Source organism: Cervus elaphus, chromosome 12 (assembly GCF_910594005.1).
Source record: "Cervus elaphus chromosome 12, mCerEla1.1, whole genome shotgun sequence".
NCBI lineage: Eukaryota > Metazoa > Chordata > Mammalia > Artiodactyla > Cervidae > Cervus > Cervus elaphus.
In genome coordinates, this window is record NC_057826.1 from 39469700 (window position 1) to 40013011 (window position 543312).

The 543312-nt window shown below is 39.8% G+C and overlaps 2 protein-coding genes, 1 long non-coding RNA gene and 1 other non-coding gene across 6 annotated transcripts; 2 read left to right on the forward strand and 2 right to left on the reverse strand.

Annotated features, from left to right (window-relative positions):
• Window positions 1-25001: 25001 nt before the first annotated feature.
• On the reverse strand, window positions 25002-25133 carry LOC122706026. Its single transcript, XR_006344283.1, has one exon. It is a non-coding gene; the product is annotated as a small nucleolar RNA SNORA72 (small nucleolar RNA).
• A 3575-nt stretch (window positions 25134-28708) lies between these two features.
• Window positions 28709-39957, forward strand: DUT (deoxyuridine triphosphatase). 3 transcript variants are annotated; one of them, XM_043920713.1, is made up of 7 exons: window positions 28709-28820; window positions 29790-29928; window positions 31980-32071; window positions 33672-33716; window positions 38583-38657; window positions 38833-38903; window positions 39833-39957. In XM_043920713.1, exons 1-7 carry the CDS (start codon window positions 28742-28744, stop codon window positions 39887-39889), a joined length of 558 nt encoding a protein of 185 aa, XP_043776648.1. In that variant the 5' UTR covers window positions 28709-28741; the 3' UTR covers window positions 39890-39957. The 3 variants fall into 3 exon arrangements, with proteins under 3 accessions (XP_043776648.1, XP_043776646.1, XP_043776647.1); XM_043920711.1 differs by lacking the exon at window positions 28709-28820 and adding an exon at window positions 28980-29260; XM_043920712.1 differs by lacking the exon at window positions 28709-28820 and adding an exon at window positions 28980-29245.
• Window positions 39958-176465: 136508 nt separating this feature from the next.
• FBN1 (fibrillin 1) lies at window positions 176466-438435 on the reverse strand. The gene is made up of 66 exons (XM_043921055.1): window positions 438272-438435; window positions 437297-437641; window positions 405490-405572; window positions 402630-402728; window positions 390867-390962; window positions 387431-387526; window positions 320231-320428; window positions 316802-316927; window positions 307836-307961; window positions 301885-302043; window positions 297090-297269; window positions 296343-296483; window positions 294204-294323; window positions 290798-290923; window positions 288841-288963; window positions 285599-285721; window positions 284391-284543; window positions 282294-282347; window positions 280602-280727; window positions 277781-277906; window positions 277095-277214; window positions 276707-276844; window positions 275808-275858; window positions 273800-273925; window positions 271817-272044; window positions 267515-267640; window positions 267266-267394; window positions 266355-266480; window positions 266126-266251; window positions 263673-263795; window positions 262373-262498; window positions 260090-260215; window positions 251504-251626; window positions 251228-251350; window positions 249643-249768; window positions 247709-247831; window positions 245872-245994; window positions 245408-245572; window positions 243150-243218; window positions 242928-243053; window positions 241584-241706; window positions 240702-240860; window positions 237345-237416; window positions 233738-233863; window positions 230285-230407; window positions 225649-225774; window positions 223560-223676; window positions 222598-222726; window positions 221911-222030; window positions 219393-219518; window positions 213954-214103; window positions 213562-213627; window positions 213179-213295; window positions 211173-211292; window positions 209502-209624; window positions 208085-208216; window positions 206095-206220; window positions 205315-205521; window positions 203945-204070; window positions 203576-203698; window positions 191656-191772; window positions 191271-191399; window positions 190208-190327; window positions 181683-181914; window positions 178948-179122; window positions 176466-177767 (listed from the first exon to the last, which is right to left on the reverse strand). The coding sequence occupies exons 2-66, from the start codon at window positions 437458-437460 to the stop codon at window positions 177378-177380; spliced, it is 8616 nt and encodes a 2871-aa protein (XP_043776990.1). The 5' UTR covers window positions 437461-437641; window positions 438272-438435; the 3' UTR covers window positions 176466-177377.
• On the forward strand, window positions 179129-184361 carry LOC122705600. Its single transcript, XR_006344151.1, has 3 exons — window positions 179129-179536; window positions 181273-181454; window positions 184255-184361. It is a non-coding gene; the product is annotated as an uncharacterized LOC122705600 (long non-coding RNA).
• Window positions 438436-543312: the final 104877 nt, after the last annotated feature.

Consider the following 543312-nt stretch of genomic DNA (forward strand, 5'->3'; position numbering starts at 1 on the left):
TGGAGCCCATTATACAGAGTGAAGTAAGCCAGAAAGATAAAGAACATTACAGCATACTAACACATATATATGGAATCTAGAAAGATGGTAATGATAACCCTATATGCAAAACAGAAAAAGAGACACAGAAATACAGAACAGACTTTTGAACTCTGTGGGAGAATGTGAGGGTGGGATGTTTCAAAAGAACAGCATGTATACTATCTATGGTGAAACAGATCACCAGCCCAGGTGGGATGCATGAGATAAGTGCTCGGGCCTGGTGTACTGGGAAGACCCAGAGGAATCGGGTGGAGAGGGAGGTGGGAGGGGGGATCGGGATGGGGAGTACGTGTAAATCTATGGCTGATTCATATCAATGTATGACAAAACCCACTGAAATGTTGTCAAGTAATTAGCCTCCAACTAATAAAAAAATTAAAAAAAAAAAAAAAAAAAGGAGTGCTGTTGGAAGGAAGGAGGAGAAAGCAGGAAGGATTAGGGAAAGGTGAGCTGAAATGCAGTCCCAAGGACAGCCTCAGTGACCCCACAGGGAGCTCTGGAGACAGGTGCATTCAGAGTAGTCCCAAGGACGTCTGAGAGGGCCAGACCTTTATACTCCCACATACATCAGTCACATACATCAGTCACTGAAGGTGGGTGGCCCTAGGAAGGGGTATGAACCTAGAAGTGGCAAGTCTCTGCAGCTGAGCCATCCCAAAGGGCTGGACAGTTGAAGTCTGTCTGCTGACAGCACTCCCAGATGCTGAGACAATAAGGCCTTTATTAAACAGGGTCTGAGTGGGGCATCACCATGCCGACTGCAGGGGTCAAATAAAGTAGTGATTAAAAAAAACCACTCAGATTGGCCTAAGTTCAAATCTCAGTCTCACCATTTACTACTTGTATTACCTTAAACTAGTTATTTAATTTTTTGAAGGTTATTGATAAGATAGTGACTGAAGGGATAACAAAGGAGAAATTAATGAAGGAGGAGAACATGGACTGAGAGAAAACGGGATGGGTGATCCTGAGGTCAAGAGCAGGGAAACAGGTTAGGGTAGCAGAAAATTGAAAAGATGGGAGTATGGTCAGCTGCCAGCGGGTTTCTGTAGCCCTCAGTGTCCTGTCCTTGTCCTTTGATTTATCCAACTCTATTTGCCCAACCTCCTATAATCTCTTTGTTCACAATCGGGTTTCTGAGCAAGAAGAAGGTACACATTCATGTTCATTGATGTCCAACTTCCTCTGTCCCCTCATTTTATACATGTGTCTCATCAGCTTCCCTACACTTTCCTCACAATGACTTTTCAAAATCTTCACCACTTTGTCAGTTGATGACCTTGCCACCATCCTACAACATAGCCAGGTACCCATAGATATAAAACTTAAGAATATAAGGAGGAACATACCGGGAACATTGTCTTACAATGCCCTTAATACTCAATTTTAGAACTTTCAGTGGAAGGCTTTAAAAAAGATTATAGATTCCTGAGGGCAATCATAGGCCTACTAAATTAGAATCTCTGGGAGAGGGACCAAGGAATCTGTATATTTTGATGATCCACAAGATTTTGGAACTTCTGCTTTAAGCAGACTTCCCTATTACTGTGATGTGACTCCCACTACGGACTGATGCCTCCCAAATTTATATTTCTTTCTTTTTTAAAAAAGATTTTTGATATGGACCACTTTTAAAGTCTTTATTGAATTTGTTACAATATTGCTTCTGTTTTATGTTTTGTTTTTTTAGCTATGAGGTGGGGATCTTAGCTCCCTGACCAGGGATAGAATCCACACCTCCTGCATTGGAAGGCAAACTCTTAAGCACTGGGCCACCAGCGAAGACCTCTAAATGTATATCTCTAACTCAGAGCTTCCCTAAGTCTCAGATCCAAATATTCAATCACTAATTTGCATGGTTATTTCTCTTTGTATTTGGGTGGGGCAAAAAGTTTGTTCGGGTTTTTCTATAACATGGAAAAACTCAAATGATCTTTTTGGCCAACCCAGTATATCCTGCACTGTAAATGCAGAATGACCAGACTTCTGTTAAACCCAACAAAACAAAACACAACTAGAGCAAAGGCGTCTATTTCTCTTTCTCCATCGGCTATCAGATCCTCTCTGAAATGACCAAAGAAACACACAAATAGGAAAGTTCTGCATCATAGCAGGAACCCAAGAAAGGAAGCCATGTACATTGTACATTTTTAGAAACACAATCAAGCTTGAGTTTGACATGAGATCGATGGAAGCTAGAAAAGGTCAGCTTGCAACCAATGCTCCTGAGAAAAACTCAGTGTCACAGGAAATAATTGCAAGAGACCCTGGGAGGATTCCACTAACCCCTCCCTGCATGTGAAGAGGTAAGAAGCTGAAGATAGGAGAGACAGAGTGGAGCACTGGGATGAATACCAAGAAGGGCTGTTGGGAGAAGCCACAAGGTGTATCTGGTGAGCACTCACAGCAGATATGGGTGTTGCAGGAGAGAATCTCATAGGTGTCCTTGAAAACCACCAGAAAGATATGTGCCAGCCATAGAGGCTGAGCCAGAGACAAAATCAGCCCTCAGTGCACAACTTCTCGTAACACAGAGAAGAAAACTCAGATGGGTAATCCTGTCCTTGGGTCTCGCTGTTGTTAGGATGCTGGGCTCCTAAACTGGCACTGCAAGATGATAGCAATGAGATCTTTAGCTAAAGTTAAATAGGAGGATTGTAATGATAATCAGGTGGTGAGGTGGAGATCACTGTGTCCATCACAGAAGATCGGCACATCTGCTTATCGTCACACTGAGCATCTACAGGCTCCTTGCTGGCTCCCACAATTCACCTGGAGCCAGTCCACCTAGATATTTCCATTTTTTTCCGCAGAGATGCTGGGGACACACTGACATAAGGATGAAATCTGTCTGGATTCCCAAGTGGAGAACAGAATGTTTATAAAAACAAACTACATATTAGATAACTCAGTAAATTCTAAAATGTATAAATAGGAAATATTGTACTTTTATCACAATAAATAAATAAAACTAATCATACCTACAAATATATAAACAACATCAAAAACCCTACTGCAAAAATAAAATTCTAATTATTTCAGGTCAAAAAAGAAAGAAATAGGGCTTCCCTCATGGCTCAACGGTAAAGAATCCACTTGCCAGTGCAGGAGACACAGGTTCAATCCCTGATCCGGGAAGATCCCGCATGCTGTGGAGCAGCTAAGCCTGGGCACCACAGCTACTGGGCCTGTGCCCTAGAGCCCGGGAGCCACAGCTATGGAAGCCTGCAGGCCCAGAGCCTGTGCTTCACAAGAGAAGCCACAACAGTCAGAAGCCCAAGCACCACAACTCGAAATTAGCCCCCAGTTGCTGCAGCTGGAGAAAGCCCAAGCAGCAATGAAAACCCAGCAGAGCCAAAAATAAATAAATCGGCAAAATTTTAAAAAAGAAAGGAATAACACATTTGACTATTTAGCAAAAATGACATTGAGAATTCCACATAACAAAATGTATTTTATGCTGATAAAGCAGGCTTGGAGGTAGATTTACATCCATAAACGGATTTATCAATAAATAAGGAAAATGAAAATTAATGATCCACTCAAGAATTTAGAAACTGTACGAAGTAATTAAAGGAAAGCATGAAGAAGACATTAAGGAAGAAAAGCAGGGAAGTAACATTAAAAGCTGAGGTTCTGGAGTCAGAAAGAGAGGAGCTGAGTCTGTTTTCCCTCTTACTAGTGGAAGGCTTATCACCTGGCCTCCTGAAGAACCATTTTCTCCTATGTAACATGAGCATTATTAAAAGATCTGCCTTTGAGAGTTGTTACAAGAAAACGAGACCTTGTGTACTAAAAGCTGAGTACTTTGTGATAAATACTTAACTGTTCGACATTATTTTTTTAGAACAGACAAAAACAGCACTTGATAAGCTCAAGTGCTGTTTGTTGCTATTGCTAAAAGAAAAAAAGAAGGAAAGTCAAAGGATAAAATTTAAATACACAAATTTACAAATGACCGAGGAACTATGGGTACAACTTGGGAGAATGTCCTTTAAATCTCTATCCTGGTAAATTATTAAATTCCAACAAAATATATCAATTATTAGTAAAATACAAATTCCCAAAAGTAATGTATCATGTTTTAATATCTATTTGTAACTGCATAGAATACCTCTAGAAAAATGCATAAGAAACCAGTTAAGGGTTGAATCTGGAGAGGAAAACAAGATTAATGAAGGACAGCTGTGAAAAAGATTTGCTTTTTTTACTATATACCAATAATAATTATGCAAAAACAATATTTTAAAAATAAAATATGTGAATAAACAAGTTACTAGCTTGTTAGTCTGTGTTTGGTTATTAATTCATGTTTGAAGTGACATATATTGTGAAGGTCATATGAAATAAACTTTTAAAAGTTTTATAAAGTACTAAAAAATATGAGATATTATACTATTATATTTTGTTGCACTTATTTATAACATAAGTAGCTAAAATATCACTGTAGAAGAAGTTGATTCCACCACACAGCCACTGATAAGTTTAATTTTGTTCCATTTGGGTTTTTGTTTTTTTTTTTAAGAATTTGTTTTGCTAACTTATGACTCTCTCCTGGGTAGGAAAAGTAGTAGAGAAGAGAAATGTTGAATTGAATTTACCACTACTGCCTTGCATATTTTATTTGCTGAGGCTCAGGAATGGACAAATATAATTTTAATAGGTTCTGGAGTTTTATTTCCTGAGCAGAATAAAACTCAGAATTGATATTATGCATAGTAGGATGGGGTAATTATAATAATGTGATTAAGTTTGTATGAACCCATGCATTGCAAGTGCAGTATGCTTTTACCCTTTCAAATACAAAATCCAAATAGGCTGCTGTATTAGTTTTCTGTTGCTGCATAATAAATTATCACAAATATATCAGCATAAAACAATACCCATTTATTATCTCACAGTTTCTATGGTTGAGAGTACAGGCACAGCTTAACTGGGTTTTCTGCTCAGGGTTTCACAACTCTGCGGTCAAGGTGTTGGCCAGGGCTGTGTTTTCTTTTTAATTAATTTTTGGTTGTGATGGGTCTTCGTTGCTGCATGCAGGCTTTCTCTAGTTGTGCTGAGTGGGGGCAACTCTTCACTGCGGTGTGCAGGCTTCTTGCCATGGCTTCCCTTGTTGCAAAGCACAGGTTCTAGGCACTTCAGCATCAGTAGTTGTGGCATGCGGGCTCAGTAGTTTTGACTTGTGGGCTCTAAAGCAAGGGCTTGGTAGTTGTTGTGCACAGACTTTGTTGCTCCATGACATGTGGGATCTCCCTAGACCAAGGATTGAACCCATGTCTCCTGCATTGGCAGGTGGATTCTTATCCACTGTACCACCAGGCAAGTTCAGGGCTTTGTTCTTATCTGAGGCTCAGGGTCCTCTTCCAAGCTTATGCATTTGCTGGTCAAATTCATTTTCTTGCTGCCATAGAACTCATGGTAGTTTGCTTCTTGAAGGCCAACAGGAGAGGAAACCTCTTACCTCTTGGTCATCTTTCAAAGGGCTTGCCTGCTTAAGTCAGCCCCACCTGGGTCAATCTTCCTTCTAAATTGAAGTTAACTGATCATAAGGCTCTAATTACATAATCAAAGTCCCTTCACTTTGCCAAACACGTAGGTAACCTAGTCATTGGAGTGGCCATCCCATCATACTCATAAGTCGAGCTCAGATTCAAGGCGAGGAGATTTCACAGGATATGAGCATGGAAGGGGCCACCTTACAATTCCAATGACCACAAATGCTATCTCACATGTCTGAAGAATATATATCAGCTACTAAGACCCAAGCTTGGAATCAGATAAGTTAAAAATGGCCTGTGAAGTATCCAAATAAACAAGCAGTAACTAGCAAAAAAAGACAGCAGGGATGGTGCAGCAAAACATCAAAAATGTTTTCTAAAAGAACATACAAGCCTCAAAAACACAGCAGTTTGAGGCTGTAAGTGTAGGAGGCACAGAATCCAGGTACTTCACTAGAGCCTGAGGACATCATCACTTGGTGGGAAGACAGCCTAATGCTTGACAAGTTCAGTTTTGTTTTATGCACTCTGGTTAAGAAAGCAGGAATGTTTACAGTTCAGCCTCAGAAAATTTTCCCTTCATGTAATTGACATTGAATGATGGCTAAGCTTCAGTTACCTGGAAAATTAATTTACATGGAATGACTGCAGTGAAGCAGGGTGTATGGAGCTCTTGGGTGAAACTTAAAGAGTGTATTTTCAATTTGGGTGGTTCAAGATGAGGAGTGCAGAAGAACTCAGAAGCTGAGGCCAGGGTCCAGGTTATGAGTGCCATCACTTCAGAGAAAGGGACAAGCAGTGAAGCCTGGAGCAAGGAGCTGAGGCTATCTATCTCAGCCTGGAAGATCTCTCTGCATAGGGTTGTTCAGGGTCAAAGCTAGGCAGTTAGAGAAAGGCACGGTAACTGCCGAGCTGTGGACTCGGCTGCAGAACCCTGGGGGCCAAAGCCAGGGTTCTGCTCTTATGCAGCCATCTCCCCAAAGCTGGTGGCTTTCCTCAGTTTCCAAGTTCAGTTCAGCTGCTCTTTCAGAGGCCCAAGAGATGAGAAAAAGGAGAGATTTCACCTGCAGGCTTTCCTGTTGTTATTTCCAAAGCAGTTACACACTTAAATTTTCTAATTTTCCTGTTGTACTTCTCCCAACAAAGAAGTGGTAGAAACTTCTCAGGGAAGGTGAGAAGCTCAGAGAAGTAAGCAATAACATGTCTTGAAAGATATTAAACTAATGCAACCAGCATGTTGGAGAGATATGATTACCAGTTCTATAATTTCCTAATGTTCACAGGAACATTTTCAAAATGAGTTCTATTTTTTAAAATATTACTCGTGCACCTTGGAGGTGATGTGTCCCAAACTGATCTTCCTTCCCAAAGATGCTCTTTTAGCACTTTCCCAAATATCAGTAAATGGAAACCCCATCCTTGTCATAAATCTTGTAGTCATCCTTGACTTCTCTCTCTTACTTCACATCTGACCCACCAGCAAATTTTACAGACTTCAGAGTACATCCAGAATCAAACCATTTCTCATCATTCCCACTGCCACCTCCTGTTCTGCACTACTTCCATCATCTCTTACCTGGATCACGGAGTAACCTCCTGCATGGTCTTCCTGCCTCAGGCCTTGATCCTCTTCTGTCTCGTATCAGAATAGCAGCCCAGGCAATCCTGTTCAATGAAATAGGGGATATCACTCCTCTTACCAAAATATTCCAATGGTTTCCCATTTCACTCACTGGAAAAGCCACTGTCCTTACAAAAGCTTCTAAGGCCCTACAACTGCAGCCCTCAGTCCCTGCCTCCATAACCTCATCTTCTATAATGTCTCTCCTCCCATCACTCTGTTTAGACCACACCAGCCTTCTTACAGGTGAGTTTGCACCTCAGGACCTGAGTGCTTGCTGTGATCTCTGCCTAGAATGCCTTTCTCCCAAATGCCACTTCCTTCAAGGTTGGTTAAATGGCCTCCACCCCCAATCCCACACCTGTGTGCATGCTCAGTCGTGTCTGACTCTTTGCAACCCCATGTGCTATGACCTACCAGACTCCTCTGCCCATGGGATTATCCCAGGAAGAGTACTGGAATGGGTTGCCATTTCCTCTTCCGGAGGATCTTCCCAACCCAGAGATTGAACCCATGTCTTCGGTGTCTCCGGCATTGGCAGGCGGGTTCTTTACCACTGAGCCACTGGGGAATCCTATACCTGGCAGATAGCATATTCTCACTGAGGCCTTCCTTGGGCACTTTCTCTAAACTGCAAGCCTACATTCCACATCTCACTCTTGTGCTTTGCTATTCTCTTTAACATTCAGCACAATTTATTTTAATTGCTTCTTCTATTTACTGTCAGACTAGTTTTTGTCTGGTCTGTTCTCTGCTCTGTCCTCAAAGTCTAGACCAGTGCCTAGCAAATTGAATATATTCAGAAAGATTTGTTGGAAGGGTGAATGGATGCAAGCACTGAGGGGAATAGGAAGTATTCCCCAGCCACCTCTTTGGAGGTCTGATTTTCAACTCACTGTGGAGCTAAACCCACCAAGCTCAGCCCATCCCATGCCAGCCATGTACCGCATTCCACACCCTCCACTGTGTCTCTCTGAATATGTGGGTCCTGCTGCCTAGAATGTCTCTCCTTGTTTATCTCACTGTTATTTTTATCCTCATTTATTTCACTACCAATGAGTTTGCTGACCATCTGGTATTGTTTCTTTGGTCAATTCAACCAAAATGTGCCAGGCTCTAAAGATATGCAGACACACTGTTCTAAGCTCTTAAAATAACCATCTTCTCTGGTCTCAAAAAGTTTATGGTATAGAAGAGACAAGCAAACAAGCATACAAAATAATTATGGATTATGAGAAATACTGTGAAGGAAATAAAGAGAAAAGCATGACAGAGACTAACAGAAAGGGCAGTACTTATACAGGGTATTTAGGGAGGGAGGGCATCTATGAAAATAGATTTAAGGATGAGAAGATGATGACAGTGCTGAACTTTTGTGACCCCCTCGGATCCTAGAAAACAATGATGATTAAGAAATCTCAATATTTTCTTCTCCAAATTCCCCATCCTTTTGTGTTTTAGAAAATGACTAACTGTAATGAGCCATTACTCCCCACAAAGCTTAGATAAGGCTTGCTGTCCACTCTTTCTCATGACTCTCATAAGATTTGTAAATGGCTCCCATTTTTGCTGACAAGGCCTAACCCAGACCATTCCCCTTTTGTTGACACAGTCAGAGATCTCTAACTTTCTTGTCTCATGAATAATTAGCCAAGATTAGAATTATTTGTTCCCCTGAAACCAGCTAAACATTTTCTGTTTCACTGAAGCTTCCTTTGATTGAAAAAAAACAATCCCAACTATAAATGACTCCACTTGTAATTTGTCTGCTCCTCCCTATAAAATCTGGAGAAGGCAATGGCACCCCACTCCAGTACTCTTGCCTGGAAAATGCCATGGACAGAGGAGCCTGGTAGGCTGCAGTCCATGGGATCGCTAAGTGTCGGACATGACTGAGCAACTTTACTTTCACGTTTCACTTTCGTGCATTGGAGAAGGAAATGGCAACCCACTCCAGTGTTCTCGCCTGGAGAATCCCAGGGACGGGGGAGCCTGGTCGGCTGCCTTCTATGGGGTCGCACAGAGTCAGACACGACTGAAGTGACTTAGCAGCAGCAGCAGCCCTATAAAATCTAGTGCAATCCCCCTGCTGAGACATGCTGCAGTAGGCTAAATAAGGGCCCTACAAGGTATTCATGTCCTAATCCCTGAAATCTATGTATATCTTACCTTTGACAGAAAAAGGGCTTTTGCAAAAGTTGTTAATGAGCTTGAGTGAGACAGTGATCCGGATTATCTGGTTGGACCCTAAGTAGAATCACAAGTATCCTTGTAGGAGGGTTGCAGAAGGAGACAACTGTAGATAAAAGAGAAGGCAGCCATATGATAGAAGCAGAGTCAGAGAAAAAATACTACATCACTGGTTTTGAAGACAGAGGAAGGGACCATGAGACAAGGAACTCAGTTCTAGATGTGGATAAAAGGAAGGGATCAGTTTCACATGGACTTTCCATAGGCGTCACAGTCCTGCCAACATCTTGATTTTAACCATGTTAAGATTCAATTCAGATTTCTGGCCTGCAGAACTATAATAGAATAGCTTCCTATTCTTTAAAGCCACCAGTTTTGCAATGGTCTGTTATAGCAATGACAGCAAACTTTTTTTTTTTTTCATTTATTTTTATTAGTTGGAAGCTAATCACTTTACAATACCGCAGTGGGTCTTGTCATACATTGACATGAATCAGCCATGGATTTACATGTATTCCCTATCCCGATCCCCCTCCCACCTCCCTCTCTACCCAATCCCTCTAGGTCTTCCCAGTGCACCAGGCCAGAGCACTTGTCTCATGCATCCATCCTGGGCTGGTGATCTGTTTCACTATAGATAATATACATGTTTCGATGCTGTTCTCTCAAAACATCCCACCCTCGCCTTCTCCCACAGAGTCCAAAAGTCTGTTCTTACATCTGTGTCTCTTTTTCTGTTTTGCATATAGGGTTATCATTACCGTCTTTCTAAATTCCATATATATGTGTTAGTATGCTGTAATGTTCTTTATATTTCTGGCTTACTTCACTCTGTATAATGGGCTCCAGTTTCATCCATCTCATTAGGACTGGTTCAAATGAATTCTTTTTAATGGCTGAGTAGTATTCCATGGTGTATATGTACCACAGCTTCCTTATCCATTCGTCTGCTGATGGGCATCTAGGTTGCTTCCATGTCCTGGCTATTATAAACAGTGCTCCGATGAACATTGGGGTGCACGTATCTCTTTCAGATCTGGTTTCCTCGGTGTGTATGCCCAGAAGTGGGATTGCTGGGTCATATGGCAGTTCTATTTCCAGTTTTTTAAGAAATCTCCACACTGTTCTCCATAGCGGCTGTACTAGTTTGCATTCCCACCAACAGTGTAAGAGGGTTCCCTTTTCTCCACACCCTCTCCAGCATTTATTGCCTGTAGACTTTTGGATAGCAGCCATCCTGACTGGCGTGTAATGGTACCTCATTGTGGTTTTGATTTGCATTTCTCTGATGATGAGTGATGTTGAGCATCTTTTCATGTGTTTGTTAGCCATCTGTATGTCTTCTTTGGAGAAATGTCTGTTTAGTTCTTTGGCCCATTTTTTGATTGGGTCACTTATTTTTCTGGAGTTGAGCTGCAGGAGTTGCTTGTATATTTTTTAGATTAATCCTTTGTCTGTTTCTTCATTTGCTATTATTTTCTCCCAATCTGAGGGCTGTCTTTTCACCTTGCTTATAGTTTCCTTTGTTGTGCAAAAGCTTTTAAGTTTCATTAGGTCGTATTTGTTTATTTTTGGTTTTTTTGCAATATTCTGGGAGGTGGGTCATAGAGGATCTTGCTGTGATTTATGTCGGAGAGTGTTTTGCCTATGTTCTCCTCTAGGAGTTTTATAGTTTCTGGTCTTACATTTAGATCTTTAATCCATTTTGAGTTTATTTTTGTGTATGGTGTTAGAAAGTGTTCTAGTTTCATTCTTTTACAAGTGGTTGACCAGTTTTCCCAGCACCCCTTGTTAAAAAGGTTGTCTTTTTTCCATTGTATATCCTTGCCTCCTTTGTCGAAGATAAGGTGTCCATAGGTTCATGGATTTATCTCTGGGCTTTGTATTCTGTTCCATTGATCTATATGTCTGTCTTTGTGCCAGTACCATACTGTCTTGATGACTATGACTTTGTAGTAGAGTCTGAAGTCAGGCAGGTTGATTCCTCCAGTTCCATTCTTCTTTCTCAAGATTACTTTGGCTATTCGAGGTTTTTTGTATTTCCATACAAATTGAGAAATTATTTGTTCTAGTTCTGTGAAAAATACCGTTGGTAGCTTAATAGGGATTGCATTGAATCTATAGATTGCTTTGGGTAGAATAGCCATTTTGACAATATTGATTCTTCCAATCCATGAACACGGTATGTTTCTCCATCTGTTTGTGTCCTCTTTGATTTCTTTCATCAGTGTTTTATAGTTTTCTATGTATAGGTCTTTTGTTTCTTTAGGTAGATATACTCCTAAGTATTTTATTCTTTTTGTTGCAATGGTGAATGGTATTGTTTCCTTAATTTCTCTTTGTTTTCTCATTGTTAGTGTATAGGATTGCAAGGGATTTCTGTGTGTTAATTTTATATCCTGCAACTTTACTATATTCATTGATTAGCTCTAGTAATTTTCTGGTAGAGTCTTTAGGGTTTTCTATGTAGAGGATCATGTCATCTGCAAACAGAGAGAGTTTCACTTCTTTTCCTATCTGGATTCCTTTTACTTCTTTTTCTGCTCTGATTGCTGTGGCCAAAACTTCCAAAACTATGTTGAATAGTAGTGGTGAGAGTGGGCACCCTTGTCTTGTTCCTGATTTCAGGGGAAATGCTTGCAATTTTTCACCATTGAGGGTAATGCTTGCTGAGGGTTTGTCATATATAGCTTTTATTATGTTGAGGTATGTTCCTTCTATTCCTGCTTTCTGGAGAGTTTTAATCATAAATGGGTGTTGAATCTTGTCAAAGGCTTTCTCTGCATCTATTGAGATAATCATATGGTTTTTGTCTTTCAATTTGTTAATGTGGTGTATTACATTGATTGATTTGCGGATATTAAAGAATCCTTGCATTCCTGGGATAAAGCCCACTTGGTCATGGTGTATGATTTTTTTAATATGTTGTTGGATTCTGTTTGCTAGAATTTTGTTAAGGATTTTTGCATCTATGTTCATCAGTGATATTGGTCTGTAGTTTTCTTTTTTTGTGACATCTTTGTCTGGTTTTGGAATTAGGGTGATGGTGGCCTCATAGAATGAGTTTGGAAGTTTACCTTCTTCTGCAATTTTCTGGAAGAGTTTGAGTAAGATAGGTGTTAGCTCTTCTCTAAATTTTTGGTAGAATTCAGCTGTGAAGCCATCTGGTCCTGGGCTTTTGTTTGCTGGAAGATTTCTGATTACAGTTTCGATTTCCTTGCTTGTGATGGGTCTGTTAAGATCTTCTATTTCTTCCTGGTTCAGTTTTGGAAAGTTATACTTTTCTAAGAATTTGTCCATTTCTTCCAAGTTGTCCATTTTATTGGCATAGAGCTGCTGGTAGTAGTCTCTTATGATCCTTTGTATTTCAGTGTTGTCTGTTGTGATCTCTCCATTTTCATTTCTAATTTTGTTAATTTGGTTCTTCTCCCTTTGTTTCTTAATGAGTCTTGCTAATGGTTTGTCAATTTTGTTTATTTTTTCAAAAAACCAGCTTTTAGCTTTGTTGATTTTTGCTATGGTCTCTTTAGTTTCTTTTGCATTTATTTCTGCCCTGATTTTTAAGATTTCTTTCTTTCTGCTAACCCTGGGGTTCTTCATTTCTTCCTTCTCTAATTGCTTTAGGTGTAGAGTTAGGTTATTTATTTGACTTTTTTCTTGTTTCTTGAGGTAGGCTTGTAATTCTATGAACCTTCCCCTTAGCACTGCTTTTACAGTGTCCCATAGGTTTTGGGTTGTTGTGTTTTCATTTTCATTCATTTCTATGCATATTTTGATTTCTTTTTTTATTTCTTCTATGATTTGTTGGTTATTCAGAAGCGTGTTATTTAGCCTCCATATGTTTGAATTTTTAACAATTTTTTTTCCTGTAATTGAGATCTAATCTTACTGCACTGTGGTCAGAAAAGATGACTGGAATGATTTCTATTTTTTTGAATTTACCAAGACTAGATTTATGGCCCAGGATGTGATCTATTCTGGAGAAGGTTCCTTGTGCACTTGAGAAAAAGGTGAAGTTGATTGTTTTGGGGTGAAATGTCCTATAGATATCAATTAGGTCTAGCTGGTCCATTATGTCATTTAAAGTTTGTGTTTCCTTGTTAATTTTCTGTTTAGTTGATCTATACATAGTTGTGAGTGGGGTATTAATGTCTCCCACTATTATTGTGTTACTATTAATTTCCTCTTTCATACTCGTTAGCATTTGCCTTACATATTGTGGTGCTCCTATGTTGGGTGCATATATATTTATAATTGTTATATCTTCTTGGATTGATCCTTTGATCATTATGTAGTGTCCTTCTTTGTCTCTTTTCACAGCCTTTATTTGAAAGTCTATTTCATCTGATATGAGTATTGTGACTCCTGCTTTCTTTTGGTCTCCATTTGCATGAAATATTTTTTTCCAGCCCTTCACTTTTAGTCTGTATGTGTCTCTTGTTTTGAGATGGGTCTCTTGTAGACAGCATATATAGGGGTCTTGTTTTTGTATCCATTCAGCCAGTCTTTGTCTTTTGGTTGGGGCATTCAACCCATTTACATTTAAGGTAATTATTGATAGGTATGGTCCCGTTGCCATTTACTTTGCTGTTTTAGGTTCACGGTTATACTTCATTTCTGTGTTTCCTGTCTAGAGAAGATCCTTTAGCATTTGTTGAAGAGCTGGTTTGGTGGTGCTGAATTCTGTCAGCTTTTGCTTGTCTGTAAAGCTTTTGAATTCTCCTTCATATCTGAATGAGATCCTTGCTGGGTACAGTAATCTAGGTTGTAGGTTATTCTCTTTCATTACTTTAAGTATGTCCTGCCATTCCCTTCTGGCCTGGAGGGTTTCTATTGATAGATCAGCTGTTATCCTTATGGGAATCCCTTTGTGTGTTATTTGTTGTTTCTCCTTTGCTGCTTTTAATATTTGTTCTTTGTGTTTGATCTTTGTTAATTTGATTAATATGTGTCTTGGGGTGTTTCGCTTTGGGTTTATCCTATTTGGGACTCTCTGGGTTTCTTGGACTTGGGTGGCTATTTAGTCCCCATTTTAGGGAAGTTTTCAGCTATTATCTCCTCGAGTATTTTCTCATGGCCTTTCTTTTTGTCTTCTTCTTCTGGGACTCCTATGATTCGAATGTTGGGGTGTTTCACATTGTCCCAGAAGCCCCTGAGGTTGTCCTTTTTTCTTTTTTCCTCTCTGCTTCATTTATTTCCACCATTTTATCTTCTACCTCACTTATCCTATCTTCTGTCTCCATTATTCTACTCCTGGTTCCCTCCAGAGTGTTTTTGATCTCATTTATTGCATTATTCATTTTTAATTGACTCTTTTATTTCTTCTAGGTCCTTATTAAACATTTCTTGCATCTTCTCAATCTTTGTCTCCAAGCTATTTATCTGTAACTCCATTTTGTTTTCAAGATTTTGGATCATTTTTGTTATCATTATTCTAAATTCTTTTTCAGGTAGATTCCCTATCTCCTCTTTTGTTTGACTTGGTGGGCATTTTTCATGTTCCTTTACCTGTTGGGTATTTCTCTGCCTTTTCATCTTGTTTAGATTGCTGTGTCTGGAGTGGGCTTTCTGTATTCTGGAAGTCTGTGGTTCCTTTTTATTGTGGAGGTTTCACCCAGTGGGTAGGGTTGGACAATTGCTTGTCAAGGTTTCCTGGTTAGGGAAGCTTGCGTCAGTGTTCTGGTGCATGGAACTGGATTTCTTCTCTCTGGAGTGCAATGGAGTGCCCAGTAATGAGTTTTGAGATGGGTCTATGTGTTATGTGTGATTTGGGGCAGCCTGTGAGTTGACGATCAGGGCTATGTTCCTGTGTTGCTGGAGAATTTGCGTGGTATGTCTTGCTCTGAAATTTACTGGCTTTTGGGTGGTGGTTGGTTTCAGTGTAGGTATGGAGGCTTTTGGATGGTCTCTTATTACTTAATGTTCCTTGTAGTCAAGAGTTTTCTGGTGTTCTCAGGTTTGGGGCTTAAGTCTCCTGCCTCTGGATTTCAGTTTTATTCTTCCAGTAGTCTCAAGACTTCTCCAACTATACAGCACTGATAATAAAACTTCTAGGTTAATGGTGAAAAGATTCTCCGCTGTGAGGGACACTCAGAGAAGTTCACAGAGTTACATGAAAAAGAGGAGAGGGAGGAGGGAGATAGAGATGAGCAGGAGGAGAAAAGGGGGGACTCAAGAGGAGAGAGACAGATCTACGCAGTTGTCTGTTCCCAAAGTGTTCTCCGTAGCCCAGACACCCATAAAGATTCACACAATTGGATTGGGAAGAGAAGGGGAAAGGAGGAAATAGAGGTGATCTGAGGGAGAAAATGGAGAGTCAAAAGTGGGAGAGAGTAATCATCACACTCCTGAGTAAAAATGGGAACTGAATATTGGATTCTTAAATGTCCAAAATTTATATCACATACTGAAAAACAAAGATTAAAAATCTAGAGTAGAGGTTATTCTCTTAAAAATACAATATTAAAGAGAAAAACAAAAACACAAAAAATTTTAGAAATATATATGAAATTCAGTTTAAAAATAGGGCTTTTCTCTTTTTTTTTTTTTTTTGCAAGGTTATACTGAAATGAAAATGAAAATTAAGTAGTAGTAGAGGAGTAATAGAGGACTTTAAAAGAAAATAAGAGAAAAAGAAAGAAAAAAGAAAAAAAAACAAGAAAAAAAATTTTTTCCTAATTAAAAAAATCATAAAAATATATGAAAATGAAAGTTAAGGAGTAATGTGGGAGTAATAGGGAATTTTTAAAGAAAATAAAAGAGAAAAAAATAAAAAAGAAAAGAAAAGAAAAAATTTTTAATTAAAAAAAAAAAAAGGTAAAAATATATCTAGGAATTTCTCTGGAGCTGTTGCAGTCAGTGTGGGTTCAGTTCAGTTTCAGATAGCTCCTCATTCCAGCTTACACTTCTCTATATCTATAGGCCCCTTCCGGTATAGTCGGTGTTATCTACAAGGATTTTAATCTGTTGCACCGGTCCCTTCTGAAGTGGTTCCCTTTGTTTATTTGGCTTCTGTTTGCCGGTCTCTTCAGTGCCTAATTTCCGCCCTGACACAGGCGGGTGGAGGTGGTCTCTTGTTCAGGTTTGCTAGTTCCGTCGCACTGCGGGGAGCGGGGGGTGCTGATTTCCCAGTCTACGCTGCTCAGGCTCCCGGCTGCTCTATATAGAGCGTGCCCTGTGTTGCATGCGGTTCCAGTTTCCGGGTTCTCCACAAAAGCGCTGACTCGGTTGGGCTTACATTTTGTGCCTTCCCCAGCCCGAGCAGCTCAGGCAGCCAGGAGCTTGATGGGCACACTCTCCCCGGGTGTGGCGCGCCTTCTCCCCCCCGCGGTCCCAGCCTCAGTTTCCACCCGCGCCATTCGGGTGCGTGTGCCCTGTGTCTAGCCGCGACCCTCCTGGCGGATGTCGACCATCCGGAATCTCAGGAAGTCTTTGGTTAGAAACTGGAGGCCTGTTTGCAGTGCAGTAGGGGATGCTGCCTCTGGGGCCGAGCGTGCCCCTTTTCCCTTCCCCCCACCTCCTGCCTCTGGTGGGTCTGGGCCGGTCCGCAGCCGGCTAGCTCCTCTGGACCTGCTCAGACCCTTTGTTCTGCGAACGGCCGGCAGTGTGTTCGGGCTGCTTAATTTTCTCTCTCTCTTTTGCTATCCCACAGTTTAAGCTGGTTTCTCACAAAAGCTCCCTCCGATTGCCCTCAGGGCACTCAGGCCCGGTCCTTACCCTAAGCAATGCCGCCCGCTCCTCTCTGTTCCGCCCCCACTTGCTGGTGGCGGATGTGGGCGTCTGGGGTACTCTTCTCCTGGGAGTTGCTTTTAGGTACGTAATCTGTGGGTTTTATTTATTTTCCTCCCAGTTAGGTTGCCCTCTGAGATTCGAAAACTTCCCCCAGACTAGCCAGTGCAAGGGTTTCCTGGTGTTTGGAAACTTCCTCTATTAAGACTCCCTTCCCGGGACAGGTCTGCGTCCCTAGCTCTTTTGTCTCTCTTTTTATCTTTTATATTTTGTCCTACCGCCTTTCGAAGACAGTGGGCTGCTTTTCTGGGCGCCTGATGTCCTCAGCTAGCGATCAGAAGTTGTTTTGTGAAGTTTGCTCTGCGTTGAATTGTTCTTTCGATAAATTTGTAGGGGAGAAAGTGGTCTCCCCGTCCTATTCCTCTGCCATCTTGGCTCCTCCCCGACAGCAAACTTAATGCATACTCCAATCTTCAGATCTGAGGGTTTCCCCTATTGCAATAGCCTGAATAAAATCCATCTCCTCACTGATTCATTATTTTGTCTTTGACAGCGCTAACCATAAGAAGAGCAGGAAGCAGAACACTCCTGGCAGAGTGACCAACATGGACAAAGGTCCTTAGACAAAAGAGAAGCTGCTGTGTTCTAGAGCCTATGAGATGAAAGTGACTCAAGTTGAAGCAGCATGTTAAGAGTCTGATTAGGGCTTCCCTGGTCCCTCAGTGGTAAAGAATCTGCCTGCCCATGCAGGAGACACACATTTGATTCCTGATTCAGGAAGATCCCACATGCCATGGAGCAACAAAGTTCACGCACCACAACTACTGAGCCTGTACTCCAGAGCCCAGCCGCCACAACTGCTGAAGACCATGTGCCCTAGAGCCCATGCACTGCAAGACAGAAATCACCACAATGAGAAACCTGGGTACCACAACTAGAGATTAGCCCCAGATCCCTGCAACTAGAGAACAGTCTGCACAGCAGTGAAGACCCAGCACAGCCAAAAGTAAATAAATAAATAATTTTTTTTAAAAGAGTCTGAATATAAAGGGCTCTGGGTCATGGTAGGGAATTTGGATTTCATTATATTTGTGATAAGAAGCTTTTAGATTTTGAGCATTAAAAAGTAGACGCAGAAAGATCACTTAATATTTCTAGTAAAAGATGTTGGCGGCCCCCAGGATGTGAGAAGAATTTAGATACAGCATTAGGTGAATCAGATCCTGTCTCTGGAAGGGTTGAAATATGAAAAAGAGTTCAGTCAAGCTGGAAAAATTTGAGGAGTGTTTACCAAAGGGGTATTTATAAAGGTTTTGCAAGATACAGGAAACCAAAACCACACAGAGGAGTACAGTACCTTGAAGCTTATAACAGTGGTAGGCCTGAAGGGAAAGGGAGAGAAAGCATTTTCCAGAGCCTGGAGAAAGGGCAGCCGTGACAAGAGCAGCCATCTTTAGCAAAGTGACACAGTCACCCAGAGGGAACTGACCCTTACCCTCCCCTCTACCTCTGACCTCTTGCTGGGGTTCTCTATTGCCAAACCCAAATGCAAGCCCACTGGAGAGCAAGAGAGCTCATTGATGAAGTCCCTACAGGTCAGCCTCCCCAGGCAGAAAGCAGGACAGAGAGGGATAAGACTGGATACAGAAGGAATAAAGAAAGATACGTAGTAGAGACCTGAAAATTAGCCCAATTCATTGAAAGAAAGGGCTTCCCTGGTGGTTCACTGGTAAAGAACCCACCTGCTAATGCAGGAGACGTGGGCTTGATCCCTAGGTCAGGAAGATCCCCTGGAGGAGGAAATGGCAACCCACTCCAGTATTTTTGCCTGGAAAATTCCATGGACAGACGAGCCTGGCAGGCTACAGTCTATGGAGTCTCAAAAAGACTGGGATCTGACTTAGTGATTAAACATTAAAAGAAAATGTGGGGACCTGAATTTTCTACATTATTTCCTTAATACTCAGTTTCACCTACCCAATGCCAATAGGCACAAAAACAGTGAACTTCCACCCTTCTGTCTTTTTTTTGAACGTGTACAACCGCTCTTTTGTCCTAAAGGCAATCAGGAAAGACAGCAATTAGAACACTTGTGAGTACTAACAATGTTCAGTGAAAAATCTCTTTTGACAAAAGTGTAGAATTTGAGGAAATATTGCCACATCAAAACTAAGTAATATTCACTTCATATTGAAGAGAACTGAGTTTCTGCAGCCAGGTTAGAACAGGTTGTTTCAGAGGGGAATATTAAATCACAATCAGCCAAACCACAGCAAGCCTAGTTCATACATCTCTCTGCATGGATGCCCATATTTTACCATTGTTTTGGTTTCTTTTTTTATTATTACTCTGGAAGATAATTCAATTTGCATTGCACATTTCCTCACAGAAATTTTGAATCTTATGAATATAAAAATCAAGGACTTGGCCCAGTTTTATTTTAATCAGTTTTTCTGTTTCCTAATTCAGGATTAACTTCCCAGGATATATGCAGAGATTTAGTAGCAAGAGCGACCGTGTGCACATTAAAATATGGAGAGTTTCAGCAGCAATTTGAGTTATGGTAATTACTGGGTTTGTTTACACAGACACAGATGAAAAGCATAACCTTTTTGTTCCTGTCTTTTTTTTTTTTAATTTGGAAAAATTGTGTGCTACCAACAGAAAAATCATACAGCAGTTGTTTAATGTCATGGAGGAAATCAGGTGCAACCAACGAGACTGAGAAATAAAGAGATCAGAACTGACTGAGGTAGTGTCTTAACTAGGCATCCTTTTTCCTGGAGCCACCCTCAGTGTTATAGAAAGACTGTGGTGCTCACATTCTACTCAGAATGATGGCCACAGCATTCACCTCCACCCAAATCAAATATCCTGTGGGTTCTCCACTCACATACCAATTCCAGTGTGGCCCCAGCATCGATTTCTACATCTGCGGTCATTCTCCATAACCTTGCGCCCTTCCATTTGCTCCATCCAGGGAGTAAGCCTGACCAAGACCGGGCCCATGTGAGGGAAGAGAAGAAAGGGGAGGCAGATGGTTTCTGGCAGCCGGGTGCCGAAGGGAGAGGCACCAGTGTTCTCAGAGAAGGTGAGAAATTAATCCCATTCCTGGGAACATTTGGGGGTGGGGGGGGAAGGTCTGCTTTTGTAAGGCTTATTGATTTCAGATCTGGAAGCTTCCACAAGACACCCATGCTTTCACACAACCAGGTGGTTCCCCTGAAAGGCAGCAGGCAGACAGACTTTCATATGTCTTAGACTGGTTGAAAAGGGGTGAAGTTACCCAAACGACTAATACTTGATCTTCTTCTACCTCTTCCACTCTATTTCCATACCAAATTGACTCTGCTGCTACTGTGCTCATTCATATCCAACTGTTTGTGACCCCATGGACTATAGTTTGCCAGGCTCCTCTGTCCATGGAGTTTTCCAGGCAAGAATACTGGAGTGGGTTGCCATTTTCTGCTCCAAGAGATCTTCCTGACCCAGGGATCCAACCCACATTTCTTGTATCTCTTGCATTGGCAAGTGGATTCTTTTACCACTGCGCCACCTGGGAAGCCTACCAAATAGACTCTTTGGGCCATCAACCCAGCCAAATGGGAAGTCCTATTGATTGTCTAAAATATCCATTCTAGGTGTTTATGATAAACATAGGAATGGCCCCCAGTGACATCTATGCTTTGACCTCTGGAAAATGCATGTATTACCTTATATGGTAAAAGGGACTTGGCAGATGTCATTAAGATTACTAACTTTGAGATAGAGGAATTATCCTGGATTATCTGGGTGGGTCCAGTCTAACCACATGAGTCCTTAAAACTGGAGAAACTTTCCCAACTATGATCAGAGAACTAGAGATATAGCAGCATAAGGAGTAACCTGCTGTTGCTGTCTTTAAAGATGGTGGATGGTCACAAGGCAGGGAATGTGCTCAGCTTCTGGAAGCTGGAAAAGGCAAGGAAAAGGGCTCCCTCTTAGAGCTTCTAAAAAGGATTGCAATCTTGCCAACACCTTGATTTTAGCCTTGTAAGACCCATGCAAGACTTCTGAACTAAAGAACTGAAGACAACACATTTGTATTGTTTAAGCCACTGAGGTAATTTGCTGTGGTTATTTGTTACAGCAGCAATGTAAAAACTTACACAGTATTCATCACCTCAAGCTTGGATTAATACAGTAGAAATTTTTCAATTTCTCCAGCCTCTCAAATATCTAGGTCATCATAGTAATTTCTTACTCACCAAACTCTTGTCAACTATCACTCTATTCATTTGACTTCCCTGTTCAAGGGTCTACAAATGGCAGTGTTTTCAAACTCAGCTCAGTTCAGTGGCTCAGTCGTGTCCGACTCTTTGCGACCCCGTGGACTGCAGCACGCCAGGCCTCCCTGTCCATCACCAACTCCCAGAGTTTACTCAAACTCATGTCCATTGAGTTGGTGATACCATCCAACCACCTCATCCTCTATCATCCCCTTCTCCGCCTACCTTCAATCTTTCCCAGCATCAGGGTCTTTTCAAATGAGACAGCTCTTTGCATCAGGTGGCCAAATATTGGAGTTTCAGCTTCAACATCAGTCTTTCCAATGAACACCCAGGACTGATCTCCTTTAGGATGGACTGGTTGGATCTCCTTGCAGTCCAAGGGACTCTCAAGAGTCTTAACACCACAATTCAAAAGCATTAATTCTTCAGCGCTCAGCTTTCTTTATAGTCCAACTCTCACATCCATACATGACTACTCGAAAGATCGTAGCCTTGACTAGATGGACCTTTGCTGGCAAAGTAATGTCTCTGCTTTTTAATATGCTGTCTAGGTTGGTCATAAATTTTCTTCCAAGGAGTAAACTTAGTTTTCACTTAAGCTCCTATAAATATCAGAAGATCTGAAGTGCCTCTTCTGGACCTGCCAGAGTTCAAAGTGGAAGGTTAGTGAACACTGCTGAAAATGACCCAAAAAGATTCCTTGGAGAGACTGGTCATCAGAATTTTCCCAGGGCTTCATCACCAAACATGTTGAACAATAGCAATATACTGGTTGGTTTATAAAGTCTTACAATGTTGGTCAGTTACACTGCCCTGCTGATAAAACCAGTCAGGTTGCTGGGATGAAACCAGTTCTGCTGCTCCAGCCAGAATGGACAATACAACTAATTTCTGAACCAGGGGCTAGTGAACAGGGATGGTTACATGACAATATATTATATAGCTAATTTCCCAGTGCAGTCAGGTGCTTTTCAAAGATGAAATAGGGAGACATGATTTGAAAGACATCACGTGAGCCAAGAGAGACAGTGCAAGTCTAGAGCTGACTTAGTTCTCAGACAACTGTCCAGTTTAGTCCATATAATCCACCCTCCTCTAACCCTTTCCTCTTTGCCTAATCTTGCAATCAAAATTGTCAAATATATCAAGTTTCTTGTTGGTTAAACTTTCATTTTACATTCTACAATAAGTTTCAGCCTTTTAGTCCTATCTAACTGTTGGTGGGGCACCTTTTGTGACCAGCTTTAATGGCCTCTATATGGCTTAACCAAGAAACAAGCAGATATTCTGAATGATGCCTGGTCTGCAAAGTTTCTTAGTAAAATTATACTACAAATTTATCATTAAGAACAAAGACCTAGGACCTGTCTCTATATGTAAGGTAATGGAATCTCTATTAAAATGATCCAGAGTACAGTGGTTTTGGTAAAATTTGTAATATTGGTTAAATGTGAAGAAATTCTTTCCAGCAAGTCTTGACTACAACAGATTTTCTAGAAATAAATTCCCTAAAGCAGTGGTCCCTAACCAAGTGTGGGCAACAAGAATCACCCTGGAGATTCTTAGTCAGTGTGCAGTGGGATTTGGACATGTGCATTTGAACAAGCTTTTTAACCAATTCTCATGTGTACCCTGATCTTAAGCCATCTGTTTTATTTGCTTCCTGAAAAGTTGATGATGCTTTAAAATGAAATAACAATAGTCCTTCTCTGAGCTGTAATCACAGAAATTTCACCTTCTGGTACTCCTATACACAATGGCTTAATTCAGTCAGCTTTCCATGATTATGTTAATTAATAGACTGTGTACTCAGTGTATAGTGAGACCTCAGTGCATAGTTCTGAGTTTGTATGTTACCTATTCTGATTCCCTTGAACTTTTGTGGCAGTAATTTGTGAGTCAGTCCAAAGTAGTTCTGTAGCAATAAATGCTTTTGTTGACTATTGGCTAGTTCCTTACTGTTTCTTACCAGTCACTCACTTTACTGTCAGTCTTCTGAGCTACTTACATACTTAAGATCCATGTGCTGATTTTATGAAATTGAAAGGCTACATATATTTTTCTGATCTCTGCGTTCTTCCCAAGAGCCTTGGAGGAACAGTCTTGTGGGTTTCACAAGCTATATGGTAGTTTAGTGTTTTCAAATAGATACTCCCAGGGGAACAAAAGATATTCTAGGAGTCCTGTTGATGGCATTAGGGACCAAACAATTTTAAAAGAATGAATTTCTAGATAGTTATACATATGTTGTTGTTTAGTTGCTAAGTCATGTCCAACGTTTTTGCAACCCCATGGACTGTAGCCTGCTAGGCTCCTCTGTCCATGGAATTTTTCAGGCAAAAATACTGGAGTAGATTGCCATTTCCTACTCCAGTGGGTCTTCCTGAACTAGGGATCAAACTGGTGTCTACTGCATTGCAGGTAGATTCTTTACCACTGAGCCACATATACTTTTTACTGAAACTGATCTGCCTGTATACTGGTTCTTTTGCATCTTCTTTATTCCAATTCCCCTTTTACAAAAGATAAGCTACAACTCACCGTCTTCAGGCTAACTGGTTCTTGTCCTAAATGAAAAAAACTCTGGGCCTGAAATAAAGGAGAAGTTGTACATATTGGTGCCATAACCCGAAGTATGGCTTCTGTTATATTCTAGCCAGGGTGAAGCGTGGCATGATAAATGAGCTATTTTGGTTCACAATCAGATGTTCCAAATTCAGCTACAGAATTGTGCAGTTATGGGGCATTATGATACTTTCACATTAATATTCTCACCTCTTCCATTCCTGAATAATTGTCAAAGAATGCACTACCCCTGAAGAAGAGTTCAAGAGTTTTGTTTAAATTAACACAAACTAAGAAAGTTCACCTACTGAAGAACCTCTCCATGGAAAGTTTGAGCAAAAGGATGGTAACCTGAGACTAAGATTTGGGACAATGTTTGAGATGCAGAAAGAAAAGCAAAGAAAGTGATGAAAGTATGGACAAACATTTTTTTAAATGACTGTAAAAAGCAGTAATAATAATGCTTATTAGGTTTCAAGAAAAGATGCATTTAAAATACTAGACAATAATAGTATGTATGCCAAAAAAAAATTAATGGAGTTAAAGCATTCTAAGGTCCCTATGTTATCCAGGAGAAAGATAATAATTTTGTTTTAGATCTTCAAAAATGATGTATTAAGCATGCATGTTTTATCTAAAACAACAGAATCAGAGAGTAAAACTGAAATAATAAAATAATTAATTTAAACAAAATGAATAATAATTCAAAAGAAGGCAAGAAGGGGTAAAAAGAAAACAGCCTATTTTAAAGGAACACAAATTAAGATAGATTTAAACACATTATGGAACTTACATGCTAGTAGAAGAAACACACATGTGACATAAGTATGTACATAATCTCATATAGTATTGTGCTATGAAGAAAAATCAAATAGGGTAAAGCATTAGGTAGTGCTTAGATGACTATTTTTATTTATTTTTTAAAATTTTACAGTTCATTTAATGGCAACTGGTAGTCATCAAACTAGCAATGGTTATCTTCAAACATTGTCACACTAGCTGTGCTACCATTTTTCCAGATTGATCAGATACCTAGAGTCACAGACATTTCACACACAAGATGCATCGTATAAATCAGACTTGGTTTATCACCAGCATTTATAAAACCAGACTTAGGAAAAGAAGTAGATCTGGGGACACATGAATGGTCTTAGTATAGTGAATGTTTAGCCTGCCCCAATTATTATGAAAGCAGAACAGCGAGAATATTCACAAACTATTTTTAGATAAGGAAAGATCTGAAAGAGGGAGGAAGAAAGACTCTAAGACTTTTTATCTTGAGCAAAAGGTTGAAAAGATAAGAGGATACAAAAAGGAGATTGAGAAGACAGTAGGCGAGGTGGCAGGAAAACCAGAGTGTGGCTTGGTGAAGAAATGTTTCAATAAGGTGGGCACACTCAATTGTGACACTAAGAAAGTGAAGTCGCTCAGTCGTGTCCGACTCTTTGCGACCCCATGGACTGTAGACTACCAGGCTCCTCGCTCCATGGGATTCTCCAGGCAAGAGTACTGGAGTATCTTTCCCAGACCTGGAGAACACAGCCAGGCTCAGTATTAAGAAGAGTTGTCATCGTCTCATTAGGCATACATAAACCGAGAGAGTGGCTAAGTGTAAGGTCTCTGAAGTCAGACTACCTGAAGTTGAATCCTAGCTCTGTCTCTCTGGTTGTGACCTATGTGGTCTTAGGCAAATTATTTGACTTCTCTGTGCTTTGATTTCCCCGTCCGTAAAATGAGGATAGTAACAGCACTTGTTTTCTCTGGTTGTTGTGATTAAATGAGTTAAATATTTATAAAAACACTTAGAATATACCTGAAATATAAAGTAATCACCATGTATGTCCTTGTTAAAAAGTGAAAAATCCCTAAGATAGCAAAGATAGAAAGGACAACTTTGCTTATAGAGACTTGCATCCTCAATAGGTTCACATTGGCATAAGACTTAGGGAAATTATCACCATGATGGATAAGGTAAGTATATTCCGATAAACATATGGCATGAAATAAACTATGGCTAGAATATATCTAGTTCTTTACTGTAGTATCCTGAATTTAAGGTGTATATAATTTTATATAAAATTATATTTCAGTTGTCATAAGGAATATTCTTCAAATGCTTGGTGGTTCAGATCCCTAACCTGTTACTCTTTTTCAGTTGGATTATGCCCTTTTCTCTTTTCAATCTAAAATAAACTCAGATGGAAAGTGACATTAATAAAACTTTCAGTCTCCACATTAACAGAATAGATGAATACTTCCTTGGTGGTAGGTATTATAAGGAGCCAAACAAATCATTTTTGTGTGAAATACCGAAGTAGGTGCTTTGAAGGATTCATAAAAGTTTATGACTCTAACTAATGTGAAAGATAAAATGCATGTACTTGAGATAATTGCACAACGGGAGTATATGGCTAATGAATGATATGGTAAGTGTTATAAAAGATAAGGCAGAATTTATTACTGGCTCTAAGGAAGTTTCATAAATGAAGCGAGATTTTTGTGTAGGCCTGGGTAAAGGGAAACATTACAGTTACTATATTTTAGTATATGCAAGGACTCAAACTACCTTTAATGCAAACTTTCTTAGAAAATTACTAGAGAAAGTATTTCAGCAAAATGAGGAAGTAAACTAAGAAAATACTAGATCCATAAGACCAGGACTTCAATATAAGACAGGCACAAAGTGAAGTCCCAGGATGTCAGCTATTCAGCAGGACTAGATCATTTGCACAGATCAGAACAAGAAAATAGAGTCAGGGAAGGAAAATTGGAACTGATTGGAGATTTACATCTCAGTGTTTCATTTGAAATGATAGATGTTTGAGGTATAGAATCCTCTGGAACATTTGGAATAAACAAGCAGTGGGTGAAGCAAAAACACCATCACCAATAAAAAGATAGAAAAACTAGGCAATTATTAACTTGAGGGTAACAGGTGTAAAAAAGGGAAATAATCATATATTGTCCCAACAGTCAATATTTACATAGTCATGATAATGTAAATACTAACTGCTGACTTATATGGAAGATCGGTACAAAACCATGAACAGAAAGCAGTGGAGAGGAGGTTAAAGGACTTAATTCTCAACTACTCTAATCCACAAAGTAATTTCTATGCCATTTAAATAGCAACATATAATTTAGGGACAGGTAGGGAGGTAAATCAGAGAAGGCAATGGCACCCCACTCCAGTACTCTTGCCTGGAAAATCCCATGGACAGAGCAGCCTGGTAGGCTGCAGTCCATGGGGTCGCTAAGAGTGGGACAGGACTGAGCGACTTCACTTTCACTTTTCACTTTCCTGCATTGGAGAAGGAAATGGCAACCCACTCCAGTGTTCTTGCCTGGAGAATCCCAGGGACGGGGGAGCCTGGTGGGCTGACATCTATGGGGTCGCACAGAGTTGGACATGACTGAAGCAACTTAGCAGCAGCAGGGAGATAAAATTCCAATAGAAAGAGTCAAAAAAGTAGTTGAAAGTACTGCCCCTGAGGAGTGAGAGCTGGGAGAGGGTATTCATGGAGGGACTGGGAAGGGATTAATGTTGTTCATTGTAGGTTTGCAAAAGCATTATATGGAGGAAAAAAACCTTTTGATTAAAAATTAAAAGAACGGAAAAAATAATCATAAGACTTTGATAAGTGATCATATGAAGGGTCTGGATGGAACCAGAGATCTCCTTATCATTCATTCATATAATGAATGAGATCTCTTATCACTCATTCATTCATTCTTATATCAAATAGTTCTCAAGCAACAGGCTGAGCCAGGCACTAAACCAGGCCCCAGGAATACAATGGTGAATGAAGACACACTTGGTCCCTGCCCTCATGCAGCTTCTGTCCACTACAGCAAATAGACAATGAATGAGAAAATACATACATAGAAGAGCCACAGCCTGTAGCAAGAAGTTGTGTGATAGAAAAAAAAAAGTGTGCTAGAATGGTGGTGAGGGGGAAAAAAAGGTTAACTACTTTAGTTGTTTATCAGGGTGGGTCTTTCTCAGAGTGAGACTTGAAACGACGTGTACAGACTTGCAGGCAGGAAAGGCTGGTGGGTCTAGAAACTGTGGCCCTGAGCAAGAGAGGTTGAATCATATGATGGCTCCAGAGGCTGTTGAAGAAGTCCTAGATCACGTTGCTATAGATATAAATTTGGTAAGTCCTCAGAGTAAAGATATTTGAAGCCATGGGAGAAGACTATAAAGAGCATAACTCATAATCTCTTCCAGAGGAATGCCAACATTTAAGAGGAAGAGCCAGTAAGAGACTGAAAAGGTAGGGGTTGTAAAGAAAGGCAAAGCAATGAAGTCTGAAACCTTCCCCAACAATACCCTAACATTTTGGTCATTTTCCTAACTGCCCTACAGGTTTGTATTTCTTTTGACAAAATGCATTACAATTTGAGACTTTACCGTCAGTTCCAGACATAAGTGAAGATTCCTGAACCCTAGGAAAATCAACTTACAATTACCTGAAAAGTTATTTACTCATCCTCACTGTAAATTACACCAGCGTGGCCCAGGACCTTTGTTCGAATCAGAGTCACAGCCACAGTGGTTCTCTGTGCTCCTGTGGGGTCATCCAAGAATGCTAAGATTTCAACTGAGATGTCCCCGTGGTATCCTCAAGACTCTGGTATCCCCAGCCCCTCAGAATAAACGACAATCCCATCTTGCACTCTGTGTTGGAAGGAAATTGAACTCGCTGCCTTGCCCATCGCCTAGGGCACAGCACTGACCGCTGAGGCATTGTGATGCAGTTCCGTTCCTTTTGCAGGGGGTGGGGGGAGTGGGGTGCCCTGAGGTTGGAACCTGGCGAGTCATGGCCGCCAGCGGCGCCGCCCCAGGTAAACGGGCAGAGCGCAGGGCCCGGACCTCGGAAAACCGGCGCCAGATGAAAGGTGCGAGTAGACAGAGGGAGAGGGCGAGGCAAAGGCGGCCGCGAGATTCGAGACGCTGAGCGCGCAGCTTCCCAGGAGGGCCTGCCGCCAGCCCGAGGGCAGTCGCGGCGCCGCCTCCGTGCGCCCCTCGTCAGACGGCGGCAGTTACTGCTTCCGAGGTCACTGGGCTGGCGCGCGCCTGCACGAGCTACGCCAAGCTGCGCCCAGACTCGGGCAGATGACTTCGCTCTGCCCTCGCCCCGTGCTCGGCTACCGCTTCTTTCCGTCTTTGCTCAGCTCGGTGTTTAACGGCGCGCGCCGCGCACGGCCCGGGGCGGAGGCCGCGGGGCTGTCCGGGTCAGGCCCGCCCCTGGACCCCACCCTGCGGGGATCCGTGCTGCTCCCGGCGCTCCGGCTGCTCTCCAGCGGCCGCAATCTGAGCCGAAGTGGCCGCGGCTCCAGTAATGTCGGGGCCCAGGCTGGAAGCACACGCTTTCCAAGGCGGGGGGAGGCAGGGAGCTCGGCCGGCTGCCCGCGCGCCCGGCACCGAGCGGGAGAGCTAGCCGGAGGATCGGCTGGACCAGAGGAAGTTGTCAGGCTTCGGGCGGTGGGGCTAGGGGGAAGGCGCGCGGCCTCAGTGGCGCGGGAGCCAGTCCATTCGAATCCCCTCATAGGGGAGGGGAGTGGTTTTCTATTTGGGGATGAGGGAAAGGTCATAAAAACTGCCACTGGTTTTGGACCTAGGCACTGAGTATACAAAGCTTTAAGAGGCTCCGTACTTTCCGTTCCCAAATCTGTCTTCTGAGAAAGATTTCCAGCCCCAAATTTGAGTCCTACCTCCCTTCTCAGCACTGACTGTGGGTTGTTCCAGGGGGCGGGGGCGGGGCGAGGTTGGCGGGAAGTTTAGAAGGCATCCCCTTTCTCTCTCTTGTTCCCCCTGCTCCCTCCCTCCTGTGCCCACGTGGTACTCTGCCATGCCGTGCTCTCAAGAGGCACAAGTCGTCTCCCCCAGCAAGCGGGCCCGGGCCACGGAGGTGGGCGATATGCGTCTCCGCTTTGCCCGGCTCTCGGAGCACGCCACAGCCCCCACCAAGGGGTCCGCGCGCGCCGCGGGCTACGACCTGTACAGGTGAGTGGGCACCGCGTCCGCCCGCGCCCCTGAGGCCGGCCCGGGCCTGGAGGCTCGCCTTCTATCCCACCGTCCGGACCTCTCGCAGAGAAATCCCAATTTCCGAGTGACAGAACTCTCAAGTTAGCTTACATGCCGGCTTGTACAATTTGAAAGAGTCATTGAAAAGTGTACAAACAAACGCATTTTGCATTACATAGGGTTTTTTACTTTTGGGGAAGTGGGGGCCCACAGCGTGGCACTTGAGATCCTGTTTCACCAGCCTGGGATGGGATCTGCACCCCCTTGCAGTGGAAACCTGGAGTCTTAACCACTGGACCACCAGGGAAGTCCTGCCTTTTTTTAATGTTGAAAATTTTACTTTCCCCTTTAGCATAAATTCAGTACGGATATGGGCAGATGTGTGGAATGGTAAATATCGATAAATGTCCGCCCAGGTGTTATTTTATTTTGCAACTTTTTTTGCGTCCTTTCCAAGTGGAAGGTAGAGATGAAGAAGGCCCACTTTGGCCTTCAAGTAGCGGCCTGAGAGTGGTACTGTGGTCAGTATAAAGAAAAGCCTTGCGGGGAGCCGAGGTTCTTAGGTAATAAAATACCCAGGAAAAATTAGTGAAAGTTGCTTCTGCTTTAAGGGTTAGTAAGTTAAGTTCCCCCCAAGGACTTGCCAGAATTCTGAATATGAAAAGCAGGAATGTTTGTTAATACTGCCACCTTCTCTTTTGTACAGCATTTTTTACCTATGCTAAAAGCTGTTCCACGTGCTATTTTATTTAATACGGCAATCCTGAAGTAGATGAGTGTTACTTTTTACAGATGTGGGAGTTTGTGAAGAGATGAATTGATTGCCCAAGGGCTTGAATATAATAGGATTTTTGACCCTGAATTCAATGTTTTGTTGTTGTTTTTTAACCCCTTGACTCCTGTCCCCACTTCTTCAAACCATTAAGGTAGGTGAAAAGTGATATTGGAGGGGAGATGGTGTTTATTACATGATTAACTCCCAAGCCTTAGGATTTATTTTAAAGCATCCCAGGTAATTCTAATGTGAGAACCACTGGTATAAGTTGTAAGTACAAGGAAAGAGGAGAGAGGAGTATGTGATGATAGTGGGAGAAAAGAAGGAAAAAGTGAGGTAAGACTGATGCAGCTGAATGGGGGTACAATTCAGTCCCTTATTTCATGAATAAAAATAGTGATGTAGATTGATTACACCACAGCTGGGCACTGTTGTGAGTCTGAGACCTTAATTTAGGGTACTTTATAAGCATCCTCCTATTAAACACAGAAGACTTTCTATGTTGACATGAATATAACTCATCTCTTCAATAAATTTGTGTTTCAACTGTTTCAATAGAGGAAGTTCCAATGAAAGAAGTAAAGACATAGCAGCATTTTACCAGTCTTAATTAAGGGCTCCAAAGTAACTTCCAGTTCTGCTTATTGTAAAATCTCTTAAATTTTTAGCAAAGAGGAGGCTACAGTAATGGCAAAGTAGCAGCATTTGCTGGGTGGACCTTAGAGGATCAGTTCCTCAGTAGTGTCCATCTCTAGGGCCTGTTCACAGTGGTCACCTCTCCCTCAGCCAGTGAAGTTCACAGCCACCGCTTGGTAAGCCTGGTAAACTAGCAAGTCCAGAACAGATGCAACACAGCTGAACATACCCCTCCCGCCATATATGTTGCTCCCCACCCATTTTTCTCCTTTCCTTCTGTACATTTTCCCTAATGCTTAGAGGATTGTTGTGAGAATAAAATGAGTTGTACAAAGCAGTTAGAACTGTACGGGACAGAGTAATGGCTTAATAAATATTAGCTATTACTTGCTATTATCTGCCTTTCTTTCTTCGTTCTTTATCTTCCTCTTTTTGTACCATGTTAGTGAATCATATGCCTTCTAAAGTCTGCATTTCAGCCCCCTCCTGCTAAAAAATTATCTGTTTGCCAACACAATTTGGTTCAAAGGAAAATTCATTTACAGGTTGTCATCTTTTACCAAAGAATGCTTAGAGAATTACTATATCTAAATACCAGTATCTTTCACTATTTTCCTAGCGCCTATGATTACACATTACCACCGATGGAGAAAGTGCTTGTGAAAACTGACATTCAGATAGCCCTTCCTTCTGGGTGCTATGGAAGAGTGGGTAAGTGACTTGAGACATAGATAACTATTTGTCATGCTCTTTCCTTGTGATGGGTTCTTTCTTCTTAGTTTCATTTGGGGTATATAAATGAGGGAAGGGATATTGCTTGGCCTGTGTCCTAAAATAAAGACATGCCCCCTGCGATGGCAGTTGCAGTCACTTGAAAACTTTCCTTTATTTGTGTAGCTACTTTTGCCTCTCTTTGCTTCCCGCCACCCCCGCCCCCCCCCCAACCCCCTATTCCTTACTTAAGGTTTTAGGACACTCACATTAGCCTAGGAGGTTGTTTTCACAACTGTTCACTGAGAAAAACTGAAAATATAGGTGATGTTTAACTGGTGGTTTTTCCAGTCTTACCACCAATTATCCCTTAAAGGATCAGATGGCATATGAAGTCAGATTTCTTTGTGAAGATGTTTATTTGTTTTATAAGAATAAAGATGCAGGGTTAAGATAATGGCACATGGCATTTTATATCACCGATAGAGGTAAAGTTTCTAACCCCTGAGGGTATCAGGCCCTTGGCCTTTCCCCCTTGGGTTTCCTCCCGTGAGGTCTGCTGGGTAAGGGACGCTCTTCAGTGCACTAGAGGAAAAGGCCTCATCGTGGGAGGAGAGAGGATAAAATGCAGGGCAAGCCAACAGGTTTGATTTTTCTGCAGCGAGTCAGTTGTCACTGTAGAAAGAGTTTAAAACTTCAAGAGTCTGATTACTTGCTGGCTGACTTCAGAGTAAACATGAAGGAGCAAATGGAACTGTGATCCCAGGGGGATCTTGTTAGCCAGAGTCTGAGAACTGCTGATACTTCAGCCTTTAAAAGAAAACTGAAATGAGCTCTCTTCATCTTCTTGGCTGCATTGACGGCATTTTTAGTGTGTTGGGGGGTGGGTGGGTGGATTAGGAGATGGGGTGAAATAACAGTGAAGGCAGGAAGGGGTTACATTTACCCACAAAGTGCCTGATTTAAGTTATTCTGGAATAAAATACTAGAAGTTAGGATAATTAATGGTAGGCCTGTTGCTCAAGTCAGCAAGAGTAAGGTATAAACCTAGCTTCTTACTCTGGTTCATTTGTTTCATTCAGATTTGTCTTCTGGCATCTGAATTGTGAGTAGGCGTCCCAAGTTCAAGGTTAACCTCTGCTACTCTATGATTGGGTTTATGTCCCTCCCCTTCTTATCCATACTGCAATATGCTGGGATCTCCTATCTTAAAATAAAAGCCCCTTCCTCTGCCCCATGTCCCTGCCAGCTACCATCCTCCTTTTGTGACCAGATGTCTGGACAGCATTGTCCACGGTTTTCACCACTTGTTCACTTTCCAGTTCTTTCCTGCAGACCACAGCTTCAACACTTATCCTCAGTTGCCTGAGGATATGCTTAAACCACATGCTGGAGTGGTTTTGAATTAAACCTTGTCAACATTTTTCTAAACTTTTCTACTTTGATCATACAGTGTGATAAATACATTTTTAATTCAGAACTGTCTTCTAAGGTTAAGATACAGATGTTATAGGGGTGAGAGTGACATGCTTAGATTGTGTCAGTTTTATTCAGTATTGCCCTTCTTAAGATAGTCAATTTCTTTTTGTTTGTTTTATAGCTCCTCGTTCTGGCTTGGCAGCAAAACACTTCATAGATGTGGGAGGTAATATATTTACATTTTTATTCTGTAAATATTTACAAGTGTTTACTTTGTTTTTGCAGTAATCACATGACAGATTTTATTTTTATCATCAAGAAAAGAAAATGGTTTTTGTTGTATCTTGCCTTTTAGAAATCTCTGTCCCTAAGTAAAAGATGATTATGATACAGTTTTGAATGCTATTTGAGTATGTCTACTTTTTTAATGATCATTTTGTGAAATGTTGTTATTTCACTCACAAGCTAGACACTATCTGACAGATAGGATTTTGCCTTCGTTTAGCGATAATCTGCATTTAGTCCAAAAATGACTGTTCACAGAAGGAAGTTTGTTATTACAAGGAAAGGAAATGCTTTTATATCATCATTTAAGCAACTGTAGTTAGTGCTTCTTTAACAAGGCCTCTTAGCCCTCAGATGAGTGGGTATGTTAAATTCTCCACCTCCTGCTGTTTTTATGAAGCTGCTTTTTAATAAACTAGGAAAATGACTCAGAAATAGGCCCAAGTTGCCTCTTTAAAAACTGAAATCCATCCATATGATTCCAATCCCCTTGTTCTTTCCATTGCAGTTCAATGCTGTGGATCACCCTGCCCTGTCCTCCTACCAAGCTAGCTCTTCCCTGAGTTAACTTACTGTTCCCTCTCTGGATGAGGCCTGTCCCTGGGCCATCTTCCCATAGTGTCACTAGGTGGTGCTGTGGGGTAAAACAGGAGGCGCTGAATATAACTCAACAGAGATGGGCAGCCCTCTGGGGTTGAGAATTCCCTGGACTAATTTATGCTTGACTTTCAAGAATATTTTTACAAGGTCTAGTATGGTCACTTAAGACGATAACTTAAGGATATAAAAGATGGTAGTTTTAAATAAAGTTCAAAGGGTTATGAAAAGAACATGGGTTTTGGAATAACAACTGGATTTGGGCTCTAACTTTGTCACTAACTAGCTAGTTATTGCTTAACTTTTCTGAGCCTCAGTTTCCTTATCTGTAAAATGAAAATTAGCGTGCTTGCCCTGAAAGATGGGAGGATTGAATTATAATGTATCTAAGGCACTAACACTGCTTGGTACATATTTTCTGTCTTCTGGGCTTCTCAGATTTTTTTTTTTAACATGGAAACTTTTTCTGACTTTGTTACCAACTTTTGCTCTATTTAAAACAATCCTCTGAAAAAAATTCATGTGAAAGCAATGGAAAGTTAGTTTGCCTGGTGGTTCCTGTGGTGTTATTCACACAGTCACATTGTGGTGTGTTCTTGGATGCAGAGTATCTTAAAAATGTCTCCTAGGCACACGTTTATCATAGTTGGCCACAGTTTCTATTTCAGAAGAGGGATATTGTTAGAAATCCCAGGCTGTAAATAAGGGTCAAAGGGAAAAGTTGAGTATGCAGGATTCCGTTCAGAATTCACATCTGGTAGGTGTGGATAGTTTTCAGTAAAGAAGGTTTCCAACGAATGACATGCCAAAGTCTTGACACAGTAAAACTTTTGCCTGAAGTCAGTTAATCACTCTGCCAGTTCCAATGCATGATTTTTCCAGTGATAACTTCAAAATACTTTCTGCTTTCTCATGAAGAGAAATACCCCTGATGTTTATGTCCCTTATGTAGGAAAGGAATGTGTTATATTTTCTTTGATGGTCAGTTTGCCTTTGAATAACAAGTAATAAATGAACCTGGAACTATTAGATTTTTTTAATACTATTGGCATTCATGCTTTAAAAAAAGGAGTAATTAAGGACCTTTTTTTCCTGTCATACATTCTAATTGACTTGAAAGGACTTAATTTCTTTCAGTCTTGGTAGATCACCTGGCTTTGAGGAATTCAAGACATCCAACCATATGTGTGATAGGACTCCTTTACAAATATATAGCAAGGCCTTTACAAAAAAGAGTGTTTTTTGGTATTGTAGTAGATACCATAAAGTAAACAAATACTTGCAAGTCATATGAAGAAGAGTTAAATATCCAAACAGATAAGGGGGAAAAAACTGATTATAAAATACAGAAGAGGACATGCAAATGTGGAACAAACATTGAGGTAAAAAAGCCCAGCCTCACTAGTCATCAGGGAAATGTAAATAAATCCATTAAATACCATCTTTTACTCATCATATTGGCCAGAATTAAAAAGATTGCTTCAATTTGGTATTGTAAGAGAGCTTAGAAATGGGCATTCTTAAATATCATGGATAGAAATTTGAATTGCTATACTTTCCTTGCAAAGTTATCTAGCAATATCCATTAAAATTTTAAATATACACACCTTTCAGCCCAGGAAAGTGCTTTTTTTTTTTTTGGAAACTGTTTGATGAGAATACAATACAGTAATACACAAGGACATATGTAAAGGACTGTTTTGATTATTATAGGAAAAATGTAAAAATGATCTGAATGTCTGATGATATGTAAGAGAATTGTTACATGGGAATCATGGTACTGTATTTCCATATCTTGGATCTAAAAGAATGACTAAGATTCAGATATGTTACTCTCAAAAGATAGCTATACTATTTTAGGTGGGAAAAATGTGTAAAATATGTGGCTGCCTGAGGGGGACAGTTGGGAAGCATTATTAGCTTTTACTTTATATGTATTTGTACTGTTTGGGTACTCTAAAAATTTCTAATAAAGAAGTGAGCTCAGAAGTCAGCACACATGGTCTTTATCTAAGGCACCCTAGGTGAATGAGTGCTAGCCTGTACTTGAGCACTCCCACTTGGAGATGCCAAAGCCTCCTGTGGTCATTTGTTCCGGCATGGGAGGCAGGGAATGACCTGCTGCTGAGGGGTTCCTTCCTTAACTGATCTGAGCCATTCCTGCAGCTGAAACTTTCTGCATCTAGATAATATAGAAAACAGCTGGTCCTATCTTTATATCCATTCTTTCAGTAAATATCAAGGACTAAGTTAATGATCAACTGGCAGTGGGGGAAAAGAAGCCAGTCTTCAGTATTCTTTGAGTTGGTCAAAGTTTTATTGATGTAGAACAGAAAAGAATAGACTTTTTCCTTCAGTCTAGACATGATATGAACCACTTTCAGCCACTTTTATACTCACTGCTCTCGCTGTTTAAAAAAGTGTTTTATCTTTAATTCTAACTCTGAAGTCTTATGTCAGGAACCTTGTAAAAAGTATTTTAAGTTCAGTTTCACTTAGCCCTACTAACTCATTCATAAAGCACAGGGATTCATCTAAACTTCTACAGTAATCCACCGGAAAAATCTAAAATGTTAGTTTTTCTGAGTATATTTCCCTGTGGTGGAACATTTTTTATTTTTTTTAAATTTTGCCCTTTTTTCCCTTATATGAGAAAATTGAAAGTGAATGCTTATTCTTGTTCTAAAAAAGCAAAAAGAAAAAAAAAAAAAACTTTTCTTTTTAACCCCCAATTGACCTTCAAATAACTATGAGTCTGGCCAACCAGCATTAGTACCTATTGAACTAAATTCCTGATTCTTTTTTTTTTCTTCTTTGATAAGAGGTTTTTTTTTCCCCCTAAAGAAGTGGGGTATTAATAAGATGTAAGATACGACATGGAGCTGCATTTAATTAGATTCACATGAATCCTCTATCTAGCATGTTACAAACTGAAGGGAAAGAATTAACATGTATAAAAGGAAATAGGCATTGAGGGGAAAGACAGGGATAGGAAAATGACTGCTAATAGCTAGGGGGTTTCTTTTCAGGGTAATGAAAATGTTCAAAAATTGATTGTGGTCATGTTTTCACAACGCTGAATACCCTAAAAAAATGTTGAATTGTGAATTATGTCTTAATTTTTAAAAAGGAAATGAGAAGACCTGGTGCACCTATATTATCTGTGCTTTTGTTTATGGGAAGGTTTTGGATTCTTGGCCCAAAGATAAATGCTAGCAAGTAGGGTAGATGCACTTCTCTGGACTGTGGCAGGGCCCTGGCTCAAGTTCCTCCCCTGCAAAAATTTGCTGCCTTTGTGTTTATAATTTCAAACAGTTTCTAATTACACACAGTTGTGTATAAAAGTGTGCTCATTATTAAGCTTATATGCTAATGTCTTTTGAGAGATCATGCTCTTAAGAGAGGATGGTAGCTTAAATGGAAAGGAGAAGAAGAATGTGAACAGTTCAGCTCCATTTTCATTATAAAAATGGAATGTTCTGATATTTGCTAGACTGCTGCTTAACAGTGTCAGCATTGACTTATTCCACCACAGATCTTCTGACTTTTTGACATTTTTATTTATGACTCAATCATATTTTAGTCTGGATATTAGTGGGAAGCTGCTACCAGAAAAAGCCTTTAAAACCCAAATCGTAATTTTCTCCTAGTCCTTTTGGCAGGTATGCAGCAGATAAGACAGTAGGATTGGGAGAGAGCAGTTAAGGATGAGTTGGCTGAGACGCTAAGCACCTACTCCCAATTTAGAGTAGGTAATTGTCACCATTTGTAAGGATGACAGGTTGGAAAATTAGGACCACTTTCAAAATCCTTATTTGAATTTTGGGCTTCCCTGGTGGCTCAGATAGTAAGGAATCTACCTGCAATGCAGGAGACCTGGGTTCACCATCCCGGGGTTGGGAAGATCTGGAGGAGGACGCGTCAACCCACTATAGTATTCTTGCCTGGAGAATCCCCATGGATAGAGGAGCCTGGCAGGCTATAGTCCATGAAGTCGCAGAGTAAGACACGACTGAGTGACTAAGTACATTTGCATTTTAGTAATATCATTTCTTGGCTTTGAGGCTTTACATAGTAGCAGAGCAAGATTCACATGTTCACTGTAAGGATAAAACTTTCAGAGCTACATAGGAATGATTTCGAGGTAATCATATACCTTTAGTCCTTGGTACCATACACTAAGCTAAGATCATTTTTTTTTTTCCTCCAGCTGGTGTCATAGATGAAGATTATAGAGGAAATGTTGGTGTTGTCCTGTTTAATTTTGGCAAAGAGAAGTTTGAAGGTATGTTAAATATATCTAATCACATCAATATAATGAGTTTTTCGAGTTATGTATTAAACATGTCTAAATAGCACATACTAACTCCTCTGATTCTCATTGTACTGTGTAAGGCAGGATACAGAGAATGCATCAATACAGTATCAGTAATAAATTGTTTTGTTTTTTTCCTTTGAAGTCAAAAAGGGTGATCGAATTGCACAGCTCATTTGTGAACGGATATTTTACCCAGAAATAGAGGAAGTTCAAGTAAGTATCATAAAAGCTGAGTAGGGAATACATGATATAACATCTTCAGTGAAGGAAAAATAAAAAATTTGAGGATCTACTATGCTATTGGTAACCAAATACAGACCTTTCTCAACTTAACAGTGGGATTACATTCTGATACAGCCATCGTAAATTGAAAATATCTTAAGTCAAAAATACACTTCACACACCTTACCTACTGAACATCGTAGCTTAGCTTGCTGCTGCTGCTAAGTCACTTCAGTCGCCTTAAACATGCTCAGAACCCTTATTAACCTAGTTGGACAGAGTCATCTAACGCAAAGCCTGTTTTATAATAAAGTGTTGAGTATCTCATGTAATTTATTGAATACTGTACTGGAAGTGAAAAATAAAATGGTTGTATGGGCACAGAAACTGTATCAGCATTTCACCCTGTGATGGCATGGCTGACTGGCGGCTGCAGCTCACTGCCATTGCCCAGCATCTCGAGAGGATCACGTCGCATATCACTAGCCCCGGGGAAAGCTCAAAATTCATTATTTGAAGCACGGTTTTTACCAAATGCATACTCTTTCACACCATCATCAAGTTGAAAAATCATAAGTCAAACCATTCTAAGTTGGGGACCATCTGTAGTAGAATATTTGCCTAGTCCTATTTTAAGCAAAATTAAAATCTTGGTTGTAGAACTTCTTAAAATGTTTTCCATGGCTAGTATATAGCATTACTTTGAATAATAAACCATTTAAATAGACTGAAATTCTACTATTCCCTTAGCTTTTTTGGTATTCAGTATTTTATGGAACATTTTTAAAATTTTAATTTTCTGTAATCTCCTTTTTGAAGGAATGATAGCAAGAATAAAACTCTTACAAATTGGGAGCTGGAGAGACCTGAAAGAGGATCTAAAATTAACTATAGAGCTCACTATCTTTATGTCTTTTCAGGTTTTAGATGACACTGAAAGGGGTTCAGGAGGCTTTGGTTCCACTGGAAGTAATTAAAACTTCTGCCAAGAACAGGAAATGAGAATGTACTTTTTTCTTGAAAATAAAGACTTTGCTTAAAGTGTTTTGGTGTTTTGCATTTCTGTAAACTTAACACTTCAGCTTCTAAAAGTATTTGGTTTTCTTATGCTTAAGGAAAGGGTACCTCTGTTGGGATCCTATAGAAACTTACTTCCTTTGTTTTTCTGCCTTTAGTGGTTATATAAATCTGTTTGTGAACTCATGCAGTTTCTTTTTTAAATTAAATGCACATCATTTATCCCCAAATCTGTATTATTTATTTCACTATATACTACCCCTTCAGTAACTTATTTTTAAAATGCTTTGAATATCATAAGCAATGCATTTCATTCAATAAATTTGAATTCTCACAGATATAAATTACTGCATAAGCTGAATTAAACAACAATAAAAAGAAGGTATTACTAATTCTTCCCTTCTCTTCAGTGATGTAAAAAATGTTTTTCTAAACTTAAGATTCTTTGTGACATTGGGAAGAAGAGAATCCTCGGTTTATTTTTTTATTATAAATTTTTTTCTTTTTTTTAAATCTTCCTTTGTGGTAGACCCTAGGTTAACTGGGTACAGGTGTATTTGTGAAAGGAAATGTGAGTTGGGAATGTCCATTTGGTTTATTGCTCTGAATTTCATTCTGTTGGGGTTTCCCTAGTGGCTCAGATGGTAAAGAATCTGCCTGCAATGCTGGAGACCTGGGTTGGAAAGATCCCCTGGGGTAGGGCATGGCAAGCTCCTCCAGTATTGCCTGGAGAATCCCATGGACAGAGGAGCATGGCGGGCTACGTCCATGGGGTCACAGAGTTGGACGCAACTGAGCACACAAGTAAATTGTACTAATGTGAATTTGCCTCACTGAAGTAGCAGTAATAGACTGTCCAAGAAAATACACAATTTAGTACAGATAAATAGATGTAAGGAGGTATGCCTAGACCACTGGGTTTATCCAAACCAAGTGTAAGTAAGTATGTCTCAGCCATATGAGTTGGCTTAACATCTATTGCAGCTTTTGGTGTGCTTTCCTTTTCTGCATTTCCCAAACCCCTCTGCACCAGGACTTTGGGTGTCAGCTAGGCTTTGTCAATCAGTTGCCCTAGTGGGAGGCTCAGGAGGCGTCATTTTGTAGGTGGGGGTCATACAGACGGAATGCTCTGGAGCTGGCAACTCTTGGCTGCCCAGTTTTGGAAGCATGGGTTAGAGTTTGTTTCTTGTGTCCTTCCAGTGGTTCCCGAGGCCATGTTACACCCTGCAATGTGTCAATAGTATTTTCCATTACTTTGGAAATGTAACTATGGGTTATAGTTCATCAGTGAGTCATGAGATTAACTCAGTGGGTCATAACTAGTGTTAAAAAATACTGAACAGAAATACAGCAGAGGACAACAGGTCAGATGGGTAAATTCTGTGAAGATTATTTGGATTACATATGTGTGCACATGTTTACTGGGTCATGATATAAATTATTTCTGAAGTCAGTAAAATTTAAAATTCTGCTAAACTAGCTAGAGTCTGGTTCCCTGAGCTCTGACCAATACGTAGTAACAGTTGAATGTGTGACTGCTAAGAGATTCTGTCTTAGCTTAACGTTAAGTCCACTGTTACACACTTAAAATTGCTCTTTTCTTTCTCATAACATGCCTGTGGAGAATAGAAAAAAACCCAAACACTTTTATAGGTGACAAAAACAGGCTCAGAGACATTTCAGCTAACAGTGATTACTATTAAAACGGGTCCTATGGCTTCAAAGCCCATGTTCTCTGCAGTATCTTCGGTCTTCCAAGTGGTAGAGAGGATATACAACAGGAGACGTGGTTAATGAAAAGCTTCCTCTAGTTGTTTTGTACTTGGAATATGTTTCCTTCTGGGTACCATACTTAAAGGAAGATGCTCACATTTGAAGCTACCCTAGAGACCTGGAATGATATCCCTGGGTGATATGTTTTCACCTGGGAAAGTGTATTTGTTGGGATGGGAGGAATGAGGGGCAGTTGGCTAGAGAAAGTCGCTGGAATATAATAGATGTTTTTAGAATCTAAAGACTCAGATTAGGCTTGTCATTTGTGACCTGAGGGACTGAAGTTAGTATCAGTGGGTTTCATCTATAGAAGACAGTGGCTGTGAGATAATAGAATATATATATTAGCCTCTGTCCCCCTAGTGATAAGAACATCTTTTGTTCTGTTATTGGTCTTTGACCTCTGTTCTTGACAGAGCTCCTGAAACCCTTACATATAATTTTGCAGATGACAGAAGTGTCTTGTTCTAACAGGGTCACTCAGTCCCTGTGTGGCTCCTGAATGAGGTCTGGTCACCAGAAAGGCCAGGCCATGATTAGAGTCTAGGAACTCTCAATGCCTTCCTCCCATTCTCTTGTGAGGGGAGAAGGGCCAAAATTGGAATTAATGATGGATCATTCCCATGTGATGAAGCCTTCATAAAATCCCCAAAAGAACAGGGCTCAGAGAGCTCACAGGTGGTGCTACGATAGTATCTGAGCCTATCTCCAAGTACACACAGTGTCAGATTTGAGAAAGTGTAGGACACCCCAGCTGGTGTCACAGAGAATTGCCTGGTGTGGGAAAAAACCTGCACACATCAGGTGCCCAGAAGTGAAGTGTTTTCTGTGAGTAGTATAGGAGACTCATAGGGAAGAAAGTCATGATAGGAGAGAACGAGGCTTTTCTCTACACAGGAAGGGAGAAGTCTGTTTCTCCTTAACAGTGGCATAGGGCAGACTTGTGGAACTTCCCCAAAAGAGTGAGGGGAAAAAAAAAAAATGCAAATACTGCATGGGAAAAGCAAAAAAATCAAAAGCCATATGAAAGAGTACAATACAGTCTTGGGTTGAGATTTTTGGAGACAATTTCTATGTTATATATGTAAAGTTCAAATAGTTTATGATAATTTCACTTTGTTTTATTATGAAATACAATGTTTAGGCAAGTGTATGAAACAAAAGTGGATGGTATAGTGAGTAACTAAATAGTGGTCTGGACTGGTTTGCTAGAAGTGAGAGCCTGTGTTAATAAGGCTTGGTTCCTAAGCTCATTTTATCTTTGCCTTCTTTCAGTCTGCTAGATTCAGTTGGTGAAAGTGAAAGTTGCTCAGTCGTGTCCAACTCTCTGCAACCCCACGGACAGTTCTCCAGGCCAGAATACTGGGGTGGGTAGCCATTTTCTTCTCCAGGGGATCTTCCCAACCCAGGGATTAGAACCCAGGTTTCCTGCATTGCAGGCAGATTCTTTACCAGCTGAGCCACAAGGGAAGCAGATTCAGTTGGTAGCAAAGGAAAACCAGGGTATGTCATTTTATTCAGACAAGTCTTCCTTTCCACCAGAAAGGGCACCAGTTTTTTACTGATGCCAAAGAGAAGCATCATTTTCACATGCAGGGCTGCACTTTGGTTATCAACTGTAAATTGAATAGCAATTACCATTCTATCAATTTATTTCCAGGCAGAAACCAGGCAGTTTTCCTCTCCCTTGACAGTTCTGCCTCACTCACTAATGATGTCCACTATCCACTCCTGTCCTTGGTGCCGTTTGTGTCAGGAGAGAAATAGTCAGAGAGACTCCTACAAACTAATCTGATGCTCCATCACTTAACTTCCTTGATGGCTATCTGTAGAAGAAGTCTTTTCAACAGCTGGCCTAGGTAAATGGTAGGTAGAGGTGGGGGAAGACCCAAGATTTGGATCTCAGAGCACCTTCCCCACACAGTATTTCTTTCCACGTGACCATCTCCACCCCACCTGGCTGGAAATATGTAGGTACCTGGAGTTTTCTGTTTGGGGTTAATGGATCTTGGACAGATTGACATGATTACATGAGCGCCGAGTCCAAGTTGTCACATAAAGTGTTCTCAGCGGAGCTTCTGCCTACCCCAACCCCCTGGCTTTGACCATCCCCAAATCACACTTAATCCTATTTTTCATTTGCTCCTGTCCCCACTGCATCTTCAACTCCAGCATTGGTCCCTGTTAGAAGAGTACCAAACCCCCCACCCAACTTTGTTTTCTACTGCTAACCTCTATTGCATACTCTAAAGGTAATGGGGTTATTTAGAGTGCCAGTCACAAGAATGCCAATTACAGAAGACAGAAATCATCCAGGCCAAAATTCAATGATACTTTTAGTAGTGATATTTATAGACTTCAGAGAGCACCCCTGGATACAGAGAAAGCTTTACATGCAAAATCCACTCTAAGAGGCATGTAATCATTCAAGATAATAGTGTGACCCATATATAGTTAGGCACTTGAAGTCATTTTGTTTTCTGCTCATTAGTGTAAAATATACCATTTTATGTAACTGACCTGATAGTTTTAGTTGAGAAATACTCTTTAGTATTATATTATCATCCTAAGACGAGAGGTGAGTAGGGAGGAACAACTTAAAAGTGAAAATAAAATGCCTTTTACCGATAAGACACATCTCCACTGGAGATGGACTATGTGCAGAGTGTTTGACATTGCTCTTTTTCTTATTGAAAAGAGAATGAGAAAGGGAAAAATACAAGCGAAACTGTTTTCATGAAGGGAATCTTCTCCAGAAATACATGAAAGAAATAAGGACATTAAAAATAGTCTCCCTTTATTTAGCAACTTATCATGGTTAAGTTGGGAGACTTTTTAAAGATCTGTGAAGTCTCCTAAAGAAAACATCTAATAACTATTTACAAAAGTAAGGTTATAGGGAGAATTTTAGGTTAACAAAGTACTAAATTATGTCTGGGTTTGACCTAATTTTTAAAAATGGGTTTCATTGTTCCGTTGCTCAGTCGCGTCCGACTCTGCGATCCCATGGACTGCAGCATACCAGGCTTCCCTGTCCTTCACTGTCTTCTGGAATTTGCTCAAACTCATCCAGTGGGTTTTACAGATCAGTAAAGAAATCTCTGGGAGAACATATTCCAAAATGATGATTATGTCTGGCTGTTGGAATTGCTGGTGTTTTCCCTCTTTGCATTATATATATTTTAATATTTTTAACATGAAAACTATATCATTTGATACTTAACAGTTTATAATAAAATAGCTTTGATTGATTTTTATTAATTTAAATATTTTACTGAATATTTTAATATTCAGTGGGAAAATTATGACTAAATTATAAGCTTTGAAGAAAAAACATACAAGTTGGTGTAATGGTAAAACACTGGCTTTGGGAGTTTTAGACCTAAGTTTAAGTTCCACTGTTTTACTAACTAAAAGATCTTGAGTAAGTAAAATAGCTTCATGGGTTCTCAATCTTCTTAGCATAAAATAGGAAAGAGTGCTTCAGATCATTTCCAGGGTCCCTTTCTTGCTTTCTCATTCCATGTAGTGAATCTTGAGCCTGCATGATATGGCTGTGGCAAACTTCTGCCACCTGGTGGCAATTATCTAAAATTCAGTTCAGTTCAGTCGCTCAGTCGCGTCCAACTCTTTGCAACCCCATGAATCACAGCACGCCAGGCCTCCCTGTCCATCACAAACTCCTGCAGTTCACTCAAACTCATGCCCATTGAGTCAGTGATGCCATCCAGCCATCTCATCCTCTGTCGTCCCCTTCTCCTCCTGCCTTCAATCCCTCCCAGCATCAGGGTCTTTTCCAACGAGTCAACTCTTCCCATGAAGTGGCCAAAGTATTGGAGTTTCAGCTTCAGCATCAGTCCTTCCAATGGACACCCAGGACTCATCTCCTTTGGATGGACTGGCTGGATCTCCTTGCAGTCCAAGGGACTCTCAAGAGTCTTCTCCAACACCACAGTTCAAAAGCATCAATTTTTCGGCGCTCAGCTTTCTTCACAGTCCAACTCTCACATCTATACATGACCACTGGAAAACCCATAGCCTTGACCAGATGGACCTTTGTTGGCAAAGTAACATCTCTGCTTTTTAATATGCCATCTAGGTTGGTCATAACTTTCCTTCCAAGGAGTAAGCACCTTTTAATTTCATGGCTGCAGTCACCATCTGCAGTGATTTTGGAGCCCAAGAAAATAAAGTCTGACACTGTTTCCACTGTCTCCCCATCTATTTCCCATGAGGTGATGGGACCAGATGCCATGATCTTAGTTTTCTGAATGTTAAGCTTTAAGCCAGCTTTTTCACTCTCCTTTTTCACTTTCATCAAGAAGCTGTTTAGTTCTTCTTCACTTTCTGCAATAAGTGGTGTCATCTGCATACCTGAGGGTATTGATATTTCTCCCGGCAATCTTGATTCCAGCTTGTGCTTCTTCCAACCCAGCGTTTCTCATGATGTACTCTGCATATAAATTAAATAAGCAGGGTGACGATATACAGCCTTGACGTACTCCTTTTCCTATTTGGAACCAGTCTGTTGTTCCATGTCCAGTTCTAATTGTTGCTTCCTGACGTGCATACAGGTTTCTCAAGAGGCAGGTCAGGTGGTCTGGTATTCCCATCTCTTGAAGAATTTTCCACAGTTTATTGTGATCCACACAGTCAAAGGCTTTGGCGTAGTCAATAAAGCAGAAATAGATGTTTTTCTGGAACTCTCTTGCTTTTTCGATGATTCAGCAGATGTTGGCAATTTGATCTCTGGTTCCTCTGCCTTTTCTAAAACCAGCTTGAACATCTGGAAGTTCTCGGTTCACGTATTGCTGAAACCTGGCTTGGAGAATTTTGAGCATTACTTTACTAACGTGTGAGATGAGTGCAATTGTGCGGTAGTGTGAGCATTCTTTGGAATTGCCTTTCTAATGGATTGCAATGAAAACTGACCTTTTCCAGTCCTGTGGCCACTGCTGAGTTTTCCAAATTTGCTGGCATATTGAGTGCAGCACTTTCACAGCATCATCTTTCAGGATTTGAAATAGCTCAACTGGAATTCCATCACATCCACTAGCTTTGTTCGTAGTGATGCTTTCTAAGGCCCACTTGACTTCACTTTTCAGGATGTCTGGCTCTAGGTGAGTGATCACACCATTGTGATTATCTGGGTTGTGAAGATCTTTTTTGTACAGTTATTCTGTGTATTCTTGCCACCTCTTCTTAAATTAGGAGGCTATATTTAAGGTATAAAATCACCATTCATTTATTCACACTTGTAATTGCCTAGCATCTATGTGCTGGACAAGTGCCAGCATCATCATTTCTTCGATTTAGCGTTTTTCTAGATGACGTAGGTGAAACAACTAGATGTGAGCTGTCACAGACTAGCTACATGACCTTGAGGATATCATTTAACCACCCTTGAGTCTCTATCATCCTATCTGAAAAATATAGTAATATCCGCCTTACAGTATAAGAAATCTAGAGTTGATGGATGTGAAGTATCTCACACAGTCCACAGCAAAGAATATTTTGTCAATAAATGATCACAATTATCTTCAAGAAGGTTACTGTCTAGCAGGGGAAGTAAGATAAACACAGAAATCTCCATAGCAGGCGATATGCCTTGAAAATACAAAGGAGACCTAAGGCATATTCATAAAATGCCAAAACTGAAATTCAAATAGACTGGAATGTAAAGGACATGTAGCAAATCGCTGGTAAGTATTCTAGAGTTGTAGGTTGCACATTCACTCTGGAAGGTTCTAAACACCAGGGAAGCAATAGCCAGCCATGGAAATGTTTGGGACAAAGAGTAACATCACTAGAGCTGAGCTTCAAGAGCTGATATTAATCTAATATCTGTGACACTGAGGTTAACAAGCCACTGCTGAAATAGCCAGTGAATGAACACAGAAGTTGGCGAAGGAAAGATGGATGGAAATGACACTTTGAAACCGCAAAAACAAAACTGAGGCTGAATCTTTAAAGCTGACCTAAGAGTGGTTAAATAACAAATGAACTGCCTGAGCCTAAAGGAGGCTGAAATGTGTTAGGGGTTATGAAACTAACCATCTACAGTAGTTACAGGGCTAAGCTCCAACTTCCTGATTAAAGGTCTCATACCACTTCTCCGGGACTTCCCTTGTGGCTCAGCTGGTTAAAGAATCTGCCTGCAATGTGGGAGACCTGGGTTCCATCTCTTGGTTGGGAAAATCCCCTGGAGATGGGAAAGGCTACCCACTCCAGTATTCTGGCCTGGAGAATTCCGTGGACTGTATAGTCCATGGGATTGCAGAGAATCAGACATAACTAAGTGACTTTCACTCACTCACTCACCCCTTCTCCACTCAGGAATGATGTTAACTCAACTTTCTACTCAGGTATGAAAACGGAACCAAATACAAGCTTAGCTTTCTCACCACACATTGTACAAGTAGATAAAAAAGAAATGCTTTGTGACTATTTTCTAGTGTGCAAAGGGCTACAGGGGAAATGTTATGACAAAATACTCTTCGTCAAGTCCAGTCCACTCTGACTATTAGAAAGGGCATTATACTTGAAGAAAAAAAATCCTACGTGTGTCTCCATTTAAAAACCTCTGTGGGATTTATAATGACTTTAATTTTAGTGAACATGAAATATTTTTTTCCTGACATCTTAGAGAAGCAGGCAATTTCAGAGATGATATTTTGACAAATAGTAGCATAGATCAGGACAAATAACAGGAAGCTCTCATAAAAGAAACTTGACTAGAGCAAAGGCAAATAATGATGTAATCCCCTGCAGATATATGTTTGGAATATAAGCATTATATTGTTGAGTATGATAGGGAAAATAATATTAGAAAGAGGCTAATGCTGTGTGGGAGTCCTGTCAGGTGGGGATTGTAGGATGATTCCATACTTTGTGCAATAATACCGTTCAGGAAAAAGAAGATGCCCATTGACTGAGACTGTGTTTGATTATCATAGAAGAAATGAAACAGGTTTTCATAGTCAGAAAAATCAATGTACCGCCAAAGAAGAGAAGCTGTTTGATGACAAGGCAATACAAAACTTCAAAGGGTAACTTACGAATGTTCCCTAATTCATTTCAGCCTAAACTTATCCCCGTGGTGTCTCACGCTGTCCGCCAACTCTTTCACTGGAATATGTTACCCAGTCGCCTTGGAATCATTACTGGGTCTCCTTGGAATGGAAACTGTGTCAGACTGCAGGGGTGAGTAGGAGGGAAAATGGTGCTGGCAGAAGCAGAGGAAGTGTTTTTTCAATTTAGAGCCAGAAGTGAGTGCTGACATTGTCTCGCATGTGTTTGGGGACAATGGCACATGCCAATGGTTACACGTCCACTTTTCCATGTCCCTTGCTCAGGGGCCTTTGGCAAGAGGCTGCAGAAGCCACAGCTACTTTCCCCCGCTCCATTCCCCAAATCTCTGACTCCTCTCCTCCCTTTGGGGATGTTAAAAGAGGACAAGAGGCACAGTTTCCACCTTTGTATTATTAGCATAATCATCCAGAGTGAATTCTCTCATTCTTCCTGCACATGTATTCTGATGTGAATAGTCTTTTTTCCTTACATGACTTCACTTCCTCTCTTTGTAAAGCACACCTTTTAGGGGATTTGGACATTAATTGCAGCTGACTTCAGAGCTGCGCTAAGCAAAGCTTTCATTTTCTAGGCCAAAGTAGACATATAAAAGGAGCCATTGCCAGTTGATGCTAAGATAGGAGAGAGACTGGGTTAATCACCATCAGGAGCTGGGGGTGTCCCTCTCTCTCCCCCTCACCAAGTTCATAGTTGGGAGGAGGGTTCAGACTCTGGGTCTTGCATGCCCCTCCGATGATTCTAGCATGATGGTTGTCTAACTCTCGGATATTGCAATATAGTTGAGTAGCAACCAAAAGGTTGCTTTTAAAGATAGTTTTATTTATGTATGATACAATGCCTACATTGAACATCTTTTGTCAAAAGGCAAAAATAATTACTCTTTTGCCATATTTTACCTGTTATTTCTCCCCAAGAGTTGTTTCTAAGTATAGAAACTTTTAACTGCTTTGTCCTAATGTACTTATCTGTAATTTTTTTTAATATCAACTTTTGTATACTTAAAAAAAATATAGATAAGTTTAGGCTCACCCCACAGCCTGTGAGATCTTAGTTTCCTGACCAGGGATCAAACTCATGCTCTCAGCATTGAAAGCTCAGAGTCCTAACCACTGGACCACCAGGGAATTCCCTGTATTAACTTTTATTAGGATCTATTTCAGGACTTCAATTAGAATACAAATTGTAAGTGGAAGAGAACTAACTTTTATAAAAATGCTATATACTCCAGGTGTTATGCTAGTTTTACCTGATGATATTTTGTAAAGCTGGAGCAGAATTCCTTTTAGGAATTTCTTGAATCTTTAGGGAAGCCACACACCATTCTGCTGGGCTCCCCCCAGTATTAGAGTGGAGTCCCAGAGCTCAAGGCTTGCTTGGGCAACCTGAGAAGGAGGAAGAGGCAGTGAGATTCAGAAGTTGTAGGAAGGGATCCCAAAATGTGATAGGAGGCTAATCAGAGAAGGGAGTGGAAGCCAGAGAAATTTCCTGCATCAGAGATGACAAAGGAGCTTATTCTTTCAAATATTTTTATGCAAATTTCAATCATGAACAAAAGTAGAACATAGAGTATGATGAACCCCACATATTCATCACTCAACTTCAACAATTATCAGCTCTTAGCTGATTTTGTTTTTTCTAGATTCCTGCCTATTCCTTCATCCCCAACCCCAATGAATTATTTTGAAACAAAGTCCAGACATAATTATCACTGCATAGATTACATTTTAATTTGTTTGATGATTCATCTGTGCTGTAGCTTCCCTCCTATTGCCCAAACATCAATAAAGTGTCTAAAATGTACAGCTTAAGTGTCACACTGGAGGGAGGCAAAGAGCAAAACAAATTTGCATTTGGGCCAAAGTGGATAAAGAATACGACAGTAGTATTAAACTTGATGCAGAGCTGAGATTAAGCAGAGCTCCCAAGAATTCTTGAAATTATTGGGGGGTGATGAGGGAAAGAAAGTGATTCTAGATTTTCTACAGGAGGTCAGAGTTCACGCAGGGCTCTGAGTGTGTGTGTGTGTGTATGTTTTATTATCAAAATGGGTGATTCTAAAAGACTGTAAGACTTGGGGACAGCCAGACAGCTGGCATTTGGGTTATAGTTGAATATTCCAAGTTTCCTTTCCTTGAAAGGAAAGAAAATACTAAATTTAAATGCCATCTTTCAGTTTCTCAGTCAATAATTTCCCTTTCTGTCTCTTGTACAAATTCAGTCTCTAGACAGCAATGCAAGGGATTTATTCTCCATGAAGCCTTTCAGACACATGAAATATTTGGAGAAGAATTGTTCGGCAACCCCAATCCCAATTCAGTTTTCAACTGCTTTGTAGGTAGCTCTGATTAAGTCACTGTTTTCAATAACTTGTGGTGAACCAGTGAAAATTACCAATGGTAATAAAAAAGTGGACCTATATTCTTACATAATTCTCCCACAGCATTCTCAAGGAAAGTAGGGATGATATTTGGACTACATATAGATTTGCTAGATTAATAGTGCTCTTTAAGTGTATAGGGGACTGGAATGCAAAAGTAGGAAGTCAAGAAACACCTGGAGTAACAGGCAAATTTAGCCTTGGAGTACAGAATGAAGCAGGGAAAAGGCTAATAGAGTTTTTCCAAGAGAACGCACTGGTCATAGTGGACACCCTCTTCCAACAACACAAGAGAAGACTCTACACATGGACATCACCAGTGGTCAACACTGAAATAAGATTGATTATATTCTTTGCAGCCAAAGATGGAGAAGCTCTATACAGTCAGCAAAAACAAGACCAGGAGCTGACTGTGGCTCAGATCATGAACTCCTTATTGCCAAATTCAGACTTAAACTGAAGAAAGTAGGGAAAACCACTAGACCATTCAGGTATGACCTAAATCAAATCCCTTACGATTATACAGTAGAAGTGAGAGATAGATTTAAGGGACTAGATCTGAGACAGAGTGCCTGATGAACTATGGATGGAGGTTCATGACATTGTACAGGAGACAGGGATCAAGACCATCCCCTAGATAAAGAAATGCAAAAAAGCAAAATGGCTCTCTGAGGAGGCCTTACAAATAGCTGTGAAAAGAAGAGAAGCAAAAAGCAAAGACAAAAAGGAAAGATATACCCATTTGAATGCAGAGTTCCAAAGAATAACAAGGAGAGATAAGAAAGCCTTCCTCAGGGATCAGTGCAAAGAAATAGAGCATAACAATAGAAGGAGAAAAACTAGAGATTTCTTCAAGAAAATCAGAGATACCAAGGGGATATGTCATGCAAAGATTGGCTCAATAAAGGACAGAAATGGTATGGACCTAACAGAAGAAGAAGATATTAAGAACAGGTGGCAAGAATACATAGAAGAAATATAAAAAAAAAGATCTTCACGACCCAGATAACCATGATGGTGTGATCACTCACCTAGAGCCAGATATCCTGGAATGTGAAGTCAGGTGGGCCTTAGGAAGCATCTCTATGAACAAAGCTAGTGGAGGTGATGGAATTCCAGTTGAGCTATTTCAAATTCTAAAAGATGAGGCTGTGAAAGTGCTGCACTCAATATGCCAGCAAATTTGGAAAACTCAGCAGTGGCCACAGGACTGGAAAGGGTCAGTTTTCATTCCAATCCCTAAGAAAGGCAATGCCAAAGAATGCTCAAACTACCACACAATTGCACTCATCTCATACGCTAGCAAAGTAATGCTCAAAATTCTCCAAGCCAAGCTTCAACAGTCCGTGAACCATGAACTTCTAGATGTTCAAGCTGGTTTTAGAAAAGGCAGAGGAACCAGAGATCAAATTGCCAACACCTGTTGGATCATCGAAAAAGCAAGAGAATTCCAGAAAAACATCTGTTTCTGCTTTATTGACTACGCCAAAGCCTTTGATTGTGTGGATCACAATAAATGGTGGAAAATTCTGAAAGGAATGGGAATACCAGACCACCTGACCTGCCTCTTGAGAAATCTGTATGCAGGTCAGGAAGCAACAGTTAGAACTGGGCATGGAACAACAGACTGGTTCCAAATAGGAAAAGGAGTACCTTAAGGCTGTATATTGTCACCCTGCTTATTTAACTTATATGCAGAGCACATCATGAGAAATGCTGGGCTGGAAGAAGCACAAGCTGGAATCAAGATTGCTGGGAGAAATATCAATAACCTCAGATATGCAGATGACACCACCCTTATGGCAGAAAGTGAAGAAGAACTAAAGAGCCTCTTGATGAAAGTGAAAGAGGAAAGTGAAAAAATTGGCTTAAAACTCAACATTCAGAAAACTAAGATCATGGCATCTGGTCCCATCACTTCATGGCAAATAGATGGGGAAACAGTGGAAACAGTGGCAGACTTTATTTTTTGGGCTCCAAAATCACTGCAGATGGTGACTGCAGCCATGAAATTAAAAGATGCTTGCTCCTTGGAAGGAAAGTTATGACCAACTTAGCATATTAAAAAGCAGAGTCATTACTTTGCTAACAAAGGTCCATCTAGTCAAGTCTATGGTTTTCCAGTAGTCATGTATGGATGTGAGAGTTGGAATATAAAGAAATCTGAGTGCCGAAGAACTGATGCTTTTGAACTGTGGTGTTGGAGAAGACTCTTGAGAGTCCTTTGGACTGCAAGGAGATCTAATCAGTCCATCCTAAAGATTAGCTCTAAGTGTTCATTGGAAGGACTGATGTTGAAGCTGAAACTCCAATACTTTGACCACGTGATACAAAGAACTGACTCATTTGAAAAGACCCTGATGCTGTCAGGGATTGGGGGCAGGAGGAGAAGGGGATGACAGAGGATGAGATGGTTGGATGACATCACTGACTCAATGGACATGAGTTTGAGTAGATTCCGGGAGTTGCTGATGGACTGGGAGGCCTGGCATGCCGCGGTTCATGGGGTCGCAAAGAGTCGGACATGACTGAACAACTGAACTGAACTGAACTGAAGATTATAGATAATAAAAAGAGGAATTTGAGATTGGAGGTGACATCTTAAGAACCATTACACGGTTGATAATTGCTCAAATATGTCTACTGATGCATATACTGTGACCCATCTTGCATACTTACAGCATGAGTTATGGGGGCTTCCTAGATGGCTCAGTGGTTAAAGAATCCACCTGCCAATATGGGAGATGCAGGAGATGCCAATTTAATCTCTGGGTTGGGAAGATCCCCTGGAGGAGGGCATGGCAACCCACTCCAATATTCTTGCATGGAGACCCCCATGGACAGAGGAACCTGGTTGGCTACAGTCCACAGGGTCGCAAAGAGTCGGACATGACCAAGCACCCACACACACAGAGCATGAGTTACAAATGAGTTATCTCCAGAGTGCTCTATCCTGAGACCTGCTATTCATATACTGGTAGAAAGAGAAATTTTTCTTTGAGAGAAGAAACTGACAATTTTTCTATCTAACGTCTTTCTGTCTTAGGAGAAGAGGCTCTATCTGAAGAAACACAAATTATTAGTAATATTAAGATAAAGTATTGTTGAGAATATTACTATCCAGATGCCTTAGAAAATGATATTCAAACATCCACTAGATGTCACTTGATGTTTGCTTTTTGTAAAGGTAGCATATTTCTTTTTTGGTTTATCTGCAATTATGAATCAATGACTCCCAGTGGGTCCAAGCTGGCAGAAAACAAGATGCAGCAATGTTTGAGTGAACGCAGGCAAAAATCATTAAATGAGAACAATGATTTTAATTTTCAATAAGATTTGGGTGGTTGTGGGGTTTGCATAATCCCTGCTGGCATTTGCAAGGGTGAGGAGAAGCCAGAAGCTTTGCCCTCCTGCTGGGTTTAAACAAAAAATGGAAAACTGTAATGAACAACTAGATTTTTCCTATCTTCCATTTTCGTTTTTCTTACTCTTCCCTCCCCATTTTTAGGAGAATGAAATTTTAAAACAATGGCCCTTTAATGAAGGTATTTTGCAGCATTTGAAGATCAGTTTTTCTTTGTTCAAATATCTACTCACAAATTAAAACTCCTTTAATCTACATTATCTCATTGAAGGGCATGTGACCAAAGTAAATGGAGAAGATGTCTAGAAATTTTGTGAGGGTTCTCTGGGGTTATCCACTTCCTGTATTTGCTAAAAATCTAATAATCAGTTCCAGTAGAGACCATGTATCCTGGGGTTTTGTTTTGTGTAACAGCTATTTGTTTATTTTTTTAAACTGTCATTGTATTTTGGCTTCACGATGGTTAAATAAGACTTGGTATTAAGTAAACTTCTCTGACCCTGCCTATTTCCTGTCTTGTCAAACCTCCCCTTGTAAGAATAACAGTGTTCTTTTATTTGGTAGTGTGCAGCATGATATTTTTGGCATGCTCCACATTTTTGACTTGCAAAAATTTGTGACCTTAAGTGTGAGAGAAGTGAATGCTTGCTTTAGTACCTCATGGGGTCCTAATCTTACAAACAGTCCTGCTGCATACATGTGAGAGTTGCAAAAGGATTATCAGCATATTTATTCCCCAAATATAAGAAATAATAATGAAGAATAGATTTTTTTTTTGCTAAATTACTAAAACTGTCAAACAAGTGAATACTTGGTGAACATTTTCCTACTATTAAACTTACATAATTCCTCCAATTAACCTAGCTATACAAAGACATTGTGCTTTTATTTACTGTATGCAATTACTGTGTTTAATTCATACTTTTAAAAACATATTTTCAAACCAACATACAGGAGATGTCAGAGGAGGTAGCAATATTCCCAGTAAAGGAAGAGCGTGAATATCCTAGCTGCCTAACCTTTGCATATCCAGATCTAAATGTCTGTCAAATGGATTCTATCACATAAGAACCACCAAAATCAAAAGTCTCAACCACCCCACCCTTTTTTTAATGGGTGGCTATTTGATAGCATTTTCTCTTGTTTTTCTTTTGATAATGCATATATTACGAGAATCAAAACCATGGTGAACATATCTACTTTTAAAGATTAACAACTGCTAAATATTTGTCTTGAAATATTGAGAAGTAATTGGAACATGAAGATGGTAGATTGAGTTGATTTGAAAATGTCATAGAATAAATTTTTATAATCATATGGCAGTAATTCTGGTTATTTTCTGAAAGTCTCAGCTAAAAAAATTTTCCTAAATATCTGAAGTTGATGGAATTTGATAAAAAAAATACTGTCATTGAGCAATTTTGGTTTTCATCTTTAGAAATATTGTTCTAATAAAGAGCCTGAGATAGGCAGTAACAAAGGAAAAATTGAGGACTGAAAAGACACATGTATCAAACTGATCTGGAATTTTTTTTTCTCTAAAAGTCTGAAACACAGAGCTATAAACTCAGTTTAAGATTGTCTTAAACTTGTCCTCAAACTTCCCTCTGTTGCTCATTGTTATTAATCGTTTCTTTTTTTTCCAGAGCTGAATCTAAAGAGATTTATATAGTATTATCAAAATGTATTGCATTTATACCACACACATATGCTTTCCTATACTGTAATCCAAACACTATTTTATTGTCTTCCTTTAATAGAAATAAAAAAGTACAGTACTAGAAGTTGATTTATCATCTTTTCTACTTTTTAATATAAAGTTTTAATATGACATAGTAAAATGAAAAGTGTTTAAAACAATTAAAAGACAGCCTGTTTTAAAGAAACATTCTTCAAGTGAAAAAGATGAAAATCCAGAATAAAACCTGAAAGTTTTGGGCAGTCTTAGCTGTACTGTAAAGTAGGTAGTGTAGGTATGGGCTTTGAATTCAGACTGCCTGGGTTCAAACCTTCGCTCCATCACTTACTAGTTGTGGATTTGGGCAAGTTAATCTGTACTAAAGTATCCTCTTCCGGTAAAATGGGGGAAGTCATATTTTCTATGTCACTTTTTTTGGGGAGAGTAAATAATTTACAGAACATATTTGCAAAATACATAGATGAAGCCTAGTCCCTGGTAAGTGTTCAATAGGATTTACTTTACAGTACAGTTACTACTTTACAGTACAGCTAAGACTGCCCAAAACTTTCAGGTTTTATTCTGGATTTTCATCTTTTTCACTTGAAGAATGTTTCTTTAAAACAGGCTGTCTTTTAATTGTTTTAAACACTTTTCATTTTACTATGTCATATTAAAACTTTATATTAAAAAGTAGAAAAGATGATAAATCAACTTCTAGTACTGTACTTTTTTATTTCTATTAAAGGAAGACAATAAAATAGTGTTTGGATTACAGTATAGGAAAGCATATGTGTGTGGTATAAATGCAATACATTTTGATAATCATAAGAATTATTATGAAGCCAGACAATTATGTCTTTACAAACTGTGGCCATTTTTATATCATTGGTCATATTTGTCTGATGAGAACTTTGCAAAAAATTGAGTGTTCAGGGTCAAATTTGTTATGTCATTAAAGTACCTGAAAATACATCTTGAATTTGTTTTCTGATTAGTTCTGTCACCTTAAATACAAGCACAAAAATCAATGAACTTGCTTTCTGTAAATTCTTCGTATCTCTAATAGATTAAAAATATATATTTAAAAATTGTTTTAGAACATATTTTAATTTAAAGGCTATTTTGCAAATCAATTGTTAAATATTTGCTCATTTAAGAGAAAATGCAATGAGATATTCAGTTCAGTTCAGTCGCTCAGTCGTGTCTGACTATTTGTGACCCCATGGACTGCAGCACACCAGGCCTTCCGGTCCATCAGCAACTCCCGGAGTTTACTAAAACTCATGTCCATTGAGTCAGTGATGCTATCCAATCATCTCATCCTTTGTTGTTCCCTTCTCCTCCCACCTTCAATCTTTCCCAGCATCAGGGTCTTTTCAAATGAGTCAGTTCTGTGGATCAGGTGGCCAAAGTATTGGAGTTTCAGCTTCAACATCAGTCCTTCCAATGAATATTCAGGACTGATTTCCTTTAGGATGGGCTGATTAGATCTCCTTGCAGTCCAAGGGACTTTCAAGAGTCTTCTCCAACACCACAGTTCAAAAGCATCAGTTCTTCGGCACTCAACTTTCTTTATAGTCCTAATGAGCTATTAGGGAAAATTAAATACTTATTTCTCATTTATTGTCTTTTTAAAAATCAGTCTAAAATATCCCCAATATTTTGTAAACATTAACTACATTTAATGTAAACATTAACTACAGTTAATATTACCTAATAGTTAAATACAATCTATACTCACAGACCAGTCTTGTTGTTCACTACCATGTTGAGATTGTTTAGCAATCTTAATTCTAATAGGTTAAAAGATCACATGATTAATATAAATAATCTTAATAATAGTGGAGAAAATTAAGTACTATGGTTCTGCTGTGGGAGCAGTCCAACCTAAACAACGAGTTCTGATCAAATATTCAGTTATAGAATTTACAACAAACATACTGACCAAAGTAATACAAACAGTAAAAATGATGAAATTCAGATATCTTAAAATGGTCACTCAATCTCTTGAAGACATATGCACACCAGAATTGTGTCTTCTCATGTTTGTTAAAATTATGGAATCTTTCTGTGTTTTTCTTCCATTGTGTGACATTTTCCATCACCCCATGGATTTGAGATTGCCAAGACAGCATTATATGTGTGATTTTATTCCCTCCTGGGACTAGGTTGCTTCACAAGTGGTAAAAGGAGTCAATGGTAGTGTAATTTTCCACTCGGCTATATAATTTCCTATTTTAAGTGCCTTATACTTACATCTAAGTCTAACACTTATCAGACTTTCTCTGGCTCGAGCCATGACTCCAGCCTATTATACAGCTGCCATCCTTGGACCCACCATCTGCCTGGGAATTCCCTTCATCTCTTGTTCGCTGTGGGTTTTCCTATTACCTGGATCCCATGCTTTCCAGCTTTTGGCTATGTACTCATTTGGGTGAGTCACAGTTTCCAGTAGTTTCTTTAAAAAAAATTTTTTTTTTAGTTGAAGTACATCCAACATATAGTAAAGTGTATTAAACTTAAATGTCCAGCCCTATGTATTTTCAGATATGTATACATTCATATAACCACCATCCAGGTCAAGATATTGAATATCTCCATTGCTTTCAGGGTTCTCTCATGCCTCTTCCTGATCTCTCCACCATCACTCCATCCCCATCGACGTAATCTCTATTCTGACTTCTATCACCATCAATTAGTTTTACCTGTTTCTGAACTTCATGTGAAAGGATCAAGTATATACTCTTTTATATCTGGCTTTCTTTTACTCTTCATTATACTTGGGAGAGTTACCCATGTGGTTGCATGTATCAGTAGTTTATTTTGGTTTTTTGTTGTGGAATGTAGTATGTATGCACTCATTTCTTTTTCTTTTTTTTTCATTATATTATCTAGGAGTGGAATTGCTGGGTCATAGGGCAGCCATTACCTTCTTGAGAAATGGTGCATTTAGAAATAGAGAAAGATCTTAAATTATGAACTGAGGCTGCTTTTTCAACCTTTTACAATTGTTTACATCCTCCTCAAACTGCCTCATGCTTATTCCTCACACACACTTATAACAAATAATATCTGTTTTAATCCTCATGACTAATACATAAGGTGGATACTGTTGTCCCTTTTTTAATATAAATAATTCAACCTATGAATCTCAGGAAAATCCAATCATATATCTTTTTACCTTTTGGACAAACCCTTTTGATGGTACCGAAACTACTTTTAAGTTACAGCTTGATATGCTATGGTTTTCCCCCATGCTGGAGTCAATTTAGGGACCTGCTTAGGTCTTGCCTATTATCCTGAGATCACTTGATTTAGTCAGAAATCTACAACCTTTCCTTTACCATATTATTATGTGCGCTATTCTAGTCTTTATTCTTTCAGGAGAGACATGCTTTTCCCCACATACGACATATAGAAAAGTCTCCATTTGTCCTTCCAAATATCCTATTCTTACTGACTTTCTCAACATTTCAACAGGAATTAAAGAAATAAGTATTTTGAGGTAAAATATATGGACTATGTGACAATGTTAAGATAGTCCATTTGCAACTGCCAACACATTCTGAGCTTCAGTCAGTTCAGTCGCTCAATCGTGTCCAACTCTTTGAGACCCCGTGGACTGCAGCATGCCAGGCTTCCCTGTCCATCACCAGCTCCTGGAATTTACTCAAACTCATGTGCATCAAGTCAGTGATGCCATCCAGCCATCTCAACCTCTTTCGTCCCCTTCTCCTCCTGCCGTCAATCTTTCCCAGCATCAGGGTCTTTTCAAATGAGTCAGCTCTATGCATCAGGTGGCCAAAGTATTGGAGTCTCAGCTTCAACATCAGTCCTTCCAATGAATATTCAGGACTGAGTTCCTTTAGGATTGACTGGTTGGATCTGCTTGCAGTCCAAGGGACTCTCAAGAGTTTTCTCCAATACCACAGTTCAAAAGCATCCATTCTTCGGCACCCAGCTTTCTGTATAGTCCAACTCTCACATCCATACATGACTACTGGAAAAACTATAGCTTTGACAAGACAGAACTTTGTTGGTAAAGTAATGTCTCTGCTTTATAATATGCTGTCTAGGTTGGTCATAGTTTTTCTTCCAAGGAGCAAGCATCTTTTAATTTCATGGCTGCAGTCACCATCTGCAGTGATTTTGGAGCTGAAAAAATAAAGTCTATCACTGTATCCTGTGTTTCCCCATCTATTTGCCTTGAAGTGATGAACCAGATGCCATGATCTTAGTTTTCTGAATGGAGTTTTAAGCCAACTTTTCACTCTCCTCTTTCACTGTCTTCAAGAGTCTCTTTAGTTCTTCACTTTCTGCCATAAGAGTAGTGTCATCTGCATATTTGAGGTAATTGATATTTCTCCTGGCAATCTTGATTCCAGCATCTGCTTCATCCAGCCTGGCATTTCTCATGGTGTACTCTGCATACATGTTAAATATGCAGGGTGACAGTATGCAGGCTTGACATACTCCCTTCCCAATTTGGAACCAGTCTGTTGTTCCATGTCCAGTTCTACTGTTGCTTCTTGACCTGCATACAGATTTCTCAGGAGGCAGGTCAGGTGGTCTGGTATTCCCATGTCTTGAATTTTCCACCGTTTGTTATGATCCACCCAGTCGCTCAGATGGTAAAGCGTCTGTCTGCAATGCAAGAGACCCAGGTTCGATCCCTGGGTTGCAAAGATCCCCTGGAGGAGGAAATGGCAACCCACTCCAGTAATATTGCCTGGAAAATCCCACGGATAGAGGAGCATGGCAGGTACAAAGAGTGTCGCAAAGAGTCGGACACGACTGAGCAACTTCACTTTCACTTTCTTTCACTTTCACCCAGTCAAAGACTTTGGCGTAGTCAATAAAGCAGAAATAGATGTTTTTTCTGGAACTTTCTTGCTTTTTCGATGATCCAGCAGATGTTGGCAATTTGATCTCTGGTTCTTCTGCCTTTTCTAATCCAGCTTGAACTTCTGGAAGTTCACAGTTCACGTACTGTTGAAGCCTGGCTTGGAGAATTTTGAGCATTACTTTGCTAGCGTATGAGATGAGTGCAATTGTGTGGTAGTCTGAGAATTCTTTGGCATTGCCTTTCTTTGGGATTGGAATGAAAACTGACCTTTTCCAGTCCCGTGGCCGTTGCTGATTTTTCCAAATTTGCTGGCATATTGAGTGCAGCACTTTCACAGCATCATCTTTCAGGATTTGAAATAGCTCAACTGGAATTCCATCACCTCTACTAGCTTTGTTCATAGTGATTTTTTCTAAGGCCCACTTGACCTCGCATTCCAGGATGTCTGGCTCTAGATGAGTGATCACAGCATCATGGTTATCTGGGTCACGAAGATCTTTTTTTATATTTTTTCTATGTATTCTTGCCACGTCTTAATATCTTCTGCTTCTGTTAGGTCCATATCATTTCTGTCCTCTATTGAACCCATCTTTGCATGAAATGTTCCCTTGGTATCTCTAATTTTCTTGAAGAGATCTCTAGTCTTTCCCATTCTATTACTTTCCTCTGTTTGTTTGCACTGATCCCTGAGGAAGGCTTTCTTATCTCTCCTTGTTATTCTTTGGAACTCTGCATTCAAACAGGTATATCTTTTCTTTTCTCCTCTGCCTTTCTCTTCTCTTCTTTTCATAGCTATTTGTAAGGCCTCCTCAGAGAAACATTTTGCTTTTTTGCATTTCTTTTTCTTGGGAATGGTCTTGATCACTGCCTCCTGTACAATGTCATTCTGAGCTTCCTTCTTTTTTAAAAATTAATTATTGGTTTATTTTGGCTGTACTAGGTCTTCCTCGCTGCACATGGGTTTTCTCCAGTTGCGACTAGCGGGGGCTACGCTTCGTTGCAGTGCATGGGCTTCTCATTGTGGTGGCTTCTCTTGTTGAGAGCAGGGGCCCTAGAGCATGTAGATTCCAGTAATTGTGTTGCACAGGCTTAGTTGCTCCATGGTACAAGGAATCTTCCCAGACTAGGGATCAAACCCATGTCCTCTGCATTGGCAAGAGGATTCTTATCTACTGAGCCACCAGGGAAGTCCTGAACTTCCTTCTTTTAAAGTGCCTGTGGGGATATATTTTTTAAATTGTTGTCGTGTTTATTTTTATTTTTTATCATTTGGCCATGCCACATGGCATGTGGGATCACAGTTCCCCAACCAGGGATCCAACCTGCATCATCTGCATTGGCAGTATGGAGTATTAACAACTGGACCACCAGGGAGGTCTCCCTTTGGGGACATTTATGGTTATTTCTCCATCTGTCTCAACTCCTCCTCTCCCAATAGCTTTTTCCTTTCCATTTAAGCATTAGTGTGGTTCGAGGGAGGCTGAACTCACTTAAAATACTCCTTTGCTTTTCATCTCCTGACCAACAACTAGTTCAACAGTTGGCATGTGACATAAGCCTGTCCATTGCAAGCAAACTTGAGAATTTTTCTGGGAATTATCTGTCAAAGATGCCCACACTTCCCAATGTACTTGAACAAGGAAACATTAGCCCCAGAAGAGAGCAACAGCAATCTTAAAGCAAGAGAGGTGCCAGCGTTAGGACAGAGCTGACACCGTGGTGTGTGAAGCAGAAAGCAACTGCAGGAAGCTGGATATTTCGTGACATCCTTTATGCAGCTTTATGTCTGGGCATTTTCAGATAAGTAAGTTCCCCCCTTTTAAAAATTGTTTAAGCCACTTTGAGTTTTTTTTTCCTTACTTGTTACTCTTAGCATCTTAGCCAACACTGTACAATTATTTTTGCCCACATTGGTGAATCTAAAGTTCTACATAAGTTACAAGACTAGGTCCTTCTAGGTACAAATTACCTTGTTTCAATGGGACCACACTCCTTTAACACAGAACCTAACTTTTTAAGAGCACATTTAAATTGCACAACCAGGTTTAAAACAGTGACCACAAATGGTTACATCTAAAAATTTTAGTACAATATTATCATGCTGCTAGCTATGATAGAATTGATAACTGATAGAACTTTTTCTCCCTCATGATCCTGTTTTCTTTGAAGTAAACATCTGAGGTTGACAGGGTTTGATGTCCCAGCTTTTTGGATCCCTGAAAGGATTACAGCATGATTTTACAATGTCTCCTCCACCAATGAAAATTACTTGGTACTGTAAATGTGTCTTCAAAAAAAATTAATTGGACCAAAATATACTTTGAAATGAGTTACTTTCTTTTATTTTAGATTTCTTAGAGTTTTGTGAGATGTCTTTTAATTGCTTCAGCATGGTGCTGACATACTTTATGTATGTAGCTTTAAAAGTCATTGATATAACAAGGTGTGCAATGAAAAATAGCAGTCCTCTGTCTACCCTTCTCCATCTTGAGTTGAAACATTTTCAACTGTTATTTTCTTTGCTTTCATGTTGCTCAATAATATGCATTGGCAGCTATTTCCTTATTTTTTTAATTTAGGCACTCTCTTCTGGTTTTCCTCTGCAGCTGATGAAAATTCAGCTTTTATACCATACCCCTGCCCTGCACACTTCTCCCACCCTGCTATCCTTCTTTCCACCCTCCCAATGTAATTGTACAACAATCTTTTGGTTAAATTTATAGCTCAGCCATAGTTAATGTGGTGACATGTTTATATAACTTTTTTATATTAATAATAGCCTTTTTGTGTGTTGTTGCTTAGTTTTCATGTGTTTATCATTAATTCCTCCCCAAATTCTTTGAAAGAATAGTAGCATTCCCTTGAATAGAGTTGAACTCTAAGATAATCTAGTTTCCTTTTCTTTCTCCTTTTTTCTAGATGTTTCTCTTTGATCCCGCTGCCTCTGGCTCCAGCCATGACTCTCCAGCCTGCTGTATAGCTGCCATCCTTGGCCCCACCATCAGCTTAAGAATTCCCTTCATCTCTGTCCTCTGGGGGATTTCCTACTGCCTGCATCCCATACTTTCCTACTTTGGGCTTATGTCCTCATTTGGGTGAGTCACAGTCTCCAGTAGTTTCTTTTAAAACATTCTTTTTAGTCGAAGTACAACAAACATACAGTAAAGTATTGCTGTTATTCCTGTTCAGTTGCTCAGTCATGTCTGACTCTTTGCAACCCCATGGACTGCAGCACTCCAGGCTTCCTTGTCCTGCAGTTTGGTCAAACCCATCATCCCCCGGAGTTTGGTCAAACTCATGTCTGTTGAGTCAATGATGCCATCCAACCATCTCATCCTCTATCACCCCCTTCTCCTTCTGCCCTCAGCCTTTCCCAGCATCAGGATCTTTTCCAATGAGTCAACTCTTTGCATCAGGTGGCCAAAGTATTGGATCTTCAGCATCAGTTCTTCCAATAAGTATTTAGGGTTGATTTTCTTTAGGATTGACTGGTTTGATCTCCTTGCTGTCCAAGGGACTCTCAAGAGTCTTTTCCAGTACCACAGTTTGAAAGCATCAATTCTTTGGTGCTGGGTCTTCTTTATGGCCCAACTCACACATCCCTACTAAACATAAATGTTCTACCCAATAATTTTTTGTGTGTGTAATATACATATATATATATATATACACACAGACACATACACATATGTGTATATTCGTGTAACCACCACCCAGATCAAGATATTGAATATCTCTAGTGCTTTCAGGGCTCCCTCAGGCCTCTTCCCAATGCCTCCACCATCACTCCATCCTCAACAAGGTTACTGCTATTCTGACTTCTATCACTGTCAGTTAGTTTTACCTGCTCTTGAACTTCATGTAAAAGAATCATCAAGTATATATTCTTTTATATCTGCCTTTCTTTGAGTGTTCATTATACTTCAAGGGTCATCTATGTTGTTGCCTGTACCCAGTGGTTTATTCTTTTGTTTTTTTTGCTGTGGTATATTGTATGTGTGCACTCATTTCTTTTTGGAATATTGCCTAGGAGTGGAATTGCTGGGTTACAGCATAGCCATTAGCTTCTTGAGAAATGGTGCATTTAGAAATATTTTCTGTTGGTTGTGTATTAGGTTAGGCTAGACCATGCCATAGTAACAAATAAGACTCAAATCTTAATGGTTTAATGTATTATGTCTTTTCTGGCTCACAAATGTCTGCTGAAGGTCTAGTAACTCTCCAGGGCAGCTGTTTTCACGTGGTGATTCAATGACCCAAAACACTTCAAACATGTGGCTCCACCACCTCAACATGAGGCTCTTCAGAAAACATGGAGCCCATACTCTCTCTTCAGTACTTTGTCCAGGAAGAGGCACATGTCACTTCTGCTCACTGCCACTTGATCAGGGCACATGACCCAGCCTAACTTGGAGAGATCTGGGAAGTACAGTCTTCTGTGTACCAGGAAAGAAAGGAGAAACAAATATTGGTGACTGTAAATGTACATCACACTTCACATATCTGACAATACCTGTAGTTTAATGTTATACTGGAGTGAAAGTTTGGCCAAGTGCTTAATTCTAGGTAGAAAGTAATTATTTTCCTTGTAATCTTAAGTCATTTTTCCATTATCTTTTAGCTTCTGGTATTGCTTTTATGAAATCCAATGCCTTTGTGATTATGTGGGAACTGTTTTTCTCTTTGGAAGTCTTTAGGGTTTTCTCTTTATCCCTAGTATTCAGACATTTCACAATGATATGCCTTGGTGTGGGTATTTCACTTTCTTATATTTCATCATTATGTTTTTCTATTACTTTCTAGAATATTTTTTCAACTTTACCTTCCAACTCTTTTATTGATTTTAAAAAATAGTTCTACTTTTACATTTTCAAGAGGTTTTTCCTATTCACTTATTGTTTCCTTTTTATTGCATCCTGTTGTTTCATAGACCCAATAAACTATTAATTAATCAAAGTTTTTTCTCTTGCATTGTCTCTCCTTCATGGTTTATTTTTCCCATTTATTTATACTTTCCTTTGATTTTTAAATCTATATTTCATATTAGAGAATTTCCTTGTATATCTTGAGGTCTTTGGCTGCCTGCCTACATTTTGGGGTCAAGGAATAAAAAGCTAATTGAAGCCCTTTGTACTCAGGTATGACTTACTGACTGGTGAGCTTCCCTATAGAGTCATGAGGTGAAATCCAGGCATTTTGTTAGGTAACTCTCCTGTCAGTACTGGTAGTGTTTTGGAGGGGAAGACTCGTCACTTTCTCCAAAGAAACGTGACTCCCCAGTCATCTCAACAGGGAGTATAAGCTTGGATGTCAACATTCATGGAGCTAAGGGAAAGTTTCCAAGTCTCTTCCTTCAAAATGCAGACTTCCACTTCAACCTATTTCTGTCTAGTTCCCTGGTATCACTGAGACCAGAACCCTGCTGGTTCAGCATCTTCAGAGAGCAAATGCCTTGCTTTCTACCATGGCAGGGGAGAGATACTCACTAGACTTTGGGGCATAGAGAAGGGTCTATAATTTATGCAGATTCTCAATTCATAAATTGTTTGGTTTTGCTCCACCCATATCCTTCATCTTCACAAGCAACAGGGACCATCAATTCCTGACCTTTCCAAAATTCCTTAGAGCAGCTCATCTTGCTTCTTCTTGGCTTCCTGTTCTTAGTTTTTATTAGGCTTTTAGCTTTTATTAGCTTTCTCTCCTCTGCTCAGTCAGCTACTCCTCTTCTTTTGGCTTACCATCATCCAAAATGTTGTTGACAGTTCTTGTCTGTCTCCTCTACAGCTCTTTGGAATTTATACCTTTATTAATGTCTGCTTTATTAATTTATACCTTTATTAATTACTGTCAGCTTGAGAGTTTATATAAATGCTTATTTTTAATTTTTCATGTTTAATTTGAATTATGGTTATTTTCTGAAGCCAAAATATAATCATAGCACTCCCCTTTCTAAAATCTGTTTATAGAATTGCAATAGCCACAGCATTAATTCTAATGTTATCACACTAAATTTTTCATGATTTGACTCTTGGTAACTTTTCTAATCTTAACCCACCAGTCTAGCATAAAAAGTTATTTGCTATTTTTCAAACAGGCTTGCTCTTTCTTGTTTTCAAAGTCATGAATAGACTGCTTCTGTTAGTTGAGGACTGTTTTTCTTCTTCCCATGAAACATCTACTTATTACTTGCCTCTCCTATGAAGAATGACTCCTCCAGACCAAAGTATAATGTATATTAGTTCTCTTCCTAAGTGCTCACATAACACTTAATATACTTGTATAAAATCATTTCTATTTTCCCAATCCTACAATGGAGAATTTAGATATAATATTTTCCAGCCCCACAATAGAGGGCTGCTATATATATCAGGCCTCAAGGACTAAGATTTTGTCTTCTTTGAATTTGTTAGCTCTTGGCAAAGTTACTTTCATCTCTCTCTCTACATATATATGTATATATACATATATATGTATATATATATATATGTATATGTATACGTGCTCAGTCCTATCCAACTCTTTGCAACCCCATGGACTGTAGCCTGCCAGGCTCCTCTGTCCATGGGATTTCCCAGGCAAGAATACTGCAGTGTATTGCCATTTCTTCCTCCAGGGGATCATCCCGACCCAGGGATTGAACCCACATCTCCTGCATATCCTGCATTACAGGTGGATTCTTTACAGCTGAGCCAGCAGGGAAGCTCAAATATTATACATCTCTCTCTATATCTCTCTCTCTATATATATCAATATATATGTGACCAATGAATAAATAAAGAAGATATAATGCAAGACCCTTTGGGTGCTGTTAAACAAGTGCACCAAAGTGCAAACCCTACACACGTGAGTCAGGATTTCTAGTTTCTGCTTTTTGACTGATTTAGCTTGCAGTATATAATCTAGCATAATCCACTCCTGTCTTTCTGCTCTTAAATATGCTTCCTTATAGAACAGGAAGATCTCACAGAATGTCATATTTTGGAGAGGCTTTGAGTTCAAAGCCTCTTGAGACAGTTATAATAAAGTCAGGGCACCTCTGTTTCACATGTTGTAGCTGAGTTGTTTTTTTAATTGTTCTAGATAAGGTTTTTCCTTCTAATGCCTGAAGTAAGGATGCCCTCATTGGTGAATGCCCTACATCTAGATAAGATAAATTGTCCTTCCTCGAGGCTGTGCTGTTCCCATTGGCAGTTTCCTCCTTCCACAAATATCACCAAGGCTTTTCACAAGATGCACCCTTTTTGCCTAATCTTGTTTGCTCAATGCTGACCTCAGATGAGGCTACATGCAAGTCCCACCCTACAGCTGTCTCTCCCAGTAATCATGGCTCAGGCCAGGATTTGTTTTGTAAAAGATCCAGCTGTATGGAAATTCCCAACAATTGCAAACATTTGCTAGAACAGACACCTCAATGCTTTGCTGCTGAGACTTTCAGGTGGGAAAACCTGCTGAAGTTTAGTCCCTCTCTCAGCACTTCATCTCAGCACAAGCCTTTTCTGACAGCCGCCTGATTAGAGACTCTGAGACAAACATGTTTTTCCTTCAGAATGTTCCTTTAGAGCATCAGCTCTGGAGCCAGCCAGACATGGAATTTTTCTCTTTTCTGCTTTCTAACTTTGGCAGGTTAACTTAACTATTTTGAATTGTTTGTGCTTTGTAAAATAGGGCTGGTTGTGAAAATCCAACAAGATAATGTACTAAGCCGCTAGCACATAGCAGGTATCCCGTTTTGGCATTTGTCCTTTCAGAAAGAATGTCAGAGGTCTCTCTAGTTTTTTTTTTTTTTTTTTTTTTCCTTTTACTGTTTGCTCTTTTTAAAAGTTTCAGTCTTTTCCTGTTCTACTCAGAGTGTTGTCTTCTTTCTTACTATTTACCATGGAGGACATTTTTTAGCTTCAATGTAACTTTAAAAGTTTAAATTGAGGAAAATTTAGTTAAATTTTGGCTACGTCTCATATCTAGCTTTGATTATTTCCTTTTTTTTTCCCCCTTATACTTCCTTTCTTCTTTGTTGGCACTTTTGTATTTCTCTTGGTTTAATGGCTTTAAGGGAAATCCCAGATAGAGTTTGAGGGATTTTTTTCAGGCATTCGTTGTTATGATTGGAAGGGATAAAGAGTCAGACAAGCCCACTTGTGAAAGTGGTGGTGGTTTGGAAGGGGGAGTAGTTGGGAGTGATGGTCGGGAATGTGAAGGTTAGGAAACTTAGAAGAGTCACAGGGATGTGGAAACAAGTGAAGCACCACAAGAACTCATGGGACCTGGAATGTCGCAGGGAAACAAAATTGCTCTTTTTAGGTGCATTCTCTCCTCCTCTCTCCTTTCCCCTTCCCTTTTCTGCCTGTGTTCTGTTCTTTTCTCATTTAGCCTGTCCCATGATGACTATTGTAGCCCCCAGGTCTATATGACCTTCTTACAGCTAAGTCAATATCTCAGTTTCCCAAATCCAAACATTTCAAGAAAGGAATCCAACTGGGTCAGTTCCCCTTTTCTCACCAGACTGTAGGTCACTGGCCTTCCAATGGTTGAGCTGTCATCTCTCAGAGTGCACTCTGGTCAAACTGGACGTTGTCAGAGAGTATAGCAGCACTTGAAACTTCCGTGACTTTCTGGGCCTGCCCCCTCCCGCTGAAACAAGTCTCTTAGGACACAGTGGGGCCGGGGTTTACAACTCCAAGCATAGCAGTACACTGAATTTGATAAAAAAATATAAACATTCAGATGCTGATTTTAAATGAGAAAAATTTTTAAATCCAATTAACATATCATGAAAAGACAACATGCTATGATATAAAGTGTTTGGGGGTATTTCGGATACCTGAGTGATCCTCCTCTTTCCTTTGGAAATTTTCCTTTATGTGAAGCTGTTGGCAAACCATTCTGAAGTGCCATCATCCCAAACTTTAAAATCTTACCTCTGGAAGCTCCTAAGACATGGCGTCACTTATCACACATCGAATGGTTGTTTCCCTAGCTCATTTAAGAGGCAGTGCCAAGGGGCGTGTGCAACAACTGAGTTAGCTTATCTATCTATAGCTTGATGGGAAACAAGCCCTCAGGAATGTCACCGACAATTGTCCCCCTCATAGGTGCTCTCATGGTTGATGAGAGAGCTCCTGAGGGAAGCAGAACAAAAAGAACCCTGCCTGCTATGTGAGGGACCTGACACTTACTCCAGGTCCAAGCCAAACTGTTGACACAAATGTTAAACATGTCATCCAAAATTCTCTTTCCTCAGATTGCCCCTCTCCTGTTTCAAATCATGCCTAAAGTTCTTCATGTATCAGAGGGGTATGGTAAAATCTCATAAGCTTTTGTGAGTTCTTCTCGTCATCTCTCCATCCTCTCAGCAACCCTCTCTCTCCATCTGTCCACCCTCCCTTCCTCCTCTTCCCAGAGCTCCCACTTCCACTGGTCATGGTCAATCCATGTTCTCTAGCTCCTCAACATGGCTCCAGAAGGAACCTTGAAGGATATCTGACTAGTGAAGCCAAATGCCCACAAATCATCTGAATCCTGGGAGCACAGCTTGCATGGTTCAAGTTGACTGTGTTGCTGCCACTGGGATGTGACATCCAACTTCCTGTTTTTCTTCTCTTCCTAAGTATGTAACTCAAGTTCCTCAGGTTGAACAATGAAGATGCTCCTCTCTGCTTCTTTTCCTTTCTTTCCTATTTTCTTGAAGTCAGCTTTTCTAAGGGGTGGGTGCCTAGGCACAGGGAGTTTGGTTTTTATCACAATGAATGAAAACTGGGACTTAAATCTTCCTTACTGTTCCCCACCCATTTTCATTTATTAAATCTGAAATGTTACACAGACTTACTCAAAAGGACAGTATTTAAATAAGCTTCGTAATAAATGTCAGACGGAGAAGGCAGTTATTTTTTTTAGCAACTTTTTTTAAGAGGTGGATTGAAAAATATCTTAAAGATGGTGTTAGTGTTTTAGTCTGTTTTCTACATAAAGAGTGTTTCATGCAAGACACGCCCAAACAGCACAAGACCCGAGCTTGGGAACCTCAATCTGTTCCAGAAACCAGAGTTCCCACATAACTACATAATGGGCTGCTATCAGGTTGCCAGTTTGCCACAATTGCCTAATGTAACAGTGCTTTGGGGGCACTGTCTTGGGGATGTGTAATTACCAGGGGGGTATCTTGGGCTGAGTGGTTGCAGTGCACAGGAATTAATATGCACAACTCATGGGCAGGTCAGTGCTCCACCTTGATATTCAACCCCAGGCTAAGGATATCCAGGATTAAACTTTCCAAGGTCTTTTCTTTCTCTCCATAGTAATACTGTATATCAGCTGTTGTTTCTATGATACAAGGGGTCAGGGAAAGGATAGCATCTCATTGCACTGCTAGTCTTGTTTTCATGCCTCTGAAATGTCTTTATTTCAGAGTCCCCAAAATGATTTCTGACAAGATCCCTGATTTTTCCTTAGCGGTTAAAAAAAAAGTGCTTGTTGACTTTCTATAACACGTTCAGGATCCTGATGGCTTGTGATTAAATTTAGTCATTTCTATATCAAGTTTCATTCAACCTGTATTCATTCTGGCTCCTAATTCTTTGCATGAATGCTAAATCACTTTAGTTATGTCTGACTCTTTGTGACGCTGTGGACTGTAGCCTGCCAGGCTCCTCTTTCCATGGGATTCTCCCGGCAAGAATATTGAAGTGGGTTGCTATGCCCTCCTCCCTGGATCTTCCCGACCCAGGGATTGAACCCGCATCTCTTATATGTCCTGCATTGGCAGGCAGATTCTTGACCACTAGCACCACCTGGGAAACCCCAGACCCAAATCCTAACCCAAAATGAGCCAGACCTGCTAGTAGAATTTATGGAGTTCAGCAAGTCCAGTTAGATGACAGGGCTGAATAATGATTTCACACATTTATGAAAGTATCAGGTAAAAATAGAAGACAAGATCCAATTCTATTTAATGTGGTTGGTGGTGTTTCTGGTCGAACTTAATGTATGGAGGTTGTTAGGAATGAAGCTCAACCTGGATCATTAGAAGTTACTAGAACTCTGGAGAATTATGGTGTAGGTTTGGGAAAAACCTGGAATGTGATCCCCTACATCCATCTTTCAGTTCCTATTCATACCACACACATTCTCTGATGAGGTCCTGCTCAACTCAGAGTTTTCATCATCACAGCCTTGGTGGGCCACCTCCTCTGACCCTGGACAACCACGTTCCTGTGACTTCTAAATCCTGTGTCTTAATCCTGATCTTTACTCCAGATCCTAGGTCCTCCTGTGTCAGTATAGGTCATGATTTTACCTCTTTTAATGGCAAATTCCTTGGCTGAAAATTATACAGATGTCCTGGAGAAACTAAATGGGCAAGAGGTTAAATATTCATGATTATTTTCAAAGAAGCTTTCCTAAGTAGAAGTATAATTTCTCTCCTTAAACTGAACCTTATACAGATGCCCAGTATCTGAAGCAGAGGAAAGTGGCACTGCAGAGGGGTTCCACCATGCTATTATGCTAACCCTGAGGAAACTTTACCAATTCCAAAGCTTCTCAGGACATGGATTGGAAACCACTCACTTACAGGCTTCTGCAAGGGAAGGGGAAGCCAAGACGTCTGTGGCTCATTTCAACAGCTGTTTCACTTAGTAATTATAGCTTTATTCCCATGACCTGCCTCTGAACCCAAGCTTCCTGGATCCTCTTCAGAGCAAGGGATGGGGTGACCTATAGTGAAGCTAGCTGCCCATCCCCTCACTTAATTTATTCTTCGTTTTTCACCAACTTCCTGCTCATGTAAATTCTGTGGGCTTCTAGTCAAAGGATCTAGATTCCAATTCAGTTCTGCTTCTCTCCAGCTGTGTATGAGGACTCCCTGAGACTTGATTTCTTTCTGGGTTGATAGAGATACTTATACATATTTTAACTGTTGTAAAGATGAAAATAAAAATAAGGTAATTTTATAAAAGAATTGAGTAAACAATACACTATATACTTTCAAAGTTATCATTAATATATACACTGGAGTGCTGGAAACAAGAAGAAATTATCATTCTTAAAACCTTGATGGCCTTGAAGGCACATTAAAACATAAAAAAAAAATCAGGAGGAAAATGACCTGCCTTTTTTCAGCATCCTTGCAGTGCTATGGATACCGAGTTGACCTATAACCTATGGTCATGAATCTCAGTATGTTCCAGAAGGAACTTTAAGGAAGTAGACATCTCCATCAGTAATATGCCACAGAGCCAGAGGCTGGTCGCCAAACTCGGGTCTTGGGCAGCACTGGGAAAATAGTGAATTTCTGAACAACCAATACAGTGTGTTTAACTGAGCACCTATATGAGGCCACAGAAAGACCAAGGTAAGTTTCAGCATCTCTGTGGGTCTGCAGTGTGAAAGTTGTCGTGGAGCCCATGACTGCTTCAGTGAATTAAAGCAGAAGCTCTTAGGATCCTGGAAAGAAGGGTGATGAGAACAGGCAGTGACAAAAAGGGACACCTGTTAGGACAATGATCTAAGACAGAGCACTGCTGAAATCAGTCATACAGTATTAGATCATTCGAAGAAAAAAAGAAAGAAAGAATTCAGAGATTATTGGGTGCCTAAGTAGAAAACCCATAGCACTCATCCTGTCTCTTACCTTTTTCAAGATCATGGCACACACCACTAGTCAAGATTCTCTAAATTATTCCTATCTATAAAATGGACAGTAATGGACTTCAATGAGATAATTCGTGTAAATCAATCACTTAGAACAGTGACTTTCACAGAATACTCAGAAAACTGCTATTATTACTGCTGAGCCTTATTAGCCCTTTCACACTTAGCCATGATACAGTCTCAGAATCCCTTTCACCACAGCATCATAGGAAAATACTTCCAAGATGCTAGAGGAAACTTATGAGTCGTTTTCTGATTTAGTTCTACCCTGACTCCTATCCTTACCCCGCCATCAGTCAGTGTTTAATGACACTAAACTGAGAGCGAGGGAGACACTGCCTGTCTGCTGAACTGTGGCGCCTAGGAAGGCTTGTCGCAGCTGGAAACAGCGATCACAACATCTACTTTCCTGAGCGTTACTGTACAGCATCTCACCTCCCTCACAGTCCTTTAAAGGCAGAGATACCTTCTTCTAAGATTCTGGTAAATTCCTACAGCATGCTAACATCACTGACCACTTAGTCAAATTACTATGAGATGAGGTGAAGGGAGACTCCAGTCCCACCATGAGCAATGTTAAGGGAAGGAAACCATGGGGCGTTAAAAGGGAACGGCCTAAGGGACCATGAGTTGTCAACCACAAGATGAACTCCACAGGGCTCAAAAGTGACTGTTACAATAGCTGGCTCTCCCCTTAATGTTTTTTGATAACTTCTCAATGTGCTAAGCTTCTTAATGATTACAAATAATTGTATACCCCAGGGGTTGGGCAGCCCGTCTCCTACACGAAAGCCATGAGTCACTGTTCTGAGTCCACCCTGTGTGGCTCTCTGGACCTGAGCCATCCTTCCTCCTTTCCTCAACCTCTCTCCTCCCAGCCTCTCCCCAGATGGACTGTTAAGTCCCTTGGCTTGGTCCACTTCCACCCAGCCTGTCTGCACTCCTGTGATTGTTTCTGCTTCCCTGGGCTGCCATTATCTCTTTGGGCATCCCCTTCCCTCCCCACCCATCACTTCCCTTCAGGGCCTCCCCACTCACTCCCACCTTCCTTTTCCATAGTAATCCTTTTCTTCCCATTCTCCTTATTCTTCCTTTCCTGAGTTCCACCCCTCCATGTTCTTCATAGTTCTCATTTCATTTATTTCTCTAACCACTTTCTCTTTTTTAAATATCATAATGCTGAGATTTAAACAAAAACAAAGTTGTCTTTTTTTTTTCCCCTATATTGTCCCTCAGAACAAATTTTCTCAAGGGGTTGGCATGTCTTGTCATATTCCACATTCTAACACTCAATCTCTCCTGTCCATTGTCAGACTTTCTTCAATGTCATGTAATATATGGATCTAGAAAGTGCTTCACTGGCCAATCTCTGTCATCCTTATGAGATCTACAGGTCTGGAGCTGCAATTTTATTCATCCTTTGAATTCGTGTTTCTCCACATTATTTCTAACAGTGTATTTACTCCTTTATGCATAGAAAACCTGGTTTGGAGTAGGGAGAGAGTGGTTTCCCTGACAAAAATCTTGGGCAAATTGCTGTTTATTACATAGAGGAAGTAAAGGGACGGACTGAAAAGGAAAAGAAAAAGAAATAGCATTCTCTCTCTCTTTTTCTCTCTCCTTCCCACCCTCCCTTTTCTGCCAGTCTGCAGAATGAGGAGTTGGAAGCTGAAATGTGAAGGTTGGGCCAACTTAATCTGGTTTCCAAAGACTGAATTGGATTGGGTTTCTTAGTGGCATACAACTTGTTACTGGGGGAGGGCCCTTTAAACACTTAAAGAGGCAGTTTCTTTTCCCTGCCTTACCAGCTTGACTCTACAGATTTATAGCTGTCCCCAAGAAGCCGGTACAGAGTCAAGCTAACAGTTGTGGTTTGTATTTCCAGGGTCTGAGTGCCACCCCCGCCCCCACTTCCCGTGCAGGAAGCAAGACCTCAGCCTTCCCTAGGTTTTTCCAGGCATCTCCAGGGGGCCCTCACCTGTGCTCACACCTAGTTCTGATGGTTGGCTGTCCATTCCAGCCTCCTCACCCACTGAGAGTGGTACCTTGCCACGGCCCTGGCCCCTGTGCGAAGCCCTCTGGAGGGTGTCTGTTCCCTTCCCTCTGCGATATTTCCTGGTGCTCCCAAAGCAGGAAGCCTGAGGGCACTCATGTGACAATAAGGTCCTCAGGATCCTGCTGCACTGGAGCCTTTTCTGTTCCCTGGAGGTACGTGGAAGGTCTGGTTATGTCTGTCATCTAGGCCCAGAAGCCTCTCTGGGCAGCACAGAGAGGAAACTGAAGCCCCTCAAGATCTCAATTCCCTTGCCAGCCCCTAGGCACCCTCACTCCAAGGGTGGGGGTGCTCTTTTGAGCACTCCCTTCCTCTCTCACCCATACCCTCCTTCTGAAAATCAGCGCCTTTATGGTCCTGATGGTGGTCACGGTTTCATGGGTGTATATTTATCCCCAAACACATCCGGTTATCTACATTAAATATGGATAGCTTTTTACATGTCAATCATATGTCAATAAAGTGATTTTTAAAATATGAGCCCAATCAACTCACAGATAGGCCAAACCCTCTGCTTTTCTTTCTGAATACTGATGTGATTCTTTCTGAAGAGTGATGTAAATGTGTTATTGAAGTCACAGGGTAGCCAGGGGAAGAACCAAGAGTAGTAATATAGCTATTAAAGATTTAAGAAAATATTCCTTCTGAGTTACCTCCCTTCCTCCTCCCCTCATTTCTTCCCCTTCTGCTCCCACACTCCCAGTGCTACGGCTCCTCTGACCCTCACTCGGCTGCCTTTCTCTTGCTCTCCCTCGCCTCTCCCATGTCAGTGAGAATCCTCAATTCCCAAATGCTTACAGGTCCTGCCTATCAAAATTACCTATGCATTCCAAGTCAAGGAGCAGATTCCGTCAAGAAGGACGGTCTTCATCACTAGGCAGGTGGAAACTAGCTTGTTACATGGGGCAGTTACCTATGATCTCTGAGCCATCTGTTTCCAGGTATGGTCGGGGCAGAGTCAGAAGCACAAGGAGATTTTTACCAATTTGCGTTTTTTTTCTTTCCTTTTTTTTTTTTTTTTTTTGGCTGTGCTGCATGGCATATCAGATCCCAGTACCCTGACTAGGGATTCAAACCCAGGCCCCCTGCAGTGGAAGTGCAGTATTCTAACTACCGCTCACCAGGAAATTCCCTGCATGTTGTCATTTTTGATGAAACTTTGGCAAAATATGTTTATGGAAGTGTACTCAGCCTATGAAAATTGTTTTGAGGCTGAGTATGAGGCTAAGAGGGCTTCCCAGGTGGTGCCTGTGGTAAACGATCTGCCTGACAATGGCGGAAATGCAGGTTCGATCCCTGGGTCGTGAAGATCCCTTGGAGAAGGAAATGGCAACCCACTCCAGTATTCTTGTGTGGAGAATTCCAAGGACAGAGGAGCTGGGCAGGCTACAGTCCATGGGGTTGCAAAGACTCTGACACAACTTAGCAACTAAACAACAACAACATGAGGCTGAGGATTCTGAATCTTGAATTTAGACAAACTATTCAGTAAGTGTGAGGTCAAAATAAAGGTTAATTCCAGAGATGCACAGAAAGTGAAATCAACTAGACTTGTTATCAGGGTAGCAGATGGGAAGACAGGGAAATGGGGGTTTTATCATAAATCTTTCCTGAGGAGTACTTTTTTATATGACAAGTTGTAATAACCATAAGCATTATATACTTACTTTTTTTTGTACAGGTTGCCCTTACACATGTATCCCTAAACAATACATGGTTTAAATTTGCCAGCTTCTGAATTTTAAGTGGAATATTCTTGTCTGGCTCTCTCTCTTCTCTCAGGATTTTATGTCTGATATTCATCTGGGTGCTTGTGTTGAACTCTTATGATGATATGATCATATGTTGAATGAGTATACCAATATTAATTGACCGTTTTTATTCACTTATGTTAGTTTTAGGAAAAATAACATAAGTATTTCCTCATGTTATTAAAAATACAAATGAACATTAAAAAATAAAGTAAAAAAAAAAGTAAAAAAAAAAAAAAAAAATAAAAAAAATAAAAAAAAAAAAAAAAAAATAAAGTAAAAATATTTCCAGACAAGCAAGAGCATCCTCGCTTGAAGTTACTCAAGGATGCATGTTAGAAAAAAATGAGAAAGAAAACTAAGAAAGCTAAAACATGGGGTTCAGAAAATTGGTGCTCCAACTGAGTGCAGGAAAAGGGAGAACTCGGACATCAGTCACGAATCCACAGAGTGCAGTTCTCGCTTGGAGAGGCCACCTTGCATGCATGACCGTGGGATGAAAAAACTTGAGCAAGGTGTAAAGGCTCATTATTCTTTTTCTTTTATCAATTAAAGAAAACAGGCAAATGCCATTAGAAATTCCAGGGAAGACAAAAACCTAGACAAGGAAGTCTTGTCCAGACACGACAAAAATAATAAAGAGGTATGATTTTAAGCAACAGATAATGTGTAAGAAAGAATCCTTTTGGACTAGATACCAAAACTATTTTCCTCTACCCAGCCCAGGAGATCTGTTGGAAATAAAACACAATCTTAGTATGCTACTTGGTTCGGCAGTGAGCAGTATTTACTCATTCACAAAATAAATGCTGTGTATTCACTTTTATGTTTCTCTTTTCCACTTTTATCTTTTAAAATTAATCAATGGACAGAGCACACATGCCTGGCACTGGGACATAAAGAAACATTAACAGTTTTGGTAACACAAATATTATGTCTATAGTTGTAGTTTATTCTATGAAAAAAAAGGGGGACTGAAACGTTGACTAAGGCTGATGGAGGATGAAATAGTGATATAAATGTGTTATTTAAAGGCACAAGGGTAGCCAATGGAAAAACTGAAAGTAGTAATGTAATTATTAAAGATCAGGAGGATAAGGGGGAGAAAAAGGTAAAGGATAATATAACACAGCTAAATCACCACTTAAAGGGTAAGTTGGTATCATTTGGAGTTGACAGATCAAGAAATAGATTTCTATGATTATTACCCAGGATTATGGATGTCAGAGTGCTTGGGCAGGGTAGGGAGGGTAAGATGGGAAGGTGCAGGGCAAAGCTACTGCTTTAAAGCTCTTCTCTCTTTTTTTAAAAAATCAAATTTATTCTTATTTAATTAAGTATAAAATTAAAAGTAAGTCAGGCCCCACTTTATGTATTTGTGCCTATTTAAGACAGAAAATACTGAGCAACCAACAAGGATTAATTTTTTTGCTTATGTTGACCACACACTATATGTTCATTTTCCTATTCCTTCCCCCTGTTTCCCTCAAGATAAAATGACTGAGGTGGTGATTTCTGGCACTAGAATGTCATTTCTTAGAAAACAAACATGACCATTTCCAAGCTGGGATTTTATGACCAACTAGAAGAGCAATTTATTTACCAGGTCTAACACAGCTGGAATTGGACGAGAAGGCCAGGAAGCATCGTCCCAAATGCCCACATGCCTTTGTTTTCTTTTCATGGGTGATGACCCTGAGAATATTCTGTTTTTACAGATGGTCTCCTTGCTGAAATGTGGGAGGAAAACTGTAAACAGCAGTTTGCATCCTCTTTACCCATGTTTTTCTGTGCCATAGCTCCCTGGCAGCTCTGTCTGTCTGGAGGGGAATACAGGAAGCTGCACTGATGGGTTCCCTCTTCCTCCTTCCAGGGACCATCTTGGAAAGGCATGAGTTAAGATGTTCACTTTGACCAGAAATCATTAAGGCCATTAAGAATCATATTGCTGGTGTACAACGTCTTTCTCCATGGAGCACCGAAAGTTGAAGATCCCAGTGTGGCAACAGCCCAATGGCAGCATCAGTGGAATGAAGAAAGGACAGCATTGTGCCTTCTCTGTGAACGGACTGAGTCCACCGGTGAGTTGCACCGTGGTAACTACCTACCACCCAGTGTCCTGGATTCTTTGAATGTCAGGGTTCAGGTATAAAAGAGCACATGAGACAAAGTGGAGTTACACAGTGAATCCAGAATGGATGAAATATGGTCTTGAATTAGAAAAGTAAAGGTAAAAACCTATCTAAAATGATTCTTATAGCATCTCATACGAAGTAGGTTCTTATAACAACAAGAGAGTATTATCATTTCTACTATTAGTACCGCTACTACTGCTACTTTCCTCCTCCTATTGTGATTCTATAAAACATTATAATGATGTTTTAATAAAATACCGATACATGTTAATGACAGTATCAATCAGGATGCTTTTGACAGCAAGTAACAAAACACTTACCCAACTCAAAATGGCTTAACTAATAATGATGTATTATCTCACATAAGAGGTCCACTGGGTAAGGCAGTTCTTGAACTGGTTAATTCAGCACCTCGGCTATGTAATAAAGAACCTAGTTCTTTCCACCTTTTCTGACCTGCTTGGCTAACAGTATTAAGTTTTTAAACTCATGATAATCCTCTAATGATGAGAGGTGCCTGAGGCAGCTCTAAGCACCATACTCTCACACATTCATATTTAAGGCTGGAAGAGAGAAACCTATTTCCCTGTGTCCCTTTTTAAGAAAAAAAAAATTAAATTCTCAAAAACTTCTCTGCAGACTTCACCTTCATCTGAGTGGTCAAAATTTTATTACATGACCATTCCAACCAATAACTTGCAGAAGAAAATATAATTCCTATAACTGTGCTGCAGGAAAGGGGCCTTCTAGATCCTTCTAGATCCTGTGTGCTCCTGATATTTGAACAAAGTCAAAGTTTGGTTAATGTGGAGGAAAGAATTGGGGGGATGGTCTTTGTGTGCACAACCAGCAGTGTCAACCATAGTGATATTGCGGGAGCTGTTTCTCATTGTAGGCAATCTGATTTCAGTCTACATTTTTCACAACTCAATGCTTTAGACATCTTGAGAATAGTAAGAGTCTTATTTATCATTAGATTCCCCCCAAAATACTCAGAATGATTTTGTAGTTAAATAAGGTGAATCAATATATATATATTTTTTCCATAGTTATATCTTGTGTTCATTACTGAGCTCTTATCAAGTTAACAAAACAAGATTCCAGGAGACTTCCTTGGTGATACAGTGGAAAGAATCTGCCTACCAATGCAGGGAACATGGGTTCTATCCCTGGTCCGGGAAGATTCTACACGCTGTGGAGCAATTAAGTCCATGCACCACAACTAATGAGCCTGCACACTGCAGCTACTGAAGCCTGTGTGCCTAGATAGAGCCTGTGCTCTGCAACAAGAGAAGCCTCCACGATGAGAAGCCTGTGCACCACAACGAAGAGCAGCCCCCACTTGCTGCAGCTGGAGGAAGTCCATGTGCAGCAATGAAGACTCAGTCCAACCAAACATAATTTATAAAAAAAAAAAGACTCCAGTGATTACTGGTCCCATATGGACTTTTGATTTTTTTAAATCTCTACGCTGAGTTAAGAAAGCCTGAAACAGTCTTATTAGGGCTGAACATTGTTGAGAATAGAGTGTAGACAGCTAAAATTAAGTCATCATAAATATCCTTTTTCCAGTCCTCAAATATTTTTTATCAGAGTTTCAAATACAAGGGAGGTGGTAGGAAGAGTGAACACTTTTGATGGAATCGAAATACAAAAATAAATTTTTTAACAGTAGTCTATTGGACCAAAGTGATTAAAACTAATTTTCATGAAAAAAACACATACAAGTCCCAGAATCAGATTGCTAATATATTAATATATTTATATTAAAATATACATTAAATATATAACTTAGAAAAAGGTGGTATAGGGAGATGTGCAGGGTGGGAAATCTAAATCTACTTGTGAAAAAAAAATTGTACATTGAGTCAGGTAAAGTTTAGTTTATACTGCAATAACAAATAACCCCCAAATCTTGCACATAATGCAACAAGAGCTTACTTTTCACTCAAGCAAAGTGTACTGCATGTCCAGGCAGTGTGTCAGTGCACCTGTCCTCCATGTGTTGGCTCAACATTCCGGCTTGATTCAATCCATGACACTTCCTAATCAACACTGACATTACACGCATTGACAATTGCTGTGATGGGAAAAAGTGGGCTGCAAAGTTGAGAGTGAGTATTTAAATACCTCAGCACTGAATTGATAGATGAGACCTTTGCTCATTTCTCATTGGCCAAAGCTGGTCACATGACCACAGGGGGCGGGGACATGTGTTCCTCCTATGTACCTGGAGGGGAGGACAGAATTGGTGGTTAACAATCAGAAGTACTATTCATTTGCCAATCACATACAGTGGAACTGAGAAATAGACTTAAGGGACTAGATCTGATAGAGTGCCTGATGAACTATGGATGGAGGTTCATGACATTGTACAGGAGACATGGATCAAGACCATAACTAAGATAAAGAAATCCAAAAAAGCAAAATGGCTGTCTGAGGAGGCCTTACAAATAGCTGTGAAAAGAAGAGAAGCAAAAAGCAAAGACAAAAAGGAAAGATATACCCATTTGAAAGCAGAGTCCTAAAGAATAGCAAGGAGAGATAAGAAAGCCTTCCTCAGGGATCAGTGCAAAGAAATAGAGGAAAACAATAAGATGGGGAAGACTAGAGATCTCATCAAGAAAATTAGAGATACCAAGGGAACATTTCATGCAAAGATTGGCTCAATAAAGGACAGAAACAGTATGGACCTAACAGAAGCAGAAGGTATTAAGAAGAGGTGGCAATGAACACACAAGAACTGTACAAAAAAGATCTTCATGACCCAGATAATGACAATAGTGTGACCACTCACCTAGAGTCAAATATCCTGGAATATGAAGTCAAGTGGGCCTTAGGAAGCATCACTCTGAACAAAACTAGTGGAGGTGATGGAATTCCAATTGAACTGTTTCAAATCCTAAAAGATGATGCTGTGAAAATGCTACACTCAACATACCAGCAAATTTGGAAAACTCATCAGTGGCCACAGGATTGGAAAGGGTAAGTTTTCATTCCAGTCCCAAAGAAAAGCAACGCCAAAGAATGCTCAAACTACTGCACAATTGCCCTCATCTCACACACTAGTAAAGTAATGCTCAAAATTCTCCAAGCCAGGCTTTAACAGTACATGAACTGCGAACTTCCAGATATCAGGCTGGTTTTAGAAAAAGCAGAGGAACCAGAGATCAAATTGCCAACATCTGTTGGATCATCGAAAAAGCAAGAGAGTTCCAGAAAAACATCTATTTCTGCTTTATTGACTATGCCAAAGCCTTTGACTGTGTGGATCACAATAAACTGTGGAAAATTCTGAAAGAAATGGGAATACCAGACTACCTGACCTGCCTCTTGAGAAGTCTGTATGCAGGTAAGGAAGCAACACTTAGAACTGGACATGGAGCAACAAACTGGTTCCAAATAGGAAAAGGAGTACATCAAGGCTGTATATTGTCACCCTACTTATTTAACTTACATGCAGAGTACATGGCTGGATGAAGCATAGCTGGAATCAAGATTGCTGGGAGAAATATCAATAACTTCAGATATGCAGATGACACCACCCTAATGGCAGAAAGTGAAGAAGAACTAAAAAGCCTCTTGATGAAAGTAAAAGAGGAAAGTGAAAAAGTTGGCTTAAAACTCAACATTCAGAAAACTAAGATCATGGCATCTGGTCCCATCACTCATGGCAAACAGATGGGGCAACAGTGGAAACAGTGGCAGACATCATTTTTTTTTGGCTCATTTTTTGGGCTCACTGCAGTTGGTGACTGCAGCCATGAAATTAAAAGGTGCTTACTCCTTGGAAGGAAAGTTATGATCAACCTAGGCAGCATATTAAAAAGCAGAGACATTAAAAAAAAAAAAAAAAAAAAGCAGAGACATTACTTTGCCAACAAAGGTCCGTCTTGTTGAGGCTATGGTTTTTCCAATAGTCATGTACGGACGTGAGAGTTGGGCTATAAAGAAAGCTGAGCGCCAAAGAATTGATGGTTTTGAACTGTGGTGTTGGAGAAGTTTCTTGAGAGTCCCTTGGACTGCAAGGAGACCCAACCAGTCAATCCTAAAGGAAATCAGTCCTGAATATTCATTGGAAGGACTGATGTTGAAGCTGAAACTCCAATACTTTGGCCACCTGATGTGAAGGTGTGACTCATTTGAAAAGACCCTGATGCTGGGAAAGATTGAAGGCAGGAGGAGAAGGGGTCAGATGGCATCACCGACTCAATGGACATGAGTTTGAGTAGATTCCGGGAGTTGGTGATGGACAGGGGGACCTGGCATACTGCTGTCCATGGGATCACAAAGAGCCAGACATGACTGAGCGATTGAACTGAAGTGAAAATTCATGTTGAGTTCAAAATGCCATAAGGCTGTTAGAAACATTTAAATATGAGGCTACATAAATAGAAGTAAATGATAAAGCTAATAATGGTGTTACTTCCCTTTCCTGGACAGACTATTCTTTGAGTACTGTGCTCATTTGAGGAACTGTACTTTAGAAGGTCCTCTGGAGGTATTTCGAAGAGCTAAATGCAGGATGATCAAGAACTCTTTCTGGTTAGACTGGAGAAGTCCTCTGAGGAAAAAAAATATCCATTCATACCCAAATGTGTGACTATTTGACTTCCTTTAAGGGGCTGTGAGTGGTAATTTACAGGGATAAAGATTTCTATTAAATTTAAGTCGTCTGCAGTCAAAACTGTATGGATCGTCTCAAGGTGAGTAGGTCCTTCTCAAGGCTAGGGTCTGAGCATGGCACAAAGTTTGTGGGAAAAGGAGGATTCAAGTGTCATATGATTCACTGAACTAGATGACCCTTAAAGATGCTTCAAGCCTCAATTTGATAATTGGATGGTTCCTCAATTGCCCACAACTCCCATCTGGGTGATTGCTCCAGACCTCCAAAACCACTAGCACTTGCTTGAACTCTCTCCCAGGGTCCTGGAGCAATACATTACTGGCATCTGGCTACACAAATAAGAAACGGATGACATACCCCAAAGGTGAAGAGGATGGGGTGTGGTTCTGAACCCTGGGATGCTGTACTTCGCCCACAATTGTATTTACAAGGCAGCTCCAAGTCATTCCAGAGCTAGTTGTGGAAACATACGAAAAGCCACACACCCTATTGTCTTCCTGTAGTAAAGTTGGGCTGAACTAATGCAAGCCAAATTTGATTTAAACCAAGAAATTCTTGTTAGGCAGAACGTTTTTATGTCGTTTTATCCTTGAGTGAATTTTTACAGCTGAGTTGGAAAGTCTATCAAATAGGAATTAGAACTTCTCTGCCAACTCCTGATGTCTATCTCAGCCACTGCATGGCTGCCCTCTTCACCACCAGGGGTTAACTAGGTTCTTCACTCAGTAACCATTTTCTGACATCCTCCCGATGACACACTCTCACACACGCTTTTTTTTTTTTTTTTCTTTTTTCTATTCATGAGTTGCACTTTCTTTGTTACTATGGCTGCAAATTGTTTATACTGGATTCATAGTCAGGTTTTTATTCCTTTTTGTCATTTTTTCCCATGAACTAATAAACCACAGTGGAGTTAACAGAGCGAGTTGATGTGAACTTTACACAAAGCATTTTTATATTCTATGGCCATTCTCTCCTTATGCTTAATCACTTAGAATTGTTAACATAAGAAAATGAAAATGTTCAGCCTCCTTCCTTCCCCCCCAGCCTTTTCCCTCTCATTTCCCAAGCTTCAGAGGGGAAGGACTATCAGCCATTTCCCATCAGTACTGTTTGCAGAGTAACACATGTCCTCAATTACTGGGACCAGAAACTGCAGGCACCTTATGGGTTGGTGATGGATGGCTGGCTGGCCCTGCTCTCTGTTGAATATGAACCATGGTTGCCACAGTGAGAATGGTTTCGTAGAGTAACATTTTCTTTCCTGTGATCCAGGCAGCTTTTTGTCCTGGGCAATGGACCCTGTTCTCAGTGGGCGTGAGCCCAGTCTCAGCTTGTGTGTGAACCAGTTCACAGGAGAATCTGAGTTCAGAGCTCATCTCATAGGGAAAAGATCTCAGACTAAAACAAAAGGAGAAAGGCATGCAGAGTAACCTTTTATGTGGCAAACGAGCAGGTTGCAGAGTAGAAGCATCTGGGTTTGAAACTTACATCTACCACTTACCAACTGCCATGATTTTTTGCCAAAGCATGTGATTTTTCTGTCTCCCTTTTTTATCAACTTGGAAGATTAAAAATAATACTCCCTATTTGTCATGGTGATCATTACACAATGTATTCGATTGTCAGAAAACTATGTTGTTCACTCAAAGTCACACTAGTGCTCACATAATACTGTCTGTCACATATTCTTCAATAAAATAATAATTAACAATAGTCCCTAAGGTCTCATGGAGTTGTCATGAGGGTTATCCTCGGAAAGGCACTGCATGTCATTGAGAACATAATCAATAAAAGTTAGCAATTGTACTAGTCAAGAACCTTTTGGTAGCAAAGGACCAAAAAAACAGCCCAGAACTTAAGTATAGAAAGGCATTTATTGATTCATACAAAGCATGGATGTTCTAGGGGCTCAAGCAGTATCAGTAAAACTCAGTCCCCCCTACCTCTGTTGATTCTGTTACTGTGGTAGCCAGTGACTCAGGAGGTCCTCAGTGAGCCCTGCCTTCTGGTGCTACCCTTGAGTGTCCCCTCCTCCATTGTGCCAGAGTTGGTCTGTGTGACCAAAAGATCAATAGTTGGTCTGTGTGACCAATATGGCAGAAGAGATAATAGGTTGCTTCCAAATTTATAAAAAGACACTGTGGCTTCCCTCTTAGTGTGTTTGTCTGTCTGTCTGTCTCTCTTCCCCTTTCTCCAATTATTCACTGTGGGGGAAGCCAGCTGCCATGTTGTGGACAGCTCTATGGAGAGCCCACTTGTAATGAACTGAAGTCCCCTGACAACAGCCACATGAGGGTACCCCTTGGAAGTGGATCCTCTAGCCTCAGTCAAGCCTCTGGTGACAATTTGACTGCAATCACATGAGACATCCTGAGGCAGAGTTATCCAGCTAAGCGACTCCTGGATACCTGACCATCAAAAATTATGTGGGATAATATACATTGTGTTAAGCTACTAAGTTTTGAGCTAATTTTTATGCAGCAAAAAATACCTAATGCAACTGATGTGAGATACCAAATACACTGATACCTTCACTTGTAGGTAGTTCTCTCTGATGCAGCTCTTAGCAATCTTATGCCATCCTCCCAGCCAGTAATTCTAGTAGAGATCATTCTTTCCCCCCAAATTACAACAAACTCACTGGGGTGAGTCTTCTTGGATGGACTTAGCTAAGTATCCTTCCCTTCACTAACATTTTTCACAAAAGGAAAAAAAAGTTATTACCAGAATAAGGAGGATTTGCGGTGAGGGAGGACAGCAAAAACAACAAATGTTTGTGTTTGCTGTTATCACCAATCACAATACAACTATTTATCTTCTGTTTGCAAATATGTTTGATAGTAATAATACTAGCTAACCTTTATTGAGTGTTTGCTATATGTCAGGAACTTTGCGCTCAATTGCTTTAGTTGTGTCCGACTCTTTGCAACCCTATAGACTGTAGCCCACCAGGCTCCTCTATGGGATTTTTCCAGGCAAGAATACTGGAGTGGGTTGCTGTGCCCTCCTCCAGAGGATCTTCCTGACCCAGGGATCGAACCCGAGTCTCTTACATCTCCTGCATTGGCAAACGGGTTCTTTACCACTAGTGCCACTTGGGAAGCCCCAATTTTATGTTTCACTTAATTTTTGCTACATGCCTATGAAATGGGTACTATTATCTTTATTTTATGAATAAGAGAGGCACAAACAGTTTAAGTAATTATTCCAAAGTCAAACAGCTAGTTGGTAATCAGGCTTGGTTTTGAACCAAGACGGTTTAGTTTTAGGATTCATACTCATAAACCACTCTGCTAAAACACCAATACCATGCACAAAGTGTTAAGTTTTGATTTCAGGTATTCGTCCTCTGAGGTCTTGGGTTTTATTGTATAGAATGTGTTTCCACTGACACAGAGATGAAGATGACTCAGTCTTAACCATGAAGTAATAGACACATTTCAATACCTGATCATATGGTGGTGGAGAGGGATGTATAAACACTTTTAGGCTATGTGCATTCATTGTTCTGCCTCAAGTACCTCCTACTGATAATACACCATTGACAGAGTAAGTTTTTTTTTTAAGGCTCTTTGAGTGAATATTTAGGAATAGAGGTGACTGTGAAAAATGTCACTAGCATGACTCATTTAACTCATTTAGGTGCATATCTGGCCTGTATTAGGAACATTTTTATTTGTTCTAATTAACTGTTGGACAACCTGCCCATATCAGCAGGAAATTTGGTGTTTCCTCTTCAATCTTTTGCCCACAACTTGAATTGTACAGAAATTTTTGAGGGTCTTATTTAGTCTAAATGGTTGGTCTAGATTTTAAGCTCTGGGATGTTTGTGTTGCTAATGCCCTGATGTGGATGGTAGAATCCATTATGTTATTGTCCATTGGTGTGAGACCTGTTCATTCTTGTGAGTCCTGCACTGGCTCTGAACACACCTCAACATCGGGCTCCAAGATTTAGACTATGTTTGGTTATTTGCCAAGGACCAGCTATTGCTTCTCAAACACAGCAGTCTCACCAGTGCAGCCAGTCTGAGATGAGCAAGTAAGATTGTGGCATCTACTGTGCTCCTGGAACTCTCTCTTCCCACAAAACAGTAGCCCTGTCCACTGATCCAGGCTTTTCCTTTCTGCATAGGGAGGTCCTCTTTGGGGCTCTTCATGTCCCAGTAAACCTTTGTCTGGGCCATCTTGTTCGTTGGAAGGGCTTTTTAATTCTACTGAACTCCACAAGCATTCCAGTGCTACTGAGACTGGAGTGTGTAACACACCTTTCTCCCTGGAGATTATCCAAGTCTACTTAACTGAGACTACTCAAGTGTTACAGGCAAACATCAAAGATAATCTGTCCCAGGGTGGTTTTCTGCATCAACCTCGGCACAAAAGCTGCATGCTAACAAATGCATTAAAATGTATCCAACTTACATCAGATTTTAAATACACAAAAATATTTTCAAGTTATGTTTCACTAGACATCCTGCTAGAGAAATATGACAACATTTCAGGGTATCATATCCTTGGGCAGACTCTTCGGTGGAGACAGCTTTTCAGCCCCAACAAGATCTACTTGGTTAGAGAGGCGGTTTCCCAGAGAGAGGGCATTGCTATTCCCAGAAAAAGAGAGGACAGATGAAAGGTGACCAATACATTTAAAAGTGTGTCTGTGGCTGGTTAACTCTGGGCTCAAGAGAGGAGAAAACAATCATCTATTCAACTACAGCTGGTCCTTTTCTCACTGTAGAAAACTAGGTATCATACCCCGTTTATGTCATTTTTACAGGAAAAGTTAATATTGAGCTCTCAATGATTCAGAGTTAGGAGGAACATAAGGACCTACTACACAGATTGGTGTCATTGCCTAAGGACCTAGAAACTCTCAAGTATTTAGTCTCATAGGTAAATTTCATTTGGAATAGAAGGCATCAATTTCACCATTTAAGAAGAGATGGCGTTTTTTCCAATACATAGTAGGTGGTATCATCTCAGAAGTAAGAGGGTGCCAAATAGAGCATCAGGAAATGGCAATATTAATTTGGATGACCAGAGCTGAAAGGAGAGAACTCATGATCCCTTTTCTCCTCTTTGCCTTCTCCACCTCCCTTTGAGTAAACATGTCACTAAGTATTAGGAATATTTGGCAAAAGCATTTCCCTTTAGAGCAAGGGGGAAATTAATATTTTTTCTGGGGGTGGGATTGGGGAGGTATAAGCATGAAGCCTGGTGTTGATGACTTCTCTGCAAATATGATAATTTCTAATTAAAAGTTGGCAGCCACACCAAATAGCTTGCACCCTGTGGGAAAGCAGGGACTGAAAGGTTGGGTGGGATGAAGAGGCCTGATGTAATCGCATTCCACTAACTGAAAACTCTTTCCTGTGGGTAAATATTGTCCTGGCGATATCATGCTCTGTTCCTAATAAATTTCAGCAGGCAAAGACACAGACATATCACCTAAAAAGGTCTTAAGAAAAAAACAAAATAAAAAGGTCTTCAAATGACAATAGTTCCTGGAAATCAGGAAATAGAGTTGATTTCCCACTAAAGTAGGTCTGTCTGTTCAGTAGAGTTGCCAGGTTGCTGTCATGGAGAGGTTATTTGCTGACTCATCTTGATATTGGGGAATTTTCAAGTTTCCATTGTACAGAGTTCTGTCTCTTTCCAGAGGTAATCTCTTTAAAATAATAATTTTATGTAACATATGTGAACTGTGTTTTACTATTTTATATTCTAATAAGAAATGTCAGTTGTCCCTAATTCCAACAAAGGGGGAAAACACAGTCTTTGGAAATCTTCTCAATTCATAGTATAAAAAGTAAAATACGAGCCAAGGACAGTTAGTGGCCTAGTTTTTTGAGACAAAAGATTTAAAAAATTCATCTTTTAAGTGTTGCCAAATTTTAGTAATACCTTTTTTTTGTACCTAAGACATTAAGATTCTACTTTTTGTTATTCCTTTGAAGCTTATTTACTTGTGAAGTTAGGTTTAAAACATTACTTTTTTTTCAGTAATGGCTTTCAGTAACTCATCAGTTACTTTTAAACAAAGTCTTTCTGGTCAGATACCAAGCTCCACTCTTCATACCTCGAGTCCTGGCTCTGACTAGGTGACTGATCCCAGGATTTGGGAAAGGACCTTAGAGACTTCTATTTCCAATCACAAACAGTGAAAGGATTCTGTCCACACCTTTGCTCCTCCCAGTTGGTCATGTGGCCTCTGCTGGACACCCAGTGGTGTCTGTATTTTGTGAGGCTATTATCTGTAGGAAACGGATTCATTTTCAAAGATGGGCAGCACAGATAGTCTGGATACAAAGTAATTTGGTCATTCGTGTATTCACTCATTCTTTTGACCGATGTTTACTGAACGTCTCTGAGTCAGGCAGGTTCTGAGTTGGCTCTAAGGACAGAGGTCAAGAGAGGAGATGTGGTCTCTGCCCTCATGGAGTTCCCAGTTGGGGAGAGAGACATTAAAGACTAAGTAAACAGGTAACTAATTACACTATTTATAATGGTGGAAAATGGCATGAAGGACAAGTGGAAAATGTGGTAAGGGCTAACCATAGGGAGACAGACCCAGACTGGGGGTCAGTTGAAGTTTCAATTAAGACACTTTTCTTTTTTCTCCCATCACATAAATGAAGCCTAGGTATAAAAGTCTGGGTTAGAATTTCTTAAAATAACTACTCATTAAAAGAGGTAAGATGTGTCATAAATGAGAGTACTAATACAATGTAGATACTCTCCATAAATAATGGTTAGGTATTTATAATATATACTATTTGGCAATATCATATAGCCTTAAAAGTAACTTGGAAAAGTTTTTATGCATTTCATAAAAACTTTATGCTCTATTGTTATTAAGTACAAAAAGTTGTAAGTGCAGAAACATTAAATGTTATATGTATATTTGTGTATGCATATGCCTAGAAAATATGTGAAAATTGTACCAAAATGTTTTTCTTTTTATTGTTAACTGAATTATAAATATGCATATAAAATATATTTTAGTGAATATATATCAAGTAAACATCTGTGTGACCACAGCCAGATCAAAGCTTGGAACTCTGACAGCACCCAAAGGACCTCCTCTCCCTCATTCAGCATTCACCATAAATAATCCTCTTTCTTAGAGGATTTATTTCTAGAAATAAACACTACCCTGACTTTTATGATCATCACATATATCCTGTTTGTATTTCTAAGTCATATAAATTACTTTTGTCAGTTTTGAACTTTATATACATGGAATTATACTTTTCTTGTTTCTTTGGCTCCACATCATGGGTGTGGAGTTCAACACTTCATTCTTGCAGTGTTCCTTTGTGTGAATAAACACAGCACAGTTCACTTGTCCCTTCTAGCATGGATGGGCATTCGCGTCATCTCCAGTTTGGGTCTACTACACATAGTGGTACAACCACCATTCTTGTACATGCACATTGCACACAGTATATCGACCTTTTTTTTACAGTTTAAAGCCTCTAAATGTGCTTGCTGGTCCTGGGAGGTATTGGTTATTTTGTTTCAACCCTCCCATCCTGATCCACTCATCCCTGCTCTTTGCCTTTTTATGTACCTTATCACCAGACTGCCTGGCCTCCAGCTTTTAGTTACCTTTGGCCAAAGGGAGGCAACAGCATGAGCTTGAAGGGTGGGAGGTACAACTCTTGGAGTCTGAATGCCCCTGGCTTCCTCTCTGCCTCCCCACAGTTCTGGGAGCAGCTGCACTGCATTTCTTCTTCAGTTCTAGCTCTCACAAGGCTCTGGAAACTCTTCCTTCCTCCTGACTTGAGGCCCAGCAGTGGTAAAGACCTCCCGTTAAGTCTCCAGTGGACTGCCATCCTTGTGGCTCCTTTAACCCTGCTCACACCTTCGTAAACCATCCTTTATTAAACTCTCTTCACTCAAACCGTTCTGAAGATGCCATGTCCTTCCTCCTATTTAAGGCACACGATTCAATGGCTTATAATATATTCACTTCACTATGTATCCATTCAGTTCAGTTCAGTTCAGTCACTCAGTCATGTCCCGACTCTTTGCGACCCCATGAACCACAGCATGCCAGGCCTCCCAGTCCATCAACAACTCCCGAAGTCCACCCAAACCCATGTCCATTGAGTTGGTGATGCCATTCAACCATCTCATCCTCTGTCATCCCCTTTTCCTCCTGCCCTCAATCCTTCCCAGCATCAGGGTCTTTTCCAATGAGTCAGCTCTTCGCATCAGGTGGCCAAAGTATTGGAGTTTCAGCTTTAACATCAGTCCTTCCAATGAACACCCAGGACTGATCTCCTTTAGGATGTACTGGTTGGATCTCCTTGCAGTCCAAGGGACTCTCAAGAGTCTTCTCCAACACCACAGTTCAAAAGCATCAGTTCTTTGGCATTCAGCTTTCTTCACAGTCCAACTCTCACATCCATACATGACCACTGGAAAAACCATAGCCTTGACTAGACGGACCTTTGTTGGCAAAGTAATGTCTCTGCTTTTTAATATGCTGTCCAGGTTGGTCATAACTTTCCTTCTAAGGAGTAAGCGTCTTTTAATTTCATGGCTACAATCACCATCTGCAGTAATTTTGGAGCCCAGAAAAATAAAGTCAGCCACTCTCCCACTGTTTCCCCATCTATTTGCCATGAAGTGATGGGACCAGATGCCATGATCTTAGTTTTCTGAATGTTGAGCTTTAAACCAACTTTTTCACTCTCCTCTTTCACTTTCATCAAGAGGCTCTTTAGTTCTTCTTCACTTTCTGCCATAAGGGTGGTGTCATCTGCATATCTGAGGTCATTGATATTGCCACAATCAATTTTAGAACAATTTCCTAAAAGAAATGATGTAGCACTTAGCTGTCACTTCCAATTCCCCCATACTCCTCCCGCCTAAGTCAACTACTGTTAATATATAATCTACTTTCTATCTCTATAGACTTTTCTATTCTAGATATTTCATAAAAATTTCATGTATATGTGTATATATATGTATATAAATTTCTTACATGTATTTATTTTCTCTTTCTATATGTAGCTTAGATTTAGATCTTTAGGCCACCCAGAAATTTTTTGATAATGGTGATGATGGTGAAAGAGATTTTTCAAAAGAAAAGATTACATTTCTCTTGCCAAATGGACATCAAATTATCCTATCATCACTTATGGAAACATACCATTTTCTCTGTTAATCTACATTGTGTCCTTTTACTGTAAGATTAATTCCCATGGAGATGAGTCTCAGAGAAATGACAACTGTCTTCTTTATACCATTTTTCAAATGTCCCACAGTGAGGCTATATCATTTATACAACTGGAAAAAAAGTTTTAGAGAGTAAAATTAAATTTTTTCAATTAAAAAAATTAGAAGTTGAAGGTCAATAGCAAAGGATGCATAGAAATTTTCAGACCCCAGAGGAAGTCTTCTCTTTTGCTGCTTTTCCTAATTCCCAACGTTCTCATTTTCTGTAGCAAATAGCCAAGAAGCTTCTTGTATCTGCAGCACAGAACAGTGAGAGAGCCGCCTGCACAGCCTCCAGGAAACCTGAGTTCTCAGCTTAGTTCTCATGCCCAGTTTCTCCAGGTTCAGGCTGACGGTACCTCCCCTGTTCACTAGAGCATGGGTCCCCAACCCCCCAACCCCCAGGTGATTACAGGTCCATGGCCCATTAGGAACCCAGCCCCTCACAGCAGGCGGCCGGCAAGCCACTCCCCATCCCTCTCATTACCACCTGAACCATCCCCCAGCCGTTGTGGAAAAACTGTCCTCCACAAAACCAGTCTCTGGCTCCAAAAAGGCTGGGGACCACTACACTAGAGCTTTTCTTTTCTGAACTTTGCTCTGATCCAGGTCCAGAGTCTATGACTCTAAGAGAAAATCGACCTCTTCATGAAATAGATTATCCTCTTTCAGCTGTTGTTGATATTTAATCGCTAAGTCGTTTTCGACTCTTTCACCACCCCACGGACTGTAACCCTCCAGGGTTCTCTGTTCATGGGGGTTTCCCAGCAAGAATACTGAAGTGGGTAGTCATTCCCTTCTCCAGGGGATCTTCCTGACCCGGGGTTGAACCCACGTCTCCTGCATTGGCAGGCGGATTCTTGACCACTGAGCTACCAGGGAAGCCCTCTCTCTCAGAACCCATATCCTATTGACCATTTAATAATCTCTCAGGCTCTCTCATCTCTTCCCCACTTCCTCCACCTTCTGCTTCTGACACAGACAGTCTAGGCATTAATGTAACTCTTCTTCACTCTCTCTAGTGATGCTTGGGCTCCAAATAGGGGATCTAGACAGGCCATAGTGGCAAATGAAGATCTGGCATCAAACTGTGTGTGCTAAGTCACTTCAGTCATATCTGACTCTTTGCTATCCCTGGGACTGTAACCCTTCAGGCTCCTCTGTCCATGGGATTCTCCAGGCAAGAATACTGGAGTGGGTTGCCATTTCTTCCTCCAGCCAATCTTCCTAATCTAGGGATCAAAGGGCAGGCCGGTTCTCTACCACTAGTGCCACCTGGAAAGCCCAGGTGTCAAGCTGCCTGGGCTTAAATTCCACTCCAGTTATTCATTTATCTGTCTACCCTTGGAGAAGTTACTTTATCACTCAGTCTCTTAATTGACTGTTTCCTAGCCTCTAAAATGGTGATGGCTGTTAGAATAAAATGAATTGTTCCTTAGAAATTTCTTAATATTGCCTGGTGCATGGTCCATTCTCAATAAATGTAAGTTGCACTTATAGTTATTATCTGATGCTTATACTGAGAAAACCATTCACCCACTGTCATGAAAGAGATATCATATTTGGCACATGTAAGTAATAAAATGTTCACTCCTTGAAAAAGTCCAAAACAAGCCAGAAACACTGGCATCTATAACAATTGCTTTATATCACCATGATGAATCCACTCCTTCATTTCCCTTCAAAGTCTACTTTGGAAGTGGGGGAGGGGGCAGAGGCATATGGAAGTTGGAGGGAGGTCAGTGTGTTTGACATCTGGTTCAGTACGGTGCACATCAGACACAACACTCTGGGAAGTAGAAGCTTAAGTGGCAAAGGAGACAGTGATAAGTCAGTCCTCAGGAATTCATAGGAAGAGTGGGAGAGTGCTGAATTTCCACATTCAAAGGAATCCAATTCATAGGATTCATTCCAGTTCACCGGCATTTGAGGGAGAGGGTTGAATTTCCACATTCTAGGTAGGGGTGGGGATAAAATGCAAGTCTCTTATGCCCAGATCTAAGGGACAGAAACACTTGGAGTTACTCACGAGGTAGAGCCCAGAATGCCTCGCTGCGCCACTTACCCCCAGGTGTTGGCTGCTGAGCAAGGTGATGATGAATGTTCAACCCCTCTTCTCTCTGCTGCGCTCCTTCTTGGCAACATTCATCATGAATAGGCCTTCTGGGCAGCTTTGGACCCTGCATTTGCTCTCACGTGGTGGTTTGCCACTTACTTCCTTTTAACATTCCTTGGAATGTTTCCTTTACCTTGGAATACAGGTCTCTCCCAGAGCCACCTGTTCTTTCTCTTCTCAGTATCCATAGCCTTGCTCTCTGATTTCTCCATCAGCGATTTGGCTCTTGTCTGGGATTCAAATACAACTTCTGTTCAAATATTTTCCATGTGAACTTTTTGTTTGGAGCACATTGTGTTTCTTTGGTGTGGGTAGAATAGGGTGATAGGGGCTGATACTTGAAAAGTCAAGTTTATATATCCAAATAAAGAGACCAAATAAAGCCTTTCTTCCCATGGGTTTCTGTCCAAAAAGCCTCAGGCTCAATGCAGAGACACTCATGACCAAGGAGGCTAGTGCTGAGTTGAGGCCAAAAACCAGCCTAGGAATGGACTGAGGCTCATAGTTGGCACACATGCCTTTAGATTCTCTCATATTTACCCTCCTGGGTCTTCTTAACCTAGGTCATTGGCCTAAGAAAAGTGCCAGGCCAGGCCACAATTCAACATCAACATGTGTACTTAACCACACCACACCCCACATGCAGCATGACAAGCCCTGGCTACTCGCAAACCACTGGAGTGTCCATCTCCTCCAGTGGAGTCCAGATAAGGGCTTTCAGCTTGGCTGCCTCTGCATGACTTTTGCCAGGTCCAGCATTCCAAAGAGAGACACATTTACCTACTTAAGGAGCCTCTTCTCTTGACTCTGACCTGGATGAATGTCCCAACCAAGGACACGTTAGCAAGATGGAAGAGTGCTGTGCTGTGAATCAAGTGTGAGTTAAATCCCAGTTTTATAATAGCTGTGTAGCCTTGAACTAATTCCTTCATATCACTCTACCTACTTCCTCATTTGTGAAATGGAGCTAATAAAGCAAACGGGGTGTGAGAATCCACAGAAAGATAACCCACAAATAATAAGGTGGGCGATTCCCTGACAAATATGTTAGTCCTACTGAGACAGGAAATAGGGTTGATGTTACATAGGGAGAGGTGGTCCCTTCTTCGATATTTAAGGGATGAGAGATCCACAGCCTAATAGGAAGTATGATTGGAAGCTGAGTTGGGAAAAATAACTTTGTGAACTCAGAGTGTGGTATGTAAAAAATTGGAGCTGTGCTCTGGCACTTGATGTTTAGTGTCTAAAGGTTCCTGAGTTGAAACAATGATGTAGACAAAGGGCAGTGGAACATAGCAGGTACATGTTCTAACATGCACTGTGCTTTTGGACTTGTTACTATTGCTCAAAATGTCTTTTTGAAGGGGTCTGGCCACTGAAATTGGAGAAGGCAATGGCAACCCACTCCAGTACTCTTGCCTGGAAAATCCCATGGACGGAGGAGCCTGGTAGGCTGCAGTCCATGGGGTCGCACAGAGTCGGACACGACTGAAGCGATTTAGCAGCAGCAGCAGCAGGCCACTGAAATGAGCAGTGGCCACCTCAGATGCCAGGTCATTGATTTGAGGGGATTTTGTGGCATCTCACTAGTGACTGCTAGCAGTGGCAACCACAGCCAAAAAGAATGAGGTTACTTGGCAGACTTGGGTTCGGGATTGATGCCTTAAGGCAACACTAATCCGGACTGACCCGTTGGACAGAAGTGTCTTCCCAGGGCCTTGGAGCTCTTGCACAGATATAACACAGATGCAGAGCCATTCAATGTTCGCGTTTGAGAGAATGTGGTCTCATTTCATGTCCCAAGCTGGCAAACCGGTCCCATGGGTAAAGTGGTTAGCATGCTGCCTGGCACATTTTAAGGGCCCCATAAATGATGCTCATTATGATTAAACACACGTGCCACAGCAGCCAGAGGGCAAGGCAGTGCTCCTTGGCAGCTGGAGCTCTCTAAGGGGAGGGCGGCAGCTTAGGAGCTGAGAGAAGAGAGTGGAATCATTTAGTGGATGACACATACCCAGTCACTACAAGGAATCTCCCATCCCGGCACAGAAGTCTGACCCAATTTGCCTGGCCTCCGGAGACTCTCTGGTTCCAGCCACAGATCTGAGCCGGGAGCATCCATCCTGTTAGCTGGCTGTGGTTGGGAGACAGAGGGGGTGAACCAGAACTCACCCGGATTTGGGAGCCTTGAGCAATAGCTCATCTCCTCCAGCACTCTCTGGGGGTTGAAAGGCTGTGGGAAAGGGAGGAGAGAGGGTGTGGGGCACCTCACGCGGTCAGGAAGGCCTCCCCTCCCTTGGAACACAGGGAAGCCAGATCATGGGTTCATAGGATTGTTTATCATCCTCAGTCTTGGAGAGACCATGCCCACATGACAGGACTTTATAAGTTGGAAAGTACTTTCCAAATGTACAAAACCTTCACCTGGGATCCAGCTGTAGGGCTTTCCAACCCTTGGAGCATAGGATCCTGTGTCAGTGTTCTCAAAAGGGGATTCACATCACTTAAGTCTCATTGGGGTGGAGGTACCACATTAGCCACTGCAGTTTGCAAGCCCTGGGACCCATGTTCTTGCCAGGACCCTTTTTGTATCTCTTAAGAAACAAGATGACTAGATAGTGACTTGGGTTGGGCCATCCCAGGCATGGATTCTCATAGCACCTATGAGCTGGAAGCATAGAGCTCTGAGGAGGGAGAGAGGGAGGTAGGTGGACATGGGAGGTCATCAAGGACAGCATTCAGGAAGAGCCATATCATGTCCTTTTATAGATGTACCAGCTGGAGCATAGGAAGACTCACCTACTCACCCAGATCCACCTCTTGCTGCACTAGGTCGTGGACCTCTTTTGGCCCTGGTGGCCTTATATAAGCTTTAAGCAGTTTTACTTCTTATATGTAACCGTTTTTTCCAGCCACCAAAGCAAAGCCATTTAAATTGCTAACCTCAAATACACATGATGAACTTGGATATTTGTTTTCAGGTCTCCCACTGACCACAGGGTCCTCATTCCACAGCTACTAGGGCACCTGAGATGTCACTCATTCCCAAAACTTTTGAGACCCTGTTCCCACTCGCTTCACTTTTCTTTTTTTTTCACTTCACTTTTCTTATGTGAAGCTTTTATGTAAGCCCTTTTACTTCTAGTCATCCATAACCTCTTCTATAATCCTGCATGCATGCTACGTCGCTTCACTCGTGTCCGACTCTTTGCAACCCTACGGGCTGTAGCCTGCCAGGCTCCTCTGTCCGTGGGATTCTCCAGGCAAGACTACTGGAGTGGCATTATTAGAGAAATGCAAATCAAAACCACAATGAGGTACCATTACACGCCAGTCAGGATGGCTGCTATCCAAAAGTCTACAAGCAATAAATGCTGGAGAGGGTGTGGAGAAAAGGGAACCCTCTTACACTGTTGGTGGGAATGCAAACTAGTACAGCCGCTATGGAGAACAGTGTGGAGGTTTCTTAAAAAACTGGAAATAGACCTGCCATATGACCTAGCAATCCCACTTCTGGGCATACACACTGAGGAAACCAGATCTGAAAGAGACACGTGCACCCCAATGTTCATCACAGCACTGTTTATAATAGCCAGGACATGGAAGCAACCTAGATGCCCATCAGCAGATGAATGGATAAGGAAGCTCTGGTACATATACACCATGGAATATTACTCAGCCGTTAAAAAGAATTCATTTGAACCAGTCCTAATGAGATGGATGAAACTGGAGCCCATTATACAGAGTGAAGTAAGCCAGAAAGATAAAGAACATTACAGCATACTAACACATATATATGGAATCTAGAAAGATGGTAATGATAACCCTATATGCAAAACAGAAAAAGAGACACAGAAATACAGAACAGACTTTTGAACTCTGTGGGAGAATGTGAGGGTGGGATATTTCAAAAGAACAGCATGTATACTATCTATGGTGAAACAGATCACCAGCCCAGGTGGGATGCATGAGACAAGTGCTCGGGCCTGGTGCACTGGGAAGACCCAGAGGAATCGGGTGGAGAGGGAGGTGGGAGGGGGGATCGGGATGGGGAATACGTGTAAATCTATGGCTGATTCATATCAATGTATGACAAAACCCACTGAAATGTTGTGAAGTAATTAGCCTCCAACTAATAAAAAAATAAAAAAAAAAAAAGAAAAGATAAAAAAAAAGAAATACTACATTTTTTAAATTGGCTCTGGTCAATTTTATAATGATGTCTTGAAGAATATATTAAAAAAAAAAAAAAAAAGACTACTGGAGTGGGTTGACATGCCCTCTTCCAGGGGATGTTCCCGACCCAGGGATCAAACCTGCATCTCTTATGTCTCCTGCACTGGCAGGTGAGTTCTTTACCACTCGTGCCTCCTGGGAAGCCCCTTCTATTATCCTGTCTCCTCTGTATTCACATGTAGGGGACCAGGTAAAGATGAAAAATCAGAGACCAGGATGGACTCTTCCTAGGTCATTCAACAGAACAGCTGAGAGAGACTTCCCTAGCAGTGCAGTGGATAAGACTCATGCTCCCATCACAGGAGTACCAGCTTCGATCCCTGGGTTGCAGATCTAAGATCTCACATGCTCTAACTAAGCCTGAGGGCTGCAATTACTGAGCCCACATGCTCTAGAGCCCCTGCGCCACAACTAGAGAAGTCAGCACACAGTCAGCACACAACACTGAAGACCTAGTGCAGCCAAAAGAAATAAAAATTTTTTTGAAAAAAAATTTAAAAATTCCACCTCAACTTAATTGTCAATACTACCCCAAATTCCCATTCAAAACAAACAAACAAAAACCAGAACAGCAGAGCAAGGGGAAGGAGCTGTCACCTCACCACTGCTCTTAAATCCATCCCCTCCCTTCCATTCCCCCAACCATTACCTTGCCAAGGCCTCCTGCCTGGACCCCCATAGAATTTCACTCTTTCAACAAATGATTGAGACAAAGGCCCTTGACTCATGCAAGTGACCAATGAGGTGGGGGGCACGGGGAGGGGGGCTGCAGTGGCATCTCATCATTTACAAATGATTGCAAATGAGCAAAGAAAAAAGGAAAGTCAGAGGCTTCCTGATTTGTTCCACTGCTTCAGTCTTTCAGCTTCTCAGAGAGTCCTATACACTCCTGCTGGAGTGTCATATTCCTAATACTCCCCCAAACAGTACACTGTATTCCAGATTACTCTAGATGGGCATCCTAGCCCCTCCATGACCACAACCTCAAGGCCCTACTTCCTTACACACTGCCCCTGCCATCGGGCACTACTGCCCACTGCCCTTGCCCACTTCAGTGCCCGTATGCAGGGTGTTCTTTCTATGCAAAAGCCCAGCTTGGCTGCCACATCCCCAAGAAGCTTTCACCAACACCTCTGACGAAAAAGATTTTTCTCCACCTCTGCTATATACTCCCTAATCAAATTTTAGGACTAATCTTATGGAAAAGATACATGTTACAAGATTCCAAGACTTTACAATTTCTTTTAGGTAATGAAAAGCCCAATGGTGGACAATGAAAATGGATTATCCACTTGTGGGCACATTTTTGAAAGCCAACTCTTGTCCAAGGAACATCCACAATTTACCTTTTCTGAACCACAGACAAGTGCTAGGCACTGAAGAGCAAAATACAACATGTAAACAATAACAACAGTAAAACCATGGTCCCTGGCCTGAGTTTACATTTTGAGCAGTCCCTGGGAAGGCCGCAGTCTGCATCAGTTGAAAAGCACTTACTAAGCCCTGTTTTTTCAGAGAGTTTCCCTCCCCTGGTGGCTGAGCTTTTGATTACATATCACTGATGTGATGCACACATCATAAATACATTTCATAACATGACTGTGAGCATCATTATCTTTCCTACTTTACATGTTGACTCTGGTTCTTCTCAGCCCACAATGTCTTCCTCATACCCTCTTTTCAGCACCCTACTTAGGTTCCTTTCTTTCTGCTCCAACCCTATGATCTCCCACTGCTTTGAACTTCCTTTAGGGACTTGTAAATTTAGCACCACACACATTAGTTCTTCCTCACATGGTTCAGAAGCATGACGCTCAGTGGCTTTGGAGTTTGTAGTAGGGAGAGCTAGCTGACCAGCAAAGCTACGTGCTCTTCTTCCATTCGGTCGAGTTGTTGTGGGACGCAACTGCTCAGTCACTCCATTTCCCGACCCTTTTGCCTCTTCTTGGGGCTATGAAACTAACTGTGGTCAATGAACTAAAAGGGGTTTGTATTGGTTTGGGCTGGGGGTTGTTACAGTATCTTCCATGCCATCATCACTCGCTCTTCTTCTCCATTGACAAGTTTGGACGCCAGAAGTTGGAAACAGCAGGGCTTTGGGATGGAAAGGACTAGATTCCTGAGTCATCACCTGAAGAATAACCTTCCAGGAAAGCACAACTGACCAGGAATATCTTCAGACTTTGGACAAAAAATAAGCTTTTATTAAGTTAAGCCACTGAGACGAAAACAAAGTTAGATAAATCTAAAACTGAAAAAAAAAAAAAAAATCTAAAACTGAATCCTATCTCTGCCACTTGATAGCTGTGTGATGCTGGGAAGATTATTTACCCTTCCAGACCTCAGATTCTCCATCAAAAAGAGGGGATCAATGGGACCTAACTTTGCAGAATGGTTATGAGGCATAAATAAGGTATTTAGGAAGTACTTGAGACATGGAAGAAACCAAATATTTTCTGTATCTTTGTGTGTGTGCACTGGGCTCTCATGCAATTGGTTCATGTGTGTTAAATCTTGCTCGTAGATTGTAAACCCCTGAAGAAGTAGTTCAATGATGTAGATTACTTCTGTGTTTGCCATTAAGATCTAGCACAGTGCAAAACCCATAGAAGATCTCAATAAATAGTTGTTATTGTTGTTAGTCACAAAGTTGTGTCCAACTCTTTTGGGACCCCATGGACTGTAGCCCAGGAGGCTCCTCTATCCATGAGATTTCCCACCCATGGGGTGGGTTGCCATTTCTTTCTCCAATAAATATTTACTAAGAGGCAAAACCCAACTTGGTTTAAAGCTTAGGCAAAACTATCTTCCTGTGCTACCCTTTTGGTCATCTCCCCTCCTTGGCCACCCACAACCCACTCCATCACATAGCTCCCTTTATTCTATTCCACCTACGACCCTCGCCCACTACCAGTTCCTTTGGCTTCCCACCAAGCCACAACCTTTAATGTGTATTTTCCTGTAAACTTGTTTGCTCAGTTTGTGAGTTAATGGGTGTATCTATTTGGATAAAGTGTTTTTGTGGTTTGTTTACAATGCAGCAGAAGCAAGACAGGGAAGGGAGGGGCCAATTACTGAGCTTTTTGGAAACAGTGAGGAAATCATGTTGGAGGTGACCTTGTTTCATATTTTTGTAAATGAGCTGTAGACACGAGTTTTATGATGAAATCTCTTATAATGAAGTTGGAAGATGTTGCTAAACACTTCTGCCCAGTATAAAATATCAAGTTGATGAAGAACAACCATCTCATCAGATTGGTATGTTGAGACTTTGGGAATTGTGTCAACGTGTTTTTAAAAAAGAGGACACATATTTAAAGAGTAAGAGCAATGAAAAAGTGGTGGGTTATCTGAAGTCATTTTAAGCCACCAGAGTTTAGGTTGTCTTTAAAAAATTCAGTCTCTGCCCCCTCCCTATTGAAGAGGCAGTTGAAGCTTCTTTTAAGTCTTACTTACCATGTTTGACACGCTTTTTACATGTCAACATATTTCCTAACCTCTTCTAAGAAAGCGTTGTAAGAAAAGCAGGGTAACACCAGAGTATCCTGATAATAGTAGATAGAAGACAAATGCCCAATCAGTGGAGGCAAACTTTTTTCATGAGGCTTATTTATGAAAAATTTGTAAATGTTTGGACTTTACTTTAAAAAGAGAGCACATACACACACAGCTGCACATACACCATCAGGAAATGTAATATCTACAACTATAGGAAAGCATTTTAAAAATTATTTCCCTGAAATAGGAATTTCATCTGATGAAAGGTAAAAAGAAACTATATATATATAATATAAAATTATATATTATATAAATATTATATATTATTAATTATAAATACATATATATTATTGAATATATGTAATAATACTATATATACAATTTCATATATTATAGAAAATTTGGGCTTTTGATCATATTTTATGTGAGATGAGCACTGGTGGTGCTGAGTGGAGGCAGGCTGGGTGGTATGACTGAGGGATTTGAAAGTAAAGTGCATGGGAATCAGTCTCAGACAAGGAACAATAAACAAAGAGGGAGTTCACAGGGACGTCACTCCCTTAAGTGTGGACTGCAGGCTGCATTGAGCACAGGACCAGGGCAAGGGAAGCGAGGCACTCTACTTGAGTGCACCCAAAACACTCAGTAACCAAAATAAGTAATATTTTAAAAGTTCAAATTCAAACTGTCACCAGCAAAGCCCATTAACAATTCCTGGAAAATAAAAATAGAATCTGGGTAATAAAATGGTGTGCTATGCTCAGTAACTCAGTCCTGTCTGACTTTTTGCAACCCGTTGGACTGTAGTCTGCCAGGCTCCTCTGTTCATGGGATTTCCCAAACAAGAATACTGGAGTGGGTTGCCATTTCCTATGCCAGGGAATCTTCCTGACCCAGGGATAGGTCTCTTGCATTGGCTGGTGGATTCTTCCCCACTGAGCCACCTTGGAAGCCCAGGTAATAAAACGATGGTGTTATAATTTAGAGATTCATTGATGGATCAGCTCTCTCCATCTGCCAGCCGGTATTGGGCCAGGGTGTATTAAATAGGAAGATTAGATGTTTTCGTATTGGGGCTGATACCCAAAAAACTTCCAGTTCTGCAGGATGCAACCTAATGGGCTACCCCTAAACAAGAGCATTGCAGAAAGTGAGAATACCTCACAGTTCCCAAAGGGGGATGAAAAGATCTTGGCCACTACTCTCCAAGGCACATGGTCCGAACAGATGAATTATGGGGCCTAAAGGCAGATGGGGAAAAGACCTGCTCTTCCACCCGTGGTTATGACAGTGACCCAAACCAGCAAGAGATAGCTATAGAAGATGGACCTTCACCGCTAATTGCCCCTCAAGAAGGAAGAGTAAGACAAAGGGCCAAGGAAGGATTAAAACTCATTAATAGGTCCTGGGAAATAGAATCTGATAATAAAATAAAATCTAATCTTTTTTTCCTTTGTGCTTAGTTTCACTTGCTCTAAGGGTACTGCGTGCAGTGGCCTTCTACCCAGCAATTCAGATGAGAGTTTCTAGTGTGAAGGGGCTGCACCTGATACTTGAGCTTGGCGGAGATCTTGCAGAAGCTCTGCGCATGACACCAGGGATCAGCAGACCGGGTGCAGAGAGGATGCGCGCCCAGCACCGTGATCTGGAGGCTTGAGCAGGGACACAGACGCTCACGCTCACGCACACGCACACGCACTCAGACGCACAAGAGCTCCACCCCTCTCCGCTGACAGAAACAAAACCTCCTTGCATTTGGCTATTACCTGTGTTCTTTCCTGAGGAGCCTGGGCTCTCGCACCTCGCCCTTCTTTGATGAAGAACGAAACTTTCCTTCGCTTCTGAACCGAACTCGGCCTGGTTCTATGGGCGTAAGTGACTTGGGCAGAAGGACTTTTGTTGTGGTCTGATGCAGGAGGCTTGGTAACAAAAGTGTGAACTGTGGGCTCGCTGCCTGTTTTTGTAAATAAGGTTTTATTGGAGCATTATTGGCGTCCTGTGGGTGTTTGATAGAAGTACAGAATCTCAGATCTCACCCCGGAACTTTGAATTCATAATCTGCGTTTTAATAAGATTTGTGACTAATATGTGTATTCATTAAAGTCTGAACTGCTCTAGAGAAGGACTGTGTTAGAGATTCCAAGAAAGGCTAAACTGGCACTTGGCTGCCCCAGGCAGGCTAATAATTTGGTGGCTTCAACTAGATATCGTTTAAGTATTATTTAAAATTTACTTAGTAGAGGCAGGCAGGAAGCATTTGATTTTTTTTCAAGTAAAATGGATCTCTTCATATCCAACTGTGGGGATTTATTACATGCATTGAATGTAACATAACATTTAAACTTATTTGGAATGATTCATTTTAAATCATTCTGTCATCGATAATTGGATTGTCCTTCACAGTGAAGAACATGGGAATGTAATTGAGCATTCTTATTAAAACATATTTTAAAACTTCTTTTTCTGCCTTTCATACTGGCAACCATATCCCACTTTTCTGTAGTTCTTTTATCTTTAGTTTTTCCTTTGTGGTTTTCTGAAGCAGAAAACATCTTGAGAGGCATATTAGAGGCTTTTATTTTAGGTAACAGAATGGACCACCTATTCCTGATAACAGGAACAATGTTGTCATTTCAGCATTTCAGGGTTGAGTGGTGTGAGGCTGGAGGCAGGTCAGCTGGCTTGATGGTAGCTGGTCCCATATCTCACCACGTAGTTTGCATACTCTTAGTAGAAACTGTTTCTCGAAATGAGTTTTCATTTTCACTCCAGATAACTGTCTGCTTCAAAAGAATGAAATTATCTTTTCCAGTTTTGTAAAGATGATATGAGGAAACTTGAGCTAACTGTATTATGTTTCTGATTTAGATATTTTTAGGGGGTTTCCTTAACATTTTGTTGTGAACACACTTCACATTGAAGATGTTGACTCCTTGAGAACTACCCAGGCGACAACTGCAATCTTCCCCCCCACTTAGAGTGACAATCGTAGGACAGGTTAATGAGTCCAGGCAACCACTGGGCTACATCCACACCTCACTGCCACTTGATTGTTCCTTTCTGATGCTGCACCCCAAACTCTAGGGAGAAGATGCAGCTTGCAGAGTCAGGTACTGTTAAGGTTAACATTGTTATGTGATAACACAACATCTTGTAGACCAGCATTGTTAACAGTGGATTGAATGCATATCAGAATCACCTGGTGAATTTTCTTAAGAAAACAATTATCTTTTGAATTTTCCTGAGCTGCCAGACTTTCCCAATGAGCCTAATGATTTAGAGCACTGGTTTTCAGACTTGGCAGCAAATTGGAATCATGTGGAGTCTTAAAACTAATAATGGCTGGGTCTCAGCTGGAGGAACTCTGAATTGATGGACTGGATTCAGAATTGTGGCCAGGACACCAAGTTTTTGAAAAAAATTACTAGTGTCATTTTAACGTGTGGGTGATGTTGAAAACTACTGACGTGGATTCTTTGTGATTAAAAAAAAGTGGAGATATATATTAATATGGGCTTCCAGGTGGTGCTAGTGGTAAGGAATGCACCTGCCAATGCAGGAGACATAAGAGACACAGATTCGATCCCTAGGTCAGTAAGATTTCCTGGAGGGAAGGTACGGCAACCCACTCCAGTATTCTTGCCTGGGGAATTCCATGGACAGAGGAGCGGGCTATAGTCCATGGGGCTACAAAAAGTCAGACATGACTGAAGTGACTTTGCATACATTAATATATTATTAATATAAAATAAATTACCGTGATTAATACATATATATTAATTACCCTGATTAATGCAATTACATGTATATATGTACATATGAGTCTAGACAACCGAGACAAAGATACATATGTACAAATATACATATTTTTAGAAATAAACATAACAAATAATCCCCAAATATCAGTAGTTCAGTGCAATAAAATTTCTTTTGAGTGTCGGGGACTGTGCATATGTTTTTTTTGGCTTGACCTGGAACTGGCATATAGCAGTTCTCCTGACATCTCAGTGGTTAGAAACCATCATCTGACCTCAACCTAATTGCAGACGAAGTTAGGAGAGGCGGTGTTTCTGTGGGCCCAGGAGGGAAAATCAGGGTTGATAAACCTCTAGTCAGTTTCTGCCGTATGTCAATACTATGAAAATGTTTACAGTGCCCTTATTAAACAACCATGGGCTCACAGTTTGTGTCAACATTTTAAATTAATTTTTATGAATTATATTTGTCTTACATTTGTAGATCAATAAGACTCTAAAGGCTCTTTCAGTTATAATTTTCAATAAGAATTACCTTGGAGGCAGTGAGTAGAGAGACCCCAGGCTTTCTAGCTCTGCTTTAACCCAAGCAGCTCTGCCTATATTTTATATGTTAGATTTCAGGGTAATATTTATTTAAACTTAAGATTCTAAATGTGAAATCTCCACTGAAAACCACTACTTGTCAGTATTAGGTGGGGGAGATAATGTTAGAATGGCATTTCTAATTTCTAACAGTGTTTCTTTATGATCCAATCCAGATCATAAAGATCTTGAAATGGCGCCTCATGGATGTCAAAGATGAATTTACTATAGACTCATATTTTGTCCTCCATTCCTAGGACTGTGAGAAGTGGGGACCCCTGCACCCTGTTTCTTCCTTCAGGAGTATACAAATTCCAACCACATCCTGATTGAAGATACAACTGGGAAGGAGCTGCTCTGTCTAGAAACCTGTCTTCATTCATCTTTGTTGGTACTGCTTCATGAAGGTGGCATAAGGTAAGTGCTCACAAAACATTTGCTGATAAACACAAAAGGAAGGAGAAGAGGAGAGACAGAAGAAGTGGGTTAATCTTCTGTATGGGTTCTTCCTGTTCTCATTTGTATTTTTATTTCTTCCACTCTGTCATTGATCCATTGAATACATATTAAGTGCCTACTGAGTGCCAGGTCATGCCACTGAAGATGGTTGCTCTCTTGCTCTCTGAACATTCCCTGCTCCACCTACATCCTACTCATATGGACATGCTTGGTCCCTGCCTCAGCTAGTGATTCTTCAAGTTCTTAGCCTGGAATGGCTCCACCTGCTCGTTTATTAAAGGGAAACATCTGCCCTCATGATGGTTGTTAACCCGAGGGGCTATGAGCAATATGCCCCAGTCCTGATTTCCCTGGTAACTGATAAGCCAGCCTGACATCAATTCACCCATAAATGGTAGCCTCCTTTCCCCTGAGCAGCTAAGATTGCCGCCATGGCCCTGCCTAACAGCTAGCCAGCTGTCGAGACATCAGCCATACATGGTGGGTGGTCACTCTGGGATATTTTGCTGTGGACCTGTAAGATCCCCTATCCAATAAATTGTTGATGTTGTTACTGAACACAAGTTCCTATGCCCAGTGGACAGTGAGGCCAAGCAATACCAAAACAGTGGAGTTTGGAGCAGAGAAAGGTTAATTGCAGGTCCATGCAAGGGAACAGGTGACTCATGGCCCCACAAATCCTGAATTCCCTGAAGGGTTTCAGCAAAGCATTTTTAAAGGGCAGGTGAGGAAGTGGGGTGTGGCGGGGTATATGATCAGCTTGTGGACAATTCTGATTGGTTGATGTTGAAGTAATAGGGTGGTTAACTTTATTAATCCTTAGGCCTGTAGGTCTGGGGGTGCTACATGCTCATGATCATTAAGTGGTTCATTTGTTCCATTTGCTGGTGGGTTTTAGCATCTGAGGGGGTTATAAGGGCTTTCCAGGTGGTGCAGTGGTAAAGAATCCATCTGCCAATGCAGGAGACACAAGAGACACGGGTTTGATCCCTGGGTATGGAAGATCCCCTGATATTGAAAATGACAACCCACTCTGGTATTCTTGCCTAGAAAATCTCATGGACAGAGGAACCTGGTGAGCTACAGTCCATAGGGTCGCAGAAGAGACATGACTGAGCACACATGCATACACTTTAGCATCTGAAAAACTCAGGAAATATGGGGTACTATTATCTGGGTACTTCAGAGAGGAGATAAAGCAGAGGATAGAGGGCAGGGTCTTCCTGGACAGTCCCCAGAGGGTCCTGCTCAGTTTATAATGTCTCTGGGCTCTTTCTTTAGTCTTGAGACTGGGCAACTACAAGACTTGCAGGCCTGTGGGTGCAGTCCAAAAATTGACAAGCCAGCTAGGAGGCTGAGGAAACTCCCATAAGTGTTGATGATGAGAAATGGAAAGCTGAGGGGGTAATCCTGAGGTGGCTGTCCACTAGCATGCAGGGCGCCATGGCAGCTGACTGCTGTGAGAAGTGTCTTTCTCATTCATTATATTGATGCTATTCTGCTAACCTCAGAATCTGTTTCCAGTGTAAAAGTAGCAGTCTCATGCTCCTTTGACAGTACAGGGATGGCTGGTGAATACAGACACAATGAAAGGACCCAGATTTGTACAAAATACGAGCATACCCCAACCCAGCACTCCTAAACAATCACAGAAACAGACTTTAGGGCTATTTGCTCAGGTACAGGGTTGTGAATTGGACATGGCCAGTTCCCTGGAAGGTTTTGGTTGGGGCTTGTGGCAGGGGACAAAATAATAGAAGTACCCTAGGGCTTCTGGCCTCAGCTATGGAAGAGGGCAGACTAATGATACACTGTGATGGATCCACATCAGTATACAGTCTCTAATGTGTTTTAATGGGCTTCCCTGGTGGTTCAGATGGTAAGGAATCCGCCTGCAATGCAGGAGACCTGGGTTTAATCCCTGGGTTGAGAAGATCCCCTGGTTCTGATTCCCTGGCATTAGAAGGCTACCCACTCCAGTATTCTTGCCTGGAGAATTCCATGGACAGAGGAGCCTGGTAGGTTACAGTCCATGAAGTTGCAAAGAGTCAGACATGACTGAGTAACTTGCACTTTCAATGTGTTACAGCAGGTGGAAGATATTACAAAAGGTCTACCCAAGTCATTGAGCAATGCAAAACACCACTATTCAGGGTCTAAAAAAATTGTATGTGACTTATAGGACCCCCATGGATGTCAGTAGTGACCAAGGAATCCACTTTATTGGCCATGAAGTTCAGGAATGAGCTGATAAAAATGACATATGCTAGCACTTCCACCTGCCCTATAACCCCACTGCTTTTGAGCTAATGGAAAGGTTGAATGGACTACTTAAATAGCAATTGAGTCAGAAGCCCACTCTCTCCTCTGTGGACCAGAGGCTGACTCAAGCCCTCTGCACTATAACCAGACACCCCAGGAACAGTCATCCCAATTCCTACACCATGTTCACCCGTGGTCAACATTATCTGATTTCAGCTACTGACCATGGAAGAACCATTGCCAACTCTTGGTCAGGACAATAATCCACTTTTGCCCTTGCCACAGGATCTACAACCAGGGAAACACTTTGTAAAATGACTCTAGGGCTGGCAGGTGAATCCTTGGGGATTTGGGTTTGTGGCCCCATGGGGAATAGGGTCAGAAAGGAGCTTCTCAGGTGGCACAAGTAGTAAAGAATCTGCCTGCCGATGCAAGAGATTCCTGGGTTCAATCCCTGGGTTGGGAAGATCCCCTGTACTAGGAAATGGCAACCCACCCCAGTATTCTTGCCTGGGAAATCCCACGGACAGAGGAGCCTGGTGGGGTACAGTCCCTGGGGTCACAAAAGACTCAGACATGACTGAGCATGCACATGCAAAAGATTTTACCTGTCTTCCACCCAGCCTCACTTAAGACCCTAAGGTCATTAATCCAGGCTCCCCACTGGAGAAAGGCACCATTGTCCTGTGGCCTGTTGTTTCACTGCCTCTCCAGATTTCAGCATGGCCATGTGGACTGAGGGTGGACTGGCAGGATGCAAGCCCCAGTGCCAAAACCATCGGCAAGGGTGGTGTTAATTCAGAGTGCTGTTACTGCTTGTATCTTGCTTAGTGGTCATGATCTCCACTGTATTGTGCCTATTAAACATCTTATGCTTTGTCCAGAGTCTTAGTGGTGGGAATTTGTTCTTAGACTGGGCAATAATGGTGGTCTCACTGAAAAATGGGCCTGATGCCTGGGACTACAGTGAAATGCCATTGTCATCCTCCATGGGGCTTCCCTGAAAAATTGACCCAGTAAGTGCCTGGCTTACTTTTTGTACTCTTGAGCTGCCATTGGGTTTCCCACATGACACTAGTGTAAAGAACCCACCTGCCAATGCAGAAGACATAAGAGATGCGGGTTTGATCCCTGGGTCAGAAAGATCCTCTGGAGAAGGTCATGGCAACTGACTCCAGTATTCTCGCCTGGAGAATCCCATGCACAGAGGAGTCTGGTGGGCTATGGTCCATTCGGTCACAGAGTCGGACACTACTGAAGTGATTTAGCATGCACACACGCCTGAGTTGCTATTATCTGTATTGCATTTATGGTGTCTGGTTGCAGTGTACCTTTATATACCTGAACGCAGGGATATCTTGGAAGAGGGGTGGACCAGGATTGTAAGAATCGTGCAGGGAATGTAGTGGTGGAGTGTATGGTCAGGCCACTCAAGATATTGTTCTCTTGCTCGCTCTACATGTCCTGCTCTGCCAGTCCCTGCTCCACCTATACCCTACTCACATGAACGTGCTTGCCCTCTGCCCCAGCTTGTGATTGCTCCAATCCTTTGGGCTGAATGGCTCCATCTGCTAGTTTATTAGAGGGAATCATCAGCCTTTGTGATGGTCATTAATCTGAGGGGCTTTGAGGGTTGTGTCCCAGTCCTGGTTTCCCTGGTAATTGATAAGCCAACCTGACATCAATTCCCCCTGTAATGGTAGCCTCTTTCTTCCCCCAGTAGCAAAGATTGCTATGTCCCACTTGACATCATCCCTACACGGTGGGCTGCTTATCTAGGATCTTTGTTTCAGACTTGTATGGGAATGTGACAATAAACCATTATTGTCTCTGTTGCTGTTTCCGGGCTCTTTGGTTTTGAGCTGGGCAACCACAAGGCTTGCTGGCCTGTGTGGTGCAGCCCAACAGCCAAGTACTGAACTGGGGAATGGACCTCCAAAGACAAGGCAGACTCTTTGCCATCAGAGGTCTTATGCGACACAGGGGAGGCAGCAGTGGGCTACAAGTTCATGATGAACATTTACTGAGGGTGGAGGGAGGTGGAGATGGGGAAGGGAAAGGAGAAGCAGGAGGGCTGAGCAAGGAGTGGCTCGTTCTCTCACTCTTGAGTTAATTGCTTGAGTTAATTGCTAGGAGAGCAGAGAGGCTAGATCTTGACTCATAAACATAATTTGTAGCTTTACACAGTCCTGTTTTGCGTTCATATATTCCATTCATTCTTCTTTTGGCACATACAATGAGTTGAGTACATGCTGTGTTGCCAGAACATCTGGAATTTTGCTAGATCTGCCTCTCCAAGATGAGAGACATTTGGCAAGACACCTCAAAGTGGAAAGTGAAAGTGAAAGTGACTCAGTTGTGTCTGACTCTTTGCAACCCCATGGACCCCAGGGAGTAGATCTGGTAGACAGAGTGCATGAAGAACTGTGGACGGAGTTTCGGGACATTGTACAGGAGGCAGTGATCAAGACCATCCCCAAGAAAAAGAAATAAAAAAGGGCAAAATGGTTGTCTGAGGAGGCCTTACAAATAGCTATGAAAAGAAGGGAAGTAAAAGGCAAAGGAGAAAAGGAAAGATATACCCATTTGAATGCCAAGTTCCAAAGAATAGCAAGGAGAGATAAGAAAGACTCCTTCAGTGATCAATGCAAAGATAGAGGAAAACAGTAGAATGGGAAAGACTAGAGATCTCTTCAAGAAAATTAGAGATACCAAGGGAAATTTTTATGCAAAGATGGGCACAATCAAGGACAGAAATGGGATGGACCTAACAGAAGCAGAAGATATTAAGAAGAGGTGGCAAGAATACACAGAAGAACTATACAAGAAAGATCTTCATGACCCAGATAATCACGATGGTGTGATCAATCACCTAGAGCCAGACGTCCGGGGATGCAAAGTCAGGTGGGCCTTAGGAAGCATCACTGCGACCAAAGCTACTGGAGGTGATGGAATTCCAGTTGATCTATTTCAAATCCTAAAAGATGATGCTGTGAAAGTGTTGCACTCAGTATGCTAGCAAATTTGGAAGTCAGCAGTGGCCACAGGACTGGAAAATGTCAGTTTTCATTCCAATCCCAGAGAAAGGCAATGCCAAAGAATGTTCAAACTACTGCACAATTGCACTCATCTCACATGCTAGTAAAGTAATGCTCAAAATTCTCCAAGCCAGGCTTTGACAGTAGGTGAACTGTGAACTTCCAGATGTTCAAGCTAGATTTAGAAAAGGCAGAGGAACCAGAGATAAAATTGCCAACATCCGTTGGATCATCAAAAAAGCAAGAGAGTTCCAGAAAAACATCTGTTTTATTGACTATGCCAAAGCCTTTGACTGTGTGGATCACAACAAACTGTGGAAAATTCTGAAAGAGATGGGAATACCAGACCACCTGACCTGCCTCCTGAGAAATCCGTATTCAGGTCAGGAAGCAACAGTTAGAACTGGACATGGAACAACAGACTGGTTCCAAATTGGGAAAGGAGCACGTCAAGGCTGTATATTGTCACCCTGCTTATTTAACTTATATGCAGAGTACATCATGAGAAATGCTGGGCTGGATGAAGCACAAGCTGGAATCAAGATTGCTGGGAGAAATATCAACAACCTCAGGTATGCAGATGACACCACACTTATGGCAGAAAGCGAAGGAGAACTAAAGAGCCTCTTGATGAAAGTAAAAGAGGAAAGTGAAAAAGTTGGCTTAAAACTCAACATTCAAAAAACTAAGATCATGGCATCTGGTCCCATCACTTCATGGCAAATAGATGGGGAAACAATGGAAACAGTGACAGACTTTATTTTTGGGGGCTCCAAAATCACTGCAGATGGTGACTGCAGCCATGAAATTAAAAGAAGGAAAGTTATGACCAACCTACACAGCATATTAAAAAGCAGAGACATTACTTTGCCAACAATGTCCGTCTAGTCAAGTCTATGATTTTTCCTATAGTCATGTATGAATGTGAAAGTTGGACTACACAGAAAGCTGAGTGCCAAAGAATTGATGCTTTTGGACTGTGGTGTTGGAGAAGACTCTTGAGAGTCCCTTGGACTGCAAGGAGATCCAGCTAGTGCATCCTAAAGGAAATCAGTCCTGACTATTCATCAGAAAGATTTGATGCTGAAGCTAAAACTCCAATACTTTGGCCACCTGATGTGAAGAACTGACTCGTTTGAAAAGACCCTGATGCTGGGAAAGATTGAAGGCAGGAGGAGAAGGGGACGACAGAGGATGAGTTGGTTGGATGGCATCACCGACTCAATGGACATGAGTTTGAATAAACTCCAGGAGTTGGTGATGGACAGAGAGGCCTGGTGTGCTGCAGTCCATGGGGTCACAAAGAGTTGGACACGACTGAGCGACTGTATTCAACCGGACTATACAGTCCATGAAATTCTCCAGGCCAGAATACTGGAATGGGTAGCCTTTCCCTTCTCCAGGGGCTCTTCCTAACTCAGGGATCGAACCCAAGTCTCCTGCTTTGCAGGCAGATTCTTTACCAGCTAAGCCACCAGGGAAGCCCAAACACTGGAGTTGGTAGCCTATCCCTTCTCCAGTGGATCTTCCTGACCCAGGAATTAAACCAGGGTCTCCTGCTTTGCAGGTGGATTCCTGTGCACAATGAGGATAATTACTGAGGATCAGGTGAGGTTGAAGTGCACTGTTCAAAAATGCTTCTTAAACTAGGAATGTTAGATTTAAAATATACATATATATTGGGCAATACTGATACTGTGAGGGTATGGAGAAGGTATTGTTTCTAACCCCAAATACTGATGAGAAGAAACACCAAGGAGTTGCACTGGCCAAATAACTTAGAAAGGGAACTAAGACTTGAATACAGTGTTTTTTATTATTTTTTATTGAGACATAGTTGATATGAATATTATGTTACAGGTATACAACATACTGATTGACAATTTAAGAGCTACACATTTATGACTATTATAAGATATTGGCTACATCCCCTGTTTTGTACAATATATCCTTGTTGCTTATCTTATATATAATTGTACCTCTTAATTCTCTACCCTTTTATTGCCTCTTCCCCCTTCCCTCTTCCCGCTAGTAATCACTATTTGTTCTCTCTATCTGTGGCTCAGTTTCTGTTTCATTATTCCCATTTTATTTTTTACATTCCACATATAAGTGATAACAGACTATATGTCTTTCCCTAATTTCATTTCCCTCAGCATAATATACTCCAGGTCCGTCCATGTTGTTGCAAATGGCAAAATTTCTCTTCTTTTCTGTGTCTTAGTAATATTCTGTTATATACATCATCTTTATCCATACATCTGTGGATGGACAATTAGGTTGCTTCCATATCTTGGCAACTGCACACAGTGCTACTGTGAACATTGACGTTCATGTGTCTCTTCAAATTAGTGGAGGTTTTTTTTTTTTTTTTTGGTATATATACGCAGGAGTGGAATTGCTAGGTCATATGGTGGTTCTGTTTTTAGTTTATTTTCCACAGGGGATACACCAATTTACATTCCCACCAAAAGTGTACCAGGGTTCCCTTTTCTCAACATCCTCATAAACATTTATTATTTATATTCCTTTTGATGTTAGCCATTCTGATAGCTGTGAGGTGCTATCTCATTGTGATTTTAATTTCCTTTTCTCTGATTGGCAGTGTTGAGCAACTTTTCTTGTACCTGTTAGCCATATGTATGTCTTCTTTGGGGGAAAAAAAAAGTCTTCAGGTCTTCTGCCCATTTAAAAAATCAGGCTGTTGTATTTTTTTATATTGGTCTGTATGAACGGTTTATATATGTTGCATATTAACCCCTTACTGGTTAGCAAATGTTCTCCCATTCAGTAGGCTTTCTTTTCATCTTTCATTCGGTGGTTTCCTTTGCTATGCAAAAACTTTTAAGTTGAATTAGGTCTCATTTATTTTTGTTTTTATTTCCTTTGATTTAGGAGACAAACCTAAAAATATATTACTACATTTATGTCAACGAATTTCTGCCCACATTTTCATCTAAAAGTTTTATGGTTTGTAGTCTTATATTTAGATCTTTAATCCATTTTGGGTTTATTTTTGCATATAGATAGTGTTCTAATTTCATTCTTTCACTTGTAGCTGTCCAGTTTCCCCAACACCTCTTACTGAAAAGACTGTCTTTTCCCCATTGTATACTCTTGCCTCCTATGTCAGAGATTAATTGAACATAAATGTGTGGGCTTATTTCTGGGCTCTCTGTTCCATTGATCTGTGTGTCTGGTTTTGTGCCAGTACCATATTCTTTAATGACTATAGCTTTATTGTGTAGTCTGAAGTAGGGAGTATGATTCCTACAGCTCTGTTAAGATTGTTTTGGCTGTTTAGGGTTTTTTGTGTCTCCATACAGACTTTAAAACTGTTCTCTGAAAAATGCCATTGGTATTTTGATAAGAGATTTCATTGAATCTGTCGATTGCCTTACATCGTAGTATGGTCATTTTAACAATATTAAATCTAGCAATCCAAGAACACAGTATATTTTTCCATCTGTGTTGTCTTCAGTTTCTTTCATCAGTGTCTTAGTTTTCCAAATATGATATCTTTTACCTCCTTAGGCAGAATCATTCCTAGGCATCTTACTCGTTTTGATGCAATGGTGAGTGTGATTATTTCTTTAACTTCTCTTTATGAGAGTTGTTGTTAGTGTTTAGAAATGCAACTGATTTCCACGTATTAGTTTTGTATCCTGAAATGAAATGAAGTGAAAGGTGCTCAGTTGTGTCCGACTCTTTGTGATCCCATGGACTATACAGTCCATGGAATTCTCCAGTCCACAATGCTGGAGTGGGTAGCCTTTCCCTTCTCCAAGGGATCTTTCCAAGCCAGGAATCGAACCGGGGTCTCCTGCATTGCAGGCAGATTCTTTACCAACCGAGCTATCAGGGAAGCTTTGCCAAATTCATTAAGCTCTAGTAGTTTTCTGGTGAATTGGTCTCTTTATATTTTCTAATGCTTCCTTTTTCAGTTTTGAGAGAGAGTGCATTTCTAAGAGGACTTCCCTGGTGGCTCAGTGGTAAAGAATCCAACTACCAATGCAAGAGACTCAGGTTCAATCCCTGGGTCAGAAAGATCCACTGCAGAAGGATATGGCAACTCACTCCAGTATTTTTGCCTGGGAAATCCTATGGACAGAGGAGCCTGGTGGGCTACAGTCCATAGGGTCACAAAGGGTCAGACACGACTGAGCATGCACACATGCCATCCTGCTCCCTTAGGATTTTTCTTCTGAAAACATACTTAGTTTACTTTGACCTATCCTGTCTTCTTGGTCAATATTTCTTCTGACGTGGTACCTGAAAGTTCCCATCCTCTGAGGCCTGGGTTTTCACTTCTGCTTTTATTCATTTGGGCCCTCTTTAGGACTTCCCTCATAGCTCAGTTGGTAAAGAATCCACCTGCGATGCAGGAGACCCAGGTTTGATTCCTGGGTCAGGAAGATCACTGGAGAAGGGATAGGCTACCCACTCCAGTATTCTTGGGCTTCCCTTGTGGCTCAGCTGGTAAAGAATCTGCCTGCAAAATGGGAGACCTGAGTTCAATCCCTGGGTTGGGAAGAACCCCTGGAGATGGGAAAGGCTACCTACTCTAGTATTCTGGCCTGGAGAATTCCATTGACTTGTTCATGGGGTGGCAGAGTTGAGTGACTTTCACTTTCACTTTTTCTTAATGAGCCTGGCTAAATGTGTATCAATTTTATCTTTTCAAAGAACAAACGCTTAGAGACCAAAAAAAAAAAAAAAGAGCAAAGATCAAGGAAACATTTCATTTGCTGTGATCTTTATGGTTTCTTTCCTTTAGGTGTTCCATTACTAGTACCTTTTAGGTGTAAAGTTGGATTGTTTGAGATTTTTCTTGTTTCCTGAGATAAGCACGTAGCAGTAGCTGTAAACTTTCCTCTTAGAACTGCTTTTGCTGAGTCACCAAGATTTTGGGTCATGGTGTTTTCATTTTCATTTCTCTCCAGGTATTTTTTAATTTCCTCTTTGATTTTTTCACTGATCCATTGATTGATTTAGTAGCATACTGTTTAGTCTTCATATGTCTGTATTTTTTGAAGTTTTTTCTTTATAGTTGATTTCTAGTCTTAAACCACTTGGTCAGAAAAAGATGCTGGGTATGATTTCATTTTTCTTAAATTTACTGAGGCTTGGTTTTTGACCTAGAATGTGATCTGTCCTGGAGAATATTCTACGTACACTTGGAAACAATGTGTATTCTGTTACTTTCAGATGGAAAGTTATATATATATATATATATATATACATACATACACACACACACATATACATATATATATATATTTGATTAATTGATCAAATGTGAGTCCATTGGTCTAATGTGACATTTAAGGCCATATTTCCTTATTGATTATGTCTGGATGATCTGTCCATTGATGTAAATAGGGTTTTAAAATCCCTTACTATCATGTTACTGTCAATTTTTCCTTTTGTGTGCACTAATACTTGCTTTATGTATTTAGCTGCTCCTGCACTGGATGCATATGTGTTTTAAGTTATTATAGTTTCTTGGATTGATCCATTGATCAGTATATAATATCCTCCTTTGTTGTTTAAAGTCTATTTTGTTTTAAGTATTGCTACCTTGAATTTCTCATTTGCATGGAATAATTTTTACATCCCCTCACTTTCAGTCTCTGTGTTTTTAGATCTGAAGTGGTTCTCTAGTAGGCACTATATATATAGGTCTTGTTTTTTAATCCATTCAGACATTCTGTCTTTTGATTGGTGCATTTAGGCCATTTATATGAATATCTATGGTAGTTACTGATATTTATTCTTATTGTCATTTTGTTAATTGTTTTGGGTTTGTTTTTTCATGGGTATCTTTTGTTCCTTTCTTTCGTTCTCTTGTGATTTCATTGTCTCTGGACTCCTTTTTCTTTTCTTTTTCAAAAATTGTATTTAATTGTAGGATAATTACAATATTGTGAAGGTTTTGCAGTACATCAACATGAAACAGCCATAGGTATACATGTGTCCCCCCCATCCCAAACACCATTCCCACTACCCTCCCCACCCTATCCCTCTAGGTTGTTCTAGAGCACCATCTTTGGGTGCCCTGCTTCATGCGTGGAACTCACACTGGTTATCTATTTTACATATGGTGATGTATGTGTTTTAATGCTGTTCTCTCAAATCATCCCACTCTTGCCTTCTCCCACTGAGTCCAAAAGTCAGTTCCTTATGTCTGTGTTTCCTTTGCGTCCCTGCATGTAGGATCATCAGTACCATCTTTCTAAATTCCATATAAATGCTTTAATAAACAGTATTTGTCTTTCTCTTTCTGACTTACTTCACTCTGTATAATAGGCTCTAGGTTCATCTGTCTCATTAGAACTGAATCAAATGGTTTTCTTTCTATGACTGAGTAATATTCCATTGTGTATATGTACCACAACTTCTTTATCCATTCATCTGCTGATGGACACTTAGGTTGCTTCCATGTCCTAGCTATTGTAAATAGTGCTGCAGTGAACATTGGGGTACATGTGTCTCTTTCAGTTATGGTTTCCTCAGGGTGTATGCCCAGTAGTGGGATTGTTGGGTCACATGGAAGTTTTAGGGCTTCCCTGATAGCTCAGCTGGTAGAGTCTGCCTGCAATGAAGGAGACCTGGGTTCAATCCCTGGGTTGGGGAGATCCCCTGGAGGAGGGCATGGCAACCCACTCCAGTATTCTTGCCTGGAGAATCTCCACGGACAGAGGAGCCTGGTGGGCTACAGTTCCTGGGGTCACAAAGAGTTGGACACAACTGAGTGACTAGGCGCATGGTAGTTTTATTCTTAATTTTTAAAGGAATCTCCATATTGTTCTCCACAGTGGCTGTATCATTTTACATTCCCACAAACAGTGCAAGAGTGTTCTGTTTTCTCCATACCCTTTCCAGCATTTATTGTTTGTAGATTTTTTGATGGTGGCCATTCTGACCCGTATAAGGTAAATACCTCATTGTAGTTTTGATTTCCATTTCTCTAATAATGAGTGATATAGATTGATCTTCTTTTTCTAGTTCCCTTAAGTGTTGGGTTAGATTGTTTATTTGAGATTGTTCTTGTTTTCTGAAGTAGGCTATATTGTTATAAACTTCCCTCTTAGAATGGCTTTTGCTTCATCCCATGGGTTTTGGAATGTTGTGTTTTCATTTTCATTCATCTCAAGGTATTTTTTGTTATAGCCTTTATTTGTTGACTCATTGGTTTGTTTAGTAGCATGTTGTTTAGACCCCACTCCATGTGTTTTTTCCAGTTTTCTTATATTTGATTTCTAGTTTTTTCTATACAATTGTGGTAGCAAAAGTCACTTGATATAATTTTAGTCTTAAATTTATTGAGACTTGTTTTGTGGATTATCATGTGATATATGCTGGAGAATGTTCTATGTGCACTTGAGGAAAATGTGTAATCTGCTTCTTTTGGACAGGATATTCTTTATTTCTTACGTCAATCCTACCTAAAGTGTCATTTAAAACCAATGCTTTGTTACTGATTTTCTATCTGGATGATATATCAATTTTTGTAACTGAAGTGTTAAAGTCCCCTACTATTATTGTATTACTGTTAATGTCTCCTTTTATATATATTAATATTTGCTTTACATATTTGGATGCTTCTGTGTTGGGTGGACAGATATTTATATGTATTATATCCTCTTGTCAGATTATTGTTATGTAATGTCCTTCTTAGTCTGTTGTTAGAGTTTTGTTATAAAGTCACCTTTGTCTGATACAAGTATTGCTACCCCAGCTTTCTTTTCAGATCTATTTGCATGAAATATCTTTTTTCTATCCCTGCACTGTCTATGTGTATCTTTAGATCTGAAGTGAATCCCTTGTAGGCACTACTTCAAAAAACAAGAAAAATCTCAAATACACAATCTAACCTTACACCTAAAGGAACTAGAAAAAGAATGACAATATTTATGAGTCTTTTTTTTTAATTCATTCGGCTACTTTGTGTTTTTATTGGAGCATTTAGTCTATTTACATTTAAATTGATTATTGATAGGTATGTCCTTATTGCCATTTTGTTAATGGTTTTCTGGTTGTTTTGTAGTTCTTATCTGTTCCTTTCTTCTTTTGTTCTCTGCTCTTGTGATTTGATGACTTCGTTTAGTGTTATGTTTGTATTCCTTAGTTTTGTGTTGCAGGTTTTTATTTTGTGGTTAGCATGAAGTTCATTTATAACAACTTATGAGCACAGAAGTTTAACTTGATGGTCACGTAAGACTGAGCACATTCTAAAAGTATTACATTTTTAGGACCCACCCCCCACCCCAATGTTATATTTTGATGTCATACTCTACATCTTTTATTTTGTGTATCACTCAACTAATTATTTTAGATATTGTTGATTTTATTACTTTTTTTTAACCTTTGTATTAGCTTTATCAGTGGTTGATCCACTAACTTTACTATTTGTTTGCCTTTACCAGTGATATTATTTCCCCCATAATTTTCTTGTTTTTGCTGTGTGTTGTGCTCTGCGCAATTGCTCAGTCACGTCCAACTCTTTGTGACCCCATGGACTGTAGGCTGCCAAGCTCCTCTGTCCATGGAATTTCCCAGGCAAGAATACTGGAGTGGGTTGCCATTTCGTACTCCAGGGGATATTCCCAACCCAGGAATCAAACCCACATCTCTTGCGCCTCCTGCATTGGCAGATGGCTTCTTTACTACTGTGCCATGTAAGAAGCCATTCTTGTTTCTACTTATGGCCTTTTCTATTTAATGAGGTCCCTTTAAGATTTCTTGTATGACCAGTTTAGTGGTGATGAACTCAGTTAGCTTTTGCTTGTCTGGAAAACTCTCTATCCTTCTATTATGAGTGATAACCTTGTTGATACAGCACTCTTGGATGTAATTTTTTTTTCCTTTAATTTCTTTGAATAAAAAAACTTTAGAGTCCCTGTTGGCCTATAAATTTTTTGCAAAAATATCATCTTACAGTCTTATGGAAGTTGCTTTTTGCTAAAAAATCAGCTTAAAGTCTTATAGGCGTTGCTTTGTACGTACCAGTTGTTTTTATTTTGCTGCTTTAAGATGATCTCTTTAATTTTTGACAATATAATTATAATGTGTCTTGGTGTAGATACCTTTGGGTTCATTTTATTTGGGACTTTCTGTACTTCCTGGACTTGAATGTCTGTTTCCTTCACTAAGGGAAGTTTTCAGCCATTATTTTTCAAGTAGGTTTTCTGTTCTTTTCTCTGTCTTGTCTCCTTTGGTAACCCTGTAATGTAAATGTTAATATGATTGATGTTCCCCCACAGGTTCCTTAAACTATCATTTTTAAATATTTTATCTTTTTCTTTGCTGTTTTGATTGGATGATTTCCATTACCTTGTCCTTCCAATTGCTGATCTGTTCTACTGCATCCCTTAATCCATTGTTGATTCCTTCTAGTGTATTTTTCACTTCAGTTATTTTATTGTTAAGTTCTGATTGATTGTTTTTTATATTTTCTGTCTCTCTCTCAAAGTTCTCAGTGAGTTCATCCTTTCTCCTCCTGAGTGTAGTGAGCTGCTTTTTGTTACTTGGAACTCTTATCTGGTAAGCTGCTTATTTCCATCTCATTTAATTTTTTTTTTCCTGAGATTTTGTCTTGTTCTTTAGTTTAGACAGTATTCTTTGTCTCCTTATTATGCCTGTCTCTCTGTGTTTGTCTGTATGTGTTAGGAATATCAGCTACATCTCCCAGTCTTGAAAGCATTGCCTTATTCAGAATGTGTCCTGTGTGGCCTGGTGGGACAGTTCCCTAGATCCCCAGAACTAGGTGCTCCAGGGGTATCCCCTGTGTGGGCTGGATGTGTCCTCCTGTTGCAGTCAGGCCACAGTTGCTATGGGTACATTAGTAGGTGTGGTTGGCCACCAGGCCAGCTAGCTGGGAGTCCTGGCAACAACTGCTGCAATTGTCTGCGGTTGGCCCCCAGCCTGACTGGCTGAGATGTTTGGCTATAACTGCTATGCATGTCATGATGGGCAGGGCTGGCCCCCTGCAGGGGGAGTCGCTATGGAGGAGTTCTGATGCCAGGTAGGGCTGCCCATCAGGTGGGGCAGGGTGGAAACTGCTTTGGAGGAGGTCAGTTCTGGCCCTGGTGTGTAAGTTGGGTGAGGCTGGTCCTCAGGGGGAGCCCTGGGGCAGGAAGCATGGTGTGAGCTACTCTGATTCATAGTGACAGAAAATGGCACCCTCCAGCCTTGGGCCAGCAAGATGGCAGGAGAGTAAAAGGGAAATGGTGCCTGCTAGTGCTTTCATCCCCAAAGAAAGTCTCACCAGACCCCTGCCCTTCTGGCACACACCCTAAAATTAATCGATGAATCTCTCTCTTGTATGACCTAGGTACTTTTCAAGCTCCTGCCTCTGCCCTGAGACTTGATGCAAGTTAGTTCTTTCTGTGAATGAGCCCTTCAAGAGAAGTCTTGATTTCCCACAGCCCTTCAGCTAGCTCTCCTGGAATTAAGCCCTGTTGGTTTTCAAAGCCATGTCTTTTCAAAGCCAGTGGATGCGAACATGTGAGCCATTTCTTGGCTGGTAATTGCTGTTTGGGATGATTTCTGTGAAATTTTTCAGTTTTGATGCCCTCTGAGATTCCAAAACTCCCCACTGATCCTGCCTGTGAGAAGGTTTCCTATTGTGTGGAAATTTCTCCTTCACGACTCCCTCCCCAGGATGAGTCTCAGTCCCCAAATCCTTTCTCTTCCTTTTCATTTTTATTTTCTGTCCTACTTCATTCCAAAGAGATTGGTTTGCCTTTCTGGATATCTGGGGTCATCCACCAGCATTCAGAAGATGTTCTGTGGAAGTTGCTCCACATGCAGATTGATCTTTTGATGTATTTGTAGGGGAGAAAGTGATCTCCCCATCCTATTCCTCTGCCATGTTGGGACTGCCCCTCCTTTTTCTCTTTTGCATGTATCTATTATAGATTTTTAAAATTTAATTTTTATTTGATATTATAGTTGACTTGGGCTTCCCTGGTGACTCAGTGGTAAAGAATTTGCCTGTCAAACAGGAGACTTGAATTCAATCCCTGGGTCAGGAAAATCCCCTGGAGAAGAAAATGGCAACCCACTCCAGTATTCTTGCCTAGAAAATTCCATGGAAAGAGGAGTCTGACAGGCTGTAGCCCATGGGGTCACAAAGAGTTAGACATGACTTAGCAACTGAGCATGTACAAGCATAGTTGACTTACTATGTTGTTAATTTCAGGTGTACAATAAAGTGATTCAGTTATACATATATCCATTATTTTTCAGGTTTTTCCATATAGTTATGACAGAATATTGCATAGAGTTCCCTGTGATATACAGTAGATCCTTGTTGATTATTTTATATATAGCAGTGTATATACATTAATCCCGGATTCCTAATTTATGCCTCCTCCACCTTTCCCCTTTAATGACCATAGATATATTTTTGAAGTCTGTGAGTCTGTTTCTGTTTTGTAAATAAGATCACTTGCATCATTTGTTTTTTAGAATCCACATAAGTGATATCATATGATATTTGTAATTTTTGTCTGGCTTACTTCACTTAGTATGATAATCTCTAGGTCCATCCATGTTTCTGCAGATGGCATTATTTCTACCTTTTTTATGGCTGAGTAATATTCCATTGTGTGTGTTTGTGTGGGTATGTATCACAGATTCTTGATCTATTCATTTGTTTTCACACATTTAAATTTCTTCAATGTTTTGCCTATTGTAAATATTGATGCATTGAACATTGGGGTACATGTGTCTTTTTGAATATGGTTTTCTCCAAACATGGTCAAGAGTGGGATTGCTGGGTTTTATGGTAGTTCTATTACTGGTTTTTTTTGAAGGACATCCATACTGTTCTCCACAATGATTGTACAACTTTTTATTTCTACCAACAGTGTAGAAATAAGCTTCCCTTTTCTCCACACACTCTCCAGCATTTCTTATTTTTAGATGTTTTAATGATGGCCATTCTGACTGACATGAGGTGACATCTTATTGTAGATTTGATTTGCATTTCTCTAATAATTAGTGATCTTGACCATCTTTTCTTGTGCCTGTTGGCTATTTGTATGTCTTCTTTGGAGGAATATCTATTTAGTTCTGCTTACTTTTGTATTGGGTGGGTTGTTTGTTTTGACATTGAGCTGTATGAACTGTATACATTTTGGAGATTAATCCCTTGCATCATTTTCAAGTATCAATATTTTTTCCCATTCTCTAGGTTGTCTTTTTGTTTGTTTCCTTGCTATGTAAAAGATTTTGAGTTTAATGAGTCCTATTTGTTTTGTTTTTGTTTTAATTTCCATTATTCTAGGAAACAAATCCAAAAAGATACTGCTGCCATTTATGTCAAAGTGTTTTGGGTTTATTTTCCCCCAGAAGTTTTATAGAATCCAGTCTTATATTTAGGGCTTTAATCCATTTTGAGTTTAGTTTTGTGTATGGTGTTAGAGAATGTTCTAGTTTCTCTTTATCTATTTTTAACATGTACCTGTCTAGTTTTCCAAGCACCGTGTATTGAAGAGATTATCTTTTCTCCATTCTACAGTCTTGCCTCCTTTGTCATCAATTGACCATGGGTGCATGGGTTTATTTCTGGGATTTCTATCCTGTTACACTGACCTTTTTTGTGTCGGTGTCACACTTTTTTGATGACTGTAGCTTTGTATGATAGTCTGAATTCACAGAGCCTGATTCGTCCACCTCCATTTTTCTTTCTCAAGAATACCTTAGCTTTTTGGGGTTTTTTGTATTTCCACACAAATTTAAAACATTTTTGTTCTAGTTATGTGAAAAATGCCATTGGTAAGTTGATAGGGATTGCATTGCATCTGTAGATTGCTTTGAGTAGTATAGTTATTTTGACAATATTGATTCTTTCAGTTCAAGAACATGATATATTTTTCTATCTGTGTCATCTTTGATTTCTTTCATCAGCATCTTACAGTTTTCAGAGTACAAGTCTTTGGTCTCCTTAGGTAGGTTTATTTCTAGGTATCTTATTCTTCTTGATGCAGTAGTAAATGCAATGTTTCCTTAATTTCTCCTTCTGATGTTTCATAATTAGTGTATAAAAGTACAACAGATTTCTGTGTCTTAATTTTCTATCCAGCAACATTAATGAATTTATTGATATGCTCTAGTAGTTTTCTGGTAGCATTTATAGAATTTTTTTATGTATAGTATCATATCATCTGGAAACAGTGACCATTTACTACTTCTTTGACGATTTGGATGCCTTTGATTGTTTTTTCTTCCCTGATTGTTGCGGTGGGGACTTCTACAACTATGTTGAATAGTAGTGGCAAGAGTGGATATTCTTCCTAATCTTAGATGAAATGGTTTCAGCTTTTCACCATCGAGTATGATGTTATCTATAGGATTGTCATAGGGGCTTCCCAGATGACACCAGTGGTAAAGAACTAGTATGAGAATGCATGAGACTTAAGAGATGTGAGTTTGATCCCTGGTCAGGAAAATCCCCTGGAGTTGGAAATGACAGTTCATTCCAGTATTCTTGCCTGGAGAATCCCATGGACAGAGGAGCTTGGTGGGCTACAGCCCATAGGGTCACAAAGAGTCAGAAACAACTGAAGCATACATGCTGAGGCATGAGTTTGCCTCTCTGCCCACTTTCTGGAAAGCTTTTTAATATAAATGTGTGTTGAATTTTGTCTAAAGCTTTTCATGCATTTATTGAGAGAATCATATGGTTTTTATTCAATATGTTAATGTGATGTGTCACACTGATTTGCAGATATTAAAAACTCATTATATCCCTGGGATAAATCCCACTTGATCATGGAGTATGATCTTTTAATGGATTCGGTTTGCTAGTACTTTGTTGAGGATTTTTGCATCTAAGTTCATTAGTGATCAGTTCAGTCACTCTGTTGTGTCCAACTCTTTGCTGCCCCATGGACTGCAGGACGCCAGGCTTCCCTGTCCATCACCAACTCCTGGAGCTTACTCAAACTCATGTCCACTGAGTCGGCAATGCCATCCAACCATCTCATCCTCTGTCGTCGCCTTTTCCTCCTGCCCTCAATCTTTCCCAGCATCAGAGTCTTTTCCAATGAGTCAGTTCTTCACATCAGGTGGCCAAATTATTGGAGTTTCAGCTTCAGCATCAGTCCTTCTGATGAATATTCAGGACTGATTTCCTTTAGGATTGACTGGTCGGATCTCCTTGCAGTCCAAGGGACTCTCAAGAGTCTTCTCCAACACCACAGTTCAAAAGTGTCACTTCTTCAGTGCTTAGCTTTCTTTATGGTCCAACTCTCACATTCATACATGACTACTGGAAAAACCATAGCTTTGACTGGATGGATCTTTGTTGGCAAAGTAATGTCTCTGCTTTTTAATATGCTGTCTAGGTTGGTCATAGCTTTCCTTCCAAGGAGCAAGCTTCTTTTAATTTCATGGCTGCAGTCACCACCTGCAGTGATTTTGGAGCTCCCCAAAGATAAAGTCTGTCTCTATTGCCATTTTATTCCCCTCTATTTACCATGAAGTGATGGGACCAGATGCCATGATCTTAGTTTTTTGAATGTTGAGTTTTAAGCCAACTTTTTCACTCTCCTCTTTCACTTTCAAGAGGCTCTTCAGTTTCTCTTCACTTTCGGCCATAAGAGTGGTGTCATCTGTGTATCTGAGGTTATTGATATTTTTCCTGGAAATCTTTCCTGGAAATCTTGATTCCAGCTTGTGCTTCATCCAGCCTGGCATTTCGCATGATGTACTCTGCATATAAGTTAAATAAGCAGGGTGACAGTATACAGCCTTGACATACTCCTTTCCCAATTTGTAACCAGTCTGTTGTTCCATGTCTAGTTCTAACTGTTACTTCTTGACCTGCAAACAGATTTCTTAGGAGGCAGGTAAGGTTCTGGTGTCTACCCCCGGTGGGTGAAGTTGGTCCAGTGACTTGTGCAGGCCCCCTGTTTGGAGGGTCTGGGTCCCTGCCTCCTGGCAGGTCAACCTACGTCTTCTCCCTGTGGAGGACAAGGTCATCTCAAAGGGTGTATTTAATAGGTGGCTCTAGTCTCAGGTAGCTTGTCTGCTTATGAATGGGGCTGTGTTCCAACTTTGTTGGTTGTTTGGCCTGAGGCATCCCAGCATTGAAGCCTGTAGACTTTTGGTTGGCGACACATCTCAGTGCAAATATGATGACTCCAAGAGAGCTCATGCCAATGGGTATTTCCTGGGGCACCTGTCACCAGTGTCTTTGCCCCCACAGTGAGCCAAATTCAACCCACCACCCCCCAGGAGATTCTCTAAGCACTGCAGTTAGGTCTGCTCCAGCCGCCTATGGAGTCACTGCTTTACCCTAGATCCTAGTGCACAAGAAACCTTGTGTGTGCTCTCCAAGAGGAGTCTCTTTTTCTCCCAGTCCCATGGAGTTCCTGTGCTGAAGCCCTGCTGACCTTCAAAGTCAGATGCTCTGGGGGCTCCTCCTCCTGATGCCAGACTCCTGGCTTTGGAGCCTGATGTGGGGCTCAGAACTCTAATTCCTGTGGGAGAACCTCTGCAACAAATTATTTTTGAGTTTGAATTGAGGGTCACCCACTCAATGTGAGTTGATATAACAGAAGCACCTCTCCTACCATCTCATTGTGATGTCTTCATTTTGGGTGCAGATTCTTTTTTGGTAGGTTTGAGTTTTGTTTGCTAATGGTTATCCAGAAGTTAGTTGTGATTTTGGTTTTTGTGAAAGAAGGTGGGCTCTGATCCTTCTGCTCCACCATCTTGTCTCTCACTCCTGGTATCCACATTTGACATGTCTATTATAAATTTTTGGTTTGTGGTTACCATGAGATATATATGCATCTTTGTTGTTATTCAGCTGCTAAGTCATGTGTAACTCTTTGCAACCCTGTGGACTGCAGCACACTAGGCTTCCCTGTCCTTTATCATCTCCCAGAGTTTGCTCAAAGTCACATCCACTGGAGCTTCCCTTGTGGCTCAGATGGTAAAGAACTTGCCTGAATTGCAGGAGACCTGGGTTTGATACTTGGGTTCTCCCAGGTGGGTATGTCCATTGAGTCAGTGGGTATGTCCCATCATGGGTATGTCCATTGAGTGGTATGTCCATTGAGTCAGTGGGTATGTCCATGGAGTCAGTGATGTCACTCAACCTCCTTATTCTCTGTCATCCCCTTCTCTTCCTGTCTTCAGTCTTTCCCAGCATTAGGGTCTTTTCCAATGAGTCAGCTCTTTGCATCAGATGGCTAATGTATTGGACCTTAGCTTCAGCATCAGTCTTTCCAATAAATATTAAGGGTTGGTTTCCTTTAGGATTGACTGGTTTGATCTATTTGCATTCCAATGAACTCTCAAGAGTCTTCTCCAGCAGCATAGTTTGAAAAATGAATTCTTTGGTGCTCAACTGTTTTTATAGTTCAACTTTCACATCTGTACATAACTATGTAAAAAACATAGCTTTGACTATATGGACCCTTGCTGGCAAAGTAATATCTCTGCCTTTTAAGATGTTATCTAGGCTTGTCATAGCTTTTCTTCCAAAAGGCAACTGTCTTTTAATTTTACGGCTGCAGTCATCATCCACAGTGATTGTGGAGCCAAAGAAAATAAAGCCTGTCACTATTTCCATTTTATTCCCCTCTATTTGCCATGAAGTGATGGAATCAGATGCCATGATCTTCATTTTTTGAATGTTGAGTTTTAAGCCATCTTTTTCATTCTTCTCATTCACCTTCATCAAGCAGCTCTTTAGTTCCTCTTGGTTTCTGCCATTAGGGTGGTATCATCTGCATATCTGAGGTTGTTGATATTTCTTCTGGCAATACAGCTTGTGTTTCATCCAGCCTAGCATTTCAAATGATGTACTCTGCATAGAAATTAAATAAGCAGGATGACAACAAACAACCTTATTGTAATCCTTTCACAATTTTGAACCAGTCTTTTGTTCCAGGTACAGTTCTAACTGTTGCTTCTTGACCTGCAAATAGGATTCTCAGGAGACAGATCAGGTGGTCTGGTATTTCCGTCTCTTTAAAAATTTTCCATAGATTGTTGTGATCTGCACAGCCACAGGATTTAACATAGCTAATGAAGCTGAAATAGATGTTTTTCTGGAATTATTTTGTTTTTTCTGTGATCCAGCAAATGTTGGCAGTTTGATCTCTGCTTCCTTGCCTTTTCTAAATCCAGCTTGTACATCTGAAAGTGTTCAGTTCATGTACTAGTGAAGACTTGCTTGATGGATTTTAAGCATTACCTTGCTAGCATGTGAAATGAGTGCAATTGTACAGTAGTTGAACATTTTTTGGCATTTCCCTTCTTTGGGATTGGAATGAAAACTGACCTTTTCCAGTCCTGTGGTCACTGCTGAGTTTTCCAAATTTGTTGGCATATTGAGTGCAACACTTTAACAACATCATCTTTTAGGATTTGAAATAGCTCAAATGGAATTCTATCACCTTCACTAGCTTTGCTGCTTTGTTTGTAATAATGCTTCCTAAGTCCCTCTTGACTTCACAGTCTAGAATGTCTGGCTCTAGGTTAGTGACCACACAGTGGTGGTTATCCAGGTCATTAAGACACTTTTTGTACAGTTCTTCTGTGCATTCTTACCACCTCTTATTAACCTCTTCTGCTTCTCTTGGGTCCTTATGGTTTTTGTCTTTCATTGTGCTCATCTTTGCATGAAATGTTCCCTTGGTATCTCTAATTTTCTTGAAGATATCTTTAGTCTTTCCCATTCTATTGTTTTCCTCTGTTTCTTTGTATTGTTCATTTAAGAAGGCTGTCTTATGTCTCCTTGCTGTTCTTTGGAACTCTGCATTCAGTTGGGTATATCTTTTCATTTCTCCTTTGCCTTTTGCTGCTCTTCTTTTCTCTGCTATTTGTAAAGCCTCCTCAGACAACCATTTTGTCTTATGCATTTTTTCTTTTTCAGGATGGTTTGGGCACCACCTCCCATACAATGTTATGAGTCTCCATCCATAGTTCTTCAGGCACTCTGTCTGTCAGATCATAAGGGATTTGATTTAGGTCGTACCTGAATGGCCTGGTGGCTATCCCTACTTTCTTCAATTTAAGTTTGAATTTTGCAGTAAGGAGCTCATGATCTACGTCACAGTCAGCTCCAGGTCTTGTTTTTGCTGACTATTTAGAGCTTGTCCACCTTTGGCTGCAGAGAATATAATCAATCTTATTTCATTATTGACTATCTGATGGCGTCCATGTGTAGAGTCAACTCTTGTTTTGTTGGAAGAGGGTGTTTGCTATGACCAGTGTGCTTAATTTAATTTTATAATCTTACTCTCAAATGCAATTTAATACCTTTTGTGCTCTCTTCCTCTCAGGATAACTGTTTTTGATGATATATTTTTATAGGTAATTGTTTTGTGCATCCCTTAACTTCTTATGTGGATATAGATTATTTTACTAGTTCTTGTTTCTAACCTTCCTACTAGCTATGTGTGGGCTTCCCAGATGGTGCTAGTGGTAAAGAACATGCCTGCCAATGCAGGAGACATAAGAGTTGTCAGTTTAATCCCTAGGTCAGGAAGATCCCCTGGAGGAGGCCATGGCAACCCACTCCAGTATTCTTGTTTAGAGAAAACCCATGGACATAGGAGCCTGGCGGGCAATATTCCGTGGGATCACAAAGAGTCAAGCATGACTGAAGAGACTGAGCACGCATGCACTGGCTCTGTGTGTGGATGATTTTTTCCATTTATTGTATGTTTTTCTTACTGATGAGCTTTTTCATTTTGTAATTTTCATGCAAAGCTGGTTTGATGGTGCTTAGTTTTTGCTTGTCTGTGAAGTTTTTGATCTCTTCATCAAGCATAAGTTATTATCGAGTCGAAGCTCGCTCTGCTCGCCTTACAACAAGCCAATGAATCAGAGAGATGTTGTGGCAAAGAATACGACTTTATGTGGAAAGCCAGCAGACTGAGAATATGGCAGACTAATGTCTCAAAATAACCATCTTATTGAGGTTTCCATACCAGATTCTTTTATAGAATAAGCAGGGAAGTTGAGGAGGTAAAGTAAAAAAGGCTGTGACTCTTACAAACCTCTCCTGGAATGACTGTCCTTGGCAGGGGGATGTATTAATTTCCTTCTTCCTGTAGCCATCCACAGATGAACAGAGTCCTGATCAAAGGCATTTTGGTGTAACATTCAGGCAGAGGGGTAAGTTTTCCTGAGGCAGGCCATATGTATGGACAGTATCCTTTAAGTGAATAAAAGCAATAGGGAGCAAACATTAAAGTAAAAGAGATCCAATATGGAGTCAGTTCTTCTCTATAACAATTCCCCACGTCAATACCCATTCCATAATCTTCTGGAAAATCGGGCAACGACCATTTTAATTGCTTCCTGTTGTGTCTTGTCAGATTAATCTCTATGGGAATGTCCAGTACACTGGTGGTAGTGTTCCAAATGCTGCTGCTTTTGTTCCTATATGGAAATTGCCTACTTTATACCTGTAGACTTAAAAAAATATATAACCCAAAAGTTAAGAGTTATGTTTTATTAGGTGGGAATTTTTAGGACTTCAAGCCTAGCAGGCAGCACCTCAAGTTAAGGAATTCAGTGCTTTTTTATGTGTGGGAAGATGCAAAAATCTGGGCTCACTGAAATTATTTCCTTGATATGCACCTCAGCTATCTGTGGGCCTGTATCCTGAGTTTCCTCAGCACTCACCATAGGGACTGACTGTAGTCTAATGGCTGCTAGATGGCAGGTATTCTTATCCTTTCTGACTCTTTTTCAGGGATTACTGGCTCACATTGGAGGGCTGCTTCAGATCCTTTCCTCTTGGACAGGTATTTGACCAGTGTTTGGGAGACATTTCATGATCAAATTTTGTCCCATATTGTTGTGAGTCTCATCTCAAATCAGGTGAAAATTCTTGATATGCCAACTTAGGTGTTAAATTTTGGATTAGACCCATTGATAATTAAAGACTGTCTGGATCTTGTCTGATTGTGATCCAGGAGTTATTTTCCCTTGTTGCATCTTCTCATACCTAGACTCACACTACTACAATTATTTTATGTTATCAACATGATTTATTTCCTCAAAATGTTTATTTAGTCATAGAAGTTTTGTTGGAGGTCTGGTTACACACTGGGCACTGTAAGAGATAACAATCTTATAAATAAGACAGCATAAAAGTAATACAGCTATTAACTTTGACAAAGGCAGAGTGCAGCAGGGAGACAAATCACAAACAATTTGAAAACAAAAAACAGATTCAAACAATGATTAATCCAGTTGTAATTCAGTTGCAATAATCAAGTGACCAAAGGAGCCATAGCTGATATAATGAGCCATCCACAGTTTCACTGTATTGGCCATGCATACCTGGACATACACGGCTTACTCTTGGAGACAAGTGTATGTTACTGGCCGGATCAACCAGGTTGAGAGAAGAAGATAAATGTTAAAACTCACCTTATAAAAGTATAATGTACCAAATTACAGTAAGTTACAATTAGTTTAAGGGGAAGATTTTCTTTATACCTGGAAAACACAAAATTATAACCAAGTTTACCAGTTCACTTGGCTTCCGAGAGTTGCTCCTTAAAGGAGGATGAACGTTGAAGAATAGATGCTTTCAAATTGTGGTGCTGGAGAATACTCTTGAGAGTCTCTTGGACTGCAAGGAGATGAAACCAGTCAATTTTGAAGGAAATTAACCCTGAATATTCATTAGAAAGACTGATGCTGAAGTAGAAGCTCCAGTACTTTGGCCACCTGATGCAAAGAGCCGAATCATTGAACAAGACCCTGATGTTGGGAAAGATTGAAGGTGGGAAGAGAAGGGGATGACAGAAGATGAGATGGTTGGATAGCATCATTGACTCAATGGACATGATTTTGAGCAAACTCTGGGAGTTAATAAATGACAGAGAAGCCTGGTGTATAGCAGTCCATTGGGTCACAAAGAGTAGGACATGACTTAGCCACCTAACAAGAACAAAAATGACCTAAGAAGATTTATTACTCATTAGAAAGCCCTTTCCATGTAATTTAGCGTACCAAGTCAACCTAATTAGTTTAATACCTCCCTTTGGGGTGTTTAAGGGGCCATTTGAAACATCCCAAAGTTATGTAGGTAGAACATTTCATGCAAAGATGGGCACAATAAAGAACAGAAATGCTATGGACCTAACAAAAGCAGAAGATATTAAGAGGTGGCAAGAATACAGAGAAGAACTGTACAAAAAAGATCTTAATGACCCATAAACCTTGTTAGTGTGATCACTCACCTAGAGCCAGACATCCTGGAGTGTGAAGTCAAGTGGGCCTTAAGAAGCTTCACTACAAGAAAAGCTATTAGAGGTGATGTATTCCAGTTGAGCTATTTCAAATCCTAAAAGATGATGTTGGGAAGGTGCTGCACTCAATATGCCAGCAAATTTGTAAAGCTCAGCAGTGGCCACAGGACTGGAAAAGGTCAGTTTCCAATCCCAAAGAAAGGCAATGCCAAAGAATGTTCAAACTACCGCACAATTGCACTCGTGTCACATGCTAGCAAAGTAATCTCTACCCTAGGCTTCAACAGTACATGAACTGTGAACTTTCAGATGTTCAAGCTGAATTTAGAAAAGGCAGAGGAACCAGAGATCAAATGGCCAACATCCATTGGATCATAGAAAAAGAAAGAGAATTCCAGAAAAACATCTGCTTCATTGACCACTACGCTAAAGCCTTTGACTGTGTGGATCACAACAAACTGTGGAAAATTCTTCAAGATATGGGAATACCAGACCACCTTACATGCCTCCTATTCTGGTCAAGAAGCAACAGTTAGAACAGTTAGAACCACCCTTACAGCAGAAAGCAAAGAGAAACTGAAGAGCCTCTTGATGAAAGTGAAAGAGGAGAGTGAAAAAGCTGGCTTGAAACTCAACATTCAAAAAACAAAGATCATGGCTTATGGTCCCGTCACGTCATGGCAAATAGATGGGGAAACAGTGAGAGACTTGACTTTCTTGGGCTCCAAAATCACTGCAGGTGGTAGCTTCAGCCATGAAATTAAAAGATGCTTGCTCTTTTGAAGAAAAACTATGACACACCCAAAGAGCATATTAAAAAGCAAAGACATTACCAACAAATGTCCATATTTTCCATTAGTTTTTCCATTAGTCATGTATGGATGTGAGAGTTGGACCATAAAGAAGGCTGAGCACTAAAGATATAATGCTTTTGAACTGTGGCATTGGAGAAGACTCTTGAGAGTCCCTTGGACTGCAAGGAGATCAAACCAGTCAATCCTAAAGGAAATCATTTGTGAATATTCATTGGAAGGACTACTGCTGAAGCCCCAATACTTTGGCCACTGGATGCAAAGAGCTGACTCATTAGAAAGGAACCTGATGCTAGGAAAGATTAAAGGCAGAAGAGGTTGACAGAGGATGAGATGGGTGGATGGCATCACTGACTCAGTGGACATGAGTTTGAGCAAACTCAGGGAGATGATGAAGTACAGGGAGCCTGGTGTGCTGATGTCCAGGGGGTCACAAAGGGTTGGGCATGACTGAGTGACTGAACAGCAACAACAAAAGTTACGTAGAGGTGAAAGGAGCTTCACTGTAATGTGATTTGGGATGTTTTGTCAAAAGAATATCAGGAAAAGTTTTAAAACACAACAGGATCATAGGTCACTGTGAAACAGTAGTTATTCACTTAGCCAAACTAACAATAAAACATTTTAAAGGCAAATACAGAACAGATCACTTAAGAGGTAAAGAAACTTAATATATATAATCAAAGGCAATGCCAATATCTTCAGAAAATTTGTCATTTTAATAGTAAAGCCAAATTCAGTTTTGGATCAGCATATTTTTAAAGTTTATTTACTCAGTTAAACTTATTTTAAACTTAATCCTGGCTGATTATGTACAAAAGCCTTTTTTTGAGGCCCACTTTCCACAAACTTTCCATCACTTATTTTAGCACAATTCTGACTTTCAATTATGGAATATCTGAAGAGATCCTAAAATATAATTATTTCTAAAAGTTCACCCAAAGCTGTTATCTCATTTTCTTTCTGGATGATGAATTTATAATAGATGAAACAAGATTTTGCTTAGCCTATATTAAAACTGGCCTTCCCTGGTAGCACTACTGGTAAAGAACCTGCCTGTCAATGCAGGAAAAGACATAAGAGACATGGGTTCAATCCCTGGGTTGAGGAAGGTCCACTGGAGGAAGACATGGCAACCCACTCCAGTATTCTTGCCTAGAGAATCCCATGGATAGAGGAGCCAAACGTGCTACAGTCCATAGGGCCTCAGGGAGTCGGACACGATTGAAGTGACTTAGCAGGCACACACAAACCTAGGCATGATAAAATATTATACTTAATGTTGATGATTCCTAAGACATGTCTATATTAATTAGATCAATGAATAGACATTAATACCAGTATTAATTTAATATTCCTGGTTCACATGAACCCGAACCTCATTTAGCTTAATTTCTCTTGTATTGAGAATTGTTTGTAAGTGCTTATTTTTCTTTAAGCCAATTAAATAGACCTCTTTTACAGATCAACCATGGCAATGTTACCCAAAGACAAAGATACACACAAACACACAGAGACCCCATTTCTCATTTCAAGATGTCAGCCCTGAGTCCGGTTAAGACAATGTAATATCCATCAGATCACAGAAGAGGTTGGATTAAAATTGGGTTTTGGCAGATGGAATAAGTCAAACTCACTTGGCTAGATGGCTAAATATTTGCAGAAAAGACATTTAGAATTTGTATTTATTCTGGAAAAGCCAAATTCTAAATTACTTTTTCCTCTTTAAAATTAGTACTTTAAAAGGATGGCAGAGATAGGGTTCCTGAGAAGACCAGGTAGGACATTTGCATCTCAAAGTTACAGGCAACTTCATCCTAGGATGACTTTGTTTCCCCTTCGTTTAATACTTCCATGCCTCTTAAGCTGAATAGGGAAGTTTGGGGGAGTGGTAAAAAAAAAAATTGGTGGTTTTTAAATTATTTCTGGACCACACTTGTGTTTATGTAAAGACTACATTTCTAAAACAAGGACAGTTTTGTTTTTCTTTCTTTGAAGTACTGGGTGGCTACATCAATGATATTGAAGGACTGACATACCCATTTATTTTGTTGAAAGTTTTACATTTTCTTAATTAGCTGAGCGGAGAAGGTCTCTTCCAAAATTTTTTATCAGGCTCTGAGTATAAGCTATGGTTAGCTTAGTCAGACCCATGGTTGCCCATTTTGGTACTCTATTTGCAAATACTTTTGAGGAATTCCCTAGGTTTCAATCAGTGACATTCTAGAAGTTGTGAGAATGAATGAAACTCTAGTGGCAGGGATAGATTGAGATGTCTTCTGTGCCTTTGTGTTTCCACTGGATGTGTGGCATCCATGTTAGAAAGTCAGTCAATTTGTTCCCCACTGCCAAAGCTACCCATGGCTCCTGTGGGGAAATTAGAGTCAGATTCCTCAAGTCTAGTGGAGCCCCTCCTGGCTTCTTACAGGACATTGGCACAAGGGAAGGATTCCTGCCATGGAAATGGCTCCTGGTCCAAAGTGGGTGCCCTCTGACTTCTTTTCCTCCTGATGTAATAGCATAAATGCTTCTAAATATGTAATCTTATCTCTTTCCCAGCTCTTTTGCAAAACACTTTAACCATAAGTTATTTAACACATTTAACCACCATAATTCAGTGAGGCATTCAGGGCCATCGCTTTTCTTATCTTAACATACCTAATACACTCCCCAAAGCGTTTTCTTTGGTATACATGAAATATTTCCCATTTTTATAAGTTTGATAATACCAAGTACAAAAAGCACAAACAAATTCCAACATTGATGAACACAAAACCAAAACAAAACCATGACAAAAATCATCAAACTGGTTCCCAACTTGGGTAGACTTACCACACAAAAACAGGGAATTAAAAAAAAAATGAATTAGTCCTGAACAAGCTGGTTCCAACTCATGTACACTCCAATAACAACTCCCCTCTCTAGCAAAGTGCCCCAACCAAATTGACTTGTCCCAAAAAGGAAAAGCTGAAATTTTGGGGAGAGTATGTTCCTAGCTCCACACAAGAGCAACTTAACCTACAAAATCAAGTCTGTAGACTTGCAACACAAAAGGACATACAAAACCAAGACATTAACACCAAAAACTGGTTACCAAATCAGATGGACTTACCTACAAACAGATACCTGTCAACTCCTAGAAGTTTGTCGGTTCCTTGCTTCGACTGGGGCAGTTGGTGCTGCGTCAGGGAATTTTGAAGGAAGGATCATCAGGACAGATGGTCCTGGCAGCTGCTAGGGCCTTGCCCCAACATTCTCTGACTCGGGCTGGCTAGCCATGAGCAGCAAGGCTCCTGGCTGGCTAAGCCAAATTTGTTACTGAGTCCGACCTTGCTCTGCTCACCACGTAGAGGTCAATGAGTCAGAGATGAGATGTTGAGGCAAGGAATACAATTTTATCAAAGACAGGAGACAAGACAATGGCAGAGAGATGAGATGTTGAGGCAAGGAATACAATTTTATCAAAGACAGGAGACAAGACAATGGCAGATGAATGTCTCAAAATAATCATCTAATCAGGGGCTGGATGGTAGGTTCTTTTTTAGAACAGAGAGAGGGGGAGGTGAGGAGGAAAAATAAAAAAGGCAGTTACTCCTATAAATCTCTCCTGGAATAGCTAGCCTCAGGAAAGACATGGGTTAATTTCTTCCTTCCTGTTGCCATCCACAGGTGGACAAGGTCCTGAACAAAGGCATCATTTTGGTTTAACTTTCAGGCAGAGGGGCAAGGTTCCCGGAAGGCCATTATGTATAGACAGTATCCTTTTAGCGAACAAAAGCAATGAGAAGCAATGGTTAAACAAATCCAACATGGAGTCCGTTCTTCCCTGTAAGAAAATGAGAGTCATGCTGAGTATTCTCTGTTGTATGCATTTCCCTTTCATTATATATCATGCTACTCCCTTCTGGCCTGCAGTTCTGCTAATAAGTCATCAGATAGCCTTTGTATATGACTTATTTGTTTTCCCTGGTGCTTTTAATATTCTCTCTATATTTAATCTTTGACATTTTAATGGTCCTGTGTCTTGGCAAGTTCCTCCTTGTGTTAAGAGACTCTCTGAGCTTCCGGGACTTATATATCTGTTCTATTTCTAGGTTAGTGAAGTGTTTAGCTACTGTGTCTTCACACATGTTCTCAGCCCCTTTCATTCTCTCTCCTTCTTCGGGACTTATATAACACAAATGTTAGTATTCTTATGTTCTCCAGAAGTCTCTTAAATGGTCCTCATTTCTTTTCATTCTTTTTCTTGTTCATCATCAATGATTCCCATTACTCTTTCATCTTGCTGATCCATTCTTTTGTATCATTTAGTGTATTTTTCATTTCAGTTATCATTTTCTTCATCAAATTTATTTTTATATTTTCTAGTTCTGTTAAAAATGTCTAACTTCTTGTTCTATGTTTCCGTTCTCCTCTCAGGTTCTTTGAACTCTTCCTCAGGTAGACTGCCTATCTCCACTTCACTTAGTTCTTCTGGGGTTTTTGCTTGTTTGTTCATCTGGAATATGTTCCTCTGTTGCCTCATTCTTGTTTAAGTTGCTGTTTTTATTTTTATGTGTCTGATAGGTTGTTTAGGTTTCCTGACCTTAGAGAAATGGTCATTTGTAGGAGATAACATGTGTCTCAGCAGCAAACATATATGACTTGTTTCTGGTCTGTATCCTTCAGAGGCTTTTGCATGAGGGCTGTGTGGTCCTTTTATCATGGTAGGCTATGTGGGATATCTGGTTTGGCTTGATTGGACCTCAGTCTGGTTGGTTGCCAGATCCTGCCTTCTGTAGAGGATACTCTCTAATTGGTGTGTCTGGCTCATTAGGTGGCTGATTGCGGAATGCCAGGGGGCCCTGGGGCTTATACTAGCTCACAACTGGGTAGAGTCATGGTTCAGAAGACTCTGGGGCCATTACCTGCCCACTAGTGGGTGAAGCCAGGGCCTGGGATTAGTGCCATCCTCCTGGTAGGTATAGCTGGTTCTTGGAATCTGATTGTAGGTCTCAGGGATAGCACTTCAATTCAGTCGCTGAGTTTTGCCTGACTCTTTGCAACCCCTTGGACAGCATCACTCCAGGCTTCTCTGTCCTTCACCATCTCCTGGAATTTGCTCAAACTCATGTCCATTGCATTGGTGATGTCATCCAGCCATCTCATTCTCTGTCGTCCCCTTCTCCTCCTGCCTTCAGTTTTTCTTGGCAGCAGGTTCTTTTCTGATGAGTCAGCTCTTCACATCAGGTAGCCAAATTATTGGAACTTCAGCATCAGTCCTTCTAATGAATATTCTGACGTGGTTCCCTTTAAGATTGACTGATTTGATCTCCTTGCAGTCCAAGGGACTTTCAAGAGTTTTCTCCAGAACCACAATTTAAAAGCACCAATTATTTAGCACTTAGCCTTCTTTATGGTCCAATTCTTACATCTCTTACATGACTACTTGAAATACCATAGCTTTGACTATATGGACATTTGTTGGCAAAGCAATGTTTATTCTTTTTAATACACTGTCTAGGTTTGTCATAGTTTTCTTTGAAGGAGCAAACGTCTTTTAATTTCATGGTGGCAGTCTCAATCTGCAGTCATTTTGGAGGCCAAGAAAGTGAAGTTTGTCCTGTTTCCATTTTTGCCCCATCTATTTGCCATAAAGTGGTGGGATCAGATGCCATGATCTTAGCTTTCTGAATGCTGAGTTTTAAGCCAGCTTTTTCACTCTCCTCTTGTAACTTCATCAAGAGGCTCTTTAGTTTCTCTTCTCTTTCTGCCATTAGAGTAATATTGTCTGCTTATCTGTGGTTGTTGATATTTTTCCTGGCAATATTGATCCCAGCATTTGATTCACCCCGCCCAGGATTTCCTATAATATACTCTGCATTTAAGTTAAATAAACAGGGTGATAATGTACACCCTTATTGTTCTCCTTTTCCAATTTTGAACAAGTCCATTGTTCCATGTCCAGTTCTAACTGTTGCATCTTGACCTCCAAATAGGTTTCTCAGGAGATAGGTAAGGTGGTCTGGTATTTTCATGTCTTTAAGAATTTTCTGTAGTTTGTTATGATCCACACAGTCAAAGGCTTTAGCATAGTCAATGAAGCTGAAACTGATGCTCTTCTCCAATTCTCTTGTTTCTCCTATGATCCTGGGGATGTTGGCAATTTGATTTCTGGTTCCTCCCTTTTTCTAAATTCAGCTTGTACATCTGGAAGTTCTCAGTTTATGTACTATTGAAGCCTTGCTTGAAGGATTTTGAAAATTACCTTGCTAGTATGTGAAATGAGCTCAATTGTATGATAGTTTGAACATTCTTGGGCTTCCTTGGTGGCTCAGCTGGTAAAGAATCTGCCTGCAATGCAGGAGACCTGGGTTCAGTCCTTAGGTTGGGAAGGTCCCGTGGAGGATGGAATGGCTACCCACCCCAGTATTCTGGCCTGGAGAATTCCATGGACTTTATAGTCCATGTGGTCACAAAGAGTCAGACACGACTGAGCGACTTTTACTTTGAACATTCTTTGGCATTGCCTTTCTTTGGAATTGGAATGAAAACTGACCTTTTCTAATCCTATGGCCACTGCTGAGTTTTCCACATTTGTTGACATATTGAATGCAGCACTTTAACAGCATCATCTTTTAGGATTTAAAATAGCTCAGCTGCAATTCCAATACCTCCACTAGATTTGTTGCTTTGTTTGTAGTAATGCTTCCTAAATTCCTCTTGACTTCACACTCTAGTATGTCTGGCTCTAGTTTAGTGACCACACCATCGTGGTTATCTGGATCATTAAGGCCTTTTTTGTACAGTTCTTCTGTATATTCTTGCCACTTCTTAATCTCTTCTGCTTCTCTTGGGTCTTTACTGTTTCTATCCTTTATTGTGCCTATCTTTGCATGAAATGTTCCCTTGGTATCTGATTGTCATGAAGAGGTCTTTCACTTTTCCCATTCTATTGTTTTCTTCTATTTCTTTGCATTGTTCGTTTAAGAAGACTGTCTTATCTCTCCCAGCTATTCTTTGAAACTCTGCATTCAGTTAGGTATATCCTTCCCTTTCCACTTTGAATTTCACTTCTCTTCTTTCTCAGCCTCTTGTAAGGCCTCCTGATAACTATTTTGCCTTCTCGCATTTCTTTTTTCTTGGGGATGGTTTTGGTCACCACCTGCTATACAATGTTATGAACCTCCAACCATAGTTCTTCAGGCAGTTTGTCTATGAGATCTAATCTCTTGAATCTATTTGTCACTTCCACTGTATAATCATAAGGGATTTGATTTAGGTCATACCTGAATGGCCTAGTGGTTTTCCCTACTTTCTTCAATTTAAGTCTGAATTTTGCATTAAGCAGCTCATGATCAGAGACACAGTCAGCTTCAGGTCATTTTTTTTGCTGACTGTATAGAGCCTATCCATCTTCAGCTGCAAAGAATACAGTCAATCTGATTTTGTTATGGACCAACTGGTGGTGTCAGTGTGTAGAGTCAACTCTTGTTTTGTTGGAAGAGGGTGTTTGCTATGACCAGTGTGTTTAATTTTCTGATCTTACTTGCAAATGCAATTTAACAGTCTTTTGAACTCTCTTCCCCTCATGATAATTGTTTTTGATGACATATTTTACAGCTAACGGTTTTGTGCATCTTTAACTTCTTAACATGGATATAGATGATGTTACTATTTCTTGTCTTTCAACCTTCCTACTAGCTATGTGTGTGGATGATTTTCTCCATTTACTGTATGTTTGTCTTAGTGTTGAACTTTTTCATTTTGTAATTTTCATGTTTCTAGTTTTTGACTTTTCTTTTTTACCTAGAGAAGTTCCTCTAATATTTCTTGCAAAACTGATTTCATGGTGCTGAACTCTTAGTTTTTGCTTGTCTGTAAGACTTTTGATCTGTTTATCAAACTTAAGTTATTATTCAGTCAAGCTCCCTCTGATCCCATCACAACAGGCCAGTGAATCAGACTGGATGTTAAGGCAAGGAATATGACTTTATTTGGAAAGCCAGCAGACTGAGAATATGGCAGCTATTGTATCAAAATAACCATCTTATTGGGGTCTGGATGCCAGGTTCTTTTATAGAATAAGGAAGGGAGGTGAGCAGGTAAAGTGAAAAAGGGCATGCCTCTTGCAAATCTCTCCTGTAATGACTGGCCTTAGTAGGGGCATGCATTTCTTTCTTTCTTCCTGTAGCCATCCACAGGTGGTTAGGCTCCTGATCAAAGGCATTTTGGTTTAACATTCGGGCAGAGGGTTAAGGTTCCCCAAGGCAGGCCATTATGTATGGACAGTATGCATTTAGTGAACAAAAGCAATAGGAAGCAAATGTTAAAGAGACAGATCAAATATGGAGTCAGTTCTTCCCCCTTACAGTTCCCCACTATAAATGTCCATTCGATAATCTTGTGGGAAAAGGGGTAGTGACCATTTAATTGCTTCATGTTGTGTCTTGTCAGATCAATCTCTCTGGGAATGTGCACTATTGGTGGTAGTGTTCAAATACTACTTCTTTTGTTCCTGTATGGAAAGTGTCTACTTTACACATGTAGACTTAAAAATATTTACAAACTATAAATTAAGAATTATGTTTTATTAGATGGGAATTTTGAGGACTTCAAGCCTGGGAGGCAACATGTCAAGTTAAGGAATTTAGTGCTTCTTTATGTATGGGAAGATGCAAAAATCTGGGCTCGCTGAAATTATTTCCTTGATATGCACCTCATATATCTGGGGGCATGTATCTCATATGCTGGGTTTCCTCAGGGCTCACCATAGGGAGTGGCTGTAGTCTGATGGCTGCTAGATGGCAGGTATTTGTCTCCTTCCTGAGTTGTTTTTTTTTTTTTTTCATTTATTTTTATTAGTTAGAGGCTAATTACTTTACAATATTGTAGTGGTTTTTTCCCTACATTGACATGAATCAGCCATGGATTTACATGTGTTCCCCATCCTGATCCCCTCTCCCACCTCCCTCCCCATCCCATCCCACTGTGTCTTCCCAGTGCACCAGACCTGAGCACTTGTCTCATGCATCCAACCTGGGCTGGTGATCTGTTTCACACTTGGTAATATACATGTTTCAATGCTATTCTCTCAGATCATCCTCGCCTTCTCCCACAGAGTCCAAAAGTTTGTTCTATACATCTGTGTCTCTTTTTCTGTCCTGCATATAGGATTATCATTACCATCTTTTTAAATTCCATATATATGTGTTAGTATACTGTATTGGTGTTTATCTTTCTGGCTTACTTCACTCTGTATAAGGGGCTCCAGTTTCATCCACCTCATTAGAACTGATTAAAATGTATTCTTTTTAATGGCTGAGTAATATTCCATTGTGTATAGGTACCATAGCTTTCTTATCCATTTGTCTGCTGATGGGCATCTAGGTTGCTTCCATGTCCTGGCTTTTATAAACAGTGCTGCAATGAACATTGGGGTACACGTGTTTCTTTCAGATCTGGTTTCCTCAATGTATATGCCCAGGAGTGGGATTGCTGGGTCATATGGCAGTTCTATTTCCAGTTTTTTAAGGAATCTCTACACTGTTCTCCATAGTGGCTGTACTAGTTTGCATTCCCACCAACAGTGTAAGAGGGTTCCCTTTTCTCCACACCCTCTCCAGCATTTTTTGCTTGTAGACATTTGGTTAGGAGCCATCCTGACTAGTGTGTAATGGTACCTCATTGTGGTTTTGATTTGCATTTCTCTGATAATGAGTGATGTTGAGCATCTTTTCATGTGTTTGTTAGCCATCTGTATTTCTTCTTTGGAGAAATGTCTGTTTAGTCCTTTGGCCCATTTTTTGATTGGGTCATTTATTTTTCTGGAATTGAGCTGCAGGAGTTGCTTGTATATTTTTGAGATTAATCCTTTGTCTGTTGCTTCGTTTGCTATTATTTTCTCCCATTCTGAAGGCTGTCTTTTCACTTTGCTTCTAGTTTCCTTTGTTGTGCAAAAGCTTTTAAGTTTCATTAGGTCCCATTTGTTTAGTTTTGCTTTTTTTTCCAATATTCTGGGAGGTGGGTCATAGAGGATCTTGCTGTGATTTATGTCGGAGAGTGTTTTGCCTATGTTCTCCTCTAGGAGTTTTATAGTTTCTGGTCTTACATTTAGATCTTTAATCCATTTTGAGTTTATTTTTGTGTATGGTGTTAGAAAGTGTTCTAGTTTCATTCTTTTACAAGTGGTTGACCAGTTTTCCCAGCACCACTTGTTAAAGAGGTTGTCTTTTTTCCATTGTATATCCTTGCCTCCTTTGTCGAAGATAAGGTGTCCGTAGGTATGTGGATTTATCTCTGGGCTTTCTATTCTGTTCCATTGATCTATATTTCTGTCTTTGTGCCAGTACCATACTGTCTTGATGACTGTGGTTTTGTAGTAGAGTCTGAAGTCAGGCAGGTTGATTCCTCTAGTTCCATTCTTCTTTCTCAAGATTGCTTTGGCTATTCAAGGTTTTTTTGTATTTCCATACAAATTGTGAAATAATTTGTTCTAGTTCTGTGAAAAATACTGTTGGTAGCTTGATAGGGATTGCATTGAATCTATAGATTGCTTTGGGTAGTATAGTCATTTTCACAATATTGATTCTTCCAATCCATGAACACAGTGTATTTCTACATCTGTTTGTGTCCTCTTTGATTTCTTTCATCAGTGTTTTATGGTTTTCTATATATAGGTCTTTTGTTTCTTTAGGTAGATATACTCCTAAGTATTTTTTCCTTTTTGTTGCAATGGTGAATGGGATTGTTTCCTTAATTTCTCTTTCCGTTTTCTCATTGTTAGTGTATAGGAATGTAAGGGGTTTCTGTGTGTTAATTTTATATCCTGCAACTTTACTATATTCATTGATTAGCTCTAGTAATTTTCTGGTGGAGTCTTTAGGGTTTTCTATGTAGAGGATCATGTCTGCAAACAGTGAGAGTTTTACTTCTTCTTTTCTTATCTGGATTCCTTTTATTTCTTTTTCTGCTCTGACTGCTGTGGCCAATACTTCCAAAACTATGTTGAATAGTAGTGGTGAGAGTGGGCACCCTTGTCTTGTTCCTGACTTTAGGGGAAATGCTTTCAATTTTTCACCATTGAGGATAATGTTTGCTCTGGGTTTGTCATATATAGCTTTTATTATGTTGAGGTATGTTCCTTCTATTCCTGCTTTCTGGAGTATTTTTATCATAAATGGATGTTGAATTTTGTCAAAGGCTTTCTCTGCATCCACTGAGAAAATCATATGGTTTTTATCTTTCAATTTGTTAATGTGGTGTATTACATTGATTGATTTGCAAATACTAAAGAATCCTTGCATTGCTGGGATAAAGCCCACTTGGTCATGATGTATGCTCTTTTTAATATGTTGTTGGATTCTGTTTGCTAGAATTTTGTTAAGGATTTTTGCGTCTATGTTCATCAGTGATATTGGCCTGTAGTTTTCTTTTTTGTGACATCTTTGTCTGGTTTTGGAATTAGGGTGATGGTGGCCTCATAAAATGAGTTTGGAAGTTTACTGCAATTTTCTGGAAGAGTTTGAGTAAGATAGGTGTTAGCTCTTCTCTAAATTTTTGGTAGAATTCAGCTGTGAAGCCATCTGGTCCTGGGCTTTTGTTTGCTGGAAGATTTCTGATTACAGTTTCAATTTCCATGCTTGTGATGGGTCTTGTAGGATCTTCTATTTCTTCCTGTTCAGTTTTGGAAAGTTGTACTTTTCTAAGAATTTGTCCATTTCTTCCAAGTTGTCCATTTTATTGGCATATAGCTGCTGGTAGTAGTCTCTTATGATCCTTTGTATTTCAGTGTTGTCTGTTGTGATCTCTCCATTTTCATTTCTAATTTTGTTGATTTGGTTCTTCTCCCTTTGTTTCTTGATGAGTCTGGCTAACGGTTTGTCAATTTTGTTTACCTTTTCAAAAAAACAGCTTTTAGCTTTGTTAATTTTTGCTATGGTCTCTTTTGTTTCTTTTGCATTTATTTCTGCCCTAATTTTAAAGATTTCTTTCCTTCTACTAACCCTGGGGTTCTTCATTTCTTCCTTCTCTAGTTGCTTTAGGTGTAGAGTTAGGTTGTTTATTTGACATTTTTCTTGTTTCTTGAGGTAAGCCTGTAATGCTATGAACCTTCCCCTTAGCACTGCTTTTACAGTGTCCCATAGGTTTTGGGTTGTTGTGTTTTCATTTTCATTCATTTCTGTGCATATTTTGATTTCTTTTTTGATTTCTTCTATGATTTGTTAGTTATTCAGAAGCATGTTATTTAGCCTCCATATGTTTGAATTTTTAACAATTTTTTTCCCTGTAATTGAGATCTAATCTTACTGCATTGTGGTCAGAAAAGATGGCTGGAATAATTTCTTTTTTTTTTTAATTTACCAAGACTAGATTTATGGCCCAGGATGTGATCTATTCTGGAGAAGGCTTCCTGAGTTTCTTAAGGGATCACTGGCTCACATTGGAGGGCTGCCTCAGATGCTTTCCTCTTGGATAGAAATTTGACCATTATTTGGGAGACATTTCATGATCAAATCTGGTCCCATGTTGCTGAGAGGCTCATCTCAGATCAGGTGAAAATCCTTGATATGCCACTTCAGGTATAAAATTTTGGATTAGACCACATTGATAATTAAAGATTGTCTGTATCTTGTCTGATTGTGATCCAGGAGCTATTTTCCCTTGTTGCATCTTCCCATACCTAGAATCACACTATTACATTTATTTTATGTTGTAAATGTGATTTATTTCCTCAGGATGTTTAGTCATAGAAGTTTTTTTGGAGGTCTGGTTATATGCTGGGTACTGTAAGAGACAATAATCTTATAAATAAGACAGCATATAAGTAATGCAGCTGGTAACATTGACAAAGGCACAGTGCCACAGGGAAACACAAAGCATGAACAATTTGAAAACAAATAACAAGTTAAAACAATGATTAATCCAGTTGTAATTCAGTTGCTGTAATCCATCCACTAAAGGAGCCATAATGGATTTAAGTAGCTATCCACAGTTTCACTGTACTGGCTATGGGTGCCTGGACATGCACGACTTACTCTTGGAGACAGGCACATGTTACTGGCAGGATTAACCAGGTTGAGAGAAGATAAATGTTACAATTCTGCTTATAAATGTATAATGTACCAAATTACAGTAAGTCACAATTAGTTTAAGGAGAAGATTTTCTTTATACCTGGAAAATACAGATTTAAACTGGTAATTGTTTTAGACTGAAACCATAAAAATTATAACTAAATGTACCAGTTCACTTTGCCTCTGAGAGTTTGTCCATAAAGAGGGCTGAATGCTGATGAATAGATGCTTTCAAATTGTGGTGCTGGAGAAGACTCTTGAGAGTCCTTTAGACCGCAAGGAAATCAAACCAGTCAATTTTAAAGGCGATGAGCCCTGAATATTCATTAGAAGGACTGATGCTGAAGTGGAAGCTCTAATACTTTGGCCAACTGATGCGAGCAGCCGACTCACTGGAAAAGACTCATGCTGAGAACGATTGAGGAGAGGAAGAGATGGGGGTGACAGGGTGAGATGTTGGATAGCAGCATTGACTCAATGGACATGTTTTTGAGCAAAATCTGGGAGATAGTAAAGGACAGATGCATTCCATGGGATTACAAAGTATCAGACATGATTTAGCGACTTAACAAGAACAAAAATAACCTAAGAACATTTATTATTCACTTGACAGCTTGTTCAATTAGACTACCCAGTGAATCTAATTAGTTTAATATCTCCCTTTGGGGTATTCTAGGGGCCCTTTGAAGCATCTCAATGTTAAGTAGAAGTCAAAAAAACTTCATTATAATTTGATTTGAGAAGTTTTGTGAAAAGAATATCAAAGTTTTGAAACACAACAGAATCTTAGGTCAGTGTGAAACAGTAGATATTCAATTTGCCAAAGTAACAATAAAATATTTTTAAGACAAATACAGAACAGATCACTTAAGAGGTAAAGAAACTTAAAATCTGTAATCAAAGGCCATGCAATGTTTTAAGAAAATTTGTCTTTTTAATAGTGAGTAAGCCAAATTCAAGTTTTGCACCAGCATATTTTTGATGTTTATTTACTCAAACTTATTTAAACTTAATCCTCACTGATTATGTACAAAAGTCTTTTTTGGGGGCCTACTTTCCACAAACTTTCCATCACTTATATTAGCACAATTCTAACTTTCAAATATGGAATATCTGAAGAGATCCTAAAATATAATTATTTCTAAAAGTTCACCCAAAGCTCTTATCTATTTCATTTTCTTTCCTTGCTGATGCATTTATAACAGAACAAGATTTTATTTACTTATATTAAACCAAGGCACAATGAAAGTGTTATACTTAATGGTGATGATTCCTAACATATGTCTGTATTAATTAGATCATTGGAAAAACATTAATACCAGTGTCGATTAAAAATGATGCACAACTTCCGGGTTGTGAGTTGAACTTTATTTGGGGCAAAATGAGAACTGCAGCCCAAGAAGCAGCACTTCAGATAGCTCTGAGAGACTGCTATAAAGAGGTAGTGGGGTTGCTGGTCATATACATGGAGGAAACCAGAATTGAAAGAGACGCATGTATCCCAATGTTCATTGCAGCACTGTTTACAATATCTAGGACATGAAAGCAACCTAGATGTCCATTGGCAGATGAGTGGATAAGGAAGCTGTGGTACATATACACAATGGAATATTACTCAACTATAAAAAAGAATGCATTTGAGTCAGTTCTAATGAGGTGGACAAAACTGGAGCCTATTATACAGAGTGAAGTAAGTCAAAGTGAAACACCAATTCAGTATAATAATGCATATATATGGAACTTAGAAAGACGGTAAATACGATCCTATATTCAAGGCAGCAAAAGAGACACAGATGTAAAGCACAGACTTTTGCACTGTGGGAGAAGGGGAGGGTGGGATGACTTGAGAGAACAGCATTGAAAGATGTATATTACCACATGTAAAATAGATAACAAGTGCAAGTTTGATGCATGAAGAAGGGCACACAAAGCCAGTGCTCTGGGCCAACTCAGAAGGATGAGGTAGGGAAGGAGTTGGGAAAGGGGTTCAGGATAGGAAGATGCATGTGCACCCATGGGTGATTTATGTCGCTGTATGGCAAAAACCACCACAATATTGTAAAGAAATTATCCTCCAATTAAGTTAATTAATTTAAAAAAATATGGTAGTGGGGGAAGGTCAATATATAAGATTTTGGTAAAGGTGGAGTTCAGTGCAATCAAGTGCTTACGTTACACGATGTTTTCTCCTAGTCACAAGGCTCTGAATGAATGAATTTAGTGCTTTTCTAGATATGAAGAGATGCAGGGATTGGAATCGTAAAACTTGTTCCTAAAAATATCCAACTATCTAAAGACTGGTCCCAACAGATTCCCTGGAGCACAGAGAGCCTCAGTTCAGTTCAGTCACTCAGCCATGTCTGACTCTTTGAGACCCCATGGACTGCAGCAGTTGTCCATCACCAGCTTCCAGAGCTTGCTCAAACTCATGTTCATTGAGCTGGTGATATCATCTAACCATCTCATCCCATCGTCCCCTTCTCCTCCTGCTTCAGTCTTTCCAAGCATCAGGGTCTTTTCAAATGAGTCACTTCTTCACTTTGCTGGCCAAAGTATTGGAGCTTCAGCTTTAGCATCAGTCCTTCCAATGAATATTCAGTACTGATTTCTTTTAGGATTGACTGGTTTGATCTCCTTGCAGTCCAAGGAACTCTCAAGAGTTTTGTCTAACACCACAATTCAAAAGCATCAATTCTTCAGTGCTCAGCTTTCTTTATGGTCCAACTCTCACATCCACACATGACTACTGGAAAAACCATAGCTTTGACTAGATGGAACTTTGTTGGCAAGGTAGTGTCTCTGCTTTTTATATGCTGTCTAGGTTGGTCATAGCTTTTCTTCCAAGGAGCAAGTGTCTTTTAATTTCATGGCTGCAGTCACCATCTGCAGTGATTTTGGAGCCCAAGAAAGTAAAGTCTGTCACTGTTTCCATTGTTTCCCCATCTATTTGCTATGAAGTGATGGGACCGGATGCCATGATCTTTGTTTTTTTGAATGTTGAGATTTAAGCCAGCTTTTTCACTCTCCTCTTTCACTTTCATCAAGTGGTTCTTTAGTTCCTCTTCACTGTCTGCATCACTCAACCCTGAATTCCTTCAGGGAGCCTTGAAGGTCAACAGCTGTAGCAGCACAGGGTTCAATTTCCTCAGAGGCAGATGGCAAACACCATTGTTATTATTGTTGTTTAGTCATTGGCAAATGCTCTTGGCAAGTGCTGATTTGTAGTTGACAGCCACATGCCAATTTGTAGTTGACCCCAGTATTAATTTAATATTAATTCCTGGTTCACATGAACCTGAAACTCACTTATGTTGTAGTCTGGGCATGGGGTGGAACAGAATTTCCAGACATGAGACAGAATGAGAGGGAAATAAAGTTTGTTAGAGTGGGAGATGCTGTTAGAACAGTGGGCCAGCTCAAGGGAGAACCAGCATTGAACATGGGTCCTTAGTCCACTTTTATACCCAGGGTACAAGGAGTGGGATAGGGGTCTTGCAGGTCATTTGCCGATTGGATGAAGCACATATACTGGCGGGGGGTTGAGGGGAGAGTAGGGAAAATTATCTTCTCCCTCTGGGGTAGGAGGGGAGACAGGTTATACTTCTCAGGAGGAAATGAAATCCATTAACAGTTACAACATGGGAGAGGGAAGAACGATAAGGGTCTGTTTTTTTGTTCCTGCATTCCAAGACCCTCCTAGGTTTTATCTATTCTTTCGTCCTTGGGTCACCACATTCCTCCCTCTCTTTATTTTTAGGGCCAATTCTTTGGCCCCTTTTGATACCCTGCTCATGTCTGTCTACCTATATCCCTTCTCAGGCATTCGGGAACCCAGTCTCAGGGGAAAAGGGGCAATGACCACACTGGCTTGTTCAGGCTGTACAGGGTGTCATGGGGCTCTGGGTTCCCTTTGTCTGCTCTCTGTCAGGATGCATTTACAGAGGGAGATGAGAGTTCATGGAATGATAAGGTTACTTGTTTCAGCATCATCTGGGTTTTGGTCAGGGAATATTCTTGTGGTAACACCACTTGGAGATTTGTTGTATTCAAGAAGAAACAAATTTAACAAGAAAGTTAAAGGTACATGGCCCAAAGATTAATAGAAGTAGAAAAGCTGCTGAGGAGCTAGCCAGGAGAATCAGGACTGGACATTGGTTTGTGACATTAGTGTTTCTCTAGGTATGAGAAGATGCAAGAATTTGGATTCATAAAATATTTACCTGAAGACATCTGACTATCTGAAGGCCAGATAGTCTTTTGGGTTTTTCACAGAGCACAGAGTGCCTTATTTCTGATCTCTACCTGAACTCCTTTCAGGAGATGTTGAAGGTCAGCAGCTTGCAGTGGTCATGATGTAATCCTTGTAGAAGCAGCTGGCAAGCGCCAACTTCCAGTCAGCAGGATCCTTTCATAGCCACATATTTGACCATGCTTTGGGGGCATTTCATGGGCATTGTCTCCTACGGTGCTGGGACGGCTCATTCCCAGGTCTAACAAAGATTCCATTGACAGACCACTGGACCAGGCCTTGCGTGTAGCAAACGTCTGTGGACCATACCTGTCTTACTAGCCTCTTGGTCCAGGAAAATACTCCTTCTTGTTGCTTGCTCCCATACCTACAGTTACATTATAACAGTCATTGATCTCATATGGAACTGCATATCAGCATTTTATCACATGCTCAGTTATACATTTAGTAACGTAAGAAACAATCTTCTGAAACAAGCGACATAGAAAATAATATAGCTAGCAGTTATTAGTAAGTAAGGTCACAAGCAAGAATTTAAGTCAAGAACTTTCATTAGGTATAGCCCAGTATACTGCAGGTCATCTGACTTCATTTGTTAAATGACTATCAGTTCAGTTCAGTTCAGTCGCTCAGTCGTGTCCGACTCTGCGACCCCATGAATCGCAGCACGCCAGGCCTCCCTGTCCATCACAAACTCTCGGAGTTTACTCAGACTCATGCCCATCCAGTCGGTGATGCCATCCAGCCATCTCATCCTCTGTCGTCCCCTTCTCCTCCTGCCCCCAATCCCTCCAAGCATCAGGGTCTTTTCCAGTGAGTCAACTCTTCGCATGAGGTGACCAAAGTCCTTGGTATTTATCTCTTAGTTGTATATCATGGAGCATCTGATCTTTATCTAAGATTATTGACTGAGATAAACTTTAGAAACAAACTTAGAGTGTCCTTTTTAACAACTTAACTTAAATCTTTTAGCAATATAACATAACAACAAGGAACTATCTCAGAAGTGAGTCTTAGTAAACACTAGACCTTATTTAACAAAACTAGAAATTTAGTTTGATAATTAACAAAACTTAATATTCAGTGAAACATAATTTTTTCATTATGGGGGCATTAACCCTGTAGCTAGGGAAGGCTTTAACCCATCAAAAAAAAAAAAGAAATGAGGTTTGTCAGGGAGCTGGGAAATCCAAGCAGCCATCTTGGATTTCCCACAGCCCTGACTCTGATTTACAGCTATTGTTCACCTATTTTTAATTCCCCGATTTAGGAGTAGACTGTTGCCATGTTTTAAGGACATCAGGATAGCAAAAATGTAACCCTGAGGGCTTATTTTTTGTAGAAGCAGAATGAGCTTTGTCTATATGTACCATAATCTTAAATAATGCTTTTTTACTTTACCAAAGTAACAAAAGATTTTAAAAACAAATATAAGTCACTTAAACGCAAAGAAATTAATAATCTGTTATCGAAAGCTGCGTTCTAAGAAAACTTTGTTCTCTTAACGTAGAGAATAGACTAAATTCCAGTCTGTTACCAGTTTACCAAATAACAAACAAAATTTGTTTATTGCTTAATCTTAGAAAAGTCTTTTCCATAAATCTTGAAGTAGCAGTATTCTTTCAAAGGCATCAGAGTGAAACAATAGAAGGCATATTTAAAATCTGATTAAATTGCAGTTGACAAGTAGCCTGGTCATTGCTGTGATATGTAACACTTTAATATGATAACTCGAATTATAATTGACTACATTTTATCAGAGCATATCAGGTCTATATGAATTACACACAATTTTAGGATATCTGTCTTAGTAACATCAACTATACAGTATAACCTGAGAAGATTTATCACTCCTCCAGCAATACTTCCCATGTAATTTAACATGTCAAATGAACTCAGGTAGTTTAATATCTCTCTTTGGGATGTTTCAGGGGCCCTCTGAAGCCTCCCAAAGTTAGCTAGAAGTCAAATTATTTAGGAAACTTTGTCAATAAAATATCAAAAGAGTTTATAACCCTCAGTCAGATACAATCATATAGATCACTGTGAGGCAATATAATCACTTAGCCAAAGTAACAAGATTTCAAAGGTAAACGTAGAACAGATCACTTCAGAGGTAAAGAAACTTAAAATCCATTATCAAAGGCAGTTCAACATCTCAAGAAAACTTGTATTTATACACAAACTCTTCCCTTGGGGTCCACTTTCCATAAAACCTTCTTATCACTTTCTGTACCCATTATTTTGTTCTCCCATCCTGAAACAGCCAACTGTAAGTCAGGCCTACTTCCTTTCCCCTTCATAAATTGTAATTTCATTCCTCATACCTTCTTTACTGAAAACACACATCCTACTTTCCTTAAGCAACCAAGAACTGACCTTTATATTAGCATTCTGTAGATTGGTGAACATAAATACCAGTGATAATTTCTAAAAAAATTCTAGAGAACATCTCAGGATGGCATCAAACATTATTCATTAATAGTCCAGAATCTCTAGTTTCTCTGTAAGAGGAAGTTAGTGTTCAGTAATGGATGTCTCAGAATCTTATTTTATTTGGAAATGACCTAACTATTCAACAAACTTCTGTCATTTAGTTTAGTACAACCCTAAAAATTCAAGTTACCCCAATCTGGAGAGACTATTTTAGACAGACATTTCTAAAGTATAATCATTCTTAATAGTTTATCTAAAAGCTCTTGTCTCAATTATATTTTTCTTTTTTTAAATGTTTCTTCACTCGAGTTACTTTTCTTGCTGACAAACTTGTAACAGATATAACAATATAACAATATTTAACTTATAATAATCCTAGGCACAATGAAAATAGTACGCTTAATGTTAATGACTCTTAGAGATGTCTATATTAGATTAGCAAATAAACATTAATACTAGATATTTAATATTGAATATTTCCCAGTCACGTGAATCTGAAATTCATTTAGGTTACTTTCTCTTGTATTTAGAATTGCCTCATTTGTAAGCGCTTGCTTTTCTTTGGGCCAATTAAATTAGAACTCATTTACAACTTCAGCAATATTATCAAAAAGACCAAAGGAGACACTGAGGCATACATAAATCCAGACATAGATCTCATAGTTTTCTGCTTGAGATTTAAAATGTCTCTTTGACACTTTTTTTTTTTTTTGCTTGAAGTTCTAACTTGCCCAAGGCTGAGGTCTCAGATAAAGTGGGTTGTGTATTTGAAGGTCATGGAAAGGATTAACTTCAAGCTTTTCCCTAGGCAGGCCTGTAAACAAGTCAGTTGTTTTTAATTGCATATGCAAAAAGAACCAGTTTTGCAGTTTCCAAGAAAAAAAAATTTCACTTTAACCAGTTTTCTCCAGAGTCTAAAGAATATCATGGCCATCCTGTGTCAAAAAGTCATCTTTCCTTTCTGTAGTCATGGTTTTATGGCTAAAGTGTAGACCAAATAGTGCTCAAATTGACTCTGACATCAGGGACAGATCTGTTGATAAAAATCTTGGCTTGTCCCTCTGGTGGGAAGTGAGGTCTTTGTCCCATCAGAAGAATCTGACAGGTTAAGGGAATTTTCAGGAGTGAGGTAAACTTGGTCCTTCCCTACCCTGAGAAACAGGAGTAGTTAGAAGGGAATTCTTTAGGATGTTCAGGAGTGGGGGAAACTTGGTTCCCTCTCCACCTGAGAGAGAAGTGTAGTTAGAAGGGGATTCTTTAGAATGTTAGTTTTTGATCCTTCAGGCTTTTGAATATAGGAGAAAGACCTGGGCCAAGGAGAACCTCAGAATCCTTTCCTAGAGGTCATGTGGATATGAAGGTCAAGTAGGGGTCATTTAGGAAATCTGAGAGAGACAGAGGGGAACAGGAGATAGGGAAGCAACAGAAAGACACCTGCGGCCTGAGTGCCTCAGTCTGAATCCTGACTGAGGCCGTGAAGGCCTGAACGTAAGGAAATTCTGATTCCTTTCCCTGCTTTTGGCAAAAGCCACCGTGCCATTCAGAGGCCTTTTTTTTGGGGGGGGGTCCCCCAGTTTGTATTGGGGCCAGGCCTTCCGCAGGGTCAAAATTGTTTCCAGTTTCTGAGAATGTAGCCAAGGGGTGAGTCTGAGAGAGGCTCCCGAGACGTACCAGAACCCGTCCTTAGCCTCTGTGCATAGAATGGGGGTACTGGGAGTCACCGACTGGCAAAAAGGTGTCCTTTTTTGTCTCAGTGATGTCTCCGTGCAACTAATGGCACAAAAATGGCCGACCGTCCCAACAGTCACATCCAACAGTGAGAGGTGACCTCTGAGAACCATGCAGCTAAGGCATCATGTGACCCGGGCAGAGATTGCTGGGATCAACCGGGTGACTCGCTATTTGGGAATTCCCTGAAATGTGGAAGGCACTCTTGGGATAGCTCAGAGGCAATACCTAGGCTCTTGTAAATCAATCCAGATAGAAAGGGAAAGAAGTGAAAGTGACAGGGAAGAAGGCTGAGGAATCCGCCTTACAATCCTATCGGGGAGGTGGTGGCCAGGGGACAATGGTCTCTGCTTTGCTTCAACCACTCTGTGCCTGACAGAGTGCTCGGAAGTTGTCTTGCTGGGGGCGGATGCCCTTGTGGCTTGATCCGTTCTGTGTCCCCTTTACACTCACAAGGGAGTCTTCATGTGGCAGGCGCCCTAATGGCTTTTAAGTGCCTGACCTGTGCCCACACAATATTGGGTGGCCTAGTCCTCAGTTGGAAAGAAGACAAAGGAGAGACCCTCACCCGTTCTGGTGGCAGCTACTGGGGCGCAGTGAGCAGTGGGGCCTTTGGAACACACCCGAGGGTAACCCTGGCCAGAGTTCCTCAGTTGCTACCATAGCACTTGCCTGTTTGCAGAGGGTCCATATGAGAAAGGAGAAGCAAGGAGATGGGGGAAGAAACCCCAAGGTCCCCGTACAGGCCCCCCAAAATGTAGTGGTCCAGGCGTAGGTTGGAAAAGAATTTCCAGATGTGAAACAGAATGAGAGGGAAATAAAGTTTATTAGAGTGGAAGATGCTGTTAGAACAGTGGGCCAGCTCAAGGCAGAACTGATGTTGAACAGGGGTCCTTTAGTCCACTTTTATACCCAGGGTACAAGGAGTGGGATTAGGGGTTTTGCGGGTCATTTGCTGATTGGATGAGGCACATATACTGGTTGGGGGCGGGGGAAGAGTAAGGCGAATACCTCCTCCCTCTGGGCTAGGTGGGGAGACAGTTTATACTGCTCAGGAGGATCTGAAATCCATTAATAGTTACAACATGGGGGAGGGAAGGATGATAAGGGTCTGGTTTTTCTGTTCCTGAATTCCAAGACCCTCCTTGGTTTTACCTGCTCTTTCATCCTTGGGTCACCACAATTTAGTTTAATTTCTCTTGTTTTTAGAATTATTTGGTTTGTAATTGCTTACTTTTCTTTAAGTCATTTAAATAGAGCTCCTTTACAGATCAACCACAAGTATGTTATTCAAAGACAAACATACATACAAACACACAAACAGAGACCTTATTTCTCATTTCAAGAATCAGCCCTGAGTCAGATAAGACAATATAAAACCCACCAGTTTATAAAAAAGGATGGATTAAAATTGGGTATCTGACAGATGGAAAAAGTCAAATTCACTTGGCTAGATGGCTAAATATTTGCAGAAAAGACGTTAGGATTTGTATTTACCTAGGACAAGCCAACTTCTAAATTACTTTCAGTTCAGTTCAGCCACTCAGTTGTGTCTGACTCTTTTTAACTCCATGTAATGCAGCATGCCAGACTTCCCTGTTCATCACCAACTCCCAGAGCTTGCTCAAATTCATGAGCATTGAGTCAGTGAAGCCATCCAACCATCTCATCCATCCTGTGTCGTCCCCTTCTCCTCCTGCCTTCAATCTTTCCCAGCATAAGGGTCTTTTCTAAAGAGTCAGCTCTTCACATTAGGTGGCCAGTATATTGGAACTTCAGCTTCAGCATCAGTCCTTCCATTGAATATTCAGGGTTGATTTCCTTTAGAGTTGACTGATTTGATCTCCTTGCAGTCCAAAGGGACTCTCAAGAGCCTTCTCCAACATCACAGTTCAAAAGCATCAATTACTTTACTTTCTTTAAAATTAGTTTATCTTCTTTAAAATTTGCACTTTAAAAAGATGGCAGAGATAGGGTTCCTGTGAAGACCAGGTAGGACATTTGCATCTCAAAGATACAGGCAACTTTGTCCAGGTTGACTTTGTTTTCCCCTCAGTTTAATACTTCCATGCCTCTTAAGCTAAATGAGAAGGTTTCAGTTCAGTTCAGTCACTCAGATGTGTCCAGCTCTTTGAGACCCCATGGACTGCAGCATGCCAGGCCTCCCTGTCCATCACCAACTCCCAGAGCTTGCTCAAGCTCATGTCCATCAAGTCAGTGATGCCATCCAACCATCTCATCCTCTGTCATTCCCTTCTCTTCCTGCCCTCAATCTTTCCCAGCATCAGGGTCTTTTCCAGTGAGTCAGTTCTTTGCATCAGGTGGCCAAAGTTTTGGAGTTTTAGCTTCAGCATCAGTCCTTTCAATGAATATTCAGGACTGATTTCCTTTAGGATGGACTAGTTTGATCTTCTTGCAGTTCAAGTGACTCTCAAGAGTCTTCTCCAGCACAACAGTTCAGAAGCATCAATTCTTGAGCACTCAGCTTTCTTTATGGTCCACGTCTCACATCCATACATGACTATTGGAAAAACCATAGCTTTGACTAGATGGACCTTTGGTTGGCAAAGTAATGTCTCTGCTTTTTAATATGCTGTCTAGGTTGGTCATAGCTTTTCTTCCAAGGAGCAAGCGTCTTTTAATTTCATGACTGCAGTCACCATCTGCAGTGATTTTGGAGTCCAAGAAAGTAAAGTCTGTCACTGTTCCCGTTGTTTCCCCATCTATTTGCCATGAAGTGATGGACCATACTTGTGTTTATGCAAAGACTACATTTCTAAAACAAGGACAGTTTTTGTTGTTCTTTCTTTTGCTTTTTTTGATGTATTCGGTGGCTACCTCAATGATATTGAAGGATAGACACTTACAGTTGTTGGAAAGTTTTTCATTTTTGTAATCAGCTTAGGGGGAAAGGCCTCTTCCGAAGTTTTTATCAGACTCTGAGTATAAGCTATGGTTAGCTTAGTCAGACCCATGGCCTCCCATTTTGGTACTCTGTTTACAAAAACTTATGAGGATCTTCCCTAGGTTTCAGTCAGCAGCATTTTAGAGGTTGTAAGGTTAAAAAGCTTTGTGCTTCTCCAGAAACACCGATAACAGGGATAGATTGAGATATTTTCTATACCTCCTTGGTGTTTACCCCAGTATATTTGGCACCCATATTAGAAAGTCAGTCAACTTGTTTCCCACCGTGAAATTTACCCGAGCCTCCTGTGGGGAAATTAGTATTAGATGCCTTAACTCTAAAGGAGCCTCCTGGCTTTTTATAGGACATTGGGACAAGAGAAATATTCCTGCCATGGAAGTGGCTCTGGCTCCAAATTGGGTGCCCTTCTGACATTTTTCCTCCTCATGTAATTGCATAAATGCTTCTAAATATGTAATCTTACCTCGTTTTCTAGCTCTTTTGGAAAACACTTTTAAAATGTGAGATAATATAGTAATTGAGTGAACCATTCAGGGCCATCACTCTTCTGATCCTAATATATCTAATATACACCCCCAAAGAGCTTTCTTTTGGGATAGATGAAATATTTTCCATTTTCATAAGTTTGATTATACCAAAACACAAAAAGCATAAATTCCAACATTAATGGATACAAAACCATGACAAAACCCAGCAGACTGGTTCCCAACTTGGTAGACTTACCACACAAAAACAATGAATTAGCTCCCAACAAGCTGGTTCTAAATCAGGTAGAGTCCAATAGTTCCATTCTCTAGAAAGATGCTGCAACCAATTTGACTTGTCCTATAAAGGAAACACCTAAATTAAGGGGAGAATATGTACCTAGCATGCACACCAGAGCAACTTACCCTACAAAATCAAGTCTGTAGACTTACATCACAAAAGGACATACAAAACCACGACATAACACCAACAAAGGGGTTATCTAATCAGATGGACTTACCTGTGAAATAGTATCCATCAACTCATAGAAATTTGCCAGGTCCATGCTTCAGCTGCAGAGCGCTGGGGCAATGGGTGCTGCATCAGGGAATTTTGAAGGGAAAATCCTCAGGACAGATGGTCCTGGCAGCTGCTAGGGCCTTACCACAGTATTCCCTGACTAGGGCTGGCTAGCCCCGAGCAGCAAGGCTCCTGGTTGGCTAAGCCAACCCTGTTACTGAGTCCAACCTTGCTTTGCTCACCACATAGAGGGCAATGAATTGGAGTTGAGAATGCTGAGGCAAGGAATACATTTTTATTCAGAAAGTCAGCAGACTGAAAGGATGGCAGATGAATGTCTCAAAATAACCATCTAATCAGGGTCTGGATGCTAGGTTCTTTTTTAGAATGGAGAGAGGCGTGGGTGAGGAGGTAAAATAAAGAAGATTATTACTCTTAAAATCCCTCATGGAATGGCTAGCCTAAGGAAGGACATGTGTTAATTTCTCCCTGTTGCCATGCACAGGTGGACAAGGGCCTGAACAAGGCCTTCTTTTGGTTTAACATTTAGGCAGAGGGGCAAGGTTCTCCCGAGGCAGGCAATTATGCATTGCCAGTATCCTTTTTAAACAGAAGCAATGAGAAACAAAGGTTAACGTAAATTAAACAGATCTAATATGGAGTCATTCTTCCCTGAAACAAAATGAGAACCTTGCTGAGTATTCTCAGCAGTAGGTATTTCCTTTTCATCATTGTAAATATCATATCACTCCCTTCTGTTCTACAGAGTTTCTGCTGAAAAATCATCAGATGGCTTTTGTATATAGCTTTTTTTCTTTTCCCTGGCTGCTTTAAATAGTTTCTGTATATTTAATCTCTGCCATTTTAATGGTCATGTCTTGGTGTGTTCCTTCTTGTGTTTAGCAACTCTCTGTGCTTCCTGGACTTTGATACCTGTTTCCTTTTCAGGTTAGGGAACTGTTCAGCTACCATTTTTTCAAACATGTTCACAGCCCCTTTCTCTCTCCTCCTTCTAGGACTACTATAATGCAAGTATTAGTATGCTTATGTTGTCCTAAGAACTCTCTTAAATGGTCCTCATGTTTTTTCATTCTTTTTCCTGTTCATTGTCAGTGATTCCCACTACTCTTTCAGCTTGCTGATCCATTCCTTTGTATCATTTAGTATATTTTTCATTTCAGTTATTATCTTCTTCATCAAGTTTGTATTGTCTAGCTCTATTAAAAACTTCTAACTTCTTGTTCTATGCATCCATTCTTCTCTCAAGGCCTTTGAACTTTCTCAGGTAGATTGCCTATCTCCACTTCACTTAGTTCTTCTGGGGTTTTTGCTTGTTTGTTCATCTGGAATATGTTCCTCAGTTGCATCATTTTTATATAAGTTGCTGTTTTTATGTTTATGTGACTGGTAGGTTGCTTAGGTTTCCTGACCTTAGAGAAATGTTCTTCTGTAGGAGATACATGTGTCTCAGTACCAAACATATGTGTTTCTAGTCTATATACTTTACAGGCTCTCCCATGAAGGCTCTGTGGGTCCTTGTATTGTGGTAAGCTATGTGGGATATCTGGTAGGCTTGGTTGAACCCCAGTCTGGTTGGTTGCTAGGTCCTGACTTCTGTAGAAGTTGCTGAACTGGTGCTTCTAGCTCATTACGTGGCTGAGTGCAGAACTCCAGGCTTATACTAGCTCTCTGTTGGGTAGAGTAATGGTCCAGAAAACTCTGGGGCTATTGTCTACTCCTTGGTGGTTGAAACCAGGTCCTGGGATTGATGCCAGTTTCCTGGTGATAAAGTTGGTACCTTGAGTTTGATTGTAGGACATGGGGGTCACAGTTCAGTTCAGTCTGAAGTTTTGTCTGACACTTTGTGACCCATGGACTGCACAAGCCAGGCTTCCCTGTCCTTCACTATCTCCGAGTTTGCTGAAACTCCTGTCCATTGAGTTGGTGGTGCCATCCAACCATCTTATCCTCTGTTGTCCCCTTCTCCTTTTGCCTTCAATCTTTCCCAGCTTCAGAGTCTTTTCCAGTGAGTTATCTCTTCACAACAGGTGGTCAAGGTATTGGAATTTCAGCAGCTGTCCTTCCAATGAATATTTAGATTGATTTCCTTTAGGAATAACTGGTTTGGTCTCCTTGCAGTCCAAGGGACTCTCAAGAGTCTTCTCCAGTATCACAGTTCAAAAGCATCAATTCTTTGGTGCTTAGCCTTCTTTATGGTCTAACTATAACATCCATATGTGACTACTGGAAAAATCATATATTTGATTTTATGGATCTTTTTTGACAAAGTGCTGTCTCTGCTTTTTAATACACTGTCTAGGTTGGTCATAACTTTTCTTCGAAGGAGTGAGCAAATTTAATTTCATTGCTGTAGTCATCATCTGAAGTGATTTTGGAGTCCAAGAAAATAAAATCTGGCACTGTTTCCACTTTTCCCCATCTATTTGCCATGAAGTTTTGGGTCCTCATGCCATGATCTCTGTTTTCTGAATACTGAGTTTTAAGCCAGCTTTTTCACTCTCCTCTTTCATCCTCATCAAGAGGTTGCTTAGTTGTTGACTGATTTCTGCCATTAGAAGAGTATCATCTGCATATCTGAGGTTGTTGATGTTTCTCCCAGCAGTTTTGATTCTAGCTTGTGATTCATCCAGTCCATCGTTTTGAATGATGTACTCTGCATATAAATTTTAAGCAGGGTGACAATATACACCCTTATTGTACTCCTCCTCCAATTTTGAACCAGTCCATTGTCCCATGTCTGGTTCTAACTGTTGCATGTTACCCTCCATATAGGTTTCTCAGGAGGCAGGTAATATGGTGCGGTATTTTCATTTCTTTAAGAATTTTCAACAATTTTCCTTGTAGTGATCCACACAGTCAAAGGCTTTAGTGTAGTTAATGGAGCTGAAAGAGGTGTTCTGCTCAAATTCTCTTGTTTCTTCTATGATCCAATGGATGTTGGCAGTTTGTTTTCTGGTTCCTCCTCTTTTCTAAATCCAGCTTGTACATCTAGAAGTTCTCAGTTTATGTTCTGGAAGTTCTCAGTTTTACTTTTGAAGCCTTGCTTGGAGGATTTGGAGCGTTCCCTTGCAAGCATGTGAAATGAGTGCAATTGTACAGCAGTTTTAACTTTGTTGGCATTGCCCTTCTTTGAAATTGGAATGAAAACTCACATTTTCTAGTCCTGTGGCCACTGCTGAGTTTTCCAAATTAGTTGGCATATTGAATGAAGCACTTTAACAGCATCATCTTTTAGGACTTGAAATAGGTGACCTGGAATTCCAACACCTCCACTAGCTTTGTTACTTTGTGTATAGTAATGCTTCCTAAGTCCCTTTGACCTCACACTCCAGGATTTCTGAGGCTAGGTTAGTGATCATATCATTGTGGTTATCTGGGTCATTAAGAACTTTTTTGTACAATTCTTCTGTGTATTCTTGCACCTCTTCTAAATGTCTTCTGCTTCTCTTGACTGCTTACTATTTCTGTACTTTATTATTCCTATTTTTGCATGAAATGTTCCCTTGGTATCTCTGATTGTCTTGAAGAGGTCTGTCGTTTTTGCCATTCTACTGTTTTTCTCTATTTCTTTGCAATGTTCACTTAAGAAGACTGTCTTATCTCTCCCAGCTATTCTTTGAAACTCTGCATTCAGTTAGGTATATCCTTTCCGTTCTCCTTTGAATTTCACTTTTCTTTCTCAGCCTCTTGTAACGCCTCCTGAGAACTATTTGCCTTCTTGTATTTCTTTTTTTGGGGATGGTTTTGGTCACTGCCTCCTGCATAGTGTTATGAACCTGCGTCCATAGTTCTTCAGGCACTTGTCTATGAGATCTAATCCCTTGAATCTATTTGTCACTTCCATTGTATAATCATAAGGGAGTTGATTTAGGTCATACCTGAATGGCTTAGTGATTTTCCCTACTTTCTTCATTTTAAGTCTGAATTTTGCATTAAGGAGCTCATCATCTGAGCCACAGCCAGCTCCAGGTCTTGTTTTTGCTGGTTACTTCTCCATCTTCAGCTGCAAAGAATATTCAATCTGATTTCGCTATGGACTAACTGGCGATGTCACGTGTAGAGTCGACTCTTGTTTTGTTGGAAGAGGGTGTTTGCTATGACCAGTGTGTTTAATTTTCTGATCTTACTCTCAAATGAAATTTAACAATCTTTTGTACTTTCTTCCCCTCAGGATAACTGTTTTTGATGACATATTTTATAGCTGATTGTTTTGTGTATCCCTTAACTTCTTACGTGGATATAGATGGTGTTACTATTTCTTGTCTTTTAACCTTCCTACTAGCTGTGTGTGTGGATGTTTTCTCCATTTACTAAATGTTTGTTTTACTGTTGACTTTTTTCATTTTGTAGTTTTCATGTTTCTAGTTTTCAACATTTCTTTTTTCACCTTGAGATGTTCTTGCAATATTTCTTGCAAAGCTGGTTTCATGGTGCTGACCTGTTTTAGTTTTTGCTTGTCTGTAAAGCTTTTGATCTCTTTATCAAACTTAAATTATTGTCAAGATGAAGCTCACATTACTCGTCTCACAACTGGCCAATGAATCGGAGATTGGATGCTGAGGCAAGGAATATGACTTCATTTGGAAAGCTGGCAGACCCAGAATATGGCAGACTAATGTCTCCTAATAACCAACTTATTGGGGCCTGGATGCCAGGTTCTTTTTAGAATAAGGAAGGGAGGTGAGCAGGTAAAGTAAAAAGGGCGTGCCTCTTACAAATCTCTCCTGGAATGACTGATTTTGGTGGGGAGGAATGTGTTAATTTCTTTCTTCCTGTAGCCATCCACAGGTGGACTAGTCCTGTTCAAAGGCATTTTGGTTTAACATTCAGGCTGAGGAGTAAGTTTCCCCGAGCCAGGCCATTATGTATGGACAGTATCCTTTTAGTGAATTAAAGCAATAGGAAGCATAGGTTAAAAGAAACAGATTCAACGTGGAGTCAGTTCTTCCCTGTAACAGTTCCCCACTATAAATGTCCATTCCATAATCTTATGGAAAATGGGGTAATGACCATTTAATTGCTTTATGTTGTGTCTTGTCAGATGAATCTCTCTAGGAATGTCCACTGTTGGTGCCAGTGTTCCAAATGTTCCTTCTTTTGTTCCTGTGTTGAAAGTGTCTACTTTATACCTGTAGACTTAAAAAATATTACACACTAAGTTAAGAGTTATGTTTTAAGAGGTGGGAATTTTGAGGACTTCAAGCCTGGGAGGCAACATGTCAAGTTAAGGAATTTAGTGCTTTTTTATGTATGGGAAGATGCAAAACTCTGGGCTCAATGAAATTATTTCTTTGATACGCACCTCAGCTGTCTGGGGGCCTGTATCCCATGTTCTGAGTTTCCTCAGGGCTCACCATAGCGGGTGACTATAGTCTAATGGCTGCTGCTGTTACTGCTAAATCACTTCAGTCATGTCCGACTCTTAGTGACCCCATGAACCACAGCCTACCAGGCTCCTCCGTCCATGGGATTTTCCAGGCAAGAAAACTGGAATGAGGGGCCATTGCCTTCTCCACTAATGGCTGCTAGATGGCAGGTATCTTTCTCCTTCCTGAGTTTCTTCAGAGATCACTGGCTCACAATGGAGGGCTACCTCAGATCCTTTCCTACTGGACAGTAATTTGACCATATTTCATGATCAAATTTGGTCCCATGTTTCTGGGAGGTTCATCCCAGATCAGGTGAAAATTCTTGATATGCCACTTCAGGTGTTAAATTTTGTATTCAGCAACATTGATAATGGGCCTCCCTGGTGGCTCAGACGATAAGGAATCTACCTGCAATGCTGGAGACTCTGGGTTCGTACCCTGGGGTGGGTAAGTCCCCTGGAGAAGAGAGCGGCTACCCACTCCAGTATTCTGGCCTGGAGAATTCCATGGACAGAAGAGGCTGGTAGGCTACAGTCCATGGGGTCACAAAGAGTTGGACAGGACTGAGTGACTTTCACTTTCCATTGATAATTAAAGATTGTCTGGATCTTGTCTGATTGTGATCCAGGAGCTGCTTTCCCTTGTTGCATCCTCCCATACCTAGAATCACACTATTAGAATTATTTTATGTTATACATGTGACTTATTTCCTCAAGATGTTTAGTCATAGAAGTTTTGTTGGAGGTCTGGTTATACACTGGGTACTGTAAGAGATAACAATCTTATTAATAAGATAGCATATAAGTAATGCAGCTAGTAACATCGACAAAGTCATAGGGAAGCAGGGAGACAGAAATCACAAACATTTGAAAACAAAGAGCAAGTTAAAACAATGATTAATCCAGTTGTAATTCAGTTGCTATCATCCAGCAATCAAATGAGCCGTAACAGATTCAGTTAGCTATCTGCAGCTTCACTGTACCAGCCATGGGTTCCTAGACATGCACAGCTTACTCTTGGAGACAAGCGTATGTTACTGGCAGGATCAGTCAGGTCGAGAGAAGAAGATAAATGTTTCAATTCTGCTTACAAAGGTGTAATGTCCCAAATTGCAGTAAGTCATAGTTAAAGGGGAAGATTTTCTTTATACCTGGCACACATGGATTTAAACCAGTGATTTTTTTAGATAGAAACCATAAAAATTATAACCAAATTACCAGTTCACTTGGCCTCTGAGAGTTTGTCCATAGAGAAGGATGAACGCTGATGAATAGATGCCTTCAAATTGTGATGCTGCAGAAGACTCTGGAGAGTCCTTCGGACCGCAAGGAAATCAAATCAGTCAATTTTAAAGGGAATGAGCCCTGAATGAATATTAGAAGGACTGATGCTGAAGTAGAAGCTCCAATACTTTGACCAACTGATGCAATCAGCTCACTCATTGGAAAAGATTCTGATGCTGAGACATATTGAGGAGAGGAAGAGATAGGAGTGTCAGGGTGAGATGGTTGGATAGCATCACTGACTCAATGGCATGAGTTTGAGCAAACTCTGGGAGATAGTAAAGGACAGAGAAGCCTTTCGGGCTACAGTCCATGGGATTACAAAGAATCAGACATGATTTAGCAACTCAACAAGAACAAAAATAACCTAAGAACATTTGTTACTCATTTGACAGCTTTTCCATTAGCATACCAAGTGAACCTAATTAGTTTAATATCTCCCTTTGGTGTAGTTTAGGGGCCCTTTGAAGCGTTTCAAAGTTAGGTAGAGGTCAAAGGAACTTCATTATATTTTGATTTGGGAAGTTTTATGAAAAGAATATCAAAGTTTTGAAACACAACAGGATTTTAGGTCAGTGTGAGTCAGTAGATATTCACTTAGCCAAAGTAACAATAAAATATTTTTAAGACAAATATAGAACAGATCACTTAAGAGGTAAAGAAACTTAAAATCTGTAATCAAAGGCAATGCAATCTTAAGAAAATTTGTCTTTTTAATAGTGAGAAAAGTCAAATGCAAGTTTTGCACCAGCGTATTTTTAAAGTTTATTTATTCAAACTTATTTAAATGTAATCCTCACTGATTTGGGGGCCCACTTTCCACAAACTTTCTATCACTTAACTTATTTTAGCACAATTCTAACTTTCAATTATGGAATATCTGAAGAGATCCTAAAATATAATTATTCCTAAAAGTTCACCCAAAGCTCTTATCTCATTTTCATTTTCTTGCCTTGCTGATGAATTTATAACAGAACAAGATTTTATTTCACTTATATTAAACCAAGGCACAATAAAAGTATTATACTTAGTGGTGATGATTCCTAACATATGTCTGTATTATATTAATTAGATCAATTAACAAACATTAATACCAGTATTAATTTAATATTAACTCCCAGTTCACATGAACTTGACACTTATTTAGTTTAATTTATGTTGTATTTAGAATTGTTTGGTTTGTAATTTCTTACTTTTCTTTAGTCAATTAAATAGAGCTCTTTTACAGATCAACCACAGAAATGTTATCCAAAGACAAAGATATATACAAACAGACAGAGACCTCATTTCTCATTTCAAGATTTCAGCCCTAAATCAGGTACAGAAATGTAAAACCCATCAGATTACAAAGGAGGTTGGATTAAAAGTGGGTTTTGGCAGATGGAATAAGTCAAACTCACTTGGTTAGATGGCTGAATATTTGCAGAAAAGATACTTAGGATTTGTATTTACCTAGAACAAGCCAACTTCTAAATTACTTTCTCTTCTTTAAAATTTGCACTTTAAAAGGATGGCAGAGATAGGGTTCCTGAGAAGACCAGGTAGGACATTTGCATCTCAAAGATACAGGCAACTTTGTCCTAGGATGACTTTGATTTCCCCTTAGTTTAATACTGCCACGCCTCTTAAGCTAAAAAGGAAAGGTTTGGGGAGTGGGAGCAGAGGCTGCGCGGTGCAGGAGCGGCTGAGAGAAGATACCCCACGTCCAAGGTCAGGAGAGGAGATACCCCACGTCCAGGGTAAGGAGCAGTGGCTGACTTTGCTGGAGCAGCAGTGAAGAAATACCCCACATCCAAGGTAAGGGAAACCCAAGTAAGATGGTAGGTGCTGAGAGAGGACATCAGAGGTCAGACAGACTGAAACTACAATCACAGAAAACTAGCCAATCTAATCACATGGACCACAGCCTTGTCTAACTCAATGAAACTAAGCTATGAAGTGTGGGGCCACCCAAGACGGCTGGGTCATGGTGGAGAGGTCTGACAGAATGTGGTCCACTGGAGAAGGGAATGGCAAACCACTTCAGTGTTCTTGCCTTGAGAACCCCATGAACAGTATGAAAAGGAAAAAAGATAGGACACTGAAAGATGAACTCCCCAGGTCAGTAGGTGCCCAATATGCTACTGGAGATCAGTGGAGAAATAACTCTAGAAACAATGAAGGGATGGAGCCAAAGCAAAAAAAACACCCAGTTGTGGATGGGACTGGTGATAGAAGCAAGGTCTGATGCTGTAAACAGCAATATTGCATAGGAACCTGGAATGTTAGGTCCATGAATCAAGGCAAATTGCAAGTGGTCAAACAGGAGATGGCAAGAATGAATGTCAACATTTTAGGAATCAGCAAACTAAAATGGACTGGAATGGGTGAATTTAACTCAGATGACCATTACGTCTACTACTGTAGGCTAGAATCCCTTAGAAGAAATGGAGTAGCCATCACAGTCAACAAGAGAGTCCAAAATGCAGTACTTGGATGCAGTCTCAAAATGACAGAATGATCTCTGTTCATTTCCAAGGCAAACCATTCAATATCATGGTAATCCAAGTCTATGTTCTGACCAGTAATGCTGAAGAAGCTGAAGTTGAATGGTTCTATGAAGACCTACAATTCCTTCTAGAATTAACACCCAAAAAAGATGTCCTTTTCATTATAGGGGACTGGAATGCAAAAGTAGGAAGTCAAGAAACACCTGGAGTAACAGACAAATTTAGCCTTGGAGTACAGAATGAAGCAGGGAAAAGGCTAATAGAGTTTTGCCAAGAGAATGCACTGATCATAGCAAACACCATCTTCCAACAACATAAGAGAAGACTCTACACATGGACATCACCAGATGGTCAATACCAAAATCAGATTGATTATATTCTTTGCAGCCAAAGATGGAGAAGCTCTATACAGTCAGCAAAAACAAGACCAGGAGCTGACTGTGGCTCAGATCATGAACTCCTTATTGCCAAATTCAGACTTAAATTGAAGAAAGTAGGGAAAACCACTAGACCGTTCAGGTATGACCTAAATCAAATCCCTTATGATTATACAGTAGAAGTGAGAGATAGATTTAAGGAACTAGATCTGATGGACAGAGTGCCTGATGAACTATGGGCGGAGGTTTGTGACATTGTACAGGAGCCAGGGATCAAGACCATCCCCTAGATAAAGAAATGCAAAAAAGCAAAATGGCTGTCTGAGGATGCCTTACAAATAGCTGTGAAAAGAAAAGAAGCGAAAAGCAAAGGAGAAAAGGAAAGATATACCCATTTGAATGCAGAGTTCCAAAGAATAGCAAGGAGAGATAAGAAAGCCTTGCTCAAGGATCAGTGCAAAGAAATTGAGAAAAACAATAGAATGGGAAATACTAGAGATCTCCTTAAGAAAATTAGAGATACAAAGGGAACATTTCATGCAAAGATGGGCTCAATAAAGGACAGAAATGGTATGGACCTAACAGAAGTGGAAGATATTAAGTGGTGGCAAGAATATACAGAAGAACTATACAAAAAAGATCTTCATGACCCAGATAATCACGATGGCGTGATCACTCACCTAGAGCCAGACATCCTGGAATGTGAAGTCAAGTGAGCCTTAGGAAGCATCACTACGAACAAAGCTAGTGGAGGTGATGGAATTTCAGTTGAGCTATTTCAAATCCTAAAAGATGATGTTGTGAAAGTGCTGCACTCAATATGCCAGCAAATTTGGAAAAGTCAGCAGTGGCCACAGGACTGGAAAAGGTCAGTTTTCATTCCAATCCCAAAGAAAGGCAATGCCAAAGAATGCTCAAACTACTGCACAATTGCACTCATCTCACACGCTAGTAAAGTAATGCCCAAAATTCTCCAAGCCAGGCTTCAACAATACATGAACTACCAGATGTTCAAGCTGGTTTTAGAAAAGGCAGAGGAACCAGAGATCAAATTGCCAACATCTGCTGGATCATTGAAAAAGCAAGAGAGTTCCAGAAAAACATCTATTTCTGCTTTATTGACTATGCCAAAGCCTTTGACTGTGTGGATCATGGCATGGCTCATAGTTTCATTGAGTTAGACAAGGCTGTGGTCCATATGATCAGATTGGTTAGTTTTCTGTGATTGTGGTTTTCAGTCTGTCTGCCCTCTGATGGAGAATGATAAGAGGCTTATGGAATATTCCTGATGGGAGAGACTGACTGAGGGGAAAACTGGGTCTTGTTCTGATGGGCAGGGCCATGCTCAGTAAATCTTGAATTCAATTTTCTGTTGATGGGTGGAGCTGTGTTCCCTCTCTGCTATTTTCCTGAGGACAAACTATAGTGGAGGTAATGAAGGTAATGGTGACCTCCTTCAAAAGATCCCATGCATGTACTGCTACACTCAGTGCCCCCAACTCTGCAGCAGCTCACCAGGGACCTGCCTCCACTGGAAACTCCCTCCTGGGAGGGGCTGTTGGTGGGAAAAACAGAATCTTGCCCTTGCTCAGTAAATCTTTAATCCAATTGTCTGCTCAAGGATGGGGTTGCACTTCCCCCCTGGTAATTTTTTGGGCTGAGGCGACCCAGCCCTCCAAGAGGGTTTACACCAAGGGGGACCTTCTCGATTGCTGCTGCCAGTGCCTCTCTGCTTGTGGTGAGCCCCTGCTGATCCACACCTCCATGGGAGACCCTCCAACACTAGCAGATAGTTTTGGTTCAGTCTCCTGTGGAGTCACTGCTCCTTTCCTCTGAGTCTTGGTATGTACAAGGTTTTGTTTGTGCCCTCCAAGACTGGAGTCTCTGTTTCCCCCTAGTCGTGTGGAAGTTGTAATCAAATCCCGCTGGCTTTCAAAGTCAGATTCCCTGGGAATTCTCAGTCCCTTTATTGAACCCCCAGGCTGGGAAGCCTGACGTGGGGTTCAGAACCTTCACAACAGTGGGAGAATGTCTTTGGTATTATTAGTCTCCAGTTTGTGGGTCATCCACCTAGAGGGTAGCACAAATCACTCAGTTGTGTCCAACTCTTTGCCACCTCATGGACTGTAGTCCACCAGGCTCCTCTGTCCATGGAATTCTCCAGGCCAGAATACTGGAGTGAGTAGCGATTCTCTTCTCCAGGGGATCTTCCCAACCCAGGGATCAAACCCAGGTCTCCCGCATCGCAGGTGGATTCTTTACCATCTGAGCACCAGAGGGAAGCTCACCTGGTGGATATGGGATTTGATTTTATCGTGATTGTGCCCCTCCTACCGTCTCACTGTGGATTCTCCTTTGTCTTTGGATGTAGGATACTTTTTTTGGTAGGTTCTGGCATCCTCCTTTGAGGATTGTTCAGTGGCTAGTTGTGATTTTGGTCAGATTTTATCTTTCTTGAGTCTGGTGTCTGCCTCCTGGTGGGTGAGGCTAGTCCCAAGGCTGGAGCAGGCTCTGTGGAGGGCAGGGTTAGGGCCCAGGGAGTCCGGGACTTGTGCCTGCCCACTGGTGAGTAGAGTTGGCTTCTGGGCCCTCTAGTGGGCAGAGCCACATTCTGCTATACGATAAGGGGGTTTCAGGGCAGCCTGTCTGTTGATGATTGGGGCTGTGTCCCCACACAGTTAGTTGCTTGGCTAGAGGCATCTCAGCACTGGCTCCTACAGGCTTTGGGTGACCCCAGGTCTTAGCACTAATGAGCTAGAGGGAAGATTCCACAATGGCACTTGAAGTAGTAATGTCCACATTGTAGAAGCTCCCCAAAATGGCTGCTACCAGTGTCTGTGTTCCTAGGGTGAACTGCGATTACCTCCTGCCTCTCCTGGGCAATTTCCAAAATCAGCAGGTATGCCTGACCTGGGCTTCTCTCAAATCACAGCTTCTGCCCTGAATCTTGGAGCATGTGAGATTTTGTGTACATCATTTAATGGTGAAATCTCTATTTCTTTTAGCCCTCTGTGACTCCCAAAAGTAAGCCCCACCAGCCTTCTAAGCCATGTGCTCTGGGGCGTGCTTTCCTGGTGCAGATACAACTATACAGGCCAGTGACCTCTTTATGTAAATGATTGGTGGGATTGATGAGATGTGTATTTATCACTGAGATTTTTTTCAGATGTCTTCATTTCCAACAAAAGCTAAATCATACAGGTTTGATTTAATTATCCACCAGAGAGAATTTTACCTTCAAAGGGAACAGACCTTTTCTGATTTCTGCAACTCTGAGTATAACTGCAAAGAACACATCAAGGGGGGTTTGAAAGTTACCCAGAAACTGCTGAATGGAGCAGCTGCTTTCTGCTAAATGTCTCTACCTCAGTGTTGCTTAATTTTGAACTCAAGTTAAGGATTCTAGAAATATACTTGATGCCTTCTAGCTGACACTATAACCAACCCTTGAGGGGCAAAATGAACATAGGGTAATGCTGCTTTGATTCATGAAACGGGAATAGTTGTAAAGACCAAAAATGACAGTGAATATTTGTGTAGAACAAAAATGATAGAGTTGAGTTTGTGGGAAATCACAGCCACTTACCTGCTGTGACTTCATTCAATTAAAAGGGATGCACCTTCTGCTGTCCAATAGTAAAAATGAAACTGACTTCCATTTGTAGAAGTCATAATTCAGGCGTCCATCAAGGATGCAAAACAGCCTGTGTCCTGAAAAGAGGTTTATGACTTTGCCAAAAAACCATTTTGGATTCATTAGCAGTTAGTTGAAATAACAGATTCCGTGACATTGCCAGTTCCTGCCAAATGTATGTCAGGTGTCAAATGTACAAGACCCTTATGTTTATACAGACACTTGTGAGAATGTTAGAGCCTTTCATTGAGACCCAATCTTGTATGTGAACCTAGTCTTAGATACATATGGGAATCTGCAAAATAAAATTCATAGTTGCCTTCTCTTTAATCCTAATCTCTTTAATCCTAAACTTGTAATACTGAGAATCCTTTCCTAACAGTACATAATGTGAGGCTCGAATTGGGTTTTGAAATGTTTAAAAAAGTAAATTGGTTTGCTTTTTTTTTTTTTAAACAAAGTGTTTAAAATTGGCAAGGGGCAAATAACTTTGTCTTCAGCTATGTATGTGAAAAGTAATCTTTCTCCCAGTAATCTTTTAGCACTTAAAAACAATGTCTTTAAACCATTTTATATTTAGCTTTGTAACCTATCTTTAGCAACTAAAGTCAGAGTATATTACATTCTGTGGACAAAGCTGACTGCTTAAAAAAAATTAACAGTTTAGAGATATATAACTTTAAAGTATGCTTATATCAACCTAATTGTCCTTTATTTTGGCTCATCTAATTTACAAACATGATTTCTGAAGTCAAACAGTATTTGTAATGGCAATGTCCAAAGCAATTTTGGCTGAGTGAAGTGCTATTTGTTGAACAAAAATGTAGTTGTTTGTGCAAGTTTAAACATTTCATAAGGCCAGCTGAGTTCCTTTCAACCTACTTACAAAATAATTATTGGCAAATGAAATGGGCTGAGGGGTAGAGACAAGACATTTCAAGCTTCTGAGATTTATAAAACCAAATTCTTCAGCCATCGAAAGTAAAATCAAAAGGTCACAGACAATTAAAAGGTACAGGTTTAAATCTCAGGATTAAAAAAAGTTCCGACAAGAAGAATATTTACAATGGAACAATGAGGAAAATGTTTCGTTACAGTCAGAAACACGGAAAATATGCTGTTGAAAATTGTTGGCTCTGAAATAAATAAAATCCAGACTGAGACTATTAAAAATATCAAAGTGATCTATGTGCCAACTCTATCTTGTTCTGTTGTTATAAAGATAATCCATTATTGAATATAATGCTGTTCTGGTTAACTTATCAAAGACATTTTCCACTTGCAAGCTGTTGTTTACCATATACTATATATTCTTCTCTTAACAATTTTAGGACACTTCCATCAGAGAACCATAGGCACAGAGAGAGAAGGAAATTGAAACATATTTTAACTTCCTAACCAGGGTACAGATCCCTTCCAACCTAGTCGTTCGACTCACTCATAATTGATGCTCAGTAGAACTGAGATTTTTTTTTTTTGGATGGCAAAATAATAGATTAAAAAATACTTTGGGATGTTTGTAGCCTGTTAGGTGAAAGAAAGCATTCTTGTGCACTGGCTGCCTAGACTGAAACCCACTAGTGATGGAGCTCACCACCTTGCAAGGAAACCCATTCTCTCAATGGGTAGCTTGACAGTTAGGAAGGTATGTGCTAAATTGAGCTTTGTACCAACAGACCCTGGATTTGTCTTTTAGAATGTTCCTCCATTCTTCATTAGCTTAGTTTTCTGAAGCTTACTTTTCTGTGTCCTGTATGGTTTCTTCTCCATGTGGCAATCTCATTTCACCTCTATTTCTACTATCCTTTAATGCCGTAAGGGGTTTTAAAAATTCATATCTATTGAATGAGCTTAACTATTAAATATTCAATTTTGCCCTTAAAATAAAACAGCATTTTCAAACGATGATATTCAGAAAACAAGAGTTATAGCATTCAATTGGATTCAATTTGCGATTACCCCTTTGTAATTAGACTAGCATTGACTAACAACAGATATTTAGGGGAGAAAATAGGATAGAACATCTAATCTTGCCAACACTGTGTATATTTGAGGGGAGGGGGCATGATAAATTTTTATAATGAAATGCATGTGCTCTAAGACAATGAACTTGGTGTTTCAAAGTACTGAGGTCTAGTAGTTTAAAAGCCATGGGATTAATTTTAGGTCATGTTTTAGAAATAATGCTACAATCTAAGCATCTTGTTGGTAAGAAATAACTGCTGTCCTGAATGAATAAAACAAGGGACTGACTCAAATATGTTAAATTTTTTTCTAGTGGTTATATACTTGGCACCTTTTGGAGCTCTAACTAACACATCCAGGATAATTTCATTTCAGGAGACTTTGTGAAGTCTCCAGAATGGCGCCTCCACTCCCACATCCATGCAAGAACACAAAGCCAAGGGGTACACTAAAAAAAGAGACTGTTTTATTGTGACATTTATGACATGGACCCCTTATTGACAGGAATGACCGAGGGTAGTCTTGGCATATTGCACAGGTGTGATGAAGGATGCACTGGTGATCCTCTGGCTGCTGAGGCTGCTTCCTGGTCCTTCCAGACCTCCATGCACGCGTGGGCCAGTCACAGAAATTTCCTTACCACTTGGTGTATACATTTAAGAAGTCTTTGGTCTTAATAAGCACCATTACAAACCCTCACATTAAGGGCATTATTATTCTAGTTTATAAATGTTTCAATGATAAAAAATAGCACGATTACAGTATACACACACTTAATTTACATGTAAGGTATTATACTCATAACTGAGATAAGCTACTGCACTAACTTTGGTTGATTGAAAAAAATTAATGAAGTATTTGAACTGAATACTTGTAATTTGGTTTCTAAGTTGTGTAAATATTACAGTGCATTTATAAATCTAGTTTGAGAATTTACTAGCACCAAATAGATATTATAAATGGCCAACCTAATACTTGCATTTGGAGAAGCAAAGTTTTACAATTTGAAAAAACAGAACAGTCCATCGTTTGAAAGCACATTCCTGTACGTCTGCTAGAAGGATGGCATGTCAGCATGAATGGCCAACCCCCAGTGGAAATACATGTCCCCGTTTTCAAGAATCAACACATATGACAAGGTAGCTTAGCTACATACATGAGAAGCCTGAGAAAGTGGTTGTTTTGAACTAGGGTAGTCACCTGTACCTTGCTTTTGTAATACAAGAATAGTGCTTATTTATAGAAATTTACGTGGTGAAAGACTGTACCTATAATATGAAGATTCTGATTGGGGGAAAAATTCAGTTCTACCTATCTATCTTGGTTTTTTTAATTATTTGGTCTCTGGATGGTGAATTAATGAAGCAAAATCTGAATTTTCATCTTCAGATTATCACCCAGTTCACCACTGAGGTAGTCTTTGTCATATTTATCTTCTAGCTGATTAAGTTCTTTCTTTTTATAAAGTGGAGTACTACTGATTTGTAATGAATAGGTTCCAGCCACTGGCTTCTTCTTTGTGAAGTGGAGGTAGCTGATCCCTTCCTTTTGGTTGATTTTAAAGAAGCCGTTTTCATTTCCAGATTCAATCAAGTATCTGTTGTGATTCGTCAGAGTCGTGAGGGCCGGAAGGAGTTCTAGGATTCGGACCTTGTTACTGATGTGGGAAATATTGAAAGCGAACATGGCTGTCTTCTCAACATCCCAACTTGCAAGACTCACATTGGCTTCTATCTCAGGTTGATCCTGGAAAGACATATGGCAATGTGTGAATATAAAAGGTAAATATGCCACTTACTAAAGAAAAACTGACTCAAGTCTCACTCAGATACAACTTTCTTCTCATGTTGCATATACTCTATTGAAAATGAATATTCATAAAATACTGTTTAAGCCACAACTGTTACATTAGCACATATTTATCATACTAAACATGTCAAGAAGGAAGTGGAAATCACTTGTATTTGGTCTTCTATTGCAGTGGGTCTCAAAGTGTCCCCCAGTCAACAGCATCAGCATCATCTGGGCATCTGTTAGAGATGGAAGTTCTTGGTGCCACCCGAGACCTACTGAATCCAAAACCCTGGGGATGTTTCCCAGAAATCCATTTCAACAGGTCTTCCAGATGATTCAGATGCATACTCAAGTTTGAGAATGACTGTTTTCATATATTATTTTCTTTCCAAAGACTTATCTCATTTCCCAAACCACAACAGATGGGTTGCAGCACTGATGCTAAGAAAGAACCAGTTTATTTCCATTTTGTTCACCGACGCAAAACCATCTCACCAAAGGACACACCTATGAACCTACTTCCTGGCTCTGATGATCTGCTAATATTCAATGCTTTTCACCTGGCTTCTTGCTTGCCTCTCTGGGACCACATGTGCTGGTTCTCCAGGCCCGCAGCCAGAGGTCTGAGTATCTGCATTTCTGAGTTGACTGAAAGGCTGCAGCAGCCGTGGGCAAAGAAAACCAGGCTGCTTGAGCTCCATGTTGTTTTTGTCTAGAATCCAAGTTCCCTCACACTCCACATGGCTCTTTCGGTAGAGAAGCCTCTAGCTTTCAGAACTTGGCATCCTTGTGTACGGAGCACTATGTCACTTCACTACTCTGCCTACTTGCTCTCCTGGATCTCAGACTTTGTCCTTTCATCAGACATTGGGCGGGTGTTTAACTTTCTTTTTGGCGAGACAGAGGAAATGAGCAAGTATGTGAATACCTTTGAATGGCCACTCCCTAAAAGCAGCAAGAAACTCCAGAGAGCCCCACAGACTTGTAAAATGCAGCCTAGAGCTCAGGGAATGTCTGGATTTTCTCCCTAGGGAGCGTTTTCATACTGTGGAGCATCCTTGGAGGAAAGCACAGGAATCTGGAGGGCCTTCCTGCAGTAGGAGGCACCAGGAGAAGCCACCTTCTCACCCACCTCAATGTTGGAGGCGTCTGTTTCATTTGTGCTCCTCCGCTTCCTGCCGCGTTTGGGGTAGCCGTTGATCTTACACTCATAACAAGCCTCTGGGGAGAGTGAGTTGTCATCCATTTCACTGCTGGCAGGTGGCTCTGGGTTTCCCCGGCCCATGCCCATTCCAGAAACACAGTGCCTGTGGTGGAAGGGGCGCAGAGATATTTTTCATTAGAATTGGGAGATGGAGGAGGAGCAAGAGTTCTGGTGAAGCCCGGATCCTGCCTGGTGACATTCAGCCCTTGATTACGTGTCCACTGGATGATGGGCTGGTGCTGAGAACCACACTGAAGCCCTCTGTGTTTGGTCTTAAATTCTCAGTTCCCTGAGTTGATTGATTTCTTTTTACTGTCTCTGAAGGCCCTATTTTGCATATTTACTTGCCCCTTTATTTCCCAAACGTAATGTGGCAGGTGTTTTGCCGAACTGGTGGAGAGGAGACAAGGAGTGGAAACAAGAGAACAGCGGAAGAGGAGGGGGAGATCATGTGACTTGGGGAGCTGAATAAAAATTGCCTTCTTCTTATAAAATAGGCTCCACAGGAGTGAAAAAGGTATGTGACGTCAGTGTTCCGTTCCCTGCCCTCTTCCTGTTTCACTGATACCATTACAGCCACCTCCAGTCCCGCCAGCACCGCCTTTCACCACCCCAGCTTCTGAGCAATCTCTCCTATTATCAGACCTCTCACTTTGGCTCCTGAAGATAGAAAGAAAGCTCTAGGTAATAACTTAGGTTGATTTGGAAATATATTGTGAAGATATGCAGTGTATTAAATACATGTATCAGAGCTTGCCCAACTGTGGGAAATTGTTTCAAGTCATTCAAAACCACTAGGTCCACTGGCTCTGACTCATGTGAGGCTGGATAAACAAACCCATGCCCAAGAGAGAACTAGTTCAGCTGTTTTTCTTTGCCTTTCAGTTTTTAAAGCCAAGTTATGGAAGGAGGCTTGCATGTCTCACAAGTACCTTGTTTTGTTATTCTGCTTACTATTTCATAGGTCACTTGGAATGTATTTATCAGGCTCCTCTTTCAAAATGTTTTGAAATATCTGAGTGATCTTAAAAGAATCTTTATATTAGGATAGGGTTGTCCACTCTAGTGATTCACAGAGGAGCCCAAACTGTTATAAATGGGTGAATTTCTATTAATGGGTCTATTAATAGGTCATAATGTAGACTAAATACTATTCATTTCTCTCATATTAGTTGATCTGTTTTGTATAACTCATTTTCCTTTATGCCCTTAAGATTCAAAATACAATGCCATTAACATATATATATATATATATATATTTTTTTTTTTTTTTTTGTATTTTGCAACAATTTACAGGTTTCTAGTATTTTCTGAAGGCTTCCCTGGTGGCTCAGAGGGTAAGGGAATCCTGCTGAGCACAACACATTTCCTTCCCTCATCCTTTAATTTTGTACCATGAAATGTGTAGAAATAATATGGATGAAATGATAAGTGCTCATTCTTTGTGTGTGTGCATTCACATAATTATGAAATTGTTGGAAGAAAACCCCAAATTCACAGGCTTTGGTTCCTTTCTCAGAACTCCCAGTATTTTTATATGCCTGGAACACCACTTACAAGAAGTGTGACTATAAAGTCCCACTGGCCACAAGCCAGTTTGGAGTGTCACAATTTTTGCTGGGAAAATGATTCTGGCATTAAATTTATAAAGAATGAGTCTACTGAGAGCCAGACACAAACATCTGGGAATTTGAGTCCTATTGCTGGCATTCTGTGTGCTTCCCATGAAACATTCCTTTACCTTCTACACACCCCAAAATGAATCACTTGACGTTTCTATGTCAAGAAACCAAAGACCACAAAATTAACAATTTGATATATACATGTATGTGTGTGTTGTGGACTATGTGACTTTGTGTTGGGAGGAGTATATATAAGTGTGTGCATTGGTATATGTGTGTGTGTGTATTTAATGTCTCTGTGTTCCTAATTAAAAAGTTAAAATGTGAGCTCCTTCACAGGATAGCCAAAACTAAGACAGTCAAATCCAGACTAATTCAGCTGGGAAGAAGACCTAAACTTTGAAAATGTAACAGTAAATTTATATTACTAAATAGAATAAAAATATATCTCCCCTGCCCCAACTCTCGCAATACAATGTGGTATGCTACCTGGAAAATATAATAATTATTTTAACTCTTATATTTAAAGTTCTTTTGCAACTTTTAATGTAAATTTAAGTCTAAAATGTAAAATATACTTTGAAACTCTAAAGGACTCCCCAAAAGATATCTTTATGATTTATCCTAACAGGAGCTACATGAAGGCATTTTAAGTCAAGACAGAATCCTGCTTGTCCCAGGAGAAGGTTGCATCAGCAATATGCAGTCTGAGTCCAGCTCTGTCATGGATCACAGTCCCTGTATTTCCTGAGAAACGACTTGCCAACAAGAAGAGAGGATCAAGAGAAGGAGATAGATAAGCCATATCTTGAGGTATTTACAATATCATTTCATTATTTTGTATGATGGTCTATGAATTTCCAGAAATCTAGATGTCCCCCTTCAAATAAAATAACCTAAAACCTTTGCAGAGCTAACTGGAATTAACTCAAGGATTATTAAGAGCATGGTTCAATGCTACTAGGACAGGTCATTTTGAGTTCAATATACTTAATTATACTATGAATGAGAAAGCCTCCAACCACGACCAGCATTGCTTACCCTTGGCCTATTCGGAAGTAGCCAGGTGGACAGGCACACAGGTAGCCGCCCTCAGTATTGGAACAGCCATAACTGCAGGGGGCCTGAGCAGAGCCACATTCGTTGATGTCTTGGCAACCTCCACTGAACTGTTCGTATTGGAAGCCGGCAGGACACATGCACTTGTAGCTCCCCAGGGTGTTGTGACAGGAGGCTCCTCCACAGATGTGAGCACTGAGGCACTCATTTTCATCTGCAATGAAAACCAGAAGACACCACTTATGTGATATTGGGCAGAGGTTTCTATGGAGGAGGCTTGGTCAGGCCACTCTGACCCTGTGCTGGCCAGCGGGCCCTCACCTTGGCTCTTGGGAAGGGAAGGCAGGTGGAAGTGACTGAGGTGGGAAAGGGAACAAGAGAGAAAGATGTGGAGACAGATGTGGCCTCTCACCATATGGTGAGCAGACGTGGTCTCCGAGGTCAAGTGCACCAGGCAGTGTGTTGGAGGATGGCATTCTGAGGACCAGCAGACTCCAGTCCTCATCTGAAGCCAATGGTAGTGTGTTCTGCTCTACAGGAGCATCAGGTGAAGAATGCAGGGTGGTTCACAGCCAAGGTTCAGGGGTCAGGGTGGGAGGGCAGGGAGCTGTTCTCTGTACCTTTGCTTCAGAAATACCCAGCAACGGGATGACTATCTCTACAGCGAAGATGAGCCATATTCCTGGAGGCTGCTTTCCTACTCCTCCTTTTTCAGCATGAATAGGGCTGGCAAGGGCTGACATCCTGCAGGAAGTGGCCTGCCCACCTGGACTTCCTTTTCAAAAGTCTATAAAAGCCCCCAGGTGCTTGCTGAGGGGATGAATGGTGCCTTCTGGTATGTCTGCTCCCATCTCTGAATGGACCTCCTTATCTAAACCATCCTCCTGCCCAGAGCATCTGGGCTGTGTCTAAAGCTAAGTACAGTTGGAAGAGATTCAGTGCAGACTTCATGGACACTAACTGGGGAAAACCCACACAAGACACAGATGCTGTGGAACGGGCTACCCACAGGGACCAGCCAAGTCTGATGGTAATACATAGGAAAAAGAACTCTAACTTTCACAAATTAATTCAAAGGGAAAAACCCCTCAAATTTCTTATTATCTCTGATTTATACTTTTTTTAAACTTCCAGTATATTTTTATAGATCTGCCTTTGTAGGGCAGCACAGAAGTTTGCTGGTAAGACATTTCTTAACTGCTATAGCCCATTTTCAGGCTTATGTCCACTTGAATGCATGTAGATTGACCTTCTCCTCACTTAGCAAATATCTGCTTCCAATGGAAAAGAGGAGGAAGGCAATTTAGTAACACTTAACACTTAATGGATGCCTACTGTGTGACAGGATACTAGGTTGTTGTCCAGTCACTAAGCCGTGTCCAACTCTTTGTGACCCCATGAAGTGCAGCATGCCAGGGTTCCCTATCCTTCACTATCTCCTGTAGTTTGCTCACTCTTATGTCCATTGAGTCAGTGATGCCATTCAACCATCTCATTATCTGTCACCCTCTTCTCCTCCTGCCTTCAATCTTTCCCAGAGTCAGAGTCTTTTCCAGTAAGTTGGCTCTTTGCATCAGGTAGCCAAAATATTGGAGCTTCAGCTTCAACCTCAGACCTTCCAATGAATATTTAGGGTTGATTTCCTTTAGGATGGACTGGCTTGATCTCCGTGCAGTCTAAGGGACTCCCAAGAGTCCAGCACCATGGTTCGAAAGCATCAATTCTTCAGAGCTCAGCCTTCTTTATGGTCCAACTCTCACATCGTGTACATGACTACTGGGAAAACCATAGCTTTGACTATGTGGACCTTTGTTGGCAAAGTGATGTCTCTGTTTCTTAATATGCTATCTAGGTTTGTCATAGCTTTTCTTCCAAGGAGAAATTGTCTTTTAACTAGGTACTTCATTTGCTTAATGTGCTTCACAATCATGGAGGTAAGTATTAAAATCCTTATTCCCCAGATGAAGAAAGTGAGACTCAGAAAGCCCCTCCAAGATCTCCCAGCAGCAGGGCAGATATGCACATCCAGGTCTGTCTGACTAGAAGTCTCATGCTTTCCTTTATATCAAAGTATCTCTCAAGAGATTTGCCCTCATTTACATTGTTCCTTTCTCTTTTAGTTTTTCCTTATTTGCTAAGATAGTTTCATTTTTCAAGAAAAAATTGTTTCTTAAAGAAAAAAAAACACTTTTTTTTAAAATTAGGAAAACAAGTGGGTAAAATGGTAAGAGTGAGGTACTTGCATATATATATATCCACACTTCATATTGCCTTCCACTCTTTCTTTTTCTCTTCCTTCTCTTCATCTCCCTTCCTTCCTCAAACTCCCCCTGCTTATCTGTATGTGGTTACAGAGAGAAGGAGTAGATATACAGTAAGAAAGCCATTGGTTGAGATGCCTGTTATGGCACAGTGCCTAACTATGCATCTGTTTGATACCCTTTCTATCAAAGGACTCAAGTACCCAACCAAGGTCACTTAGGTTCCAGGGTTCCTAAAACAAAATGATTTAATATGCCATCATCTGTGTTCTCCTCCCCTTGTTTTAAATTAGAGAATGAGCTATGTGATAGAAACCAATGGAGACCATGGGCATCAAAAGATGAACGAAGAACCAAGGTGAAAGAAGTATCTCTGGGCTGGATGTCTTCTCTGTGCCCTGCATACCCACCTTCAGACCTCTCAGCTGTGCTCAGCTCTACAAGGCCGATCAGAATGGAACATCAACAGGCTCTTCTTCCGTATCCTATGCTTTTTGATTGGGCTTAGCCATCTGTTACTTGCTGGGACTCTGACTGATAAATCCTCTAAGGTACAGGTATGTGTGAGAAAGACCTGTTAATATAGAGCTTAAGATTTACTCTCTTTTGTTCCAAGGGACAGAAACAGGACCAATGGTTAGGAGTCAGAGGAAGAAAAGGTTCATTCTTTATGAAAAGGAAGATGAGTACCTTTCCTGGTTGGAGAGGGATTGACATGTTAGGAAACAGATCAGATGAGATCACTGTCAAGGTTCTTTCTAACTTGGAGTATCTATTTTTTAATTTGGAGTATCTATTTTGGTCAAGAACTCTCCCTATCCCCTTTTCAAATTCTTTTCTACTTTACTTTTTTTTTCCTCTTTGAAAATCTAATAAGCTTAAATTAAACTTGCTTTTCTGGGTTGGAGAGGTGGGGTGGAGTGGACCATGGATTAAGATAAGAAATTGGCAAATGTTCAATGTTTGAAGTTTGAAAACAATCTGTTTGTGCACTCACCCTTTCTATCAATATACAAATACCATGATTTGTTTAACTTGTTTTGCACTTTTCCTGACCTTTTTCATCCTGTGTGTACCCAGGAGCAAATGGCTCCACAAGGAATTTTTCTACACTACAAAATCTTTGTTTTATTCTTTCAGTTGTTACTTAAATTGGTAAGAGTTTTGCTCTTTTTATAAAAAGAGATGATTCTAATTTGAATGAAATAGCATTATAATCTCTGAAAGACACTCCTTAAAAATCAGATGGAAACCTCCCCCCACTGTCCTCTAAACTCAGAGGTTCCAGCATCAGGCTTGCCCAGTGTGTCTTAGCTGTGGTGTTAAGAGAGAATTCCAAAATGTAGAATGGGCTTTCCTTTACTAATTTTCTCTAGGTCAAAATGGGTCAGCTCCAAGTTTGATATTTTCTAGAAAGCAGTGATATCAGTGGCGCCATACCCTAAACCTATCCATCTTCTAAAAGTGAGCTTCTGGCTGCTTAGAAGCAAGGATCCAGAGAGGGCTGGTCCAAGAGATTTGCTCTGCAAGGCTCTGAGGAGGTCATTCTGGTTCAAGGCAATGCTCATTCTGGTTAACTATAATTCCCAAGAATTATGAGAACAGTTTGAATTGGTATCTTCTGGGCATCAAAACCCCCAAACCTCTTCCTACGTTTTTTTAAACTAAAATTTAGTTGATTTATAATATTGTGTTAGTTTCAAGTGTACAGCAAAGAGACTCACCTACATAGGTCCATCCTTCTTGCTGCAAATGGCAGTATTTCATTTGTTTTTATGGCTAATATTCCATTAGATGCACACATCTTTTTAAACCAGTTATCTGTTGGCACTTGAGTTGTTTGTAAAAATCCTGCTATGAACATTGAGGTGAATATATCTTTTCAAATTAGAGTTTTCATCCTTTCAGGATATACACCCAGCAGTGGGATTGCTGGATCATATGGTAGCTTTATTTTTTAGTTTTTTTAAAAATAGCCTCCATACTGCTCTCCATAATGACTAAACCAATTTACACTCCCACCAACAGTGTAGGAGGGTTCCCTTTTCTCCACCCTCTTCATATGTAAATCTTTTGATGATAACAGACTTATTTGAAGGTAGTAGACTTTTTGATGGTGGTCATTCTGACCATGTGAGGTGATATCTCATTGTGGTTTTGATTTGTATTTATTTAATAATTAGCAATAGTGAGCATCTTTTCATGTGCTGGTTGGCCATGTCAGAGAAAAGACTTATCTAGGTCTTCTGCCCACGTTTTCATTAGATGGTTTATTTCTTTGGTACTGAATTGTAGGAGCTGTTTATATATTTTGTAATATTAACCCTTTGTCAGTTGCATCATTTGCAAATATTTTCTCCCATTCCATAGGCTGTCTTTTGTATTGTTGATGGTTTTCTTTGCTATAAAAAAGCTTTTAAGTTTGATTTGGTCTCATTTGTTTATTTTTGCTTTTATTTCTTTTGCCTTGGGAGACTGATCTAAGAAAATATTGCTACAATTTATGTGCAAGAATGTCCTGCCTATGTTCTCTTCTATGAGTTTTATGGTATCACCTCTTATATTTAGGTCTTTAAAACAACTACAGTTTACTTTTGTATATAGTGTGAGGGAGTATTCTAACTTCACTGATTTACATGCAGCTGTCCAGGTTTCCCAATACTACTTGCTAAAGAGATTGTCTTTTCTCTATTGTATATTCTTGCCTCCTTTAGTGTAGATTAATTGACTGTAGATGCATGGGTTTATTTCTGGGCTCTCTACCTGTTCCATTGATGTATATATCTGTTTTTGTGCCAATACCACACTGTTTTGATTACTGCAACTTTATATCATAGTCTGAATTCTGAAAGGGTTATGCTTATAGCTTTGTTCTTTTTCCTTGGGATTGCTTTGAAAATTCTGGGTCTTCTGTGGTTCCATATAAATTTTGGAATTATTATTTTTCTAGTTCTGTAAAAAAATGTTATGGGTATTTTGATAGGGATTGAATTAAATCTGTAGATTGCTTTGGGAAGTATGGTCATTTTAGCAATATTTATTCTTCCAGTCCAAAAGCATGGGCTATCTTTCCATTTCCTTGAATCATCTTCAGTTTCCTTTATCAATGTTTTATAGTTTTCAGCATATAGGTCTTTCACTTTCTTGGTAAACTTTATTCTTAGATATTTTATTTCATCTTTTCATGTGATTTTAAACAGGTTTTTTTTTTTTAAATCTTCTCTTTCTGATATTTCATTGTTAGTGTAAAAAAATGGAACAGATTTCTATATGTTAATCTTGTACCTTGTACCTTCTGAATTCATTTAATAGTTCCAGTAGTTTTTGCATGCAGTCTTTAGGGTTCTCTATAGAGATTATCATGTCATCTGTACATAGTGACAATTTTACCTCTTCCCTTCCAGTACAATGTTGAATAGAAACAGTGAGAGTGGGCATCCTGTCTTGTTCCAGATTTTAGTGGGAAGGCTTTCAGCTTTTCACCATTTAATATTATATTGGCTGTTGGTTTGTTGTAAATGGCTTTTATTATGTTGAGAAATGTTCCCTCTAAAACCACTTTAGTGAGAGTTTTAATCATGAATGGATGTTGAATTTTATCAAATAGCTTTTCTGCTTCTATTGAGATGATCATGTGTTTTTTGTCTTTCCTTTTGTTGATGTGGTATTGACTTTTCATGTGAACCATCTTTGAGACCTGGAAATGAATCCAACTTGGTCAAGGTGTATGATCCTTTTTATGTATTGTTGAATTTGGTTTGCTAATATCTTGTTGAGGATTTTGAAACTATATTCATCAGTGATACTGGCCTGTAATTCTTTTTGTGTAATGTCTTGTCTGGTTTTGGCATCAGGGTGATGGTAGCTTCATAAAATGACTCTGGGAGCATTACCTCCTCTTTAATTTTTTGGAATAGTTTGGGAAGGATGGGTATAAGTTCTTCTTTGAATGTCTGGTAGAATTCCCCAGTGAAGCCATCTAGTTCTGGACTTCAGTTGCAGGGAATTTTTCACTTCTGGTGATAGGCCTGTTCAAATGATCTGTTTCTTCTTGATTCATTTTTGACAGCCTTTATGTTTCTAAAACTTGTCTACTTTGTCTAGGTTGCCTAAGCTCACTTTTAGGTGAGCTCCACAATTTTTTGGCATATAACTCTTATAATTATATGATTCTCTTAGGATTTTTAAAATTTCTATAGTATCAGTTGTTATTTCTCATCTTTCAATTTATTATTTTATTAATTTGGGTTTTCTCTTTCCTTCTTGGTGTGTCTGTCGAGCACTTTCTCAATTTTGTTTATCTTTTCAAAAAACTGGCTCTTGGTTTTATCAGTCTTTTCTATTTTTTTAATCTCTATTCATTCCTGCTCTGACCTTTATTTCCTTCTGTTGACTCTGGGCTTTCTTTGTTGTTTTTCTAATTCTTTTAGGTGGCAGATTAAATTATTTTGAGTTTTTCTTTTTTTTTTTTTTTTCAGGAAGGCCTATATTATTGTGAACTTCCCTCTTAAAACTGCTTTTGTTGCATCTTATAGCTTCTGTAACGTTGTGTTTTCATTGTTGTTTGTCTCAAGGTATTTTCTGATTTCTTCTTTGATTTCACTGTTGACCCGCTGGTTTCTTAATAATATGTTTAGTCTCCACATGTCCATTTTTTCTTTCTGTGGTTGACTTCTCATTTCATGGAGATCTTTCTCGAAGATTTGGCTGAATAAGAGGTCTGCCAGTTTCCAGTTGGTTTTCTGTGAGAATTGCTCCACACGTAGATGTATTTTTGATGTATTTGTAGGGGTAGGTGAACTCCACACCCTCCTGTTCTGCCATCTTGATCCTCCCCCTCTTCCCACTTCTTAATAGACTCTTTGTTCTTCAGGTCCCAGGCAGAACACAATCTTCATAGAACAAAAGAAGAATCTTCAGGCAACAAGGGCATGACCTGGCCATCTCTATCATCTCTGAACTGAGCAGAGGAGGAGGATAAGGCCCAGCAGTGGTAGATCTCACCTCTTTTATACTCTTCCCCATAGCTTCAGTTTCATCCAAGGGAGATATGTAATAAGGGCAGATAGATTCATATACTGGGTATTGAATCAACAAAGCTTATGCTGGAAATTTTGTGAACAATGTTAGAAACTGGTGATTAAAATCCAAGACCTCCCCGAGCTGGTAATAAACAAAGGCTTTTTTTTTTTTTTATTAAAACCAGACCACTAATCAGCAAACTGTGCAGTGTAAGCTCTAGCACTGTGGTTATTTTAGCCAGTCCTACTCACCTCTGCAAAACTGTGTTTTGTAAAGAATCAAACCAGATGAGAGAGACGCATGTTTGATAAATGAACACATACCAAATGTGTCTTCATTTGGAGTAAAATCAAGCATTGCAACATGGAGCAGCCACCCAGTTTTTGAGAAGGAGGGCCCTGTTCCCAAGAGAGTGGCAGCCAGAACAGGTCACCAGAGCACCAAGCTTGCAGTGCTACTAGGTGAGTTAAAAAAAAGAAGAAACAAGTAGAGGTGACACTAGAAAAGCAGCCCTGAAACATGAAGTGAAGGAAGAGCTTTGGATTCTAGCTTTGGTCCTGCCACAAAAGAATGGGTAAGGACAGTCTGCCTTTCCTTCCTGGCTTCTAAGCCTTCATCAGTAAAATAACTGCATGGGCTATATGGATTGGGGTCCTTCTAAACTTGCAATGTTGGGATTCTCTGATGTCCATTAGAAGTTATTTTCCTATGACACTGTGGGACCAAAAGTGACAATCTCAGTTTAATGACAGAGTCGTTAATTTTCAAAAGAGTTTAACAATCCTGAAAAAACTTGTACCCTGCCCCAAAGGTGTACAGCATTCAGTGAACCACTTCTGTGTCTTCTGGCCAAAAGCTGTTCTAAGTAGCCTTTGGCTGATGGATAGTTTTCAGTCAGAAGGAGGATTTTGTTGGCCTGAAGAGAACTCCAGTGTGGGCTGATGACTAGCAGTGAAGCAGAAGAGCAAGGGGATATTAGGAATTAAGGAATTCTGGCAGCATTTCATTTCAGATACCTTCAAAGTACCCTTTATCATTATTTTTTTTTTCTTAGTTTGCTACTTTGCAAAGGCTATGACTTCCCTCTGGTTTCAACCAGGTATAGACAATTTGAAATGAGTATTTGTTGCTTCAATGATAAGTTTAAAGTTTTCAGAAAGAAAGCAGTATTCTGACTCAGGAGCTGACAGCAGTTCATCTTGTGAACAAGGGAAAACTACTTGCCAACACACTGGTTCCATTGGTAGTGCTGGAGATAGCCCTGGGGGCAGCTGCACCTGTAGCCGCCGATGATGTTCTGGCAGCCGTGCTGGCAGCGATGGTTTCCCTCACACTCATCCACATCTGAAAAAGAAGGCAGAGTTGCCTTTAAGTCACATCAGTGCATGCCTCAGAGGTATTCTCTGAAGCAACATTTATCAGCGTATGAACGTGAAAGGCAATTTCAGTAAGACATCTGACACATAAAAAAATTGTTCAGTTGCTAAGTTATGTCTGATTCTCTGCAGTCCCATGGATTGCAGCATGCCAGGCTTCCCTGTCCTTCATGGTCTCCCAGAGTTTGCTCATATTCATGTTGGTTGAGTCAGTGATGCTATCAAACCATCTCATCCACTGCCACCTCCTTCTTTTGCCTTCAATCTTTCCCAGCATCACCGATATTCTACCACCAAAAATTTCAAGAATATCTACTCTGGAGCTTTTGATAAGTCCAAGGGAAAAAAATCCCTGGTAAAATCCACAAATAAAAATAATGAAGACACTAATGGAAGGCACAAGAATACACTGTAGGATAGCTGAGTAAACTATATTTCCTTACTTGTGCCAGAATTGGAAACCAAAAGGTCAGTACAAAAACAAAATCCTAAAAAATAAGAGTAAAATGTTTAATCATGTGTTGGCAGAAGAGTTATTCCTTATATACTTAATCTACATTGAGGGAATCCTTTCAAGATTCTGGATCCAGTGACTAGAAAATTAAGTGATCAAATTCAGGAATCTAGCTGTTTTTCTTGATTGGGTCATTTCCAATTAGACTAAATTAACAACTGAGCAGAAAGTCTTGTAACATTCAGGAAAAGCGTGTGTTAAGGACATGGTCAAGCATGAAACAAAAGATGGATCTCTAAGATATGGGACTTGTACAAACCAGAGAAAACATTTCCATCTTCAGCTGGCTGTCTCCCCTATGCTCAGTTCTCATGTCTCATAGAGGATGATGATGCAGGTGTTTATAGGCCACCTTATGAGGACCAACTAGCTGGACCAAGCTGACGGCTCTACCTACCTTCACAGCTTGCACCGCTCGGATCAAGTGAGAAGCCCCGCTGGCATTCACAAGTGAAGCTTCCAGGAGTGTTCTGGCAAATGCCCTTTGACCCACACAGGTTGATGTCAGAGGTGCATTCATTGTTATCTGTAAGAAGCAGAGGGAGAAAGGAGAGGGTGGGACCTCCCCGAAGCTCTCTTTGTGTTGTTTAAAAGGAAGAAAGAAGGGTAATTTGCTCAGAAAAGACCAATAGCTTTTCACAACATGCATGCATGTACACACAGACACACATACATGTATTCACATATTTTATTGAGTTTTATCTTCTTATTCCAACAGCAGAAGCCCTTGAAAACAAACCCTTCAAGGAATAACTACATAGGACTTTCCCTCTCCCACTTACCAATGCAGGCAGTATGGTGTTGGGTAAATCCAGGAGGACATTTACATGTGAAGCTGCCAATGGTGTTAACACACAGGAATTGGCAGTTGTGCTGCTTAGTTGCACACTCATCAAGATCTGTAAGAAAATGCAAGATGGGCATTGGAATTGAGCTGAAGCCCAGGAACCTAGAAGCCACCCTAGGGAGTAGCTCTGAGTTTTCATTTCTACATCTCAAATGACCTGGTCAGAATGGGACCACAGCATATGGTTAGGAGGAACCCGGGAGATAAAGCTTTGTTTTGAAGATAAAATGTGGTTTCAATGCAGACCAAAAATGCATTTCTTTGGTGATCCAAGAAAAACCCATTCCCTTTAGTTATAGGAAAGCAGAACTTTCTCAACAAAGAAATGTCCAATACATCATAAAATTTAAATAAATTACAAAATGAAATAAAAGATTAGGATTCTCAAAAACTTCCAAAGCATGAAAAAATCTCTTCAAGTTGAAATATAAAAGTAATTATTGAGGGTAAAAATGAATTTTCTCTGCTTGGTTTCTTGTTTGCTGTTTTTTAATCTTCTCAAATGAAATGGTCAACCAGATCAAACCAAACCAAACTAACTGCTTTGTTTAGAGTTTCTCCTTTGGATAAAACAAAATTGAGCAATCAGGAAGGGAAAAAAAAAACCCTCATTCTGATAAGCCAATAGCAATTTTAAAAAAGACTATCTACAATATTTATCCAAGATTATTTTCCACTTTCTCAATAAAATCCTCTGTTTTGACCAGGCCTCTTTCCTCACTGCCTGGAACCTGTAGGATCTCTCTTCACACCACTGCTATTTAAAATCTCAAGAGATACAAAGTGTGTTCCAATTTTTAGTTGAATTTTAATTTAAAAAAAACTGCTGTGAATTTAGGAATCTACCTACCTTCCTTCCTGCCTGGCTCTGCCTGTCTGCCCCCTACCCCTTCTTGTGATCTTCTTTTACCACTGCAGACAGAGCTGTGCTTGGAACTGCAGATCTGTGCCAGTTCCTGGCTAGACTAATATCTGGAGTGGGCTTGAACTGAAAGAACTGCCCGTATTTCTCCTAGTGCTGACATCTCTTAAAAACGAGCCAATCCTGTGCTCTTTCTATTGCTGGGGAGCTGCCGTTTCTGCTTTTCCGGTTTCGGAATTATTGACAGTGGTATGTCTCCTGCTAGCAGGTGTCCTCCCTGCTCTGTGACCCCAGGGGCTTTGCTAGAGCATCATCACATGTTTGCTGCAGCTTATTACCTGCAAACAGGTGAGGGGGACAACTCAGTGATTTTTGAAGAATTTTCATTGTATATTGGGGTGTAGTTGATTAACAGTGTTGTTTCAGATGTACAGCAAAGTGATTCAGTATACATATACACAGATTTATTCTTTTTCAAATTTTTCCCCCATGTAGGTTATTGCAGAATATGGAACCAAGTTTCCTGTGCTATATGGTCAGCCCTTGTTGGTTATCTATTTTATATACAGTAGTGTCTATAAATAAGTTCTAAACTCTCAGTTTATCCCTCCCCTGCCCCCAGCTTTCCCTTCTGGTAACCATAAGTTAATTTTCTATGTCTGTAAGTTTGATTTTGTTTTGTAAATAAGTTCACTTGTGTCATTTTTTTTTTAAGATTCTGCATATAAGCAATATCATATGATATTTGTCTTAGATTTACTACACTTAGTATTATAGTCTCCACGTCCATCCATTTTGCTGCTGCTGAGGAGTCACTTCAGTCATGTCCGACTCTATGCAACCCCAGAGAGGGCAGCCCACCAGGCTCCCCCGTCCCTGGGATTCTCCAGGCAAGAACACTGGAGTGGGTTGCCATTTCCTTGTCCAGTGCATGAAAGTGAAAAGTGAAAGTGGAGTCGCTCAGTCGTGTCCGACTCTTAGCGACCCCATGGACTGCAGCCTACCAGGCTCCTCCATCCATGGGATTTTCCAGGCAAGAGTACTGGAGTGGGGTGCCATTGCCTTCTCCAATGGTATTATATCATTAATGACTGAGTAATATCCACTGTATATATGTACCACATCTACTTCATCCATTCATCTGTTGTTGGACATTTAGGTTGTTCCCATGTCTTGGCTATTGTAAACAGTGCTGCAATGAACACTGGGGTGCATGTAAACTTTTGAACCATGGTTTTCTCCAGGTACATGCTCAGGAATAGGATTGCTGGACAATATGGTAGTTCTATTTTTCATTTTTAAAGGAACTTCCAAGCTATTCTGCAGAGTGGTTGTACCAACTTACATTCCCATCAGCAGTTTAGGAGGGTTTCCTCTTCTCCACACCCTTTTCAGCATTTATTATTTGTAGACTTTTGATGGTGGTCATTCTGACTAGTGTGAGATGAAATCTTATTGTAATTTTGATTTGCATTTCTCTAACAATTAGTGATGCTGAGCATCTTTTCACGTGGCTATCTTTGGAGAAATGTCTATTTAGATTTTTCATCCATTTTTTGATTGTGTTGTTTGATTGTTTTGATATTGAGCTGCATGAGCTGTTTGTAGATTTTGGAGATTAATCCTTTGTCAGTTGTATCACTTGCAAATACTTTCTCCCATACTGTGAACATTTTTTTCATTTTGTTTATAGTTTCCTTTGCTGTGCAAAAGCTTTTGAATTTAATTAGGTCCCATTCATTTATTTTTATTTCTGTTACTCTAGAAGATAGCTTGAAAAATATATTGCTGCAACTTAAATCAGAGAGTGTTCTGCCTGTTTTCCTCCAAAAGTTTTATAGTATCACGGTGGATATTTAGGAGTTTAATCTATTTTGAGTTTATTTTTGTGTATGGTGTTGAAGACTACATTCTTTTATGTGTAGCTGTCCAGTTTTCCAGACTGTCTTTCCTCCATTGAATAGTCTTGCCTACTTTGTCATAGATAAATTGACCATAGGTGCACGGGTTTATATCTGGGCTTTCTATCTTGTTCTATTGATTCATATTTCTGTTTTTGTGCCAGTAACATTACTCTTTTGATGACTGTAGCTTTGTGGGATAGACTGGAGTGAGTGCTCCATTTTTCTTTCTCAAGATTGCTTTGACTATTTAGGGTTTTTTTAGGTCTCTATACAAATGTTAAAATTTTTTTGTCCTAGTTCTGCAAAAAATACCGTTGGTAATTTGACAGGGATAGCCCTGAATCTGTAGATTGCCTTGAGTAGCATAGTCATTTTGACAATATTGTTTCTTCTAATCCAAGAACATGGTATATTTTTTCATCTGTTTGTGTCATCTGCAATTTCTTTCATTAGCGTCTTTCAGGTAGAGGTCTTTTGCCTTTTCAGGTAGGTTTATTTCAAGGTATGTTATTCTTTCTGATGAAAGACTGTTTCTTTAATTTCTCTTTCTGATCTTTCATGGTTAGTGTATAAAAATGAAACAGATTTTTGTGTATTAAATTTGTATCCTGCAACTAAATTACCAAATTCATAGACGTGCTCTCAGTTAAGTTCAGTTGCTCAGTTATGTCCAACTCTTTGCAACCCCATGGACTGTAGCACATCAGGCTTCCCTGTCCATCACCAACTCCTGGAGCTTATTCAAACTCATGTCCATCGAGTCGATGATGCCATCCAACCATCTCATCCTCTGTCGTCCCCTTCTCCTCCCACCTTCAATCTTTCCCAGAATCAGGGTGTTTTTCAATGAGTCAGTTCTTTGCATCAGGTGGCGAAAGTATTGGAGTTTCAGTTTCAGCATCAGTCCTTCCAATGAACATTTAGGACTGATTTCATTTAGTATTGACTGGTTGGATCTCCTTGCAGTCCAAGGGACTCTCAAGAGTCTTCTCCAACACCACAGTTCAAAAGCATCAATTCTTTGGTGGTCAGCTTTCTTCATAATCCAACTCTCACAACCATACATGACTACTGGAAAAGCCGTAGCTCTGACTAGACAGACCTTTATTGGCAAAGTAATGTCTCTGCTTTTTAATATGCTGTCTAGTTTGGTCGTAGCTTTTCTCCCAAGGAGAAAGCATCTTTTAATTTCATGGCAGCAGTCACCATCTGCAGTGATTTTGGAGCCCCCAAAAATAAAGTCTCTCACTATTTCAATTGTTTCCCCATCTATTTGCCATGAAGTGATGGGACTGGATGCCATGACCTTAGTTTTCTGAATGTTGAGTTTTAAACCAACTTTTTTCATTCTCCTCTTTCACTTTCATCAAGAGGCTCTTTAGTTCTTCGCTTTCTGCCATAAGGGTGGTGTCATCTGCATTTCCGAGGTTATTGATATTTCTCCCGGCAGTCTTGATTCCAGCTTGTGCTTCTTCCAGCCTGGCATTTCGCATGATGTACTCTCCATATAAGTTAAATAAGCAGGGTGATAACATACAGCCTTGACCTACTCCTTTCCCAATTTAGAAGCAGTCTGTTGTTCCATGTCCAGTTCTAACTGTTGCTTCTTGACCTGCATATAGATTTCTCAAGAGACAGGTCAGGCTGTCTATTATTCCCATCTCTTTCTGAATTTTCCACAGTTTGTTGTGATCCACGCAAAGGCTTTCGCATAGTCAATAAAGCAGAAGTAGAGGTTTTTCTGGAACTCTCTTGCTTTTTCAATGACCCAACAGATGTTGGCAATTTGATCTCCGCTTCCTCTGCCTTTTCTAAATCCAGCTTGAACATCTGGAAGTTCATGGTTCACCTACTGTTGAAGCCTGGCTTGGAGAATTTTGAGCATTACTTTACTATCGTGTGAAATGAGTGCAATTGTGCAGTAGTTGGAGCATTCTTTGGCATTGCCTTTCTTTGGGATTGGAATGAAAACTGACCTTTTCCAGTCCTGTGGCCACTGCTGACTTTTCCAAATTTGCTGACATATTGAGTGCAACATTTTCACAGCATCATCTTTTAGGATTTGAAATAGCTCAACTGGAATACCATCGCCTCCACTAGCCTTGTTCATAGTGATGCTTCCTGAGGTCCACTTGACTTCACATTTCAGGATGTCTGGCTTTAGGTGAGTGGTCACACCATCATGGTTATCTGGGCCATGAAGATCCTTTTGTATAGTTCTTCTGTCAATTGTTGCCACCTCTTCTTAATATCTTCTTCTGTTAGGTCCATACCATTTCTGTCCTTTATTATGCCCATCTTTGAATGAAATGTTCCCTTGGTATATCTAATTTTCTTGAAGAGATCTCTAGTCATTCTCCTTCTACTGTTTTTCTCTATTTCTTTGCATTGATCAAATGCAAAGAAACTGAGGAAGGCTTTCTTACCTCTCCTTGATGTGCTCTAGTAGTTTGCTAATAGCATCTTTAGGATTTTATATGTATAGTATCATATCATCTGGGTTTTCCTGATGGCTTAGATGGTAAAGAATCTGCCTGCAAACAGTGACAGTTTTACTTCTTTTCCAATTTGGATTTCTTTTATTTCTTTTTCTATAACTATGCTGAATAGAAGTGGTGAAAGTGGACATCCTTGTCTTATTTCTGAACTTAGAGAAAATGCTTTTGCTTTTCACTGTTGAGTATGATGTTAGCTGTGGTTTGTCTTATATGGCCTTTATAATGTATGTTCCCTCTATGCCCATATTCTGGAGAATTTTTTTTATCATAAATGCCTGGTGAATTTTTTCAAAAGCTTTCTCTGCATCTATTGAGATGATCATATTTTTTTTTTCCTTCAATTTGTTGATGTGTTTTATCACACTGATTTGCAGATATTGAAAAATCCTTGCATTCCTGGTGTAAATCCCCTTCATCATGGTGTATGATCTACTTAATGTATCGTTGGATTTGGTTTGCTAGTATTTTGTTGAGGATATTTGCATCTAAGTTCATCAGTGATATTTGCTGTTGTTGTTCAGTCGCTAAGTCATATCTGACTCTTTGTGACCCCACGAACTGCAGCATGTAAGGCTGCCCTGTCCTTCACTATCTCCCTGAGTTTGCTCAAACTCATGTCCATTGTGTCACTGATGCTATCCAACCATCTCATCCTCTGTCACCCCCTTCTTCCCTTGCCCTCAGTCTTTCCCAACATCAGGCAGGGTCTTTTCCAATGAGTTGACTCTTTGCATCAGGTGGCCAAAGTATTAGAGCTTCAGCATAAGTCTTTCCAATGAGTATTCAGGGTTGATTTGCTTTAGGATTGCCTGGTTTGATCTCCTTGGTGTCAAAGGGACTCTCAAGAGTCTTCTCCAGCACCACAGTTCTAAAACATCAATTATTTGGTGCTCAGCCTTCTTTATGGTCCAACTCTCACATCTGTACATGACTACTGGAAAAACTATAGCTCTGACTGTACAGAAATTTGTTAGTACAATTATGTCTCTGCTTTTTAATATTCTGTCTAGGTTTGTCATAGCTTTTCTTCCTAGGAGCAAGTGTCTTTTAATTTCATGGCTGCAGTCACCATCCTCAGTGATTTTGGATCATAAGAAAATAAAATGTCATTGTTTCTACTTTTTCCCCATCTGTTTACCATGAAGTGATGGGACCAGACGTCATGATCTTAGTTTTTTGAATGTTGAGTTTTAAGTGAGCTTTTTCCCTCTCCTCTTTTACTTTCTTCAAGAGGCTCTTTAGTTTCTCTTTGCTTTCTGGCATTGTGTGCATGCTAAGTCACTTCAGTCATGTCCAGTTATTTGCAAAATTATGGACTATAGCCCACCAGGTTCCTCTGTCCATGGGATTCTCCAAGCAATAATAGTGTAGTGGGTTGCCATGCCCTACTCCAGGGGACCTTCGCAACTCAGGGATCAAAGCTGAATACCTTGTGTCTCCTGTACTGGCAGGCTGGTTCTTTCGCGCCAGCCTGGGAAGCCCTAAAGTGAAAGTGTTAGTTGCGCAGCCTTATCTGACTCTTTGTGACCCCATGGACTATAGTCTGCCAGGCTCCTCTGTCCATGGGATTCTCCAAGCAAGAATAGTGTAGTGGGTTGCCATGCCCTACTCCAGGGGACCTTCGCAACTCAGGGATCAAAGCTGAATACCTTGTGTCTCCTGTACTGGCAGGCTGGTTCTTTAGCGCCAGCCTGGGAAGCCCTAAAGTGAAAGTGTTAGTTGCGCAGCCTTATCTGACTCTTTGTGACCCCATGGACTGTAGTCTGCCAGGCTCCTCTGCCCATGGGATTCTCCAGGCAAATATACTGGAGTGGGTAGCCATTCCCTTCTCCAGGGGATCTTCCCGACCCAGGAATTGAACCTGGGTCTCAGGCATTGCAGGCAGATTCTTTACTGTTTAAGTCATCAGGGAAGCCACTAGTATGGTATCATCTGCATCTCTGAGGTTGTTGCCATTTCTCCCGACAATCTTGATTCCAGCTTGTGCTTCATCCAGCCCATTTTACATGACGTTTTCTGCATATGAGTTAAATAAACAGGGTTACAATATATGGCCTTGATGTACTCCTTTCCCAATTTTGAACCAGTCCATCTTTCTAAGTCCAGTTCTCACTGTTGCTTCTTGACCTGCATACAGGTTTTCCAGGAGACAGGAAAGGTACTCTGGTGTTCCCATCTCTTTAAGAATTCTCCACAGTTTGTTGTGATCCACACAGTCAAAGGCTTTAGCGTAGTCAATGAAGCAGAAGTTTTTTTGGAATTCCCTTGCTTTTTCTATGATCCAGTGGATGTTGGCAGTTTGATTTCTGGCTCCTCTGCCCTTTCTAAACCCAGCTTGTGTGTCTGAAGTTCCCTGTTCATGTATTGTTGAAGCCTAGCTTGAAGGAGTTTCTGTCTTCCTTGCTAGCATGTGAAATGAGCACAATTGTGCAGAAGTTTGAACATTCTTTGGCATTGCCCTTCTTTCGAATTAGAATGAAAACTTTTCCAGTCCTGTGGCCACTGCTGAGTTTTCCAAATTTGCTGGCATATTGAGTGCAGAACTTTAACATCATCATCTTTTAGGACTAGAAATAGCTCAGCTGGAATTCCATCACCTCCACTAGCTTTGATCGTAGTAATGCTTCCTTAAGGCCCACTTGAATTCACATTCTGGGATGTCTGGCTCTAGGTGAGTGACCAAACCATCATGGTTATTTGATTCATTAATACCTTTTTGTACAGTTCTTCTGTGTATTCTTGCTACCTCTTCTTAATCTCTTCTGCTTCTGAAAGGTTCTTGCTGTTTCTGTCCTATATTGTGCCCATCTTTGCATGTGCCCTTGATATCTCTAATTTTCTTGAAGAGATCTCTAGTCTTTCTCATTCTATTGTTTTCCTCTACTTCTTTGCATTGTTCATTTAAGAAGGCCTTCTTATCTCTCCTTGCTATTCTCTGGAACTCTGCATTCAGTTGGGTATATCTTTCTCTTTCTCCTCTGCCTTTCAATTCCCTTCTTTTTCTGCTATCTGTAAGGCCTCCTCAGACAACCACTTTGCCTTCTTGAATTTCTTTTTCTCTGGGATGTTTTTCATCACTGCCCCCTGTACATTGTTACAAACTGTCCATATTTCTTTAGGCACTCTACCAGAGCTAGTCCCCTGAATCTATTTGTCACCTTCACTGTATAAGGGATTTAAGTCATTCATGAATGGCCTAGTGGCTTTCCCCACTTTCTTTAGTTTAAACCTGAATTTTGCTATAAGGAGCTGATGATCTGAGCCACAGTCAGCTCCAGATCTTGTTTTTCCTGACTGTATAGAGCTACTCCATCTTCGGCTGCAAAGAATATAATCAATCTGATTTCGGTATTGACTATTTGGTGATGTCTATATGTAAAATCATCTCTTGTGTTGTTGGTAAAAGGTGTTTGCTATGACCAGTGTATTCTCTTGGCAAAACTCTGTTGGCCTTTGCCTGCTTCATTTTGTATTCAAGGCTAAACTTGCCTGTTAGTTCAGGTATCTCTTGCTTTCCTACTTTTGCACCCCAAACCCCCTATGATGAAAAGGACATCTTTTTTGGTGTTAGTTCTGGAAGGTCTTGTAAGACTTCATAGAACTGGTCAACTTCAGCTTCTTCGGCATCAGTGGCTGGTAAATAGACTTGGATTACTGTGATGTTGAATGGTTAGATTTGGAAATGAACTGAGACTGTTCTGTCGTTTTTGAGATTGCACCCAAGTACTACATTTGACTCTTTTTGTCGACTATGAGGGCTCGTCCATTTCTTCCATGGGATTCTTGCCCACAGTAGTAGATGTAATGGTCATCTGCACTAAATTCACCCATTCCCATCCATTTTAGTTCACTGACTCCTAAGATGTTGATGTTTACTCTTGCCATCTCCTGTTTGACCGTGTTCAATTTACTTTGATTCATGGACCTAACATTCCAGGTTCCTATGCAATATATAGCACTTTATAGCACTGGATTTTACTGTCACCACCAGACACATCCACAGCTGAGCAATGTTTCTGCTTTGGCCCAGCCACTTTATTCTTTCTGGAGCTATTAGTAATTGCCCTCCACTCTTCCCCAGTAGCATAATGGACATCTTCCAACCTGGAGGGCTCATCTTTCAATGTCATATCTTTTTGCCTTTTTATTCTGTTCATAGGGTTCTCACTGCAAGAATACTGGAGTGGTTTTGTCCTCCTCCAGTGGACCACCAGAACTCTCCACTATTACCCGTCCATCTTGGGTGGCCCTGCAGGGCATGGCTCATAGCTTCATTGAGTTACACAATCCCCTTCGCCATGATAAGGCAGTGATCCATGAAGGGATATAAGTTCTTACTGCCATTAAAAAAATTTTGGCTTTTTTTAAAAAGGTCTTTTTTCTTCCCTTCCTCTTTTGTTCTGTTTTTTTTTTTTTTTTTTTTTTTTTGTGATTTGATGACTGACTTTACTGTTGTGTATGGATTCTGGTTCTTTTTTTTTATTGTATGTGTATACCTATTACAAATTTTCAGTTTGCAGTTACCATGAGGTTTTGACATAGCAATCTACATATAAAAAGATTGTTTTGCTAGTCTCTTAATACCAAATCCTTTTCCAATATCCTGCATTTATGCTCTCCTCTCCTCACCATTTCTGGTTTTGATAGCATATTTGTGTGTGAATGATTTCCTACCTTTTCAGTATCTTTGCCTTTACTAGTGAGGTTTTTCCATTTGTAATTTTCTTATTTCTAGTTGTGGCCTTTTCTCTTCTGCCTAGAGAAGTTCCTTTCACATTTGTTGCAAAGCTGGTTTGGTGGTGCTGAATTCTCTCTGCTTTTGCTTGTCTGTAAAGCTTTTGATTTCTTTGTTGAATCTGAATAAGAGCCTTGCTGGGTAGATTGTTCTTGGTTGTAGCTTTTTCCCTTTCATCACTTTAAATACATTGTTCCACTCCCTTTTGGCCTGAAGAGTTTCTGCTGAGAAATCAGCTGCCAGTTACCTTGTATGTTAATACTTTTCCTTTGTCTTTACTTTTTGTTAGTTTGATTACTTTGTGTCTCAGTGTGTTCCTCACTGGATTTATCCTGGCTGGGGATCTCTGTGCTTCCTAGATTTGGGTGATTGTTTCCCTTCCCATATTAGGGAAGATTTCAGCTGTTATTTCTTCAAATATTTTATCAGGTCCTTTTTCTTACTTCTCTTTCTGAGACCCCTATTGTGTGAACACTGCTGCATTTAATGTTGTCCCAGAGGTCTCCTAGATGGTTTTTATTTCTTTTCATTCTTTTATTGTGTTCCTCAACAGTAATTTCCACCATGTATCTCCCAGCGCACTTATCCATTCTTCTGCCTCACGTTTTCTATTGATTCCTTCTAGTGTATTTTTTTATTTCAGTTATTGTTCATCTGTTTATTTGTTCTTTATTTTTTCTAGGTCTTTATTAAACTTTTCTTATATCTTCTAGATCTGTGCCTCTATTCTTTTCCTGAGATCTTGAAACATCTATACTATCATTACTCTGAATTCTTTTTTTGGGTAGAATGCCTATCTCTACTTCACTTAGTTGTTCATCTGGGTTTTTAATTTTGTTCCTTCATCTGGGACATACTTCTGTGCCCTCACATTTTATGTAACTTTCTGTGATTGCAGTATCCATGCTGCAGGCTGCAGCACTGTAGTTCTTGCTTCTGCTGTCAGCCTTCTAGTGGATGAGGCTTGTGCTGGCTTCCTTGTGGGAGGGATTTTTTTTCTGCCTGCCGGTGGGTGGAGTCTTTCTTGTCCCTCTGGTGGGCAGGGCTTTGTCAGGGAATGTGTTTAGCAGAAAAGACTTTATTCAGAAAGACTTTAAGCAGCCTGTCTGCCGATGGGCGGGGCTGTGTTTCTACCTTGTTGGTTGTGTGGCCTGAGAAATCGGAGCCTACATGCTGTTTGGAGCCAAGTCTTGATGAAAAAATGGCAGTCTCCACGAGGGCTCATGCCAGTGAGTACTCTCCAGAATCACTGCCTTCGGTGTCTTTGTTCCCACAGTGAGCCATAACCACCCCCCACCTCTGCAAGAGACCATCCAGTACCAGCAGGTAGGTCCAGCCCAGGTTCTTATGCGGTCACCACTTTTTTTCTCTGGCTTCTGGTGTACATGAGAACTTGTATGTGCCCTACAAGTGTAGCGTTTCTATTTCCCCCAGTCCTGTAGAATTCTTGTGATCAGACCTCACTGGCCTTCGAAGTTAGATTCTCTGGGGGCTCCTCCTGTTCCCAGACCCCTAGGCTGGGGAGCCTGACCTGGGGCTCAGAACTTTCACTCCTGTGGAAGAATTTCTGTGGTTATTTTCCACTTTGTAGGGCATCCACCAGCAGGTATGGGATTTTCATGATTGTGCCCCCTCCTGCCATTTCATTTTGGCTACCTCTTTGTCTCTAGATATAGGATCCTTTTTAGGAGGTTCCAGCATTGGTGTAAGAAAAATGTCCCCGAGGAGGCACTAACCCCAGGGTGGTACCTCTTGCCTACAGGGAGGGCTTTCAGCTTTGGATCCCTCAAAGGCACAAGGAATGAAACCATGTTCCCGTAAGACAGGTAAGTGGGTGAAGGCAGTTTCCACTTTACCTTTGCAGCTCCTTCCGTCCTCCTGCAGGATGTAGCCTTTCGGGCATGAACACTGGTAGCTCCCTTCTGTGTTCTTACAGATGAAATTGCAGGGTTTGGGGGCCTGGTTGCACTCATTCAGATCTATGATCAAAGAGACACAGTGACTGCCCATCTAAAAAGATGTTTCAATGCTCAATACCGACAGCGTCTAACAAAGAATCTTAATTTTAAAGAAAGAAAAGATAAACTGTATAGTCTTTGTTTACTGTCTTACGTTTCCTTATGAAATTACACAGGCTTTTTAGAGTTTTAGTTTGAGGGTTTTTTCCTCATAATGTACAACTTCCACCCGAGAATAAACCTGAGCATCAGAAATAGAACACTTACCTACACAGGCAGTTCCAGTTATATCTGGAGTGTAGCCAGTTTTACAAATGCAGTGATATGATCCTCTGTCATTGACACATTCCCCATTTCGGCAAACATCATGAATAACCTTGCACTCATCAATATCTATAATTTAATAAATAGCAATTAAAATGAGAAAGGCATTATAAAAGGGTCAATATGTACTGTTGGGCATTAAAGCCACTGACACTCACATCTTGACACTTCTACCTCCTTACTGCTTAGCAGGGTGCCCATAGCAAGTGAGTTCTTAGCCTTGGATTGTCAAGTAACAATTTTATACCCATAGCTCTTATTTTTACTGATCTTTTCAAGATTACTCTGAAATGCAATATAGCATACTATCATTGGTCTGAAGAAATGAGTCTACCATCTCATTTTCACATCTGCCAAAGAATCATAAATCACTTTGGTCATTTCATCTATTCTATCTTTACCATCCAATTCTGTTATTCTACCTTAGTCACATCTTTGTAACATGAACATAAATCCTGTTTAATCTCTTTAATTCTTCTCTCACTTCTGATTTCCTCCCAAGGATCTCAAAGTCTCTTTTTATGAGACTGCAAACAATTGCAGTTATTGTTGATGAAGATAGGCCTGGAAGTCTTTTTCAGAGCAGCCTCAGACACCTTGACAGCCTCCACATCCCTCTCAAGCTGACGTGGCTTGTACTTTTCCAGAGGCAGCTGTCTTAATTGCCAGTACAATCATCCCTCCATATCCAGGGCACTGGTTCCAGAACTACCTTGTTGATATTGAAATTCATGGACACTCAAGTCCCATATACAAAATGGCATAGTACAGTTAGCACTGCAGGTTCAATTAACCTTGGGTAGGAATCAATCCAAGGTTGGTTGGATCTAAAGATATGGAACCTGTGGATATGGAAGGCTGACTGTGTATCAGCATTGTTTTATACTTCTTTCATGTGATATATTTCAGCCAGTTTTATGAGATAAAATACATATTGGTGGGCTACTTCAGGAATTTAGTGATCATTTATTCCAATATGTATCTAAAAGATTATATTCTGAGTAAAAGGTTATATTCTTGTAACAAACCAGCTTAAAAAGTTGAGGACTCCTTGTAATGCAAAGACATGAGCTGAAGCACACACATTAATCAGACCAAGGACACTCTGGCAACATGGCTCTGAATATCTAAAGTACCATAATGATTTTTTTTTTTGGGGGGGGGGGGTCAACCTAAACTATGCAACTTAGCCTAGGCCCACATTATAGATTCTATATTCTCATCTGCTCCTCATAAAACAAATTCCCTGAAAGTATCTTTGGACCATAAATGAAGTACCTGCTCCGTTGGTGAAAAATCAGAAAATGAAGTACCTGCTCCATTGGTCATAAACCCTCGGCCATGGGGGCAGAGTTTTTTGAAAGCCACAGTGCCCTGGAAAGGGCAGATCTCACAGTGGGGCCCCCAGCCTCTCCCTCCATCGCAGCAGCATTCAGACTTAGTGACGGGGTTCCTGTTGCTTGACCCGATCTGACACATGTTCTGGAGCACCTCCGTGAAGCAGTACCCTTCCCGGTTGTCTGGAAGGGACATTATGAATGCAAAGAGGATGTCAGGGAACTTTAGAAGCATAACATGGTATTCCGAATTTGCTCAGATATTAAAACCCAAGAAGGATGTAACACTTTACCCTGGCTGAGAAGGAGCAAGAAGGGAAAGCTGGAAGCAGCAGTAAGAGAAAAAGGATGACATCTGGGGAAAACAAGACAAGATATTCAGTAAGTGGGCAGAAAGGCACTGGCGTCAACAAGATTATCACTCTATCTGTTCCCAGAAATGTGGAGAACCAGGCTATAGCGAGGGTCAGAGAAACACATGGAAACTGATCCTGAGCATCAAGAGCTTAAAAAGGCAGCTGAGAAAGAAATTCCAAACAAGTGACTCAATAATACAATTAGCAAAGGAAGAATTTAGCGGCAGGGTGGTGCTAAGCCCAGTGGACAATCATGGTCATAGAGTCATCTCCAAAATATGAACATTGTTAACCTTTCCTCAAATTTCAACATCTTCTATTATTTCAAATAAGTGATCTGGTTTCAAGCATCCCCATGTGGAGGCTGGGGTTACAAAAGCACCCTGTGGTCTGTACTCACCGAGGCACTCATCCTGGTTGGGGCTGGCTGTGAAGCCGTCGTTGCACTCACAGGTATAGCTCCCCCTGGTGTTGAGGCAGCGCCCGTTCTCACAGATCCCGGGCTTGGTCTGACATTCATTCTCATCTGTGTGGTGTGAAGGACCAAAAACAAGAGGCGTCATCTGTCCGCTTTGTACAAAGATAGATTCTTTTTTTCTTTTAAGAAACAAAAGTTTAGTTTGTGACTAGATAACCTATTCACATGGTTCCAAATTCAAAGGGTACAAAAGAATATACAGCCCAAAGTGCCCCTCCCTCTCCTCTTCCCCAGCCACCAAACTTCCTTCCTGGGAAGCAACCAGTGCTACTGCTAAGTTCTGGAATATCCTCCTGGAGATGAATTATACCCATACAAACAAATACAGCCATATGTGTGATATACCTCCACCCTTTAAAAACATAATTGATAGCATGTTTACATACTTAAACATAGATGATAGCACTTTAGGTACACTTACGTTTTTCACTTAAATTTAAAACTTGCCATATCTGTATGTGTAGAGGATTCTCAGAAGGGTTATTTTAAACGAAGAGAAAAAATCCTTAAGATCAATATGTTAAAGAAATATTACAATACTCACTAGAATAATGTCTGTGATGGTGAGTTTTGACCTGAGGGAGTTTGTCTACACTAATCTTCTGATGCAATGTAGATTATGCCTATAATAATACTTCAACAGTATTAAGGAATAATGAATCATAATTCAGTCTCCCCAGTTTAAAAAAAAAGTATTGAAATAGCTGGAGAGTTGAAAGATCATAAAGTAATTTGCCTAGATGCTCCCATTGAGAATAATTCCAAGCCCCTGAGGCAGAGATCTTGTTGTGAGAGCCAGAGAATTGGAACAGGTTAAAATTGGCAATGCCAAGGCCACGCTGATACCAATGAAACCAGTATCTGAGGGTGGGACCTGAGCTCTCCAAGTGATTCCAATGTGCAGCTGAGGCTGAGAATCACTATTCCCAGAAGATCCAGTGAGTGATCATAAGGCCACATGCTTTTTCTATGCTTTTAAAGTCTGCTCTTCAACTTCAGTTTAAATCTGTATCTTACAGAGTAAGGGGACAATATGGTTCTTAAGCTTCTTGACCGACAACATGAGAAACAGTATATGTAGAAATTTTCTAGTATTTTTTCTTTATTAACTAAAGCAGAAGTCAGGAAACTTCTGTAAGAACAGTAATATTATAACATTACTGTATAATATATAGTCAGTATTTTAGGCTTTGTAGGCCATTTGATCTCTGTTGCAACTATTCTGCTCTGTTACTGTGGCATGAAGGCAGCCATGGAAAATTATGAATGGTTACAGCTCTGTTCCAAAACGAGTCTATTTACAAAAACAGGTGGTAGGTTGGCGAGCTGAATTTGGCCCTAGGACTGTGGTTTGCCAATCCCTGGTCTACTATGCTTTTCAAGGCTGAATCCACATTAGAATCACCTGGGGAGCTTTTAAAACTAGCAGGGCCTGGGCCTCAATCTAGATAAGACCAGTTTCTCTGGATGTAGATCCCACTCGTTTAGTGATATTTCTGGCTTAGTGAAATTTACTGGACAACTGTACTCAATGTTAGGGTGGCAGTAGCAAAGTTAAGCCAGTAGGGAGGCATTCCAATGTGATGGGAAGACCCGAACTCAAAGCAACAAAGGAGTCTAAACAATAAAGGAAGGGACTAGAGGAAATACCTGGTCTTCTAATCCTGGCAGCAAAATGGACCTAGCAAAGCACTCAAAGGCCAGCTCAGAGGGAGAGAAATGATGCTGCTGGTGGAATTCATAGATAATCAAGAGGCAAGGAGGCCTCCATGGAAAGTCATGATAGGAGGTAAGAGAGGCAAGATGGCTCTGGCCAAGGAGAAGACAGCATCCACGAGGACGCAGAGCCCTCGTCCGTTCCATCCTTTGTTGCATCCCACTCACTCAGCCCCTCTGATGGGGCTGCCCTCACCTACGCAGCCTTCTCCGTCGGGCCTTCGCTGATACCCAGGCCCACAGATGCAGAGGTACGTGCCGATGAGATTCTTGCACTCCATCTGTTTTTCAGCACAGTCATGCTTTCCCTCTTCACACTCATCCTCATCTGGAAAGAAAGAATGTACAAATTCGTAAAAGGAGCAGCCTTAATCTCCTGCCCTTTAAATATGACAGTTATCAGGTAACCCGTTTTTACTGACACTGTTTCAACATTAAGCTACTTCCTTTTGCATTTTTGGGAGCTTGTCTCTTAAGGCATCTTCTAACCACCTTTGAACTTAAGAAATTTCTCTCTAGCTGATAAATTTTTCAAAGACAGGAAGTGTGATTTCTAATTAGTTTTGACAAATTGAACTAAAAAGGCCTTATACAAAGCTTTCATAATATGATAATTATAACAGCATTATCAAACTAATAATAAACCAATGCTTCCACTATATAATGCTTAAATAATATAGCTTATGATGTCTTAATATCATAGTATTAATATGACAGAATAATTGTGAAATATAATAATGAAAGACTGTTTTTTATACTTTGAGGAAAAGACAGGCATCTACAAATATCTTCTCTACTAGGTCTTCCCTCCATTTTCTTTTTTCTGGCACAGTGTGGCTCTTCTTCATTCTTTACTTTCTGTCCTATTGCATTTCCTTCTTTTTATCTTTCCCCTTTATGTTATCTGAATTGAGAAATTTGAACTTTAGCCTGCATGTGACATGTAGCTCTTGCTTTGGAAATCTTCCTACCTTTAAGAAAAATTCTATGTAAATCATTTGAAAAGAACAGATATCTGCTCATTTAAGAACTTGGGAGAAGCAAATCAGAGCTCTTCAGGGATCCCCAGGATTCACCGAACTTTGTATAACAGAGCTTAGTCCAGTACTTTGGCAATTGCAGGTGTTCATGAAGCACTTTTAAAGGAAATTGTTCCAAGTCAGCTCCATATGCTACCCCATTCTTAGAATATAATATCCCATAGTGATGGGGATTATTGATTATTCACATTCCTTCCTTGTGTTCTCATGTTCTTAGTTATCATACTATGATTATTTATAGCTCTCTCTCAGCCTCTTCATATTGAGCTTCTTATATGTGGGGAAGTCCTTTTTTTCCCCTTATATCTCTACATCTCGTAGAATGGCTGGCATGTCATAGGTATGCAATGTGTGGTGAACTAAAAAGGGTCTGCAGTGCCACCCTCAACCCAGCTTTAAGCTACAATTTAGGAGAAAATGTAGCAATGACAACCGTCATATTGTCCATAGACTACAGCAGTGTTCCCCAATTTCCAGTCTTTCTCTACTAGCAGATGCTTTGGAAGGACATCTCCCATCATAGACAGAGTGAGAACACCCTGGCTTAGATGACTTTGAACATGCATGTCTCACCTTTGCACATCCTTCTGTCTTCTCTCAGAACATATCCAGCAGGACACTTGCATTCATATGACCCATAAGTATTTACACATCGGAAGGCACAGAGCAGAGGATTCTGGGCACACTCATTTATATCTGCAGAAGAAGGTAGGAAGAGAATAATGGATCATAAGCCTCAACCAAAAAAGGAATATACTTTTACCAAAAGTTGCAATGTTTCATTGTCATAAACATGGATGGACCAAGCAGTCTCTGCATTTCCAGGATTATAAAATGAGTTGGTTATTTTATAATTGGCCTAAGTAGGGTGATCATACACCTACTTGGTTCTTCCAGCACAATCTAAGTTTATACTTATTGTGCTGGTATAATTATTGTTATTTAGGCAGATGAGAAATTATAGGTCATCCAACATATAGAGAACTTTTCAGAAATGCTGGCTTTGAAGTCTCAAGTTGACCAGTTACCACTCCCTAAAGTCACAATGAAATCGGGATCAGTTTTACCCCATTTAGCCAGAATAACTGCTAAGTCATCTGCTGTGAGAACAGCCAGAACCCCCAGTATCATTAACCCCTCCCCTTCTCCAGATAAAAGACGCTCCTATGAAGTAACAGTGATTCTCATGCCCAAGAAAGTATTCTGAATAATTTTACACTTACAGAGATATTGTACTTAGTTCATACTGAGGCTTAAGTTATAGCCTCAAATAGGAATAACAGTAATAGATTAATAGATAAAAGTGGTTTCTGTAGATTGCATAGTTTGGAACCATCAGAATATGGTTCAGAAAATCAGGATTAAAACAGATCTTCTTGATTACCACATTTCTCCCTAAGGCCAACGATTCTGACAAAAACATCTGTGAGATTCAATATCATGATCTAGTCACAGCCGTTAAAGATTCACCAACATCTTTGATGAGGAGTATTGATAGATAATACCTCTAATGAAAAGCTCACCTTAATACCCACTGTACCATCTCCTCACCTTCATTCTTTTCTTAAACCAGTGGTCTCAACTTAAGAGTGCATTGGAACCACCTACAGGGCTGCTGGTCCCACCCTTAGAGTGTCTGATTCAGGAGGTCTGGGACAAGGCCTGAAAATCTGTATTTCTAACAGATTTCCAGGTGACACTGATGTGGCTGATCCAGGGACCACCCTTTGAGAGCTGCTATTCTAGACACTCCCTCACTTGCTTTTCTTTCCTTGCATCCTACCAGACATACTGGCTGTTGCTTAGAGTATCGACAGCCTCTTTTGCAGTGATTGCCCCCAGAGAGAGAAAGGATATTGGTGTTAATCTTAGTGTGTAGTTGTTTCTATGAAGAGGAAAGAAAAAGAAAGGGTGTATAGGATACAGTGGGAAAAAGGGGAGACAAAGAAAATAAAAAAGAGGGTAGGAGACAGGACAGGTGTTATATTCAAATATTAGTGGTAATAGAGACCCCAAGAAGAACTCTGCATGAGATGCGGCATCACCTGGGCCATGAACCACCTACATCTTTTTCAGATACTTTCTGCAGAGAGGAGGCCAGATAGAGAAGAAATGATGACATGGCCCAGATTTTCTTTATTTTATATACCCTGCCTGGTATTTAATACTAAGGATTATAATCAACCAACTACTATCCCTATGATCAGAACATGCAACCAACTATCCTATGTTTAAGAGGCTTACCTTCACAAGTCATCATTGGCCCAGGCTCAAATCCCTCCTCACAGGTGCATTCGAAACCTCCAATCACATTCTTGCAGGTTCCATTTCCACAAGGATTGCCTACTGAACATTCATCAGTGTCTGCAAGTGATCAGAAGTGTAGTCAAAATATGATGAATTGAGAGAAAATGGACTTGGACTCAGATAGTACCTTTCAAACTCCAGCAGAGTACTTTGATCTCTAACATTTTGGTTCATTCTCATTCTGCGCTTGCAAGAGAGGAGTGCCTATCTTATGACCACAGATTTATAGCTGTGAAATTTGACTTGCTAAGTGGCAGTAACAGTACCCAGGCTTCTTATCCCTTACTGTGCTCTTTGCTGTGGGCGTCTCCAGCCTCCTATGTTATGAAATACATCTACTGGGAAGAGATGCTCAAAGGGTTAAAACAAGGCTTCTCTTACAAGTCAAAAGTTTTTGCTTACTTAATGTTAGAAATACACCTCCAGTTTGGCCTTACATTACATCATTCTCCAAGAAGCCTTAAACATGATGGATTTTTGCCAGATATAAAATAGAAGACTAAACTTATGCAAAATAAGAGACCAGAGGTTAAGCAAAATTGAGACACTGGATAAAGTCAAGAGTCAAGTAGATTTTGTTGAATTTGTGGAAACCAGATGGCTTCCATTAGGCAGAAGAAAGGCTAGAAAGAAATATGTTTAGGGTATGATCTCTCTAAACAACTGTGGAGAAAAGTCTTACCAAGGAAGTCTAAAAAATATATGTCTCCTAATCCATCCACCTAGAATATTGACTGTTCTTATTCTGACATATCTCTTGGGGAGAATACCTTCCTTTGGGAAAGGAACATTCCAGAGAAATAACATTGCTATCTCAGCTGTCTAGAGCACAGAAAAGTGATGAATTATTATTGAGGGCTGTGTCTCATGTTAGGTTCTGAAGTCAGAAAGTGAGGGCAAGAGGGCAGGGCTGAGAGTCCCTGGTGAAGAGGTGTATTTCTTACATATATCGTAGCACTAACTGAAGATATTGAACAGAAAACACTGGCAACTTTGCTTTTGTTCTGCTATGAAATTGCATTTCACTGTCAGGAATATTACAGCTCTTTCAAGTTAATAAAAATCACACTATCATTGGTTTTTAGAGTTGTAAGGTAATTAGAAATATTTTAATCCATCTGCATGATATTTATTATATTCTGAATCTTGGCTGAAAAACTTGCTTAAGTTCCCACAGCCATGTGGCTGTGGGTAAAAACCACATACCCTGATGCCCTGTATAGAAAGAACATTTTCTAATGCACACAGACAAACCCTCAGCATTTATGCCATTATTTTTTTTTTTTTTAATTTTTTTATTAGTTGGAGGCTAATTACTTCACAACATTTCAGTGGGTTTTGTCATACATTGATATGAATCAGCAATAGATTTACACTTATTCCCCATCCCGATCCCCCTATGCCATTATTAATTTAGGTTACATTGAATGGTTTTGAATTTCTTAGATAAAAGAGGTCAAAGGTCAGTCACAGGAGCCATTCTTTGAAATTTTAATAAGGGGGCTAATACAAGGGGATACCCTGGGTAGGCAGCCTCTCACAGTACTAAGTGTAACAAAATCTGGGTAAATTTTGTGTTTTCCATACTGAGAGAATAAGATTATGACAATTAACAATTTTTTTTTAATTTCATAAAGGCTTTCACTATAATGCTGTCCTTTTAACCATCTCTTCAAGTGTGTTCAGTGACCTCGTCATCAGACTGTAAGGTCCAATCAAGGAAGGACCCTGTTGGCTCGGCTCACTAGTGTAGCCAAAAAACCAAGCACAGTGCCTGGTACCTGGCAGGCACCCGGCCTGTATCGCTAGATGAATGATACATGAATGAGTAAATAAAACTTATTTCTGTCCCATCCTGGTGTTTATATATCCTTGTGTGAATGCTGAATTGCTTAATTTCCGATTTGTAAAATCTCCGTAGAAGAAGCCACTTTATTACTCACCCACACATTCATTCCCTTGCAGAATGTAGCCAAAGGGACATTCGCAGCGATACGACCCGTCGGTGTTGATGCACTGCCCGTGTTTACAGACATCGGGTTCTTTGCACTCATCCATGTCTTAAGCATAGGAGGAAAAAACAGTGAACAACAAAGTAACTTTTTAGAAACACAAAGGGATATTGTGATTGTTCAGTGTCTAATCGATAAAATGTATTATAATATTAACATACAATATAAAAATATAATTGGTATCTAAATGAAAAGACCAAAAAATAGGGCTTCATTTACCAAGATAAATGTGGAGAAATAACAGCAAGAGAAAGGACAAGGAAGAGACTGGTTGAGAATATTATAAAATGTTGAGTCCAGCGCAAGCTACTCACCAACTGCTGAATCATCGGGTCCCACGATGATGCCACTTCCATAGGGACAGATCTGGCGGAAGGCCTCTGTGGTGGAGATGAACCCTCGTTAATGGGTGGGCCAATGGCATTTAGCAAATATCGTGTGGAGTCTGCACATACTGGAATACGATGAACAATCCAAGCCCAGAAACCAGAGAAAGTTAACAAAGCTCTCAGAGCTGGGGTACCTACTACTTGGGCAGCTTCGAGTCATAACATACTTCAGAAAAAAATAACTACCTCGCTCCTAAGATAAAATAATCTTAGCGAACATTTCAATTGGACTTAACAAATTGTCTTATTTTCCGAAAGCCTGCAGCCTTACAGCCTGCACTGTGAATGGCCCAAAGAGATGCAGACAGGAGACATACCATCGGGTTCAGTGGGGCACAGCTCGCAGGGATCTCCCCAACCTTCTCCCTTCAAGGCACAGCAGCATTCCTGTTTGGAGTGATTTCTGGATTTGGGTGATGAACACTTTCCTCCTTCAAACTTCGCGTAACAGTAGCTCATTCGTAAATCTGCAGCAAAAATTCAAGACACCCCTCAGTGGCTTTCCTGCTAAGTCATCATTGTATAACATTGAGTAAGAAACAATCCACTCTGTTAAATGTGATCTCTTCTTATGACTGAAGTCATACTTTTTAAGTGATTATAAAAGTAGCTGAGCTGAGATCGTTGAGTGAAAGAGTTCGTTGCTCAGTTGTGTCTGACTCTTTGCGACCCCACATGCCCGCGAGGCTCCTCTGTCCATGGGACTCTACCAGGCAAGAATACTGGAGTGAGTTGCCATGCCATCCTTCAGGGGATTTTCCTGGCCCAGGGATCGAACCTGGGTCTCATGCATTGCAGGCAGATTCTTTACCATCTGAGCCACCAGGGAAGCCTGAGATCCTTAAAGTGATAAATAACCTTTGTAGTACGATCTGAAGAACAAATCTGTGTGACTTTTACCTTATTACTTTTCATTTTATCCAAGGTTCCGAAGCAGTCTGATGTGAGTCCAGTGCTGTCACCATCAGTGACTTCAGGATGGGGACATTCAGAGGTGGACTAACATTTAGTAAGCACTCTACCTTAAGGTAGCTCTCCCAGCTCTAGGTCTCACTGTGATATCACACACTGCACTGTGTATTCTGTGTCGCCTAAGCCCTGGAGACAAAACCCCAGATTCCAGGCGTAGAGCAAATAAGATGTGCCAGTTTTGTGGGCTGGCAAAAATACAACTCAGTGATATTTCACTGAAGCAGCTATTCAGTTTCTGTCCACAAAATATATGTGAGGTTTTCTGCAGATTTTATGCACATGTGTGTACACACTTGCACACACACAGAAGCTTATCTGGCTCAACAGAGAGAGGGAAGGTAAAGAGGACAGGAAGATAGGTGGATGTGAAGGAGAATAATCATCCTTTCAAAGGATATATTTCTTTCTTTTTTGACTTCATTACAACTTTAATGTATTACTATACCACTAATATTACAGTATAAAAAAGGAAAAAAACTAAAGAATTGGTTCTTTCTAATTACATTAATGTATTTTTAAGTGAGAAAAAATGTAAACCTATATCTTACTCTGTCACAGTAATGAATAATAACATTTGAATAATGAATAATAAATCTATGTTTGGTAAACATAGATTTTAGCTTATACATGACAGATTTTACTGACTGGGTAATCTTTGAAACTGAAATTTATGCTTCTTTTTAGGTTATTTTGTGCTTTAAAACTAAAGAATGAAGCAGAAAACATCAGTATTTTGATGTACATAAATTGTATGTTTAATATACTTTGATTTTATTAAAATTTACTTATTTGTTATTTTAAAGGATATATTTCCTTAACATCAGTTCTTTCTTGGCAACTCCAACATGGAGCATGGGATTGGTATCTAGGTCCTACAAAATTCTCCAGTGTTGCTTGACATAGCTTTGGAAACTGACTTTTCCATTTCTTATAGAGCAAATTGGGTGACTCTAAAAAGTGAGCTCATCCAAGAGCCTGGAGTGTGTTTGCCCTCAAATTTGACTTCCAAAGTTTTGCAGACTCCTCTGAGTCACACAGATGCTGAAATCTGCAGGTTTTAAGGAAATGTGTTCAGCTCCATTTTGCACAATACCCCTTTCTTTATGAATGACCAGGTCTGCTCTCTCCTGTCAATGTTTTCAAGTCCAGGTAGCAAATTATTAGAGCCATTTATGACTTCAGTTAAGACAATTTTACCGTCTTAACTAGACAAGGTGAGAATAACTGAGTTGCAAAAGATCACAGGAGGAAAATTTTCATGAATTAAAGTATCAGCCAACCATATTTACCAGGCTCCAATAAGTCAAATTCAGTTGGCCTTTGCAATGAACTTGTTGAACTCATCATGGCTACAACTCTTCAGATAAATGATCTCTCTGGGGGCTACAGCATTTTCACATTTGTTATGGGTGGGGACCTTTTTTGCAAACTACTCTTCTGAAGGTGAAGAGCAATAAAAGCTGATCCTTGTCCTGCAGCATCTCCTCGATGCAAATTTTGTCTCTGTTGAGAAGCTTCAAGATTTTACAAACTAGTTTTTTAAAGAACACCTTTTAATTTGCTTTCTTTTTATTTTTTTTCCCCCAGAAATCAAAATATTAGGTTTATTACTGCTGACACCTGGCATGGAAAACATGTCTCTGAATTGCTGGCATGTCTCATGGCTTCCTCACGTTCCTCCCAGAATTTGCTTTACTCCTCAAGTCCATTGTCACATATAGCATTTTGTGTTTACTCGTCCTATTTTTATTATTTATGCCTATAACTATCTTAAGATATAATTTAATGACTACTCAAAAAAAAAATCTCAACAAGCATATCAAAACTCAGTTCTTTCCTCTGTCTTCTAGCTTGAAATGTATCTTGAAATGCAGACTTAATGCTTAATGAGTAGAGTTTTTATTTGGGATTATTTAAAAATTTTAGAAATAGATAGTGGTGATGGTTACACAAAATTATGAATACAATTTTAGTGTCACTGAAGTATACGTTTTAAATACCTCAAATGACAAATTTTATGTAATGTACAATCTTACATAATTTTTGTCACTCCAAACATTTTAATTTATATTACAAATGTTAATATCCATCACCAATCACTATTTTAATTTCAAAATTAAGAAGCAAGACAATTAAGGCTTTTTGTCTCTACAGATAGGAATTTTCTTTGGTTTTAACCCTAGAGAGTTCATATCACTTTTTTATGTCCCCTTGGATTGTATGTACAGTTTTCCCACACAAATATTTTTTATCATGACCATACTGCCTGTATTTTTAAAAGTTTATTCCTGATCTGATTTTTTAAAATTAATAATGTCATATGCAAACACTTACTGAATTGTACACTTAAATAAATGAATTGTATGGTATGTATGTTATATCTCAATAAAATGCTTAAAATACCAAAAAAAAAAAAAACCGAAAGAAATGTATCTTTTAAACCTGGATACATGCATGTTCTAATATTGGTCTGTTCTCATTCTCTTTTCCTTTTATTACTGACCCTGTTCCATACCCCAGCCCACCTCCCCAGCACCACTGTATCACCTCACCCCAGAAAAAAATCTAGGTATGAAGTTTAGAGTGAGCCAAAGGGACAAACTGCCTTCACGGAACTTTGCTGCAGGGGTGGCTCACTTACCTCTGTGGCCTTCAGGTGCGAGTTTGTTCACCTGAGTCCTAGATCCCATTTGTTCCTTCAAAAACATTATCCATGGTTCTCTTCTATGGAATTTTCTAATTTTATGGGCAATAGAAGCTTGACTCCTAATTTGCTATCTTATAATAAAAACACAGCTCTTAATTCCCTGGCTCTAGCAAAATCTGTGTCCTGTGGGAGATTTACATTGGCTTTGTGGTCACTCTCTAGAATTGGTGTTTTAATCAAAGGTGCCAGGCACTGGGAAAGAGTTTGTATGCACCCGCATCCTTTAACGAGGGCTTGCTCGGATGCTTGTTTACCAGTCCATCTGTGAAGCACCCTTAATGACCTTTGAAATTTCATCAGAGCTACAAAAGTCACTTTGCCTGCTTGCATTCCTCAATCCTGGCTCTGCCTCTTGGAGCTGAGCTTGTGGCAGGGCTGCTCACAGCTGGGCTGAGTCTTCCTGCAGCGTTAGCTTGCTCAGTGACAGGCCAGTGCAAATTGAATTAATAGCCTTTGAATTTCCTCTGGCCTGCCACATCGGCAGATTCACACCTGGTTTCTCACTACTTTCCTTCCAAACTCCGGCCAAGCCAAAGGCACACAAAAACAAAGGAGCAAGAGCTAGAATTTATCTGGCTGGTCTGCACCAAACAGACAGAATATCTGCTTGCATCAAGCACTGCTCCACCCACAACCCAGAAATCCACATGGGGCTCTGATAGCTACCTACAAGATCAAACCAACAGAGAATTCTCAATGCTCCCCCTTCACATCCCTAAATATTACATGACAAGATGACCAGTTGAAAAGTAAAAGGTTAATCAATTCAAATAACAATAATAAGAGTCTATGTAAGACTCAGAAATGAACAAAGCTTTGTCATGTATTCAATAAGACTGTTTGGGTAGGTATTCTGATTGTTTAAAAAGAAGAAAATTGAGCCTCCAAAAGATTAAATGACTTGCCCTAGGCTATAAATGACAAGGCTGTGATCCCTAAAGCCCAGTTTTTGGAATCTTAAATAACATCCATTGCCTTTTACTTGGTAATACGAAAGTAAAACAAAACAACCAAGAAAAAATCCTGAACAATAAAACAACAAAAAACCCACTGGAATGGGGTAGGGGTTGTGGGGTAGATATGTGTGTTTGCATGTGGTTTTTTTTTTTTTTTTTGGGTCCTGAATTCATTAAACTAGTGTGTGTAAGTAGACAGACATATACAATTGCCTTCTTTAGTAAAAACTAAGCGCTCAGAGAAGGCAATGGCACCCCACTCCAGTACTCTTGCCTGAAAAATCCCACGGACGGAGGAGCCTGGTAGGCTGCAGTCCATGGCGTCGCTAAGAGTCGGACACGACTGAGCAACTTCACTTTCACTTTTCACTTTCATGCATTGGAGAAGGAAATGGCAAACTACTCCAGTGTTCTTGCCTGGAGAATCCCAGGGACGGCGGAGCCTGGTGGGCTGCCATCTATGGGGTCGTACAGAGTTGGACACGACTGAAGTGACTTAGCAGCAAGTAGTTTTCTCAGACATAATAAACTCTGTCATGCATAAGTTCAGGCTCCCCTTTTGACTTTTTTTGAAGTTCACAAATGTTATTCCTGAAAACAGACTATGGGCCAGCAAGAATCCTGGTCAGTTCACATTTATTTTTCTGTTTTCTTAGAAAACTTGTGATGTAAGAGATGGGCACTATGTCCTGGGAGCACATGAGTTAATCTGCATTTTTCTGTCTGAAAGTCTAGGTTTTGGCTCACATTTACACAGGTTACCTCTTCTGAGGCAGAGAACTTGTAAATGAACTTCCCCCAGGCTTTCCCGTGTTCAGTGGCTCATGGCTGATCCCCTGCTGACTGACCTGTCAGCATCTGTGTTCTCAGGGGGAGAGGCAGGTTTAAAGTGCCAGGACAGTTGTTGTACAAGCAACCATAACATGATGGATGAGTTTTTAACCTCAAAAGTAAAAATGAACTTTCTGACATATGGTAATCATTAGACCTCTGGGTGAATGAAAACACTCCATCTTCTCTTTTACAGAGAATCAAAGCTTTGCCATGTTTAAAAAAAATAAAACCACAACAAATAAACACAGAGTAATGAAAGTCTAAAGCCAAAAGTCAAAAGCACTTACCTTGGCACCTTCTTCCAGTGGAGGACAAGGAGAACCCGTCTGGACACAGACATTTGAAGCTGCCTTCAGTGTTACTGCACGTGCCCAAGGCACAGATTTCTGGCTCTTCAACACATTCATCAATATCTAAAAAAAAGTACATGTGTCAAACAAAGTCAAAACACAATGGAGACACTGTCAGATATTAAATGCACAATGTAAAAGCACAAAGCCTAACTGAGTTTCAAAATTCTTCCAATAATGAAGATTTTTTCCTGTATCACAATGCTGGGAGTGGACTTTAGGTTGTGATGACTTTTAAAAAACTAGTTTTGATGGTTCTTATCATAAAAATGGGCTCTGCAAGTGCCTTCTTTGGGATGCAGTGAGAAACATCTTTTACCCAGATTGAGTTTATTAGATAATTAGAAAAGTTGCAGTAATCTCATACTACCCTCAACTGGGAAGGAGCAAGAAACTCTAGAGTCTGACTTCACTAAAAAGTAAGCAGATGCTCTGAAATTCTAATTATTTTAACAATGAGTTACTCAGCGAGAGATCTAGGCCTTTGAAGCAAATTTGTTCCTCTCCACCCATCCACAGTGTTTTCCCCAGTAGCCTATGCTATCAACCTAAAACTGTGACTTTTACAAGGACACTAATACTTGTGAAAATAATGCAATACAAACTAAAGACATCACAGGAAATGAGGCTCCTATCTCTCATTTGCAGTTTGATTTTTCTGAAGACACAAAGATATCTTCCATGTAAAGACTATAGTTTTTTTTTTTTTTATGGTCTAGATAATACGAGTTTGACACATAATTGTGGCATGTTTCCTTGAGCATATTAGAATACCTTATCTACTATAAAGGGGTAATTAAGGATGGTCTGCATCCTGAATGGCTTGAGTATGCCCTAGTTTGCCTGAGAGAGTCCTAGTTTATGCCTGTTGACCTGGACTCATGAATAGTGAGTGCCGGTCAAAACTGTCTTCATTTGGTGAGCCAAGTATATGATGACCCTACTTACGGAAAAAGTATGACCACTCTTTCCAAGAGGCTTACCCATCTTTTCCCCCTGACTTTCAGCAGGGATTTGTAGTGAAAAAGAGGTAAGTCTTGATTCTCAGCCATGCTATTTTAATGGAAATATTTTTTTTCCAACAAAAGAGATTATCTCTTATATCTTGGGACTCTTTATCTTCAGGTTTGTACAAGTTCTACCCACACCAAAATGTATTTGCATTACACAACTTTATTCCCATGAGGTCCAAGTAAAGAGAAGTTAAGAAATTAACTTTGTTATCTTGACTTAGTTTTGTAAATACCACACAATAGATATTCTAGAAATGTGCAGTGCAAAGTGATTATCTTTCTGTACAGTGTAAAACCAGCCTCTTCATCATTTCATGTTATGTCACATTTATAACTGCATCATGCTTCCTGTGGTTTATTAACTAACAAATTTGAACAAATGTGAACTAACAAAGCTGATGATGACTGAATTACTCCATCCCTACACTCCCTCCACCCCCATGTCCAATCTTTTCTTAAAAGTCAACTTTTGTAAAAATGCTCAGATATTTCCTTTTTTTTCTTGTTTTTGTTGTTATGCTTCTCCTATGGTAGAAATCAAACTGTAGGTGCCAGCTTCATAAGGGTAGGGACAAAGATTTAGAATGAACACATTTATTGACTATTCTGAAAATCATTTTTTCTATATATTTTCATTCTGTTCATTTAGGGATAATTTTGCATTAATCATGGAGGGAATAATGCTGACCTCTAATAGAAGTAAAATGACACAGTAATTTGTATTTAGGTCTAATTTTGATGTTTTTACTTAGAATATTATCCTTTGAGATTTAAATTAGATATATAATAAACATTTCTCATTGATTATATTAAAAGTGGACAATTCTTACTCATTAGGGATTAGACACACACTTGTTTAAAGGTGGGAGCATGGACTAGGTGACTTCTTAAAAGTTCTTTTCATCCTCTTTATTCATGAATTTCTGACAATTAATGTCTTTCATTTAATGCAATGTTACATGTATTGAGGAATGCAGTACTATAAAACTTGCTGAGAATTTATTTGTAGTTATATATTTCTACCACTCTATAAGTCAAAACAACAATGACAAATTACATAGCCACATTCATCCAACCTTGAATGTGATCACTTAAAGATTTTAACTAGACTCAGGAAGCTATTTTTAATTGCAACCCACTGGCACTTAAAAACAGGTAGTTCAGGACTTTTTATAAGCTGCATAAAAACACACTGGAAAAGGGTCAGAGCATGCAACCACCCAAGTACACAGAGCAAAACAGCTTCATCAGAGATTAGCCCGAGAACTAGATGTTCTTGTCTCACCATCTAATTATGAGCCCATAAGTCACACCCTACCCTTGGATTTGTCTGATAAAGTATTGCAAAATGAAGACACCATTACACCATCTCAAAAATTTGACTGATAATGTCAATGAGGTAACCAATACTGCTCATTTCCAACTACTGGTAGCCCTCTTACCTTCACACTTGTCATTCTGGAGACTGTATCCAGGTGGACAAATACATCTGTAGGACCCATCCAAGTTTTGACAGGTGCCTGGGGCACATTTTCTGGGATCTAAGAGACATTCATTGATATCTGCAAAGAAAAGGGAAAAAGAAGAAAGGGTTTCCCACTGGCATGATTTCCATCAAGCAATTAAAATTCAAAGACACTGGAATCAAATCTAATATATAAATTTAAAGTCCCAAAATGCCACCATGAAAAAAATTAACACCTCAATAAAAATCAGCTTTATCAGCTTTTGGAAGTGTGCAAAGTAACAGCCCTACTTTATTTGATGTACAGAAAATTAAATATTTCCAGAAAAGTACAGCATTTAAAAAGTGAATGGCTGTGAAGATTTTTGAGGGCACCTAGCAGCTTATAGAAGAGCTTACTACAAAGCTATGTGGAAGAAAAAAAGAAAGGGAATTACAATTGTTTATAGGATAATTCAGCTGTCACACTGAATGTTGTAATATTGTAACTGTTTTCTGTAAGTACAGAAACTTAAAAGGTAAAGGGGAAGAGTACTACTGTATACCATATACACCTACAGGCAGCATTAGGGTAATTCTATTCTGATCTTTTCCCTCCAGGCTTCTGAAGGAAGAACTGTGATACAGACTGCGTGATTCCTGGCGTGGTCTCAGCAGCACTCACCCACACAGGTCCTCCCATCTGGAGCCACCTCATAGCCTTCATTGCACTGACACTGGAAGGACCCCACTGTATTGATGCATTGGCCATTTCTGCAAAGGTTCCCATTTCCAGTTGCACATTCATCAACATCTGCCAAGGAAAACATCCTTTGATATATTCCAAAGAAAAATGTCATAATCCCATTAATGACCAAAACCTTTAAGGGGAAAAATGCTTATTCTGAATTTCAGTGGCCTTTGCTGGCTCAAACTTAAGAAATTCTTTTCTGATCTAGTTTATAACAACAGACCTGGATTTATTTACCTATCAAAACTTTAAAGATGAAATAATTCTACTAATTCAATTGATAATTTGTTAGGATTTTATCTGAGTTTCACTTTGATCATCAATTTTAAAGGTTAAAACTGAATTACTAATACACAATACAGCTGAGAGTATTAATAACTATTCTTATAATCAGAAGTATATAAAAGTGGCCTCTTGCACAAAACAAAGTTTGGTTCCTCACCCTTGCTTGTGAATAGTATAGCATATTTTATAGGAAGAATTTTATAGCTTCAATAATTTACTTCTTTGAAGAGAGGCTACAGTGAAACACCTAGACAAGTAGGTCCACACTGCTCCTGAATTATGTAATTTCTTTACAAAGGATCATTTTTATATGTTTTAAAATATATTGAATTTACTTTGAAATGTATTTAATTTGTAGCATAGTAGACATAAAAAAATTATAGCTGCTAATGAGTATTTTAATAAAAGTCATAGATGTCCTAACTGTATTTGACACTGAGTTAGCACATTACTGATTATTAGTTACTTAATTAGCATATAACTCTTAACCAATTGTCACATTTTAAATGGTATATATTAAAAAGGATAGCCGGCACGCTGGAGATGATGCTAATTACAAAGACACACATGAAATCGCCTTCCTCTGGTGGCTGGCTGTTTTGCACACGTACCTATGCAGTCATTGTTGTGGGAAAGGATGAAACCGTGATTGCAGCGGCAGTTGAAGGAACCAATTGTGTTGCGGCAAGTGCCATTCCCACAGGCATCTCTTTCACACTCATTTATGTCTAGCAGGAACGAAGGAAAAGGAAAAAGGAAAGGAACAAAGGAAAATCATAATTATGAACAGAAGAAGGCGGAATATGGTCACCTGGGGTTAAAAGGCATTTTAGAGCTCACAAAGTGTTGTGCATCGGCTGAGAATTTCTAGATTTGATGTCAGTGTGAGTTCCCGCAGTGGCAGCTCCCTGGGAGAAACTAGCAAAAGGCGAGGTTCTAAGCCTTGGGAGAAAATCCTTTCCTTGGTTGGCATGTGAAAGGAGGCAAGCTAAGGACATGAGAACTGGACAAGAACTATTTTATTCTATTTACTTCTAGAATTCTCCACCCTTGCCACTTTTCTCAAATATTTTCACTTGGAAATGGAAACTTCTGTGCGCATCTGGGTCTTGATTCGCTGCCACCTCTGGCAAACTTCAGCCTTTAAGATTCTCACTCCAGTTTACCAAAAAGCAGTGAGTCACCTGGTATTACCCCAAAATCAGCAACAAAATAAATTAGCTTTCTAACTCACCTGGAAGACGTCTGTTTCTTTCCCAGTCTGCCCCTAAAAACTCACGACCACTCCCACAAAATAGTGACTTATCTCTCTTCTAAGTTATCCCAATGTGATGGCACTCAATTTGGCTCTTCTCTAGCAGCACGAGTTGTCTTTTGGTTGGTCTACAACTTTTCACCTTGACTATCCTGTAAAGCTGTTTTGGCGCCTTATGATGTCTTTGCATCTTGTGACAGCAGTTATTATCTTTCTAGTAGGAGTATATTTTACTAAAGAGGACATAAGAAATTAAGATGAAAACCACTGATATTCCTGGTTTTCGATATCGACAGGCAGAATGTGGAGGGCCAGGACAAAGGGCTGGGGAAGGAGTGGAAGGTAACACCTCAGGTTAGTAAAAGGTAGTGTTTAGAGTTAGGATTTCCTTTGCCTTCAAACTTTGGGTGAATTATCTATGACTGTAAATCAGGATGCTATAGCTAAGCAGAATGTGTGTGTCTGGAGACTGCATGTGTGAAGACTGCATCCAAATGAGTCACCCTTCCAGCAATCAAGAACTTCTGCCGTCATTCATTTTTAGCCATGCAAGTGAAGTTCTTTGGTTGGGCAGGTTCTTTTGGTGGGGATTACAGATAACTCAGATGGGAGAAGGAGAATGAAAGTTGGACAGGGCTTCATGAATACACCAAGTTATCTCTCCAGTGATTAGTGGGACTGATTATAATCTTTAACTTAAAACTTGTTATCTGCTCTGAAGATGACAAAACTTTATGAGAATGTTCCCTAATGGATGAATCTAATTACATCCAAAGGCAAGCACTTTAAACATTATTGACTGTTCTTTTTCCTGATTCATGTTCATGTAGGCCCCAAAAGACTTAATGGATGTTGCTTTAAAATAGAAAAAGAAAGGAGGAAAGGAGAGAAATCGATTGATTGCATATTTGAAGTTTAGTCTAAATCAACATTCTGATTCAGTACTGAAACTGAGGAAGAGATTTAAAATCTTGAGCTCTTTTCCCCTAGGAAAATGATCTGTAAATTTGCCTTTAAGGACCTGCTATATCCATATATATATATATATATATATAAAACAGTTCTATATATACAGACACTTCTCAAAAAATGCTCATACTCAACCACTCAAAAGCTGCACTCTGTTCCAATGAGGCAAATTCACATAAATATTATAAAGGAATAGTAGGCTATTACCATTAATAAAAGTAATTTTTGTCTTAATATCTTTCTCAATTTATCCCTTTATCAAAAGTTTTTCTGAACTGACAGTCAAATGAATATCAAGAAAGAGGTTTATGATGTTCAGATTCCCAAAGATTAAATGTCAAAGGATATTAATGCGGCACACCTGCTTCTGTATTTTATAAATAACAAAACAATTAGTGTTAGCTTTTAAATATATTCAGATACACATGAATTTTTCAATAGGATGTGAAAAAATGAAATGATAGCCACATACTCACCCAAACACATGGTTTGATCAGCGTTTGTTTTAAAACCAGTGTGGCAGAGGCAATAAAAGCTTCCAACTGTGTCAATACACTGTCCGTGGCTGCATATATTGGGGATTTCTTGACATTCATTGCGATCTATAAATAAAAAGCATCTTAAGTGGAAACTTGGAAGGCCAAATCAAATCATTTTTTCTTTTTCAAATCAAATACCTTACTTCTAGGTATTGGCCTCAGGATTAATCCTAGTTCTAAACTAAGCCAGTAAAACTGATGCTGACATTATATTCAATATTTATTTTTGACTCAAAATTGGTTCAAACTTACTCTCATTTACTAGGCATATTCAGAGCATATTAACAATACACAAGTAATGAAAAACAGGGGCAGTATCCAAAAAATCTTCTGAAAGATGAGAAAACTTAGGCATAGAACGGGGAATAGAAATGCAAGCTGGGAGATAATCCATTTGATTATCTGCCTACACAGTATCCTAGACTATGGAATTAATTGAAGTATTTTGTCTAGTCAAGATTTGGTGTCTCAAATCATGGAAGCTTCATGGCTTCCTCTGGAAATTTAAACAAATCCCATTGCTAAGCTAGGTTTTCATGATGGACAGCCTGCATGGTCCCTTGCTCCAGTTTCACCCCATTATTTTGTCTCACTCCTATAACCTTTTGTTCCATCTTAACCAAGCCTTCCTGTCTACATAGGACTCCTTTCAGCACCTGACAATCCTAATGATGTTTCTTTCTTTCTTTTTTTTAAATCCATATTCTTTCAAAAGGAAGCCCTCTCATCTTGCTTCTGCCACTCCCTGGGCCCTAAGTTACATTTACTGTCAAGTTAATACTTCTTGCCCTCCTGAAATCTAATTATCTCAGGGGCCAAACATGTTGCATGAATTCACAAATGACATAATTGCATGCCTACTTAGTTCTCTAATTTTTTAAAGCTCTCAAGATTCCATGTTTAGGGAAAATGTAACTCGAGGAGCACTGATTTTCCTGTTGTCACAAAAGAAAGCAAATGGCAGAATGCTGCCGTGGGTGCAGATACCAGAGAGCAGCTTGGAACCTGGCTCTCAGCTGAATAATTCAAGCTTGCTGTTTGCCCGCCCCGGCTACTGAGAAGACAGAAAATGGGAATGGGTACCTTTTGCTGCCCAGGACACTTGTGCCCACGCCAGGACAGAATATACTCCCTCCATTTCATGTGCTCAGGCTGCCATTTATACAACTACTTCCTTCCAAGTACACAAAACATCTAGAGTCGATGAATCACCATGTCCTTTAGAAATCTCAGGTTGGGGGTGGGTGTATCATGAAAAGGGGAAACTAGGGTAGAGCATCTTAGGAGCTACAGCTGGTCTGTGCAGAAATGCTAGTGAACAGATGATGTGTGTGCTAAGTTGCTTCAGTCATGTCCAACTCTTTGCAATCCTATGCCTGGCTCCTCTGTCCATGGAACTCTCCAGGCAAGAATACTGCAGTGGTAGCCATTTCCTTCTCCAAGGGATCTTCCTGACCCAGGGATTGAACCCAGGTCTCCTGCATTGCAGGCAGAGTCTTAACCATCTGACCTACCAGAGAAGCCCAAGAACAGATGATGATTATTCACATTTGGATAAAAATGAATTTCAAATGAGCAAACTGCTCCCTGCGATAGGCAGTGGACACTGATTTTCACTACCAAGCTCAGTGAAGAGAGTTGATTTTGAGGAATGGTGTCTCAGGGGCTTATTACAGTCAGCCTAGACCGTGGGCACCCTCAGGTAATACTGAGTCTGGGCGAATGCAAGGATCAGGTCTGTCTCATCTCTGGGGCCCACACGGAATGGACAGCATTAAGAATCTTTCTAGAAAAGGATCCTCAATTAGGAATTTTCTTTTCTACACTGCCTATTTCATGATGATTTTTTTTTTAATGGATTTTTTAAATGGATCTTTTAAATGGATTACTTTGCAGTTCTGTTGGCAAAATAGAAAGTTACAATTCTAGAGAACTTGATTATGAAGTTCACTTTGTCTTGAGGTTTCAACAAGCATCAGGATTTAAATTCCCAGAAGAGTATGTCTGAGGTTGAGGTAGGAGATTTAAACAGAGTATTGGGGGGAAACACCCAGACAGTCAGCAGAGAGAGAGGAAACCATAAGGAAATAGCTGGGAAGAAGATGTTTTTAGTTGGACAAGGCATTTCGGAAGTGGCTGCCTATGCTCTAACTGCTCAGCTCCTGAGGTCAGACCAGCATCCTTGGCTTAGACACCTACCTGTTCTCTCAGGTCTCAGAAACACGGGTATGATGGCCAGCTGGTGAAATGAGGTACTGACAAGTTCAAATAAAAACCTTACTATGATAAGGAAATTTTAGTTCTTTTCATCTTAAACACAGGAAGAAAGGAATATTTTACAATACGTCTGAAAAATGCCATGTATAGGATAGTTTTTAAGGACATTTTAAGAGATTTTATAAGTAAGATGTGGGCCCTCCCTGGAGGTCCAGTGGTTAAGACTCTTGTGCTTCCACAGCAGAGGCCATGGGTTTGATCCCTGGTTGGGAAACAGATTCCACAGGTCGCATGGTGTGGTCAAAAAGATTTAGAAAAAGATTAAAAAGTGATAATTATAAAAAATAAAAGTAGGATGTAAGTGAAGACATTTCCAGAGTGAAGTCTTCAGCCCTAGAGGCTGAACAACTGCAAAACTCAAACTCAAGTACATCGCCTTTCTTGTAAGGATTTCATTGAACGAGGGACACAAAGCTTGGGCTACAAACAGCTCTCCCTCACGGTGCTTACTGCTGATTAACACTGGATGAGCTTTATCCAGCGTGTTTATGTTAGTACTCTACAAAAAACTTGACAGGACGTAAGCCCCAGCCAGGCCCTGGTTGGCTATCTCATCTTGATGCTTACAACAGTTCTTCCCACATCTCGCCTAACGTGAAATGGTGTGAAACGACACGTTCCATATTATCAGCAATTCCTTATTTTGATCGGAATTATTTTACCCAGTTCCAAACAAGTATAAATTAAGAGCAAAATGCACGGAAGTGGTATGAATGCCAAATTTCATGAGGGTATTGTGACTCCTATCAGAGACGTCCTCACTTTTCCTGTCCTGTTTTTTTTTGTTGTTGTTGTTAATATGTGGATTACAACTGCTCTGTTGACAAAAAGCTAAACACTTGCACATGTTCCTTTAAATGCAAAAAACAAGCCTTGATTCTCAAAGTATTTTGTTCTGGTATTACACCCTCTTCCCACCAAAGTCTCATAAAACAATGCAAAATGCCCTATGGAGAGCAGTGTACTTCCTACCACTTAATCACTGGTGCACAAGGAAATCCAAGGAAAATCTGACCACGTTCCTTGGTGTTGTTTCATTCACAAATGCATAAACTATCCAGGAAACTCCTTGTGAAATGGACTACAGGCAAAACAACAGATTCTTCCTGACTCCTTTGCTAAATATATAATGGTTAATAATACTGAAAAACTCACATGAAAATCATTCTGAGGTGTTCCTTTGCTGCTGGGTTGAAACAGCAGTGTTTTCATTTTGATACCACTGGCTACAAAATACCATCAGATGTTTAATAACTTTTGCTGTTGTTGTTTAGTCGATAAGTTGTGTCCCACTCCCTTGTGACCCCGTGAATTGTAGCCCACCAGGCTCCTCTGTCCATGGGATTTCCCAGGCAAGAATGCTGGAGTGGGTTGTCATTTCCTCCTCCAGGGGATCTTCCTGACTCGGGGATCAAACCCACATCTCCTGTACTGGCAGGCGGGTTCTTTACTGCTGAGCCACGAGGGATAACTTCACTGTCAATGTATGCTGGTGACATACTCATCCTTCTCATCTCTACCATGTCCCTGACAAAGGTGAATACCCGAAAAATTTAACCTCTAATAGTTTCTCATTTTACTGTAGGTGACGTCGCAAACAAAAGGCTGTTCCAGTTTGCTGCCCTCAGTTCTATAAGATGTTAAGGAGAAAAGATAATACTGTCAGTTCTTTTGGCTTGGTTTGTGCAGGTTAACCCAGCCCAGCTCAGGAGAGCTTTGCTGTCTAGAGTTGGTATATGTGGCTAGGATGGTGAAAACCTCACCCACTCAAGGGGAGTAGGTAAAAGTATTTGGTCCTGAATACCAGGTAGGGAGCCTTCCCTGGTAGCTCAGTTGATAAAGAATCTGCCTGCAATGCAGGAGACCCTGGTTCGATTCCTGGGAAGATCCCCTGGAGGAGGGCATGGCAACCCAGTCCAGCATTCTTGCCTGGAGAATCCCCATTGACAGAGGAGTCTAGTGGACTACAGTCCGTGGGGTGGCAAACAGTTGAACATAACTGAGTGACTAACCATAGCACATAGCACCAGTTAGGGAGTGTGTGTATGTGTGTGTGTGTCTCTGTGCACTTGTGGGAGTGGGTGTTTGCAGCAGGGCAGCAGGGGGGCAAATTTGGAAAAATCACCTCTCTAAAGAGGAAAAAAGCCAAGTGTTAAAGCATTTCAACAATTTTCCTATTTCCCGGTTTACTTACTAGAACACAGAAATCTGCATCTTAACCATCCCAAAGAAATCCAGGAATCTGCAGCTGGTTGGGGCTGGCCCGTCGGGTAGGCGCCTGCAGCTGGGGACTTACCATTGCACTGCCCCGTGGAGGTGAATCGGTAGCCGGGCTTGCAATCACAGCGGTAGCTGCCCGCGGTGTTGATGCACTCTGCGTTTCGCTGGCACACTGGGCCATTCTGACACTCGTCAATGTCTATGAGCAGGAGAGAACTGAATTACAAGGAGAGCAGAATCCAGTGTCAACAGGCAAGAGACAAGAACAAAATCTGACTTTACATTGGACCTGTTTCGTGAACCTTTTTCTTTGCTCTTGTTACTATAATCAGTCTATAGCTACAAGCAGACATGGTGGTCTGCCTCACGGAATCCTGCCCCTCTGCCTGAATGTTAAACTAAAGTGCCTTTGTTCAGTTCACAGGGAAATACCCTGACCCTGCCCACCTGTGAAGGACTGCAGGAAAAAACAAATTGATACATCCTCTCCCCAGTTCTGGCCAAACCATTTTGTAAGATGTATGGCCTTTTTACTTTACTTCCTCACCTCCCTCTATTCTGTAAAAGAAACTGGCATCCAGACCCTGATGAAATGGTACTCTATAAACTCTAGTCTGCCATCTTCTCTGATGCCAGGCTTTCCAAACAAAGTTGCTATTTCTTGCCTCAACACCTCATCTCCTGATTATTGGCCTATTGTTTGGCAAGCAGGTTGAGCTTGGACTTGGTAACAAAGGCAAATGAAGGCTCTCACACAACACGGATTTATATTTTCTTATTTTGATTGGTTCTATTGAACAAACGTTGGAAGATGGAAAGCTTTTCTAATTTTCCTGCTTTACAAATATTTTTCATAAATACAAATACTGGATTTATGACCATCTACAGCGTTAATCTCTAGAAAAAGTTGTGAATCTCAGCCTCAAGGGCCAGATTTGATAAGGGTAGAGACTAATATCCTAGGAAGTCTTGTATTTGCTCAAAGTGCAGGAGGTTTGGGGAATCAGTCAGGTTGTTTTGTTGTAGAGCCTGCAGAGCAGGGCATCTCAAACTCTGATGTGCGTCCGAATCACTGGAGATTTTATTGAAAGACAGATTCCAACTCAGCGTGCCAGGGGAGTGGCTCGAGAGTCTGTGCTTCCCATAAGCTCCCAAGTGATGCTGGTGCACTGGTCCACGGACAGTGCTTTGAACTACAGGGCTGCAGAAGCTCCTGCTTAAATTTCTGCCCCATGGCAGTCAAATCAAGGAAACTTAACATAAAGATTACACATAAAACCACTGAAAATAACCAAATGCTCGCTATCAAAGAAAAGAATAAAGTGGCTGTTGTGTGCTCCAGAGCTTTGCCTATGCTTGGGGAGTTGCTTGCTTATCTTTTTGAAATGTTACCAGCTACATAATTCAGTTCAGCTTTAGGGCACCGCAGAATATACTGCACAGTCCAGGCGATATCAATGGAGCAAAATACATATTGTCTCCCCCTGCTCCTATGAGGCATTCTAATTCAGTCTAAATCCAGTATAGGGAGCAGCTAGTAACTCAGGTGAAAGTCAGCTTTTAGCACCAGTGCTGGGGTTTCATGCAGAAGTTGGCTCAGCCAAAGTTCCCACTAGGGGGCGACAAATACACCAACCTAGGCCTCCGAGGTGTGTGCTCTGTGGTGGGAAAACCTCAGGATTGTGGGCAGTCAGTGGGCCTCTCTGTCTAATATGGGGTGTGTGTCTCATACAGGAGCAGAGTATGCCCACCATGGGTTACCATGGGCCCAGGATCCAGCACCACCTTACCCACCAGGCCTGCCCTGCTCTTCATAAAGAGTGTACAGAAACACAGAGGGTAGCTTCTGTAGCTGGAGAAGCCAAAAGGTGTCTCAGACAAGCGTTTCCCTGATGCCTCAGATGCCTAACATCTGATCCTATGCATGCTGGGGGAGAGCAGACACACAGATCCTCCCTGAATCACTTCTGGAATCCATTCCAACTGCAGTCTGGCCGAGGCATGTGCTAAATCAACCTTCCTTTTCTGAGTCTGAGAGCTAGGAGCGTGCTGGGAAGCAGCTGACCCTGGATTAAACATTCACCCTGAAGATGGATATCCTATGAAACGGAAACCAAAAGCTGGAGCACTTTGTAACCTCTGTATCAGCCGAACGCTGCCCTGACAGTGAGCCGCCTTCCACGGGTACAGCTGTAGGTTTTCAATCTCAAGGGTGTAACAAGATCTAGGTTGACATGGTGGTCATGGGTGGCCATGCCTCTGGTTTCTGGTCAAGGGCTGCTGCTTCAGCAGAGATACGTATCAAAGAAGCACTTGGGTAGAGTAACCAGCTCTGAATGGAAAAGAAGGGAAGATGCCACAGAAGCGGACAGGCATCCTTAGGCATGCACCACAGGTGGGGGACAGTGGCGATGAGCAGGCAGCTACCCCTAGCACCACAGGTCATCTGCTACGGGCTCCCTTCTCTTTTTCCACATCCTGCCTCCTCCCCACACCTGATCCTTGATGGCCTCCAGAAGCCCAGGGCCTGAACCAAAGCCCCAAAATGACTCTCTCTTTAGGAAGGCTAGGAATAGCTTGTTACCCTGTTTCTAGTCCCCCACATAGCAGGCAGAGTAAGGGATGCTTGCCAGCTTGGCCACAGGAACAGAAAGCCTGGTGAGGAGAATTTAGCAAGCCTGTACTCAGGGTTATAACTTTACTCGTGGTCTCTAAGTTGTCCCCAGTTTAGGAGAAAAATATTTTTTAACATTAAAATGTCAACCTATGTGGTGTAATACATGCTCTAAGGAGCAATAAGCCTTTCTAACACGAACAAGAACTCTGTTAGAGGCTCTGAGTTTAAGTATGAAATAAGAAAATTACTCTAGCTATCCTAGGGCCCATGGTATATTTAATAACCGGCAACGTCCCTTTTACTAAAATGTAAAAGAACACTATCTTCCCCAGATGTCGGAAAAATATGAAGTGTGGTGAGGAATGCGCAGAATCACAGTACATACACATGGCGAGGGGAGGTAATTTGAAAATGAAAAAAGTACCATTTGCACGCATGCCAACATTCTTCGTATAAAATCGAATTTGCTGTTCTTGCCATTTGGAATTCTCTCATGCATTTGAAGTATTTGCATTAACCGTGTTTTCACTGGGGAGGAGCAAAGGCTCCGCTTGGAAGAGAACACTGATTTTGAGATTCAACTCAAGATGACTGCCCACCACTCGTGCTCACTTTCAAGCTGTGTAAAACAATAGCCATCCATTGGACACACCTAGGACCTCAAGGCTTTTTCATATCAGCTGGGAAATCTAATACACTCTGTGCTGAGGGAGGGGGCGGAGAGGGCTGGGGAATGGACATCCTGCTTTGCCCACTGGGAGTAGTTAGGGAATTTTTTTTTTTTTTTGGCAATGAAATGTCTGTTGATCCACAGGGTGTCCTTCACTATAGCTAGAGTTTGATGAATTTCTGAAATTCCAATGTTGTAAAATTGCCTCATTTCTGGATGTGATACAGGGCAACATCTCTTACCTTCACAAACCAACAACTTGTCGTTATAGAAGAAGCCCACTGGACATTCACACCGGAAGCTGCCGACCATGTTGATACACACACCATTTTCACAGACCCCCGGGATCTCCCGACACTCGTCGATATCTGGAAACAGAGCAGGCACATGTGAGTGATGGCCTGGCATGTGGTCCCTGGGCAGGGTAAACGGGAATTGAAAGTTGGCTGCTTCTAACTAGTCCTGTGTAAGGTCTAAGGCCAAAGAAGAGACAGCACATGTGTATATGTGTGTGTGTGTGTGTGTGTGTGTGCTGGCATGTACATGCATGTACCGGGGTGGTGATGGAAGTGGAGGAAGTCAATGAAGAGCAAACTGGGATCACTGAACCGCTTGTCAGACACTCCTGTGTCTATCTCATTGATCATCTATCTTTCTGGTTTTGTTACAAAACATTAGCTCTGTCCAGGTGGGAGATTTTGCACCCACTGGGCCCTGTGCACCAGTGGAGCAGAATGAAAGTGACTGCCGAGAGTAAGTGGTCTCTCTACCCCAAGTGTGTGGTGGTGGCTGGTGGGAATGGGAGCAGAGAGCTGATGAGGAACAGAAGACGATCCCATGGTCAGAGCCAACTCTGATCTTCCAAATTTCTGCTCAACGCCCTGCTCCTCCTTCGTGTGGCCTTGGTAAGGAAGTCAAGGAAGTAAGTCAGGTCTGAGGATGTAAGCTGGGCCCAAGCTGACCATGTAGACAGAGCCAGAACTGAGGAAGGACAGTCACAATAGACTGTGGCTTCCCTAGGCCCGGGGCCGGGGCTGGCTGCTACACCAGGGTGTTACCGGCCCCTGGTATGCTGTCTGACATTTGATTAAGAACCAATACCTGGAAGTGGGGCTGATGAGGATTAAAGCAGGACCGAAGTAGGAGAGCACAGCCAGGACCCAGGCTGCTAAAGCAACTGGCGAGGGAGCTGTGTGGGCAAGTCGGGTCTCCTCACCAGCCTGGCGGGTCCACTCTCTGCCTGACGTGCTCTGAACTCTCAGCCATTCAGAGTCCTCTAGGATAATAACAGTAACGGTGGCAGCAATGGCATACTGCCTCACTTGCTATACACATGGTGTATTTCTCAAGCGTTTAAACTGGAAATAGATACCGAATCATCACCGCCCCTCTGTGAGATGGTCTCTAGGCACTCTGACCATCCTCATGATGCAAGTGGTGAGGACAGGTCGGAGGCTGGAACTCACCCAAGACCGTACAGCCACCAGGAAGTAGATTTGATACCAGGAATCCACTAACAGGCTACCCCTCCTCCCTTATGCTTTTCCACAGTCAAACAATCTTCACAAAACCATTACTGAAGGACTTGTTATCCCAGAGGGCCCCTCTACCAGTCCCGTGCAGAGTTTCACAAAACAGTTCAGAAGCCAGGAGGGGATGCAAAGTTTTGGTCTTTCCAATCCATTAGGTTTCTGATACTGTTGTTGAGATATTTTTCTTTACATGTCAGAGTCAGGAGCCTCTGCCATGTACTTTGTTTGCCCAAGTTGTAGATGGCCACTGACTTTCGTGGAACCCACAAGAGCTGCTGCACTTTCAGAAGAATCACACCTTAAAGCCAATCTGCTTTGAAGGAGAAAGTTCACAGGCCACAGATTTATGTTAGACCTTTTTCTAAAGGGCTTGATTTTGTTTGAAGACAAATTGATCTCTTTAATGAAAAAAAAAAAAAGCTTAGAATATCAAAGGGTATATTTCCATTTTGAATATACATAATTATGCTTTAGATTTTGCACACATTTGTCATGTATGTTGTTAAAAAGTGAGGCAAAGAAATATCACAGCTATGTATCATCAGCAAGAAGCAAAAAAAAAAATTTCAGACATTCTTGAACTATGTATGGGTTAAAACATGAAGTGTTATGTTCACATTCATTTGTTTTAAATATAAGTGATGTATTATCAAGTTTAACAATAACAGGCTGGGTCAAATTTCTAGTCATTGTTAGGCACAACACAGCAAAAGCACATATTAAAAATTATATTTTCTTTTCCTGTCTGGATTCCATTTGAACTTCAACTTGGAAAAGTTTATATTTAAAGACAAGATTAATAAACTTGCTATAGTTTTAACCCCACACGAATGAGTTCTATATGCCAACAATCTTCAGACTTTTCAGAAGGAGAGTAGAAAGCTTAAATAAAACAAAGTTTCTCAGTCATCTAAATATTTTGTCATGCTGGAATTTGCTAACAATAAGTATACTGCTAACTATCACATTTCCAGTTTTCAAGAGCTAGAGGCAAAGCAAGCTGTGAGTCAGGACTGGGTTCTGATCCCAGTTCTGTTATTAATTAGCCAAGTGACCTCGGCTGAGTCCCCTTCCCTGTCTGGGCCTCTGTCCCCTCAACTGTAAGGCAAGGCGTTTGGCCTAGAGGATGCCTGAGGCCTCTCCAGCTTTATTAGTGGATGCTGTTAATGCTGTTTTGAGTCTTTGCCTGCTGCCAACATTGGAGGGTAGGCCTTGCTGGGGTACACGCCTGGTCCGTCCATGGAGAACCACTACTATTACAGACCACTTATCTTCGGATCAGAGAGTCTAGGGAGATGAAAAGATCTGTTTTGGGAAGGGGAAAAGCAAAGCAGCTGGGGCCAGGTGTTTCATGCCAATGTCATTTAGCAGGTTTTCCTTCCAAACCATGAAGTTTCTTTGGATGTTGACTAGGCTGCGGAGCCATATGGATTTGGCACAAAGAAAGCCAGGCTGATTGCTGGACCAGACCCTTGTTTTCTTAAACAAGGTCACTGGAAAGGCTGATGTGGATTTCAGTTTACTTATTAGCAATAAGGTGGAACAGACCAAGTGGTGATGTTTGCTACTAGACACAATCGCTCAGAATTCAGAGGGGCATCTGAGGATCCATATAAATCACACTGGGGAAAAACTCGGAGAATGCAATGGCTTTCCATCTTTTTTTATGTTATTTGGTTTTAAACCACAAAGGCCTTGCTTCTACTGGCTGAACGCTGTGCAGTATTTCTGAATCTCACATAAGCATCTCGAGCACTGCAGTGGTCTCTGCTCCAGTTACCAGACAGGGCCTCAGATTGGAAAGGCTTTTATATTTCACATCTAAAAATCCCAAAGCAGATGACCTGAGAAGATTCCCTGTGAGATAAAACTGATCTACCAAACGGGCTTTATGTGAACAACCCACACATAAGGATTGGTATGAACAGTCATGTTAAACTCTTGTCTTAGTCAGACGGAAGGATTGGGAATTATAGTCAGATCAAACGTCAACTGGCTTTACTCCCAGAATCTCTCTTTTTGTTGATGCCTAGGGTTGGTTTAACGAAGCTTGATTGTGATTTTGTGAAAAGCTTTCCAGTCCCCTTAATCATGACCAACAAATGCTGCTGCCAATTAGGTGGAGCTACACAGGGTGTCTGCACAGTTTGTTTCAAACTAAGAATCAGAGTTTCAATAAAGGTAAATGGCACTGTTTAATGCTTTTTCCTTCTAAGAAACAAAAAAAAAAGCAAATTTGAGAAAATAACAGTGTGTACTTCCTTTTCTTAACACAAAGGCAGAGACAAAAAGTTGCAACAATGGCACTGTAACTCACCGACAGGTAAACCAGTATAAATGTCAATGACAAAGCCTGGCCGTTGACTTCCACAGAGTGTAGCAAATTCATCTGCAGTGAGGGAACAAAGGTAGGGTGAGTGGGGTGGGAATAGGATAGGTGAAGAGCAATAATGAGCTGAACAAAATTACTTTGAAAACATTCTTAAAAGATATTTACCTGTATTTGGAAGAATTTAAAATAAATTGACCTTTGTAAAAAAAAAAAATTGAGAATTTCTACAGATGGTGTAACCTTGTCCCTAAGAAAAATTATGAAGGAAAAGTGACCTCATGTTGACGTAATAATGAGGCTGAAACAGAGGTCTCTATATCAAATGCTCTCCTTTGTATGAGCTTGCCTGGGGGAATTTGGGTTTCTATGGGGATGTTGTTCAGCTCTGAAACCTGGGACTGGTCTGAGTGGCTCTTTCTACTCTGTATTAAGGAATCTAGGATTTAACAAATGTGTACAAAAGCCATTTCCTTGGCAGACTGGGGATAACAATAGCAAATGTAGCTAAGTTCTTGATTTCAGGTCTGTTAATGACTCATTCATGTCAAACAACTACCTTAACCTCATTACTTTAATTTTTGGAGCCGGATTATTATTTTTGCTGCAATTCTTTTATTTGCTCCCTCTCCCCTCCCCCACCCTTTATCTTTCTCCCCCTGACATGAATTTTCATCAAACTTGTGAATTAAGGATGCATTCAATGTCATCTGTGGTTCCTTTAACTCTGAGATTCTGTAATTCCTGATCATGAGTATAACTGATATAGCATGGCATCAATTTAACCTCAAGATGGCCACTCCCTTATGGGTAAACCTACTGAAAACTAGTAAAAGGTTTCTGGAAGTATTTTAAACAAAACATAGCACGTTCTTTTCCTAGTGCTTTCTTTCCTTAATCTATGAGTTCACTTCCAACCAGTGTCACGCCAGCTCCACTGACCATCCAAACTTCAGGGCCTCCTAAAATGTGTGCAGACTGCATAGCTAATGAAAAGCCATGACTGGATTTGGCCAATATTCAACATGAAGATGAAATCTTGCATTTTATATTAAGAGTATGCAGATACCTAGAACTCAGACAGATATTTCTGAAAGTAAACGATAGTTGTTATCAGAGCTCTCCATAGTGGTCTGCAAGGGAACGTACAATGGTCCATCAAGGTAAAAAATAAAAATACTAGGATATCTATCTTTGTAAAATCCAATTTAAAAACTAATTTTGTGTACATTTTATAATAAAACAGTTTCTAAAAATAATAAATACATTTCTTAATATAATCAAAAACAAATATACAGAGACACATGTACAAATACTTTTACTTGTAAATACACACACATCAAGTGTGGGTAACTGCCAGGTTTTTTAATGATAGCTATGTATAAATAATCTTGGGAAAGATTGAAGGCAGGAGGAGATGGGGATAATAGAGGACGAGAGGGTTGAATGGCATCACCAGTTCAATGGACACGAGTTTGAGCAAGCTCTGGGAGATGGTGAAGGACAGGGAAGCCTGGCATGCTGTAATCCATGGGGTCTCAAAGAGTCGGACATGACTGAGTGACTGAACAACGATAACAATGTATGATAAAAGATTTGAAGGCTAACAGTCAGGATCAGGGGTCAGCAAATATTTTCTTAAAGGGCTATAAAGTAAATATTTTAGGTTTTGCAAGCTGTGCAGTCTTTGTTAAAATTACTCAAATATTTCATGAAAGCAACCATAGATAATATGTAAATAAATTAGTGGGGCCATATTCTCATAGAATTTTATTTACTAAAATTTGAAGTTCATAAAATTTTCAGATGTCAAAATTACTTTTAGCTTGCGGGCCAAAGAGAAATAGGAGGCAGGCTGGATTTGACCCACAGGCTCTTGTTTGCCAAACCCAGGTCTAACAACATCTTGCAGAGTGGAGACAACTTGTAATTCTAAGTGATGGCTATTACATTATTTCTGGAGGAAACAGTGGATGAAATGGTACATTTTACTAAAAAAGAATCTGCTGTTTTTTTTGCATTGTCAATTAGCACCAGACAATAGATTGGGTATTTTACATATCACTGTGGGGAATGGAGTAGACACTACACAATTCTCAGACCAGTACTGTGCATGGTAGTGCGTTCACCCTAAATCAGAAAGATGGTGGCCCAGTGGCTAAGACTCGGCACTCCCAATGTGGGGGGGCCTGGGTTTGATTCCTGGTCAGGGAACTAGATTCCATACGCCACAACTAAGACTTGGCACAGGCAAATTAATTAATTAATTTTTAAAAATCAGAAAGATGATCTAGATCATTAGTAAATGACACCATCATGATATATATCATCTCCCATATAAGAACACTGCACCAAAGTTTTTGCTTCATTTACTCTTAGAATATGAATTAGACTCTCTTCTTTTTCAAATAGATAACATTTTATAGATTTTTCTGTATGAGGATATAAGAAGAAATTTCTCTATATCAAGGAGTTGTGCTTTTCTTTTTTTAATCTGGCTGCGCTAGGTCTTAGGTGCAGTACACAGGATCTTCCATCTTTGTTGGGCATCCAGGATCTTTAGCTACAGCATGCACTCTTAGTTGTGGCATGTGGGATCTATTCATAGGCCCCTGGCCAGGGATGGAACCTAGGCCCCCCTGCATTAGGAGTGCAGAGTCTTAGCCACTGGACCACCAGGGAAGTCCCCGAGTCATGCTTTTCTTTAGTTCTGAGTTTGCTCTGCGGTCATTGAGACTGTTAGACTCGATCATATCTCTCTTTATACGAGCTGCTAGAAGGTTTAGAGCCCAAGCTGTTGCTCATCACTGGCAAGTGTGCAGGACTTCCCAGCTTGGATCTTGCATATTAATTATCCTTGCTTTGAGTTTCTTACCCATGTTTGCCATTTGCATTAGGCCTTCTTATTTTACGTATGCATCTTTGTGGGCCATCTTGAATTCTTTTTGGAACAAGATTAGTTATGAATAAGTAAAATTGATGGTAATAAGTAAATAAACAATATAGGAATATGGTTTACTTATCTGTCAAACTGCTTTGCCCACTGTTTCCAGACTTTAAGTTATATGGCGAACTCCCTAACAATAACAACTTCTATATTTTTGTGATATGCTGAGTCTACAGGCTGGTAAATGAACTTGTGTAATAAATTGGAAAATATATTTTATGACTCAATTTTCAACTCAAAGGACCAGATCATCTGAATTTCAACATTTGCCTTTGTGAACTAATCTTTTTTTATGAAGATGGACAAAGCACCCTTTTTCTCCCCTGGCTGAGATTCCTTTCTCCAAAAATTCACGGGGAAGGTACCATCTTTCTGGTAATGGCGAAACTAAAACCCACCTGTGCTTGGGATGGGGCACTGTTCACAAGGCTTGTTCCAGGCCCGGCCAATGTTGTAGGAACAACAGCACATCTTCTTGGTCATGTTGAACAACAGTTCTCCATCACAGGTCTGGTTGTCAGCATAATAGTTCCTGTAGCACAGACTCCTCCTCATATCTAGAGGAGAGGAGGAAGGCAGGGACTGGTGATGCTGTGGGGAAATCCTGACAGGGAGATTCTAACAGGGATGCTCAAGGAAGGAGTCTCTTTTGAACTATATTGTTAACTTGACTTCGATAAGAGCGGTAAAAGCTGGCTCTCAACCTTCCATCTACCTCTGCTGTCACAAGGAGAAGGACTTTAAGAAATATCAGGTTGGCCCAAAAGTTTGTTCGGGTTTTTCTAAAACATCTTACTAAAGAACCAAACAAACTTTTGGGCCAACCTAATATATTCCCTGGTGTTCTGTGCCACAGAACTGAGTCATTATGTAGCTGTGGCCTTAATAAACTTTACATGACTCTCCACCCAGTCTCCTAGTAACAATACTCCACTGCTCTTGGCAGTGATTTTCTCATTTCCGACTCATGATGTTTTAATACTGTAGGTCAGTGCTGTAAATATCATTGTATAAAGATACACCCAGAGTCAAACAAAAGAAGTACTATTAAACCTTTGTTTGGGATTTTCCAACATTACATTTTAAAGAAAACTCCCAACCACCCACACGAGGTGCTGAGAAAAGGCCAAAATTATGGTTTACAGGGGAGGAGGCAAAGGGTGGCAGCACTCGCTCTGATGAGTAACATAACATTGAAGATGAATTGCTGGGCTTGGAGGCTCTTTTTCTCTTTGCAGATGAGGACCGAACACGCTTTATAAAGAAAAGTTGGGACTTACCCATGCAATTATTCCCCCCATTCACTTGCATGTAGTCTGGAGGGCAGATACAGGTGTAGTTGCCAACAGTGTTGTAACATGTCCCTGGACCACAGATTCCGGGAGTTTCACATTCATTCACATCTATAATCCCAAAAGAAAGTGGTATGTGAATACAGAAATTTCACTTTTTGGAATGATCTGGAACTTGGGGGTCAATATACATGTTGATAGTGGAAGAGAACATCCACAGGGCACTTTGCAATCTGGATAAGAAATGTGGATGTTTCATTCATCAATGTCCTTAGCCTGTGCTGACGTGTGCATTTTCAGGAAAAGAGTTTTAGAAAAGGAAAATGTACCTTCTGATGTGAGTTCTTAATAAATGAGTCTAAAACATCCTCAAACACATGCAGCAATGGAAATGTGGAAAAATGACAATTCTCAAATATCTTTCAGAAAGACAACTATGTCCTTCATATGTTCACAAAATCTCAAGAAGGATTTGATATAACCTGAAGCCATCAAACACTGGCTTCATGAATCTGCAATGGTAAGGCAGCACAGAAGATAAGCCTACAGAAGTAGTATATCATGCATCCTTCCCCATTTTCAAATACAGGTGTTGATTCTAATTTATGTTAACTCTATGGGTCTTAAGCTGTGTTGTATACATTGTGATGTTTGACTACTACTCAACAAGGTTGTCACTGCTAAGGTCACCTATTAAGCCTTTTGGAGAACCAGAGGACTATTTCTCCTCCAGGACACAAGAAGCTGTCTTCCCTCATCAGCGTGTAACTCCTATATACAGATGAAAACCATTTCCCCACACCAGTCAGTGGTCCACATGCTCTGAAAGTTAACAGCAGTCAATAATCTCCATCTTTTCAGTAACACAGGATGAACAGGCGTCATCACTTACACAATACAACCAAAGGAGCTGCCTCGGAAGAGAAGCTCACTCAAATGCTGAGTACAAATGATGAGTGGTAAAGGACAAGACAAGGAGCCCAGAATCGCCCAGAATACAGAAGCCACTGAAATGAGACCTGGGCTACTCCAACAAAAATGGCTTTTCTGAAGAGAATGGAAAATTCACTGTAGGCATAAATGAGACTATGGCTCAAGATAACAAAAATGCCAATTTTCACATGAAAAGAGGGAGATTTAGGGTATGCTGAACATGATATTACATCACTAATATGAGTGCAAGCTGCCACATCTGTGGCATAGTTACCTGGCTATGCTGGCATTTAGACATTTTGCTAGAGTCTCAGTTTTCCTGGGGCCTAACTGTACGTTGGTTTTTGAGGTCCGTTCTCAATAACTGAAAGAACTTATCATTCTAAAAGGGCCATTTACCATCACACACTCGGGTATCTTCATTCAGGTAGTAGCCCGTTGGACAGCGGCACTGGAAGCTGCCAAAGGTGTTGATGCATTTCCCACCTTGGCACAACCCTGGGAGCTCCTGGCACTCATCAATATCTATCAAGATGAAAAGGACAGCATGTCTTTAGCATTGTAAATCAACTCAAGGAAGTTCCAAAGGGGCACGCTTTAAGTTAAAGGAAACAGAATTACCTTCCAATATAACGGTGATAGGGTTGGGTCGAAAACCTTCTCCTCCAGGACAAAGAATTTTGTACTCAGCTACGGAAACAAACAAACAAAATCAGATTGAGTTCTCTGAAATCTAAAATTTCTAGAAATAGTATCCTCAAGAGAAATAGACACATAGCTACCTGAAAATATTCATTTACAGGAATTTTTGGCAGTTACTCCACCCAACTGAAGCAAGTTAACATCTTTGTATACACTTGTCCTTTCTAATGGCTTTTTCTATGTGTGTCAAGCATAAGGCTACTGTCCTCAGTCTGTGAACCTTCCACCTACTCTCTGGTCTTATGTTTTTATGAACTATTTTATCCTTTATCTCCACTGTTCTTTCTTTTAAAGATTTTTCTTTCCATTTTTATTTTATAACAAACTCCTCCATTTTTATGTTTTGTTCAGTTTTACTTCCTGGGAATCACAGCTTCCCTTAAATACTGCTCACCAGCTCATCTCCAAAACCTTTTCCAAACAGAGCCTTAGGAAAAGCTGTCCTTTCTTGGTTCCCACCCTCTCCTCTCCTCAATGACTAGAGGGCTTTCTTGCCTCTCCATTTCTGCTGATGGCAACATTGATTCCCCTGGCTTCCCAAACCAGCTTTTTACAGGATCCTTTGATTTCCTCCAGTAATTTTGTCATCCAGGTATTTCACTCAAAAACATTTCTTTCAGCACCACATACCAGTGTGATCCATACAGGAACATATGGATAAGAATGACCCTCATCTGCTATAGCATTCTGATAAGCATCTATACAAATCAGTTCTTTCATAATCATCATGGTCTTTCCAAATCTGGTAATCCCCCTTGTGGTTTTCTGAAATTATATGTATATATACTTAAATGTATATATGCATAGATCTCAGTTCTAGCTTTGATCCAGTTTGAGGTAGGGTGGACTTCTAATGCTTGACTTATCATTCTTACTCAGTAGAACTGACCCCTACCACCACACACACCTAAACATCTTGGTTTGATTCTTTCAGCATCGATGAAATTATTAATAACTATCCTCCTCTTTTATTTTCCTCTCCTCCTCTTTCTGTGATCGTCCGTTCTTTTTAAGTCTCCTCTTTCATGTCACTCCCTTCCTTCAAGCCCCAGTTAAAAAATGCACCAAGTTATCACCACGCACTGCAAATCAGAACTGACTTCTGTTTCTGAAGAAAGGAGAGAAAGGGGTGCCTGCCCAGCATTCGTTTCTGTGCTGAGTGCTTTACAGGAATGGCTTCATTTAATCCTATGAGGCATCTTATGAATGAAGAAAGAGGCTTGCTTACTCCAAAGTTACATGCATGGCAAGTGACAGAGTGCTAACTGGAACCAGGAACACTCTTTCTTCCACTCATGGCACTGACTCTGCTCTTCTTTCTTCTCTTATTGAAGTCTACATTGAATAACAGCTTTCATGTTTAGGTAGTATTTTGCTAAACTGTATGCTCCCGGAAAGCAGGAACTGGCAATTAGATTAGAATTATCCATCCAATTATCCATGAATTATCACCTTTGCACACACAAAGTATATCTTCTAGGTACTCAACAAATTCCCTTAGAGAAACTGAGTAAGTGACCCTTCAACAAGGAAAGAATCAATACCTATCTCAATATACCTGATAAGCAGCAGCCACTCAGCACATTTTGCCCTGGAAGCTATATCTGACTCTGAGTCATAATGCAGCATCCACTTAGAAAAATGCTAAGCTGTTTGTTTTTCAAAGACTAATTATTTATGTCCTTAAAACACATTCTAAACCTTTCTTTTAAGTCATACCATAAGACTGGAACAATCTTCCATTTCATATTTGCTTAACTAATGGCTTCTTTTTCACCTAGGGAAACTCCACTCTGTCCTAGAGCTTCTAAAACCAGCCAACAGATGACAAGAGGAGAGATCAATGTGTCCAAATATGACATAAGTAACCTAGTCTGGAAAACCTTCTTTAAAATAATGCTATCTTCTTTACACTCAGACAGAAATGAGATGTTACCTGCCCCACCTCACCTTTGAGTGCAAGCCAACTGGGGAGGCATTCTGACTCCCACATTGGGAGTGGGATTCCTCAGCAGGGCTAAAATGAATGATCTCCACCCCTCAACCCCCACTCTCTCCACCAACTGAAGAACACAGACCAGTAGCAGCTCCCCCTCTGGGTGGCGTCTATCCTCTGGAGTTAGACAGGAGAACTGGGCTGAGCTGGACTAATAACGAATAGGAGGATGTCCACTTACATGTGTTCACAGGCGGGCACAGCTCACAAGGAGTGCCCCAGGCTTTACCCAGAGAACAGCAGCAGGAAGCCTTGGAAACACCAACTCCAATTTCATTGCTGCAGGCTGTATCTCCATTGTCTCCCCGAGGACGGATATCCAAATAGCAGTTTCCAGAGCGGGTATCTATTTACCACATGCAAACAAAAGAAGTGTCAGGCAAATTCTTTCTACGTCAGGGTTGAAAATTCAAACCGACTTCTGAAACTGTTTAAAAACCATAATTTAAACTAAAAAGTGCCGCAACACAGACACTGGGAATTGACCTAGAGAAAAGGACCTGAAAATACAAACCAGATTCAGGAAATGTTTACATTTCGTTGTATTATTTTATTACTTTTTTTCAGAATTTGAGAATGCAATGTTCCATGTTGCCTTAGAAATAACCAACAGTGTGTTTCTCTGAAAAGTGTTTAAGATCTTACCGACACAGCCAACTCGAGTTGGATTCAGCTCAAAATCGGGTGGACAGTCACAGGTATAGCTGCCTGGAGTGTTGACACAGTTCCCACTGATGCACGTGGTTGGATCCAGGCATTCATTAACGTCTAGAACCGAACGGCGAGGGGCAGAGTTATTACCTGAGCCAATGTGGGGCAGGCATCACTGTAAAACAGTAGCACTAAAATCTCCGGCTCCCAACTCGAATTTTTAAAGAGTTTCCAGTTATAATTGCCCCTAGAAATATAGTCTTCCACTTCTGAAACAAAATCCCTCAGGAAGGAAATATGTCATAGTCTTTGGTCTCTTTCCCCTGGAACACACTTAGCATTCAAATTTGTCATCAGGAGAAAATATAACTTTGGAACGAGGGAAAATATTCCAGTGAAGGTAACTGAGAACAAAACACTACTGTGACCTCAGGTCAACCAAAAATTCAGACACAGGTTTTAAGAAAATATATTTAATATGTGCAGCTTGTTATTTTATCAAATGAGAGCAAGATGTCTCAGGGAAGCGGCGGGAGCAGGCGACTTCTGCTGCTTCCCCCGCTGGGCGGACTGGCCTCGCTGTAGCTGAGCGCAAGCGCAGACCGCATGCATGAAGATTAGTATGTTCCTTCAGGCCTACTAAGAGTCTCTTTCCCATTACTGATGCTGGGTTGAATATTTCCCTTTCAGTTTCAATTCCAAAAACGGAATTCCAGATAGTTAGGACATGGGTTTTGGCAAATGCCATCCCTGTGTAATCCTTTCGTCTATTTTGAACACTTGTGAAATATTCAAAACCAGACAAGCTGGTTCAGAGAGAGATGGGGGACTGAGGATGATACCTTCCCCTCTGCTCCTCCTGCTTGGATCTGGTAACCCTTTTGGAGGTTCCGTTGTGAAAAATGCTTTCGCTCAAATCTCATGGGATCTTAGAGCGGGCAGGGCAGACAAAGAGCAATCAGGGTGGGGAGGAGGGAATGAGGCTGGTGGTGATGTGAGACACGGAGGAGAAGGCATGGCAGTGGAGAGGTGACTTGCTGCAGAATGCTAGAGACTGACTTGGTGTCATAATAGTTTTTAGGAAAACCAAGAGAAGAAGGGGTGTCTGGAGAAGAATACTGTGATCCAGAGCAATTTCAGGGAGGTTGTGATGGTGGTCATAATTGGAGAGCCACTGGGTCATGGCTTGTTTAGGTAGCTAGAAAAACTGGGGTTTTCTTGAAATCCTGATCCTATACAGGATGGAATCTGTTTCCTTAGTATCGTTGAATGGAAGGAGGATAGAGACCTGAAAATGGCTCTCAAAGTTTTAACTCAGTGCCGAAGTGAACCAAGGGACAGTCGTCTACAGAGTGCCTACTACAGCTTTTCTAGCTTCTTCCTTACATTCCTGGAGTGTTCTTTGCTCCACAAGAAAATGATCTACACACTAGAAATAGGTGACTGATTGTTACGGACCATGTTCTCTGGCAACGCTCTGAAGTGAGTGTCTCAGCAGAAAAGTTCAAGATGAAATCCATGATCCCAGGGCACAGCCTGCAAAAGGAAACTCTCCAAAAAGAAGAAAAGGAACTACAGGAACATGCCTCTGTAGCCACAAACTTGTATCTAAGGCTACTGACTACACCTTCAGCTCTCCTTAACTTTTCCCTCTGCACCCTCACATCTAATCAGCACCAGGTCAGAAGAAATTTATTCTGTGGTTCCTAATGCTTGTCCCTGCTTTTCTTTTGCAACTCCATGAAAAACCTTGTGTGGTCCCCGCGAGACACAAGCAGCTGGGTCCCCTGGGACGCCTGAGAGCAGATCTCCGTGCAAATGGAAGGCTTACCTGTGCAGTTCCCACCACTTCTGTCCAGTTCATAGCCGATCTCACATTCACAGCGGAACAGGCCAGGGAGGTTGTGGCAAGTTCCAAAAACACAGATGTTCGGAAGAGAGCACTCATCGATGTCTTGGGGAACAATGGAAAGGGGGAGCAATTAAACTATTGTTCTTGCCAAAGAAACTACCTAATGTAATAAGGCAAGTGATTTCATTATTAAGAAAATGAAGACTATCTGACATCAATCTAGGTCCTTCTCCTATAGGCTTTCAGATGATCTGTCATCTGTTAGGAAGTCTCCTAGGTGAGAACTTCCCTTTTCTTAGCCCCTACTACATGCCAAGCAAGGGGCTAGGCATTTCACATATATGTTAGACCATTTATGGTGTTTTATGTGGGTCCACATCACTTTTGTAAAGGAAGAACCAAATGAGCCCACTTGAGACTAAATTCTTTGGTTATTCTCATCTATATATTCTTGTTTTTGTTGTGAGTTAAAATTTTAAGAACCCCAAAGTCTTTGTGGTAACTTTTATCATCAGTCTATATAGTCCTCTGTGTCCCTAGTACTATGGTGTATGTTTGCAACTGCTGATGGAGATCTAAAAACTGCAGATGCATTTTCCAGGCTTGTCCCTGCCTCACGTTAACATTCTGCTTGTGCACACAGGCACATTTTCAGCCTTGAGACTGGCTTTTAATAGCCATGATCATTCTGCCAGTGATGATTTATATTAAGAACAAACAAACAAACAAAACCTTCCCTTATAGCATTAAGGGAAGCAAAACTTTCACTGTGCCTATTTCTGTTCCCAGAGGTGGCACAGTACCTGTTTTCCTTGGATGTTTGCATGAACAAAAGTAAACAAGGCATTAGGCACATGATCAAGAGCATAATTAGTTTCTTCCCTCAGAGGAATTTTTTATCAAACTCTGCCTACTACATATAAACTGTGTGAAGAACACCCAATGGTTTCATAACAAAGAAAAGTATTTACATAGAACTATATGAGGGAATCAGGATACATGTCATAGCTAAAGATTAATTTTTGAGTTAATGTCCTACTAACAGGCAACAACTATTAGTTGAGACATTAATCAGGGTCTTGTTTAAACTTCTACTGTCAATCGTTATCATGTGTTTATTTCTACTGAAATCTTTTCAGTTTACTGTGGTCACTAATTCTTCTCAATGAGGGATGATAATGTGTTTAGATTTGACAAGCGTGGGTAAAGAGAAGAATCTTGTGTTTCCTAGTGGGATTCATCCTTAGTCAACAGGTTCTCAGGACTCTTCCTGCCTGACCAGCACTTCTCAGAAAGAGAGAGCCTTATGCTGAGAGAGTTGTGACATACAGTATTATCCCTAGGGAGCCCTTACTGAATGGATTTGCAAAAGACTGTTCCATGGTATATGTATTAGATATTTAGAGACCATCTGAGACATACCCAGAACATTATTCTATGGACATGATCGTTCACTCTGCTGGTATTTTAAAACCTTTATTTCTAGAAACCAAACCACAGCAGAGATTAAAAACTGTGTTCCCGTATTTAAAAAGAATCCTTCACTATTAGGGCACCAGCACTTTGAGCTCTTTCCCCCAGCAATGGGGATGAATATGTTGCATTGAGTTGGTTATCCTCATTCTCCCTATGACTAAATGGGTATGCTCTTGCAAACCACCTGGCCAAAGTTGGATGTGAAGCTTAGGGCCAAGAATCTGATATTTTTCTCTGCGCAAAGAGAAGTGGTCTGGCTGGACACCCAATCTCTACACAATGTTCACAACGTGAACCAACACGTTAGATGGGAAGCCAAAACACACCTTGGTGTAAAAAAAACAAACAAAAAAACCAGACAAAACCACCAGGAACGTTTAAATAACCTAATCTCATCCGGCCCTGCAAAGCCCACGGCAGCATCCCCAATCAGTTACCTTCACAGGCCTTCCCATCAGCACTGGGTACAAAGCCCATGTCACATTCACAGCGGTATCCTCCTGGGGCGTTAAGGCACTGGCCGTTGCCACACAGATTTAGATTCTCAGAGCACTCATCAAGATCTACAGCCAGAAAAAAAAACACAAGTTACTCTTCTTAGGAGCTTTCCGATTGCTCAGGTCTGAGAACTTTTATACTTGTGAACTTCCAGAAGGCACGAGTGTCATCATAATTTCTACTTGAAACATTGAAACTCACTTTTCTCTTTTAAATGCCAATATTAAATATGTAGTGAACATGGGGTTCAGAGACAGAATCCTGAATGCTAAGTTATCTCTAATGATGTAAAGTGGGTAATAAGTTAAAGGGATCATTCACATTCAGGCTTCTGCAAGCAGGATAATCAACGTGAGGATATATCCATGGCAGGAAAGAACATGTCATGGTTTGTGCCTGATTCTCAAAATCCAGGCTCAGATCAGATGGGCAGCAAAAGACCTAGAATACAACTATTGAAGAGACCAAAAAGTCCTATCTACTTAATATCTCCTGAGTTTTGCTAATAATCACAGTCATTAAACATCAAACACACGAACCATACATGCCTGGTACATGAAACTTGGAGTATTTTCTAAAAAGCGATGAGAGGTTTGTGATGACAAAACTTTACTGGGTTAAGCAAAAACAATTTCAAATATGATGAAACTTTTAGTGAGTTAAAACAAAATCCAGGCAAATCACTTACTGGGCCTCAGCCTTTTTTATGTTTAAACTTCTTGTGAGCAGAACACTCAGGGTAACTTAATGTTCCAGGTCATATAAGCAGCTATGCTACCTAATGGCCAACGAGAAATACTCCTCAGTATCTTATTTAATGCCAGTGCCCTGATTTTAAAAAATGCTGTCTGGATACATATGGTCATGGTAAGTGTATCATCTCTTTATACAATGCTTCTAATCATATATATTTAAATATATGTGACAGTTCACATTAATTCTATGATGATGCATTAGCACTGAGAAGATGTCATTAATATGTTGTAAAACTGGAAGTGAATGAATTCTTTTCAAAGCAGTTATGAAATTCTTACTTATACCAATGTGGAATGATCACAAATGAAGGCTAGAGGGAAAAAAAATATATGCTGATGATCTGCTCCAGAACATCTAATTTCTTTTCCTCACAGAGGTTCCTGCATCAAGTTCACTCTTGGGTTTAGTATTGAAAACAAGTCAGCAGTGAGACACAGGCACAAAAATATCAAGGCTAAGGTTTACAAAAGGTAGCGTGATTTGTTTTAAACTCATGACATCATTACATACAGTGACAAATATATCAACTATCTAACTATACATATCAATCCATCTTTGTAAGTATATATTTAGTTTCTGAGAGCTCCCTGATTGATTCAGCTACAAATTTCCATTCCACAGAAATGTCATTTCAAATAACTATTTTCTGTTCCAAATTGTCTATAAATGACCCAGCCTTCAAAAAACAAAGGACGTTCTGTCTTAAGGACATGGAACACCTTGCTTTTCTGACTGCCCTTTACATAGCTGTTTCCAACACGAGCATACCTGTACAAGTGAAGCCATCGCCCGTGTACCCCTCCTTGCAGAGGCAGCGGTAGGAGCCCATGGTGTTCTTGCAGTCTGCGTGTTGGCTGCACATGTGGGTTCCATTGGAGCATTCGTCCAGGTCTTAAGGAAAGAGGTGACACGTCATTATGAACAGAAACTATGACATTTAAAATCAATAATACACATGTTAAATTTTTCTTTACAGGAGTGAGAGTTTCATATTTATAACCCATGCAATTCATAAGAAGCAATTTCTTTTTATTTCCAACCCACCAGTGCACTTAATGCCATCTCCAATCCACCCGGGGCTACAGCTACACTTGAAGCTTCCTGCCGTGTTGGTACATACAGCGTGCCTGTCGCAGTTGTGTGCTCCAATTTCACATTCATTGATGTCTGGGAAAATAACCAGTGGGTTAAAAAGAAAAAAAGTTTAGCACAGATGCTAAATAACTCAGCAATATTCAAAAGTTGACTTGCTTTTACACTTCTGACAGTGAAACAGAGATCGATTCAGCACTGACGTTCATACTTGACTTAAAATGAATGATTTTAAATTTCAAGATACAAAGAACAATATGATGCTACTTCTTATTGTTAACTTTAACTTTTTTCCATTATTTTAATGTAAGTGTCCAGTTACTGCAAAACAAAATGAAACCTCCCTCCAGTTGAATATCTTAAAAAAAAGAGTGAGCTGCCTAACATTCTATTAATGCTCATGGTCATATGTTTCTATTCCCAACATTTTCACTAAATTGACTATAGAGAAATGATGCACATTGCTTTCGTATCTTATATAGACAAAGGAATACAATATTGGCATGTTAGAAAACATTTTCAATCCTATTCTATAAACTAAATATATTTTATTTTAAAAATGTAAAACATTGTACTATTTAATCACACTTTATTTCTATAAATGTTTCACTTTAGGTATTGCTAATTCAAGCGTTTATACAGAATATTCCTTAAGGCAGTGTATGAACCATCTTTTTCGAGTCCTAGCACTTTGGGACCCAAGTCTTCTTGAATATTTCTTGTAAAACTCAAATCAATTCAAAAGAGATTTTCAGTAGAACAAGAACCAGTCTAAGATCACATTGTTAAAAGACTCTGAATTCTCAAAAATTCTCCATTCTTCAAAATTCCATTTCTAAATGTAGTCAAGATAGATTCTATAATACAGAAGTGTTATAGAAAGGAATATAAAGCATAAAGTGAAATATTTTTTGCTTCCTGTGATATTGTGATTTATAAGAAGAAATACAAATTAGGTCTTTGTCCTGTTTCCTGGCACAGAACTCCTAAAACCCTTGGAATTTCCTACGTGCTAAGAGTGATAAAGGTGTCTTTTGTTATGTTAATGAGGTGACTTTTGGAAAGCACTTCAGGATGGGGGCTGATTGCCAAGAGAACCAATCTCTGATTCAGTTCAGTTCAGTTCAGTCACTCAGTCATGTCTGACTCTTTGAGACCCCATGGACTGCAGCACGCCAGGCTTCCCTGTCCATCACCAACTGCTAGAGCTTACTCAAAACTCATGTCCATTGAGTCAGTGATGCCATCCAACCATCTCATTCTCTATCATCCCCTTCTCCTCCTGCCCTCAATCTTTCCCATCATCAGGGTCTTTTCCAATGAGTCAACTCTTCGCATCAGGTGGCCAAAGTATTGGAGTTTCAGCTTCAGCATCAGTCCTTCCAATGAATAGTCAGAGTTTCCTTTAGGATTGACTGGTTTGATCTCCTTGCTGTCCAAGGGACTCTTAAGAGTCTTCTCCAGCACCACGGTTTGAAAACATCAATTCTTGACACTCTTTATGGTCTACTTTATGGTCCTTTTTATGGTCCAACTCTCCATGAACAGTATGAAAAGCCTACTCCTGAGTTACACACTTTAATGTGCTGTGCCCAGGCTCAGTCATGTCCGACTCTTTGCAACCCCATGGACTGTAGCCTGCCTCTGTCCATAGAATTTTCCAGGCAGGAATACTGGAGTGGGTTGCCACTTTCTACTCCAGGGGATCTTCCCCACCCAAGGACTGAACCTGCATCTGCTGCATTGGCGGGTGGATTCTTTACCTCTAGCGCCATCTGGGAAACCCCTATACACTTTTATAGTAAATTGATAGATCAAATGAATAAACTGGTTTCCTGAGTTCTGTGAGCTACTCTAGCAAGTTAATCAAACCTAAGGAAGAAGTAATAGGAACTTCTGATTTATAGCCAATTGGTCAGAAGCTCACGTAACAAACAACCTAGACTTGTAACTGGCATCTGAAGTGGGCATAACTGTATGAGACTGATCCCTTAACCTGTGGAATCTGACATTATCTCCAGGTAAATGGTTGTCAGAACTTGAGTTGAAAAGTAAGACAAGGAGTTGGTGATCATAAATGGAACTGGTACCAGAATCTTATTTCCCAAAATTAATCCATTATATAATAAAAGACGTTATAACCTCATAATCAACTTTTTCATTAACTAAGAACAGAGCTCCGAGGTATGGATGGATACTATGACTCTATATGGAAATCAACATTTAATACAAAACTTACATCAAGAAGGCGAATCTTGGCATATGAAATGTTGCAAGAATTTTCAGCAATCACTTGAATAGTGTCATGAAAAAACCGGGCAAGCAACTAATATTTACCCTTTTGTTTACTTAAGAAGCCCAATTAAATGGTTTGAAAGTGTTTGGAAGCATGCTATTTGCCAAATACTCCATCTGCAGTTCTGAAATGGTCCTGAGATCATTTGGCTTCTTTATAGCTTCTAGAGCAAACACAAAATACGATAATGCCACTTTTTCCTACAAAAATACTTTGCAGTATCACTAATAAGTGAAATGAAAACATGCCTGGAAGAATGTCCTTATAGCGACATGTATTGTATAGGTGAATTTTAAAGTAACCTTGGCAGCCACATGAACCTACTGAGTTATTAAGGCAGGTCAAGAGAGGCACATACCAGGCAGCTTTAAACTTGTGACTGGGAGCTTTAACCAACTGACTAATTGAGCATGGCACATTCCAAGGAAATGAGGAGGAGGGCCAGCCGACGGATAATAGTGGTAAATAAGCAGGGAATTCAAGAAAATAAGCCTGAACTCCAGGCTCCCAGGCAGGGCCACGGACACTTCCTTCTTCCTCAGATAATCACTCCCTGCAGTGTCCTGCCTTAATGGCCCTCCTTTATGTGTCCTGATCTCTGAGGTAGGCAGAAACAATGAATTTCCATTGCCTAAGAGTTGAAACCTCCAGATGTTAAAGAATCAAGGAATTTTCTAAGTGCAAAGAACTTAGGATATGACTTTCCTAATCCCCGATTTCTCAGAGGAGGAAACAGAGGTCCCTAAAGGCTTGAGAACTTGCCAGGGCCCCAAGGTCAGTGAGAAGCCTGAAGCACCTGGAACTCAGTTTCCCATACCCTGTTTGATGCGCTTTGTCTTCAGCCACGGCTGCCTAATATCAAGCTGATTTCTTCAGTCACATCAGGACTTTGTTCTAAGTCCTGATGAGAAGTCTGCTTTCAGATATCTTAATTGAGTATTAATAGACTTATAGAAATATTCACTCATCTTTTCTACTAAGTACAATTTTCAGAGATGATCCATAGCCTGTTAATATAGTTATCTTGTTATCTTTTCCTTTTCAATTTTCTAATGACCAAAGATAATCTTTTCATGTGGGTTTTTTACCTTCCATATTTAATTTCTATTAAGAAAATTTTTTTTTTTAAAAAAGGAGGGTCTGCCTTCTTTTTTTTTTTTTTTACCATTAACAATATACAAACATAAATTTCTAATGCAAGAAAATATTTGCAGTTTCACCACATGTTTTCGGGGCAAAAAGAAATTATGTTTGCAAGAGGAGGCCATGTATCGTGGGCTTTGGAGTAGAAGGAGAGAGAGTAACTCAGGAGCCCATTTGTGAATCTTCGCATAAGTCATTATCTCAATAGCTTACACTACCAGTATACAACAAATGAATTAAAAAGACTTGGTCATAAAGTCTAAAGGCATCGCTGAATAAAAGTTTTCTGCATGTGTGTGTGTATGTGCGTGTACACACCAACTATTATTCATTAATTGCTTCCATGGCAGACCTGGGCCTAAGACTGTACATCACTGTAAAAGCAAACAGAAGGGGAAACTGAGCCATAAGGGAAAGAAGCAAACAAAAACACCGTATTCAAACACACTACTCTTCAATAATGTGAAGGAAACAAAGTACATGCTTGCCAAGAACATCTCTTTCTGCACAAATGTTCTCTTTCCCCCACAAGTTCGCTCCAGACAGAAAATTCCTTTTTAAGATTAAGCACAAGCCAAGAAAAGCAAAGAAATTCAAATTTAGGGCTGACACTGCAACCTCCTTCACCCCACCAAAGCTCCCTCAACAGAGACGCCAAGGTCCTGCTGGCGTGCTCTTGTGAAGAGCAAGGGTGTGGTCTGGGCAGACCCCATGCCCAGGTTCTGGGTGGGTTCCACTTGAATCTGACATTTGAGAAAGAGCTTGTGCTCTGAGCTGCTCTGGCCCCCTTGGACAGCCAGGTCGGGAGAGGCTGTGTCACCCACTCAAATGCTTGCCTGCCTGCCATGCGAGGGTCAGTCTCTGGGCATCGAGTCCAGCAGGGCTGGCACCCCGTGGAATCTCTGCGGGGAGGCGATGAGGAAGAGGACCTTAGAGTGAATGGAGAGGCCAAACATGAAGGCTACTTGGATTTTTCAATTTGGACCCAAATTTGAGCCAAGACTATTTAACTGAACACCCACGGAGTTTTCACAGGCTAACAGCCAGTGCAGGACAATTAGCAGTGATAAGGAGCTGGAAGGAAATGAGGGCAAATTTTCACTGAGGGCTGGTGGTTTTGAAGTATATGATTCTCTTTCATGGACTACACCCACAGCAACATGTCTCCTATGAAAAGCAGAAAGACTGAAATGGAATTGTCCAGCAATCCCGCTATTAAAATTTTTTTTTATTGGAGTATAGTTGAATTACAATATTGTATTAGTTTCAGGTGGACAGCAAAGTGAATCAGTTACACATACACATAAATCCACTCCTTTTTTTTTAGATTCTTTTCTCCTATGGGCTATTACAGAATATTGAATTACCCATGCTATTTTAACTGAAAACAATCCTGATTTTAATTGTATGTCTGTAAAGCAACTATACTCCAATAAATAAAATAACTGATATTCCAAAAAAATTGTATGCCTTACTCACTGACTAACTGAGGAAGCACCTGATAGGAGGTGGTTCTAACAGATTAGCATGAGAAAGCTAGGAGCCACCAAGAATGGCACCTAGCAGAAACCCAGTGTTCCTTCTTCCAAACCATTGTCTGATCACAACTGTGTAGAATGAGAAGCAGAAGAGTCAGAATGAGAATCAGAACACACATTCCTTGTATGTGTGGACCACAGGAAAACCTGTAATCCAGCCCCCATAAGGCAAGGATAGAAGAGCCATGTTCTAGGTTACAAGAAAACGTCTCTTCTCCTTTCATTAAATTGAATGTTCCCCTCAGCCTTATCCACAATTTGAACAAAGCTTAAGGAGCAAGAAGAAACCCTTAACATCTGTGTGGGCTGGGAATGTAAGTCAGTGGGTGGATTCTGAACACTGCTAAAGTGATTGGGGGGAAAAAACATGTTTATTTGTTAAAATGGAAACAATCAGTAATGACAGGGGAGCTGAAATATTTAGACAAAGCTGTAATGGAACCCAGAGGACATTTTTTAAGTTCTCATGAAACAAAATTCCTCTCTATGAAATAGCATACATATTTTTATGACTCCTTTACAAGGTACTCATTTAAAATATACATATACATATTATACATGTACAGAAATATAAGTAAATATATTTCATTTATCTATCATCAAAATATATTACCAGGTTTGTTCTTCATTGTGATTTGTTGCGAGGTTTCTTATCCCATTAGGCAAGATATATATCTCTATTTACATTAGTTGCCTGGGACATTATAAACACTTGTCTTTAAAGTACTATCACCAAGGTAACCTGATGGTATTCTAAGTTGTAAGTGACACTAATTTTAAACTAATAGCAGGCTAAAAGAGTCCCAGTTAGATGGGATTAAAAAAAAAAAAAAAAACATTTGGCTCAGATTTTTAAAAACTTGTTTTTAAGTATACCAAACTTGCTGCCAATTCCTGTTTGTGTAAGTCATTTCCAATCCAGTGCGATACCCTTGGTTGTTAGTAGCAGGATTTACAGAAAACCTCTTTTCTTCCTGCCCTAAGGCACCCTCTCCTCCATCCTCCACTGCAGGGCTTCTAACCCAAGGGGAACACTTGCATAACTATAGAGCACCCTGGTGATTTTCCCCAAGCTCCTGAACCAGTAAAAGAATTAGGAATAAAATTCAGAATTCTACTCCATTACATGAGACTGTCATATGCCATGCTCCTATGATATCAAAAAGGCCATGAAATTCAATTCTTCTCCCTACAGTACTAGCTGAATTTTATGCAATTGAAAAATCATTTTAGGCTATAATTTGAAGTGGGAAGAGGGGATGCTGGCCCTTGGGGGAAGATACAGAATATTTCTTGGACTTCAAATCCATGTTTCTGTTTATGTGATTTACTAAAAGACTGCTGTTCTTAATGTAAACCTGGGGTCATCTCATTTAATGTGGAGTACACAGCTCTTGTACCAATAGCCTAATGTCTGTATAAACTCAGTTACAAAAAACAAGCCTTTTAATATAGAGAGTAAGATTTTCCTTCTTTAAACTGATCTCAAGCATCTTAGTAAATAGCAGCACAGAATTCTGCTAGACTAGAAGTTATGTTTTTAATTAAAATGGCCTCTAGCCACTGTGTCTATGTGCCTCATTTTATAATGACAACAATAACTACTACTTAGTGACCAGATACTATATGCCAATCACTGTGCCAAGGACATTACATACATTATACCTTATTTACCTAAAATGATATTAATGTTGTATGAAAATTTAAGCTTTCTTCATGGTAAGAGATCTAAAACAGTCAACCTCTGCCCATGACTCTCTAGCTGGAATTTAGAGTATGAAATTCTAGCGATCTGTTTCTTATAGGGAATAAAGACTGTCCCATTGGATTAACGTCTCCCTTCATAAGTATCATGGTTCTCTGGGTTGAATTGCAGTGACTTCAACTTGGCCAAACAACAATATTAGGCTCTACTAGGTAAAATGAAATATAGAACCGTCCTACCTTCCCTTGTGTTACTACCAGACCAACATCCCTTACCCTAAGTCTTAAATTGTTACTGAAAGCTAAAAATAAATCTTGAACCATACACATGCTGATATAAGCATCATTTGTACCCCAGGGAACACATGAGGACTAGAGATTTTAAACTCTGTGCCATGTAACAGAATGGAACCCTAGTCATGCTTCATGAGGACTAATATAGTGAGCATGAAAGCATTCTAGCTACATGCTTCTTTTTATAACTTGGCTAAAATCGGTCATTTTTGAATGAACAGCAATTTATTGGTGACATCTGTATATCTACATTTTTGAAATTGCATTACTGAACAGTTTGAAATGATAGCACATATATTATAAACTTTATTAAAAAAGATTGATATAACTAACATCAATTAACATCACCACTCAGCAAGTATTTTAATGTTTAAGTCACAATGGCTTACCAAACTGGCTTTTGAAATTAAAGTCTATTATTTGTAAAGAAATTATGCAATTAACTAATTCAGGCCCACCATGGTCTCCATCATGTGTGGGTTTTGTATTTTATTTTAAAATTTATTTATTTTTGGTTGTGCTGGGTCTTCATTGTTGCACACCAGCTTTCTCTAGTTGCAAAGAGCAGGGACTCTCTAATTGAGGCAAGCAGGCTTCTCACTGCGGTGGCTTCTCTTGCTGCAGAGCATGGGTTCCAGGGCGCATGGGCTTCAGTAGTTGTGGTGCATGGGCTGAGCTGCCCCATGGCATGTGGGATCTTCCTGGATCAGGGATCGAACCGGTGTCCCCTGCATTGCCAGGTGGATTCTTAACCACCGTGCCACCAGGGAAGCTCCTTCACTGTGTCTTAAATTATGCTATATCCCATTATCTGTTTTATTACTTTAGGTGACTACAGTAAAACTTTATTATTTCATGTACTACTCCATCATTGCCTCAAGTTTGAAAACCAATTAACACTTAGAAACAATATTATTCACTCAAAGTGACTTCCTCCATTTGATGTTTAATTGAATAGTCACCTACAAATATTGTGAAAAGACCTTTTGTGCTATTAGTATTAAACAAGCAAGACTTATGGTTTAATTACCACTTCATGAGATCTGCAGGAATCTATAGGGCTAAAGCAATTTAATGCATCAAAAGCACACTAATTTAAAAATAATTGAAGACTGATGAGAACTGAGGAAATATATGAATTGTAGGATGTGTTTCTTCAAAAAGTAATTTCAGTTATAAAACAGTAAAGAAAGAGTTGACAGTGGAGGCTATTGGGAAAAGTTGACTTTAATAAAGAGATACGAATGTTTGGTAATTATCATGTTAACTACTTTGACATAAAATGCTATTTTTAACCTCATAAAATGTTGATATTTATAGAGTTATTTATGGTGGCAATTTTTCTCATATGCCTTTTTTCATAGGTAAAGGGGAAAAAAAACACCTCATCTTAGATTCAATCTAAAATGTGACAAGTTTCAAAGAAGTGCAGGCTAAGTTAATGAAAAATGCTTTATAGTGCAATTAAAATATTAATAGTTTTTAAAACATATATTAATCTATAATTATGGTAGCAATCTCTTAACCACTAAAGGTTTTATTGTTCAGTTGGAAGAAACATACCTGTACAGCCTGTTTTTCCTTTTTTGCCTGAATAGCCCATATCACAGTGGCAGATAAATGAGCCTTTGGTGTTTTCACAGGTTCCACTTAGGCAGATATTTGGATTCAGATCACATTCATTGACATCTGTAAAATACAGATATTATTAATACATGTAACCATTTGTTTGATATCACTGACAGATTCTCCCTGAGATAAAGCAACTATGACAAATAAATAGAAAAGATGAAATGTTTTCACACAAATAAAAGTATATTTACATAGCTCAACTACATAACAATTACATAGCTCAATGCTTTCTACACTGAAGGCTAACCCTGCAGACTGGCTTTTTATCTGGACCACAAGAAGGAGGTCAAGTAATCAAATAAACTAATTCACTCTACGTCTGGTCCTCAACCAGAGCCTGTTTCTCTGACAGTCTGGAAAACTTTTTAAAACAGCACATTCTGTTGCAAGATGAAAATTTTAATGCAGACTGCATGATGCTAACATTTTAGTTCCATAGTTTGAAAGAAGAGATAGATGAACTAATAGTCTAAGGGTAGATGGTTACAAACTCTAAATCTTTCCCTAATTAAAAATTATCTTTTCTTATGACATTCATTTCTTTACTTTGAATGGCATACTTTAATTTTGAGGACTTCACAAATATTTGGTAAGCATTTTCAAAAGATACAAATGTGATATAATTTAAATATTTGCAATTCTAGACTCTTGTTTCTGACCATGATGGAGTAATAAGAACCAAATTTACCTTCTCATTTAAAATAAAAACAACAAAAAAGGACAATATAGACAACAAAGACAACGATCAATGAGAGAAAGAAACCAGGTGGATCCTACAAATGCCCCAGATTACTGTGCAGGGAGTTTTAAAGCAGTAGCACAGAGAAGGGTATGGCAGATGGAACCAGGAAATGTCCATGAATTGGAGAGGTAAAGGTGGAAGGCCAAGGTAGCCAGAGTTCATAGGGCCAAGTAAAGGACAGAAAAGAGATGTACATACATACACACACACAGAACTACAGTGATCTGCAGAGGGACCCAAACAATACCCAGATGAGTAGTGCCCAGTATATTCATGTAAGGAAACTCTTAAATCTGGAGGAAGCATCATCCAAAAGAATTAGAGGGAATAATCATCAGAGTTCCCAGAAGGCACAAAATTGTACTTGTTCTTACCAGACAGACTGGAAAACCTCATCATCTACAGGGAAGTAAATAGAGTATCCAGGAGGATCTTGCCTTGGCAGTAAGAGAAAATAAGCCCAACCCAACTGCTGCTTCAAAGCAAGACTTTGAAAGGACCTATCTGTTTCCGGATAATTTAACTATGTTCCAAAACAAAGCTCAGAAACTTTTCTAGGAATTCAAATATATTCAGGACCTAGTAAGGCAAAATTTACAATGTCTAGCATCCAATCCCTGGAGAAGGAAATGGCAACCCACTCCAGTATTCTTGCCTGGGAAATCCCATGGACAGAGGGGCCTGGCAGGCTATCGTCTCATGCAATCTCAAAGAGTTGGACATGACTTAGGGACTAAACCACCACCAGCATCCAATCAAAAGTTACCAGGCATTCAATGACAGAGGAAAATATGGCCCATAATAAAAAGGAAAGTCGATTTATTGAAATGGACTAGAATTGACATAGGTAATAGAATTAGTTGACAAGGACCTGAAAACTGTTATTGTAATTATATTCCCTGCGTTTAAAAAGCTAGAGAAATGATTGGGCATATTAAGTAGAGACATTGAAGATACCAGAAAAAGACCCAATCAAACTTTTAGAGGTAAAAACTACAATGTCTGAGATTAAAAATATACTGAATGGAATTAAAGGCAGATTAGATATTGCTTTAAAAAGTCTGACAGATTTGAAGACAGTAATAGAAACCCTCCAAAACAATCAATTCTAGAATGTATTGCATTCTTGTCAAAAGTCAATTTTGCTACCTTGCAAACATTTGAAAAGCCAAACTCTAGGCAGACCAAAAGGAGGGTTAAATGGCCAAAAATAATGCACAGACATAAAAGAAATGTCCCTCTGGAGTTGACCAAGTGTTAGCTCAGCCCATATAACATACTGACAAGACCATCACAGCACAGTCACAAGAAAGATGCTTCTTGGAATGCTAACTTTGGAATACGATTAGTATTATGCTCCTAAATATTTTTACTTTTCCCATCGGATATATTCACTACTGAAACAAGTCTATGTGATGCAATAGCACTTGTGAATAACCAGCAAATTGGAAGATCCTGTCTTCTTTGCTTACCTACACAAGTCTTCATGTCTTCAGATGCCATGAATCCATCATAACACAAGCACCTGTACTCTCCGGGTATGTTTGTGCACTGACCACCATCACAGATGTTGGGGTTGTCTTCACACTCATCAATGTCTGCAGAGAATAAAGCCAACGATGACATGCTGCTGACAAGGGTTCCACTCACCAGTGATGAAAAAGTTAACTGACCCAAGTCAAGTAAACTCAGCCTGCTCGCACAGGACTGTTTGCTCTGAAATCCAAATAATGCTTTGCATAAATTATCCCATCAGGTTATCTTGGGTAAAACAAGGGAGAATCGTTTTCAAGATCTATAGCATATAGTTCAGGATGGAGGTCCACATGCTCTTAAAAGACCATCATTTAATTTGTACTTTTATCTCTGATATAAATTTATCATTCGAAAGATCATGAATCTTATTTTTGTAACTTTCAAATTTAAATGCCTAAGTCTCTTATTTGCTGTTTTATAGATATTTTAAGATTTAAAAAATGCTGAAAATAAGCCTATCTACTTAGATGTATTTTTAGCATAAATACCTATTTTCAAATTCTAATTTTCTAGCCAAATTTATACCTAGTGATTTTAAGGGAGAGTTTACTAGGTCCAGTACCATAATTTTGGTTCCTAAACCTAAGTTTTCTTCTTAATCTGAGCCAAAATTAAAACTTATATTACCCACTTCATTTCCCATCTCTGACTACATGGCTCTTCTAGCCCAGGTGATGCAGCGGGAAGTATAAATTATATCAGCAGTTCTCAAATTTTATCATGCATCCAAAATCACTTGGAAGGCTTGAGAGAACAGATTACTGAGATCCACCCGCAGGGGTTCCTGACTCAGTAGGTGTGGGTGAGAGGGAGGACTGAGATTTTGCATTTCTAACATATTCTCGGTGATGCTGATGTTGGTCCAAAGAACATACCCTGAGTAGCACTGAAATAGGCCATAAGATCAGATTCTTCAAAATTCTAATCAATGAAGAAAATCTATTTTATATTTCACTTACTGAGCATGTGCCAGGTACTGTATTTTATATTGCACTTACTGAGCATGTGCCAGGTACTATGCTAAATGCTGTACATATTCTTCCATACAGGCAATCTGAACCCCATTTTGTAGATGAGGGATCAGATGTCAAGGATCTTCATCAAGGACATACAGCTAAACCATGTGACAAAACAAAGACTAGAAGTCAGGACTGTCTGACTCCAAAGCCCAGGCCCTGAACCACTCCACGTAGGGACCTGTTATTGAGAGTTTCCAGGAAGCTAAAACCTACTTACCTGTGCAGGACCTCTGGTCAGGCATCAGTGCAAATCCTGGCTGACAGCTACATTCGTAGCTACCTTCAGAGTTTGTGCAGAAGGTCTCACAGCCACCGTTCATTATGCTGCATTCATCAATGTCTAAGAAAAAGGAAAATAATATTACCTTCCTCTATGTGATGATGGCCCATGTTTGAATATCTCAGGTATGTATGGGTCAAGTAAAACAAAATACAAAATTATAAGAGCATTCCAGGGCAACTGCAAGTCACTGTATCATTTGGTTCCTTCAACAAATACTAACTGCACAATTACTGTGTGCTAAAGAGTTCCAAAAAAACATCTACTTCTGCTTTACTGACTATGCCAAAGCCTTTGACTGTGTGGATCACAACAAACTGTGGGGAATTCTGAAAGAGATGGGAATACCAGACCACCTGACCTGCCTCCTGAGAAATCTGGATGCAGGTGAAGAAACAACAGTTAGAACTGGACATGGAACAACAGACTGGTTCCAAATTAGGAAAGGAGTACATCAAGGCTGTATACTGTCACCATGCTTATTTAACTTATATGCATAATGCGAAATGCCAGGCTGGATGAAGCATAAGGTGGAATCAAGATTGCTGGGAGAAATATCAATAACCTCAGATATGCAGATAACACCATCCTTATGGCAGAAAGTGAAGAACTACAGAGTCTCTTGATGAAAGTGAAAAAGGAAAGTGAAAAAGGAAAGTGAAAAAGTTGGCTTAAAATTCAACATTCAGAAAACTAAGATCATGGCATCCAGTCCCATCACTTCATGGCAAATAGATGGGGAAACAATGAAAACAGTGATAGACTTTATTTTCTTGGGCTCCAAAATCACTGCAGTTGGTGACTGCAGCCATGAAATTAAAATTAAAAAATTCTTCTCCTTGGAAGAAAAGCTATGACCAACCTAGACAGCGTATTAAAAAGCAGAGACATTACTCTGCCAACAACGGTCCATCTAATCAAAGCTATGGCTTTTCCAGTAGTCATGTATGGATGTGAGAGTTGAACTATAAAGAAAGCTGAGCGCTGAAGAATTGATGCTTTTGAACTGTGGTGTTGGAGGACTCTTGAGAGTCCCTTGGACAGCAAGGAGATCAAACCAGTCCATCCTAAAGGAAATCAATCCTGAATATTCACTGGAAAGACTGATGCTGAAGCTGAAATTCCAATATTTTAGCCACCAGATTTGAAGAACTGACTCACTGGAAAAGACCCTGATGCTGGCAAAGATTGAAGGTGGGAGGAGAAGGGAATGATAGAGGACGAGATGGTTGGATGGCATCACCAACTCAATGGACATGAGTTTGAGCAAGTTCCAGGAGTTGGGGATGGACGGGGAAGCCTGGTGTGCTACAGTCTATGGGGTTGCAAAGACTCAGACATGACTGAGCGACTGAACTGAAATGAACTGAACTGTGTGCTAGAGATGAGACCCTAACATGAATGAGATGGACATACTTACTGCCTTTATAACACTTATACTGTAGTTTGGGAGTTAGATGAATGATTAATGATACAATACATGGTATGCCACATGCAATACAGGAGAAGTACTGGGTGCTAGAACACACCTCACTGACAACAATGGTCATGTGGTGAAATTCTCTGGGTCACGGATTCCCTTACAAACTTGACACTCAGTTTGGCTGAAGTTTCAGTCCCCTTTAAGGGCCTGAGTTGGAGTTCTGAGTTGCTTGGGGCCATGCATCAGAAGAATCTGGGCTGATTTATGATTTTGGGTGGAAACCATGTGAGACTTGGCAGTCCCACATGGGGTATACCCCAACGCAGGCAAAAACTGGCCGTTTTCTACAAGGTTTCACTTTGACTCTGAGCACAATAAAGCCACAGGGCTTTCTGCGCTACTCTTCCCAGTACAACTAAACCTCCCCAGGGCTAGCCACAAAGCAAAATGCCTGTCCCACAAAACTCCATTTTTAAGGAGTGCCAGACCTGGCTTCTATTGCTCTGTGAGCTATAAACATACTATGGTCTTCTTCCCAATAATTATTCTTTGGCATCTGAGCTGCTCCAAACCACCTAAGGGTGGAGATCACACCCTGTGCCTTTTGTCTTTCTCCCAGCACTCACCAAACTACACTTATTTCAGGCAGTCAGTAATCACTTGCTGATGTGCCTGAGTGTGCACATGCAGAAACAAAGCATATGCTACCGTTCACTAGTTAGAGCAGCGTGGGTCAAACGGTACTTGCTGGAGTATTCTACAGTCTTCACTGAACTGGTTCTTTAAACAGATGAGGGAAGCCAGATCCAAAGATCATGAGCTACCGTGAGAAGACTTCTACTTCCAGGAAAACTGGAAACATTAAGTAAAAGCAACTAGTGATGGAGATGGAACTCAGAGAACATGGCTTGAGTGCTTCAGAAAGAGACTAAAGAAAATAAGAAATAGCATAAGCTACAGAACTTACCAACACAAAACAGCCTGTCAGGGGTTGAGTGGTAGCCAGGGTTGCAGGCACACTGGTACTTTCCTATGAGGTTCACGCAGCGGCCATGGGGGCAGAGGTGTGCACTCAGTTCACACTCGTTGATGTCTGTTTAGAAAACAAGAATAGCAAAGAGGCAGCCATCAGCCTCTGACTCTGACTAAGATGTGGGCCGAATGACCGGCCACAGGTCAGTGGTCTTCCTCCTTACCTATACACGCCGAGATGTTGGGGGCCAGCTGATGGCCAGCAGGACATTCACAGCGATAACTTCCCTCAGTGTTCAGGCACACGCCTCCTCGGCACAACAGCGGATCTCTCTGACACTCGTCGATATCTGCAACACGGAAATGACCCCTGTTGCAGATGTGGGAGGTGTCCTGCCCCAGACCCCCATGACCTGGTCAGTACATACAGCACCCAGTTGCTGCGAGTCCTGGCTGCTAGCGGCTCACAGGCTCCGTTCTGGGAGAACTGCTACCCACCTCACTCAGAAATGGCTGGGAGGTGAGAAATTATACCCCCTCCCATGTTGGGGGCGGCTCATAGCCAAACTGACCCGGGAGTATAAAATCTCAGCTCCCTGGCCTTGAGTTGGAACAACTCTTGGGCGCTGTTCACACTCCAAGGCCCTTGGGGGATCAGGTTAAAGCTAAAATCCAGCCTAACACTTTGCTTCTATTCCTCCCCTGCCCTAAGCTGCTTCCCTCCCTTTCTTACAGGTTTCTCCTAAGAGCACTCAAAAAATATCCCCATCTCAGGCCTGTTGCTAGGGAACCTAACCTAATGCAACTATCTTAATTAATCTCCTTTTAGAGAAATGATGAATAGAAACTCTAGAATGTGACTCCTAAAACACAGCTTGTATTTGAATTGTTCTTTCTTCCCCAGGGTGTCTATTCCAGGTCACTTCTCAGGGACCTACAGACCACCCGCCACCCCACAGCACAAATTCCCTCATTCCTTCCATACGTCAGTCTCCCTTTGCCACAGACCAATGCCTGACTCACTGGTCAGAAGACCAGCGCACTGGGGGAGCAGGGAGAACCCTCACAGGGGATGAGTCACCCAAGAGTCTTGGCTTGTTTCTTCCCTGGGCTGATCCAATGGTCACGCACTCACCCATGCAGTTCTTCATCATCATGAATCCGCTTTCATAGCCTTCATCGCACTTGCACTCGAAGTCCCCGGGGGTGTTCACACACTGGCCTCGGCCACAGAGGTCAGGGGATATGCGGCATTCATCGATATCTGCACAAGAGCGGTAAGTAGGCAGCAGGTGAGCATCAGAACAGCTTTACTTCTTGTGGCCACACGTTAAGGACTACGCGTGCCCAAGGGTGTCCCTCCAGGGTGAGCCCCTCCACTGACCTGTGCAGTTCCTTTCTTCAGAATCCAGAGCAAAGCCGCTGTCACACCTGCACTTGAAGCTGCCAATGGTGTTCCTGCACTTGCCGTGGGTGCACAGGTTGGGAATCATCTTACACTCGTTGATGTCTTCAAGAAAAATTCAGTGTGGGACAAATCCGTAAGTGATCCATTAGGAGAAATCCACACCCCATGTGAAACCCAGGGAGACAGAAGGGCTTGATTTAAGGTCTTGGTCATACACTTTTAAAAAATGTGATGACTACCAGAAATAGGACTTTGTAAACAGTTTTAGACTTCTAAACGTCTCCATTTTAGAAAGTATTATTAAAGAAGTAAAGAGTGGGTTTATTTGGCCTTCTAAAGCCCAGAACACTATCTGATACATACCAAACACTGAACTATTTGCTGAATGGATGAATAAAAATTCTAAAGTCACTAGTGTCTACATGTAAAGCATATAAAAGGTTTTATAATAGACTGTCCTATAGCAACCAAATTGAGTATGTAGCAGAATGAGATATTCATTTATGCTTCCTGACACTTTTTTAATACCTAAAAATAATTTCAAAAGAGATGTCATTTATAATTTAAATTATTTATAGATGCTGTATACTATTTAAAACACATTCTAAATAAGGAGTACTAGTTAAAAACCATATGATTATCTCAATAGATGCAGAGAAAGCCTTTGACAAAATTCAACACTCATTTATGATTAAAACTCTCCAAAAAGCAGGAATAGAAGGAACATACCTCAACATAATAAAAGCTATATATGACAAACCCACAGCAAGCATCACCCTCAATGGTGAAAAATTGAAAGCATTTCCCCTGAAATCAGGAACAAGACAAGGGTGCCCACTCTCACCACTACTGTTCAACATAGTGTTGGAAGTTTTGGCCACAGCAATCAGAGCAGAAAAAGAAGTAAAAGGAATCCAGATAGGAAAAGAAGAAGTGAAACTCTCACTGTTTGCAGATGACATGATCCTCTATATAGAAAACCCTAAAGACTCTACCAGAAAATTACTAGAGCTAATCAATGAATATAGTAAAGTTGCAGGATATAAAATTAACACACAGAAATCCCTTGCATCCCTATATACTAACAATGAAAAAACAGAAAGAGAAATTAAGGAAACAATACCATTCACCATTGCAACAAAAAGAATAAAATACTTAGGAGTATATCTACCTAAAGAAACAAAAGACCTATACATAGAAAACTATAAAACACTGATGAAAGAAATCAAAGAGGACACAAACAGATGGAGAAACATACCGTGTTCATGGATTGGAAGAATCAATATTGTCAAAATGGCTATTCTACCCAAAGCAATCTATAGATTCAATGCAATCACTATCAAGCTACCAACGGTATTTTTCACAGAACTAGACCAAAGAATTTCACAATTTGTATGGAAATACAAAAAACCTCGAATAGCCAAAGTAATCTTGAAAAAGAAGAATGGAACTGGAGGAATCAACCTGCCTGACTTCAGACTCTACTACAAAGCCACAGTCATCAAGACAGTGTGGTACTGGCACAAAGACAGAAATATAGACCAATGGAACAGAATAGAAAGCCCAGAGATAAATCCACGAACCTATGGACACCTTATCTTTGACAAAGGAGGCAAGGATATACAATGGAAAAAAGACAACCTCTTTAACAAGTGGTGCTGGGAAAACTGGTCAACCACTTGCAAAAGAATGAAACTAGAACACTTTCTAACACCATACACAAAAATAAACTCAAAATGGATTAAAGATCTAAATGTAAGACCAGAAACTATAAAACTCCTAGAGGAGAACATAGGCAAAACACTCTCCGACATAAATCACAGCAAGATCCTCTATGACCCACCTCCCAGAATATTGGAAATAAAAGCAAAACTAAACAAATGGGATCTAATGAAACTTAAAAGCTTTTGCACTACAAAAGAAACTATAAGTAAGGTGAAAAGACAGCCGTCAGATTGGGAGAAAATAATAGCAAATGAAGAAACAGACAAAGGATTAATCTCAAAAATATACAAGCAACTCCTGCAGCTCAATTCCAGAAAAATAAATGACCCAATCAAAAAATGGGCCAGAGAACTAAACAGACATTTCTCCAAAGAAGACATACAGATGGCTAACAAACACATGAAAAGGTGCTCAACATCACTCATTATTAGAGAAATGCAAATCAAAACCACAGTGAGGTACCATTACACACCAGTCAGGATGGCTGCTATCCAAAAGTCTACAAGCAATAAATGCTGGAGAGGGTGTGGAGAAAAGGGAACCCTCTTACACTGTTGGTGGGAATGCAAACTAGTACAGCCACTATGGAAAACAGTGTGGAGATTCCTTAAAAAACTGGAAATAGAACTGCCATATGACCCAGCAATACCACTTCTGGGCATACACACTGAGGAAACCAGATCTGAAAGAGACACATGCACCCCAATGTTCATCGCAGCACTGTTTATAATAGCCAGGACATGGAAGCAACCTAGATGCCCATCAGCAGATGAATGGATAAGGAAGCTGTGGTACATATACACCATGGAATTTTACTCAGCCGTCAAAAAGAATTCATTTGAACCAGTCCTAATGAGATGGATGAAACTGGAGCCCCTTATACAGAGTGAAGTAAGCCAGAAAGATAAAGAACATTACAGCATACTAACACATATATATGGAATTTAGAAAGATGGTAACGATAACCCTATATGCAAAACAGAAAAAGAGACACAGAAATACAGAACAGACTTTTGAACTCTGTGGGAGAAGGTGAGGGTGGGATGTTTCAAAAGAACAGCATGTATACTATCTATGGTGAAACAGATCACCAGCCCAGGTGGGATGCATGAGACAAGTGCTCCAGCCTGGTGCACTGGGAAGACCCAGAGGAATCGGGTGGAGAGGGAGATGGGAGGGGGGATCGGGATGGGGAATAAGTATAAATCTATGGCTGATTCATATCAATGTATGACAAAACCCACTGAAATGTTGTGAAGCAATTAGCCTCCAACTAATAAAAAAATTAAAAAAAAATACATTTTCAATTAAAAAAAAAAAAAGGAGTACTAGTTTTAAATATTTTCTCAATTAATATGAAGGTTTCATTAATACAATTAAAGTGTACAAGTATTTCTTACGTATGTGGGGACTGCACTTGTAACATGTGATTTGAGTTTCCCTTTATAGGGGCCTTTCTAAAGCAAGACCTAGAGCTTAAGAAATCAAGTTCATTTCTACCAAATGTTATGAGAGACAGAACTGGCAGATTAAATCTCAGGAACATCTAGTCCTTCTCTGGCAATGGACCACCACAACCTTTGAATTCAAATCACCTAAGTTTCTCTGAATTTACTTGAGAGACATGTAAGAAGGCCACCTAGAAACTGTCTCTCTAGACAGTACAACTTTATCTCTAGGACTTCTTGAACCAAATGCTCAGTAGGAAAAAAGTCTATGCTTTTTAATTAAGGATGGTAATATTTATATACTCACTTCCCATTTTTATAAGTTCATTTAATTGTGAAGTATAACAAGTAGGCTCAGACACAATGGGAAAGTGACATAAAATTCTACAGTGGGAGCTAAAGTTGGGCATCCCTGAATAACTGGAATTTTGAGTAACCAATTATGATTTTTTCCACATGCTGAAGTAAACACATTCTTGTATCATGGTGCATAAAAGGGTAACTCAATTTTGGAATTAGATTAAATCTGTGACTTCTTTTTTCTTAACATGGGTTTTATGTTTAGCAAAAGAAGATAAAATTTGAAATATCTTAAGTCACTGGAGTGTGTTTGCTACAGGAATGAATTTCAGCGCATTTGGACAAGGAGGACCTGCCACTGGGTTTCCCACACCATTATCTATGCTCAGGTGGACCACAGTGACATGAATACCTCAAATGAATACTGCAAATACATGAACCACAGATGACAAGATAAAGGTCATCTCTAGGGCCTCAGCAGATGGCATAAACATTTCCCAAGATTTTTCTTTCATTTATGCTTAGCTTTAGGATAGTATCAAAATCTACTATAATACTTAATAGTGACTAGATGGGAGAGAAAAGTGACCACAGGAAGCCCCGAGATGTAGAAAAAGAAATTTTGTAATGGAGTGAATATTTTGCCATATGAAATTCAGAAAGCAAAGAAGGCATCCTGAGATGATGATCCAGGGATGACCACGTTGATGACATTTACTGTAATTCTGTTAGCAGAACTCTGCACTCCGGAAAAGGCATCCTATTGACCTAAAAGTAGATCAATCAACCACTGAAACCATCATACCTTTGAAAAAACGTTTGCCATTTGTAATTTCTTTTGTGGCGAATCCGGGTCCTCTGGGACAGAGCTCCTCATACTCAGGCGTGCTTCTCATGGGACACTCCTCGCACTCCTCGGTACCCCAGGCTGCCCCGACCGAGCAGCAGCAGGCGTCCATGCGGTGGCGCCCAACCACGGGCAGGGTGCACTCCTCGTCCTCGTACCTCAGGAAGCAGGTTTCCAGGCGGATATCTGCCGGAGGGAGCAAACAGAGGCAGGCTGAGGAGAGCTACTCTGTTTTCACTGCCTCAAACTGCCAGCGTTGTGTGAGGCCAAGTGGAATACACATAGTCATTTACTATAAACTTATTGACTGAAACTCATTTCTTTGTCCTCAAAGGCTTTGTGGTGGGTTTTCCTGCTTCATAAAGGCTTGCTGGCAGCTCATATGTCTTTGCATCTCCTCCTGTGGTAAGAACCCTTTCAACGCTAGGCATATTCTGATAATTCCCCAGAAGCAGCAGTATTCGGAGAAATCCTGCCATGCTCTTTTGGGAAATGTATTCCTCATTATCCAAGCAGGCTAATTACCAATGCATGTACTCTATGATGTCTTGACATCACTCTAGCTGAAAGCCAACTGCAATCTTTCCCGATGGAAAACATCTCAGCTGGCTCCAGCACCCTTTCCTCAGATCCACTTCATTTTTGGAGAGGTGCAATGGTGAACTCTGAAATGAGGACTGCCCTCCTTGTGATTAGAGAGGGAAAGCAGTAAAGAAGAGCCATTGACTCCTCTTCTCACGTATTTCTTTCACCTCAACATGTGCTTATGTGCATATTCTTCTGCATACATGCGGGAATGTGGGCTTCCTTTCATGTTAGAAAGCTATGGAAGCCTTCTGTGAAATTCCACATTTGGGTTGCCCCTATTAAGATGGTTAATTTCAAAATGAATCCTAGACTAAACACTGAAGCATCCTTCAACTTAAGAACCTGGAAAAAGGTTCTCATTAAATGCCGAATCCTCCTAAACAAAGAAGCAAAGGCTCAAAATGGCATTAACTGACATCCATAGTTATAAATTCCAGCTTTTATATTTTGCATTGCTTACATTATAAACCATAAAGTTTCACATTTAAAGAGTGATTAATCCTAATTCATAAAGGAGCTGTATCTCTTAAATGCATGCCACTCTTTCAACCACCTACAGTGGCCTTTCACTAAAAATGCTCTTCAGGGTCACATGGTTTCAGATACACAATGTGGCTGAGCATCATTTTCAGAGTCATGGACTCCAAAACCAGTGATCCAAAGGATGTTATTCCTGGGAGTCAGAAACCATAACAGTAACACCAGAAAAAGCCCAAGACTCCACATGCATGACTGTGGGATCTCAAATCTGCCACCAATGAGTCCACAGGGCAGGTTTCTAAAAATCAAAGTTTTGTGTCCAGTCTCTTCTCTTCCACATCATTGTCACTTGGGTTCTAGCAGTTGTCATGGAGAGTTGCACCATGGCTGATGGCGGCAACAGCCCTCGTTCCCTCAGGTTCACTACTCAGGCTGTTACAGTCTTTACTGCTGATACCCTCAGCAGTTTCCTGAAAAGACCTGTCTTTCTGGCTAATGGCAGGCCTGCCTAACAGGCTAAGGCTACAGTTTCCAATTAAGCAAAAATGTTCTCCTTACTAATCACCTAGAATTCTATATCCATGGCATATGGAGGATAGATTTAAGAGCTCTAGAATAATAACTGTGATGGTAGCAGTTTAATGAATAATTACATATCAATAAAGAACCGTCAGGTTCCCTAGTCTTTATAAGGAATAAACAGCTGAGTCAGGAAGGCTATTTTTCAAGGAAACCACTATGAATGTTAATAGAAATGCTGAATTTGGGGTGTGTGTGTGTCTGTAGTTGGAACTGAATATTCAGCTCTATCTTCTGAGTTCTGAATAATTGTTAAGAAATGTTCATTAGAAAAGTAATGAGCTCACTATTTACCTAGGCAAATCCTTCCAGTGGCGTCCAAAGTCATCCCACTGGGACACTGACACTTAAATGATCCCTTGGAGTTAACACACAAGCCATTCTTGCAGACTCCTGGGAACACTTCACATTCATCTATATCTATGAAGAAAAAAAGAAAGCATGAAGTTAATACATTTGCATAGCACAATTCTACTTTATTCCATTCAGGGAGTCATATTCCCACAACCAAAAAGGCCATTTTGAACTTAGTAAGTAGAAAACTACTTTGCTTCTAAATAATTCATATAGAATTTCTAGGATATTTAAAAAGCAACCAGGCAGAGCTCATCCACTAACAAAGATATTATTGTTTCTCTATCAGTCCCAGGGAGTAATTTTTGAGTTGTAAAAACAGGGAGTTTGTGGGAGTTCTTAGAGACAAGTTTGGGTACTATAGACATCTCAGGTAAGGCTCCCAAGTGAAAGAAAGTGAAAGTGTTAGTCACCCAGTCATGTCTGATTCTTTGTGATCCCATGGACTACAGCCTGCCGGGTTCCCTTGTCCATGGGATTTCCCAGGAAAGAACACTGAAGTGGGTAGCCATTCCCTTCTCCAGGGGATCTTCCCAACCCAGGCACTGAACCCAGGTCTCCTGCATTGCAGGCAGATTCTTTACCAACTGTGCTACCAGGGAAGTGCTAAGGCTCCCAGGAGCCATTTAATTAGCTTTACTAGACCAGATAGCTGGAATTAAGAAAAGAAACAGAAATCTGATCTTTCAAATTAGCAAAGAAGAAATAGTTTGAAGATAAGCACAGAAAAAAATCCACCACTGGGGAATATGTGGGGCCAGTCAAAAGGGTCTCCTTTGAGAGGTGCTGAGATGTCCCAAGAAACTGTGTATCTAGTTCTAACTCAGCAATGGTCTCGAGCTATCCTGTCAAAGCCTTGGCGGTTCCAGCTTGGGTTGGAGAGAGCTGGAAGATGCTCATGTTCATTCGTCCATCATTCGCTGCATCTGTCTCAAACATATTAGCCCTTCCCAGTTTGCTTAAGGGAGAGCATTGTGTTCTCTGCACTGTTTTTGGAAAAATACTCACCATCAAGTTAACCCAAAGAAAGGCACTTACTTGCTAATGCCAAAAAGGGGGAGCATTAGTCAAGAAACTCACACACACTGTGTCTCTATTTGAGAAGAAATAACTTTCCAAGTCAGGGATATTGAAAAAAAAATTCTAAATCTTTCCTTATAAGAGAAATAAATGCAGAGGGGGAAATTCACCTTTTGGGGGCTGTTTTGCTCTGGGGCCACTTGTATACCAAAATAAGCTGCTGAGGTCAGATAAGTTATTAACAGTGGGTCTGGACCAGAGAGAGGCCAAAGGATTCAGTCATCATTTGGAAAGCAAGCTCTTGGGTGGGGGTTGTAGTGTTCCTCTTTATTTTAGCAGGGAAAAAAAGTTCATTTCATTCCACATATGGGACTAATTGCTGTTTTTAAAATTTTTCAGCTGCTGTGTCATGTCAGGTTGTGTTAGTCACCCTGACCTATGTCTGTCTATCCGGGACTCCATGAGAAAAGAAAAATCACAGGAAAGTAGAAAGAATCCACGTAGACTCTCAAAAACGAGGCAATAGAGGTGTGTCTCTTCTCATCATACATAACCATGAAACAAACAACAATAACAACAAAAGAATCCAGGACAAAATCAAGAGAAATGCAAGTTTTATAGCCTCATCACAAACTTCCTTTTTTCTCTTCTCCATAGATAACATTTTGAAATTGTAGTCACTCAAAACTATGGTCAGCCTAAATCATTTTCAAGACACTCTGCCCTTTGGCCATAGAGCTCTGACACTGGCAAGAGCACACATGCTTGTGAAATTCATGTCTGTTACAGGTTCGGCAGTTCTCATTATTTTTTTCCCCTGCTACATATTTCTCACTGGGAAGTTACATGACAGCTTTATGCAGTCCAAGTTAATACAAGCATTCTTCATGCATGCAGAAATTTATGATTTATAAATAATCATAAATACCTTCACACTGTGTTCCTTTAATTCTTGAATAGCCTTTCCCACAAATGGGATCTGTATCAAAAAAACAAACAAAAAGCAAAAAAACAAATCTGAGATAACAATATCCAGACTTTATGACACAATATTAGCAACATGACAGACCCTTTAACATGGAATTGATTTTTTTGTTATGAATAATTCTGAGGCAACAAAGTGTCACTGAGATTGTATAGATGAGGGAGAAGGATGAAATGTCTCCTTGAATAAAGCTCAGTCCATCTGTGAGATTCTGAAAGACTCAAAGATAACCTAAAGAGCACACTACGGTGATGACTAAGAAGGAAACTGACTCGATTTCCCTCTTGCTGTGACCCCTAAAACAGGAATCATACTATAGGATTACTGTAACATAAACGTGGAAAACAAAGTCTAGAACCGGCAGGTCTCACGCCCTGCAGCAGTCACACTATTATCAGTTCACACATTTGTATATCCAAACAGTGAATCAACAGAATCATTAGCAAGGCTCTCAAACCTCAGTTTTGCAATAACTTTAGTCACGAACTCTGGTTCCTTTACATCAATATTTTTTTGGGGAAGAAAATCCACGCCTGTAAAAAAGCTCAGGACCCTTAATCATGAAGCTTCTAAGAGAGCCAATAAGAATTGCTGATCTGGGAAAGCCACACCAGATAACTACATTACAGTGTGGTGACAGAAAAGAATACATTAACCAAATCACATACAATTATTGCCCTTGACACTTCTCTTAATTTCCTACATAGCAACATGTTTCACTGAAGTCATCAGAATGAAATCTTCTACAATTCCCACGTGAACTTAAATGAACAAAGTTCCGGGCTTCCCTGTCCCAAGTAAAATGCCCAGTGAGCAGAGGAGCCACGGCACCCGCTTCTTACCGACTTGGCATGGGGTGCATGGGCTCCCCCAGGCAGCACCGAGGGATGAACAGCACTGGGACTTTAATGTGGCTCCATTGATGTTGATCTCACACCGCCCATCGATGACAGTCTGCCAACAAGTGCCCTTGATGGTTTCTGTAGGGGCAGGGGAGTGATGATATTTAATAGACAATTAACAATTAATTAACAATTAATATTAATAGACAATTATCTCAAAAATTCAAACATGTGCACTGGGATTATAGCAAGAATAGCATCATGAAACAAGGAATAATGATAGTTTAAAATTTTGTTTTTCCATACTGAAACCGTTCTGCAATAAAGGTGGACATTAAATACAGCAGCATTGATAAAACAGGAAAATCATTCTCGGAAAGATAAATACCTATGCAGATGGTTTTTGTTGGATCCAAAGTACTTTCAGAAGAACATTCACAAATGAAAGAGCCTGGGCTGTTCTTGCAGACTCCATTAATGCAAGGACTTGATTCACATTCATCGATGTCTGAAACAAAAATAGGTCTACATTACTGCTAAAAACTAGTCTTGGGCACAAATGAATCTTTAAACTTTGGTCTCAACTGCTACTACATATTCTTCATTAGATAATAAAGCTGGCCTAGATGGATTTTTTTCCTAGACTAGATGGAATGCCAAAAATAATAATTGAGCACATCTCTATGTTCAGCACACGGCCGAATCTTTTTAATTCAGAAAATCTGGAGCAAATGTAAGCATGATTTCTGAATTATTAACTCAAATAGCATATATCTAATATTTTCTTAATCTATTAAATGTTGGCAAATAAAATACCAAATGCAGGAAAATATAAAATGGATACTCTTAAATAGCATTTGAATGTGAAATAAATGGTGACTAAAAGGCCAATTGTGGATAAGTACTATCAGCAGCTTATAAAGCATATACAAGTGTCATTCAGGATCACAGAATCTCAACTACATGACACAACTGTCTAAAATAAGAAGTGGCTTTAATTTATCTTTGTGCTTTTCCAGTGGATCTCCAAAAGGCAACAAAGTACACGGTATAAGAACAAAAATTATTCCTTACCTTCACAGGTTTTCAGCTCAGGTTTGTATATAAATCCCTTGGGGCAGGTACAGACAAAACTTCCAGGAGTATTTCTACATTGTCCATTGTCACAAAGCAGACTATTCAATACACATTCATTAATATCTGGAAAATAAAGAAAACATAAACTTTTAAAAGATCTCGTCCTTCGCATGCAATTTCTTTGCTTTTTTTGTTACGTTTTTAAGGTCATAATGATATGATTAATTCAAGGAAGGAGCAAAACTCCTATACCATTGGTTTTTGCAAAAATTACCTAGTTTTAGAAAATAGGTGACTGATCTGATTATTTTTACTAGGTATCTACAAAGTCTAAAATCACCAGACCATTTAATTCACTTCTTTGGCAGGAAAAAAAAACTTAGATTTGCTGAAAATTATTATTTATTGGGTTGGCCAAAATGTTTGTTTGGGTTTTTTCCTATTTCTTTGCCATAAGATGGGACAGGAAAACCCGAATGAACTTTTTGGCCAACCCAATATATAATTGTTTCACTGTGCCAAAGTTAAAAGGATTAATCCCAGTGTTTTAAGGAACTGACTAAATATTTAGAAAGTATGGTCCATCTTTAATAAGTATTAGTTCCAGGATGGGTGTTTCTTCTTCAGAATAATTTAAGTGGTCTCCAGTTATGTTTATAAAGTATGAAGCAAGCTGTAGAGTTTATAACTGCCAAGAAGAATGCAGACTAGGGATTCAGAGAGCTGAGTAATAGGCCTGTCTGATACAAAATCAAACTTTTCATATGTATTACTTAGATAATTGAGGAAGTGTGGAACTTAAACAGTCTGCTATACCACACTGAGATAAGCTACATCATACGGCCCACAAAGCAGGCTACACATTCATAAGGAACTTTTTACATACTGAGTGATTCTGCTTAGATACTCATTGACAAGCTAGTGGTCCTTACGTAAAGTATACACAAATTCGGTACTAGAGAGCTGCGTGGGTTCACATCAGTAAATATACTTCAATCAGAAGCTTACAGTGATCCTTTGGTATCTGCAAGGGATTGGTTCCAGGAACCCCATCCCTGCCATCCAGGTTACCAAAATCTGTGGATGTTCAAGTCCCTTATATAAAATGGTATAGTACTGGCGTATAACCTATGCACATCCTCCTGTGTACTTTAAACCATCTCTAGATTACTTATAATACCTAATATGATGTACATGCTGTGTAAATAGTTGCTGGTATATGGAAAATTCAAGTTTTGCTTTGGGGAACTTTTGGGAATTTTTTTTTCAAATATCTTTGATCTGAGGTTGGTTAGATATGCAAATGCAAAACTCACAGATGTGGAGGGCTGTGTTTATAAAGTATTAAATATGAGAAAATTTAAAATATGGGAAAATCAAGTATAAAGTGATGTTATTGTCTGAGCAAATAGCATGCTGAGAATTCTGTCAAAATTGTATAACAAATGCTAACACTTCCCCAAAGGGTCAATATTGCAATTCTCAACTGATGATGTCAGAAGAATATGGAACTTTAAATTAAGGACTTGAGGATTAAGAAATAAAATAGCCAATCCCTGGAATTCTCTGGAAAGTGGCTGGAGTGGATCTTTGATTTCTAACTTCATACTTCTGAACACAACCTGAAATATGAACATGCATGCTCAGTCAAGTCCAACTCCTTGTGACCCCATGGATTGTAGCTCGCCAGGCTCCTCTGTCCATGGAATTTTTTAGGCAAGAATCCTGGAGTGGGTTGTCATTTCCTCTTCCAAGGGGTCTTCCCGATCCAGGGATTGAACCCATGTCTCCTGAATTGCAGGAGAATTCTTTACCACTGAGCCACCAGGGAAGTCCTGAAATAGGAACATCCTTCTGATGATAATGGGTCCAACTTTGGAATAGACACTAGAACACTGAAAGAAGAATCCCTTCTGCCTCCCATACTCTCTGTTTGCTTTGCATGGGGTGATTTCAGGATAAAGCTAAGACATCTCTGTGTCTTTCTGGCATGTCCAAATAAACAATGATTTTTCAAGTCTGCCAATGTAGAGACGCTCTTATAGAAAAATGAAATCGTAAAACTTCTTTTGAGGTGAGTCTAGTTTGAAAGTACTATGTGTACTCAAATAACAACCGTACTCTCCCAAAAAAGGGGGGCCCTAAAATTAAGGGTATGAGAGAGAAAGAAATCATTTCTCAAAATTCAGTATTTATCATAAATGTACTTTTCCTTCTGAAAGGCCAGGTTTGGGCCAGCAGTAAAAGTTAGGGAGACAAAAAGAAACCCACTAGTCAAAATAAGAGGGTGTTGTGGTAAGTCTGTGGCTCCCCTGATCTGCTGCTATCCTCCATTTTCTTAGGTACTTATTTAGCCTGAAACTCGGGTGAAAGCTGATTTGAATGGGGGCAGAGAAGATGCTCTGATTTGTTGTTAGTTCTTCTTATGTGACTGCAAATGCCACATATTAAGAAGAAAAGCGGGTAAAAATACTTAAAGTAAGATTTCTGCTTCTTTGAAAATAAGTGCTATGTCTACTTTGCCCACAATGACAACTGGTAGCAGCCTTAACAACAAAGGCATCCAGTAGGGATGCCTACTTCAGCTTCAACCTGCACAGTTAGAGAACTGTACACTGTATAAGAGGGACAGTTGCCATGGTCCACCCTTGATGGAGTTAAACAAAAGATATAAGCCGTCAGGATGCAGCTATGCTGATACCCGAAGTATAGAGCATCCATCTGTCAAGTCCTTAAGGTACTCAAGCAGGTTGCTCAAGCAACAAAAGAAAGAATGCATGATGCCTGAAATGTCTTAGAAAACAGTGAAGCTTCTTACCAACACAGTTTTTCCCAGTGGAATCCACTTCATATCCTGAATTGCATATACATTTGTAGGTCCCACGGAGATTTTCACAAATTCCATTTGGGCAAATATCAGGATCTAATGCACATTCATTTATATCTGGACCAGAAAAAAAGCTCATAAGCATTAACATGCTAAAGTAAATGTCAAACAGACTGTCAGAAAATTACAATAAATGTAAAGACATCAGGACCTTGTGAAAATAAGAAAGCTTCTCCTTGATAAGAAACTTTATCCCTTTTTTCTTACTGCAAGATACTCTGAATCAAGTCTTTCCTCCATCAGTCCCTGAGAGGAAACTGGCATCTGAGCTAGAACTACAAGGTTACCAACCCTTAATTAAAAGGAGAACCCCTGGACTTTCTCTTGTCTGAACACTAAGATGGGAAAGTAGATCAAATACAGAGTCAAAGTTCCTACAACTGGTTTCCCTGCCATCAGCTTGTCCCTCTTCAATCTATCTTCTATATTGCCACCAGACTTAGCCTAAAAACAAAGTGATTGTGTCATTCTCACGGTTCAGACTTTTGTAGGTTCGATAATATCCTCAAGATTAAATTAAAATATGAATGCCATTTATTCACTTTAAATCCTTTACTCTGCCGTGAACAACACATAATGCCCTCTTCACTCTGTGTTGGGAATGCCTGAAGCAAGCCTAATCTTGGTTCAAAACATGCACAATCATCACCTGCTCTGGAAAAACCTCTGCTACTCTTGCCAGATGAGGATGGGTCCTCCCTCTTCTGGGGGCTCCCAGACCAAGGAGAGCTCTAATAGTCAAGAGTGATGCAAAGTGACCATCAGTGAGTGACTAGTCTCAAATCTTGTTCCCTGACTCTTCTATAAATCAAGATTGACCTTTTTTCTTCCTCAGATTCCTTTCACAACTTATTTATTCCCTACTAATTCTTTATTCATTATACAGTTCCTTACTTCTCTTTTCTCCTCCAAACATCCACCTCCAACCCTTCCTCATCCATACACACTGATGAAATCAATCAAGAGAATGAACTGACAATCAGTTCAGCCATAATTCTCTTGAACCAAATCATTTAGTTTTATGTTAATAAAGTAATCTCTTCCTCTTTCTTATCTGTTTTTACACTTGTTCCAATTCTCCCTTTTAATTTCTTTTATGCCACCAGTATTTCTCTAGTTCTAACTCCTACACTTAAACATTTCATTTTCTTTCAGCTAACTGCGATCACTGCCTGCTACAAAATACAAGATGGCTCCCTATTGCCATCTGTTAATGACTGACCACTTGCTAGTTAAGAAAATGTTCAACATGTGCAGGGGTTCACCTGAACTTGTAACCCTGAATTGTGCTTGACAGCCGTAGACCCAAAGGAGGGCCAGGCTGCCCCTTCTCATAAATGAGCCACCACAGCCACTGTATCTCGTTCACATCGACCCCCCCGGGAGAGGACCCAATGCTTCAGTATGAAGCCCCACACTCACACCCAGCAACCCCAGGACCCACTGTGCCACTGTTCTGTTCTGCCACTGGGGGTTTCCAAGTGTCCCAGGCAGATCACACAGTGATCGTCAGAGAGGGGGTTCAGATCAGACTGGTGTAAATGGACCAACTGGAGACCCCAGGAAGGCCCAGGGCAGCCTCTGCACATGCTTAAGGTAGTAAATTTCAAAACAAGTCCTTACCGCTGCCTGCTGACGTTATTCCTGGCCCACTGCTGCAGAGCGCCTGATACTCCGCTGCAATAAATTAACAGATAGTAAATGATTCCCTTGTTTGCAGAACAGGTCGATCCTGCCCTTGGCTTTGCACACATCATTTCCTCCAAAGTGAGTGGAACTGAAATAAAGTGGTAACGGAAAAGGAGGCATCCCCCCAGGGGGAGTCACACCAGGCTCCCATTTAAAGGCTCCGCAATCACCGTGGAAAACGACTTGTAAGGATATACGCAAGTTCCAGCAATTCCTTGTGCAAAGCGCTTTAGGAAAAGGTGTTTTTCCTATGACTTGATTTTGTTCACCAGGGAACACTTTACACTTACAGTGAAATGTGCCTGTTAAAATGTGGTTTCTTAACTGTTAATAAAACTCTCTCCCACCATCTTGGGAATACATTTTTTCTTAGTTTGAGCTATTTTTTTTCAGAACAAGTTCTTAACATTTTCTCATTTCTCTCTGCAAATTCTCTAGCCTTTCCTCACAAGAATACGAGGGTGTGTACACCTGCATGTATGTGTATTTTTAGAGTTAATATTCATCAGGATGCCAGACTCATTCTATATATTAAATCCATAGGGAAAGTATTGCATAATGTTCAAACTGAATCTTATTGAGGAAATGGCAGTATATGTTCCCAAATTTGTGATGAAATCAGAGGTCTATTTCTTATAATTCATACAGTGTTTTAGACACAATTCCAACAATATTTAGATGAATCTAAGAGTGAATAATGGAAATAGAGAACTAATAGGAAATCACACTTAATCCCAGGAAAAGAAACTAATTTTTCCATAGTTGCCTATGGATTCAGGCAACTACAGAGTTTCATAGTCAAATGCAGTATTGTTGCAAACATGCATTTTATTGATTAGTAATCATATAGTTAATGATAATTTGTATATTATTCACCAGGCGAAGTAGTCATCCAAAATAAAGCTTACTTTCTTTAACTGGCATTCCCCCAATTTAAAGATTTTAAAAGTCTTCCATTTCACTTTCTCTAACTTCTTATAACAGATTTTAATTTCTGTCTGATTTCAAATAATAACATTCTCAAAATGGCAAATGCTTAAAAATTGTGAGTTCATCTTTAATTGATAGTATCTAGGCCAGAAATAAACTAACTGTATCTTAGATGTAAATCAACCAGTCAGAGCTATGTGTTTTCAATATTAGGACTTAATCTATTTTAGGACATTAAAAGCCAATAGCCAAGGTATCTTAAAATTACGTTCAAATGTTGACAGTCTATTGCTTTCATTTCAATAAACTATTTTTGCCTTACAAATAGAAATAATTTACAACTGGAGAGGACCTTCTGGATTATCTAGAACAATTCATTTTCAGATTAAAAGGCCAAGGATCCCTTTTCCATATTATTCAATTTTATAATTGTTTACTAATGTAAACCACCTCAAATCCTTTTGAAGTTAGGTGAGAAAAATTCCTAAATAAACAAAAATTCACAAAAAACCCTGAACCCTCCAATTAAGTAATTTGCCTGCTTGTGGCTGGAGAGCAGAATTCTGACTCACTGACCAGTGTTCTTTTCGCTAAGCTATGTCACTTTGAATTGAGAAAAATACTTTTTCCCTAGAGTGGAATAAAATCATTTAGGGAACGCACACCTAAGTCAACATGAAGGATTTGAACAAAATTCACAAATGAACTTTTGGAAAAAAGTTGGAAACAGTCAAGTAATCTGAAAATTATTTATTTTTACACTCTGTAAAATTCTGCTTTTGTAATAGCTCCTGCAAAATGTAACACCGTGAAACAACTTCAGAAAACAAGGTAAGTTGCATGTACCCTAAAGAACATGAATATTACGGAGCTGGAGAAATTCAGATGGGAAGCATAAATGTGCAGCCTAATCCGGATGATAGCTGAGTTGGTGGGTAATGTGTGATCAAAGCCTGACCAGCCCTTTTCAAGACCCCTGCAAGGTATGTGAGGTACCTGTAGAGTATCATGTAATCTTTCCCCGTGACTTCCATAACTGCAAAGACTGAAGATGGGGGCAGAAGGCTGGCAGTAGGAGGGCATCCCCATGATACAACATACCTGAATTCTGTGAAGGACATGGTTGGCAAGGTTCCCCGAAAGCATACTCGGTGCTGGCACAGCAGCATTCAGACTTGGTAACAGCACCAAACAAGGGTTTCACACACTGGCCTCTTTTGTATCCACCATAGCATGTGCTCCGCATGTGTGTGTCTGAGCAGGAAGAAGCATCTGTCATCACACTATCATTTCCAACAGACAGGAACCCCCCAGGTTAAAGTTGAAGCTGGCTTTATTTAGCCATTGTCACTGTTCTTACAGAGAATGCCTCTGGTATTAGGCCTCAATAGAAAACAAAACAAATTCTTCAGCTTCCAAGCATTGGAAACCAATTACTAGACTCTTTCAGTTTTCTAGGGACTAGTATGGTTTAGCCACTGTGAGATTCTTAAGGGGCTAGGATTATACCTCAGTCATTGTTTTCTTCCCCAGGCTTGTACAGAGAAGGCAGTTAATAAATGATGAATGAATGATGGATGATCATTCAATCTCACCATATGACAAACAAGATTTTATTAGAAATACAGCCCACCCCAACATAATTACACAATTACTGAGTATCTGAATTAGATGTACTTTCAAAAAGGAGGATGTTTAATCTGTAAAATTATGTAAATCTTAGATATTGGTCTAACTAAGGAGTGTCATCTTTACCACCAGGAGGGGATTTCCAGCTATGACCAATCTTTTCCCAGTTCAAAGGGGACTGGGAAAAATCCCCTTTCTTAAGAATAATTTGGATAAAATTTGTATCTATTTATTAATAAATCTGAAACTTCTTATAAAGCCACCAAAAAACTATTATCATATGAGTTTCTTGATCATCCATATCCTCCTTTGAATTCTCTACCTCCCTTTGGACATTCAGTTCCTTAGATGAAAATGAAATGTTCATTGGGAGATAATTAGGGACATATAGTCAATTCAAAGACCATTATCAACAAAGGAGGACTGGAGAAAACTGAGGACAACTAGGACAAGGAAGAAGGAGAGGTGTGGAATCCTTTGGTTTTCATTTATCTCAGCTCATCTTTCTATCCCTTGAATTAATATTCACTTTATACAAGAAAAAAACTGACCCTGTTGGTCTGTTGCCCACTGTTATTAATTGTATCATACCTGCTGCAGTAGAGTACATTTGTTATTGGTTGATTTTACTGACAGAGGGCAAATCTCTATTGTACATTTAGTTATGGCTGTAATCTTACCAACACACACACGTCCATCCAGACCCACGGCCAGTCCAGGGAAGCATTCACATCGGTAGGAACCATCAGTGTTGACACAACGCCCATTCATGCAGATCCCAGGTGTTTCACACTCATTAATATCTGTGGTGGGGAGAAGCACTTATTAAAAATGAAGTCACTTCATCTAAAACCATAATGTGCTTACAAGTCTAAGACTTGAAAATGGAGAAGATTTACAATAATGTGCAGCATCAACAAGAAAAGCTCAATGAGATGCATTTCATTTTCCTTTGAGGAAAGGGGAATGAAAACTGAGAGATAAACTGTCTGAGTTTATTTCTTTTCCATATAAAGCTATTTCAGTAACATTCTCCTGAGATTTTTTTTAAAATCCAAAGTAAGAACCATAAAGCAAAAACAGAATTGGAAGAAGAAGGAAAGTGACAGCTAAAAGACAAAAGTCTTGTGTAACGTTTCACATGGCAATTCTTCCAGGACTGTCAGAAATCTAGCTTGAAAATAAACTGCATCTTTGACCTGGGCAGGAAGCTTCTCCCTTTGGCATCCAATACTCAGACTGGTGTCCATTCCAGTTATCACTCACGCCTTAACTCACGCCTTAAATCTCTGGGACAATTAGAATGGCATGAGGAGACACAGAACTAAAGCTTAGATGCAACACCATAAGAAAGGAACAGAAAATGAATATAGATGATTTTGATGACCGTTCCAAGCCAACAACAGCAGTGTAAGCAAATGGAACCCAACAAAGAAAAATATCTCTTACATATTACAAATATTTTACAGTATCATATGTGTATATTAGGGAGGCCTGGTAAAAGACTTTATTGGGCACATACTAATAATAGCAGAGATTTTCCCCCTCAATATGGGGAAGTAGAAATGATACCAAAATTCTGTTTTGGAAAACATATAACACTTAGAAACAAGTCATTTTATAACAACTCCTTTTATAATATACAACTAGTATATGTGAATATTTCCTTTCTTCTGACCTTAAAAAGGCAAATTGAGACTGAAACACCTCTGCATTTTACTCAGCTTGTGTTATTTGGCACAAAATACATTCAGATGGTCCAAGATTCCATGTACAGATTGTATTTTAAAACAGCAGTTATATTTAAATACACGAACTCAAATTGGTTCAGTTATTCAGGTCACTTTTTTGTTCAAATTGAGATCTACAGTAAAACAGTAGTGACTACAGCCTGAAAAGTAATACAAAGGCTTTTTACTGGGGACAGAGATGGAACAGAGATCCAGAGAGCATTGCTCAAAGTGAGCGGCCTCAACCTTCAGAGAGTGATCAAGGGAGGCCAGGCTGGTCATCAGATTAGTTAACTGTAGAGATTAAATTAGCATTGTTCATTCAGCTTTGAACAGTCACATCTTTGGGGTATCAGAACCAAGTTCTTAGCACTCAGAGAAAATCTTATTTCGTGATATCAAGAGAGAAATTATGGAAAAGAAATACAGCATACAAGAAATTTCTTTCCTTTTTCTTCCTTTATTCTTATTACAGTATATGCATTCCATTTACTCTATATATCAAAATAAAGAAGGCATAGGGAAGAATAGGAAGCATTCTTCCTTTCTCTTTCTAGCTCTGTTTCTTAAGCTAGAATGGTAAAGTCAGAGCAGAACTTTTAATCATCAGGCAGTTTCAAATGAATGGAATAATCCGTTTATCGATAAGACACTAGTTCACTGATGGCAAACACTTGCAAAACCTAGTTTCACCTATGAGGTCATAATGCGCTCTAAAACAGTTATATCAGCATCATCTATTGGCCCCCTTGAAGAGGCTATGGCCTGGGTCACTGGCAGCCTGTAGGCATCGAAAGGGAATCTTAGCAAGCTCCAAGGTAAGAGGAGTGTGTGTTCTCAAAAAAGGTCTGTTCACAAAGGGGCTTTCACATTTCCTTGTGTTATTTTGTTTGGAAGCCTAGTTCCAAATATTCCAGCAATCTTTCCTTTCCCCTTTCTCTCTCACTTGCACAGCACTTAATCTAACAATCTGGAGCTTTGTTGTATGCTGTCTTAATATTTCCATGTGTTAATCTTGTCTTCCTGACTATAAGCTCCTCCCGACACATAGCCCAAAAGTACAGAAACCAATTTCCTACTTCTAATTTAAAAAAAAAGAAAAAAGCTTCTCTTGCTGTGAAGGCAGATTTGCACAATGTTAAGAGCCACTGATGTGAAGGTCATGGAGAATGTAGGTAAACAACCAAGGGCTAGAAGCTCTTTTAAGCCTAGAGAAAATACACATCATGCAGAAGACTTAATAAACACAGGGCTTTCTACCAGAACATCTTTACCAAAGCTGCCCAGCAGGGGCACTCAGAGGAGCACCATACAACTTTCTCCTGCCTTCTTGATCTTGAACCGCTTGACACTCTACACTTATACATCTGAAGCTACGAGCAGAAGGCTTTGAATGCATGCCGTATTTTAGCAGATTTCCTGGACCTGTTCTGAGTATGAGGTTCCTTGAGAGTCTGGTTCCAACTCAGATCTTGGACACACATGCAATAGTTACTCATCCTTGACTACATTAGGCAAGAGACACTAGGCACAAACTTATCCCTGATGACTTTGCTCAGGACCTCAATGTTCAACAGCACAAATAAAAATGTTCACTTTGCTTCACTACCTGGAGCTAAAAGATTATTCCAAAAGTTACAGAACTAAACAATGGTTCCTGGTTCATTTCTTCTGTTTAATCCTATTTTCCCTTTTTGCTTAATGTGACTTGATAAAGTTTAAATAAATTGTGTTTCTTAAGATATCTTTAGGCATTTACTAAGAGATCATTGTTGTAACTGTCTACAAAATTTTGTTCAGTGAAGATATAAGAGGTGGCAAATGACAGCCATCAAGAAGCCAACTTCAATTATTCCTCAACTACAAGGAAGAGATGGAACTCAGTTTATGCAATAAGATGCTCACAGCTGTTGGTAGTCCAAATGAAAGTTCAGCTTCTCATTCATTTGCTATGAAGCCTGAGGCTCTTTTGAGAAGACACCAAAACACCCTTTCTGAAATAAAACAGCCTTCTGAGTATAAACCGTAGCTCTCTGGATGACTTAACTTAAGAAGTTCCAGTCAGGTTTACTAATCCAGAACTAAGGGTACTATAAATGGGGAGAATTAATAGGGAAATGTGGTAGCTTTAAGCAATGTAGAGAGGAGAAAAAACAGGTGAAGAATATGACTGAGAGTTTCATAGCACAAACCTTTACAATAACGCCCATCTGATGCCAGCTGAAATCCAGGTTTGCAAATACATTTGAAACTGCCATCTTCATTGATACACATTCCATTAAGGCACATATTCCTTATGCTGCATTCATCCATATCTGAAAAATATAGAAGATGTAGTTTCTTAATGACCAGATAAGTAAGCTTACAAAGGAAGCCAATCTGGATCAATATAATTTTATTTCTTCACATTTCTCTACTTGTTATTATTGTCTAAGGTTAATGTTCATCCATATTATAGCATACAAAGAGAAGAGTGGCATATGAAATATGTATTTTAAGTTCTCAATTTTTGACCTGTGCTTGCAAACTATAGGGCTAAATTATAGGACGTATACACACACACACACACACACACACACACAAATGGACTTCCTGGGTGGTGCTAGTGGTAAAGAACCTGCTTCCCAATGCAGAAGACATAAAAGATGCAGGTTCTATCCCTGGGTTGCGAAGATCTCCTGGAGGAGAGCATGGCAACCCATGCCAGGATTCTTGCCTAGAGAATCCCACGGACAGAGAAGCCTGGTGGACTAGTCCATAAAGTCGCAAAAAGTCGGACATGACTGAAACAACTTAAAAAGAATGCATATATACATATATATGTATACACAAACATATACAGATTATGAATATATATGTATGTGTATATGTATACACATATGTATATATATTACATTCGTATAGAATTACATATCTATGAAATTTCATATAAATATATATTTTCATATAAATATTGGGTTGGCCAAAAAATCTACCTTATAGAAAAACTGAACAAACTCTTTGGCCAACCCAGTATATATATTTACAGATTCATATAACTTCTAATATACCTAAAATAAAAACAAAATCAAAATTAAGAATGATGTAATTTGAAATGTATTTAGGCTACTTTCTGATTCTTTGAAAAGGAGAAACCAGAGAACTGCTTGTAGTTTGAATTTTAACCGGGGTAGGAAAAAAGTATTTTTAAAATGCAAGACAGCTATAGAGCATAGCCATGACAGCTAACCCTTAGGATCCCTTGATCATAGGGATATTTCTTGAAATTCACCAATATGCTGTTTTATTTAACATTGCAGCTCTTAGGAGGCACTTGCTCTTCTAGACACAGTGTGTTTTCACTTACAGGCTTTAGTCAGACCAAAGTAATTTATGATTTTTTCTTTTTTAAACAAGATTCTATCCCAACTGAGAATTTTGGCATTAAGTCTTTGAATTGAATCACTGAGATAATATTCTGCCAAAAATGTTTCTAAGAACAATTTTGAAATTCTTTTAATGTATGAATAGATTCTTGGGGTCTTTCCCAAAGACATTGGGAAAGATGATAAGGAGCATTCTTCATTTTTTGCTAAAGGTCTAAGAAGTAGAAACTCATCAGTAATTGTCATATTCTCAATTTCAGAAAAAATAGGCAGAGGAAAAGACAAAATGAAAAAGCCCAGTTCAAAGTGAGGTGATTAATTCAACAGGCAATATGAAGGCTGACTCTCAATCGTCAGTATTTCTCTCAAATTTTACATTTTCAGATACTCATTAGTAATATTTCATTACTACACAGATATTTTAAAGAACAGACTTTTAAGTGACTGAAAAATGCATGATATTAGGTGTGTTCTATTTTTTTTAATGTACAAATTCTGACTGTTTAAAATTCATAAGTAATGATTTATGCTATAGAAGTTTCATCATTAGGAATCTTTGAAAAGCAAGCTCTGCTCCTATATTTAAAATGTTACTTGACTCACACAAAAATGAATTAAAGGAATTAATACTACTGAAAAGTTAGGCTTCCTCCTAGATAACCACAAGTGAATATATATTTGACACTTGAACCTTTTACTAAGTATTTACCTGGTCTTGTTAAAGATTTTTGGTATGAAACTGCAACGGAAAAAGCCAAATAACATTATTATTATATTATATTACCTTCACAGTTCTTCCCATCTCGTGTGACGTGAAATCCTGCATTACACACACAATGGAAACTGCCATCTGTGTTGATGCAACGTCCATTATTACAGATACGGCCATTCTGTAAACATTCATCAATGTCTAAAAGTGGAGTTAAAAAGAAAGAAATAGCTTTATTTAGGGGATTTAAAATTATTTTACTGCTCCTTCTCACCATCTCCAAACTCATGATCTTAGTCTTGGGTTTTAGTTACTAAATAATATCCTTCAACATAAATTCAGAATTAAACAATATGAAATGTAATTAGGATTACTAATAAAAGTTTGAAAGACACATGAAAGAAAAGATGCTGACATAACAGCATTCAATCTAACTCTAATTTCTAATAAGACTCCCTATATCTCAATTCTGTAAACAAAATAGGTTCTTCTGTATCATTTCCTAGCTAATTTAATGAGCCAGAATATATCATTATTTACAGTGAGCTTTGGCCAATGTCTTTTAAGACATGATCAAAAAAGCAAATCTGATGACAGCTGTATCAGAATAATTAAACAGAAATGCCATTTTAAAAAAACACAGCTAAAAAACTTAATTCCATCTGAAAACTATCAATCATTTGGCTCTGAAATGTCTACCTTCCTTATGGCAATTCTGGTCCAAATACAGTTTTGTTTATAAATTCCTAGTCTCTTTTATAACTTTATGAGTATTCTGTCTACCAAACAAAATATTGGTACTTCGGGGATATTTTCCCTTTTTTTTCTTTTGTGTTTAAAAATTATGCCAAATTAAATAACAGAGCAGGATACGAAAGTGTTAAAAATGACAATAATTCAAACAACCTGCATCTGATCCTGCATTTAAAGATTAATAATTAACCTAAAGTGGACAACAAGGTACCCTGGATTATCTATTCCCCTCAGTTTCCAGGCTACATGCCTGGATGAACATCAAAGGGGATGAACACAAACCATCCTGTCTACCGAGCACATAACCGATGCCAGGGCTTATTCCCCAGGAGACAGAGGCCAGGGCGCTGAGCAGGGCTGGAGGGGAGCAGCCCTCTCCACGCAGAGTGGAGGCCACGTGTCCCTGGGTATAAGTGCTCTAAAGGTCCTCTGGGCGACAAGAATGTGCACTCATGGCATACTGGTTATTCTGACTGTCTACCCCATGTCTGCACGGTGTCTTGTGGTTGACCCTCAGACGCACTCTCTTTCTGGGCAGATCCAGCAGCGGTTTCCACACGAATCATTGGACTAGCTGAGGCAGTCTGGGCTTTCCTTCTGTCTGATCTTTGTGCCAACAACCTACAATCGTTTTCTCTCTCATTTATTTCTTAATCCTTACTAAAATCTGACTCGCTCCATACTCTAAAAAAAAAAAGTAAAAAGCCACATATTCTTCAGCACACTTTTTTTTTAAAGATTTTATCTTTTTTTTTTTTTTTTTTAAGGATTCTATAATCTATGGAGGCCCAAGGATAAAATAAACAGGATAAAGAGTTTAGCTTTTCCTCTCCTCACTAATTTGAAAATGCCATCGGGGCTCCACTGCCTTACAAAAATAAATGAAAAGCTTGCCATTCAAAGTCTCTTCTGTATGTTTCTTCTGTCCCCTTCTGTTCAGTTCCTCCTGTCCTCCTTCTCAGCTGAGTATACAGTCTTTCTGACCATTCTGTGACCGTTTTCATCTATCTCCAAATGTGAGCATGTTAACAGCTTCTCGCATTTGAGATAAACTTAGCACTAGCTCTTAAAGAACACAGTACTTGAGGCTTTTAGGTAATGTTCAGTCTCTAATAAATTAAGTCTCGGACTGATGCACCTACACCCGCTGGTTCCTGCCCTAGAACAGTGCTTTCAATAACGTCTTCTATTTGTTTATTTAACAGTGCTGTCTTCTGAAACATTGGTTTCAGTTTATTTTCCACTATTGAAAAATGCCTAGTATACTGTGTGTATGCACTGATTATTTTAAACAAAAGTCATAAAGAAGGACCTAAGCTCAGTTAAAAATTCAAACTATAAAAAAAAAATTCAAATTATACTTGTAATTCAGTAAGTAGACCATTAATAGAAATATTAACAGATTCAAATGTTATACTCCAGGTTTTTCTGCTCAAAATTGCCATTTATAAGTAGTGTACCAAGATACACTGATGGCAAGAAATCTCTAAGTCAGAACCAAATTCAAAGATTTTGAAAACAGTCACTAATAAAAAATAAAAACACTTATATGTCTTCAACGCATATAAAGAACTTATGCTAAAAGAGGCAAATAAAATTAACTCATTAACGGCTGACAAATTTTTAAAGCAATACAAACTTCCCTATATTTCCCTGCATTTAATTTCAACAGAGAATTTTCTTGCTTTTATCTGCCTTTACTTGGTCAATGATAATAGATCATTCTGCACCAAATTTATAGAGATATAGATATTTGAGGCCCCTGAAGTGGGAAGCACATGTTAATTATTTCTATCTCAGAAACTCAGTATAACGTTGCTATATTTAAAATGGATAACCAACAAGGACCTACTGTATAGCACAGGGAACTCTGCTCAATGTTATGTGGCAGACTGGATGGGAGAGGAGTTTGGGGGAGAATGGATACATGTATATGTATGGCTGAATCCCTGCACTATTCACCTGAAACTGTCACATCGTTAATTGGCTACACTACAATACAAAATAAAACATTAAAAAAAAAAATAAAAAAGAAACTCAGTACATCAAAGTCATCTAAGATGACTTTTGGGTGGATTAATAAGTCAACTACTAAACAAAACTGAAGGCAAATTCTTATGAGGAAACTTTACAGCAGGGCTTCTCCAACTTCAACACACATAAGGATCCCTGGAAGATCGTGTTAAAATGCTGATTTGGATTCAGCAGGTCTCAAGTGGGGCTTTAGTTGCTGCATGTCCAACCTGCCCCTAGCCGATGCTACTGCTGACCACACGAATCAGCAGCAAGAACTTACAGGCACTTATCCTTCAGGCCTTTCCATTCAGCAACTAATTGCAGAAAATTTCACCTGAAAGTCTCCTCTGCTTCTCTGTCAACAAAGGACAACTCTATTCCCTAGTTTTCTGATTAAAATATAAGAGACAATAGTGACAAGGCAGAAAAAAAGGGGGGGGGGTTGGTAAAATGAAGATATTCCCATAGGCACAGAAGCATCTTTTAAAACTGGAAAGTTTGCCAGATTTTATGATAACATAAAATTATGATGTAACATAAAATTATGATGGTAACATAATTCAGAGTAACAATATGTGGAATTAAGTGCAAAAAGCAATGGGAGTATCTTAGTCTCTCCAAGCAAGGGTTATTTAAGCTCCATGGAATTCCTCCAAAGAAAACTCCTTACTTAGCATACACGTCCCCCATGCCAAGCTCAGAGTGAACGTACCTCGGCACTCTGTCCGCGTGAGTGTACTCTGATAACCAGGTCGGCACTGACAGGTGTAAGAGCCCTGCGTATTAATACACTCGCCACCAGCACAAGGGTTCTTCTCACATTCATCAACATCTGCAAAGCACGGTATATTTTAGTAGAAGTTAGATGGCCATAACTCCAAAATCATTTTGTTGGTTTCCTTTACATGTTAAAACACTTTCAAGAAATAAATAGCGTAATGAAAGTTTCCTTTTTTTTCCCACTACAATAACAGTGCCACCAGCCACTTGAAGACTAGTTGGGTCAAGCAGTTAAAGTGTATTATTTTTCTGGTGTCATTCTTCAGAGTAAAATGCCAAATAGTAGCAACTCAACACTCCAAGCTAATAAACATTTTCTCTTCCCTGGGTCTGGTCTAAGGGAATCAAACAGACTAACACTTCAGAAGCGGCTTCTGGGCAGGATTCCGAGTGTCTCTTGAAACTCACTATTTCAATAAAAAGAAGGCCCAACCATATCTAAGCATTCCTTTCTGAGTTGCTTTAACAGTATTACAACAAACCATGAAGCTATCACAGTTTAAAGGACACGTCTCGCCCACCACTGGGGATGCCACCACCGTCACCTTGCTCCCAGACAGGCTCTCACTAGTTTTATAGTCATTTGGAGCTACTGGTATACTTACAGGTAAACTGGCTTTTATTCCTCTGCAAAGATGAGGAAGCTAAGGCTTATGGAAGACAACCCACTTGTCTGAAGTCACAAGCTTCTTGTGGCAGATGCTGGTCTGATCTCAACCCTGAGCTAGATGTCCCCTCTCCCACCTAGCTCTGGAGGACCTCTAAGGATTGAAGCACTCTCTCCTAATGGGCTACTCGAAGGGGCTTTCAAAAACATTTTATTCTTGTGTCAGATTTCCTTCCTTCACTAACTTGACTGCCTTGTCAACAACTTAAAGTTCCTTGCTTCAGTCTTTAACGACTAACTGGACAGAATTGGTGAGTTATTCATTCAAATTAGTAACATACACAAAGTTTCATAATTTGGGGGTATTTTTAATGCTCTGTTTTAACGGTCAGGCTTCAAAACGATGTCTTCAGTTAGAGTTACCAGCAATGCCTTGAATTTATTTTACAATGAAAGTTAAAAGCCACTATAGTAGGCATAGGATTTTCCTGGTGGCTCAGTGGTAAAGAATCTGCTGGTCGATACAGGAGACTGGCTTTGATCTGTGGGTCAGGAAGATCGGCTAAAGAAGGAAATGGCAACCCACTCCAGTGTTCTTGCCTGGGGAATCCCATGGACAGAGTAGACTTGTGGGCTACAGTCCATGGTGTCGCAAGAGTCAGACTCGACTTAGCAACTAAACAACAACAAACAATAGTAGGCATAATAATGCCCCCACAGACATGTTCATGTCCTAATCCCCAGAACCTGTGAATATGCTACACGGCAAGGGGAGTTAAGCTAAGCTACTAGTTGGTAGAATATCCACTCCTCCTGAAATACATAGCTGGGCTGGGCTGGGCTGTGCTTAGTCACTCAGTTGTGTCTGACTCTTTGTGACCCCATTGTCCATAGCCTACCAGGTTCCTCTGTCCATGAGGATTCTCCAGGAAATAATACTGGAGTGGGTTGCCATGTCCTTCTCCAGGGGATCTTTCCAACCCAGGAATCAAACCCAGGTCTCCCACATTGCAGGTGGATTCTTTACCAACTAAGCCACCAGGGAAGCCCAATATACAGCTGGGTCCAGTGTAATCACAAAGATTCTTAAACATGAAGGAGAGTATTAGAAGAGAGAACCAGAGAGTTAGAGAGAAATTTGAAGAAGCTACACTGCTGGCTTTGAAGATGAAGAAACAGCCCTTCAGCCAAGGAAACAGACAGCCTCTAGATGCTGGAAAAGGCAGAGACATGGATTCTCTCCAAGAGCCTCCGTAAGGAACACAGCCCTGCTGACACCTTGATTTCAGCCCAGTAAGAACTATGTCGGACTTCTAACCTATAGAAATATAAGATAATAAATCTGTGCTGCTTTAAAGCCACAAACTTTGAGGCAATCTGTTCCAGCAGCCATGGAAAACCTATCCAGTCGTGAAGCAGAGCTGCAGCAGCCTCTCGGTGCCAGCGCAGTGGTTCACCACGTACCAATGCACTCCCCACGGAGGTCCAGCTGGAATCCTTTGTTGCACTCACACCGGTAGCTCCCGGGGGTTGGGATGCAACGTCCATTTTGGCAGAGATAGCGAAAGAGCTGGCAGTAATCAGTGACGTTGACTGGTAGCACCCCTAAAAGAACAGCATGAGACCCCATTAAAATTATTTAAAATTAGAGCATCTTTCATCAGCACTGAATTCCATAGTAACAGGGAAGATGCTGAACCTTAAAGGAAGGAGGACACTCATTGGGCAAAGTTTATCTGGTACCAACAGAGAGTGCTTCCATTCCTGCCTACAGAGAGTACCTGTGCATCCCGGCACGTGTGGCCAGGTATTGCAGCCCAGCAGTAGCCTGCTCCTCTGCCCGCTTCTCCCTCCCCCTCTCTCTGCCTCATGTTCAAGCCACCAGTTGGCAGGAAAAGTTCTTAATGTCTAACTACTTGCAAAATTGCTTTGCATGATATATAACCCAAAGTGTAATTTTACACCTCCCCTCTATGAATCAGATTTAAATCTCTCCCACAATATCAATAACAAAAGGATGCTAATTTCTGGAGAATATGAAACTGTTCATTTTCCTCTAGGCAATAGGCCAGTTGAGAAATTTATACATGAGACTGTGTAAATGAAATATTTAAGAATTCTAAACTTAATGACTTAAGCAGCATAAATAACCACAACAAAATTAATCTGATTAATGCAAGAAAAGTAACTGATGACTTTTTGAATTCTTACTTGGTGGTTCCCGCGATGGATACGGATACTCCACTGGTGGTCGAGGGATCATGATTTGAGGCCCAGCAGGAAAGCCAGGAGGGACAGGGTGAACGGGAGGAACGGGGCCAAGGGGTGGAGGAGGATATCCTGGCCTCTCGGGAACTACCATAGGGACGGAGCACAACTTGTTGAAATCCTCTGGAAAAAACACAACACAATAGCTGAGCTGCAACATATGTCACAGGCCCATGGGAATCACCCTGACTGTTTAAAGGAATTCTGAATAAAACTGATCCACAAATGACATAGGTCGACTGAAGAAAAGGCAAAAAGCCAACAGACTTCATTCCCATCCCTAATACCTAGAGCAGCAATCACGCAGAAACAATAATTCAAAACCAAAAAAAAAAAAAAGAAAAACTTCCCATGGTAGTACCACATACCCCTCCTAAAACCTAAGAAGTCTTTAGCTATGTCAAAATTGACCTCAAGGCAGAACAGAATAAGATGCCACGATCTCCACCCAGTCTTCCCACCCATGGCTCCCACAGGGCTCTAAAGAACACATGATTTATTTGATGTACATTGGAAGGCTGCTGGTGGTCTTTAGCGGGGATGAGGCATGATCAGATGAACATTTTCAGAAGATGATTCTCATTGGCATCTGGAGAATGTACCAGAGAGAGACAAGGCTGCTGCAGAAGACCAAGGGCAAGACGAGGATGGCTGGACCAGGGAGCTAATGATGGAACCGGAGAGAAGTAACCACATTTGAAGCATATTTAGAGTTAAGATAGATGGATTGTGCTCAGGGAAGGAGTAAATGTCAGTAAATAAGGGAATAGGAAATCATAGGAAATTCATAGCTGAGGAGAACAGGAAATCAGGAGTGAGTTGTAGTTTTCCACTTGAGAAACAATGTTGATGTTGGTGCCGTCTGCTGAGATGGGAAAAACTGTGATGGAAGCAGATTTAGTGAATAGAAGTCAAAGGCTGAACAGATGAATTCTGAGACATCAGACATCCACGTGGAGATGTCACATAGCACTTTTATAAGAGAGTTTGAGGCCTAGAGAAGAAGTCAGGGCTGCTGATAAGTTTGGGGGTTATCAGTGGACAGGTGGTGTTTAAAGTCATGGGGATGGGTGAGTTCCCATGAGGAAGGTGTGGTAAGTGAAGAGAAGGGAGTAAGGAGACAGAGCCTGAAGAATACCTATTTGTAAAAGACAAAAAAACTGACAGAGAAGAAACAGCCCACAGGGCAGAAGGAGCACCAAGGGTGATGATCACTGTTTTCCCTATGACTGCACATACAGACTGATTCCTACTTTCCACAATGCCAGATCTTTATTAGAATAAATCATGTTTAGACTTGTGGCACATTTCAGGGGTAGGGGGAATGGGGAGGGAGACTTCCAAATTGGTATTTTAAAGCAGTATTCAAGTTTCAAGAAGGGTATTTACTTAACTATCCACTTTCATGTTTCCTACAAATAGCCGGATTTTGTCATAGTTCTCTTCAAAAGGCAAACTACATGATTTTTAAATTTTCTTTTTCTCTCTTTCCAGAATGTTGATGATTTTATTACCTTTGTCACACAGGAATTCTCCCATAGATACTTTCCATGCTACCTTCATCCATTAATAGAAATTAGGCTAGTATTTTTATTTTCCTTGTGGACTAAAATCTGACTTATTCAATGACACAGTAATATGTCTTACTGAAATGTATGCATATTTCAACCTCATTGGACATACTGTCCATTAACATTTGGCTAAACATACCTAGCTACCATGTACTTTGTTGTTATTTTCTGATCCATTGCTGAAACTTTCTCAATCATATCTGACATTTCCAACTCAGATTAAGTTATGTTTTCAGATAATTCTATTACTGCATTATTGATCTGGAATTTTAACCCACAGAGATTCAGTAATGCCTGACTGTATTTGGAAAGGATTTATATGTTGTTTTATGCCTCCCTGAATCAGAATGCTATAATCCCTGTTTTCAAATCACAGTGATCTTTCTTATAGAATTATCACCTGGATGTGCCACATCCATCATTTCCTGGCTACCACTACGACTGTGCAGCATTCTAACCAAGGATCATATCTAACTCACAATTAATTCCTACTCTCAGCCTTACCTGGAAAATTGCACACAAGAGAAATTTATTAACTATGATAGATTTAGTTGAATTGCAATTGTACTTAGCTTCCAAGCACCAATCAATCTTCTTTTTTAAAGGTCTTTTAGGATTCCTATAAAAGACGTTGGATAGCTTATCAGCATTTCTGCTAATTAAGTAGTTATATTATTTTAGAGTGTGTCAGTAGCTCAGTCATGTCCAACTCTTTGTGACCCCATGGACTATAGCCTGCCAGGTTCTTCTGTCCATGGGAATTCTCCAGGCAAGAATACTGGAGTGGGTTGCCATTCCCTTCTCCAGGGGATCTTCCCTATCCAGGGACTGAACCTGGATCTCCAGAATTACAGGCAGATTCTTTACCACTGAGGCACCAGGGAAGCCCAAGCATGCCATTAAATTCATCTTAACCTCTCCATGAAAATATATCAGTCTGGGTTCTATACTTTTACCTACTTTAGTTTAGGAACTTTCCATTGAGCCCCTTTACATTTCAGAATCAGCAACATGGGGCTAATTTTGTTCAAATGATGTCCAGCTTTTCCATCTCTATTTAACTTGAAGATGAAACTGATAATTTTTTTTAAAGTGAAAAGCTGACCAATCTGAAATAATCCTTCCTATGTTATCATTCTTCATTAATTAAGAACCTAGAGCCTAGAGCTCTGTGGTATTGGTATGGAACATTTGAACAAAGAGCAAACACACACATCTACCTGAAGACGAGTTTGCTCTATCCATTTGCTCTACTCTGAGCCTGTCTTGGGGTTGCACAACTCTCAGTGGCACCCCTGGGAGAGCAGCTCCCTGGAAAATCATACAGGGGAACCAGGCCTTCTGCTCCACGTGCCCTGAAGTAAGTCTTCAGGCACATATGCCTACTCTAGTCCTCCTCCTCCTGTTCAAAGCCTGATCAAGACAGGAAAGAATTCACATCAATGCTGCTGATTCCTAAGTTAACATATATATTTAAAAAGCAACTCTCCGGATATCCATGCTGTATGTCTTGGTAGAAAGTCATGTGCTTCTAAACAGTGACCTACTATATGATTCCCCTAATGAACTAAGGAGGGAGCATTGTATTTTTAGGCTGTAGACAGTCAAAATATATGGCAATATATAGCTTGCTGTATGTTAAAATATATTGAAAAGACTTTCTTGCTTTTTAATCCATCTATATAATTCTCAATAATAAACAGAAATTTAAAAATAACATCTGTGAGCAGGTCTATAATCCATGATCATGGGGCATTCATAGTCTGTGAATAGCACACTCTGAAGTATTTCATTAACTCTGCATTCATCCATCCTCATATTGACTTTCTCTCCTAAAATTTCCCGATTGAAACACACTTTCAGGAACCAGACTGAGAAGAAACTATAACCCCAGTTTTTACTTACAACTGGTGGGAAAGATGTCACCTAATAAGTTGTACACTAACCGAATGCCTCCCATCAGCAAGTTTTTCCCAAGTACTGGTGCAGTGTTAAAAAAGCAGAAGGAATGTGGCACTGTAATGAAGACTGAGACCCCCGAATGAAATTTATCAGCTAGCAAAAAAGCAATACAGGAATACATATGGGCCCAAAGCTGAGCAGATGGTATCTGTATCATAGCAACGGTACAAACCTAGAGCACTGAGCTAGAAGGTAGCACTTCCCGCTGTGGCTATCTTGGGATGTGCATGGATTAGGTCGTATCTGAGTGAGAACTTAACCAACAAGAGGGCATATAACAGGTAGAGGTGGTAGGGGTGAGGAGTGGGGAGTAAGGACCTGAACTGAGGAGAAGTTTGAGAAGAAAGGATGCTTGAGTTTAGAAATGCACAGGCTGGGTTCAAGGAAAGCTGAATTATATAATTTAATTAGAAAATAAAGCTACTACGAAGAACAAGAATTAAAAGATGAACTGGGATCAGATTTGGAGACTTTTCTGCTAATAAGTAAAATTTTATTTTCAAGAAATGGAGCGACTTAGACCACCAGATAAGCCTGAGTTTATCCTAAGAAAAATTTTCTGGAAATCTTTCTCTACATTTTCCCCAGAGACAGTTTTTTAAAACTGAATTTCAATTGAGTTAGGCTCTGGAAAGTGTTCTGTGGCAGCTGTGGACTTTACAGAGACAAGGCAGGAGGCTACTCAAATAGTCCAGATGAGAGAAAATAAGCTTTACATGGAAACAAATAAGACATGGAAGAGAAATCAAAACAACAGCAACAAAAAATCAATAGGGCTACTTGGCAAGGAAGAAGAGGGGAGTGTCAAATATAAGGGCAGGAAGAAATGTATATCCACAATAACTCACCCGAAAGGCTCTGAATGGGTTGACTCTTATTCTAGTGAGCTTTTGAGCACCACATGAGAGCCGAAAGAAATACATGAGGATGAGGAAGAGCCAATTCTTCCAGACTGGTCAGGTTGCTAGCCAGTGGTAATTCGCAAGCTAAGTAAGATTCTAAGTACCTAAGCACAGTGTCACGTGCATGAACCTCTGTGTTTCCCCTGTTCACTACCTGGGGAAATTTCTCTGAAGGTCTTCTCTCTTATTTCCGTAATCTTATTCACTTACCCCGGTTTCCATAGAACTGCAGCATGCACATTATCACTGGGGCTTGCAGGGGTTGAGATGGGATGCTCTGGGGACAAATGGAAGGGCTCTTACCAGTTGCTCTGATGGGACACATCTCGGGGGCGACCGCGGCCCCGGGAGACCAGCAGCGGCCGACGTCGCAGCAGCACTGCATCTTGGTGATCGACTGCGGCAGCTGGTTGGAGCAGCGCCCGTTTGCCAGAGCCGTGTAACAGTATCCGGGGCGGACATCTGAGAAGACAAAGAAACCCCCACACATGCATCACGGAGATCAAACAGGGAAGGCTCTCTCCTGCCCCCACACCTCCACCTGTCCCTCCGGGGCTGGGGCGGGATGCCAGCAGCACGGAAGCAGCGGTGCCCTGGAAGGGAAGCTGTGCGCGCGGCGCCGGGAACAGCGCTCCCGTTCCTCCGCTCCGCCGTCTCACACCTTCTGCCCCTGAGCGCTGGGGCGCTTGGCCCAACTCCCGCATTCCATCCCCGAGGTGGGGACGGATGATTATAACCATATGGACCATCGGAAAAGAGAGATGAAGAAAATCACTGGCGGTGACAGGGTCGTGTCTCCATACTGAAGGGAGGCTATTGTCCTTCCTTTCAAACGACTTAAGTGACAAAGTGACTTTGAGCCACTCTAGGCAAATGTTGATACAAATCTATTTTAAAACAATATGAGGTCTGCATGATAGTCTACATTTCTAAAATTCTAAAAGATTTTAAAAAGATTTTAAAAAATTAGATTAAAAAATTCTAAAAGATTTTCTACAATTCTAAAAGATCTTATTTTTCAGTCTGAAACTATCAGACTTGTGAGATTGTTTTTCTGAAAAGGAATAAGCCACTTTGCAGTCAGATCCAACGCTTGTTAGTCAAGATTTCCTCTGGTCCTGAGGCCCTAACGGATTTGACAAGGCACTAATGATACACAGTTCAAAATGTACACAGTTGCAAGTTCTTAGTGCTAAAGGATACAATAATTCTTAAAGGAATTAAAAGTTTATTTTGGCAGAAAGGTATCTTCTCAAAGCAACAGAGGAAGATGTTTCTATGACGCTTTAAAAAGATTTATTGATGGCTGTGCCGAGTCTTCACTGCTGTGCCGGGCTTTCTCTAGTTGTGCAAAGTGGGGGTTAAACTTCGTTGTGGTGTGTGCACTTCTCATTGCAGTTGTTCTCTTACTGTGGGGCATAGGCTCTGGGCACACAGGCTTCAGCAGTGGCAGCTCACTAGAGCACAGTCTCAGCACACAGGCTTAGTTGCTCTGCAGTATGTGTGACCATCCTGGATCAGGGATCAAACCCATGTTCCTGGAATTGGCAGGCAGATTCTTTACCACTGAGCCACCAGGAAAGCCTATATATATATATATATATATAAAACTTTACTGGGTTACATCATGTCTGACTGTTGTGACAACATTGGAACACTGTAATACAACTCTGAGCTACCAGAAAAGAGCCTATGACAAAGGAGAAACCTAACAGTTCCATGACCCTTTGAGATCATACCATGGCGTAGCAGAGGCAGGGAGCCAACTGCAGAACACCTTGATCTGTCATATGTTAGGGGTATACCTCTCCAAGTAAAACGTAACTCTGTACAGTTCTATAAAATAAACTTTTGCAATGTAACCAATATTTTAAATGTAACCAGTATTTTGTCATATGAAGGAATACAACTGGGAAATTCTTTTGTAAGGTGAAGAATTTGTTTATAGTCAAAAACCTGTCCCTATGTTTCCTGTAAGCCTGAATATTAACCATCATTTGATCACACAGGATCAGGCCCATAATTGCTTTCATCTACATCATTCTTGAAAACCCAAAGCCTTAAAATCCTACAGGTTGCAATAAATTAATGAAATACAAGGAAAAAACCAAGGCTAACTTGGAAACACTTAAATTATTAACATCAGGTGAAGATGACTACAACAAACCTAGACAAATCATTAAGAGAAAATTGTGGGTCAGCTTTAAAGGATATGAGATTATTTCTAAAAAGTACTTAAAACCACTAGCATGTATGAGTATGCTTTCCAGAAATTTTTTGTGGTCCCAGCTCCTGCACCTTTGGTCAGACAAACAGTCTCAGCAAAGAGGCAGAACAAGTTTGATCCAGGGTAAATGAATGGAGAGGGGGGTGAAGACAAAGAATGCTCTGTGGAGATATGGGTGGCATCTCCCCTAGGAAGAAGGGGGAGAAACAGAACTTCCTGCTTCCTAATTTGCATTGCCTTAAAGCCACTAATACATCATATACTCCAGGATTAATATTTTGGGCATGAAAACCAAAGACTGTTAAGAATGGGAAGAGATGTTCAAAAACTGGCTTATATCCCAGCTTCAAGTGAATTTGGTGGTCAAAACCCAGTATAAACACTTGACCAAAATTTGTATATACAATTTTCAGTGTGGGCTATCTTTCAGAGCAAAACTGAGACCTACAGCTGCCAACTGCAAACTCCTAATGAGCTAATGTCTATTATTTTGCAAATTATCTATGATATTATTTTACTGCCCAGCTGGCTGACTTATATGATAAATCAGTTGGTCAGAGACTTTTGAACAAAATGGTGAATGCTGAGGCTGGAACAATTACCAACCACACTTGGGTTGCTGGCAGGTCCTGATTTATAAATGGCACCTGCATCTACAATAATCATTTTACTAATTTTTCTTTCTTTTTTTTTGAAGGAGGGGTTCTGTTAAGAGAATACACATTCACATAATTTATAACTGTAAAGAGAACCAATCGGAAGATTTGTGAAAAGCAGAAACCATTCAGAGGAATTGACCCTTGGACACACCAGCCTGAAGTTTTCCATGTCATCAGATGGCAGTGCCAAAGGAAATGAAAAGGAAATCATCTGGTACTAGATCACTTTGCCCAGAGGATATGGAGTGGCTTTAAAGTAATATAAAGATCTATGGGAATTGGAACTGAGGGGGAAGAATGGTAAGATTTGGAGGAGGGAAAGGGAGTTTGACTTCCCTGGTGGCTCAGATGGCAAAGAATCTGCCTGCAATGCAGGAGACTGGGGTTCAGTTGCTGGGGGTTGGGAAGATTCCCTGGAGAAAAGGGAGGCTGGAGGAACTGTAGACCTGGCCAAGACACTTGGCAGAAGTGGAGAAGGAAACTTTCTTCTTTTCTCCACTTCTGAATCACCTGGCCTTACTCTCTGGACCCAGAAATCACATTATATCAAAATAAATATATGATGGATTAAATGTGTGTTTGCAGGTCATCCTAGCCTGTCAACAGGTTTCCCCTAACCAATCACTAACACTAGTGTGGCCAACTGGGAGCTAGGAGCTGTGAGGCCCATGCTAGGTACACAGCATCTTAAGACTCCTAGGAATTGATGAGATTGAACACAATAATATGAAAAGACAACCCTACGAAAAGTACTATAAAGCGCCAAAGGAAGATCACGGAGCAAAAAATAAAATGCAATAAGACTGTAATATCTTTCAGGACAAAGGGAGAGGTGGGACTGGTGAGACCTGAGAGTTGCTGAACATGATAACAGAAGGTAACAGTTGGAATATCATGGTTCAAAGAGATGTCTAAGGAAGATACTACACTACATGATCTACACATGGGCTTTCCTACTGAATTGGAATTAGATTTACTAATTCCAAACAACCAACTTGCCAACAAACCTTGGATTTGTTCATAAGTTGGAGACTATACATATTTTCTTGCCACTGAGGATAATTTTAGGGGTCTTTGTGGTTTACCGAGGCAGGAAATATCAGCAGTAGAGAGGCAGAAATGTCATTGGGATCAATCAGCAGCAGAGAAGGCAGAAATGTCATTGGGATCATTCTATATAGCAAGTTGCTAATTATGGGTACCATGTAGTTCCAAGGAGGCAGAAACGGTGCTTGCCTAGGGGTATGGCAAGCAAAGGTTTACTGTATCCAGTGTTCATTTGGGAGGGGTCAGAAGCAGTGGGCGGGGTCTGGACTGTGAACTCAGCCCAAGTCGGAATATGAGCTCCCTCATTTATTAACTGCTTAAACAACTGGACCAAATAATTTATCTAAATTTCTTAAACCTTGGCTTTTACCCTTCTACAGTACTGTTTTGAACATTAAGTCATATAATTTCCATAAAATACCTCACACCTAGGAGGTGACCCAGGAATCTTAGTACCCTCCTTTTATAAAAAAAAGTTAATGTGGATATATCAGGCAGAAAGGAAAGAACTTTAAAAATGCAAACTCTCTGATATGTAAATGTGTTAAAATGATTAGAGCTAATCATTTTAATGCCATTTGTGCTCTTTGAAGGTTAACAACAAAAAAAATGTCTACCTATTATCTGGCCAGGAAAGAACTTCTGCTAAGCATATGCACTGGAGGTCATGTGCTCATTGGGATAGCATAGGGAGAAAAAGGAGCTACATCAACTGTACTTGCTATCCTTTTATGCAATTCCAAGATCTATGGATAGATTCTGGAAAACTAGGCCATCCAGGCACCACGACCATCGTTTCTAAGAAAAACCCAGATATGCTTCCCTCATGAGTTGATCTTATTCAAATGTCAACTGGGAGACTGCCCTCAGCTTTTATTATGTGTGACTAACTAAAAAGGAATTTAGAATTTTGGTGCAATTCTGTTTTGGTCTGAAATTCATGGCCTGTGGTGAGGATGTGAAGCTGTCTTTGAAAATTTGAGCCAGAAACAAACATCAAACGATAGCATTCATTTTTCTCCAGGGCCTTTCACCACAGGCTTCCTAACTTTGCCCTTATAATAAGAAATTACTTATGTCGATATTCAGATACTTACTGAGTGCCTACTACAGGTCAGGACTTGTACTGAGAACCACCACCAGGAACATAAGGATAGCAGTTAGTGTTTCTTAAGGAGAACTATCTTCTTCATTACAGAGATAAAAACACATAGAAACACAGAATTTCCCTATAAAACCATGTATAATGAGTGTATCCTTAGGTTTGGGATGGGGGGAGAAATCACTTTCAGGTAAGCTGATCTGGGACACCTTCAAAGACAGAGAATCTGCGGAGAAGTTGAAAGGAGGCTAGAGTTGGGGGGTGTATCCTGAGTGCTGCAACATGAATGAAGGAATTGCTATGAATGGCCCATTTTGGGGGTGAGAAGGGGAGACTATGATGACAAGTCTACAAGGTTGGAAGGGGTCAGAGAGTGCAGCTCCTTCACTATTGGGCTATGCATTCTTGAACTCCAACTTTATTCTAGAATACTGGACTTTGAAGGAAGTCTCAGCAACTATTAAATCCAGCAATTGTCAAATCTCTCTCTCTCTCTCTCTTTTTTGACAACAGAACCTCTTGTTTAATTGATATTTTACATGGAAGCCTAACACCCATCCAGATAAAAGGAAAATTGCCTAGCATGTGTTTATGGGGGTGGGGGTGGCAGGAAACTTTTCCACTCAGCCTACCCCTTGTTTTCCTGCCCCCTCTCCCATCCTAGCAATCCTAGAGGGCTTTGCAGTCCCATGCAGATTCAGTGGGACATACACTGAAAACCACTAATTACCAAATCCTAGTGGAAAACTACCAGAGGTTCTTGAGCAAGAGAGTTATTTAATCAAAGCATCATTTTAGAAAGATAAATCTAAAAGGTGGATTGTAGGGAAACCACAAAGCATGGATAACAATGAAGAGATTACTGCAAAACTTCTGACCTGAATTAACATAGGTTCCGGGAAATGACTGAAGGTGGGGGTAAAGAGAGAGGTGTCGAGGATGGCTTCCAGGTCTGATAGTCACATCGCTGCAAAGTTAATTTCACACTGAGTATATCTGTAGGGTCTTCTGGACCATCTCTTTATGGGAGGTAGAAATTTCAAAGCAAGACTGCAGGCGCCTCTGTTCTTTAAGAGAATGGTCAACTATTTAATAGATCTTCCTGAAAGCACATTTTACTTCAAGTAAGAATATGTATCTCCCTTAACAAGCTGTTTAGAATGATGTTTCTTATGGAACTGATTTAGAGAAACTGCACGCTGTTTATAATCACACCTACCTATGCATCTGGTACCGTCTGGAGAAGTATAAAAACCAGGGGGACATTTGCAAAAGTAACTGCTGACTGTGTTCGTACATTCGCCCCCATCACAGATTCCAGGAATAGTGCTGCATTCGTCAATATCTGGAATGAAAAGAAGAGCTTCAGTATTCTTAGGACACAGTATAAAACTGTCCATCATTCCAAGAATTCAAAGGTTAAGTCTTGTCAAATTGTGTCCCCAGAAGTAGTGATCTTCATAGAATAAAAGTTGCCTGTACTTGTTCAATCACCCAGTCGTGTCCAACTCATTGCAACCCTATGGACTGCAGCACGCCAGGCCTCTCTGTCCTTCACCAACTCCCAGAGTTTGCCCAAGTTCATGTGCATTGCATCAATGATGCTGTCGAACCATCTCGTCTTCTGACGCCCTCTTCTTCTGCCCTCAATCTTTCCTAGCACCACGAGGAAAAAAAAAAAAAACCTGCCCACGGAATTGTTAATTCAAAGTCAGGGTGCTTATTATTTCCATACAGGTTTACCCAAGAAATTTACCAAATTTGCAAGATTAGACCAATATGAAAGAAATTTTGCCTTTAAAATCTAAAATTGGACAGTTGTTTCAAGTCCCTACAGCATGCTAATGTTTCAAATATTTGTTTAAAATTTTGTTTTCCCTTTTCATGTTTTGCATTGAGTTAAGCTCCTTTTCTATTCACTCTATGTTCTGCATCGCTTCCTGAATTTTAGATCTGATTTTCCACAGACACTGAAACCCTACAGAGAAGACCATGTGGTCTGACTGCTGACCAAGACATGGCCAACTTGGTGTTCTCAGGGCCTCCCAAACTGGCACTATGATGATTTTCTGTGGGTTCAGGGAGTGAATTGTGGCAGACACTGAGACGCTACACCAGATACCCTTTCAGGGAATGACTTGTTGTCCCAGATCTGGGAGTGCCGTCCGGAGATGGCCTCCAGCTCTCAGCTCCTCTTGGGACTGCCTGAGCTCAGAGGGCTGTCTCATCTGAGCTTACATCCTTCCCAGGCGCCCACATCCACTGGCTGATTGTAGAGGACAGATAATGGTCTGGTCATATCGCTCCAAAGGGTACAACTATGAAAACCACTCAAATCCCCCAATCCCCTGTGGGGTCGGCTGAGGTCAGAGCTGTGGTTAGTCCTCAGGGCCTGAGGCCACTGGGTCTCCTTAAGGAAGCAGTGGGAGTTGCTTAAGACAAATCTGACCATTTCCTTCAAGGAGAGCTTTGCAAGAGCCACAATCAGACACTGACAGCTGTCAGTAGATGCAGCACCAGTGAGGGGAGAAAAGAAATTGAGGGCTTCCTGCTTAGGCTAAAAGTGAACTCAGAGCCCTGGGTATCTGCGTGGCCTCTTCTCTAAGACAAGTGGGGCTTTTTGCACTGACCTAGGGAGAGGGACAGTCTGACCCAAGCTTCCTGGAACACTGCAATGGCTAGACTGCCACTATGAGGTGTTTAAAAATAAGAACCTTTCTTCTCTGGGTTCAGGACTGCTCTTCATTGGCAAAAACAAAATAAGAGTTCTAAGTGTGTCTTCTGACTCAGGTTCACCAGGTTACTCAAAAACACAGCAGTGACACTGTTTCCATGCAGTTTAACCTTCTTAAAAGCAAAACCCCTATTCTTCAAGGTGAGGTTAGAGTCTGAACCAACCAATATGTCACTGCTTATGTTAGAGTCAGTGCTAACCCAGACAGGTCGTCCTTGTGAAGTTGTATAAGGAAAAGGTGCATATTCTACTTTGACAGATATAAACATCACTGTGGAGTCAGTGAAAGTCAAGCAGAGAAACAGCCAAGGATAGAGCTTAAGAGTCCTGAACTGGTATAACCTTATTGTTCAGTCACTCTTGTGTCTGACTCTGAGACCCCATGAACTGCAGCACGCCAGGCTTTCCTGCCCTTCACTATCTCCCCAAGTTTGCTCAAACTCATGTCCATTGAATTAGTGATGCCATCTAACCATCTCATCCTCTGTTGCCCTCTTCTCCTCTTGTCCTCAATCTTTCCCAGCATCAGTGTCTTTTCCAATAAGTTGGCTCTTCACATCAGGTGGCCAAAATATTAGAGCTTCAGCTTCAAGAACCACAATCTCGAGGATAATATTAAGGCAGTTCTTTAACATCAATCCTTCTGTATTTACCAGTCACACAACATTCAGAAAACTAAGATCATGGCATCCAGTCCCATCACTTCACGGCAAATAGATGGGGAAACAGTGGAAACAGTGTCAGACTTTATTTTTCTAGACTCCAAAATCACTGCAGATGGTGACTGCAGCCATGAAATTAAAAGATGCTTACTCCTTGGAAGGAAAGTTATGACCAACCTAGACAGCATATTAAAAAGCAGAGACATTACTTTGCCAACAAAGTTCCATCTAGTCAAGGCTATGGTTTTCCCAGTGGTCATGTACAGATGTGAGAGTTGGACTATAAAGAAAGCTGAGTGCCAAAAAATTGATGCTTTTAAACTGTGGTATTGGAGAAAACTCTTGAGAGTCCCTTGGACTGCAAGGAGATCCAACCAGTCCATCCTAAAGGAGATCAGTCCTGACTATTCATTGGAAGGACTGATGCTGAAGCTGAAATTCCAACAGTTTGGCCACCTGATGCAAAGAGCTGACTTATTGGAAAAGACCCTGATGCTGGAAAAGATTGAGGGCAGGAGGATAAGGGGATGACAGAGGATGAGATGGTTGGATGACATCACTGACTCGATGGACATGGGTTTGGGTGGACTCTGGGAGTTGGTGACGGACAGGGAGGCCTGGCGTGCTGTGGTTCATGGGGTCGCAAGGAGTTGGACATGACTAAGCGACTGAACTGAACTGAACTCCTACCTAAAACCAACAAAAAGCCAAACAGCTATATCAAAGAGCTTAGAGGATCTGACAACCTCATCTAAAGGAGAGAGGAGGTTATAACACAAAGGTATTAAGACAAGTGCACCTTTCTCAAAGTATCCCTAAAAGTTAATGTCTGAGTCATATAACTAACACCTCTCAAAAATTATGTGAGCAGATAATATTAAAAGAAACATTTTTCTATGTGTTTGTAAAAAAGACTGCTGAAATCCTCATTAAGGTCACTTAACAGACATCAATATCCAAAGAGGTTATTCAAGTGGATAGGGTATGTCAGAAAAAAATTATTTAAAAACAAGAATTAATTTTGGCCAGGTGGAGGAAACATCTCCTTTCACATGCTGGCTACTTTAGACTTGAACCCTTAAGACAACACAACAATAATAAGAGTTAATTTTTATTGAGTGTCAGGCATTGTCCAAATGCATTATATGTCAACTCATCTAACCCTCACACTACAGGCATGATCATAGAACCTAATTTCTATAATTCTGGTGCATTCCACTCCAGTTCAGTTCAGTTCAGTCGCTCAGTCGTGTCCGACTCTTTGCGACCCCATGAATCGCATGCCAGGCCTCCCTGTCCATCACCAACTCCCAGAGTTTACTCAAACTCATGCCCATCGAGTCGGTGATGCCATTCAGCCATCTCACCCTCTGTCATCCCCTTCTCTTCCTGCCCCCATCCCTCCCAGCATCAGGGTCTTTTCCAATGAGTCAGCTCTTCGCATCAGGTGGCCAAAGTACTGGAGTTTCAGCTTCAGCATCAGTCCTTCCAATGAACACCCAGGGCTGATCTCCTTTAAGATGGACGGATTGTATCTCCTTGCAGTCCAAGGGACTCTCAAGAGTCTTCTCCAACACCATAGTTCAAAAGCATCAATTTTTCGGCACTCAGCTTTCCTCACAGTCCAACTCTCACATTCATACATGACCACTGGAAAAACCATAGCGTTGACCAGACGGACCTTTGTTTGCAAAGTAATGTCTCTGCTTTTTAATATGCTATCTAGGTTGGTCATAACTTTCCTTCCAAGGAGTAAGCGTCTTTTAATTTCATGGCTGCAATCACCATCTGCAGTGATTTTGGAGCCCCAAAAAATAAAGTCTGACACTGTTTCCACTGTCTCCCCTTAGGCCTTTAGAAAACTGGCATGAATAAAACCCAAAACAAGAACAAAGAGGTTCATGTATAAAGTGATGTTAAACCCAAGTCTTCAGCTGCCAGGGGCTGGACAGAGAAGAAAGGCAGGGTTTCCACCTAGATGTGCATCTTCAAAGGTCAACAGGTCAGGAAACACACTGTAGTGGGTACCTCTCTACTTTTCACAGAAATAAAGCTAAAGTACCAGGTCAAATTGTTCAGTTTGAAGGAGCTTATTAAATGGTTCTGAATCCCCTTCAACATCCCCTCCTTGGTGACACAGCCTTTCCCTTCCTGAGTCTAGGGCTTGTGCACTTTCCTGAACCACCCGCTTCTCAGTCTCATCACTTCCTGGCAGGGGAGTGAGGTGTGATTCCATGAGCAGGCTGTGGTGGGAATCCCTGACAGTGAAAGTCTGAAATAAAGCATCTAAATCAAAATCACTGATACTCTGAAACTCATTCATACTATTATTTTTCCAGGCTCTTAGCACACTGAGTTTATCTTCTTTTACTAGAATATCAGGGATCCCACATAAGAGAGAACTGAGATCAGTGAATTTCTCAGCATTTTTGTAAATCAATCTGTATCAAATGCCAGCCACAAAAGTAAATCCATTTTGAGGGATTTGGTGGGGAGTAGAACTTGGCTGGTAAGAGCTCCTTCTGTGCTCTGAATACCTCGCCCTGTTTCCTTGGGGCCGGACAGAGCTGCTGGGAAGCAGTATGCCCTTGGCCTCGCTGGCTTCTGGCTGTGGACCTAAGAAGAGGTACAGATGACAGGTCCCCTTCCTCCTGATTTACTGCCCCAGTCTTTGTTCTTCTTCTTCCTTGTTATCTCTCTGTTTCATCTGCTCTCTCCAGGCAGTCTTCCCATCCCTTGGCCTCTTCCCTATCCTGGGACTCCTTCAGCAGGACAGGAGGAAGGATGGTGGAGGGCAGGTAGATGGAGTTGGGTCCCAGTTCTGAGACAAGCATCTGGGAGCTTCATCCAGGGTCACAGATGTCGAAATGACTTGAGAGATGGGGGAAACCAGTTAACATGACTCTCTAGATCCTGACTGTCTAGATTACTAACAAAGTAAGGAAAAAAGGAACTAAAAAGTGTGGCAGTTGTTCAAGAGCATTATGTGACACTAATAATTTGAAGTGCCACTGAGCCTGTGAGATTATTATTATTGCTTTATTAGACACCTGAAATCCAGTGTAAAATAGGTGACTAGAAAGCTAACAAGCTAATTCTTTAAGTTGTGTCAAAAAAAACCCACATCAGCCTTACTTGTAATTTATAGTCACACCATGCTTGCCAGTCTGCATGGTTCCTTATTCAAGCAGCACCAGCTGTCTGATCCCAACTGAGAGAAACAGTGAGAAATGTGGAGATGGAGGCCTGAGTGCAGAACTAGAAAGAATACCCAGACACCGCCTTATTCAACCTCCTCATTTGAAAGCCGATGTAACTCAGAGCTGGTAACTGACTTGTCCAAGATCACACACAGGAGGAGGGATACTGCCAGGGCTAGGTCTACCTTATTCCCAGGGCTCCTGTGCCTCTATCACAGGGCTTCTGTTCAGCAACTGGATGAGAACCGGGGAACTTGAACAGTGAGTCAGGGCCTGCCCCAGCTGTGGAGGATGGAGCCTGGTCCATAGCAATGTATTACGTGGCCCCAGGAATTCTCCTTGATGCCTGAGAGGACGAGAGCCCCTGCATCAGATAAATATGCCATTATTTTAGAAAGGGGAAGTCTTAAGGTTTTTGGCTCACATATTAGGGAGTGCACAGACTTAAGAGCTGCATTTTTAAAAAGACCTTTGCATCACACAGTGTTATAATTGCTAAAGGCTGGGCTGGCGATAATCTAAATCCCAAAATATTAGTGGTTAATTAGGAATCCAAGGGACTTCTTCCAGAAATAAAACTTAATCCTTTAATTACACTTTTTATTTCTTAATTTCCTCCCACAGTAACCTATGCAAATACAGACTTGGTTTCCAAAAAGAAAAGGCTCGTGTGTTCTTTCAGCATGCACACTCTAGAGTCACTGGAAAAATCAACAACAAAGGTGGGCATGAACTCTGCTTCCCTTTTTCTCAAATCATAGCTATAAATTTTAATCTTTTTATTCTTAAATTTATGGAAATATAATCATTTTTATTTAATTGCTATTTCAAAGGTACCTAAATTGGATGTGTTGCTATAAAACTTGGCACATGTTTTTCCAGAAAGTTTTGGGAAAAGGGGGATATTTTAAGAAGTAAGGTAGCATTCTGCAAAAGGAAGATGTCATACAAAGCTGCTTTTGCCATCACTGAGGGTGTGGAGGTTGGCATCTTATAAATTGGCTAAAACCAATTTTTGATTGAACTGTAAAAAATGACTCTGGGTACTTGGGCTTTCAAGTACCCAGTTCCCTCCTCTCCATAGCAAGAGGAAGATACATTTAAAAACCACTCAAAGTAATGGCAAAGGTACTGGAACCATTTTAACAAGGGCACAGAACACCCCCCAGCCCATGGCCTGACCATCTTCCTAGGGGACATGTGGGCTCTTGATATTCTCTGTGATGGGTGCCAGATTTTCCACAAATCCTTCTATTTACCACCTGGAGATGACCCCACTCCCAGAGTCATGCCATTACCAGTTGAAGCAGAGCCAGGGAGTCGAAGGAGGGGACTGCTCACCAAGCATTCTCAGAGGATGTTCTGACTACTTTCCTACCAGAGTTAGACAGGGCAACAGTGCCCAAACCAGTCTCCAGGTCACAGTCCATATAGTACTAATGGGATAGTCTCTTCTCATGTCAATTTTGCATAGAAAAAATTTAAAGGAAGTGGAAAAAACCATCATCTGAATTTAATGTAACAGGAGATGGCAAAGAAAAAAAATGGTCTAGCCAAAAGTATTCTGTTTTTATCTAGTACTGACTTCAATATGTAGCCAGAAAAAAACATATTTGTGGAAAAGGATTAAGTAATTTTCAGACTGAATTTTTGGTTCACTGGACACACTACTCTAATAGGTTTCTTAGCATTAATGAAAGAATTTTGAATCACTTTTCTTTCAGTCTGAGCATTAAATCTGTGCATCTTCCGTCTAGTTCACAATGAGAGAAAACGAGCAATCCTGACTGATGCAGATTCACTGGTCTGAATGAAAGCAAGGGTCACAGCAAAACATTTCCAGTTGAAACTGGAAGCTATTATAATCCCAGAAAACAAAACACAGACTGGACAAGTCATATGTAGCATATTGCCCTAAAGCTAACTACATGTCTTGAAGCTGAATGTAATAAGCTGAGAAGGCCTAAAAATGACACATTGTTGATGTGGATTTTTCACACGATAAACCATAAAGCTTATGAATGTCATAAAAGATATGTATGATACTACCTGGAAATCTATAATATTTTAAATGTTCCAAAATATTAGGAAATATTTTTATTAAAGTGGGAGCCATGACTTGCACCCAGGAAAAAAGACCATATAATATGGTACAACAAGCACCAGAGTGTGAATCAAAAGAAGTTAAATTTTAGCACTATTTGATGACTTAGTCAGAGCACTTAACACACCCAAGACAATTTCTTAATTTATAATGTAAGAGGGTAAAACCAGGTAAATTCTTTGCCCTTTCAGTCTCAACATTCTCTACTTCTAACTTAATCCACAGTATAACTTCTAAAATACATTAGCCTATGGAGTCAACTTTGTTCGCTTGAAATGTTTTTAAGAAGCCCTACTTCCTTAGAAAGTACCTAAGTATTTTCACAGCTACCTCAACTGTTATATCATGTTCAAGAACATATCATTACAAATTATAGTATGATTAATAACTTAAAAACAAGTCTAACCCATAAAGATAATTTTATCACAGATTATTTAGTTTCAGGGCAAGTAGATGTTAAACTTTTTAAATGTAATTCATATTTAAAGCTGCCTTTTGCACATATGATATACCCTGGCCATCAACAAGGAAAGATTAATGATCCAATTGCTGACAAATGACTTAGTATGTTTTCCTCATTGCTAGGTTTTAGGAGTATAGATACAACAGCAACTGCTTTCAACAAAAGTGCTTGCCTCAGAATGAAACCTTCTCTCACCCCAAAGACAGTGAGTGGAGAATGAAGGAAAAGGTCTTTTGTGCTCAGCCTGATGAGAGATGTTGCCTTGAGAATGCTATTACACTGTCAAACATTATATATATATAATACATGAACTCACTAAAGAAAAGATTTCAATGCTGTCTACTTATTTCCTGGATGTTTCCCTCTCATGAAAAAAATATATATTTATTACACTTGGAAGCCAGGCCTCATTTTGGCAAAGAGCAGAAATGGTGAATATGAACACATTCTCCATACACACATTTTTAAAAGTTCAGTCTGTAAATTCAAATATATAAATTTACCTCAAGTTGTTTTTCTGTTTGATTAACATTAAAAAGTTTCCATTTGATAGGAAGAAAAGAAAATCCTAAACTTGTACCAGGAGCATAGATGAGTTAGTAGCTTCCCTCTCCACAGGGGGGAAAAAATCAAACATACATTTTCACTAGAAAAACATCAGAAGATATGTCATTCTGAATGATATGTAATGATCAAATTCAAATTCATGTCTCTAGAACTATGCAAAAACATGTGTCTTGAACATTTTAACCCAGATATTGGTTCAAGAACATTTCATGTTTTAATATTTAATTTGATTCAGATGGATCTCTTACTTTGGGTCTATAAAAATGGAAAAAGCTGCAGGCTTTTGCTGGTTCAATAGCAGAAAGGCATATTATTCCTGGTAAGAATATTATATTTACACATTCACGGGAATAACCAAGACAGAAGGATTTAGGAACAATTTGAAAATAGCTTATCACTGATGTGGGTTTTGTCCGCCCCTCCACCCCTTGACTGCAAAGCACGATATTTCTTACCTTCACATTTTTGTGACACTTCATTAAATTTGTGTCCAGCAGGGCATTTGCACTCAAAAGACCCAACAGTATTAATGCAATTTCCTCCTTGACAGAGCCCAGGGATGGCCTGGCATTCGTCCACATCTGTCAGATTTTAGAAGTGAGCGAGACAGAGAGAAAGAAATTCATATCAAATTCATTGCAGAAGACAATATGATAGTTTGTCCACAGTTATCACATTTATATCAGTGCATTTTCTGTCTATCACCGCAGTTGGAACATGATGAGAGAAACCGTTTCTCCCAATTACATTATGCGAAATGAATAATTTGAGTAACATAACTTTGTCAGTAATACTCTATTAGAAGTCACAAGTATTCTTTTATTTCCCCATCTTCCATCGTTCCTCATACACAGGAGCATGTTGGTACTAACTTTTGTGAGTTTTATTATGCACGCCGCAGAGTATAAGGATACGATAATGAAAAGATCGACAGTGATAACTAGAGGTATTTGAGAAATCCTTAGAGTCAAAATGCAACACATTTCTATAGTAACATTGTCTTTAAGAGTTGTATTGAGTGATTCAGTTCAAACAGAATTTACTTGAATGAGATCACTCAGACTACATGAGACAGCTCATGTTTTTATACAAATGAAATGGAAAATGTTCACCGTAAATTCTGGAGAATTGTCTTGCACAATAAAAATTAAACAACCCAGGAAATTAAGCCAAGAAGAGAGAGCGGAGCAGCCACCAGAGGGAACCTTTTTAAAGGTAAGTCGGCTCCTGTCCCAGCTCCATGCTAAGTCCTGCAAGAGTCTAACGGACCCCTCTACTCTCTGACCTCATCTCCTAACCTTCTCCCTTTTCTCACTCCTCTCCATCCACACTGGCTTCCCTGCCGTTCTTCAAATACAGCAAAGTTACTCCTGCCTCAGGGCTTGGCAGGAGGGGCCCCTGCCTAGACTATCCTCCTTCCACAGAGCTGCGTGGCTCATGCTGTCCCCGCCCGCCATCAGGCCTCTGCTCTACTGCAGCAGGGGACCTTCTCCATGCCACCCACCTCGCTCCCCATCACTCACCACTCTTCCTTACTCTTTCATGTTTTCCCATAGGACCAATCACCAGCTGACCTAATAAATATCTGTTTGCTTTGTTTTGATGTTTTCAAAACAAGGTTCCAGAGTGCAGTTTCTTTGTCTGTTTTGTTCACTGCTAAACCCTCAGCACTCAAGAAATAACTGTGGTCCTACCTGGAACCCCAAATATTAACTTTCCAGGAACAAAAGTTATCATTCCTCGCTCATTAGAAAGATGCTGGTAAATGTAAACGTATATTCTCAATCTCTTCATCCATAACACACAAAACTCTGGTTTAATAAGAAACCCTAGGGAGGCGGTCTAACTTTTCTCCCTCTAGGTATTTTTTTGGAAACATGGAAGCCTACTGACCTTTTAGTTTTACTCTTCATTGTGTGAAGTGAGAGAGCAATTGCAATTGTAAAATCTCTAATAATCTCTGTTTTTGAAACAAGTTGCTGTCTGAGAAGAGGGTTGCTGCCTGAACAACAGTTTATTTTGGTATAAATTGTCATTTGCTGTTTTAAATGAAACGTCCTGGCCCCACAAATCAATGACAATATGTGAGTATAATTAGATTATGTTTTATAGCTGATCTCTATTTTGTCTTACACCAGAATTTTCCATTCTTGATATGCTGAATGTGTTCATTAAAATGTTATTTGAAATTAAAATTGGACATGGAAGCAAAACTAGATAGTCTTGTCAATCATGATTTCCAGCCAAGAGGAAATATATATGGGACACTTCTCCACTGGTCATATATTCCAAGGTTGAAGATGGAATAAACTCTTCTCTGAGCCCACTGCCCACAGCCCCTCACATCTATACTAAGGACTAAAAACACTAGCAGGGAAACAGGCCCCAAGCTGATAACAGATCCTTTCAAAAAAAAAAAAAAAAAAAGCATGAAGAATTTCATTCTCAAAGTGGTACTATAAGTGCCATTTTGATTCCATGGGTTTTCATAAATTTTATTCTTATAAAAAAGCTCTTTTTTCCCTTGGATGTTGAATAGCAGAGTCAGAAAGGAACAGAAAGAAAACGGTGGAAAAGTCTGGGTTGTTCAAAATGAATATCAAAGCTATGGAGAAGCAGTATTTCCCTCCCTCTCTTTATTCTCTTCCCCCAGATTCTTTCAGCACCTCAGCCTCTGTCTGGGGCTCATGGGTGGGCAGCGGGGCCCTCAAATCTGGCTTTCTGGTCACTGTTGGTGAGTTCAGGGGTATTAGCCATCTTCAGAACACCAAGGCCAACAATTTTTTTCAAAACTCCCTAAGACTTTCCAAGGATGAGAAAAATAAGAAGGCACCAGAGGAAAAGCAGAATGAAATTTACTCTTTATTACATAAAATTGTACAATCTACCCTTTTGTGATTCTAGGGTTTCAACGTGATTTCCTGCTACTCCTAACATTCAGAAGGATACATTCAAGGCGCCAGGATCTGAACTAGAATTTATTGAAGTATAATTTAAAGGAGCTCCACAGAAGTGTGTGATTAAGCTCAAGCTCTGTTTCACTGCACATTATCCTTAGAATGGACATATAGAACAAAACCAAACTAGGATCTATGTGCCTCTGAAAAGCATACCTTGAATTTTCTGAAAATACTGCAACTTTCTAAAAAAGCACTGAAGATGTCTAAAGGAAACAGATACAGGCTGGAAGTTTTCAGGCCCGTCAGTTTAGCGGAGAGCTGCCTCTGTTCACTTCCTCCTATTTCCTGCCAGACATCCAGACAATAAAAGAATTTGTACAGCTGGAAGAGCAGGAGTAAAAGCCAAAAACAGAGTAAGGGCTTCTATGGGAGGCAGGAGAAGAAGCGAGCGGGCGACATCTGGGGATATTTAAAACTGTGAAACAAATCCTAATTTATTTCTGACTTGTTTTATAAAAAAGAAAAAGCATAATGTAGCATGTAAAATGGAGAGAGGAACAATTTTTTTTCAGGTCAACTAAGTACAACCCATGAGACAGAGGAACTCCAACAATTTCAAAAGGAGGGAGGAAAAAAAAACCTAAGAAAAACAAACTACCTTGTTCACAAATTTTGTTTCATGTTTATACACAGCATTACTATAATGTACAACATCGCTGTAAACAGAATCATATCACTCCTGGGAAACACTTGGGGGTCAGAGCGGGGGGGCAGGGGGACTGCTGGCAAGGAAAAACTCCAGAGGGGCCAGCTGCTCTCTCCCGAGCCACGCTCCTAATGCCTAAGTTGGAGATCATGCCGTCAGCGAAATCGTGAAGTTATGCCTCTGACACTGCTTTTCCATTCTCTCCAACTTCACTGGAGAATGGCTCTCCAGAGCAAATAAGATGGATCCATTAATAACTCCACTGGCCCGGGCTTTACCTTGACAAGCTCCTGTGCGGATATTTGGAATGAAGCCGCGGCGACAGGGGTGGGGCTGGGCAGGACACATCTCACAGGGGTGGCCCCAGGCGCGGCCGACCGTGGCACAGCAGAGCGTCTTCGTGCAGACAATCCCGCTGAGCTGTCCCTGGCACATCTGGTTGCTGATCACAGTAAAACATGGACCTGTCCTGTAATCTGAAAAGAAAGAAGGAGAATTCCGTGAAGGTCTAGAAAAGCAGGAACTATCACACAGAAGAACAGCTGGACCCATCTTGCCGGATTACAAATTGCGAAATGGTCTTCAGGAATAGAAAGAACCACACATCACCAACTTCCATGTGAAGCCTGGGGTACACCATTCCACTTCTGAACTGCATTTACCTTATCTACCCAATGAGGATAAAAACATCAGCTTCTATCCACTTTGAAGATGCTGTTGTGAGGATCAGATGAGCTAATGGAAAATACTTTACAACTGGGACATGCTATCCAAAAATGACACAATAATGTTATTTACACATTCATTCACCTAAGAAAATGTATCAGGAATGATTACAAATCAGTTCCCATGCTTTATATAGATGCTTTGGTGATTAAAAGAGATCAAACCCCTGCCCTCATTAAGCTTACAGTCTATTATTATTTAGGTTGGTGAAAACAAAGAATTTCAAACTTGCAACAAGGCAAGTCAGCACACCTTTTTCTCCGGAGTTTCTTGAAAAAAGGAAATAGTTCTTTGTTTCTTTTGATTGGGTCCATCTTACTTCAAATACAAAAAACAAAAAAAAACAAGCAAGCCAATAAAAAGAAAAAAACCTCATTCAAAACAAAAACCACCACCAAAACAGTTAGCTCTGCAAAAGACATCGGATATTTAAAAGAGAGGGCACTGATCTGAAATCACCATGCCCCACAGGCAAAAGGATCATTTTTTTTTTATTAGTTGGAGGCTAATTACTTTACAATATTGTAGTGGTTTTTGCCATACATTGACATGAATCAGCCATGGATTTACATGTATTCCCCATCCCGATCCCCCCTCCCACCTCCCTCCCCACCCGATCCCCTCTGGGTCTTCCCAGTGCACCAGCCCTGGGCACTTGTCTCATGCAGCCAACCTGGGCTGGTGATCTGTTTCACCCTTGATAATATACATGTTTCGATGCTGTTCTCTCAAAACATCCCACCCTTACCTTCTCCCACAGAGTCTAAAAGTCTGTTTAAAAAGAATTCATTTGAATCAGTTCTAATGAGATGGATGAAACTGGAGCCCATCATACAGAGTGAAGTAAGCCAGAAAGATAAAGACCAATACAGCATACTAACACATATATATGGAATTTAGAAAGATGGTAATGATAACCCTATATGCAAAACAGAAAAAGAGACACAGATGTACAAAAGGATCATTTTAAAGCAAACAGGGATACACTGAGACCCCAGCAGAAGTTCCATTTTCAAGTATTCTCGCCCGATATAAAATCTCCTTTTTTTTTTTTTTTTTTAAACTAAAGGGAGAAAGTCAATCTGGATTCAGCAGCCAGCAAACAAGAAAGATTATGATATAGTGAGCACAGCGGACCAAAGCCAGGCCATCGCCAGCCTGCCTCTAGTGGAAATCTGGGCCACAATGGCCCTTTCTATTCTAGAGAGGTCTTGGCAGATAAGGGAGGCTGGACTGCGGGAAGGCTCATGGGCTCCTATCCACAAGCCAACACTACGTGCTTTCTCATGTCACTTTCAGAAATGCACAGATAGAGCATTTCCTATGAGTCCAGGGGTGGACTAAGTGACCCCATTTAAGTTCCATTCACCACTGAATTCTACAGGTTTATGAAAATCACTGGCTGTGACTGGGCTATATTTTCATCTTGATGTTCTTTTTTCTTTCTCCAAGTAGTTCAGGGGACAGGAGATGCAATTCACTCAGGACAACTCTTTTATCACAGTACCCACAAGAGTGAACAGGCTGAACCATGACAATATTTGGGCAATAGCTGACTCTTACCAGTTGGAGGACCTCCATCCTGTGTATTTCTTCCTCCTTTCTCTCTGTTCCAATTGCGACCCCATCTGCTCCCCATCACTAGATGTTATTCCTCACTCTCCCTTCTATCTTGCTAGAATGGGTCACCTGCGGTCAATGGCACTGCCCTAATGCCTGTGCTGGAAGATGAGCCTTCTAAGAAATTCCAAACACAAAGCTTTATCCAGTCAAGTATAGCAAGAAAATCAGCCCAAATTATGGCAGCACTTGACAGATGGGCAGAATGGTCTAAAGGTCAAGTCCTTATCTCCATATCTCTGTCTCTCTACGTGCTTACCCAAGTGTGCTATGATTGGATGCAAGGCAGTTTTATATCATATGGTTTTAATAGTCACATGTTAATTTTAATTTGTATTATTAAAAAATACAAACACACCAGACTCATAATTTCATAGGGGTGTTTGCTATGATGTGAATGAATAAAAGAAATTTGAACATAAAGAACAATATTAAGTAAACACTAGTAAGGAATATGCAAACAGGCCAAAAGTTGTGCAATTGGTACATAAACAGCACTAGCATTATCTTTTCAGAAAGCTAACCTTAGACCTTTGCTGCCCTTGCCCATCTTTCCAGCCCTATTTCCTGATACTTTCTCAGTTTACTATTGTCTTTTTCTGTTTCCACATTTTTTTACCTGATTATATTACCTTTTTATATTGTCAAATTCTAAGTATATTTTAATATCCTTCATAATATGCCATATCTATTAAAAATCTACTATTGTCTTCCATAGACACTGTATTCAAACAAGAATACAAAAGTGCTTGAGCTGTTGAATAAAATCTCTGCCCTCATTTCATTCTGTCAATAAAGAAGTCACTCAGCACCATAGTGGTATACAACCAAATTGCTCCTAAACACATTAAGTGCCTGGACAAAGTCAAATGCTTAAGCCATCATTCTTTCTTTGGCTCAGTTCTTCCAAATAGTACTTGTGTGGGTTAGTCACTCAGTCATGTTAAATTCTTTGCGTTTCCATGAACTATAGCCCGCCAGCCTCCTCTGTCCATAGCATTCTCCAGGCAAGAATACTAGCGTGGGTAGCCATTCCCTTCTCCAGGGGATCTTCCTGACCCAGAGATCAAATCTGAGTCACCTACATTGCAGGCAGATTCTTTACTGCCTGAGCGACCAGGGAAGTCCCAAATACTACTAAGGGCATTTAATAAATACTTCTCTGATAGATGTTGTTTATTTTATATTATAATCTTTTATATATTTCTCTGATTCAAAAATAATTATTTCAGTTAATTAGAAAAAGGCAGTGATATATAAATAAGAAATTAAAAATCACATATAATGGCACCTAAAGAAACCTTGATTTCTTATATTACCCTACATAATTTTATATGTATCTTTATCTTTTTTAATCACAAAATTGGAATTATACCCAACAGTCAAATTTGAATCCTGCTATTTTTTTTTACTTAATGTTGCCAAAATCATTTTCCCATGTAAATACTATTCCAAAATATGACCTTAATTGCTACATAATTTTCCATCAAGTTATAACAAAATTTACTCAATAATTTAATTTAATCTTATGCAACACACATCAAGACTTTTATGACTATATACATCTTACAGTTGAGACTGAAAGATCACAGCAACATAATCTTTTACTTAAAAAATTAAATCTTCCATGTTAGGTAACAAAGAAGGAAATTTAGGTTTACTTCTTATTTTCTTCTTAACTTATTGAGACAAATGTAAATATCTTAATCCAACAGACTCATGTTGGTATGTCATTTTTCAGTCTTTATAAAACATAATGGAACATGAATTTTAATTTATAGTTTTCAAAACTGTTTGGGTTTGTTTTTCCTCTTTGTTTTGCCAAGATACTCTATGGAATTCTTACATATGAGGACGGCAAAGATTAAGGGTATATGCAAATACAGTGTTTTGTGAGTGACACCAGCAAAATCAAGGCACAGTAGAAAATGCTAGGAAAATCTGAGTCAGTCCTATCTAACACTGGTTCAAGACTTCAGACATGAATTCCTCACTGGAAGGTTTTCATCAAAGAAAAATAACCCTTAAGACTTTTCCAGGGTCAGTAATTTTTGCCCTCATTTCAATATGAAACACATGGAATAGAAACAATACTTGTTAATTCTGACAATATTCATTAGGCATCTCTAGAGCCCACAGGGATCCATCTTTATTAAATACACTATATATTTGGCAAATAGTTGGAATATGTACAACAGAAATCTTTTGACTTGACACATTTCCTCACTAGATCCTTATCACTATAGACAAAGAGAAAAACCAGCTCATCTGACAGTGCAGCTTAGCAAGTGGACGTAAGGGTACTTGAAGAGTCAAGTTTTCAACAAAAATGGCTGATTACAGAGGGAGAGGCATAATCTGGATGAAACAGAATTGGATCTAAAAATCTCTTGGAAGGTAAATGCTGTATTAACGTGGTTTTCAAATGTCATTCTTATTTGGCAGCATGTGCCTTTTGTCCTGTGCTTCATTTAGATTGCCAAAGTTATGCTGTTTTTTGTCCAATACTCCAACCACAGAAAAAAATCTGCCCATACTCCCAATTCCTTACTAATAATCCAATTATTTACAATTATTCCCATAGCACTTATGTGATACTAGGCTAAATTTACACACTCTTTTTCAGACAGTCCCAGCTTTAGACAGGGAATGTGCCTAATTCAATGCTTGGATAATATCTGACTCATTCCTGCAATGTAAATCATTATTCCTAGTGCAAATAAAATATAGCATTAAAAATATTTTGTGTTCACAGATTGCTCTACAATCACTTCCTTATAAGACCTCCATGAACTAGGGCAATGGGCCAAGCCTTTCTAAAATAAAAATGCAATTTTAATTGTTTTTAACTGGCTTACTCTAGTGTGGCTAGTTCATGGGAAATTCTGCATCTACATGTTCCCATTATGAGTGGTTAGGCTCAAGGATTGTTCCCCAGTCCCAACAGATTTGGCCTCAAGGCTTGGGATTGAACCAACGTATGTCTGCAGCCTCCCATCCTCAGCTCCTTCCCAGATCTACAGCTCAGAATGCTGTAACCTGTGGTATTATTTCACTTTCACTTGCAATCAGACTTCACCCTGAAGCAAATGCATCATTCATAGAAAAAGAATATTATGTGGTACAATGATTTCTTGTCACTCCTGCCCAGTCACTAAACCACAAACTGCAGGGAAGACACAAGGATATAATTTTGGGCACCAGGCTCCAATTATTTTAAATACATCTTTTCATAAAAATTATAAACAAAATAATAAGATATCAATTTATCCACAACACAGAGGGTCACAGCATGCTTCTTCCTTCCAGGTAGGTTGGCCACATTAAGCTCCTGACATACAGAATTTCAATACAGCCTTTTGAGGAAGGAGTTGAGAGAACTTTCAGTCTGAGCAAAATGAAGGCAAAGAAGTTCCATGATCATAATCAGTCTCAATTGCTACTATTTCTTCTTACTCCAATCATTCTTAGCCTTAGGACCTAACCAAATCACCTGGGGATGTTTTGCAAAATATTGATGCTTGGACTGCAAGGAGATCCAACCAGTCCATTCTAAAGGAGATCAGTCCTGAATATTCACTGAAAGGACTGATGCTGAAGCTGAAACTACAATACTTCGGCCGCCTGATGCGAAGAGCTGACTCATTTGAAAAGACCCTGATGCTGGGAAAGATTGAGGGCAGAAGAAGAAAGGGACAACAGAGGATGAGACAGTTGGATGGCATCACCAACTCAATGGACATGAGTTTGGCTGAACTCCGGGAGTTGGTGATGGACAGGGAGGCCTGGCGTGCTGCGGTTCATGGGGTTGCAAAGAGTAGGACACGACTGAGCGACTGAACTGAACTGAACTGATGCTTGAGCCTCAGCCTTGCCCTGCCATACACCTCCCTCATGGAAGGTGATTCAGTAGATGTGGCATGGTGCCTGGGCATCCATAAGTGAGTTTGCAAAGTGCTTATAACACAGCTGACTGCTCACCTGAATGTCTAACCTTAGAAATGTGAGACACGCCATAAACTGGGATCACTGCCACGCAACATAACTCTGTCTCTCAATCAGGATGGGCATTCTAATCACAACAAAGTAGAATTCATTTCCATAGGGCTGACTGATTATGAGGCACTTTATTATATCCCTTAGCAATTATATTGACTACAAGCTTACTAAGCCAAACAACAAATCAAAATTTAAGAGGGCTAACCACCAACTACTCCACTGTCCTAACAGTCCTAACTGCCAAGCTCTCTTTCCAGTGTGACAAAGCACATTTATATTCACGACATTACTGCACCACCATAAACTCCCATTTCCAGCTTCCTTGTCTAGTATGGGTGCTGGTAGTTGAGTAAAATTCCAGGGGGATTCTCCAGACAGGATCCAAAGACACTGATCAAACTTCACGTCAGTAACACCAAAAGTTAACTTTTCATTTCCTCCAGAATTGCACTACCGTGGAACACTTTGAAATCTTTCCACACACATGTTGATATGATGAAATATGAAATACTAAACATTATCTAAGAAGTTGATGCCAAAAACAGTCAAACCTTAAATCAGACTTCCAGACCTACCTAGCTTCTAGCCAAGAGGATATACAGGGATAGAAGAGCAAGATAAATAACACCACGAAGAAGGAATCGGAAAATCAAGCATACATGATTTTCAAAGACAACTGGCCTAAACTTTCCCAAAAGTCAATGACCCCTCATACACAAAAAAGAAGGTAGAGTTATTATTTTAGATTAAAGAGATACTAATAACCAAAACTTTACTGGATACTGTTTCAAAAAGAGACAACTGGAGAAATTTTATATGAGCTGGACACTAGAAGATATTGTGGAACTGTTCTCTTAGATGTGATCATGGGATTGTGGTTATATATGAGATAGCCTTATTTTTTAGAGGTGAAGTGCTATGATGTATGCAATTTAATTTTCAAATGATTTAGCAAAACAGACCACAAGTGTATTGTTGTTCTTCTTCAGTTGCTCAGTTAGGTCTGATTCTTTGCAACCCTATGGACTGCAACACACCAGGCTTTCCTGTCCTTCACTCTCCTGGAACTTGCTCAAATTCATGTCCAATGAGTCAGTGATGCCATCCAACCGTCTCATTCCCTGTCGCCCGTTTCTCCTCCTGCCCTCAATCTTTCCAAGCATCATGGTCTTTTCCAATGAGTCAGACATAATATATAATTATACATAGATAATAGTACATACATTTATAATATGCATTATAAATCATACTGATACCATATATTATATAATTAAATATACAATTTACATTAAATATATACAAATTAAATATATATAAAATTATATATGGGCTTCTCTGGTGGCCCAGACAGTAAGGAATCCGTCTGCAATGCAGGAGATCCGGGTTCAATCCCTGGGCTGTCCAAGGGGAGAAGGACAAGCCTTGATGTTGTATTAAAAAGCAGAGACATCATTTTGCTGACAAAGGTCCACATCGTCAAAGCTATGCTTTTTCCTGTAGTCATGTATGGATATGAGAGTTGGACCATAAAGAAGGTTGAGAGCCAAAGAATTGATGCTTTTGAACTGTGGTGCTGAGAAGACTCTTGAGAGTCCCTTGAACAGCAAGGAGTTATCAAGCCAGTCAATCCTAAAGGACACCAACCCTGAATATTCATTGGAAGGACTGACACTGAAGCTCCAATACTTTGGCCCCCTGAGGTGAAGAGCTGACTCATTGGAAAAGACCCTGATGCTGGGAAAGCCTGAGAGCAGGAGGAGGAGGGAACAACAAAGGATGAGATGGTTGGATTACATCACTGACTCAATGGGCATGAGATTGAGCAAACTCTGGGAGACAGCAAAGGACAGGGAGGCCTGGTGTGCTGCAGTCCATGGGGTTGGAAAAAGTTGGACACAACTTAGCACTGAACAATAACAATAATGAAATTATATATAATATGGAAAATACAGACATACATATATATACACATATAATATATAATACATATATAATACATATGCATATATTAATATATATTATGTACAGATATATATATTATATATACACATACATATATACTGATGCTGGGAAAGATTGAAGGCAGGAGGAGAAGGGGACGACAGAGGATGAGACAGTTGGATGGTATCACCAACTTGATGGACATGAGTTTGAGCAAGCTCTGGGAGTTGGTGATGAAAGCCTGGGAAGCCTGGTGTGCTGCAGTCCATGGAGTCACAAACAGTCAGACACGACTGAGCAATTGAACTAAACTGATATACATAGACAGTATATGTATAGAAGTGGGAAAATGTTAACAAATATTTAGTGTAGGTAGAAGGTATGTGGGTATCCTTCTATTATTATTTCAACTTTAATGGAGGTTTGAAATACTTGGTAATAAAAATTCTTAGGGCGGGGTGGAAATCCTTTCAGAGCTAATTTTCCTATGCAGTAGTGCCTCTCCTACTTCATTCACTGTTTTTTTTTTTAATGACCCAATAAATTTTTAATCTACTTTCTAATCCTACATTTCTATAAAATACTACATGCAAGATTGCCTTTGAAACATGGTCTACACAATGTTATTTAAAGAATATGACCTTTTGGCAAATTTTACTAAACTACACTACAGAAAATGTTTACTTTCAGAAACTGGTTCTGCTAGTGTTCAGCAGCTCATTCATGTCTGACTGTTTACAACCCCATGGACTATAGCCTATCAGGCTCCTCTGTCCATGGAATCTTACAGGCAAGAATACTAGAGTGGGTTACCATTTCCTACTCTATGGGATCTTCCCAATCCAGGGATCGAACCCACATCTTGGAGTGCATTAACATTTCCTACCCCAGGGGATCCCAGGGGATCTTCCCAACCCAGGGATCAAACTCGAGTGTCTTGTGCCTCCTGCGTCGGCATGGGGATTTTTGACTACTGCGCCACCTGGGAGGCCCCAACTGTATCTGAGATACAGCTTAATTTTAACTAATTTTAAAAAAAAAACATTTTAGAAACAAAGCATAGGAATAAGAACATTATTCTGTGTGAATATTTTCTGTGACTTTCAACTTCTTTCATCTGTAAGTTAAAAGGACTGACATATACATTTTAAACAAATATCATTCAAAACTGCAATAGCAAGGTGATGTGCTGTAGAGCATTTAATCTAACACGCAGACTAAGCAATTCAAAATCCAGGCCATAGTTCTGCGGACCCAATTTTGTGTGTCAGCAATTTGACTACAGAAAATTATTACCACATTTTACTCTACTCCATGATGAAGAAAACAGTAAGCAATCTTGTTCAGGGAAGAGAAGATCTCATTTCCAAATAATCACTTACCTGACATTATTCATTCCCTCACTGCACGTCCTACAAGTCTGTACTGATTTCCTTTCCCCCCCAAAGTTATCTCTAAACTATTTTATTAGAAAAAAATAAAAATGGTTGGGGTGGTGGCTAAAAGTCAGATTCTGGTTTGGGTGATATATTTACCATCAAGATGATCAAATCACAGAGTGTCTTCAGTTTTAATGGTCTGCAAATTCAACTTGAAAGAACCAGCTGGCTCTGATATTATTCACTGTTAAAATGGCTTGTATGAGTGCCACATTAAACCAAACTGCAGTTTCACCACAGAGCATCAGCTATTGAACACCAAGACAAAAACAATAGTATTATGTAACAATATGATTTATTTGTTCTTTTGTATTTTCTTCAAAGCCGGGAAGTAGAAAACATTCTCTACCATCCAAAAGCAGGATTAAGGACATAAGAGTAAAGGGCCTGATGATCAATGCTCTTCAATATAAAAATTTCCAGGACCAACATATTCTTAGATCAACTCTTATATCTCAAAAGTGCCCTGTCATACTGCTGAAGTCCCAAATATAAGTTCTACGAAAAACAAATTAAATTTCCAAAGGAGTCCAACGGAATATTTTATCATTAAAATTTGAAAATTATTACTACTTTTTGGGTATTATTATTATAAATGAGATTTTCACATTTGGAGGGTAAAATCCTATGTTAGTAAAGGGGTAATAAAAACAAATTGATTACAAATATTCCACTACAAGTTCCATTTATATAAAGTACCTAAAATAGTCAAATTCACAGAGAGAAACTAGAATAGTGGTTGCCAGGGGCTGTAGGAGGTAAGAATGGGGAGTTATTGCTTAATGGGTATAGCATTTCACTTTGGGAAAATGAAAAAGTTCTAGAGATGGATGGAGGTGACGGCTACACACAATGTGAATGTACTTAATGCCACTGAACCATACACATAAAAATGGCTAAAACAGCAAACTTTACGTATTTTACTACTGTTAAAAAAAATCCCACTGCATAAAATAACATAAAATAATAAATACTAAATAAAAATAAATATAAAATAATCAGACATTCTGACTTCAATGACCAGGTTCAATAAGTAACCTTGACAACTATAAAATGTAGTCAGGATGCCTTTATTCATTCAACAAATCTTAATTGTGCCGTATGAGTGGGCAGTGTGGGATAAAGTGTAGTTTACCACATGTAGTTTACAACCTGGTTGGGGGAGGTAGTCAATAAATATAGATAAATACATTAAAAGGAACGACAGACTTGAGGTTGTGATTTAGTCTACAAATGAAATAAATGTGCTGGTGTGATTAAAAAAGAAAAGTAGTTGGGGATACTTGCTTTGATAATAGTTATCAGGAAAGACTTCTTGGAGGAGGCGACATTCAAACTGAGGCCTAAAAGCTGACAGCAGGCCAGCTGTGAGGATGAGAGTAACTGCTCCCCAGGTTTAAGAGAGAGAGAGCTGGGAGACGGCTGGCCTCTCCAGTAACCAAAGAAGGCCACGCTGACCAAAGCTGAGAGAGGAAGGGGAGTGGGGCACACAGTGAGGGTGGAACACTAGGCAGGCAGTGAATTGCACAGCACATTCCAGGCCAAGATGAGGACCGTGGGTTTGGCTTTAGATTCAAAAGGAAGCCACTGAAAACACAATGTGTTATTTTCAAAGAGTTCCGCTTAGAAGGTTCAAGAGTGGAAATGAGGTAAAACATAGAGATGACTAAAGAAGGTGATGATGTAGAAATGGAGAGAAGTTGACAGGTGGGGAACAGGTGTTGGCAGGTGTCAGGACAACAGAATGTAAAGATGGACTGAGTGTGAAGGGTAAGGGAAACCGAAAGGACAAGGATGTCTCCTGAGTTTCTGACTTCAGAAGCTGGATATATGGCCAGTCACTTACTGAAGTGGAGAATCTGATGGAAGACTAGGCTCTAACTACCAATAACCAATATAAAGCTTCTTTACACTTTCACAGGGCTTCCCAGGTGGCAGAGTGATGAAGAATCCTCCTGCCAATGCAAGAAATGTGAGTTTGATCCCTGGGTCAGAAGATCCCCTGGAGAAGGAAATGGCAACCCACTCCAGCGTTCTTGCCTGGGAAATCCCATGGACAGAGGAGCCCGGCGGACTACAGTCCATGCCATTGCAAAAGAGTCAGACACAACTTAGCAACTAAAACGACAACACTCTCACAATCAAGTTCCCAGTGGAAGACAGGTGATTTGAATTGAAGAGGCTGGCCCTGCATAAAACTGTATTCTCTGTCAGTCTTGATGCTGTTAAAACAAAACCTACGCATAACGAAATGGTATCTTGTGCTATGTATTTCAGTTTTTTCATGAAACTTCTCTTCCTTTCCTTCCTCTGTGAGCAAGCCTTTCATCGTATCACATTCAGATATTTATATATAAATTTTATGGTTGGAATTCTTACTTCAGATACATTTGGCCAAGTCTCCCAGAAATCTGAGTGTTAAGTACACACGGCTCAGACCAATGATATGTGACGGAATCCTGGCGTGGTGGGTGGGATTTCCTCCAGGGGAACTTCACTGCTGCTTCTATGAAATGACAGGGCAAGGGAATCCAAGACCACTAGCATTCTAGCTGCCAGCCCTAAGTTCATTCTACAGGAAACAGATACATACCACATTCCAGTGATATTATCAATTCTCAGAGATCTGGGGGAAAACTTAAAGCAAGGACAAAAGTTCAGCTATTTAACCACAACTGAGAAGTGCTTCATATAAATATGGGCTTTCTGTAACATCAAGACAGATAAACGACAGTGAGATAGTTTCGATATGCTGGTTGGGAAGTGTTATTTCTAGAATTGGCTTCCTACCAAATATTCAACTGCTTATGGGTATGTGATACATAGGTTGCTTCTCTCTCTCTCTCTCTCTCTCTCATCTCTCACACACACACATACACACACGATACACACAATTGAACTATGTTAATATACTCTCAAGGTGACCCTCCTATTCTCAGAATTTTTCTTTGGAAGAAAATGTCTGATGAATGAAAAATTCCTGAGACTGTTTCCAGCACGGGGTCTGGCGCTGAACTCAACTGAAGACAGACAAGTTGGAAGAAAGAACGAGCATTACTCAGAACACGTGAGTGAACTGTGTAGAAGGCAGGCACCAAAGCTGAGGGGACGAGCAAGGCCACAGAAGCAAAACCCAATCACTAGGTTTAATTAGTCAACAAAAGAAGATTCCTGACAAAAATCTGTGCCTGATTGGTATCAAAATATGGCAGAGACCGAAGACTTAAAAGCACTTAGAAACTCAGAACTGAGTTTCTGCTGTTATTTTACAGTCATCCATTTTCAAGATCTACTCCACAGACTGAAAATGTATCACTAGTTGGACAACCATGGTGGCCTCTTGGCAACTTTATCGGTAACACACAGGTTTTGATGACTGGGGACATTTATATGCTTGCACGTGATCACTGTTTTATAGCACAGGATAGCAATTCCACAAATACGCACCAGGCTCTTTGGAAATAATAATTATGTCCCAGTCATCCCAGGTTAATGCTCTGAAGAGCAAAATGTTAATACTATACAATACAGGCAGATAGGAAAAGGCAGTTATAGCTAAGTTTTGCCTAGTGCAACCAGTGGGAGAATGTTGTATGGTTCAGAAATTTCCACTCTATAGAATTGGTAAAAAATATCTAAAGTTGTGCCCGAGACTATGAAGTCTACAACTATTAAACTGTGTCCTGTCTGAACACTAAAGAGGCACTGTGTTACCCTGTTCTTTCTCACCACTTACTAAAGATTTACATCAGCTTGGCCAGACATTGGGGTTTCATCTAAGGCAGCTAGTTAGATACGTGTGGAAAGTGCATATGGTTAGAAAATAATAAGAGACAGCATTAAAAGTGGTTTAACATGCCCCAAGAGGCAAGCCGAACACCACAATTTTCTCCAACTGTGGAAGAAAAAACAACGTGAGCCAGATTTTGGCTCTCTGAATGTATGAACAGGTCTATATTGTATTCCCTTGGATATTTACGAAGCATGTTAACAATAATTAAAATTGAATTTCCAAACCTTTAAGGGTAAAAGTTAGGAATATAATATCCACAACCTTGGAGAGTGTTATAATTCAATCTATGTCGTATTCACCATCCTGGGATTTAACCACTGATATTCAAAATTCACAACTCCTGCACAGAGCAAGCACTCTCTCGAGCTCCAGGCCTATGCAAATACCTTCTGTTCAAATGCATGTTCCATTCCCCTAAAAGGTAGTGCCGATGGGCTACTGGCATTCAGATTTCACTAGTCTGGGGTTCTTAACTTGAAGATCACATTTGGGTCTCAGGAGATGCAAAGGTGCCCTGAAATTGTATGTAAACGTCACGTAGCAGCATGGTAGACCTGGAGACAGAATAGAGTAGACCTTGTATCTGAGTGCTAGGTCTGAGCAGGCCAATCATATGTTCTCCTCCAGGAATTTGGAAATGGGATTGGAGAGAACTGGTCTTACTCTTTATTAAGATTAATCTTTATTAATCTTAATCTTCCCATGTGGCTGGAACCTCAGATGTCGTTACTTGGGAGCTGAGGGCTCGGATGTACTGCAAGCAGCACAGAGCAGGCTATTTGCATGGAGCAGGGACTAGGTCTGCAGGGAGGGGCAGACAGAGGCCACAAGGCCCCAGGGAAACCTGGGGGAGCATTCGGCGCCTGCTCCCAGTCCTCAGGAAAGCCTGCTGCACCACTGCCCTTGAGTTCCTGGGGCAGCCAGGATTCCTCATAACAAATCTCCCCTTCGGCATCGTAAGCTAGTTTTGTTACTTGAAACCAGCCAAGTTCATCCAGTACAGTGTGCAGATCTGTGCCTTTTTCATCAGGTTCTTAAAGGTATCCCTTCCTCAAAAAAGGCAATAAGCCTCTGTACTATTTCATAAAAAGTCATTCATAAGACTGTGGCACTACTTTGATAATTAGTCCAGATTTATCTGAGTTTTATGGAATACATAACTGTACCCTCTCTTAAAAAAAGAAAAAGAAAATATAAAACCCTTCCTAACACAAGCTCACACCAAAACCACTTCAGCAAGCTTTATTCTCAGCTCAACTGTAACTCAAGTGGGGGCCACATAGAAACAGATACATTTTCAAGAAAATTATCACAGACATACATAAATTGGTAGCTAACTCCTAGCTAGCTAGCTAGCTAAGTCACTTCAGTCATGTCCGGCTCTTTACGACCCCACGGACTATAACCAACCAGGCTCCTCTGTCCATGGGATTCTCTAGGCAAGAATACTGGAGTGGGTTGCCATGCACTCCTCCAGGGGATCTTCCCAATGCAGGGATCGAACCTGCATCTCTTAAATTTCCTGCATTGGTAGGTGGGTTCTTTACCACTAGCGCCACCTGGGAAGCCCAAGCTAACTCCTGAAAGTGAAAGTGAAGTTGCTCAGTCGTGTCTGACTCTTTGGGACCCCATGGGCTGTAGCCTACCAGGCTCCTCCCCCCATGGGATTCTCCAGGCAAGAATACTGGAGTAGGTTGCCATTTCCTTCTCCAGGGGATCTTCCTGTCTCAGGGATTGAACCCAGATCTCCTGCATTGCAGGCAGACGCTTTAACCTCTGAGCCACTGGGGAAGCCCTAACACACAAAGTTCTAGTTGATTATCCCCAAACAGCATCAAGCAACTGTTGATGATTTTATCTCACCTGTTTAGGCAGAATATATCCTGGGGGTAGAACTGAAAGATGGTAAGCCTCAAAAGTCAGGACACCTACTTTCCAGTAACAGCTCAGCAACTAATGTGCTATATAGATCCTGAGTCAGACACTCCAACTGTCTGATGGACTTCAAGTGGCTGAGTCATGGACTGTTCAGATACCCTGGTGGCCTTTCAGCTGGCCTGAGTCAGGACAGCAGCAGCCAGGTTAGGGAGGGGAGGTCACTTCCATCACCCAAGAAGGACAGAGTGTTGAGGAGAAAGATGTGTCTGACAGGAGCTCATTTATCCACCAGACTTGCTCCTCACTTTTTTTGGTCATCTCTGAAGGTTGTCATCGGAGCCCAGATCACCCAGTCCGCAAACCTAGATGAGGGTGTCACAGAAGCCCTCATACCCCATGCTCAATCACCCCCACAAACCCTGTAGAACTTACCACCCCCAAAGCTGCTGAATTCTCTCTTCCTCTGTAACCTGTCATCGCCTTGTTGAAGATCCCCTTCTCTAACCCGCAGGAGGAAACTGAATTGAAGTTGGAACCTAAGGTGCTTTGCAAAACGGTCTCCACCCAGCTTTGCCCCTTGCCACTCCGCCGTGTGCAGTCCCTGTCTAGGGACACTGAATGTTCCTCAGCTCACGGCGCTGTGTCCAATCCATCCACCTTTGCAAATGCTGTCCCCTCTGCAGTGAATGCCCTTCCTCCCCTATTTTTCCAGTTAATGGCTCTCCTGGAAATCTTCCCTGATCACCTTCCTCTTCCTCCCTCTGTGGTACTAATTAAACTTCATGGCAATCACTAGCTTATATAACTGTCTCTTATCAGACTGTGAAGCTTAAGGATAAATATTTCATCTCATTAAACTTTGTATCCCCAGGGCCTAGAATAGTCTGTGTGTCCATAACAAGCATTCAAGTACTCCTAAATGGATGAATATGGAAAATTCCTTATCTTTTGAGTTAGTCAAAATCATAATCACTTACACTATTCAATCCCTTTGCCCAACCTGTAATTAATTATGTGTGATTCCCTGAATCGGTCACATTTGATTTGTATCCTAAATCTCAAATTATCAATGTGGCAGTGAGCAGTTTACCCTTTAAACCAGTTTCTTCTATCTCCAGGGGCTGCATGAGTAATAAACTATGCATATAAAGGTGGTTGATATCTCATGCATAAAAGAGGTCCGAGTTCTACTTTTCTGTTTCTCCCACGCATATCATGGTTACAGACTGCTGATCTAGTCTTATAAACAGATAACGCTACTGATGCACAGACAGCAGGATGTGTGTGCTTGTGTGGGCTCATCCACTCAGTTGTGTCTGACTCTTTGCAACCCTTTGGACTGCAGCCCGCCAGCCTCCTGTCTCCATGGGATTTCCTGGGCAAGAATACTGGCGTGGGTTGTCATCATCTTCTCCAGGGGATCTTCTTGACCCAGGGATGGAATCCATGTCTTCCTCATCTCCTATATTGCAGGTGGATTCTTTACTGCTGAGCCATTGGGTAAGCCAGGACATATATATTTTAATCTGTGTTGAAGGGCTGAGAGATTTGTTCTAAGTCATCTCTACTCTCTCATGAACAATAGCTGGGATTTGCAAAACAGATCAAAAGTAAAGGCTGATGTGTAGATCAGGTCCAAACCTGGATTCATGAAGCCCTTACCCTGGGTGTGTTGAAAGGCACAGGTAGACAACTGAGCCACCTCCTCCCCAATCCCTTTCTCCTTAGCTACCTTCCAACTAGTAGTGGACATGTGCCCAGGTCTGGTCAATAAGATGCAAGAGGAGATGTACAGGATACAGTGTCAAGGAAAGCTTTTCATTCTCTGATAAAATGAAACCCACTCATCTGAACTAACCCATGGTCCTTTATCCTTTTCATTTCACCCTTTTAGAAAAATTATACCTATAAGTCCATCAGTCAACTTGCAATTAAGAGGACAAAAGTCCATGCACCAAGGGTGGTAAAACAGAAAAAAGAGCCTTGGTCCTTGGTGACATTTTGATAACTCCAAATTCACCTGTGACATTAAAAAATTAACCCCTATTTGTTTAAGCCAATGAGGTTGCGTTTTCTATTACTTCACCCAAACTCATTTCTGAGACACCAAATACATAGATTCTGTTGTCATTCAACATATATTGAAGGAATGATCCAAGAATAAGATACTGTATTTCTGGAATTTTTATGTAGCATGTATTTTAAAGATTGAGGGAAAAAAAAGATTGAGCAAAGCAGGTCAAGTGCATAAATAAATTTCACCCAAATTCAAAAGAGAATTCCAGATATTATTCCTTCATGAACTCATATTCTAAAAATCAACTTGATTTTCCTTCCTGGCAACTGGATAAAGTGTCTAGCATTGGGACATGAGTAGCCTCTGCTAAATATTCTGCTCTCTGATGTCCACACGTTTTAAATTAATCAACAGAGAAATGGCCATATGCATCATCACCATCACAAGAGTTACTGCCAACTCTCATTTGTAAAATACATTCCATTTTTTAAAATAAGCTCGCTGATGCCTCTGTTTGAAAAGACCATTATTCCCTTTGCTATTTTCTTAACAGTTGAGGTATTTTTAAAGGGGTGTGCCCCATACACATCCCTTCACTGAAAATAAAGACTACTATCCCTTCCCCCAGGTTCCCAATTGTTTTATGTATCTGATTTGTTACCATAACAATCATAAAAGTATAAACAAATACAGTGGACATCTGGAACTAATGGAATTCTGGAGCTCTTCCCAAACAGTGGCAATTTCAAACTATATGTCAATAAGAATGCACTGAACAGAAAGAGAAGAACTATGTAAATGCTGAAGCGGTTGGGTGGGTCCAGAGAGACTGGAAGGTAGTTATTGCCTTTGTGTTAACATGGGGAATTAGTCGGCCTTGAAATGGGGTAACAGTGCTGGTACTTCATGCAGATGCAGATGGTCTATCTAACCAACCAATAAAAACAATTCTTAGCTTCATAATCTGTTGATGTGTCTCAGAGAAGGCAAATGGAAAGGTGGGGACATGAACTTTCATCACACTTTCCTTTCCGCTCTCTGCTCCTCACTCCTGTGTGAGTGTAACTGGCTTTTGTTTGTCTGTCTGTCTGTTTGTTTGTTTTCATCCCAGTTGTTAATTTGCAAAGCTTTATCCAGCCCTTGGAAAACTTCCTAATGACAGGTCTAGTTTGAAAGAAATGCTTAGTCCTTTAACACAGGAAATTCCATAATTATGAGCTAGTGAGCTTCAAAAATTTACATAGAAGTTTAGAATTGGAACTTCTCATTTCAGAACTGGAAGAAATCTTATAGAAGGAAAACAAACATTTACACATTATTGTTCTGGCTGCTTTTACAAGCTCTCTCGCCTAATTCTCACAACAGTTCTCTGAGATTCCACCTGCCCCCCACATACCATTTTATAAAAGAAGAAGCTAAAGCTCAGAGTAAAGAAAGGTGCCCAAGGCTACACAAAGGTGAAGTGGCAGGATGAAAATTCTAATTTTGGTGTTTCTGATTCTAAAATCTGTGCTCTCCCATATACTACTTTGCTTTTCTCAAAAGGCATCATATAATTTATACAAGGGTAAATTAAAACTGAGAGAGGTGAAGTAATTTCTCAATGTCATAAAGTAAATTGATGGCAGATGGAATTAGAACTTAAATCTCTCAAATTCTGGATCAGGCCCCGTTCTGTTATTTCATACCTCCCTTTAGGTCTCATTTATTTTTATCTTCCTATACCCCAGAATTGAACCACAACCCTCGAGATTAAAGCAAAGTTTGTATCAGTGTCTGTCCCACTTCCCATACTTTCAAATCTTGAGTTATTGAAACTCTCAGTGTGGTGTTCAGGCCTTAGCATGAAATACAAATTACTGCAATTTTGTTTCTATTAACATATTCACTCTAAACCATGAAAGCACAGAAGCAATTCTGGTGTCATTTGAAATATATATACATTAAAATTGACAACAGAGGTAGTTACCTCTGTAGAAAAAAGACAGGGATGGGATGTGCATGTGTGTATGCTTAGTCACTCAGTTGTGTCCAGCTCTTTGTAATCCCATGGACTGTAGCCCACCAGACTCCTCTGTCTGTGGGGATTCTCCAGGCAAGAATACTGGAGTGGGTTGCCATGGCCTCCTCCAGGGGATCTCCCCAACCCAGGGATCAAACCCAGGTCTCCTGCATTGCAGGCAGATTCTTTACCATCTGAGCCACCAGGGAAGCCCATGAATACTGGAGTGGGTAGCCTATCCCTTCTCCAGGTTATCTTCTCAACCCAGGAATTGAACCCAGGTCTCCTGCATTGCAGGTAGATTCTTTACCAGCTGAGCTACCAGAGAAGCCTGAGATAGGATGGGGAAGCCTAAATAGGTTTTGGACATTTTTTCACTGCTTATGTTGGGTGATATATATTCTTTTATTAGCTTTGAAACTAATATATGTATGACATACTCTTTAAATGCACCATATATTGCACTGAAAAGTATTAGCAAGAGAAAAGGCTAAGCCACATACACTTATACACATCATATCTATAAACAGAGATGTAAGCCACTTATACAACTATGTGACCATGATAGAAAGTGAAAGTGTTAGTCGCTCAGTCTGATTCTTTGCGACCCCATGGACTATAGCCTGCTAGGTTCCTCTGTCCATGGAATTCTCCAGGCAAGAATACTAGAGTCGGTAGCCATTCCCTTCTCCAGGGGATCTTCCTGACCCAGGGATCAAACTCGGGTCTCCAGCACTGCCAGGAGATTCTTTACCATCGGAGCCATCAAGGAAGCCCCTAATATGATCATGGGCAAATTATTTACTCTCTTATCTTCACTTTTCTTAATTATAAATAGGGATAATAATAACCAGGGTGCTTGTAAGACTAATACAAGTATGCAAAATAATTAATCTCTTATTTAATAGTAGTTCTTCTTATTCTATGACAGTGATACTGTGCTACATCACTGAATTGGTGTTTTCTGCATCAGATCTAATTGACCCTCATTTTTACACTATTCAAACATAACAGCATATGTACTGCATATTCATTTCATCTATATATGGCATGTATGTCCATTTTTATGTAAATTTCACACATTTTTCCTTCATGTCTTATTGACCCTTTGCCATGTTCTCCCCTTGATCCAAGACTAGAGGTTTCCAGCACTAAAAATCTGTGCCCAGTTAAAGGCTGTCATGCTGACCCAGCTGCTCGTTACTGAGGAACGCACACAATCCCTTTTAACTCAGCTTGAGCTTCAGAGCTCTGATCCACCTCTGCAGATTCACCCCACCCCACGTCTACACATAGGGCAGAGATCTGGGGAAACTATTTGGCACAGTCTGTATTCTCCAAGAACATGTCTGGTTGTCTCATCCCAGAATGCCCCTCCCCCTTCAAAAACCTTCTCATCCTCCAAGCCTAAACTTAAACATTTCATTCTGGGGGAAGCCCAAGGAACACACACAATCCCTGTTTCAGTCAAAATGAACATCTTCACCTTCCAAGCTCCCCTGATGCACTGCCTTTCCATTGTCTGTTTGGCACTCACACATACAGGTATAGGCTATTGAATGGTAAATCCCCTAGGAGAAGGGATAGCCTCTTGTGTGTCTCTGAACTTTCACCCTCTATCCCCAGATGCCAGGAACAGAAGACAAATATATATGTTTGTTAAACTGAACTATTTAACCAGATACAAAAATTGTTCTTGTTTCCCTTTGAGTCAAGCACAACTCCTAGCAATTATACACATTCCTTAGATGAGCTCATGTGAAGTTAATTAATTCTCCAACTCAGCAGGTTATCAGAACTGAATGTACCCAACTCATCTACATGCTAAGATAATAAACAAGCTTTTTGCCTGCTACATTTCTAATGGTGATCTCTGAAAGAAACTCCCCACTGGCTGGACACCCCAAAGTCTTTCCCAAATAGAGGATTCTAAGCTAAAGGGCTTTTTAAAGGTAGTAATATACCTAACCACCACAAAAGTTGTTGTTCAGTTGCCAAGACGTATCCAACTCTTCACAACTCCATGGACTACAGCATGCCAGGTTTCCCTGTCCCTCATCATCTCCCAGAGTTTGCCCAAGTTCATGTCTACTGAATTGGTGATGCCATTCAACCATCTCATCCTCTGTCACCCTCTTCTCCTTCTGCCTTCAATCTTTCCTAGCATCAGGGTCTTTTCCAAAGAGCCAGCTGATACTTTATCTCTTAAAGACAATTTTACATCTACATCATTTCAGGAGAAAATGCAGTATCTATAAATTTAATTTTTATCCTTACAGATTATATCCACAGATTATATCAACAGCTTAATGTGGTAAGGTTTTAGGTGAGTACAACAAACTTCAAAGGTTAGTGGCTCTCTTTTTTATATCAGTGGAATCTTGGTGCAGTTTTAGAAGAGTCTTTATGACTCACCTTCAATTTCCATCCACTCACAGAATAAAACCACCATGAAATAGTGGTTGGAAAGAAGGATTTAAAATCAAGCTTCAACCATGGCAGATTCGAAATCCAGTCAATGCCAGCCAAATATGAGCTTGAAAGTGCTCATAAGAAGAGGCTAAGGTTTACAAAACAATCCTCTTTGATGAGTTAAGTACAAGGGAATCAGAAACATATGGGTTAAATTCCCCTTGAAATACCCATGGATTTAAAATTAAGTGGAAAAGTGCTTGGCACAGCATAAATTCCAAGCATCTGAAATGCAGTTCAAGATCATTTTCTCTGAGACCTTTAACAAGAGAGTCTCCCTGCAATTTCTTGCACAAAACGCCAGGTACTTCTTATATCAATGGCAGGTACTCCTCATGGTGAAAATAGTGGTACACAGTGGTCACAGAGGAGCATAATCCGAATTCCAGCCCCATCCACTGCACCACTCAATTCCTTCATGAGACAAGTGGATATAGGAACAGCTCCTTATATGGTCGTTAAGGTTTAGGTGAAATATTATTATGTCAAATAGCTAGAAGGGTCCCAAGTACACAGTTTATACTAGTGATATTTTTGAAGTCATCACCCAGAAAGGTACTGAAAACACAATGATTTAACGGAAGAAAAAGCTTCTTAATGTAAGATAAATTAATAAGCAGAATCACCTGCCCCAAGACAGTGGGGGTTGAATGCATACTATAAAACTACAACGGAGAGGGTCCGCACTTTGTGTAACGAAGCGGTTTGGTAGGTGGAAAGATGAGTACTTAGAACCAGAATCTCCATTCCTTCAAGTTGGTTAACATTATGTCATCTCTGGCTTTTAGGATCAGAAAGGTCCTAACTCTTCATGAGAGATGAAAAAACTGATGAAGGCAGAGAAATGATTTGCCCAAGGTCACACGGCTACTGAAAAGCAGCGCCAGCACTGGAACTGGTTTCCTGCCTCATAGGCCACTACTGTTCTCCCTAAATCATGTTACTACTCTGGATGGGAGCCTCATAAGCTCTGGTTCCAAGTGGCAATTGGTTTCCCCTCCCGGGGAGCGATGCAAGGGGCAGCAGAGTCCTTTTTAACTTCAGAACATGCCAGAGATGGCGTCAAGAAAGCCAGGTTTAAACCAGGTCAGCCAGAAGGGTTTGTCTAAAGCACAGCTGAGCAAGCTCCATTTAAGCCAGGATTCCGTCAGTACGACGGGTGTGTCAGCGACCAAGTTGAGTGGACTAAGTTCAAGCCAAGTATTCATTGAAAAGGCTAGGCAAGATGGGTCTAGGTTGGGAAAGTGAAGAGAAAGGGATCAGGTGAAGGTTGAGGGAAAGGTACTAGGCAACTACTAAATTTTTTTCTACAGCATCCTTCCTCCACTGGGGCTGCTCTGAGCATACTTAGCTGTTTGTGGAGGGTCCCTATGACATTGGCCATCACTTGATATGCTTGCATTTACAAGGTGTTCACTTAACACTGCAAATCAACTACACTTCAATTAAATGAATGAATGAATGAACCAACACTTACCTTAAATGCCATGCCTAAAATACAATTATGGCACCACCAGGAGATGAATTTGCTAGGGCTAAGGCTTTGAGGTCTGAATAACTAGGCTTCCCTTTGGTGGCTAAGTCACAAATTAGAGTGGATTTATTCTCCAGTCAAATATGTTTTCCTGTCAAAGAATAACCCACACAGGCTGGTTCACACCCCAAGTCCTCCTGGCCAGGTCAAGTGACCACCCAATTTCGTTTTCCACTTCCCTACTTGAATTATCTTTATTCTATCTGAACTGCTCAATCTCTGATCCTACAACAAATTTCCTCTATTTCTATGCATGCACATTTGCTTCCTTCTACTATTCCCCATCTCAGAATACCTTCCCCCAGATTATCTAAGTATAGTAGTAAAGTTCAGGATATAAATAATTCTATAAATTCTTGGGTATCATTTGGAACACCATTTTAACATTATTACCAGGAGATATAATTTTGTGGTATCTTGGTAATTTCAGGAGGGAGGGTTTAAATTCTTAGAGCTATTCCAAGCCAGGATATAAAACCCTTTCTAAGCAGGTACTCCCTAAAGTGTGGTAAAGAGAAGCACAACTTATCTAAGTCATCTTATAGCCCAGTCAAGCAAAGCATAAAGTTATTTTGCTAAAGGAAAGGCTATTTGGGCACACTGACAACTAGCATTGGGAATTCTATACCTATGAAGTTGGGCAAAATTATGAAAAGTCCCTCCAAAACCACATAAAATATCTGGCTACAGTGTACACCAATATAAAAACAGAGATAAACGAACAGCAGAGCTGAAATTCAGAGAGGAGATTAAGTGGGAATGGACATCAAATGTGTTTTCAAAAAGGCAAAGCCTCTTTGGGGTGATATGGCTGGGTCTGTTTTTCTGATAGCTAATTTTTATAAAGCCATGTGATCCCTGCAATGATGTAAGAGTAGCTTTTGGTGCTACATGGCTCTGTCTTCCTTCTCAGAGCTTACTCAGGGAGCTACAGAGCACTGCATATACAGTAATAGACACATTCTCAGAAGCCCTGCTTACCTGATTTTCCATAAAGAAAGCTGTTTCAAGAGCTCTTGGAATTCGCAGGAGGAACAAAAAGTGCTATTATTCAGGCCAGGAAGCAGGTGAATAAAAAGGCCTGCCCTCACCCAACATGTGCCCCAAGGGTTTTGGTAAATGCAAAGAGCAGAAACCAGGGGCCTGCTTAGAAATAAGCTTTACTTAAAGTTACTGGAAATACTGAATGCAGGGCACCAGAAAAGGGAGTCATAGGCTTGTGCGCTGCAAACCATTTTCTCTATCTTAGGTATGTGTTCCTTTGACAATTTATTGGCTGGAACACCCTGGTTCCTTTCTTAACAAATTGTAGCCACAAATATATTATGTCTAAGGAATTTTGAGACCCCTTCGAAAGGCAGCGCGATCCAATCCTCAAGGCTCCAGGCACTTTCAGCATCGGCAGAGAGCTCTCCAGGAAGTCTGGCGGGTGGAGGCTGGGTTCCCCCAGACTGAAACCCAAGAACTCTCTCATTAGAGGAGTCTGACTCAAGCAAAAGGCCTGCCGAGGACACAGACCAAGGACAGGCAGGCAGACCTCTGTGAGGAGCCAGGCACCCGAGCAAAGCACAGTTTTTACAATCCTCAAAAACTGTCTGCCAGCCCAGGCAAGCTATGAACTTGCCTGTGTCCATGTGAACTAAGGAAACAATGTAAACTGTCCTCAATTCCCAGGACAACTGGGTAAATGCTAAGACTCTGAACTGTCAAGAGGTTTCTGTAGCATTCAAGCGCAGAATGGATTCACTCTGGCAGTGGGGAAAAGATGGAAAGTGATGATGGCATATAAAGAGATGAGGATGATAGAGGAAAGTTTTCATATCTGGTAGCAGAAAAGTAACAAATGAATTATACTGAAGAGAAAGACTAAAAGTACTTTATCCATGAAACTCTTTTTTCATGGGGACAAAGCCTGTCAAATTGTTGAGTATGCCATCCTTTGCTTTCAGTCATCAGTTATCTCCAAGGGGGAGTTTGTCTATTTTGACTCCATATATGTGGGAAGCAAAATGAGGTAACAGATTATAAAAAGAGGTAATGCAGGAGAAGCCAGGCTGATAGAACAGTTTTGAGGCATGAGTGCAGAATTCCCAGGCCCATCTTTTACTGATGAACACACTAAAGGTGACTTAAATTGCTGTTCTGTAAAAACCAAGCTTGCCCTTGGTGTTGGTAGGGGTTGGTTAGTTAAGTTTTCTCTACAATACATCCTTACCCAAAACTATCCTATGCATTCAACATGAAGATGAAACAGGCATGAAGTGAAGTTTACACATCAAAAACCAGTAGAGGATCCTGGTTAGTGACCTGGATCACCTACAAAACTCTACCTACAATACGCTACCACCTACAATATAATTATTCAAATCACTTGATCTCTAAGCTTCAATTTCCTTATCTATAAAAGCAGGATAATATTTTTCTCAGAGGGGTGTGGTGAGGTAAAAATGAGATAATAAGTAACAAATGGTTATCCCAGTGGATGCTCAAAGAGTGTTTGTATTTTTAATTATGGAGGGGAATGTTATTTGCTGGGAATTGGAACTCCCCACCCTCTTGGGAGCTAGGTTGCAGTTTGTGCTGTGTGATATGAGAGCTTCTAGTATATTTATACTTTGCATTTGGTATGTACTGAATTTGTCATTCCTCCTTGGTCTTCTTCATATAAGACTGTTCTGATACTATAATTAAAACGCGAGCTCCTAAAATTGAGGACCTATGGCTTCAATTTCTTTTGGATTTCTCCAAAGACTAACAAAACTTGATTGAACTCTTGAATAGCTCATATGTTCAATGACTTTAATCCTGGAAGGAGCTCTGGAAAGTGTCCAAGTCTTGCCACTTTGTGTCACAGTGAAAAGAATTCAATACTGGAAGTTAGATGCCCCACCCCATGTGACCCTTCCTAAACCAACTAACCTCTCTGGGCCATAACTTCCTCATCTGAACAATGGAGACGGTACCATACTACCCACCCCCGTGAGGTTGTTGTCAAGGCTGAATGAAATAATGGCAAATTGAAGAGGAGTGAGCTTTCATCATTATTATTACAGACTAGAAAACTAAGTCTCAAGAGGATTGAGTGATCTGCCCAAGGTCACCTGAATTCCCAGTGATGAGTGGTCTGTCAGGGAGGGCTTTAAGATTATGGGTATATGTACACAGTCAAAACGACTTATCTTTTCAAGCCAATTAGTGACTTCCTTAAAATTAGCCGAATTGGCAATCTTTCCCTTCCTGGCCTTGACCTTTGGAAATGTTCATTGCCTTCTGCTACGGAGAGATCTAGATTCCAGCATTTTATGTTCATGTAGCCTGGGCAAAGTCAGAGCAATCACCCGCTAAGGTCCCAAAGAATGTCAACATTTTAAACCTTTCTATGACTATAAAATTCAACATGAGCAATGGACTCATAGGGTTCAAAACCCAAGAAGCATTAGAAAGTATTCACTGTAAAATCTCATTCACCACTCATTACCCTCTGCCTAGTTCCTCCTGCCAAACATGTAACCACCTTATTAATGTCCTCAACATTCATCCATAAAGGTTTTTATGAAAACACAAGCAGATGAGAATATATTAAATGTCAACTCAAGCTTCATTAGACTCTTCAAAATTTTAAAGTATTCACATTTATCTTTTCAGACTTTTATCAACAATTTCCAATTGAGCCACTGAAACAACAACCTTCAAAAGAAAAATTTCCTACTGTTAGACTATGGAAAAATAATCTCTCTTTTAAGTAAGGGCTTCAGCTCTCAGACTAGAATATTATGTACATAAGAATAACTGAGGGTCTTATTAAAATGCAAATTTCTAGGCTAGACTCCTAATGATCCTAATTCTTGTGAGGAACAGGAATCACTTTCTTACTGAGCAACCCTGGAAATGAGGATGCAAGTGGTTGATGAACCACATTTTAGGAGACATTACAATGGAAATGAAGAGACTAGATTCAAGTTTGGACTCCCCTCAATTAGTTTTGTGACTTCTGGTTAGTAACTTAGGTTCACTGGATCTTCACAGCATCTTCACAAAAGGCAGAGACTGGGCCAGATGGTCACGAAGGTTCCTTTGCAAAGGTCCATGCTGTGATGCTGTTACATCTTAGGCAATCCTGATGCACAGTAGGCTCCAAAGAGACCATGGGTTAGTGTGATGTGTCTCTTTTAGAGAAACTGTACAGATTTCGACACAACACAGTAATCTATGGTTTTTCTTCACTTCCATGCACTTTTTTTTTTTAATTTTTCCAAATTGTGGCTGGGTTGTGTATTACAAATGGGTAATTGAGTCAATGTCAGGAGACTCTAAATGGAACAACCCTTCATGCATGGGCATGAAAGTTTTGTTTTCTGCCATCAGCAAAGGGAAATGTGCATGCCTTTAAACAAATCCAAACCTTGGATTCATTAGAAACAGAAACATATTTTTAAAACCAAAGCATTTTCATTTTCAAGGATAAAGCTCTGCTATTTTTAGAGATGGCACTGCATGGGTGATGGCCCACTGGTGGATCGCTACTCAAACATTGACATGCCAATGTGCAAACGGGCAGAAAAAAGTTCTGTGTGCGGTGTGGGAAAAGTACCTTCCCTACAAGTGTGGACCCCAGTCTAAACCAGGCAAAGACAGCAGCCCACACTAGCTCTGTGCTCAGAACCTCTTTGCCCACAGCTTTTAACTTAGAGGGGAAAACCTGATTGACTGTTTTAAGAAATATTTTGAAAGACTGAAAATTTTTTTTTTTTTGAAAGACTGAAAATTTTAACGAAACATTTTCAACACCGTGTTCATTACTGTGTTCTTTCTTTAAAAAAGAGGTTATATTGCATTATAGTTGGATATGTTTTTATCTATTTGTAAGTTTTTTCAGAGCAAGATCTACCTATTAACCAGCACCAGTCTCTGACAAATACTAGGCCCTCAATAAACACTTGGGGGATGAATGAATGAGTAAGTGAACAAATGAACCAAGAAGATGTTGTCCTCATGATCTGGTCCAGAGTTCCTTGATGGACCAAATTTTATCATTGATACTTACTGGGAACCTACTGGGTGGCAGGCACCATTTTAGGCACTGAAGACATAGAAGAAAAAAGGCTGAAGGCTCCTGTTTTACTATTGCTGACTTTCTAGAGCAAGAGAGATAATTTTAGGTAAAAAAGAAAAACAAAAAAGTTTTAAATATAGTAACATGATAAAGAGGCACTGGGGATATTAGGATGATGAGAGAAAATACAGGGAGCTGATAGTGAAAGTTAAAGAGCTCAGTTGTATCCAACTCTTTGCAACCCCATGGACTTTAGCCTTCCAGGCTCCTCTGTCCATGGAATTCTCCAGGGCTAGAATACTAGACTGGGTTGCCATTCCCTTCTCCAGGGGATCTTCCTAACCCAGGGATCGAATCCTGGTCTCCTACATTGCAGGCAGATTCTTCACTGTCATAGCCACCAAGGAAAATCAAATGGCGGTAGTATACTAAATTAATGAGTTTCATATGAAAAAATTCCTTCTTATAAATAACTTGTCCTGAATGGAGTATTTGGGAAGGGGTCGCATCCACTAAATGTGTTTCAAACAAACTATCTCAAAAGCATGGACCACAAGTTGAACCACCGCAAAATGGCCAAATGGCCTAAATTACAAGTATACACTCATTTCCAAAATGTATATAAAATGAAGCATTTTTAAAACTTGCAAGAAATTAGGCATTAAGCTATAATAACTTCTCTGTGTTTAGCCAGTTCTCTTCTCCCATTTTGCAAATGGACACCTCACCCATATCTGGTATTCTTTTCTCCTGGTTATCATTCTCTTATGTCATACTCTCCCCCCCCTATTCTGTGCATCCAATCTGTCTTTAGAGCTCAACATGTGTGCACATCCCATAATTTGTTTCTCCCCTATTCTCTAGGGAATGGTGAAGAGAGGTGCAGAGTTGGAAAGGCACAGAGACCCCTGAATCAAATACAATCTTAAAATGCATATTTCGGGGTGGTGACTTTAATTCTTGTATACATTTTTAAATGCTCTGGAAAGGAGACTTGGAGATGAAGTTTGATCTCTCTAGTGAGCCAGCTATGTAAAAACCGTGCTCAGAATTGAGGACAAACGAGAAGGTATCACGCGTGCTCTGCACTTCACCCGTTCTCTTTCCGAGCATCTGGATCCTTTTATATACTATATTGTTACAGTGGGTGGTCTGGAAATTCTAGGGGAAGGCTGTAATGCTTGGTATGGGAGGCAGGCATTCGGAAAGCTCGAGAGTGACGCTGTGGCAGCTTAACTGTAGAACAACAAACCTGTGATTAGCTGAACTCTGCTTGCCCATTGTCCTCGTCATCATACAGACACCAGCATTACCCTAACTATTACACGGTCCCCTGAAAAGGCTTCTGAGTATATAGGATCATTCATCCGACAGTGCCCCCTGCAACCAGATCAATAAAGCATACATCTTAGAATTATCTGCTGGGACAAGGAAGCCTTTCTGTGATACAAAGCCAGTGGGTTTTATGTGTGCTTTGCCGTGAGGTTAAAGAAAAGACATTTTGGAGGGAGATGAAGTTCCTGGACTCAATGTCTCCATCTGAACTGCTTTAGATGATTTGGCACATATTTTGTTTCCCTAGTTATATCTTTGTCTTCTCAAATGTTTATTTTCTATTAATAAGATAAAATTAACTTAGTTAATTAAAAGGCAAAAAGCCACGTGGCCCTCACCAATCTACAAAATAACTATCTATAGTGGCAACTACAAAATAAATCCTAGTTTCTCACTACCATTCATAATACAAATTAAGGTGCATTCTTAGAAAAATTCCAAGTGAAATCTGGCTTCAGAGGAACTGAGGTAATAGCCCAAAAAGCTAAGGGTATTGAAAGGGATGCCATGTGTAACAGCAGCTGCAGGAATGAGGGAGGTGCCTCAGAGACTGATACTGCCTAGGAAGTATGGTCTCACTTTCTCCCAGAGGGACCAGGCATAGACTGGGCTGACTTTGGAGGTGATAACTTCCCCATCACCATGAATGTTCAAACCACAATAATAATGAACAAAGTTTCCTATGTGCCAATGGCTAGACCAAGCACTTTACATATACAATCTCAATTAACCCTCTGTAAAACCCCATGGGAGAGGCATGGAATGATTATCAATTCACGGGTAATAATAGTTCATTGGGGAGGGGTTACCTTTTATTGGTGAGACGATGACTAGAGTCTGAGCTCACCCAGGATAACAGCTCAGTCTAACCTACCTTATTACCCCAAACTCACCAAAATGCCTGGCATATAGTAGGTACATCATATATATTAAATACATACATGGAAAGTTCTCTTTCTAGATAAGTAGCTAGAAATTCCTATATTTTGTTAATTTTTATGGCTGTGATTATTTTAATTAAAAAAAATGGCCCTTGCATAATATTGAAAAAGTACCACACAAAAAAAAAATCAGAAAGCAGAAAACAAAATTTAACTATAATCTCACCACCCAGAAAGAATCACTGTAAAATGTTTTGATCCATGTCCTTCCTAACACTAATGGATATGTCTTAGCACATAACATAATAAACGGTTAGTCAATAAAAAATAAAAAGGTCTGCTGAGCTGACCCCATTATTACAAAATGAATAAAAGGAAGTCCACCAAATAAAATATCTTGCAGACCAGCCAAGAATAACAGAAATACAGTAAATGTATTATTCAAGTGATGTTCAACGTGTTAAATGAAAAAAGAAAAGTCCTAACTTTCCACTAATCTCCTCAGCAAGTAAAAACTCCTATATATTTTGGAGACTTCAAATCTCTTCATAAAGGGAAACAATTGTTTAACAGTATATAAACTAAAATTATTTTACTGTGTGAGGCCACTGCAAACTTACAGGTAACAAAATTATTTCTCTTCAAAATTCTAAACAACTAATCGTTTAGGAAAATACTGGGGGCAGGAGTCTGGTCTTGAATTGCAGTGGCACCCAGTGCATGATCTGAATTTGAGACTTAAAAATTTAATAAAGCAACTATCTTAAATCTTTTGGAAGAAGTAAAAACAGGGATATGAAGTCTCACACACCCTGTAAACCATATTTTTTTTACCCAAAGAATATGTTATTCATGTGCTCTGTACATTAGGTCAATTATTAGTCACTTTCTTTGGAGGCTAACCAAAGGCCTCCACCCAGCATTGCAGGGTGTGCTGTAATCATCTTGTAGAAAGAAGAGCAGGTCTCATTAATATGTACTGAAGATAAGAGGATATGGCCCCTGGAAGTTTTGACAACACATTTCTACCACTGATTTACCACCCATCTCACTTGCTTTTAAGCAATGGGAGAAAATGTTTCAAGTATCTCAGTAAATAAAGTGAAATATAAAGGAAAATGAGATCATTTCAACTTGGCTGAAATTAAAGCCTTTTAGTTATTTTGTGTCAACTTGAATTTCATAGTGTAAACACCTATTTTATTTGTCTCTCCAAAGCAAGTCAATTATTTTTTAATTTGATTTCCAACTATAAGTTTAAACAGGACTCCCACCTGCTTTTATTAAGACTTCAAACATGGAGAAATCTTTGAATGTTGATATTAATCTTTCTGTATCATCCAAAATTTAGTAAAGCATGTTTGCTATTAATTTTTAACATCTTGTTAAGAACTATTGTAACACAGACTTTGGGTTCATGTTTTATTAAGTTTATGTAAAAAGAAAATGCAAATTCAGCCATAATGCTCCCTTGACACGGATGCTTAAAATCACAGACTGTGAGATCTGGAAGAGACTTCAGAGGTCTTCTAGTCCAACATGCTGGATTCATGGATGGGCAGTTGGAAGCCCAGGAAGATCAGATGCCAAGAAAAACAACTGGTATCTAGACAATCGTGACTGTTGATTAACAACCCAACAATCTTCAAAAAACCAAAGTATGTCTCAAAGCAATTTACAACAGGGCTATAAAAAATATCACATTTATTTTATTATCTGTATTATATTTCATAGCCTTCGTAGGCAAAGTCTGGTCCATGGACCTGCATCATAGGCATTACCTGGGAGCTTGACAGAAATGGAAAACCTCAGGCTCTGTCCTAGACTATTAAATGAAAATGCATTTTAACAAAATTCCCAGGTGATTTCTATGCACATAAAAGGTTGAAAAGCATGAGTCTACACCAGCACTAATCAAAGTTGGTTTTCCCAAAGATTTGTGAGAATTGTTTGTGTTCAGCCTGTGAGGAGGTAAGTACAGAGACTGAGTAATAAACCTCTTCAATGTTGCTAAGAGAGTAAATTTTAAAAGTTCTCATCACAAGAAAAAAAAAAACTATATGCTTAGTGATGTATGTTAATTAGACTTATTATGGTGATCATTTCACAATACATGTAAGTATCAATCATTATGTTGTACAACTGAAACTAATATAACGTTATATCAATTGTATCACATTTTGAAAAAGTAGTAAGCAGTCTCTAGAAACTTTTGTATAAGTTTGACAGAATAATTTTATATAAGCTGAATCCATTTTAGAAATGAAACTAGTATTTGTATATTTTTGTGGAATTTTCTAGTGATTTATTATTTACAGCAGATTAAAAATTATTTTTAAGTGGAATTTCACCATAGATAAATTCTTCTATACTGTCCTTGCCTGCTCTCTACTGAGACTAACTGAAAAAAAAAAAAATCAATTGGCTCTCTTCTCAACTTATTCCATAAGCCAGTGCTAACCTAATACTATAGTCAGACAAAAACAAACATAAGAAAAAGACCCTACAGACCAACATCCTTTATGAACAGAGACACAAAAACCTTCAACACAATACTAACAAACTGAATCCAACATCATATAAAAAAGATTATACATCATGACCAAGTAGGATTTATCCCAGGAATGCAAAGTTGGCTTAACATCTGAAAATCAACAAATACACCATATTAGTAAAATGAAGAACAAAAACCACGTGATCATCTCAATAAATTCAGGAAAAGCATGTGACAAAATTCTATGTACATTCATGATAAAACTCTCAATAGAATATAAATATAAGTGAACTTACTCAACCTATAGCTAACATCAAAAATATTAGTGAAATAATAAACACTTTATTTCTAAGATTAGAAACAAAGCAAGGATGTCTGCTCTTGCCATTTCTCTTGAACTTGAATCCAGGGGTCTAGCCACTGCAATAATGCAAAGAAATTAAAAACACACTTTAGAAAGAAAAGTAAAGCTATTTCTATTCACAGACAACACAATCTTGTATGCAGCAAATTCTAAGGAATCTACCAAAAAATTATTATAACTAATAAACAAGTTCAAGAAGGTCATAGAATACCCATATACAAAAAGCAATCATATTTCTATATACAAATGAACAATCTGAAAATGAAATTTAAAAAACAATTCAATTCAAAATTACATCAAAAAGAGTAAAATTTATAAGAAAAAACTTAACAATTTAAGTGCAAAATTTGCACACCAAAAACTACAAACCATTTCTGAGAGAACTGAAGAAATTTTAAATAAGGAGAGAAATGGAAAACTCGATATTGTTCATGTAACATTCCCCCCTCAGACTGATCCATAGATTCAATGCAACTGCTACTAAAATCCCAGGGGGAATTTCTGAAGATATTGACAGGCTGAAGCTAAAATGCATATGAAAATACAAATGACCCAGGATAACCAAGACAATCTGGAAAAGAAGAATAAAGTTGGATTACTTCAGAACTTTCTATAAAGCTACAGTAATCAACAGACTATGGTACTAGAGTAGGGGTAGAGATATAGATATACGGAACAGAATAAACAGACCAGAATTAACCCTTCCAAAATTAATTTTCAACAACATTGTCTAGGAAATTCAACAAGATAAAGAGCTTTTTTTTACAAACAAATTGCACTAAAAAATGTGGATATCTACATGCAAAAAAAAAAAAAAAAATGACCTTTACTTCAACCCATCACAAAAATTAATTCAAAATGGATCCGCCGCCGCCGCCACCAAGTCGCTTCAGTTGTGTCCGACCCTGTAGATCACAGACTCATATAAAATCTGATAGCCACTCAGTTGTATCCAACTCTTTGTGACCCATGGACAGTAGCCTGCCAAGTTCCTCTGTCCATGGCATTCTCCAGGCAAGAACACTGGAGTGGTTTGCCATTCCCTTCTCCAGGGATCTTCCCCAGCCAGGGATTGAACCTGGGTCTCCTGCAGATAGCTCAGTTGGTAAAGAATCTGCCTGCAATGCAAGAGACCCCAGTTTGATTCCTGGGTCAGGAAGATCTGCTGGCAATGGGATAAACTATCCACTCCACTTGTGGAGTCAGATGGTAAAGCATTTGCCTGCAATGAAGAAGACCTGGATTCGATTCCTATATTGGGAAGATCCCTGGAGAAGTGAACGGCTACCCACTCCAGTATTCTGACCTAGAGAATGCTATGGACTATGTAGTCCATGGGGTGGCAAAGAGTTGGACATGACTGAGCGACTTTCACTTTCACTTTCTCCTGCATTGCAGGCAGATTCTTTACCCTCTGAGCCACCAGGGAGGCCCTATAAAATCTAAAACTACACAACTGCTAGAAGAAAACTTAAAAGAGAAATTTCTAAGGTCTTAGGCAAGGGGTTCTTAAGTACAATTCCAAAAGCATAATTCATTTTGAAAAAAGAATGATAAATTGGACGTAATCAAAATCAAAAGCCTTTATACTTCAAAGGTCACCATTAAAAATAAAGACAGGTAAAACTAGGAAAAAATATTTCAATACCTGATAAAGAATGTGCATCAAAACCCATAAGAAACTCTTAAAACTCAAAAAGAAGAAGAAAAATTACCCTATTTTCAAAGTGGTAAAAGATCTAAATAGTCATTTAACCAAATAAAATGTTTTAAAAAGCAAATGAAAATATGCTCAACATAATTAGTCATGAGAAAAATGTAAATTAGAAGCCACAATGAGACACCATTTCATACCCACTAGAATGGCTACAATGTAACAGACAAGTGGTGGCAAGGATACTATGAGAAACTAGAACCCTCACATTGCTAAAGCGAGTTGTGAAATGGTACAACCACTTTGGAAAACAATTTGGCAGCTTCTTCAAAAGTGAAACATGAACTTAGCATGTAATCCAGAAATTCCATACTGAGGTATCTACCAAAGAAAAATTAAACACATATGGCCAAAGACTTGCTCGTGAATGTTCATAGTAGGGTTATTAGCCTCAAACTGGAAACAATTCAAATGTCCATCAACTAGTGAATGAGTGAACAATGTGATATATTCACACAATGGAATATTACTCAGCAATAAAAGGAACAAACTACTAATACACATCAAACATAATACAATGTTATGCAAAATAGACAGATACAAGACTATACATTATAGAAGTCCATTTAAATGCAATGTACTGAAAAGGCAAATCTACAGAGACATAAGAGAGCCTTCCTCAGTGATCAATGCAAAGAAATAAAAGGAAAACAACAGAATGGGAATGATAAGAAATCTCATCAAGAAAATCAGAGATACCAAAGGAATATTTCATGCAAAGATGGGCACAATAAAGGACAGAAATGATATGGACCTAACAGAAGCAGAAGATATTAAGAAGAGGTGGCAAGAATACATAGGACTATACAGAAAAGATCTTAATGACCCAGATAACCATGATGGTGTGATCACTCACCTAGAACCAGACATCCTGGAATAAGAAGACAAGTGGACCTTAGGAAGCACCACCATGAACAAAGCTAGTAGAGGTAATAGAATTCCAGCTGAGCTATTTCAAATCCTAAAAGATGATGCTGTGAAAGTGCTGCACTCAATATGCCAGCAAATTTGGAAAACTCAGCAGTGGCCACAGGACTGGAAAAGGTCAATTTTCATTCCAATCCCAAAGAAAGACAATGCCAAAGAATGTTCAAACTACCGCACAATTGCACTCATCTCACACGGTGGCAAAATAATGCTCAAAATTCTCAAAGCCAGGCTTGAACAGTATGTGAACTGAGAACTTGCAGATGTTCAAGCTGGATTTAGAAAAGGCAGAGGAACCAGAGATCAAATTGCCAGCATCTGTTGGATCATCGAAAAAGCAAGAGAGTTCCAGAAAAACATCTGCTTTATAGGCTACACCAAAGCTTTTGACTGTGTGGATCACAATAAACTGTGGAAAATTCTTAAAGATATGGGAATACCAGACCACCTTACCTGCCTCCTGAGAAATCTGTATGCAGATCAAGAAGCGACAGTTAAAACTGGACATAGAACAACAGACTGGTTCCAAATTGGGAAAGGAGTGTATATTGTCACCCTGTTTATTTAACTTATATGTAGAGTACATCATGTGAAATGCCAGGCTGGATAAAGCACAAGCTAGAGTCAAGGTTGTCGGGAGAAATATCAATAACCTAAGATATGCAGATGACACCACCCTATGGCAGAAAGCAAAGAGAAACTAAAGAGCCTCTTGATGAAAGTGAAAGAAGAGAGTGAAAAAGCTGGCTTAAAACTCAACATTAGATCATGGCATCCAGTCCCATCACTTCATGGCAAACAGATGGGAAAACAGTGGAAACAGTGACAGACTATTTCCTTGGGCTCTAAAATCACTATGGATGGTGACTGAAGACATGAAACTAAAAGATGCTTGCTCCTTGGAAGAAAAGCTATGACCAACCTAGACAGCGTATTAAAAAGCAGAGACATTACTTTGCCAACAAAGGTCTGTCTAGTCAAAGTTATGATTTTTCCAGTAGTCATGTATGGATGTGAGAGTCTGACCATAAAGAAGGCTGAGCACTGACGAATTGTTGCTTCTGAACTGTGGTGTTGGAGAAGACTCTTGAGAGTCTCTTGGACTGCATGGAGATCAAACCAGTCCATCCTAAAGGAAATCAGTCCTGAATATTCATTGGAAGGACTAATGCTGAAGATGAAGCTCTGATATTTTTGCCACCTAATGTGAAGAACTGACTCACTGGAAAAGACACTGATACTGGGAAAGATTGGAGGCGGGAGGAGAAGTGGGTGACAGAGGATGAGATGGTTGGATGGTATCACCGGTCAGTGGACATGAGTTTGAGCAAGCTCCGGGACCTGGTGATGGACAGGGAAACCCGGCCTGCTGCAGTCCATGGGGTTGCAGAGAGTTGGACATGACTGAGCAACTGAACCACCTGAATTGAAATAGAGCCATAAAGCAGCTTAGTGTTTGCTGGGCTGGGGCTGGAATTGTTTGCAAACAGGCACAAAGGATCTTTTGAGAGGTGATGTGAATGCTGTAAAACTGGATTATTGCAATGGTATATAACTCTAAACTTACTAAAAAGTATTGAATTGTACACTCAGAATGAGTGAAATTTTTGGTATATAAACTAACCTTCCATAAAGTTATCTTTTATAAAATCAATTGGTTTATCAATTATTACATTCACCATAAGCATGCACATATTATCAACTGTTATAGTCATACACTAAACCCTAGAAAGGCTTCCCAGGTAGTGCTAGTGGTAAAGAATCGGCCGGCCAGTGCGGGAGACCTAAGAGACAAGGGTTCAATCCCTGGGTCAGGAAGACCCCCTGGAAAAGGAAATGGCAACCCACTCCAGTATTCTTGCCTGGAAAATCCCATGGACAGAGGAGCCTGGTGAGCTATGATCCATAGCATCGCAAAGATTCAGACATGACTGAAGTGACTTAGGACAGAAACCCTAGAAGTCTGAAGTTAGATGTCATAGTTCTATTTTAGCTAAATGAAATTACTACTCTTTATGTTTGCCCATTTTACTTACTGGATAAGTTTTGTATTTCTAACCACGTGGGGCAGATAACATATTTTCCAATTGTATCTTTCCTATATTTTTTAGAATTCATTTTTTCCAAATTGACCCTAGAACTTCAAATGTTGTTTGGGGGCCTCTGCTACTATGAACACTGGGAAAACTGAGAAAACAAAAAGGAAGTGGGAAGTGAGATGTTCATATAACTGTAGAACCTTAGAGTGAAAAGGTTATCCTCACGAAACGCTTGACTCCCCAGTACACCATTTCTTAAAATGCTTTCCCACTTCAAAAATAAAACAAAACAAAAAATGCTTCCCATCTCTGTTGAATGCTTTGGTTAAAAGGGAGCTTACTACATTTAAACTCGGTAGTTTCAAAAGCCGTTCCACCCACAAAGTCTTGCTTAAAGTCAGTTCTTGATCAGTTATTGAATCACTTGCCCCTTACTCATTCCTTTAAAACACAAAAACAATGTTGTTGCTATAAACAGAATTTTTGTTTATTCTGGAGCAGAGGAGCTAGAAAAAAAAAAGGCTTTCAGCCAACTAAGGAGGGAGAGCTGGCCTAGATGTGTTGGCCAAGCCAGGCAAACTGGCCTCTGCTGGCCAGGCCGCAGGAGATGGGTGAGCAGGTCCCAGAGGAACAGTGACTGGAAGGCATCCTGCCTGCAGATGAATGACCCTGTGTTTACACCTTCCAGAGCCTAGCGAAAATGGATTTGTTGACTAATGCTGAATGTGAATTGTCTGTTGGAAGGCAGAGATCACAATTCCAACAGACCAGAGAGTCAATTCCAAGGCCAAGGACCAGTGTGAATTAGCTGGAAGACTAACAGAAAACAAACGGCAATACACCCATCAAATGTCAGACTCCTGAGCCACAGCGGGGTGTCACGAGCGTGGAAAGTCCTAGGTTAGCCCAACATCTTACTAACATCCATCAGTCTGAGTTTTGGCTTCCCAGGTGGTGCAGTGGTAAAGAATCTGCCTGCCAATGCAGGAGATGCAAGAAACATGGGTTCAATCCCTGGGTCAGGAAGATCCCCTGGAGTAGGAAATGGCAACCCGCTCCAGTATTCTTGCCTGGAAAATTCCATGGACAACTGGCGGGCTACAGTCCATGGGGTTGCAAAGAGTCAGACACAACTCAGCAACTAAGCACAGCACAGCATTAGCACGATTTAAATAATACTTCTTATAGGAATCAGATACAAAGAAATGCAAAATAAATCCTGGGATTTATCTCCCCACCACCGTATACATCACTAGTTTAAACTAGGCATGGCAAAACAATGGTACTTTAGTGATATATCCAGTCTACAGCAAATCCATATTAGACTAAAGCATTAAATATATTTAAAAATCAAAACACACAAAAAAAATCTGAAGAAAATAAATCAAAATATTTGTCAGACCTTTGGAAACAGGAGAACTCTTTAATCTCAAAAGCCATAGATGAAACCATAAGGAAAAGATTCATATGTCACATTAAATAAAAATATCTATATATCAATAAAAACAAAAATATTGGGGAAAATATTCAAAGTTAATAACATAAAGATTTAAGAATTTAATTCTTGAAAGAGTTGATGGCTCTTACTAGAAATGAGCAGGGATTTATTTTCTTTTGCTTACTTAAAAAATTTGTATGCTGCTAAGAAAGAGGAGAAACCAGGACTCCAGACAGTCAAAAGCACACATGAGCACATTGGCAGTACGTATCAAGAACTTAAAGGTGCCGATAGTCATGCTTTAATAATCTAATTTTACTCTAAAAATAGAAAAAGCTTTATGTACAAAGATGTTACACATGGTGATATAATGGAAAAATATAAACTAGAGTCCAGATGTGCAAAAAGATGGGAACACAGGGTTATATAATATTTTTAAATGTGTACGTGTGGATAAACATACAATACAAACTACATTTATGCCCTGATTGCAAAGTAAATGACTTTGTAAAGAAAAATAAAAACTAAAAGTAAGTAAAGTCAAGGAAATATTAACTGTGGTTATTTTAGTATGTTAGGGCTTCCCCAGTGGCTCAGTGGTAAAGAATTTGCCTGCAATGTAGGAGACTTGTCAGAGACACGGGTTTGATCCCTGGGTTGGGAAGATCCCCTGGAGCAGGAAATGACAACCTGCTCCAATATTCTTGCCTGGACAATCCTGTGAACAGAGGAGCTGAGTGGGCTGCAGTCCACGGGGTCACAAAGAGTTGGATACAACCGAGTGACTGAGCATGCACACATATTAGTATGTTAGGTAGTTTTTTCCTCTTTTTCAGATTGTATTAAATGAGCATATTAAATATTAGTTGTCCGGGAGCCTGTGAATATCTCTTCCAACTGCTTCACACTTTTCAAAAATACTTTTCACATTGTCGATTATAAACATGTATTATTTTGATATCAGGATATTTTTAAAGAACCAGAATTTTTAAAGGGCTTGTAGTAAAAATTCTGAACATTATCAACAACTATCAAGTTCATGAAAAGATAATATATTTCTGTAAAAATAAATTACTTTAATATCTGTATTTGTGTGGGGAGGGGGGTTGAAAGAGGGAAAGTCAACCAACTTTCCAAGTAAACTTTAAAATCTAAAAACTTTCACAAAATCTCTGAAGAAGCACCAGACCAGAAATTTTAGAAAACTTTTAAAAAAAAGAAGCAGCAATTCAATTTGTTTGTTAAAAACAAAACAAAGAACCCACAAACCACAGGAAGCAAAGAGTTCCCAGATAGGAGGGTAGCACTGGGATTGTCTACGTTGATCTGCTCTTAAAATTCTGGAGAGAAAGTATACAGGAAAATCTACACATTTACAAATGGCCATGAGCTCTTCTGTCTAGGAAAGTGTGAGGACAGCTGTCTCTGGAGAGATAAAAGCAAAGGAACTAGGAAGAAAAAGAAGAGAAAGACACCAGCTTTTTTGGATATGTTATGGTTTGTTCATTTTACAAAGAGGCAAAATACATGAAGTGCTACCATGTACTAACACTAGGTGGAAAGTTTACATATTGTTGCCCTATTATTCTCTGTAACTTTCTATATTTCAAAAAATTTTTGAACAAAAGGCAAAGAGCACTGAAAGTAGACAAAGCCCACCAGTGTTTGGAAAAACCTTTAAGTGTGAAACAGCAGGATGAAAAGAGGAAATGGGTGTGGTTCCCCTGACAAATGCAGGGCACCTGCTGGCAGGCAGCCCTGGAGAGGAAGATGGGGAGGTAGGCAAGGACCAGATCCTGAGAGGTCTTGTTTGCCAAGCTTAGGAGTTTGAACATTATCTGAAAACAGGAAGTTAAACAGGCATTTCAATTAGGAAAGAGATCTTTCTCTGAGATCTATCTTTTGGGATTGTCTCAAGTTTTGAAAGTTTGTATTTTTGCATATATATCTATATCTGTTGTTTAGTCGCTGAGCCGTGTCCGACTCTTTCGTGACCTCATGGACTGTGGCCCACCAGGTTCCTCTGTCCATAGGGTTTCCCAGGCAAGAATATTGGAGTGGGTTGCCATTTCCTTCTCCAGGGGGGTCTTCCTGACCCAGGGATTGAACCCACATCTCCTGCATTGACAGTCTGATTCTCTACTGCTGAGCCACCAGGGAATCACTTATTTATATCTACATAGGCTGAATTATGTGACAATTATGGTCCAGAACACATAACACAATCCAAATCAGATGTTGGAACTGGCATAACTATAGGTCACATGGTACAATGAATGATATTCTATCACATCACTGTACTAAACACCACTACTCATTATATCTCAACAGAACCTAACAAATTATGAATTAAAGAATGTGGCTTATTATGTAATAAAAATAAAAAGCCCAATGCCTATTATTGTAAGACAATAAGCTTTTACAAACGGAAGTGGATGGGCAGTTGGGTATTAAATAAGCTTCAGCAAATATAAAATCACAGTTTTAAGGAAACTCATCTCTATTATGCTCCTGAAACGTGGCTCTCAGTTACCACTTGTGACCCAGCAAGTAGACCTCGGATTCTCATCAGTCCCTTGAAGTCTGCCATACTTCCTTTAACCTGGCAAACAACTAAAGCAAAACTGCAAATGAGACTTCAGATTTCCAACTGAGCTTGCTCTCTTGGGAAAGACTTTGTTGGCAAGAAACCAAGGTCAGCCCCATTCAGAGACTCTTCTCCGAAGAGCCAGCTGGGCAGACAGGCCAGCATCCCATGGATTTCTAGAAGCTGGCCATGATCACCCCTCCCTGCAGATCCCTGGCATCTTCGGCCTGTTCATCCTGCCCGTTTGTCCTGAGTTTAGGGCTCCTGTCCTCATGGTGGGGAGCAGGGATCATAAGAATGGGTGATCCTCGGGCCCTGGCACTGGCCTAGTCACCTCATTTATTCATTTACAACATACTGCTGAGTCCTCACTAGGGTCAGAAGCACAATATCAGACCCTAACACACAAAGATAAGTAAGACAGAGCCTCTGTCTTGGGTGTATAACCTACATGAGGAGATAAGAACATAAAGGGGAATGACAATATGGATGTTATCACAGAAGGGTGTACAAGTTGTTTTGGAAATGGTAAAGAAATCCTTCTTCTGCAGTAGGGCTAAGGGTAAGAAGCTTTCATATCTGGCAGGTCAGTAAGAAGGGTAAGGGCACGGAGGTGTGGACACATATTGCAGAATGTGAACTGTAAGATGTGAAAACAAGAGACAAGCACAGAACGGTATATAAGTTCCAGATTGCAAATGGTCTGGTGGCTCTTGCAAAGGAGTCTGGACTTTTTCCTAAAGACAGTCGAAGTTGCTAACGCAGGTTTTAAAAATATCTCATATCTTACCATTCAACAAATATGTACTAAGCATCTATTTTGTGTAGGCACCATGTACAGACACATCCACAACCACAACCTTCTACTCCTCTTATTATTATAAAAAATATACAAATACAATGAGTTAGAAATATTCCAAGAACTGGTAAAATGATCCAGAACACAGGAAAGAGTGTGCAGTGACATGTGATGATGACATGTGATCAGGCCAACTAGGAATCTCCCATTTGGAAACTAAAGTAAGACATAAAATAGCACCTGATTTTATGAAAATCACTGTGGCTTTGTTCATCTAATTTTTTTGGCTGGAGATGGGATACTATTTTTTAAATTTTTTATTTATATTGGAGTATAGCTGACTAACAATGTTGTGTTAGTTTCAGGCATACAGCAAAGTGATTCAGTTATACATATATCTTTTCCCAAACTCTTCTCCTTTAAAATGCCAATTTAAATTAACAAATATGGATGGTGAACCCATCATATAAGAAGACAATAGTACTGAAGGTTTGGAGATTATATTGGATCAAATTAACACAAGAACTACCACTTGACCCAATAGCTGGAAGGCTAAACAGAAAAACAGGTTCCAGAAGAGAACATCTGCAGATTACAGACTGGAAATGATTCATGTGTAAATAACATGGAAGGCGAGAGTATCCCCTCAGAGATAACCGCTGTTCACAGTCACAGATGACAAAATTAGGCTGAAAGGACTGTCATCCTAACATAGCCTCTACAACCTTGCAACCAGTCATTATAAGCTAACATGAATGTCTCCATACTCCAAAAAATGTCCTGGCAGGGAAACAGCAACCCTCCTTTAGAGCTCTTCCGATTCCTTAGCCTAAGATACCAAGCTGGGAATCAGCAAATGGGAGCTGGGAAATGACAAGGTAAGATGGTCATAGGGAGCAGTCTTGCCTATTTGTCTAAAGTATTATGAAGTCTCAGTGTATTTGACTCACCAATGGAAATACTGAAACACCTTGTCAAGTCAATGCTTTTTAAACTGCACTCCAGTTTGCTTACCTCCAAGCTCCATTTGCTCTGGCATCATCTCTCCATTCACAATGAGCTACCCACAGTTTCCCTGATAATGCTGTTTTGTTCTTCCAGACCAGGTCTTTTTCTTCATCAGCTCATACAAACCCTTCCAGGTTCCATAAATCCTTAATTTTCCATTCCTCAAGAAAAATCCTCCTTGACCTCTCAGTCTGACTTAAATACTTTTTAGTTTCTAGATTCTCATTGCTCCTTGTTCACATGTCCATCCCAGTGCTATAACCTTACCCTGGACTCTCTTATTTGCAAAATTAGATTTGAACCAACAGATTATAAGTTCTGGGAGTACAGGAATCTTGTTTTATTGGTCTTTGTGGCCTGGTAAATCCTAGTAAGCGGGCTTCCCAGGTGGCTCAGTGATAGAGAATCCATTACCAACCAGGAGACTCAGTTTTGATCCCTGGGTTGAGAAGAACTCCTGGAGAAGGAAATGACAACCCACTCCAGTATTCTTGCCTGGGAAACCCCATGGACAGGGGAGCCTGGTGGGCTATATTCCATGGGCTCACAAAGAGTCAGACAAGACTTAGGGACTAAACAACAACAAACACCCTTAGTAAGTACTTGCCAGAAGAAAAAAGGAGTGGGGGGGGGCGGGGAGGAGGAAAAAAGGAAAGTGAGACCAAGATAAATTTTTGGTTCCTTCATTCAAGAAACTTTCATTGAGAGCCTACTCTGTGTCAAACACCACTCTGACAGTGAAGAAACAGAAAAGTAACTGAAAGTGGAGGTCATAAAAGTAACTCCTCTGACTCTTTATGAGGACCCCTATCCTCATAAAATTTAATAACATAGTGGAAGAGCTAGATCACTGATATGTTACATAGTGTGTTGGGTGGAAGAAGAGGCAGGGAGAGCTACCATGCACAGAAGATGGATTAGGGGGGTCTTGGGGGAGAGGGATGCTGTGAAAAACAAACTACTACGCTTTCCATTCAATGCCTCACCATCAATCTGTATTATTTTTATTTCCCTTCATATAAGGAATTCATGCTTTCCTTCTTCAGCCTCCCTTTCAATGGCAATTCTTTTAAAGCTCATAGTTCTCAAGTCATTTTTTTTTAACCTCAGCCTTTTTTTCTGATGCCCAACATCAATTGGGCTATAAATCTGTCATATACTACTACTAGTTTAGGCCTCTCCAAGTTATAACCCATGTGGTCCAGCCAAGATACAGAGATTCCCAAAAATGCTTTCATCATATCCCAGCTGGAATCTCTTAATTCATTATTTGCAGGTCTAGCCAGTACCTCCGATGAGCACTTGCAGTACAAGGATAACTAGGTCACAATCATGTTCTCAGGGTTCTCAATCCCTAATTACAGTTCTCCCATGATAAAGGGATCTGTGTACAAATTTATGTGAACTAAGGTTTTTCCTTTCTCAAGCCAACTAATACTTTCTCCTGTGTAACTTGAGTCAGAAACTCAGTTCTCGAGATAAAGTTTTTCAGGTTTATGAACCACTGATTAACTCCAAGGGAACATTCAAATATCTACCGCCACTCTTTCCTGGCCCACTTAAATTATACTTTATTTTTTCCCCATTTTATCCATTGTAATACACTCTGGCATTTGCACAATAAGAATGCAATCAGGAAACAGACGAATGAGTCTCTTAAATAAACATAGCCTGTTCTTTCCCGAATTAAGAGGTCCAAAGAATGCTCACTGCCCCTCCTTCCCAGAAGACTGCATAGTCAACAGCTTGTGATTACTCAACAGTGTCATTTTTACTTTTCTATTTTGTGTGTTGGTGATTCTCCATAATGCATGAATTAATTAATGAAAGTTAGGAAGTGACCTACCTAATACAACATGATCATTTCATTTGCAACTCCTTCCCATAAGATCTGAGATGGCATACAAGGTAAGATTAGCATATTTATGATATATATATTTTGTTGCGAAAGCAATCTTCAGTTGGCACAAAAAATGATGGATTTGTGCAGCTTAACAATTCAATTCAAAAAGAAACTAAGCTGCTATTACATGGTTGTTGCTAGAATAATACTTTTCATACCAACAAATGATCTTGGAAGAGGCTGTCCACAAGAAGAAATCAAAGATTTGAATATGTATTTTTGGCCAGGCATGGGAGAAGGGAATTAAAAGTGATTCTATTAGTTCAAATATATAAGAAGTAAAAAAACTTTTAATCAAAATTTCAAAAGTTGGCAAATGGTTCAAATTCATTTTTAGCTCATTTGTTAAAAAAGAAAAATAAAGAAAAGGGTTCACACATCTCCAAGGTAAGGAGGACAGGATACCTCTCTCCCCATGTGTGTTCAAAACATATGTTCAGGGGATGAACTGAATGTTATAGACAAGACAATACTTTTGCTGGTAATAACATTATTTTTTCAGGCTGTGTGGCAACACTGTGAATGGAACCAACCAGACATGTTTGTGGTTTGACTATCCTCTGTTAATGTTCCATTTCTAGACCTGCGCTCTCCAAAGTGCATCCTGTGATTAATTTTAAGTAAAAAAAGTCAGCCGCAAAAACACATCTCCAACTTGGTGAAGCTTGTAGACACTTTCAGTGACCATATACCCAAGTGGCAAACACAGCTTAGAAAGGAGGACAAGCCATGCAAATGCCATGTGAGGATCAGAGATGCCACAGGGAGCAATGAAAAGTCTTATGGGGTGTCATGATAAATGTCTGAATGTAGCAATCATAGTGACGAATGATAAGTTGTTCTTCATGTGTGTGTGATGGATAATTCCCTGGCAAAAATCAAATCTTGAAAATATATTAATTGAATTTAGGACTAATTTCATGTATGAAACAAAATATTTATGTGAGTCTGTGGCTTAGTTTTAATAATGGCCCTTCTTTTTTCTTTTTGCAATATGATTTCAAATACATACAGTTGAACATATATTTCTAACACCCTCTCAAAAAAAAGCAAGGAAGGGAGTTGGTACTTCCATTTTTTATCTTCTATAATGTCTCAACTTCCCAGAAGTTAGGCTTCTGTAGCCTATGGATGTTTGGATTAGCTCAGGACTTTGAAGAGCAATGAGGAGAAAACTTGAGGCAATCTTCTAACGCAGAGGTGGAGTTCATTGAACTAATCTCTAAGTCTCACTTCAGTCTACATGGATCTAGAGAATTATGTAAGATGAGAACACTGTATGTCCTATCGCTTCACAAAGTATTAAGGAAAGAAAAATCAAGTTATAAATCAAGGCTTTTCAGCCATGTCCTAGGAAGCGCGAATTCCATATTTAATCAAATCTATGCACACTTAGACTCAATTAATCCAAATTGCCCTAAATGTGGTAGGGTTCATATCCTTTTTAGCAACCATTAGGGCTAAGAGAGTTATCATTAGTATTAACTTCCTGATGTTAAAGAGGGAGTCCATTAAACAACTTATTTATTCTAAAATCAGTTAATCCTACATTTATACAAATGTTGTTTTAAGCTGGAACAAATTAATGAAAGATAACATGGGAAAAGAGCCCAAACAAAAAGAGTCTAAGGGTAAATTTGTGATGGATAAAGGAACAAGTTTCTCCTTGTTTCTGAAAACAGTAATTGGCCTTCCCTGTAGTTTCTTTGAAATATTTTGGATGTGAATACTTGCTGTGATAGCATAACCTCGTGTTAACATTTTTTACTTATTTAGTGAAGAAGTTTCTGAAATATGTTAAATACTGTGAAATAGGAGTCACTGGGTAGCTACAAAATGTATATTTTGAAAGTGAAAACATAGATTATGACATTTGTGTTTCTTCTTTTTTCTTGCAATTACCAAAGTAAAAAAGAAAGCCTGAAATAATTCACCCTTCTTGTTATTTCTCAATCCAACATCTTATTTTAATTTTCTTTTTTTTTTCCTCTCCAGTTTTCCCAGTTGCTTTTCAGCCAACAGATCTTCATACCTACACAGACCGTGACACTATCAAAAAAGAACATACAACCATTATGCATGCACCATAGCTAAAAGAAAACACAGAGTCTTTTGGACCATTAGTTCCTGAAAATCTAACAAACATGGCACTTGCATTTCTTGGGACAACTAAACAGCATCTGTCAAAAATCTTCAGTTTCCTAGCACTATGAAATATATTCCCTGCCCTTTGGAGATCAGTCAATCAATTGGTCTCTTTCTCTCTCAGCTTCTCCTTGGAAATTCCACATTATAACCCCTCTGATATTAGCTTTTTAGGCTTTCTGAGATGCTTCACATACTATTATATACTACCCCAAGTGCATTCCAGAAATTGGCTTTTCAATGGAACTTGGCAAGATAATACTTAGCTTATAGATGACAGATAACTCTATAGTCAAGAGATTGAATTGGGTCTTTTTGAGGAACCATGGTAAGGGCATGGGAAAAAAGCAAAAAATCTAATTAGACCATTCCAGTGGTGCTAGACTATGCCAAAAGCCACACACTCGAATCTGAATGTCTTCTGAAAGCCAGATCTCCTTGTGACCAAATGTTTCCCAGGAGAAGAAAATTGATAGCATATTAATTCATGTCACTTCAGGCTACTCAAAGCAATCCATTTCAATTCTTTTCATTCTTATCCCCCTATTTTCAGCCACAGATTAGCTATAGTTACTATTCTGTCCTACAGGGTTAAGCTAAAGCTAATTATAACTTTATAACAAAGTACAGTTAGTCAGAAGAGTAGGAAGCTACCCATTCAAACAGTGAATAAGAACTGCATACACTGGTACAGCGGGGTAGACAAGAACCAAATATCAACTCCAGCTTGGCTTGAGCTGACTGTCATTGAATAAGTGAAGCAGAGTTAGCTTGTACATCATCATAGTCACAAGCTGGTAAATTATTTGGCCCACTCTGAATCCAGTTCTGTTGCTAAAAGTGACAGATGGGTGTATGCCAGGTCTAGTCTTCTATTCAATAGTTATCAAGCATTTCCTATGCATCAGGCATTATTCAAGGTGCAGTGACAGATAGGCAAAAATTCCTGTTCTCATGGAACTCACGCTCTAGATAAAACTATTTCACAACTCTAAATTCCCAGTTGTTTTTATAAGAACAAAACTGCAAACCTCCTGACATGTGCATCGAGTAAACAAACTCATCATAAAAAGAAACCAAGACTTTCGCTAAACACAGACTACAATATAGCTGGTCTAACGTCATGCAATGGGAGTTACAGCAGAGCAGAAGGACACAGCAGCAGTACATTCATTCATACAGCTAGATTCTCCATGCCTGTGCATACTCAGGCTCCCCTGGGACTACATTCCCTTTTTATTCTATTCACAGTTCAATTTCAGCTAAATTCCCACATCCATCACTATATTGATCTTTAGCCTAGGAAAAAGTGTTTTCATCATATATTTGCTTACAATTAAAGTCAAGCTCTCCCCAGCCAAGTCAATCTGAGAGATTTGCTTAGTCACCTAAAATTATTTTAAAACTTTGTCTAGGGACTGAGAGATCCAGAGAATGGAAAGTATTAGCAGCCCAAATGACAATCAAAGAGGTATGGGACAAAAGATCTCAAATAGCAAAAATAATCTTGAGAATAAAGAACAAAGCTGGAGGTATCATGCTCCCTGACTTCAAACCCCACTACAAAGCTACAGTCATCAAAACATTGTGGTACTGACACAAAAACAGACACATAGATCAATGGAACAGTATAAAGAGCCCAGAAATGAACCCACACTTTTATGAGAAATTAATCTATAATGATCTATGAACTTAGAGTCAATTAATCTACAACAAAAGAGACAAGAATGTACAATGGAAAAACAACTGTCTCTCAACAAGTGCTGCTGGGAAAACTGGATAGCTACAAGTAAAAATATGAAATCAGAATCTTTTCTCATATCATATATAAAAATAAACTCAACGTGGATTAAAGACCTTAATGTAAGACCATAAACCAAAAAAACTCCTAGAAGAAAATGTAGGCAGAACATTCTTTGACATAAATCATAGCAATATTTTTTGGCTTTAAGACCAAGGAAACAAAAGCAAAAATAAACAGACGGGACCTAATTAAACTTAAAAGCTTTTACAAAGCAAAGGAAACCACTGACACAATTAAAATAAAAACCAACCAAATAGGAGAAAATATTTGCAAATGATATGACCAACAACTGCTAATATCCAAACTATATAAACTGCTCATATATAAGTTAATATCCAGAAAACAATCAACCTGATTTAAAAATGGGCAGAAGATGTAATGGACATATTCCAAAGAAGACATACAGAAAGCCAACAGGCACATGAAAAGATGCTCAACATTGTTAATCAACAGAGAAATGCAAATCAAAACCACAATGAGATGTGAACTAACACCTATCAGAATGGTTATCATCAAAAAGACTACAAACAACAAATGCTGGTGAAAATGTGGAGGAAGGGGAACCCTTGTACATTGTTGATAGGAATGTAAATTCGTGTAGCCACTGTGGAAAACAGTATGGAGGTTGCTCAAAAAACTAAAAATAGAACCACCATATGATTCAGCAATTCCATTCCTGGGAGCATGCATGCTAAGTCGCTTCAGTCGTGACTGACCCTTTGTGACCCTATGGACTGTAGCCCACCAGGCTCCTCTATCCAAGGAATTCTCCAGGCAAGAATACTGGAGTGGGTTGCCATTTCCTTCTCCACCATTCCTGGGTATGTATCCAAAGAAAATAAAAACACTAATTCAAAAGGATACATACACCCCAGTGTTCATAGTAGCAATTTTTTGTAATAGGCAAGATATGGAAGCAATTTAAGTGTCCATCAACAGATGAATGGATAAAGAAGATGTGATACACACACATACACACATAGTGGAATACTATTCAGCATAAAAAAGAATGAAATTTTGCCATATGCAACAGTATGGATGCACTTGGAGGAGATTATGCTTAGTAAAATATGTCAGACAGGAAAAGACTAATACTCTATGTTATCACTTACATGTGGAATCTAAAAAATAAAACAGACTAGAGAATATAACAAAGCAGAAACAGACTCACAGATACAGAGAATGAAGGAGTGGTTATCAGTGGGAAGAGGAAAGAAGGAATGGGCAAGACAAGGGTGGGGAATAAGAGGCACAAACTACTATGTATAAAATAAATATGCTCAAGGATATACTGTATAGCACAGGGGATATAGACAGAGGAGCTTGGAAAGCTACAGTCTGTGGGGTCGCAGAGTCAGACACAACTGAGCAACTAATACTTTCACTTTTCACAGGGAATATAGCCAGTATTTTATAATAAGTCTGACTCTTTGTGACCCCATGGACTGTAGCCTTCCAGGTTCCTCTGTCCAAGGGATTCTCCAGGCAAGAATATTGGAAAGGGTATCCATTCCCTTCTCCAGGGGATTGTCCTGACCCAGGGATTGAACATGGGTCTCCTGCATTGCAGGCAGATATTTTACCAGGTGAGCTACCGGGGAAGCCCTATAAATGAAAAATAGTCTATAAAATTTCATATCACCAAGCTGTACACCTGAAACTAATATAATATTGTAAGTCGACTATAACTCAATAAAAATAATAAACTAAAAAACAAAGAGGTAAATGAGATGGAGAGGAAAGAAGAAAGAGTTCAGAAGAAAAGATAACTAATAACAGCTAAAATCAATCCGAGAAAAGATTGTAGATCTAAGATCCAGGCAAATATTTGTTGGAGAAAAAGGATGCACACAGTATGGGCCAAATTAAAAAAACAGAGATCTCACTCCTACACATTTGCCTTAGATGAGACACAATGCATTTCCTTTAATGTACAATATGAACAGTCTTTCAAGATTGCTCCAAGAACCAAATGAGGTCGTGTGCACATCTGTAAAGCACAGAGTAGATGGAAGGGATCATTCATTTAATTTTGGCTTCTCTGAAATATTAGGTTTTTGCAGAATTTACTTGGCTATATTTGCCACTCCTCGAGGTTTAAAAATGGCAAAGGGAAAATAATCCATTAAACACAGAGATGATAAGTCAGTCATTTCTTATTTGAGTTATAAGGAATTCAATAAACTTCTCCTAAAAACTATTCACTTATCCATTCATCTATTCCACAAATACTTATCAAGCTACTAGGTGCCCCAAATTAGAGATACAATGGTAAACAAGGGAGATAGTGACCTACCCTCATGAAACAGAAAAGGACTGAAAAGCTAGCAAAAACATTCTCATGTCATTCTTATATAAACCCACACACCATGCAGCATGATTTCATGTATTGTGCACAATGCGCCTCCACCAATATTTGCTGTTTAATTTTCAAGATATATTAGACACAGTTTATCCATCCAAAGCCCACAAAACCACATGTGGTATTATAAAAATGACATGACCAAACAGTATGTTGCTAGGTGGTTGTTGTTATTGTTCACAGAAACCATTACAAATGTATCTAGTGACTGAGGTGGTGGCCATGACTTGTCCAAGTAGTGAATGATTTATTGATACCAGAAATGCTATTATGACATCCAAAGGCATTCCCCAGGGGACAAGTTTGCATGCGTCCACTCAAAAGCATGCATTATCTCAAAATACTTGATGCCTGAACAAACCATTTTCATGATGTACTTGTTTTATGTATTTTAAGGGCATCTAAGTTCCAGTTTAATTACTTTCCTGGGGGAAAGCTAAGGGTCAGAGTCCCCCTAGCTTTCCCCCTAGGTAAAGCAATACATGTAACATAAAACTCAAGATCCCTCTGCCTTGAAGGGCGAAGGAAATCTACAGGATTTCCCACCCTGAGTCACTGCTTGAGGGTTCTTCAGGGCAGATTCTCATGGACAACATGAGCTACCAGGCTTCTCCCGTCTGTAGAAAACTCGACAGTGTCCTTATTATTCCCTGACCTAGTGTCATGGCACCGCTGCGCACACCTAAACGTGCTGTGCGCCATGCTTCCTGCAACATTCTCCTGACCAGTGCTCCTATCTCGTCTCCCATCACTCACTCTGTCTGAACTCTGTCCACAGAGCTTTCTTTCATCCCCTCAAATACACAGATGTTTGCCAATACAGATGCTTGCCATCTTAGGACCTTTATACACACTCTTCCTTCTATCTAGATAGCTCCCATCACTCTGGAAATGGCCGGCAACTTATTCTTTAGAGAGCCCCACCTCTCTAAACAGTCCAACGTGACCAAAAGTCCATACATGTCACTATTCTCTACTCTCATCTCCTCTATTTTTCTGCATGGCCTTTGCCACATTGGTACCTAGGTGTTTCTGTGTTAATTTCTTTAATCTCCGCTTCCTCCACTAGGATATAACTCCAGAGGGCAGAGCTGTGTGTTTCACGTATGATTATACATCTCCAGTCATTAACACAGTGTGTGGGATATAACTGATGCATGATAGAACAGCTCACATCTCTTCTTAGAACATTTTCCTTTCAGCTTACCATCATATCTTTTTATGGATACATTTGACAAAACTGAATTCTAACGTGTGAGGTTAGAAATGTATGGGCTTAAAATGTCTGGCTTTTCTAGCTTTACTCCTCTTGGACTAATACTTTTAGTCCTTTGCAACTAAAGAAGAATGGCATGTAGATCCTATAGTAAAAGCACCTCACTAAACAAACTGACTATGCTACATGTATAGACTTGTGTTCTCATATCCACCTAGAACATTGGATATATACTTTAGATAGGTGTTCAATTTCTTCACTGATGGATAATTTTCCATTACCTCTCATTGACTTCAGAATGCCACATTTCTAAAATAGCCAGATACCTCTTATATTTCTCGGCTGGCCTTGAATGAAGAAACAAGTTCATTCCCCTTATGTATCTATGCATGTAAGTAAGCAAATTATTTAGTAACCTTCGGTTGGTTGTTGTGAAAACAGATGTTTTTCAGTGCTACAGGCACCATTACATTTGATGGAAATGGTTGTCACTCACGTCTTCACTTTCTCCTCCCTTTATTACTATTTGCACTGCTGGGGTCTGAGCCTTTGCTACAATACAACAATTGGGTGTGTATTAAGGAAAGCATATAGTTGATATGATATTGATAGGATATCCAAATAAGAATGTTGGGCTTCATCCGTGTAGAAGATCCCCCAAAATATGCTATTCCAGTAAGAGAACAAAATCTCTAAGTGGAAAGCATAGTCCCACTGGGGACTCTATATTGAGGTTAACTCTGGTGGTAGCTGGAAGTCTCATGACGCTGTTTATGAAACAACAATTTTCTAACAAGATTACTCTCATTTTCATGAGAACGAGCACATTTAATAGCAAATACCTATTAAACATGTATTGAGTATGTGCCAGGCCCCATGCTAAGTACTGTGTGAATTATTTCATTTAATCTTCCTTACAATCTCACTAGATAGGTGCTATTATTATCCCCATCAGACAGATTATGATCCCTAAGAACTAATATATATTTTGAAGAACATTTTCAATGTAGGTAAAATATGCCCCCAAACTTCAAGTCTTGTCTTTTTGCCTGGTTGAGTGTCCAACAGTGAAGGCCAACAATGTCTCCTAAGAGAAGGCAAGCAAGAAGATGAGGGCTCTCTGGGGAAAGAGATAGAAATGGTCCTATTTTATGTGTTTTGCCATTAGAATATTTATTTCCTCCCGAAACCTTTCAGAAGAAAGGGATTGCTGCAGAGGGAATATGGTAGGAAAGCTCGAGAACATTTCCTTCATGTGTCCCACAGAACTCCCTTCCCACATACTTCAATTATCAATAACTAAACTCACATTGTACCTAAAATAAGACATACTTGTAGGTACTGTTTTCAGAGCACTTTTTAAAAAATGTTGTATTCAACAGATATAAAATTGTATTAAAATATATTTCACATTTAAATACTCTCTCTCATCAATCTTGATATCCCACAGTTAAATTAAGTAAATCAACACCTAACCTCTTCATAGCAGTGAGCTTGGTACTCAGTGAGGCAGGAAGAAGAATCAGATTTAGTTTTTGCTCTTTGGTCTATGGGAGGGATCATATCTGGCTGGAAAATTATACATAAATTAGCATATTATTAGCCCCAAACTAGATCTAGATTAGCAAATTTTGTAATTCCCAAATTCTGGAGTCTGTAGGCTGAGTTTAATTTTTATAGAAAATACTGAATATACATATTTATATATATTCATATTTATGCATATGAATGCAGAAATTTTTAGGTTAAAGACATTTGTGTTTCATTTAGTGAAGAAAGTATTTTTTGTTGTCGTTTAGTCACTAAGTCGTGTCTGACTCTTTTGTAACCCCATGGATGTAGCCCACTAGGCTCCTCTATCCATGGGAAAGTTTCCCAGGCAAGAGTACTGGTGTGGGTTGCCATTGCCTCCTCCAGGAGATCTTCCTGACCCAGGGACTGAACTTGCATGTCCTACATCAGCAGGTGGATTCATTACCACTGAGCCACCAGGGAAGCCTGAAAATATTTTTAAGAAAACTTAAAATATTATAACTTGCTTATAAGGCTTCTTAAAAGCCATGAAATAGGATTATAGATATTTTCATGCTGATGTATGTATTTCAACACAAGAATCAATAAATGACATGGAAAAAAATTTTTTGACAAGATGAATGTTCATTCCTTGCCTCTTAGTAAACAGCATTAAAATCCATCAGTATATATCCCCAAAGACAAGGACTAGGTCACTCAATTATTTAAAAATGTAATAAAATGCAAGAAAAACAAGAGGAGTAAAAATACTAAAATGGCTGATTTGGCTTAAAGTGCATGTCACACACCACAAGTTTAATACATGCATTAACCATCAAAGAGAAATGTGACTAGGGTCCAGGCAGACAGAGGTGGTGATGTCAGCAAAGTTGCAATGAAACTGATGGCAGCTGGTGGTAGAGGTCCCTATAGTCAGGAAAGAACTGGGGAAGCAATATGTCTTAATCCTGGCTTGGAAAGAAAAGCATTTAACCAATCTATAAAAGGAAGTTCTAGCTCCAATGAATATCTGATACTGCTAATTCTGGTACACAGTACCCCCAAAGATTGAAGAGAACCAGGTGACATGCGAGTCAACCACATCAAATTTTCAGAACAAGGAATTTATCACTATTTAATGACTACTTATGCCTAAGTCAAACTGTATTTTTTTTTAACTGAAGTATAGCTGACTTACAATATCCTAATAGTTTCAGGTCTTCAACGTAGTGATTCGATACTTTTACAGATTATACTCCATTTAAAGTTACTATAAAAGAAAGGCTACATTTCCCTGTGCTGTACAATATATATCTGTTTTATACACAGTACTGTGTATCTCTTAATCCCCTATTCTATCTTGTCCCTTCCCACTTCCCGCTCCCACTTGTAACCTCTCTTTTGTTCTCTGTGCATCTGCTTCTGTTTTGTTATACTCATTCATTTATTTTTTTAGATTATCTGCTTCTGTTTTGTTATATTCATTCATCTATTTTTTTAGATTTCACACATAAGTGATAACATATAGTATTTGTCTTTCTCTGAATTACATCACTTAATATGATAATCTTGAGGTCCAGCCATGTTGTTGCAGGCGGCACAATTTCATTCTTTTATGGCTGAGTAATATTCTATTTTACTTATATACCACATCTTCTTTCTCCATTCATCATCATACTTTAGAACATTTCAGAACCAAACCCCATGTGTTACATTTAATTTATAAATTAAATTAATTCTAAAATTAATCAATTTGAAAGTACTGGGTTAAACTAAGTAAAAATAGTTCCCTTCTCGCAGGACTTCCAAGAGCTAATATGCTAACACAACCATTGCCTCTTCAAGACGAGGACATAGTATATGAATTTCCAATAGCCTACTGACCATGAAAACTTCATTTCCTGGAACCCCCATGGGACTAATGTTCTATGAAAAGTACTTTGGCACATCATCTGGACCTCAAAGTCCCATATATTTGTTCAATATACACTTATAAACCAAAAACAGCACAGACTCTCTAGAGGCCATCACTACCAGGGAACATAAACACTAAGTATTTTCAAGGACTCTCAATTGAGCATGTAAAAGTAGTAGGGTCTCCAGAATGCTATTCATAGGATTAAGCTAAAACAGTTTCAGAAATAGACCAGTCCACCCACTAGTTTATATACACAAAGGAGAATATTTTAAAACCCCAATACCATGCCTCATATAGAAATTGTACAGAAACACAGTTCAGCAGAATAGAAAGGTACCACAGAGAGATTTGAAATAGACCTTTCCTTCTTTGGAGTTAAGCAAATTGACATCATGCCCCCTCCTCTTCTCTCCTAGGTGGTCTCCAAACACTGAAAATCTGGCATAGCAGGGATCTCCTAAGGGTGACGGTTTCTTCCCTTTTCCCCTGGTCACTTCCAGCCTCTGCATCTTTGTCCTGTCTCTTCTCTTCATCTGTAGCACTTTCCCTCATCTACTCTGTCTAATTAAATCTTTGCCCTGCTTGGTTTTTTAACTCTTTCATATCTGCATTACTATCTTTCAAAAAAATTATTTTAAGTCCCTGATGACAAGAACCATTTACTTCCCTTCTGATTCCATTGCAGTACCTAGCTGAGGGCTGAGCATTTATGAAATATTTCTTATCACTTTTATATCTAATTGACATGACTACAAGAGGTTTCATTTATCACTTATATTTGAACAAAACTCCACTGAAAAATTGGACTCTGATCTGCAGTCCCTAAATGTTTTTTTTTTTAATTGGTTTACTTTTACATGTCAACCCAGGCTGTGATTCTCTAAGATGCTGCTTTCTTAAAAGTTGAAAAACAGCAGCAGGAAGAAAGAAAACTGGATACCTAAAAGAGACCGAAGTGAAGTGATGATATGTATTACCAGAAACAAAGCTCTAGAACTGTGCTATCCAACATGGTATCCACTAGTCACAGGTGGCTATTAGCTGACCTCAACTGAGATGTGGCATAATATATACATTAGAGTTCAAAGATTTAGTATGGAAAAAAGAATGCTAGATGTCTCATAATTTTTAATACTGAGTGCCTATTAAAATAAAATGTTTGGATATATTGGGCTAATTAAAATATTAAAATTAATTTTACCCATTTCCCTTTACTTTTTCAGGTGGCTACTAGAAAAGTTAAAATTACACATGTGGCTTGCATTATATTTCTATTAGTCAGTGCTGCTCTAGTATTTTGAGCATCCAAAAAACAGAAAAGTGGTCCAAATATTAAATATGACTATTAACTGATAAAAACTTGCTTCACAGGAGACTGCACAGACTGTATGATGTATGATATGCATCCACAACAAGCTGGAGGACTCTGTGGACCACGAACTGTCTAATGCCTGGAAACTAGCTGGCCAGGTACTCGGACATGGTTCACAGGACAGGCTGTTACCATGCCAAAGTTAGTTTGACTCTGGCAATTTATTGTGGAAAAAAGAAAGTGCATGAGTGTTTCCTAATAACTAGTTGTGGGCCAGTGCAAGAGAAAGTTGATGTGGAGTGAGCTTAGATATTTCTCAAAGGGCTTGCCCGGAGCAGCAAAGAGGCCTCAAATGGCTGGAGGTACCAGTGGATGCTCTAGGTTCAAAACATAGAGGCCATATGTGGAATCTAAAATACAAAATAAATCAACATAGCTATGAACGAAAAACAGACTCGGACTGGTGGCTGCCAAGGGAAAGGGGATAAGGGAGGGAAGGAATGGGAGTTTGGGATTAGCAGAAGCAAACTATCATGTACCGTATGGATAAACAAGGTCCTACCTAGCACAGGGAACTATATTCAAACATCCTGTGACAAACCATAATGAAAAAGTATATATATATATAAATATATACACACACACATATATACACACACACTTTCACTCTGTGTGTAACTGAGTCACACTGCTATACAGATGAAATTAGCACAACATTATAAATCAAATATACTTCAATAAATTTTTTTAGAAAAAGAATAACATAGATGCCCTTGCTCATGTGAGAGACCTGCCAGGGAAAAAAATCTGAAAAGGATCAGAAGATTTCAACTCTTCACAAGGAGAAAACTAACCACTAAGTGGACTGAAAGGAACAGTGCATGGGAAACAAAAATTAAACTGCTTTATGATCACATCCCACCAGTCCTGTTGGTCATACCAAGTGGTATGGTAGCATATGTTTCCTATGTGCACACAATTCCTAAACCATGGAAACTGAATATCTATGTCAATAGATGTATTTCCTGAAACTATTCTAGGAAAATCAAGTTTATTCAATGAGCCACCAACTGCCAAATATTGCAATACCACTTCAGATGCATAGTAACATTAAACACATTCTGCCCCTGCTATCTACACATTAGTATTTAATTTCCATTAAGACTAAATACCAAAAGCTAGGCTTGCAGAGGTCTTCTTGTTACTTGTTACCTTTACAGAGAAAAGAAAACAAGCAGAGTTCACAGAGGTCTGCTCTCCAAAGACACTTTGAGAATAGGAATCAGCCTATGGCCTATACTCTGGGAACTTTAATAATAGCCACCTAAAATGTAAAATTCAACAGACTAGTTGCAAATGGGGAAAGGAGTACGTCAAGGCTGTATATTGTCACCTTGCTTATTTAACTTATATGCAGAGGACATCATGTGAAATGCCAGGCTGGATGAAGCACAAGCTGGAATCAAGATTGCCAGGAGAAATATCAATAATCTCAGATATGCAGATGACATCATCCTTACAACAGAAAGTGAAGAGGTACTGAAGAGTATCTTGATGAAAGTGAAAGAAGAGAGTGAAAAATCTGGCTTGAAACTCAACATTCAAAAAACGAAGATCATGGCATCCAGTCCCATCACTTCATGGCAAATAATTGGGGAAGTGATGGAAACCATGACCGACTTTATTCTCTTGGGCGCCAAAATCACTGCAGATGGTGTCTGCAGCCATGAAATTAAAAGACGCTTGCTCCTTGGAAGAAAAGCTGTGACAAACCTAGACAGCGTATTAAAAAGCAAAGACATTACTTTGCCAACAACGGTCTGTCTAGTCAAAGCTATGGTTTTTCCAGCAGTCATGTATGGATGTGAGAGTTGGATCATAAAGAAAGCTGAGCACTGAAGAATTGATGCTTCTGAACTGTGGTGTTGCAGAAGACTCTTGAAGGTCCCTTGGACTGCAAGGAGATCAAACCAGTCCATCCTAAAGGAAATCAGTCCTGAATATTCATTGGAAGGACTGATGCTGAAGCTGAAGCTCCAATACTTTTGCCACCTGATGTGAAGAACTGATTTATTGGAAAAGACCCTGATGCTGGGAAAGATTGAAGGCAGGGGGAGAAGGGGACAACAGAGGATGAGATGGTTGAATGGCATCACCGACTCAATGGACATGAGTTTGAACAAGCTCTGGGAGTTGGTGATGGATAGGGAAGCCTGGCATGCTGCAGTTCATGGTGTCACAAACAGTTGGACATGACTGAGCGACTGAACTGACTGAAAGTGTAAAATTATGTAAAATTAGCATCATAAATGCAGCTTTGTAAAACTTACTTCCAAATGAGGTTGGGGGTGGGGTGGGATTGGAAAAGAATCAACATTTCATCAGTATCTTCTAGAAAAACTTTGGTGAAAAAAAGCATAAGAAAATCAGGTCTTGATTTCATGATGCTATCAAGACAACCCTCTGAGATCATGATTCTACTTTCTTTTAAACAGGCAAATGCCTCTGAAATGCACCACTTGGTTATTATGTATTTGCATCACTATGTTAGTCTTTCCCATTCATTAGACACATTGAAGACACAACTTTTCTGACTTAACAAATAAGGGCTAATCAACTACTTTCAGGATAGTTTTTTGAATTTTGCTTAATGAAGCATTAAGAAAGATCCCATGCAAAATCATCATTTGTCAATCATCAGAGAAACTAAGTTATGAAAATAACAGAGTTTCTCACATATCAACCGTGCATAAGAGAATGAAGGAGAATTACCACCAACCTACCTATCCTCCATTCTATTCTTCAATCACTGGAGAAAAACAAAAACTAAATGCCTTTTCTGGCTCCAATAAATCTAGAATCCCTTAAAAGAGCAAGTATGACGCCCAGACTTAGTTCACCTTCCACTGCCATGCTCTTTGATAGACTATGAAGTATTGCCATTCTTTCATTCTTATTCTACTTTATATTTGACCTCCACTGTTCCTTTGTCTTAAGGCTATCGGCTCAGTAAAATTAGTATACATTTTCTACTATTAGCCAACAGACCTTCTTGATTTGGCAAAAATCCAAGTACTGTCTTCACAGTTTGGACTTGGGTAGGAAATTAGCATTGAACAAATGATTCAGGATTTTGAAGAATTCTTGTCCATGCTTACATCCAGACAGTACATAATGAAGACCTCTAGATGGAGTCATGAAAGAAAACTTATTGTTAGAATTTATGCTTTCAAAAGGCTTCACACTCTGGCTCACATAAACTTTGACATTAAATATTGATCTAATTCCATATGCTTTAAGAATCATGCAAGGTAATTCTTTTCACTGCTTTTTAATCAGTCAATTTTCGACACCAAATATCTAATGTGTTTAACTATTGACTGCTGTCGCTAGAGCTGACACTATTTTAGGCTAAAAACTAAAATGAGTCTCATAAAGGAGAAAAAAAAAAAATGGTCACATACTCATTTGAATGAACTGCTGACTCTGTAAAGGTAATTCCAAAAAAGAGTTTCCCAATATGGCTTAAACATTTGTAATACTGTAGGAAAACTATATAACCTTCCATGGTAACTGCACTAAATGACAATAATCATTTTCTATGTCTCTATTTAAGAATGTTGGTTCAGTCATTTGGAGTCAATTTATATGTACTGCAAACAGACAGGAATCATCTTCTATCCAAGAATGGATTATTATATTTAAAACACCAAAATCAATCAGAGAAATAGCCCCAAACTCTGCATTACACACACCCAAGCAATACTCAAGATTCCTTTCTCTTGGCTTTTAAAATGATTTAAAAGCAACTTAGCTCAACTCTCCTTCCAGAGAGGAAAACTACCTACCTAGCCAAATTTCTTGAAGGGCTTTTCCCCCTACCTAATCTATAACTTTCACTCTAAAACTCTTAATTCTAGATTTCTACTTGTAATTTCTCAGAAAATTTTCTATGCTTACTAATGACCTCTTCCTAAGTAAAACCCACACAAGGCACAGTGGTTATGTACATAGGCTTCGGAGCCAGACTTAACTGGGTTAACTTCTGACTGTATCACTTACGAGCTGTCTGACCTTGGGCAAGCTCTTTGACCTCCCTTTGCCTCTGTTTGCTCCTCTAGAAAATGGGACTTGTCTTAGGACTCTTCTCCTAAGGTTGCTGCAAATCACCAGAGTCAAACGTTAGACTTGAAAAGTCTCTTCTATTTCTTGAAGTCCTCCTTGTGCGTGGTTTCTTTGGCTCAGTGCTCCGTTGTTTCTCCTGGTTCTCTTCGTGTTTTCTCAGTGTCTATGTTTTTTCTCTTCTTCCTTGGGCTTGTTCACCATTAACCCCTCCCCATCTCCAAGTTCAGGTCTATCTCCAACATTCTTCTCTCTTTTTTCATTACCTTGAGAAGTCTCATCCACTTACTTGATTTACTGGATTTACTAGAAGAGCATTTAACAAGATTTTAAATAGCCTGCATTCTGAGACAAGAGAGCAAGAGAAAGTGTGATTCCAACAGTCTTGTTGGCAGTAACTATGGCAATACACAACCAGCTTATGTTGTCATTGCCAAAACAGGCACTGACCTCATTTCAGTATTCTAATAACAAACGTGAACATATCGTACCACTGAGCTTAGGCAATGATAAGTTTTATTGGTTGCTCAAGACCCAAGCAGAGAGAAGGCAAGAATGAGGCAGAGGGGCAATTAGGAAAATCATAAATGTGAATTTACAGAAAAAAAATATGTAAGAGGAAGAATAATGAAAGAAACTTGGGGTGTGAAAGAAAACACAAAGAGATGCAACCTTTGATACAGAATGTAGTAGAAGGTGGCAAACTCAAATGCCTACAGGGGCTAAAAGGTAAGCTAAATGAACAAAGTGAGCAGGATGTATGACAATAGGGTGTGGCAGGGACTGTGGCAAACTGGAAACTATAAATAAAGCTGATCTAATTCAGTTTTTAAAAGTTCAACATTACAAACCAAGCAAGTCACAGGCCTCTACTTTTCTTCCTCTGAATGTAAACAGGCAATAGCATCATTGTCACCTGTCCAGTAAGACTGATTGGCAAAAAATTTCTTAAAAAAAATAATCACTTTACTGGCTTAAAGCTACAAGTAAGCAAATTTTGCTTCATAGTCTGACTGCATTGGTTGAATGAATGTTATGATTTGTAATCCAAGCGTGGATCCACTGCTTGTCTCCAAACCAAAACAGTATGTTCATGGATTCTTAAGATTCACTTACTGGCTTAAAGTGATCTAAATCCTGCCAGTATCACCCCTCAAAAATATTCTACATCTAGATAGCGAATATTATCTTCAATATAAATTGAAGAGTTATCTTCAACTCTCTAAAGTAGTTGCAGATAAAGTTCCAAACTCTCCCAGAACGAAGATGCTTATCCTGAGACGTGCTTGTAACTGACATTAGAAATGTCGCCTTCCGTGTGTATTACATCATGATAAGACATTATTTGTTTATTGCCACCTGACTTAGGTCAAAACATATCTTCTTTTCTGCATCTTTCCCAACTTAAAAATGACAGTCATTTGACCCTGAAAGACCAAACTTCTGAAAGATGGGGCCAAATTCAATTAGGCATCAGCATTGTTAGCTCTGCTTAAAATGAAACCAGTGAAAAATACTAGGATTGACCACAAGTAGGCAAGAAGCAATTCCTTTCAGGGTATACTTGTTCACTATCTGATAATCATATCTCCAGGTGGTTTTCTGGTGCTTCAAAATTATTTCAGTTCAACATTTACTGGCCATACACTATGTATCAGGCATTGAGTTTGGTTTGGAAATCTAAGAGATGATGAAACCACAGTTGCTGCTGAAGAGCTTATAATTTAGTGGGGGAGAGGGATGTGGAAATGAGCTATTTCGATACAATGTGGTAACTGCTATCAAAAGAGATGTGGAGGGAAAATGCAGAGGCAGACCTGGGCTCAGTCTCCAGGAAGAAGGAAAGGAAATCAGTAAAGACTTCCTAGAAGTTCATTTTTAAAAGTAAAGAGTCATATTCCAATTAAAACATAATGAAACTAGCCTAAGTAGTTACACAACTTAACAAGTATACTGACCCATCAGAAGTAACACTGAATACTTTCCTATGCTTCAGGATGGATTTGTGCTGACTCAGTCCAACATTTTTATTAATCACTCTTGAAATCACAGGGGCTTCCCTGGTGGCTCAGACGGTAAAGCATCTGCCTGCAGTGCGGGAACCCAGGTTTGATCCCTGGGTTGGGAAGATCCCCTAGAAAAGGAAATGGCAATCCACTCCAGTATTCTTGTCTGGAGAATCCCATGGATGGAGGAGCCTGGTAGGCTACAGTCCATGTGGTCACAAAAAGGAGTAGGACACGACTGAGCGACTTCACTTTCACTTTCTTGAAATCACAAGCATTCATTTGAATAAAAGGATATATTGCCTCTAATTCTTTTTTTTTTTTTTTTGCCTCTAATTCTTTAGAGAGGTAAGTAGCCAACTTCCATAAGAACAGAAAATAGTGAAGACTATAAATGGAAATATAACCTGGAATCAAAGAAACTCCCCTCTCCCATGTGGTGAGGGAAATTATACTCATATTTCCCTCCTCCCTTTGAAGGTTTGAGACTACTCTCGGGTGAAACAGGCAAAGGGTAATAAGCATCTTGATGAAGGTAAAAGAGGAGAGTGAAAAAGTTGGCTTCAAACTCAACATTCAGAAAACTAAGATCATGGCATCCGGTACCATCATTTCATGGCAAATAGATGGGGAAACAAAGGAAACAGTGAGAGACTTTATTTTCTTGGGCTCCAAAATCACTGCAGATGGTGACTGCAGCCATGAAATTAACAGACACTTGCTCCTTGGAAGGAAAGTTATGACCAACCTAGACAGTATATTAAAAAGCAAAGACATTACTTTGCTAACAAAGGTCTGTCTAGTCAAAGTATGTTTTTTTCCAGTAGTCATGTATGGATGTGAGAATTGGAACATAAAGAAGGCTGAGTACCAAAGAATTGGTGCTTTTGAACTGTGGTGTTGGAGAAGACTCTTGAAAGTCCCTTGGACTGCAAGGAGATCAAACCAGTCCATCCTAAAGCAAATCAGTCCTGACTATTAATTGGAAGGACTGATGCTGAAACTGAAGCTCCAATACTTTGGCCACCTGATGCGAAGAGTTGACTCATTAGAAAAGACCCTGATTCTGGGCAAGACTGAAGGTAGGAGGAGAAGACGACGACAGAGGATGAGGTGGTTAGATGGCATCACCAACTCAATGGACATGAGTTTGAGCAGGCTCCAGGAAATGGTGAAGGACAGGGAGGCCTGGTGTGCTGCAGTCCATGGGGTCATAAATTGTCAGACATGACTGAGCTACTGAATGACAACAGCAATGATTAAAGAGAGCCTTCTTCCTCCCCATTCTCCACATCCACAAATGCCTGAAAATCTGCCATCCAAGGATCAGTTTGATTTAGATAACCACTGTGAAGATTCTTTGGGGCCAACATGTATTTATACCTAAGTGCAAATTTTAGGATACCTTTATCATGGAGGAGAGCAGTTAAAGACACGCCAAAATTTGGAGATATCCTTAAGTAAATATGCCAGTTTTCATGAATAGTTTAGCAACTTAATCCATTCACATCAATTCTTAATCTTGGTCAAAGAAATAACTGTAGTTGGTCAAATAGTTTTAGAGTATGTTATCAATATCTATAACTATGGGTATCAGTATTTGCTGCAAATTCCTAGAGGTAAAATACCCTGTAACTTCATTCTATCAGTGATTTTTCTAAAACAAATTAAGTCCACTTTTATCACTTGTTGAACTATTTTCACACATTGCTCAAGTTACATGTTAAGAAGTTTTAATCTCAACAATTTAAATCCTGTATCTTGTCACTGAGCAAAATAATAAGGCCACAGAATACTACCTAATCAAAACAGTTGTCTTTGTTACTCTTGAGACTATTAGCTATATTTTAGCTCCAAGTCAATAAAAATACAACAAATTGTAAAAAAGAAGCAGTTTTAAAGAGGGACTCCAAAATGATGCCAAGTACAATGGAAAGGCCAAGAGTTCACAGTGCCTCACATATCTGTACCATGTGGTGGCCTTGTGAACAGAAATTCAATATAATTTATCCAGTAACAGTAGAGTTACTTGCTAAAACAGAAATTGCTACTTCATCAGCAAAGAACTGAAATTAGACAAACTTGTAAAAATGGAAATAGAAAACAATTTCTCACATACCACCCTCTACTCTTTGTTTTTAAATAACATATAGTCAACACTTGCCACTGAATCTTCACTTTCCATCTTAGAATAAAATGATCTTTACACAACTTTGGAGAAAAGTGATGATTGCAGTTTAAAATGTTCATGAATATTTTTCATAGGGTATTTTTCAAGAGTATTTTTGCCATTTGGTATGAAATGAATCTCCTCAACCTTCACTATAAAACTAGGAATGATAAGAACATGCCTATCAAGGTAGAGAAAGATGATCAACAAAGCAAAAGTTAGGGGGTTGCACATCTACATATATCTCAATGTCATGTTTGCATGGATAGGTGGGCAAAGCAGGTAGAAATCTTTTTCAATTAAGAGCAGCAGTATACTTGAAAACAGAAAAGCCACATTCAAATTAAAGCTGCTTATCATGTGTGTGACCTTAGGCAGCTTCCTTGACCACCCGGAGCCTTGATCATCTCACACGGCAAAGCAAAGATGAATATACACAACGTCAATGAGCCACAATGAGTACTGAATAAATCACAGTTGTGAAAGCACAGTTTCTCGGCAATTAATATTTCTAGTGAACTCTGAATGCTTAGCTTGTATGCCACTACAGCCAATAGGTCCTAAGAAATCTTTAGGTGTAATTTTTGTTTCATTCTGAATGTTTCCCATTTCCACACAGTTGTTTTGTTTGGAGTCACTTCCCTAACTTACTAGGATAATAATGAGCTCAATCCTTACTCTATGGGAAATTTTCTTCTTTTTATCTTGATGCCAACTGGTACTTATGCATAGGCTCACTATTGAGTCCTGCAGTCCACTGACAAGAATTACTGAATAACATGCAGAGGCTTGGGGCCATTGTCATATCATCCCAGGAGCCTTCCCAATGGCAATTCAGAAACCTCAGCAAAATTCACAAAGCAGCTGCAAGAAGCCAAATGCTTGTTGAAATCATTCATACCTTTAGCCACCAGAACATCTTTACGCCGATACATTTTAAAAAATTACCTCTTTCACACTGGGGTCCAGTAAAGCCGTAAGTGCACGCACATCGATTTGGGGCCACACACCTGCCTCCATTAAGACAGCCACTTTCACAGACAGCTGTAAAATAAGGAGAGAGAAGCTGAGAAACTTCACCTGAGTACATGCTAATAAAGTAACACTGACTGCCCCCTGAAAGGATGACAATAAAAAAAAAATCTAAATAGTCACTGTGGTATTTGTTTTAAACATTTATTGTACAGTTCCAGTTTCCTGGATATCCCTCAGTCAACTCAGGTAAAACTACCTGGAATAGGTGAGTATATACCCGTGTTAATGTTGGCAGTTTCATTCTGGAAAATATCTCAGCAATGCTTTTCAGTTCTGCATCTACAGTGGTGGTTTATAAGAGACACCCCTGATGAGAACTGCATTTTACAAGCTGATTCTTTTGCTTATGATTTATGTTTCATTTCCAGACAGTTTTCATGAGGGAAAACACTGGCCATCTTTACAGAAATGCAGCATGTTAAATCACACTATTAACTGCCAACGACAAAACACTACTATTAACTGCCAACAGCAAAACACAAATACTGACACTCAGTAATTTATGTACCATAATGAAGACCCAATTGAGTGTTACAAGAGAATCTCTGGAAAATACTGGTAAGATAAGTCCAGAGATCCTTGAGGGAGGAACATTTTACTTGTCAAGAAAGACATTAAAATAAGACTTGAAAGCTCATTCCCTGAATAACTCTTCTCTGTACAACTTCCTGCGGCTCACTCAAGCATAGCCTCTTCCTAGGCATCTTTATCCACAGGTGGTAGGCTGTCCCTGCCAAATTTGCCAGTCCCACCCACCCTTCAAAGCCCAGCTCAAACCTCACTCTCCCAAGAGGCTTCCCTAACACCTCCATTTACATTTATTTCCCCTTCATATATTCCCCGTACACTTTTCCTATACCCTGTGGCAGTCATGCAGTTGAGCTACTCAGATCTCCTTCCAAGAAAACCTACTGTGAGGAGCTTAGTTGGCTGATCTGCTACTATGTTCATGCCAACGACCTGGTGGGGACCACTCACTCAGCAACTAAGTGTTGTGGAGACTGGACATTTCTGCCCATCATGAAGCTATTGTGATGGGCAGTCTTGATTCTGGACTCCCTATCAGGCTGACCAAAGCTTTCTTGGAGGTTGCACTACAGTCTGAGGCTCCTTTTGCACAATTGTGATAGTGTTTCCTTCCCTCTCTCCTTGCACAGGGGTATGACATCCATCACAGTCTGAAGGTTAGGCTTTTCCCTAATAAATCTCTTGTGCATCTAATTCTATCTCGACATCCATTGGGATCAGTGTACTTGGACCAAGACAACCCCTTATAGCCACAAGTCAAGGCAGTAGTCCATTTATCATCACAAAATTAGAGAGGTTTATATATGTCCACTGTTCTAATTTACTTCTTAATTTATAGTCAGGTAATAATTATGAGATTTTAAGCAGAAAAGAAATTTTGAGGCTGCCTAAGCCAACCCTCCCAGTTTTCAGATTAGGAAACTTAAGTCTAGGAAAGGTTTTCAAAATCCACAGGTGTTACCTGAGTGCCTGTTGTACACTAGGCTCTGCTCCCTCCAGGTGCATGAAAGGGAACAGGAGGATGACAGTGGCTCCTTCTGATCCCCTTTCTGAAAATGCCTTTAAATCCACCCTCATCCCACCATCTCTGGAGCCACAGCCTTAGTACTAGTCTTCCTGCTTCCTGTTCCTTCTCCCTCAAGTTCAACCCCCACAGTGTGGCCACAGAGATCTTCCTCATTGTAAACTGTTGTGAGTGAAGTATATAAGGCCAGTATTTCACAGCATTAAAAGCCTTGGCTGTGAAGTTAGACTGCATGGATTCAAATCCCAACTCTGCTGATTACTCCCTGCATAGCTTTAGACAAGTCACTGAAGACCCTGTACCCCAGCATGAAATGTCTTCATTTCATGTAGGTATTAATAAAAAAGGCCTCTTCCTGTAAGTGCTGCTGTTATATCAAATGAGTTAATACATGTAAAGAGTCTGAATGTGTGCCGAGCATACGATAAACAAGATAAATAACTCAATAGATGAATGTTGTTGGTTATTGTTTTCTCACTTCCCTCTCCTGGTTCTATTTTGGATGAGAACATGTTATGCATAAAGGCTCTCCAAACCTGGCCCATGACTTCTATTCTGACCTTAGCTCCCTTCCCATCACTCCTCTCGGCACTTAAGTCATAGCAATACCAAAGCCTGGCATCCCATGCTAAGTCATGTTCTAGGCTTTGGCTTATGCTGAGCCAGCTGCCTAAAAGGCCCACCTCCCAATATCTGACAAAAGAACTCCTACCCACCCCTTGACACTCAGCTGAAGGGTCTCCCAGGTTGGGAGGCTGTCCTACCTCTTGTCCCTCCATATTATTGCCAGGGGCTGTCAAAGATTTAATCCCCATTCTTACTTATATTACAGTGTACAGACAGTCAGGAAGGTATTAAATAAACTGGTTTATTTATCATAGCATTATTCATCATAGAAAATACATACACATGGGCAAAAATTGGAAACAAAATGAATAAATGTTCATCATTAAGGATGCAATAAACAAACAGTAAAACCTCTATACAATGGACTATTATGCAACCATTAAAATATATTTTTAAAACATTCAATAAAATGAAACTAACTTCTAATAAAATATTAAGTAAAAAAGTTATATGAGAAATTATGCATACAGTGAGAGCTCATGTACCAAATATGCATTAAAAGACTAGAAGATAACATCTGGAAAGGTGGGATTGTGGAAACTTTTGCTTTTTATATATTTAAGCTTTTCAAATTTTCTTCAGGGTATTCTTAGTATAATAAAAAATTAGTTCTTTAGAGGAATTTTCATCTCTGCAAAGCACTGAGACCGATACACAGTAGACACACAATAAACAGTGTTTATGCGTAAACCAACACACTGACCAGTGTGAGGAGTATTATAATAGCAGAATCCAGACTAGGAAACTAGAGAGATGCAGACACCATTAATCAAGAAAAAGAACATGTTTGGGGAGAAAGATGAGGTTGAGTTTTGAAATATGTTATTGAGGATGCTTCTCGAAAATCCAGGGGGAGATGTCGGGCAATCAAGTGCAAGACATACCCGTGGAATGAACAACAATTCTGCACCTTGGGTGGTGACTGCGAGTCAGAAATGAGGTAAGCAGGGTGATGAAGGTAAAGGAAAGAAAAATGAATCAAATAACCCGGTTCCAAGGTTCTAATCAGAAATTTGATATTCTGTGTGTGGGGGAAGTGATCTATTCACCTGTAAGAGTTACTGGGCACCTGTAAAAACGCCATATCCTAGGCAGTCAAAGAAAAGCCACCATCACTCATGTCTGTATTCTTCTTGTTAATGTAGGGGAACGTCCACACAGTTTACTTACGTTGTCCACAGTGAGTCCCTATGTATCCTTTCTGGCACAGACAGTGATCATCACTGCAGCTACCTCCGTTCATACAGCGAATGTTACAATGTTGGACTTGAAAAGAAAGAAAAAAAGGACTGATTTATTTCTACAATTTAAGTACATGGATCTCAACAGTTCACAGAAGTTGATCTGTAGTGATCTGAAGAGAAAATAAAATGGTTTATCAATAATCATATATTTATGCAGAAATAACCTAATTGACAATGCTAAACATGTCATATTTTGTGTGAATAACATCATTTACAGTTCAATGTAACTGTATCTTTCATACTGACTTTAAGAATGCTCAATGATTTCCCTAATTTAGCAGAACTTACCATTCAATGTCATTTCTGTAATTTACACCAAGAAAATAGCACCTTGAGGGACCAGACAAGGCGAGATTACAATGGCAATATTTTTCTTGTTAAAAGTTGCAGAGTCCCAGATGGGTGGGCAGTAGACATTCAGAGTGACAAATTCCAAGAAATGATGTTAAAAGAAATTTAGGAGGCAGCAGAAAGAAGGGAAAGAAGACCTACAAGGGCACTTAATAACGAGACTGCATGGTAACAAAGATAGCTGGACTTGACTCCGAAAGAGCACCTTGTTGAAACTGTCACCTTAAACCATCTAAGACCTGCAGTGTGGTAAATCCACTCTTTATCACATTGTCACTTACAGAAGTGTGAGAGCTTCAACACCCAAGGCAGGAAAACCCCAGGCAGCAGGCTGACTTAGACTGAGACGATGAGATGCTACAGCTGGCCAGAGGGAAAGACACCCGGGAAAGACAACGACAGCACAGCATGTGCCCTTGATTCCTTCAGTGCCGAGGCTGTCTCTATTGCAGTAATTCAGGCACTCTAGTAACACTTTCCAAATCCCAGGCTGTTCCTTAGTCTTCTAGAAACAATCAACTGCCTTACTTGGAGAAGACTAAAGGCTTGATTGAATTAATCATTCATCATTGTTGACACATCCCTATACAAGGAGGCCAGGATTGGGCGTGGAAATTTGGCTTCCTCTGCCCTGTGGGAGTAAATTCCTGGAGAAAACGCCTCAATAATTTCACATAAAGAGAAGAGAACCCCTTTTTCTGTGTAAGAGCAGAAATCAGCTGCTTAGGGCTTGCTCTTATGCTTAGCCTTCGGGGAGCACTGGGCCTCCATCTTCTCCCAGGAGCAGAGAGGAGGCTCCTCCCAGCAGCCTGCTTCTTCAGTACACTCTGCTACGATGCTCAGTTCAGTATCACAAAGAAGCTGCTGATTTCAGGAGAAAGGGCCATTTTTATAAAGAGCTACACAGCTCTCAGCACCACAATAAGAAAAGGGAGGTGCCAGAACCCAATATGCCCTATGCCCTCACAGAGTACCAAAGAGGTAAGTTGAGGGTGATGCACCTTTTCAACAATATGTCATATACATCCTAAAACACCATCAAAGGCACCCGTCTCTACTGTACCAAGAAGCCCCTCCATCTCAGCATTTTAGGCCCTCTTCTGGATGGTCATATGGGTCTTTCAGGGCTCCTTTGCCTACTCCTAATATGTTCCAGTTAAATGCAGAGTTCCAGAAAAACGGCTAGAAGAGATAAGAAGGCCTTCTTCAATGAAAAAATGCCTTAATAATAGAAGAAAACAGCTAAAAGGGAAAGACTAGAGATCTCTTCAGGAAAATTGGAAACATCAAGGGACCATCCCACCCAAAGATGGGCACAATAAAGGATAAAAATGGTAGAGACCTAGTAGAGATCAAGGTCAAGAGAGATGGAAAGAAGAGATCAAGAAGAGATGGAAATAATACACAGAAGAACGATATTAAAAAAGATCTTAATGAACTGGATTACTACGACGGTGTGGTTAGTCACCCAGAGTCAGATATTCTGGAATGCAAAGTCAAGTGGACCTTAAGACGCACTGCAGTTAATAAAGCTAGTGGATGTGATGAAATTCCAGCAGAACTATTCAAATCTCTAAACGATGACATCATCAAGGTTTTGCATTCATTATGTCAGCAAATCTGGAAGACCCAGCAGTGGCCACAGGACTGGAAAAGGTCAACCCTCATCCCAATCCCCAAGAAGGGTAGTACCAAAGAATGTGCTAACCACCAGACAGTTGTACTCATCTCCCATGCTAGTAAGGTCATGCTTAAAATTTTGCATGCTAGGCATCAGCATTATGCAAACCAAGAACTTCCAAAAGTCCAAGCTGGGTTTAGGAAAGGAAGAGGAATTAGAGATCAAACTGCCAACATTCGCTGGATTATAGAGAAAGCAAGGGGATTTCAAAAAAACATCTATCTCTGTTTCACTGACTATGCTAAAGCCTTTGATTGTGTGGATCATGACAAACTGTGGAAAGCTCTTAGACAGATGGGAATACCACATCACCAACCCGTCTCCTGAGAAACCTGTATGTAGGTCAAGAAGCAACAGTTAGAACCCTGTATAGAACAACTGACTGGTTCAAGATCAAGAAAGAAGTGTGACAGGGCTGTCTGTTGTCACCCTGTTTGTTTAACCTGTATGCTGAGCACATCATAAAAAATGCTAGACTGGATGAGTTACAAGCTGGAATCAAGATAGGCGGGAGAAATATCAACAATGTCAGATATGAGGATGATGCCACTCTAATGGCAGAAAGTGAAGAGGAACTAAAGAGCCTCTTGATGAGGGTGAAGGAGGAGAGTGAAAGAGCCAGCTTAAGACTAAATATTAAAAAAAAAAACTAAGATCATGGCATCTGGCCCCCTTACTGCATGACAAACAGAAGGGGAAAAGGTGGAAGTAGTGACAGATTTCCTCTTCTTGGCCTCCAAAATCACTGCGGACAGTGACTGCAGTGATGAAATCAGGATGATTGCTTCTTGGCAGGAAAATGATGACAAACCTAGACAGTGTGCTGAAAAGCAGAGACATTACTCTGCCAACAAAGGTTCATATAGTCAAGGCTATGGTCTTCCCAGTGGTCATGTACTGTTATGAGAGCTGGACCATAAAGAAGGCAGAACACCAAAGAATTGATGCCTTCAAACTGCAATGCTGGAGAAGACTCCTGAAAGTCCCATGGACAGCAAGGATACCAAACCAGTCAATCTTAAGAGAGATCAACCCTGAATATTCACTGGAAGGACTAATGTTGAAGCTGAAGCTCCAGTATTTTGGTCATCTGATGTGAACAGACAACTCATTGGAAAAGTCCCTGATGCTGGGAATGATTGAGGAGAGAAAGAAAAGAGGGTATCAGATGATGAGATGGCTGGACGGCATCACTGACGCAAAGAAATGAACTTGGGCAAACTCCAGGAAATGGGGAGGGACAGGGAGGCCTGGCAAGCTGCATTCCATGATGTTGCAAAGAGTCAGACACGACTGGGCAAGTGAACAATAACAACAACAATTTGTTCCCAGGCTTATTTATCAGTCATTCATTCACTCAACAAATATTTCTGAGTGCCTACAAAGCGCTACGCCCAACACCCGGTACTACATGCTGTTCTCTCCACGGACCTCCTCTTTCACCCATCTCTTTGTCTTTGCCCTGAACTCTCAACCTCCAACATACAACTTACACACCATTCTTACCAAATCCTGAAATCCTGTCTCCAAGATCCACGGCAAATGTCTCTTTTTTCCTTTGATCTTCTCTGACTTCTATTCTCTCTTCCCTTTCCCACTAGATATCAACTCTCTTCCTTCTGACTCCAGAGTACTTTATACTTCTCTTCAGAAAGGTATGGTCTATAACCAAATCTATTTTTAAGTTATTTCTCCTATCTGTAGCCCATTTGTTTAAAAACATCAAGCATCACAGGGTAGGGAGTGGGAAGCATCATGATTATTAATTATACCTCCAAAGTGCTCAGAGCATTCCTTGCCTGCTTGTAGGTACTGTATGAAACTCTGCCAAGTTAATTTCTGTTTATTTAACTCATGTTCCATGATAACGACACCACAAGCTATACTCAAACACAGAGACTGTGAAGTTGCCCTTCGCATCCTAAGCACTTCCATAGCTCTGAGTGGGTTACTATTAAAAATATTTTTATCTTTGTTTCCCCATATATAAAAGCAGAAATAACTTCTCTGTCAGAACATTGTTATAGAAATCAACCAACCCAGGAAACTTATTAAAACAGTTATTTTAGGCTCCCACAGTTCTATTAAAATGTCTTGGCCAAAATACGTTTTCAAACTAAAAAACTATTTACAAGTATACAAAAGAAATGATTTGGTGAAAAACTTGGATAATACTCTAAGTAGGTCAGGAAAAGGTGTAAGTTGCTTTAAAATTTGAAGTTAAACTTAGCTTCATCCTATCTTAGCAAAACAGTGAGGATTGGGAAAAGCACAGGAAATGATGTCATCTGTCAAGCAGCAAAGGAACTCAACCCACAAACTGATTTCAATTAAAGTGGTTCATGCCAAGAGCTAATTTCCATTCCCACATGAGCAACAAAGCCATTTAGCTACTTTGAGATAAAAAAGCGAACAGTAGTTTAAACAGTGACTTTACATGACTTGTTTAAATTGAAAAACAGAATGAGTTCTTCTTTCTGGAAAGAATGATAAGTTTATATTTAAATGGAATATAATAAATACCTCCCTGATACGTTCTTATACTTTTTTTCTACCCTATCTTTCAGGTAAACTTTTTCCAGCATAAAATATTCTTTCTCCTTTAAAAAATAAAAGCCCTTGATCAGACTTGTGAAACAATAAGGCAGGGTTAGTCCAATGGTCCAAATAAACCAGTGAACCATGTATCCTTAGGCCAGAGGAGCAAGCTCATCAACCAATTGCTGTTGTTGCTCAGTTGCTAAGTTGTGTCTTATTCTTGGCAACCCCCTGGACTGTAGTAAGCACTTCAGGCTCATCTGCCCTCCACTATCTCCTGGAGTTTGCTCAAATTCATGTCCATTGATGATAGGATTTTAATCATCTGCTTTGCCACAAACATGTTTACCAAATTTGCATTCTTTGTGAGTCTTAGACCATTAGGAGAAAAAGTATTTCCTTAATGGCAGGAGCACTCATTCAGGGTTTCTGTGGGAAAAAAAGGAACTAGATACGAAGTTTCACTATAATTTAGACAGTATACAAACTGGTTTTATTTGTGATTGAGTCCTGCCATTGATGCAAATTCTAAATTTACTCTAATGTGACAAAAAATTTCAGATATGTGGCAATTAGGAGATCAGGTTCTATTTCTCTAAAAGAGCCAAATGAAAAATAAGGGCTCCATGTGAACTCATTGAATGCTCTAAACACCTCAAGTTAGAATATATTCCTAAACTCAATCAGCGTTAAGACTTTACCAGAAACTGAAAATACTAAGGGAGTTCAAATGCCTGTGCACAGGTCTATGGCTACCACGTGCATTTAGCTCCAAGGAGAACTTCCCCTCCAAGATGGGCAGAAAGCCTCAAAGGGTTTCAGGTAAGGTTCACCATCCTAGAACTCATGAAAATGTTGCCATTAACCCTCATCCATATAGAGTCCCAAACGAATTTTATGTATGTTCCAGTAGAGGTCAGTCATTTCAGTCATTTAACAAATATTTACTGAATGTCCTCCATTTGCCAGGCATCAGAAAGAGCAGAAGAAACTTTCTTTAGATTACAGCCCAGCACAAGTTAATTCTTAAGAACTATCTGCCCGAAGGGAGCAAGCGAACACACTACTGGAACAGCAGAGATGCAGAGCTGGTGCTTAGGTCTAAATACCTCAGGTAATGATTTTTGGGGGGATGCATTAGATTGGGAATGATCCTAAAATTCTTCCATTATCTTGGCAGGCACAAGGGGAAGAAAGAACACCGGGAGCCATTTGCAAATAAGCATCTGTATGGTCACATATGATTTTAATGTAAGCCCTTGGAAAAGTATAAGACAAACAGCAAGACTAACTTCTGGACTCGACACCTGAGAAAACAGTCCATAGGGGCAGCCAGAACCAGAGCAGGACAAAAATGATTTTCACTGGGAGAGATAATGGCAATGACATTTTAAGTACATAGTCTATGGTGCCTAAAGACACACCAATTAGTACAGCAATTTCACTAAGGTATCTCAAAACAAAACAAAAAACCTAGCAGAGCTGAAAAAGATCCAGAGAAAGACAAATTATATGATAGCAGTGATAAAGACACTTTCATAGAGGGTTAACTAGAAAGCAAAGAGTTCAATTGTTTCTATGGACAAATCTGAGCAGATTCCACCCAAAGCCTCTTCTCTCTGTTCATATAAAACCCGCACTTTCCTGAAAATCCTTTCCAAGGTCACTTCTTCCAGACCAGCTACAGTGCTACCTTCCCATCCTCTGAGTATCCTCACACTTATACTTTCTGCCATGGTTGCACCATACTTGCTTAAACTTGCTAACCTACTGCTCTACAATTGTTCCCCTGGGCTTCTTACATCCTTAAAGCTTGGATTCAGGTTGGGAGTACAAGTACCCCAAATTCTAACTAAACTGAAATGAATTAAAAATGATACAATTTTATCCAAACTAAAAGTGGTTCCAAACAGTAAAGATGTCAATACTCTCCAAACTGACATACAGATTTAAAGCAGTTCTATCAAAATCCTAGAGAATATTTTTCTGTATATACAGACAAGACGAATATAAAATTTATATGGAAAAGCAAAGGAACTAGAATAACAATTTTGAAAAAGAACAATTAAGTGGGAGGAATTAGTCTACTCAGTTTTCAAAACTTACCATAAGCTGCAGCAATCAAGACTGTATGATACTGGAGGAAGGACAGACAAATAGATCAATGGAATAAAATAGAGAAACCAGAAGTAGATGTATACAAATATACCCAACCGATTTTTTGACAAAACTGAAAAAGTAATTCTACTGATGAAGGACAGCCTTTTTGGAAATATTAGGTTGGCCAAAAACACCCTATGGAAAAACCCAAACGAACTTTTTGGCCAACCCAATAAGTGGGTTGGAGGAATCAGACATCCACAGGTATCAACTACACCTAGACCTCAATGTAAATGTCTGTAACATTTAGGAAAAAAACTGGAGAAAATCTTCAGGATCTATGGCTCAGCAAAGAGTTCCTAGACTTGAGACCAAAAGCACAATTATTTTCCATTAAAGAAAAAATTGATAAATTGGACTCATACATATTTTAAAACTTTTGCTCTGTTAGAAGATGAAAAGGCAAGCTACAGAGTGAGAGAAAACACCTGCAAATTACATAGCTGATGAAAGGCTAGGATTTAAAGTGCACAAAGAACTCTCAAAACACTAAAATAGTAAAGAATACAGTTAGAATCTAGGCAAAAGATGTGAAGAGACAACAGTTCACTCAAGAAGATATATGCAGGTGACAAATAAGCACAGGAAAAAATGGTAAACATTATAAGCCAGTAGGAAAAAAATGCAAATTAAAATTACAGTGATGTAATTACCATATACCCATCAGAACAGCTAGAATTGAAAATAGCAGCAACCCTGATAGCTGGTGATAATACAAAGAAACTGCGTCATTCATACATTGCTGGTGAGAATGTAAAATGGTTACAGCCACTCCAAAAACAGCTGGCTGTTTCTAGAAAAGCTAAATATGCAACTACCATACAACCCAGCAATTGCATTTCTGGGCATTTATCCCAAAGAAACAGACTTATGTTCACACAAAAACCTGTACATAAATGTTCATAGCAGCTTTGTTTGAATAACCAAAAACTAGAAGTAACTCAGATATCTTTCGATGGGTGAGTGGCTAAACAAACCTTACATTCATAGCATGTAATACTACTCAGAAATAGAAGGGAACAAAGTACTGATACACAGAACCACCACAATAAGATGAATTCCCAGAGAATTATGCTGAGTGAAAAAGAAAATTCCCAAAGGTTATATATTATGGGATTCCATCTACATAACATTCTTGAAATGACAAAATTATAGAAATGGAGAACAGATTAGTGGTTGCCAGGGTAAAGGAGGATGCAGGAGGAAACGGATATGAGAGAAATATGAAGAATTCTGGTGGTGATAGCAACGTGTATTCTGTAACTTGACTGTATCTATGTCAATAGCCTGGTTGTGAGATTGTATTATAGTATCACAAGATATTAACATGAGGAAAACTGGGTAAAAGACACTCAGGATCGCTAAGAAGTACATTTTACAATTGAATGTGAATCTACAATTAACTCAAAGTAGTAAGCTTAATTTTTTCAATCCTTTTAAGAAACATAAAGAATAAAATAGAATGAGCATAAATTCAACTCAAAATTCTAAAATATGAAATTTAGGGAACACCTTTTATAAAAATATACTGTATACTATTTTAAAAGATAATACATTTTATTTATATATCTATATTATTTATTTTATATATCTATTTTATACACTTTATCTATTTTACTTACCCATTGTACTTATATATATTTAACGAGAGTGTGATAAAATTCATGGATCGCCCATGACAGGTCTTTATGAGAATTAGAATTGCCCAGGATCCATCTCTGGCCTCAGAGACTGAGAGAGTAGAGAGCAGTCCTAATATACCTAGAATTAAAGTCCAGAAAATCCACTGTTCTGAGCCTGTCTAGCCAATCTTCTTTTTGCCCTGGTGCCTCAACGACCGGTGGCAAGACTCCCAATAGGTTAAGGGAAGCCACGACTTCCTGGTGTCCAAAGGAATTGCTGGCTGGCAGTTTGGACTTTCTGGAAATGCAATCTTTCATTCAGGTCACTAAGAGATCATTTCCTATTTTAAAAGTCACAGGACACAAGTTGGAAACAACCTGAAAGAAAAACCTTCCTTTCATTCTTTATATTTTCAAGTAGGAAGGCTAAAGCCTCAGAGGTCCTACAACTCACCTGGATCTCCTTGACTCCATCACATAACAAGTATACAGTTTCTCAGAAATATTGGTAAAATGACCTAAAGTTATTCCTTCTTACCAGAACCGCAAGTTGTGAACGCAAACATTTCACGGAGTTAGATTATCCTTCTATTACCGGGAGAGCTAGCAAAGTGACCTACCCACATTTGTCTACCACACCATGGGCAGGAAGTTCTATAGGATGGCAGAGCTGTTTCCTAGAACATCATTTAAAAAGATCAGAAATGAATTCTGATCATTCCTCAGCTACCCTTTACTTATTAATAAAACATTCTGCCAACTTTAGTTGTGCAAGATGTCTGGACGTTATTAGTTCAGGTAGAGTCCAAGCCAATGATTTTAAAGGCTCCAAATGCCTCAAAAACCCTCATGAAACCGTGTCCTCCCCCTCACTTCATTCTCATCCACAAAGTACTTGGGGATTTTGTCCAGTGAACAAGCACCACAGACAGACCCAAACCTCCTCAAAGATTACCGCGCACAAGTCTTGGACTTCAGCCTCTACCCTAATCTGGCCCACAGGACCTTACCACTGTACTCCTCCCACATCGCTGCTAGCTTGAAATCTACTACAACCACGGCTTTTCACTCTGATCTTATTAACCTCTTTTCTCGACATCTCGTGATTTTTGCTTGACTAAATCATCAGCAGCTCACACTATCATTGAAGACCTTTCCAGCTGGCTATCCAGTTTGCTACCTGACTGTACTTCCTCCCCCTTGTGGAGCGGTGTGTTGGTGGCTGGTTGAAGGACCAATCTGAGGGATGGTTCTACTCCCAACTTGCTATGTAGTCTCCTTCCCCACCTGAGGCTCTCACTCCTCAGAGGCAGCCTGGAGGTCATCATCCTGATCGAGGTGGAGACATCCAGCATGTTCCCCAAAGTGCTGCCAACTGAGCACCCTGCCTCCTGCTACTCCTCCAGCTCAAGTGCTCCTGATATATGGAATTAACCTCCTGTTCCTTGGAGGACACACATTCAAAACCAAGCTGAGATCAAGAAAGAACATTCTACCCTTTGCTGTTCACCTGAAACTCTCACAACATTGTTAATCAACTATACCTCAATACAAAATAAAAAGTTAAAAAAATAGCAAAAAAAAAAAAAAAAAACATGCTAAACTCATTGCAATAAGCAAATGAGCCCCAGCCCACAAGAGAATTTCTATCCCAACCTATAACTGTCTGTATTCAGTCCTCATCTGTCTCCATTTGGTTTCCACCAGAAGCAAATTCTGAGACAATAACTCAAATGTCAGTGGTTTCTTTTAGAAGTAATTTCAGGAAACACTGGTAAAGAGACTGGAAAAGTGAGACAGGTAACAGAAGGAAATTAATGAAGTACATTCTCAAGCCTGTTCCTACATGGGCATCTTGGGCTCCATCCCACTAGGGAACTTTAGAAGACAGTACATAACACACCTCATAGTTAAGCAAAATGAGAGGCAAGGAAGCACAGGCTTTAATCCAACACTTTCCATTTGTCACTGGTTAAGAGGTGCTTCTAATTAATCCCCTCAGCCTTTCCAGCTTGCCATGCATGCTCCCTGGCCAGAAAAATGTTACAGAGCTCTAAAGACAAGAGTTTTTTGTGTAACCCATGAATGCCAAGGTATGTGAGTGGGCACCAAGAAGGTCTGCTACCCTGCACTATTGGCCCCATTCTGTTAGTTGGTTCATGAGAACCACAGTTAAATGTTAGGACCCTTAACAGGTACAGGATCTCGATCATGCTCAAGTCTCTACTTGCAATCGACAACAGAGAATGTACTTATTCTACAATGCATGCATGCATGCTATGTTGCTTCAGTTGTGTCGACTCTGTGACCCTATGGACTATAGTCCGTCAAGCTCCTCTGTCCATGGGATTCTTCAGGCAAGAATACTGGAGTGGGTTGCCATGCCCTTCTCCAGGGGATCTTCCTGACCCAGGGATCGAACCTGCATCTCTTACATCTCCTGCATTGGCAGGTGGGTTCTTTATCATTAGCACCACCTGGGAAGCTCACAATATTCCACAATACTCTCAAAACCATGTCAAAACCAGAATATGCTGTAAGGGAAGTGTATTTTCTCACCAGAAATTGGAAGTGGAAAAGGAACCTAAGATTTTTGCCTTGGTAATGGTCAAGATGTTGAGGGGCTGTTTATATAGATATGAACTTCATTTTTTAACAACCAATGACTCACCTCCTTCCCAACCCCCACATTTCCCCTAATTCACTGCTGAGCACCCATATTTAAAAACAAAAACAACAGAATAAGCTGGCAAAGTCTCTGAATAATGAACTGTGGCTATTTCCTTGGCATCACAGAATGAACAAAGTGGTAAAATTCTAAAAGGCAAAATATGTTTGTGCTTCATGATAAATCATCCCCAATAAACTGCCATGATGACTCCTAACATTGTCCTCTTGCAAAAGGCCAGGATCTCAAGTTGTAAAAAGTGTTTAATCAGATTCCTCCTTCAGTACCACAAGGAAGAATGCCTAGTTTTCTTGAGTCAAAAATATACATTAAACGATCATGTCATTGAGTATCTTTTATGGTGTTTACATTGGAGATACAAAGATAAAAAAGATGACACCTACACAGAAGGAGGCCACAATCTTTATATTATTCATGGTAACTATGTCCCACAGGTAATTTCTCTATAAAAAGTGAAGAAGGGAAATGGGAGGCCAGACTGAGGGGAGCCATTCCAAGTATTTTGAGCAGAGCAGAGAAGGCAGATGTTCTAGTGAAAAAAAAAAAAAAAGTGTATTGCAGGCAAGAGAAAAGCCAAAATCAAATTTAGGAGAAAATAGGGCATAACCACATAAAATAATATTATATATAATGACATGTTATACTCACTGGATCTGGAGCCACAGGAAGGAGCTATCTGACCAGATGGGCAAGTGCACATATTTGGCCTTGAACAAAATCCATCCCCACAGGAATGCCGGCAAATGGCTGTGAATAAAAGCAGAGGTCTGTTAGCACATGGCTTCAGAGCACAGTGATTCACAGGGCCCCAGTCCTCAGGTGAGGAAACGTGGACTGTCAAGTTCCCTGTTGACTTTGCTATCATGACCTGTGTGACCTCAGGCCTCAGGTCTACTCATTTATAAAACAAAGCTATTGGACTAAATAGAATCTAAGACTGGGAAGCTCCCTAATCCATATGAGTGGTTCTCTAGCCTCTCTTTACTTATTCCACAGCTCACTATCTGTCAATAAGCCCAGGATAGTCTATAAAAGGAAAACCAAACAAGCAAAAATCCTGCACTGCTGTTGTTTAGTCGTTCAGTCATGGTCCAACTTTTTGTGACCCCATGGACTGTAGACCTTCAGGTTCCTCGGCCCATGCGATTTCCCAGGCAAGAATACTGGAGTGGGTTGCCATTTCCTTCTCTCTCTCTCTCTTTTTCTCTCACTATATATATATATATATACACACACACACACACATATACACACACACACATATATATATATTTGTGTGTTTGTATATATATTCCTGCATATACATACAGACACATATATGTTGTTCAGTAGCTAAGTAGTCTCCAACTCTTTGTGAGCCCATGAACTGTAGCTTGCCAGCCTTCTCTGTCCATGGGATTTCCCAAACAAGAATACTGGAGTGAGTTGTTGTTTCCTCCTCCAGGGGATCTTCTCAACCCAGGGATCAAACCTGCTTCTCCTGTGTCTCTTGCATTGGCAGGAGGATTCTTTGCCACTGAGCCACCAGAGAAGCCCATATACGTATGTATGTATGTATGTATGTATGTATGCATGCATGCATGTATGTATGTATGTATGTATGTATGTATGTATGTGGCTTCCTGTAGCTCAGCGGGTAAAGAATCTGCCTGCCATGCAGGAATCCGCCTGCAATACAGGAGACCTGGGTTTGATTCCTGGGTCCGGAAGATTCCCCTGGAGAAAGAGATGGCAATCCACTACAGTATTCTTGCCTGGAAAATCCCATGGACAGAGGAGCCTGGTGGGCTACAGTCCATGGGGTCTCAAGAGTCAAACATGACTTAGCAACTAATACACATACACATTCTGTTTTTACACTAACTTAGAGTTAGTGATATAAAACTTGTAGCAGTATTCTTGGTAGCCTATTTTATTGTAAATGCTTAAAATTTAGTAATCTTTATAAAAAATACCATGCCTGGCTCAGACTGCTTCCTGGTTCAGATCCTGCCAGCTGAGAACATCTGATCTACAGAGTAACTTATATCCTACACATTTAGTCCTCTTGTGAACTACATCAACAGTCTGAGGGAAGTGTGAATCCACTTAATAGTACTGATTCTACAGTCAGGAAGCCATTCATCTTTTAGAGAACTATTAACATCTTCAAGTCACCCAGAGACTAATATCAAACTAGTACCAAATGCTCTGCTAACTGGACTGAAGAATAAGTTCAAATGGCAAATGGTTTATGTTTATCAAAAGACCAAGATTTGGTCACTACTCTTCTATACTCATAGACTTGATTCTTTCCATCAAACTCCTGTACAAACTTGCAAGAAGTAAATGAAATATGCAAGGCCAAAAATAATGCCCTTGATAGAAAGTGCATCAGAATGTCAGAAGAGCCCTAGGATGGAGATTGAAAACTATTAGGAAATAAGCTGTCAAAGGGCTCAACAAACATTTATTTAAATACTTGAAGGTAGCATTTCTCAGAGATTCCACAGAACACTAGGGAAAGTGTTTTGTTTTTAAGTTCATTTAGAAAACTCCAAAAACCATTACATTCCTCTCTTAGTCAGTTTTGATTTTGACATAAACCACAATGTGCCAAATGAATAAGTTTTTTTAGTCAAAATCAAGAACTGGGAAGGGAATTTACTTTTTCAGGTCACCAAGAGAATGCTGATTGAAATAATCTCTTCTTCTCCATGGATCATTTTTGGCCAAATGAGAAGGGGGATAACATGATTCCTTAATGGCTTCTCAGCTCTAAATTTCCCTATTATACTAATGGATTTTTCCAAAAACTGAAAATTATTTCACAGGTGTGATGACTGTAAAAATTCATGGAGGACCGATGTCATAACTAATCTGAGTTAGTATCTCTTAGTATTAAACACCACCTTGTCCGGCATGTGGCTTGTCACACAACGTTTGTGGGATACGAGCATCTGAGCTTTGCCACAGAAACAGAATCAATACAGGAATCTCTGGTACCATCAGAGTTCCTCCCCCAGTCTTTTCACTCATTTTCATATGATGCTCTATCTGCTTCCTCTCCTCTTTGTCTAAGAGTTAGGTTTCCTTTTAGCCTCCATCACCCAAATTCAACATGCAAGGTTTGGGTAGGCTTGTAGGTGGCCAACACAGAAATTACAATAAGGAAGGCAGCAATGATAAACTTTTTTTTAAAAACCCCATCAAAGTGATGACATAGGCTACATGGCCAGGAATAATGGATGCAATGACCTGAAACCTTAATCAAGGTATCCCTATGGCTCTATTCCCTCTATCTCAGAAACATTCTAAAGAAAGTCACTGAATTAAAGTATTAACAGTGGCTTAACTGAGTTAATATATTCCCAAGCTGGATTCAGAAGAAGTAGGAAAATCTTAGAGCTGGAAGGCTCTGCTATAAACATATTAATGGTATGTCGTTACATAGGACAGAATACTAAGAATCACCATGCAACCAAAACAAAAGAAAACGATGAAAAATAATGGATTGCCTATTACTTACGGACAATACACTGATTTCCACCAGGTAAAGTCTTCCATCCAGGGCAACAGTAAGCATTATAACGTGATCCACAGACATTGGGTCTGAAACAAAAACAGAAACAAAATTCAATCATGATAACTCCATATTTTTTTTTCAAAAAAGAATATGTCACTAAATTAAAGGAAAAAATTCCTGAATTAGAACAGTATGAATCTTTGCAGACAAAAACAGTAAGCTCATGGGACTCAATGCTGGCTTAGTAGTTGGGCACATTTTAACATAATGATACCAATAAGGGTATGCTTAATATCACCTATGTACACAGAGCATCAGGAAAATAAAAACCATAGAAACAAAATGCAGTTCCTTCTATGACAATGCACAGATATAAAAATTTATGGTGTTATACAAGTCTAGTTTGAACAATACATTTACCAATCTAGTTAAGAAAAGTCATCATAAAGTCTACTGAATGTGAGGTCTTATCTTTTCACTCATTGAAATAGTGTGTATTTTTCCCTATGACCAATCTACCCTCTAAAATGTGACCACATTCTTCCTTTCACCAGAATTATAGGAATGCAAACTCTGACATTAGTCAGAAAAAAATAAAAGCCAAAACATGTAAATATTTCTTTAGCCAAAGTTTACAAACATAGTTGATACCAACAGTTACAGGAAAATAAAGTCCATGTCACTCTGGATTTCTTGTTTACAGACAGTTCATCACATGTTTTGGAACAAAGCCATGCATTCAGGATCCAGATGATCCATATTTAACACTTTAAGGGAAAAACTGGGTAAAGATCTAGCAAATTTTACACTGGAAACTAAGGCAGAGGATATAACACAAACACCCAAAAGAAACCATTCATTTCACTCGGTCACAGCTGAGGGCCTAAAAATTGACGCCAGTTCTTCAAGTTGAGGGGCTGATAAGGCAGATCAAAGGTTTTAGAATCGATTTCACAAAATAGCAGCTATCCCAAGCCTTGCTGGTATAAATACTATAGTCCCGTAAGTATAAGCCTTTAAAAACAATTGCAGACCTAAAATGCATTTTCTGTTGGGGTGTACTCACATATTCTCACTATATTTGCACAGAACACTCCTGCATTCTTCCTAAATTCACCACTTTAACCAAATGCAGGATTAGAAAATGAGCCCAAGTCTTTGGCCTGTCTTGAACTCCGTTTATAGCCCCAGAGAACCTGGAACATCCTACAGGGAAAAATGCATACTTCAAACCAACTGATGCTGACATCTGAAAGAGAAAGAAGAAAAAGGATGGAGGAGACAAGGAGACTGCCCTAAATCCATACCTAGCCAGGGTAGAATAGCCAGGGCTCTTCCAATGCTAGACAGAAAATTACTGGATAGAGGCTTAATAAGTGCCTGGTGTTAGGAACTCTCTGAGCTTTAGTTTATTTCTCTCCAACTGGGATAATGGAATGTGTCCACATCATATGTGTGTATATCAGATGAAATAATGAACATGAAAAGCTTATAAATGAAAAGGACAATGAAAACACACAGCCGCAGCAGCATGGTGGTGGAATTATTTTCTGATCTAAATTAGCTGTTCAGCCAAAGGAACCATAAGAGATTAAGCAAGGGAGAGAAACTTTACCAAGAATTCCAAGCCAGATGCTCTCCACTCTCTGTCCCTCCTGCGACAACGTAGTGCCCTAAACTTCAGTTCAGAGTGCCCAGAACTTCCGAGGGCAACTCATAATCTTGGAAAAGGGAGTGAGAGGAAGGGATAGGATAGACAGCTGGGGCAGGAGAACAAACTTCATAAAAGTTCTTTTGATCTAAAAAGACAATCCAGGCCAAAGTCAACCACCTCAAACCTTCCCCACCAATAACTCCACTGGATGCAATGCAACTCCAAACCAAACCCTGCAAGAGCTTCAGAGAATCCCTGAGCCTTTTGTAGGATGTCCTATACTCAGAGTAACTATGTTTTTCAAAAAACCAGGACATATCATCTGACAAGAATGAATGTATTTATGGAGTAAACACATACAACAGGGTTTAAAAAGAAAAAAAAAAAGGTAGATAAAAAAAAGTACAAAATCAGTCCTACAAAGCAAGATATTCAAAAGATTTTCCAAGGTATTTGAAAAATCACAGTAATAGACATTCTTTATTGTTCCTTCAATGTTTAGAATCAACCTACAGACAAAACATGGAAGACATTACAATTTACAATGGTTACAAAACAAAAGGTAAATGTTTTAAACCGTCACGTGTCATAAATCAAGAAACAAGTTGGAAAGAAAAGTGTGGAGAGAAATAAAGCAATTGATTCAGGAAATAGAGGTTTAAGAACCTAATTTTTTTTTTAAATACACATAACTAAAAGTCATTCAATAATTATTTTAAAAATGGGAAAGAGAAGAGAGAGTAAAAGTATAGATCCAAGTGAGTTATGTCCCCATCTTTCACGGCAAGAAGCCAATATGTACTGTTTAAATATAGACACCTAAGTACAAACACAGTACATGGTGTCAAGAGGATAAATATGAGAAGAACTAAAAAGAAATGGTTAAGACTGGTTGCCTCAGGAAATGAAGATCTGGGGAAGTAGAAAGTTCTTTTGCTTTCTCAATTAATACCCATCTATAACTATTCATTTTAAAAATATGTCCTGTTATACTTTGATCATCATCTTTCATTTAAAACAACAATTTTACTTTCAAAGTATGAACTTCTTATCTCATAAACACGGTACTTCCTGCTTCATTAGAATGAAACATTCATAGTTCCCTTTCATTAGCTATCACATTTTCATTTCATTGCATTTCTTAAAATTCTATATTGTGTTGAATTATGATTTGTTTTCATGCTCTGACTTTTTGGAGTTTAATAACTTTGTCCTTTTTAATAGGTAATATAAAAAAATAGGTAATATATTATTTAACTTCAACCAATATCATCAAATGACAATTGCTTTTGTCTTGTTACCATTTGTTCTTCAACAACATGAAATACTACTATGTCTTGTGGCTTAATACAAAGTATTAGAAAGATATAAGTTTTCTGCTCTGCTGACTTTGGTCTTGAGAACTGCAAACTAACTGGATGACACTTATTCTGCTTACACACAGAAAAAAAACAAAAACAGGTTTAATTCTAGAAATTAATGTCTTATTTAAGTTGGAAAGCACTAAGATATTTGAAGTCTAAAGTAGACATGTTGGATTATTTCCATTCTAAAAGATTTTACTCTCAGGTTTCAGCACAAAAAAAATCATTAACGAAGAAGATAAATCATTAATGAAGTTACTTTTTTGTGTAAATAAAAGTGTAGCATTCATACCTCTTCCTTTGTACTTCATCAGATATACCCACCAACCCATCATTAAAAAGAGTCAGAGTTAGAGCTCCATGCGAGTGGCAGTAGCATTCAGCAACTTAAAGGTAAAATTCAAAGAGAAAAGATATACCAAGTGCTAAAGATACATTATTTCATCATCATAGAAACTCTCTGAGGAAAATTCTATTATTACTATTTTAATAGTAAGGAAACTATGTCTTAGGAAGGATAAAGAATCTAGCTAGCTAAAGTCCCATAGCTTAGAAGTAGAGAATGGGGATTTGAACCCAGGAAATCTTATTTTAGAGCACACTGTCTTAAGGCAAAGATGTATTTAGGTGACAAGATGATATTCACTCAGCAGCATTGATGGTGGCATAGATTAAAAATATCACAAAATGTCCATCAACTGACCAAAGACAAACATAAACTGTTTTACCTGATTCTTAATAGTTTATGGTGGGACGGATATGCTTCTATTCCACTTTACTGCTATACATTACATTTTTTTGAATTACTCTTTATAACTTTTCTTACCAGTTGCTCTGAATGTTAGCCCTGCAACAACCCAACTCCAGTCACTCTAGGGGAGGGGTGAGCCTCCACAGGCTGGATATTTGGATCCAGTTCAGACACAGCTCTCAGAGATTGTGTGGGCTAGCTAAAGCCCCTCTCAATGGAGCAAACAGCTGGGCTCTACCACGTCTGACCACATCATTGCAAGAATTGGCCTCTGTGTGAGATGTCTGCAGTGTGTCCACATTCCTAAGCCAGAACCCACTTCTGCGAGTCTGGCCTCTTATAGCCAAGATAGCCTTTCTGTTTCCTATCCCAAATGCAAAGTCTTTTTCAGACAAGACTGGGGTAATAAAGACAAATTCAAGGGACTCTTATTTTATATGCATGAGTTTCTCAGATGTGAAGTGATAAAACTTTGGACAAACAGAATAAAAAGCATTAAGTAAAGGTTAATGATATGGACCCTGCTGGCTTCTTTGATCTTCAGGGACAAAAATTACAATTTAGTCCTCTTGGGCATTAGTATGGAGACGCATCAAAAAGCATATGCCACCACATGACAAAAGGTGCCCATGTAACACACCTCAAGGTAGACATCCTAACAGTCCAGTTTCAGAGTTTAAAAATAATTACAACTTTATCAAAAATGAGATGAAAAAACATGAAAAAACTATAATATGCAAATGAGTTATATACACTGTGGAACCACACATTATTATTTTATGAGTACTTCGACAAATTTTATCAAGGTAAAAAGAAAAACCATCTGTGCTATCTCATAAATGACTCCACTGCTTCAGTAAACTTTGCAACTGCTCCACCCTTATTTTATTTATTTTATTCTGGCTCTCTTCTTAGCCGAAGGCAGAGGTCACAGCAGTGATCTGAATACTACATGTGACCATTCCAACCCGCCTGCCAGTCACAACAAATCGAGTAATGAAACTTCAAACCCCAGCAATGAAAATGTCTTCTATGGCCTCCGCAAGCATCAGCCAGGCTCTCCAGACCCAGGGATGTATTTCTGGATTGTCTGGATTAACACTGGCTGGGACACAGACAATCCTGGTTTTCTCGTTGGAAGACTTAAGCCAGCCAGCTAGCCTCTCTAACCTACCACATACAATTTTTCTGAATGAAAATGATTTCAAAAGGAACAGGAAGATGAACCATTCGTATTCTGGTTTGCAGGAGCTTTATCCTCTTCTTGCTTTCTCCCATCTCTGTTAGATTAGTAACCCCATTATCCTCTCCTCCAAAGCCAGTGTCTGTCTGTTTCTCAAGGCTTCCCTCCCTTCGCTTCTTTTCCCTCCTTCCTTCCTGTCCTTTCTCTCCCTCTCTCTCTCTCTCTAAATTTCTACTGTCAGGGCCTCTAGAATGAAATGGTCTGTTACTACCTTCAACTGACAGAGGATGAGATGGTTGGATGGCATCACTGACTCAATGGACATGAATTTGAGCAGATTCCAAGAGACAGGAGAAAATGAAGGACAGGGAGGGAAGCCTGGTGTGCTGCAGTCCACGGGGTCACAAAGACTTAGCAACAACAACAGCAACAAGATATCCAAGATCACATAACTCATCTTCTAGTATACCCAGTAAATTCACTACCAAGCACACAAAAAGGCATACGAATAATCGCCTTGTCTACAAGGCAACTGTAGACAAGCACAAAGCCATTCAACCATATTCAGTGACAATCTATTATGTGTTAGGCCCCTTGTTAGATAAGAAATAAAAGTGACTAAGAGAAGCATACTTAACACCAAGATCATGGTTTCTAATACCACTCTCCAATAAAAGGAACCAGGGCTCCTGGGAAACATGGCTGACTCGAGGACTGGGCAAGAAGTATGCAAGGTGAGTCTGGAGTATCACGTGGCAATAAAAAGTAGAAGGTAACTGCCAAACAAAGAAACAGAACTCACAATGATAAGCATATGTCAGGGATACAGGAGCCAAATGAAGAGCTCCCAGTGGCCAAAGCTAGAAACATTTAAGTAGCAGAATAACAAAAGTAGTATTGGATTATAATCCAAAGTATAAAAGAAATGTCTATGAGTCAAGATTGATAAATAAATGATTGAATAAATAAAGGCAAGAAAAGAGCAAAGTCTCTTGTGCTAATAAACTCCAAATAATTTATGTAGATACTCTGCCTTCAAAAAGGTGAAGCATAACTCGCTACTCCTTAAGCATGGGCTGGGCACTGTGACTTCTTTTCCCAAGAAATCCTAACTGAGGGATAATCTACAAAATTCCTGACCAATAAGTCCTCAAAACTGTCACAGTCACCACAAACAAGGAGTCTGAGAAACTGTCACAACCTAGGAGGACATGAAAACTAAATGTAATGTGGCATCCTGGATGGGATTTTGAACATTAAAAAGGACAGTTAAAAAATAAATTAATCTGAATAAAAAATGGACTTTAGTTAACAAAAATGTATCAATATTGGTTCGGTTAATTGTCATAAATGTATCAAACTAGTATAGGAGGCTAACAGCAGAGAAATTTGTGTCCAGGGTTTATAGGAGCTCTTGGTATTATCCTCCTGTTTTGTTTTTTTTTCCTTGTAAATTTAAAACTGTTCTAAAATTTATTAGAACTTTTAAAGTTTATTTAAAAGTAAAATAACAATAATATTGTTACCATGCAATTATAAATAAACTGTTACATTCCCTCAAAGATGACTAAGATAAGAGTCTTTGCTCTTGAAAGAAGAGAGACAAGTATGCAAAGCATGCCAATATGACAGGTAAAACACAGACATCTAGGTCTGTCTGAGGAGGCTCAGAACAAGAGCATTTAGCCTCATCACCCGAGGTAAGCTTGGAAGGGGACTATCTGAGTTATGACTTGATGTTTCCCAGTTCCTAAGAGGGGTCACTAGTTTTATTTCATCCCACTGTTGAAATTACTCTCAAATCCTCTAACCCCATTAGTAAATCCCTTGTCCAAATCCTAGTGTTTCACTGTTGGACTAATATCACATTCCTTTTTCCTGGCTTCCTAGTTCCTCTCTGCTCCATTAGGACAATGTGGCTAAGCTGCTTCTTTTTTAAATTAATTTTTATTGGAGTTGCCTTACTATATTGTACTGCAGTTAGACTTCCTTCCCTTTTAGGTCACCACAGAGCATTGTCTAGAGTTTCCTGAGCTATACAGTAGGTTCTCATTAGTTGCTAAGCATCTTTTCATATTCACCATGTCTAATTCTATTCTCCTGTGATTCAGAGATAGACCTTTAATCACCATAAAATGTTAAACATCTCACTGTTAGCTTCAGATACCTTTCAGCGCCACCAACTTCTACAGTCCTGCTCTCCTCCTCCTCTTCAGTGACTCAGCTGTCACTCATGTACAAGCCCCTCCCCCAACACACACACACACACACACACACACACACACACTCTAAACTCTCCTTTCACACTCTAAAGCTCTCCGACCTTTCCCGTTTAGTGTGTAATTCCATCTCCCCTCATAACACTAATCTCTTTTCCTTGATTAATCCCATCATGTTTCAACCTACCAACAACAATTCCAGACACACTTCTCAAAAACCTACATATGTTATATTGCAGTTATATACTTCAAATAATTTTATGTTCAGATTCTTATCTGTGAAACCCACCCCTAGGCCCTCTAATCCCAGTCTAACAGTTCTTTAAACAGAGAAACAATGCTTGTTATGCCAGGAACATTTTGGAGTCTGTTCAGAAGCACACAAGATAACACTGACTAAATGCCTCAGTAAGTACAAATCATAATTAACAGAGATTAATACCATCTCTTCAGTGTCATAAACAGGCCAGCTGTAAACAAGGCCAACACAGAAAACTGTCTCATAGTGAGAACTACTTTTTATAAATTAATCTACTTAAGAGAAGAATATTCCATGCCTATTTAAATGGTTACAGACAGTTAAATGGGCTTCCCTAGTGGTTCAGATAATAAAGAATCTGCCTGCAATGTGGGAGACCTGAGTTTGATCCCTGGGTTGGGAAGATCCCCTGGAGAAGGGCATGACAACCCAGTCCAGTATTCTTGCCTGGAGAAGTCCATGGACAGAGGAGCCTGGCAGGCTACAGTCTGTGCCGTTGCAAAGAGTCGAACAAAACTGAGTGACTAACACTCGCAGACAGTTAAATAGTAATGCATAATGGTTTCATGGCTTGGCCATTTTGCTGATATTCTGATCATTAATTTATTCTAATCAGTGAAGTTATCAATGTTTATAACTCAGGCATCAATACATTTCCTTCAAGAAAATATAAAATCAATGTAGAGAAAACACTCATATATAAATATCTGATTTTACTTATTTCTTTAGCAAAAGAAAACCATAAATCCCAAAGGTGACTCGACTCAGCAAAAGTTTGAAGTGTACTCTCTCATGGCAGATTGTTGTGTCTGATCAAAGTCACTTGATGGGGCCAGCACTTGTGGTCAATTCCTAAAGACGAGCATCACAGAACTCAGCAGGTAGCGTGGAGAGGTTCCTCTGGATGCACTGCTAGAATGGAGGCTTTTCCCTCCCTCTTCTGTTTGCAGCAGCAGCACAGAGAGGATGAGGCTTCCACAGTTTCATTTTATGTACGCCCTAAGTTGTGTTTTGTAGAAATTTTCTGTTGATCCAAAGCAATAGCCCAAGAACCTGAAAGCCAAAGAATTTAGGTTGCCATATCAAGGGCACACACACAGACACACACACACACCCCTTCAGCCTTTCTCAGCTAAGGAAACCGAGTTGCTAAGGCAGTTCCCCAAATCCGGGAGATCATTTTGGAGTGGCAGCCAATTTAAATCCTGTTGCAATCTTTTATAGGTGACCGAAATGGGAAAACCACTAGACCATTCAGGTATGACCTAAATCAAATCCCTTACAATTATACAGTGGAAGTGACAAATAGATTCAAGGTATTAGATCTCATAGACTGCCTGAAGAACTATGGACAGAGGTTCCAGACATTGTACAGAAGGCAGTGATCAAGACCTCCCCAAGGGAAAAAAAAAATGCAAAAAGGCAAAATGGCTGTCTGAGGGGGCCTTACAAATAGCTGAGAAAAGAAGAAAAACTGAACGCAAAGGATAAAAGTAAAGATATAAGCATCTGAATGCAGAGTTCCAAAGAATAGTAAGGAGAGATAAGAAAGCATTCCTCAGTGATCAATGCAAAGAAACAGAGGAAAATAACAGAATGGGAAAGACGAGAGATCTCTTCAAGAAAATTAGAGATACCAAAGGAATATTTCATGCAAAGATGGGCACAATAAGGACAGAAATGGTATGGACCTAACAGAAACAGAAGATATTAAGAAGAGGTGGCAAGAATACACAGAAAAACTATACAAAAAAGATCTTCATGACCCAGATAACCATGATGGTGTGATCACTCACCTAGAACCAGCTCCTGGAATGAGCAGTCAAGTGGGCCTTAGGAAGCATCACCATAAACAAAGCTAGTAGAGGTAATGGAATTCCAGCTGAGCTATTTCAAATCCTAAAAGATGATGCTGTGAAAGTGCTGCACTCAATATGCCAACAAATTTGGAAAACTCAGCAGTGGCCACAGGACTGGAAAAGGTCAATTTTCATTCCAATCCCAAAGAAAGGCAATGCCAAAGAATGTTCAAACTACCACACAAATGCACTCATCTCACATGGTGGCAAAGTAACCCCCAAAATTCTCAAAGCCAGGCTTGAACAGTATGTGAACTGAGAACTTGCAGATGTTCAAGCTGGATTTAGAAAAGGCAGAGGAACCAGAGATCAAATTGCCAACACCCGTTGCATCATCGCAAAAGCAAGAGAATTTCAGAAAAACATCTACTTCCGCTTTATAGGCTACACCAAAGCTTTTGACTGTGTGGATCACAACAAACTGTGGAAAATTCTTAGAGATGGGAATACCAGACCACCTTACCTGCCTCCTGGAAAATCTGTATGCAGGTCAAGAAGCAACAGATAGAACTGCACACGGAAAAACAGATTGGTTCCAAATCGGGAAAGGAGTATGTCAAGGCTGTATGTTGTCACCCTGCTTAATTAACTTATATGCAGAGTACATTATGTGAAATGCCAGTCTGGATGAAGCACAAGCTGGAATCAAGATTTCCAGGAGAAATATCAATAACCTCAGATACACACATGGCACTACCTAAGTGGCAGACAGTAAAGAGGAACTAACGAACCTCTTGATGAAAGTAAAAGGAGAGTGAAAACGCTGGCTTAAAACTTGGCATTCAGAGAACTAAGATCATGGCATCTGGTCCATCACTTCATGGCAAATAGATGAGGAAACAATGGAAACAGTGAGAGACTTAATTTTTGGGGGCTCCTAAATTACTGCAGATGGTGACGACAGCCATGAAATTAAAAAGCGCTTGCTCCTTGGAAGAAAAGCTATAACAAACCTAGACAGCATATTAAAAAGCAGAGACAGTACTTTGCCAACAAAGGTCCATCTAGTCAAAGCTACGGTTTTCCCAGTAGTCATGCCTAGATGTAAGAGTTGGACTATAAAGAAAGCTGAGCGCTGAAGAATTGATGCTTTTGAACTGTGGTGTTGGAGAAGACTCTTGAAAGTCCCTTGGACTGCAAGGAGATCAAACCAGTCCATCCTAAAGGAAATCAGTCCTGAGTGTTCACTGGAAGGACTGATGCTGAAGCTGAAACTCCAATACTTCGGCCACCTGATGCGGAGAGAGGACTCATTGGAAAAGACCCTAATGCTAGGAAAGACTGAAGGCAGGAGGAGAAGGGGATGACACAGGATGAGATGTTTGGATGGCATCACTGACTCAATGGACATGAGTGTGAGTGAGCTCCAAGAGTTGGTGATGGACAGGGAACCCTGGCATGCTGCAGTCCATGGGGTCGCAAAGAGTTGGACGTGAGTGAGTGACTAAACTGAGAACTGAACTGGAACATGTGCAAGTCTGTGCTTTACTTTGGGGAAAAAAAAAGTTTTAAAAGAGGGAGAATTTAAAGCCACAGGGTGCACTGGAATAGGAAACCAGACATTGACCCATGAAAACCAGAAGCACATGGATGTGTGTGGCAAGTCCTGATCCTACTGACCACACAGGGCACTTTCTATGTCTAGAACTGTGGATTACACAATCCTGGGAACACACAAGTCTGCACAGTTCACTAAATCACCCATGTGACCCCCCAAAACTTCTAAAGGTAATGGTTTGACTAGCTTTCTGTCATGGTAAACTTGCACTAAACCTATTTCTCTCCAAGGCAAGGGATCTGTATCTTGCCCGCTGGCATCACACCACTGGTTGTGAGTATAAAAGGAACTCTCATCTAAACATGGGGAGAGGTGTATTTGTTTATGAAGTTGAAATTACTCTTCAATCCTATAAGGATGAGGATGGGTTTCTTCAAAACAGGAAAAAAATAAAAAACAAACAACAATAATGTGCCTCAAAATTGCATCTCTCCGGCCTCTACAAGGATTTAACCAATGGTATCACATAAACTCATGCTGCTTCTGAAGAACTGTTTCCCAGAACCCAGCAATCCCTTGGATTTACCTATGAGTTCAAGACGAGCGTGGTTATTTTCTTAGACTGGGATATTTGCTCCATTTACCCAAGCCAAAGCCACACTGTACTTTTCTAAAGGGTGGGCAAAATTCTAGAAATGATTGAAATGCAAACAAGTAAAGTAAGCAGGTGATCCAGAACAGGGAGGCCCAGGATGGCCCTACGGAATTCACCGCCCCCAAGGGCCAACTGGTCCCTTCCCACCTCTTTACCACCCACAGAAGAAATAAGGGATTGAAACCACGATTCTCACCACTTCCCAGAAGTTCTCAAACAGAGAGCTCTGTCCAAGGAGATAATATCTTCTGAATGTCCTGGCAGCCCCAGGAAAAGACAGGAAAGCCAGCCAATGGGATCAGGCTGAGGGGAAAGAATGGCGTCCTTCAGCAGCCGGGAGGGCAGAGTGATTCAACTCTCCAGTTCTGAGGACTGGCAGCTCCCAGCTGACAAACAGGTAGGGTTCCAAAATGTCATTTCTATATTGGTATTTAGAACTTGGACAGGCTTTTCCAATAGAAACAATGTTAATAGGTGGTGGTTTGGTCCCCGGGCTAGTCAAATAGCAGTCTCTCGGCCACATTATCAGCTAAATGGGCTATTGTAGGCTGGTCTGGGAACCTGACCACAGACTTAAAATGTTGTTTCTATGGGAAAACACATTCCACGGCAGGCAACCAGAGGGAAACTTGGCCACTCAAACCCATGGTCCCTGCAGCTTCAGCCAGCTGCCCAGTGAGCTGTGAGCACCAACCACCTTAAACTCAGGCCACTCCACGCAATCCTGAGAGGGCAGCCAGGCTGGAAGGCTGCCCAGCCCCAGGCCCAGGGCCACCTCCCACCCCCAGCAGGAGCCCATTAGGGCCAGTATGAGATATCCTTAAGTCCATAAATCAGGAACTTAAAAACTGAGGAGTGATTGGATATTCTAATTCTCAATGTACCTGCATTATTTTACAAAGCAGAAGATCCCACCTCACCAGCAACTATGATGTAAAATCAGGATCCAGGGCTAGTTCACAGACCAAAGGTTCAGTGAGCCATTTCTAGAAAGAGTGGCTTCCAAATGAAGCAAGGAAACAGGTCATTTTTGAATGGCTTTGCTCTTGTACTCAGGTTATTTGAGCATTTCAGACTCCCTGGAACTGAGTAATTACCCTCTCTTTTATATAGAATGTGAGCCCTTTAAAGATAGAAAATGCAGATTTATCTATACAGCCCTAGCACCTAGCACAATACCTGCATCTTAAACGGTAAATGAAGGCTTAGGATTTCACATGTACTTCCAACTAAGAAATCTAAGTTAGAATTCTGTCAGAGTGGTGAGAATTTAATTTGATGAAATGATAAATATGTTTCTAAGAAACCAAATAATAAAATAAAGGAATGAAAAACACAATTTCTAGTAAGAAATCAATGTTTTCCATCCACTTTTTAATTTTAAAAAATTAAAATGAAAAATCAAAAGACCCACATAAATGGAATTCATGGAGTATGACAGTAAAATTTTTCCTTCTTTCAGATGGATCATTTGAAAATATTTTACAGCTTCAAAAGCTTTGAAGGGCTTCTATCTCAAACTCTATTCCATAAGAGTCAACAGGCAATGGATCTTTTAAAATCATTTTTTACCAACTCTTATCATCAGAACAGAGACAAGAGTGTTGCTAAGCAACCGAAAAAAAAAGGGGGGGGAAATATATCATTGATAGAGTTTGTTTCTAAAAGAAGTCAGTTAATGGCATGTTGTGGTTGAGATTATTTCATAGAATTAACAATTCACAAATTAGGAATCAAGAGCTTGACAATTTTTTTTTTTAACTTTGTAGTTTAAGCAAGTTGTAAGCATTTACTTCTAAAAAATTAGTTATCTGGAAATTTTTTGAATAAAAATAGCCTGATTAAAATTTAAGGGAATTTGACTGAAACTTGAATTTATCTAGTCCATATGAAGTCACAATGTAGAATAAAAATAATAATGAACAACTTTTAGAGAGCTTTGTAATTTACAAAATGATTGTGTGACTCTTCCCTTAAATTCTATCAAGAATATGATTTGCTGTGCTCATTTTCAGATGAGGAAACTGAAATTCAGAGAAGTGAAATAATAGTTCAAAGGCTACCCAATGGAAACATGTCATAAATTACTAATTAAAACCCAAAAGAATTTATTAATAAAACATTCCAAGGCTATTACTAAAGATTTTAGATTAGAGATTAGAAAGATGTTTCCATAAATACCCCAGAGAGACTGTGTTCCTTTATATAATCTCATTTGTGTATAATTTTTTTGCATGCTCTGATTTTATTTTCTGAAGTCTGCATAACCAAAAATTTTAAGACACACCTCACAAAGTACACCGGAAAAGAAAAGCAATGATAAAAGGAACACTGCTTGGGAACATTCACTCCTACAGACCAGTACTTTTGTTTATGAAAGTTTCTACATGGTGAATATCCTGCCCTGTTCACCCTGGTTAAAAAAAAAATCTCTCAGCTCTTAACACGCTCGGTGTTTAGGGGAGTGGGTGGGTGGGGAGCAATGTAGAGACTCAAAATGCGGATAATTCAACACCTACTCCTAGCTGCCATTGGAATGTGCTTTATGTATACGCTGAACATGGGTACGGCTTGTCTTTTGAAAAGTAGCTTCAAGCAAAACTATCAGGTCAGGCAGGCAACTAACTGACCCATCTTAGGAAGACAATAAGCTGCACAAACGCCAGGGTGACCCAAGTGATCTTCTAAAAATCCCTCCAGATTCATGTCTCTATGACCTAATTCAGAGGCTGCCAGCACACTGTCCATCACATAGAGAAAGAAGCAACTCCCATCCCAAACACCAGCACAGCTCTACCCTGAAATCCAATCGAAAAAACATCCCACTCAGCCCAAGTGATGCCAGCACTGTGTTCTCAATACTTTGTGGGCTCTGAGGAAGGCGACGGTCTTCGTGTTTCATCACTAAGAAGAATGGGCACTAAATACTAGGCACTGCTTCCACATAGTGACAACCTCTGAGAAGGAACAGACGCTGGCACATCCACCCATTCTACCTCCTTTCCTAGTAAGAGTAAGAATCAGTTGCTCAGACGTGTCCAGCTCTTTGCAACCCCATGGACTGTAGCCTGCTAAGCTCCTCTTCCAGGGAATTCTCCAGCAAGAATATTGGCCATTTCCTTCTCCAGGGGATCTTCCCGACCCAGGGATCAAACCCCCGAGTCTCCTGCATTGCAGGCAGATTCTTTACACTCTGAGCCACCAGGGAAGCAGTTTCCAAATCTCCTCTGTAGCAGCTCCCAATGACAAAGCTTCCGTTCTTAAAAAGTCTATCAGTTTCCCAGGGAGTTTGACACCAAGCAGTAGAAACACGTCAGACCTCAAAGAATGGTGTGCATCTTTCACTGACATAAAACACAGGAAGGACAACCTGAATGTTAGCACGAGCACACGTACACACACAGTCCCCCACAAACACTCAGGATGAAGCCACTGGGGCAGTTCTTCTCCCTGCATACCTTTCCCAAGGGGATCTGGATATACCAGTGCTTTACAGAATGTTTCATTTGACTCACTAAAGCTATATTAGCTCCTATTTCTTTTTGATTGTTTTTCCCAGTTTTACTGAGATGTAATTGACATACGTCCCAGGCAGCACTAGTGGTAAAGAACCCTCCTGCCAATGCAAGACATAAGAGATGCGGGTTCAATCCCTGGGTCAGGAAGATCCTCTGGAGGAGGGCATGGCTACCCACTCCAGTATTCCTGCCTGGGAAATCCCACGGACAGAGGAACCTGGCGGGCTACAGTCTGTGGGGTCACAAAGAGTCAGACATGACTGAAGTGACTAAGCTTACTAATGGACACATAACACTGAATAAGCTCAAGGTGCTTAATTATATGACTTAAATAAATGGTAAAATGATTACTACAATAAGTATAATTAAAAGTGCCTATTTCTTAAATAAAAAGAGTGTTCCTGGAAAAGCAATGAAAGAAATAAGGGTAAAAACATTCACTTGTGAATGTTAAAATATCTGCAAACGTCTTCTTCTATCCACTCATAGTTCAAAATCTCACCAACTTTTTATAATCCCTTGCCTGAAACTCCTACTATAAACAAAAATATCACATTGAGAGTCTCCGTCTTCACTTGCTCAAAAAATCATGGGCAGAGGAGAAAGGAATGGGCCCCTGCAGAATTATATCTTTCCTTGTCTGCCCTCTCAAATGCTTGGTTCCTTCTTTGTAAATTTTCCACAGTGTTAGACCTCATCACTGCTATGCCTCAGCATTAGATATTAAATAATTCTTCTACAACCCTCAAAGTTCATGGGTCAGTTTAGACAAGTGCAGAAAAAGCATGTCTGGCAGCATTGCAGACATCGCTGGGTGTGAGGCATTGAGTGTAAGTTCAAAACTAGACATAAAACTTTCCAGTGCTAATAAACAAATATGAAAGGACAGAATTCAAATATTGCCATTCTTCTATCCTAATAAATTAACAGACCTAGACAATGATCATCAATGGCAGCTAACAGAACAAAAAGAGAGGCTAGCAGACAAGAAAATACCTTTGAATGGAAGTACAAACATCACTTACAAAGTCTTCTTGCCAAAAAGTTGATTCCGAGTTGAATCTAGTTCCTAGCTCTAACTAGCAAGTCATAACAACAGAGGACAGAAGAACACAGTGAGCACCACCAGCCCTGGGATGCAGTCATCAATAGACTGGAAGAAACCCTGAAGCTCTGCGCTCCAAGTATGGTCCAAGGACTGACCAGTGCTAGTCCACACACTATATATTACTAATTTATAATGAGATAAGGAACTTAAGCTGGAATGTAAACCATCTCACTGCTTCCTTCATCTAGAAAGCCTTGCTATGAAAAAGAAATAACAGCTCAGCTAAACGTGTGCTCAATGACACACTGCATTTACTGGCACATGATTTTCATCTCATCACAGACTGAGAACAAGCAGCTAATGGTCAGGCTTTGTAAGTGCCACTGCTCTACAGAATGTGAACCAGTTTCTTGTTCTCCCCCAGCTTTATTAGATAGGATTGACAGATAATATTGTAAAGTATAGTATATGACAATTTGATACATTTATACACTACAAAATGATCACCACCAAAGTATTAGCTCCACTTGGTTACATAATTACTATTTTGTGTATACGTGTGTGTGTGCGTATGCGTGTGTGTGTGTGTGTGGTGAGAACATTTCAGATCTCTCTTAGCAACTTGCAAGCCTATAATACAACATTATTAGCGATACTCATCATGTTGTACCTTTGATCCTCAAAACTTGTTCACCTTATAACTAGAAGCATGAACCCTCTGACCAGTATTTCCCCATTTCCCCTACCCTCAAGCCCTGACAAACCACCACTCTTCTCTCTGCTTCTGAATTCAGTTTTTTAGAAGTGATATATAACATGAATCCATTTCTTCAATAAATTACAAGAAAAAATGACAAGAGGGTCAATCTATATATTTAAAAATATTTAAGAGATTTATCAAAATAAATTTCAAGAAAAAATGACAAGAGGGCCAATGTATATATTTAAAAATATTTAAGAGATTTATCAACCAATTACTCTTAAAAGATGGACTTAATTTGGATCCTGATTTGAATGAACTATAAAAAATAAAGTTTATAATCTAATCAGGGAGCTTCCCTGGTGGCTCAGATGCTAAAGTGTCTGCCTGGAATGCAGGAGACCCGGGTTTGATCCCTGGGTTGGGAAGATCTCCTGGAGAAGAAAATGGTAACCCACTCCAGTATTCTTGCCTGGAGAATCCCACGGATGGAGGAGCCTGGTAGGTTACAGTCCCTGGGGTCGCAAAGAGTCGAACACGACTGAGCAATCTCACTTAACTTTAATCAAATTTATACAATATTACCAAACATAAAAATAATATCAAGTACTGGATATTTGATAATATTTTCAATTAATGCTAATTTGAAAATGATAGTAATATGATGTTTGTTTCTTAAAGAGTCCTTATCATTTACAGATGCATATTGAAATGGTGACTAATTATTTTTCAGGGATTTACTTTAAAATAATCTGTGGCAGGGAAAAGAAGTAGATATAATAAGAATGGCCATTCATTGATAACTACTGAAATTGGAGCTTCACTGTAGTATTCTAGTTTTGCATATATTTGAAATTTTCCATATTACAGGTTAGAAAACAACAACTTTGCAGCAGCATCTGGCCTAGATCTTCCTGTAGCCCTACTCTTCTATACATCACAACACCACACTTCTGCTTTATTTTTTTCCCTTCATATAAGAACCATTTTTACCTGTTATGTAACTCAACATTCTTGAGTGGGATGTGGACTACCAATAAAAGCTAACAACAGTCCAATTCCAACATGTTTACCATCTTAAGTAACAGGCAAGAACTAACCAAAATGCTTCTGTGAATCTCACATATGCAGCTACTCAATAAAGCTAAAGTTCAGAACAAATGACTTAATCACCCTTGTGAAAATAACAGCCCAGGGAGTGGGTTTTCTTGGGCACTGAACTACTTTCTGACATGATTCATTTTTATAAGGACACCACATATTTCTTTATGATAAAAACATAAATCCATAAGTTAACAAGAGTTTGAAGGAAAGGGGACTGATTGGCATCAGGTCCATAAGAAGGCTGAATTTTGGCTTTTCACGAATGGAAGAATTCTTACAGTCATGGGAAATAGGAAATGAAATGAGGAAATAATTTAGTGAGGAAGGCTGATATGTTTCCTGATTGTTTCAAGGAGAGGCCCAAATGCAAATAAGCACCTGGGTCAATCCAAGATTAAATTAGATCCTCTTATCTAGAATTCTGCCAAATGTTCACCAACATAATGTCAGAACTGTTGACCAAAAAAAAAGAAGGAAAACCTGACTTGCATATTCTTATAAGATTCTTGAAAGGTTTTCAAAAGTTTAAAAATAAAAGATTAATTTTTTTTATTTGAGGTTTATTTATTTCCTGTGAAATCAGCAGAGCAGACGAAGTACCTGGGAGTTGTTTGTTTCTACATTTTTGCTTTTTTATTAACTTTGGTTGTGTGATTTATCCCATGGGAATAAGAGATATTAGGTAATTTGAACATTTTTAATGACAAGCAGAAAAATAACTATTATCTGTTTAAACTATTCCTTATTTAAAGAAGTCTTATTTTTATAGGCTGTGAATGAATATAAAGCAACCACAATTTCTTAGAGTTTATTGCCAATCAGTTAACTAGAGGTTAATGTGTAAGGGTGCAAGGGTATAGGAATTCTACCAAAGCTTTGCCTAAATTAAGATAAAGTATGTTTTGGCCCACTTTCCCAGATGTTCAATAGTTTAAGATCTCTTGAAAGCCAACTCTCGTTAAAATCAAAATGGGAATCATTAAAGGAAAATGAAAAAACTAAAAGATTTTAAATTTCTCAAAAGAAACAGGGCACAGAAGAAAAACGACAAATGAGAATCCCTTTGTACTGACTGAGCATTCTGTTGCTGCAAGGCATGAAGCCCAAGGATGGGAACGCTCAGCTGGAAAGTGAAGGCAATGCCTCTTTTCAAGGGTGGATAATCTGAGTCAGTCCAGCCCCAGATCACGCAAGCAAGGCCTGTCCACAGGCATCCAGAGAGAAGAGCAACCACTGATGAAATGAGTCCTGGGATATGGGAATAACGTGGGAAGGAGCGGTTTCTTGGTCCAGAGCAGATGTGTTGTGTTTCTCATTCAGCATCTCTTCCTCCTTTTGCTACCCTAACTCCTCTTAGGAAAGAGGAAGCCATTCCACACCCCTCAGTCCTGGCCAGCCCACTTGCCCCATCTCTTTGGCCATGTGACGGGCACGTGACAGGAGCAGTGCCAGAGTTCTCTCTGAGATCTGATGTGGGGAAGCTGGGAAAGAGTTTCTCTCTTTACCTGTGAGATCATGAGATGAAAGGCAGTATGACTTGGAATTACCCACCAGTGGTCATCCTGTCTACCTGATCATAGCCAAACTCTTACTCTGACAAGGCAATTTAAGCCCATTTCCAAAATACCCAGCAACCTCGCCACAAACAGTCCCAACTCTCAGGGCATCTCTTTGCAATACTGCCAATGAAAGTGGTTTTCAGACTAGTGCTTCCATTTCCTGAAATATAAATGCTTTTCACAAAGGTTCTTGGGGGGTGGTGGGGGGAAGGTTCATCAGGAAGGAGACAAAGACATTTGCCAGATCTGCCAGTAAAAAAAGTGCAAACTTTTTTGGAGGAATTGGCAGGGGGTGGGGGGCAATATTAATTATAAATAATCTGGGGGAAGGGGAAATTGAAAAATAAAAATCTTATCTGCATGTCACCTTTAGGTATATATAACCAAACCTTCACAAACAAAATTAAGATTAAGATTATATACAAAATTAAGATTATAATTTTATAAATTTTGAAGTTCAAGTTTGCTTCCTATGTTTCTGAAAATAATTATTTCCAAGATGAGAAAGGGGAGACTTTGATAGCCAGATAGCAATGATTGTATACTATAGATAAATCCATCAGGCACTGTAATAGGAATTTGAAATGTATCCTCTCATTAAGTCTTAGGAAACTCAGAGAGGTGAGTATTACAACCTCATTTTACAAGGGAGGAAACTGAGGCTCAGCCAGGTCAAGTCACTTGTCTGAGATTCCTGCCTAGTAGGTGATGGAGCCAGACTCTGACCCCAGGCATGTCTGTATCCACACTTCCAAGCCTCCCTGAAAACACAGCCAACGGTTATTAGAGTTCATTGAAAATGACTCCTTGGTCCTTCAAATATAATCCCACAAGCAATACCACTCTACCCAGCTACCCACAACCAGGCTCAAATAGGAAACAGTGTGAGGTAATTATAACGTATACCCCAGCCGCTAGCTCTGGGTTTTTATGACTGAACTGCCAAATCACTCCTAGCCAACTCTTCAGGAAATGTGCAGACACTTTCTCAGATTCCAGCTAAAACATCAACTATGTGGCCCTGGGGAGTACAGAGCTCACAGGGTGGTAATGGGATATAAAATTTGCAAACTTGAGGTCAGCGGCCTCAACTCTGGGGTGTGAGGCAGCAGTAGTCCATGAAAGATTAAAAACTAGGTGTCGACTTGAAGGTTGCATCTCAAGTCCTTCCCTGAAAGGTACTTGTTCATGTCACCTTGGACATTAACCCCAACAGTAAAGGGAGTAATATAGCTCACATGTAGTTCTGCGTAGAATCACTGGAAGAAGACAATAGTATCAACAGGCTTGAGACAGGGTGTTCATTCTGAGAATTCAGCTTTAGGTCCAATTCAAACACAGCTGATGCTCAATAAATTGTTGTCACTTGGAGTAGGCAAGTGTTCTACAAAATTGGTGGGATAGATGATACAGAAGAATTTAAGATTGTTTTTTCTTCTTCACAGGCACACTTATTTCATGGAATCTAAATGTACAAATTGGTAGTCTAGATAGTTGAATCAAGATAAGTTACAAGTTACAAGATAAGAGTCTGAGCTTATAGACCTAGAACTGCCAGGGTTAATCCCAGGACTAATTGCTAATTAGCAGCGTGAGTGTGGGGATGGGGGGATTACACCCACAAGACTCCCAGAGGAGCCTCCCATTTCTCTTTCTCCCACCCCCTTACTAGCAACCACCTCCCTTAAAAAGCCCCACCCCACTCAACCCCACCTAATCTGGAGGCTTTCACTGACAGCAGGGTAGGACTGGGGAGCTAAAACCCTAGTGTCCAGCCTGCCATCAGGGCTGCCCACAGAGAAACAGATCGCACTGTCTAAGGCCAAATAAACAAGAACAGGAAAAATGTCCATGCCCACGCGATGCAGGAATTTTGCTTATGTGCAGTACAGTTGAGGACTTACAGATAACAGTCACCCTCTCTAGGGTATGAAGACAAACAAGAAGCATAAACTCCTACCCAACAACATCATTTTTCATTTGTGTGTACTCAGTCGTGTCTGACTCTCTGAAACTCCATGGGCTGTAGCCTGTCAGGCTCCTCTGTCCATGGGATTTTACAGGTGAGAATATTGAAGTGGGTTGTCATTCCCTTCTTCATGGAATCTTCCCAACCCAGAAATCAAACCCGTCTCCTGCATTGGCAGGAGGATTCTTTACAACTTGCACCATCTGGGAAGCCCAACAACATACTTCTACTTAAATCCCCTTTTGCTACGGTATGACTCAGCTTCCATACCTATGAAGTTAAGACGAAAACATTAGTACCCTGAACACTTTTAATGAACCTTCTCTGGGCATCAGTTTAAGCATCTATAAATTTCTAAAGTTGGTCCCACTATAAATATTCTGTAATGTTTTTGTGAAGGTGGATGGCCTGACAATGGAGGAAAATCTGAGTTGTGAAAAAAAAATTCTACAAATAAGAAGAGCCTTTAAAAGCTATTCTGCGAAGGTACCAACCTATTAGGGTCTGATTATATGATATTATAAATTAGCAGTGAATGGGTAGCGGAAATGGCAGACAATGAACCATTATCCATGAGGCAAGGGGGATGAACTGAGCAACATGGCACCATATATAAAGGTTCATAATAAATGATGGATTAACTTGTTTTTCCACTACATTCCTTTGAATGTTTTTACAGAAATGTTTTCTGACATCCAAGTGTCTTTCTTTCGTGTCCTGACTCACCTCCAAAAGCCCTCAGTCTCCTGAAGAGCCTGGTACCAGTGTTGCCAGGAGTCATCATCAGGATCTGTTAGCCGCCGGCACCTGCTCTGTCTAGCCCAGAGCCACTGGCTGATGGAACTCCACTACAGAACTTTCTCTGAACTCTCTCTGGCCTCCCTCAATCCTTCTCCTTCCTTTTCCTAACAAAAACATTATCCCTGGTTTTCTTTTTGAACACCCCAAGACCCTCAAGTAAAAAATGAACATTTTATTAAGAATTTCTTTTTCTTAATGTTTTAACTCTTATTTGATCTTTATCATCCCTATTTTATTGGTAGCTCAGCTTACAAAGTTATAAGAAGAAAAAGAAGATGAGATGACAATGAAAAAGAAAAATGGGGGGAGAAATTATGATGAGAAAGAAGGCAAAGAGGAAGAGGACGGAGGCAAAGGAGAAGAAACAGAAAAACAAAACAAAAACCTGTTTGTCTCTGGAATACATTTCTTTATTAACAGAGATATTACTATGCTTCAGTTCAAAACCGCGAACTTGACAGCAGACATAATGCGCCCATAGGGCCGACATAAATCATATGTCCCAACACCAACATCACAGAATGGTTGTACTATATTTGGACTTAGATGTGTTTGGATACTTATATTTGAATGTAAGTATGACTGATGGTCTAGGAATTCACAACCCTTCAAAACCCTGAACCAAATCACTTGTCTAATGGAGCAGTTCCCCCACTCTGGGCCTGCTTGCCGTCTGGAATACATCTTTGGCTGGGAATGGTAGAGATAGTGAATTTTCCTCTCTCCCTTCCCCTCAGAGGGGACTGAATAAATAGACTCAGTGATAACTTCAGCAACAACAACAAAAAAAAGCCACTTGAGAAAGTGGTAAAGTCACAGGAACTTAAGACCAGGGTTTGATATAATAGAGTTTTGGATCCATAATCCAAACTTGACTGTATTCCTAATCCAATTTTATTCTATGAACAATGTAGCTATTCCATTAATGCAAAAAAAAAAAAAAGAGTTCAGCTCACTATCATATCAGTTCTATTGACAACTGTACATCTATTTTTATTTATTAATTATAATCCCAGATTTTAAAAAAAAAAGTGTTTCTGAGGTGACTAACACCAACAGATATATAAAAGGGGGCTATTAGCAGAAATTTAAAGTATAATTCCATATAGAAGGAAGATAAAACGTACCAGATACCTAAATTAACAAAATTAAGTGATTGTGCATTAAATTTATCCTTGAGTTTCTTAGAGGCTAAAGGAAATGGGGTGGGGAGGGGGAGTTAGGAGTTTCATAACTTACCAGATTTTTAGGAACTATGGTCTTATTCCTGAGATTTGCAAATTCTTTAAATGCAGCCAAAATAAGAGCAAAGCCCTTAACGTTAATCTAACAGATCACAGAGATACATTATTTATGTAGAATTCTGAGGTCGCAGCAAGCAAAATACAATGAAGCAACTATGATGGGAAACTAAGTCAATCAGAGTAGATCAAGTTAGAATTGAAACATCTGATTAGACTTCTCACAAACCCGCTGCCTCACTGTGGTAGCTATTCTCCAAAGATTTTGCCCCTTAATTCTTCCTCTCCCTGTAGACACAGGCTGCCCCTCACCTCCATCAAGAGGCAGAGCTTATTAGTTCACACCCTTGAATCCGAGCAAGGTCTGTGACTTGCATGGAATTTCAGACAAGACTGTCTGAAGAAAGTCTGGTAGCTTCCACTTTTGTTTTCTTGGTATCCTCAGCTGCCTTGTACAAAGTCTGGCGATGCTGCTGGATGGTCCACGGGGAAAGGGAGACAATCTGAGACTATATGGAGGAGAACCAAGAAACCCAGCCAACCCTGATAACATATGAACTCATTCAGGCCCTTCCAGCCAGCTTTTAGCCATTCATCTCAGTCTGTGGTCAACTGGTGAGGTTAAAACATGTGACCAGAGATGAAGAGGCTATTGTTCACCATCCAGCCCCGACAGACACTTAACCTGAACAAAATCTGGTAGCTGCACCTGGGGCTCAGTTTCCCCATTTGCAAAAACACATTCAGTGGCCTATCCCCAGGGGCTGGCCCAGGCAGGAGATCACATAGGAGAGAGCTTTGAAATCTGGAAGGCTCCCAGCAGAGCCAGACAAGTGGCTCTTTGCTTCTTTTATCCCTTCCTCTGTCCATCCATTTAGCTCAACCACACCAAAGTAAACAGGACTGCAGGCACCAGTCTACGATCACAGAACCAGAAACACACGTGGAGAAGTCATCTTACTCATTTCAGACCCGACAGACATTGTGGGAAGCAGAGACAAGACTCCCCACTGCGTCCTGTCCAAATTCCTGGCCTGCAGGATCATAAGAAATAATAAAATTGTTGTTGTTTTAAGCCACTAAGTTTGGGTAATTGGTTACGTAGCAATAAGATAACCAAAACACAAATGAAATAGCTTATTTCCTTATAGTAAAGAGACTAGGAATAACTCTCTCTTTAGTTTCTCATTAATAATGTTACAATGTTTTTACATGTAATAAGTTTCAGTGTACATGGAGGTACATGTACATTGGAAGCTTCCTTGCCTTGGCCTCTCATAACCAAGTGGTCAAGCACTGCTCATGTTGCCACTTGAGCCTCCTCCTCACCACCACATCTCCCCCACCACTGTTGCTCTGACCATCACGCACTCTCACCATGATTCCTGTATTAGCTTCCCAAGTCTCCTTGCCTCTAGTCTCCTTACTCACTATATGATATACCTTTTACACCTCGACCATGGCCAAGACCTGATCACATTCCCATCTTAGAATCCTGTATTATGTCGCCATTGTCCGCTTTCACAACACTCAGACAGTGTAACATCATGCATCCTGTATTCCCTCGCCCACCCTGGCCTAGACATACATGGTGGCAGACAGACATACCTGGTGGCAGACCACACTTCCAGGGGGCTCTACTTTCATAGGCTACACTAAGAGCCGTGCCCGCAAAGCCATGCAGCGCAGACCCTGAGTCACGAGTGCAAACCCTGCCCATCGTACTCAGATGTCCCTCAATCACCAGAACATTATATACTGTTTCATGCCTTTTTCACTCAAATGTTTCCTTATTTTTCTCTTGTACTTCCACCAAGCTCTAATGTACACATAATTTACCTTACCCAGTCAATTAGTTGATTAAAGTTGGTCAACCATTCAAAAATTGCCTAATGCATACTTAGTATGTGCCCAGTTTCTAGATATCCCTAGTGATAAAATAAACAGAAACTCAGCCTTCAGTAAGTTCTCGGTCCTACTAAGGACTCATTTATCACACAGACCAGAGGTTAGCAAACTTTTTCTGTGAAGGGAGAAACAGCAAATAATTCCGTTTTGCCAAGCCCTACTATCTTTATCACAACTACTCTTCCTCTGCCAGTAAGTGTGAAAGCAGACATAGATAACACATAAATAAATGGGCATGGCTGTGTTCAACACAATTTTATTTACAAAACAAGCAGCGTGTTCCATCGTTTGCTGGTTCCTGACAGTTATCCACTGCCAAATCATTTCTGAATAAACCCATTCCCACAACGATACTTCGCTTGTCATGGGAGTGTGTCTGCCTTCAATAAACGCTGAGCCTTTCTCCACAGCAATGGCAGAAGATTCTTGGGAAATGAAGGTATCACGAATGTGGAAGAAAGGAAGAAACTTATCAGGTATAGGGTTTACTGTAATTGAGAATCATCAAAATACAATGGTTAAGGAACACTGACTAGGAAGCCAGATTTCCCAGCTCCATCTCTTACTAGGTTATGTCCCTGAAGGAATAACTAAAATCACTGAAAAACTGTATCCCTCAGTTTCCTCATCTGTTAAATGGGCAAGTATGTATAATCTTTCTCATAAAGGATCTGTGTATTAAATGAGTAATACATGAACAATGCAATAGTGAACAATATACCAGAGCTTGCTATTCTTTTTTGTTGTTGTTGTGATTTGTTGCAATTGCATTATTGTTGCAATTTAATGTAAAAAATTACACTATGTTAATGACTCTGAGCTTACAGGCAACCAAGGTGAAAAATGAAATGAAAGAATTAAATTACTCATCATATTGATGAAAACTTAAGAGAGATACCAGTTTCCCCTGGAAAGAGAAACACCTCGTGCAACTCTATCCAGAGAGAAGTTTCTCACATGGGACATGAGAGCAAGAGATTCTGAATGACATAACGAGGAATGTCTCCAGTTCAGAACCATGGGCAATGCAGATGAAGGATGCCTGTGATGGTTACCTGACATCCTCAATAAAAATTCAAGATATAATACTAAAATGCATGTGCTATCCAGAGAATCCACAGTTCAGACATGCTATAAGCCCCTCTGTGTTTTATTAGTCTTTGCAGAAATATCAAAGCTTCCTGTTTGACAAAATATTATATTACTACATTATTAATTATACCTGGGATTTGTGAACTAGCATGAAGGAATATTAGGAATTTTAAGTGGAATTTTACCAATGTCTTAGTTCTGCATTTTTGTCCAGAGGAATGAAAACCAAAACCATAACTAAAATTAATGGAGAAAGAAAATTTAATATTAAGAATTTGTCTTTAAAACTTAACCTCTGCATACCTCAGCTCTCACAGCTATAGAGGGAAGGTAATGAAAGGGCTCACCCTATACAGATGGGATGAGCACTGAAGGTGCTGTCATATGCAGAACACTGAGATGTGCCTGGCACATCTGGCACTGCTACAGATGTTATTATTATTTACTTTTACTTACTCCTAGACCCCATGCCCTTTCCTGCTTTTCTGTTGTCTCCCAATTTTTTTAATGCATCTTATTCTCCAAGGAAACATCCAACCCCTCCAGGCTATGGGCAATATGTCTCTAGCATTCCACATGCTAAATTCAAGGTAGCATTCGATCAAGGCTTCTTGAATTAATGAACTTTTTCAATCCCAGCTTCAACAAGTTAGTGTTAAAATGCTCATTTCTTGCCACTGCTGATTTTACAATCTAATGGGAAAGTCAAGCTTAACAAACATAAAATATTAAACTCTCATGTGTCTGCCATATAACTCAGCCCCTCATAAGATTTTCTATTTCAGCTTTCTTTAAAACTTTCATGAAACAAAATCCTGTTTCTAGGATAGGCCTATTTGTTGGGTTTCTAGACACAAAGAAATTGTTAATACAGTTTATTTCTATTTTAAGAAAACATCTTACTTTCACCTTGGAAATTAAGGCTAAAATTCACAAATTGGTTAGGCTTATTGTTTGGTTTACTGTAGGAAAAAGCAAACAAACTATGTCTGAGTATCCTAATACCAAGTTTTATGTCTCAAATGTTACAAAATGAATCCCATAAATAAATACTTTGTCTCCTGTCTTGTTTAAAATGTGGAATTGCTGAAACCTTTTATTTAAAAAATCTCTTTTTTTCATGGTGTTGCAATACTTTAGCTTAATCTATTCAATAAATGAAAAGACAAACCATACCACTGCAGGATTTTTGCCTCATATTTAATTGTTAGGCTATCTGACTTTGGATGAAATCTTAAAGTCCCCTTTATAAAGTAAAATGGACTTTATGAAGTCTGCAGAAATTTTTCTGTGTGCCCTGTTAAAGTTCTTTATTTTAGTAACAGATTTCTGTGTAATTAATCCCTCAGAGTTTGCCATCACATAATCTATCCTGTGTATGAACGGTTCCACGTGTTTTTTTTTTTTTTGGTAATAAGACCCCTGGAAAAAAAAAAATAAACAAAGACCAAAGGAATCAGGCACAAGGGGACAAATTGTGTGAAATACAACCAGTCTTATATACTTATAAACCAGGCAATACGGATAAAAGTGCAACAATCCATCTTATCAGATTTGGGAAGAGGGGGTTTCACTCTCAAGAATTTTTCCCTTTGATGGGAAACCGTAATATTTACTTATCTGGGAGCTAAAGCAATAAGGCAAACATAAATGGTGCATAGCTATTGCTATGCAAGTAGAGCTATGTGTTTTTAAAATTAGATTGTCTCGCACACTTTTTGCCTAATCACAGAAGTTAAGAATTTAGCTGAGAAAATTCTTGTGACCTGAAATTCAAACGATAAAGCTAGGATTTTATTATGTCTCATAAAGTCATTTCACACATGTTAAGCGGTGCCCAGGCAAACAAAAATCATTATACATTTATTACTTGAAAACGTTTTTAAAACTTGCAAAATCCTCATTTCAAAATAGAGAGAAATGCAATTTTTGCAGAGTGAATAGGACCACACTCATTCCATTAAAAAAAAAAAAGGATTTCCTGTAAAAACAGAAATTGGCGATTTACTCTAAGAAAACACAGTGAAAGCTGGGAAGAAACTTGAGGATGCTTAAATTTCCACTGTGGAACAACTTCTGCTGCCCAGTGGGAAGAGAGGGAAAAAAAAAAAAAAAAACACCTGCAACAGGATGGGAGGAGAGAAGGACAAGCTAGGACTACACACCCAAAGAGGGGAAAACCATGCAGGTCCCCAGGCAGGGACTCAAGGGAGCTGACAGGAAAGGACTACATATTCCAAGAAGAATACCCAGGCAAATTCTGCAGTTACCTGTCACATCAGAGCAAGTCAAGAAGACAGTGACTTGTAGGAGAGCCCAGACCAACGGGTGGCAGACACTGATGGGCTTAAAACACCTTTTAAATAGAGGAAATATTAGTGAGGTGCTGAAAGTTGCTGCCACCAACTGGGCATCAGGCAGACTTGGGGATTTCAGATCACTTTCATTTCATAAACTGTACATCAAAATGGCAAACAGGTTTCACTGTAGTCAAAGAGGTTGATTTTGAAGCTGCTAATAGTTTAACTAGTCAAAATAGGAGTTTTAAGCAATAACTGGAAAAATGGAACACACGACTGCTCTTCCTGACGATGTATACAGCATGGTGTGGTTAAAGACTTACTCATGTGAGATTGTAATAGCAATAAGCAGAGAGAATACATTTTAAAAGCTATTCAAATTTAAGAACAGAGTCGGCATTCATTTCAAGCCTATGGGAAGACCTTTGATAAACAACAATTATATTTTCTTTCATCAGTTTATACTACACATAAATGTTCAGATGGACACCAACATGCAGGCAGAAGAATGTCGGTAATAGCAAAAACTTTAATGTAATCTAAAGAGCCATCATCAGGAAACTGTTCCAGCCATATTATGGGATTCTGTACGCCAAGAGAACACCTGAGGTAGATCCCTATGAGTTGATAGAAGGATGCAGTAAAGATTTATAAAAGTAAGACAGGTTGGGAACAGTATGTATAGTACATTCCAATCATTAAAAAGGATATACACACATATCTAAGTGAGTTTATATATATAATATATATATTTATACATGTATTATACTATTTCTAGAAAAATACATAAGAAAACAGTCTCTGAGCGGTAGGTGGGAAATATCTTTATTGTATATCCTTTCAAAGTTTAATTTTTTACCTCAAATATGTATATATATAATGCATACATTATATGCATATAACATTATAGATAACATAAGATTTATAAAAATAAAAACCTTTATATTATAAAGGTTCATTATTATAGTATATTAATATATAGTTATGCTACAAAGGTTAATTATAATTATTTGCCAAATTTTTCATATGTATGCAAAATCTCATAGATAACATGAGAATTAGAAATGTTCATAATTACTGATCTATTAACACCATGCTTTGGGGAAGACTTTCTGAATAGTTTGCAATAGAATCACGTCCCCATTAGCAACTACGTACCACCTAAACACAGAGTGTTTCTTTATAAACTTTAAAAAAATGTAAAACTGAAAAGAACTAAGTGTTGGTGTGAGTAAAAGCATGGACATCCTGTGAAGCAACAGAGCAGGGCTTAGTTTCTGTTTTCACATGGAGTCTGCCTCCCGAGGAAACAGGCTGGCTGGTGATAGCACAGAGATGAGACAAATGTCTGGCCAGGCCTGAAGTCTCCCTGCAGACCTCCATCCACAGAATTACACCCCCTACTTCCCATCTCTCCCTAGGAGCAACACTGTCAAGCTTAGCATCTAAGATAATATATATATATAGCAGAAATATATTTTTTGAAAGAAAAATGCTAGACTAAATCAGGTCCTTTCGAGAATGGATGAAAATCAGAGTTTCAGTCCATTTATCGAACTTGCCATGGGCCGTGCACACAGGGTAAAAAATGTCTGCTGTCTGACCAGTATCAGGCTTAATATGATAAGCAAATTTCCTTTCCAACACTTGTTGGAATCCTTGATTTATTTTCCACGAAGACCAAGATGGAACTAAGTTAATCGTAACTGTTTCCTAGGGTCAGAAAATCCTGCATATTTCACCAAGGCCTAAGTGCTTAGCTCTGACCATTGTGTTGCCCCTATCTAGACCAGCACTCAAAAACTCATCTGTTCAGTTTACTGGACTTTTTTCTTTCTGTACCTGGGCCATACAGACACAAATTTCACTACATATATATAATTAAAACAACACATAACAAAAAAGAATATGTGAAATGTTCAGCCACATATCCAAGTGGACACCATCATTTGATCACTCAGGGCCAAACTACACAACTACTCAAAAAAGAACAACAATGCTCCACAGTGACTTAAATGGGAAGGAAATCTAAAAAAGAATGGATATCTGTATACGCATAACTGATTCACCTTACTGTACGACAGAACTGACATGACATTGTAAAGCGAATATACCCCATTTAAACAATTTAAAAATTTTAAAAATATTTAAAAGAGCAACAAGTTAATAGAAACCTCTGTGTATTTACTCTCTGGTTTCATTACAGAATCCTCCAAAGAGACAAAATGGGTCATTTACAATCCATCCTGCTGCTTCTATGGAGGCTTGAATTTGAACACTCTCAGAGATTCTGCTCTTTCAATCTGAACAATTTTAAGGGAAGGGCACTCCCACCCTTCTTTGATTCAGGAAACTGACAATATTTATGCAGTCAACCTGCCTAATTTAAATACTTCCTGTTGAAACATTGTCTGTAATAGGGGCATAGGAGACTGGCGAAATCTTCAACTACATGTGTGTAACACACACAAGACAGTGTTTTTAACACTCATTCAAAGCCTGCCACAGCAGCATTACTGCCCCCATCAAATAAGGAGCTTCTTAAAACCACAAAACAAGTTCTCAGAAACACTTGCCCTGCTCCGCTTCCAGTGTAGACATCTAAAGGAAAAACTCAGTCCCTAATTTTAATAAGCACAATTTCAAGGAGAACCAACTATTAGCTATGTGTCTCCTCTAAATGTCTGTCCTTGGAATCCCTTTCTTTCCCTGCTCCCCTGCAAACAGAGCATCTACTAAGATGCCCACCATGCAATTGCTTTCCCTACATACAACCGGAATTGGTATGAAGGGAAAGGATGGGCTGCCCCTCTCCTCAGTCGCAGCTCCTCCCCTTCTTCCTCAAAGAACCCTCCTCGCCTCCCCAAATCAGCCTCGACAATGGCCCAAGATTCCTTTTAGCCGTGACCTCTACTCTGGGGCAGAAATCCATAGAGTAGAAGCAAGGTGGTTTGGCCAAGAACTGCAGCGAGGACTGGGTAACCCTTGCATCTCTAAGGTGTTCCCAGGAAGTCTTATCAGGGATCCTTCTACTGTCCAGAACTGACTCTGTCAGTTCCTCTGGATCTTGATACTCGGGAAAAGAGGGAGGGGACACCCACACCAAAGCAGCTGGCCCGATTCATTACCCTTTAAGCGCGTCGTGTCCTCCGCCGCCTCTTCTCTTGGCCCGGTTGGCTCTGGTTTCCTTCACGTTCCCAGCCTCCAAATTGGTATCCGCCCCATGGCTCGTGTAGGACGCTAAGAGTACGGTAAATCCCAGGGCGACCTCCAACAGCCCCCCTCGCCGCATGATGCCGCGCGGCCGCCGGCTCCCGCCGCCTCTCGCCGCGCCCCGGGCTCTGTCCGCGGCCGCCGCTGCGCCCTGGAGCGCGCCGCGCCGCCGGGGTCCTGCTCTCCCGCCGCCCGTCCCCCGGGCCGGGCTCCTCCCGCCTTCTCCAGGCGCTGCTCCCACTTCAGGCGGCCCCTGCCAGCTGCAACAGACAAATCGCCGAGGCGGGGGGAGACATTCAGGGCATCAGGATGCTGAAGCCTCAGGGTCCCCATTCCCGAGCCCAACCCGCGCACCGCCTGCGCGTGGCGCAGTTACTTTGGGTAAGTGAAGACTGTTTGGTCCACAGCTGGCTGAAAAGCCCAGGCCCCCAGCGGCATCGGTTCCAGCTAACCCCTTGGCCTCCCGGGCGCCGCCTGAAAAAGGCGCTGCAAAAGTCCCCATGTCCTGAGCGGATCTAAACCCCGGGACGAGCTCGCTGGGTGTATTTTTTACTAGCACGAATTGCGCGCAATGCGCGCTCTGACGCCCCAGCTCCCCAGTCTGTCCTCTCCGCCAAGCCGCCGGGCTGGAAGCCCGCCGCGCCATCCCCGGCCGGCTCCGGGCACTGCCACCACCCCTCAGCATCTGACGCCGAGCCCGGCACCAGGAGCCCCGGGCCAGGAAGCTGTCAGGCAGGGGAGGGCCAGCGCCAGCTCTGGACGTTCCGGGACAGCCCCTCACCCCAGTCCCTGTCTCTGCCCTCGGCGCGGCGCAAACGCAAAAGCCTCCGTGGCTGGAGCCCCAGCCGCGGCGGCCGCCCGATCCCTATGGGGACCCTGGCTGCACCCACTGGAGAAGCGGCGGATCCGGCTCCCAGGGCGGCTGCGGCGGCTGTTCCTCGGTCTTGGCCGCGGCAGCCGCTGCCCCGCTCCGCCCGCAGCTGTCCCAGCTGTGGCCGCCTGTCTGCCTGCGGCACCCACAGTCTCTGCCGCCGCTCCTGCGGCCCCCTCCTTTCCCCACCTCTTCAAGTATCGTCTGCGCAGCGGTTTCTCGCGAGAGAAATACTTTTTAAAAAAAAAAAGAAAGAAAAAGAAAATGACACCCCCTCCTACATCCCCCTCATCACCACCCCACCCCTCGGCCCCATCCATCCTCCCTTTCCACTCCCCTTTGCCAGCCACCGCCTCGGCGCGGGGGCCTCTCTCGCCCGCAGGATTGGCGCAATGGGAGGAGGCAGAGGTGATCCGGTCCTGCCCAGCCTGGGATTTTGCGTTTTGGGGTGAGGAGTTAAGGGAACGGGAAGAAGCAGAGTAGCGGTTTCTCCCGCTCCGCGGCTGGGAGACCTAGACCCGAGATTAGCCTCTCCCGTGATCTGGGAAGCCCGGCCGGCGCGTGAAGCTGTGCCACCTGTACCAAGAATGCGCGCTGAAGAGGGCAACTCGGAGGCCCCAGCGCGAAACGAGACGCATCTCGGGCTCCCCGGTGGCCGCCTCACTGCGCTTCTGGGGCCGGCACCGAGCAGAGGCCGGACGCCGCTGGGGCAGGACGAGTCAGGGGGCCCCCGCTGTCGGGGAAGGGCTGATGTGCAGGCGAGGGAGGAGGCATGATGCTGAGCTTCAGTTCAAGTCACCCAGGCTGAACCCAAGATGCCTCAAGAGTCTGAGTGGGATTCCGACCCAGAGGCCTGTGAATGTTGGAACCTGGGATTTGGGGTGGAGGCAGTGAAGGGACGGTCCTCGGGCCCAGCCCACAACTAATCCTAGTCTTCTCGTGGAGGACCCTCTTGCGCCTCCCCAGACATTCTATTCTCTCTCTCTCTCATATACATGCAAACACACACACACACCTGCCTCTCCAGGATAAACAGGGCACGGTGACTTTGAAGAAGACATTTATGATATCCTTCTATAGGCAAGGCCCCATGTTGCCTGCACCCTGTAAGGGTGTAGTAGGGCAGGAAATCGCAATCGATTTCCCTAGGGGAAAGGGGCCCTAGGCACTGGAACTGGAGACCCCCAGAAAATCCCCCGTGTAGTAGCCACCAGCTGTCAAGACAGAAATAAGAGTTCAGCACAAACGAACAGAAATCCTGTTGAAAGGGGTTTTCCTTACCAGCGATTATTTGTGCCCAGGCAATAGAGTATGGGGACCTGGGCAAGTTATTTAACTTCTTTCCAGTTGCAAGATGGCAAGAGTGATGTTGACTACACAGGGTTATAATGGTGATGCTGAGTCTGCTGAAGTGTCATGATAACCATGGTCTCAAAGATGAAAACATGGAGCCTATTTAAAGTCATAGCCCTATAAAAATCCTCTTAGCAGATTCATGAATTGAAGCCTTGATCACACACCCAAGACTAAATAAAGGCAAGCCTCTGTTCAGGATGCATTTACTGAACACCAGTTGTGTACCAGCTGGTGCATGGTTGAACCAAGTTCCCGGGTAAGCAAGGCAGAAATGTTTCTCCCCTCACAGAGTAGTCTACAGGGAAAGGCAGATGTGAAACAAATGATGAATCAACTTTTAAATGCCAAGAGAAAGAAGTCCTGGTTGTTCAGAGGACATATAACAGGAGTACTTGACCTAAGTTGTGGCTGACCAGCGAAGGTTTTCCTAAGGAAGTGATGTTTAACGTAAATCCAAACACATGACTAAACTTCAATTAGGGTAGTAGTTCTCAACCCAGGCTATACAGTAGAATGACCTGGGAACCTGCAAAAAATCGGACACCAGGACTCAACCCCTGGAGCTTCTGATTTAAATAGTTTGGAGTGGAGCCATAACACAGGCATTTTTAAAAGACCCCCAGGTAGGAAGAGGTAAGGGTGGTATTCAAAGTGGGAAAAAAGTCTAGGCAGAGGGACCATGGCTCAGGAGAAATAGTTAGATTGGAGATCTACAGAGGCCCTGTCCTGCCCACCAGTTTTCTGGACTGTTCTGCACCCTCTGGGGAATCCAGAGACTGCCTGTTTTCTCTATATTCCAGCAGCATGTGAGACCCTCCACTCTCTTAGAGCCCTCTGCTCAGTGACGTGTTGGACAGCAGCAGCTGAACATAGGGCTTTTCTGAGGTTTTTGCTCATGAAGCAAAGAGCAAACCCTGGTGCCCTGCAAGTCTGAACATTCCAGCATTTCTGAACATGTCTATTACCTCCTACCCTATCCCTAAACTGCTTTCCAGGGTTTCACTTCTAAAGGAGAGATTTAGATTAAATGCTTTCTTTAGGCCTTAGCCCTCTTTTTTTCTCCTTGGTCCCTTCCTCCAGTTAAGACTCTAATTCCTCTTCATGTTAGATGGGAGCCCTAGGTCGTATACTCCCCTTTTTGAGTGATAAGTGTCATGGCTTAACTAAAGAGTTGGAGGGAGAGGGGGAAGAAAGATTTCTAAAAAAAGAGAGATTAGTAAAAGAGATTTCTTTTAAATATGTAAGAAATACACCAACCAGGCAATCAACACACATTAGAGCAGTGTGCTACCAGTAACAAAATTCAGTCACAAATAAAGAAAATTATGTATTTTCAATAAGATTTTCTTGATGCCACATGATTCAGGAGCCACCTCTCTTGAAAACTTATCATACTCTTTGGTCCATGGGGCTAGAATTCCCTTATTTCACCTCTTCATTTAAAAAAACTCCACCAATCCTAAGAGAATTGGCTCAGGTTCCTCCTGACTTCCAAAGCCAAGCCTTAACAGACCTAGCAGATTCCTCCTTCAAATTCTTAGCTGCTGCCCTGAAATGGCCATGGCTTTAAGAAGTTCAGGATGAAAAAGTATGTCCCAGCTAACCTGAGACCCTTATCAATTAAATGCAGCTACATATGGGATCAAATTTGACCTTGAGTACAAAATGAAGTAGGGCAAACACTAACAGAATTCTGCCAAGAGAATGCACTGGTCAGAGCAAATACACTTTTCCAACAACACAAGAGATGACTTGGACATCACCAAATGGTCAATAACAAAATCAGATTGATTACATTCTTTGCAGCAAAAGATGGAGAAATACTATACAGACAGTAAAAACAAGACCAGGAGCTGACTGTTGTTCAGATCATCACCTCCTTATAGCAAACTTCAGGTTTAAACTAAAGAAAGTGGGGAAAACCACTCAGCCATTCAGATATGACCTAAATCAAATCCCTCATGATTATACCTGGGAGGTGATGAATAGATTCAATGCCATCAGATCTGGTAGACAGAGTACCTGAAAACTATGGACAGAGGTTCATAACGTTGTACAGGAGGCAGTGACCAAACCATCCCAAAGGAAAGAAATGCAAGAATGCAAAGTCGTTGTCTGAGGCGGCCTTACAAATAGCTGAGGAAAGAAGAGAAGCAAAAAGCAAGGGAGAAAGGGAAAGGTATACCCAACTAAATGCAGAGTTCCAGAGAATAGCAAGGAAAGACAAGAAGGCCTTCTTCAATGAACAATGCAAAGAAATAAAGGAAAACAATGGAAGGGGAATGACTAGATATCTCTTCAAGAAAATTGGAGATATCAAGGGAACATTTCATGCAAAGATGGGCACAATAAAGGACAGAAACAGTAAATACCTAATAGAAGCAGAAGAGATCAAGAGGAGATGGCAAGAATACACAGAAAAACTGTACAAAAAATGTCTTAATGAACCAGATAACCACAATGGTGTGGTCACTCACCTAGAGTCAGACATCCTTGAGTGTGAAGTCAAGTGGGCCTCAGGAAACACTGCTGCCAATAAAGCTAGTGGAGGTAATGGAATTCCAGCAGTTATTTAAAATCCTAAAAGATGATGCTATTAAAGTGCTGCATTCAATATGTCAGCAAATTTGGAAAAACCAGCAGTGGTCACAAGACTGGAAAAGGTCCATCTTCATCCCAGTTTCCAAGAAGGGCAGTACTAAAGAATGTTCAAACTATCAGAAAATGGCATTCACTTCTCATGCTAGTAAGATTATGCTCAAAATCCTTCAAGATAGGCTTCAGCAGTACTTGAATTGAGAACTTCCAGATGTACAAGCTAGGTATAGAAATGGCAGAGGAACCAGAGATCAAATTGACAACATTCGCTGGATCACAGAGAAAGCAAGGGAATTCCAGAAAATATCTACTTCTGTTTCATTGACTAAGCTAAAGCATTTGGCTGTGTGGATCATAACAAACTCTTAAAGAAAATGGAAAACTCTTAAAGAAATGGGAATATCAGACCATAATACCTGTATGAGAAAACTATATGCAAAAGTTAGAACCTTATATGGAACAACTGACTGGTTCAAAATTGAGAAAGAAGTACAATAAGGCTCTTTACTGTCACCCTGTTTATTTAACTGATGCTGAGCACATCACACAAAATTCTGGGCTGGATTAGTTACAAGCTGGAATCAAGATTGTGGGGAGAAATATCAACAACCTCAGATACACAGATGACCCCACTCAAATGGCAGAAAGCAAAGAGGAACTAAAGAGTCTTGATGAAGGGGAAAGAGCAAAGTGAAAAAGCCAGTTTAAAACTCAATTTTAGAAAAACTAAGATCATGGCATCTGGTCCCATCACTTCATGGCAAATAGAAGGGGAAAACGTAGAACCAGTGACAGATTTCCTCTTCTTGGGCTCAAATCAGTGCGGATGGTGACTGCAGCCATGAAATTAAAAGACGATTGCTTCTTGGAAGGAAAGTTATGACAAACCCAGGCAGTGTATTAAAAAGCAAAGACAAAAAAAAAAAAAGACAAAAAAAAAAAGCAAAGACATCACTTTGCTGACAAAGGCCCATATAGTCAAGGCTATAGTCTTTCCAGTAGTCATGTATGGATGTGAGAGTTGGACCATAAAGAAAGCTGAGAGCTGAAGAATTGATGCATTTGAACTGTGGTGCTGGAGAAAACTCTTGAGAGTCCCTTGGACAGCAAGGAGATCAAACCAGTAAATCCCCAAGGTACCCTGAATATTCATGGGAAGGACTGAAGCTGAAGCTGAGGCTCCAGTACTTTGGCCACCTAATGCAAAGAGCTGACTCGCTGGAAAAGACTCTGATGCTGGGCAAGATTGAAGGCAGAAGGAGAAAAGGGTGACAGAGGATGAGACGGTTGGATGGCATCAATGGACATAAACTTGGGCTAACTCCAGGAGATGGTGAGGGAAAGAGGGGCCTGGCATGCTGCAGTCCATGGGATTGCAAAGAGTTGGTTGGACACGACTTGGTGACTGAACAACAACAACAACACGTGATCCTAGCAGATCAGCAGAAAAATTGCCCAGTGAATTCACAGAATAAATAAATGGCTCAGTAGGTAAGGAATCTGCCTGCAATGCAGGAGACACAGGAGACAGACACAGGTTCAATCCCTGGGTCAGGAAGATCCCCTGCAGAAGGAAATGGCAACCCACTCTGGTATTCTTGCCTGGAAAATGCCATGGACAGAGGAGCCTGGTGGGTACAGTCCAAAGGGTCACAAAGAGTTGGACACAACAGAGCAACTAAGTAGGCACACACATACACATAATTTTCATTATAGTTTATGCCACTTAATTATTAGGACAGTCTAGTAAACAGGGACAGATAACTAATACAAACTTGAGGGGATATATTTCTGTCTCAGTTTTATAGATGAATAATATCACATTCAGAAATATGAGAAATTTGCTTATTTTCATAGAACCAGAACTAGAGTCAGGGCTGGATTTAAAACAATGCCTTTGACAACAAGTTAAGGGTACTTTTCATTTCATCGCTTCATCCATCTGTCTCAAAATCTCAGTTAAATCTTTGTGGTAGACTGGAGCCACTCCCTGTATCCATAAAACTTCCCTGATGTCTTCTGAGAAGCCAAGGTTTCATCCATGGAGCTTCATTGCCATCTGAACCTATTGCATCCTATTTAAGAGCTCCATGCAGCAGTCACTAAGATCTCCTAGTAAGTGAAAGGATACTAAGAGATGCTATAGTCAACTTCCCTGCCTCTCTGCTTCCATTTCTAGCTCCTCACATCCCCATCACAGAGAACAATTCTGTGTGCATAACAGGAACTCAAAGAATATTGGTTGAATGAACAAACAGATGCATTAACTTACTTTCAAGATGGTGATATGATGGCTACTTCAAAACCTCACCTCAGGCTTCTTTATCACTCTGTGAGTTAAGGAAAGATCTAAACCCTCCAGCCATAGACAGAGTAACATTGCCTGATTGTGCTTCTGTGTGCATCACTCCCTCTTGGGACATGATATGAATGAATGGGTCTTGGCTTGAAAAAGAACTAAAGGTAGAATTAAGTTGCCTTCTCCTATCTATGAAACAGAAACAGAACCACGAATGTAGAGAATAGACTGGTGGTTGCCAACGGGGAGAGAGGTGGGAAAGGGATGGATTGGGAGTTTGGGATTAGCAGATGGAAACTATTCCTTCTTACTAACAGAGTACCTCCATGTTATATCCCCCCACTTTTTAAAATTATTGTTTATTTATTCACTTAACCATTTTAATTGAAAGCCAGGCACGGTGTGCCAGACATAATGTCAGAAAATAAGGATTCAACCATGAAGAAGATGCCCTTTCTGTCTAGAGGAATTACAAGATCTAGGGCACAGGAAGAGGGCTTTATAGTGACAACTACCATTGATTAAGCCTTGGTTGTGCAGGTACTGTGTTAAGTGGGAGGTTAGTAATATTCTTCCCACTTAGTGTCTTAGATAGTTTGGAGTTTAATTGAGAACAGTCTAAAATTATATAAATCAATGTCTCTTTTATTTGTACATGTTTGTGTCTGTATTTATTGTCAGGATCCTAAGACACTGTAAAATTATGTTTTAGAGAGGGGGAAGGTGAAAAAGAGAAAAAAAAGAAACAGGTAAAAATTTTGCATGCTAGATAAGAAATAGAATTTTTCATTTTAATTGTTGTATATATAAAACTACCATAATTTGTAAACCAACTATGCTTCAATAAAAAAATAAAATAAAAAAAATTTTTTTTCACTTTAATCACTTTCAGAAGTTTTGTTTGTTGTAGAAATACTTTAGCTACTAAAGAAAAGTGTTCTTTTAAAAAGTATTTTCCCATAATCCTATCATCCTAACACAACAATTTGTATTTCTTCAGTTCCCCTCCAGTCTTTGACCATATGGTGTATTTTAACATAGTAGAACCAAGGTGTGTATTATAGTTTTGTGCTCTGCTGAACACTCAGCATTTACCCTTTGCATTTTGCAGATGGGGTCCCTGGGTGAGGTTTGCCTAGCTGTACTTCTGGCAGAAAGCATGTACAACTGTTAAATTATGTTATTGAAATAACTTTCATTACCTCAATCCCCCAAAGCAAACAGTTCCTCTCCACCCAAAACAAAACCTCTGGTTCCCAGACTTCATTTCATTTGTGTTTTCCATGAGTTCTGTGACCCACCCTGGTATTCCCTGTCATTTTTTCTACCAGACATAACAGATACCAGCCCAACAGCAGAGGGGAATAAAGAAAAGGCCTGGACAGCAAGAAAGGACATAACATTGTATCCATCTCAAATTAAAAACACATTTCCTCTCAGCTCCATTCAACAGTATTTACTAAACACCAGCTCTGTGCTCCAGACCATGATAGACTCTGCAGAAGCCACCAGCAAGTGTCAGAACTGTGTCCTCCCCGAAGGGCTACACCCTCTCTCAGGAGGGAGGAATTGAGTGCCTGTAGCAGGGGTCAGTGAACTTCCTACAAAGTGACAGATACTAAATATTTTAGGCTTTTGTGGGCCGAGAGGCAAAAGAAAGCAAATTTCCGCAAGCATTTTATTGACCAAAATAAAACTTTATGGACTTTGAATTTGAATTTCATATCATTCTCGCATGAAACAAAATACTATTCCTCAAGCTTTCTCAACAATTTAAAAATACAATAACAACTCTGCAAGTGCAAGTCGTATAAAAACAGACACTGGGGACATACTTGCTGCACAAGCCATAGTTTGCCAACTCCTGATGAATAAGATAAAAGCAAGCAGAGAAAGTGGCCCCAGCCATTAGTCTTCAAAAATGAGTGGCACCAAAGCAGGAGTCCAGAGAGGAGGGAGCTGGGGTGGGGTGGTCCAGTCAGGAAGCCTTAATGGAAGAGACAGAATCTGAGCAGAGCCTTGAAGGGAGGGTAGGATTTGGCTGCATAGAACTGTCTGGGTAGAACATTCCAGAAGGAAGCAACGAGCATGAGGCAAAGACACAGAGGGAGGAAAGATCATGGGCCAAAGGGGACATAGGAGGTGTTTCCTCATCCTTCACTGTGACATACTTTTAGCTCTCCAAGGCTTCTGTGACACACCCTGGGCTGGGTGTTTACCAAGGGGAGGTGTATCGTGGGCCTGTGGGAGTCGGCCTGTAAATGACTACCATTAATCATATTATATGAATATTTATAATATTCACTACCCCAAACTTGGGAACACTGAGATCCATGAGATTTGTAGGTTAAAACTGATGGAAAATGAACTGGATTATTTTTCTTCATCAGGAGACCTTCTAGTTTTCAATTAGTCACCTATTTTATGGAATTTTTCGGGGGCAATGAGCTTTTTCTCAGAATCTTAATAATATTCTAATCATAACAGGAAAAGCCACGTGCCCTAACCCAGATTTTTATGGCCTAATCTGAAAGTTTTAATCACATTAGGAGTGACAAGTAGCTTTGGTTGGTGACATTTATCTTTTTCTACACGTTTTTGTTTTTACTCTCAGTCTGAAGTTTCTCTAAGAAGTTAACAATTTGTAGATAGTAGTAATTAGTGAATACCTTTAAAAAAATGTTCTTGGCTGACTTTATCTATTCCCATGATTTCACCTCCTGCTCATAAAATGCTTCTAACTCCCAGATCTGTATCTGCAGCCCAGATATCTCCCTAGAGCTTCCAACTCAGATGTCCGTGTTCCTGCTGGGTATCTCCACCTAGTCCTCCCTCAGGCATGGTCAGCAGCCTCCAAGATGGCCCCCAATGAGCCCCACCTCCTGGTACTCACACCCCTGGGTAACCCGCTCCCTTTGAGTGTGGGCTGGACCTGGTGAATGGCGGGGCTGATGGGAGGGACATAATTTCCAATATTAAACTACAAAAAGACCCTGGATTCTATCTTGTTCGCCCTTTCTGGCTCTCCTGCCTGCTCAGACTGCTGGAAGCCAGCCGCCATGTTCTGAGCTGCCCTGTGAGAGGCCCCATGGCAAGGACCCGAGGGATGTCTCAGGCCAACAGCCATTAAGGACCTAAGGCCCTCAGTCCATCAGTCCTGGATGAACTAAATTCTGCTAACACCCACTTGAGTGAGTTTGGAAGTCTTCAGCTGAGACTGCAACCCCAGCCAACACCTTGATAGCAGCTGTGAGAGACACTGAGCCTGAGGCACTGAGCTAAGCAGTGCCCAAGTGGTGACCCACAGAAACTATGAGATAATAAATGTGTGGTGTTAAAAGTCACTAAATTTTGAGGTAATTTGTTCCACAGAAAGAGATAACAAATCTATCGGCAAACTCTCTAAAGCTGTTCTTTCTTAATTCTCTATTGTAATTGCCAGGGCTACTATGCATTGACTCCATCTATGCTGAAAACAGGTTTGCAAGAGGTCCTCCTCTTGTGTTTCTTACATCTTCAAAAGCTCACATGCTTTTGCATTGCTAATCACAATCAACATGACTTAGTGGTTTTAAAATTTTGCCCCCTGTGAGTTCCATCTGGAAATCAAGTCATTTGTGCAACATAACATGCTGCAGCTTGAACTTTCTCGGTTTCTGCATGACTCTGCTAGCAATGATATTAATGACATCATTCTGGATATCTTTCCACAGATAATAAACCCCTGGGAAGCATCCAGAGTGATAGAATGGGAGAAGAGAGAGTCTGGGAAATGCTAGGAAGCTATGCCTGGAGCTTGAAATTCAACCATGTTTTATGTGAGATGGAACAAGCACAGGGTTAGAAGACAGACGACATGGGTCTGGACTTTGCTATAAATCTTCTGTGTCCTTAGCAAGTCACTTTATTCCTTCAAGAGTCCCTTTCCTCTTCAAGAAAAGGAGGGGTTAGATTTCAGTGAGAAACAGAACCATGAGGGGGTTGCTTCAGGATACACTAGGGAGTTTATTAAATTTCATGTTCCTGCCCCTAACATGCTCCAGGCTGAGGTGGTAGGACTGAGACAGGCCCTCGGAATCTGTATTTCTAAAATGACCATCTCCCTGAAGCAAATTCTTCTTTGGGAATCCTTAACTACATTCTTTCACAGGAGATTTTAATTCTAGTACTGTAATTACCAAGAAGCTTCCACTATATGCTTATTCTACTTGACATGTACATTATAAAACATACAAAAAACTAATATCCTAAAGGATAATTTTGTATGAGTGTGTGCATGTGTCTTCATTTTCTTTTCTTCCCAAACCCTAATGTGTCTCCTCGCATGGTCACTGGGACCCATACACCTCATTGGGAGAGGCCCCTGGCGACCATGACAGATCTCAGATCTATTGGAACTGAGTGAAGAGGGGCACAGCGGTCCAGGATTGCCAAAGACAAACAGCCAGGGTTGCAAGGGGATTCTTACATTTACACTAGTGCACTGCATTGTGAGATACTAAGAAGTCAAAGATAATGTTCCAAAAGAATTTACAGACTAGATAAGAATGTGTGTGTGTGTGTGTGTGTGTGTATGCACAGAGTTAGCCCTTCTGGTCCTCACCTGAAAGCCTATCACAACACAGTGTCACATTGTATTAGTCGGTTCATGTTGTTGCAACAAAATACCACAGACTGGGTGGCTTACACAACAGACAGTTGTGTTTCTCACAGTTCTGGTGGCCAGAAGTCCAGGATCAGAGTGCTGGCTGATTCAGTTCCTAGTAAGGGCCACCTTCCTGGTTTGCAGACAGTCTTCTCTCTGAGCCCTCATGTGGCACAGAGTAAGCAATCTCTCTCTCTTCCTCTTCTTATAAAGCCACTAATCCCAACATGGGTGCCCTACCCTCATGACTTCATCTAATCCTAAGAACCTCCCAAGGACCCCATTTCTAAATAATCACAATAAGGATTAGGGCTTCAATATATGAATTTGAGGAGGACATATTCAGTCCATAGCACACAAAAAATGAAGCAGAATCTGACTTCATGAGAAAATACCAATCTTCAGTAAAAGTACTGTCTTTATTGAAGGTCTCTTGAGGAGGTGTAAAGGGAATTTTGTTCTATGCTGCACACAACAAGTCGGTATTGCCAAAACCCTCCCTAAAACTATTTCACTCTTACCAAATCTCTCAGATCAACTACCCCACCCATCCTCACCCTGGTTCTCTTCCTCTCCTCCCCAGCCCTTTCTCCTAGGATTCTGCAGCCTACCCTCCCAACCCACAGACCTTGTGTAGAGGGAGTTTTCCCTTTTCTCAGCTTCTCCTGTGTGTTCCACAAAAGACAAGGATCAGCCTGCTATTCACCTTCAGCTGAAGGCCGACACGGGGTCACAGTTATGTCTAACATAACATTTTTAACCCTCTTAACTAAGAAAGTAGAACTAACAAAATAAGTAATATACACTTAAATATTAAGTAGATAAATTCCAGAGAAACCTACTTCTGCTTCATTGACTACACTAAAGCCTTTGATTGTGTGGATCACAACAAACTGCAGCACATTCTGAAAGAGATGGGAATACCAGATCACATTACCTGCCTCCTAAGAAACCTGTATGCAGGTCAAGAGGCAACAGTTAGAACTGGAAGCAGACATGGAATGATGGACTGGTTCAAAATTGGGAAAGGAGTACATCAAGGCTATATATTGTCACCCTGCTTATTTAACTTATATGCAGAGTGCATCATGTGAAATGTCAGGCTGGGTGAATCACAAGCTGGAATCAAGATTGCCAGGAGAAATATCAATAAGATATCATCTCAGATTTGCAGATGATACCACCCTAATGGCAGAAAGCAAAGAGGAACTAAAGAGCCTCTTGATGAAGGAGAAAGAGGAGAGTGGACAAGCTGGCTTAAAACTCAACATTCAAAAAACGAAGATCATAGCATCTAGTCCCATCACTTCATGCAAATAGATGGGGAAACAATGGAAAGAGTAGCGGAGTTTATTTTCTTGGGCTCCAAAACCACTGCAGATGGTGACTGCAGCCACAAAATTAAAATATGCTTGCTCCTTGGAAGAAAAGCTATGACCAACCTAGACAGCATATTAAAAAGCAGAGACATTACTTTGCCAACAAAGGTCTGTCCAGTCAAAGCTATGGTTTTTCCAGTAGTCATGTATGGATGTGAGAGTTGGACCATAAAAAAGGCTAAGAGCCAAAGAATTGATGCTTTCAAATTGTGGTGCTGGAGAAGACTCTTGAGAGTCCCTTGGACAGCAAGGAGATCAAAACCAGTCAATCATAAAGGAAATCAATCTTGAATATTCATTGGAAGGACTGATGCTGAAGCTTAAGCTCCAATACTTTGGCCACCTAATGCGAAAAGCCAACTCACTGGAAGAGACCCTGATGCTGAGAAAAGATTGAGGGTAGGAGGAGAATTGGGTGACAGAGAGTGAGATGGTTGGATGGCATCATCGACTCAAGGGACATGAGCTTAAGCAAACTCCAGGAGATAGTGAAGACAGAGATGCCTGGAGTGCTGAAGTCCATGGGGTTGCAGAGAGTCAGACACAACTTAGCAACTGAACAACAAAAACAAGACAGAGAATCAGGATTCTAAATGTTCAGAAGAGAGACAGAGTGGAGCCACAGAGGCCATGGAGAAAAGAGGAAGTTACCCAACAGTTGAAAATTAGAAAAACCTTTTACAGATGAGCAGTAGAGCCCACCTCTCCTATGGGAGTGGAGATTCTTATACAAGGGAAGACCAAAGACAAAATATGGAAGTATATTAACATGTTTAGAAAGTGGACAAAACTAGGTGGGCAGCATAAAAGGGAAGGAGAGAAAGAGACAGGATCAGAAGGTTGGTTGGGGTCAAAAGATTGAGGACTATAGAGAAATACATCTCATTAAAGAACTTAGAGCATGGGAGTGACATGATCTAGAAAATAAATGTTTTGTCACCATGCTGGAAAGACTGAAGAACAGAAATCTTTAAGAAAGGGGGTCAGGAGGCTAATGTAGTCTCTGCGTCTTGGTGATGAGGGTATGCTCCAGGGATGTAAGAACACACTTGAAACAGAATAGAAAAATGACTGTGATTCCTTGGTAGAACCATCACGGCTGGCTGAACAATTGGATGTGAAAAGCAGTAGAGAGGGGAAGCCAGGTGACACCAAGACTTGAAGCTGGTTGGATGGGGGTTGTGAACAAAATTGAGGAATGGAGGTGGCGAGGAATTGTGAACACAGAAGGGAAAAGATGGAGAGTTTGATTCTTATTTTACGTGGCAATTCTGAAGACACCTAAACCCAGGTGAGTAGCCAGGAAGCAAAGGAGATGCAGGGGGTTGCTTTGGAGAGATCTGGGGTTTAGATTTGTGAGCATCTGTAAGAAATTACATTTACTAGCTAATTAAAATTTGCATTTTCCTAGAGTTGAGAGTTTTGGTTGCTAATAAACCTGCAAATAAAAAATAAAATAAAAAATAATAATAAAATAAAATAAACCTGGAATAGATAACCCTCTCTTGTTAACCAGCATTTGTTCTTTTAGTTTCAGATATATTCTTAGGAAGAGATTCTGAAGGCAAGCAGGGTAATAATTTTGAGTAATTAAGGAGGAAAGGTGGGACACCAGAAGTGGACTCTGCTCCAAGCAGCATCAGGATAAAAAAGATCTACACATCTCCATTTGAAAGAGTGATTGGAATCTGGGGAGAAAATTAAGAAACTACATCCATGTATCACACTTACTTCTGGATGATCTGTGAATAAAAATTATTTATCATGAGAATGATAAATATTATAATTGCATGTGGGATACTCAAATGATATCAATAAAGAAAGCCTTACCAATGTGTTTTAAGAGAAGAGAATTCTTTGTTTAAAACCTATCTATACTATGAAATAATAAATTTACATTTACTTAAGGTTTGAGAGTACATTAGAATTACTCTCTTGGTCAGAAACCTAGAAGTATATTCTTGCTGCTGACTTTAAACCGAAATGCCTTCACCTGATGCTCCAGGCCAGACCTCCAACTTTTTACCACCAAAGGCTTCCTTTATTAATTTTTCACTAGAGACCTATGCTTTGAAAGGTTTTATTCTGTAGTAAGTACAAATATGTATCCATTTCCATTAGCCTAGGTGCCCATCAGCACAAGATAACCATCAGCATTAGAAAGTAGTTTAGGGACTTCCCTGGTGGTCCAGTGGCTAAGACTCCAAGCTCCCAACACAGGGGTCCCAGGTCTGATCCCTGGAAACTAGATCCCACATGCCACAATCAAAGGTCCTGCATGCCACCACTAAGACCTGGCAAAGCCAAATAAATTAAATTTTAGATGGCAAAGATTAAAAACAAAAAAGAAACTAATGTTGATATCATTGGTTGGGCAGACATATCATGGTTTCTAGGACAGACATTACTAATTTCCTTGGCCCTTAGGGGCCCAGGGAACCCAAGTTGCTGGGCATTATTTGGGGCCCTTTCCACATTCACCTCTCTGCCTCTTGGCCCTCATCAAGCCCAATTTCATACCGTCTCTGCAAATCTCTTGCTATTTAACACCCTGCTTTTGCTCAAACTTATCTCACACTCAAAATGTGTTTTCTCTTCCAAAGGGATAATGCTGTTCTCTGCCAAGATCTCTTCTTCTGGACCAATGCACCCATCCCCCAGTTGCTGGGAACATTAACTGCTAACAGCTCACAGCTGGGTCCCTAACTGGACATTGCCCTTGGCCACTTGAAACTGCCTAGCCCAAGGTGACACCCTCTCCCTGACTGCAATCTAGTATTTTCAACACTCTTAAAAGCTTGTTATGGATAATGTAAGTTCAGCACTCTTCAAGATAAATTGAGAGAAGACACAAAAATTACCATTATCAGGAATTTTAAAAAGGGATATTATTAAAAATTCTACAGACATTAAAAGGTTAAGGAACAGTACGCTGGTATGTTCCAAATTTAGAATGATGGTTGATATCACACCAAGAATCTACAGAATGCACTAAGAATCTATTAAAAAGTGACTGAAACTATAAATTCAGCAAGGATTCAGCACACAACTTTATAAAAATCCATTATAATTCTATTTGCTAGCATTAAAACTTATGTTGAATGGATTTTTAAAAAATCTTAAATACTATGATTTAAAATTTTTAAATACTATGATTAGTTTGACAGAATAAGCCCCTACCAGATTGACTCTTCCACAGATAATAACAATAAATCCTGGAAAAATATATAAAAACAAAACAACAACAACAATAAAATTATCTAAAATACTGGAGTGTGAACAAAAGGAATCAGATTATGGAGGAGAACTGACACCTAAAGAAAGAATTTGACACTGAAGGCATATCCCATTTTTTTATGGCCTTAAGTCTGTGGAGAGACTGTAACCAGCATTATGTAGGATGCCGACAACTTGAGAGACAATATACAGACTTTAGGACCAAAGAAATAGAGTGCAAAGCTTGAGGCAACACAGCCGCTGGAAAGTGAGAGTGTAAGCCCAAAAAGGAGAACACCTGAGAGGGGGAGCCACAAATTCTGTGTATACATCCATCCCCAATATCTGCTTAACCCTTAAGTTTGTATAGGTGGACAGACTGCCTACAAATCCAGTTAAGGATATAAGAAGTGAATTGTAATTTAAACTACTGCCAAAAAGACTAAGATCATAGTTTGAGTCCAATAAGGTAATTGCCTCCTAAGAAAACAAAACCACTGCTCTCTTTGGAGAAATATAACAAAATCAAAGTCTTCATAGCTTAAAATTCACAATGTCTAGGATACAATCTAAAATACTAAGCATACAAAGAAAAAGAAAAATGCAAGTTATTTCCAGGAGAAAAGACAGACAATCAATGGAGACAAACCCTCAAGTGATTCAGATGTTGGAATTAGCAGACAAACATTTTTAAGGTAGGTATTATAATCCTGATCCATGAAGTAAAGGAAAATACGCCTATAATGAATGAAAAGGTGGGCAAACAAATTATAAAAAAAGAGAAATTCTAGAATTGATAAATAGAATATCTGACATCAAAAATATACTGGATGAGCTTAACAGTAGTATTGAGATGATAAAAGTCAGTGAACTTGAGTATCAGTCAATAGAAATCATCCAATATGGAAAATACAGGGCTAAAAGAACACAGTAGAAGAAAATTAACAGCATCTCAAGGACTGATGGGAATACATCAGGGTTTAACACGTGTGTATTTGACATTACAGGAGGAGAGAGGAGAGAGAGCAGACAGCATAAAAATTTCTGAATAATAGTGACCTACAATTTTCCTATTTGGGGGAAAATCATATATACATATTGAAGATGTTCAGCAAACCCCAAGAATAAACATGAAGAAAACTATGCTAATACTGCTGGAAATCAAAGAGAAACAGAAAATCCTGAAAGGGTACAATGAAATGACATACTACATACAGGGGAACAATGACACAAATCAATGTGAACGTCTTATCAGAAACTATGGAGGAAAGAAAAATATGGAATAATACCTTTAGAGAGGTGAAACAAACAGACAAAATATTAGCCCCAAATTCTACATCCAGCAAAAATATCTTGAAGCCTCAATAAAGATATTCTCATTTTAAAAAGATATTTTTATTTAACATACAATCAAAAATAGAAAATAAACTTAATGTGCACAAGACCTATATACTAACTTGTAAAATGCTACAAAAATAATTTAAAGACCTACATAAATGGAGAGATATAACAGTTTACAGATTGAAAGACTCAATATTAAGAAGTCAGTTCTTGCTAAACTGATCTATATATCTGTAACCTATAGATAAATATAATTCCAACTATAATCCCAGTAGGCTTTTATACAGGTTGAAAGACTGATTCAAAATTTATAGGTAAAGGGCAAAGGACCTAGAATAGCTGGAGCAAGTTTTAGGTTTAGTAATTCTACCAATTGCTAAAAATAGGGTATTAAAGTCCCCAACCATAACTGTGGATTAATCTCTCTTCTTTCAACCTAGTGGTAACGAGCACTGCCCTGCGCTGTCTCCTTAATTCCTTTGCTGCTCCATGGGCATGGGCTCAGCTCATGAGACTCTACAGACATTACCCTGATGTGAAAATCAGAGCAGGGATTGGAAGATCACCTTCCTACTCAGCCTTGCTAACAGACTGGGGGGGTTGGAGCACACTGTATATATTTTTGAGGGGTTGGAGAGGGTGCTGTGGTTTTTCCATTAGTGTTTGGATGGAGTAGGAAAGATATGGCCCAAAATGTTTTTGTTGTTAGGCCACCCTTTTTCCCATTTTTTGACAAGGAGGAAGAAAGTTATTTGTTATTTGGGAGATTTGGGGGAGCTTTTTGTCTGTGCCTGTTGGCAGTTCTGGGTTGGAGGTTTCTTCAGCTCCCTATTCAAGATATATGAGAGGTTATAGGAAAACTCAGAAACTTATCATCTGTTCTTCCTTAAGTCCTGAAATCTCTAGGCAGCGCATTCTCTTTTTTCCACCTTTCAGAGACTTCCTCTGCTCAAAATTGTGTTTTGTGCAGAGATTTTTATTTGTAAGGAGAATGAGCTATGAGGGATATGGTTATGCAATCTTGGGTGAACCAGAATTTCCCCCAGACAATTGTGAAACATAAGTCTCAAAGTTACAGGTCTTACACTATTACTTACTGACTAGGTAATCAAAAGAGTGATCAAGACAGTGTGGTACTGGTAAAAGGATATTCCATAGATCAATGGAATAAACAAGAGAGTCCAGAAGTAGAAGCACATGTACATGAGCCATTGATTTTTATACAAGTGCCAAGGTAAGTCAACAAAGAAAGAATAGTCTTGACAATAAATGATAATAGAAAACTGATAGTCACATGGATAGAAATGAGCTTGCTCAAACTCATATCCATAGAGTCGGTGATGCCATCCAACCATCTTGTCCTCTGTCATCCCCTTCTCCTCCTGCCTTCAATCTTTTCCAGCATCAGGGTCTTTTCTAATGAGTGAGCCCTTCATTTCAGGTGGTCAAAGTATTGGAACAGCTTCAGCATCAGTCCTTCCAATGAATATTCAGGGTTGAGTTCCTTTACAGTTGACTGGTTTGATCTCCTTGCAGAGCAAGGGACTCTCCAGAGTATTCTTCAATACCACAGTTCAAAAGCATCAATTCCTCAGTGCTCAGCCTTTTTTATGGTCCAACTCTCACATCCATACATGCCTACTGGAAAAACCATAGCTCTGATTAGACGGACCTTTGACCACAAATTAATGCCTCTGCTTTTCTGTCTAGATTAGTCATAGCTTTTCTTCCAAGGACTAAGTGTCTTTTCCTTTCATGGCTCCAGTCACCATCTGCAGTGATTTTGGAGTCCAAGAAAATAGTTTGTCACTATTTCCATTGTTTCCCCATCTATTTGTCATGAAGTTATGGAACCAGATACCATGATCTTCATTTTTTGAATGTTGAGTTTTAAGCCAGCTTTTCATTCTCCTCTTTCACCTTCATCAAAAGGCTCTTTAGTCCCTCTTTGCTTTCCGCCATAAAGGTGGTATCATCTGCATATGTAAGGTTATTGATGTTTCTCCTGGCAATCTTGATTCCAGCTTGTGCTTCATCCAGCCTGGCATTTAGCATGATGTACTCTGCATATAAGTTAAATAAGTAGGATGACAATATACAGCCTTATTATACTCCTTTCCCAATTTGGAACCAATCTGTTGTTCCATGTCCGGTTCTAACTGTTGCTTCTTGACATGCATACAGGTTTCTCAGGAGGCAGCTCAGGTGGTCTGGCATTCCCATCTCTTTCAGAATGTTCCACAGTTTGTTGTGATCCACATAGTTAAAGGCTTTAGCGTAGTCAATGAAGCAGAAGTAGATGTTTTTCTGGAATTCTCTTGCTTTTTCGATGATCCAACGGATGTTGGCAATTTGATCTCTGGTTTCTCTGCCTTTTCTAAATCCAGCTTGAACATCTGGAAGTTCTTGGTTCATGTACTGTGGAACCTAGCTTGGAGAATTTGAGCATTACTTTGCTAGCATGTCAATTGAGTGCAATTGTGCAGTAGTTTGAACATTCTTTGCCATTGCCTTTCTTTAGAACTGGAATGAAAACTGACCTTTTTCAGTCCTGTGGCACTAATCATAAGAGGTAAAAATTGGTTAATTGAACTTTATCAAAATCAGAACCTTTTGCTTACCAAAGATACTGTTAAGCAAATATAAACATAAAAGGAGAAATGGTTGTTTTAGATCTATCTATGTATCTATCTATGTGTGTGCATATATTTATACACACACACATATATATATATCTGATATAGGACTTATATAAGAATACATAATAAACTCCTCCAACTCAATAATATTAAAACAACTCATTTTTAAATGTACAAAATATTTAAGTTTCACAAAAGAAGATATGCAAATAGTACATAAAAAGTATTTGATATTAAAACCACAATGATATGAATACATACTGGAGGAAGTAATTCATTTTATTGATAACTAGGTCTGTGAGACAAGGCTGATCCTGCAGTCAGTATGACACAGAAACACAGATTTGTAATCTGAAAGTTCCAAAACAACAAAGTCCTAAAGTTCCAAAGAATATAGCAGAAATCCCTGGGAGTAACTTTGGTCCTAGAGACCACACACCTCATTCCTTGGCCCCTCTATATAAGCTGCTAGTGATGAGATGCATATAATTCAGTAGCTGAAAAGGTACAAGAAATAAACTGTACATTTTAGGATCTCCATACCCCATGGGTACCAGAACACAATGTCCTTTTCACTTCACCTCCACTTTTTTGGCTGCTTCTCAGGAACCAGGAAGTAAATGAATGTGAAAAAGAAACTATTTTTTATATACAGAAATGTGAGTCTCAAGAGAATAAAAATACAAGCCACAGTATGGGAGAAAATGTTTGCAAAAGACTTAGCTGATAAAGACTTGTTATTCTAAATATACAAAGAACTCATTAAAACTTCACAGTAAGAAAATGTACACCACATTTAAAAATAGGCAAAAGTCCTTAACATATATTCCACCAAAGAAGATACACAGATGACTAATAAGCATTTGAAAAGATGCTCGACATCATATGCAACCATGGAATTACAAGGTAAAACAATGAGGTACTACTATACACTTATTAGAATGGGCCTAATCCAAAATACTGACAATACCAAAAGCTGACCACAGTTTGGAGCAACTGGAACTCTCATTCATTGCTGGTGGGAATACAAAATGGTAAAGCCACTTTGGAAGACAGCTTGGCAGTTTCTTATAAACATATTCTTACCATACAATCCAACAATCACACTCCATTTAAAACTTATTTCACATAAAAACCTGCACCTGGGTGTTTACAGCAGCTTTATTCACAACTGCCAAAACTTGGAAGCAACCAGATATCCTTCATTATGTAAACCAGACATAAAAACTGATATACCCTGAAAATGGAATATTATTCATCACGAAAAAGAAATGGGCTATGAAGCATGAAAAGATATGGAAGAACCTTATTATTACCAAGTGAGGGAAGCCAATCTGAAAGGTTGCATGCTGTATATTTCCAACCATATAACATTCTAGACAGCAAAACTATGGGAACAGTAGAAAAATCAGTGATAGGGACTTCCCCAGGGGTTAAGACTTTGCCTTCCAATGCAGGAGTGCAGGTCTGATCCCTGATTAGGGAACTAACAACATCCCACATGGCTTGTGGCCAAAAAACCAAAACATTAAAAAAAAAAAAAACCCAGAAACAATATTAGAACAAATTCAATAAAGACTTTAAAATGTTATAAAAGACTTTTTATATTTTTTAAATATAAAAAAAAAAAAAATCAGTGATTGCCAGGGGTTAGGGGAGGGAGAGATGAATAGGCAGAACTCAGAGGATTTTAGGATAGAACTATTTTGTATGAAGCTATAATATATTTGCCCAGATGTATAGAATGTATGACACGAAGAGTGAACCCTAATGTAAACTATTAACTTCAGGTGATGATGATAAGTTAGTGTAGGTTCATCAGCTGGAGTAAATGTCCCACCCTAATGCAGAATAAATCACTGCAGATGGTGACTGCAGCCATGAAATTAAAAGACGCTTACTCCTTGGAAGGAAAGTTATGATCAACCTAGATAGCATATTAAAAAGCAGAGACATTACTTTGCCAACAAAGGTCTGTCTGGTAAAGGTTATGGTTTTTTCAGTGGTCATGTATGGATGTGAGAGTTGGACTGTGAAGAAAGCTGAGCGCCGAAAAATTGATGCTTTTGAACTGTGATGTTGGAGAAGACTCTTGAGAGTCCCTTGGACTGCAAGGAGATCCAACCAGTACATCCTAAAGGAGATCAGTCCTGGGTGTTCATTGGAAGGACTGATGCTGAAGCTGAAACTCCAATACTTTGGCCACCTCATGCTAAGAGTTGACTCATTGGAAAAGACCCTGATGCTGGGAGGGATTGGGGGCAGGAGGAGAAGGGGACGACAGAGGATGAGATGCCTGGATGGCGTCACCGACTCAATGGGCATGAGTTTGAGTAAACTCCAGGAGTTTGTGATGGACAGGGAGGCCTGGCGTGCTGTGATTCATGGGGTCGCAAAGAGTCGGACACGACTGAGTGACTGAAGTAAAGTGAAGTGAATGCAGGATGTTAATGGTGGGCAGGCTGGAGTGGAGGACAGTTAGGGGATACTTGCAAACAATATGTATGTTCTCTTCATTTCTGTTGTGAATCTAAAACTGATCTAAAAATAGAGTCTTTTTTTTTTTTTAGTATGTAAGCCTGAACAAATAGGATAACTATTCTCGATGTAGTCTGCTTGGGGCATCCTGACAGTCACTGGAAGGCATATACCAACAACAGGAAAAGTAAGTGGGACTTCCATGATGAGCTCCAAGAACCAAGAAAAGGAACTTTGTAAATTCCTTTCCTCCCTTTTCAGCTCTCCAACTCTCTTCCCCAGCTTTTGTAATTTCCAAATTCCACAATTAGAGATTCACTTATTTGTAACTCTTAGGGAGAAGTAGTACTCTGTGTGTGTGTGTGTGTGTGTATGTCTATGTGTCTGTGTATGTGTGTGTATGTGTCTGTGTCTGTGTGTGTGTGTCTGTGTGTTTGTCACTCAGTTGTGTCCGACTCTTTGCAACCACATGGACCACAGCCCTCCAGGCTCCTCAGTCAATAGAATTCTCCAGGCAAGAATACTGGAGTGGGTTGCCATTTCCTTCTCCAGGGGATCTTCCCAAACCAGAGATCAAACCCAGGTCTCCTGCATTGCAGGCAGATTCGTTACCATCTGGGCCACCAGGGAAGCCCAAGTAGTACCATAAATACTAGTAAATAATTCTCTTATATGAGGGTAGAGATTCACCTCTTCTACTGAGATCAGGTTTTGATAAGGAATCATTTGTTGAAACATCACAGATCAACATAAATGAGAAAAAGACGGAAGGCAGAAAAAACCCAAAAATGGGAAACTAGATATACTGAAGATAAATATTGAGGACCACCAAAATTCATCCCCATTTAAAGAAAAACAACTTTTAAATATACTTAATTTCAAAACAGTGTAATTGAGAAAATGAATAATTTCTACACACTGCTGCTGCTGCACTGGAGAATGTTATAAAATTCTCTGCCATTCCCTTCGATTTCTGATCTTGGATAAATTATTTAACTTCTCTATGAACCAGATTTTCTCAGCTGTGAAATAAAGACACTCCTTGCTTACTGCCAAGGCCATTTCTAAGAGAGGGTGGAACCTGGAATAAACCACAGTAGTGTGATCACACCCTAAATATCCTGACATAAATAAAACCTAATTCAAATGCATATCAAGGGTAGCTTTGAAGGAGATAAGAAGTCACAGAAAGGCTACCTGCAGTCTTAGGGGAACATATAAGAGGATGATATTCTGCAGCTTGTACTTCTCACAGTGAAATCTCATGGGAGATGTAGGCTAGTCATAATATAGTTGTGCTTATTATTAAAGCAAGCTAAGGGCCATATAGTCAAAGCTACGATTTTTCCAGTAATCATGTACAGATGTGAGAGCTGGACCATAAAGAAGGCTGAGCACCGAAGAATGGATGCTTTCAAACTGCGGTGTGGAGAAGACTCTTGAGAGTCCCTTGGACAGCAAGGAGACCAAACGAGTCAATCCTAAAGGAAATCAATCTTGAATATTCATTGGAAGGACTGAGGCTGAAGCTGAAGCTACAGTACTTTAGCCACCTAATGCAAAGCCCAACTCATGGAAAAGATTCTGATGCTGGGAAAGATTGAGGGCAGGAGGAGAAGTGGGTGACAGAGAATGAGATGGTTGAATGGCATCATCGACTCAATGGACATGAGTTTGATTGAGCAAACTCCGGGAGATAATAAGGACAAGAAAGTCTAGTGTGCTGTAGTCCATGGGGTACCAAAGAGTCAGACAGGACTTAGTGGCTGAACAATAGCAACCCAATCACTCTCTCTACATTGTCCTTAAGTCATTGCTATCTGGTCCTGCACTGATGTGCTCCTCTCCTGAGCTCCCCAGGGCTCTAGGCTTTTACAATAATCTTCCATATCTCAAAAATAGCATCAACCAAGCAAAGGGCAATACAGAACTTAATTAGAAATATCTAAGGGTTTTTCATAAAAGGTATCTTTATCAATTATATAAGCCAGTATCATTTGAAGCTGGTAGTGAAAGTAACTTAGCTGAAAACTGAATCAGAAATGTGAAAAACCAACATGAGAATATATGTCAGAATGCCAAGGAAAAAGGAAACACACAAAGAGAGTGAAAGAAGATAACAGGCAGGGAAGAGAGATGCATGGCAAAAACTTATAAACATTCCCAAGGGAAAAATGAGACAACTTGGTACAGAAACAACAGCCAAAAACACCACTGTCCTGAGGAAAACTACCCTGAGCTAAGAAAAGAGAGCAATGAGCAAATCAGAAGGATTTACCTTATACTAGGGTAAATAAATAAGTTTGCATGGAATGTAAAGAATAAGCTAATGAACAAATAAACACCAAAAAACATGAAGATATGTCTTAGCCAAGGTTCCTCGGGAAGCACAGCATGAGACCAAATCCTATATGTCAGCACCTTATTGTGGAATGTGATCTGGGGAATAGGAGTGAAGGATAAGGGTGATGTAGGATGTAGGATGCATTCATTATCTATTGTCGTGTTACAAGTGCATACCCCAGAACATAGCTTAAAACAGTGCATTTATTTTCTCAAGGTTTCTGTGTGTCAGAAATCCAGGAGCAGCTTACTTGCCTGCCTCTCACTCAGGGTCTCTCAAGAGGCTGCAAACAAGTCAAATGCTGGGCTGTGTTCACCTCAAGGTTGGACTCACTCAGGTGGATGTTGGCAGCCTTTACATCCTCACTGGCTATTGGCTGATGACATCTGTTCTCTGCCATATGGGCCTCTACACAGGGCTCACGACATGGCAGGCAGTCTTCCCCAAAAGCTAAGCTCCAAGAGGGAGAAAGAAAGAGAGAAAGCGAGCAAGACAGGGTAAATGAGGTAGAAGTCAGGGTGTTTTTATAGCCTAATTTCAGAAGTGACATCCTACCACCGTCATTATATTCTGTTTTTAGAAGAATCACTAGGTCCAGCCCACAGTCAAGGACAGGGGATTACCCAAGGGTATGAATACCATGAGGTTGTACATTGGGGGCCATTATGAGGCTGCCTACTACAGGAGAGGTCAGGGGCACAGTATGGGGCCAGATGGAGACTCAGGGACTTCCCTGGTGGTCCAGTGGATAAGAATCCACCTGGGAGTGCAGGAGACACAGGTTTGATCCCTGGTTTGGGAGATTCTACATGCCATGAAGCAACTAAAGCCCATGCAACACAACTACCTGCACGCCATAACTACCGGAGCCCACATGCTCTAGGGCCCACAAGCCACAACTACTGAGCCAGTGTGCCACGATTACTGAAACCCATGTGGCCTAGTGCCCAATGGCGCAACGACTGAGCCTGAGCGCTGCAACTACTGAAGCCCTTACATCCAGAGCCTATTTTCTGCCACAAGAGAAGTCACCACAAGGAGAAGCCCGTGCACCACAATGAAGAGTAGCCTCCACTCACCGCAACTAGAGAAATCCCTCATGCAGCAACAATGACCCAGCACAACCAAAATTAAAGAAACAAATTTTTTTTAAAAAAAAAGAAAGATGGAGTCAATACAAGATGTGTTAGCAAATGGATGAACAGCACTGCAAAATGCTTCTTAGAAGTTAATCCAGGGAAAGAAAGGAAATAACATTTATCCATTAATGTTTTGTCCCACAAAGCATCAACTCTTTCATTCTTCCAAGCATGAGTTTTCTTGGGAAGTAGATGTGTGCAGAAGGTGAGGGGCATGTGAAGGGCCATGGGGCCATCTTGAGGGAGAGGCTATACCACTGCCCTTGAATCAAACTGGAAGAAGTCTGCAGAGGGTGTGTTGCCATACAGATCGGTGAGACAAAGAGATCAGAAGTATTTCATAAGAGCTGCCTGAGGGTCCTGATCAAGACGAGAAGTAGGAAGATCCTGAGTTCAACTTCTTCCTCCAACATACCCAAACTACAACTACATATAGAACAACTATCTCTGAGAATACCCAAAAGACTAACAGAACAGATTTCCTACCACTAAACATATGAAGAAAAAGACACATCAAGATCAGGAGGAGGGGCAGAGAAACAGTCTAGTCAGAACCGACACCCTGAGTGCAGTGACCCACAACCAGGAAGGATATCACAGTCTCAGAGTTTCCCCCTGAGGAGCAAGGGGTCTGAGTCCCACTTCAGGCTCCAGACCAGGAGACCTGCATTGGGAAGACCCCACAAGGCATGGCTTTAAAAACCAACAAGGCTTATGTCCAGGAGGGCTGAAGGGCTGTGGGAAATCCAGACTGCCCTTGAAGGGTTCACTCACAGACTTGCATCAAGTCTCAGGGCAGACGCAGGAGCTTGAAAAGTACCTAGGTCATACAAGAGAGAGATTCATTGACTAATTTCAGGGTGTGTGCCGGAAGGGCAGGGATCTGGTGGGACTTTCTTTGGCAGTGGAAACAATAGCAGGCACCATTTCCCTTTTACTCTCCTGCCATCTCACTGGTGCTGGAGGGTGCCATATCTGTCACTATGAATCAGAGTAGCTCACACCATGCTTCCTGCCCCAGGGCTCCCCCTGAGGACCAGCCTCACCCAACCTACGTGCCTGGGCCAGCACTGACCTCCTCCAAAGCAGTTCCCACCCTGCCCCACCTGGTGGGCAGCCCTACCTGGCATCAGAACTCCTCCAAAGCAGCTCCCCCTCCAGGGGGCCAGTCCTGTCCATCATGACACCCATAACAGTTGCAGCCAAACATCTCAGCCAGTCAGGCTGGAGGACAACCCCAGACAACTGCAGCAGTTGTTGCCAGGACTCCCAGTGAGCTGGCCTGGTGGCCAACCACACCTACTAGTGTACCCATAGCAACTGTGGCCTGACTGCAACAGGAGGACACATGCAGCCCACACAGGGGATACCCCTGGAGCACCTAGCTCTGGGATCCAGGGAACTGCCCCACCAGGCCACACAGGACACATTCTACATAGCTTTGACAGAGAAACAAGAATCAATCAGAACTTAAAAATACAATAACTGAAATGAAAAATACACTAGAAGGAATCAACAACGGATTAAGGGTTGCAGTAGAACAGGTCAGCAATCAGAAAGACAAAGTAATAGAAATCATCCAATCAAAACAGCAAAGAAAAAAATACAATATTTAAAAATGATAGTTTAAGGAACTTCTGGGGCAACATCAATCATATTAACATTTACATTACAGGGGGTACCAAAGGAGCTAGGACAGAGAAAGGAACAGAAAACCTATTTAAAAAGATAATGACTGAAAACTTCCCTTGGTGAAGGAAGCAGACATCCAAGTTCAAGAAGCACAGAAAGCCCCAAACAAATTGAACCCAAGAGATCCACACCAAGACACATTATAATTATAATGTCAAAAGTTAAAGAGATCATCTTAAAGCAGCAAAATAAAAACAACTGTTACTACAAAGCAACTCCCATAACACTATAAGCTGATTTTTTAGCAAACACTTTACAGGCCAGTAGGGACTGTTAAGTTTTTCTATTCAAAGAACTTAAAGGGAAAATAAACTTACATCCAAGAGTGCTATATCTGCAAGGCTATCACTCAGAATAGGATAGTTTCCCCAGACAAGCAAAAGTTAAATGAGTTCACCAACACTAAACTGGTCATACAAGAAATGTTAAAGGGACTTCATTAAATAGAAAAGAAAAGGGTATAAGTTAGAAAGAAGAAAAGCTTCCTAGGTAGTGCAGAGGTAAAGAAGCCACCTGACAATGCAGAGATGCAAGAGATGTGGGTTTGATCTGGGTCAGGAAGATCCCTTGGAGTAGGAAATGGCAATCCACTCCAGTATTCTTGCCTGGGAAATTCCAAGGACAGAAGAGCTTGGCGGACTACAGCCCACGGGGGTCACAAAGAGTTGGGCATGACTGAGTGAGGAAGCACAGCACAGCACACAGCAGAAACAAGAAAATTATGGGGAAGGAAATATCACTGGTAAAAGCAAACATAGAGTAAAGGTAGTGGGTCAACAATGATAAAGCTAATATGAAGGTTAAGAAACTAATAAAATCATCAATATCTAATTAGTCAAGTGATACATAAAATAAAAGATGCAAAGTATGACATCAAAAGCATAACATTGGGGGAGGTTAGAAAAATGTAATAATTTTAGAATTATTACAGTCTTAAGGACCATCAAGTTAATAGACTGCTGTATTCATTAGTTGTTATAGATGCACTTCATGCTAATCACAAAACAAAAACTTTCAACGTAAAACTAAGGAATACAAATATAACACTAAAAGAAGTCGTCAAATCACAAGAGGAGAGAACAAAAGAAGAAAGGAACAGATAAGAACTACAAAACAACCAGAAAACAATTAACAAAATGGCAATAACTATATACCTATCAATAATCAATTTAAATGTAAATGGACTAAATGCTCCAATAAGAAGATAAGGTAGCTGGATGAATGAAAAAAAAAAAAGACTCATACCTATTGTTAGTCTCTTTCTAGTTCCTTTAAGTATAAGGGCAGATTGTGTATTTGAGATTTTTCTTGGTTTTTGAAGTAGTGCCTACAAAGACTCACTTCAGATCTAAAGATACACATAGATAGTATAGGGATAGAAAAAAGATATTTCATGCAAATAGATCTGAAAAAAAAAAGCTGGAGTAGCAATACTTATATTAGACAAAGCAGACTTTATAATAAAAACTGTAATAAGAGACTAAGAAGGACATTACATAACAATAAAGGGATCAATCAGAGAAGAGGATACATATAAGTACCTACGTACCCAACATAGAAGCACCCAAATATATAAAACAGATATAAATGGAGATATCAACAGTAATATAATAACAGTAGGAGACTTTAACACTTCACTTAACAAAAACTGATGTATCATCTAGATAGAAAATCTATAAGAATTGCATTTAAGAATTACATTCCATTTAAATGACACTTTAGATAGGACTGACTTAATAAATAAAGAATATCCCATCCAAAAGAAGCAGATTGCAAATTCTTCTCAAGTGCACATAGAACATTCTCCAGCATATATCACATGATAATCCACAAAACAAGTCTCAATAAATTTAAGACAGAAATCATATCAAGTACCTTTTCCTACTACAACTATATAAAACTAGAAATCAATTACAAGAAAACTGAAAAAAAACACATGGAGTGGAGTCTAAACAACATACTACTAAACAAATCAATGAGTCAACAAATAAAGAGTACAGCAAAAAATTCCTTGAGATAAATGAAAATGAAAACACAACATTCCAAAATCATCTATGGGATGAAGCAAAAGTCTTTCTAAAAGGGAAGTTTATAGCAATATAGCCTACTTCAAAAAACAAGAAAAGCCTCAAATAAACAATCTAACCCTACACTTGAAGGGACTAGAAAAAGAAGAACAATCAAAACCCCAAGTTAATAGAAGAAAGGATATAATAAAGATCAAAGAAGAAACAAATGAAATAGAAACTTAAAAACCAACAGAAAAGATCAATGAAACTAAGAGCAGTTTCCTTGAAAAGATAACAAAATTGAAAAGTCTTTAGCTAGATTCATCAAGAAAAAGAGTGAGGGTCCAAGTGGGGCTTGGAAAACTGGACAGCTACACATAAAAGAATGAAACTAGAACACCTCCTAATACCATACAGAAAAATAAATTCAAAATGTATTAAAGACTTAAATATAAAGGACAGAAACTCTAATGCTTCTAGAGGAAAACATAGGTGGCACACTCCTTGACATGAATCACAGCAAGATCCTCTATGGCCCACCTCCTAGAATAATGGAAAGAAAAACTAAAATAAACAAGTGGGACCTAATTAAACTTAAACGCTTTTGCATAGCAAAGGAAACAATAAACAAACTGAAAAGACAACCCTTAGAATGGTAGAAAATAATAGCAAATGAAACAAGTAACAAAGGAGTAACCTCCAAATTGTACAAGCAGCTCATGCAGCTCAATATCAGAAAAACCAACAACCCAATCAAAAACTGGGTAGAAGGCCTAAATCACACATCTCTCCAAAGAAGACATGAAAGTGAAAGTGTTAGTGGCTCACACACCCGACTCTTTTGTGATCCCATGGACTATAGCCCACCAGGCTCCTCTGTCCATGGGATTTACCAGGCAAGAATACTGGAGTGGGTTGCCATTCCCTTCTCCAGGGGATCTTCCCAGCCCAGGGATCAAACCCGGGTCTCCTGCATTGCCAATGAATTCTTTACTGGCTGAGTCACCAGGGAAGCCAAAGAAGACATACAGATGGCTAATAAGCATATGAAAAAGATGCTCAATATCCCTCATTATTAGAGAAATGGAAATCAAAACTACAATGAGGTATCACTTTACACAGGTCAGAATGGCCACCATCAAAAAAACGTACAAACAAATGCTGGAGAGGCTGTGGAGTAAAGGGAACCCTCTTGCATTGTTGGTGGGAATGTAAATTGATACAGCCACTATGAAGAACAGTATAGAGATTCCTTAAAAAACTAAGAATAAAACTACCATAGGTCCCTCCACTACTGAGCATATACCGTGAGGAAACCATAATTGAAAGAGACACAAGTACACCAATGTTCCCTGCAGCACTGTTTACAATAGCTAGGACATGCGAGCAACTCAGATGTCCATTGATAGATGAACAGATAAAGAAGTTCTAGTACAATGGAATATTACTCAGCCATAGAAAGAAGACATTTGAGTCGGTTTTAATGAGGTGGAAAACCTAGAGCCTATTATACAGAGTGAAGTAAGTCAGAAAGAGAGAAACAAATACCCTACATTAACGCACATATATGGAATCTAGAAAAATAGCACTGATGAACACATATTTGCAGGGCAGTAAAGGAGATGCAGACATAAAGAAGAGACTTGTGGACATCGTGGGGGAAGGAGTGGGTAGGATGATTTGAGAGAGTAGTACTGAAACATATATATTCAGTCAGTTCAGTTCAGTTCAGTTCAGTTCAGTCGGTCAGTCGTGTCCGACTCTTTGCGACCCCATGAATCGCAGCAGGCCAGGCCTCCCTGTCCGTCACAGACTCCCGGAGTTTACTCAAACTCATGCCCATCGAGTCGGTGATGCCATCCAGCCATCTCATCCTCTGTTGTCCCCTTCTCCTCCTGCCCCCAATCCCTCCCAGCATCAGGGTCTTTCCCAATGAGTCAACTCTTTGCATGAGGTGGCCAAAGTATTGGAGTTTCAGCTTCAGCATCAGTCCTTCCAATGAACACCCAGGACTGATCTCCTTTAGGATGTACTGGTTGGATCTCCTTGCAGTCCAAGGGCCTCTCAAGAGTCTTCTCCAACACCACAGTTCAAAAGCATCAATTCTTCGGCATGTAAAATATTAATAGATAGCCAGTGGGAAATTTTTCTATGACACAGGGAGCTCAAACCTAGTGCTCTCTGACAACCCAGCGGGGTGAGATAGGGTGGGAGGGAGGGAACATATGTATACCTATGACTGATTCATGTTGATGTATGGCAGAAACTAACACAATATTATAAAGCAATAATCTTCCAATTAAAAATAAATTAAAACGAAAAAGAGAGAGGATCCAAATAAAATCAGAAACAAAAGAGGAGAAATTACCAAAAACACCACAGGAATACAAGGGAGCATATGAAATTAATAAGAACAATTATATGCCAATAAAACAAAACAGACAACCTGGAAGAACTGAGTAAATTCCTAGATAAATCTCCCAACACTGAATCAGAAACAAAGACAATATGAACAGATCAGTTATCAGTAATGAGATGAATCTGAAATTTAAAAAATCCCAAACAAAAGTCTAGGATCAGAGTTTCATAGGTATTTCTACCAAACATTTAAAGAAGAATTAACCCTTATTTTTCTGAAACTATTTCAAAAAGTTGAGAAGGAAGGAACACTTCTGAATTCATTCTATAAAGATAGTAACACACTGATACCAAAACCAAAGACATCACAAAATAAGAAAATTAGTGGCAAATGTCACTGACGAACATACATGTAAAAATTCTCAACAAAATATTAGCAAACCCAATTCAAGAATACAATAAAAGGCACACATAGCATGATCAAGTGGAATTTATTCCAGGATGCAAGGGGTTCAATATCTGTAAATCAATTAAGGTAATATATCACATTAAGAAAAAAAGAATAATAATCATATGATTATCTCAACAGATGCAGAAAAATTATTCAACAAAACTCAACACCCTGCCTGTGGCTATTTAATGTTGATGAGTGGCAGAAACTTGCAGTGTCATGGAGCAGCTATCTTTCATTAAAAAATAAATAAACAGAAAAACACCTATTCATGATAAAAAATTCTCAATAGAATGGGTATAGAGGGAACATACTTCAACATAATAAAGGTCATACATGACAAACCCACAGCTAATATAATACTCAACATGAGGAATTCTCTGGTAGTCCACTGGTTAGGACTCCATGCCCTCACTGCCAAGGGTCTGGGTTCAATCCCTGGTCTGTGAAGATCCCACAAGCTGTGGGGCCAAAAAAAAAAAAAAAGTTAATGTGGACCTAGAGACACTGAGCGAAGTCAGTCAGACAGAGAAGGGCAAATATCATATGATATCACTTACATATGAAATCTTTAAAAAATGGAACAAATGAACTTATTTATAAAACAGAAATAGAGTTACAGATGTAGAAAACAATCATATGGTTACCAGCGAGGTGTGGGAGGGGGGATGGGAGTAAGAATAAACTGGAAGACTGTAATTGGCTTATACACACGACTACATGGCAACCCACTCCAGTATCCTTGCCTGGACAATTGCATGGACAGAGGAGCCTGGTGGGCCCCAGTCCATGAGGTTGCAAAGAGTTGGACATTACTGAGAGACTGAGCACACGCACATATAATGCAGATAACTAATAAGAATCTTCTGTATAGCACAGTGAACTCTACTCAATGCTCTGTAATGACCTGTATGGGGAAAGAATCGAAAAGACTGGATATATGTGTATGTATAACAGATTCACTTTGCTGTACAGAAGAAAGTAATACAACATTGTAACTCAACTATACTCCAGCATACCTGCTCATATACTCCAGGATACCTGCTCTCACCACTTTTACTCAACATAGTTTTAGAAGTCCTAGCCACAGCAATCGGAGGAGAAAAAGAGAAGAAAGACATCCAAATCTAAAAGGAAAAGTTAAAACTGTTACTGTTTACAGATGACATGATACTACACAGAGAAAAGTCCTGAAGACACCACCAAAAAACTATTAGGATTAATAAATGAACTGGTTGCAGGATACAAAATTAAAACACAGAAATATGTTGTTTTATATATACTAACAATGAACTATCAGAAGGAAAAAGGAGAAAAAATACAACTGTATCAAAAAGAATAAAAGGCTTATGAATAAATTTAACCAAGGATGTCAAAGACCTGTATTCTAAAAACTCTAAGACACTGATGAAAGAAGTTGAAGATAACACAGATAAGTGGAAAAATACACCATGCTCATGAATTTGAACTGATATTATAAAAAATGTCCATACTACCCAAAGCAATCTACAAAATCAGTACAATCCCTATCAAAATATCAAGGGAATTTTTCACAGAACTAGAACAAATAATCCTAAAATTTGTACAGAACCACAAAAGATCACAAATAGCCAAAGCAATCACAAGAAAGAACAAAGCTGGAGGTGTCAGGCCCATTGATTTCAAACTGTACCACAAATCCCATGGACAGAGGAACCTGGCAGACTACTGTTCAAAGGGTCACAAAGAATTGGACACAATTTGCGTGACTAAGCACAAAACTACAGTAATAAAAAAACTATCTATCATCCTAACACAAAACCAAATATATTGATCAATGGAACGGACAAAAGACCTCAGAAATGAACCCATACTTATATGGTCAATTAATCTATGACAAGGGAGGCAAAAATATACAATAGGGGAAAGACAATCTCTTCAATAAATGGTGTTGGGATAACTGAATAACTATATGCAGAAGAATCAAACCAGGTCACTTTCTTACACTTTATACAAAAACAAACTCAAAATGGATTAAAAGTTAAATGTAAGACCTGAAACCATAACACTCTACAAAAAAACATAGTATGCTCACTGCTATCTGTCTTAGCTATATTTTCCTTTGGATATGTTTACACAGGCAAGGGCAACAAAACCAAGAATAAACAAATGGGACTGTATCAGGTAAAATGCTTTTGTAGAGCAAAGGAAACTATCAACAAAATGAAAACTATCAACAACTGAATGGGAGAAGATACTTGCAAATATTTGGGAAGAGGTCAATATCCAAAATATATATAGAACTCAGCTCAGTATTAAAACAATAAGCAATCCAATTTAAAAATGGCAGAGGACCCAAATAAACATTTTTCAAGAAGGCCAGAAGACACATGAAAAGATGGTTAACAGCAGTAATCATCAGGGAAATGGAAATCAAAATCACAGTGAGATATCACCTCACACCTGTCAGAATGGCTTTCATCAAATAGACATCAAAAAAGTGTTGCCAAGTATATAGAGAAAAGGGAACCCTTAGATACTACTGGTGGGACTATAAATTGGTACATCCACTATGGAAAACAGTGCAGACGTTCCTCAAAAGATAACAAAGAACTACTATACGATCCAGCAAGTTTACTTTTGAATATTTTTCCAAAGAAAACAAAAACAATAACTTAAAAAGATACATGGCCCCCTATGTTCGCTGTTGCATTATTTACTAATACAATAGCCAAGATATTGAAGCAACAAGTGTCCATCAATAGATGAGGATAAAGAGGATGTTGTATATCTCTGTCTGTGTGTGTATATATATACACAAGTCTCTGTTGTTAAAATAAGGCAATCAGTATTAGGATATTTTGTTCCATCATGCTTTTTTTTAAGTTACTCATGAAATAAAAATGAAACACTATACACACACATACGCACACATACATAAACAATGGAATATTATTCAGTCATTAAAAAAGAATGAAATCTTGCCAGTTGCAGCAACATGGATGGACCTAGAAGGTATTATCTGCTTCAAAATACCCCAGAATGTTGGGGGATGTGGTGGCATGATGGGAGTGTGGATAATAGTGATGAAACAAGACTGTTCATAAGTTGAGCATTGTTGAAGCTAAGTGATGGGTACATGGGCTTCACTTTACTCTTCTTTCACTACGCTTTGTGCATTAAATTGTATATAATAAAAATGTCTTAAAATGTCAATACATATTTACCTAGTAATTTTGATACCAGAAATTAGCCCTAAGGAAACACTCAGAACTAAAAGCAGACTTTTATATAAGATTGGTCACAACATGCTTATCTTAAGATTTATAAACTGAAATATTAGAAATAACCTTATTGACTAACAAAAGGGTAATAAAGATATTAATATATTCATATGAATCTGTTATATGAATTATATGATATTCCTATTAAAATCATGTCATTAATGATTTGGGAAAACTCTCACAATGTGAAGTGAAGTGAAATCGCTCCATTGTGTCCAACTCTTTCCGACCCTGTGGACTGTAGCCTACCAGGCTCCTCTGTCCATGGGATTCTCCAGGCAAGAATACTGGAGTGGGCTGCCATTTCCTTCTCCAGGGGATCTTCCCAACCCAGGGATTGAACCCAGGTCTCCACATTGATTTGGGAAAACTCTTACAATGTAACGGAAAGTTAAAAAATAGTAAATAAATCAAAAAGTTAAGAAATAAGAAATAGGCAATCAAAAAGTTGGTGAGGATGTGGAGAAAAGGGAACCCTCATACACTCTTGGTAGGAATGTAAATTGGTGCAGCTACTACAGAAAACAGTATGGAGATTCCTCAAAAAATTAAGAATATAACTAACATATGACCCAAACTTCTGGGTATTTACACAAAGAAAACAAAAACACTAGTTCAAAAAGATACAGGAACCCCTATAGTCACCACATTATTTACAATGTCCAAGATTCAGAAACAAATTAAGAGCCATCCGATAAATACATCAAGAAGCCATACACACACACATATACATACACACACAGTGGACTGCTACTCAGCCTAAAGAATGAAATCTTCCCATTTGAGACAAAACGAATGGAAATGGAATGTATACTGTTAAAAGAAATAAGTCAGGGAAAAACAAATACTGTACACTTTCACTCATATGCAGAATATAAACAAAAAACAAAAAAGAAGTAAATGAATAACCCAAACCAGACAAAAATTAATACATTGATACAGAAAATAGAGTAATGATCACCAGAGGGAAAAGGGTTGAGGAGAGTAAAATAAGTAAAGTGGATCAACTGTATGGTAATTCAGTTCAGTTCAGTCGCTCAGTCATGTCCAACTCTTTGTGATCCCATGAACTGCAGCATGCCAGGCCTCCCTGTCTATCACCAACTCCTGGAGTACACCCAAACCCATGTCTATTGAGTCAGTGATGCCATCAAACCATCTCATCCTCCATTGTCCCCTTCTCCTCCTGCCCTCAATCTTTCCCAGCATCAGGGTCTTTTCAAATGAGGCAGCTCTTCGCATCAGGTGGCCAAAGTACTGGAGTTTCAGCTTCAACATCAGTCCTTCCAAAAAACACCCTGGACTGATCTCCTTTAGGATGGACTGGTTGGATCTCCTTGTAGTCCACGGGACTCTCGAGAGTCTTCTCTAACACCACAGTTCAAAAGCATCCATTCTTCGTCACTCAGCTTTCTTTATAGTCCAACACTCACATCCATACATGATCACTGGAAAAGCCATAGCCTTGACTAGGCAGACCTTTGTGGACAAAGTAATGTTTCTGCATTTTAATCTGCTGTCTAAGTTGGTCATAACTTTCCTTCCAAGGAGTAAGCATCTTTTAATTTCATGGCTGAAATCACCATCTGCAGTGATTTTGGAGTCCAGAAAGATAAAGTCTGACACTGTTTCCACTGTTTCCCCATCTATTTCCCATGAAGTGATGGGACCAGATGCCATGATCTTAGTTTTCTGAATGTTGAGCTTTAAGTCAACTTTTTCACTCTCCTCTTTCACTTTCATCAAGAGGCTCTTTAGTTCTTCTTCACTTTCTGCCATAAGGGTGGTGTCATCTGCATATCTGAGGCTATTGATATTTCTCCCAGCAATCTTGATTCCAGCTTCTGCTTCTTCCAGCCCAGCGTTTCTCATGATGTACTCTGCATATAAGTTAAATAAGCAGGGTGACAACATACAGCCTTGACGTACTCCTTTTCCTACTTGGAACCAGTCTGTTGTTCCATGTCCAGTTCTAACTGTTGCTTCCTGACCTGCATACAAGTTTCTCAAGAGGCAGGTCAGGAGGTCTGGTATTCCCATCTCTTTCAGAATTTTCCACAGTTTATTGTGATCCACACAGTCAAAGGCTTTGGCATAGTTAATAAAGCAGAAATAGATGTTTTTCTGGAACTCTCTTGCTTTTTCAATGATCCAGCGGATGCTGGCAATTTGATCTCTGGTTCGTCTGCCTTTTCTAAAACCAGCTTGAACATCTGGAAGTTCACGGTTCATGTATTGCTGAAGCCTGACTTGGAGAATTTTAAGCATTACTTTACTAGCGTGTGAGATGAGTGAAATTGTGTGGTAGTTTGAACATTCTTTGGCATTGCCTTTCTTTGGGACTGGAATGAAAACTGACCTTTTCCAGTTCTGTGGCCACTGCTGAGTTTTCCAAATTTGCTGGCATATTGAGTGCAGCACTTTCACAGCATCATCTTTCAGGATTTGAAATAGCTTAACTGGAATTCCATCACCTCCACTAGCTTTGTTCATAGTGATGCTTCCTAAGGCCCAGTTGATTTGCATTCCAGTATGTCTGGCTCTAGGTGAGTGTGAGTGATCACCCCATCATGATTATCTGGGTCATGAAGATCTTTTTGTATAAATCTTCGGTGGATTCTTGCCACCTCTTCTTATTATCTTCTGCTTATCTTAGGTTCATACCATTTCTGTCCTTTATTGTGCCCATCTTTGCATGAAATGTTCCCTTGGTATCTCTGATTTTCTTGAAGAGATCTCTAGACTTTCCCATTCTAATGTTTTCCTCTATTTCTTTGCACTGATCACTGAGGAAGGCTCTCTAATCTCTTCTTCCAATTCTTCGGAACTCTGCATTCAAATGGTTTATCAGTCCTTTTCTCCTTTGCCTTTCACTTCTCTTCTTTTCAGCTATTTTTAAGACTTCCTCAGACAACCATTTTGCCTTTTTATATTTCTTTTTCTTGGGGGTGGTATTGATCCCTGCCTCCTGTACAATGTCACAAACCTCTGTCCATAGTCCATCAGGCAGTCTGTCTAACAGATCTAATCCCTTGAATCTATTTCTCACTTCCACTGTATAATCATAAGGGAGTTGATTTAGGTCATACCTGAATGGTCTAGTGGTTTTCCCTACTTTCTTCAACTCAAGTCTGAATTTGGCAATAAGGAGTTCATGGTCCGTGCCACAGTCAGCTCCTGGTCTTGTTTTTGCTGACTATATAGAGTTTCTCCATCTTTGGCTGCAAAGAATATAATCAATCTGACTTTGGTATTGACCATCTGGTGATGTCCATGTGTAGAGTCTTCTCTTGTGTTTTTGGAATAGCGTGTTTGCTACCACAAGTGCATTCTCTTGGCAAAGCTCCATTAGCCTTTGCACTGCTTCATTCTGTACTCCAAGGCCAAATTTGACTGTTACTCCAGGTATTTCTTGACTTCCTACTTTTGCATTCCAGTCCCCTATAATGAAAAGGACATATTATCCAGGTGTTAGTTCTAGAAGATCTTGTAGGTCTTCATAGAATCATTCAACTTCAGCTTCTTCAGTATTACTGGTCGGGCATAAACTTGGATTACTGTGATATTGAACGGTTTGCCTTGGAAATGAACAGAGATCATTCTGTAGTTTTTGAGATTGCATCCAAGTACTGCATTCCAGACTCTTTTGTTGACTGTGATGGTTACTCCATCTCTTCTAAGGGATTCATGCCTATAGTAGTAGACATAAAGGTCATCTGAGTTAAATTCACCCATTCCAGTCCATTTTAGTTCGCCGATTCCTAAAATGTTGACATTCATTCTTGCCATCTCCTGCTTCACCACTTCCAATTTGCCTTGATTCATGTACCTAACATTCAAGGTTCCTATGCAATATTGCTATTTACAGCATCAGACTTTACTTCCATCACCAGTCACATCCACAACTGGGTTTTGTTTTTACTTTAGCTCCATCTCTTCATTCTTTCTGGAGTTATTTCTTCAGTGATCTCCAGTAGCATATTGGGCTCCTACCAACCTGGGGAGTTCAACTTTCAGTGTCCTATCCTTTTGCTTTTTCATACTGTTCATGGGGTTCTCAAGGCAAGAATACTGAAGTGGTTTGCCATTCCCTTCTCCAGTGGACCACATTTTGTTAGAACTCTCCAGCATGACCCATCTGTCTTGGGTGGCCCTACAGGGCATGGCTCATGGTTTCATTGAGTTAGACAAGGCTGTGGTCCATGTGATCAGAAATGTTAGTTTTCTGTGATTGCGGTTTTCAGTCTGTTTGCCCTCTGATGGAGAAGAATAAAAGGCTTATGGAAGCTTCCTGATGGGAGAGGCTGACTGAGGGGGAAACTGGGTCTTGTTCTAATGGGTGGGCGGAGCCATGATCAGTAAATCTTTAATCAAATTTTCTGTTGATGGGTGGGCCTGTGTTCCCTCCCTGTTATTTCAGTTCATTTCGGCTCAGTTGTGTCTGACTCTTTGCAACCCCATGAACCACAGTACACCAGGCCTCCCTGTTAATCACCAACTCTCGGAGCTTACCCAAACTCATGTCCACTGAATCGGTGATGCCATCCAACCATCTCATCCTCTGTCATCCCCTTCTCCTCCCACCTTCAATCTTTCCCAGCATCAGGGTCTTCTCAAATGAGTCAGCTCTTCACCTCAGGTGGCCAAAATACTGGAGTTTCAGCTTCAACATCAGTCCTTCCAATGAACACCTAGGACTGATCTCCTTTAGGATGGACTGATTGGATCTCCTTGCAGTCCAAGAGACTCTCAAGGGTCTTCTCCAACACCACAGTTCAAAAGCATCAATTCTTCTGCACTATTATTTACCTGGGGCCAAACTATGCTGGAGGCAATGAAGATAACAGCGACCTCCTTCAAAAGGTCCCATCCATGAACGGCTACACTTACTGCCCCCAACCCTGCAGCAGGCCACCACCGACCCATGCCTCCACCGGAGACTCCTGGACACTCACAGGAAAGTCTGAGCCAGTCTCTTGTGGGGTCACTGCTCCTGTCTTCTGGGTCCTGGTGCACACAAGATTCTGCTTGTGCCCTCCAAGAGTCTGTTTCCCAGTCCTGTGTAAGTTCTGGCAGTTCTATGGTGGGTTAATGGTGACCTCCTCCATGAGGGCTTATGCCATAACCAAGTCTGCTGCACCCAGAGCCCCCACCCCTGCGGCAGTCCACTGCTGACCTGTATCTCCACAGGAGACACGCAAACACAGTTCTGTCTCAGCCTCTGTGGGGTCTCTGGGTCCTGGTGCACAAGGCTTGTTTGAGCCCTCTGAGCAACTATGGCGGCTGTGGGGTTTGATTCTAAATGCAATTTCACCCCTCCTACCATCTTGCTGGGGCTTTTCTCCTTTGTCCTTGGACGTGGGGTATCTCCTCAAAGTTGCTCCAGCACCATGTAGCCACTGCTCCAGCGCCTACCATCTTGCTGGGGCTTCTCTGCCCTTGGACATGGGGTACCTCCTCACAGCCGCTCCAGCACACGGCAGCCACCGCTCTGCATTATCATGGTACTGTGGCAATTATGGATATCTTTGATTATCTCATTTATACCATATATAATTGTCTACAAACATTATATTCTACAAATGCAAGAAAGAAGTAAACATGTTAAAAAGAAGTAAACATTATTTTAAAGGGCAAGAAAAGAATGATTTGTTGAAATTTATCTCTCCTAAGCATGGACAGTTAAAACCACAATTGAATTTCTCGTATTCTGGAACTATTTATTGACTACTTACCATTTGCAAAGCCCTGTTCCATAGTTACTCTATGTCATTCACTAGGAAAAATAATTCACATTTCAGACTACTTAAAGAGAGAAGAGATAAAGTCAGAATGAGCAAGAGAAAGGAATTTGGTGTTTAGGGAGCTCAGAATAAACTTCTAGAAAGATAATGTGTTCAATTTGGGAGAACTCAAGTTCAATAGAGTCAGTAACAATTCTCCACCCATTTCCTTTATTGCTGCTGCCTCAAGATGGTCTCAAAACCACAGAGGAAAATACTTCATATGCCCCACATCAATGAATTCTAACTTCATGATGAAAACTAGGAGAAAAGTAAGTATCATTCAATGACAGCTGCTACAAAAATGTGTCAGCATTACTTGCAAAACCCTGGGAGGCAGAGCTGTACCCTTTTCTGGGAAAAAATTGGAAAAATGAGTAAACGTTACAAGAATTCATCATAAAAGTGCTGAAATTACAATCCAAGCTGGCAAGATTTCTTAGAGTTTTTCTTTCCTTTGTGGTCTTCTGGAAAGGCGCGGGGCTTTCTCCACCCTGAGATTGGGGCTCTTTCTAGCAGATTTACCAGGGTGAACGTAGAGACAGCTAGCTATCTTGCACTAGATGGTTGGTGATCCCTGACAACCACTGGTTCCTGACTGGCAACAAGTATCTGAGTGAGCTTCTGAACTGCAGACGTTTTAACCCTTGGCCTGAGGGTTTTGTTTCAAGAAGCACAGGGTCCTACTTTCTAAAATAGGATGGGTGGGGGCTTCTAAAGAATGAGGACTACTTTTTGTTTAAATGCAGCCAGTTTTCTTGAGAGGAAGAATTTCTTTCTTCCAAGGAAAGGAGCACATAACTGTTGATTTTTTTCTTGTTGCTTATTTACATTATCTTGTAATTAATTTTTAGTGGCGGTTGTGTTAGTTTCTGCTGTACAGGAAAGTGAATCAGTTACATATACACATATGTACACTCGTTTTTAGGTTCTGTTCCTGTATAGGTCACTATAGAGTACTGAGAAGAGGTACCTGTGCTATACAGTAGGTTCTTACTAGTTACTTAGTTTATAATATGGCAGTGTGTACATGTCAATCCCAATCTCCCAATTTATCCCCATTCCACCTTTCCCCATTGGTAACCATTAATTTGTTTTCTGCATCTGTGACTCTATTTCTGTTTTGTAAATAGGTTCATTTGTAACAATTTTTTAGGTTCCACAATTGCTGTGCTGTGCTTAGTCACTCAGCTGTGTCCTACTGTTTACTACCCCAGGAACTGTAGCCAGGAGGCTCCTCTGTCCATGTGGATTCTCCAAGCAAGAATACTGGAGTGGGTTGCCATGCCCTCCCTCCAGGATATCTTCCCAACCCAGGTCTCCCACACTGCAGGCAGATTCTTTACTGTCTGAGCCACCAGGGAAGGTTCCACAATTAAGTGATTCCGTATGATATTTGTCTACTTAACTCACTTAGTACAAACTCTACATCCATCCACCTTGCTGCAAATGGTATTATTTCATTCTTTTTTATGACAGAGTAATATTTTGATATATATATCTATCTCAAAATATATACACACACACGACATCTTCTTTATCAATTCCTTGGTCGATGGACATTTAGGATGTTTCCATGTCTTGGCTATTGTATTAACAAATAGTGCTACAATGAACACTGGAGTGCATGTATATTTCCAAATTATGGTTTTCCTGCAGACATATGCCCAGGAGTGGGATCACTGTATCATATGGTAGCTCTGTTTTTAGTTTTTTAAGTAGCCTCCATACTGTTCTCCATAGTGGCTGTACCAATTTACATTCCCATCAACAGTGTAGGAAGGTTCCCTTTTCTCCACACCCTCTCCAGCATTTACTGTTTGTAAATTTTTTGATGATGGCCATTCGGACTGGTATAAGGTGAGGGGAGCACATAACTGTTCTTAACACAGAGTTTCCCCAACCTGCCTGGCCTTCTTCATGCTGTCTCAGACCCTGAAGCACATGGGAAAAGTAGAAGCTACATAAAGCATGTGTCAGAAGAAGAGGGGAATGAGTGGGGAGGAGAAATGTGTTTATAAGGCTTGTGACTTTGGTGAGTAAGGAACACTCACAAAGTCATGGACCAGAGTTCATATTCTCTATGTCTGAGTTCACTGGACACAATCACCCTGCATTGAAAAGATAATGGAGGCCAAGCCACACCATGCATTTTCCTTGTCTGGCCTCCAAGTTCTGGGTATTATCTTCCCCTGAGGCAGTACAGACCCCAAACAGCTAGAAACCTCAATATATCCATGAGATTTGTAAAGAAAATCAGCTCCATTATCTTCTACAGATTTTGCTATCCCCTATGGACTCTCCTGAATTAAAAAGAGTATGTTTTGCTCTGCAATGAAGCAAGACAGAGTTGTTTAACTCTGGAAAAACCTACAGTGCATTAAAATGGTGACCAGCCCACATGCAATAATTCACAGTTCACAAGCCTATTCAATATGAAAAGGAGTTTCTGTTTGTGTCATCTTTTAAATTGCTCCAAAGTGATATTAAAAAAGAAGTACTACACTTGAAAGAAATCCAGACTAAACATACAGATAACTGAAGAATAGCAAACTTAAGATATTATAATTTACTACAACAGGATATTCAAACATTTAGACTGACTTCTGATTTCTGATGTTTATATGTTCTGGGACAAGAACTAGAAACAGTCTGTGAATAAGTTAATTAGAACTTGGATGGCTTTGATATCTGGTGGGACATTCATGATGTATTTTATGTATCTTGCATGTGACACGTGATGATTACGGCATATGAGGTAATGTTATACAATACATGGTGTGCATGAATTAAGAGAGAAATATGCAGCACATAATCATTTGGTACACAGATTCCCGACAGTTAATTTATATTCTAAAAAGAACAGATTTTTAACTCATTGAGTTTGAAGTTGCATATACTGCCAAAGGATAAACAACCATATCCCTGTTTCTTCTAAGCAAATTATTTTTCATGTTGACTGCCATAAAGTGACTTTACTTTGATATAAATGATTATAAAACCATAGCTCTGTGATAATAAAATACCTTTACTGAAGAGGAGTGAACTTCAATAATAATCTTTTTTTTTCTTTTTTACATTTTTTTTATTGTAGCAATATATATATAACATAAAATCAATCATCTCAACCAATTTTAGGTGTACAGTTCAGTGGCATTAAATAGTATATTCACGTGTGCAACCATCACCACGATATGTCTCCAGAATTTTTTTTTTTTTTCAGTGGGTTCTGTCATACATTGACATGAATCAGCAATAGATTTACAAGTATTCCCCATCCCAATCCCCCCTCCCACCTCCCTCTCCACCCGATTCCTCTGGGTCTTCCCAGTGCACCAGGCCCGAGCACTTGTCTCATGCATCCCACCTGGGCTGGTGACCTGTTTCACCATAGATAATATACATGCTGTTCTTTCGCAACATCCCACCCTCACCTTCTCCCAGAGTTCAAAAGTCTGTTCTGTATTTCTGTGTCTCTTTTTCTGTTTTGCATAAAGGGTTGTCGTTACCATCTTTCTAAATTCCATATATATGTGTTAGTATGCTGTAATGTTCTTTATCTTTCTGGCTTACTTCACTCTGTATAATGGGCTCCAGTTTCATCCATCTCATTAGAACTGGTTCAAATGAATTCTTTTTAACGGCTGAGTAATATTCCATGGTGTATATGTACCACAGCTTCCTTATCCATTCATCTGCTGATGGGCATCTAGGTTGCTTCCATGTCCTGGCTATTATAAACAGTGCTGCGATGAACATTGGGGTGCACGTGTCTCTTTCAGATCTGGTTTCCTCAGTGTGTATGCCCAGAAGTGGGATTGCTGGGTCATATGGCAGTTCTATTTCCAGTTTTTTAAGGAATCTCCACACTGTTCTCCATAGCGGCTGTACTAGTTTGCATTCCCACCAACAGTGTAAGAGGGTTCCCTTTTCTCCACACCCTCTCCAGCATTTATTGCTTGTAGACTTTTGGATAGCAGCCATCCTGACTGGCGTGTAATGGTACCTCATTGTGGTTTTGATTTGCATTTCTCTGATAATGAGTGATGTTGAGCATCTTTTCATGTGTTTGTTAGCCATCTGTATGTCTTCTTTGGAGAAATGTCTGTTTAGTTCTTTGGCCCATTTTTTGATTGGGTCATTTATTTTTCTGGAATTGAGCTGCAGGAGTTGCTTGTATATTTTTGAGATTAATCCTTTGTCTGTTTCTTCATTTGCTATTATTTTCTCCCAATCTGAGGGCTGTCTTTTCACCTTACTTATAGTTTCCTTTGTTGTGCAAAAGCTTTTAAGTTTCATTAGATCCCATTTGTTTAGTTTTGCTTTTATTTCCAATATTCTGGGAGGTGGGTCATAGAGGATCTTGCTGTGGTTTACGTCGAAGAGTGTTTTGCCTATGTTCTCCTCTAGGAGTTTTATAGTTTCTGGTCTTACATTTAGATCTTTAATCCATTTTGAGTTTATTTTTGTGTATGGTGTTAGAAAGTGTTCTAGTTTCATTCTTTTACAAGTGGTTGACCAGCTTTCTCAGCACCACTTGTTAAAGAGGTTGTCTTTTTTCCATTGTATATCCTTGCCTCCTTTGTCAAAGATAAGGTGTCCATAAGTTTGTGGATTTATCTCTGGGCTTTCTATTCTGTTCCATTGATCTATATTTCTGTCTTTGTGCCAGTACCATACTGTCTTGATGACATAATAATCTTTTAAAATTATTTTTCTCCTTTGAGATCAGATGACTAGAGGATTTTAAAAAGTGCAGGGTTTAGTTAATTCTTATTTGATTAATATTTTCAAGCAAATCTAAAAAGATAGGACCAAGAACACCAGAATAAACCAGGTACCTGAAAATCCATAATGTATCTAAGTGCATAAATAAAGATTCTGAAAGATGGGATAAACATGACTAGTTATAAATACTTCTTCCTTAACAAAAATAAACTTGTATTTATCTTTGACATGGTGGAGTTATGAGAGGATGATTAAGTGCAATAGCATTCTATTTCATGGGGAAATGTACGGTGGGACAGAGTCTATATAAATAAAATCAGCCAAAGCACTTAGGCTCAAAAGCTTAGGTACAAAATTGAATAGTATGATGTAGTGCAGTGTAGTACACTAGACTATATGTGTCACAGTATAATCTATAGTTCCTGGATGAAGAGCCTGGAATGTGATTAATATATGAAACAACAGACAAACCAGTAAAGACTAATGTAAAGAATCAGTAGACACTGGTTAAACTGCAGACCTGCAGAAGCACACAGGAAAGGAATTCTTAGTTGGTCAACAAAGCCTTCATGGAGGAGGTGACGCGGGAGTCATACTCCAAGCAACAGATGCATGGTGTATTTAGGCTAAAGGAAAAAGAGAAGGCTGCCCAGGCTAGGGAGAAAAAAGGAAAACATGAACAAAAATGGAATGAGCTTTGTGTGTTTGGAGGACATTAACAGACCCACCCAACTCAGAGCAGAAAGTACGTGTAGAGGAAAATGGAAAAAGCTGTTGGATCAGTAGAGGGGAGTCTGACCGTGAAGGGCCTCAGAAACCTGGCAAGGGATTTACATTTGATAGGGGTAGGAGGTGGTGAGATGAAAGCAGTGTTTAAGGAACAGTCGTCTGGTGTCCACGTGCAGGATAGATTGGAGTAGGGCCTGGGAGGCTGAAGTCAGGGAGGTTCCCTGCAAGGCTGATGTTCTGATCCAAGAATGGGCTGGAGAGGAGTTGGGGGGAGGCAGTGACAACAAAGAGACAGATACCAGGAGCAACATGAAAGAAGGCAGTAGATTAGTTGACTGAGTATCAGAGATATCAGAAGTGACTGAAGACAAGGTTTCAAACCTGGAAAATGAGAAGGGGAAAAAAACAAAAACTGGTGTTGATAACAGAGATATCAAAACCAGGATGGATAGCTGGTTGTGGAGAGACCAGTTCATTTATAGACAGCTTGAGTTTTCACATGAACATCGAAGAAATGCCTTTAAACTCTAGGTATAACCCAAGTGGGTTAAAAGCCCCTTTGGGGCATTTGGAAGTCTAGGATGCGAAGTAAGGCTGATAATTAAGCCTTGAGGCTTTCTAGTAGTTAAAAAATTAGAGAGAGAAAAAGAGGTGTAGAATCTGAGAAATCATATTTTTGCTCCCCACAGTCACAGTGGGTGTAAGGAGAAAAATGAGTGAAGAAAAAGTGTGTTAGACCCTTTAGTATCCCTTAAAATGCCATCAAAGTGACTGCCAGGTGCCTAAGAAGATACTCATAAAAACTCTAGACCTTTTTAGGATTCATACAGAATTACCACCTATTGCAGAGATAGAATGCAAGCACGAGAATTTTTTTTTTCTTGATTTGTTCACTGATGTATCCCAAGAATTAGAGTAATGTCTGGTACATAGTAAGCACTTATAGCAGGCATCAAGGGCTGAATTAATGAGTACGTGAATGGATAAAGAGATCAGGAAGATGAGGCAAAATGGAACTGACATTTTGTCATCCGGGCTACAGGGATCTTTTGACAAAACAAGCCCTGTGGCAATGTGCATTTCTACCCCGGAGAGACCTGAGCTAAAATCCAGCCCTGAATCTGAGGCCAGTGTTCTGTAAGCAGGGGTACGACAGGGGTGGAAAAGGAACTTCACTCTGTGGGGCAGGGAAAAGTCTCCCTGGGATACTTAAACTCATTGCCTTCTCTAACTCCATCGTTACAGATAACAGGCTGTGTGAAGAAAGCCCAGCACAGCCGGGGTGATCTCATACTGAGTAAAATTCCCTGAAGCATGCATAGTCATTGTTTCATTCAAGGCCAGTATATGCGGCCAACATTGCTCCTCCCAGCACTGAGCTTCAGATTGGATCCACTGGGACGCTGCCATCCCAGAAAACATGGTGTTCCAGCCTCGCATACTTTCTGCATGTGTGAAGCAGGGGTCTCCCTGAAAGGGTGGAGTTTTAGCTATAAGGGGCCCTTTCTTCCACAGCCCGAAGGAACTTGCCCCCTTGATCTTGCCGGGTGGTTTTCTATGAGTTAAACTTAATAAGTTGAGGCTGTCTTTAGTCAGACTTTGGCCTCTCTGGGTTGAGATGACTAAACTTTTGTAATTCCTCACTCCTCTCTGATTTGATGAGTGATATTTTTGCCAGAAAAGGACAAAGGCAGTCCAAAGGATTCTCTTTTCCCATCAGAAATCCCGAATGCTGTCTAAAATGAGAAGGGAGAAGAAAGACCTGGGGTCAGACCTGTTCAAGGTTAGAAGGAATCTTATCGATCTTATGGTCCAGGGTCCCAAAGTTGTGCAAACAAGGGCTGGGCAGACAACAACAGTACATGGGAATGACAGGGTCTGTGTCAAACTGGAGACTCACTGACCTATCTCGAGGACTCCCATTGAAGGACTTTTACAACCTTGTGCTGGCTGGACAAAGCCCATCTGTGCACTCTTCAAGCCCATGAGTCAAGTCAGTCCCTTCCTTTTACGGAGGAGGTACCGGAGGCCCAGAGAAAGGGCAAGAACATTTTATGATAGAAAGAACACCACCCTGAAAATCCTGAGACCTGAGGGTCTAGGCCTGACTGCACACACTGAATGACCTTGAATGAAGGTTGACCTCTTGGAATCTCACTTCCTTTGTAAATAAAGAATTTCCTAAGATCTTCTTATGCCCTAAAATTTTAGGACCCCCCCAAGGTCAGTCAACTAGTTGGTGACAAATCTCTAACTGGAGTTTGGATCTCTTGGTGGAGTGTTCTTTTTACAAAAGCAAACCACTTGCCAAGAAAGGCAGAAGGAGGAAACAGCATAATTGTGCAGAAGCCAATGTTTTCAATGCTTCTTACATTTGTTCACAGCTTAGGCAGGCTGTGAGAACCAAGGAGGAGGAAGACCCAGCATACCTCGGAGCCACACATAGGGCTTTCTTGTCCTCACCTGAGCACTTGTCCAGGGTCCCCAGGCGGGCCTTCTGAAGAGGGGGTCTCAGAAGATCTGAGCGTGTCTGCTCCTTCCCATTGAGTATGGTCAGCCAACACCAAAAGAATGAATCCAACTAGAAGAGACATGGATCTTTTTGTTTTTCTAGAGAATTTTCCATCCTGTTGGAAGGTGAAAAAGTAAAGAGGTATTCATGAGCCTCTGCTACAACCCAAGGTAAATCCTCATTCACGGGTTCTCACTTCCACTGTCTGATCTTGTTTGTTTTTTTTTTAGTGTGTGTGGTGGTCCTTATTAGTAGAAATTACCTTGTTTATCTTAGGCTTCCCTGGTGGATGAGATGGTAAAGAATCTGCCTGCAATAAAGGAGACCTAGGTTTGATCCCTGGGATCGGGAAGATCCCTGGAGAAGGGAATGGCTACCCACTCTAGTATTCTTGCCTAGAGAATTCCATGGACAGAAGAGCCTGGCAGGCCACAGCAGACTATAGTCCATGGGGTCACAAAGAGTCAAATATGACTGAATGACTAATGCTTTCACTTTTTACCTTGTTTATCTATCTACCTTTTATTCTATTACCCTTCAAATGTGAGTTTGATGAGAGTGGGGACCTCCCCTTGTCCACTATTATATTCCCAGTGCACCAAACAGTGCCTGATCCATAGCCAGGTAGAATAAATTTTTGATGAATAAATATATGACTGCTCAAGGTTCTGCAGCTAATTAGTGGAGGAGTCAGCTTTTGTTACCAAGGTCACTCAACTTTTAGTTATTTTCCCTAAACTACTGGGCCTCAGAGCAGTAACTCTGTCAGTGAATTGTGTGAGGAAGTGGGTACTAGGTCCAGGCATCAGGATAGAATGGATTAGAAGAGTCAGTTGATTTGAATTCTAGTCCAGGCTCTGCCCACTCATGGGCTCGAGACCTTGGCCGAATTTACAACATTAATTTTAGATAAGATCTTAGACATCAATTGGTCTGAAGACTTTGAACATATATATAGCATCAGAAGTACTTATTCAGATGCAACTTTACACCAACTCAAATATACAAATCAGATAAAACACTGCTACTCTGGTAAAAGAAAAAGGGGATCCAGAGCCTGCCCTTTAAGCCTATACTTCACTTCTGAAGCTGTCACCACTGAAAAGCACAGCTGGAAAACCACCAAGTTAGTCAAACTGCCCACCTAGTTCAAGAAACCATTGAGTCAGAGAACTCACTCCATCAGGGCAGCCTATTCTATTGTGACAGATATGAGGAAGCCTAGCCTCTTCTTGGTCCCACAGAACTGGAGAGCCACCCCTCTCCACTGGTATCACAGCTCTCAAAATACAAAGACCAGTAAGACACGGCCCTTGTCTTGAACTCGACAGACCTGGGTTCGAAGATCAGATCTAAGCTGATCTTACTGATCTTACTCATCTTCTCTATCCATTAAATACCTCTTTTTTGATTAGGGATATGATAGCACTTATTTCACGGCAAAGATTGTGGTAATGATTAAGGGCAGTAATGTGAAGACTTAATACAATGCCTGGCACAAGGTAAGTGACAAAAAAATTTTACCTATTATTCAATCTCACACTGACATCTATGTCATTACTTATTACCACTTCATCCCCTTAACCCAAATACCAACATCACTGCTATTATTTCTCTTCAAGGAACCTACACAGACTGCTGGAGGAAGCAGCTCAGTGTTCAGTAAGATACAATTCATCACAGTAAGTTCTACTATGGAGGTCTGTACTAAATATTCTATTAGCCAATAGCATTAGTGTGAAACTCAGTCTTTCTGACCCAGGGATCAAACCTGGGTCTTTTGCATTGCAGGCAGATTCTTTATCCTCTGAGCCACCAGGGAAGCCCAAACTTACTCAAGTAAACTTATGATGCCCATTGATTTTTTCCACTGTGCCTTGAAACTTTGATTTTTCCTGGTGAAACCAGCTGGAATCATTCACACCCTCTAAGAGCTCACTGCACATGGCAGCATTGGTAGCATCTAGAAACGTGTTAGAAATATAACATTGCAAGCTCCACTCGAGACCTACAGTACCAAAATCTGCGTTTTAGCAGAAGCTGCAGTTGCTTCGTGTATGGAGTAAAATTTGAAAGGTACCACAGGTTCCATTTCTTCATCTGTGAGATGGGAAGACAACCATTTTCTCTGTCCACCTTACTAGGATTCATGAGAGAACTGAATGGGATGCATAAAAGCACCTTAGAGCCAATCAAGTGTGAATTCCTCAGTGCCTTCCAGGTTCCTTTATACACAGAACTTGTCCAACACTGATTGACACGTGGCAGGACTATCCCAGTGCTGACTGACACATCCCAGGACTATTGCACTTGACCTCTGCATCAATTATTGAATGTCTAGACCTTCACACTTTTCTTGTCTTATAAACTACATATGTTCTCTGTGGAAATTCTATTAAAATGATTTCTGCCTCAGAGTATATTCATGTTCTTGAACCTGCCTAGTCCCTGTGTGGTCATCTTTCAGAATGCCATTTGACCTACAGTTATTACTCCCACTCTATTTTATGGAACATTTTCAGCCAGTTACATGATTTAATGGGTTTAAACACATCATTATTGCCATTATTTCATAGTTCACATGCCTAAAATAATACATGACACATTTTTAAATCCATCTGAAGACTTACTTTTAAATTTTATTATCTAGGAATTAATAAAATCTACTCATTAAATCTTACCACCCAGGACATCTAAGTTGGTTCTAGCTGGCAGTTGGGTGGCCAAAACACATGTAAAGGGGATATGCCCTGAGGTATCACCAGAAGTCTGGAGCCAGGCACCATAGGGGAGACGGCAAACTCAGATAGCAGGAAAGCCAATGCCCTCTTAGGTGGCCCAACATTAAAACAAATGATCCAATGGTGCAAAACCCCAGCTGATTTCACAGAGGTGACCAAAGCAGGCACTTAATATAAAGTATTCCTCAGACTCTCAAGAGGGCCATTCATGAGTCAGATATCATTAGGGAAATATGTGAACTGGAAGGGATTAGGAGGTAACTGAGGAAGACAAAAATGACAAGGATCCAAGGCAAGGATTCAACGAAGTCAGAAGTAAGAGGTCATCCCCGTGGGCGCTTAGATGGCACTCGCCACCCCATTCAGTCTTCAATTTATTATTCAGTGCTGCAGAAAAATTACCAGTAACACAAATACCAGAAATCCATGGGAAGGTGTCCTAGGTTAGAGACACCAACATGACCATCTCCTCCATTGTTTCAGGATCCTCTGTTCTATTACAACATTGCCTCTGCTAACTTCCTAGTGTGACTCATGCCACATACAGTTTCCCAGCTGATCCTGTCTAGGGGTCCTTTGGCCTCCCTATTTAAGGTATATTGGGGTTGATGTCAGCAGCAACTTCTCTCTATGGAGACAGCAAATAACTCTGGCTCTATTTTGACCAGAAGTGGTGCTGAGCTCTTTGTGACCTGCTACTTATGAGATGAAAACCAAGACTTGAACTGGGGATCCTGCTGCCCTATTAACATCACTCTTTGAGTTGCTCTCATCTGTCATCTTATGACCCTTTAGCTGCACAGGTTACAGTTCATTTACATATAGCCTACTCTTTGGGGGGGGGGGGTGCTTTCCTGGTGGCACAGACAGTAAAGAGTCTGCCTGCAGTGTGGGAGACCTGGGTTCAATCCCTGAGTCAGGAAGATCCCCTGAAGAAGGAAATGGCAACCCACTCCAGTGTTCCTGCATGGAAAATCCCATGGACTAAGGAGACTGGCAGGCTACAGTCCATAGGGTTGCAAAGAGTCAGACACTATGAAGCAACTTCACTTTCTTTTCCTTTATGCTCTGGGGACCACAAAAATGTCAAGTCTACCATCTTCAGTCTGAGTTACCTGCTTTATAACTATGCAGAAAGCTCTGGATTTTCCTCAGACTCAGCCATTATGCAGATTCTGGCAGTCAAAACCATCCTGCCTTAACCTAAAAGTTTCCTTTGCCTCTGGATTTGTTGATAACTCTATATTAATCAGAATATTTTACATAATTTTTAATATTATGGTGCATTGAGAAATCAATGGTGGGGTGACTTCCCTGGTGGCAAAAAACACAGTGAAGCCTTTTGCCAACTGTTCCCCTTTTCCTCCGCCTTTTAAACACCCTGGTGCTTCTCCATGTGCCCCCTATCCCCACCCTTGCTGTGGCATCACTTACCCCTCTCTTAAGAACTGCCATCTTTCCAATGGCAATTGCTTTGTTGGTCTTACTACATTCCAAAATTTCTCATAATCACTACATTTTAAAGCACTCATCAAATTTGAGCCCAGGTTTGATTGCCAATCAATGGACTTGCCTAAAGAAAGGAAGTAGTCCTGTCTACAGTTCCCCAGACCGGGTGCTGAGAAGGATGTGGACAGTGGGAACATCCATATGTCCATCAGGCCACGTGCTGGTGTGCTGCCATCTCACTCTATGTACTGTGCCCAGGCTTCAGCATCAAGGCTTCGGCAACATGTGTTTCCTTCTGGGGGCAGGCTGATTCAAGTTCCTAAGTGGAATTTTGTAGCTTTAGGACCTGAGCTGTGTTGGTGTGGAACCCCTCAGAGCTGTAAACCACTCCTAAAAGAAAAGTAAACCAGGGATGAGGGAGAGAGGGAGGGAAAGTGAGCACTCAGACTATGAACTAAGAGAGTGAACCTCCATACGTTTTTTTCAGAATGTCGAATTTTTATTTTTTTTAGAATATGTTGCTTCTTGGTCTCTAACGTTTCTCACCTGAAATAACTTGTGGGCCTTTTGTTTCAATTTTACTCAAAGCTTAATTAAAGATATCTGGAGCTTTTAAAATGTATTCATGTAAGTGGCTTCTATGTGCAAAATTCTATTCTAGACATCTTAGTACATTCTGAATAAGCAGACACCATATCTATTTTAGAAATGAAAATAAAAACCAAAAACAAAGACTTAGGAAGGTTAAGTAACTTATCCTAAATCACATTACTTGTGAAAGACAATCTATATTGGGACCCAGATTATTTTTTACTCCAAAGTTCATTATATTCTACATGCCCTTTGGCTTCATTTTCAGGAGTGTAACCACTAGGTAAGCAGTTCTTATCTCCTGAGGCAACATAATTTGTTCCACCATAACCTGCAAAAGTGCATAGCAACAACTTGGGTTGCACTGGCCATCCTGTCTTGGAAATGTAATCCAGGAGAAATGCATTCTTCCCTAGTCACATTGTATGAGCTCTCTCTGACTACCTCCATTCTTAGCAAGAAGTCTGCACAGGATGCCATAAACTGCCAACAACTAGGAAGGCTCCTTAATATTGTTGAACAAGAAGAGGATGTTACTGCTTCATTTCTAGATGTTCTCTAAACAGATCTAGTTTCTCTATCGTACTGCTTTTAAAGTCATTCCTTTTCTTCCTCACACAAACCCCTTGATCTATTTTCAACTTCCAAGTTCTTTATCAGGAATCTTCATCCCCCCACCCCCACCTCCAGCTTCCTACTCTAAGTATTTGATCTGTCCTAAGGATCTTTTGCCACCTCAGGCGAAGAGTTGACTCATTGGAAAAGACCCTGATGCTGGGAGGGATTGGGGGCAGGAGGAGAAGGGGACGGCAGAGGATGAGATGGTTGGATGGCATCACCGACTTGATGGACATGGGTTTGAGTAAACTCCGGGAGTTGGTGATGGACAGGGAGGCCTGGCGTGCTGTGATTCATGGGGTCGCAAAGAGTCAGACACGACTGAGCGACTGAACTGAACTGACTGAACTGAAGGATCTTTTCATCTCTTCTAACGAGCCATAACATTGGCTCTATCATCAATGTTATCATCTTATCTTCAAACCCCATCCCTATGGGATTAGTGATTGCTTCATGCACAAAAACAAACAAGGTTACTAAGGTATTAACACTTTCGTGAGTTCAGACTCCTTGAATTTTAATATACCATCATAATTTCCCTGGAAAATGTCTACTAAAAATACTAAAACTGCTTGTTTACTGCTAAACTCATCATGCAGGGACTTCTAAAATTGTCCTATTAAACACTGTCCAAATATTTAACAATATACCATGCTCTAGAAATTTATATTAGTGTAGTATACTTTTAAAGTTATTTTGGTACAATTTCTCAAAAATATTTCAGCAAAAAACTTTTGTGGCAAGCAATTAATTTCATGGAACACCAATTTAAGAAGTATTGGTCTAATTGTATGAAAGCATCTGAATGCATTAAAATATGGGAAACATTTTAAATGTCCTCTTGGGAACTTGAAGTTGTAGTAATTTACAAGGATAATCTACAATGATTACCACTTGATGGACTTTAGAAGGCAAATGAACTGCCCAGTATTTGTTGAGTATGGAAAATAAAGATTGATCCTAATTTTTTCCTAACAGACATTCTTGGAATCCTTAGGAACAACTGAATAGTGAGAACTGGATCTTTTGTCACTTAGGAATGCTTTAACCCTAGGCAATTATTTTTTAGTACTAGAAAGCACATTTATCATGATCAAGTTAAATGTTAATTTTATATAAGGCATGAAAGATAGACTCAATTCAGTGACAAATAAATATGACAGTAAATCACTTGCATACATTTTAATATGACAAAATGAGGCTATGCTAGTTCTACAGTAAAAATAAAGATTAAAAATAGAATTTTAATAGAGGAAAAAGAGATAGAAAACATCATGGGAAGGATATGCTTGATTGGAAAAAACATGGGTATATTTCTGAAGACCCTACCCTGCCAAGAGCCCTTTTACTTACTCCATAGGAATCCCAAAATTTAACATTATGTCTATTGACTATATTTATCCAATGATTACTTATTAGATCAACATCAAGCCTTGAAGCCTTTATGATACATGGCTTATAGCAAAACTAAGATTTCATTAAATGCACCTGGAAATTAGACTATTCCGGTAGGTGAAGCAAAGAGCCAGAACTTGCTTATTATTCTCAGGAGTCGATGGTGTCATGGAATTCCAGGATATAAATTGCATGATTATTTCCCCAAGGGTTTATTGTCATTTTTACCTACATGAGTTTATCAGAAAATTCTGCGTGAAACATCTTTCCTAAGGGCTCTGTGGGGCAGAGAAATGAGCAGAACATTCAGCACAGGCTCCCTCTGGCAGAGACAACTCTTCCCCAACATGGTTGATGGTGTTCCCTCTGATCTAAGATTCCCCGGGTTTCATTCCAGTCAATTGCACAAAGGAGTCAGCGGAGGCAAAAGAGGCCTAAGAACAGGCAAAGGAGCCCAAATTGAGGGCACTGTTGCTTCAGGTCCCACAAATGCAGTGCGTACTCTCACACCTGATCTGTTTGGAACTGAGCACTGAAAGGTAATGAAAAAGTCCCTTAAGGGGATGTGCAAGTCCTAAACATTTTTTTTTAATCAAAGACATATAATGCAAACTTATTTACCATCCTTGCAACTATTTTCTACTCACTGTATTTGTTCCTTGTTTTTCCCTTTGCCTTCTCTGATTTGAATTGAACATTTTATATAATTCCATTTTATCTCTTAGCAATGGGACTTCTTTTAAAAGAAATCTGAATGGTTGACAGTGTTAATTAACTGGAGTCCACCTTCAAATAACACTGTTGCACTTTGCGTGTAGTACCGGCACCTCACAACAGAATATGTCCCTTCCTACTCTTCCTGTCCCTCACGATAGCAGTGCCCTTCACTTCACTTATCCATATGATATAATCATCCAATACATGGCTATTACCCTTAATTAAAACAAACAGCTATCTATCAAAACAATTAAGAATAAGAAAAATAACTGATTTTAATATATGGTTGTTTATTTCTTGTCTGATGTGTTTCCTCACTTTACACAGTCCAAGTTTCTAACAACACGCATTTCCTTCTCCCTAAAGATCTTCCTTTAATATTTCTTGCAGGATAGGTCTTTTGGCAATGAATTTTCTCAGTTTTGTTTCCCTGAGAAAAGCCTTATTTTTCCTTCACTTTGAAGGACAATTTCACTGGACATAGAATCCAGGTTGGTTGGGTTTTTTTTTTTTTTTCCTTCTTTCATCACTTTAAGTACTTTGCTTTCTTCTTACATGATAAGTCTATTGCAATAATTTATTTATTTATTTAAGCCTCATCACATGGCATACAGTATTTCACTGACCAGGGATCAAACCCACACCCCCTGCAGTGGAAGTACAAAGTCTTAACCTCTGGACTACCAGGAAGTCTTGTAATTCTTACCCTCGTTCCTCTATAGGTGGGCTTCTCTGGTGGCTCAGACGGTAAAGATTCTGCCGGCAATGCAAGAGATACAAGCTCAATCCCTGGGTTAGGATGATCCCCTGGAGGAGGAAATGGCAACCCACTCCAGTATCCTTGCCTGGAAAATCCCACAGACAGAAGAGCCTGGCAGGCTACAGTCTATAGTATTGCAAAAGAATTTGGACATGAAAGGATCATAAGAGACTACTACCAGCAGCTCTATGCCAATAAAATGGACAACTTGGATGAAATGGACAAATTCTTGGAAAAGTATAACTTTCCAAAACTGAACCAGGAAGAAATAGAAGATCTTAACAGACCCATTACAGGCAAGGAAATCGAAACTGTAATAAAAAATCTTCCAGCAAACAAAAGGCCAGGACCAGATGGCTTCACAGCTGAATTCTACCAAAAATTTAGAGAAGAGCTAACACCTACCTTACTCAAACTCTTCCAGAAAATTGCAGAAGAAGGTAAACTTCCAAACTCATTCTATGAGGCCACCATCACCCTAATTCCAAAATCAGACAAAGATGCCACAAAAAAAGAAAACTACAGGCCAATATCACTGATGAACATAGATGCAAAAATCCTTAACAAAATTCTAGCAAACAGAATCCAACAACATATTAAAAAAATCATACACCACGACCAAGTGGGCTTTATCCCAGGAATGCAAGGATTCTTCAATATCCGCAAATCAATCAATGTAATACACCACATTAACAAATTGAAAGATAAAAACCATATGATTATCTCAATAGATGCAGAGAAAGCCTTTGACAAAATTCAACACTCATTTATGATTAAAACTCTCCAAAAAGCAGGAATAGAAGGAACATACCTCAACATAATAAAAGCTATATATGACAAACCCACAGCAAGCATCACCCTCAAAGGTGAAAAATTGAAAGCATTTCCCCTGAAATCAGGAACAAGACAAGGGTGCCCACTCTCACCACTACTGTTCAACATAGTGCTGGAAGTTTTGGCCACAGCAATCAGAGCAGAAAAAGAAGTAAAAGGAATCCAGATAGGAAAAGAAGAAGTGAAACTCTCACTGTTTGCAGATGACATGATCCTCTACATAGAAAACCCTAAAGACTCTACCAGAAAATTACTAGAACTAATCAATGAATATAGTAAAGTTGCAGGATATAAAATTAACACACAGAAATCCCTTGCATTCCTATATACTAACAATGAAAAAACAGAAAGAGAAATTAAGGAAACAATACCATTCACCATTGCAACAAAAAGAATAAAATACTTAGGAGTATATCTACCTAAAGAAACAAAAGACCTATACATAGAAAACTATAAAACACTGATGAAAGAAATCAAAGAGGACACAAACAGATGGAGAAACATACCGTGTTCATGGATTGGAAGAATCAATATTGTGAAAATGGCTATACTACCCAAAGCAATCTATAGATTCAATGCAATCCCTATCAAGCTACCAACGGTATTTTTCACAGAACTAGACCAAAGAATTTCACAATTTGTATGGAAATACAAAAAACCTCGAATAGCCAAAGTAATCTTGAGAAAGAAGAATGGAACTGGAGGAATCAACCTGCCTGACTTCAGACTCTACTACAAAGCCACAGTCATCAAGACAGTGTGGTACTGGCACAAAGACAGAAATATAGACCAATGGAACAGAATAGAAAGCCCAGAGATAAATCCACGAACCTATGGACACCTTATCTTTGACAAAGGAGGCAAGGATATACAATGGAAAAAAGACAACCTCTTTAACAAGTGGTGCTGGGAAAACTGGTCAACCACTTGTAAAAGAATGAAACTAGAACACTTTCTAACACCATACACAAAAATAAACTCAAAATGGATTAAAGATCTAAATGTCAGACCAGAAACTATAAAACTCCTAGAGGAGAACATAGGCAAAACACTCTCTGACATAAATCACAGCAAGATCCTCTATGACCCACCTCCCAGAATATTGGAAATAAAAGCAAAACTAAACAAATGGGATCTAATGAAACTTAAAAGCTTTTGCACAACAAAGGAAACTATAAGTAAGGTGAAAAGACAGCCCTCAGATTGGGAGAAAATAATAGCAAATGAAGAAACAGACAAAGGATTAATCTCAAAAATATACAAGCAACTCCTGCAGCTCAATTCCAGAAAAATAAATGACCCAATCAAAAAATGGGCCAGAGAACTAAACAGACATTTCTCCAAAGAAGACATACAGATGGCTAACAAACACATGAAAAGGTGCTCAACATCACTCATTATTAGAGAAATGCAAATCAAAACCACAATGAGGTACCATTACACGCCAGTCAGGATGGCTGCTATCCAAAAGTCTACAAGCAATAAATGCTGGAGAGGGTGTGGAGAAAAGGGAACCCTCTTACACTGTTGGTGGGAATGCAAACTAGTACAGCCACTATGGAAAACAGTGTGGAGATTCCTTAAAAAACTGGAAATAGAACTGCCATATGACTCAGCAATACCACTTCTGGGCATACACACTGAGGAAACCAGATCTGAAAGAGACACGTGCACCCCAATGTTCATCGCAGCACTGTTTATAATAGCCAGGACATGGAAGCAACCTAGATGCCCATCAGCAGATGAATGGATATGGAAGCTGTGGTACATATACACCATGGAATATTACTCAGCCGTCAAAAAGAATTCATTTGAACCAGTCCTAATGAGATGGATGAAACTGGAGCCCCTTATACAGAGTGAAGTAAGCCAGAAAGATAAAGAACATTACAGCATACTAACACATATATATGGAATTTAGAAAGATGGTAACGATAACCCTATATGCAAAACAGAAAAAGAGACACAGAAATACAGAACAGACTTTTGAACTCTGTGGGAGAAGGTGAGGGTGGGATGTTTCAAAAGAACAGCATGTATACTATCAAGGGTGAAACAGATCACCAGCCCAGGTGGGATGCATGAGACAAGTGCTCGGGCCTGGTACACTGGGAAGACCCAGAGGAATCGGGTGGAGAGGGAGGTGGGAGGGGGGATCGGGATGGGGAATAAGTGTAAATCTATGGCTGATTCATATCAATGTATGACAAAACCCACTGAAATGTTGTGAAGTAATTAGCCTCCAACTAATAAAAAAATTAAAAAAAAAAAAAAGAAGTTGGACATGACTTAAGTGACTAAACAATAACGACTTCATTTGTAGTTATTATAAAATATTGGCTATATTTCCTGGGTTGTATAATATATCCTTGCAGCTTATTTTATACCTAATGGTTTATATTGTTTAATTCCCTACCACTATTTTCTCCTCCCCCAACCACCTTTTATATTATATACATCAAATTTAAATTTAATTGTCTATCTCCTCCAATAAGATAATGTCTATATAAGAATGTAAACTGTGTCAGAGCAGGGACTTGGTCAGTATCTCCAATGTCTAGCATTCTGCCTGGAACATAGTAGGTATTTAACAAATTTTTTTTTAAAATAAATGAACAGGCAGAATCACTCGGAATGCTTACACTTTCCAACCATAAATACAAGCTTTGAGAGTAAAGGCAAGTGTTTTCAAGTGATCGCAATCTGAAAGGGAAGTTTTTCTTGGCCATCCACATAAGCTTTTTGCAATTATAGTATACAAATGTGGAATCTTATGTCATGGGCCATCAACCACAGGAAAAATTAAAATAAATATCGGGCCACAAAGAAGCAGAAAGCAATAATTAAGGGCTAGAGAAGAGATTCAACAATTAGTCACCACTTGCTTTGCCAGAGTGGTTGAGAGCATAAGCGCAGGGGTGAGACAGACAAGGGTTTGAGTCCTTACCACCAGGCCCTAGATCCACCACTTTGATACTCTCTCTGAGTATGAGTTCTCTGTTCTGTAAAATAGGGGTAAAACTTTCCTGAGTTGTAAGAACTACATGACATAACATTCTTAGCACAGCCCCTGGCACATTAGTAGACCTTTAATATAAGCTGGCTTTATTCATGTATTATTTTTAATATATTGTTGTAGTAGGACTCAACTCAAAATCATACTTTCCATTAAGTAACCCAGCAGTTGCACACAGCCACCCTCCAGCAGAATTCTCCAAGAGGTAAGGGACTGTTTACTGGCTATACTCATAAGAATCTTCACTTTGTGGTTAGGTAGGTACACCTAACAGAATCTACATATCATACCATTAATAGTTTGTTGATTTCAGACTTCCTACGGAGTACATGGGCTTTCCCAGTGGCTCAGTGGTAAAGAATCTACCTGCAATGCAGGAGACACAGGTCTAATCACTGGGTCGGGAAGATCCCCTGGAGGAGGGCATGGCAACCCACTCCAGTGTTCTTGCCTTGAGAATCCCATGGACAGAGGAGCCTGGTGGATGGACTGTTCCACCTACAGTCCACGGGGTTGCAAAGAGTCAGAGACGACTGAAGCAACTGAGCTCACACGCAGGGAGTACATAAACATTGAAAATAATGGAGCCCAAGCTCAGATGAGAATTCTAGTCAACACATTACAGCTACCCATTTGGAATGTGTTTTCCACATGCTTCCTACTCCCTTGCTCTGTGGATCTGGTGACTAGCTCTTGCAGTGAGGCTAGAGGGGGAGACCCTGTGCTGATCTGGTCAGAATTTCTCCTCTGTGGAGAAAAACCACAATGCTCTTGCCCTATTTTACTGCTTGATCTGTGCTGGGATATCTTTTACTTAGCTTTAGTTCTCCTGTTACTGATCTTATTTCTAGCTCACACACTTCTTCAAAGCTTTCTCTGAGTCTTGAGTCTTCTTAGTAACCTGAAGAGCAGCTAAATGATACAAAAGTCCATAACAATCCTTTTTTCCTTTATTCATTCAACAGATTTAAACAACTACTATGTGACAGACTTCATGCCAAGGTATCAGAAAGCAAAGCAAACACAGTATCTGACCTTTTCTCTGGGAGCTGAAGTCTATGAGCAGCATAGATATTGAATGTGTGTTTGTGTTTGTATGTGTGTGTGTATGTAATTAAGTGAATCACAGTTTTCCGCAATACACAGGAGAGGTACCACACCCGGACTTAAAATACCATGGAATTGAGGGAGTTACACTTAAGGGACTGTTTTTCAAGCCTTTTGACCATGACATATACTAAGAAATATAATCTAGGCTGCAGCCCAACACATGCATATATTCACACAAAACTAAAACAGATACCTCATGAAACAATACAAATTTTCTGTTCAATTTCATTCAATTCTGTAATTTTTTTGCTAAAAAATACCTACTACATTAATTTCATGATCCTTTAATTACTGATAAACTAAAGTTTGAAAAACTCTGCTCTAAAACAAACACTAAACTTGCCAACTCTGGGCTACATACAGTAGGGATTGAGAGTAACAGACACATGTCCTAGACAAAAAACATTACACACAGGGTCTCTGAAGTTAATGCATGTCAATTCATTTCCTGTCACCCCTAGGGCTATGATTATGATCACTTAGCCACCAGTTTCTGCTTCTGCTTACTTTTAGGGTGTCTTCCTGTACTGTCAACACTAGGAACTAAAAACTACAATTCCCAGACTCCCTTGCAGCTAGGTTCTACATTTAAAATAGGCAGATGCAGTATCATAAGTAGGAAGCTGGAACTGAATCAGGCCCAACATGCTCTAGATTTTAGATAGCTCCAACTGGAAGCAATGTCTTAAAGACATGGCATCTACACAAGAGTAGCCAGGCACAGCATTCTGATGTCTAGTCACCAGCTTTGGCCACTGAATAGTTGTACCCATGGTGGCAGCAGTTTCCCTTAGATTATGACCATGGCAAGTATATTCTTAAACTGAAGGGTGGCCTCTGATTCCTGCTCTCTTTCAGTGATTTTGAAAGCATCTACTTCCCTGTAATAAATTCCTTTCTTCTTAAAATACTTGAGCTTGTCTTAGGTCAGGTTTCCCAGATGCAGGTCTGAGGTGAGGATTTGTATACAAGTAATTTATTAATGAGAAACTTTTAAGGGTGGAGGGGGAGTGGGACTGGGAAAGGGTAGAAGCCAAGTGAGGGTATAATTTCAGGTATATAGTTCCAGTCTCAGCCAGATCCCACAGAAGTGCTTTGGTGATAAATTGTACCTCACAGGTTGGCCTAAGTTGAGCCAAGACAGCTAGCTGGGCTTTCAGATCCTCACACCATCTGTCACTGGCCATGGGCCACACTGTGGGTGCAGGGTGGGAGACGCCCTATGCATGCAGATAAAGTGAATCCAGGATCATGAGATCAGTCCTCTGGAGAGGTCTGGGTGGTAAAAAGCAAAGGCCAATAGAAGCTGGGAGAATGTTACACAGAAATATTAAACAAGGACTTAGGAGGTACATAGAGGACAGGGTCCTCTATAGGATGATTTCTATAACTTGCACCAACCACTGACAGATACAATCAGCAACAAAATTCACAAGTTACTGCTTACCCATAAATATTCGCCCCCACTAACAATGCTATTGAAGTTGAACTTGCAAATAAAATAGACTTGTTTTCAGAATTGTCCTCATATACGGAATAATTATTAAGCAAAGGCCTAGATTCAGTCTTCTGGACTTTAGATTTTCAACCTCAAATACAGAATTTCATTTAAATGTGTTGGGTTTTTTTCTTTTTCATAAACATCTATCTAGAAAAAAGAAGACAAACAATCTGACATCTGCAGTTGCTAATAGCTCTTGGCAACTTAAGATACGGTGGAAAGATATAGTGATAACTTACATGCTGGTACACCACTAGGCACCCTGGTGGTTTCCTTCCTGATGTGAGAAGAAGCATTTTTTCCCCTGAAAAAAGAGATTGAGTAATTTTACTCTGTTTATCTACTTCAGAATCTAGTCAAGACTTACTACAATTCCTCCTTCAAAACATCCATTTGACAGGGGTGGTTTGCTCAGGCTCATAAACAAACCGTAATCATTCCCCTTCTCCTCTCCTATCCACTGAGATTAAAAACTAACAAAATTGGATAAAATTGTATTTTTTTCTAATGTCAGAGATAAAAAGAAGAAAGTAATTTTATTTTTAATAGTGAAAAGAGCTGAAGTTTTTTTTTATTTTCTGATAATTTATATATGTCTTTCATTGACAAATATGTGAATAGCAGTAAAATTATCAACTGGGATCATATCAGTATATATTGAGAATATAACTTGAATAGAACTCAGGAGTTTGAATGTAGTCATGGACATCTTGTTTACTGCTGGCAAAAAAAAAAAAAAAAAAAAAATCATTTCCAAGAGTTGGCAGGTTACTTGTATCTAACCATTCTAGATCATCGCTGCCTGGCTGTTCACATTATGAACTGTCTTCTCAGTTAGCTGCCCAGGTGGGGAACCCCATAGCTTTCTCCCCAGGTCAGGCTAGGTGATAGAACTTACATGCAGATCCACACCATGAATGCTACACCTATTGGTAGCTATTGGCAAAATTGTTCTTTTCCCGTGGACTAGGATAGGGGTTTCTCAGGTGATACCAGTGGTAAAGAACCCTCCTTCCAATGCAGGAGACAGAAGAGATGCAGGTTTGATCCCTCGGATGGAAAGATCCTGGCAGAGGGCATGGCAACCCACTCCAGTACTCCTGCCTAGAGAATCCCATGCACAGAGAAGCCTGGCAGGCTACAGTCCTTAAGGTGTTAAAGAGTCAGACACGACTGAGGCAACTTAGCAAGCACACAGGGACTAGGATGAGTGGAGGTAGGATGGGGCGGGGGGGGGGCGGGCGGTGGCAGATAACATTCAGGGTGTCTTGATTTACACAATCTTGAGTCTTTGCTCTCTACACAAAGGCCCCAAAGAGAAAAAGTAACCTACTCTCACTTTCTTCTTTAAACTAAAACAGTAAGGCAATATTATCAACCAAGACCAAGGCTAACCAGAACTTCTTTTCCCTTTCTGCTTATCCTGACAATTCCATCAACATTCCTTGTGCACATTTCCTATTACCTCTTTCTTGTGTGTGTTATAATTCTCTTCTATAACATTACATCAACTACCCAATGTGTTACTGAACACCCAAGCTATAAAGACTCTCACATCTTACTAATAAGCCAAATCAAGGGGTTTACTTGGTTAAAAATTGAGTGGTTTATTTTCAGAAAGTAATACTATCCCAAGCCACAAAAAAAAAAAAAATCTCAGGTTCTCAAAATTGTAATGAAATTGCATTTTCTGCTATTTTCTGATCAGAGTGCCATAAAACTGGGAGTTTATAACTAAAGGATAAGTAGAAGACTTCAAAAACTAAAACTAAACATTTATTTTGTGTATAATTTTCTAGAGAAAAAAGGAAATAAAAGTGACTAAGTTAGATATAATTAGACATAACTAGAATGACAATGTTGTATCTTAAAACATGATTTTCTGCCAAAGCTGAATTGAGAGGAAAATTCATAGTCTTAATACATTTCCATTAAACAAGAAATAACAGAATTGAAGTCAGAATTTAACCCAAAAATCTAGAAAAAAAATAGCAACAAAATGAATTCTATGAAAGTACAAAAAAGGAAATATGAGAATGAGAATACTATACTAGAACATATTACAGTTAAGATATTTAGAAGCTTATTATTTGAAAAGACAAAATAGACAAAACTTTTGCAAAACTAAACAATTACACATAAAAGTAAAAAAGTAAAACCATTAAGACTTAACTACCAAAAAGAGTATGACAGGGCTGTATACCGTGTTTATTTAACTTATATGCAGAGTACATCAAGCAAAATGATGGGCTGGACGAGTTACAAGCTGGAATCAAGATTGCCGGGAGAAATAACAACAACTTCACATATGCAGATATCACTCTAATGAGGGCTTCCCCAATGCCTCAGTGGTAAAGAATCCGCCTGTGAAGCAGGAGCCACAGGTTCGATCCCTGGGTCGGGAAAATCTCCTGGAGAAGGGCATAGCAACCCACTCTAATATTCTTGCCTGGAGAATCCCCACGGACAGAGGAGCCTGGCAGGTTACATACAGTACATAAGGTCACAAAGAGTTGGACACAACTGAAGCAACTTAGCACGCACCACTCTAAATGGCAGAAAGCGAAGACAATCTAGAGTCTCTTGATGCGGGTGAAAGAGTAGAGTGAAAAAGCCAGCTTAAAACTCAGTATTAAAAAGACTAAGATCATGGCATCCAGTCCCATTACTTCATGGCAATAGAACAGAGGGGGGAAAAGGTGGAAGCAGTGACAGATTTCTTCTTCTTGGACTCTAAAATCACTGCAGATGGTGACTGCAGCCATGAAATTAGAAGATGATTGCTTCTTGGAAGGAAAGCTATGACAAACCTAGACAGCATATTAAAAAGTAAAGACATCACTTTGCCAACAAAGGTCCTTATAGTCAAAGCTATGATATTTTTAGTAGCCATGTACAGACATGAGAGTTGAACTATAAAGAAGGCAGAGCACTGAAGAATTGATGCCTTTGAAATGTGATGCTGGAGAAGACTCTTGAGAGTCCCTTGGACAGCAAGGGGATCAAACCAGTCAATCCTAAAGAAAATAAACCCTAAATACTCATTGGAAAGACTGGTGCCAAAGCTGAAGCTCCAATACTTTGGCCCTCTGACAGCCAACACACTGGAACAGACTCTGATGCTGGGAAAGATTGAAAGCAAAAAGAGAAGGGGGCAACAGAGGATGAGATGGCTGGATGGCATCACTGATTCAATGGACATGAACTTGGGCAAACTCTGGGAGATGGTGAGGGAGACAGAGGCCTGGTGTGCTGCAGTCCATGGGGTCACAAAGAGTCGGACATGACTGAGCGACTGAATAACAATAACAAATTACTATTGATATGAAGGAAATACAGAAAATTCATAAAAGAATGCCATCTGAAACTACTGTAATAAATTCTAAAATATCCTCATAAAGGATAATTTTCTAAGGAAATATAACTATTAGTTAACTAAAGCTGCATGCATCTATGTGTCAGCTGTGATTCTTCTGATCTTGTTGGGCTCTATCATTAGTTTGCAGTCAGCTGCAGACTGATAGGGCAGCTCTGCTAATCTTACCTGGGATCTTGTACCATCTGTGCTCAGCGGATGACTGGCTACAGGCTGGTCTAGAATGGTCTTGGATGTGATCGAGACCCATGCAGTTTCCTGCATGTGTTCTCCCATTATCCAACAGGCTAGTTTGGGTTTATTCAAATAAAGATGGCAGGGTTGCGAGAGCAGAATGACACAAGTTAAGTACTTATGGTCCAAGCCTGGACATGACACATTGTCATTTCTATCAGACTTCAGTGGCCAAAGCAAGTTGCAAGATCAGTCAAGATTTAAGGCACAGAGAAGGGGAATTCACATTTTTATGGGAAGAGCTACAAAGCCACACTGCAAAGAACACAAATACAAGGAGGCCATTAATTGTGTCCTTTGATTCGCTCCACTGGCCACGAAAGCTGACTAAGGAGAAAATCTGGATGTACCATGAAAAGCCACTGAAAGGGTGTCTTTTCCACCCTTTGGAGTGGCTACTTCCAAAATTTATATCAGATCCTACGTGTTGTAACAGCAAGTTCTTTGAAATACTCGAGGAACAGAGAATTTTATGCTATAATACTGACCTAGTATAGAGAAAGTAGGAAAGACTTTAATTCATTTTATAAAGCTGGCATAAAGGTGATAACAACATATTTAAGAAAACTGGAGATCAATAGCATTTATGAGAATCAATCCAAAAATATGAAATAAAACATTAGCACATAAGAATACTACACATATGAAATCCCATGGTCATGGAACAGTGCACTTCAGGAATTCAAAGATAGATTAATATTTAAAAATATGTTAATATGAATTATCACATTGATCTAAGGAAAAATGCATTTAAATCATTTTAGATAAATACTAAAATGTATTTTGTAAGAATTGTCATTCAATTACCAGTAAAAAAATGAATCAAAGGGATTTATATAAAGTGAGCTTAAAATTGTTTAAAATCAAATCCAATAGCATGCTTAAACATTCAGAGCATGAACTGGATAAGATTATAGTTACTGTGTTAAAAAAAATAAGGGATGAGAGGGTTTATGATTCATTATTAAGGACTTTTAGAAAACAACAAGCATATATTAAACAAATTTAAACAAATGTATTTACTATAGATACTTCAAAGCCTTGTGAGCCACCAGGGAAGCTCAAATGTATAAATATGGATCTCCAAACATATTTGACTCCTGAACTCTTCTTTTAAAGAATGTCAGATGGGACTGTGGGAATCAGTGCTACAAAGACATTCTCTTTTCAAGTAGATAAAAGGCAAGAATGGATCCTATTACCACGATGATTTAAAATTATTCTAGAAATGTTAACCAATACAATAAGAGAAGCTAACAAAGCAAAGGATATATATTTTTTGAAAAGGAAAAAGCAAAATCATTGTTGTTTACTGATAACGACTGCCTTCCTAGCCAAACAAGAAAAGCAACTGGAAGACTATCAAAACTAGCAAGAAATCAGCTTTTTAAAAATGAACACATAAAATCACTTCCTTTTGTTCCAATATTAGTCCATTAGAAATTACAATACAGAAAAAAAATAAAAAATTTCTAGGAATAAACTTAAGGAATATGCAGGAGCAGCATATAAAGAAAGCAAAGCAATACAACTAGAGAAATTTTCTGAAAAGTATAAACAGTTAAAAGTACAAATGTATTAAATTTAAAATAGATAACCAACAAGGACATACTGTATAGCATAAGGAACTTCTACTCAATATTCAGTAATAACTTAAATGGGAAAAAACAGAAAAAGAATAGATACATGTATGTGTATAACTGAATCACTTTGCTATAAACCTGAAACACAACATTGTTAAGCAACTATAGTCCAATATAAAATAAAAATTAATAAAAATAATAAATAAAAAGGTAGAGGTAATGTCTCAAACTGAAAAATCTAGTATCACTAATGTATTAACTTTACCTAAGTTAATCAAATTCACAGGATTTCAATGCCATTTTAAAACCTTAGAATGATTATAAATTTCATTTAGAAAGCTATGAATAACAGCCAAGCACTAAAGATGAAATCATAAAAGAATATGTCTATGTATCAAAAAACAAAAGCCACCATAAACATTACAAAGGAACACAACAAATTGAGGAAAATATTTATGTAATCTATGAAACAAGGAAAATAACTTGAGATATAAAAAAAGGAACAAATAAAATAAGTTAAACCTCCATCATAGATAACTGTAAGAAATCTAGTCTCCTATTTGATATTTCTTGAAATATCAAGAGACTTACTCTTTCACATGGTCCCTCACCAACTCCACTCCAGACTCCCACCTGTGTTTTCCCCTATCTGGCCTCTCCCATTTCAGAACAACCATCTGATGTCCACATGTTCACAGAAAATTCCACTTCTTATATACAAATCTTCTCCCTCAGCCCCACTCCACCCCAAGATAATAACCTCTAGGCTTCAGTAGTTTTTAGAAGTATTAATACTTTTCCTTACAAGGAAGGACCTGGGAAAACAAGTCCAACAGACTCATGCTCCAAATCCCATCTCCCTCAAGAGTGAACTCTCCACAATGCTTCCTGCTCATTCTTCCTAAGGTCCTCCAGGCTCAACTCCCACACTGATACACTTCTCCCATAAAGAAATAATTTTCATAGAATTCACTCTAAAAATGTTGCCTGTCCATGTACATATAAACACATTCAATAAAATGCAAATTAAAACTACAGGAAGAGAGTCTTTCTTTATACAATGAGCAAAGATTAAACAGAAAACCCAGAATTAGGAAGGACATGGGTACTGGCTACTCTCTTAGAATAACGAGGGGGAGCATTAAATAGCTCTAGAAGACCAATAGACATTCAGCACCAAAACGCAGAAAAATAAGCAGACTCTGACTCAGAAAATTTATTTCTAGACATTGATTTTAAGTAAATTATTGGACAAATGCCTGTGGATCAGGAATATTTGTTACAATATTGTTTGTAATAGCAATAGAATATATACAATAGAATGGATATTATATAGCCATTAACTATTGTGATAGATATTGCTCTATAATAACTGGTTGAAGGGGAGCTTTCCAAAAAGACATATTCTTGGACTTACCCTTCTTAGGATCTGATTAAGTAGGTGTAGAATGTGTTTGGGAATCAAAATTTGTTAGAACTTTCTAGGGAATTCTGATACAGAAGAATTCCCTTATAAGACATGAAAGTTTATTTTGAAGTTACCTGAATTACAATATTGGTGCCAGAACTATGGACACTAATGAGACAGAATAAAAGGTCAGAAACAATTATATTTAAGAAATCACTCTGGGAGACAGTGGGATTTTATACATTTGAAGAAAGGATAGATTATTCAATATAAAGCATTGTGACAACTATCTGATTACTTAGAAATATGTAATACTGACCAAAAGGACTTCCAAGGACTACACATTAAACATAAATGTGAACTCATAAGAGTGCTACAAGGATATACACACACACATTCATACAAACAGTTATATATGAAAATAGTTACATGATTTTGGAGGAATATTCCTACTTAGAGCCTTTGTCCAGTGAAAAATTCTTTGTTTATATATCTGAATTCTCAGAGACAAAACTCTATATTCAGAAATTTTTAAATTGTGAAATAAAATAAATACAATTTCTTCACTTGTTCCCTTTAAAACATCCAAACAACTCTCTAAATTTGTTTTTTGAGCTAAAATGCAAATGATCAGACTTCTCTGAGTTACAGAGTCGGAAAAGACTCCTTTTTCCAAAACCTAAAATATTAACCTGAACAATCACCACAGTAGATAGTAACTTATAGCAGAGGGATATAGTATTATACCCTACCAATTTATCTACTTTCCTTGTTCCTTCGGAGGGAAAGTAAGCTGGTTAACTCCAGACTAAGTCTATCAGTTCAATACCAGTTCAGTCGCTCAACTGTATCCAACTCTCCGTGACCCCATGGAGTGCAGCATGCCAGGCTTCCCTGTCTATCACCAACTCCCGGAACTTGTTCAAACTCACGTCCATTGAGTCAGTGATGCATCAAACCATCTCATCTCTGTCTGCCCTTCTTCTCCAGCCTTCAGTCCTTCCCAGCATCAGGGTTTTCTAAGAAGTCAGTTCTTCGCATCAGGTGACCTAAGTATTGGAGTTTCAGCTATAGCATCAGTCCTTCCAGTGAATATTCAGGACTGATTTCCTTTAGGATGGACTGGCTGGATCTCCTTGCAGTCCAAGGGACTCTCAAGAGTCTTCTCCAACACCACAGTTCAAAAGCATCAATTCTTCAGCACTCAACCTTCTTTATTGTCCAACTCTCACATCCATACATGACTATTGGAAAAACAATAGCTTTGACTAGACGGACCTTTGTCGGCAAAGTAATATCTCTGCTTTTTAACATGCTTTGTAGGTTGGTCATAGCTTTTCTTCTAAGGAGCAAGGATCTTTTAATTTCATGACTGCAGTCACCATCTGCGGTTATTTTGGAGTTCAAAAAAATAAAGTCTCTCACTGTTTCCATTGTTTCCCCAGCTATTTGCCATGAAGTGATTGAACTGGATGCCATGATCTTAGTTTTTTGAATGTTGAATTTTAAGCCAGTATTTTTCACTTTCCTCTTGCACTTTCATCAAGCAGCTCTTTAGTTCCTCTTCACTTTCTGCCATAAGGGTGGTGTCATCTGCATATCTGAGGTTATTGATATTTCTCCCAGCAATCTTGATTCCAGCTTGTGCTTCATCCAGTCTGGTATTTCATGATGTACTCATATTAAGTTAAAAAGGTAACAATATACAACCCTGATGTACTCCCTTCCCTATTTGGAACCAGTCTGTTGTTCCATGTCTGGTTCTAACTGTTGCTTCTTGACCTACATACAGATTTCTCAGGAGGCAGGTAAGGTGGTCTGGTATTCCCACCTCGTTAAGAATTTTCCACAGATAGTTGTGATCCACACAGTCAAAGGCTTTGGCATAGTTAATACAGCTGAAGTAGAGGTTTTTCTGGAACTCTCTTGCTTTCTCTGTGATCCAATGGATGCTGGCCATTTGATCTCTGGTTCCTCTGCCTTTTCTAAATCCAGCTTGAACATCTGCAAGTTCTCAGTTCACATACTGTTGAAGCCTGGCTTGGAGAATTTTGAGCATTACTTTGCTAATGTGTGAGATGAGTGCAATTGTGTGGTAGTTTGAACATTCTTTGGCATTGCCTTTCTTTGGGATTGGAATGAAAACTGACCTTTTCCAGTCCTGTGGCCCCTGCTGAGTTTTCCAAATTTGTTGGCATATTGAGTGCAGCACTTTCACAGCATCATCTTTCAGGATTTGAAATAGCTCACCTGGAATCCCATCACTTCCACTAGCTTTGTTCGTAGTGATGCTTCCTAAGGCCCACTTGACTTTGGATTTCAGGATGTCTGGCTCTAGGTTAGTGATCACACCATTATGATTATCTGGGTCATGAAGATCTTTTTTGTATAGTTCTGTGTATTCTTGTCACCTCTTCTTAATATCTTCTGCTTCTGTTAGGTCCATACCATTTCTGTCCTATATTGTCCTATCTTTGCATGAAATGCTCCTTTGGTATCTCTAATTTTCTTGAAGAGATCTCTAGTCTTTCCATGCTATTGTTTTCCTCTACTTATTTGCACTGATCACTTAAGAAGGCTTTCTTATCTCTCCTTGGTATTCTTTGGAACTCTGCATTCAGATGGGTATATCTTTCCTTTTCTGTTATCTTTTTCTGTTCAATATACCTTCTTCCATTTCTTCATGATCATGATAAAGAAGCAGAATCCATACTTAGATAACACTGTTCAAGGGTAAAAAAATGTAAAGATGCCATAGAGTATTAGTCTGATAAAGGAATACTTTTCAAGTTAAAAGAATGAAGACAGAACTTTGTCTCTTGAATTAATGGTCTTTTATACAGAGTACAGAACTTTGTCTCTTGAATTAATGGTCTTTTATACAGAGAAATAACTTTTTTACATATATATAAAACACCAGTAATCACTAAAGTCAGTTCCATCCTTCTGAGGCTTAGAGAGAAAGAATAAAGGAAAAACCCTTAAGAGTGGCTACAGTTCTCAGCACTTTTTACAGAGTGGGCCATGTGCCATGTCTAGGTGATGATACGGTTGGTTTGACAGCCTATGGATTCCTAAGTAAGTCAACTCCCTCCAAGTTTGTCAAGGGTATTAAATAAGCTAACAAATGTAAAACACTTAAAATGTTCCTGACACATACACAGAAATGACTATGCAAACGTTAGCATCAGCATGTAAGGAAGAAGTATCATGGACCATATTCCAGTCTTGTGGCTTCCTCTATCTACCAGACCAGTTGGGTATAACTTTGACCCTTCTCAGGAATAGCCAAGATTTTATTTATAGATGAAATAAAACAATGTCAGGAATTTACTTTAAAATGCTACAGAAAATAAAGGTGTCTACTTAGGAAGGAAAAAAATAGATTAAAAAAAAAATACCAGTATACAGTTAAACACTAATTATACTTCAATATTTCAAACATACCAAAAGTCAGATTAGTGTATTACTATCTAGTTGGATCAGTCAGCTTTATATTCACAAACCAGAGGCCCCATTGAGTGGACTGGGTGATTACTAATTTCTCTTGGGCAAATCCCAAGCCCTAAAAGGAAACTGTCTGGGTCCCCTAACCAAAATGTATCTTAGAACTTGCACTACGGTTTTGCCTTGTGACATTATTCCAGTATCAACCTAGGACTTTTTGTATAGTGGGAGGTCTTATAGTTATACAGTAAGCTAGTAATCCACAAAAATTTCAGTCTAATTTCCTTCAAACCCATCTAGATTATCTTTCAATTCCAGTGAATAAGCAGTCTCTCTCAGGCTACTCTAAGAGGCAAAAATCAGTCACCACAGTCTGCTTTCTACCAGCCAAGACACTGATAAGAGTGTTTTAAAATTTGGGACATATCCCCGATTTCTCCACTTAGTAAGTCTATTTTCCAGTGTTGCTAACCAACAAGTCATGAACCCACCTAATAGGCTTTTTCAGATCATTAAGGCCAAGTCATTACTATTATGAGAATTCCGTAGTTTCATTTTCTAAGTCAGTGGCTATTAAGTGGAAAACATGCTAAGAGCAAAAGTCTCCAAATTACTATCTTTATTTCCCTTTAACTCTAATTTTAACCAGAGGTCATTCTCATTAAAAAGCCTCTGGGGTCTTTGATAAATGTAAATTTTATACTCCCTGAGAGATCCTTGGCCCTTCGCTGTGGCTGCGCTCATGCCAGTCATCCAGCTGCTATCAATTAACATTCCATCGATTTCTCTGTCAGTTTGGGTTAGGCTTGACTGAGTCACAGGTACAGTCTACTTGGCAACATTTTGATTCCACAGTGTGCTCACCATAGTAGATTTAGAACTTTTAGTGAAGTTTTATTCAAAAACAAACATTTATTGAGCACTTACTATGTGAAAGGCACTATATATTTGATCTAATTCCAGTGACATAGAACCTCTTTGCCCTAATGGATGGTTAAGCTAACTGTCTTAAAAAAAAAAAAAAGAGAGAGAGATTATTAAAGTATCATTCTGTGTTAAAGTAAGAATTGTTTTTTGGCCTTTGTTGAAAAATTACATGAATGATAGAACAAAAGGAAAGGAATGAAAGGGCAAGAGGGATAACACAGTAATAAAAGAAACATAAGAATAAGCAGACAAGAAAGAGAAAAATAGCAAGGACAGATGAAAATAAAAACAGAATGACAAAAAAGAAAATGAAATAATGAAAAAGAATTAAAAAAGAATAAAGGCAACAGAGAAGAAAAGAAGGGTGAATCAATAAAGAAATAAAGGAAGCAAAAGTATTTATAATTCCTTCAATATGCTAGTCATAGATTTTCTCCTAGTATAATGCACTTTAAAATACTAAATAAAAGATATGTGTATTTTTAAAAATGCACAAGTCATTAAATGAATAGTTGATGTGAAAAGGAAGTGAAAATCTTCCAAGGCCCAAAATCTCAAAAAAAGTATGAGCTGAGCGGGTGAGTCAGCACTAAAGCCAAATGTTGCACTAAAACCATCTGTTAATCTCTGGTGGCCGATGGGAAAAGGGGTATAGAAGAAAGTGAGACCCCTGGAAGATAAGCTATTAGTGAGCAAAGTGGAAAAACAAAAAACAAAAGCCCCGAAGAGGTAAAATATAAGAAAATTTCCTTACTTCATACTTGACTCAGGTAGAAGGAAAAAAAAAATTTCTCTCCTGGAATTTCTTACCAAAGCCATAGTTTGCAGTTGAATTTCTATTGGGTGCAAAAAAAAAAAAAAACAAAAATCTATGGAAAGGCCCTACAGTTATGTTGAGCTGCAAACCTAATTCTCTGCAGAGTAACATACCTTAATTAAACCCAGATTTTGGTAAATTCCTAAGGATGAAGTTCCAAGGCACTTGAGCTCTCATTAAAAGACATTACCAAAACTCATAAAGAAACAGAACACCACGAATGAGAAACAGAACGAACAACAGACTTCAGAATTATACCTGTAAAGACTAGATATGCTAGAATAATCAAATATTAAAATAAAATAACTGTTTAATATGCTTAATTAAAGAAAACAAGAAGACAATAAAAAATACGGCAAGGAGCAAGAGTTTATAAAAACTAGCAAGAAATCCACATAAATGTTTAAACTGGAATTAGAAGCAGCAGATTAGACACAGCTAAAAAAAGACTTTATGAAGTGAGTAATAGGGCTGAAAGAATTAAGCAGAATGTAACTCAAGAGATATACAAATAGAAAACATGAAAAAGAAGTTAAGAATCAGATCACGGACTTAGCTTCCCTGGTGGCTCAGTGGTAAGAATCCGCCTGCAATGCAGGAGACACAGGTTTGATCCTTGTGTCAGAAAGATTCCCTGGAGAAGGAAATGGCAACATTTTCCAGTATTCTTGCCTGAGAAATCACATGAACAGAGGAGCCTAATGGGCTATAGACCCTGGGGTTGCAAGAATATGTCCACTGTTCACAGATGACATAATAATATGCACAGAAAATCCTAAGGACACCACCAGAAAAAAACTACTAGACTTCATTAATGAATTCTGTAAATTTGCAGGTTACAAATTACACAGAAATGTGTTGCATGTCTATATACTAATTATAAACTATCAGAAAGAGAAGTTAAGAAAACAATCCATTTACAAGTGCATCAAAAAGAATATAATACCTAGGAATAAATCTAACAAAAGAGGTAAAATAACTATATTAAGAAAACCATAAGACAATGATGAAAGAAACTGAAGAAGACACAAGAAGATGGAATGTTATCTCTGCTCATGGATTGGAAGAACTGGTACTGTTAAAAGGACCATAATCCCTGAGGAAATCTATAGATTCAATGCAATCCCTATCAAAATATCAAAGCTTTTTTTTTTACAGACTAGAACAGACAAGTTTCAAAACTTCATGGAAAAATCAAAGTTCCTGAATAGCCAAAATAATTTTGAGAAACAACAACAAAGTTGGAGGTGTCACAAGCCCTGGTTTCAAACTATACCACAAAGCTACAGTAATCAAAATAATATGGTACAGGCACAAAAACGGATACACAGATCAATGGAACAGAATAAAGAGCCAAGAAATGAATCCATATTTTTATAGGCAATTAACCTATGACAAAAGAGGAAAAAATATACAATGGGGAAAAGATGAAAATTGGACAACAACATACAAGAGAATCAAACTGGACTACTTTCTCAAATAAAAAATAAATAAATAAATAAGTAAATAATAAAACTCATAAATAAATAAATAAACTCAAAATGTAAGACCTGATGTAACTTAAATGTAAGACCTGAAACCTTAACATTCCTGGAAGAAAACAGACAGTACATTCATTGACATCAGTCTTAGCAGTATTTTTAATATGCTTTTGTTTTTGTTTCTTCAGGCAAGAGAAACTAAAGTAAAAATAAACAAATGGGCTACATCAAACTGAAACACTTCTGTACAACAAAGGAAACCATCAACAAAAATGAAAAGGTTGTCTACTGAACTGGAAAATATATTTGCAAATTATATATCTGAGAAGGTGTTAATGTCCAAAATACACAGAAAATTCTTACAACTTACAATCATAAAAACAACCTGTTTAAAAATTGGGCAGATCTGAGTAGACACAGTTCAACAAAGACATATAGATGGCCAAAAGACACATGAAAAGATGCTTAACATCAATAATAATCAGGGAAATGCAAATTAAAACCACAATGAAATATCACTCCACACTTATCAGAATGGCTATTATCAAAAGGACAACAAATAACAAGATTCTAATTCTTGCTATTTCCCCCCAAAAAAACAAAAGCACTAATTCAAAAAGATATATGCATCCCTATGTTCCTTGCAGCATTATTCACAATAGCCAAAATGTGAAAGCAATCTGTCTCTCAATGAATAAATGGACAAAGAAGGGGTGTTGTGTATGTATACACACACACATATATATACACACAATATTATATATGCATATAAATATAATGGAATATTACTGTTATAAAAAATGAAATATTGCTATTTTGCAATGTTGGTGGACCTAGAGGGTATTATGCTAAGCAAAGTCAGTCAGAGAAAGCCAAATATTATGATTGATTTTTACATGGAATCTGAAAAACAAAGTACCAAGCATAACAAAACAGAAACAGTGTCAGAGACACAGAGAATAAACTGGTGGTTGCCAGAGGACTGGGGGTGGGGAGGGGGGATAGCTGATATAGCGAGAGAAACCAAGAGGTGCAAACTGAGAGTAAAAATATTAATGAGCTTGGGGATAAGAAGTACAGTGTGAGGAATAGAGTCAAAAATAAAGAAATATCTTTATATGATGATAGTAACTAGACTTACTGTGGTGATCATTTTGTAATTTATAGAAATATTGAATCTTCTGTGTCAAGAACATGGCATTGTAGGTGGATTATACTTCAAAATGCAAACAAACAAACTCATAGAAAAAAATGGGGTTACCTGAAGCAGTGGAGGTGTGGGTGGGGATTCAGTGAAGGCAGTTAAAAAGTACAAACTTCTAGTTATAAGACATGTAAATACGAGGAATATAATATACAACATGATTAATAAATTAACACTGCTGTATGTTATATATTAAAGTTGTTAAGAGAATAAGTCCTGAGTTCTCATCACCAACAAAAAAACATATATTTTCTTTTATTTGGTGTCTATATAACATGATGGGTGTTCACCAAACTTATTGTGGTAATAATTTCATGACGTATGTAAGTCAAATCATTAAACTTATATACCTTAAACTTATACAGTGCTGTATGTCACTTATATATCAATAAAACTGGAAGAAAAAAATGTTTTATAAACCAGGAAGGAATAAGAATCCTAAAAATGTGTACCAATATAATAAATAGCTTCAAAATATATAAAGAAAAATTGACATGACTACAAGGAGAAATTTATCAGTTCACTGTCTCAGAGATTTCACATACCTATAAAGTTTACAGACTGAGTGAATAAAAAACTGTAAGGACACAGAAAATTCAAGCAAAATTTTAACATATTTGTCAAAGTTTAATCCAATGATCACATATGGAACATGGACTTCTGAAATGGGTAATATACATTTTTTAAAAACACACATGAAACATTTGACAGAAAATGGCAAGATAGAGAGTATAAATTAATGTTGATAGAAAAAGTAGAGAGGTAATTAACACCTCTTCCTGGGTTCTAATCTTGCCCTAAATACTAACTGCATTTAACTTGTAGCCATTCTTGGACTACAAGAAGATCAAACCAGTCAATTCTAAAGGAAATCCACCCTGATTATTCATTGGAAGGACTAATGCTGAAGCTCCAATACTCTGGCCGCCTGATGTGAAGAGCCAGCTCATTGGGAAAGACTGAGAGCAAAAGGAGAAGAGGGTGGCAAAGGATGAGATGGTTAGATAGCATCATCAACTCAGTGGACATGAATTTGACCAAACTCCAAGAGACAGTGAGGGACAGGGAAGCCTGGCATGCTTTAGTCCATGGGGTTGCAAAGAGTCGGATACAACTTAGAGATTAATGGAACAACAACAGCCATTCTTTTTAAGAATAAATCTACAGAATCTCTGGGTGGAGGGACTTCAGAGTTGTCCACTGCAACAAAATGCCTGACACAAAAGTCACTGCAACATTCCCCTAAAGCCTTAACCTAGCGTTTGTTTAAGCCTCTCCATGATGGGGAGCTGCAGTAGTCCTGGGTGGCCCTGTATTTCTAGCCCCTCCCAGCCTTTAACCAGCTGGCATGCCTGCAGGTGAGTCATTCTTTGACCGCAGCAATTCAACTGTATCTCTGAGATAACCAGTCATTATCTTAGTTTGTGGACAATGGCACAGGATGGGTATGGTGATGATGTAAGAAATTCTACCCAGACACCAGATGTTACATGTAGGTGACAGGGCCTACTAAAAGCAGTTATATAACCATGCAATGCAATTATGTGGAGTTTCAGGATAATGTGGTTAGCCTTTGTAAACCCCTCTCAGAGCTTCTTGCAACCTGGAATACAAGGAATTCAACTTTTGGACCAGCAGAATACATACCCATCTCCCATTAATAGTTTCTGAAATTTATAAAGAAAAACACAAATAATGAAAAACAGCAAAAGAGTGCCCCGTCCTTTCCTATGCCCAGGTACTGTCCTCCAGGGACAACAATTTTCAGTTCCTTTATCTGTGTTTTCAAGTCTTTCCTCTAGTTTCTAAATAACATGTTTATACTGATGCTTTTTAATTTTTTTTAGTGTTATAGTTTATTTCCAACCATGGAAAATAAAGTTTTGGCTCACATACCCTGCCTGTCCCTACATATATATACTTTTTCTCCCTGATAATCTCAATATAACTGTTTATTCTTCTTGCTTATATCTGTGTATTATTTATTATAATCAAACAAATATTATTCAGGAATGAGTTTATAGTATACAATAAATCTCCTTCTACATGCAATCTTGTTTTCTCTAAAGGATATACTGTCTTTTACAATTCCTCAACTTTTTTAAAACATACCTCTCCTACTTCATCCACAATTCTTCAACAGAACTAAAGATACTGTCTCAAGTTCAGCTCGGCAGATATTCTTTAAGTTCCCTTTTTCTTTAAGAAAGAAAGAAAAGCTGATGTCTCAGCTATTGCCATCCTTTCCCATTATTCCAGACTGATTCTACTCTAGGCTTGTTGTACCATTGGAACTTCCCTTCACAAGCATCCTGGGAATGTCCTTCCTTCTCCACTATGTTACATTAGATCCTTATTCCCTGGAGTCTGTATTTTTCACTTTGCTTGACAACTTGCTTTGATGAAGCACATCTCATAGTGGGTTTGGTTTTTTATTTGAGGTAAATTTGCATTATTCACTTTATTGACAGGCTAAGTATTGAATTATGAATTGAAAATCATTTTTCCAATTTTGAAGGCACTGTTCCACAGTCTTCTAATTTTATTCATTACAACTGAGAAGTCTCATGCCCTCTGATTCTTGATTCTTATTCTGTGATCTCTTTTTATAATATGTGGACATTTCTATGAAAATTCAGAAATAATATGTCAAATAGGAACATTTATTAATTTAATAGCTTCATGTAATTTACCCATTAAAATCATACTTTAGAGAAATATTTAAAGTCATGATAAAATTACCTGACAAAAGAGAGAATATATAATATTTTAAAACACTGAGAGTATTCATCAAAATATTAAAAGTGGCACTGCTATATGATGACATCTGTGGAGCTTGCTTTTTCAGTAACTTCTTGTTCCGAACTGAATGACTGTGTTACCCCCAAATTAATACGGTGACACTCAAGCCTCCCCCCAGTTCTGTGATGGTTCCCAGGTGGTACAGTGGTAAACAATCTGCCTGCCAACACAGGAGATGCATTTTCGATCCCTGGGTTGGGAAGATCCCTTGGAGGAGGGTATGGCAATCCACTCCAGAGCCTGGCAGGCTACAGTCCATGGAATTGCAGAGTCAGACAATGCAGAACGACTGAGCACATAGCACTTTGAGAAGTAACTAGGTTTAGATGAGATCATGAAAGTGGGGCCCCCATAATGGGATTAAGTCCTTATAAGAATAGGAAGGGAGACTAGAACTTTCTCTCAACTGACATGTGAGAACACAGAGAAGGCAGCTGTCTGGAACCAGGGTTTTTAACAGGAAACAAATCTGTCAGCACCTTAGTCTTGGACTTCCCAGTCTCCAGAACAATAAGAGATAAATATTTGTTGTTTAAGCCACCCAGTCTATGATATTTTGTTACAGCAGCCCAAGCTAAGATACTTCCACATTAAACACACTTCTGGAAGCTGTGTTTATTTTCACAGTTGGGTTTGAAAAGGTGTCCTTATGCCATGTTAAAAGTCATCTTTACAACAGTAATAAATGTCATTACATTATAAAATCAATAAAGGAGCATATTAATATAAATCTTTATAAATGTCAATTTTAATCATATTTCCAATATTTTAATAAACATTCTAAACATATAGCAAAGTTAAAGAAATTTATCAGTCAACAACTATATATCTACTACTTAGGTCATACCAATAACATTTTACTATACTTGCTTTATCACATACCTATCCATTTATGCATTCCTCTAGCCATACATTAGAGCCATATATTGGAACTGAAGCTCCAATATTTTGGCCATGTGATGGGAAGAGCTAACCCATTGGAAAAAGACTCTGACGCTGGGAAAGACTGAAGGCAAAAGGAGAAGGGGGTGACAGAGGATAAGATGGTTGGATGGCATCACCAACTCAATGGACATGAGTTTGAGCAAACTCCAGGAGATGGTGAAGGACAGGGAAGCCTAGTGTGCTGCAGTCCATGGGCTTGCAAAGAGTAGGACATGATTTAGCGACTGAACAACAACTAGCCATACATTAATCTCTCTTAATTTTTCATGCATTTCAAACAAATAGAAGACATTAATATAGTTAGTCAGAGAGGTGCTTCCAGGATCAGCAGCCCTCTTCCTCCACCCTGTAGTCATTGTTTAGTTGCTAAGTCATGTCCAACTCTGCAACCCCATGGACTGTAGCCTGCCAGGTTCCTCTGTTCATGGAATTTTCCAGGCAAGAATACTGGAGTGGGATGCTAGTTTCTACTCCAGGATATCTTCCCAACTCAGGGATCAAACAGGTGTTTCCTCATCTCCTGTATTGGCAGACAGATTCTTAACACTGCAACACATTGTATACATCTCTTTAAAGGTTGCAGCTTGCATATTATCAACTAGAGTTTAATACTGTTTATATTACTTTTCTTTCAAGATAAAATTCATATATTCTGACATGTACAAATCTGTAATGTTCTTTGAGTTTTGAAAAATGCATACATCTGTTCAATCCAAACTGCTATCAAGATATAATATCACTGTAACACTTCATGTAAAATGAACAATACTTATAACCATATAGGTCTACCTAACAGTCATTTCCATCCTTTATGCTATAATTGTCATATGTATAATATTACACCTATATACAGTTGACCCTTGAACAACATGACCCCTTGTGCAGCCAAAAATCTGTATATAACTTTGACTACTCCCCCAAAACTTAGCTATTAATAGCCTGGTATTGACCACAAGCCTCACTGATAACATAAGCAGCTGATGAACACATATTTTGTATGTTATATGTGTTATACTGTATTTTTACCAAAAAGCTAAAAAAATCATTAAGAAAATATAAGGAAGAGAAAATACATTTATAGTACTGCACTATATTCATCAACACTGTAAGTTTACATCATCTGTGTACCAAGATGAATTATCTGTCAGTATCTACACCAATCCTGTCTCATATGATAAAAAACAGTGTAAATGTTATATGTATTTCTAATTAGACATCAAAAATAAAAAGATAATATGAAAAGCAAATTCATATTTATTTATAACATTTCATGCACTGTTAACAAAAAAAAGCAATATTATTTATAGAAGCTTTATAGTAGCTGAGTATAATTGATATAATTACTTCATAGTAGCCTAGCCTATACACTAATGAATAAATCATTATAAAATTTTATGACATGTACTATTAGTCATATTCATAATATAGTATCAGAAACATTGTCATACTTTTTTTAAATGAAAAACCAATTACCTTTGATGATAGACTGATACACAGTTTCACCAATTACAAGAGAGCAAAGAACACTCACTTTATGTTTTTGTAAGGACAGACTAGTATCTATATATATTTTATGCATTTGTGACATATCTAATTTTTTATTAATTTTTTTTGCTATTTCTAGGCTGTGCAGTTCATCTGTGAGTTTTCTCAAATTGTCTCAAAATTCTAAATTTTTCTAATGTATTCATTGAAAACAATCTGCATATAAGTGGAATTACACAGTACAAAATCATGTTGTTCAAGGGTTGACTGTCTAGTACAAGCCCATGAGACAATAAGTTTTGCTCAAAATCATCATGTATTTTAAACAAACTAAGAGAAAATATTTTATATTTACCAGGTCTAGTGTTTTCCCTTCTTTCCTTCCTTTGTTTCTTTTTTTTCTTCCCTTCCTTTCTGAAGAACCAGGTTTCCATCTGAACTTATTTCCCTACAACCCAAAGAACTTCTTTTAGCATTTCTTTAATGGAGTTATGATGACAAGTTCTCTGAATTTCCTTAGCTTTCTTTTATCTGAATTGTCTTTATTTGCCTTCATTTATTGAATAATATTTTTGTTGAGATACAATTTGGGGCTGATAGGTTTTCTTTTTTTTTCCTGGTATTTCTTTAAAGATGTTGTTTAACTGTCTTCTGTCCTTGTTTCTGAGATTTCAGAGCTCATTCAAATCATTGTTCTCCTATGTGTAATGTATTATTTTTCTCTGGTGGCATTCACGATTTTCTCTTTATTCTTAGTTTTCAGCTGTTTGATTGTGCTCTGTGACTTGGAGTTTGCTGAGCTTTTTTAAAATGTAAATCTATAATGTACACAAAATTAGGGGCATTTTGGCCATTATTTCTTAAAATGTTTCTTTCCATCTCATTTGCCTTTTCTCCTCTCTTCTGGTTTGCAAAATATACACATGTTAATCTTTTGATATTATAACACAAATACCTCTTTTTTAAGTCTTTTTGCTTACTGTCATTCAGATTAGATATTTGTTGATCTACCTTCAAGTTCAGTGACTCTTTCCTCTATCATCTCCTTTTGCTATTAAGCCCATCAAGCAAATTTTACATATAAGGTAATTTTTAATATGTTTTGTTCTTTTCATGGTTTATTTCCTTACTGAAATTTTCTATCTTTTCATTCACTGTAAGTATATTTTTATATTTTTTACATCTTTACATCATTATGTATACTTATAATAGTTGCTTTGTCTGAAGGGCTTAATCTTCAAAATATACAAACAACTCATACAATTCCACAACAACAACAAAAAAACAACCCAATTGGAAAATGAACAGAAGACCTTAATAGACATTTCTTCAAAGAAGACATATGGATGGCCAGTAGGCACATGAAAAGATGTTCAACATCACTAATTATTAGAGAAATGCAAATTAAAACTACAGTGAGGTACCACATCACACCAGCGAGAATGGCCATCATTTAAAAGTCTACAAATAACAAATGCTGGAGAGGGTGTGGAGAAAAGGGAACCCTCCCTTACTATTGAGAATAAGTTGGTGCAGTCACTGTAGAAAAACAGTGTGAAGGTTCCTCAGAAAACTAAAAACAGAATTATCATATAATCCAGCAATCCCACTCCTGGGCATATACCTTGACAACACTATATTTAAAAGAGATATATCCACCTCTATATTCATAGGCACTATACACAATAACCAAAACATGGAAACAACCTAAACGTTCATTAACAGATAACTGGGTAAAGAAGGTGTGGTACATATATATTAATACAATGGACAACTACTCAGATATAAAAAGAGAATGAAATAATGCTATTTGCAGGAACATGATGCAACTGGAGATTACCAAACTAAGTGAAGTCAGAAAGATAAATACCATGATATCACTTATATGTTGAATCTAAAATAAGGTGCAAATGAACTTATCTAAAGAACAGAAACAGACTTACAGAAATAGGGAACAGACTTGTGGTTGCCAAGGGGAAGGTGGGTGGGGGAAGGAAGGACTAGAGCTTGGGATTAGCAGATGTAAATTATTATATATAGGATGGATAAACAAGGTCCTACTGTATAGCACAGGGAACTATTCAATATCCTATGATAAACCATAGTGAATCAATATCCTATGATAAACCAAAATGGAAAAGAATGTAAAAAATAATGTCTGTATGTAAATGAGTCACTTTGCTACATAGCAGAGATTGCACATTGTAAATCAACTATAATTCAATAAAATAATCCTTGTCTGCTAATTCCAACAACTAGATCATATTTGGTATTACCTAAGTTTACTGTTATTTTTCTCAAGAAGAGATCTTATATTGTATTTCTATTATGTTCAATAATTTAGGGTTGTATCCTGGACATTTGTAAACATCATCTGGGGAAAATATATTCTGCTATGTTCCTCAGAAGAGTATTACTTTTTGTTTGTTTTCTGTTTGTTTGGTTTAGTAGATGGATTTAAACTACAAAATCTAGTTTCTTGGGCACTGAACTCAAATTTCAGTTCAGATGTTCTTTTCTCATTTAAGCTACTTAGACTCTGGCCCATTCAGGCAGAATTTGAGATAACAGAAGGTACACAGAAGTTTTGGCTTTCTCACTGCTAACATTCTTCTCTAATTTTCCAGAGGCTGTGCATGCTAAGTCACTTTAGTTGTGTCCAACTCTCTGCAACCCTATGGACTATAGCCCACCATGCTCCTCTGTCCATGGTATTTTCCAGGCAAGAATACTAAAGTGGCTTGCCATACCCTCCTCTAGAGGATCTTCCAGACCTAGGGATCGAACCCATGTCTCCTGAATTGGCAGGCGGATTCTTTACCACTCCACCACCTGGCAAGTCCTTTAATTGCCCCAAATGGCCAAATGTAGTATGCTTCAAAGCTAAAAGCTATTTAAAAAAAAACAAAACAAAGAAAATTCACTCTTTGCTATTTCCTTCTTCCAAATGACAATTTGTCACCATAACCTGTTTAATTTTATTCAGGTAGCTTTTGCTTGTTCATTTATTTCATTTTACACAGAGTTTAGAGTTGTTATCTATGGAAGACTAGTCTATTAGAATCTTAGACATTTTTGAAGTGAATCAGCATTGTGAGAGATTTTCATGCTTTTGTGAAAAAATATTTTAATATATTGCCCACATTGAATGAGAATTACTTTTATATAGCAAGTTTTAAAAACTATTAGTACTGTATCTCAAATAGAAACTTCCAATACCAAATAAAATAAAGAAACTTTACATTTATCTGGAGAGCAGGGGGAGGCAGGAATTCTTTGGAGAATGATGGTGAAAGCTTTAGGAGAATAAGCAGAGCTGACTACAATCAGAATTCAGACTATAAAACAGAAATATCTCTAAGCCAAAAGACACCTCTGAGCAGGTATTGCCCCATCAGCACTAGCAAAGAGGAAGCCAAACAGGTTTACCTGGTCAGTATTTCCATCCCTAGGTCCTTGTTAACACTTAACCTTCCCTTCCCAGTGCAAGGCCCTCCCCTCCAGGGTGTTCAGAACCCGTAATACATTTACTGAATTTGATTTCCAATTTCCTCCAAGACATAATTCTTTCCTCAGTTAACAAGCATCTGAGTGGACATGTCGGCTACTTCAGTGGAAACCAGAGGTTTACATGTTCTATATTGCTATTAGTAATGAGAAGTTCAGTTAGAAACCAACTGTGTGATCTTGGGTGAATCATTTCCCCTTTCTGAGTCTTGGTTTCTTTACCTGCAAAATAGGAGTATGTACTAAAATAACTGCAAGTTTAGTTTTTTAACTTTGAAATTCCCAACAATTGTATAGAAATTTATCGAGACTAAGAGAACTCCAAGTTTAAGTTTTTTACCTTTGAAATTCTACAGAGTTGCATAGAAATTCTGTAGAACATGAACATGCTTTAAATACATTTAAAATTATTTTTTCCTCTAAAATCTGCTATCCTATAGCATACTTATGGTATCGTGTGCTATATAAAAATCCACTAGAGGGGAGTAAAACATTAGATGACAGCATACCACAACTCAATTTGGATATCCTGTATAAATTATATTTGTAACTACTGCCTAATGTCTACTGTCCCTGATCAACCTCACTTAACTGTTTTAAAATACAAAAATGTGAGGGAATCACAATTTCCATGTGGAAATTTTCTATTCTGTGGAATAAAGCCCTAAGCCTGGGGCTAGGGATTCTCTGCACTCTTGCTAATGAAACAGGAGCAGTTTCTGAGAACCACGGTGCCTGTTTTATCTCTAGATTTCTTTTTATTTACAACTGAGTTACAGTGATCAAAAGATGCCGATTCTTAATTCAGAAAAGATACTTCATCCAAACAGCTTATTCTCAATCAAAGTGTGGAGCAACTCCTGCGTTCCCAACGCTTGACCAGTAGTATGTAAAGAGACCTCAGAACCTTAACTGTGTTCCTAGTTCTTTGTACCCTGAAGGCTGAAGGAAAGAAGTCTTAGGTGGCAGGGGTGTCCCCTCACATTAAGATGACTAGAGACCCCTGACCCATAGGTTTAACATTTTTACTTTCAAGAACAATGATTTTTAACATAATTAGTTCATCTTTTCTTTCAGAGTAGTTTTAGGAGACCTGGGCTTCTGGTTTTTATTATCGGGGAGTCAGTTTCAAGGGACAGGAAGGAGGAACAGAGGAAGGAGAAGGATGGTACCTTGGTAGGGCTCTACTGGAGACTCAGCTCAGAGGACCAGATATTAGAATTAGAAGAATCTAATTACACATTAGAAGAATCTAGTCACACATGTGTTCTCTATTTCTTCAGGGTTTGATGATTTTTTTAAATTTCCTAGTAGTTGCAGAATGACAGAGAAAGCATTAACTTAGGGGTCACACAAGCTCTAGATAGATGAAATTACTTCTAACTCTGTGACCTGGAACTATTCATGTAATCTTTCCAGTCACAAAATATGAAGCAAGACTCTTCAGTTACAAGAGACAGAAAACCAACTCAAACTATGTTATGTGGACAATGTCACCAGGTCTGCCTCTGTCTGTCATTTGATTCCAGAGTCACTGTATTGCATTTGATCAGTATATGCTTTCCTTCACTTGGCTAATGGAAGAGGATCTGAAAACTGACTTCATTTCAGAAAGACAATGTCTTTTTCTTTCAACAACCATACATAAAATCCTAGAAGGAGACTGACTGCCTAAGCTTGAGTCTTATGTGCATCCCTATCCAGGCCTAAGTTACGTACCTACCTTTATGACCAAGGAGAGAAGATTAATGACTAGGATTGTCAGTTAAAATACAAGATGCCCAAATGAATATGAATTTCAGATGAACAAGTAATTTTTAGTGTGAGTCCCATGCAATATTAGGGATATACCTACACTAAACAAGTATTTTAGTTTACCTGAAATTCAAATTTAAATTCTAATTGTGCCCATGCACTATTTGGGACATACTTATCTGACCTGTATGTGAGTAAACATAGGGAAGTTCAGAAACTCACATGTATGTCATGTAAGTTTCTATATAATGTTCTGATGCCTACGGTTTGTACTACCTCCACAGAACACTACACACATCCCTGACACCACCACCTCTGCCAGCAAACTACTATCTCCTTTGCTCTGCACACTGTCAGAGGGAGGAGTTAGGTGTGCTAACTTACAATGTCGATTTTTTAAAAGGTTTTCATGAACTAGCTTTTGGTGGTTAAATACAACTACACTGTCATCCAAGGGCCTCAGGCATTAGCCCACAGAGTAACCTGAGAGGCAAACACCAAGCCCTGTTCAGAATTTCTCTTTCACTATGAGGACTCCTCTCCATCATGATGCATTATCTCCATGGAGGCACTTAGGTCCCTCTTGCAAACAGCTTTCTGAAAAGCCACTAATCCTTCAGGGAGGGCTCAGACGCAAATTAGTATAACATACGACTCACATCTTCTAGATTCAAAGCATGGTCTTAGTATTCCAAGGTTTACAATCTAAATAACTCAATAACACATGCATAGATTAAGAAAATTATATCAAAATTTTAATGAGTCATGCCAGTTAAATATTAAGTGAAAAATACGTTGAATTGATGAATTAGTAAATGATGGTAAAAGTACTGACCATGCTTTTAGAAAAAGAGTAGTGCAATCTGTAATAGGAAACATAATAATCAAAATGGGATGATTTGAGAATGGTTTATTTATAAACGTGTAGATGTGGGGTAACCATAGAGCTGATGTGGGAACCCTAGGGCTAGTAACAACTGGATTGACTCTATCCCAACCTGTAAGTGATGAGAGGAAGGAGAGATTACTCTGACCCAGAGAGTCATGGAAACCAGTGCAACTCAAAGTGTGGCCTGTGAGTAGGATCCAGTTTGCAAAATCAGTGGTCCACAATGAGATGAGAGTACAAAAATTGAGAGAATGTAGCTTAAAACTTTTATAACTGACTTTGCTGAGACATACAAGCCTATAATATCTTACTATAAAAGGTCAACAAGATCAGTTGATGATGAAATGAAAACAACAAAACCTGGTCCTTCAGCACATACAGCTTGAGAAGTACTGGTGTAGAGAAGGACATCTTGAGGTAAGTATTCCCTTTAGTTCACAGGCATCCTGAGATAATCCAAGGGCTGGAGCCAGGGAATTAAACACTTGGACTTTGCTATTCTCCTCTCCTATCTCCTGCCAGCACGACCCATTGGCCAAACCCAACTGGAAGCCAGAGACAGGGTAAGGAATGTCCTACTTCTGCCCATGCCATTTCTTAAGGACACCACAAAAGCAGCAGGAAACCAAAAAAACAAAAAAAAAGGCAAAATAGCTCCAAGTCCTTCTAGGATACCTGGTGAGGACTGGGGCATTCATCTAGCAACTATTCAGCATGTTAACTATTTGAGATGATTTCATAGTATTTCAATTTTCTCGAGTTAAACTGTATGACCCAGAATTCCCTTTCTCATATGTTTCTGGACAATGTGGGCTAGAAATGATATTCTGTTGTAAGAGGATGGAAGGAGGATGGAAGGAAAATAACAGATATTCTGTTATATTCATGTCCCTTCTTCCAGTTACTCAATCAAAAACTAATTTCAGTGTTGTTATGAAGGGAGTACGCAGATCTGAGTGATTTTAAGTCACACAAAATCATATCACTTTCAATTAGGGCTATTATCCTGGGAGGGCCTGACTTAATAGGCTGGAAGGCCTTATAAGAGAGACCCTGCCTATAGACAATGGCTGAAGCTGCATTCCTCTCTTCTTGACTGCCTGTCTTACAGACTTTGGACCTGCTTATTTAGCCATCACAACTGCATAAGCAAATTCCTTGTAATAAGTGTCTTAATATTTATCCATCTATCTACCTACCTACTTCCCTCTCTATCTCTCTATCCTTCCTACTGGTTCTTCCTCCCTGGTTGAACCTTGGCAGATAACACTACTTCTTACAGTTGAGCAGGCAGGGAAGGCAATTTGATTCCAGACCCTGAAACCCCCTCTTTTACACCAGCTCAATGTCACCCTCTTCAGACCCAGCCTGGTGTGACCCTTAATGTCCTTCTCATGACCCTCACTACCACAGGCAGCTCCTGCCCTCCAACTAGAGAAGAAAAACTTCAAAGGCAAGAAAGGGCACTAGTCAAGGAATCCAGAAGAATGGCCTGCTGGAAGAGATGGAGGTGGAAAAGAGTAGATGAAAAGAACTGAGTGAATAATCTGCAGAGGAAGGGGGAGGAAGAGGGGTGGGAAAGCAGGATGGATGGTGGGAAAAGCACAGAGGAGGTCTAGAGGAAGGAACACAGAGTAGGACAGTAAGGCAGAAGAGAAGGTTAGAAGGGGATGCCTATGTTTAGCTTTGTCTTCCTTCGCCAGGTTGCCTCCCTCCAACCTTGGGGTAATGATGGCTGTCCCCACTGGAAGATCAGCCTACACTCCAGTCATCACTTATCTGTGAAGGACCACCCCACACTTATGTGACTGATTTTTTTATATCCAGTTTTCATTATTTTTTAGCATTAAAAAAGCTTGCTTTAATTTTTTTGTTGTAAAAGGAAGGTACAGAACAGAATATAACATGCTACCACTTACATAAAATAAGAGCTGTATGTGCATATACACCTGTGTACATAGACTGAAGTAGAAGATTCTGCTATAAGGTGGAGAACTAGGGAACTGGGGGTCAGAGCTGGAAAGGAGGCTTTCCACTTTACTTCTTGGAAAGGTTCAATTACCATTTGGATCTACGAGTATTTTAAAAACAATACAAACTCACTTATAAACAAATTCTCACCATATATATATATATATAAATCATTCTATATACTACAACTGCAACATATGTTCGGATACAAGTGAAATACGCACAACCAGCAGCTACTGCAATCCTTATCTCCTTCCTAAGGCTCTCCAAAGCTTAACCTGTTATGACAGCGACGCAATACTCCCCATGGAGGTATTTCCGCTCATAATACTATTCCTCCTCAGCAAACACAGGATTTGTGCCAGTCAACTTAATGAGCTGCTGTGATTATGCTCACCGTTGGCACAACCACCCATCCCACGTGTTTTGTTGGAAAAGGAGAAACTCCAGTAGCCCATAGAGCCAAGTTTTCTGGACTAGCTTTAGTGAGCGCTCCAGAACAAAGGGAACGCATTTTAGAGCCATTTAAATAGAAACCAGGCATCTCTGCTCAGGATGTGCATCTCAATTAAGGAAACAAAGAGGCGGTATAGATGAGACTCATGGGGAGGGGGCTCTCTTGCTCTGTTTTTTCTCCAATAGAAATGCACATCATAGGCTTGGGCTTAAATGATTATCTATGGTCTCTAGAATCATGGCAGCAAAACCAAACGAGAGCACATCAAGTTATTTTCTATTTTAAAAAAGCCACAGAGAAGCTTTGTGTGATTACGAAGTAATGGATCCGAATGAGGGTGCGATTTGCCAGCTGGAAGCACTGGGAAAGGGCTCTTGGTGGTAAAGCAACTACGTGTCTTGAGAAAACGACTAGTACGTGTTGCAGGCCCCATGGAATTTGCTTAATAAGTTGCACATTTGTCATTGTAGGTCAGTTCTTTGGGTGCCAGGAGACATAACTTCTTCATTATATAATCAAATATTTGTCCTTGCTGGAAAATGAGCACAAAAGAATGAAGAATGTTAGCCACTCTGCTGTTTCCAAAACCCTTTCTCTGGCCAAGTGGGTGTTCTGAATTGAGCCTTCATCCCAGAGAACATTTTGAAAGCTAAGTTCTGGCACTGGGATTTGGTCCCTCTGCCACTTATCTCTGCCCCTTCTCTAAGAGTCTGACTCTAAGCAGGCTGATGGAAAGGGGAAGACAGCAGATGTTTGTTCATGCTGTTAGGCAGGGATGGGAAGCTCTATTTGGCCACAGAATTTGTCAGCTACAATATGTTAATTACTCTGAGGAACTTAGAGACAAGACATTTTCATTTTTCGAGGTCTTTTTAAAATCTCATGCTGCTCATACCCATGTGTGTTTGGATCTATAATCTCTGAAGACTTCTTCCAAGAAAAATAGAACTTTTCACTTCTCCTAAGGAAGCCTCTGGTTAATCTTACATGTTTTGATTTTGAGCAAGTTGGGAATTTCTACTGGTATTCACTTTTGCTTCAGACTGGGCAAATACATGTTAACAATTTGATTTGCTCCATGGAAAAGACCTTTAAAAGTGAACTTCCTACCACATTTACTCAGGAGGCAACTGGAAGATGATAATTTGCTTTCAGTAGGTAAGATATCTAGAAAGTGGCCCTCGCCAGCTGGCCCATTATATTAATAGGTACCCCAAAGGCATATGCTATTTTTCTGTGTTTATACATGAGCCAAGCCTTAAGAAACCCAGCAGGTAAGAATTCTGAAAAACTTCTGGCCAATTAAAACAGAAATTTGAATTCATTCATGGGAATACTTGAGCATTCAAAAATCAAAGTAACTTTGATGAATAATCAGTCTTGGAGTTTCTGTAGAGCAAAATTGTGAAACTGTACATTTTTTTAAAAATTTCCAGAAACACATATTGGCAGCCAATAAAACCATTAGTATCTATAGGGCCACTGTGACAATGCAATAACTGGGTTCACCCTAAGTTCTTATAAATGAAGTGCATTTCTATGGTTCATAAGGTCAGACAACAGGAAGCAAAATTTGGTCCAGTTCATAATGTACACAACATGATTAATAAAATTGCCAGGTCAAATTTGTTGTGAGAAAACAAAATCCTTCAGACAGGGATTGTGTCTGAACCAAAACAAAACAATTTTTAAAACCACATATTTTGTTAGTTCTATTCAATTTACTCATTAGACAACGTTTTTAAGAGCACAAGATTTAATTCGATCACAAAATTTTCATATTATTCCCAAACTTTATGGAAAAAGGCCATTCCATTTATGTTACTTTTAAAAATAAAGAAGTTTCTCTTTAATGGCACTTACCATTTTGATTTCTAATTAATTTCCTGTTCTGGTCCTTAAGAAAAAATGTTATAATGATATCAAGAAGTTTTTGAATGGCATATTTACTGCTAGGAAATTTCTAAATGTCTTTTCATTTTTAGATGAATCACTACTGGTTGGATTTTAAAATTACAAAAGATGGTTCTATTGTATCATGGGTTTTCCAGTTGTGTTGGTAAATTCGGAATTGCAACATAACCTCCATAGAATGCCCTAATCCATAAACCTCCACTGAAGACCTATTTTTTTCCCATGTCCTACCAAGAAAGCAAGTTAAACAAATTTTACATGTGGAGAAGCCTGCTGAACTCATTTTCTTTCATGGGATCATGGGCAGAACAGCGGAAGGAGAGGAAAGAACTTCCCTTTAAAATGAATTCTAATTCACCCATGCGTGCTTTGTAGTCATTTAGTCATGTCTGACTTTTTGAGACCCTTTGGACTGTAGCCTGCCAGGCTCCTCTCTCTGTCCATGGGATTTTTCAGGCAAGAATACTGGAGTGGGTTGCCATTTCCTCCTCGAGGGGATCCTAACCAAGGGATCACCGCATCTCCTGTGTCTCCTGCATTTCAGGCAGATTCTTTTCCTGCTGAACCATCGGGGAAGCCAGAAACCAAGTCAAATAAAGACAGTATAGGGATTAAGACCATGAACTCTGGAGTAAAACAATAAAGGGGGGAAATAAGCTAGATGAAATTGGTTCCTTAGTTGTGGCAAATACATCATTCTGGAGGCTATTAACAATTGGAGAGGACTTCACTGGTGGTGCAGTGGATAAGAATCCTGCCAATGAGGGGGACATGGGTTCCATCCATGGGTTCCATCCCTGTTTCAGGAAGATTCCACATGCCTTGGCCGGTGTGCCACAATTACTGAGCCCATACTCTAGAGCCTGTGAACTGCAACTACTAAAGACCATGAACCTAGAGCCTGGGCTCTGCAACACGGGAAGACACTGCAACACGGGAAGACACCGCAACGAGAAGCCCACGCACCACAACAAAGAGTAGCCTCTGCTCACCACAACCAGAGAAAGCCCCCGCAAAGCAACAAAGACTCAGCACAGCCAAACAGATAAATAACTAAAAATTAAAAAAAAAAAAAAAAAAAAGAGGAATCTGGGTGGGAGGTATACGGACACTGTACTATCTTTGCAACCTTTTTGTGACTCTAAAACTAATTTAAGTGAAAAGTTTATTTTAAAAAAAAAGCCAGAGACCTGGGTGTGACTTCTGGCTCTGCCATGTGTTAACTGTGTTAACCTTGAGCAAATAATTTAACCTCTCTAAGCCTCAACTTCATTTACCCAAAAAGTCCTACTCTACAGTGAAAAACTGAAAGGCTTCCTGCTAAATTCAGGAACAAGACAAGGATGCCCACTTTCACCATACCTGTTTAACATAGTATTGAAAGTCCTAGCAAAAGAAATCAGACAAGAAAAAGAGATAAAATGTATCCAGATTGGAAGAGAGAGGTAAAACTGTCACTATATGCAGATAACATGATACTCTATATAGAAGACCCCAAAGTTGGAGATTAAAACTGATAAATGAATTCAACATGGTTGTAGGATACAAGATTAATACACATAAATCTGTTGTATTTTTATACACTAGTAACACTATATCAGAAAGAGGAAAGAAAAAACACTGTGTAAAACCACATTAAAAAACAACCTAGGAATAACCTTAGCCAAGGAGGTGAAAGACCTATATCCTGAAAACTATAAAACATTAAAGAAACTGAAGATAATTCAAAGAAATGGAAAGATACCCCATGTTTTTGAATTGGAAGAATATTGCTAAAATGGTCATATTACTCAATGCAATCTACAGATTTAATGGAATCCCTATCAAAATACCAAGGACATTTTTTCACAGAACGAGAACAAATAATCCTAAAATTCAAATGAAGACACAAAAGTCCTAGAACTGCCAAAGCAAATATGAAGAAAAAGAACAAAGATGGAGGCATAGCCCTTCTAGACTTTGAAATATGCTACAAAGCTAAAGTAATCAAAAGAGTGTCATACTGGCACAAGAACAGACATATAGATCAATGAACAGAATAGAGAGCCCATAAATAAACCCATGTAACTAAGGTGAATTACTCTATGACAAAAGAGGCAAAAATAAATAATAGAGAAAAGACAGTCTCTTCAAGTGGTGTTGGGAAAACTTGGACTGCTACATGTCCATTACTGAAATGAAAATGCTCCCTCACACCAAATACAAAAATAAATTCAAAATGGTTTAAAGACCTAAATTAAGCTATGGTACCACAAAACTCCTAGAAGAGAACACAGGCAAAACACTTTGACATAAATCATAGCATTATTTTGTTAGGTCAGTTTTCCAAGGCAAAAGAAATAAAAACAAAAAGAAACAATTGAGACCTAATCAAACTTAGAAGCTTTTACAGTCATCAAGACAGTATGGTACTGGCATAAAGACAGAAATATAGATCAACAGAACAAAATAGAAAGCCCAGAGATAAACCCACACACCTGTGGACACCTTATCTTTGACAAAGGAGGCAAGGATATACAATGGAGAAAAGACAACCTCTTTAACAAGTGGTGCTGGGAAAACTGGTCAACCACTTGTAAAAGAATGAAACTAGAACACTTTCTAACACCATACACAAAAATAAACTCAAAATGGATTAAAGATCTAAATGTAAGACCAGAAACTATAAAACTCCTATAGGAAAACAGGCAAAACACTCTCTGATGTAAATCATAGCAGGATCCTCTATGACCCACCTTCCAGAATATTGGAAATAAAAGCAAAAATAAACAAACGGGCCCTAATGAAACTTAAAAGTTTTTGCACAACAAAGTAAACTAAAGCAAGGTGAAAAGACAGCCTTCAGAATGGGAGAAAATAATAGCAAATGAAGCAACTGACAAAGAATTAATCTCAAAAATATACAAGCAACTCCTGCAGCTCAATTCCAGAAAAATAAATGACCCAGTAAAAAAATGGCCCAAAGAACTATACAGACATTTCTCCAAAGAAGACATACAGATGACTAACAAACACATGAAAAGATGCTCAACATCACTCATTATCAGAGAAATGCAAATCAAAATCACAATGAGGTACTATCTCACACCAGTCAAAATGACTGCTATCAAAAAGTCTACAAACAATAAATGCTGGAGAGGGTGCAAAGAAAAGGGAACCCTCTTATATTGTTGGTGGGAATGCAAACTAGTACAACCATGATGGAGAACAGTGTGGAGATTCCTTAAAAAACTGGAAATAGAACTGCCATACAACCCAGCAATCCCACTGTGGGAATACACACCAAGGAAACCAGAATTGAAACGTGTACCCCAATGTTCATCGCAGCACTGTTTACAATAGCTAGGACATGGAAGCAATCTAGATGTCCATAGGCAGACGAATGGATAAGAAAGCTGTGGTACATATACACAATGGAATATTACTCGGCTATTAAAAAGAATGCATTTGAATCAGTTCTAATGAGGTGGATGAAACTGGAGCCTATTATACAGAGTGAAGTAAGTCAGAAAGAAAAACACCAATACAGTATATTGACACATATATGGAATTTAGAAAGATGGTAATGATGACACTATATGCGAGACAGCAAAAGAGACACAGATGTAAAGAACAGACTTTTGGACTCTGAGGGAGAAGGTGAGGGTGAGATGATTTGAGAGAATAGCATTGAAACATGTATATTATCATATGTGGAATAAATCACCAGTCCAGGTTCGATGCATGAGACAGGGTGCTCAGGGCTGGTGCACTGGGATGACCCTGAGGGATGGGATGGGGAAGGAGGTGGGAAGGGGGATTGGGATGGGGAACACATGTACACCATGGCTGATTCATGTCAATGTATGGCAAAAAACCACTACAATATTGTAAAGTAATTAGCCTCAATTAAAATAAATAAATTAATTTTAAAAATAAAATAAAAAAACTTAGAAGCTTTTGCACAGTAAAAGAAAACAAACCAAAACAAAAAATCCTATAGAATTGCAGAAAATATTTGCAAATGATACAACAAATGATACAAATAATATCTAAAACACAGAAACAGTTCATAATACCATTCAATATAAAAAACAATTGAGTCAAAGAAATAAAAGGAACCCAGACAGGAAAAGAAGTGAAACTCTCACTGTCTGCAGATGACATGATCCTCTACATAGAAAACCCTAAAGACTCTACCAGAAAATTATTAGAGCTAATCAATGAATATAGTAAAGTTGCAGGATATAAAATCAACACACAGAAATCCCTTGCATCCCTATACACTAACAATGAGAAAGCAGAAAGAGAAATTAAGGAAACAATCCCATTCACCATTGCAACAAAAAGAATAAAATACTTAGGAGTATATCTCCCTAAAGAAACAAAAGACCTATACATAGAAAACTATAAAACACTGATGAAGGAAATCAAAAAGGACACAAACAGATGGAGAAATATACCGTGTTCATGGATTGGAAGAATCAATATTGTGAAAATGGCTATACTACCCAAAGCAATCTATAGATTCAATGCAATCCCTATCAAGCTACCAACGGTATTCTTCACAGAACTAGAACAATTTCACAATTTGTATGGAAGTACAAAAAACCTCAGATAGCCAAAGCAATCTTGACAAAAAATAATGGAACTGGAGGAATCAACCTGCCTGACTTCAGGCTCTACTACAAAGCCACAGTCATCAAGACAGTATGGTACTGGCACAAAGACAGAAATATAGATCAATGGAACAGAATAGAAAGCCCAGAGATAAATCCACGAACCTATGGACACCTTATCTTCGACAAAGGAGGCAAGAATATAATATGGAAAAAAGACAACCTCTTTAACAAGTGGTGCTGGGAAAACTGGTCAACCACTTGTAAGAGAATGAAACTAGAACACTTTCTAACACCATACACAAAAATAAACTCAAAATGGATTAAAGATCTAAATGTAAGACCAGAAACTATAAAACTCCTAGAGGAGAACATAGGCAAAACACTCTTCAACATAAACCACAGCAAGATCCTCTATGACCCACCTCCCAGAATATTGGAAATAAAAGCAAAAATAAACAATGGGACCAAATTAAACTTAAAAGTTTTTGCACAACAAAGGAAACTAAAGCAAGGTGAAAAGACAGCCGTCAGATTGGGGGAAAATAATAGCAAATGAAGCAACTGACAAAGGATTAATCTCAAAAATATACAAGCAACTCCTGCAGCTCAATTCCAGAAAAATAAATGACCCAATCAAAAAATGGGCCAAAGAACTAAACAGACATTTCTCCAAAGAAGACATACAGATGGCTAACAAACACATGAAAAGATGCTCAACATCACTCATTATCAGAGAAATGCAAATCAAAACCTCAATGAGGTACCATTACACACCAGTCAGAATGGCTGCTATCCAAAAGTCTACAAGCAATAAATGCTGGAGAGGCTGTGGAGAAAAGGGAACCCTCTTACACTGTTGGTGGGAATGCAAACTAGTACAGCCACTATGGAGAACAGTGTGGAGATTCCTTAAAAAACTGGAAATAGAACTGCCATATGACCCAGCAATCCCACTTCTGGGCATACACACTGAGGAAACCAGAATTGAAAGAGACACGTGCACCCCAATGTTCATCGCAGCACTGTTTATAATAGCCAGGACATGGAAGCAACCTAGATGCCCATCAGCAGACGAATGGATAAGGAAGCTGTGGTATATATACACTATGGAATATTACTCAGCCATTAAAAAGAATCCATTTGAATCAGTTCTAATGAGATAGATGAAACTGGAGCCCATTATACAGATTGAAGTAAGCCAGAAAGACAAACACCAATACAGTATACTAACGCATACATATGGAATTTAAAAAAATGGTAACGATAACCCTATATGCAAAACAGAAAAAGAGACACAGATGTACAGAACAGACTTTTAGACTCTGTGGGAGAAGGTGAGGGTGGGATGTTCTGAGAGAATAGCATTGAAACAAGTATACTATCAAGGGTGAAACAGATTACCAGCCCAGGTTGGATGCATGGGACAAGTGCTCAGGGCTGGTGCACTTGGAAGACCCAGAGGGATGGGATGGAGAGGGAGGCAGGAGGGGGGATCGGGAAGGGGAACATATGTAAATACATGGCTGATTCATGTCAATGTATGGCAAAAAACACTACAATACTGTAAAGTAATTAGCCTCCAACTAATAAATGGGAAAGAAAAAAAAAAAACAATTGAGTCAAAAAATGGACAGAAGACCTGAATAGACATTTTTCCAAAGAAGATATACAGATGACCAAGAGGTACATGGACAGATGCTTCAACATCACTAATTATTTAGAGAAATGGAAATCAAAACCACAGTGAGGCATCACCTCACACCTGTCAGAATAGCTGTCGCGAATAAGCCTACAAAAAAGAAATGTTGGACACAATGTGGAGAAAAGAGAACCCTTGTACGCTGTTGGTGAGAATGTAAATTGGTGCAGCTTCTATGGAAAAAACTATGAGGTTTCCTTTAAAAACTAAAAATAAATCTACCTTATAATCCAGCAATTCCATTCCTAGGCATATATCTGGTGGAAAAAACAAAAACACTAATTCAAAAAGATACATGCACCCCAATGTTCACAACAGCACTATTCACAATAGCCAAGACATGGAAGGAACCCAAATGCCCATCAAAAGACAACTGGCTTAAGAAAATGTGGTGTGTACCTAAATGTAATATTACTCAGCTATAAAAAAGAATGAAATGCTGTCATTTGCACCAATGTGGCTGGACCTAGAGAGTATGCTTGGTGAAATAAAGCAGAGAAAGACAAAGAATGTATGATACCACTTGTATGTGGAATCTAAAAAATAATAACAATGAATGTACATACGAAACAGAAATAGACCCACAGAAATAGAATCAATTTACGGTTACCAGAGTGGGGGATGGGAGGGAAAATTAGGGGTATGGGATTAATGGATATAAACTACTACACATAAAACAGAAAAGCAACAAAGATGTATAGCATAGGAAGTAATACCCAGTATCTTATAATAACCTATAATGGAATACAATCTGCAAAAAAAAAAAAAAACCTGAAGCACTATACTGTATAGCTGAAACTAACATCCTATTGTAAATCAACTATACTTCAATTTTGAAAAAGTACCCTTATAGAGCCTACTTTAAAAGACTGTTGTGAGCATTAGATGAGCTAGCAAAGAGCTTGACACAATGCTCGGCATGAAGTATTATCTGTCAATTACTTGCAATCATCACCCATCAAAGGGCCAAGCACTGCAGTTTTCAATCAAGGGCACAGCCACTAAAACTCACCATGTCCTGACTCCCCAACACTGGTTGATAGCACATTCTTCACAATCACCCAGGCTCTAAAACTCTTTCAGTGCTTCTCTTTCCCTTGACCTTATACTCAATCAGGCAGCAGATCCTGTTAAACTTGTTGCTGCAACATTCTCAATCTTATAACCTCTTTCATCTAACCATTTCTACCCTGGCTTAACCCTTGTTCCTGCCTAATTATAACAGCACACCGTCCTCTTGTTATTCCCTATTTCCTCTGCTCCTTGAAAGCCCCTCTATAGCATGGCCTCACTAATCTCTCTAAATCATACTACCTAACCTTCCACAGAAGGAAGACCTGGAATGTTAGGTACATGAATCAAGGCAAATTTGAAGTGGTCAAACAGGAGATGGCAAGAGTGAACATCGACATTTGAGGAATCAGCGAACTAAAATGGACTGGAATGGGTGAATTTAACTTAGATGACCATTATATCTACTACTATGGGCAAGAATCCCTTAGAAGAAATGGAGTAGCCATCAAAGTTGATAAAAGATTCCAAATGCACTACTTGGGTGCAATCTCAAAAATGACAGAATGATATCTGTTCGTTTCTGAGGTAAACCATTCAAAATCAGAGTAATCCAAGTCTATGCCTCGACCAGTAATGCTGAAGGAGCTAAGGTTGAATGGTTCTATGAAGACCTACAAGACCTTCTAGAACTAACACCCAAAAAAGATGTCCTTTTCATTATACAGGACTGGAATGTAAAAGTAGGAGGTCAAGAAACACCTGTTACCTGGAGTAACAGGCAAATTCGGCCTTGGAGTACAGAATGAAGCAAAGGCTAATAGAGTTTGGCCAAGAGAATTCACTGGTCATAGCAAACACCCTCTTCCAACAACACAAGAGAAGACTCTACACATGGACATCACCAGATGGTCAACACCGAAATCAGATTGATTATACTCTTTGCAGCCAAAGAGGAGAAGGCAATGGCAACCCACTCCAGTACTCTTGCCTGGAAAATCCCATGGACGGAGGAGCCTGGTAGGCTGGAGTCAATGGGGTCAGACACGACTGAGCGACTTCACTTTCACTTTTCACTTTCATGCATTGGAGAAGGAAATGGCAACCCACTCCAGTGTTCTTGCCTGGAGAATCCCAGGGACGGGAGAACCTGGTGAGCTGCTGTCTATGGGGTCGCACAGAGTCGGACACAACTGAAGTGACTTAGCAGCAGCAGCAGCAGCCAAAGATGGAGAAGTTCTATACAGTCAGCAAAAACAAGACCAGGAGCTGACTGTGGCACAGACCATGAACTCCTTATTGCCAAATTCAGACTTGAAAGTAAGGAAAACCACTAGACCATTCAGGTATGACTTAGATCAAACCCCTTACTATCATACACTGGAAGTGACAAAAAGGTTCAAGGAATTAATCTGATAGACACAGTCCCTGAAGAACTAGGACACTATACAGGAGGTAGTGATCAAGACCATCCCCAAGAAAAAGAAATGCAGAAAGGCAAAACAAAATGGTTGTCTGAGGAGGCCTTACAAACAGCTGTGAAAAGAAGAGAAGCAAAAGGCAAAAGAGAAAAGGAAAGATATACCCATTTGAATGCAGAGTTCCAAAGAATAGCAAGGAGAGAGAAGAAAGCCTTCCTCAGGGATCAGCGAAAAGAAATAGAGGAAAACAGAATGAGAAAGACTAGAGATCTCATCAAGAAGATTAGAGATACCAAGGGAACATTTCATGCAAAGATGGGCTCAATAAAGGACAGAAGTGGTATGGACCTAACAAAAGCAGAAGATATTAAGAAGAGGTGGTAAGAAAACACAGAAGAACTATACAAAAAAGATCTTCACAACCCAGATAATCATGATGGTGTGATCACCAACCTAGAGCCAGAATCCTGGAATGCAAAGTCAAGTGGGCCTTACGAAGCATCACTACGAACAAGGCTAGTAGAAGTGATGGTATTCCAGTTGAGCTATTTCAAATCCTAAAAGACGACGCTGTGAAAGTGCTGCATTCAATATGCTAGCAAATTTGGAAAACTCAGCAGGGGCCACAGGATTGGAAAAGGTCAGTTTTCATTCCAATCCCAAAGAAAGGCGATGCCAAAAATGCTCAAACTCCTGCACAATTGCACTCATCTTACACACTAGTAAGTGAAGTCACTTAGTCGTGTCCGACTCTTTGCAACCCCATGAACTGTAGCCTACCACGCTCCTCCATCCATGGGATTTTCCAGCAAGAGTACTGGAGTGGGTTGCCATTTCCTTCTCCAGAGGATCTCCCCAATCCAGGTATCGAACCTGGGTCTACCATTGTAAGCAGACGCTTTACTGTCTGAGCCACCAGAAAAGTAATGCTCAAAATTCTCCAAGCCAGGCTTCAATAGTATGTGAACCATGAACTTCCAGTTGTTCAAGATGGATTTAGAAAAGGCAGAGGAACCAGAAATCAAATTGCCAACATCTATTGGATCATTGAAAAAGCAAGAGTTCCCGAAAAACATCTATTTCTGCTTTACTGACCACATGAAAGCCTTTGACTGTGTGGATCACAAAAAACTGTGGAAAATTCTTAGTGATGGGAATACCAGACCATCTGATCTGTCTCCTGAGAAATCTGTATGCAGGTCAAGAAGCAACAGTTAGAATCAGACATGAACAACAGACTGGTTCCAAATAGGGAAAGGAGTACGTCAAGGCTGTATATTGTCACCCTGCTTATTTAACTTATATGCAGAGTTCATCATGCAAAATGCTGGGCTTGATGAAGCACAAGCTGGAATCAAGATTGCTGGGAGAAATATCAATAACCTCAGACATGCAGATGACACCATCCTTACGACAGAAAGTAAAGAGGAACTGAAGAGCCTCTTGATGAAAGTTAAAGAGGAGAGTGAAAAAGCTCACTTAAAACTCAACATTCAAAAAACGAAGATCATGGCATCCAGTCCCATCACTTCATGCAAATAGATGAGAAAATAATGGAAACAGTGACAGACTTTATTTTCTTGGGCTCCAAAATCACTGCAGATGGTGACTGCAGCCATGAAATTAAAGGACCCTTGCTCCTTGGAAGAAAAGCTATGACAAACTAGACAGCATATTAAAAAGCAGAGACATTACCTTGCTGACAAAGGTCCATCTTGTCAAAGTTATGGTTTTTCCAGTAGTCATATAAGGATGTGAGAGTTGGACTATAAAGCTGAGTACCAAAGAACTGATACTTTTGAACTGTGGTGTTGGAGAAGACTCTGGACAGTCCCTTGGACTGCAAGGAGATCCAACCAGTCCATCCTAAAGGAAATCAGACCTGGATATTCACTGGAAGGATGGTGCTGAAGCTGTAACTCCAATACCTTGGCCACCTGATGCAATGAACTGAATCACTAGAAAAGACCCCAATGCTGGGAAAGATTGAGGGTAGGAGGAGAAGGGGATGACAGACGATGAGATGGTTGGATGGCATCACAGACTCAATGAACAGGAGTTTGACCAAACTCTGGGAGTTGGAGACAGAGTGGGAAGCCTGGTGTGCAGCAGTCCGTGGGGTCACAAAGGGTCAGACATAAGTGAGCAACTGAACTGAACTCAAACAAGCAACTCAGTAATAAAAAAGGCATAAGATGTGGGGAAAAAAGACATATCACAGGAGAGAAACAGCAAGTGAATAATAGAGAAAGCTAAAAGTAAAATGGCAAATGTAGTAAGTCCAATCATAATTTTATTAAACAGACTAAAAATCTCCAATCCAAAAGCAAACAGTGACTGTGTAAAAAAGCAAGATCCAACAATGTGCTCTTTCAGAGACCCATTTGAAATCAAGACATAAAATAGGTTAAAAAAGAAAGGACAAAAAAAAGATA

Excerpts from the sequence above, each read along its gene's own strand:
- DUT (XM_043920711.1), top strand. The coding sequence starts at position 29,038 with ATGACTTCGCTCTGCCCTCGCCCCGTGCTCGGCTACCGCTTCTTTCCG. Across the intron at positions 29,929-31,979 it reads GCGGGCTACGACCTGTACAG|CGCCTATGATTACACATTAC; the intron begins GTGAGTGGGCAC and ends CTATTTTCCTAG. Across the intron at positions 33,717-38,582 it reads ACACTTCATAGATGTGGGAG|CTGGTGTCATAGATGAAGAT; the intron begins GTAATATATTTA and ends TTTTTCCTCCAG.
- FBN1 (XM_043921055.1), bottom strand. The coding sequence starts at position 437,460 with ATGCGGCGAGGGGGGCTGTTGGAGGTCGCCCTGGGATTTACCGTACTC. Across the intron at positions 302,044-307,835 it reads AGACGGTACCAGATGCATAG|ATGTCCGCCCCGGATACTGT; the intron begins GTAGGTGTGATT and ends TTGTCTTCTCAG. Across the intron at positions 272,045-273,799 it reads CACTGGAAGGATTTGCCTAG|ATATCCGCCTGGAAACCTGC; the intron begins GTAAATAGTGAG and ends TCCCTCCGGCAG.